The sequence below is a fragment of the Chaetodon trifascialis genome, chromosome 18 (assembly GCF_039877785.1).
Source record: "Chaetodon trifascialis isolate fChaTrf1 chromosome 18, fChaTrf1.hap1, whole genome shotgun sequence".
Taxonomy (NCBI): Eukaryota; Metazoa; Chordata; class Actinopteri; order Chaetodontiformes; family Chaetodontidae; genus Chaetodon; species Chaetodon trifascialis.
The window spans coordinates 18,340,429-18,917,144 of record NC_092073.1 but is presented as its reverse complement, the minus strand read 5'-3'; the positions used below and the strand labels follow the sequence as shown (position 1 = coordinate 18,917,144).

Below are 576,716 nucleotides of genomic sequence, written 5' to 3'. Positions count from 1 at the left end.
TTTCCAAGTGAGCTAAGACACAGCCATGTTTTTGGCTCTGTCATGCAAAGTATCACTCAAGTATTATACAGAAGTACAGCTTTGAGGTACTTCTTATCCTACTTCATATTTGTACTGCACTGCAGTTATTCAACATGGATGGTTACTGGTTACTTTTGAAGATGAAGACTTATAAAACGGAGTATTTTTACAGATTAAACTACCCAACAGTAGCTTATATGAAGTAGCTGAAAATATTTTTGCACTTTATCTTAAGTAACATCTTAAATACAAAATGTTTTCTTAAGTCTTTTTATAGTCTAGTGTTGCTGCTTTTACATATTTTAATTATCTGGCATTTTTACCACATTTCTTCTAAAATTCCTATTTCTGGTTACACATAATGGACATTAGTTGGCACATTTATGAACTAATGGCCTCTATCATCAAACTCTTCAGATTTAAAGCATCACCAATAGGTTATTTTCTTGCCTACTTAAAAAAACTGTTGTTGAAATGTTTTGCGATTATGAATTTTTACATCCTTGTCACAAACTCACAGAACTTCTGTCAGATTAAATTCCAATTACATCAAAACAAACATGACTTGATGTAACTATGTATGATGCCGTAATTGTTGCTTACTCTCTGTACTTGCCTGACATTTACATTAGGCTTGACATTTTGTATTATTTTGAATGTATGTGCAGAGCTTCTGTAAACGAGGTTATTATTATATGCTTGTCAAGCTTTCAGACATAAGTCAAGTAGTCCAACATTACAATGATTTTTTTTTCTCCTCCTCTTCCATCCACTTCGTCAACTTGAGGATCATCAGCAGTTTTTTCTTCCTTTCTTTCTTCTCTGCAGGCGGAGAAAATGGAAATTACTCCTGCGCCTGCTGTTGAATGGCCAGAGTTCAATTTGAAAATGTTTTGGCTCTAGTAGGTCATAACTAAAGAGTTGAGTCAACACAAAATAAGAGGCTCGTATAAAAGGATTTTATGAATTATTTCCTAAAGTGTGTCAGCTTTTTGGATTTAGAGGACAAGAGAGGTCAAACTAAACAAGAGCACAGATGCACAGGACAGTATATCACTCTGTAATAAAAAATAAAAAAAATCTGAAATTAGGCCTCGGGGGCTGCATGTTCCACATGAAATCTCCTTCGTTGGTCCTTGGTGAATGGAGCGGAGATGCGATGTTCGACTCAGGGGTAAAATCTGCCTCCAGCCCTCCATCAACAGGTGAATTGAGACTTGTGTTTATAGCGATGTGAGATTAGTTCAGGGAAGGACGAGGGAGACTTTGTCTGCAGACAGATGGATCGTCTCTGGTAAGCATTCCACACTGTAAGCCAGGCTAATCCTCAAGGCAAGATGTACAGCTGCGGTTGCATTTGTCTCAAAACACACAGTTTTACAGTGAAAGAACACGAGTAATACTTAAATAACCTCCACAGACATTCGGTATACATTGATTCAAGGTCAACAGGAGCCTCCGCTGATGTCTGTCCACAAACCTATAAAATATAAAATAGTAAGATTACAAGCTTGAGATCACATTACGGCGATGAAATTCAAACATACCTGCAGCCGTATCGCTGCAGCTGGAAATGCCTTCTTTTCTATTTCAGCTATTTTTAGGGTGTGTTGGTTGTTTGGGTCCTTCGGGGCTCAAGGTGCCTATCGGTCAAAACAATCTAAACAACAATTTTATGATTGATTTGTCATGCAGTTATATAAGAGGCTGATATTCAGTGCACACAGCGTGTCTTGGAAGACCTGAGAAAGAGACTGTATTGGAAATAATGGTGATTAATTTGTTGTTCAGGGGAAAACAATATCAGGGTCTTTTGTTTTAGCTCATTTCTGCTAATGACGTCTTTCATCATTAAGAGCTTTCAAATGACAAAAGAGACACCAGAAGTGCTTCTTAAAATATTAGAAACTTCTTTTGAAATGTTATGCTTGGACAGAATAAATGCGAAGAAAACACATTTAACTCCACATGCGTCCTTTTATATTTTGGGAATGTATATGCCATTATGAATTATAGTAAATGACTACAGCACCGCCATTACAAGAGCAGAGAATTACAATGAAACATAATGTCATTAGGGCCGTTCTCCAAGTTTTAGGTGGACTTAACTGTCGGCTGAAATGACTTTTCTAATGAACTGAATTTGAATAATGTATTCGCGGACAGATTTGGAACGCTGATATGGTGATGATTAGGATATATGACTAAAGACCAGATGCGGCAAACCACCTCTGTGTGATGCATGACACATTCACATGATTAATGGCGACTTCTGACGTTTGCGCTAGGTTACTCAAAGAGCGACTTGTCGTCTGAGACAGCTCCTCTTACAGAGATAAACCGGGCTGGAGTATTCTGTGAAAGCATGTGAGATGAGGATCTTTATCCAGCTCATAGATTCTCCTCGGCGCTGGGAGCTGGCAAAGACAAATTTAAGGCACATGGTGCTCTAAGTTTTTGCTTACTGATAAACAATTGTGGGGATTTCTGAGCACGCAGATTCCTCATTCAAGAAACATTGGCATTCATATGTATGGGCTGTGTTTGATACTGTGTAACATGTGTTGATTGAACAGAAGATGCAGGGCAGTCACTGATGTACAATTTATGAGGCCGGCGCCGCAGAAAAAAGTGCTTGACACAAAATGACCTGATGGAACTTTTAAAAGACCTCCAAACCTTCACCTCTACTCAGGCCCGCATGCGCTTCAGTGGAAAAGGTTGCTCCACTCAATATCTCCGCTGCTCAAGCTGCTTAATCAGTTAGAGAACAGCGAGATATGGCCGGCACACAAATCAGAGTTCGTTCATTGCTGATAATGCCCTTGAGGAGTGTGTGGCGACTACAGACAGCAGGAGATTAACCCGGCCTCGCTCAGCCACCTGCAGTGAGACGCTCCAGACGCGCTTTTTAGTTCCCATAATCTTGAGATGTAGATCGCACTTCTAGCAACCAATTAACAAAGGGCACTACACTTGAACCTAGTGTTATGTTGTATTTTCAGCTTTTGAGAGCACGCACACACACACACACACACACACACACACGCAAAATGGAGATCAATATGATTTGGCATTCAATGAAGCACATGTTTTAGTAACAGAGGGTTTGTTTGTGTTGCAGAGACACCTACTGGTTCGGATCTCCTTTGGGTTTTAGGACTTGTAAACTTCACATGTGCTGTACAACCGTGTCCTCAGTTGTCCACATCTATGGCCAAAACACAGAAGGATTGTGCGTTCTGTGCGAGCGTGGCTCATTTGTGCTTTTTAGTCTGCAAACAAAGGCAGATGTGTGTAGATTGGGATTTAAGATTCTGATTTAATTAGCTCCGACTCTTGGGGCTGCCTCTAAGGTAGTTGCTCCTACATGCCGCAAAACTCATTATGGATGAATTAATGAAGTGGGACGTACACTTGGCATCATCCATGTGGCACGCACTGATGCATTATGTATTATTATTATTATTTTACGGCATGAGCAAATCAAGTTTGTTTGCTGGGTGTATATGAGGGACAGCTACAGAGAAGCGTAATGATTCCTAAATCCCGTCATGTGTCACATAAGTGCCGTGCACTTTCACACCCCACACTCTGTTCTCTTCTTCATATCGCTGATCATTTTATAAGGTACATATGTATGCGCTGAGTACTTTTGATATTGACCCCCTGCTGGCTTTGATTTGCAGAACAAGGCTAGCTGTACCACCACTCCACGTCTTTGTGGCGTCTGTTATAAAGTAATGTTCACTTCAGATTCCATCTATTCAGCTCAGGAAGGTGCTTTACAGTCTATTTCCATTTCCTTTGAGTAGGAGTGGATTCAACATGAAAGAATGAGAAAACTTAGTAAACTCTGTCGCACCCTTTAAATGAAATTTCAGCTTGTTAAAGGAACATGTTTTGTTTTTGTTTTTTTTTACTAGACTACTTACAGCTGCACAAATCATCATTTTCATGTGAACGATGGATCAAATCCTCATTTCTAGGAAGCATTTTAGCATCTTTCAGCTCTTTTTTTTTTTTTTTGCTTTACAGCCAGAATTTTACTGTTTTAACTCGTCTCAGAACTTTTATCAACTGTATTTATATGGGCTGCTTTTCATTATTAATCAAATAACTGTTTGGTCCATATCATTTTCTCCATCCCAGCACGTTATCAAATTCTTTTTTGTGTTCACTATAAGAGCTTTATACAGGGAAAATATGTCAAAGCTGTGTTTCCAGCTTTCTCCATGACTCCAAACAAACAACATACATAATTGCTGCTTAACATAACTCCACTCAATGCAACCTGCCAAGCAACAAACAGAGGACACAGTTAGCAACTGGAGCTTAAAGGAAGGTGAACACTGGACTTCTTAGTCAGGCTGCAGCTGGAAGTGAAAGAAACTGGATGCAGAAAGAAGAAACAAACAGAAAAAACATGTACCACCAACAACTTAATGTATGATAATATAATGATATGATAATATTATAATATGTTGAGTGAGCTTTGTAAGAGACTAGCACAGTCAACATGCATGCCATCTGTGTAATATGTACAGTACATACAGGGTCCTGTGCACATGACATGAACTCTGGAGGTTATAAACCTCGACTCAGCACCATAAATATCCTTGGCTTGTTTATTGCATCTTATCGCACAGCGTGGTCGACAATGCATCATTAATTTAAGAACCTTTCTAATGAATGTGAAATGAAAGACTCTCAAGCAGGCAATTTCTCCGCACTTATCATACGAGGAGAGACTGTAGTGGCTGTATTTTCAGAGTCCTTACCTGAGCGCTTGTGAAACTGGTGAGCTCTGCCGTCCCGCTTTGCTAGCCTCTCATCTTTCACCCATGACAGAAATTACATGATTCAATGGTCCTGTGGAAGAACTGATGGACAGCCAGCTTTAAAATGTTAATAAACACACTGTTTTATAGAGCAGCCTTTCATTTTTCACCAACAAATACAGCTTTAACCTTGTCTGTTGCCCCCCCCCCACTTCTGCTGCTGAGGTTATGGCTATACTGACATCTGCAATTCAATTCCCACCCCCGCCCCATCCAGCACAAAAAATACATATGTGAAAATAATTCAAAATGAGATTCAAACACAGCAAGTTCTTGTCCTTGTCACTTTTGATCTCATCGATACAGGCAGAGTATGAAAGCAAATAAAAGGACGCTTAATGATTTTCAGTGCTGCGCTTGACCTTCCAACTACAATAGCGCTTGTCCTCAAGGAAACACTCCAGCGCTGCCCGAGGCTAAGTCCACCGGGCAGAACACATATAGGATCCCAGACAAATGCTCCCATAAAGAGCTTGTTTCCAGCATCACTCAATGCACTTTGACAAAAAATGGTGTGCATGCTCATGTGCGCGCAGAGGGAATGCATGAAGAGGCTCATTGATTGATGCCATTTGCATCAATACTGGACAATGTTTGTCTGCAGAAATGCAAAACTGCACAAGCACGGTCTCTCTATTATCTCAAATAATGATATTACACTAAATTTTGTACAGCAGCTTGTTCAGATCAATGAATGATGTGCAGCCAGAGTTTCAATATCCCCTACTTCAGCGCATCAAATGACAAATTTGCTCTGAATATTGTTATGGGTCTTTTCATACTGTATTGACCTTTCACTATGATGGATGCTCTTAAGCACCGTAATAAGACTTTCACAGTGTGAGAGAGATGACTCAGAGCTTTTCTTCTCTTAAGGTAAAAGCGGCTTTGATGAGACACAGACGTACTGTAGCACTTTAACTTAATGTGAAGTATTGATTCATCTCGCAAAGGTTCCCTAAACACATTACAGTATTTTTGAGACAAACTGATAATTCACATAACATCATACAAGGATAATTAGTCGTTCTACATTGTGTAATATGCTGCGTTCATTTCTGCCATAAGGGAGAAAGGAGAGGAGGTGATTAGTCACTGTATGTTTCCATCTAATTATTGCATTAATTAATAGACGGCCTGCTGTATGCACTGGTTTGCAGAGTGGAGGACTGCTGTACTTAAATTAACCACTTAAGACCTACTTGAAGGCAGTGCCATCTAGTGGAAGTTATTTGCAAGTACAAAACACTGCACCTTTGTTTAAGCTCTTTAATGAGTGAACCATCTTTTTCATATAAAAAATAATATGTCGTATGATTAAATAAGTCATAAAATGATGCATCATATATGAAAATAATGACAAATACCTAAAGATGCATGCTGCAATTTTCTGACAAACTACACTAAAATAAGGTCATTAATTAGGCTGAACCACACACATGCATGTTTGTGTGAGTGTGTGTACCTGATCTCTGACACACATGTGACTGAAACGCATAAAATTAAGAGCTGGGATCGAGCATCAGGCTTCACACATTTCTTTTTGTATTACAGGTTAATAGCCACTAGATGGAGCTCAGCCTCCTTTACTTTTTCTGATTTACCTGTAGAATCACCTCACTTGAAGATCATTCTTAGTTTTCTAAGCAAAAGTCCTGCAAACGCACACACACACACACACACACACACACACACACACACACACACACACACACACACACACACACAATCACAGTGCACCTCAGGCTGTGCAGAGCTTTGCTGTGAATCACTAGCATGAGTCTCTATGTGTGTTAAAAATATGTAAGTTGTCCCACCCTAACACGTTCACCAAAACTGGCTAAAAATGAGAGACTGAGTGTCAAACGCAGTGTGTGATGTGATGAGAAGATGATGCAAAATGAAGCAAAAACACATGTGCGGGTGTACCAGGGGCTTCAACGTGCTTCACAGACTCCTAAATTTAATGCAACAGGATCACACATCACATCACATCAGCAAACCTGTGTGTATGTTTTCAGTTCACTTCTTAACAAATATGCTGGTTGCTCATAAAGTGACGACTGAAACATCTCTGCGCCTTTACTTAATGCAGAACCGATCTGTTATCATCTAAAACTGCACTGACAAGAGTGTCAACCACATACGTGCTGTCAGGCCGTCAACACAAGCCTGATGAACAGTGAGACCCTGAGACGTAACTCAAACTGAATACTTGGTTTTCATAGCAAGTAATTTAAAGGTAAAACAAACAGGAAATTGTTTCCTCTGTGCAGTTCAACTGATGTACACGTCAATGCAGTTTAGTGCAAGTTATTTTCAGCTTCTTTAAATGGATTCCTTGTCATCAATTTTAATGGGGTTTACAGGAAACGAGTGAAATAAATTGCTGAAAATGATCAGAGATTCAATGAATGAATCCTAATCAGTGAGTGAGCATAGTGGAAGGGTACAGCATGCCAGGCTCAATAAGATGGTTCTGATCTGAGAGAGGAACAAACATACAGTAGTTTGCATAATACGCTGTATTTTAAAACCCTCAGAGTTCAGCTTATTATGTCTGACATTTAAAATCTGCCTAAAAATGCAAATGAGGTGACTAAGTGGTTCCATGCCACAATTTCACATTACCAATCAGAAAGTACATTTGCAAGGAAAAGACAAATAGGACAAACAGCAGCTGCTGAAATATATTTCCAAGGCATCGGCCAAAGGACACCAATTCTGTGCTGGTTTTTATTCACCATATAATTAAACATTGCTTTATTTGTTAGGCGCAACATTCTGTCATGACCCATTTTTGCATCAAGGATAAATAATTGTTGAAAATAACTTTCAATACTTTCTAAATTTGTCAAAATAAATGGTATAAGAACATGATTAATATGCTCAGCTCACTTTCTTGCTAAGAGTTAGGTGAGAAGATTGATCTCACTCTCATATTTACAAATGAAACTACAGCCAGCAACAGATTAGCGTAGCTTAGCATAAACACTGGAAACAGGGGGAAATAGCTAGCCTGGCTCTGTCCAAAGGTAAAATCCACCTAGCGGCATCTTGAATTAACAAAATACATGTAGTTTGGTAAATCTAAAGACTAAAGCTAAAAAATGACATCACAGAGAGGTTGCCGGGCAACCAGCAGAGACTCCAGGAAGTCACTGCTCGCCACCAAGAAATAGCACATTAACCACTGAAACCACAACTTTACCACAGATGAGGCAAACGAGACACAAAGTCTTAATAAGTGAGCTTTAAAGGTTGAATTTTGTTTTGCCAGGCTAATGTTTTCACTCTGCTAAGCTAAGCTAAGCTAATTGAGCTAAGCTGATAACTAAAAATCCAGCATGCACAATGAAATTACTCATCAGTATTTCATGTGGTTCACTCGTATTATGCCCAGATAAGGGAAGCAATTTTGCTGTTTGTTGTTTTTTTAACATTTCTGTTGCATCAGTTTTTAACAAATAGCATCTCCCAGAAGCCCAAGACCAACACAGGTCAACATGAGTCCATGGGCGAGTCAAGAGGTCACGATCGACTTAGGTGGAGAGGGCTGAACTGTGCTTTTTGACAGAAAAGATTACAGTTAAGACATAGAAAATATTACTTTAAAGGAAAGTTATGGTGAATATTGCGGATACGGATGAAGCTACAATGATGCAAGTTCCCGCCTTGCCACGTTTGTAAATTTCCACGGCAGATGTAGCTTTCTGTTTGCTCACAAAGTCACAGTTGTCTTTCAATAGCGAGTGCTGTAGTGGATGCAGATCTGTCTTGAATGTGGAGAGCAAACTCCAGGAACAGGCTTAATTTCTTCAGAAAGACGGATGAAAGAAATGCAGAATGGAGGATTGCGCTGAATTACAGAAGCCGGTGGAACTGAGACGTGATATCAGACTCTGTGTAAGCTTATTTCCGAGAACGATAAACTATCCTGTAATATAATGTTAAAGTGGATCACATGCGTTCCAAGAAACCGCCCCACTCCATAATTTAGCATTTATCTGCGAGGCCCTGCCGCATGTAGGATTTTTGTAACACATTAGTCAGTTCGGTTGAAACTGCCTTGTGGTGTGAAAATCAGCTGCGGCTCCTGAAATGGAGGCTGGAGTTTAGTGCATTGGTGTGTGAGTGTGTGTGTGTGTGTGGTCTCCTTAGAGATAAAGAGCTGATCTGCTTGTAATGGATACTTAGCCTCGAATGAGTTATTGGCTGTTTGTTATTCTCTGTTGAGAGGACCAATTTGAGGGTTGCAGCGCAATTAGCTATTTATGCGCAGTGCCCCGAAGAATAAGTGCGGAGACGCCTAAGTGGGACCATCCAAGAGTCAACAGCCCTACACACACCTCTCTAATACTAAGAAAAATCCCTTTCTTTGGCCTGGCTGTAAAGTATCATTGGTGGATTAAATAGTGTTTTAAGCAGAGAGAGCTTCATATTACCTAACTAATACAGAATATTACCCCTCCACTTAAAGAGCTACCATTAAAACTATAGCCAGCTTATGTTATGGCGCCATGGGGGGAAATGGTCTGATTAAAGTTCCCATAAAATATCGAATTGAGTGTCAGGATGAATATTCATAAATTGCTTTAATGAAGACCTCACATTGATTAAGGCTTTTCTAATGGGCTGTATCAGAGTGAATGCCAGAATATAATTGGATTACGGTGACTTTGGGAAGTACTTTGAGACAGTGCCCACATTGGAAATGAAGATGTGCAGCCCGCTAACGGCATAATTGACAAGGATGAAGATGGATGGATCCAGGCGACTCGTAAGCTCTTCCTGCCCAAAGCAGAGGAACCTCCAGCTGTGCCCCGTGCACACCAAGGCAAGATTTAATTAAATCAAAGGCCTTTTTTAGAAAAACCTGCTCCTGGATAGATTCAGTGGAAAAGGAAAAGGTTTGTATTGTGTTTTGCTTCAGAGCACAAAGAACCAGCAGTGTTTTTAGATGAAATTCAAAGGCGATGACTAATTATAGGATATCTTATTAGTATTTATCAAAGCGCTGAAAGTGTAATTTTAGACTTAAGTGAAAGATAAAGTAAAAGCATGTCCCTTTAACCGCGTAAGTTTTATCAAATTTCTCAGAACATCAGAAGTCTGTTGAATTTAAGAGAGCTCCAGGGGTCTCTTACATGGCCACACTTCAGACACACAGGTGAACACACACCTTCTGAGCCGTGTTTTGGAGCGACTGTACTAAATATCATTGCTCATGACGAGTAAGGGGGCTATTTGCATTTGGCAGGATGTGACACCGCCCTTTCCGCCTTTCAGGGCTGCAAACAAGAACAAAGCTTGTATTGATTTTGCTTGTTTTTCATGCATCTTCAGTGTCTGCACTTGACATTGTGGCTCTTCATGGTCCTTATTACGTGTTTTCTCCAGTTTGTCTCAACATGCAGCAGCAGAGTTTCTTTATTTCTACAGTTTGATTTCTTTTTCTCTCCATGTCAAACAATTTCCTATTATTTCATCTCTTTTTATGCCTCTCTGTCCACTTCTCCAGTCCTCTTCTTTTCTGTTCTCTACCTGTCCACCAGATGGCCTCAGACCTTTCCACCCGTCCCAGTCACCTGATATCTCACGTCCGGCCTCTTCCTCCTGCCCTGCGGTCACCTCTATCCTGCCGTGACCATGTTCACCCACCTGCCCTGCAGCACTGCAGTTAGCACATTGTCGTTGTTGCCGTGTGTCCTTGTGTCCCGGCCACATGTACTCTGTACCATGAATCCTGCATCCTGCCACCTGGACCTGTACCGGCCTGCCTGCGCTGCTCCCTGCCCCATTCCTGCTGTCCTGTGGGCTCAATACTACATCTGTTTGGACGTGCCAGTCAGCTTATGTATGTTTACTTTGGCAATAAACCCCTGAGCTGCTGCTGCCAGGCTGCATTGTCTGCTTTTGGGTCCATTCCCACATGAGAGTTGTTCGTAAAGGTTACCACACACACAATTTCCTGTAGGCAGGATTAAGTCGCTTGATAAATACCATCTTAATGCTCATGTTTAATGAAAAACATAAAGATGAATTAGAGAGTGTCATTTGAAGTTTTATAATTACAGGCTTTAGAAGAAAATGAATGGGTTTGTTTACGGGCTCGAACATAGTTCTCACATTAGTTATCAATTATAAATTTACCCCTAAAATCCAGAGAATTAAGCTAAAACGACTTCCTGCTCAGCTCTCCAAGCGGGATTGCACAATCTTCTCCTCTCATTTGGCTGTTTTTATGCCGATTGAAATGTCTTTCTCTTCAGATCAATACCTAGAGTAAAGCAAAGCATTCACCATTACCTCATTTGTATTCCTGGCCAGCAGAGCATTAGCTAATGTCAAAAATCATCCCTGTTCAGATTTCAAAAATGTCTTTAGGCTAAGCTCATTATGATCTAGGAAGCCCTCTGTGCATTCCTCAACTTCTACATATATAAAGCCCGACGCTGCACCAAATTATGCAAATCCCTTTCTTTCTTCATCAAGTCTACATCCCATTGAAATTGGAAAGCCTGCATTACTCCTTTAGTTGTGCATTTACACTGGCTGGCTGGCGGTCAAGACGCATCACGGTGAGCCAAAGGAAATTGTCGTTGTCATACATTAACTGCTTCATACAATGCGTCTGGTATGGACTGGGACATTGCTTGTTATTTTGTCACGGGGAGAGGCAGGAGCACAGCTGGAACATGTGGTCACAGAACTGTGCACTAATGAATGAGGTGATAGGCAAGCTGCAGAGGCAAAGCTCACGTCTCCTGGGTCTGATTAGACTGTTGCTTTAATGAGCTTTTCGGCAGATCCACCGAAATGATTCCGTGCCCTTGTCTTTGTGCAGATAAATGCTTGATTCACATGTATATTTTAGCTTAATACTTCTGCTTTGTGTGAAACCAGACTAAAATGAAGGACTTATTTAGGCTTATTTAAGTTCTTAGTGGCTCTGAGATCTGAGGTGAGTATTATCAGTCTGTGAGTGTGGATGTAAATTCCCTCTTCCTTTCTCCTCCTAATGCATTACACACAGTTAGCAGAACAGAGAGGACGGACATTTCATTCTTAAAAACACACACCTGATGTCAGACTACCCGTGCAATCATTTACATAAAATACTGGCATGAAAGAGATCTCTTTGCATGTCATTATGGTCTCCTCCCTTCATGAGTGTTTGCTGAATTAACGTCAGCCTACACTCTCAGAGTCTTAGCAAAGCTTTAGGCAGCAGCGGAGCATTTCCCCATCTTCCACTGAATGGGAACACTACGCAGTAAAGAACATCAATGTGCGACAGAAACATGCCTCAACATGAATTTTCATGGGTGAAACTACTTAGACACATGTTATGCAAGGAAACTCCCGTGGGAAACTGTCTCATTATCTCAATAATTAAAATAAAGTTTTCATGTTCTACTGTACATATGAAGCTTGGCCATGTATAGTTAAGATCAACACTATTACTGTTTGTATATCATCTCTATTCTTTCTGGATTCTTCATATGTGCTGAGGAGCGGGACAAAGAGCCGTTGGTATTTGAGAACATGTTGGACATATCAGCATTTTACTGCCGGTGGAGGTGAAGCTCCCCAATCCAGGGGTCAGGCCCCTCCACAGGGTTACAAGATAAATCTGAGGGATCATGAGACATTTAATGTGGTAGGAAAGAAGAAAACACAAATTTGTACTTAGATTTTGGACACTGATGTTGAATTTTGACATAATGGAAAATCAAACTCTTATACAGAAGGGCCTCTCCTCGGTGGACGCACTGGTTTCATTGTTAAGATTATGTCATATTCATGAGTGTATTGTGGGTCCAAAAATCCATTTTAGTTGACAAGAAAATAATCAGGTTGATATGCAGCTGCAGTTACCAGAGCCAGCCAGAAGATGGCACTCATCACAGCCCCTGACACTGAAGTGGAGTCTAACTGCCTTATTGATTGTCTCATATTTATTGATTTGTTTACCTGCAACAGACAGGTACTCTATCAAACTCACATTATACGCTTCATGAAAACAGATTTTTTTTTTTGGAAGTGTGAGCTAAGCTCCTCTTGTACTTGCTATCGACAACTGAGAACATAATCAATCAGCGCTCAGACGAACCTTGAGCGTCATGACGCCACTTGAAAACAAATAACATCTGCCAACATTTATAGCAGTAAAAATCATTTAGTTTTCCACCAACCTGGATCCCCTGTCCAAATCTGCTCCTCCGCTCAGCTCGCTGTTCAGAATCCCATCATGCACTGTGCTCGTTTCACAAAATCAGCCCTGATCAGGATAATTAAGCGCTCATCCAGTGTGGCGGGAGCAGCTCAGTCCTAAGTCACAATCTGCCTCCGGTCACCACCACGTGTTTTAACTGCACGACTGCTGAGCGTGACGGGGAAAGGGTAAAGGTGTCCCCACCGCTCCTCTCATTCATCAGAAGTTGCAGCAGCACAGACATGGAGGGAAACATGACAAATGGCTGAGCAAAGTGCTGCCTGCTCCTTGTCATCCTCTGCAGGATCCCTTCTGGCCACAGAAGGTCATAAAGCAGGAGGTGAGAACATGGAGGTTGGCAGCGTCTTTTAAAGGGAAAAGGAGAGAGGGAAAACAACAGAGTTTGGCTCTGAACCATGACCTTGTGTCCACTGTGGCGTCACAGCCACACTTCCTGTCTTACATTCAATGATGTACATATAATCTCCCTCCAGACTGATCATCATCACTCTAAAGACAATGCGTGAAACACAGGTTTGAGTGGCACCTGGCGCAGTGGAAATTTGCCTCAATGTGAGCAAATGAGTTCAGATTCTCGGTGTGGGTCAATGTCTCTCCATCAGGCGTCAGAGTAAGTTAAACCTGAGAAATGAGGGGGCACGGTGAATCTCTGAAATGCAGTCATCTTTGACTCCGTGCAGGCAGAAACATGCAGGCTTGACGAAGCTGCTGCTCTCTGTACAGCACATTGGAAGTGCGGCAAAGCACGGACCTTGTTAAACCTGTTATTCGCACAAATTACCTGACGAATACAGCCTGAAAGTCTGTGTTGCAACCTTGCTTCTTTTCCCACACCAAGTCTCCAGAATGGCAAAAAAACAGCTTTCATGCGCTGCCATTAGAGCAGGGTAAATAAGACATAAATGCTCCCTGTCACTTGCGCTTTGTCGTTGTCCCTTTCAGAGGAGTCATTTGAAAGCTTTGTGTCGGTGTTTTTTAAAAGGGTTGAGGCAGGCTTTGTTTTCATCGTCGCCTCGCTATTGTAGTATTGTGATAACTTTTCTTTTTGAAGGATGTGAAAGAATGAACGAGGCAATCAGTGTTCCTTCAAGAGGAGAGGGGGGCCCTGCACAGGCGGCCATGCAAAATTAATCCAATCTGCGGAGGTGGTTTGGCTTCCAGGCCGTCCCCTCCCGAGGGACTTCTCCATTACCTCTCCCAGCTTATCTCCCATTCCTCGATACTCCATTAAAATGCCTCCTCCGACTCAACCAAAAGTTAACACTGGTTTTCTACTTTGGACTCATTCCTCTCTTCCTCTCTTGAAGATCTTCTGTTGGATTATTGATCAATGAGTCTGAAGCTGCTTTAACAGTGCATCATGAATAAATTGTATTTCATCAGCATCCGAGAAAAGAATCAAGAAATGCAGATGTATCTCCATTATTTTGGATGCTGTAAATACCTGTGTGTGGTGCGGGGTGTGCGAGATTATTTGTTAAATACAGCCTAAAGATGAGCTGCATTACTAGATGTTTCCTAGAAGTGCAAGTGATAGTTAACTAGACAGGATGCCACTGCTAAAAAGTGAAATTGAAACACTGTTTATTACAGCTTCAGAGTTAAAATAAATTAAAGCTTTAGAAGAAGATAATCATGAAGAATTTAGGAATTCATTGCACACTTTCATTTCATTATATCTGATTCACTCTTTAGCTCTGCATTACAGACTCGTGATTAAAATGATAAGCAGTTGTATGAGAAAATGAAAGGGATCCATTCTTGCATTTATTGCGACTGAGAACTGTCTCATCTGTTTAAATAATAACTGTCAAGTTCCAGTCTTTAAATACAACCACAATGCCGTGCCTGACATGAAAAACAGGATTAAAGTGAAGTTGTGTCTTTGAAAGCTGATACCAGGGCGTTTGTATTCAAGATGTCAGCTTATATTTCAGGATGACGTTCATAATCTTTACATTTCACCATTTCTGAGCAAAAAATGAGCATTGAAAGAAAGAAATGTGGAGTCAACAAAGCATTGACCTGACAATGTGTTTTAGGGTTCTTTAAGGAAATTTTCCACAACTATAGAGTTAGTTAGATATACGAATGTTTGTTGTAATGTTTGTTAAATAATATAGAAATCTTTATACAATTAAAAGGTATGTGATTTGAAAAGGGAACACACCAATCACGTGAATTTCACCGAAGTCAAAAGCTGTTCGCAGCTACAGAGATGCTAAGATAGCTGGCTAGCAAGGATAGGCATTTTCTCCATTAAGCTAACAGCTAATGCCTCCTTTAGTTGTGAGGAACAAAAAACTGAGGTTGTCATTTCATCAAAATTGATATTTTTCCAGTTATAGAAAGTTAAAAACAGTAAGTGCATTTGTTATTAGCGTTAGGTTAGCTGCAGCTACCGTTGTGCCAAGGGGTTAGCTATCCTGCCAGCTAGCTTTAACTTAATGTAGCTCTCTTGCAGCCTCTCTTTCATCAATATAATCTGTTGATTATATTGATTTGTTCATAGTCTGAATCTACAGAGTAACAATAAAATATTTTAAATGCAGTGGATTAGAAGTATAAAGTAGCATGAAATGGATATACCCAAGTAAAGTTCCTCAATTTTTGCTTATGTACAGTACATGAGGTAATGTATTGCTTACTTTGCACATTGATCTCTGAGTGACCTATAGATTTAAATGGCAAAACTTATCCTGCTTATCCTTTCATACAGAAACTGCTACACAGGCGTGTATAAAGGTTTAATATTGGGCCAGGCCGACACTGCTTTTAAAAAATGATTTTATTCAGAAGAGCCTGTTCAAATGCAGAAACTGTCAAAGCTGATTTATTGGATTGAAAACGACTCTCATACTTTGATGGCAAAAACGTCAAAATACATTCTGGATAATTAGGAAAATTCATTGCAGACATGTTTGCAGAGCGATACAGACAGATGATTAACTGCCATCTGGCCATACATTAATAACTCAATTTCTGTTGTGACAAAATGAAATTAGGAACAACATGGCTGCAAAACAAAACTTCAGTTTGTATTTGTATAATGGACTTGCAGAGGATAATTGAATGTACACAGGGCTCGGTCTCTGGGCGTGAAGATGCGAGACGTGGCAGGAGGAAATTAACAGCTCTTGTCCACAAGGCCTCTTTAGAGGGACTGTATCCCAATAGCGCAGGAACACTCTCCAGTTGCACTATCAACAGTTTTAAATATTTAATGGCGTCTGTCACAGGATCTCACTTTTGACATTGACGTCAACCTCTACACGATGAGCTGCCAAGTGTTTCCATTACATGGCCTCTCAAACTCCTTGCGGCTACAAATCTTCCTCAAGCACCTCACTCCACATATCAAATGGTCTGGAGCTCAATCATAGCGGTGTACAAATAAGACCCCCACGCCAGTGTCCCCTAACTAATTTGCCACTTTTGCAGAGGTAATTATGAGTTGGAAAGGCCAGGAGGAATGAAAAAAGCTCTGTAAGGACGCCTGGTGACAGTCTCACTGTATGAGCTTCATGAGAGTGTCTTGCCTTCTTGTCACCTGGGCGACCGCCTCGTTGACAAACTTCACGCCAAGCGTCAGGGACTCTGGGGCCGATCCCAGTGGCAGCGGCACTGTAAATAGCATACTTTCCTCCCATGTGCCCTTGTTCCTTGTTGTTGGCTTTTGCTTTGAGGAAAAAAAAAAAAAAAAGAAATCAAAAGGTTGCAACACAATCAAGAATCCACCGAGCGCAGTGAAAAATAGCAACTATATGTTCCACGAGAGCTCTCCCGAAGGCTCCACTAAAAATGCAAGGCTCCCTGGAGTTAACCTGTTCGCACTGCCTCCTCGTTTTTGCCTTTTCAAGCACACCAAAATGATCAACATTCATTTCTGAATTCATGAACATTTGTTTGGCCTATTTTCTACTTGCCATTATTTTCGAAGCTTATCATGTTTTATTCATTGGGTCAGATTTTGATTTCAATAATCCTATTGTTTTGCTCCAAAAAGTAATCTACATTGCAAATGAGGAATCCGGTGCGCTCATTTTTCTGTCTTTGACAGTCCTGCCAATCCTTCCCCTCATATATGGTGGTGCTTAATTCCTGCTCATTTTTTAATTACCACTCTAGCAGTTCAATATCACAGCCTGATTGAAACGTTATAGGACCTGGGTTCAGCTATAATTACACATTGGCTGGCCGGAATGTGCAGAGTAAATTATTTTATTTGAGGGACATAATTACATCTACAAAATGCATCACTGTGAACGATTTAACAGCACCTATCAGTTCTAGAGGGAAGGTTTAATGGGTCATTTTATCAAGCCCTACCGGACATTATATTGACTTGGAATGAGTTAGGATCCTCTGCTAATTTCAGCGTTGCTTGTGGCTGCTGTTGTGGAAAAGCAGTGTAACAGATCTCTTTGAAAATAGGAGAAAACTGTGGTTTTTATGCAAAGGCCACTGACATGTTCATGAATTACAGCTGTGGGCCAGGTTTCACGTTCTGATCCCAGAGGTCGTAGAAAGTCTTTTTACATTTTGCTCGTTGAAGTTTATAGATTCAAAGATTTGTCTCAGTCACACTGTAGCATGGCTGATGTGCTAAAAAAGTGGATATTTTTAGTGTAGGACAAATGTAAAATGTGCACGTTCCATAAACTCCACAGTGTTCCTCCAAGTCAAAGAGAAAAATTACAGTCCAGCTGTTATTTAGTCTGGCTAAACTGGCAGATGCCATGGTTGCTTAATGTCTACCCCCCTCAAACCCCCAAGACATGCTTAAGCTGTGCACGGCAGTACAGCAGCCAACCGAATCTGCTGGACTGCCGTGTGTTGAACTCTCAGTGTGTTGTAATGAATTGTGGAAGGAGGTGCAGGGTCCATTTGTGCGAGTACAGTAGTTATAAACATTCGCCCCTCTGTCAGTTAAACGCATTAATGGGCAACTCCTGGAGTGCAGACAGAGAGGACTCAGATCTCAGGTAACTGCCGGTTCCGCCAATCATCTGTTTGCTTGTAGGCATGTAAAGTGAGACACGAGCCAAGGAGAGCTGAAGGAAGCCTGGGTGCTGAAACCTAGCTGCTAGCTGTCAATCAAAGCACTCATGCCCATAATTATGTGTAATATACTTTAAGCAAGTGATTTTTGTGAAAATTAACCCCCGTACAGGTGTCATGAACAGGGAAATTAGCTGATATCAGCTATAGAGTGCAAAACTGCTTATTTCTGCTGTGAAGTTGGGTGTTTTAATATGGGGGTCTATGGGGATTGACTCGCTTTTGGAGCCAGAGCTTCATTTTTGAGCAGTTCCCTTAAAGGTCCAGTGTGTAAGATTTAGAGGACAGAAACAGAATTTAATATTCATAATTATGTTTTCAATTGTGGACAATCACCTGAAAATAATCTGTAATAATCATGTCCTTTGAATGTGCTGTTTATATCTGCAGAGGCAGTGAGTCCTACAGAAGCCCAGGACGGACAAACTAAACTCTGGCTCTAAAGAGGGAGGCGAGGGGTGTTGCAATCTGCAACCTCACCGATAGATGCCACTAAATCCTACACACTGGGCCTTTAATCCAAGACAGTTTTCTCCTATGGAAGACAGCATTTTGTGAAATGAGCACAGTGGAAGTTCAGCTCAAATGTCAGATTTTAACATGAATTTCTAAACATGACACCTGCCTAAAATGCACTGACACTTCTAATAATATGAGTGAGAAAAGAGGAGATGCTGTTCATGTTTAGACTTATCATACTATGAAGGCATAATCATCTATATTTCCGCCTGCCAATTTCTTATCTGTGTGGCGCCACAAATCTGGAGCACAACAAAAGCAGTGGCAACATGTACATACACCATCAAACCAGACAGAGATGAGAGGAGCTGCTTTGATCTCACTTTTTGGCTGCGTACCTGGAACCAGCAAGAGTTGAAGGGTGGAAGAAAAAGAAAAATCCCCTTTCAGATAAACACCACTTCCTGTCAGGATGTTTTTAAATGCCTCCAACAAGACCTCTGCGTGTTAATGTATTCATATTCATTTGCAAAATGTTAATCTGTGGCATTACATCACCCACCTCCCTGCAGCCCAGGCTGTGAATTTAAAGTTTAGTAAACAATCTTACATCGAGGACACACGCTCTCTGTTCCCACGATTCTTTGCCAAGACGATAACAAGATCTGCAGGTTTTTCGGGGGCCAACTGCCTGTTGAACCACCTGAATTTAGTTTATATGTTTCTGCTGCGTGTCCGCACCAGTTTGCACTAAACACATGTTGTTGGGAAAAGTTTGACTGTAAAGCTGTGCTGTGTTTGCACAGACCCAGGAGGATTAAGATAGTTCTGAAAAAGAGAAAAGAGGCAGCACCAAACAGCCGCAGGAGGAGACCACACATGGCGCTTCGAGAGTTATTTGAAATTTTGGGAAATACATTTATTTATTTTTTTACTGAGAGCCTGGTGGGAAGATCGATACAACTCTCATGTCTGTCCCTTACAAAGGAAGCTGAAGCCACCTGCCAGTGAGCTTAGCCTAGCAAGACTGGAAGCAGTCGGCTAACCTGATTGCATCTGAGGGCGACAAAATCAACCTACTGTTATATCGCATTTGTTCCATCTGTATAAAAGCCAAAGTATGGGAGCAGTGACGTCCTGGAGTCGCTGCATTTCAAAACTTTCAGAGAGAGCTAAGCTAGCTCATTTCCCTCTGTTTTGAGTGTTTATGCCAAGCTAGCTGGCTAACTGCCTGCTGCTCGTAGCTTCATATTGAAGACACAGATATTAGAGGGGTCTAATCTGAGGCCTTGACCACACATAAACCAAAGATTGTTTTAAAAAAAATCTGTCCACATGACTTTAGTTTTACAAAATATCGTACACACAGGAAAGCAAAAACGATTTCAAACACTCAAACAAAGCCGCCAGTAGGTGTCAATAAAGTCGCCAACGCTGAGCATGTGTAGTGATCTTATTTTCCTTTGGCGACAGTAACTTAAAAACCCAAACAATGGCAGGCTATTATTTTTTTCATTTGCAGTTATTTACCACCTTTCTTGCACATGGCCTAGCAGTGCTAACTCGTGTGCTAACCAAATGCAAACTAAACAGAAGTCCACCAATGTGTTTCAGACACATGTTCATTGTTTCCCAAATGCTTCATTTTATATGTACACACAGAAAATTAAAATTTGCATTTTAGAAGGCATTTTAATGAATTCTGCATGTGACCAAGAGGCCCAAATCCAGAGGAAAATGTTCATTTAGTTTAATGTACGTGTACATGTGGTCAAGGCTCGACTCTTGAATGAAGTGGGGTTTCTTTTTTTCCCCAAAATATATATATTCCATCCATTATCTATACCGCCTATCCCTTTCGGGGTTGCGGGGGGCTGGAGCCTATCCCAGCTACAATGGGCGAGAGGCGGGGTACACCCTGAACCGGTCGCCAGCCGATTGCAGGGCAACATGCAAGGACAAACAAACAATCACACTCGCACTCACACCTACGGACAATTTAGAGTCATCAATTAACCTAATGAGCATGTTTTTGGTCTGTGGGAGGAAGCCGGAGTACCCGGAGAGAACCCACGCATGCACGGGAAGAACATGCAAACTTCACACAGAAAGGCCCCGCCTGACCCGGGGATCAAACCGGCAACCTTCTTGCTGTGAGGCACGCGCACTACCTGCTGCGCCACCGTGCAGCCCCAAAATATATATATAATATATATAATAAATATCAAAATGTAAGAGCTGTAGTTATACATGGATGAGTGGGAAATGTTCAGAGCAACAAACAGAATCTAAATCCAACCTACACCAGAAGTGGCTGACTGACTCCACCTGCTTATAAAGCGGAGGAGTCATTCAGCACAGGTGTCAGCCATCCGACTGATGGCCTTTATGACAGTCTCCTTGAGGGATATTTCAACACACACAAGACCACATAACAAAATCAAGGAAACTCCAGACAGCTGTCACAATAGTGCCGGAGAAAGTGCAGCTCTGAAATAGCATGTATTGATTGCTTGTCACCCCTTAATGACAGCCAAAGTTCACAGCAGATACTTTGACAGAAAGATGATAAACCGACAGTATTCTAAAGGGATAGGCAGAAATATTTCTATAAAACATTTTACTGTTTAATAATAAATTGCAAGCTTTAAAAGTCAGAATTTGTCAGAATTTAGGATACAGTCTTGGCTTTTGACTCCTTGGTTTTAACTACAACCAACGGTTCCCACTGCGCCACAAGCGAGTCTGTAAAAGCCAGAAGTTGTGCCATTGCGTATGAGAATCATGTTCCTGAAAAGCTTTTGAATTCCAAATGCTTTCCGGGAGCGAATTAAGGCAAATAAGATTCATTATTTATCAGAGTTGTTATGAGAGTTGCTCCGATTGTGTTTGATGTCTCGATTTGAAGCCTTTTCGAAGCCTCTCCGGCAGCACTAAAAATGTAACTCCTACTTCTGACCTATGGCCACGTGTGTGCTGCTGGGAGCGCCGGGCACATGGACTGCACTCATGAGGCGAAGATTATATGAAATGTGGAGCAAAGGCAATTCAAACGCATAACAATCGAGTAGACATATGAGACATAACTTTCAGGTTTTGCCAGGAAAAGATGTTTTGATCTGCAAGTCTTTGATCTAATATTTTGAGGCAGAAATGTCACTAATGATTAAGTTTATCCAGTAATTTTACAGACATGCAGGAAGGATCGGGTTTGCCCCCGCAAACACACAGCGCCTTACTCTTTTTACTTGCAATGAAACACAGAGGCTGAAGGTAAAGGAGATCGATATGAGCTTCTAAAGCATTAGAATAACATCACTCTTAAACTCAAAGACCTGCAAACAGCAGCACACAGGTGGACAACACGTAGGCTTCTGTAAGTGTGTCTTTAATACTTAACCACGACGAAATGAACAGAGGATCTGTTCAGAGCGTCAACGCTGGGTATAGAGAAATTCAACAATCATTCAGGGCAAAACACAAATGACACATATGACATAAACTACCAACTCGAGTTCCCTTTTGAATGCTGCTGAAGTAAAACAGGTTCTGTGTGTTGATTCATATTGATTATTCAATACGTCCCTCGTCCATCACTTGCAAAATATTGGATTCTGCTCAAGAGAACTTTCTTGAAACAGCAAATGACCTGTTTTATTTCTTCTTTCTTTCCCATCAAATATTAACCCAGCATCCTTGCCAATAACTCTGATGAAAGTCTATAGTAAATTGGCGTGGAAACCAAAGAAAACACAGCTAACCGGGTTGATATTGATGTTACGTCTGCCAAATGTTGGTGCTGCTATCAGCCTGGGCTGAGAAACCTTGATGAAAAATGACATCAAATCAAGAAATCTGATTTAAGTCCTTCGAGTTTCTACATTGGCCGTGAGTGAAGGAGTGTGTTATCAAAAGAGCGAGCAAGAAAATGTTCAAATGATCACCTGAAATGTGCACCTTTAGGTTACAAGACCTTGAAATGAAGCTAGTTTATTGTAATGGCTTATTGTTTTGATGCATCATCTTGGCTTTGTTGAAAATGGAGAATGTTTTCCTCCTTTCTGTTCACGTTAAGCCTTCCTATTGAGAAAAGTGTCACAACGAGTGTACTTATAAATGGCCTTCATCTCGCTACCTGATGCTCAAAGGTTAGCAAATTAAATTCAGTGAGTTTTCAGTTGAAGGATTCTCATTTAATATGACCACACTGTGAGCAGAGCAAACACCATTACGAGCAGCAAACCAACATGCAGGCCGGCAATCTTTAAAGAGAATCTGATTGATTTTCTCAGGAATAAGCTATTATCTACAATCAGCGGTCTTCAGATGAGAAAGGGCCAGTTAAAAGGACACAACGGAGGCGAATGCAGAAAACAGATGATGTGGTGTGGCGGGTAGTAACAAACAGCTTCAAGCCTTTTTATTTATGATAGACAGCAGAACATCAGCATGTCAAAGAAGGACAAAGAGGCGATTCACAGACTCAAAGCTTTTAGACTTCACGTTTCTGAAGCCATGTGTTAGCAGCCGTAGATTTCACATAACACACATATCACATAACACAATGCAGAAAAATGGACTGTAATATATTAACTTTTGGATGGATCGCCATTAACATTTGTACAGACGTTCATTGTCCCCAGAAGGTGAGATTTGATGACTTTGCAAATTTTTGTTAGCATGCTAACATTTGCTAATAACATCATAACTGCTAAATATCGAAACATTGGCATTACGAGCATGTTAGCATGCTGATGCTAGTATTTAGCATACATATCTGTATGCAGTGCAGCATCATAGAGCAGCTAGCTCTGAAATGCTGTTTGCTTCCTGTTGATCTGCTATTTTCAAGCTTTTTTAAGGGGAATACTGGATTTATTGACATTTCACTCCCATGAATCCTAAGATGACATCCAGGGGTGTAACAGGCCTACTGACGGGGGGGGGGGGTTAAAATACTGCACCAGTTAAATACCAGCTGATATCACTATAAAATATTTATAGAGCAACTCATGATTTTACTCCTCACACCATATACTGAACATACGCTCTATTGCAGCGACTCCGCAGCGCCTATATGATGTTTTCTCACATGATATCTGTGTAATACTGCAGTGACTTGACAGTATGTGCTTCCTGTCCAGAGCCTCTGCAGATAATGGGGGAGGAGGTTTTCCTGCCAGTCACAGGTGGCACTGCAGTCTGTGGCCGCCAAAGCTGTGTTTTTGTGTGTGTGTTTCTCTGTGTTTGACAGACACACACACACAAATATATTTAGTTTCTTACGTCGCTCTGTGTTTCTTGATGATACTGGTTTCATCTAGATAATGAATTATTCAGTTAGCTAAAAAAAACAATTAAGTACAAATTTTGTCCGGTCTCTCTCGCTTTCATACTGTCAAACCTGCCATCGACTCTGACAAAACTGGAAGAACACAAAACAAGATTTACAAAACAAAAAATAATTTAGCCTTTGTAGACTGTTGCACAAAAAAATCCCACCGGCAGTGATTCAAAACGACACAGATCTACTTCTGCAACGTGCATAACTCACTCATTTACAGCTAAATTCATGATAAAATGAAGCATTTTTGAAAAATCATTTAGCTCAGTGTTAAAGTAGATTACCAAGTCCACTAAAAAAGAAAGGCAGAACAAAGGTTGGGGGGGGCTTAAAGGACAGACAGAGGCAGCTGCATAGCTCACTGCATGATATTAAATCTCAGGTACAGAAAACAGCAGTCAGTGTTTTCATCAGTAAAAGACGATAAGAATAAATGTATGGGGGGAAAAAAGGGTGATCTACATCTGGAAAAGTGTCCCGTCTAAAGAAATATACTTTAAAATCATCAATCTTCCTTTGTTAGAACATAGTAAAGGAAATCCACTTTGTGCTGCAGCACTCTCCACATCTAACTAACCATGAAAGGGAACTAAAGATATTATGAAAAGAATGATTATATATCTACTGTTCCCTTCTTTTGTAGGATTTTATTACAAGAAGCCTCTAAGCTAACATAATTATCTAGTTATGGTGCAATTGCCTAAAATGGTTTTACTACTTTTTTCAACACAATTGTGTCCATTTTCGCTGCATGAGGAAGGGGAGCGTTTTTACTCATATATATCCTGGTAAAAGGTTCAATGTGGGGAAAATGAAACAGCTGAAGTTGTGAACATAAATGCTGCGTTCAGGTTAACACTTGAAATCAAACACTGTCGGGCGTTTCGGCAGACGTGGACATAATGAACTACATTATATGGGTATTGAAGTTGGTTAATGCCCCGAGGAGCAGAGAGGCTTTCACTTCAGTCTGAGGCAGAATGGATTATTTGGATTGTCTGAGCTCAAAGGGTCTGAAAGAGGAATGATCTCCACTGTTTTTTAAACGACTTGAAAGGCTCCATAACAATACGTTGATAGAGCAGGACACAATTGTTCATGTAGATGGATTTTTTTGAGAATACTGTGCATGTATGTATCGACTGTGTATCTGATTTTGTCCTTTGGGAGCAAAAAATGTATTAATTGTGCACACCTGGTCTAAATGGCTATGCTGCATGCACAAAATATTCTGTTTTTATACTTACAGTATTATTCATCATAGTAGTATTAATCTACTACTAAGCTATGAAAATGAATATTCCTCTAATATTCCCATTGACATGCAGCTGCATGCACATATCCCAAAAACCTGTTGATACCCAATCGCTCATATAGCCATATTTAGATGATCTACAGCACATGATCATAAATTGAATGGTGCATGTGCTTTCAGAGCATGTCCAGCTTCATTTTTATTAGTTAAATGGTGCATAATCTGGGTGGAAAATAAAGTACCAGGTGCAAAGGGGTTGTATTTAGTCTCTTCATCAATCGTAGGTGTGTTGAATTAAACCAATCAGAGTGTCATCTCCCATTACCTTTAAAAAGCCAGGTGTGCCTGAACCTGGAGCACTGCCTTCTAAATTGAGCGGTTTTCTGCAGAGGAAACAGATGGGAGTAAAAAGACCATCTACAGGAGCAGCAGGAAACCACCAAAGCCCCCAGAGGTGAAGCAGACGTGGGAGGATCTTACTATCTGAATAAAGCTCCCTTTAAATAGCAGGAAAAGAGCGTACCATTACTTTTAGACCAGGTTTTTGTTGGTCAGTCGCAGTCAGCAATGCGCCAACAATGTGCCTAATCACACCCCCATGGGTGCACAGATGGGCGCAAGTACATTTGCTACTTACATAACGTGGCCTCGGTCGGAAACTAGCGACGGCACTTGCGTTGTGCTGCGCGGTGGGTGTACGATAATGTTTAAAAGTAGGTGTTTTTCTCTTTCCAAGCAGAAATGTGGGCTTTGACTCTGAAAGGGAAAAGGCTGTGTGTCACAAACTGCATTAAAAAAAACTTGAGATGCATATTGAGAATGTGCCAATTACAGATCCAGAGAACGCTCCTAAAACCCAAATAATAGCAGCACATCCCGAGGCCTAATTCAGAAGATCCAAACAGAATGTGCTCTCCACATGAGCGGCATCAAATTCAGAATACTGTGATACTTGGTATGATACTGGAAAGTTAGTGCGTATGTTAACATAGTCAATCAGTTATTGGGTGAAGAAGATGCTGCGAGGCGGGAAAACACGCCGCCATGAAGTGCTCATTGGCACACAGTGACCGTTTCATCACCCGCTCGCGACAGTAAGCTGCAGCAGGCCTTTTCAGCGCTTGCATTTTTTTTGTTTATCTGTCGTGTCTCTAGAGGAAGCTAAGAAATGCTTAAGAGTCCAACCTTTAACATGAATGTAAACAGTGTGTGACTGCAGCTTCAGCTGTGGGACTCATTATGCTACTCACTGCCACAGTCAGACATTGGGAGAAACTGCACACAGCATCTCTTTGCACACCACAGTTTCAATGCCTCACTCTGCTACTTTATAGTCTGAAATTTTTAGACATATTTGCTCATTTGCAGTAACCATGGACTAAGTGGTGCTGTAGAAATGTATCTCTTCCTATCACATGCTATTTCAGCAGCATACTCGCCTCGGGGTTCTGCTGAAAGCCTGGCTTACCTCACACTTGGTAATGCCTTGATACATGGTTGATACAGAAGCTATCGCTGCATATGCAGTGATGTTCACATTGGAGTCCATAAATGTCACATCAAACTAAAGGGTAAAAACGAGTTTATGTCCTGTAAGCGTTTTAAAAAGTGAGTCAGTCTGTAATATATTCTGCCTTTATGAATTTCAAATCAATGTGGGTTTATATATGTCATTTGTTATTGGCAGTTGCCAAGAGGGCTTGTAATTTCCCCTGGCATGACTTCAGACAGAATCCTGATGGCAGCCCTGATGGGTCTTAGTGGAAGTTGAGTGAGGAGAATGGACTAAATTTGCATGTTGACAAAGAATAGGAGGGAAGGAAGTAAGATAATGGAGGTTACAGTATGCAGCTGTGTCCCAAATCAGGGGCTGGATCTTCCAAAGTCCACATTTCGGCGGGGATGTCACAAAAGGCTGACGAAGCCTGTCTGGAGCCTAGAAATGCAGCCGAATCAGGGCCCAATATAAGCCCAGAGTATGCTAGAAGCAAACTAATTTAAAGGTGTTATCTGACTACATCTAAAGGCAAAAGCGCTTGTAGCTACGAGGCATGAGTTTCTCACAGAGCGTAACGACACAAAATTGTTCAAAATGGTGCACATTTATGGATGTTCCCTCCTCGAAGGCATTCATGGTGATGCGCTTATTTGTCCATATGAACACTGGCGTTTTAAAAAGAGAGCTGGAGAGCTAGAACAGTTCAAACTTACTCTCAACTCCACAAACTCAGCCAATCCCCTCCAAACTGTGGACTGTGTGAATAGAGCACGGAGCCTCCAGGTCTAAAAAGTGAAGCGAAGTGCCTTAAACCTGCATTCTTTCTAAAGGCCAGCAGGGGGCGACTTCACTGGTTGCAAAAAGAAGTTGGATTGTATGTAAACTTAGATGAGTTTTAGATTGCCTGCATGTAAAACAAACAGCAGAGAGTCTGGTTTTATTCCAGAGGCCACTGACCTGTGAACAGTACACGAAGTAGTTTATAATGTATAGATGGACAAAAGCACTCGCGCTGACATTGACACTGTTTGACACAATGTTGGCCAGCTGCAGACCGGCCACTGCCATGAATCCTGTGGCTATTCCAACTCTTTCTGACAGTGTTATAATAGCATTTTTAGAATTTTCATGTATCAAAATGAATTGTTTGTACATTTGCCACATTTGTCACATCACAACTCCTACCTGTTACAAAGCTGATTCCAGTTGCCCAGCTGTGACACTTTGCGGACCATCTAAAGAAGCTTCCTGGTGTTTAACTTGGAAAAGTCTGACTGTACGAGTTGATGAGAAGAGCCCAGACGCACTGTCAGGGTAAACTGTCTGGTTTGCGGAGGCGACGCAGGTTCAATCTCGGCTTCAGATCAACCTCTGAATTGGAAAAACAGCTCGTAAAACCTTCTTTGGTGTTGCTAGTGAGTGATTACTTTTGCTAATTCGTTTTGGTCCTGTTGCTCATCTCTTGACAGTTTCATCTTTTATTTACGCCACTTGCCCTGTGTCGAGAGCAACATCGAGGGAGATGAACAATGCTCTCAGTCTCCAGACACAAATATCTGCTATTGTTTAATATCAACTGACATTCTGCAGATTGCCTAAGGTTATTACTCCCACCTGGACTGTGCTTATATGAATAATGTAATTTACTACGTCCATATCTGTGATTGCACATACAGTAAATGTTTGGCAGTGTGTGCCTGTGTAGAATAACAATCAAAAAACTGCGCTATGCAGCAACTGATGAAGTTGTTCACACCAAATGAAGCCACTTACTCCAACCGCGCACACATCTACGCCCACGCACGCATGCACGCACACACCCTCTCCTGCTATAGAGGATATTTTCAATTAATCAGGCTCTCTCATCAATAATGCATCACCCCTGCAGCCAGTCACTCTTCTCCAGCCATTTAATGAGGCAGCTCAGCCAGAGGGACACCATCCACACATTACTCCTATTATAGTCAATGCTCGGGAGCAAAGCCACTGTGACCACAGCCGGTTATTAAAGTCATGCCATCATTTGTGCCTTCGAGTCAAATCAAAACCTGTCAAAGACTGTTTGCAAAAGGACACAAATGACAATAAGTAAACACCCTGGGAGGCAGCACACACCCTTGTCACCTCTCAGTCACTGAAAAACCTCAGGTTGCTAATCTGTACTGCAGGAATTCAAGAGACCAGAGGAGGTTTGTCCAGAGTGATGAATTATTAAAGCCAACTTTGCTGTGACAGAAGAGAATGTCCCGGTTTGATAACATTTTTTAAAGTTAAATTGCAGCCCTGATTTAAGACATATACAGCCAAGAGTAAGGAGAGCAGCTGGTGCAAACAAGCTCCAAATCAATGTCCCAGCTCACACATATGGTTCGTTCTCTGAGACGTTCTGGACTGTACAGTAAATTACATGTGGTGTTGAACATGAGCCCTAGCACTTAGCGCATCATGCTTGGTTTTGGCACTCATGGCAGAAAGTGATTAAGTGAGGGGGGAATTGGCATGGCTGTCCAGTGAACTTCAAACAAAAATTCAGCCATTGAAGGGACATCCATTAGGTTCCAGCTATTTTTAATTTCCCTGAAACATTTGGTGATAAGCGAACATTGCTTTGGTATTTTCCCCTTAATTTCCTTCCTTGCCATTACGCAAGAGTGTTGTGTGCATTTTAAAGTCACAGAGTGTTTTATCTTGGAAAAGCACCAACATCTGCACCGTTTTTGGCTTGGAGGCAATCACTGTCCTTTGCAGCATATTGCCTTCCCCTAAGCAATTCACCACTTGTGCTCACTACCCAGTTCTTCCATTAGGAACTGCTGTGACTGCTTGTATAAATTTGAACATAGCATCTCCTGTGTACAGGAGGATTTCTCTAAATAAATCCACTGATACCAAGAGTGTAGAACAGGAAAGTCTTTTGTAAACCAGTGTAATATGAATTAGGATGATATGAGGACATGGTTGTGGATTTTTACTTTAAGGTAACCTCTGGAGATTTGTATCGTAAAAGTGTGTTCAGAATAAAGTTAATTTCTTTTACAGGTTTTATGCAACATCTGGACCTTTTGTAATACAAGCAAACAAACCTTTATTAACTGTACAATAGCTACAGTATAAGCTAGCTAGCAACCTTCAAAAGCTGGCAATGGAGAAAAGCTAGCAACGGACGAAAGCTAGCCAATAACGGACAAAAGCTAGCAACGGACAGAGCTACCTAGCAACGTATGAAAGTTAGCTACACAGAGACATTTTTTGTGATAAAGATGAACTTTCTCTGTCATTTCCTTTGGGTCTCGTTTTTTTTCCTCAAGACTCTGTATGTTTGCAGAGCAGATTCATAAAATCCTGCGAATCTGCATTGTTTACGTCCACGTCTGCTGGCTCGCGGTCTTTGTTGACGCGTTGCTAACTTTCTTAGAGCGTTATCTCCACCAGATGTTGATTGGTTCATTAGTGCGAAACCTTTGGTGTGTATCTCATCGCTGCATTTGTCCTGCGCACATGCAGGATAGAAACAAAACAACAATCCAGTCGTAAAACACAATGCTCTAAAGTGCCCTGCGGTGGTCAAATGTAATGGGAGGATGTTGTAATTCCCTGCAACTATGTTCCCTGTTTGACAGGAAGTGTTGGCCAACACTGGATTACAAAAGGAAGCAACCTCCCACAGGCCTCAAAATCTTACTGTGTGATGATTAATTATCATTCTGTTTGGTAATATGCACTCCTAAAGCACACAAATGCCATCATATTACATGATGTTGAGGCCCAGTTCTGAAGAGGAGCCCGGGTCAGTCTGATGCTGATTCTGCGTACATACCTTCTTAATTTTTGTCTATTAAATCTTATTTTAACTCCTTAGTCTGTATTTTACTATGAATCAGTGTGCAAAGGAGTCAAGCTTCCCTTTAAACTGCTCTCCATTAAACTGGCCTTGCTCAATTCTCATCATTTCTTAGCATCTCCTCACTGTCAGATTTTTTTCTTCCTTTTTTTTGCCAGGCAGGCCAAGAATGGTGATCTCTAAGGAACACAACCATATGAGCAGAGAATCTGACCATCTGGCTTCCTCCACAGCTAAAAATCACGGGGGATAAGAGAAGAGTGACGAATGTCCCTCCTCTCCCGCCGCCTGTCAGTGTCAAGATGACTCTTTTAAAAATAAAACACTGTTGTCGGAAGCTGCACAGAGCCAGCACTGTGATCGCAAGGAAATGTAAGGCCCTCTTAGATGGGAAGATCCTTTTTTTTCCTCTTTTTTTTTTGGGGGGGGGGGGGGGGGGGGGCATGAAAAGTCACTGCAAGGGAAGTTTGCATTCTTGGACTGAGTCCAGAGGTGCAGATAGCCACACTGGGTGGGACAGTTATGGGCAGAGGATGATATAATATCTGCAGAGAGCAAAGATTGGATTATCTCTGAAGCTCAGGAATCCCTCACCCAGCCAGGATCTCAGTCAATTCTTTATTGTGGGAGGAAGCTTTCCATTTCTGCTCCATTGAAAAGCCCATGAGATGAGAGTATGTACAACCCTGATTCCAAAAAACGATGGGATGCTCTGTGAAACATAAATAAAACAGAATGTGTAATTTGCTAATCTTTTTGGACTCAATTAAAAACAGTACAAAGACAATATATTTAATGTTTTACGTCACCAGCTCCATTGATTTTTGTAAATATCTGCTTATTCTGAATTTGATGCAGCATCATGAAGCATCCAAGAAGTTTGGACAGGAGTAGCTAAAGACTGGAAAAGATGAGGAACGCTCCAAAAACACCTGTTTGGATCATTCCACAGGTAAACAGGTTCATTAGTAACAGGTGAGAGTATCATGATTGGGTATGAAAGGGGCATCCTGGAAAGGCTGAGTCGCTCACGAGTGAGGATGGAGCGAGCTTCACCACTTTGTGAACACATGATTGGATGAAGGACGTTACTACATGAGCTCAGGGACACTTTTCAAGCCGTTTGCTAATGATTGCTTTCTGTTTTTATTATGAAATATTTTACGCAGCAGCCCAACCTTGGTGGACTTCTTTTAGAACAGTGAGATGAAATCCTGCTGAAGACTTAAAATCAATCTGTTGCTCTCCTGTAAGGCACATTGTGACCAATGTCACAGCAACCGTCGCTCCTCCTCAAGACACAAATTCCACTAATTAGAGATCAATGACTCGACGCATGCTTGATGTAATTAGGCCAGATAGGATGCCCCCACAAAAACTGCCATATATACATCTCCTATCAGTCCTGTTGTGTATAACATAGAACATGAAAACGATCCCCTCGGCAGACATGCCCTGCCTAGACATGGTTCAGGAGAGCGGTGACTGCGGCAGCACTTTGACAGGCGGGTTATGGTTTCTGGGTCTCAGTAATGAAGGACTACTGAGCGTGTCATCCAGGAAAAGGGCCTCTCCCCCGTCTGTCTGTCGGCCAGCCAGCTGGATTCAATCCTACCCCTCAGAATAACACCAGGCCTCAGACGCTGTAGCATGGCCACCCTTTGCTTTAATAGGCAGAAACAGCTCATTAAATCACAACAGTGGCTAACCCTTTCCATAACAGAATTGGTAAACTCACATTAGTCAGACAACAGCTAAATCATTCAGTCGATTTTGTGTTTTTTTTCTTTTTATCTCTTTTTTCAGCTTACACATCATTCTGCTCATTTCTGCAAAGCTAGCAAACCACAACGGCTGAAAGACGAGAAACAGAGGCGGCCTGCACGAAGTACTGTTACAGAGGCTCGGTTTCCAAGAGGCAGAGGGCTCCATCTGCCCGGCAAACTGCCTGTGATACACAGAACAACACCGGGGATTAACCAAAATGTCAAGAGGGACAGGTTAAGCCGACAGGATGTTGGTTTATACTAAAGGGTCTCACTTTCAAAGTCAAAAAGTCGGAAACTTCTCAAAGCAAAGTCCTCGGTCGTAACGTCGCATCATGTTGCCAAGCAGGAAAAATTCAATTTTCACAGACTTTCATTTGACTTTCAGACAGAATGGTCAGGGAAACACTAAGCTACTGGGAATAAAGTAAACCGCACCAAAATGATGTTTGCAAATAAAGAAACGGAAGAAAGTGGACCTTGAAATCTCAACATGTTGCACGCAGATCCTCAGAGAGCACAATGCTTCTATTAATCATCTAACTTGGCATTTAATGTGGATTTATCTCGTCTTGACAAATTCCACTGGCGATTATATATTCTGTCAAACTGTGAGAAAAACAAAAAAGAAAGGACTATATAAAGCCTCGAGGAGTGTTTTCAACTGACAGCCGGCCTCAGCATGGAGAGTTGCCTCAAGTGAAATTCAAAATACCTCATCTGGTCTGATTTCCCGGCGCCATAAGACCAGACTGGGCTTCATTAGCAGTTGCTGCTGCGCTTTATTGGCACGGAAGATCCCATTTTCACTACAGAAATGACTTGCCACCAGCTGCAAATTGACAATGCGCCATATTTCCTTGCAAGTCAACTCTTATTAATAGCAGTTCCTGGGATGTGCGCCTCTCCATAACCAAACACAGCAGTGTCATCAGCAGGTAATTTCGAACAGTGGGATCCGAGGACCTCACAGGCGTTGTTTACCAAAGTGAAAATGGCTGAATATAGGAGAGTGGCATCGGCAGCTGCTTACACCTTGTCAGTGAAGTCTGAAAACACTCCGAGCCTCTCCTCTGTCATCTGAAGGACACTCGTCAAGTCATGCACATCGGATTTATATTCAACTTTGAAAACTCTTAACAATGACGGCGTTGCTCTCCATCAGTGGGCTAATTCTCCAGCACAATAGCCTTATACAGTATCGATGATTACTCCTCTCCAGAATATCAGGCCGCTCTCTGACTGATGGCGACTGCAGCAAAGGTTAATTAATGAGCAGAGGCAGGAGCGATGGCTGCCGGCGAGGGAGAAGCTCTCCTGGGACTTGGACTCACCAGTGGCGAAAGATAAAGGTGGAACAGGCAAGGGTATGACTACTCAGCTGAAATTGAGTCCCCTTTTCCATCCGGATAACCTCCATGTACTTAATAGCCTGAGAAAGCCACTTGATCACTTACCCAAGCTGCTGCGTGGAATTAGATTATAATACAGCTTTTCATCATTTTCTCTGTAAAACCTTATTTCATGCAATGATTATGTATTGGTTATCAAACATCAAAGATAATCTACGAGGCAACCTTAGAGCTTAAATTAGTTCTGCAAAGCTGCTTCTTGTGATCACACATCAAAAGGTTTTCATAAAGCGTATTTGTCTGACTGCAGCGGGCGTCTGCTGCAGTGTTATTTTCAGATGGGAAACCCACTCGTACATATAGCTTTATTTTTATCCTGTTTCTAAGATTATGGCTGAATTCTGACATTATGCCACTGGTAGAGATCATCTGTGCACACTGAGCTAGCCTGATTAGCTTCATGGGCAAGAAGCAACACGGTGAATGTTTTGTGCCATCCAATAATAAAATGAGTTCTATTTAAAAATCTGTAATGCTTTCTGATAAACATTTCTAAATAATAATTCAATTAACTCATTTCTTAACGCTCCAGAGATCAGTTATGAGGCATTCATAGTGCACCTTTTGGGTTGCCAGGTTGTGAAAAACCTGTGTGGTGAATCATTTATAATAATAATCATCTTCATCATCATCATCATCATCATCATAAATAATAATGTGTTTCTCACTCTCTTTGGTTCCAGATGTTAATAAGCCCTTAATAAAGTAGTGCAGTCATAAGTGGAAGTGAAGTCTAATTACTTATTAATAACAGACAGGTTTTTTTCAGAACCTGGCAACTCAAGTACCGTTCTCAGTCATGGCTTATAATACATAAAGTGTTTGTGAATTAATTAACCGTTGCTAAACTCATTAGTTACAACCCATAGACCTTAAATGAAGGCTGACTTATAGGAGAGTGGTGTCGTAAAATATTAATTTTGGTACCATAAAGGGTTCAGCTGGTGAAGGAGGAAGTAATCAGAACTTTTAGTAATAAGTACAAATAAAACATGTACAAAATACTCTAGAACAAGTAAAAGTTTACTACTAATTTGCATACAGTGCTCCCCAGTCCAGGGTTTGCCCCCCCTCCAGAGGATCACAAGATAAATATGTGGAGTCTTTTTTAAAAATAACTTTAAAGTGAATCTTTTGTCAGCGTGGCGTATTCCAGAAACTCATCGTGTTATTTTTATTTAACGTCTCAATCTGAACAATAACTGTCAAAGAAACACAGCCGAGTAAAAACTACAATATCTCCCTCTGAAATGTGGCGCAGTAGAAGTATAAGCAGGAAATGGAAATACTCCAGTACAGTTTTAAGGTACTTGTACTTTACTTAACTACAGTACTCCAGTAAATGCATTTGCTGAATAAAGATAAATATCACTCACATAGATTTTAACAACCTGGCAACCCAAATGTGATCAATAAAGGCTTAAAACTGAAGCACCACTACATTATTAATCAGTCATTAACAACCTAATCAGTTACGACCAATAAAAGCTATATGACGGTAACTTATTTTATGAGACCGTGGTACCATAAAATCTAATAATAACGGTAAAAGTAAGATGCATGACTGCATAGACCTGAAGCTCTCAGCTGCATTTACACACTTTTCTATAAAATCAGAATAATTTGAGTCAAGCTGAGTATTGATATTGAGATTATTTATGCATCAATATTTCCAATGACTCCGGCACCCACAGTGAATCAAAATAGGCTACTTAACAGCCAGCGAGTGCAAATCCGGACTTGCAGAAAACTGCCCTCGGAAGCTTTCGCCTGAGGTTTTTCAGTGAATAATGTGCCTCTGCGTGGAAGGATTACACATGGAGGACCCTGCCAAGCATTAAGAGTGTTACAGGAGGGATCAAGAACAAATGACTAATGAAATGACTGACTCATTGAGACCGTTCTGAGACATGTGCTCTTTCGAAAGCCTGAGGTCCCGTCAGTCAGTGCATGACTTAAGAATTTCCTGACATGTTTTTAATTGTTGGCTCCTCCTTGTCATGCACGTCACCCATATAAGCAATTAGGCTTCTGTCATCCATGTCTAATAAAATGGAGATTTCGCTGCTGCATAATTGTGGCAGCGCAGAGACATCTGCATAAGTAGACACTGCTGGTGGGGTAGCAGTAACCGTGGAGAGAGTAGAAATTAAGATTTATGTTCTTGTGATCTTTTCTAGTCATAACAGTAGTACAACATGAGTATAATAATAAATGCAGCTACTGATGTTATATAATCACATGGCACCTTCTGTTATTGAAGTGCAAGAAAATACACTGCGTTGGGACAAAGAGTGGTTGCTGATATATTTATGAATTTATTATTTTCTTTACATTATCTCCACCTCCTGCTCCAGAGCCCACAGAAAACCGTTATAAAGAAGTGATTGTAATTCAAGGCCACAGAAGCAAGGAACCATATCCCCACGAGCAAATACAAAACAGAGTTGGTAACAGGATTGCAACACCAAAGTGAAAGCATGTCTGCCAAGTCTACACATTCAAAGACCACAAACATCAAACGGGTTTTCCAGGCAGTCAAGGGTTTCAGTGTTCATAGAGAAGAAAACAAACAGGACTGTTTCTAGCCGAGGAAAGATGGATATTTCCAAATGAGCACAGTATGTGTTTTTGTGTACAGATGCAATAGAAAGCCTATAATTGAGTGAACCATCTGCATGTTACATGTGATCCATTTACAGTACAGAAATGTTTAAGCAAGACAGCATCAAGGGTTACTGAGGAGCATACATTTTTGCCCAGGCCAAGGAGCGTAACATCACAGAGTAGAAACGGTCTCTGACTTTTTTCTTTTTCCTTTAGCTATACTTAATATTCATCCCCTGTTCAGTCCACGGCTCGCTGAACTCTTTCAAGACAAAGGCCCAAAAAGATCATTGGATATCTGATTGACCACGACAGCAAATGGAAACTTGTGCCGTTTGGCTTCATAGTGAAGATAGCACAGCCATAAAACACAGGGTGAGACTCAGTTATGGCATTTTGCAGATTAATATGAGTAGCTGAGGGGGATGCTTTGGAAATTGCTTTGACTAGAAATGTGTCAAGGCTGACAGGTTTTTTTTTTTCAGTTTGATCCCTATTAAGCACTTCCCTCTGATCTAATTCAATAAATGCCAAAGGGAGTTATAATAATCATATTCATTCCCGATCCTTTGGGATATGTGTCTTTGGAACCCATAAATACTCCTAACTTTCTTTCTTCTAGACCTAACATCTTCTGAGGTTTATATATCTTCAGAGGTTTTATATTTCCAAGCTTATCGACTACATACAGTAAAGTTCAGCTTTGGAAAATGCACTGAATCCCACATACAATCAAAGGAGTCCCCGTGAAAGTGCTAAGCCACCAAACCGTCATGACATCTTTGAGCTTCAAATAAAGTCTCTGTGCTGCTGTAACGAAAATACAATCCATATCATTCATATGTCTATATCAGAGCAATAAAGCACTGCTATCGTCTTATTCTCTACTTTGCAAAGAATCTATACATTGCAGCATTATTCTTTTAGTTTTAAAGGGAATCGGCACACATAGCTCAGATATTAAATTCACGACAGCCAAATTAGTCCTTAAAAATTCTCTCCCAAAGCTACAAATTAGACGACTGTCAATAACTAGTCTTACTTCTTAATGAGCTTCGTAACACTTCTGTTCCACACCGACAAACGTCCCTTGATCCCCTCCCAACAATATAATGCCAGTAATAACAGATATTGATTTTGCACAAACATCTCTCTGACATCACAGATTAGGGATGAGAAAAGATCTAATTTTCTCATCTCGTACTAAGACATACAGTAAATAATCTTCTCTGAGAAACTGTTGTAGGGTGCTGCAAGAACATAAAATGTATGCCGAGAGTCAGTGGTGTTCCTCTGCATGTAAGACAGCAGAGGTCTAAAGTCTCATTCAATAAAAGAGTGCTACAAGTAAGTGTGAAGGGCTGCTGGGGGGGAATAATAACAACATAAGCTCCCTTCTGCCTATTTTAATGTAAAATATTCCTCCCTCACAAGCATCTGTTGCTGTAGTCTGTACAAAACCTTACGTACACCCAAACAAACACGACTAACAGAAGAAGAAAAAAAAAAAAAAACAGGCAGGAATACGACCCAGTTTCTCCTAAATTTGTAACATCTTCTTAAATTTAAGGTCAGTGCAAAATAAAATTAAAAAAAAAAAATTCATGAGACAGTAAACAAGACAGCTCGATATCAGCTGACCAGCAGCAGTGCGTTAACTGGCAACCCTGGCGTAACCCAACCTCTTCATCACACTCCCACACACGTCCTCTATTAGTCTGATGTCCTTTCGAGGCATATTTTGTCTCCACATGTTAATGTTGGCTGGTGAAATGTCTCCTTCATACATAAGATTGTACAGGTTCGTGGAGGTGGTGAAAATAAGTTGGTTGAGGGCTGCGGGTGAGACGGGCACCCCCAGAAATGTGTGGATGCTCTCCGCCGTCTCCTGTGGGTAGTTGACCACGTCCTCGAACCTCACTTGGAGGTAGGACTCCTCGGGGAGGCCCTCGCCGACCCTCAGCACTGCTTCGGTGTGAGCCAGCCACAGATGAGCCAGTATCAGGATGGGGTTTGTCTCTGAGCGGGACAGCAGCCTCTGAATGGTCTTAAACTCTGGCGCCACAGTTGGGCACCCATCCCTGACGGCATCCTCCTTGAATATCAAGGAAAGGTGCTGTGGGATGTTTTTGAGGGAGTATAGGCTGGGCTTGCTGTTATAAACCATGAGATAAATCCAGGCTCGGGGGTCTCTCACCAAGCAGATTGTCCTGAGGGACGGTCCCACAACCTCCTGAATGAAAGGCAGTTTGAGCGCCCAGCTTCCACTCCTCAAGTTGAGGACCACCCGGGCGTTAGGGTACTCCGCAACATGGCGCCTCATCTCCCTAACATACTCTGCATCTCTGTCCAGACTCGCTCTCAGTTTGCCCTTCAGCTCAGACGCCGGCTCTCTCCGCCTGGATCTTTTCTTTCTGTCCCTAGAGGGGCCGAGTCTCTGGGGCTGTTTGACCCTGCTGCCTTCCACCAGCTGAATATTTTGCAAGTGCAGCTTAGTGTTGTGGACCAGCGAATGCAGCCAGCCCTGAATAATCTTAAACCGTCCATGCGCGGCGTCTGACCTTGACCACTCGCAGGCGTCAACCAGAGAGTCAAACTCAAACTCGGTCTCAGGAATGTCCACGTGCTCGGTGGGAACTCTTATGTAAACAAAGTCTGAGCTGTTGTAGAAAAGGTGCTTGAGTATTTCCGATCCCGATCCGGGGAGGGTTGTTATGACGACGGTGGGCAGGGGGAGCCGGTGCTGCTCGTACAGTCTGATTTGTTTGTTTACTTCACTTTTGGCACCCGCACCTTTCCATTTTACCCCACAGAGAAGCTGATCGCAGCTGTTAGACACAAACAGCAGCTCTGCTATCCACAGAAGAAGCACAGAGAGGAGGGCGTAACGCATCAGCCTGCTGAAGCAGACATAAAACTTTCTCTGCATGGTCAAAAATCCGATGGCCACGCAGAGAACAACCCCTGCTATCACATTGACTGTGAACCCAAAGTCAAACAGCTGATTATCGCTGCTGATTTGTTTGGGGATGAGTTGCGTCCCAAGGCCATATCGTGTGATTTGATATCTATCCTCAACTTTACCGTGACCTCCAAAGCCTAGATAAGTCAGCCTAGCTCCTATGTCTTTATAGTTTGTAGCAATAGAGACTATTTTCTCTGTGTTATTTATGGTTAAAGAAAGTCTCACACCGTTTTTACTGTTATCCATAAATCTACAGTTGGACACTTTGACATACGGCCCATGTAACACGTAAGCTACCCTGCTGACTGTGCCTGCCATTGGAAAAGTGACATTGACGTACTGAGTCCACCTCTTTTTAAACTCTGCCGCCTGCTCTGCCTCCTGTATCCTGGTATCAGGGCTGTGACCCTGGCTGTCGAACCAGAACATTTTATAATGAGCGTCCCACACATCCATCATCGCGCCGTTGTACCTGTCCATGAATCTGAAAGGAACGTATTTAAAGTCAATGTCAAGATTGTGGAAAAAGGCGCTGAGGGACGTGACAGGTGAATCACCCCACTTCTCCACGTGGTCGAGCACCAGCAGAGTCTGCGAGTTGAGCAGAACCAAGGCTCTGAACACACTCTTCAGTCTCATAGCGGGGGAATAAGCCGACACCGCTTCCCCACTCACAAACATGGTGTCCCTGTGAGAGGAGGCGACAATCACCTCCCCTCTGGCATCGCCCACACCCTCATCAGTCCAGCGCAGCCACTTAGCACACTCCCCCAACTGACCCTCCCACGGACTATTACACTGGCTGGTGGGAGACGGACTGAACACCAAAACATTGTTAAGATAGCTGTACTTTGGACCATAAAGTGCTTCAGACACAAATACTTGTCCATTGGGAGCAAATGTGAAAGAGTTCTGATCAGGGTGCTCGTGACCCGGGTTAAAGCTGTTCCAGCCCTCCACCCAGGAGTAAGGCTTGTCGTGGACAATGTCATACACTGCACGGCCACCCAGCTTGCCAGACTTAAAGGAGACAAAAGTGTTACCCTGACCGTTGGGGAGCCCGGCTCCGTAGGTAACCACACCCCAGTTTGAGAAAATATGCATCTTAGCTTTGCCAAAGTCGTGGGGAGGCTGCGGTGTGAGGTGGTTGTTGTACCAGATGTATTCTGTGTGCAGTGTAGCCCAGCGCTGGGCAGACGACTGCCCCATGGGACCATCCTTGGGTCGGTGCTTCCTAATTTGCTGAGCCAGCCAGTTACCGGTCCCGTTCCTCATGACGAACGTGTCGAGGAAAACGAGCTGGCTCTCCGGCCCATAAAACCAGTTGTAGTTGGAGTCTGCGATGCCAACTGTTCTCTGAAAGCCCGGCAGCAGTGTGGCATAATAAAACCAGAAGTGTCCCCGCAGCCAGTTGTTCTGCAAGTTGTCAATGTTGAAATGGCGCTGAGCTAAGAAGACATACTGCGTGATGGACTTGGCTGTGTAGCTCCCATAGGCTACCCCCTCATCCAGAGACCCATCGACAACATGGTTCAGGAGAAACATAGTTTTCTCCATATAGTTCACTGCCACTTGTTTCCAGATCATGGACTCTGGGTCGTCATGCGATCCAACCACTATTGCACCAGTCAGGATGGCTAATATGTTCGTGGTTTGATGATTTTGGAGATACTGTTTCCCCCACCCCCTGTACTTTGAGAGCTCGTACAGCTCCTCTGTCTCAGAGCGAATCTTCTTGAGGTAAACATCCCTCCGCTGTTCATCAATGTAGGAGTAAATAAAGTCATAAGCAGTAGCAAAACCAGTGAGAGAATGCGCCATTGGGACCTCGTCGTTGGGGGCACTGGTCACCTTCCAGTCTGGGTACTCAGCCATGCGATCCATAAACTTGATAAGAAACTGCAGAGCAGCAGAGTCCTCTGGGCACAACAGACAGTAGAGAGCCAGGGGAGGCAGATTGTTTCCATAAATCTCATTCCACTTGCTTGTAAACTCTGCATGTTTCACAGGAGGCATGTAAAAGGGGACGTTAGACAACATGGTGAGCGCAGCCGCCCGGATGACTTTAAATATGTGACTGTGGGTGGTGGAGGACCTTTGCCTCAGGTGTAGAACATCCACTTGGTTAAAATACAGGTTGGGATGGGAATCAGCAGACTGGAGTTTCCACTGCTCAGTCACTCTGTTGTGTGTGAGCTTGACCTGCAGCAAATCATCCGTAAAAATGTCTCTGTCTGTGGCATTGAAGACCCCCGAGAAAGCTGTCCCCACTGCGAACAGTGGCAGTAAGAAAACAACATATCCAACCCAGTTAACTGCCATGCTGCCGGGTATTTGTGAATACATTTTACTGGATTTCAAAATTAGACAACTGCTTGTTTTCTTCCTTGGAAATATTCTTGTAATGTCCCATAACTTCAGGTGTTATTTCAGCATAAAAGTCCAGGTGAAATCTATTTTGTTAGAGTCCAAAAAATGTATTTCAGAAGACAAATGATGCGATTTCAAAGTCCCATGCATGATAGTCAAGAAGAGGGGGAAAAAACTTTAGTGCCAGTGCGAACACAATCCATATCCACTTGTGCCAATCTTGTAACAACAAGGCAACAAAACACATTAAATCTACAGAAATGTCTCATGGTAAAAAGGTCTTTCTTGTCTGTTTTGGATTTTAATCCAAGAGAGGGGGAAAAAATCCTCATGCCTGCATGTTTTCCTGCGTCCTCATAGTATTACCTGTGCTCGTGAACACTGGCATCTCCCCCCTTCTCGCGTGCGCCAGTAACTCATATTGATCTCCTCCCCAAAAACATTTCCTCTCGGACAAACATCAGTCAGCCCCAGTCCGTGTCCGGTCCAATCACAGCCACCCAAAGGCACCGTGTGCAGCCCGACCGAGCTGCAACATCCGCGGACGTGAACCTCAGCGAACCGCGCATCTCCGCAGATAACATTGCTCGGTGTCCCCCGCTGCAGAGACCCCAAACTGCCCGCTGCTCAAAACTGCAAATCCGGATCGGGAAACTGATCTGTTCGCATTGTTCGATCCGACACTCTCCCTTCTTTCTTTTTTGGGGCTCCACGCTTGATCTTCCGTGATTAGTCCGGTGAAGTCCGGAAAGAGGAAAGTTGTCGTCACTCCTCAAGTATTCAAACAATGAGACATTTTTCGGCTCGTCCGCAGGAACCCGCGCACCAGCCTCTCAGATGAGGAGCGCTCCAGATGTGAAACCGCTGCATCTGCGGGGATATTGTGTGTATCCGCTGCCGACTGACACACACGGCTCACATGGAAAGCTGGGGATGTGTGTGATCTCCGGAGCCGTCTCCGTTATGTCCTCTCGACTGTTCAGCACAGTCAGTTTGATTGTTTTCCTGCACTGGATGGAAAATTTCCACTGTACAAACTGTAGAGGGAGCCGTGACTTCAGAAGCACGGCCTCACCTCTCATGTGGAGAGTGGGAAGGCGGATTATTCATTTCAGGAAACCTCCCTCCCTCCCTCTCTCTCTGGATCACTAACAGGCTGGCTGAAAGACGTGAAGTTCCTCCTCAGTATTAAGACTGAGGCCAAAGAAGCAAAACTCAAACAGGTGGTGATGGAAAGATCCTGTTTGGATCTTTTATTGGATCTAAAAACAGTCACTCAATGAGTTGTTCTTTACGCTAGAGAAAGAACTGATATTAAAGGAACAGTTCAATAATTATTTGCTTTATTGTTAAGAGGAGGATGAGATGATTGACACCCATCTCATATTGTTCTGTTGGATATGAAGCTACAGCCTGCAGCCGGTTAGCTCAGCTTAGGGAGCGTGTCTGTGTTCACCAGTTTAAGTTTCTGTTAATACTTTGATCCTCCTGTTGTGTTCAGGTCAAATTTGACCTGTTTCAGTATAAAAAATCAGTTTTTATTATTAGACAACAAAAAGATTTCAAAAGATTTCGAAACAGCTATTTAAATGCAACAAAACCAAATGTTATCAAGTTATTTGATTTGTGGCAAATCCTAACGGTCCCTAACATCTTTGACAGGTTCCCATTATGTGCTGTATAAAACAGGGACCCTGGTACCATCACGACTTCACTCGACCAGGTCCCTAATTATGCAAAAGCTCTACTAACCCCTCTTAGATGAGCTGGTGGTGGCTCTCTGGTTGATCCCAGAGCCTGACTGACTGAGGGCCTGATCGCAGTCGGTCCCCAAACTCTGACAACTCACCTGCTGAGGTGAGGTTTGCTAAATCTGCTAATGCTTTTAAATTTCCTCTTAAAAACAGTACTTTTTTTATAAAACAAAACTGTTACCCATGTGTGAATTTTATTCATTTACATTTTGTTGTTATTGTTTTACTGTAATTTATCTTTTTACGAAGCAGTTATTATTATTATTATTATTATTATTAGTAGTAGTAGTAGTAGTAGTAGTAGTAGTAGTAGTAGTATCATTATTTTTTTTATAGGACAAGGGGAACACAGGAATGACTCCTTTCTAAGGAACAAAATTAGCTTAACTGTAATAAATACCATAAATTGACACATTATATTTTCTTTGTTTATTCTGTAAAAACCTGAACCTCCATTTCCTGTCCAGAATCAGTAACTTCCTGTACTCTGCAGCTGCTGGCAGCAATTCTTTTATTTTATTAATGTACTAATTATTGAGCGATCGAGGTGCTGGTACATCAGTTTTGTTACTCTGCAAGAGCCTGGCTAGCTGTTTCCGCTCTTTATGCAATGCTAAGCTAAGCTAGCCAGCTGCAACTGAAGAGACATGAGTGTGGTATTGATCTTCCCCATCTAACTGCAGAGAAATTAACTAATCATCGGCCCTTTTCTTTCAATGTTGAAATTACTACCATTACTTTGAGATTTTCTTTAAATAGTTGAACATTTCGGGAAGCTTGCTAATTAACAGCTTTGGAGGTGCCTGCAGGCAGAGTGTGTTAGCTTTAAACAGATCCTAGCTAGCTGTTTCCCCCATTTCCACTTTTATTGCTAAGCTAAGCTGACAAGCTACTGGCTGGAGTCTTATATTGAACAGGTAGACCCAAGACTGGTATTGATCCTCTCATCTGATTCCCAGCAGGAATATCTTGTTACAAGATACCTGACCTTTAAAATTCAACTATCCTTAATAATAATTCACTTAAAGAGTGACTGTAATTAGTCTTGTTCAATTTTTTCTCCATTTCATATTTATTCTAGCTTTCGTGGCGATACAATAATACATGAATACATGAATACATAGAGAAAAAATAATAAGCATTACAGGATAGATCTCATTAAGACATTTAATTTGAAATGAACCTCCTTTTTTTGCCCCAAAAGGCTCTTTACACCTTGTTATCTTCAGTCTCAGTTGTGCATCTTTGCAACACATGTCCTGAGGCAACAGAAAAGCCAAACAACAACCTCAAAAGCATCTCCCCTCCGAGAAATGTGACATTTTCCTGTCCCGAAACGTGGCATTGAGCACTCACTGATCACCTCATCCTGTGTATATTAGGTGTCTGTGCAGCATCTTCATGTAATGTTGGATCGCTTTCTGTGTACCCAGTTCACATGTGTCTTGTGCAGCATGCAGTCCCACAGGGAGCACTGTTGCATGATGATTTTTCTTTCCTCCCCACAGTTCAGAAGCACACGCTAGAGGCACACAGTTGGCCTTATCAGGATCGCTGCAGGAGACACGCGCAGTAATCTCTCTTTGGACAAAAGTCTCCCATATGGAGAGGAGATGCACTGCATAAAAGCTGCCTAAATTTAAACAGTGATGGTAATCTTGAACTCACATCAGTCAGATCACTTCATAAGATTGTGGGGAATCAAGAAGAGGCTTGGAAACTGTAAACAACCGACAGATTTCTTAAAAACTTACTTTAAGAAACAACTGAGTGGACTTCCCAACAGATTTTAAGCATATGCTGCTTGACTGTATCAGCTGTCCACTGTCCAAAGGAACAAATCACCACTGACTTGCCCTTTTTTAGCCTTATAATCAACATCGCTAATTATGTGATTATTACTATCACTATGCACTCATTTGCAGGCAACAACTAGTGGTCGCTTCAATTGAATTGTCACAACAGAGTTTTTCTGAACAGGAGATCATTAAAATGCCATTCAGTGTCTCTGCTGTTTACCGTAAATTCATTTGAAAGCCTGTACAGCCACACCACGTTTATAACTATGGCCACAAGCTGTGTCCAACACCAAAATGGCCGTAAGATGCAGTACCACTAACAGCCACTAGATGACGCTGACAAAAAAATCTAAGATTTTACAAGTACGATAGTCTGAAGTTTTTTCTGAAAGTACAGAACCATTAATGTAAAATGTGGTTTCAGTCAGCAATCGCACTAAACTATGTATCTCAGAGGTGATTTGTGGTAATTGTTTGGTGTTGTAGATCCAGTAATACGGCTAAAAGGCAATTATATTTTAAGGCATCTTTGCTTGATTTACTGTCATTTCATCAGCCATGATGGTTATTGCTTGTCCCCCTTCAGCTCCACCCAGGCTCCTCTCTTGGCCAAATTTGGATTTTTTTAGCAGCAAGACATAAACCCAAATCCATCCTCAGTAAACCTAAAGGAGAGATAATCAATGCAATGTGTTTCAGTGTCTACGGGCTACGTCCCAGACCAAAGCAGGATGGTTAATAATGGCCTTATTTTAGAGTTTTAGTGTATTTTGGAGAAATAAGATGAACCCAAACCACTGGCCTATTATCCAGTGGCTAAGTCCTGCAGCATTTCACATGCATCTTCCTTTCCTGACTGCATTAAATTTGCATATTTGCTCAGAAATGTGAACCAACATCCTGCGTCCTGCATCCACTTCTGTGCAGAGAAAAGTATCATTGCATTTCTGTGGGCTATGACTTTTTAACCACAATGTGCTTCTGGCCGTACCTCACTCTGTGATGTCAGGACTTATATTTCTTCTTTGGCAGCAGCAGCTTAGCTTTGTGATCACCCAAGACGAGATGGATGAACTCAGGAAAACACGCCTCTGTTCACTCTTGCTCTCTCTCTCCACCTCCACCTTTTAATGTGTTTGACGTCAGCTACTTCAACGCTCAGTTATCGTGTTTCATATTGCCAGTAATCAGGGCAGCCCTCTGACGTACATTTCATGTTCGTCACTGGTTCACATGGATTTGGTTCACGGCGAGTTCAGCCTTCGCTGGTGAGAGCTGTATTCTCCAAAGTCCTCACAGAACTGCCTCTCAGCTGCAATCTGTAATTTAGACTCACAATGTGTTTTTTTATATATAAATAGAAAATCTATAGTGTATTTTTTCACCTCAGACAGTGAGGAGTAAAGATTTATTGAATTTAAAGCGGTTTAGCAATTGTGAGGCAAGTAATTGCCCGGATTTAATAAAGTCCTCAACCTTACCTTGTTAAGATACTGGAATTTATTTCGGATACGAATTAACCTGCTTAAGAAAGAGTGTCTTTAGAAAAGTTTGACTTTTAAAACTCAATCTGAGGAAGAAAAAAACACTCAAATGGACTTTTTTTCTACTGTGCATCCCTCTGCTGAACGCTCTACCCAGACTTTCACTTCCATTAACTGCCCATCTGTTCAACCTCCACGTTTCTCAGCAGAGTACTTTTGACTAATTTGATCTTCATTTAGTCGCCTCCGCTTACATTATGTCCTGTCTTCACTGGAAAATCGCTCCTCCGAATGGGCTCTGAGCGAGAGGAATGCTTGTCTGGTGCACGTAACCACCATTCTTTGAAGGTTTACTCCAAAACTAACCAGAATAGCTTCTTATTGTCACAACACTGCACTTCAATTCCTCCCTGAAATTATACTGGACGAGCCTCAACTTAGCCTCCTAATTAGAGGTAGCCTCGGTGTGGTGAAATGATCAGCCTGTCCTCACAGAAAAACGGCTGAATAAATCATCTGTGTAAGCAGGATTTACCTGTGTGTCCCATCTGAAACCAAGTCAGTGTTGACTTATTTTAACTTGCATAACATACTTATGTTTCAGTAACATAACAGTCACCAAAACTATAATCTTTTCTTAAACCTAACCAAGTAGTTTTGGTGCCTAAACCCAACAACGTAGTTTAGGTGCTGGACCACAAGGAAACTACGCCTGTTTCACAACGTTAACCACATGACGACGAAGGTTTGGATCGACCTCAACCAAAGCAAACTGTGACTGTTTCACAAAGTTAACCATGTGATGACAAAAGTTTGGTTCAATCACATGACGACAATGGTTTGGTTTGACCTAAGCCAAAGCAAAGAGCGACCATTTCAGAATGTTAAGCACATGACAACGAAGGTGTGGTACACCGATTGCTGATACTGTCCAACAATCATGTCATTTTGGCAGTCACCGGTATTTGACCCACTCAGTTGTTTTGGTATGGAGATGTCGGAAATAAAAAATAACACTCTTATCAACAGCTGATCGGGCCTCGGGTTGAGCAGGAGGTCGTTGAGTTGCTGCTCAGCGCTGGCTGCCAGGCGACATTTCAAACACATCTGATCAGAGATGGTAACTTGCCAACAAAGTGTCAAACATGGATCTCGAATGCTACCTTGATTGACAGGTGGCAACTAGTGTCCGCATGTCTACTGTAGCTCTCCTGCTGTTTATGCTGGCTGTTTGAAGCTTTATGAATCCTGGCCTTGTGTGTTGAGTTAAACAAACCTCCAGCCATACATATTGAAAGGAGAAGGTGTGTGCTGACAGCCAGTGCCCTTATTAAAAATATGCCATGCTGGGAGCAAAGGGAGGTGCGAACAAGGCTGTTGAAAGACTCCCCTCTTTCTCTCCCTGCAGAGAATTTCAATTTCTCCCAAGAGTCTACGGTTGCTCAGCATGCCTGTGTCCTGCATCCAGCCCTCTGGGTAGAGGCACAGGGAAAATTGGCTCCAACTGTTCAGGTTTCAAAGATGGGTTTGGTGCTATGAGACCGTCTGTCAATCACAGTAGTCTTCGCAAAACAAACGGTGCAGTCGCAGAAGTCTCTGGGTGCTTTCCGAATCATCGTGGTCCCACAGAATCGTTCAATCACTCGTCCAGAAAACAGGAAACATAATGACGTTAATGTCCGTACACATGGATGAAAGACATGTCTCTGATTCTATGACAGAATCGTGTGAGCTTTGCTTATCAAACAGCGTGGTTTTCATCAAAGCAACACGGACAGTAAAGACTGCCGCTTGTGTCCAGTGCGTCATCACACACGAAGTCTTTCCAAAGCTGCCAGTGTGTGCAGCCTTCAACCTCCAAACGTAATGGCTTACAGTGTAAACTGTGCACTGCATAAATAGCACTGTTTTCTTCTTCATGAAACTACACATTTACAAGGTTCTCTTTACACCAAAGCAGTATTATTGTGTGCCGTATACATGTTTCTTGCTATCGTACATTGGATTGTTATTTCACAGTTGTAGCTCGTTGTTAACGCCTGCACTGGGTTACCTTTCAGTGGAGTCTGCATCTGCCTGATGTCCTTGATACCTGCTGCTTAATGTGGACTGAAATCTGTTGTCATTTCTGTTTGCTGATGTTGTTTCATCCCTTCACTGTTCACCCATTTCAGTTTGCACATCACTTGCGACATTTGCATCCTCCCATGGCTTCTGTCAAATGGAAACAACAGACAGCAGCTTAGACTGAGTAGCAGGTGAGATCATCAAACAGATGCAAATGCTTGGTCCTCATGTTTGGTTTGAAACGCTCTCAAATGAGTATGGAGCGACTCTATTTTGGCTCAAATGAAACCTCATATTTATCTGCTACAACACTAATGCTGTGTTGTTTTCCAGTTTACTCTAACTCATCCAGATATAGTTGTCTGGATGACCTTGTAGCACATAAAGTGCTACAATTACTTCTTAAAGAAAGAAACACGGTAGTAGGCAGCAAAAGAAAAATGTTCTGTACGATACCTCAGAGTGTAAATAAAAGACCTGTTCAGAGACAGTTTCTAGGAACTCAGTCACAGAAAAACACCATTAGGATAAATCCAGTTTATCAGAGCTTCGATCTTATTTTTAGAGTTTTGGTATGTACGTCACATTATATGAAGGTCCTTCTTTGAAACATCACATTATTGTCACAACCTCCTCTTCCATCCTTTCGCTGCTGAGGCTTTACAAAGCCTGTAACAGAAGACTGGAAATGACATTGGCCTTTGTGAAACGTGTCAGACACAGACGCAGTTGATTGGCCCAGTCGGCTCATGTAGTTCTTTATGCTTAACACAACCTTGGATTCTAGTTTTGCTCATTAACAGCGTTATTTCTTTCTTCTCCCATTCCCCATGTGTGTATTCATGGGGATAAATGAAGTTGAATGGAGTTGAAGTATACTATGCAGGAAATATCGGCGACTGTACACACAACATTCAAACTGTTTGTACGTACGCTGTTTGTTGGTAATGGAAAAGCTGATACTTTATCAAGCTAACTACGCTAACTGCCTACTGAACTCTGCGTCGCTCTTCATCGTCATCATGTCCTTCAGTGCTCGCCAGCGGGTGAATTCAACCCCAGATTAACTCTCCTTTTGAACCGAGCTTTGCCCACCTGGCGCCTCGCCTCACTACATCTGTGCTTTTTGGTGTTGTGTGTTTCGTAGCCTCCTCTCGGATGTGTGCTGCTTACAGTCTGGCACATTGTCACTACCTTTTCATTCCATTTCAATGAACATAATGAGGAAATATTGTTAATTAAAATATCTGGCAGGTCGCAAAAATGTTGATACTGAACAATAATTTGTTTTCCAACAAAACAGGCAGTCTTGCAGTGCACTATCCACTCATGGTCACTCCAGCATCATTCAACCTTTTTATGGTTATGTTCAGGTGCTTTTTAGCATTTTTTTTGTGTGAAATATTGAATAATTTTATCTCTTTTTTGCCTCAAATAAAACATACATGATACATGACAAAGGGCCCACAGCAGACAATGCCTACTTTTTGGGGTTTTGTATTCTTATGAGCTTATCATGTTATAGCAAACATGGAAAATCTCAACTCGAAAGGTAACTAAAGTACAAACACCTCAAAATTGTACCTACATACTTGAATAAATGCACTTTGCAGACTTACAGATATTTTCCTTATAAAATTTTTCCAATTAGCCTTTATGTTAGTCTTTAAACATATATTGATAGATCAATTTGAAGGTGAAAATGAATGTGCCTGACATATGTGTAACTTTGAGGATTCACTGATCTGAGTTCTGCGGCACAGTGCCCATGCAAGATTTACGAACGCAGGCGGTGTTGATACAGTACCTGTTCAAGTCCTCTGAGATGTACAATACAAGCTCTGAGTCCTGCCATGAATATTTCAGGATGCTAATTTCAGCATCCCAACGGATAATTTGAATTTTAAAAAGGCACGCTTTCATGAGAGGTGACTGGAAAAGAGATGAAGATTGTAAAGTCTGTTAGAAAAACCGCATACATCCAGCTGAAGCTCACCATCGCTGCTGTCAGCGCTGCCCTCACAGCACAGTGCCTTCACTGCTAGAATTGATTTTGTTCTGTTTACCCATTTGCTGATAGAGCTATGCAGATATTGGTTTGTGTAACACGACACATTGACTCCATACAGCCAGGAATAAACAGGCCTCAAAACTAATTTCAATCCAAAAGAGTGACGTCTGATTTTTCTCCATGGGTGCCAAATGGAACATCCCACTGTGGCTGATACATCATTTACTACCAGTGTTGCGGTTTAGCTCTTTGCAGTGTGAGATTACAACTCCAGCGATGTACATTCAACCCCCTCAACACACTCTACTCTTTCTTGCTACTTTCAGAGAGTCGGGGGTTTAATCTGACGCTGTCAGGAGTCATCTTTTCACAGCTAACACATCAAAGAGTGTGAGAAAGAATCTGTGTTCTCCTAGGTGCACATTATTCAAATGGGCAAACTTGCTTCTCATAGTTTGGGTTCTACATCTCGTTAGCTTCCGCAGCTGACATGTCGCTGTGAAGCGGGGGAATGGGAGATGATTTTCTAACGTCACTCAAGACAGCATCCAGTGGGAAACTGCAGTGTCTCTAAAAAGGGACTAAAAGATGAGACGCAGTGCAGAGATAACTGTGCCTACTTCACATCATGCAATGTTTTGGCATTAGAGCGCAGACCTCTTCCACAGCCTGCACCACTGGCCCTATTCCCCCAGCTCAGCCTGTGATGTACACAGCCTGCTTTATGAGAGCTTTACATAAATTCATGAGACTATTTGGCCCTAATTAAAATCCATAAACAAGCAAAGTGCAAGTTCATTTGCAGTTCACGGCAAAATGTCTCATTGATTTCCTGTGTTCTCGTAATAGCTGAGGAATTCTGAATGGTGGCCTTTCAGGGCATATTCATCAGTTGACAAATAATCTTCCCCTGTGGAAAATCATTCTCTAAATGGATAATCATGCTACAAAGGTTTTACATCTCAACCTGTGTTTTCTTCATCTGACTTTTTGGCGTTATTGTCTGGAGGGAAATAGCTCCAGATACTATGGTCCACTCGTTAGCAGCATGGCTGTATGGATGGTGATGTCGGTCGGTCGGTTGGTTGGTCTGAAATATCTCAAGAATAACTGGATGGATTGCAGTGCAATTTTACTCAGACATTCATGGTTCCCAAGTGGATGAATGTCAATTACTTACTGATCCCTTGACTTTTCCTCATGCAACACTACAAGTTTGATATTTTGGGTTTTTTTGCGAAATGTCCCTACAACTACTGAATACAACAACTACAACAACTAACCCTAAGCCTACAGATATTCATGTTCCCCTGAGGATGACTTTTCCCCTTGCACCCTCATGATGTTAACAATATTCCCCACAGAATGGACTGTAATATCTCTGATGATCCCTTAACTTGTCACCTTAACCTTAATCTCAAACAGCTAGCAAAGACGACGCCGGGCAAGACGAAAAAGGGACTTGCACTCCAGACCGGACAGACAGCAGGCTGTTTGAGTGGTTGGATCACAACGCGTCTTGGTGGTCGTTACACTTGTATTTCTGCTGCCCACTAGTTATCAAATCACACAAGATGCATGTTAATGCCAGACATAAAAAGGGTCTTTATATCACCAATTCTGACTTTCATAAATTTATGAATTATTCTTTTTTGCTGGTAAGAAAGAAAAAATAGACATTAAATCTCCATTGACCTGTTTTCATTTTCATCTGTCCTCTGAGGCTGTCAGCATGTCCTTATTGTCGGACTGCCATAATTTCCTGCCTGGCAGACACAGGGTGGTGCTTGGAGGGCCGGCTTGAAGAAGCAGCTCTGCAGGCCACAGAGACTCTGACTTCAAAGGAAGTCAGTATTAGAAGTGACCAGCAGCTGAATGTTCTTTGCATAATTCTCTGGCGAGGCTGAGATCTCATGTTCCTCATGTGCTTTGTTTAGGTTGCATGCTCGACCAAGAGGTAATGTGATGTTTGGAAAGACCAGTCGTTGGAAGTTTTCTCACGTTGGCGCCTTCTTCTTCACATGATGCCCTCAACACATTTTAAATGCATTTGATCCTGTCGATGGGAGACGCTCCAACAGCCAAATCGTAAAATTATAAACATTTGAAATGTAATTATGCACAGTAAGAAGTGCTGTCTTGCAATTTGTTGGAGGAAATCTATAATTTTTTCGAGTTTAAAATTACCTCGGTGAGACCGGTAGGGAATAAAATAAATTATAAGGACAGAAGATTCCCCGTTAAGATGTGTCTGCAGTGTTCTGAGAATGTTGAGATTAAAACACACTTTGATGAAAAATGGAATTATGAACACAGGCTTGTCCTCGCTGAAGGATGCCTCACCAGAAAAGGGCTGCCTTCCTGAGCCTTCAAGTGAATCCCTTGACATCTCCTGATGTGATTTTTAATTAATTCTGAAGTTTCTTGCAAAAACACAGAAACTTTCCCCTCACAGGGAACATCCTTTTGACGGTGCAGCATGACTTTTCAGGGCACGTCTTAATCGAGCTGCAAAATGCCACCAAATCAACTTAACTGCATTATGGTAATGACACTTAAGAAAAGTTTGTCGCTACATTTTTACGGCTAAACATCAAAGTAACTGCCTGGCTGCAAAACTACGAAGTGATAAAATGAAGCATCTGATTAAGTAATGTGTCAACTGTTGATTTTTATTGCCAGTGCCTTCAGTAGCTTTTTCCTGCCACTCTTCTCTGGCAGCAGAGTCAGTGCTAATTACAACGTATGTAGTAAATTGGAGAGATAATCCAGGCCTTCCATATTCATGATAGCATTGGCTGAAAATTGCTGCTTCACACATTTTCAGACTCACAGAAAAATGCACAAATTCTCAATTTGCATCAGGTCTGCTTGTTGCCAAATTCTGACTATTATAGCTGAGCCTTTCATTGAACAACAACTTTCACTGACACGAAAACTGTCAGTCTGCAAGACTTTCACTCCAACAGCAATGAAATGGAGTCCAAAGTGACATTTCTGATTTGTGTTGAAGAGAGTTGACGCCATTGACTCTTACTAATGCACAGATTAAAGGGCAACACTGCACCTTGTACTCACATACTGAGACACCCTGAAGTACACTTCTACATCACTGCAGCAAGAAGTTGAACCAGCACAGAACAGCAAACAAACTTTGCAGCCAAAACGTAGAAGATTATTAATTTCTGACTGCAGCGCTCCCTAGTGGTAGTAACAATAAAGTGACAACAAAGAAGACGCTGTGGCAGACAGCATGCAGACCTCTTAGAACATTCACATTAATAGACTTTAGCAGTTTTAAAGGTATGTCATGTAATAGTTGGCCATTCTGAAAGGTCACTCTAAGCAAACAGGGAGTAGCATATCACCACAGTGCAGTAACCGCTGACTGCCGCTCACTAAACTCTTTGATGTAGCTTCTAGCTGAAGTTAGCTAGTTGGCCATGCACACTGCTGGATTATATGCACTTTAGTTTTTGTGTAGATGAAATTGATATAGATATTACATGTTAATTATTAAGCTTTAAAAGTGCTGGTTGGTGAATTTTGCTACCTTTAAAAAGAGGCTAGCAGTTTACACTAAGCTAAGATAAGCTAACCCGGCTGCTGGCTAAACCTTATACTATACTTATACTAGTATACAAAATGAGAAAACTATAAATCTTCTCATTTAACTCTCAGAAAGAAGCAAATGTGTTTTTCCCAAAATATCAAACTGTTCCTTTAAATTTCTATTATATACCAACCAAAAGCTGCACACCCTCATTAGGATATCTACGAATGTCAGACAAAAATGTCGAGAAACACTACCTGTCTTTTAAATGGCCCAATTTCTTTGCAAATAAAGCACAAAACTGCAATGTTAATGTAGTTCTGTGTGAGAGGAATAGGCTTCGCACATTCAGGACATTTTTCCACAGTTACAAAGAAATATTCCCTTTGCTCGTCTGAGCTCTTGTTCTTTTGTGTGAACAACCCTCCATGTGACACTCTCGTCCTCTTTTTGTGCTTTTTGTCTCACTTTAATGTTTTTCTACCGAATGCTACGGATACATCAGGGGATGATGGTGCCAGCGTTTCAGACTTTCATCTCTATCTTGAGATTTTTTGTTGAAATAAACACAGATTTTTTAATTGGGTTCTGCATAAAAAAACGTGCAGCCATGTGATTAAAATTTCTCTGCAAACAAACAGTCCCTGCTCCCATTCAAACAGGCAGTGCTGTTGTTAGGTTAATAACAGCGTGTGCTTATCATTTACTTATCATTTTTATGTAAATTTGGCAGCAGCAGTGAGACTGCCTTTTAAATAGAGCCTGCAAGAGACATTTACATGTGTTACAATAGCTCTGTGATTTACCCAGACTGCAGGAGGTGAGTGAAACCAACCATCCAACAGGCTGTCAGCCTGCTCAACCCTTGACAAGGAAAAAATCACATCACGGCCTGCTTGGATTGATTAGCTTCAGGCTCCTGCCTCTTGATTGGCAGCTTCAATTCTGCACCACTCAGCAGGGTGACATAGCATCGTGTGTCAAAGTGCTTCACTGATTGAGCTCTGCAGACCACAGTGAGGACTGGGAAAAGTTGGACAAAATTTAAAATGTATGCCGTCAGGTCGGGATATTACTATGAACATTTCCATATCATCAGGGCTGCAGCTACCATTGAGGACACTGAGGTTATGCCCTGTGTATTTTCAGGGAAACTTTGGAGTGGGGGGGGGTTAGAAACTTTGTGGGATTTAAGGTCCCAGAGTTAAAAATTTCCATATTTTTGGGCTGGTTGCAGCATTTGCAACACATTATATTTAAATTCAGCTATTTTTATGCCAAATAAATAAATAAAGAATTCACTGTTTCTCCACCAGAATCTAATTCCTCAGTGTGGAGGGGAAAAACATTTACACCTTTACGCCTATAAAGAAAAGTTTACTTGAAAAGTTTCCTGCAAAGAACTAATCTGGTAAAACTTTAAGCAAATCAGAGACGGTTCTGCTGAGGTTAGTTTGGTCACTTGTCTGTTCATCAGCAGTAATTGATTTCAAGAGGAAATTTGTAGAAAATAGAATTGAACAGTTAACTGAATATATGAAATAAAAGACATGTTAAGGCTGATGGGGCAGACTTTGACTCCTGACTTCAGTTTGGCTATGGCAGCACATGTGCAAAGGGTTTATGACGATAAACATTAGTACAAATATTACAGACAGTGTGAAATGTATGCCGACATTTTAATCCACTTTGAGCGATGATGTGATATTCAGTGCTCTAACATGACTGCAGTTGGAAATTCTTCGGAAGTTCTGAGCATAGCAGACAATTAAAAATTTCTGCATTGCTGCATTTTGTCATATGAAAATGTCACACAGGTAATTTGATGCTTTTCATGCTCTAACCTCATCTGAAACATTACACAGCTCTCTGCAGAGTGTGTCTGTGCCTTTCAGGCTAATTAAACCATTTTAGAAAGACTGACGGTTCGGAGATGGGAGGTTGACAGGTCTGAAATGGGAGGATTTTACCTTTCCTTTGAGGATTAGCTGCTCATTGACAGCAAATCTAAACAGTTACGCCATTGTTAGCGAAATGCTAATGTTGGCAAGCTAACATGCTCAAAATGATAATGCTAACATGCTGATGTTGCACAGGTACATTGTGTACCATGTTCTCCATCTTAGTTTAGCATGTTAGCATTTGAAGTACAGTGGAGTGTCATTAGTTTTGCACATATTCGGTCATTAATAACAGTGCTGGACAAATAAATTTTGACCTGATGATGCATCAAAATGGAAAGTTACTGGATCACCAAAGTTATTACAGTTCATCCTGACGGGAACCTGAATACATGTACCAAATTTCATGGTAGTCCACCCAACAGTTGACGAGATATTTCACTCAAAACCACAAATTTCAACCTCCTGGTGGCACTAAAGGAAGAGTCGGGATCATTAGAAAGTCTGCACAAAATCCTGAGCCAATCCGTCGAACAGCTGCTGAGAAGTGTCGGAGCGAAGGAACACTATTAGCGTCCCTACAAAGAGCCTCGCTGCTAAAAGGAGTCAAAGACTCTGCAGTGTAATTAACAATATCAATATGGTCTTTCCAAACTGTGCAAAGTGAGAGTCATTTGCATTGCCGTATATATCGATTGCATTTAACATCAATTAACACTTTTTGTTGTGTGCTGCAGTTCAATTCACTCAGCATTTATAGCATGCTTACACCAGCATATCTGTTGTCTTTGTTTATTCATTAGGCTGCTCTGTAGCATAGAGGTCACACCTATTGCTTGATAAGGTTGTCCTTCTGCTCTCTCTGCAGCTGATTTGATTAATCAACATCAATTAGAGCAGCTTAGGGCAGCGTGCAGGAAGAGCCCAGTGAAAGCTCTCTTCTCTGTGTATCTGGATGACTGGGCACCAATATATAGGAAGATAACAGCGCTTTCCCGTTCTGCCTCAAATCCCCCATTACCAAATCCGATGTCACACAGACATGACCGCTCATACATTAAGAATATCTGGGTAGGTCTGTTATGATGGCATTTGTCTGAAGGCAGCGTAATTTATTGCAGCATGAGCGACTCCTAGCCAAAGATCAGCTGAAGAAAAGCATGCTTTTCTTGTTTCCGCAATTTCACATTCTGGGATAAATGGCACCAGCAGTAAGCATTTGCATGGTTAGGCAGAGAAGGCCCATTTATCTTAATCAGGACTAATATCGCCATCAGGGAGATAGAGGGGCTGAGCTATCTATCACATTCCTCCCTGGTTTTCTTGGGGCAAAAAATTACTTTCGATCAATCTCCAGAAGCAGATAAGTCCACCGCAGGGACCTGCAGCTTCATCACTTCAAAGGAGGGTATTTTTGTGGGGGAGCTGCCAGGTCAAATTCCATATGGGATGAGCTATTAGCTATTAAAGACCACACAGCCTGCTCTGAATCAGAACGATCGCTGATGGTTTCCCAAAAAAACATCAGGATCGCTGGATCTTTTCTTGCTTATTCTGCCGGTTTGATCTCTTAACCTTACACTATTGATTTCAAATATCTTGAGATTGTGCACGGCCAACCTTACATTGATGTTAGCATCATAATAATGATCTAACGAAGGTCCGTTTACTATTCAGGAGGCATCAGTATTCCGTAAAATAAGCTGCCAAGTGCAATGCACTAAAGCCATGAAATCTACACTTTGGAGCTGCACTTCCATTTAGCTGGTAACTTAATAGCACTTCTAAAGCAATTAATTTGGAAGCGATTTGAAACTTCTATGGTGTCACTTTGTTCCCTCATTATTTAGATGCAAATTCATTTTAATCTAAATTAAAACCACCCATGTTGAGAGCGACAATCTTTTTGAGAGCGACTGGGAAAGCTTTCATTAGGGAGGATGTGAATGTGCTGTCAAATGCGAGTGCCATGCCTCAGGGGACATGACAGATAGGTGCCTTTTATGGTTTCATGAATGTATATTTTCCCTAAAGTGGTACACGCAAACCAGCCAACACACTTCCCCATCAATCGGTGCGGGGAACGCAGCCGAGCAGAAGGCATATGTCAACACAGCGACGCTCCACTGTCCAGGAAAAGTGGAGGAGTCGTCGAGACCAAGACAGGAGATCAACCGTGCGCTTGACACAGCAGAGTGGCTCAGCAAACCCGGGCCACAGCACCCAGCTCTCTGGGGCCTCTCATCCCTCGTCACAATCAATCCACCGCAGACCAACCGTAATCCTATTTGTTCAAATAAATAATGAAATAGCTGCAGCCCCACACGGAGGCACACAGAGGGTGGTAATTGCAGCGTTTCAGGCTGGATCAGATGGGCTCTGTGGGAGGCTGGCTCGGCTCCACTGTGACCTTGTGTGTGTTTGTAATTTTCCACAAGCTTAGTGGATATGCAGCAAGCGGGGGCCCTCCGTGAGTGCACAGGAATCCCGGCACCTAGGGAGTGTGCCAAGGCCATCCGAGTGAATGCTCAGTGTGATGGAGCCTTTCTCACGACTGAAAAAAAAAAAAAACACACACACGCTATAAAGAGGGAAAGATGACATGACAGCCATTAGGCAAGTGCAAGGCTGCAGAGCGAGTGTTATGTCCTTTGCTGTGCTCTGATGCACTGTAATGTGTCTTGTTCAATTTGTTTACGTGCAAAGCCTCAGTGCATTACAAGGACTTGAGAGGGGGCACAAAAAAAGATTTCTAAAGCTCTATCCTCCAATTGAACTTGGACTCCACTCTTCACCAGATTAACCTGTAATACCAGACCTCTGAGTTTTACAATTAATGTTTATCCTACCCTGCCAGGCTGTGGTTGCCTTCATAATCCCATTATCCCTGACAAAATATTCCATTATCTGGAATATTTCCAATGTCGTCCTGACCAGTCAAGCTCCGGGTCACGCTTCGTTCACTGCGGCGGCAGCGTGTGCTGCTCGGCACTGGCAGCAACATCAGTTTGCAAGGTGAAGTATTGCACCGAGGTTGGTTTTCCCTATTGGTCCAAATGGCTGGTCATTCGGGGAAGTTATGGCCCGTTGTTGTCAGTAAGGTGTGATTGCAGCGACGCTTATGGCCCATCTCTCTATATTGTTCAGACGTTAAGCAGAGTCACGGAAGGGTCAAGCCACGAAATGTGGCCAGAGAATGAATATAACTAATCTACTGCCATAGCTTTTCCTCAATGAATACTTCAGCCTCCCAGTTCTTTAAAATGAGATGTCTGCAGCTGTATGGGAGCACTGTAAAGAGAGTGCAGCAGTTTACTGGATGTGACCACAGCTCGGCGTTTCATAGACATCACGAGGCCTCCCGGACGGTGCAATTAACCCACATTAAAATTAACCTGTGTTTTAAAGTGGTATTTAACATTTTGGGAAGTCAGCTCATGTGATGATCGCTCATGTCTGCTCTGTAAATATGGAGCTAGCTTAGCATAAAGACAAAGAAAGCTAAGCTAAACGACTGCTTGCTCTGGCTGCATATTTACTGTAAATCTCAGCTAGAGGGCAAATAAGTTTATTTCTCAAGATTCTGAACAGTTTCTTGAATTATATACATTTCAAAAGCATATTTGCTATTCAGTGTGATGAAGCCAAGTTGCCATATTCCCTCACATCTGTCACATAAATATTTAGTCAACTTCATGCTCATACAGTGACCATAATGATCACCAAATGATGAAGTCCTTACATTAAGAAGAGCGAATGATCATCAAATTATGAGCAGAAATGGCACACACTCATCCCTCTGTTGAAATATACAGCAGCCAATCAACCAAACAATAACATAAGATAATCTTTTATTAATGCCACAGCGGGGACATCTGCAGTGTTACAGCAGCAAAGGGGTTGCTGAAAAACATATGTAAAAAAAAAAAAAAGAAGAAGAAAAAAGGATATGATAAATAAGTAAACAATCTAATGAGTAAACAAACAGTAGTTGAATCCACATTATTACACGAGTGAATTGTTCCCAAATGTTGCCAAAAAAAGAAATAAATGATTCAATTTTTATGGGATTACTTTGATATTTATTACAAATATATATAACATATATATATAAATAACCACATTGATCAACCAGTTATTCAATTTCAATCCCAGAAAAGGGTCCAGTTACAGAATAGCGGTGTTATTTCACTTGGTAATTGATCAGAAAATGGGATTCAAACACACAAACAGCTGCCAGTCAAACCAGTTCAAACACACACATTTCATTTAGATGACGGATGAATGAGTTTAACTACAATGCAACCGCAATTTATCAGGACGAAAACCTCGGCTTTGGCTCAGTGGGTGCCAGAAACACAACAGGTCAGTCGGTTATACTCAGCAAACACAAGTGAGAGTGTTTTTCTTTTAATTAAATACTGACCTGTCAAAGAGACTGGAGCTGCTCGGTTTTGGGAGTCGAACAATCTTTATTTTGCCAGTAGGTTTGCTTAGCGTCACGTCATCGTGTCTGAGCTGAAGAGTGGAAGGTGAGGGAAAACGTTACCTGAGACAAGGTGAGGCCTGTGTCAAACACACCACCTCTCTCCACTTACAGAGAGCATTTGTGGAGAAAAAAAATTATTTCTAGAAATTGCCTGATATGATGTATTTGCTGGAGGCACACTACTCCTGAGAGAACACGAAACAGAGGAGCAATTTTGTGTCACGGTTTTATTAGTTTTCTAATTCCATCATTCATGCAGGAAAGTGCTGTACAATCTGGAGATAAAAGAGAAACTTGGGCAAGGATGAAACTCCAATTTTGGTACCGTTAAGGCCACTCTTTTAGCCGTTGACTCAAAAATCAATGAACAGCGAGCGGTTTGGTTTGTCTTGTCACAAAGTATAGACTTGGCTCAACAATCCAAGATTGCTCCAATCCCTGCAGGTCTAAACCTGTAATCTTTGATTCATCGCTGCCTTTTACTTCTCATTCCTTGTCAAAGCTTGGCTTTCCACTACCATCCATCATTCACCGCTTTACCAACGTCTCCCTGGTATTCCAAGGCCCCAGACCTCCACCAGCCCCGCAGCCAGAACAGCAAAGCTCGATGCAAATCGATCTGACAGACAGAGACCAAATGTAAGCTGTCATGTAGAAGAATGCCGATTGTACCGAACGAACTTGGTGCCAGCTACAAGTAATTGTTGTCTCAGAAGAAGTTGTCTTAGAACAGCACTGAAAGAAATTTCATCCAGTGTCATCATTCCAAGCCATTAGTGAGGCTATTTGATCAGTGCTAAAGCAGAGCACAGACATGGACGTCGGCCAAGCTGCAAATCACAGGCACACCACTAAGTGAATGAAAGTGATGTGCAGACACATGTACAACAAAGTGTCCAAGGCTACACCGCAGCCCCATGGTTTAGAAATGGTTGTGTGTGGTTTATTTAACCATGCAGCGCTTGGAGAAGTTCATGGTTCGGTAACTGGCAATGACCTAAGGGGTGGCGAGCCAGCTGAATGTGCAGAGCTGTGTGCACACTGTGAGGCAGCAGATAAGCATCCAGGCTTCAGCCTGTTGACAGGAAATGGTCAGAAGTGGAGGAAAGTTGTCTAGAAAAGATTCAATTGGATGCTTTGTGGTCACTGTGCATTTCCATTCGAACCCCTGCAGCTCTATTAACGACATTCTGAACATTATCTCATTGAAGCATCGCCATGCTCACTTCTGCGTGAGCTGCAACTCCACCATTTGCATTTCACGCGACCTGAGGTTTTCGTGCCCAAAGACATTTTGTTCTGTCACAAGCACGCCAAACACTGCAACACAGAAACTCCTCTGCAGACTGTTGTCAATCCAGCTGCGCTTGAGTGCCCTCGGAGAGTCGTGCTCATTTCAATATTTATTGAAATGTTATCAAAACCACTCAGAGCGACTCACAGCAATCAATGCTGTTTAGGCTCTGTGCTGCACAGGCAGGTCTCCCCACTCTGCTACCATTGTTTGTCTTCATGCCATTCACCCTCGTCCCTCTGAAGAGAAGATGGTGGAGTCACACCTCCCTAATTCCTGCCCCACAGGAACAGTTCAGCTTAGATTGCATGCTGACTGACTACAATGCATTTTAATTGACAGAGTGTGTATTTTGCACATGAGAGAGAAGCGCAGGACATGGTTAGGGTCGGGGAACACTATGTTGCACAGAAGGCCTGCCCTGCAGGGTTCCTCTATATTTCCAACAACGCAATCATTTGCCAGTACCACCAATCTCCCCCAATGCTACTTAGAATCAGCAGTTCGCCTGAAGAAGATCCTCCGGCAAATCGAATGATCACATTTCCTCTTCTAAAATATACAACCTACTGACTGATACCAACAAACTGTTCGAACAATAAAGAGATACAGGGGATAATGAATGATGAATGAAACAGTAATCCACCGGGTGACAGCATTCATGGGGAAAGGAAACAAGAGCACTTAGTCCCCATGTTGCACCGTCAGCACGGAGACTGAGATAGAAGTTTGTCACGATGGGCTGAGCTTCATGTTCTCAGCGGCCAAAATATCTGCATTCTTGCAGCACTTACAAAGGGCAAGAAGAGAGAATGCATTCGCTTTTTGTTCGGAAGTGGTTTGAGAGGGGGTGGATTAAATAATCATGAGATAAACAACTGAGATAGTCAAGTCTTTGGTCTGCACGGGTCAGGTCTGCATCAGCAGCAGCATGTCAGTAAATCATCTCCTGGTTGCAGTGTTACTCACTGTTCCAGTGACATTTCTAGCATACCATCAGTTTTGTAATACACTAGTATGAACTGTTTTAGGTACTTTCATGCAGAAGTTCTCTTCATCTACAGAATTCACAGCATTATTCAAGTACCTTCAGCTGTAAAAACGTTATGGAAATTACCACATTAATCTAATTAAAATCTTAAACAGACACAAATGTAAATATAAAAGTTCACTTGTAACCCCTCATGAGAACAACGCTCCTCAACGGCAGCAACCTCCCCCAGCAGGACCACGCACCCCACCACACTGCAAAACTGCTCATGAACAGCTCCAGGAACAACACAAAAAGCCAGAGGCTTTGACCCGATCTCCCCAAGATCCCATCGAGCATCCGTGAGAAGCACCAGAACAAGCCTGATCTGTGGAGGCCCCACTTGGTGCCGGACGCCACAGGACACCCCCAGAGGTCCCACACCCATGCCCCAATAGGTCAGAGCTGTTTTGGCAGCACAAGGGAGACCTGCACAATATGCCAGGTGGGTTGAATGTTGCAGCTGATCATGTTTTTCCCTAGTTGTATGCTCTTAATGTGGAGCTGCAGTAGCAGGAAGTGTTGAGTTTGCATTCGCAGCAACTTACTTCAGTTCTTTTGTGGTTGTAGACAGCAAACAGTGAACAGTGAGGATGAAATTAATTAGACACAATTATTAATCGGACAATTTGAATTCTGCACGGGAGTCTACCACTAGCAATGGAAACTTTTATACTAAGAAGTAATTACAGAATGTAAAAACATTGAATGATTATTGCTGGAAAACAGCGCTGACCATAGATAGCCTGAAAAAACTGGGTTTTAGCTCGTGAAAATCTCAAAAATTGGAACTTTAAATGGATGAATGTTGGTGGTAACTGTATTTTAAAAGAAAAAATGTAGCCTCAGACACGGACAGTCCATCCCATATTGGATAATCACGCAGTGTATCTTGTGGCTGAATTGCATTGTGGTCTATTGATGCCTCTGTTGGTGGTGAAATTGGTATCTGTCCTTCTATGATGGATTTCCTGCAGTATGACTTTAACACACCGGAGGTGGAAAAGGGTGAAACTCCTCACATCTCTGGCTGTTTGCACAGGATACTCCCTGAAATCTGATGTCTCTGTACTGAAGTTTAGTTAATGTTACATCATTTATGGAAATGCAAAGGAAATTATGGATTTTTCTTATAGACACAGGTTTTAGTACAACAATAAAACAAGACACCAGAAGATGCTGACAAACATTAAACACCCTGAGCTGAAGAGATTGTGCTTGTTGTACCCTTTAGTTGAATGTACCTGACTTCCTGTACAGCGCGGGAAGCATTCTTTGGCTGTGACTACTGATCCAGATGTGTGCAGGTCTTGTCCTTTTCAGCAATAAAAGAAAGTCCTTCATATTGAAAGGACAAACAGAGTGGATCCATCTGGTTCTTCACCTTTTGACTCATCATCCTGCCAAAGCACAGATTTCTCTGGACCTGAGCCAAGCAGCACTATTATACCAGTGTCTCAGCAGTGCATCTACGGAGGTTTTCCTTTTTCATCTTTTCTTTATTCTTCTCATATTCCTCAACAACCTGGAAATTTCCCCTGCACAGTATATAATACATTTACTGCAGAGGTCAGGCTAAAAGTACATCACTGCTTCCCACAGATTCGCTCCAGCCAGAGAGCCGATGTACGAACAAGGCAGGGACCTCACAGGACACCAAGCAGATGGCGAAACCACACAGTGTCAGCACTTTCCCCCCGGCAACCTGAGACACTCACGATGGTCAAATGAAACACGAGACATTGCAGACACCTTTCTGCTCTATTTATATTGTGTTTTGCAGACGGGCTTTTGCTTTTGAAGGAGAATTTGAAAACACACTAATCGGTGCTCTGAAATAGATTCCCTCCACTTCCTGAAAAAATAAATATTCCAAAATGTCATAACACTGTAAAGTTATACAGATGAGGGTTGTTCAGTTAAAGGACCAGTGTGTAGGATTTAGAGGGATCTATTGGCAGAAACAGAATTCAATATTCACAGTTATGTTTATGTTAGCGTATAATCACCTGAAAATGAGAGTCACTGTGTTTTTGCCACCTTAATATGAGCACCTTTCATGCTTTAGCAGCAACTAATCCTACACACTGGTGCTTTAAAGGAATAGCTGATAATTTGGCAAACAGACATTTATTTTCTATTTTCGTAGATCCATACCCCTCTCATGTTTGTATGGTAAACGCAGCTGAAGCCATGAGCCAGTTAGCTTAGCTTAGCAGAAAGACTGGAAACAGGGGAAACAGCTAGCCTGACTGTACAAGTTCCTCACACCTATGAAGCTCACAAATTAACATCTTTGTTTCATCCCTACGAGAACTGAAGAGTAAAAAAAGTCAAAATGTGGTTGGCAGAAGTTGCCAGCCAACCAGCAGAGTCTCCAGGAAATCACTGCTACCGGCAAAGGAAATATCTTGGGAATCCTCCCAACTGTGAGACGTTTACTGGCTCTGTTGTAAAGCTGCTGCAGTTTTATTTACAAGAAGGTGGAACAAAAAGCAAAACAGAACGTGATCACTTACTAATCCTTTGTGACATATCCTCATGAAAACACTACAAAGACAATATATTTAATGTTTGACCTCATCGACTTCATTGATTTTTGTAAATATCTGCTTATTCTGAATTTGATGCAGCAATGCATTTCAAACAAGGTGGACAGCAGCAACTAAAGACTGGGAAAGATGTGGAACCCTCCAAAAACACCTGTTTGGATCATTCCACAGGTAAACAGGCTCATTGGTAACAGCTGATAGCATCATGATTGGGTATGAAAGGGGCATCCTGGAAAGGCTCAGCTGGTCACAAGTGAGGATGGAGCGAGGCTCACCGCTTTGTGAGCACATGATTGGATGAAGGACGTTACTACATGGACTCAGGAACACTTTGTAAAACGCAGCTCATTTGCAAATAACTGCATTCTGCTTTACTTTCATTTTACAGTGTCCCAGCTTTTTTTGGAATCGGGTTGTATGAGGCGGCCTTGAAATTTGACAGCTGCTCCACTGACAGAATCAATGCTTGTAGCAAGCAGGAAAACAACTGGCAGCGTCCCTCTGTGTATGACTTGGTCCAAACTGTAGATTCAAGCAGTCCAGATTGTTACTTTGACATCAACAAGGTGGTAAAATCGTCTCTTAAACTGCCTTTGAGCAGTGCAGCATGTGAGAGGGGACCCTCACATCGTGATATAATAAAAACCAAGAACAAATGTCATCTGTCACATCCTCGTCTTTCAGCCCTGATGCACATTCACCTCACAGAGACGACCACAGTCACGAGAGAAGTTATGCACTCCTGCATCAAAAAAGTCTTTTTATATATGAATTAAACATGTGTTCATTATTGAGCTTTAGAGGTGCTTTACCTTAGAGACGCTGTTTATGGTCTTCATGCTAAGCTAAGCTAACTGGCTGCTGGCTCCAGCTACATAATTACCATACGTATATGACAATGGTATCGAGCTTCTCGAAGTCTTGGCAGTAAAGTCAATGAGCTCATTTCCTTTAAAATGACAGCAATATCGAGTTTAATTTCTCTTTAATCTAAGTTTTCATCACACCAAATGTTTGGAAGGGTAGCATTACACCTAATAGCAGCTTCCGAGCTCCAAGAAATGCTGTAAACTACACTCTGATGATGTATGAGAGATGGGATTTCAATGCGTGACATGTGGTTGGTCTGCTCAGTGGTAGAACACAGTGTAGAGGGATTGTCCTCTCACCGGTGCATCGATTGTCTCCCATTCTAATTCCTTCCTGTCTCCAGTGTCCCAGAGAAAGGTGGCCGTCCACTGCCGAGATCCATCACATGCAGCAAATGTATTGTTGGACATGAAACAATTGTTTATTGTTTTTCAGCTTAACTTGCTTCCTGATGAAGTTCATTGATCTCTAAAGCAATCCATGTTCCCCGGCTCCACATCATTTGTTCCTCTGTTGAAATGATTGGTTTGATCTCCAGGCCAGGCATCAGCTGTAATTACCGAGATGGGATTTCAACTGTCAGTGTGATAAATGACCATTTGACTTTATTTGTCTTGGTCTGCCATTGGCCCTCAGCGCTCCCCGTCACAGAGGCATTCTATTTCCTTTACTCAGCATCACACACAGGAACATATTGAATAGCTCTTCCATCACTTCAACAGAAAATCTTTCAATAATAACACAGATAATTTTTAGACCCAAATGCCCTCGGCGAGCGAAATGGTTTGACAAGTCAACTTCTTGTTTTTCCAGGAAGGCCTTTTGTCTTGTTTTGTTTAACTGCTGTCAGAAACTTAGTTTACCTAACTTTGCCTCTCTGGACCTCCGCACACATTGCCTGAGACCAACATCTTTTTTCATTTTGTGAAAAATCATTAAGCTGGGTTGCGGAGGGAATTCACAAGGGGCGAGATGCTTGGAGGTGCAGATCTCTGGAGGTGTTTTTCTGCATCAATGAATACAGCTCCTGGTCCTGGGTGACCTAAGCCCTTATCCCCGAGAAGGAATCAATTGTTTCCAGGCTGCCTGTGTCGGACGCTGGAATAGGAACACGGTGCTAAAGATAACAGTGAATACCACAAACAAAGGTTATTCACAAAGCTGAATGAGCTTATCTTTTTTGCAATATTGGTAAATATTTGTCTAAATGGACGGGAATGCAGCTGCCAAATGACTGAGCTGTTTGTCGGTGTAGAAAAGGCACGAGGCTGAAATGTTTTCTTTCCACGGCGGCGCACACTGTCTTATAACGCAGCCTTGAATAGAAAGCTGGCAGTGAAACAAGCTGCGGAAAATGTTGTCCTCCTGAATTCAGTTTCACCTGAGGACGCGTTTTCTCCTCAACAAATCAGAAATTGCAGTTAGAGCTATTCACTTGGACATGTTCTTCCAGGTAGCGGCACACAAAAAGCTGCAGAATCTCAAGTCGTCAGAACCATAACCGTTTTTTTTTTCTGCCCAGCTCCTCAGAGCCTTTCATTTCTGCGTGGCAGTGCTCTTTGCAGATCAATTATTCCCACTAAAATAAGTACGAGGAGGGCATGAAATATTAAAGTGGAGGCTGAGCAGGGGTTGAAAGCTTCCCTAACGCGGGGGTGTTGTATCTGTTTTATTTTTCATGACGATGGAGGGACTGTGGCGAGGAGGAGGCGCTGCAGTCGCTTGGGGCCGTTTCCGTGGCAGCTAATTTAGTCGGCGGGCCAAACCCACCAGATGAAGAGCCCGTCCGGGGTTGAAAGAAGGCCAAAGCTCGTGGTCTTCTTCCTCCCTGTCCACATCACAAACCCACTGTTACGTAGACCGCAGACCTACACTTTATTATTTAATGCAGCTGCGGTTTCAACTGCTGACTCAACCTGAGTCGTCGCACATGCAGGAGACGTGAGACAGTTGCGGGTTTGCTCCTTGTGCCTCGCAGCATTGTTAGTGTTTTCCTCGCTTTTCATCTTCTTCCTTTAGCTTAGCGCCGCGAGGCAGGGGCGCAGCATCTGACTAAATGGTGAGATTTGTTTTCCTGATTGAAACGCAACTCAAACAAATACATCACTCTCGCATGTTTTCTTATTCTGTGCGTTGCAATGTTAAATTAATGCGGACTTAACCTGCTCCGTATTTTGTAACTTCCAGTTTCGCCACAAGCCCACACAGGTCGACACGCTGCCCACAGAGCTCGCTTCGGCGTGTTTATTACCTTGTTTAAAATGTAGCATGAAAAAGTCATCCTATTCTCACAGCTGTTAGCGTTTAACTGTACGGTGCCTTCCACAGGTCACTGTTTTCACAGCTGCCATGTTTTATGTATTTAACATCTTTGTCTTTCATTGTTCACATCCCCTCTGCAGGAGCATGGTATTAGCTGTATAGCTGTCAAAGAAGCTCATACTACACTACCTGTAGTACACTGTGTGTGTGTGTGTGTGTGTGTGTGTGTGTGTGTGTGTGTGTGTGTGTGTGTGTGTGTGTGTGTGTGTGCGTGTGTGTCTGGGAAATGGGGCAGCAGTGACTCGGCACATCTCACTGATGGAGCTTCAAAGCTTATTGTTATCACTGTATGCAAGCCAAGTATCAGTCTGTTCCAGATCAAACAGTTCGTTTGTCACTCTGAGGCTGACGTTGAGAGGATGGGATTTTTATTCATCAAACCTACGGAGCACTTTTCAAACAGCGCGGTTCACCGACTCCCTGGAAATGCTTTGTTGAAATTTATCAATGAAATAAGTTCAGTCTTTTGTCTTTATTATCAATAACACAAGTTTGATTGTGCCGACTTTACTTCAATCAGGAGCTGAAGGTGAGATCAGGTTGCACAGATGGGAAACTAATGCAGGCGGCGTGCTGGAAGGCCTCATTTTTCACGGCCATATTTTCTCACTTACCTCTGGTGGTGTTTAGCCACGCAGATCGTTTGGGGGTTTCTCGCTTTTGAGCTTTTAAGATATTCATCTCTTTGATTTCTGCAGCCACCCAACTACAAAAATGTTTACACCAGAGATACTTCTTAACAAAAAAGCAGTCCCTGTGAAAACTATTACAACTGGATAATACAAAATAATGGGGACACAGTTTCTGGATAGAGATTTCACTCGAATTATATTCTGTTTTTATAGTTTCAGCGCAGACACAGACTCTACAGCCCCAGAAAAAGGCTGGAGGAGATCCTGCTGGTGTAGACTACAAGGCTACAGCCAAACCTGCCCAAGCATGCACGACGTACAAACACATGTTGAACCACCTGTTGCTTTGGGTGCTTGGATCCCAGAATGCTCCTGTGTGGATCTAAGGGTTTTATTTCATTTCATTTTCCTATTTTTGCCTTTTTAAGTGTGGAGAGACAAATAATTTGGGGGAAGGAGAGAGGAAAATGACATGCAACAAAGGCCCAGGCCGGAATTATACAGCAGATTTTACAGGTTTGCGGTAGTTAAATATAAGTTTTATGTTTGTTTCTTGAGAATATCCAGCAAAACATCTGCCAGTTTTTTCTGTATTTTGACCTTTTAAAATGCACTTATTAGGTGCATAGGTAAAACTAATGCAGTCCTGCAATAAACCCATCCTTATTGTATGCATGATGCAGAGTGAAATCTGCTCTCTTCTTCCTTTATAAGCCACAGATTTCCATGCGTGCAGCATCTCAGCTCAGTTTGGATCTGCGGTGGATTTCATGTGCTTACGCTCTTCTGTTCAGCGATCCCACAATATGATCTGATTACCCATGACACATTAATGCACTTTGATTTGTTGCTTGGAGCGACGCCAGGCCCAATCCTTCGCGCTAATGTCCATTTCCAAATCATGAGCAGGAACTGGTTTAGAAAACAAAACCTGCCACAACTTTAAATAACATCTGACAATTAGACTAACAAATGCTCAACAGGTTGTGTCCTGTTCTGAACCCAAGTTTAATGCTGCAAATATAAGATCCTTCAAATTTGTGAAAATTTAATTTGCTGCTGTTTCCAGCGCAGTGACTTTAGGTGAACTGTGGCAATGAGCTGTAAACAAACACCCGAGAGGCGTCGAGATCCAGAGCTGAAGTCAGCCTACGGAGGAAACAAGGCAATAGCTGTTGCAGTGTGAGAATTACAACAGCAGCCTATGAATATTTAAGCGTGATCAGGAGAGACCTCCATTATGTGAGCTACTGAGCTGTAATGCCATGGCTGATTATGAGAGCAGCAACGGTTCATGTGCTGCTGTTGAGCTGACACAATCAGTCGTCTCGTGCTGTGAACACATGCAAACAGGTCGCTGTCACTTCACGCTGAACCGCGTGTCCGCTCATGTCTTTCTGCACAAAAACGTGCACAAACAAACATATTGGAAACTCAGTTCACCAAAATCCCATCGACCACAGCAGCAGACTTAACCACAGTCGAGCCTCTCGTCACAGCGCGGTCAGAAGCCACTTCCTTTACATATCTGCTAATCTCAGGGGAACTGCTGCAAATTAGAATTTTGAATTGATGAATTATGCCGTCCGTCCACACCGGGTGCTCCTCTGCCCCCGAATCAATTTAAGTGACTTTGCCCCCACAGTGAGAATGGACTTTTTGTTAAATGACTTCATGATAAAAAATTATAGCTATAAATTTGAAGCCAACACCAGCTGTTATGAAGATTTATTGCCATAGTTAATGTTAATGCACCACCCCGCCCCATAATATCAAATGCTGAAGCCACTGTAGGTCAGCCAGTGGGGTTTCTGGTTATCCGTGTTATATCCTCTGCCTGGTGTGAAACGAGTCTGACAGTAAAACGGTCGAGAAAAATCAACGGCTTTGGTGATAATTGCCAATTGTCAGATTTAAGGTGGATACGTCCTTGGTAGAAGTCGTTTAAAAATTATATTCACCCACTTTCAGAATAACTGATTTAGGGTTTGTGGAACCCACCGCTGCCATAACAGCGCTGAGGGTTCACACATACATTACTTCACCACTGTTGACAGAATTCCCCAAGCAGGTAATTAAAAACTGCTCATCACACTATGTTTACACACTCTGTAAGTTAACGCATCATTTCCAGATGTTAAGTTGTTAGCCAGGAATAGCATCCACAGGCTACAAGCATTGACACTAAGGCAGGAAACAATTCAACTCTTTCTTGTTCTTTGACAGAAGGCAAGCTAAACTTTGTCACACAGATGACATTGTAATACTTCCATCATAAACGACTGTAGTTACTTTGGTGACATATACAAGCTGAGTCGGCATGAAAAGGTACGAGTTTTTCTCAATGCTGGACTGGAGGCTATGGCTATCTTCTGGAAGCAGTATGTACCTGAATCAGCGTTCTGCCAGGAGCCTGGCTAACATGTGGTTAACATGGTGAAACTGCTGCAGTTCGGTTGTGTTGAGGCACCAAAACTTCTCAGTTTGGTTTAAGAAAAGATCACAGTTTGGATTAAAATAAGTACGTTTACGCAACCTGACTTTTTTGCTCTCACTACAGTATGTCACCTTGCTCAGAGTGTCCGATGTCGCCGTGGATGGGTTTACGCTGTCATTAGCTGAAAGCTTTGTGTCTCATGCAGACGCTGTGGGGTACCTTGTGCATCTGTATGAGACGCTGAGGGACATGACAAAATATCAATATTTGATGACCTGGGAAAGAGAACAGTCTGAACACACCTGTGATTCACCAAGAGAAGAGTGGTGGATATGTAGAGTTGTGCCGCAATCCCACGATGATCAATTTTTTATTTTTTTGTCTTGGACTGTGTGATCATTTGGGAAATCTGCCGTGCTGTTTCACTCGTAAAACAAAACCTGAACTGCCTGCGTCAAGGAAAGGGAGTGCTGGCCAAAGCTGAGGAGGCCAACCAAACAGACCATGCACCATCACTGCAGCCTTGTCAGAGGATGACACAGATCAAGGGTAATACTGAAATCTGTCCTGTAGCTTTGAGAGGGACACACTTGGATTATCAGAAACATCCACACTGAACATGCACCACACAGGGCCACGTGTCAGTTTCACATAAGCAATCTGTGAGGACTGTTTGCATGAACAGCGTGTCATGGCAGTGATTGTCACACCCATACTGCAGATACATTTGCAAGTCCTGCAGGGCTCCGACACACTCATGCATGAGAAACACAAAATGATCTTGTGTTTCAAACGATAGCCTGTATGTTGTAAGGTTGGTGCGACAGGTTCTCAAGCTGCAGACATGTTTAAAATCTCCTGCTCCTAGCCTGACATGTTGTCACATAGTGTATTTGTAAATGAGTTGTAACGCTATCGTTCTGCTTTATTAACATTGTTCTAATTTGTAGAGTTTTAAAGAGCATCCGCTGCAGCCTCACACCTCTAAATCAAGAACTCCAGCTGTCATAGCAACAAGTGCATAGCAACATGTTTTGTGCCTATTGATGCAAATGCCACCTCCGTGGAAACTCAATTATGTTTTTAAGTCCCACTCCATTGTATTTTGTCATTTCCTGACAATTTTGATTAAGCACATTGTTTGCCAAATATTTTTGACAAATAAATTAACTTTGTGCTCAAAGTTTCCAAGTTGCTAAAGCGTGATGATGTCATATGATTATAGTTTGTGCAGGCTAACTAGCTAACAGTAGCTACAGTTAGGAGTTACTTTAGCTGTCCATCAGGAGGCAGAGCAGCCGGAGGACAAATATGTCCTCGCTGAGTAAAAGTCTGTCACTGAGCAGCAGCTCTCACTCGTTCTTCAGCTCCGGGGGTTAGCTCGCTGGCTATCACTATCCAAGCTAAAATCCACGCTATTGCTATCCATGCTAATGATGTTGACCTTGACACGTAGACTAGAAATGGATTGGATCCAAATATTAACTTTAACCCTGTTCTGTGTTTGAGAAAGAACCTCAACAGAAAAACAGGAAGTTGCACAGGCTGGAGGGGCTTTGACTTATTTACTGGATTATATAAACTGCTGTTTATTTCATGATCTTTAAACTGTAAAGTAGGCCAAGAAAGTGGAAACAAACGTAGCGTAAGAGTAGGAAGAATGATTTTCGTGTGTTCCTGTTCCTAACCACAAATCCTGCACTGAATGGCTGCCTCGTGGCGTGGCTCGATAAGGACTGTCCCACGCAAATTCAGTGTCTTTCATTGCTGGTGTTGCCACTTCAGTGCCTTGAGTTCAGCGGGCTGACGGCATCTGATGGTCAGTGATGTCTCTGATGCAGATGGTGGAGTTTAAATGGTAACACGTGCAGCAGATGGTGATGTGACTGCATTTATCTCACAATTTTTACTCATTTTATCATATTTACATTGATATAATGCCCCGTTCAGTCGAGGATCTGAAACTTTCTCCTCTTTAACAGCGGCTTATCCCTTCCATGTGTTCTCCTTTGTGTTTTTTTCTAACAATGAATACTTTCCACTGAGCATTTTCAAACAACCAGGATACAAATAGGGGTATTAACTGCTGTGTCTTGAGGCAAAAACTGGCCTTTATTCTGTTATTTTTCCAGCTGTGTATTTGTTTAGCTGTTAATCACAGTTATAGCCTGAGAGGACCTTGATACACTCACATTAAGAAAAAAAAAAATGAAAACAATAAATGGAAATGACACCCCCAACCTTCGACCCTCACTGAGAACAAGAAAGAAGTTTAAAACAGCAAAACAAAGTGAAAACAATTAGCAAGCTCCTCCACGGCGGGCTGTAATATCAGCAGTTAAGCAGCATGCTCCTCTTATTACTTACAAGGCGATGAGGGGGTATTACTGAGATTTGGTTTTGCGGGGCGCTCCGAGGGGGCTCCCGTCATTACAAAAACTCAAGACATTTCATGGCGGCACACGGAGCAGTCAGACCGAGCCAGAAGCAACAGTATGGAAGCCTAATTGAACTCTCTGTGATTCCCTCTCAAGGGCCATTCTCAGTGCTCATTATCTTACCCTTGTCCCCGTAAAGACCAGATGACTTCGCTTTGACTTTGAACCTCCCTCTCCAAACAGGTCACTCGAGCTCCCTTTGTCCTTTCATCTTCCCTTTGGCTTTTATAAATAAGCGGGCCTGCGTTTCCCTCCAGAGGCGCGGTTGCATCACCTCAGACAGCTGCCAGCAGTGGCTCGACTTAGAACAAAGAGAAATCCAGGCAATGCTACTCTAATCACTTTAGTCGTACTGTGTGCTGACTATAGCACCGCACTATACATATGGATGTGCGTGCGTGCGTGCGTGCGTGCGTGCGTGCGTGCGTGCGTGCGTGCGTGCGTGCGTGCGCGCCTGTGAAACGGAGAATTTCCAGGACAGTATTTTTCTTTTCTTCACACTTGTCATTTTTACGACTGACTGCTTTCAACATCCTGTTACTGAAGAGCTTTTGCTTTCCAGCCCATGCTGAAGAAAAGGAAAGCACACTGATACTCGTTGTTTCTACTCAAGTACTGTACTTGTACTTTGAGTCCTGAATCTACTACATTGTACTTTTTACTCTGCCACAGTTATCTGAGAGCTTTACTTAGAGATTAATCTACGAATTAAGATTTACACAACGAAAGATACGATTTGTTATAATTTAAATATCCCGATGGTAAACAGCTGAGACGATTAGTCAGTGAATCAGCTGATTAACAGAAAATGAACTGCAAACTATTTTGCTAATCATTTAAGTCATTTTTCATGTAAAACACTTTCAGCTTCACAAATATGCAAATTTCCAGATTTTCCTTTTAATCATTTAGAGTATCAAGTTTTAAATTTTAGTTGCAGCCCTATAAAAAATTAAGAAATTAGCTTCAAATTAGCTTAAATTAATGCATGAGTGATAAAAATTTAATGACAAAATATGATGTCACTAAGATCACTTTTCTGCACTGAATACTCTTCATACTTTGAGTATATTTCCCTGATTACACCTTATTTTTGTTACGTAAAAGAAAAAAGAGGGGTATCAGTACTTTTACTTTAACAGACAGTAACAAAATACATATATAACAGCTCTGCTCTGCTTTTACTGTGGAAATGTTACTTAAATAAAAGAAAATTACCTCCATTTCTGCTCAACACAGAAAAACACCCAATAGCCACAATCAAGCATTCAAGTCATTACTACACACACTTTTATCCTCGTACACACATACAGCACATTTCAGCAAGTGGTTAATGCTGCCCTGCAGATGGCCTTTTAGCGTAGCAGGTACACAGCCTCATCGGCTCTTGATCGCTTTGCCAAGTCATGCAGTCAAACTTAAACGTGAATGTTGCTGAAGTTTTCCTCCTACCACAGCAACGTGACGCTGCATACATTTCAAAGTAAAAGCTCTGCATCGGAGCTGTGGGTGGTTCCATATCCAGATGGCATTCAATGGATATGTTGTGATTACAAAGCTGCAAAAAAAGTGGCATTTCAAGAATTTATAGAGAACAAAAGGGTGTGTGTGTGTGTGTGTGTGTGTGTGTGTGTGTGTGTGTGTGTGTGTGTGTGTGTGTGTGTGTGTGGACATCTTCTCCCAGTGTCGTGTCCTACACAATCATCACCAAAAACACTAAAACAAGACAATGCTTTGTTTCCCTGAGAGGCCTCTTCTTGCAGACGTACAAAGGATCTTCTTTCCTAACAAAGGAAGTTATGCTGCTGCAAAACCTAAGCGGGATGACTGGATGTACAAAAGACGTGATTTCGACTATTTGTACCCTCTCCTACAGTCAGGACTGGTTTCTTTTAACTGTTAAGGGAAACTTTCTGAACCTTGCAGGGATAGCTTGAGAAACACACTATAGGAAACGACCTCCAGTGGACGAGGCAGCACGAAGTCAAAGCACCACACGTGATACTACCATTGTTAAGGCTAATATGAAGCCACTGCTAGCTACCGCTTAGCTTAGCTTAGCTTAGCTCAAAGACTGGAAACAGGAGGAAACAGCAAGCCTGGCTTTGCCTAAAGCTGCCAGTTTGCATCTCTAAAGGTCACTAAAGTCTCAGCAAGAAAGCAAATATTTCCCACAATATCAAACGATTCTTTAAACCAAGTAGGTTTAGGAAGGTTTTCACATTTAGTCCAGATGCTTGAGTTTCCACCCAGGTTTGTTCCTTCAGTAATTTGGGAAGAGAAGTCCTTACTGAAGGTTTGTGTTCACACATGAAACTCTGACTCATGTATTGACTGAGGGACATCTATCCATGACAAGACCACTGACGTCAATGACGTCAATGAAATGTACGAGTTCTGCAAACATGGAAAACAGCCGACGCTTTTCTGGTACTTTCATCCCAATGACATCCACAAGTCGTGAAAAGCAGTCATGGCTGAATTTGATAACTGCTTTCACTCCTTAGAAAAACCTTTCCAATCAATTTTGAGAACCTTAAGTTGCCTCATACCATAAAAACAGATGGTGGTTGACCAAATAAGCACTCACATGATTCCTTTTTGGAAGCAGCCACATGTTTTTGGAAGGCAGAGACAAACTTGCCCCCACTGGCTCTGTGTATTACTATGACTCTCTGCCTGTTTTTAGCAGGATAGACTCCAGAAGCCTTTGACCTTGAACACAAATACGGCCAAATGCTGCCCGAGTTGTTTTTCATTTACTGTAGCACATGAGTCATTTGCTGAAACTGTACCCTTTTAACTCTGTGACCGATGCTGCCCTGCAGTCGCTTCTTCGGCCCCACAGTGAAAGGCTTCATATCTTCTGCTGCACCAGCACACCCTTCGTGCCCTCTGTAAGACATCAGTACAAACCAGCACTGGTCCCTGAGCTTTGAAGTTTGTTTCAAAGGTACATCAAAGGCCGCCGGACTAGAGAAACATGGATGTCAAACCTCATTTAGCTACACGGCAGCATTTCATGAATTTGGGCTATCAACCTTATTGTTGTGATGCATATTTAAGCAGTAATTATCACTATACTATTAATAGCACCTCAGCGTTAGCGGTTCGGCCTCGACAAACCTACTCAATGGTTGTTACACAGACGTCACAAAGCTAATGTGACATTCTGAGAACATTCTGTACGACCGTGCGTTTAACACAAATCACTTTTTCACTAAATGTTCCCACTCATGATATATAACGCCTCTCTCCATCTGCAACAAGCTCCAGGGACCTGCCACTCACCTGTCAGCTATGTCAACACTTTCCACACACACGCACGCACGCACGCACGCACACACACACACACACACACACACACACACACACACACAAAAGGTAATTAACTCCTCAGCTTTGGAATCCGCTGACAGGCAATTATAGTGTTTAAACATACATGAGCACACACTCCTAAGCAGACCATGTATCTTAGATAACCAAGTGTTTAATGGACTGCAAGGAAGTCGGACTCTGTGTTGGTTTGCCGGGAAACTGAATCATCAATTATGGATGTTGAATTTATATGTGAATTTAAAGAAGTGGCCGGGATGTATGTGGCTGACGTCTGAGCGCCGTAGATGCAGGCCCAGAGACGTCACGGTGAAAACCACAGAAGGGTTCACTGTAATTGACTTGACGTATCAAATGGCAATGCGTGCTGTGGACGGGGTCGCGTTTCAAAGCAATTTATCAACTATCTCATAGCTCTCGTTCTCACAGTTACAGTGAAAAAGCTCTTAAAAACCTACCGTACACTTCCTGTTCAGCACCTAAATGGCCTGGAGACACAGTTAGTGACTAGCTGGTGAATACAGAGGAGCAATTATCTGTGAAAGAATCTGATATTCCCTTCAGGAAAGAGACCAAAAGGCTAAAATGAGAGTGAAAATCGGACATTTACCAGGTGGAATAAGGTTTGCATAATGTAATAGTTGAAATAGCCAAACGTAGCGCAATGCTTAAACAACTGATAGATGGGTAATGGAGTTGCCTAATGGATAAGCAATTAAAACAGTTAGCTAACGAATGAACAGTTGAAACAGCTGAAAGTAATGAGCTGAACTGGTTAGCTAAACTGGCTGATTTAGAACCACTGGCTGGGATTTAAGCTAACACAGGAGCGCTGTAATCCCAGTGATACTAAAGTTAATACCTGCACAGCAATAAGATTAGGTCAGTATTACCAATGCGTGATATTCATCAGATATTCAGCTCAAATTCTTTTTTTCTCTGAAGCCTGATCTGTGACATTGTTGCAGGGATGGAAAATAATAATAATCTCCGAGTGGCAGATGTGAACATCAAGAATCCGCCTTTGAAATCTGATACAAATTGAAGAGGGATCTTGCGGTACTTTTTCCATGTTAATTCCCGGCTTAATCTACTGTATTTCCTCAACCCCACCAGATTTTGAGAAAATATATTTGTCCTAGTTACTAAGCTCATCATCTGACAGCTGGCGGCGAGCGAGCACAGTGATTAATTTTCCCCCAAATACTATTTGACTCAAATGTTATCCAACGTTCACCACTTCTTCTCCTGAAAGCTTCCTTCAAGGTGTACTTAAAATCATGCAGACGGGCTGAAGGGGAGATAAAGAAAACGACTGTGTGGTCACAGGAGCTGTGTGGGTTCCACAAACTTCTGTGCAGACCTTACAAAGTCTAAACAAACAAAACTCTGCAGAAAATACATGGACACAGACGAGACAACTACTATGTCCCTGCGCTGTACTTTGATCTAATTTAAATGAAGGCTACCCTCAACCAAACGCCCTCTAATTATTTTGTCTTTGAATCTGAAAAGAGAATACCCACGGGACTCTGGTGGAGGTCTGACGGAGCTGCAGCTCATTTCCTCATTCCCCCATGCCCTCCCCAAACACAGCCACGATGAGAATCAAGAGAATTGGATGCTAGATTAAATAATGCATTTAAGGCTTGGGAACACAGGAGTCAATGCGTTATTCCAGTGTTCCAAACAGTTTATCTGCAGTCGTTCCAAAAGCCCCACACCTATTGAAAAGTTTAATCTGCTTCCTTCACTGTGTTGTAAACGTAGATATAAAAAAAGAAAAACCCTGGCACAGCCTCTCATCAACACTTCCCTCTCTGAGACAACACCATGGCAGTCTTCCATCCCCCTGCTGAATCATTGTATTCATTGCCATAACCAGAGTGGAGGCGCACAGGGGGACAGCAGACGGAAATACCCCGCCCTCGTCTCTCCAGAGGCCAGCTCCAGTCCTGTGACGCTCACCCCTCGGATTCATGGCTCACCTTGACATTTCCAGCTAATGACGCTGACCGAGGGCTTTGGATTTTTCACGGCTCTGGACGAGTGCGTGCCATTTCTGTGATTGAGCTAATAACGGATTCTCAGATGTAATTGTGCCGGTCAGCTCAGGACTGCTGTCCGAGAACTCTCAGTGCGGATTGACTTTGTGTCTCCGCTGTTTTCCACAAAGACTTTTTACATTTCCCTTTCTGTCCGCCATTCCTAATTACATATGAAGGCGTAAGGGATTCACACTAAATTATGCATGTCGTGTTTACTGATCACTGTCTACGCCCATGACAGAAATGTGTTAAGTTACTGCTAATGCAAACTACTGCACCTTCTGAGCCTTCAACTGGAGGTTGTTATTGAGAAACAATCGTAAGAAGCACAAAGTATTTGTTACGGCGGCTCCCTGTTATTGATCACCAAACGAGACACTTTTCATCTTGTGCACACCTCCACAGCATCATCAAGGCAATCAACTTTTAAATGAGGTTGACATTTTGGGAAATGCTCTCATTTGCCTTCGTCCAAGATTTTAGATTACATGATCAATGTAATTGCTCCCCCCCCACCCCCACCCCCCCCCCATCTGTACAGTAAATGTGTAGCTGGTTAGCTTGGCTTAACATAAAGATGGGAAACAGTGGGAAACAGCTAGCTTGACTAAAAGTATCCGGCTCAAACGGCACCTCTCATGGTAGTCCAACACAATCCTGTCTAAAAGTGTGATTTTCTCTTTATACAGTTTGATTTGTGTCCAGATTAAACAGCATATAATGTGTTAATTGACATTTTAATGCTAAGCTACCATCTCCTGGCTCCAGCTGGGTAGTGGTATCAGTCTTCTCATCTAACTCTAAGTGCTGTTTTTATTATGGAAATTAGACTGAATAATTTGCAATCATCTGCATCTCTAGTCATTCATGAGCAGGTCTGTAAGAATTAAACTGGTCATTTCAGATGTTATTAAATGATGCGTTGATAATATCCAGGTGCGTTCTGTGCTTTACCTCGATGTGTTTGTACTGTAAAACCAGCAGCTGTGAAAGCCGTGTTCCAGGTAGAGCGCTGAACTGTTTTCTCATTTGCACTCTCTCCTGGGGTTATTCTACATAGAGTGCATGAAGCCTGTAAATGTGTCATCTGAACAGCAGGAGATGACTGCTGTGCTTTCTTGGTTTTCAATCCTCTGAAGCCAACCTTTGATTTTCCTCTGCTCTCAGCTTTGCACTGATACCATCTGGCAGAAATAGAGAGCTAGTGAGATGAGGTTGAGAGGAGGGGAGGGGAATCATGGAGTACTCTGCTGTCTGATTAATCATGCTAATGAGTGATGAGGGGTTAGAGGTCCATTAACCTGTTCGGAAAAGCCACAGACTGCTGTACTTCTGAGGGCACAGACCCAGCGGAGTGCCAGCCACAGATGGGGGAAAGTCAAAAAAGTGGAGCCACACGGGGGCAAACTCTGGAGCAAAACACCTGTGCTGATGATGGGATGAGGAGAGTTGACAAAATATGGATTCACCTCCCCTCCCATGCAGCACAAATACAACCTCAGCCATCCAAAGACTGCGAGGAAACCTGCCTGAGAGGCGTCAGCTGTGCCTGCAGAACAGGGAAACAAGGACAGCCCATGTTTGGCTAACATGCAGGCTAACAGCACTAAGAGGCAGCTGAGGCGTTCGCTGTCTCTATTTAAATCATAATGAGCTGTGAGATTACAGAGGCAGCACATTATGACAGCGGTTTCTACTATCCTCTTGTCTGAGCCTTGGTTTCTCAGCTGCAGCCAGAGGCGTCAGGTAAAATAAAGCCAATATTTCAAACGTACAGGCATTGTAATTACGTCCAGTACATCTCTGCAAATGAAAATATTGATTTCTGCCCTTTGGTTTTTGTTTATTTGTTGTTGCGTTACCCAGAGGTTGCGGTTGAGGTTAAGGGAAATTCAACAGAGAGGGCATTTGTTAGGATGCTCACACTGAAGCCTAATGAGGATAAATGTGTTATAAAGCATTACAGCAGTGTGGTGTCGCTGTAGTAAAATCTGTGTGTGAAGGAAAATGTCACAGCTATCAACTGACGAGGAAATGACTTGTTCTCATATTTCAGTTTGATTCTCTGGAACGGGCGAGAAGACTGTTTTACCATTTATCAAACTCACACCTCGAGAAGAACACAGAAGCCATGTTTTTTTTATTTCCTCAACAAAAAAGCAGCGCTGCGGAGGGCACAGCGGGAGAGTTCGCCTTCAGTCGGCCATCTTGCGTGGGGACATTGTGTGGGGATTAAGAGGAACATCTGGAAAAGTAAAAGAGCGCTGGCAGAAGGTAGCTAAACGCACCTAAATCAGATATCTCTATCTGTGGATTAAACAAAAAATGAATGTCTATTAAAGCAAAAACCTGTCAAACACAAAGCCAGCGGTATCCTCAAAGTATGCGAAAGATCGATATTTCTGAACAATCCCCTTCCACAGCGAGGACCCAGATTACCACGGTTTCTAATAACTAAAGCCTTCAGAGCCACCCAAACCCATCCAGCAGCAATAACCTGAGCATTTCATTTTGTTTTTCTAGTCGGTATCAAGGATCATCGAGACACTCTGCCCTTGGCTCTGTTGTTTCCACCTTTGGGAGAATTGATTTGTTTGTGTTCACGAACCCAAATTGGGGAGAGGAAGGTCACATACTGTAAACGCAGGAGCTTCCTCACTGACAGTCTGCGGGGACACAGATTCCAGTATTCAAGGCGGTCTCTCCCCTCCGTCTGTCTCTTGACTGTTAGTCTGTGTGTGGGTGCGGCTACACGCATGGGCTGGAAATACAGAGTCCACAGATGACGGATCTTTCAGGAGGGATGAGCAGTTTTGAAAATGCACCACTAAAGCTCAGTATGAGCGTGGAACACTCACTGCTGTCTGCAGCTCCACGAGCCTGCTTTGCATTCATTCTGCTTTCAAATATACAGCATGCACTGATCATTATTCAGCTGGCTGGCTTCAATCAACTGAACTTATTATATATATATTGACAGTGTATTTACTGTAAAGGCAATCTGCAAGACAATACAAACAGTCTGTGCACTGTGCCTTTCTCTGGTATTTTTAGCATTAACCTTGTTGGACATTTCAGCTGCATATGCAGACGAAAGCAAAGTGAATTTTAGAAGGAGTGTGATTAGAAAGTCAACGGAAAACTCTGTGTGGATGCAAAAAGATGGCATGAATTGAGGTGGAGATGTGTTCACAACACTGATGGTGTTTTTACTAGAGCATTAATGTGTGTTTATCCCAGAGCTGAAGGACTCTGTTCTTCATTAATACTGATTAATGACTGAAAGAAGCGGTGCTCCTGCTAAGTGTTCAGCCTCACATAAAAGCACCTGTGCAATCAGCCCAGTGTATGTAGACAGAGGTGGGCTGGTTAAGCAGACTCATGATGGCCAAATCAACCATTTAGTTTTCATACTTTAAGTATTTCTCTTAAAAAATTCATTTTTGAAAATAGTTCAGAAAAAGCACAAATCTCACCTTTGTGCCCCTTATGACTGCTTTTAGACCCATAACCATAACATGTCTTAAAGGTAGTTTATCTGAAATAAATAATCTTCACAACGTTCGCCACCAGATAGAAAACTTGTCCCACGTGTATTTCTTTCCATCTTGTCCTCATGAAATCACAAACATATGACAGTCCTGGAGCTTCATTAATTAAGATCTTTTAAGAACAACACAACCATATCAGATTGTTCCAGATGGTAAGCTGTAGGGGCCAAACTATCAAAAGACCAGAGAAATAACATGTGAGATGGTAGCAGCCTGTATGTTCAGGTATTTTCTTTGTACCTGAGTGTTTTTATAAGTTGTATTTCCAGCTGTCCTGTTCCAGATAGCAGATAGCAGATAGCAGGTCTACTGCCGCAGTGGACTCATTTAGATGATAACCCCAATAACATGTGCTGTAATTTTAAGTGACTATATTTTGTAAGGTTACGGCAACAATTGGGGTTAATGGCCGAGTTATTATTTATTCATCCCTGTGGGGAAATTTGTCCTCTTGCATTTAACCCATCCTGGCTTTTTAAGAGCAGTGGGCGGCCACAGTGCTGCACCAAGGGACCAACTCCACTTCTGAGGAAAGTGCTTTGGTCAAGGGCAGCTTGAATAGTATTTCTGATACTTACAACAGCAAGCACGTCTTTTGATTTGAAAGGGGAAAAAAAAACATCTAGAGTGAATGTGCAAACTCACGAAAGAAAGTACAGGATCTGAAAGCACGGCCTTCCGCAACACTCTGATTTAAATTTAGATTTTCAGTTCGCTCAAGAACACGTGAAATTAATTTCATTGAGTACCCAGATTTGAGCGTCCTTTGGTCTGTATTTGTACTGCGTGCGCTTCAGTGTTGTAAAGTTTCCCATCGCTGTGCAAGTGCGATGCTATCACGAGGCTCTGTAAGCAAACTTTCCACTTCTGTTCTTTTGATAAGAAACAAAACATCTCACAACACAAACAGTCTTCATATTGGCGCAGATGAAGAGAGGCTTTCCAGTGACTCATCTGTACACACTGCTATGAATAGACTACCCTGCCTGTGAACCTACTGCAGCTCTGACCTGTTTCTGGATGCAAGAAAAGCCTCACAATGCAAAAAATGTATTAATTAAAGGGCATAAAGATCCCTCTCCAGGTCAATATCACCGCGTAGACAAATCCCTCTGTCCGGCAGAACAAGCTCTTTAGAAATGCCAAGTCTCTGTGAAACAGAGTTCTTATCTTTCCTCTGCAGATCTGAGGAGTCCCTGATTACTGTATCTGCTTCTGTCCAAACAGTGACCTCCCTCGAGGCTGTGCAGGATATTCTAATCTGAGATGATGGCTAACTTTAATTTCAGGTAACAGTTGCTTTCGTTTTTTCATTAATTTCAGTGTTTTGATGACTCTGGTGCTTTTTTTCTTAGTGTTTGCTGTGCATGTCCAAAACAAACCACATGTTTCGATCGGGTCCTGAAATCGTTTCCCTTTCATACACTCCCTTGCAATAAATTCCTTAATGGCGTTCCACAAAGCACAACAAATCACAAAGCCGGAGTGCTTAACAGCAGCCCAGCAGCCCTAACATAAGAAAAGCCTGTCACTAACTCAACATGGTCAATATGCCACTCAATGCACTGTGTTTCTGCTCCAACCCTGATAGGATGCAGGCCAGGAAATCTGGGCTCGGCAAACCGGGCCGAGCCACGGATGTGTTATCTATCAGTATAACCGTAAAACATGGAGGCAGACCAGGGAGGGAAGGGAAGAGAGAGGATGGGAGTAGGCATGTTAGGATGAAGCCCATATCTCCATAGGAGTGATTGATGGGGATGAGGAATTGCTCCTGTCATGGTGCAATTACACCAGTCCGGCAGGATGTGTTTGAAGGACAGAGCCGGAGAGTGCAGACTAGGAGGATGAAGTGATTCATGCTGAAGGAAAGCGCAGCAAAACAAATGATTTCACGGTCTTGACCTTGTAACGGTGAAGAGATATCATCTTTCTTGTTAATTTTAAATGATTTCCTGCCTGGGAGCCTCTTTCTACCCTGCAGATTTGTTCATTACAACTGCCCATGGCTACATGTGCCACTGCTGGGAGGGGTTAAGTCTGTTAGCTTAGTCCCTTTTGCTCCTGTTTATTTTTCCTTGGTAAGTCATCAGCTGGTGTGTAGCTGTGGTTTCCAGGACGCGCAGATCAAATATCTACGCATTAAAGGTACCGTGGAGCTTTCAACCTTTTCTCAGCAATCAAAAGCACTTAAAATATTTAAAAGATCATCTTTGCAAGTGTTTTACAAGAAGAGAGATATGCTCCAAAAGACCTCAAGTGCAAAAAAACCCCCTGAAACTGAAGGTAAATCGCCCTCAGCAACACCGAGAGTCTCGAGCCATGCTAGCAGCTTGAAGCTGGAGGAAGGCTACAGCTGGAAGCTACATGCTAACGGCAGCATGCTAACATGGTCACTTTTTCCAAACATGCTCACAATGACGTTAACATGCTGATATTTAGCATGTAACGTTTACCATGTTCACAATCTTTGCGTGTCAGCATGCTAACATTTGCTAATTAGCTCTAAACACAAAGTACAGCTGAGGCTGATGAGGGAATGTTATTAGTTTTTTATGGCAATTTGCCATAAATACAGTACTGGACTTATGTAAAACTTCACCTAATGATGGCGCTAGATGAAAAGATCACCAAAGTTATTACAATTCATCCTCTGGGAAATCTAAATGTCAGCACAAAATGTCAAAGAAAATCCTCATAAAAGCCTGACATTTCACTGAAACCATAAAAGTGAAGCTTCTTGTAGCGGTTCAGCAAAAGTCAGAGGATCACAAAAATCATTAGTATTCACCCTCTGGGGACCATGAGTATCAACATAGCTGTTGAGATACTTTAGCCTGGACCAAGGTGGCGGACTGACTGACCCACAGTGCATCCTCACAGCAGGTGGAACAGTGGTAACACTGTCGCCTCACAGCTAGAAGGTCCCAGGTTCGATTACCACCTGGGGCGCTGTGGACGCTGAAGGTGTGTCCTCCACCATGCCTGCGGTGCCTGCTGCCCCTTATCTCTTCTGTGTGGAGTTTGCATGTTCCCTGTGTTCACCTGGGGGATCCTCCATAAAATGAACCCCCAACGTATGGCGTGTGTGTAGCATGTTCTATGTTGTGTGTGACAAATAAAGGGATGTCTTTCTTTCTTTCTTTCTTTTCTTTCTTTACTGAGTCGCCATTTCCATAAAGTCAATGACAGCGTGAAGCATCTGCATCTCCTGACAGTCTCTTCTCATTTTGGCAAGCATTGAATGAGGCAATGCTAATGCGAAGCTAGTTTTGGCTCAGAGATGGAGAACAAATGGAAAGCACGTCTAGCGTCTATGAAATGTAATATAAAAGCTTTTATAATGTGATTAGGCCACACAGTCACTTTCTCTATATTAGCTGGCAGCGGGGATCTCAGCCAGAAGTTTCTTACTTTCTTTACAAACTCACTGTTGATCTCATCAGCGCTGGCTAAAGGGACGGCTGACCCTGCTGACTCAAAGAGTCCACTCAGCAGTTCTGCATGGATAACAGAGCTGCAAGCGACCTCGAGATGAGTTCAGCTCCCCGAGTGATTTGGGGAACTGGTGGTGGATTTACAATATGCAGCCTAGCCTTCAATTCCGCTCAAACTCGAGCATTTCTTTCTTTCTCTTTGTCTTTTTTCCATCCATCTTTTATCTTTCATGCGACACACTGCCCCCATCCAGCATTACCTCCCGTCTCCGGTAAGTCTCAACGGTTTTGTCAAACTAAGCAGCTCTGGCGTGAGGATCAGCATCTGTGCTGTCGCCGTGTCTCAGTTGGTTTCAATCTTGTCAAACTTATCTTTCTCAGTGGAAACATGACAAATGATAAATAAATGGATATTGATCTTAATAAAGATTCACACTCCTGGCTCAATTAGCTTTGAAATTGTTGTGATATTTCACAGCATATTAACATCTGTCACTCGCGTCACATCAGTGACATTGCAGAGGATTATCTAAATTGGCTGACACATGGGGGAAACATTCATTTGATCAAGCACTGGATTATTTCTATAAGAGATCTGTGGCCTTAGAGAAAACATCAGCGGTTCAACATCAGTAGCATATCACAACATAATCAGAGACAAAGAGGTGCTGCACGCTGCCTGATATGCAAAGCTGTAATCAAATTTAGAAAATCTGGATAAGAGATGTTGAATCACTTTGTCTCATCTTGAGCAGTGCTAATTTCAGTGACCTCTAATCTGAGAAAGCTCTTTAAATGTGCATTAGTTACAACATTAAGGCAGACAGTTTGCTTTCTGATACCAGAGATCACAATCTTTGGAGGAACGTAGCTGGTTTGTTGTGTCTTCTGTAGTGAAAATATCAGCACAGTTTTAGATTTCTAATTTCTCAATTATTGAAGTCACTGCAATGTTTAGTTCAATTTTGGTCATCAAAACCAAAGAAATCTTAGTCTAATTATCATCATCCATTCTCACTTTTTCTGTCTGAGCATCATGAGGCTTATCGCCATCTTTAATGTGAATAGGTGTCACGGCTGCAGGCGATGTTGTTGCATATTGCGAGGTTGGCAGAAAAGGCCTGTTCACTTATTTATAGCAGACTGTAAGCAAGCTTCTAAAACTATGGATACCACGAATGCAGTAACATCAGGTGATCATCAATTATAAAAGTAATATTACCTTTTTAACAGCGCCACTTTTCTTAGCGTTAGCCTACCTATATTTATTGGCGGGCCGGGTTGCCAGTTTTCATGCTTTGCCCCAGCTGATTTACCATCGCTTCTCGTCAACTTATAGTGGAACTGTAGATAAATTTTGTCCATAAATCTGTCCAAAAGCTTACTGCCAGCTAACCTTACTGGCAAACATATAATGTAAATCAAATTAAAGATGCTCTTCATCAGAGCAACAAATCAACTTCTGAGGAAGAGAAGGAAGGACAGTGTTTCAGTCATCGTGATTTTCTATCATAGCTTTAGTTGACAAAATGAACACTGTTACAGATTATTTCTATAGTATATTATTATATTGATTATTGTATAGTATGCAAGAATCACACTAAAATCATCCTCAACATTTCAAAAACAGTGGCATGTAAATGTCATGCAAATCACTGGATGCAGTGTTTGTTTTTGTGAGACTTTGCTCTTACTGTAAGAAAACTCTGCAGTAATTTGCATGAGCAACGCTCTTGACAGCCCCTCGAATAAGACACAGGATAGCGTGGCATGAACATCTGTACATATCATGCAGTACATTAGCGTAAATGGCGCTTGATTCACAGCGAGTTGTCTTGTGTAAATGAGGATTAATTTGAGAAAGTTGCAAAGGCTTGGAGTTTTTGTTTTCAACTTAAAGAGATAAAAAAAAAGTTGGCATTTTGGAAATGTCTTTTTTAATATGTTACCACTGTCGCCTTTAAATCCAAATGAGAACTTCCCTGAATTGTGATTTCAGCCGAGCATGGAATGGGCCAACATGTCTCGCGTATTAATTATTTTAAGACGGCAGTCTGCTGTTGAGGGACAGTTATTGCTCTGTCGTGAGGCTCAATAGATTTCGGCATTAATATGCAACACTCTTTTAACTTCCATTATTAACCTCTGGGCAAGACCAGTGTGTGGATGACACATAACAAAGAAAAGAAACCCCATCACCCATGTTGAGCTTGAGTGAGAAAATTCAATAGTGAGCTTAGGAAATGAAAAGAGCGGTTTGATAAGAGAAATGACTGGGAATGATTTTTTCTATCCCTTATTGTGAGCCGTCTCTATGAAAGGCCACGAGTGTCTGTCACGAGTGATTCTGTTTTCATAGAGTGGTCTAATCCAGGCTCTCCATGCTGTCAGGTCCACTGCCTCTCATTGTGTGCCTTGCCTATCTGATTATCTACAGCATTACAAGTGGCCAGAACCACATCACCTCATTGTTATGAGTATAATACATTTTGGCCAGATCTGAGGGTTTCAGAACCATGACTATGAACTTCTTTGAATGAGTTCACCACAAAGTCCGCAGAGGACTGTAATGACATTCATAACCTTTCCAGCGTCCCCTACAGCAGCCACTGATGATGAATTTCCCTTTAGGTCCCCGGTATTAAAGGCTGCAGCTAAGTCAGAGATGGTGATGGTGTGCACGCTTTGAGCCACACAACTTCACCTGACACTCTTTTCAAAGCTGCTGAATGAATAGACACCACGTCTGTGATCTGATTTCACGACTACCATTGATTGCGATTTAATCGCTAGCATGCTATCAGTCTGCTTTTTCAGTTAATGTTGAAGTGAAATTCAGATTTAGCATCTAGCATCAAGCCGCACAGGTGATTGACATTTAATGGCTCGCGTTGCCAGCAGACAAACAGTAAACGTCTGCATTGCTAACACTGATTTTTCCCTTTTTCAACAAACCCATTGTGTTGCTTATGTGCAATTAGCAGTTTAAGCTATTTTTTCACACCACTGAGCTTGTTTGCTGTTGTACTCCACCCATACTGTAACGTGAAAGCTAGCATGCTAGGCTAGCTTGCCAGCAATGATTGCCACACTTTTCATTTCAATTTTAATTATAATGTTAACCAAGAAAGCACACGTCAGTACAACCAAGAAGAATATATATGCTGCTTTCTCCATAAGACTAAATTTAAATCATCTCAACTTTAAATGAACTGGTGAGAGGGTGTGTGCAATGACGAATCATGATGGGCGACACTTGTTAAATGATGAGCAAAAACCATCATTCTCAATCAATATTTAGAGTCCAAAACACTCTAATTTCTCACATCTTATTGCTCACACACCACAGTTCGGAGTCGGTCTCGTCGCCATAACAACCTTGTTATTCAGCCTGATCATTGCTGAGCGCACAATAGGCTCTGCAGCCAAAACATCACTCTGCAATCAGCCCAATCGCTGCACAAGCCTCTTATCAGGCTGCGTGCACCGACAGGGCCCCGAGCACAATCAGATCCACCTCATGAATGAACAAACCCCGACGCTGACTGCCACTTTTAATTTGATTGGGCAAACAGTGAATTAATGGGGGCTCACTGGGAGTTAAGACTAGTTTGGATCGGGCAACCTCATGCAAAATGTATTATGAATGATGCCTTTGCCCCTTAAAGGCAGTCATTACAGCACTTAATCATAAAATATTGCTCCTTGGATACCCAGAAAGTCCTGCTGCGTTAGAGCAAAATTTGCTCCCTGGTGCACTTCATCGCAGAGCATGCATTTTTCACAGTATCAGACCTACTTACAGGACAATAACCCCGTTTTTCACCCTGAGGTCATTTGTCATTCTTGCTTTGTCTAATTCCTGGAATCTCTGTTCTGTATGTTTTTACACTGTTTAAATTTTAACCATGTGTTTTGCATTGGTTGTATAACTTGGTTCATGGGCTCGTCAGCATGTGAACAATCATCACATCTAATTCAATTCAATTTTCAAGGACATGCCATGAAGCTATTGTGTACAGCACAGCCTCTGAAAAAGGAGGAAAGCATGTTGGCGTGATGCAGTATCTCTTCAAGGAAGGAAAAGTGGTTTCAAATGGCCTTTTCATCAAAGGACCAAAACACTGCTTTGTCCTTTAAGCTTTCACAGCACAGAGCTTGGGATTTTTTTTTTTTTCAAGAGCTGCAGCACCTTTGAATTCAAAGCGATGATGATGTTGCGTAAACTCTTTTCCTCGGCAGGCTGGAAAACATCTCTTCCCTCAATGCGTAAAATATCTCTGAGAGACAATAAGCTTAAGTGAAGAGACGTGACGTTTGGTTTTATATTTCAGGAAAACTTTTAAAACACCTCATGTTCCGACCAATTAACAGCCATCGCACGAGTTGCATTTTACACCATGTTGTCAGGATGTGATTCGTGCGTGCCTGTGAAATAATCTGTAAATTCACCATTGAACTGTCAGATGTGTCAGTAATAGGAATTCAGTTCATGCTCCACGTAAGGATCACGTTTTAACTAAAGATTTCTGTCTTGGGGATATATTTTTCCATTAGCTGGAGTGTTTTCACTCCCCGTTCATTCACATGCACACACAGTATTCCAGCAGTGATGACACCTCGCTCTATCTTGGTGATTGTTGAGACTTCCTGCTTCCTGTCATGTTTGCCGCTGCGCTTCTATGGCTGAATTCAGACTCTCTGAATCTTAATTAAAACTTCTTCAGTCTTCCCTCTTGTGAGGGGGGCACCATGTTCAGCAGCATTCATCATGCGGTGTATAGCGGTTGATTGATCGTATCAAAGCGACTTCCTGTGTGCTCCTCTCCAGAACTTCCTGATTGCTAATACAGCTTGGAGAGTCATGCAAATGCTGCAGCTCAGATTAGTTTATCTTTGTTGCCCTGCAGCTGCCTCCTCTGTTCTCTGAAGATTTTTGGTTAAGATAATGTTTTTCTGGCACTTTTAGTGTGTTCCTGTTCACATTTTAGCATTAGAAAATATTACTGTATAGTTGAAAACTTCCATGTAACCTGTGGCGAAATGAAACTTTTCTCTTTTTTTTTTTTACTTCTCATCGATTGTGAAGCTGCTCTAGGCAGTATTTTAAAATAATAATGTCCTTTTCTTATCAATGTAAGGCACACAGTGGAGCTGTGATGAGAGCATCACTTCTGATTCAAAACCACACAGTTTTCCTGTTCGTCCAAATTAAATTCACATGTCAAACCTGAGCACGCTCTCGCTGAGTGCAGCTGTGGATCTTAGCTTCCTACACCTGTGCATATGATTGTTAACATTATGTTTGACAGCTGCAAGTGGCTGTAAGTGCTCAGTTTGGCTTGTTTCCAATGTAACAGCAATCTTTTGGGTTGTCTTTCATATAGTGACAGTTTCAACACAGGGTCAATAATATCAAACTTTCTGGTAATAATTCAGTCCTTTTTTTCTTGTCTGGTCATCACCATCCACTGCTGAGCGTTTGGTGATGCAGCGTCCTAAAATCTAACCTGCGTGCTTCAAAATTAGTCGACTCTTTTACAAGTTGAGGCAAATCAAAAGTTAAGTCTGTGTCATGTTCAGCCAACTGCAACCAGAAATCCTGTTTCGTGCAAAATCCTGTATTTATATTTTAAAGACATGCAAGCTGATATATATCAAGGCGTTCTGCAATATTAATGCAGCGGCGCTATTTTGGGGTGAAACAGGCTGAATGAATCAGCAGGTCCCAGCCTGGCAGGACTCCAAAATGTTGGGATTAATTGCTGCAGTGTGGGTGATTCAGCACCTGCAGGTAACTCATATACAGTTTTAGCATGCACCTGTATTTGCTATCAGGCCCAGAATACAATGTGAACCAGGTTTAACGTGCGCTACATTGATGAGAAGTTTATGACTTGGTTTGTGCTCCTTCTGCTGGCATCAGGGCAGCAGGATTTAAAGTGGGGGTGTAACACAGAGCTGGTGACCACAAGGTTGCTAGTTTACATTCTTGTACTGGCTTTAAGAATTTGCATTGCTTTTAAGTGTATGAACACAAAGCAACAAAAACATCCTCGTTCCGCCTCTTGTTATTCTGTTTTTGGTGGAACATGGTGGAAATGTGAATCTGAGCCACAGGGTGACTGAAGTTTGATCATTTTATGGCCAGATGCACATGCTGCAACCAACAATTTGCCCACAGAAAAGCAAGCGTTCTCCAGCCAGGCTGTAATGTGGGATAAGGCCACCTCCACAACCCCATCATCCTGACAGATCTATTAAGGACAGAAGTGACTAAAACCAGACACACACGTATGTATACTTTACAAGAGAATTGTATCTTATTTCCCTCTGCTGACTTGCTGCCTTTACAGTCATATTGGGCACAATATCATCAAGGCTTTTGAGCAGGGTGTGTTCAGATGCCCACATTTCACGTCTCCCTTGCTTTCATTCGCTTTTGGTGGTCCAAGCGAGCAGCTGCCACCGAGTCTCCAGTGTAAGTAACAATCAGGAAGATTGTTCTCACCAAAATTGCACTGCACTGTTTGATTGTTACTAACGCACCCACTTCCGCGCCCCTCCTTCGCAGGGCGACAGCAAAACACCCAACAGGAACTGGTAAGAAAATAACCTGGGAGCAGTGGATGAAAATGCCACTTAGGCAGCACAAAAGCCAAAACAGTCTCCATGCAGGGTCATAAAAATAGAGCCCTCTGTCCCTCCAGAGATGTTTGGAGACATGCTCCCAGGATACATAAAAGTCAGAGCAGGAGGTGGTAAGTAGGAGAAAAAACAGGGAGGAAAGCACCTCTCACCTCGCTGCAGAACCAGGAGAAATCACCAACGCTTGCCATTCGCTTCATGCTGATCACAGTCACTAACCTCAAACAAAGATGCAAGTTATACAAAAAATACTGCGCTTTAATACATGTTGCATGTGTTTCCTCTACCCTCAGCGTCATTGCAGGACAATGACGCTTTGCTAAAGGCTCTACTGTGGTGCATGCATCACAGGCTGGAGAGCAGCAGCACAGGTTCCTGCTCCCTTACCTTCCACTTCAGCGCCAGCTTTGTCGTCACCGCTCAGTCCTGTATAATCCTTTCACTGGGTCACTCACTGCAGGCCACTCAATCACCCCTTCACTCGCCGTGTTCTCCGTGGCAAATAGATGTGTTCCTGCCAAGCTCTTCTTAAACAAATGAATGTGTTTTCTACCAGGCCTGCTTTTTTTTTCTGCTGAACCAGGCAAAACACCTTACTGTTTGTCACTTCGGAGCTCTACTGTATATCTCACACCTCTGGTGATAGGGAAGACAGATTGATACATCAGTTGCCTATTCTCTGCTCGCTGCACTACAAATAACCTGCTCGCATCTATACATACCCCCGCCGCCTGCACTCGTTTTACAAGATAAACCATACCTAAGCACCGTTCCCCCTGACTCCTTAAATCTGTAGTCTTGCTTTTGTATTTCCCTAACATCCAGTAATGTAATGCACTGATTAGGATTTTATCACTGTAACCTTGGAAAAATCGAGTCACCTCATACATGTGGACATGTAATTTTTCAAACAAGGCCATGGCTGTTTGTTTATTAGCACACACAAAAAAAAATGGTATGAGTTTCTGCCACCATTAGCACAAAAATACACCAGCAGTACTATGATGGTTCATACAGTGGGACAGGACCTCCAGTCCAGCTAGTTTAGCTCAACACAAAGGCAACAAAACGCACCTGCTAACACCTCTAAAGCTCCTTACAGAAAAAGGAGAGGAACTGGATGAACGAAATCCAAATCTGGAGTCCGTGCCACGTTTTGGTGTCAACCCAATCCGTCAGTACGTATGTTGCTAGCTAGCTTAGCTTCCACTCATGTTTGCACATTCCAGTCAGAAATGTGAAAATAGTCCAGCAGTGAAATTCATGCACCTGAAGACAAAACTCAGTGAAAAGTCAGCACACCTTTCATGACTGTTGGCAGCAGCTGAAAAAACTAATTCCTGCTTTGCTCCTGAATTTTAAATGTAGGTCACTTTAAGCCATTTGAATGAAATGAGCAGCGCTGTTGTTTTCCAGTGGAGACAGTCTTGATCTTTCCTTGTTTTTAGCACACTAAGAGACCATTTCAAGTCAAGCGTCTTATTTTACATGATCCTATCTATACCTGAATATAGAGAGAAGAAATAAAAATGACATGTTTACTATATGTGAATAAACCATGAAAGAAAAATGAGTGTGAGTGAAGCAGGAAACTGTGTTTGCCGGCACTGTATGTTCTTGTATTTTGTTTTCCCACTGCACCTGGATTATCAAAGATTTCTTCTCAAGAGCTATAAAAATGCCATGGTGGAATTTATAAATTAGAATGCACCATTGCATTTTCATGTATCAAACAGACCTTGAAATTGTATTTCCAGTGGGAGATGCTATTGATAATGTGGAGCCTTTGATTGTGTTTAGGTGGGAAAGGAAGAGTCCGGCTTAATGCAGTAAAAACAATCTCCATCATTGTGTCCTCTCAAGCTGTTCCTAAACGGGCCATCTGTGTTGGAGCACTACAAAGGTGTAACCATTCTTTTCTCTTAGAGGTGGATATTTTATCTGTGAAATTTTGTAAAGAGGTGCAGTCTCACTGTGAGCAGGTCCCGAGACAAATACGTTACGACATACAGTGTGAGGAATTCACGCAGATACAGTCAAGTGTTTTCTGTTGTCCCTGCTAGGGCTTAATGCGTGCTGTGTTGGTGGTTGCGTGTGGTTTCCATTAAATGGCTAATCAAAAGCCTAGATTTCTATTATTGATAAATGATTTTACAAATGCTAGCAGCACGGCTCAATGGATGTTGGTCAGTACACCTCTTTGGTATTTCTAGGCTGAATATCTCAACAACGGGGCTTATTGAATCAGTTGCCATGAAATTTTGATTTATCACCAAATACCTGTAAAACTAATGACATTCCTTAGATGAACTGTCACCTGCAAATTCACACCGTTGCAATAGCAAGTTGTCTTAACTTAAAGTACTGACCTTTGAGGGAACAGAGATCTAGAGAAACCAAAATGGAGGACGCTATCGTAGCTTATTAGCAATGTTGCACCATTTACTGAACTCTGTGAAAACTGATCCACAATGGATCAATGATTTGGAGACAATGAGACAAATACATCTTTTGAATAAACTGTGTGAACTTAATGTCCTGTTAGTGACCAAGCTAATATGCTAATGGCTTTACTAGTCGACTATTATCAAGCTTTTACCTCTTCAATAACTTCTAATCGAATGAAACGGTGAGCAACAGTAAACAAAATGCCAGAAGCAAGTAAGCAGAATAGTGCAGAAAACAGAGAAGCTCCAGGAGTTAATGTGACTGACTTGCGCTCGCCTCACTGTGCTGGCTAGCATGTTAGCAGTTAGCTCGCTAGCTAAAGCAGTTCACTTGTAGTGACTTTGTGGCGTGACTGCTGCTTCACTCTTTGTAGCACAATATTTCCACCGACTTGTTTTTATGCATATTTTAGCATATCTGGTCTTATTGTACCTGTACATAAAAATGCTTGTCTGTGGTGACAAAATGAAAAGAAAATGGGACGATGGTGTGACAGATTTTTCTAATAATTGATGACATGTTGGTGACAACTTCTACTTCTTTTTTTTTTTTTTAATTCCTGGCAGTCAACAGACAGCACCAGCTGCCATCTTTCCACCACTCTAAAGAAAGACATAAAAACGGCATCAAAGGCATCATTGTGTGAATGTCCTGATGTAGCAGTGATTGCAGAAGAGTTCCTGTACAGGCACTCGTGTGATTACATGATCTTTTCTAATGTTGTAGGGAAAACATCCTGATTTCCTTAATTGTTTCCAGTTTTACCAATGTTTCCCAATTATTCTATTAAGTCTAAATCACATCATCCGATAACGTTAAATCAGCAGAACGGTGCCAACAACTGCAGATGGCAAATCAGCCAAAAACAAAAAATATCAAAACAAGCACTCGAGAAATTTTACTATATAACAGGACAGGATAGAGAAAAAGTGTCTTCCCTGCAAAGTATTATCTTCAAGCTTATACTTCCTATATTTCAGCGCTCCATGTCCACTCCAGGTGTCATGCTGTAATGGAAACCTCTTAGTGTCAACAGCACGAGGGCAGGTGATAAATTGAGGTGTCAAAGGGCTCAGCATTACCAGGACTAGGTGAGTGTTTTGTTGATGCCGGCAGCTTTAAGTAAAGCAGTCATCGTATTAATAAATGACTTGTTCCCTTTTTTTACTGGCAGTAATCTGTCTGGCTCTTGGCGTCTTCCTCTCCATCCGATAATGAGGTGCCTCCAACCTCGCCCAGGGGCTTTTTTGTAGCTGCTCTGCCAAATTTGCACTTCAGAACAACTTTTAATTATACTCTCTGGTATGAAGAATACACCAGTGGTTGTCTAACAGCACTGGCAGGGCAAGTGCCATTTAAAAATAATAGCAATGTGCGCTTAGGTCCATATTTCTTCATCATGTCATAACATCACTAAACATGCATGTTTTCCATTCCTAAGCAGGTGGACACCTCACATTTTTGCCTAGCTCTCATTTCCAAAGAATTATTAAGTGATTATTACCTGAACATTAGTGCAGTCAATGATAAATAGCATATCAATAGATCAAGAATGATTGATGAGAGCCATTAAAGGTTCGTGACAAGGCTTTGTTTCTCCTATCGATTTTAAAGAGGTGAATATTAATTACACCAAGGAAAATCTGACGACTAATTCACAGCTTAATAAAATTTGAATGATGGTTAATGCAGTGCAGCAATTTGGAGAACACCCACTGTCAAGACTCAGGAGTGCAGAGAAACTAATGATGTGGCTAACCTTTAATGTTCATGAAGATATTGCGTCGCGCAATAGGTTTCATATGCTTTTAATTATGTCACCCCTCAGCCTGCGCCTGATCGTGGTCGACCCTGAGCCGTCATGAGCATCTCAGCTGCTTTTCAGTCACATGTGTTGTGCTGTTGAGAGTACACTGCCCATATAGTGCATTATAGACATTTGAGCGTGAACACTGCCTCCATAAACCCATGGATCATAAAACTTAAGATTCCCCTAAAAACGCGGCTGTGATTTAATTAAGACGAAAAACCGCAGTCCGTTTCAGTACAAAGAACATTGGTGCTGACTCCAGCTATTCCAGACAGTTTTACCGCACTCGCACTACACTGCCGTTTGTTGTTGAAGTCTGTAATTGTTTTTAACATTCGGGGAATGGTAGGCTGAGTGGCTGAGACTTTTGGAGCCACTTGAGTCGCAACTTGAGGTATTTTGCTTTATTTGCAGTTTGTTGGTGAGCGAGCACACGCACAAATTAGCATATATATCCTGCCGATTTTCCTGGTTTATTGGAGGCTAATGATAGAACTCTACCGTCTGCCTGTCATTATGCTCTGAATAATGAAAACCAAAAGCAATATGCTGATTTTAATTTGATCATTTATCAATGAGGGGGTGTTTATGGAAGCTTCAGGAGCTCTACAGCACGTCCTTTACAATGAAATCCAAGCACTTTGCACCTTTGCTGCGCTATATAGCGTCTGAAGCTTCCATAAATGTCTGTTTTATTTCTACAATAATGTTATTAATTGTAAAACATTTGTTCCCTGCTATGTAAATAACACCGATTGAGACATGAACACAGATATGTTTTACTCTTCTTCATTCATTCAAGTCCTTCATTATATATTTGCAATTAAACCTTTATTTGCAGATATAATGGATCTTGTGTTGCATCCAGAACTGAATGGCTGGGAGGGGTCAGGAGAGGGGCTACTGTACCAGCGCATCAAAGACACTTTCATTATCCAAAAGAATTAATGAAGCATGTTAATGTCAAAAGCTGTGGGCTCAATGTTGTTCCAGAGGCCCTTCAAACATGCCAAGAACAAAACCTGCAGGGGGAAATACAGTGAGGATGAAATTTTTCAGCTTAGAATGATCAAATGTGAGATTACTGTATATGCGCTGTATATATAATATCTAACTTTTATGCACTAGCAATTTCAGTCTGCACAGGCTCTTGCATGGACACATACTATCCTCTTATCAGACTCAGTATGCAGAACTATAGCCAACAGTGGGGCGCATCCTCCCTCCTCAGAGATCAAACCGGATGCTTCCATTCCTCTCGTCTTGCCTCCTGTCAGAAGGGCAGAGCCTGCCTCGACGCCTCTTTATCTTCCCCAGCAGCCACCCAGACGAAGCGATGGGCTGTGTCTGTTGACAAATGCTTCACTTGTTACAGATAACAGACACATGTAAACAGGAAATGGCCAGTGGGCCAGCCATACGAATGTTTGAAAACTTAGATTCATTCATAACGCGATCATGGTGTTATCCAGTCAACAAGGAGCCAAACATTTCTTACAGTGGGCTGAAAGACATTTCCCAGCAGCACCGCTAACGTACTGATCTGCCTCTTGTTCAGAGATACTGAATGGCACAGTTCTGATAATAAATTAGTCATTTAAGTAACTTTTCCAGCAAATGCATCAAATGTGTTGTTCCAACAGCTCACCTGCTTTTCTCTGTCAAAGCGACGTGGATTGAATATCGAGTAAACTATTCATGAATTCATTTAAAAAAAATCTGATTAACTGTTAACTGTTAGTTGTAGCATCAGGTTATTTCATACATCTTGTACCCAGGGAAGGGCTTTATCCACTTTAAATTTACATTTATTGTCAAAGATTGCATATTCAGCAGATAGATGCTGCATAAATCCGCCCACGCTCTACACTGCGATCTGCAGTTTATCGTTAGTCCACAGGAATTAAACTGCTGCTTAGATTTGCACTCCACCATGAGTCTCATTCAGATAGTTGACTTCCTTTACGCATAGTGACATGTGTCTTTGATCGTGTAGGTTGGCTATAGGAGCTCAGAAAAGGGTAAAAGCTTGACAGAAACAGATTGAAATCCATTTGCTCACACCAGCTCAAGAGGCGGTTTGATGCCAGATGTCGAAAAAGTATAAATGCAGCCATCCCTCCAAGATGCACACGCTATCTGTAACCCCCCCCCCCTCAAATTTTAACTATAACAGTAAGCAGTCTGTGGAAATAGCCTGTGCAGAGTCTGTCCCATCTGTCCCCTGTGATAACTGCAGCTGAAATTATACTGAAATTACACTTTTCCCCCCATCTCAAGCAACCAGGATAACAGGAAAAGTGGCTCCAGCGATTTCAACACATGCGATCATACAGAAGGCCCACAGAGCTGTAATATCATTTATCTGATCCGTGATCAGTTTGACTATTAAATTATCTGAGAGCATTGGTAAGTCTGGGTGAGGGAGCAGCACGAACGAGAGGAGGAATTTTAGAAAATAAAGACAATACCAGCCAAGCAGGACTGTAACCTGGGAAACTGATAACAACAACAAACAAAGGCGCATAAATGTGACAAAGTAAAGAAAGGGTATTAAGTCGCATCTGGATTTTATCCATATTTGAAATGGCAAGCGTAAAATATGTTGTGGAGGTCCTCAGATCAAAACAAAGTGCAGACGATGACTCTTACATGAAGTTTTGGGTAAACATGTCCATCGCCAACAGCTCTGTGACGTCTCAAATCAGCTCTGAAGTCAGTTTGAATGACATTAACCTGTCACCACGCGTCTTACACAGGGATTAACTACAGGATTTCAATAACAGGAGTAAAATGTAAATAAGCTCTTTTGTGTTCCAACAGAAAATCCCTTCAGTAGCCTTTACAATCCAGACAGACATGTTGCTTTGTGCCTTGGTCACTAGGCAATACTAGTAATGCATTATAGAAAAGGTGGCAGGAGTATTGTCTGCCAGTCATTGTTGCATGAGATGAGAGACAGCAGCAGCACAATCATGGTACCGCTGCAGTAAAATGCTTGAGAGCTCATTGTGTTGCTGATGGAGATTGTGATTGTTAGTATAATGCAGGCAGAAGAACGATGGCAGCCAAGCACATTAACCTTCATTAGTGGGTTGACCAGGGCTGGTCGGTTTAAATGGAGTAATTACTGGTGACACAGTGATGATTAATGATAATGAATGGTACTAATATGTGGCATCTGTCAAATACATTTGAAGATCCCTTCCCTCTCTGACTCTGTGTTGACATCTGACATCTAACAACCAGTGCACCAGTTTGAATTTGCAACCTTGTCTCAGAGAAATTACAATTAAATATTAGTTATCATTGCAGTAACATAATGCTAAAATGTTTTTAATGAACGTGTCTGCCAAGTCACAAAACGTCAATGCAGAGTGCAGCTAAAAATGGCCATGTTTCAGTTATGTTCGTGCTGCCATCTTGGTTAAATATGGGAAGCATCAAGCATGCAGCACTAAAATAGCAGACATGCAGCAGGAGCAAAAGGCTGAACGAAACATGGCTGTAATCCCAGTGCTGGGCTGCAATCAGCAGTGTGGAAGCACTTCACCAGAGCAGACACAGATGTGTCATTTTCAGAGATCATTCTCGTCATTATGCCATGTTAAATACATAGAATTTAAGGTGTTCAGAGAAGCAAAGACTACTGTTGTCCCTGCGAGAAAGCAGTCACACTGTCACTGCAGTCAAACAGCATCTCCATCTGAGACAAGCTCCAATCAGATCGCAGCTCTTTTGTAATCAGCCTCTCAGAGCCAGTGGAGGACTCTGCTATTTCACCTACCTTTGTCCTGCCTACATTAACCCACCTTTCCTGTTTGTATGTAAGACCTTTTAGACCAGAACTGATCATTGTTATTGTGACTACTCTGCTACTTTTCGAGCGTAGTTGTGTAGTTGATGACGAGCAGTCGTGAAGGCTCTACAAGGCCATATGTGTCCATTAAAGGAGCTACAATCAATATTTTCATCATGACAATAGACGACTGTGTAATATGAAAGGTGTTGCTTGTAGTGACAAACCCACAGAGGATTATCACACAACTCTGCAGTTCCCCTGATCTATATGGAGCATTTTAGCGTCTTTCAGCTCATTGTTTTGGTTTTCAGGCTCTATTGTTTCAGTTCACTTCGGTTAACATTTAGCAGCTAAGCTAAGAGCTCAGAGCCTGATATTAGACTGTACATTCACCAGGTGGACAGAACATGACTTCAATAATGATGATAATGATTAATGACAATATGTTCACCAAAGTTTTTGCCATTATTCACCATTGACCCGGACCACCTTCCTGCTACTCAGTAGTATATAAACAGAATTTCTATGAGACAGAGTTGGATTGTAATGACGTACAGTGAGCCAATCCTTACAGGGTTTGGTTTATTTGCAATCCTGCTGTCTCCGGAGATTTCTATCTTCCTCCTTATTCTCAAAACAGGAAAAGGGATGACGCAAATTTGCAATTCTGCATTCACTGCAGAGAGAATGGAATTAATGCCACATCGCATTCAGATACGAGACCAAAATGCTTGTGAATGTATTTTCCCAGTGATGCAATAGCGATGAAACATCACCAGTCGTGGCGGTGGTGGGTGGCTGACAGTTATGTCCATGTTGACGTATGGCACCATTAAGAACAAAAGCCCCACTCCTCCAGAGGAGACATGACAACAGCATCGCCACAGATCTGACGGGACCACACATCTTTCCAGTGTCATCTCTGACCTCTATATCTCTTAGCTCAAGATAGATGCATTTTTATGCCTGGCTTCAGGCTCTAATAGTCCATTGATTCATTCGCAATATGGCCCGGAGTCAGCCAGGTCTCTGATTATTTATTTTCCTCTCGAAAACACTCTCCTCTCTCTCATCTGTCTTATTAAAATGTAATGGCAAACAAAACCCCAGTCTCTCTCTATCTGATGGTGAAGAGAAAAACAATTTTAAGGGATTCGCGCCGGTTTATAACCCATGGCTCCAGGAGGGGAGAACACTCAGAGGTCTTAGATGAGATAGACCTCCAAATCAATCACTACCGCCAGAGGATTCCTCACACTGATGCTGGTGCTGATTGACAGACCTCAAGTCTTCTCAGCGACTGTCAAACAGAGCCAAGCTTGACCACCTGCTTCGGCAGTTCGGGCTTTTAGCCCTCTGAGGAGAGGTTAGTGTGAAATTTAAGGTTGCCGATGATGAAAAATGTGCAGAGATGCAGTTATTATAGCGTATAACATCAACTTTACCAGGCTTTAATTGTGGTGTGGACAAGCTTCTGAGGAACCAGCTTTTTAAATCCCCTGTCACAGAAAACATATAACCAGCAGCCTCTGAATCTGTCATATGGAATCATTTTCTACCAAGGTCATTTTGGCTTTTTCTTGGAATGTTACTTTTATATTGGACGGCTGGCATGCGATCTGAAATTCTTATACATAGATGGCTTTTCCAGAGCCGTGCAGCTGGCAGTGCAGTTTTGACCTTTTACGTTCTAGAGGGGAGATAGCTGACCACATTGTTTGGGGGCACGCCCTGGCAGTCCTGAAATGACAGATGAGGGTAACCTGTGTCCCTAATGCCCATCTATCGGTGCAGGAGCTCACTGAAGGGTGGAAGAGTGGAACTTAATTGAAACCTTTAATTTTGCAGACAGGAAAAGTTAGAATGGATGTGGCAGCATTGACTTGAAAGTCTGCCCTTTATACAGACTCAGGAGGGATGTAATGAGGAGGGGAATCTGATCATTAAGCTTCACAGGCGCAAGCTGCTGTAGAGGGAAAGCAAAGTAAATATTTGGGAGAATTCAGAAAGGAAAATTAGGTCACTTTTGATTAAAACGTTTCATTAATCAAGTGATGAAGTTTTACAAACTTATTTGAAGGCTTAAATGCATGGGTGCTTTGTTTATAGAGCCATTTAACACAGATTGAGCTACAAATTAAATTAAAACTGCTTGTTAATGTTTAAGAACACAGCATTAACAATAATAAATCAATAATGGCCACTTTTAGAGGCCAAAACCAGACATTTATTAACCAGATGGTTACCAAGAGTCTGCCATGCTGATGTTTAGCAGGTATAATGTTTATCATGTTCATCGTTATAGTTTAGCATGTTAGCATGCTATCATTCGCTAATTTACACTAAACACTAAGTACAGCAGAGGCTGATGGGAATGGAAAACGCTGGACAAAATCAACATTTGCCATGAAAATGGCACCACAGGAAAATTCCTCAGATCAAAGTTCTAATTTATCCTCTGGGGACCACGAATATCTGAACCAAATTTCATTACAATCCACTTGATGCTTGTCAGGATATTTCAATAAACACAATCATTTTGACGTCACAGTGACGTGGGATGAAAGTTCAAAGGATCACCAAAGTCAGTGGGATACATCATCTGAAAATAATGAATGTGTGCATCCAATGTAGATGCTCTGATGTTCACTGACGAACTGCGAACTGCTGGTGACTGAACCACAAATATTAACCTCATGGTGGTGCTAGAGAGGAAAAGTCACCTGATAACCAAAATCATTTTGATTCATCCTCGGGAAACCATGAATGTCTACACAACATTTCATGGCAGTCCATCCAACAGTTGAGATATTTCAGTGGTGAAGAGACGGACAGGCTGATGCTGCCAGCCATGCCGCTAGCTTGAAGTACTTTGTGGTGTAATGTGGCGATGGGTCTCTAAATGTGAAGTCACATGGGTGTATTATTGTTGCAACCCTGCCGTCTGCATCAAGACCAAAGCCTGCTGAGAATATCCCACTTTCCCTCTGATATGTGTCAAAAGAAACATGCTGCAACTGTACTGTGCATATTTGCATATCGAACATAATTAAGGACGGTTTCAAGAGGATTTTATCTGACATTCACAACACTAAATAAACACTGTCAGACCTTATTAGACAACACATGACTGCTGTGTTGACATGTCTACTATTTGAATAACTGGTTCTCTAATTTACTGCAACCAGCAGATTTGTTTTCCAAATGCAGAATTCATGGGAGGGAGAGTTTCGTGCCAAGCATGACATCCAGATGTAATAATTCCAGCCTGCGCACTAGCAAAATAATAAACAAAAATAGATCACGATTTCTACAAAGAAACATCTGATGTTTTGAAATGTAGATGGTTGCCAATGGCAACGTTGCAATGGATCCTGTAGAAAAGCCTTTTTCAGGGCGATTTACTGCTATTCCAAGAGCCAGTTAGGGTTATTTTATGTATTACTGCTTGGCAAGCCATGAGAAAGTTTTTACATAAAATGATTGTTCGCCTTTAATTTAACACTGAAATGTTTAGAAGGAAACATGCACAAAACAATACAGAATACAAAACACACTGTAGGACACTTCACTGTCGACATCGCACCACCTACTGTATCTGTTTGTCATGACACCGCTGATTGTCACTGCTTGGTAATAACCTTGTCAGATGAACCTGACATAATGCTTTACTGGATGATACTGTGTCCACGCAAAGGACAGGAGCAAAGCAATAAATGTATTCCAATAAGCCATGCTGGTAGGCTTTTTTGTTGCCTACGACCCCTGTGAGAGGAAAGGTTAATTGCCGCCCCTGTGAACCAGTCAGAGATGGTTAAGTTAGCCAAACACACCCACGGCAGAATCTTCCCTGCGGCTAAGTCTGAATTAAAAGAGAGAAAAACAACAACACGCTGTGGATGAGACAGGATAACTTATTTGTTATACGTGTTTCATTACTCTTCCATCCAAGGCTGCTTACTTTGTCTCCTGCCACGGAGACAAACAGCCAATTTATCCAGCATACTGTATGAGGTGAGGCTTCCCCTTGTAAGCTCATGACTGACCACTGTGGTGAAAGACATCATGGTAACACTTTACTGAAGACATATTTTATATCATTACGCCTCTCTTTTACTATACTGTCACTCATTATCTGAAATACACCAGCATGCACTAATGGGTGGCCACACGAATCTAATTAATAAACAAGTATCTTCTTACAACATTGTCATAACATGTTAGAAACTCTTATCATTACTGCTATTGACTGTTTATATACTGCTAATATATAGCAGGGTTGAACTTGACTTGAGACAAACTGACACCTTCCTAAAAACACCAAGCAAACAGTGCAATAACTCCTGCATATTAAGGATCAAAAAACATGGTAAATGCCCTCTAGAGCAGCACCTGCACATGTGATCGACGCCCAAACAGTGAAGCAACGGCCTGCAAGCACGTACAACAAAATGCTCACAACAAAATAGGCAACAGTGCCGCAGTATGCAAGTCTGTGTTAAGTATGGCTTTTATGAGAAGAAATTATATACAGAATGTATATATACTATTCTTAGCATACCACAGTTTCCAGTTAAAGGCCCTACTGTAAATCACAGGAACAATAAACTGGCACCCAATTTACCCAATCTTATGTTAGGTCAACATGAGAACAAAATACAGGGACACAAAAACAAAACAAAAAAATCAAGAAATATAAAATTACCTGCTGTCTGAAGCTGAAAGTAGCTTTAGGCTTTTGTTATCAGTCCGGCTGCCAGCAGCTGGAAATTACTGCTCTCCCTCTGAGGCATGCTGCCTGAGGCAAATTAGGTGTCCGGGAAAGTGTAATGGAACACAATAGACACAATACATCCATCACCGTGAGCACCCACTCCATATCCAAATTGCAATGGTGCCGGCACAGTAAGAGACACCTGTTGCTGAGGCCACTGTGCTCCCGTGCAGAGAGCTGTCACAAGACTTTTATGGTATGTTTCCACTGCATGGCACAGCTCAACTCTACTCGCTTTTGGTACCAACTGCTTCTCTCTTCTTTGCTTTCCATGGCAGATCGTTCTCTTCAAAGTTGGCGGGATTTTTAGCACTACCCCGCTAGCATCACTTTCTGGCTGCAACACGATTTTATTTCATCCTCTCTACGACGCAGAGCATTGTGCATGCCTGATTTTGCCAACTTGTTCAGATTTTGTTGGTTTGGTCATTTTTCGTTAATGCTTGCATTCCTACGATGGGTTCTACACAGTTACATGGTTTCTTTGCACAGGATGTTTTATTTTGAAAATTGACCTCACTCTACGCTGCTCTGTGCAGCTTGATGCAACTTTTTGATGAAACGCAGCCATGGCCACTGGAATTTATGGGTTAAGAGAGTTATGCTACTCTTTTATCACAGATTTTGCAGGCTGCCATTTTTAGATATCTCGGTTGAGTGAAACAAAACAAATTACGGTCGCTATCGGAGCTTAGCTATTTAAAAATTCCAGATTTGTGCAAGATAATAATAATGAACTTTATTTGCATAGCACCTTTAAAAAAGAAAAACAAGAAAAGCAGTTCAGCTTTTGTTTTCGTGTTGAGCAAGTGACGATTCTCTGACCAATCAGTGGTCTGCAGCGTTTTCACTCACCTGTTTGAAGTGGCTCACTTTGACCGAGGTGAAAAAAGTACCAGGTACTATGTGCAATGTAAAGAGAAAAAAGAGAGAGTGGCGTTGAGCCGCGGAGTACCAGGCAGTGGAAATGCAGCCTTATATTCGAAGTAAAAGTACCAACTGGAAGAAACATGATCACCTGGGGCTTATTGGGACACCCAGTTTTCCAGCAGATGCTGCTCTGCCCGTGGCATTTTTTTCTGTTCCAATCAATTCTCTAAACTCTCAGGTGGCCAACAACTGGGGTAAAAATGTCCTCAGGCTTTTCTGAGCATGTGTTTGCAAATTTAGAAAGGAGGTTCTTCCACTGTGGATAATTTATTTTGTACAGTAAAAAAAAAAAAAAAAAAAAGAGGGCAGTAATTTTAAAGGACAATACACTCAACCATTTATCAACAGCACACCTGACTGCATTGCCAGACCCTCCATTAATGTGTGCCTGAAGCTTGGTCCTGTCAAGGATTTTGCTGGATATTAAGTCTTAAATTGTTTAGGTTTTGGAACCCTGCTGAGGGTTATAATTACCAAGGCATCATCTCCATAGGAGGTAAATGGGAAGTAACTGAAGGTTAAATGTGTTTCCACATGGCTGAGCTTCAGCTAAAAGGTAGGGATCAAGACTAAAAATAACTCCAATATGCAGGCTATTAAAGATTAAGTTATTCTCAAACGCTAATCACTTCCCAATACGGCTGAAGGAATGCCATCCCTCCACATTCACACTCAGGTCCTTTCAAATGGAAATGCCTGTGCCTTTCTCTTGGGATCATGTCTCTCTGCACCTGATTTACATTATCCACAAGCTAATTCCTGGTGGAGGGATGTAGGCAGCCCCCTCCACTGAAAGGACACCACTTAATGACATCAGGTGTAAACATAATCTGAAACACCGAGCGCAGCACATCTCCAGTATAAACAGTCTGGGTGGAATACAAGCTATCAAACTGTTATCAGCTGCCACAAAAGCCACGTTGTCCCCAGTGTTTGCATTCATTAAAATGCTTCATATCAAGCAACTCACTGTCACTGATATCAAATTCATCCTTTGAAAAATGAAAGCTCTTGCTTACAGAATGCATTCATTTGCAGAGGCGGATTATAAGTTTGGATGGATAAACCTTTCAGCAGCGAATGCTAATGGCACACACGGTGAATACAGCAAACAATGTAGAAAAGTTCCAAATATTTTCCCTTCGTTTAATTATCGAGATGAAGGGGTCCAGTATGAATGAGAATGCAGAGATTAGGCCACAAACTTGTGTCAAAGGGCTTTAGAATGTATATCATTTAACATATCAAATCTATATTAATAAGCTATCATCATATCATACATCAAACACACGTCATCCTCCATCCTTAGACCCTGACTTCACATAAGCCGTAAGTGCAGTGAGAATGAGATTTGGGGACAACTAATTTGTGGTAAATACAGCCAGAAATAAGCAGTACAACCACAGGACACGCAGAAATTTAAAGCTTTATTTGGCTTTAAACCCACGGGTGCAGAGACACAAACTAAACTGTCACCATAAGAGACTTTATATACAATCAGCATTTTAAGTGCTATTTCCCTACAAACAGGCAAACTATTACCAAATTAGACTTGAAGCAGAAGCAGGGCAACATGCTGTATCAGAATAATCAGAGCTGTGTTTCTGGTGAGCCCTAATAGCTCTGCTCTGGTTGGGTTTGTTTACTAGATGATGATGATATAGTAAGTAGCGCAAACCAAACAATGAACTCAAAAATGGCTAAAAAGCTTCACAGGGCTGCAGACTGGGGTGGCATTACAGGGAGGTATTGGTTTCAGTGATTTGTTTCAAAGTTAACGTCACAGATTTAAATCACAACCAATCAAATATCTTCTTTGATAAGCTGCAAGAGCTGTTTCACAGAATAACTGAGCGCTTCTGCAGTCAAATAAGACCAACGACAAGAGGTGTATCATCTCCACAGGCGAATACACAGCACCTGAAATGACCCACTGAGGTAGATCTTGTTATATTTGGCTGTTGCCCTGGTCAACCCACAACCAATCTCTCAGTCAACATCCCTTGACTCCAGACACAAAACAAAAAGCGGTCAGTTCGCATTTCTGCTCAGATAAAAAATACACTCAACAAAAAGAAAGTGCAACATTTTTGTTTTCACTCCCATTTTTCACAAGTCGAAGTAAAAGATCTAAGAGCGCACAAAAGATTTGTCTCAAATTTTGAGGACAAATTTGTTTAACTTTATGTTGTGGGGGGTAGAAAACCAGTCGGTATCTGGTGTGACCACCATTTGCATTGTGCAGTGAAACAAATCTCCCTCACAGGGTCGCTCAGGCAGGTTCTTGATGGTGGCCTTTGGGAATTGTGGAACTGTGTACAGATCCTTGCAACATGGGGCCACGCATTATCATGCTGCCACATGAGGAGATGGCGGTCAATGAAAAGCACAAAAATGGGCCCCAGGATTTCACCTCCATATCTCTGCATTCAAACTGCCATTAATAACCTGTGGTCATGGTCCATACCTTACGCCTGCCCATACCATACATTACCCCACTGCCACCATGCAGCACTCTGTTCACAACGATGACATGAGCACACGACTTGTCCACAGGGCGCCATGCACATTGTCCGCCATCTGCCCACTTCAATGAAAACTGGGATTCATCTGTGAAAACTTCTCCAAAGTTCCAGATACCACTGAAGGTGAGAATTTGTCCACACGAGTCGTGCGATCAGGTCAACACCTTTGTGAGGACGACAAACATGCAGATGAGCCTCCTCGAAGCCCTGAGTTGAGTGCTTCGGTTTCACAAACCAACTGTTGGATCAGCTGTCCAGGTGGCTGATTACAGACCATCTTATATCCGAAGAAGCTAGCTGAAGAAGCGGCCAGTTGGATCGACTGCTAATTCCCAGAAACATCATGGTACAGTAGTGCATGCGTATTCAATTCATTTCAGAGAAATGAGCTTTGTGTCTGCACATAAGAAGTCTTAGATATTTTACTTCAGTTCGAATCAACTGAGTGTAGGTCGCCATTAGTACCTTCCAAATGTCTGCCCTGTCATATGACATCACTCCCCTTTTCATCTAATACGGTGTATTTTGCCAGGCAATAGTAGACGTGAATGGGTTTTTAGGCAGGAAGTCAAACAAAACATGGCAGCAAATTGCAGAGAAAGTTCAGCTCAGAGGGGAGTCGGTCTACCAGTTATCAGTTCCTTTGTCTAAATTGTAATGGAATTATTTTACCCAATTGACATCTTCTTTTTTTTGTAACGCTTTCAACTGTTATCAACACAGAGGACAGAGTCTAACCTGGATGACATGTAACATAAATCTCACTGTGATATTCTTATCTGTCTGTGAAGTACATTTAAAATAATGAGTTCAAATAATGAGTTTCTGCACTTTTCAAAGCACCCAATTTCTCCTGCTATCCTTAAATGTACTTTATATAAAATTCTTCCCATCTGTCCTGAGAACACTAGTCTGTCTTCTCCTGCCTGCAGCAGCTATTGCAAACCAACAATTCACACCCACATGAACACACAGAATTAACTACAAAAAAGCACCAATGAATAAGTTATTGAATTTCAATTCTTTTTTAAAGGAACATGCGCTAAAGTTGACACAACATGTTAGAAAATTAAATATTACTCGGTTACACTGCATCATTGCTGGTACAGCAATAAATGTCACCCCCTAGCTTGTTGCAAACAATGCTAGTTACAGCGGTTTCTCTGTAAACCTGGTCTCAGCGTGTTCAAAGAAGCAGTGTGTGCAAACACGAGAAACTGGCTCTGAGCGCCGCTGTATCGAGAACATCCTGAAAAATGCATATTACCTTACTCTAATGAATATATAGCAAACACAGGCTTAATGTTTGTTTTATTACATGAATACCAATATATACCAAAATAGACTGACTCCATGAATACTAATGCATGTGAAGGCTGTTGGGGAGATTTACAGCACAGGAGAAACATGCAGTCGTGTTGGCAGTGATATATAACAGAGTAAGATAGTAACTGCACAGTATCAGATTGGTGGATATCTAGATTCCCAGAAATACTGCAAAGAAGCATTCCATCCATCATTGTGTAGGGATGATTCTCTGTTGGGTGACAATTATTAACAGTGTTGTAGTTAGAAAATCAATTTTTTATGTCTCCTTGAAGACGACAGCCGTGGCCCAAGACGTTGTGTTTGAGTTGTTTGTAGATCGTTGGTGAACATGATCTCTCAGGAGCGTTTTGAGCTAATTTCTTGGCACAAACATTCACTTGGACTCCAACATGAACTGCTTGGATTTTGGTGTTCGCTGATGAAAGGCCGAAGGTCACTGTGACCAAACAAATTTTTGGCCTTAACTCAAGAAGTCACTGAATAATTAGGACAGTATTTCACACACCTCTCAAGCGTCTACATTTTAACTTCCTTCCTTTTATCTTCACTACATATAAGAGTCTGGACAGACATGGATGTAAATGCACCTTGACTGGTTGGAGGAGGCATATAAACACAAGGCGGTAATTCTGTTTTACCAAGAAATGTGGCAAATGGAAAACTTTCTACAAAAGCTGTCGTGGAAAATTCTGGAAATTCACCAAACCTGAATTGGTTGAGAAATTCACTTTGTACAAAGCACGCTTTGATGGAGAATAATGTCTTTCACTCAATGGACTTTGACACTGATGTAAAAGGAAAAGGCAGCATCCTTCCCTTCACTGTGGCTTCACAGAACTGAGAGGATTTGCAGGACAGAGCTGCAGCAGGATGGAATAAAAGCACCAGGTTTCCATCCACATAACAGTCATTCTGTTACACGGAAGAAATATTATAATATATACACAATAATTAAAGGATTTTAGTAAATTGTCTCGAGAGTTAATGGATGGATTACCATGAAGTCAGATGAATCGAGGACTGTGAATTAATGTTAACAATCGGCTGTGAAATCTGTGCCAGTCAGGTCTGCGTCTCCTGGACCAGTTTGGGTCAGACATTTCTCAGTTCTGCATGCAACTGGATACAAGCTTTAAAACAATAGACCAGTCCTGTTTGGGTTAGGGTCCGGCACTTCTTGGTCCTGCATGAGTCTAGATACCAGCTTTCAAATAACAGAGGGGTCCGGTTCGATGGTATGGGCACTAATTTTTGAACTTGGATTGTGTTTGGTGCTAGCTAGAACACGTTAACTCGCTAACATGCTAATTTAAGACAGTGAACACGGTAAACATTAAACCTATTGAATATCAGCATGTGAGCAGGTGGAAGCATGTTGATGCCTAACAGAGCCTCTAGCATGGCCTTGACTCAACTGTATATATTAAACTGACTTTGGGTATTTAAAACCGTTTTGTAGACTCTAAAGATCTTCATAAAACATTGAAAACCTTTCAAAAGCAAGTGCTCTTTTTTGAGCACTCTTAACTATCTTAGTTGTTCCTCACTCCACTCTCCTTGGCATAAAACTGCAATTTCTATAAGCTTTTGGCATCAATGGAAGGTATTCTGATTTCCCTGTGGTATACTGCCACTGACACTGAGGACTGTGAATATATCACAAACTAACAGTGGGAAGCAAAAACAAAGTGATACCTATATGAGGCATTCACTATAACTTTGAATTACAGCCTCTCTCTTCACTTCTGTCAGCTCCTGTTTGACAACTCTCCTTTGAAGTGGCACCATTTAAAATATCCCCGGTTTACGGCGCATACCAGTTCAGACTTAATTGCAAGGACCCGAAGGAAACCGCAACACATTTCTGAGTCATTTTTGTGTATGAGCTCGTATTTCTGGTGAACCAAAGAGGATGAAAAGGATACGTCTGGTACATTGGTTTACTAATGAATCGTTAATGGGAATTGTATTTGCTGTGAATAACTGTACTCAGACTCACTATTTGCTGCAAATAACTGTGCTGGGTGGTTTCCACACAGAGCGAGCGAACAAAAGAAAGGCTGTTACAGACACATCACCAGGTCCCTCTCATCTAATGAATAGTGATTCATCACGCTGAGTAATATGATACTCGCTCATTTGCATATTTGATGGTAATGTAGTGTTTGTTTACAGTAATGAGCAGTTGTAATTGGATTTTAATTCATTATACACGAAATGGGCTGTTGGTGAAAAAGGTTTTTGCAGTATTTATGTCAGTGAAGGCATCAATCTTAATGTCAGCATATTCCTTGTGTTGAAAGGTGTCTCTTGTTTCCAGCGAGGTCCTGAACTAATCCGATTTCAGTATATGCAGAACCTCTTTAAAGAGCTGTTTAGGGTTCTCTGTGACTCGATTCAATCAAATCAAATTGTTCAGCTCTCACTTTAAGTATCTCCCACTTTGTGTTGGTGTTGCAATTCATGCGTCATTTGTATGTACAATGAATCCTCCTGTGCCGCTCAATCGATGTAGCGACACAGCTTCCAGCGGCTGTTAGATGAATATCTCTCACCCCTCCCCTCCCCGCTACCACTGGAGAGTTTCAGCCACATGAATGGAAGACAAGCCAAAGAGCCACATTGTGCCATGTAAATGAAATCATTGTCTCCAGCTCCGTTAGTCACAAAAGAAATTGTATTTAGACCTACTGGGACGATTTAGGCTGAGATAACCAAAATGGGTTTCCAGTGATGGTAAGAAGACATGGTGCAGTCTAATATTTGAGAGATTGAAAAAGCCGATTCTCATTTGGTTTCAGTTATGTGATCCAAATTTTGATTGTTGACAAAACCCAATTAAAGCAATAGTTTGACTTTTTGACATTAACTTGTTGGATCTTTATTTAAAATGTATGAGTGAAAGTTGTTAGATTTAGATACACTTATTGGCTTTATTGTCCACAGACAGATGATAAGATCAGCATCACTCTCATAAATGCTGGTATAATCTGAAGCTGGATCCAGCTGCCAGTTAGCTTATCTTAGCATAAAGACTAGAATCAGGGGGAACAGTGAGCCTAGCTCTATTATAAAGGTGACAAAAACAGCTCTAAAACACACTAATGAACTTGAAATATCTTTTTTTGTTTAATCCGTGTGGAAACCAAAGTGTAAAAAATGCCAAGTTGTGTTTCACGGCGGGTTGCGTGCCAGACTACTTCTTGGCCAGGAGTAGTTTCCAGTCTTTACACTGTGCTAAGTTAACCAGCTGCTGGCAGTAAATTCATATTTAATGGGGAAGATATGAGAGTGGTATCAATCCTCTCATCTAACTCTTGGCAACAAAGAGATTAAGCACACTTCATAAAATGACAAACTGTTGCTTTAAGGAAAACGTGTTACTACACAGAAATGTCTGAAATCTTGCACTATTCATAATGTCGACACGAGTCAGTGGAAACTATTCCTTTACTCTAAGCTGTTTTACTGTGCAGGATTTTCTCAGACCTACTTTTCTCGTGTTTTTCCCAGTTTTTCTTTGGTAACGACGATCATCAAACACCTTGAACAGCTCCTCCACAGGTGTCTTTTGATTCCACATTAAAAGTGATAGAGTTTCCTGGCATTATACCCCCTCTTGCGATCTTGTACTGCATATGTTTACATAATTCTGTTGAAAAGTGAACCCTAAAAATAGGCCTGTATAATCTACTTCAAATATTCAACAGCACAAACACCAGTTGCCTGCAGCCACAGCCTTGAAACACCCTGAATGCAGCACGACCAGACGTCGACTTCTAGGAACCGCTCCGTGTTGCTGTGGACGCTGAGTGGAAGCAACACTTCACACAATCATTTGCATGAAAATAGACGTTTATCGAATGTTAACTGTATGCACTGTCCTTGTGTGCATTTTGTTAAGAAAACTTCTTTTGGGGTCTGATGCATGACTTGTATTCACAAGTAATGATGGGCTCAAAAGCAGAATGCTGCAAGACACACCAAAACTAGAAAAAACCTCAATCCTCAGCACCGTCACAGTCACCTGCCAAATCCTTTTTCCAAATCCTTTCCTTCTCCTCATGGCTTATAGTTTGATTATGTGTCCCTATCTGAAACAAATCTCCTTTTTCCTGTCATTTCTTTTGTCATCCGCGCTTCGCTCGGAGCACTATATCCCTTTAAAACACCTCTGGAGATCTTCTTTCGATGTTGGAATCACCTTATTTTGAAAACCTTGCCACCTCTCATGGTCCAGATTATATCTGCTGCAGGCCTGCACACAAGAAGAGCCAATGCTTTTACCCCCCCCATTTTCCAGAGAACAAAATAGTCTGAACTCCCGTCCTCTTAACAGGAGTGAGCTGAAGCTCGGAGAGCAATACCAGACCGGCAGCTCTCACTCCCAGCTCATGTTGCCATGGCGATAATGGTAGAATCCATAGTCTCCTCTTTGCCATGCTGGTAATTCAGTTATTTCAGCGGGAGAGACAGACCCCATCAGTGATACAGCCACGCTGCAGAGACCAAAGTGAAACGGGGGATTAAATTCTAATGATAGATGTGTTCGGTCGCTGCACTGAGAGTGATTGAGAGACACAGAGGGAGTGAGGAGGTGTGAATGGAGGTGTTTAGAAATAACTAAATTAAAGATTCCATAAATCGGCTTCATATCTTCTCATTATCTTCTCATTCACTGCTCGTATCTCTTCACCTCAAGCCTCTACACGAGCTGCTGCTTGAATTCAAGAGTATTGAAAACTGTGTAATGATGTTGAAATGACATTTTATATTGTGCGAGCGCTCTTGTTAGACCATGTTCATACTTTCCTCAAGCACAGACCGTGAAAATAAATGATAAAGCTAAAGGGGCTGAGGAGAACACGTGTTTCTGATCTGGGGAGTCCTATTTCTAAACAACATCCTGTAACATGTTGGCACGAGTATATGCATACAGATAATCTAATTTTAGCCTAATTATAGCTAATTAGCGACTTGTATCTAATTGCAGTATCTTAATGAGAACCACCAGCTGGTTAACAAATATATGTAATATATTCCACTTCTTTTTAAAATACATATTATAAAGTTTCTAATATGTTGCTTTTCCTTCTGCTGTAATCGTTGTTTCATGATTTATTGTTGCATGCTAATGTTCTGTTTCAAGCAACACTTGCACTTAAAAATGTTATTTCCGCATTAATCTTTTATGCATCAATTACGCATGAAAGAAAAATTAAGCAATGCAAAGAGATGAAATAAATGTTTGGGAACAAATACAAAGTTTGCTTCCTCCTTATTATGAAATGAGTTCATACCCAGCGAGGTTCATAAAGAAATGACAGGAGTTATTCTTGCAACATTAATCAAGGTGCTATGGCCACAGTGTTGACATAAATATAGAAACATATTTACTAAAACAACGCAGATCTATAACTTCTGATCCTGTGTCTGTGGAAGCTGAGGAGGGCCGTGCTTGCAATCATCTCTTTGAACGTCGTCATGTCAAGATCAGGAGTTCATTATTTTGTTCCTAAAAAATGAGCCTTGTTATCTGAAGATAACGAGATTATGAACTCGTTATCGCGAGAAAACAAAAGGCCGTTTCCTCTAATTGCTCATAATGTTTATCAGAAATCAGCAGTGCCGTGTCAGCGTGCAGAGATGGCCTCTTGACAACGGTATCAACTGATTTGCAGAAAATGTCAGATCAAGGACTCATTATTGATCGACGAATCAGAGGTTAACTTGATGAAATATTTTGATGTCATAACTTTCATCGTCAGTCTTTAGAAGCTTTCAGCTGCTGGGAAATCTCTCTTTCATGTCTTCAGCAGACGTGGGTGTGATGCGTTTTCATTTGAGTTCATGGCATCCTGTGAAATTAGCTATAGCAGAAGTTCAGTAAAAGTTCGGGGTCACAGTCGACAAGTGTGTGCAGGCCGTGAGGAGAAACTGAGGGGCGAGCTTCACGGCAAAGCGGAGGCCTGATAATGTCTTTACCTTCGCCATTTCAACAGGCTTTATTTGAGCAGCTGCTGCAGAGAAATCATTTTTTATCCATGAATTATCCCTCAAGAAATCTGCCTTTGGTTTTCTCGAGATAATGAGATACGTTGCCGCTTTCACAAGAAAACGGGCGCGTTATATCGAGATAATATAATAATTAATAAAAAAACATGTCAGCTGATCGTTTAGCTCTTAGTGTACAAATAATATCTTTGTATTATTAAAATCCAACTGTTTCCTTTTCCCTTAAAATATAGAAATATTTTTGATGACTCTGCTTTGAACCTTACTTAAGCATTATGGGCAAAATTTACTTATCAAAAGTAAAAGTACTCACTGTGGAGATTTAAGGTGTCCTGTGAGAACCATGTATCTCCAAAAAGTAGGAAAATCAGCCCTGTTCTCACAGGACCACAGTTGGAGATACATGGTTTTCACTGAGCAGGAATGGGAAGATTATAATGTGAAAAGTAACTTGTAACTAAAGCTGTGGGACAAATGTAGCAGAGTAAAGAAGTTGATGAGAGAAAATGAGATGAGAGAAAATGCACTTATTGTACTTCATCACTCCACCAGTGCTGACGTGTGTGTGGAGCTGAACAGTCTGCATCGCGCTCTGATCGCCCTCTCTTACGTGATCTATCCAAATCCCTCTGGTAACGCCACATTACAGGAGATACAGACTCTCAAACTTCTGTTTCGCTGTAACTTTAATGTGTGTTTATGAATGACTGTGCTGTGCTGTGCATGCCCATTCATGCTGAGTTTCTGCGTGACGGAGCGATACTTCCTCACCTACAAGATCCCAGAGATGTTAGCTGTTAAACTGCATGTTCTCCTGGGCACCATGCCATATGGGATGAGGAGCCTCGGCGGAGCACCATATGCTTGGAAAACGAGCAATGCTCATAAATGTTGAATCCGCGAGCACAAAAGTTCAATCTAAAATAAATGCAGCGGCATGGGAGCTCCGCTGCTGTCTTTCTAACTGTACATCTGCAGATACAGTGCAGGCTCTCTGAGGGGAGAGGAGCTCTGTGATCACCATATGTTTGCTCTGAACATGGCAAAGAAACGTCGATTATATTGGTCTGCTTACTTAGACTCAAGTCTATGTCATTAGCAGCAGTAGTGGAGGAGTTATTTATATACATTATTGAGGTAAAAGCAATACCATGCTGTAAAAAGTCGGGCATTGAAAATGGTATGTAAAAATACTGTGCACAAGACATACTTGAGGTACCAAAGTACAATAAGTCAATACAGGCAAATGTACTCTATGAGTGAAACACTATTACACACTGTTAGAGTGTTACAGCTGATGCATACATGTGCAAGCAGCATTTTACTGTTGAGGCTGGTGAAATTGGCTAATTTAGCCAATGTAGCTAACACTTTATTTAACAGGTCCCAGAGCTTCCAGTAATTTCCCAGAAAGGAACGGATGCATAACTGGAAATTCATCTGAAGCTTCCTGGATGTAATTTGGTGGTAATTATGAGGAAAATGAACGCGCTGTTAAAACGGTGCACCTCCAGTTAATTAACTCCAGTGAACCTCGTTCATCGTTAAGATTTTAGCTGTTCCTTCATGGACGTTTGCTAATTTTAACTACTTTGCATAGTGATGGTTAGTTTCATTTATAAGACGTAAGACATACTATTACTAATCACAACACATACATGCTACAGGGGGAGACTGTCCCTCCTCCACGGCAGACCAGGAGCGGTGGGCTGCCAGCCGACAGCGGCGCCCGGCGACCCAGTTCCTTTTGTCACCATTGGTCAGGTGGTGATCTTCTTGCATGTTTTTAGTGGCCGTATATTTATGGAGGATACTCCAGGTGAGCACGGGAAGAACATGCAAACTCCACACAGAAAGGCCCCTTAAAGGACAGCGGGCACCGAAGGCATGGTGGAAGACATGCCCCCAGCGCCCCAGGCGGGAATCAAACTCGAGACCTTCTAGCTGTGAGGCGTCAGTGTTACCACTGATCCACCGTGCCACCAAACCCATACCCTTATAACAGTGTGTTATACTCTCATCATATGTTTTGCAAATACAGAATAAAGTGCACATACTTCAAAAACTGTACTACAGTTACAGATGCTGGTCCTTTGGTTCCATGATGGATTTAGTTTACTCCATGTATCAGTAAGTGTATGATTTGTAACAGGGCAGGTGTGGGGCACAGCTGAGGTGGCTTCAAAATGAAACCACTGTAGCACACACTGAACATATACAACATATACTGTATCTTCCCACATCTGTATGTAAAAGGAAATACAATCTCAAAAGTCAAAATAATGAGAAAAATACACCATCACTGAAATTCTCCCCATTTCACATTCTTAATTAATCAAATCACCCTTTCTAAGCCCATAACCATGTCTCGCAGCTCTTGCCAATGACGAGGTCCATTAATCTCCCCTCTCCTTTCCAAAACTTCCTCAACGATTCAAACATAAACTGACTGCAAATCTTACAGTCAATATTCAGGCATTTAGCTGTTCAATCTGATTTTAGCTGTACATACAGCACTGTGGCTAGCGGCCAGATGAGCACTTCATATCCTCAAATTGAATTAGAATAAATCAAGAAATTTATTATTATTACAACAGAGCTCAATGTCATCATTAAGGAACAACTTCTGAGAAGTAATTCCATTAAAGTGGAAGGGTCCTTGAGAAAGTCAGTCATGATATTAATCCATAACTGAAATTATGGATCAAACGCTATGAACAGATGACTTCGTTGTGACCTTAGTCTTCACAGGCTGCACCCTCACAAAGGCCAGCGAAGAGGCTTGAAGATCAAGCACACTTGATACCGGCCCCCTGCTGCACACCGTAGCGGCTGTGTGGAGGAGGCAGCGACGGCAGCCTCCTGCTCCCTGGGTGCACTTAAATCATCCACCCTGATAAAGACAGCGCTGGATGGAGCCTCATTGGAATTTTAAAACTGCAAACTCCACAACCATAAACAAGGAGCATGCTACTTTTAGAGGTGGCAGTGGGGACATAGCATGAGCTATTACTCTGGGGTCCACCGCTAACTGGCCAGCAGTCCTGTTTCTCCTCAATTACGTTCAACCCCAACTCCCAGTGGGGAGACAGCAAAGAGCATTTCACTGCATGAAGCTTTACAATACTCCAGCTGCATACATTACCACAGCATTCTTACATCAAAAGTTAGGCGCTAGCACGAGAATACAAATGCTTCACAAGAAAACGGCCGCACTTTCAATACAAGGTGGAACATTGTGATAGGAGAGAGAAGCGAACAAAGATACTGTAAACATGACAATCTCCACACGCAGCTGCCACCTTGACTGCACGGGATTAATGAGAAATAAATAAATAAAGTCAGTGTTTCGCTCGCAACCTCACCCCAAGGGACGTTATCAATGTGACAGGCATGGCTCCGTGTCGCTCTGAAATGTCAGACACCGGCGCCGCGGTCCATTCTTAATGATGCAAGACACCAATCAGGCTTGCTCAGTACCTGCCAACTTCATATTCTTCCTCTGAAAAACACACAATGGCCAGAGAGCAGATTGTTGCTTGCAGGGGATAAAAGGAGTTTCAGAGCTGACATGAAATATCTAGGAAATTGCTACCATCTCAGAGATACTCTCAGAGTAAAGAGGTGCAGATGCAAAGACTAGCGCTGTCACATGTTTATGGTCTGCCTCCTTTTCATGATATACCTTTACAGCCTGGTCGCTGTAGTCTGAACGTAAACACAGACAGTACGATGCAGGACTGTTAATTTGAGCAGCATCTGGCACATCGGGGACAATGCGCCGTCGCTGCAGCAGTAACGAGAACTGTCATAAATTGGCTGAAACCAGAGGATGAAACGTGGGTTTCCAAGAGCTTTAATCATTCAATTTTGTCAAGATTGAGGTGCATCCTGTTTCCCCTCCTCCTACCGGCTCTGTGACTCGTCTCTAATTCAGGCTGATTGAAGGAAGCGCAGTTGGTTGCTATTTCTGGCGCATGAAGCAGAGAGAGGCGGTCTGGTCGAGAAACAGCTGGATGAAATTATGTCAGAGTGTCGTCAAAGGGGAGAAATGACCAAACTGGAGCCTTAAATCTTCAAGCGCTCAGATGACGCGTTCTTCCCTCACACCCACATGATAATGTAGCTCCGAGAGGATGTGTAGAGCGGTGAGGGCGGTGGGAAATGTAATGGGCCTGTGTCAAGCAGGGTGGCCAGATGATCTGGTGATTAAAGGCCCAATCAGGCCTGCCACCCAAGTTCAAGATGCAAGATTAGTACCTGCTGTGACACTAAACTGTTGACCGATCTGAGCAGTAACACTAGTTATTAATGTTATTTAAGGGGTAGCACACTTCCATAAAGACAGAGGACTGACAAGAGGCTTCAAAGTTTAAAGGAATGTTTCAAACTGATGCAGAGATAACCTTGAAATAGCCTTATTACACAAATACACTTATTGTATTCTTGATGATATTTAGATGAGAACTCGTCAGTATGATGAATATGAAGCTACCACCAGCAATCGGTTAGCTTAGCTTAGCACAAAGATGGGAAGCAGGGGGAAACAGCTGGCCTGGCTCTGCCCAAAGGGAAACAAAATCCACCCACCACCATCTCTACAGCTCACTAATTAGTTTGTTAAATCCACACACAAGCCAAAGTGTAAAAACAGTGCAGTCGCCTCCTCAAGCCTCCAGAAAGTCAGACAGTCCGTCAGAAACATCAAACCTTTTCTTTGATCTCTGCAGCGTTTCAAATCTTTGTTTGATTCTGTCTGATTTTTTTCCAAAGTTTCTGTTTTAATCCCTCTGAATCTGTGTTTAACGACTGAAGCATATTTTTGCATCAGGTGGAGCGTCTAATCATGTGATGGATGAGTAAAATTTCAACAATAAACAACACGAGATCCACCCAGCAGGACCTTCAGTTCCCTCCCAGATGCAGGTGTGCTCCGTGGCTGACCCTCTGCTCTGCCTGCAGGATGAAATGTTCGACTTTCTTTGCAACAAAGACTTGATCTGACATGTTACATTCAGCTCAACTGACTCAGCTGTTTTTAATGTTTCAAGCATACTGCAGCTTTACCTATCAGGACATTTATCCTTACTGATGTCATGACTGCACACGTGTCAGACTAACATTCAGATACTCCCCGATATTATCCAAGACAACGTCGCATCTCGTTTCAAGCAAGGAGAAATATATATATATATATATTTAGATAAAGCAAGCAATAGCTGAAGCTTTGAACATATGATATAAATAAGGAGCCTATTTTTGGAAGCCTTCTTCCTCACATCATCGCTTCAAACGAGAATTACTTGTGAAAGTCAAAGGTACTCTTTGACAGAAGTACAAGGTGCAATGTTCAATGTGCAAGACGGCAAATGTCAGACGTTTGTTTGTGAGAAAAGCAGGGGAACATAAGTGCTCTTTTGCTGATTTTCGGCGCAGTATTTTTGTGCCGGTGCTGAGGGAGCACCGTGGTGCTGCTGGGATCAAATGAAGCCCTTTGTAACGTGCGTCGTGAGTGGCGTATTAGTGACACTTTGTGATCACACACACCAGAAATGCAAAAGACATGAGAGCCCTTGACGTTCTTGCCAACTTTTTTCTTCATATCAAGTGTATTTTCTTCTTGAGGATTCAAGTGTTTACACCCTCACAAAACACAAAGTTTGTGTTGTGCTCGTCGCCTGGAATAAATGCATAATATAAAAGTCACCGCAGCTATTTGTCTTTAGAAAATCTCAGCTGAAGTGCATCTTATCTGGCCAGTGAAGCCGTGATCCTGACAAAGCATCACATACCACACTGTCACCATATTATCGAGGCCTTTTAATTGGCCTCAAAGGTAATTAGCAGTCATGTGAGCTGTAAACTCTTTAAATGGTGTGAGGTTTAATGCCGACACGCGTGTTTGCATACCATCAATTAGAGGTTGAGAATAAGACTTCATGCCTTCTCTCTAATCACTGATCATCCCAGATCAAAGAACAAGACAGACATTTGTTCAAATTACCAGTGAATCTCCAGCACTGGGATGGCGGGAGAAACATGGCGTCTTCATAAAAACCCTCCCTCTCTTCTAACCTTCTCCACCTGCAAACTGTCAAGTGCATTTTCTGCAGGTAATGCTTTTTTTTTTCCTGTGTGGAAAATATGTAAATGTGTGCATTTACACAAAAACCACCACCACAGATCTCATATTTCATCTGCCTTAGGTATGTATATCAAACTCTGTCTCTCCGCTGTAGGTCTATTGGCAGATGAGCACACGGGGGAAAGAGGATTTTGAATCCGCGGCGTGCGAGCCTGGAAATAGCTGACATTTGAAGCGCTGTGTTTGGTGTGGATGTGACACACACACATAAACCAAGACGGTAAATACTTTTCAAGCAAAAGAAAGAAATATCTGTAAACGGCAGTTGTTCTCTTCTCTGAACGTGTCATTATTTCCATGCTGTCACCGTCGTGTCCTCAGGCAAAGAAACCACAATTCAGCCTCTAATATGCACTACAGTTGACCAGCTGGCCACAAGATAGTCAAACTCACTTTTTTTGGCCAAACAAGACAATGCTTCACTCTAATCCGCCTGGCCCTTGTGTGTGCTCCTTGGTCTGAAAACTGGGTATGTTATCATTTCTCCTCAGACCGCTGACTAGCTCTGCCATCCAACTGGAGCAGGCTCCCAGGGCCCTACAGTGCTCCAAGTAATGCTACTAATGAGCATGAGGAGGCTTGGTAGCAGGGATCAATGTTCTGAGCCGTGTGTCGGAGAACCAGATGCCCCAGCCTGACCAGCTGGTGCCCTGCATACACCACAGGCCTGCTGACACCAGCACTGCTGAGACCTTCTGGGTGACACGGGCATACAGGTGTGGATGTTTCTATAATCACCTGTTATCTCTCTCACACCAGCACCTGAGCCGCTGATACTGTGAACCAGTGCACAGGTTTGAGATCTCATGTGTGCTGGTTTGCTCCAGACCTCCCAGATGACGGTGCAATTCTAACCTGTGCTCTGTAAACTGATGATTTTTCATTTTGAAGCATGCAAACTATAAATATAGTTACATTAATTACTTAATTTACTTAAATTCCCTGGTGTGGGATCCATAAAGTCTTATCTTATTAACACATGAGTCATAAGTCACAGGGTGCAGTTTACTGTGTTGAGAACTTTTAATACTTTAAGTGCATTTTCCTGATAATACTTACATACTTTTACTTAAGTAAAGGATCTAAATACTTCCTCCACCACCGCCCAGACTCCAAATAGCAACACTGCGCACACTTAACTGTGCACTCAGACAAAAGTCAAAGCATACAAAGTGAACAGAAAGATGTGAGTAGCATGATTTTGCAAATAGGCGCGAGTATTTGTCCGTTTCAACCTTGGTAAAAATTTGTACGTCCTAAAGCTTTTATGAATCTGTATCTGTAGTAGTTACAGTCACAAGTGTTTCAGTCAGCGACACTACCAATGAGGAAGTGACCATCTCTTCAAATGGTTACACAGTTGGATTGGGCAGACAGGGCTCTGCTGTCTTTTGGGACGAGGATTCTGCTGAGAGGGCGAATTCCCCCAAAATAAACATACATGCACATTTGATCTCAGTTAAATCAACAAGCCAAAATACCACAGAGGAGGAGGCCGGGGCGGTGGAGCAATGGTTCAGTTCTGCTGACTTTAGGCAGACGCTCAGCACGCTCCCACAACACAGCCATGCTAGCTAGCTAACAGTCGCTACAGGTGTTGTTAGAGTGATGAAATACAAAAGGTCCAGCGGTCAAATTCATGCAAATAACACAAGAAATGTTCTGAATGTTGAGTTTTCTGCCTGCCTGCTCCCTGCCCTTACTTTCTGATCCTTTGGTTTGAAGTGAACGGGAACTTTTGTCTTATGCTGACCGTCTTTGTGTCGCGCTTTCGGGTTCAAGGCCGTTCTGCTCCAGGACGGTTACAACTTGACTTTACTAAAATACAAAAAAACTGTGATTACAGCACGTGAAGAGCTGCTCGGCGCCTGTGAGGTTTTCAACCATTTCAGATTGAAGCACTTTAAAAAGCAAACCCTCGTCCAGCGTCGCATGTTTCTGTGAAGTGTGAGCACTTACAGCAAAGAGCGTTTTCACGTTCAATTTGAAGATTTTTTTTCAAGGCCCGAAGAGAAAAAATATGCCAAAAAATCTGAAAGCCATAAACAGAATTTTAAATAGCTGAAATGTTTTTTTCTTGTGTCCTCATTGGCTTATTGTTTCTCTGACATGCTGTAAGAAAACACTCCTGCAGAGGATTCATCTCATGGATGCTCACAAGCGGTGCCTCCAAAAATCAATACTGCATTAAATATGAAAACTTCATCAGTTCATGTCTTCTGACGTTTCTGACACAAACATCCAAAAGCCCTCACATTGGATAAAAACATGGAAACAATGTGACCTTGGAATAAACGCGTTTGATACGGTTTTCCTCCCAGTTGCATCATGCAGTTGCATCATTTGCTGTCCGGAGTATTTTACATGAAACAAATAACTGACTTTGAACGCGGTTTGAAACCATAAACAAACAATTTGTCACAGCACAATGTAAAAACAGCCTCTTGCATCAGGGCCAATTTCAGAATGGATTACGGATCTTTAAGTGCCTCTCAAAAACAGATTGTGATTTCACCGTGAAACGCCGCTGAGTCATCCAGCAGTTCAAGCGGCTCACATAAGTGGGTGGATGTGCGCTCCATGAGTGGACTCTCACATGGAAATGAGGGAGCAAGAGAGCGAAGCTTGAGACAGTGTGGAATTTTAATTGGGCTGCCGGGTCACCTTTTTTAACGACGGCTGTTTAATTGTGTAATACGCTGCGCTTTAACATATCATGACTGCGCTGGTCGGACACGTCGCAGCTCACAGATCATGAAGGGAATTAAAGAGTGGATAACAGATCTGAACACACTCGATCTGTTTGACGAGAAAGTGCCAAAACAGCTCTTTCCCCACCATGTACATATGACTGAAAACATGCTAGTTTAGTCATGTTCATATCAGAAAAAACATAGGTATTATTATTAGCAACAATAGCTTCATTTAATACACAACACCTGATTTATATGCTGTATATATATGCTATATAGATCACATGTAACGTACTATGAATGGCTCACGTAGATGATCAAAAAACGTAATAATTTTGATGCCTTTTAGCTAACTTAGCTTAGCTTATTGGCAATATATACATTATATTTTACGTTAAAGCTTCACTAATCAACATTTTATATGAATAATTCCCCATGGGTCGATAAACCCATGGGGAATTATCACCCACCACCCCAGCTCCGCGGAGCCTTTTAGCATCTTTCAGCTCCTTGTTTTGGTTTAATGGCATAATTTTACTGTTTCAATACAGCATGAAAGCTGTTTCCAGCAAAGAAAGCTTTCATAAACCCACAACAAACCCACCTGCCCTGCACTAAATGACAGAGGAAGAGGAAGGAGAGTGGATGTTAAACTGACATTCATCATTTCGAGGAAAAACATAACTCCATGTAAATGCTAATGTTGCTCTATGTATGGAAATATGTGACTGTTTGCTGTTTGCGAAGCCGAGTGGCAGGTTTAGCAAACAATGTTTGGATATGCAACATAAGCTATTATGATGTAGCTCAACAAAACAACAAATGCAAGCGATCAGAGGTTGGAACGATGGCTCAGATTTGATGGTTTATTCAAGTTAACGAACCTCAAAACCTGGGAATAAAACTTGTAAACCCATGACTGTATGTGCACATCAGAAAAGTCATCATCATCACGATACAGTTGAATTATTGTTCCGTTCTAATTCCATTACTTTTCATAATGTTCGGAGTAATTCTTAGAATCATCACATACTGTAGCTGTAACAATAATACTTGTTCCACACTTATTTCTACATCGGTTGAAAATGTCACAACTATTTGTTTTCCTTTAGCCTGCTCTCCTAGATTCATATCTAGCAGAAGTTTAAAGGGATGAGCGCTGAAAATGGTTTTAAACATCAGTTCACATGAAACAATACGCATGTAGAAAGTGTCCTCCACTGTGGTAAACAGCCACGTTAGTTGACATTTCCCATCCATTGATTCCCATCATTGGTTCAACCTTTCCGAGTGCTTTGGTCTGACCTACACGGACTCCACGGGGAGGCAGAATGCCACCGAGACTCGCACAAAGCGGACTCCTATCGATCAGCCCTCGCCTAAAAATAAAAGGCGAGGCCCAGCAATGACAGAGAGGCGAGCGAAAAGCCAGTGTCTGCTAATCAATGGTGACCTAGAATTTTATGTCCTCAATCGATACATCATGCTTTTCTCCTATGATCTAATGATCTGCTGGATGTGTGTCTCTGGCGCTCGTGAGGAGTGCACAGACTCGATGTCAGGAGGGAAATCGGTGTCATTTCTGCTTGTAGTTTTCTTCTGTTTGGGGGTAAATTGCTTGTTTCTTTGCTGTTGAACCCAAACATCAGGCTTCAGGGATGTGCAAGCCTCCTTTTCTGAACTGTCTAACAAATTTGCAAACAGATGTGACCTTTCCAGGCAAAGTAAAATTTTAATGGGCACTGAGTCAGATTTATAGTTTTGAGGTGTTAATTGCCCACTGGTTATTCTTTCACCTATTCTTTCTTTATCTGCTCTTCAATGAATCTCTTTTTACTTTCCATTTTCTCCCACTTTCTCCTCAGCTTCCTCTGTCTCGTTCTCCACCTCCATCTCTGCCTCTCTCCCTGAATGTCCCAGCAGGAGCCCTGCTCGCTCAAGGCTATGCTATCTCCCCATATTTCTCTCTGGTGAATATTTTATCTCGCCTTTCAAGTATCACTTTCATACCGAAAGAGGGCCTGTGTCCCGCCGTGGTTCTACCTGCACTCTTCGCTGTGAAACATTTCTGCTTCAGATGAGGTGATGACTGTTTGCACATTTCAGGGGGGGGCTTTTGATCAGGGAATGCAGATCAGGATTATGAATTTTTAGCAACAGGAGCTCATGAAAAAGGCATGAAGCCAAACTGTGGTCAGCTGGCACTGAGCCACAGATGACAAGCTTAAATTTAAACGCTGCTCATATTTGCTGTGGCTTTTGTGGCCCCACAGACAGAGTAGAGGGAAATTCATTATTTCGTCCTCTGTTTCTGTCTTTGTCTGTCAATCTTGCCCCCTCTCTGTTTCTTTCTGTTCCTCATTGCCAAGTGACGGTGACTGATGCTGTCAGACTTTAAGGCCAAAAATTCTCAACTTAGTGGCATTTAAGATCGGCATTTACATCGATGAGTCACAACATTAAAACCACCTGCCTAATATTGTGAAGGTCGCCCTTGTGCCACCACAACAGTTCTGACTTATTTGGCATGGAGAGGGGGCCTCTGGGGGCCCTCCTGTGGTGTCTGGCACTGGTTGGCAGCAGATCCTTTGGGTCCTGTGGGTCGGGCGGTGGGGCCTCTGGGGATCGGCCTTGTTGCATCAAGTCATGCCATGGGGGGGTGTGCTTGGGCTGCAGCAGTCTTTAGGTGGGTGGTAGATGTCAAAGTAACATCCACATGAGAGCCAGGACCCCAGGGTGTCCCAGCAGAGCTGATAAATGTTATTCACTTCACCTGTCAGTGGTTTTAATGTTGTGGCTGATCAGTGTATATCTTCAGGCTACGTTTCCTGAATGTGCGATGGTAATAGTCCAATTCTTTTTTCTTTTTTTTTCTTATTGCAAATAGCAAAGGGGTGAAATGGAAAAAGGGAGATGGAAATATGCTAACGTCAGTGATTATGGAATAATGGGTAAAAAGAACGGAAGGGGACAAAATCTCAAGAGCAATCTACAGCGTATTCATAGAGTTATATTTAAATCAATATGTGTTTATTCACAAATGTTTTATTCAACGAGCACATTCTCTGTGGAAGAGAGAATAACTTGCAATGCTGCGGGCCTGCGCATTAATTCAGTTTGACACAAGCCGTGCATCTGTGTGTTTGTGTGAGTGCATGTTCACGTCAATCCACCACGAATACACGCCGGGACTGACATGTGTCAGCGTTGTGAGAGTGTAAACGTCACATGCGTGCAGCTTCTGATCAATCATAAGCGCTCATTGGGATCACATGGGGCTTCCCAGAGCTTCAGCACACATTAGGATGAAGCATTGAGCTTTGAGTTACACCTCACTGGCATGACCTCCGAAAGAGAGGGGAAGAGACAGAAAGTGAAGCAGACAAGAAGAAAAAACGGAGCCGGTAGCAGTGACGGTGACGAGAACAGAAGCAGTGACATAAATAAGATTTGGGTAAAAAAAAAAAAAAACGAGCTGAGCCATAAATCATTTAGTTTCCCACCATTCGGAGGACTGATAAATCACCCATTCAGTGTTCTACGGAGCAGCTAGCCAAGACGCCAGATCTGGGTTGGTATTCAGCGGAGACCAAATCTGGGTTAGCGAGTGATTTAAAAATGCTGAAACCACTGGAAATGGGCCGCTGATAGAATCACATGTTCAGCACTTCCTGCGAGCAAACTGGGATACGCTCGCTGCTTTGCCATAGACTGAGGAGTGTAAATGAAACTGGTGCTAAAAGATGGCGTTTTAAATTTATGTGCTTGGACCAGCAGCATGATATCTTTTAAAGACTTACATCCATATTAATGCTTGTGGTTTGCTGACACTGGCTTTACTTACGAGCAAAGGTAATATTAGCAACTACAAAATTAACCGAATTTCTCCTAGTTTTCCTCTTTTTTTCTGTCTTTATTAAATCTCAACACATACTAACGCTTCAAACTGGTGAGCCTTCCCTTTGCCACAAACTCAGCTTGTTCACTTGAGGACCAATAAGCTTTGTTAAAACACAAAATAAGGAAATATTTCAGATTTTTAAGCAATATGGAACAAGTAACAATATATTTATGCTGTTTTTTAAAACTCTTACACAAAGAAATGTGATGCTTGGATTTAGTGCAAGAAGAAGAAAAAGAAGGTATGCAGTGTTTTCTGTAGATGACTGAAAGTATGAAGGTGATAAGATTATGTTCAGTGTGTTTCTTGAGCTGTTGGGGTTTCCAGGACCCCAAACACATTAAAATATGATAAAAATAACAAGAAAATGCTTCTGTTATACAAATATAGTCCCAAGAAACCTACCGTCCTTCCTTTACTTGAGTAAAATTAGCGATAAGTAAAAGAAACTGGATGGTTTTAATTACTGATGCGGTTGGATGTAAGCAGCATTTTGATGTTACAGCTGGTAGAATAGAGTTCACTTCAATTTTTAATTCCCTTTTTCCACTGTTGGGTAGTTTCATCTATGATAATACATCATATTTTAAAAGCTGATCATATGTTGTTGTTTTCAGCTACTGGAGACCGTCTATCCATCCATCCATCCATCCATCAACATCCACTTATCCCGGGGGGGAGTGGAGCCGGCTGTCAGGTAGAGATAGACGACCATCCAGGCTCATACTCACATCTACGTGCTAATTAAGAGTCGCCAATTAACTTGCATGTCTTTGGACTGGAGGAGGAAGAAAACCCACGCAGGCTCAGGGAGAACGTGCAAAGTACTCGGCTGGGAGGTTAAACCCAGCGATAATATGCAAAGTGAAATGTTTACCTCGGAACAGCAGTGAAAAACAGTATAAAGTTTACAGAAATGAGAAAAATGGAAAGTCAGTTGTACTTTAGCACAAGTTTTTAAAGTTTTTAAGTGCTTGAGTAAATGCACTTAGTGACCTTGAAGTAATAATATGGATAACTAAAAAGTACAGCAATGAGAAATAATGTTTTCATCTTTCTCAGCGTGCTTCATTTAAGTTCATAATATCCCTAATAATTTCTAATTTCAGCGCCCGTATCCTGTTCAGCTGTCGTCCTGTCGTGCAGCCGTCATAATCAGTGCTGTCATGTAAATGGAGATCTCCAGTCACGTCCTGTCATGCGGTACATGATAAGTGCTAAGGCTGTGAAAACCATCAGCAGTGGCTCCACGCGGACACACAAAGATTACAGCAGATATCTGCTCAGACCTGCTGCTTGACTTGACACGAATCCAATCTGTGGGCAGCTCTGTAACTGTGAGCGCTCACTGAAGTCATCAAGCCACCCTGCGGGGCGGCCAGCCCACGCCTGATGTTCCCTGGAAACCGAGTGGAACCGGGCTGACCGGCGATGACAGATGGGTGCTGAGATACCAGAGACCTGTGTGGCAGTCACTTTCCCCCACAGACAGTCTGTGGTGATAGCAATGAGCCACCTATAAAGCAGGAGGGAGGTGAAGGAGGAGGAGAAGGGGGAGGGATATGTGAAAAGAATGATGGGTAGGCAATACTGCTATGCAACAGGCTTATGATTCACCCGGGGGTATCAGCCACACACAGCCGCAGACAGAGGCTGTGGATGTGCCTGCCAGAGGAGCGGCGTATCATGACGCGGCAGCTCCAGACTGGTGCCAATCGCAGTTTTGACTCCTTCTTAGCATATTTTCATACTAGTATTCATATCAAGTCTGCTGCCAAATGTTTCGCTGTAAGCTTCGGTCAGGGATCGCAGGATCTCGAGGCCCATCGGCTATTGTCTGATGGGGATAACGGCCAATGTTTGGGGGCTTCCGGTGCAGTCAGCGGATCTCTGGATAACAGATAATGGACATTTGAGCCAAGACTTCCTCTTTGGCACACTGGTCTTTGTCTACAGTCCGAATAGCAACCAGCTTTAGGTCCAGTCGACATTTCGGCTAACGTCTCATGTTTTAATCATTGAATTATTCCTCTTTTGGTGTCTGAATTATTCTGTTTCTATCTATCTAAAACAGCTGTTATTGAAGGAAGGAAGAAAAACATCAACAGGAGATTCTAAGTAGGGAAAATCTAAAACTCTGCAGCAATGATGACTGACACATAATGTGTATCTGTGGACCATCAGTGGACCTTTAAAACGACAAACAGCAAACAGAGCGTATCACAGTCAGACATGCTGTCCATATCCCAAAAAACGAGCTTTTTACTCCCCCTTTGTATTTTCCCACAGGAATTAAAAGCCTAAACTACTGTAACACATGCTTCTCGTTTGGTAAAGATTTAAGTAAGCAGCAGGTTTACATGCACACACACACACACACACACACACACACACACACACACACACACTTTGCTTTAATTTAATATATTCCTCTGTTTGATGTTATGAGGTGTGACAGCAGTTCCCTGATGTCCTTCGTGGCGTCAGCGCCCATTGTTCTGTATTTTTAAAATATCCGTTTCCCTTTTATTGTCCTCTCTCTTTGTAGTCCACACACGCCACAGTGACTACAATACCCTTCAATGTGATCTTGTGTGAGGGATAATTACTTGAATGTATGTACACTGAAGAGTTTTACGCCTGGTGAAAGACTCAAAGCTTGTGTATGTAATTATCTCGAGTGTGCAGATTGCACTGAGCTGAAATTCCCCATTGAATCACACATTATTGTCTTTCCAGCTCCTGATAATGATCACGTCTGCAAAACCTTGGATACTGTCAACATTCATATCTCTGAATGGCAGCATTTTTTTTTTAATGAATTATTTCTACCATATCTGTGTACGGCGATAAAGGTTGGACTAGCTGGAATAGATTTCATGTCAAATTTTAACCTGCAAAGCAAAGAGCAGCTATAAAAATTAGTGCTGTCAAGAAGATCGCATTATTAACGCGTTAACGCAATCAATTTCAACCGTGTAATTTTTTTTTTCGCGAGATTAACGCTCTTTGTGACCTAGTGAACTTGTAGTTTTTTATCAAGCTGTGGCCACTGCTAGTAACGTAAGAAAAACTACAGGATCCAAATGTAAACCATAAACAAAACAATAGACACACCCCACGCACTTGTTTGGTCTTGTCTGCTCGCTAGCTGTAAAAGAGTAGGCTATTGGTTTGTGTGGATGTCAAGCGCAAAACGCCGAATTGGATGCGAACAAGATTAGTTTCAAAAAGTTGCCAGATGGGTCGACTGACAAGACCAAAGCTATCTGTGTGTATTGTCAGTGTGAGCTGAATTATCAACGTAGCACACCCTGTCTGAAATACCACTTGATGGGCAAACACACGGCTAATGCGAATTCTCTGCCGCCTCCTTGTCAAAACCAGGCGACAATGGATGGCTTTCAACAGAGGCACATGGATGCTATTATGTTCAAAGGAAACTTAAGAAAGGAAAGTTTAAGGGGCTTTTTTGGTAACCAAATATTTATTTTTTTGTCATCTGTTTATTGACAGTGTTAAATTGTGTGAGACTTGATTCATTCAAATGTGAATGACTGCTCAAAGTGAGAACGATAGTGTGAAATAAAACACTACACATTGTTGTTTTTTGCACAAAGCAAGCCTATCCACTTTTCCATGTTGATAACAGTATTAAAATGATAATTCAAGGGACATTTAGAATAGATAAAAATGTGCGATTAATTTGCAATTAATCACGAGTTAACTATGACATTCATGAGATTAATCCCGATTAAATATTTAAATCGATTGACAGCCCTAATAAAAATGTGAACATTCAAGGAAAGATTGAATACTCCCTCGGAAATGTCTCACTAAATGGAAACAGTCAAGTTCCAGTTCTTGAGTACTTTCACGACATTTCAGCCACCTCACAAGTAAACTAATCTGCAGTATCAGTGAACGCTGCTTCCAAAGCATGCTGCTGATTTGCTAATGACTTGCTGCAGCGTGCTGGTAATAATCACTGAATGGAAGTTATTTAAAAGACATAATTGCTTTGTCAACTCTCTCTCTCTCTGTGGCTGCCCACATGACACTATTGTGCATGGGAAAGCTGCCAGGCTGTGTATGAATGTAAAATTAAATATGTACGTTATTCATTACAGACTGAGAATGGACATCCTTTGGGTGATTTTCAGTTTTAATAAAAGTGTCCACTGCCTCTGAAGAAATATGCTTTAAGATGAATGAGTAAAAAAAGAGGAAGTGTGGTGCATCCTAGCTCTACTATTGCAGCTTTTCACAGTCTAAGGTGTCAGCATATCCACAGTCTTAACTCTCTCTGTATCTTTTATTGCAACAAAAGCTCGAGCAGATCTGTGATAGCTTATCATTACACCCCTCGAATGATTTCACAGCTCATAGATTCATTTGGTCCAGTGAGTAATGCCTCGGTATGTGCAGCAGTGCCAATAAAATTCCTGCTGAGGCCCACAATCTAACATTAGTGAGGCAGACAAAGTGGATCCAGAAGTCACACAATAGAAATCTCGCTGGCGAGCGTGTGTGTGTGTGTGTTTGTGAGGCAAAAACTGAGAGGCAGGGAGAGCATAGATCACACGAGTGCCATGGCACGACTGCCAATGAGTCATTATTCACATAACAAGCTAACATGGAGGCCTTCTGATCATGTACTGCTAAGTATTGAAGAAAGACACCAGGGTGTGCGGCGGTGACGGCGGTTAGAGAGTGCTTGTTAGCCAAGACAACAACACTTCATTATCGCTGGCTGAGACCACAGCCCAGACACTCCAGTATTTGACACTGGGGAAGCAGTCATCATCACGCTTATCTCTCACAGGCATACTGATGTCTGAATTCAGAGCAGCAGACGTACTGAAGGGGAGATGTCTCGGCTTGAAGTTTGACTACGAGCTGGGAAGTTTGCCGGGGCTGCTGCTTCGAGTCTTTCCATCATCAATGTTTCCTCAGTTTCTGACAATCTGCCGTCCCACAACAGACAAACGCTTCGCGAGCTGTATGTATTTATCAGCTGAGTTATGAGCAGCAGTTTCTCAGCTCGTTGAGCTGTGCAAAGACAATTCGAAGATTTCTACATCACTGTAACTCTTGAACTCAGTTGAAAATATGCTGTGATATGTGAGTGTTTCGGTTCAGTCCCATCGCCATCATAGTGTCATTTTTGGCCATGGCGGGCAGCTATTTCCACAGAAAAAGTTCTAAAAACCCAATTTTCCACAGCAGGGTGAGTCAAGGGGTATTCAGCTGGTTGTAATCTGCAACCTCACTGCTAAATCCTACATAGTGGCCCTTTAATTTCACTGGGTCTGCCCTTTAAACTAATGGTGAGGATGAATGAACTTAATGTGACTACCTGCCTTTGGTCCAAGCAGTATTTATTAATCTGTTAATTAATTAGTTAATTAGAAGTAAGAAGTTTAGTTAGGATGGGATATACACAAATTTACAATGTGGCAATCTTATCATTCCCGGATCTTTTTAAGCAGAATTAAATGTTTTTTTTTAAGTCTGAATAACTTCATACATTAGCAAAATGTGTAAACTCTCTGTGGTACTGATGAAGGATGAAAACGGTGATTTTGTGCAACAGTGCTGAAGCTGAACTTGACCAACATGCAGAACTTCAGCAGCTGGACTGATGCTTGAGACATGAGTGGCTGAGCCCGGGTCATCGAGTGAAGGTTATCACTACCCAGCGTGCTGCCATGAGATTAAAATAAACACTCGCTTATTCAAATCTATGTTCCTCTACTTTAAAATGGGATCAGGAAGTGTCAGTCAGTGTAACCGTTTAATCTTTGATCCTCTTGAGATGCAGACTGTAATTTTAATAACTGTTTATTCACATGCAGAAAGATGGTGTCTCTCCTGCATCCTAATGGGCAAAGAATGGCAACTTTTCAGATTCATGCTGATATCAGAGACTGTTGACAGAAGCAAACGAGGGGGGAATAAATGAGAGCGAGAAAGAGCTGCTTTATATGTGTCTCTGTCTGCATGTGTGCATCATGAGTGGGTCTGGGGACATTTAAATGTAATTTCAGATAAGCATTTCTGAGGTTAAAGAAGACAAGGCTGCTTCAGCGTGGTAGCATGGATCTGTGTGTGTGTGTGTGTGTGTGTGTGTGTGTGTGTGTGTGTGTGTGTGTGTGTGTCAGTCACAGGGGACAGGAAGTATTTAAAATGGGGGTTTTCCCCCATGGAAAGTGGGACGAGTCGTCACCATAAACCGAAGAGAAGTCTCGGCTGTTCAGCCTGGTTGTACCCGTGTGAATAAGGAAGTTAAGGCTCTTTCTGACACCTGCATAGACCATGAAAATGGACAATTTTGTTTGTGCCACATTCAGTTTAGGAAGTCATAAATTGCATGGTCGTGTAGGTTTCTGAGCATCCTTCGTTTTTCCATCCATAGTGGCAACATCAGTGACTCAGAATTATATAATAATATGATGAAGAAGAGCATAACCTGGTTACATACTTGGCTTCGTTAAACCCCATCCCTAAACAGAGGATGTCCAATCATAACTCAACACAGCGACTTTGTTACATTTCACACAAAGTAGTAAACAATGTTAAATTTTGGAAATCACTGCTGATATTTGTTGCTGCTGTTAAATTGTAGAACACCTTTAGGCTACAGGTGCATTCATTGTCAATCCAGCCACACTCGAGGAACAACATCACATCAGGCCAAAGAGCCCTGATGTCCAAACCAGCAATGAATTTCATTTGCATCTACAGATTATCCAGCCAGTGCATACCACTGATTCATTTATACAGCAGGCCTCTTTGGTGTAGCCTCACTACAATTAACCAAAACAGAGGACAAAACTCAGACAATTAAACACAAACGACCAACGATAAATTAAAAGCCAAGCAGTATTAGGCTACAGAACTTAAATAACTACCACTTTAACAGCAGAAAACACCAACAAAGCAGACAACACAGAGACGTATAAACAATATAAACTTCACAGCAGCTGCAGCCTCAAACATGCACTCATAAAGCAAAGCACAGTATTTATACACAGGATGCTGCCGTGATAAGCAACACAGTGATGGTTGATGTCTCAGTAGTTGTTGGTACTCACCTGTCTGAATGAACCAGCAGTCTTCTCTGGGTTCATCTTCTTTGCTTGGCTATTCTCTGTCCCACCATAACCAGCCCTCTGAGCCTTCAGTCCTCAAAGTTTTCAAACATTTTGAGCTGAATGAAGCTCTGCAGTCACAGCTGTGATGGAAATGTCAGAAACAGCAGAAACGCCCTCACACAGGTCGCTGAAGCTCTGCTGGAGGACCCACCACGACCCTTTTAGCATTTAGCATTTAGCCAAACACCTGTTGGTAACGCAACGTCTTCGGTGTGTTTGATTTGTGTCACTGGGCGTGCTGACCGGGTGGTGCGCTAACTCAGTGAGGTTGCTGGGACGGTTTTCTAACAATAATGACTGACGAAACAATTAGCATTCTGTTCCAAATGAAGCGTTTTAAAGCTGTGTGCCTATGGTTTGTTTGTTTGTTTGTTTGTTTTGTCTGTACATAAATTTAGAGTTTTACATTTGAGTTTTAGCATCGCACTAGCTAGCAAGCCAACTACAGCTAATGAAATGTGTTAGCCACATTTTGCATTTCAGCCGTCAATGACGGCGCACAGCTTCACACCAACAGCAGCTTTCTAACCGAAGGAAAGCTTTTGTTCACCTGTATGAAATGAAAGACCGAGTGTTTAAAAAAAAAATTATTCTGAATTTTGAGGAAATCTTCCACTACTGCATCCTGTGTTGTGCTAGCATGGAAATCCTAACAGGCATAGCAACAGTAACTATGGTCAGTTAGTTTAAGCCGAGTAGCTTTACGTATACATGCAATTAACAATAAACATAAAGATATCCAGAAGCATAATCAGAAAACTGAAAACGTAACAAAATACTCTATAAAACAGTATTGCAGATATTTAAATGAAAGAGCTGCTCAATTTTGTGCAGGAATTTGAACATTATTGAACAATGACTGTGGAAAGTTCACAGGTGTGCAGACTCTATGTTGATGTAACATGTAGACGGTGGGGGCATAAGAAGAAATCTTAAGTTGCAGGTCAGCTGTTTGCTAGAAAACAAACAGAATAAACAGCCCCGGGGTCCTCTAGTTGCATTTGATGGAGAGGGGTGACAATATCAAAGCAAAGACTGCTGTATATCATTTACAAAGAAAGATAAATGGCAAAGCGATGGAGGAGGAGCATCAGCATTCATCATATGGGGAGATTGCCTTCTTAATTTCATCACGCTTTATTCAGCCTAACAGAGAGATGTGAAGCTCAGCAGTGTCAGGGCTGCATTTTGTTTTGTGTCTTTCTTTGAGAGATGAATAAAATATCAGTATGAAGTGCAGCTTCCAAGAGCACGTAAGTTGTTACAGATGTAAAAGTGATGCTTTCTCACTCTATGAGCATTTTTATCTCAAAGCGACTTACAATGCCTACCATTTGAAAAAAGAAATTGCAGATATTGTACTCTGACAATATGTTGCTGCTGTTAAAGGAAATGTTGATTCATAACCATGGAGTTATGAATCAATGACCACATTCATTTAAATGATTGTGTCTTTAAACGTCATTCTGAGATATTTTAGGTTTGACTTCAGAATGAAACTTTTGATTAGCATGTAGTTTGAAAACTGGCCCAGGCTCAGACGGCTGCTCGTATCAGATGTTTTTAAGGTGAGGACAGTTGGCATCTGTTTCTCTTTCTGCTTCATGCTGCTGTCAGAACCAGCTGATTGATACAAACTGCAGCACAGGACTCTGCAGCAGGCGATGCTGCCTGCCGGCTCGCCATTCTTTGCTCGTGACAAATGCGGCCTCTAAACTGCTGTGGCAGGCTGCGATCCTGCAGGACCCTTCATGTTGCGTACGGGCGTTAAATTTTTGTTATTAACTCCAGGTGTGCCACCCATCTTTTCCCCCTCTGTCATCATTGGCCAGAGCAGCTCATCCCACGGCGAGCAGCGCTTTCGCTTTCCGCTCTGTTTAAACCACGTCCAGATAGGCAGAAAATGCATGACAGACAATCTCTGCCCTACTTGCAGCAACACCACACAGGCACGCACATCATACAGAGAGAGACACATAGAACTGGAGTCGCAGAAGACAACCCACTTTGGGAAAAACAGGGCTGAGGGCCAGTTCTGAATCTGCCTCTGGCTGTCCTTGACAAACCTCCGGGCCAGATCCTCCTGGGTGGTCTAAGCAGCGTGGAGCTCTGAGAAGATTTATCTGGATGGTTGACAACTTCTGCAGCACTCATCCAGGCTGCTCGTGTCCCCATAGAGAGCACATGTCACTGCCTTAAAAGCAATGCTGCTTGACAATGACATTGTGGGGTTGCTTTTATCTGGTTTCCACTTTATTTTGGAGCAGTTTTGAGGAAGTTTTGAGAAGCGCATAGTTTGAGGTTTTGTATTTGTTTGCCAAGTTACAGATTTTCCTATTGACACTTTGTCGGCTGCCGTGTCACATAAAAACAAACACATGACAATTTGAATCAACACCACAAACACAGATCTCACAATTACTGTACATAGCACAACACTCAACAACTACACTTACACTGACTTAAAAAAGCAGAGCGAGCATACACTGTGACAACACAACACTGTAAAACATCACACAGGGATTGAGTGCAATCAACTCATCTTTCCTTATTAACTTATTTTAAATAGTTTTAATAATTTCAACCACTTCAGAACTTTTAATCTTGAAGCCTTTTCAGTCAAACGAATGTCCTGCTGGGTGTTCACCCCTTTTCATTAAATTAAGTTTCTTAACACGATGAGCATAACGTTCCCTCTTTTTGTAGTTTAAAGAAAGCGTGATGGAAACTGTGTGTCTTTAATACATGTTAAGATAAATCATGCTTGTTTCTTTTCATAGTAATGAAACCAGTGCTAATGGTGATTAAGGTTAGTACTGAATTCAATTATTTTCACATTTTCAAAACTCATAAAATGACTTTACACTAAATATTAAACTCATGTTCAGTTAACTTCAGCTAACAAAGTTTTCAAGGCACATGTTTTTAAGCTGAACCAGCTTAAAATGATTTCCAGTGTACACGCTGCCTCTTAGTGTTTTTCCACTTATCCTGACACGTATTAAACACTAGGTGCTGTTCAATAAAACCCAGTGGAATACTTCAGCGCTGCAACCAGAAAACCCTGTGTATTACCACCCAGAAGATTTCTATCAGAAGCATTAACAGAAAGCTCAGAGGAGTCTGATAGACTTGGTTGCTTTGGTCCCCACAAACAATAATAGGCCTCAAGCTTCATTATTGCTTGTTTTTAATGTGTTCCTAAGCCATCAACTATCAACAAGAATGTATTTTAAGAGATTAGTTTGCACCTCTGGGTCATTTTAAGCCAAATAACTGCTCACAGTTATGTTTTCCTAATTATGATTATTCCATGATTATATTACAGAGCTCCCCTGTCGTTGCAAACACGACGTGCTCTCCGGGCTATTGAGGTAGAGAGGTGACAGTGTCACTGAAACCAATTAAAAAGCTATCAGAGGGAGCTGAAAGGAAAACATTTCCTATTAGATTGCAAAGTTAACCACTGGCCTGAGCCAAATGTGGCCACAGGAGCACTAAGATGTTATTACTCTCTGCAGGCGCTGTGTTGTTATTCCTCCGTGGTGTTGGATGCTAAAATGGGCTCAATAATGACCACTAACAGCACTTTGCACTGCTGTTCCAAAGAATAGCACATCAGCAGCGGCTGTCTCCACTTGTCATTGTTCACATGAACTCTCAAAGGCGTCTGGTAAATTTCAAATGCATTATTTTTCTCCAGTGCCGGAGTGTGTAGAAGAGGGCAAACGTGGGATTGTTCCACAATTAAGTCCCCTCAAAGTAAAGTATTCACTGTACTTGTCCCCAAACATTTGTCATCTGTCTTAAGTGCAACCACTTTACTCGTTCTGTCAACCTCATTCAGTGGACCAATTAGAATTATTGAGGAATAGTCAAACAGCGCCAAGAGCTGACAAGATTATACACTCTCAAATCAGTCTCTTAAATATGAGCCTAGAGCCAGTTAGCTTATCTTAGCTTAGCTTAGCTTAGCATAGCGTAGCTAAACTAACTGTTTTTAGCATAGCTAAGCTAGCTGGCCGCAAACAGAGGGAAACCGCTAGCGTAGTTCTGACTGAGGACAGAAAAATCTGGCTCCCAGCACCTCTAAAGCTCACTGATTAACATATTAACATTTCATGTGTTTAATGAAATGTGTTCATTTGTTAATCCATGCAAAAAAGTTGCTTTCTTCCCATGTTTACCATGAAAGCAAAGTATGTCCAAAAACTATTTCTTTAATACGATTTTCCCTGGGTGACTAGTGTACACAGGATTAAGGATATTACACGCTATAAGTACGTTTATGTCCTGCGTTGGACTGAAGTGTGTTTGTTGACAGAATCAAAGAAAAGAAAGATCAAATCATGTACAAACAAGATAAGACAACTGGCACTGAAACATACGCTGCTGTTGATATAAAAGATAAAAAGATAAGAGGATAATAACAGACATCACACAAGCAATAAATATTTGAATACTCCAGTGGGGGTCCAAACTCTAATTACACCAAAAGCGTAAGTCATATGTATACCCTTTTAGCTACAAGCATATTAAATAGAGAACTCCATTAATATTTTAAAATCGCTATAATGAAATACTTTGGTGCTATTTCATGTTGGGCTTTGTTTGTTGAGCTCAGTGTTGAAAACTGGCTCGCTGTGAATCTTGAATCTTGCTCAGAGCTTTATGAACACAAGTACGTACATATATAACAGTATATAATCTACAGTGTCTATATAAACAAAAAGCCCTCTCCTCTTAGCTTGTGGCCCCACCCATTTGAAATTTTCTAGACATGCACCAGAAAGGATTATTGTGCAAAAGCTCTTAAATAAATCCCACCGTCTTCACATAATATAGCACTCAGCTCTTCATGCCCCAGTAGAATTTCCTGAGAAATACGGTTTTTAGGGGTTAAAGGGTTTTGGAGACTGTTCCCACAAGCTCTCCCATTTCTACAGTTTGTTGCCTGAGCAGCAAATGACGCTCACATCAACTGTGTGTGTGTGTACATTAGGGCATGTATGAGTGTGTATGAGCAGACATAAGAGCTGTGAGTGTACCATCATTAAAACCCAGCTGGCTACAGTTACTAAGGGGACTTGGAAGTAAGCTCTGGATCCAGCACACGAGTCACGTAACGTTCCTGAACATCTGTGTGAAGGCACTAAGGATGGGATTAAACAGAGGCGGTGACACACACACGCGCGACAGACACTCATCCGCGTGTTGATGAACCTGTCGTCTATGAAAGCTGATATTTGGATAATCAGGCTGGAGGATGGAAATAGCCGCTGGCGATGGTGGCAGAGACGGCACGTGTCATCTCTTCCAGAAACAGTTTCATCTCAGGTGCTGTAAGTCACACTGACCCCCCTGAGGGGACAGGTCCCTTCAGTAAATGATCACGACCTGGGCAACATCATTAGGCGACTGCTGTGTGGCAGCAGCTCCTTGGCAGAGTGATAAGCAGGAACACTCTATGGGGAAACGCTTACAGTGCACTTAGAGGTGACAGGGATAATATGGGCCGTGCACTTGTTATCCTCAGCAGAGCAGCACATCATTTGTACGCTTCAGCTATAAATAAAGATTTGTCACAAACCGGGATGTGCAGTGTGGATGAGGCGCTGAGCTGTAATCGTTCTGAATTTTTGGATTTCTAATTGACCGTTTGCTAAACAGCCACCTTCAAACAGCGATTGTCCAATCACAGCTGAGCAACCATACCTAGACACAGCAGGTAGGGCTGGGCGATAGCACAAACTTTTTCTTTGTAATGCAATCATGAAAGGGAGAGAAATATGTCATGAATTATAAGGTGAATGCTCAGGAGTTCCACTGATCCACAATCTCAACACTTTCTGGTATTGTAGCCCAACTTTCTGCTATAGGAGAATGACTGGTTTGACTGGTTTACTGTATTTGACATCTGTCATTTTTTTATATTGAATTCTACTGTTAGTACTTTTACAAATTATGAGCACATTTCTTAAAGCTTCATGCTAATTTGGCTGATTTTCTTATTTGTTTATAGATACAAACTGTTGCCAGCAGCGCTCAAGATGATGCAAGGCAACGCATTAAGTAACTGGCCAGGCTTGTTGTAGCTAACAAACAGAAGTAGGATTAGTAATCAAGACATAAGTATCATAACTGTAGCCTACATTGTATCCAAAACTGTGCAACTGGCCATATGTTGAACTAGTTGCCTGTATGCATGCATCTAGAGTAGAGAGAGCCATGATGTTTTCTTGTTAGATAAATGCTAATGTCAGAGCCGTTTAGGTACAAGAAGGCGAGTGTGGACAAGGGGAAGGCTGGTCTACTGCTGCAGGTGTCTTTAATAGGTCCCTGGATCTTCAATTAAAAGTGTCTCAAAGGTGTGTTAGGGAGAGGTGTCATCTTGATCCGGGGAAAATTTAAGAAGAAAAATGAGTAGTGGGGTATCCACGGAAGTAACTGAGTTAGGCAATGATACAACTGCATTTTTGGGGGAGAGAAGCCAAACCGATAGAGAGCCAAGAGACAGTTAGAGTTATACGAGCAGGAGATGGAGGAGCAAGCAAGGAGGGAACAATAGTCGCAGCAGCAGATGGTCGAGATGATGCAAATGATGCAGCAACAGTTTGTCCAAATGCAGGCTTCCCAGGCCGTACCCCTTCAGCAGCAGCAGCGAGGACAGGCACTGCTCGCTCTAATTGGAAAACTTGACATTTGTCTTGAAGTCCATGAACAACCCGTCTACAGACGCTCTGACTTCACTCGTACATCTGGGGTGTGAGATTGATGTGTCTGAATGGGGCCTGAAAGCGGGAACCCTGGATGGCCAGCACCTGACACCGCACGCTGTTCTAGTACAGGTAGGTTGGAAAATTTCATGTGTCACTCAGCTGCACTTCAGCACCGTGGAAATTTCCACCTCCATCCCTTCACCACCTCAGCTGTGGATGCCTGGCCATCTCCAGTCAAACACTATGATCAGAAGTTTCCCTCTCAGGATGTCACCAGGAAACGAAAACAGAAAAAAAAAAAAAAAAAAAACACCATTAGAGTGAATTATGGGAACAGCAATCAGGCAAACTTCTTAGTGTCCAAGTAACATTGAGATAATGTGTTACCTGGACCTGGTCCAGGGGTGCTCGCTCATTCATCCCTGGTCTGGTGATAAGTCACGCTGTGCCATCTATGAAGCCAAAGCAGTTCATCTGGTGTGTGCAGTCAGCATAAGTTTAATTTATCGTGGTTCCACTCTGTATGAACATCATAGATGAAATCCAGCACACAGTTTGATGCTATGCACTAGATTGGTACTGGTTGCTGCCCAAACTGCTGCATCATGTCACTGTGAGGGCTCGGCTGTCAGCCTCTTCAGCAGCATGCAGAGCACCTGTGTGCCAGCCATCACACTGCTCTGCTCAGCGAATGAACTCGTCAGGCATGCCAAGAGCCTCCACCAGCAGTGGTATGGCATTTTTCTCACCCGAAACTCTGCAAGACACTCATCGTCCTCTGTGTCATCCAGATTAAAAGGTGTAAAGTTTCTGGACCTGTTCATGTTGTAGAGTAATGCAAACTCCTAATGTCGAGCTAATCTCACCTCTGTCCATGTATGTAAGCTAGCAGCCAAACAGGCTCATGTTAGAATTAAACAAAAGGTCTAATCTTACATTATCATACTTATAATACTAGAACAAATAGCTGTACACTTGAAAAATCATTAATATTAAAAATTCAGCCTGAGAGAGCTCATTGAAGCTAACATTAGCTTTCTTAGCTACAGAGGGAATCTGCTAGCCTGGCAATTAGCCTGCTTTTTGCTAAAATCTAAGATCTAATGTTTGAGAAATGACTAAGAATTCATCCCTCTTATCATTAACTATGAGCATCGAGAGAGTGGGAAGCATGACAAGCGTGCAGCGGAGGGGCTGAACGATGGCAGAAACTGTTCTCTGCTCTGTGACGATCGGCTTTCTGCAGACGTGATTATGTCTGGTGCGACTATATTCATGGTGACCTTTAATAAGCTATAATCACAGGAGAGTGGAGAATTCAGGTTTACACCACAGCTCATTAAAAAACGAAATTCAAACTGTATCTATACTTTTCTCACTTTTTTCCTGTTTCTCTCTAATAATCAGTTATCAGTGTTCGGTCTAGATAAGCGTGACTGTGTTGTTTTTTCAGTAACAGGATGTATTTCTGACTCCAACGTGTTCTTATCTTCTGGCAGACATTATCCTCTGCAGCAGTGTGTGTGAGTGTGTGTGTGTGTGTGGCTGTGTATTACTCACATTGTGGAGACATAAATCTGTTTACACTGTGGGGAAGTCTCCACAATGTAAATCATTATATTTCAGGCCGAGGACTTTGGGGTAAGGTTAGGGTCTATGTAACGTCCCCCAAAGTGATGGAAACAGCCGAGTGAGTGTGTGTTTGATGATTTTTGATGCGGAAGTTGTTGCAGCTTTGATGGGCAGCAGTCATTTTCACACAGCCCCGAAGAAAAGTGTTCCAAAATGTCAGGCCATCCAGAGGACAGACACAGCAACAGGCGCGGCCTGTCAGCTGACGAGACGACAGGCGGCTGTTAAAGCCAGTTTAACCGCTGACGCGAGGCTGCAGCACCAAGAACAGTCGGACGGGGCTGAGAGATCCGATCTACCCGAAATAAAACACACACTCAAGAGCCGTTTATCGAGGGCAAGTGGTATCTCAGCAGGGCAAATGCTCCTACATTGTTTGTGTAATCAGGCATTGAGGTATTTTTTTTAAGTGGCAGCAAACAGATGGACTTCAGCAGCTGCAGCCATAATGCAAAAATACAGCGTTTCTAACAGGGTCTGCAAAGACTCTCCGAGTGTGGGCCGGTTTCCATGGTGAGCAAAGCTAATCAGCCATTTCTCATCTTTGTGAGTGACACAAACTGAGCTCAGAACACCCTTGAAATCCAGGCTGGAAGCGCTAACCATCTATCTCTTACCTTGACCTCGCGCCTGACCCGAAACCATTAAACACCTCCCATGTGAGTCAGAAATGAGATGATTGCTGTCTTGCCTTAATTTGCCATTTCAACACAAGACAGACGTCAGAATGAGGAGCGCAGTGTAATTGCCCTTGTCTGGTGCATTAGATTGTTGGTTCTCCGAAAGAAAAAGAGACAGCGCGGCTCCTTCATTTACCACACGATGAAACTCATTCTCAGAATATACAGCGAGGTAATTGGGCGATGAATTACTTCTGCATCAGGACCACTCAGTGACACTGAATCTGATGTAATATATTATCTCCCCCTTTGTGGCAATTTATCCCCAAAATGACGTCCAATGGAAAATGAACGTTCTCCTCCTTTACCAGACCTGAAAAAACAACCTCTCAAAGTTCCCAAAAGCAACTTGTTTTTCTGAAGAGCGCCGTGGCGTCGGCCTTTTTCATTATGTAAAGTCACGTCCATGAGTTTGACTTGCGAGCGCTGTCATTCCCGAAAGAGAAGAAATAAATGAGTTTTACATCAACTAATGCAATCAGCCGTGGTTAAACCGAGATCTCCAAAAATTTGATTACATCTGCTATAATTGAGTAGGCACCCCCACCTAGGATTATATTGTGGAGGGGGGGAAAAAAAGCACATTTATACGTGTGATAACTGGAGATGGATGGAGGAAAAAGACGTATAAAAGAGGAGAAACAGCGCAGGTCTGTCAGATGGGGGGAAAAAGAGACACAAGTCAACAAGAAAAAAAGGACAATCTTTATTTCAATCTTTCAAACCTGTAACAAAACGTGACAATCTCAATTCAAATCCAAAGAGGAAGTTTGGCAGAGAATGGTAGGCAACTACAAAGACCAGAAGGCAAGGCGAGGGCATGGTTTCCTTTAGTGCAGGTTCAGTAATAATACAGGTAACGTCTGGATATCAAAAACAACAGGTGTGCTCAGGTTGAGGTGCCTAAGTCGATCAAGATACAGGAGATACTGAGCTACGAAAGCACGACCAAATGAGCAACGATGAAGCACAAACCTGCAGCCGTCTTATTACTCAGCTACACCAGGGGGCGAGGATTGGGGATTACCTTTGCACAATAATAACATTAACAGCTCAACACATTCATTACCGTTTGAAAATAACATCTTAATTCAAGACCCGCTTAGTCGTGTGCTCAGTCGTCACTCTGAGATGCGACAGAAAGCTGAAGAAAACTCAGGATGGGGTTCGTCTGCTGCCAAATTCAAGAATGAACTTCATGCTCGCTCAGTGCCACGTGTTGAAGCCCCCATGAGAGAAAGCCTGTTAAAGGAGCTTTCATTGCTCATTTCGAACTTATAATTGCTTTGCGGCTCTGTGTGTTAACTACAACGCGTGACCGTTTCAGATGAATGATACGACAAACTCAGAGTAAATAACAATCCAGTGTGTCTGTCTAAAGGAAGTTTGGCGTTTTGAGAAGAATGCTTGTAACTTCGCTGCAGAGTCAGTTGATCTGGTTAGCTTAGCTTAGCATAAAGACTGGAAGCAGTGGGAAGCAGCTAGCCTGTCTCTGGCTAAACCTCTAAAGCTAATTAACATCTTTTATTTCATTTGTTTAAGCTGTGCAATAACAAAAGTGTAAAGACAACAATGGTTTTGGTTTGATGGATCGTCACCACGTAGACTCCCAGGAAGTTACTTTAGTTTTTGTCCAATTTGAACAAAGAGATATAATGTTTTAAGAAGTGGGGTTTGGAAGTGCTGGTAGAGAAGAAGAAAGCGTATTTCCCAAAATGTTATACAGTATTTGTTTTTCTCTGTGCTCGTCTCACTGGTTAGCAGTGGGCGGGGCTGAGCTGGTAAAAAGCTGATGATTGGGTGCTTTCATGGATCAATCAAGAGTGAGAATCTCACAACAGCCACAGGCAAATCTGCATTTGTTGCCATGGAAACACCACCCTAAATCAAAATTACACCCTGAGTTTCTGAGTGTTGTTGGTTTTTTCCTCAATGAGCTTCTGTAGTGACAAATATTTAACTTCATAGACACTAAAGACAATAAAACATGATTTCAGGTGCTTTAACACGCCAGAGAGGCAACTCTGGCCCTAAATTCAATAAAGTTCACACTTTTTCATAAAAACGGTATTACAGTGGGTGAAGCAGGCTTTAGGAGCACTTGCTCTTTTCATGAAATGGGCTCACCACCTGAATCCAAGCTGCAGCCATAACCCCTGCTTGATTTAAGCTATTATATACACTTTAGTCACAAGGGTATGAAAATAGGCTGCAGATGGATTTCTATGCCTTGTGAAAACTGACAATAGTGGATTTTAACAAAAAGAAAGGGGTGGAAACTCATAGGAGGGAGGCGGTCGTATTATTTTGTACGCTCCGTGCACTTCTCAGTGCTTTGGGATGTAAACTTCAACCTACCTGCTGAAGTCAATACAGCAACCAGTGATGGAGGGAAGATTGAAATATGGGAACAGACAGAGCTGCTCCATCTGAGGAATATGAGATGTTAAAAGCTGCAGGAGCTACTGATGCATGTTATGGGAGTCTGCTGTACAGACACGAGCCATCTATACGAGGGATTTCTTTGTCCTGTTGGGTTGAAATGAGTTAAAGAAAACATGCAGTTGCCAAATTCCAGCATCAGACTGATACCAATTACCATTCCAGCTTTTTTCATCAACTCTGCATGAATGGAGACAAACAGGTGGTGAAGGGAAATAAGCTCTATGCTCGGCACTTTGCATCCCTAGAAGAAGAAATCATTTCAGGCAATGACATACAATAGAAAAAGCACAATTGATTTATGGCAGATTTTCCTTCTTGGGCACTTCCTTTGCTTTCTACACTCATCAATCACTGCACATGAAAAGCTTACACTGGGTTGGGGGAAGAGGCGAACAAAACGTCCGTATCTGTGTTGCATTCGGTTTGAAGGCAAGGCTCATCTACTATCTACAAGATCTACTATTCTAGGATAACAAAGTGGACTGGGAGAAAGAAAAAAACAAGACACTGGACATGACAAAAAAAATAATAAAAGAGGATACGATGAGGGCCTTTAAGTAGCTGCTGCAAAACAACAGCCTAACAATGTCAGAGGGAGGGTCACACATCACATGGAATAAACCGCTGGTTGGTCAAATCATAATAAATAAGTGGGATGTTTGGTTCGCAGCCGTCCTCTCCTCTGTTCAACATTACGCGTTTAGACTCCGTCATTAAAAAGGCTGTTCGCTCTGAACACGATTCATTGGCTTCGCTGAGCAGCTGACCTAACAACCTGACGCCGAGCTCAGAGATGGGAGAGCAATCTGCGCCAGAGGGGCTTCGAGGGGAAGTGATATGAAAGACAAAGAAGCAGAACGGTAATACACTGATATGTCTTTGAGTTTCATGTCACTGCATTTGACTAGGCCTATCATCCTCCACCCAACAGGAGCCCCTGTGTTAATCGGTTTTCTTCTCTCCGGGATCCTTCTCTTCAGCATCTTCTTCCTCGTTCTCGCCCTCTTCGGGGCCCTCCAGCTCTGCAGCGTGTTGCCTCTCTTCCTCCTCCTCCTCCTCCTCTTCGTCAGTCAGGCCCTCCCTCTTGAGCGCGTCCATGTCGTCGGAGCCGTCGTCGGACTCGGCTGTGCAGATGCCGTAGCACATCAGGCTAATTACGCCCAGCGGTAGGCCGAACAGGAAGCAGCCCAGCAGTGGAGAGCTGCGAAAGACGGACTGATGGGGGAGAGGAGACGACAAAAGATGAAAGGCAGCCGGGGGGGGGCATGCAGACAAAAGTGAAGTGAAACAGATGAGGATGGGTGGAGGGAAACATGGAAATAATGGAATAAATGAGAGAAAAATATGTGAAATTTCTCTCTCAAATAAGCATTTTGCAGATCAAATTCAATCTTGTTTACTTGAACCGCTACGAGAACAAGCCCTCACTTTACAAGCAGGTCTGTAAACAGGTAGAAAACGCTTCCCTCTACCCACAAACCCTTCCTAAACCTCTCTGTTTCTTGTCTGAACTACCACACGGGCAAAGTTCACAACTACCCAGCGAGCCCCAGACATCAGGTTCACGGTGCGCTAATTGGTTTGAGATCATTTGACTAATTGCTTGGCAGTAAGAACCATTAAGTGTATACACTGAAGAGATAAGGGCATGTACACATTAAGAGGCCCACGTGCTCTGTTGCACCTATAAACACACCCAACAGTCACGTTACGGTGCACTGATGCACCCCGGGGTACGATTCCGCATCGCTGCATCTTCTGCTGGTAGTACGTTGCTCCATAATGTTGAGGACCAGTCTTACAGAGCCTCCCTGCATCAAAATATAGTTCTAATACATTTTTTATCAATTCAAAGTGCACATGTCTGGTGTTGATCTCGGGGTGATCTGGGGTCTCACATACATCCATGAAAAAGGCTGTCATAAAAATGGCCACAAAAGCATAGATGTGGTCGCTGCACGGGTTGTCAGTCACTTCAGAGAAGCACAGGCGACTCATGCATCTGTATTTAGGCTTTGATCATTAAGGAAAAGCGTCAGCTAACTGCTCAGAGCAGCTGAAAGTGACCCCAGACGTGCAACAAGTTGGCACTTGAGTAACAGGCTGCCACAAACCGGAGCGGGGGGGGAGCGTCTCAGACGACTGGTTTGGGTCTGGGACCATGTGAAGTGCTGACGATGTGGCGCTTAAGGCAAATTAAGGCAGAGACAGTGGGAGGAAGTGGGGTTCAAAAGGAGCCAGAGGCTCATTTTTTGCCCCCTCTCAAACATGTTAATCTGGCTCTGACCTCATCTCTTCAGTTCACACATAAAAAACAACCACACTAACAGCTGATCTCTTTCATTTCTCTCTTCAGTACAACTCAGCTGTGCAGTGAGGATCCTTAATACAACGGTTACATCTCTCTCAAGCGTCTACAGAATCAAAGAGCCTCACAGCCTCAGAGCCAATTCAAAATCCCATTCAGAGGGCCCTTCCAAAAATATTTGCGGGAACCATCGCAGTCGTGCTTTTATGTTTTTATCGGCGGTGCTGCGTTCTTATTCATTCATTTATTCATTCATTTGCATTCCACCATTAAGCTTGGAGAGCGCGTTTAGAAGACAGGTCACAAATCATCAGCGGAAACTCGCGCAGGCTTTAATATTTTAGAGTTAATTAAATTTCTGTCATGTAATTTTAGGATGTCTGTATTATGTTATACTGTTTGTATTCCATCTTATCTTGTTTTGTTTTACGCTGGCGACCAGGTTGGCGCGTCGCAGCCTTTTATCTCCAGTCCTCTGGGCCTCTTCTGCTTTTAACGTTGTGCAGTTTGAACTGACGTAAATAAAGAAATGTGGAACTTCAAACACAAGCAAAGGTCCACCTTTATACAGCAGTCTGTCTGAAGATATTTTCTGCGCACACACACACACACACACACACGCTGCTGTTTCTGTCTGCCTCGCCTGCAATCCCATAACCGCAAACCCAAACACATTTGTGCAAAGGTTGCATGCGCACACACGCTGTCATGTTTTTGGAGAGTGAATCACAACGACATCTTTTTCTTTCAACGCTCCACTAAGCTACACGTTTCTACTTCTTCTCCTTTTGTCTGTCTTTATTCACCACCTGTAGATCGCAGATTGAATGTAGAGGCCTTCAGTAAACGTGCGACACCAACAGCTTCCTCTGCAGTCTGCTCCCTCCACACACTAAAAGCACATCATTCACATCCATGTCCTGCGCCTGCACAGAAAATTAAACATCTACAACTCCACTCCCGCGACTCCTCATCTCCTGAGGGCGCAGCCGTACCCGAGTCACTGAAGGACAACTTCACAACTTCTTCTTTAAATGATATCAGTGACAAATGAGTCATTTGGCCTTAATATAACAGGATACATCAGAGACAATGTACCTAGGAGCGAGCATTCGGTCACATCTTGTGTCAGCCGCTGAGCTGAGAAGAAGAGAAATATTCACATCGCCTCCAGTCATTGCCACCGCAAGAGGGATGGTAATTGCCGGTGCTGTGTGATGCTAGATGAGGTAGAGATGGGGTGCGCTATGCTAACACAGCTGGCTATGAGTCATTGAGCCTAATGTGGCTGCTTCCTCATGCTCCTGTCAGACGTGCATTTAGATTTCGCTCCCTGGGAGGCGAGGTGACGGCTGCTGCCTATCTGCCTTGCATCATATCGTGTCACTGAGAGCGACACTAGCCGCGGCGGCGCTTGCAGCTTGCGAAATTTAGGGGAGCAAGGAGAGATTTGCTTTCTCTTACAGGTGTAAGACGAGCCCTTCGCACATGGGTTCTTAATTTTGCGCTAAGCGTTTGCTAATTAGAAACAGATGCAGCCCTGCACAGCCTGAAGAAATGCGATGCTGTGTTTGTGTTAAAAGCTTTACACATTTCTGAAAGGTCTTTTTTTTGTTTTTCTCAAACCTGGTCTGACATCTAAAAAAACCTTTACGAGCCTGTTTTTGTACCTCAAGGTTGAGCTCCAGAAGTCACAACACAACACAACACCTTCCTATTTAATTTTCCTGAATAAAATCTATAATTTGCCCTCAGGAGTTCTCGGCATCGCTTTCAGGACACGGCTAAAGACAGCGTTAAGCTCAGCAGTGCAACTGTGCCGAATGGGGAGCATGACAACACAGCTGTATTTACATTCTTATCACACCCTCCGTAAAATAAACCCCAGTCCTCCCAAAAGAACCGACTACTTAGAGTAAAAGTGGGAGGAGAGGCAAGTTCAGCCTCCTGACCTCCTCTCCTCCCTAATCACTCCACCTCCTCCTGCTCCGTTGCCCATTTCCCTTTCCCCACTCTGTGTTTACAGCCTGCATTGCATATTCTCAGTTGTACTCCAAGTGTTGTCCTCTGGATGTTGTTTTTCTCCCAGAGGGAAAGAGCAGGGAGCCCGAGCATTTGTTTTTCAGCGCTGCATGTATACGACATTTACCATAAACCGGCGAACGCGGCCGAGGTGAGGCGCGGCGTGATGCATATCAACAAGCACAAGGTGTTCGGCAGGATCGTAATTATTAATGTAGAGATAAAGAAAGGCCGAGGCTGAAACAGAGGTTTGGTAGAAGGTCACTGCAGTGAATCAAAAAAATAATATTAGACTGAAACTCATTTAAAATAAACTTAACGTGGCACTAAACAATATTTTTAGATCAACAATGTGTCAAATAACTATATAATATGTGAAAAGGGTCGGCCAGATGAATTACAAGAGTGTTTTAGCATCTTTCAGCTCATGTTTTGGTTTACAGGCCGCAATTTTAATATTTTGGTTTAGTATCTGTACGTTACCTTTACAGCACCGCGTGGTGGATGGACATTTAGCAGCTAAAAAAATGTTAGTTGTAACCTAGTGGAGACCAAAACAGCTCAAAGGAGTGTGAATCTTGAAGCTGCATTCACAAGCTGCCATATTTATGCTAATGTTGCTACGTGTCTGCTATATGCCAACAAGTTTGTCGTGTGAGCTTTATCAGTTAGCTTGTTGTGTTGCTCCCAAGAGGCCCAAGAAATCCATTAATGTAGGTTTAATTAAAGCTACAGTAAATGTCCACTAGCTGAGGTGCACAGTGAACAAAAAACTAAATCAATTTCATGATGAATACATATACATAGACATACTTTTTGAGCACACTGAACTGGAACAACATTGTGCTTCTCATAAATATTCTCTGAGCGTCGACATGTAGCAGCCCAGAATGAACTCACAGCAACTTACCATAACGGTGGATCTGGCATCAAAGGCCACACGTTTGATCTTCTGAATGACGCCATCACCTCCGTATGCCTGCAGGGAGACAGAGGAGCGTCTAGTCTCCGGCAGTTTTATATTCAGCACAATTCGATGTAATTACTCGGTCACAGTTCCGAAATAACAAAAGAATCATCAACACATCGGTGAGAAAAGTCTCAAACTGCTCTCGCAGCATGCACACAGGTTTATCCAAGTGTCAGGTTTCCAGTCATATGGTCGGTACATCCCAGTACATTTAAAGTACTGTTTAATTAACCGCTTCTGTGCACAAAATGATCTGCTGTGTCTGTCGTTTGTTCGCTGTCCAGCGGTTCTACTCTGCCTGAGCTCATTTACTGGCAGCACCTGGGCAGCCACTGAGTGATCTGCCCCGACGCTAATTCATCAGGATGGCCAATTAGTGAGCTCTGACTATGCAGGACTTCTGTGAATGAGCTGCTGGGAATGAGATGATCTGTGTGGAAGCAGCTGTTGCACAGGCTTGTGCCGTGCGAGGACTGCGTAAGTACTTTGAGAAGTTTTCACAAACGTTTTCAGACGGAGCTGCCGGAGTCGCTCTTTCTTAATTGCGAAAGGGCAGACGAGAGAGGACTTAAAACGAGAGCAGTGAGCGGAGATATGCTTAAATAACTGTATCTATTCCCTGAAAACTTGCTAGAGAGATGCCACAGCCTGCCAACTGTGTCCTCCTCTGGCTGCTTCATGCTTCATGCAAGGCTAAACACGCCGTCTGTGGACCTTCGTGTTCGTGCTTTTCATGCTACTTATGGAAAATTCAAGAATTTCAGTCAGGCGTGGGGAAAAAATCATCTCTCCAAGAAAAAGAAAAATAACTCCTTGGATTTTAAACACTATCTACTGTCATTATTGAGTAATTTTACACTTAATTGAATGCATTCAGCTCACATTATTCTGTGCATCTGTACCTGAAGCACAAGCCAGCCTTGGCTGGCCCACGAGGCACCTCATGGCATTCATAAGCAGCATGACGCGAAAGGCTGAAACCGTCCAGACTCTGGCAGCAGCCGGACTGAAGAAACACGGAGGTTTCTGTTGCTGTTTATTTGGTGGGAGGTGGTTTGTTTTGCCAAGCAAAAAATAGCCCAGACCTTTCTTGGAAAAAAGGATGGGAACTCTGGCTGTTTGGCTTATGGTTTCATACATCTGGTGACTTCAGTGTAATACTGGACAGCAATGACATTTCTTTTCCAGATTAGTGTACACACTACAATACACAGTCCATGTAGTAATTTCAGTGTTTGACTTAGGAGACAGTATTATTGTAGATAATCTATTCAGACGGGACAGCAATATGAAATCTAAACATGCAAACGGAGATTGCAGAAATACCTCATCTGGTGAAAATATTTTCCAGGGGGGACTTAAAATGCAAGGCAACACGCTTGATTAATGAAGACTACTGGTGTGATTACAATGGTACAACACAAGGGGAACAGGCGGGGGGGGGGGTATACTGAGTGGAATGCATAAACAGAAAGCAGGAGAGGAGGAGGGGAGGAGGAGAAGATTTGGACCTGTGCAGAACCGTTCAAAACACCGTTGATGAATTGGACCAGCTGCTCCATGGTCTCAATCGGCTCACTGGGCAGGAAGTACTGCTCGTTGGATGTGTTAAGGATGATAACGGAGGGCACCGTCACCTCGCTGAGAAAAACAAGAAACACAGCTTTTAGTCATCTTAACCTCGCCACCTTGGGCTGCCATTATCAAAGTGCATCATTACATGGGAGTAAATTGTGGTTTTCGTGGAGAACAAATTGTAACAAAGAGAATACAATAGCGGGATAAACAAACCCTTTGTACTCACAGCAACCTAACTTTTCCCATGGGCGTTCTTTCAAAGAGAGGATTTTTTGTCTCAAATAGGCCAGCCTGCATCGCTTTTTTTTTCCTCAGAGTGGCGTTTCTTCTATCTTTTATGCAAACAGCGTGCAACTCTGGGGCTTTATGGGACTCTGCCGGTCACAGTTAAAGGGACCTTTACAAATTACAGCTGACAAGTGAATCGCAGGGAGTCCAGAAGGAAGCAGCTCTGCATCCACGCTGAGACATATACAAAACCTACACAAGGAAGCCGAGCAGAGACAGAGACACACAAACTCTCTGACGTCCACTTGTTTGGACAAATCAGAAGATGGGATTCCAAAGCCCAGTGAGATAACGAACAAGGTCATCTCAACGAGCAATCCCTCTTTCACGCGTCTCACACAAACACGCCTTAGATAAGGTGTGCGAGCTCACACACACAGACACAGTCCATCACAGCGCTGCCACGTTCCCGCAGTGTTGCTCAACCCGGCAACAAATTTCACACGCACGCACGCACGCTTATCCATCTCTGTCCCAGGCCACCACCCAGCTGAAATCAGGAGTGTAAACACACACACCCGTGCAGGAGAGCCATCAACGCCTCCCCACTCTGTCCAGCTGAGATCTGCATTCACACACACACATGCACGTACACTATGAATGCATATCCCATCTGACATCCAGGCTACTCCAACAGATGGCACCCATTTAAAATAAATATGGATTAGCTTATTCACCTCTGTGAGCAGAGACTACTGGGGGTTTGCCGCCCGTAATGAGGGGTCACATACTGTACTCCATAGAATTAGAGCTGGCAGAAAGCACACGTTTCAGTCATTTCCTCACCGCTGCCAAAAGCAGGTTCCACATAACTAGAGCTAATTATTTCAGTTTTTTTACAGGAATTTCATCCATGTTTATTTTGACTATGAAAGGAACAGTTTGACGTTTTAGCAGATGCACCCACTTTCTTGCACAACATTAGATGAGAAAATCAACACCAATCTCACACTTATGGCCCGTTGCGCCAGCTATACATAAGCACTATTAGCACTTTGCTGCGTAATAGCAAATGCTAACTTATGATAAGATTTAAGTTGTAACTGATGCCCGTGTTGGAAGTGCTTCAGCTGGTGCAGCCTTTAAAACGTTAGTAGTGTGTAAACTCGGCCTTAAGCTAGAAACAACGTTTAAGCTAAGCTAAGTTTGACCTTCCGCGTAGCTGGTGCAACCCACTGCTTTGGTTTAGTTATAGAGCTAAAACTACAGGAGTGTTAGCCGAGGTTAGAATTAGCATTACATACTTCAGTGTTTTGTGAAATATTCTTATTTGCTTTCTTGTCAAGACTTAGACGGGAAGGTTGAGACCACTCTAATGTCAACTATGGAGCTAGAGCCAGGAGGCTGTTAGCCTGTTAGCCTGTGCTAGCGTAAAGAGTGTAGGCAGGGAAAAGCGGCTAGCCTCACTCTGTCCAAAGTTAGAAATGTGCATACAAGCATCTGTAAACCCCAGTGAACGTCTCGTATCCCTTTGTGTAAACAAATAGAAATAAGAACTGATAATTTGTGTTTTTATGGGAAGTTAGGTGGTGACAAGGTCTTGGAGAACATGCTAAGCTAAGCTGATATAGGCTAACTGCATGGCTTTAGCTCCATACTATAATGCAGCGGTGCTGATGTTTTCATCTAATTCTCAGTACGAAAACCAAAGTAAAACTTCCACTTGTTTTGCTTCTGCAAATGTTGTTGTTGTTGTTGATGTTACCAGAGGCATTTTATGAATCAAGAGGACTTAATCAAAAATGTATTTGCAAATTATGATAATGATTTTCAGAGTGTGTCCAGGAAACATATATTCTGCATGCATGGGGACATCAAACCTGCATGTTCATTAAAAACAACAGAATCATGGAAGTTAACAGAAATCAACCGTGAGCATGAGACTGAATACCATTACCACGATACATTTATTAGAGGTTCCACAAAAGCAATGTGTAGCCTGCAAATTCACCTCCTATGGTCACATCACACTTTTCAATCACCTCACATCCCTTTCAAGTTTTTCACAGCCCACACTGCATTCCATACGGCCATAATCCCACGTTTAAACAGAGGCAGCGACAGCCTCGGGCTTAGGCTGGTGCTCATGTTGTATGTGTGCGTTCACGAGTGTGTCTATGTGCCTCTGGTGAAAGCAGGGGCAGCCTTACGCCAGACAGACCGCTGCCAGAACACAGTAATCGCTGTGATGACAGAAAGAGGGATAAAAAGCCATCAGATTTATTTCCATGGCTCTCCTAAGGGAGAGAATTAGTGGACATTGACAGGCCAGGATTTCATTCCTCAAAGGAGGGCAATTAATCCTGTTCTACAGCGGCCAAATTCAGTCCTGTTAAACCCAGCGAAATACATATTGTATGTACTCATACAAAATTAAGAAGGCTAATCACCTCTTTTATCCTTAAATATAAACACTGCCTGTCTAATTTCAGCCGTGCACCGGGAGTCTGTTGAACGCAGTCATATTTCCAAAACGACTTCTACTGTACTCACTGACACACTTTTAATTACACAGGACTTAGGGGACCATGTCTGCTATAATCTCCCTCGCACAAACAATAGCATGCTCGAATTAAAAGAACATCCTGTAGTGGTCTTTTACGCTTGCAGATTCTCACACAAGCACACACGCAACACTATACAAGACACATAATTAGATATTGTGCGTTAGTAGACACAAAACAGACACGCCAACTGCTACAACCACGCTGGGCTGTAACACTAGTGGGGCTCTGTCTAATTAAAAGTGTGGGATGTCAGTTGCACGGCCTCTCCGAGCAGGAAGCACTAACAATCGGCCTCGGCCGGGGCGCAAAGCTACTGCGGCGGCGCTCTCCGCCTCATTAGCTCTGCTCTTTGACAAGCTATTAAAACACATGACCGCAACAGATATAATCCATGCATAGCCTTATCCGTAAATTCCTCCATATATTCCTCCTACTATCCTGCCCTTGCGCAAGCAGATTTGCAGGAGCTTCTGTGCTGTCTTTTTTCTTTTTTGCATGAAATTGCAGAGAGCGCTAAAAAAAGAAATGACAGTCCGTCTGTGTAACTGACTTCGCCGCGAGAGAGCGTCTTTCATGGCAGAGGCTGGCATTACAAGTCAGTTCAAACCTGGTTAAGTAGCTGACAGGAGGTAATATGAGGTAGAGAAAGAGTAGGATGACATAAGAAGAGAGAGAGGCAAGCCGGATGCCAGACACTCACCCCATAATGAGGCTGTTAATGTAGTCGTTCCCGTCCATGTGGCCGAACTGGAAGTCTCTGGGGATGCAAGACAAATCAGTGGCATGAGAAAGTGAAACAGTGCATCAAAAACAACATACAATAGAGGGACACGGGCCTTTTCTCCTCTCTCAGTGCACAAATGTGAAACCACATTGAATGGAATCGCGCATTCTCGCTTCTCGCTTTTTTTGTGTCACGGCAGGAAAATAAAATATCCACAAAGCCCCGTCCTGTGCCGTCTCACGTTTCTCCTCGTCTCTCCCAACACAGAAAGGACTCAGGTGATTTATCTGAACGATAAGGCAGGAGGAGGAATTCAATTTGTATCTCATTGTGCTGCGCTGTGTCTGAGCAGTGTATTGTGGGTAGACTACGGGAGGGAGAAGTCCAGGGAGGCGAGTGACTTCCGCTGAATGACTGATTACGGGAGCCTCTACATATATATTATATTCATACTGAATCATGGCTACATCTGGCACGGTCGTCCCCTGGGTGCAACACAATACTGCCTGCGCTTATGCCAATGACATGATTATGAAGAGACTGCACTATATAATAAATCCAGTGGACGCGATATAAAATCAGTCTGTGTTGGAGATAATCTCACTGACAATAGTGGGTCAGACTGGGAATAAAGCTCATCAAAAATCAGCGTGTGACTTTCGCTCTGAAAGCTGCAGCACTGCGAGGACGTCCAGGACCGATCAGGACACAAGACGCGACGCGGAAATTTACTTCGCCCACTCAATCATTTAATATTTACAGGTCTGTTTCCTGTGTATGTCCATCCTCCCACTCCCTCTGACACTTCTTGGCCAGACCGCCGAGCGGACCGGCCAAGAGGGGCGAGAAATGAACCGAGAAACTTGCACATGCGAGAGGAGGCAAGGAGCAAAGACTTCACGAGGCTTTTTTCTGCTTAAAACATTCAGATTTTCCGTGACAGGTGGAGATTTTTGGCTGTTTACTAAAACGCTCCCTCTGGAAATGTGTCTCACATATTAATTTAGCGAAACTGAAAGCAGATATTTGTTGACGTTATTGGTCATGTCATGTGCTTCTCATTGCGGGGACAGATTTCACCAGAGTTGAAATTCCAGGGAAAGGGGGTGCGGAGGCGGACGGCATTGCAGCCATAGAAGGTGGTTTGTAATAGACACGAATATTCCACAGGAAATTCACCAGCAGGCCTTCGAAGGAATTAATTATTGAACACTGATCGTATAAAAACAGCAAGTTTTTGGAGCTTTGATAAACATTAGAGTGCGGGAAGAAAAATCCCCCACATAAGCGCTCTGGACAGGATTTAAATCACACATGCAACATTAATATTAACCAAACTTAAAGCAACCCTCTGTGATGTTTTATGTGATTTCAGCCTGTTTCAAATCATTCAAACAGCATTTTGTTGAAAAATGAGCCCACTTAAGCCTGCATTGCATTGCTCTGTGGAAACATTTTTAAATATGACCACTGGGGGGCGTCAAAGTTTGCAATTTTCAAATTCACAGTCCCTTTAATTTATTCTTATATTTGTATTAATTGGTTGATTTTGGCCGCTGGATGCAGCAAAACAAGCTGTAAATGCAGTGTTAGCAAACAGCTTCTCTACGTTAGCATTGCGTTACCTCTGTTTAGCATCTAGCTCCTTAGCTGCTAAACGCTCCACTATGTTCGCCAGCTAGTTGCTAAGTGTGTCTGTGGTTCGGTGCCGGTCAGGAAGCGTTCAGGGGGTTTATGAGGGCTTTTTTTTTTTTGCTGAAAACAGCTGCCTGCTGTGTCTGGAAACGTTGAGCAGTGGGACTGAAGTGAAACAGTAAAACTGCGGACCACAAAACCAAAACAACGAGCTAAAGACGCTATAAAGCACAGCAGAGCTGAGGGGGAACTGCAGAATCGAGAGGGAATTCTCTGCGGGTTCACAATTTTTCAGCCGTAAACATAAATATAAATATTCATGGTGCAGCTTAAAGGTGTTCTGAAAGGTTAAAAATGCTTCAACAGGTAAGTACCATCTGAAACCTGGATGGTCCAAGTGCCACTTACAGATGGAAAGTTTGGATTCACAGGAGTGTGAGGAAACGCGTTGTGACGAGGCTGCTTGCCTCGTCTTGTTGCACCAACCTTCTGTGCAGCAGCTGGCACATAAAAGCCAAGATAATAATGACGGGTGCAGAGTTTCAGCCCAATACACTCCCACTAACTGAAAAAATCAGACTTTCCCACAAGTGCAATTAGCACACATGTAAGTAGGTGCCTCCCCCTGCCCCCCCACCTCTCTCTCTCTCACACACACAAACACACACACACACACACACACACACACACACACACACACACACACACACACACACACTAGCTCCCTCTTACATCCAAGATTTACATACACTGTTCTGTGTATGTAAATCTTGGATTTACATGCACATTTATTACAAACAGCGTCGGCTCGCTCAAACATCACTCATCGCATGCGATCTGTCGTGCGCTGCCTCCGCCCACCACCGGGGGCGACACTCGAGCCCGCGACTTGCAATTACAAGCACCGTTTAGGTGTGTCAGAACACTGCAGGCAGCTCTGATCTCAGTGGGGATCTCAAACTCTGAAGTCTTCAAAAAAAAAGGCAGCAGCATGGGTAGCGTGGCAGATAGGAGTCTAATTGATGATAGGGATCTGTGTAATTCAATCAGTCCTAATGGGAGTGCATGGGGAGGGAGAAACACTTTGATCACGGCGGTTTGAGGTGCACCTCTTCATTCAAAAGCAGAGATCTATGCAATGAAGCAATATGGTCAATGATGGAGCGCAGTAAGGAACTTAAGCTCAACATAATGATGGAAATCTGCTCCTTTTGTTTTTTTTTGTTAAATTTATCCTTTTGAGGAAACCCTCTTGTCGCCTGCCGCCCTGCCGCCAGTGATCAGAGATAAAGGTCGACTAGAGGATGGCGACCTTGGAGCTGATTTGAATTCAAGCCACCTCAGCGGAGCGCCTGTTCGCTTTGACCTGGGTCCTCCAGCTGAAGGATGACCTTCCTCCCCTTCTCACTAACCCACCACGCTGCACACACACGAGAGCTTCATGTCAGCGTGTTTAACATCTGGGCGTGTGTGTTGTTGCATCATCTCCTTTTCACACCATTAACCTTTACTGCCCACCATCGTGGTGACCTTTACTGAAGTAAAAGTATTGATACACAACGTAAAAATACTTCACTACAAGTAGAAATCCTGCATTCAAAACCTTCAAGTAATGTACTCATAGTCCTTAAAGTACTTGCTGACCAGTAAAATGCTCCCTGACAGTATTAAACTACTACATCTGATGTTTTTGCATTAACATTACAGCTGCATTAACGTGTATGTTGCGTTTTGCTGCTGCACAGCTTTAAGGTCGGGCTCATTTTAACGACTTTATTCACTGTTGGCTACTTTAATCTACATCGATGCATCATATTCTATAATGTTTGCGGTGCCGCCATCCTATGAGAACCACAGATCTCTAAAAAGTTTCACGAGCTCAGGAAAACAGCCTGTTTTCTGCTTTGTGACGACGCACTTTCCAGCTAATCCGAGAGGCTTTTTAAAGAGTTTATTCAGCTGAAGGAGGAGGAGAATTTTCTCAGCTCATAAAGACTTAATCCTTCAGTTTATGAGAAAAATTAAAAATCATCACATTAGGAGGTTTTTGTGGTTCTCACAGGACGGTGACGCTGCACATTTATGGCGATCTCATAGAGAATGAAGCTTTGCTGTACATGAAACTAGCAGGCGGTGAATGAAATAGTTTAAATGAGCACAACTTTAAATGCAACATGTGCATTAATGCAGCAGTAATATTAATACACAAGCATCAGATATAACAGTAAAACACTGACAGGGAGCGTTTCACTGCAGAATGAGTACTTCAGTGTACATTTTGCTGATATTACTTCTACTAAGGTAAGATTTTGAATGCAATGTCGGAAAAATTGTACTCTGAAAAGTAACCTGACGAATGCAGTGGAGTGAAAAGTTGTAGTGTGTATCATAAACTGGAAATACTACTGCACAGTACTTGAGTAAATGTACTCAGTAATAATCCAGCACTGCTTCCTGCTGACAGCAATCATACAGTTCTAGACGTTGAGTGCATTTCCTTCTTGTATTCTGTGCCTTGTTTAATTGGTTCCTCACCAGTAACAGAGCAGGTCGAACACGGCCAAACGTAACATAAACATCCCATTTCCAGTTGTTATTGCACAATTGGAGCTGGAGAAAACAGAAGCGTGCGCATTAATACAAACCGAGCGGAGCATTTGACTGACAGCTGAAAAGAACACCTATATTTGGAAGCTGACATTTTGCATAATTACCTTTCTACTGAACCTCAACGAAAGCCGACGTGGCCCGACAAAGGCATAAACTTGCATGCGAACAGACAGGCGGCACTCCCTGATGAGAGCACCATCCTAGAATAAATGTATAAATTGGATGTTCATCTTTCACCTCATCTTGTATCCGTGCCTTACCTGTTAAAATGTTCTCTGTATTCCTTCGCCACCCTCTGAATCAAGGTCTTTAATCTAAAAGCAAATGAGAAGAGAGTGAAATAAGTCGAGGTCTAACCTTTTTTTTCCAGCCGATGCCTGAAATTTGAGGGACGATCCAAACAATAACAGCAAGTCTTATCTGTATTTGACTTAACTATTGTAGTAATAGCAGTCGTTTATACAGAGCCGTGCTTTTTCATTTCAGTGCTTTCTGTACCTGCCACTCTCCTCTGTGGGGTCCTTCTCATCGATGACTGCAATCGCCACCAATTTGCCTGAGGTGGCAGACAGGGATTACAAATCACAATCACACACACAAAAAGAGGGTGAGAAGACAATGGCAGGGCAGATAAGAGGCTCTGGAGGAGACGAATCACCTCTCAACGGGGGAAAAGAAAGAAAGAGGCTCCGAGAGCGCTTTATTCATTCATCACTCAAACGCTGAGCTGGCTAAGGCTTTCTACTTGGTTTAACAGGAAACAAGTGGTCACTTTCTGGCAGAGGAGCTATTTCAGTGCCATTCAAAACCCAAACCCACTACATGACAAATAGGTCTACTTAAAAAAACTGTTACACAACTTAAAAGGTCTGTTATTCAGACTTGTATGGTTGGAGGCTTGAAACCCCTCGTTGATCGGACGAGAGTGCCAGGCTGCCCCCTGGTGGTCGCTGATGGCGGTTATGCAGCAGGGCTGGGGTTATGTAAAGGCAGGCTGGCATCATGAAAAGGAATGAGTTACATTACGGCGACATTTTTCATTAGCTTTTGGTGTGACTGTGATGCTCTTTCACTGTGCGTCTGTAAAGTCCTTTGATTTAAGATGTGGAAAACATCCACTGCAGCCTCTCTCAGAGGGGCTGTTTTTGTATTGTGGGTATCAGACATTCGAGCGACTCTCCGGCCCTGAAGAAAAAGCCTTCAGATGTTCCTGCCCACCACAAAGAAAACAAAACTGTTTCGCTGTGAATCTGGCAAACAGATTTTGTTTTCATCGGCTACTAATCCTCGCCTCCGCCCGCGTTCTGTCCCGTAAGTTTTCACCCATAAATACATCTAAATGACATCTCCACACTATTCATTGATTTTGCTTACACCGGGTACAGAGTTTTGTGTCAGCGTGACTTGAAAGGGGCTTTTAGAGCATTAAAATGTGACTCCACCATCCCACAATGAGCCCAAGTGCATGAAACCTGATACTTGATTGAAAAGCCTTTAGAGACAAAGCTGTTTATACCGTTTTCACAAATTCACTTCAATCTAGACTCGACTGAGCTATTGTAAGGGACTGGAGCCACAGACTATGCCGTCTTTAATCAGTCACACAGGGTTTATCCAATTAAGATGCTTTAGAGACGCTTTTGTGTTCAGAACTACCAACGCTAAACAGTGAATGTGGTATAAATGGGTCAAAAACTGACAGAAAGCAGCAACAAATGTACGCAAAATCCCTCCGTCTGGCACCACTGATCCCAGTCAACCGCACATCAAAAGGTAAAATACTGTATCTAATATTAGAAAGTGCAGCTTTATCTGCACAGAGCATCAATTTGCTGCCTTTAACACACAGTTTGTGTCTCACGCACTTTTCTGTGGGGAGACAAACTGTGTATGCATTTCAGCAAGTAGAGCAACACCATCTGAATCCAGAGGGACGCGTTTCTATTGCAGCCTTGATACACAATTAACACTGATTTATTTACAAGAACTATTGACAAGCTGGAAAATCACTGATTTAATTATGAATCATCATGGGGTAGGTTGGATATTTGGGGGTTGGGATGCTAAATATTAGGGGCTTTATGCTGTGTTTCCACTGCACGGTGCGGCTCGACTGTGATGGAATCTAGGAAAACCCTTTGGATGTCGTGCTGGCACTTTTCCAGAAACGTGAAAATATCTTGTCTACATCTTGTCTGTCATTCCTGAAAATATCTCATTATATTTTGCTTGTTTAATATGTTAAAATCATTATTTAAATTAGGCACTCTGTTTGTCGTTATCTCCTACGAATGAACGAATGGCGCATTAAATCCACCAGTAACTTGTTGGTCTACATAGCCTACGAAGACGGTTTATCTATCATGGTTAGGGCGTCCAGATGTCCCGCTTTGTGCGGGACAGTCACACATTCCCATTACCTTTCACTCGTCCCGCAAATTGTGACGTTGTTGCGAATTGTTATTGACAGTGTCGCTATACAATTTGACATCTGGCCACCCTAATCATAGTAAACCACGTAACATGAAGACAAAGTCATGTTAATGCGCATTTTCACGCCAGTCTTGTGTGAGCTACGCATCAAAACATTATTCTGACACCTGAGTCAGATGCTAAGAGATACACAGAGAGAGATGTCGAAGTTTGAGGTAGCTGGTCGTGTTCTGATTTAGAGTCCTTGTCTTTAAACCTGTTTTTCTCAAACTTCTGCTCCAAAAAATCCTACTGATCAGCTGACTTTGAGTGATCATAACACTTGATATGAACCAGATATAAAAGATCCCATCACATTTAGCTAACCTCACTGCTAACCTTTTCCTCTGCTCAGCTCACCATCACACCCATCATCATCATCTCTCTTGCTAAACACGAGCGGCGCCTCTCCGACCGATCGGTGGTCTGCAGCGTGTTCTCGTCACCTGCTCGTATCGGCTCAGCTCAAAGAAAGCAGGTACCAGGTGTTACGCACAGTGGAAAACCAGTCGAGTCGCGCTTTGGAAACACCAAGCGGACTCGGTTCGACTGGGGAGCTGAAAGCTGCAACACTGTTGCATTTATCACTTATTTCGGTTCTGCTTTCACACTGTGATTTCTAAAGCACACCGAACTGTCTGAGCAGCATCACGTGGTTGAGGCGCTCGTCCATTGGACAAAGTAGGAGGGGAAATCCCTCCCTCGCGGCCTGGAAAAGCAACAGTAAACATGGAGCATCATGTGAAGTTGGCTGTTTTGGGCATGGTGTTTCTCTTTATGTTTCAAATGCACATGGCTCGGCAGGCGGTGCAATATGACCGCCTGGTAAGGCAGCGAGGCATGGAGCATTTCGCAGTGTCACGAATAAAAGTGAGGTGGCACCGGAGGAGAAGACTGAGGAGACTGTTGACAGACTATGGGTTGGTGTTGCTACATGGACGGCGGGCAAGGTATGTAACCTCACAGATTACAAACAGGGGTGGACTAGCCGTCTTGTATTGTGCTTGTTCACATTATTTTAGGGAATGCCACAACATTAGTGAACGCAACTGTTCCTATAATGCTATGGTAGCTTGTCAGGGACTGATTCTGTTATTTTTCTAACTTTGACAATCTAACATGTGACAACATATGAGCTCAGAGTTTAAGGACTGTGACTGTTGGTAGTTGTGATTTGATTTTGTTTAAATATGCCAAATTGTGAATTTATGGGTTATTGTTGTTCAGACAATTGAGCTAGCTAGCAACTGCTAATGTCAGCGGTCACGTACATTTGGTCCGGTGAGCTTTCACACTGCATTCGAACTGAACCAGGGTTCACTTGCAAGCGAACCGAGACCCACGTCTTCAGGCGGACCAGAGTTCGCTTGTTTGGTCCGCACCAGAGTTCGGATGAGCTTTCACACCTGCCCAAACGAAGCGGACTATCCGAGGAAACGAACTCTGGTCCGTTTAAAGCGGACCAAATAGCTCTGGTGTGAAAGCGACCTTAGTGTGAAACAGAATTAAGAGCACAGGCTGAGTGAAGCTGTGCACATATAAATTATATATGCTGGTGTTCATTCTTGGCTTCATAAGCGTGAAAACGACTCAAAAATAAAAATATATGCAAACATCTGCTGCACTTCTTTGTCTTATGTGACAGTGAACTGATACCTTTCAGGTTTCAGACTGTCAGAAGCCGCCATCTTGAAAAAACCTTGTTCGTTGCAGCCCTAGTATTACACATGACTATTGTACAAGTTATTTCTAGTTATTTAAAATGAAAAGTCATGATTAGATACATTTTGGAGAGTGATGTCTATAAACACCCGGCAAAACCTGCCTCAAAATTATTAAAATGCAGTTTGGCAGTAAAGAACATATTATGGATGACAGATTTTACGCCACCTGTTTCTCCCAGCTCATACAGTGTAAAGCCATCAATCTGGAGGTATCCTTGGAAGCGCTCCTTGTTCACCCATGATGACAAACTCGCATCCTCATACTCTGCAACACAGAGAGACAAAAGAGGCCCATTGACATTCAGCACACAGCCCGTCTGTATTAAAAGCAAAGCAGAGCAGCGTATTGATGCCTGGATTGTAAGAAGATCACAGTGTTTGCCACCTGCGTGCTCTCCGGGGAATAAAGAGCGGGACACAAGCTGAGCATTCGCAGGCAGAGGTCAGTTTAACAATGATCAGAAATTGTTTTGACAGAGGGCTGCCTGTGGGTTAAGCAGTCAGGGAGGCTATTTTGAGTCTAACCCAGCACGACGGATTGTGACTCAGTGAGCAGATTAGGAATCAATCCAGAGGTAAACAATCAAAGGTATCGGTTTGGTCGTCGGGACACAAATGAAAGGACATTTTGTTCGGGCTGGATTGTCCACAGCGAGCACGCTGTAAAAGATTCATCTGCTATTTATCGAGTAGCCGGTTGTCAAGAATATTAAAAAGCTGTAATTTTCATTAACAATAGATGCAGTTTTTTTCTGGGATACTGCCTCAGCTGACCTCATTTTTAAAACTATCATGCCTTTCTACCCCCCCCCCCCCCAAAAAAAAAACAAAAACACACATTTGGTGTGTAAATTATTCTCCACACATAACGTAAACTCATTTTCAGGACACAGTTTTGGCAGATTTTTACACATTTGGAGCATATGCATAATTCAACAGATGCATTAAGCCAAGGGAAAAAAAATGTTAAAGTGCAACAAATAAATAAAAAAAAACAAAACCGAAGCAAAATAAAGGATTGCTTCCTGAATGTGAACCACATGTTGTTGCTTACCCTCACATCTGGAGGCGACGTGCAAACAGAGTCTGTCCCTGCAGGGTTTAAACAGGGTGTACTGAAGCTGCTTAGACAACGCTGCGTTCCCCGGCTGAGAGAGGTTACAGGATGCACATAATTGATGTCAAATGTAGCTGGGACCTCATTATGACATGTTAATAAGTTATCGTGACCTTTCTGCTAGCATTACAACAATTACAAGAACACTGATGACTTTTACATGGTTCTTAAGCTGCGGGGCCCCAGAGGAGCCGGCAGCAGAACAGCGAACATGACAAGTTAAAACCTGAACACGCTTTTAAGACCCCAAGGTCACAGCTTATACTACTATTAGAATCGAAACGACAATGCAACGAGCTCCACTTTTCAGCGCTGCTGCTGTGCAAAGGCAGAGCGGCGTTGTTGCTGTTCCGGCTGCTGACTCAGTCAATCTGGTAGATATTCCAGAGAGTTCTTTCCACAGATGTTTTGGCTTTACAGACAGCATGCATCTGCCTGACGCTCCTCTCCCAGAAGCCGGAGAGAGCTGAAGGCCCCATACTGGGATCGTACAGGCTGATGAACCTCTGCAGCGGCTGATCCCGCTTCACCTTGAAACAAATTAGAGCTGCTCTATTCCTGGGCCAACCTCACCAATCTCCATACTGCCCTACAGGAGCCTGTCAGCCCAGAGTTCACACAGCGGGAGACGAGAGAGAAAGATGAGGGGCAGGAGGGGGGATACGAGCAGACAGTGGGTGGAGGGAGGGTGATCCAGTGTCAGGGTTTTGAGCTGAGGGAGGAGGCAGCTCTGACACATCTCAGCGACGAAGGTTAATGGCACAGAGGACCTCCAAGGCAATGCAGATGGCGTAGAAAGAAAAGTAGAGCGCGGCGGAGAGGGTGAGGACGCAGGTAACATCATCAAAGATAATTCAAAGCGGGCGTGGCGCAGAGGGCGGCACAGGTCGATGTATTTAACAGCGAGAGGAAGCCCAGTGGTATGACAGGACAACGTGTCACGCCTTCTTACTGTGTCGAAAAAGAAAACCTGAACGAATAACGATGAAAATATTTTGGCTAGTGGCCAAAAAGCAGAAGAAAGCGCCACAGTGAGGGATGGGAGTGTGTGTCGCTTGGTTACAGAATCAGCTGCTTGATATGGAAGAAAGACACATCTCAACAACTACTGCACGTTTTTTTAAGATCTCGTACGAACAGTCATGATCCCCACAGGGTGCATCCTATTGGTGACCCCTGATTTTGTGGTGTTTAGCAAAAGGTTTTATCAAACACTGGATGGATCATGTTCACCATCTTAGTTTAGCCTGTTAGCATGTTAACATTTACTGAACACAGAGTACAGCTGAGGTCGATGGGAGTGTAAAATAGTGGACAAATTCAAATTTTAACCTCATGATGGTGCAATATATCACAGTTACCACAGTTCATCCTCTGGGGACCGAGAATATCTGCACTAAGTTCCATGGAAATCCATTCAACAGTGGTGGACCGCTTGAGTTACTCCATCCAGATGTCTGGCATAACTCTTAAATTAAAAACTCCCAACAACAACAACAACAACGTAGCCAGATAATGACACAGTGCAGATATTACATGTGTGGGAAACACTTCGGACCAGTTATTGCACTTCTCATCGGTATGTCGTCCACACTGACCTCATCGTCTTTGCCAATTCAAATAACTCATAAAATAAAGTGCCATAAAGTGTCACCAGTGTGTTATCACTTTTTTTAAGTGTCATCGCATTCATGGACTGTTAATCAGCCACTCAAGCGCTCCCAGGAAACACAGGCAAACACTGCTGCCTGACAGCTGGCATACCTTTCCATACAAGGCCAAACTATAAACCACCAACTGATCAACAGCTAATGAGTATCAGCACTCAAAAGCATGTTTGAAAGCACATTACAAGCATCTGCAATCAGCATGCGGTGTCATAGGGCTGTGGCCATTGATTAGTCAGCTGAAAAGAAAAAAAATAGTAGCTATTTTCATAATTGATTAATCGTTTCAGTCATTTTTCAAGCAAAAATGTCAACATCCAGCTTCAAAAATGCTGCTTTTCTTACATTTCTTATAGCAGATGAAGAGTCTTTGGCTTCTGGACAAAAGAATCAAAGTGAAGACGTCACTCTGGACTCTGGGAAACTGTTGGGATGACGATTAATTGTGAGAACAATCTGCTGATTAACTGATACTGAAAATACCAGCTAGTTGCAGCCGCACTGTGTCGACTAAAAAACATGGACATGAAACATTTTTCTGTCTTCCTACAGCGCAGACGTCCAGCCCAATAGGTTTCACTGCACACACACAATGATCAAAACCGTTCAGCTCTTGAAGCACAATAACAGCGCAGACCTGCACGGCTGTGTGAAACTGAGGATTTCAGTTATTAAATATGTATGAGCCTCTGTGCTGTACTATATTTTAACAGCGCTCTTCAAAGGGGACGCCGCTATTTGTGATGTGCACTAAACCAATCAAAGCTCAACAACAATACGTCTGATATCATTTTGCACCAAGCAAGAGGCCAATTTGGGATAGTGTGGCTTTGCTCAGTGGCATCTTTTCTTTAACGACAAGTCAGACTTGGACGTGCACAGAATTTCTAATAAGTACTTTCTGAATCTGCATCTTCATAAAATACATATAAAGATAAATACCAGGGGGGCGAGTTGGAGGTTGCTTGTATATTCTGGGAACTGCTGCAGCTAGTAGATAAAAACAAAACAGCTAATAGAAATGTGCGTTATGCATGCACGCACTTGAATAAACGTCACAGTCGGCCATCAAACAGCGTCACCGGTCACCGATGCAAATGTGTCTCAGAAGTCCAGCCAAATAACCTCTGATAAAAAGTTTCGGACAGAACGTCATGCAAAGCCAGTGTCACATAAGGTGCTTCAGCCTTATTTATCCAACATCCAGTCAGTGAGACCAATACAGCACCGCACAGCTGGAGGGAAACCAGATGCTGAGGCCCACAGGTGGTCAACAGGGAGCCGGCACAAGCGGAGAAATGTATTTTTTGCTGTCACTGAAGGTGAGTGCTTAATGAGCTACACTCCAATTATCTTTCATCTATTTTCACCCTCAATACCCAATAATCAGAGCCTTTTTTTCCTCTCTGCATTCTGAGGCCTGAAAGGGAAAGGAGAAATCCGCCATGTGAGGAAGGACACAAAGCCAGTGTCTGGGAACAATTTTGCCATGCTGCTCACCTTCTCAGTCCTTGACAAGCTTAATACACCGTCACCATGGCAATGCGAGACATTCACCGCATCCTCCGTATCAAGGTCCAGGAGGACTCTGCAGAGTGTGGAGTTTTTGTCATCAGCGTCTACTGCGGCGAGCCCCTCCTGCTGCGATTCTGGCGCAGGAAGCCCCCCTTCCGCAACGGGCAGGTGGAGCAGACGGACGCGACCTCGCCGGCCGCGGCGGAGATGCACTTCGTTCTCCGGGCGCTAAGCCGCGTGCCCGACCTGCCCAACAGCCACTACTGGGGCCCGTTCGTGTTGACGTTGTGCCTCGATGCTCTGCCCTTCTGCTTCCGCCTCCCAGCTGAGGCCCACAGCAGCAGCAAAATACAGGACATCATGGAGGAATGTGGTCAGCTCACACTGTTGCGGTGAGAAGCTTGAAATTGCAGGACAAGGGGAAAAAAAGCTCCTCTGGACCTTTTCTGTCAAATATGATTGTTTTTGCAGAGACCTGACAGCCGCTTCAGATTCAATTCTTGGCTTTAAATGGCTGCATGTACGCTACCGGCTCTGCACTTTGGCCCAAACCGTGTTCTCTCACACCCATCCACCCTGGCCCGCTATGCATGTCCGCCCAAAGACAAACCACCACAACATCTCCGGCCTCACCGCACACACAATAGTGGGCAGAGCCCTGGGTGCTTTACGACGGGCCAAGCACACCATAACTCAGTGTGGTGAGGAAGATGAAAGAGCAGCAGCAGGGATGGGAAAACTGGAGGAACACAGCAAGAGAAAACAGGGACTACAGCAAAGGAAGGAGGAAGAGGAGGAGTACACAAACGGCACCCAGCCGGCCCCTTAATTAATCTTTTATGGCTTTTTATGACTAATTGAGCAAAACAGCGCCAAAACAACAGCGGATGAACACGGGCTAAGACAAAACTCACCATCATAGGTAAAGTAGCCTCCGTCTTTGAAGACTACGACGGCAGGAAGCTCGGGAAAAGTTACTGACTGTTGAAAAGACAAAAGAGAATTCATTTAAACCCAATTTCCATAAATCATTATTGCTCCATGAATGTATGTGCACCTGCAGAATGAGGCAGAGGAGCGTTAGCAGCAGCTGCAAACTTCTAGCTTTCTGCACACGGCAAAGACAGCATGGTATCTCTACAGGAGCTACGGCGAGATTATGCTGAAAGAATGTAATTATTTACTTTACTTCAACCTCGAAAACCACAACCCTGATTCCCAAAAAGGTGGGGTGCTGTATAAAATGTAAATAAGCAGAATGCAATCATTTGTAAACAAAGTGTGTTTACCGACAGCAGTTTAAGTGTTCCTGAGTTTATCTAATCATGTGATCACAAAGTGGTGAACCTCGCTCCGTCCTCGCTTGTGAACGACTGAGCCTTTCCAGGATGCTTCTTTCATACCCAATCATGATGCTATCACCTGTTACCAATGAGCCTGTTCACCTGTGGAATGATCCAAACAGGTGTTTTTGGAGCGTTCCACATCTTTCCCAATTTGAAACGTGTTGCTGCATCAAATTCAGAATAAGCATTTATTTACAAGAATCAATGTAGTTGTTGAGATGAAACATTAAATATATTGTCTTTGTGCTGTTTTCAGTTGAGTTTATGTCAGAAAGGTTGAGCAAATTATCAAGTTCTGTTTTATTACAGCGTCCCAACTTTTTTGGAAACAGGGTCGTAGCAAGGACAGTATCAATAACAAATAATGAAAGATGATGCTTTTTCTGGAAAAGCTGTTGTTAACTTTCATGAGGAGCAATAAAAAGCATCCTGACTGGAGATGTTACAAACAGGCACGGCTCAGGACAGGAGGGCTCTGCAGCCGGTGATTAAAGCCACCCAGAACATCGCTGGTACCAGTCTACTGAGCGTTAGCGATATCATTGAGGTGAGATGTCTGCACAGAGCCCAGAGGACACTACAAGACAATAAACACCCCAGTACAGCCTGTTCACCCTGCTGCCGCCTGGCAAGCCATACAGAAGTATCCACTGCTGCTCCAGCAGACTACAGGGCAGCTTCTTTCTTCAGCCTTTCCTCCAGAGATAACACTTTATTTGTATGACTTATGTGTCTGTTCATCCATTCGTATCATTTGTTTTGTGAGTGGCATGAAGGGACAGCAGCTAGCATTTCGTTACACAACTCCTTCCACTGTTGCTGAATGATAAATAAATGAACCTTGAAATTCAAAAGGATGCATATTCAAAGAGTTACCTCTGGAAAGACTTCCTCTGAAGCCGAGAAGAAATAAGTGTAGACGATGAGCTCGGAGGCTACGTCGTTGTACTTCTCCTGCAACGGCAAACAGATTTTTTAGCATTCGTATTTAATGATAGCTTTCTATAAGTCAGTGTTAAAAAGCTGTTAAGGCTGATTTACTGACAGGTGTCACACACAACCTAAGCAATGTTGTGACAGAGCTTCTATCAATCAGTCAACGCACAGTTTAAGCATTGTGTTCATTCTGAAGGCCTGGGAGTAAAACAGCACTCCTGTCTCTTGATATAAACGGTGCTTACTTTGAGGGGAGACTCCCCGCCGACGTACACAAAAAGCACATCGTGTCGTTTCAACATGTGCTCAAACATCTGCTTGCTGGGAAGAGCCCGGACCGCCGGTCTGGAGGGGATTAAAACCAACAGAGATGAGCTCATTTAAACGAGTGAAACATGTAAACAAACACAGCAAACATGTAATATGTGATAACTGACTCCAACGGCTCGGTTCTTGATTTCTGAGCTGGTGGCACCACCTAGTGGAGATTCAACACGCGTGCAGCCAATTCATGCAAGAGCCAAGCTTTTGATCAACTCCTCTGTCACGGATCTAGCTTGATTTCCCTCAAGGAGGAGAAATCTGTCAGGCTCAGTTGATGCAGTGGCTTAAAGTGGAGCATCAGAGGAGGAATGCATTGAGCTATGGAACAAATATGGCCTACATTGATAAGCCTGCTTGGACGGCTCTCATTAAACAGCATGTGCTTTATTTATTGATCGGTTTCCCGTCATTTCTTTTTCAAGTGACTGAGGGCTGCGACTTACCCTGCCACCCTGTTGGCAAACTCCACGATGTCGTCTTTTGTCCTCGGTCCCTTGTAATTATAGGCAAGATCAGCCTTTAACCTGAGAGGGAGAGACAGAAACCAGAGCAAAAGGTGGATGTTTTAATTGGAAAAACATTGGGGGAAGCAGCATGAGATGATTTGAGCTTGGTGACACGGCGCACTGTCCTGCAGGAAGCAGCCTTTAGAGGATGGGCAGACTCATGCACATGGTCACACTCAGGAGCACAAAGCAGAAACTGCTCTGGGCTCAGAGGGTTAAACAACGCCTGATTCCCTGCACCATTACACCAGCACAAGCTTGACATGTTGACTTAAGCCAGGGTGGATCCATATTTTCACATTGTTTACTCCAAATTCTGACGATCATCTGCATGTAGCAGCAGAAAATACGACCCGTCAGACCGGGTGATGTTTTCCCAGTCTTCAGCTGTCCGGCTTTGGCGGGCTTGTGTCGGCTGCGGCCTCAGTTTCCTGTTCCTGCTGACAGGAGGGGAACCGGCTGCGGCTGCTGCAGCCCGTCCTCTTCAGGGTTTGACACGTTGTGTGTTCAGAGACACTCTTCATCGTGCCACTGATGTTGCGAGGTGTGTTTATTCGGGTTACTGTCGCCTTCCTGTCAGCTTGAAGCAGTCTGGCTATTCTCCTCTGACTTTCTCTTATAAACAAGGCCCTTTCAGCCACAGCCTGCCACTCACTGCACGTTCACACATCTCTCTGTAAACTCCACAGCCCGCTAAGCGTGAAAAACTCAGGAGATCAGCAATGTCTGTCATTTCACAGTCTGAACTCCTCACTCTGACATTTGGTCTGAACAACAGCTGAACCTCCTGACCAAGACTGCCCACCTTTCTGCTGCTGCCAACTGATTGGCTGAACAGATATTTGCATTAATAAGCAGGTGTACCGAATCAGCTGGCCACTGAGGCTACGTTTACACGTAGCAGGGTATTTTGGAAAACGGATATTTTGGCCCCTCCATTTTCAAAAATAACATTGTGCGCGCAACATCGTTTTAAAAAATGTTGTAGTTTACGTGAACCCGGATAAATACGCCGTCGAGTGCATCATAACTACACCAAACCTATGGGTGCGAGTGTTAACAAGGTCGCTCACATGACGTAGTCACAAAGTATTTTCAGTCGCATGTTGGTTTACACGGCAACACATAACCGGCATTTTCAGAAGTCTCCACTTTGGCCGGAGCTTTAAATGATCGCTTTCCGTGTAAACGAGAGGCCAAACCGCATGAAAACATACGTTTCCCCTAAGTGTAAACGTAACCTAAGTGTATCATTGTAAACAGAGTATCTTTGGTTTGGACATTTGAAGGGCTCTCAAAAGATTCGGTGGCACTGTGGGACAGTGGCAACACTGTCGCCTCACAGCTGAAGGTACCGGGTTCGATTCCTGTCTGGGGTGCTGTGGGCGCTGGGGGGCGTGTCCTCCACCATGCCCTCGGTGCCTGCTGCCCTTTAGGAAAGGGGCCTTTCTGTGTGGAGTTTGCGTGTTCACGTGGGGTATCCTCCACGAAAAAAAACCCCCACTAAAAACATGCAGTTGGTCTGGGAAGTGGGCACCGCTGTCGGCTGGCAGCCCACCGCTCCAGGTCTGCACACGGAGGAAGGACTTACCAGGATGGGTTAAATGCGGAGGAACAATTTCACCAAAAAGCATGGCGTGTGCATGTTGTGTGGTGATTAATAAAGTATTATTTTAACTTATCTTATCTTAAAAGGCATTTTAATTCTCTTAGATCAATGAACAGCTGAAGAAAAACGATCAGATTGATTGATAAGGAAAATGTGCGTTAGTTGCAGCCTTACTTTAACTGCCTAAAGACAAGCGCAGCCTTTAAAGTCCGCGCCTCACATCTGAGCACGGCAACTGCAACCTGCCTCTTACAAGACGCTCTGATGAAACGGCAAATCCACCAGGAAAAGCTTCGCCACAAAGGTCAACTTCATCCGAATCAACACACCTCCAACGAAAACAACAAAACACGTGGCTGTCGCTCACGGAGCTCCAGCCTGGCAAGCCGCCGTCACCGCCGAGCTCCTACAGCAAGCAGAATGCATTAAGGATTACGAAGGTTGCGTCAGTCCACAGAGCTTAATGAACTCAGGGGGAAACAGAACTCTAAATCAAGCCTCCTTCTGTCTCTCAGGGAGGTATCTCATGTTCTTCGATGGGTGTTTCATCACTTTCCTGGTGTAATGTTATGAACCCTGCAGCGATCCTGTGGCAGCTTCCCAAATGAGCCTGATGAAACTAAATGTGGAGACCATTACGGCAGCGTGCAGATAAATGATTCCGCTTCAAATTTATGGAGAAAAAATGTAAGACGATCATTTCTCTCAAGTCAACATGAGCTCTGCTGTGGAGCAGCTGGCGTCGACCTCAATTCATTCATTCTGTATGAAAGGATGTTACTTGCACTTCAAGAAAAAAATGAGATAAAAGTTGAAGTAGCTCACGAGTGGAAATGGTATCAAACTTGCTTTGTTGATCAACAGATCACAAGATAAATTTGAGCGATTTGGGACACATCTGAGAAAACATATAAGAGAGAAGCAAATGTAAATGCACAGTTTATCACCCAAGAAACGAATAATTGAGAGCATCCAGGAGTGCCGAACCTAATACAATTTAAGATGAAAAGGTGCGAACAGAGTTTGTCACCTCAGGAAGCAGCAACAACACCTTGGTCCCTCCTGAATAAGCCACCATAGAGCATCTCAAAAGGACAGAACTCAAGGGAAAAAGACAACAGCGAGTAAGACGATCCTGATAATGACACAAACTTCAGTAAAGACACGTGGGACAGACGAGTGAAGACAGCGGGGGCGACGTCATGGCTACTGCAAGATGACGATCACAGATGACAGCAAACACAACTAAATCCACGTCTCACTGAGTATTAGGAGCTTCATTGGACAAATGATCAAAATGTGTCCAGACGGTCTGTAAAGGTCTGTAAACTCAATGAACCTTTGAATCTCTTATGGATTTCTTTCCCATTCGAAGCTGCGCTGACTGATGCAGTCATGCACTGAATCGTGCATGACTACAAGAAGATCTGAATCAAAGGAAACACCAAAATCATGAACTCAGATTAAAGTGAAGACGAGGCAGGCGGAGAGAAACCTGCCGTGCAAAGCGTCGAGCGTCACTTACAGTTTTATTGTGGGGTAACCACGAACTCCGAACTCTGACGCCATTCCTGCAATACAGAAACAAACACAGCGACTCAGTCAAAACGTGTACAACCATCGTTCTGCTCAGAGGTTTAGAGCATCCTGTTGTCACTTTCTGACTGGGCTCACTGACCAGTTTGACATTTTGGGTTTATACATATTTACTTTCTTGCTAATAGATGAGAAGACTGATATCACTCTCATGCTACCGTCAGACAGAGCCAGGCTAGTAACCAGGCTAAGCTAAGCTAAGCTAACCTCCACTGTTTCCCAGGCTGACCCCAGACTGAAACTCATTTACGCCTGATATTAAAATGAAATGTGCTGTTTAAATTTAGAGAGTGGCGAAAGACACGCCTCTAATTACTGATTATACGTCTATTTTTGGTCACAAAAGAGCCAAAAGCTGCATTATTCAACAGATCTGCATGAAAAATGAAAGCAGGATGGGTGGGGAAAATGAAAGGTTTACAGAAACAAATAACTGTGGGTGTGTTGCACTCATCTGTGCCGCTGATCTGCTGCTAACAAGCGTATAACTGATCTCATCACAGAGTGGCCTACATGCCGGTACTACATCAGGCCGGGACAAACAGACAATACATCTTATTACAGGAAAATAAGGAATAACTTCATGTTTTACATTTGCCGAATTTACAAGAGGGGACAAAAAATTAAGAGTTTTAATGGACAGAGTTTCACAAAGTTTATAAAGTTTCTCCTCATTCAAGAACTCACAAAACTCTGTGTTTTTTTAAGGGAGTCTGGGGCTGATTTGCTGCCAGCTCACATTGATCCAAATGAGAACTATAAGTACACATTAAAAACACCAGCACAAAGGCAGGATGGGATTTTTTTTTTTTTTTACAGATCCAGATTTATATCAGCTGCAATGACGGTGGATATTTCATATTATATTCAATGAATAACAGTTCAGAACAACTGATAAACTGTACAGTGAAGAGGTCCATAATCCAGCTCTAACATTGTTTATGGTGCTTTTAATAGAAAACCTTTCTCTCACACACACACACACACACACACACACACACACACACACACACACACACACACACACACACACACACACACACACACACACACACACACACACACACACACACACACACACACACACACACACACACACCATCATGTTGTTGAACAGCACAGTCAATTAGGCTGAACCTCCGTCTCCAGCACATGAAACGATCACCTGGGGGACAAACGGGCTCCAGGGGAGGACATTAAAGGCTTCATCGTCTACTCACCAGAGTAAGCGGTGGCATCCATCTTTCCCACACGAACCGGCGACCCAGAGGTCTTCAGCTCGACTCCCACCTCGTGCCATACCGGCTCTAGCTTTTTACAGTAGCCGCACCACGGAGCGTAGAACTGGGAATGACCAGAATCACATGCAGCATATTGTCAATCGTGCAAAATATAACATTATTTACATCGTGAAAAACTATGAATACGACACATTTCAAATACTTAGTTTCACCTGATCTGACAGCAGGGCTTTTAAAAACACTCCCATCAAATGAAATACGTGGCAGTCGTGTAGTCTGATGGATTAAATGATGGTGTTGCCTCTTTAGGCACACTGTATGACCTTCAAGTGTTATTAGAGCACAACACATTTGACTAACGCTCTATTTAAGACACATCTAAAGCTGCAGCAGCTGATTTTTTAGCCACTTAGGGGCAGCAGAAACAAGTTGTTAGCAAACATTTGCTCATTAACAGTTGTGGAGAAACATTGTCGTGTTTCTCACCACCTGACAAACCTCAGCCCAATACTGACTCTCTTTTAGCTCCGCTTTGCTCTCCACCAACTCTTAAGGGAAAATCTGGCCCTTAAGATGCTAAACTCTCCAGTGTGTTCATCAGCTAGTTGCTAAATGTGTCCGTCTGTGCTTTGGTGCAGAGCAGGTGGTGTCCAATGTCGAACATTTTTGTTGCCTTTACCTTTTTCTGTAATCTTGTTGGTTTCTTTGTAGATAAAAGAGCTTGGTCTGTACCAGCTCTATATGGAAAGTGTCCTGAGACAACTTCTGTTGTGATTTGGCGCTATACAAATAAAATTGAATTGAATTGAATTGAATTAATCTGAGATGTGTTTTCTCAAATGTCATCTTTTCTTAAACACTGTTGTGCTTTGACCTTCAGGGCCACCGTAGGACCTGGCCAATTTGGTTCCACTCTCAACTATGTGAAGTGAGAGCTGGCACGGTCTTGAAACGTCCCACCATGAGGACTCACTCCTGCAACCCAAACCCGCAGTGAAAGGAGCTCGACTGCTTTGATACTCCCAGACACTAACTCTGATATAAACCCCGTCGAGCCCCCTGGCTTTGCCCGGCATGCATGACTTCTCATCCACTAATCACAAACACAGAGGACAGTCTGCACAACCCCTCCGGTCCCCGCCCTCCTGTATCCCACCCGGACCGCTGCCACTTCCGCAAGGGATGATCCGGACAGTGGAGCGCAGGATATGAAGCAAAGCATAGCTGAAAGGACCCAGACTGGTTTCTGTGTGTGCGTGCGTGCGTGCGTGCGTGCGTGCGTGTGTGTGTGCATGTTAGACTCACATCAACCAGCCAGATATCGTTCACTCTGGTGTCTTTGAACCTGTCAAAAATCAGAATGAATGAATGAAGTTTTTATATTTCAGCCACTATCAGACAAAGTTTATCATATGAGAGACACTAAAACAATGACTATTAAAGGTATGTGCATGTGACACAAGTGAGTTATTAGTGTTAGGTTGCAGAAAAAGAGACAAATTGGAAGATCCTAAAAACTCAAATAAACAACAGACTGGATGTCTGCAGACTTCCCAACAAAGGCCTCAAAATAAAAGCTTTCTGTGACTGAAATAAAGGCTGACTCATCTTTTCCTGCTTTAAATAACATTCTTCTTTATTACAAGCCTGTGGTCCTTTGAAAATGTGATGAACCCTAAAAATCTGGCAAAATTGCACCAAACTTAATACGCACAAGTCAGAAAAAAGCCAAACTAGACTGATTACACGGTTTCCTCTGACAGGAAGAGGGAAGCACTGAATTCAACTTTGACTCGCATCCACATCAAGTCTGCTGCTACATTCAGAAGTTGCATTGCATAATATTGAAGCCCAGCACTGAGCAGCGCATCACTTACGTGTCATCGAGGTCTTCAACAAATGCGAGCACCGCCGAACTGAGGAAAGCCGCCACAACTGGGACATTAAAACAGAAATAAAGCACATGTTATGAGAATGCGAGCAGGAGCTTCTCTGTCCTCCAGGCTGAAGCCTCATGACTGGAGCATCCCCGGCTAAAGCTGTCCTCCCAGCTAACTCAGCACCAGTTTGCTTCGCGGTTTCAACAGCAGCAGCTTTACGGGTCATTTTAACGGATGCCGCCGTTACGTGTATGTTCAAGTGTTAAATGGACGTGAAGTAAAGAGTGAACGTACCTCCACAAAGCAGGGAAGCTTTCACTTCTGCCATCGCTTCGAGTGGAAACAGCAAGCAGGAAATACAGCCGCTAAATGTGGAGCCTCTGCGCATGCGCGGGGTCACGCAGCGCGCTGGAGGCGTCAGACACCAACGGTTGCATATTATTTATTTTGAATATTAATATTTAAATACATAAAAACGACTTATAACAGGTGCAGAAACATTTACACAATACATAAAGATATATTTTCCTATTTTGACTTTTCTAATAATATCATCATTTTTTTAAACTCCAGTACTAAATAGACCACTAACAATTATCTCATTAACACGGTAGATGGCTGAAACGTGTATTTTGCATTTTTCATACATAATCATGTGTATTTATTTAGCATTAAGCTGTATTTGACTATTAAATTAGGATAAAGGGGATGATGTTGGCTGCCGATTGACACCACCAGGTGGCGCTCCACAATAAGACACACCTGCAACTACACTCCAGTGTAAAAATACTTGTTTAAAAGTACAGGTTTTTGCATTCACAATGTATTATCAGCAACAAAACCTTATTGAAGTAAAGGTATGTAAGTATTATCAGAACAATTTACTTGAAGTATGAAAAGTACAAGTATTCATTGTGCAGTAAAATGTTCCCTGTCAGTGTTTTGTTATTATATCTGCTGTTTGTAGATTAATATTACTGCTGCATTAATGTTTATGTGCATTTCAGTGCTGTAGATGTTTAAGGTTGAGCTAATTTTAACCACTTTGTGCACTGCTGGCAAGTTTAATCTGCAGCAATGTATCATATTCTATTAGATCATCATATGTTTGTCCTGCAAGAGCCACATATCTTTAAAGCTCAGTGTCAAACTTAAATAGTTTAGTAGATTATGGAGTAGAGGAGAGTTTCCTCAAACCACAAAGGAACACAAAATCAACAAATTTGGAAATAAGTGGTTTTCACTGGACAGGATGGGTATGACTAATTGCAATCTGAAAAGTAACTTAATGTGGTAAAAAGCACAATATTTGCCTCTGAGATGTAGAGGAGCAGAAGCTGCATAAAATGAAAATACTGAAGTTATACAGCACTTGAGTAAATGTACTTAGTTCTAATACTGTATGTATGTGTTATATTCCACGACTGCTCATTTTTTCCCCAGCACCTTCCCACCCTCTGTGCAGTGTGTGTGTGTGTGTGTGTGTGTGTGTGTGTGTGTGTGTGTGTGTGTGTGTGTGTGTGTGTGTGTGTGTGTGAGTACACATGGCAGTGTGTGACTGTGAACTGGTACTCCTGGACTTAAAGTACACTTCCTGATCCCACATGTAGGAATATGCAGCATATGAGCAGAATATTTTATGTTTGTGTTTTAATGTTTAGTACGTAAAAGATTAATCTGCAAGCAACCAGTGACTATAGCTGTCAGACACAAGTACATGAAGTACATTCCCACTGAAATGTAGAAAAGAAGAATAAACTCAAATGCAGTACTTGATAAAATGCACTTTGTGATGTTCCACAACTTTCCATCATGATTTCCACAAAAAAACACGACATGAACGTTTCTTTTATTGGAAACATATTTACTCTGAGAAGCTTAAAGAATAATAATTTGTATCTAATACTGTCAGCATGAAAGTTATCGAACAAGTTACCACATAAACTTCATTTTCAAAGGTTACAATTTATCTTCATTCAAACCCTTTGATGCATTTACACATTAAAAAAAAAGGTCTCACATCACACACGAGCACAAAAAAATGAAATTACAAGGCAGAGAGTGGTTAGCTTCACAGAGTGGATGACGTTTTCTAAAATAAATAAAAGCTTCTGCTGTCCTCCTCTGAATCCTCACACCTCCTGGCTGGCATATTGATATGTTTCAAAACTGTCACTGCACTAAATGAGCCGAGTACCATTTTAGTCCTAACTTTTCATAATGTATTGCCCCAACCTGCAAGGGTCTTAAGGTAGACGGAGGTTTTATTAACATAGATCTCATACAGGCTTTGATAAATATGAAGCAGTTCTTTGAATGAGAGAAAATCTGACCTTTGCATGGACATTTAAATCAGAAGTTCCAGTTTCTTTGTATTGAAGGTTATGAATCTTTACCATTACGTGAGCTGTTTTTAACTTCCTGTCCAAAGAATATCCATCAATTCCAGACTGCATTCTTGGGTGAAAAGAGGAAAAGAAATAGTTTCACACCCTGAGAAAGAGCTGCACTTTCTCATGGGATGAATGGTGATCATGACTGTGTTACTAAATAGACTCATGCGGAGGACCGTCCCGTCGAAGCCTCGTGTGCCAAGTTTGTGAGGGTTGAATGCTTCTGTATTTGGAGGGGCAGAAAACTGGACACTGTTAGCCCCCAATGACATGAACAAAACTGTCAAAACAATGAGCACAGATGGACTTCTTTCCTGTTAACCCTACACAAACATACATTTTCTTTGTTTTTCTCTTGCATTCAAAGCGCACATAAAGCCGCACTGAACTCCACACTTTGATAAAAGGCGTTACGAGAAGTGAAAGCCACCTCCATAAAACATACAAAAGGCATGAATTTTAATCAACTGTTTGCCTGTTTCACCCAACTTTCCCTATAGAAAGTTTGAGCACAGCAAGGTTGTTTGTCTTCTTTGGATAAAGACAGGACTTGTTCCCTCGTTGCAGGCTGAGCTGCAGACTCCCACATTCAGTAAGACTGCAGTCATCTGTCTGACTGAGCCCGCTCACGTCATCTTACAGAACGGGTCAGATATGACCTCAATTGACACATAAAACAAAGCTTTCTTTGCCCTGTTTTATCTCTCATCACAGAGCGGCAAGATAATTCAGTGATCCACATAATGGCACTCTGCTCTGCTCTGATAGATCAAATGATTTCTTTATGCACATAAAATAAGCAACATTACAAGCTTCACTACTAACACATATTAGGTTATTATTCAGACCAAAAAAAAATCTCACCAACATCCATAAAGGTAGCATTTTCACTTTGGACAGAGAGTGTGGTAACAAAATGATCATGACACACATTTCTTTTAGATTCTTTAATTTGACAGTTGTCCAAGAAGCAAGTGAAACTGTGTACTTACCCATAAAAAGTGGGTCTAATGCTTATGCTAATGCATGTCAGCATGGAGTCTATTCAAGGAATAGCTTCATTATTCTTGCTTGATTTACAACCCTGGTTCTAAAAAAAAGTTGGGCGTCTGTGTAAAACAGAACGCAGTCATTCACAAATGAACTGTGGTTTATGAAGTGTTCCTCGCTTGTGAACGACTGAGCCTTTCCAGGATGCCCCTTTCATACCCAATCGTGGTACTCTCACCTGTTACCAATGAACCTGATTACCTGTGGAGCGTTCCAAACAGGTGTTTTTGGAGCGTTCCACTTTCTCAGTCTTTAGTTGCTCCTGTCCCAACTTGTTTGAAACATGTTGCTGCATCAAATTCAGAATAAGCAGATCTTCACAAAAATCAATGAAGCTGATGAGGTGAAACATTAAATATAATGTCGTACTGTTTTTTGGCCCAAATCTGCCTCTATGATTTCTATTCTTTTTCCATGCAGTCTAGTTTCACTTGAATCTTCGAGTACTCTCATAACAAAGAACCAACAGTATTATCCCAGCAACAAAACAGGAATTACCCAATGAGTTTTGAGCTGGTATTTTATACAAAACAGTTCTGAAATGCTGGTGGAAGCTGCGCCATAAACAAAAATCATACACAGACCTTCATGTTGGCTTCCTGTGTTCTCACAGGAATAAAACACCAGAGCGGTAACACTGTGGATAACACTGCAGGGAGCAGTCTAAAAGAGAAAACAACAATCCTTGCAGATCACATATCTCCTTGCAAACCAACCTGATGCCATCATGGAGGTCCACTGGAGAATAAATGTGAAAGAAAAAAACAACTGAGATAGAAAAAGAGCTTTTGAAGTAACAGTGAATGGTCCAATACTGTAAGTTCGTCTGCAAATCTGGTTGCAGTCACACTCCAAACCACAGACATCAATTTGTCTGATGCTATTTAATTTCTTATTTTTATCCTTTCCACGTGTTTGCATCCTTCTAAGGACTGGCCGACCTCCACTGTTGCTGTCACAGGTTGTGTTACAGCACCTGAAAGCCAGTCAGCATAGAGACGATCGCGTCATGTAAGGCTCTGAATGAGGCACACCGGTGACGTCGCTTTAAGTGGCAAAAACAAAGTGGAGGTTTCTAAAGTAAGCAGCAGCAGCATTTACTCGGAGCGGCTACGTGCAGCGTTGCATAGCTCGGTTCCATTTAGTCCTCAGTGGTACCGCAATATGTCCATCAATGGGCATCTGCTCCTCATTCCAGGATGTCAGTTTCAAACGGGACCAGATGGTAGTAGGAAAGGTTGGTGACATACGCCTCTGTATCCTCGTCACACACGTCTGCTTCCATTGGCAAAAACTCTGTTCCATCCTCATATCTGGCAATAAAATGAAAGGCACATTACTCCAAGGACAGGATGAACCTGTGGAACCTAATTTCAGAATCAAAACTGTGATGTATTTGATTTGAGGCCCCGTGTTTATTGTCTACATCAGCCCGCAGAGACTTTATTTGCCAGTACAAGGTCAGAGGACTGCAGAGAAACATTTCAGCTGCTTAAAAGTGATGAAAAGTCTTGTTTTGTGTGAAGTACCGAGAGGAATGTGTTCCTCTTTTGCTTCCTAAACACACCCAGGGAAGGAAGAGGTGCACAGACACACTTCCTGTGGGGGTGGGGGGGTCCTGGGGTTGGTTCACGTTCAAGTACTTCAAAACAACTACTGTACACTCAAGAGCACCAAATAAGGAAGTAAACACAAACTAAGTCTATGAAAAAGCCAATGTGATGAAGACTGGTGCAGGACAGAGACAGAAACTCTGAGGAGTGGTCTCAATACTCACGTATGTTCCACAGAGTCGGTTGATGAGGGTCTCTCTTTTTCTTCGGGGAGGTTGTGATCAAATACGATGGTTTCTGTATTGGCCAGACAGAATCCATTGGACCGCATGATTTCTAAAAAGGTACAGAGTGCAATATTGGATCAGCTGTCAGGTCGCCATGACATCAGGGCGTCAACAGCGGCGCCATGTTTGTGCTGGAAACAAATGCTAGATACCTGAAATTTTGATTGGACTCTGGAAGCACGGCTGGATTCTGTGGACTTTGTCGTTCCTCAGCACCTGGTCCAACGGGGAGCGCTCAAAGAAAGTCAACATGACCTCTGACCTGGAATACTGTGGAGTCAGGTTTTTCATCATTTAGCCTGCATAGCTGTAAGTTTCCAAACGTCTACCTTTTACCCCCAAAACCAAAGGGAACATTAAATCTTCAAATGTGGGGTAACCATGCTCTAAGTACTGAAGGGTAACAGCTAAAGGTCTGACCTTGCATGGCATGTTGATGGCATTCTTCAGTAGTCTTTCCACCTCGTTCAGTTTCTCCTCGATGTCGTTTGCGTCTTTGATTTTTACAAGCCCTGAAACAAAAAAACATGAACGTCTGAAATCAGCTCTAAAATATCTTCCAAAATGTAGAGTTTGACATATACTCAACTGAAAACAGCACAAAGACAATATATTTAATGTTTGACCTCATCAGCAGCAACACGTTACAAACACGTTGGGACAGGAGCAACTAAAGACGGAAAGTTGATGAACGCTCCAAAAACACCTGTTTGGATCATTCCACAGGTAAACAGGTTGATTGGTAACAGGTGATAATGTCATGATTGGGTATGAAAGGGGCATCCTGGAAAGGCTCAGTCATTCACAAACGAGGATGGAGTGAGGTTCACCACTTTGTGAACACATGAATGGATAAAGCATATTATGACATGGACTTAGGAACAATCTCATGGGACTAATAGCCCATTTGTTGGCCAGCCCATTATCCCAAAAAACAAAAAAAACGTATAGCTGGGTGTGCGTATGTCACTTGGTGAAAGGCCAGAAAGATGGCCAATTAAGGGCAAAACCCAGCTAATTCAACCTCATGGACAGGGACATTTTTCAGAGGTTTTGGAATAATGGGCCGTCGGAACAACGGCATGGCACCAGAGGGCGCTCTTCCAGTGCAGACAATGCGATACAGCGCTACGTCCTACATCGTAGAAAAGTTTTGAACTGTTTCAATAAATGCATCACGACTTTCTGCATGCTGGTGTCCCATCGCACGGTGTAGCTTCCCTTTTTATTTTTTCCACCCCTGCCCATCAGACCGCCTGAGTCCTCCCCATTAACGCAACAGCACTGACTACAGCCTAGAGGATAACATAAAAAAATATTCTAAAATACATAAACAATCATCAGTGAACTAAAGAGTCCCATGTACAAAGAAACTGGCCCGCAATCAAAAGTTCAGTATATCTATTTCTGTGTTGGTGTGATTAAAAAAGGGCAGCTGCGATGACCTTTACTGCCATCAGACTGTTATCTGTCCAGAGGGTCAGGACACAAAAAGCCAGACAGGGCTGGATGTATCGCTCGGCCTGAAAAAGACTGCCGCAAATGCAAGTGAAAAGCCAGTAGTCTGTTTAACGCGCTAACCTTTTAATGAACAATGCCCCCTGACATTTACCCCGAGTAGAAGGAGCAAGAAAGTCTACTTATCGCTGTGTTGAGAACAAGAACACACAGCGTGATTGCAAACATTTGTACAACGGCAGTAATAACAGAGGAAAGTAATAACAGTGGTACAAAGTGACAGCATGTTCATCCTGCATGAAACTAGGAATGCAACTCAGGAGGCAGTGGGAGTGTAAAATCAGCAGGTTTAGCAATACAAGACTGCCGCCCAAGTGAGCGAGCAGTCAGCAAAGCATCATTTACTGCCATGCTGACAAAGGGATGTGGTCAGGAGGATAATGATGAACGCTGCAGGCGCACATGTAAGTGGTTCAGACGAAACCTAGTCACACAGCAGTTACTGTTACAAGCACTGAGCCTGAAGCCGCACTATGCACAGACACAGCTCATCCTCATGCAATGGCCGGCAGCGATGGCGTCATACCCGCGGGGATGTGAGGAGTGACTATTCAGTCATTACTGGGAACCAAGTGAGACTCCCACCCAGTCTCAACCTCATGCTGCCTCAGGATCATGTTCTTACAAAGTCCCTGTAAGACCTGTTGACAAACCATAGATGTTTGAAGCTTATGCTGATCGCTTGTGTTGTTTTTTCATAAGCTGTGAGTCACGATTTTAAGCTGTTTAAGTAATTCTGTTTTAGGTGAAAAACAATGCGGATCTTCTTATACTCTGTATGCATTCAAGAGCTTAGAGCCACTATTTATTGTGATTAAAACTGACTTGATAAGCAGTGAATGTGTCACAGTGTGGTCCATCCTGCCTGATCAATGGTGGGAGAAACTCTGGGATGTTTAAGTGTCTTTAAATTAAGGCAATTAAGTGCAGGCTGAACAGAACTGAACCCGTAGATACCAGAGGTGGACGGCAGGCTCGAAAACATCGCTTTAATCCATGTTGTTGGAGTACTTGCTTTTTCTGATGTTGGATTCTCGTGGTTGATCCAGAGATTTGGTATCTTGAGCACAAACAAAGCCTGCAGAGACTTTAAACCACACCCAGTCTTACATGTCGTTATCCTTGTAAACAGTTTAGTAAATCTTATGTCCTTCTCTGCAGGGAATTAATGTTACGAATCATGTGCAAACAAGTGTGCATCATTTATTTGGTGCAGGCATACCATGCACGCAGGGTGCACATGGTCACAAGGCGGGATTAGGAAGAGGGTCTGTTGGGGACCGGTGATAATCATCACAAGTCCTCTAATACCCTTAAAAAGCGGTTTCCTGCACCATAACATACTGACAGTTTGGTCATGCAGCGGAAAGCCCAGAGGAGTACTGAGGGGAATCTAAATATGGCGCCTTAAACAGATGAATATCTCTGGACGTATTGAAAGTTTTGCATAAGAAAGCATGGCTTTTTTTTTCTTTTGCAATAGCTGCATTTTAGTTGTAGTGCAATAAAATGAAATAAAAGCAAAATCAGGGATGAAGTTTTACATGCAATATGTCAATATTTCAAACCATGCAATGACTTTCACTGCTATACTAGCAGACTGTGTAGAATACTAAGATATAACAGGCCTGTTTGATGTGGAAAACAGCAGTATGTGTGGATATTTTTGCAACAGCTTGGAGCAGGTTTAATCGTGTTAAAAAAAGTGTCTCTCTCCAATTAGGGACAGCAGATTCAACACACACCTGCTGCCATCAGAACGATATAAAGGATGTTAATCAGTTGCAGGACTTTCATATAAGCAAGCTGTTGTGAATGGCAGGTGCTGCACAGTCAGAAGAATGCATAATGAAGGTAAAACTGTGAATAAAAGGGGCTTGGGAAATCTGGGGGAGCTTAAGCGCCTCCATCATTTCAAGCGTCAGATAAGACACAAACCTCCAGTGTGCACTGCTGCACCACCGGATCACCAGCGACACCACGTAGCAAATCACCAGTTTAATTTTCCAAACACGATAAAATATTCACCTGCGTTTATTATATCTCAGTTTTGCTGTTTTTGTTACAGTGACATGGTTGTCCTCTGTGCTTCCTGGCTGCAGTGGTCCTTGTATCATAAGTTAAAATGTTCAGTCTTCTGTTTCGGATTATTCATTCAGCCCCCAGTAAATCTACTTGTCCTCTACAAACACTCCATCCTGCTGCAAAACTACTGTAGCCAAGAGGTGCTTTTGGTTATTTCTATCTCAATTATGGAAGATGAGCTGAAGTGAGTATTTCTCTGCTTAGTGCAACAGGTTTGTAAACTCTATTAACAGCAGTAACTACACAGATACCATATGGAATTATTATGTATCTGCTGTCTCATAAGTTTTGTAATTGCACACTAATGTTCCCCGTCTGTTAGTTCTGTGACAGCATGCCATGTTGATAAGCCACTTCATCTATTAGCTGAAATAACAGAGCAGAAGCAGGAACTCTACCGTGTTCGAGTCATCCTCAATCACGTTATCTGAACAGCGATCAGATGTCGCAAGCAGCGGCTATCTTCTGCGTGGATGTGATAAGCACATGTCAGCAGGCCGATACTTCGCCATCTAACCACTAACTCTGTGCAGTTTCGACAACATGTTATTTCTGAACGCCTCAGTCAACAGGCAGAGGACGTCGAACCTCAGAAATCCTCCACGCCCATGAGAAGGTCGGGCTGTTACACACACATTTTGAACCCGCTGTGTACAAGTACCAGTATTGTGTGTGGCTACATGCCGAAAATCACATTACACTACAAGCATGTAATGTAATGACATTTAATGTAAGTTTCCATTTTAGAACAGTAAAATCAGTGTTATTTTATCATGACTGCATCCAAAACATTGTCACGAGCAATCAGATTAACATACATGCTGCCCTTAGCCAGAGCGGACGAGACAATTGATACCACTCTCATATCTGTCTGTTTAATAAGTTAGTAAATTAGCTTAGCAGAACTCCACCACCTTTTAAGTGTACTAATTAAAGGCAGAATAAGTGGGATTTGCTAGTTGTGGTTTGTAAAAGCAACGGCTGAACGTCTCCTTTTGGACACGTGCTGCTCATGATCTGTCACCTGGTCGCTATGCTGTTAGAGTCCAACCCTCGTACCACGCACACCCACTGTCCAAGCTTAAGCTAAGCTAGGCTAACCAGCTGTAGGCCGGACAGACAGATATGAGGATGGTATCGATTTTCTCAACTAACTTTAAGCAAGAAAGTACATAAACTTATTTCCCAAAAAGGCAAAGTACTCCTTTAATTATGTCACTCTGCTGTTGCATGAATTTAAGGAACGCCCATTGGCCAATCAGAACCAAGAACTTTCAGTGGCCAATCATAATCATAAAGTGGGATAACACCCTTCATCTATAAATATAATGTATGTTTTCCATTATTCTGTCAACAACTGCCAAATGGAAGTAAAAACTGAAACTCAAATCATCTTTAAACGCTCCTCCTTTGATCGTTGTGTGACAACAAACTGAAATGATGATTCATAAGCGTCCACGAGTGAAGCCTTATCATGGATGTCTTACACAGGGAGCGTGAATGACTGTAACAGGGAGGGATTTGAGACGCAGCATGTTTTGACGTGCCTCTGTGGGATGTGGCTCACATGGAATGTGAGCAATCACTTCCTGTCTGCGTTCAGTCTGGGGTCACATGTAAGGTAAGTGTTACAGGGCGTTCAGAGACCAGAGGGACTAAATATGGCAAGTCCACTCCTCTCCCGGTCACCCTCTCCCTCATGACATCAGACTGAAAGCTCGGCGAGCCTTCCTTGTTGCCTAGGCGCAGCACAGAAACAGGAAAACATGAGCAGAAAGTGGAGCAAAGTGGACTGAGAAAGGCCAGAGCTACGGTTTTTCACGGAGACGTTCAATCTGAGTGCTAATTAGAAAGGATACCAATGAAATATTGAACAGAGGTAGGAAATCAGGAAAGGCTGTGAGGGGAACGTTATTAACTCTGCGGCGTCCAATCCTTCAAATGCCAAAGCAGCTCGAGTCACCAGGAAAAGTCTCCATCAGTGCTGATATCACAGCTCCATTTGACTTTTAATAATCAGGATGTAAGGGCTGACACACGGGAAAAAAAGAAGTGAAAAGTGAGTCATGAGATCCAAAATGTCTCTTCCCAAAATGTGCTGCACTGGCAGCGGCAAAGCAGCGAGCTGTCAACAACCTCGTCAGCTATTTTGGTGGATGGGCAGGAAGCAAAGCGTTCCAGCCGCCACTAACGGGACGGATCCAAAACATTCGTATAGGCTCAGTGGGTAGAGACAAAAGGGAAGTGCCAAGGAGACTGTGTGGGGAGATCATACCCACAGAACAAGCCGGGAGCTCTGCCAAACCTGCTGGCAGTGCCACAGCACCACAGTGTCAAAGATCCAAACCCTGAGGGCCAGAGGTCTGGGCTACATGTGGGAAGAGACTGGCCTCTTTAAGCCCTGCTGAAAGCGCTGCCGTCAAGCTTCACGAGTGGAAGCAGAAGAGGTCAGAGCACCTTCTCATGAATCTGAACCTGTTGACTAAGTCTTTTTTCAAGGACAGTTTACGATCATTCATGTCTCATTTGCTCAAAATAAAACAAAATTTAAAAAGAAAAAAGAAAAACTTAGCCACCTTGACCAATAAATAAAACTTCTAGAAAATGTCTTCTCATACATATCACATTGTTGCAGTCCTGAGAAAAACATGTATCTCCAACCTCTCAACTTTTTGAACAGCCGAGTAAAACAGAACTGAAACAGAACGTGATAACTCGCTAACCCACCTTAATTAAAAACAGCACAAAGACAATATTTTAAATGTTTGACCTCATCAGCTTCATTGATTTTTGTAAATATCTGCTTATTCTGGATTTGAGCAGCACGCTTCAAATAAATTAGGACAGGAGCAACAAAAGACTGGGAAAGTAATGGCACGCTCCAGAAACACCTGTGTGGAACTTTCCACAGGTGATCAGGCTCATTGCTGACAGGTGAGAGTATCATGATTGGGCATGAAAGAGGCATCCTGGAAAGGCTCAGTCACTCACAGGCAGGAGGAGGTGGAGTGAGGTTCACCACTTTGTGAACACATGAGAGTAGAAAGGATATTACTTTTGGTGTCCTAACTTGTGGCTGCAGCACTCAACTTAAAACTGAATCCTTCACTTTATCTAAAAATTTCTAAATCACCCAATTTGGAGATGTTTTTGCTGTAGTTGGCAGAGCGAAGCACGGCTCAGTCTGTTTCTAATAACTGTTATTTTGTGTTAAAAGTCAACATTTTAGCCTGATGCTGGGACAGCACCGACAGCTGCCCCCTCACATCTCTTTTCTCTGCAAAAGAAACGGCAATAGCAGAGCTGGAGTTGGTTCCTGCAGATAATAGCTGCCCAAACTTCCTCCCCGTCTAAACTGTTACAAGAGAGAATTTCCACATGGTCAGTGATGGTCTTTTTGGCGTTTTCCCACAGGGAATCGCACTTTCCCCCGAAGAGGTGAGAGCAAACCTCACAGACCATTTGACCTTTTAGCTCCCAAATACTGACGAGCATGTTGAAGCACTGAGCATGTTGGTCTTGTGGTCCACAGGCTATGTGACGGGTCTGCTAATGTGACTTTGTTAAATATTAACCTGTGCAAACAAGATAGGATGAGGTAGTTCAGTTCAGATTAACCATAAGCCAGTATTGATTATGTTGACTGTCATCCTTCTTTTCTTTTACCGCCCTGAACGTATAGAGTCGAGTGATGCCTGCTGTAACAATACCTTCCACCTATAAGGCACAAAACTGGGGGGGAAATGCCCTCATGGTCCTAAAACGCACATTTAGTTTTATAATGTCTCTCCAACACATCTGGTTTGGTGACTAACCCACAAAAAAGTGAGGAAAACAAACTTTCCCAGAAGCACAAATCAGTTGTTGTGCTATCTGAGGCTGAATGTAAACAGGAATATCATTTAGTGAGGGCTTTCCCTGCAGAAGCAGAGTCTTCCTCCCCTGGGGGAAACTTCCCTGCCAAAGATGGAAAACCAAAACTGGACGAAAAGTCCAGAAAATGTAATCAGCAGTAATGTAGTTGCTGCATTTAAGTGTCAACAGAAACTTCCTCTACAGCTATTCTGATGCTTGAGTTCTTTTATCAAGCCCAGTATTTGCCAGGTCTGGCTTGTCAATAATAAAGTTAAGGGGGGCTCCAGGCACCTCCTGAGCGCAGGACCCCATAATTTGTAGCTACGCCCCTGATCAGAATTAAATCATTTAACATTTACATTAATAGCTCTATTATGTGTGACACTCTAGTAACACGCTGTATTAAACGCTCGTTCATCACTACCTGTCACATCGCCTTCATACCAACCTTCTATCAGGGGACACTTGGACAGGTCTCTTCTGTCCTCAGGAAAGGACTCTACCAGTCTTTTAAACAGCCGCCCCAGGTCGGAATAACTCCGATGCAAGTATAAAATGTTCCTGTCCGACCACTCTGTCCTTATCTCGAAAAACTCCTCTTCCTCTCCCCGCTGGCTGATGATGAGCCTCCGGATCCCGTTGACCCAGCAGTCCCGGACAAACATGTTGACCAGCGACGTCCCCTCAAACACCGCTGATGCCATTCCTCCAGACGTCAGTCCAGCATGCTGGGGCGGGTCGGCGGACAGCGCAAGAAGTCGAGGCTCCAGAAATTTGGAAAAAAAATCGGCTCAGACAACTTGGGCAACTTTTCGGCTCCGACTCCTCTGAGCAGCAGCTGTGCGTAAACAGGAGGAGGATGATGATGGTCGCTCAGCCCATCAGGCGTGATCTCAAACGTGGCATGATTTGAGGAAAAAATAGACACAGACTTAAGAGTCACAGACACCGCCCCCTAGAAATAGATGTGGCAGTATCGATCCACCAACAGCTTCTTCTGCAAAGCAGAGCGTCTCAACGCGCTGCGCCCTCCTCCAGCCCGCCGCTGCTTTCCGAAATCCACAACATTTCACTCCACTCTTTCTGGATCAGCGGCGGCTCTTCTTTCAGCACAGCTTCCTCCCCTCTCCTTCCTCCTCCTTCCTTCCTCCTTCCTTCACAACAGGGTATTATTATGCAAAGAATGCACAGGGCTGCAAAGACAAAACTGTCCATCTGCTTAAAATCAGGGCAAACAGCTCATTTTCCTCCTTTTCTCCCTGGATTTGATGCCATTGCCACGTCTTTCCTTAAATCACTTAATCTTGAAATGAGATGTTTGCAGGAACGAAACTCTGACAACAGGCTGCTGAATTGCAGTGTCATAAAGCCCTGCAGTTCTCCTGCCAGCTGCATTAACGTTTGCCTTTGCAAGATTCACCATATCTGACCACACACAACTCATGTCCACTTATATCCAGCCAAAATGATGTGCAGCAGCAAATTGTTTGTCTTTTGTCAGAGTGGCCAAAAAAAGCAGATTTGCATTGCTCAGCTGAGCAGCACACTAATGTTCCACCGAGTGGAGGGGCAGAGACCGGTAAAAGAGCTTTACAGGAAGTCCCAGCCAAGTCAAGTAATGACAATTCAGCTGTAATTAACTACTGCACTGTGGGAAAAGGACTGTCTGCAAACTGTTCTGGTAAAAGCAATTGATAGCAATACAGTTCAGCAAAAAGCAAGCAGTAAATCACTGTTAACTGGACATGCGCGTAAATCTGCACAGAAATTGTACTGTTGAGATCAGAGAAACTGGTCTTCCATTAATGTCTGCATCACATTTTATAGGACAGAGCAGATGGTTGCTGCGAACGTCTGCATTCAGGCCTTTTTGAGCTCGCGATCGCACCTTTGTGAGTGCTTCAGATTCACTCTTGCACATGTAAGGACTCCAGACAGGGCAGCGCAGCCAGTCAGGATGCTATAAAGTTTCAATCTGCCACATTTAAACTGTCCAAAGAGGTCTTGGACAGGACATGTGACAGTTTCAGATACAGCCGGTCAGTCGCTGCTCCAGTGTAGAAAATAGGGAAATAGATAAATATAGGAAATTATTGTGAAGATACAGACTCAGTGAGGGACTCCAGCTTCTCTGGAAGTTCCACGTTGTCAACCACAGTCATGTTATTTCCCTATAATCTCCTGTGTGATTGTATCTGACTAGTTTTATATTCAAACTGCTTACTGAAAGTGTTTTTCATGTGCATTACAGTGGAGCTGCGTCTTGGGATTAACACTGCTGGGAATATGAAAACCAGACTTGTAGTCAGCGATCATGATCATTTCCCACTATCCCCAAAATGTATTTAAAATGCACATTAGTCAACATGTTTGAACGCCCCTCTTCTTACATTGATAATTCAAACTAGACATGAGATAAACTGTGTAAAAAACGAACCAAATCTCGCTCTATGAGAATAGTCTGAGGTAAGATGTATTACTAATACTAAACAGACGTTTCAAACATGCTTTCAGAGTAATTTTGTAGTTAAGTGGACGTCTTGAGCAGCTCTACGTATTAAATATTGAAAATTGCAGGACATCAAGAATGCTGAGGCGCAATGCAAAAATTATATGATCGCTCATCTCAGTGGTTGTTTACAAGAAGAACAGAGTAGCATTAGATAGAGCGCCTTTAGATATACCTGTCCACACATATCAACCATTAACCTGTATCCTTACAATAGTGGAAATTATACAGTGGTGAAGAAGATTACTGTGGTGCACTGTGATATTAAAGTAGCTCAGACTGAACGCTGACTTGCTAAGTGTTGGTGTGAGGTGCAGTTTTATCCCTTTTACAGAGGCAGAGCTGAATCACCCCACACAACTGTTCATCTGCTAATGGCTACGAGTACAAAACTATTTATTAAAACACAGATAGCGAGGGACAGGTTTGAGGTTCCGATTATGCTGAAATGACTCAATTCAGCATCAGTGGACTGTTTTTGACTAACACAGAGAGAAATCATAAGCAGCCAGTCAGCCTGAAGCTGACGTTCCAGAATAATAAATCCTTTGGCTTTGAATGAATAAAGTCTGACAATGTTTAGTGTCTGTGTTAATTTGGTCCAAATTAACTTCTTTGCCGTTCAGCCCCGCCAATTATGTAACATTCATTCTGAGCGCTAAACGGAAGAGATTTGTGCTTTCGAAATAGTTTTGCATCTGAAAAGTAGTCAAACAAATTCAAACTAATAAAATCAAACAAGTCTATGAGTCTACACAACCGAGCTGACAGCAAAGTGCGAACATCAGCATGCAGAAATGCCAGAAACGACAATGTTAACATGCTGATGGTTAACAGGAAGCATCTTAGTTTAGCATTTTAGCATGCTAACGTGTGCTTCTTCGCAAAAGCATAAATATTATTGGGTTCCTCACCATTACAAGTTTTGTGTCAGTAGATTTAAAGCTATTTCTTAAGCACAATGCTGCATAAATTAAGATTTTGATGGTGCTAGATGAAAATTCAGTGGTTCACTGAAGATATTGGGATTCATCCTCTGGGCTTCATGAATGTTAGCACCAAACTTGATAGCAATCCATCGAACCATTTGATGTTTCACTAAAAAATGTCAACCTCAAGGTGGCGCTAGATGAAAAGTCAGTCAGTTGGATGCTTTCTGTACGAATGTCTGTATTCAAAGCAATCTGAACCAAAGCAGCAGACAGCCTCAAACTTTAAGGTGTTAGACAGACAATGGAGCGTGTCCTTTTATGTCCATTATCAGTGTCTTTCTGACAATACGGTTCAACTTTTTCAAGTGTAGAGATGCTGCGCGCTGCATATTTCATTTTCAGCGTGAATGATTAGAAAATTATTGCATTGCATCAGAGAAACCGCTTCAGTATTATCCCAAACCCCCCTCTCACCCTGTGTAATAATAGGATCTGTCTGTTTTGAGCAGGGCTTCAATCTGTGGTTGGCCACATTTCCAGAGTCAGCGCATTCTGTCTCAATACCCCATTCCACTATAATTCCTCTGAAAGAGTAAACTTTAAATGGAAAAATAGGCTTTTGCCCACTCATCCTTTAAAGCTTTCTCATACAGAATTCTAAACACATTTGTCTCGTGTTCCAGCAGCCGATGCCAAAAACTCTGTGGGGGGAAAAGTAAGTGAGCAAGAGGAGTCGTTCAGGGTTGGTTTGTTTGATGAGAGACTGATGTGTCATCAGATTGACGATAGTTTGTTGGTGTGTGTCCTCTCATGATAGAAAGATATGAAGTCCTCCAAACTGAGGGGGCATGTTGCTGCTCTGCACTTTTTGTGGAGTAATTTAAGATTAGCAACTGGGTTCGGGTTTGAAATAAGAGTTTGGATTTGTCTTTAGGCTAGCAAGTAGCCTCGGCGCTGAATGTAGAGTTTACAACATCTGAGACCTCACAACATTTAAGACTTCAAGGAAAAGTTTTGAAAAATACATTTATTCTTGCCAAGAGTTGGAGAAGAAGATTGATATCACTTTCTGTACATTAAATATGAACCTGGAGTCAGGACACAGTTAGCTTAGCATAAATACTGGACACAGGGGAACAGCGAAGTCAGGAAATAGTCTAGCACAGGCACAAAGTCATGTTTACTCTTTTGTTTTTTTATGAATTCAATAAACAACATAGAAATATAAATTTGTGAGCTTTAGAAGTGCTAATTTTGTTTAATTTGAATAGAGCTAAACTAACTGTTTCCACCTGCCTCTAGTCTTTATGCTAAGCTAAGCTAACTGTCCTCCGGCTCCAGCTAAATACTTGACCAACAAAGATGAGAGTGGTTTCAATCTACTCATTTAACTCTCAACAAGAAACTGGAACAGCATACTGTGTTTTGATGACGCTAAATCTTGGTAACAACATTTTCTGAAAATTAAAACAAACTATTCAACATCATACGATACATGAGCTCCAGCCAGTGACCAGTGTTTAGCCTGTACCCTGGGTGGTGGGCCTACAGCATAGTTAAACACTGACATTTGGAACCTTAATTATTGCTCAAGTAAAATTTTACACCCATGTTTAATTAGCCGAGAAGGGGAAAATAAGGGCCTCTGTATCTCCTGTTTTCTAATTTGTCACTCCCTCACTGCCAGACTTCAAACTGCCACACCCTAGACCTGATGTGATGCTGTTAAAACAGATGTCTTCAAACAAGCAGCACCAAATTAAAAGAAAATCTTTGGATTTCTACCCTTAAATCACCTGTGATGACAACAGAGAAATGGTTGTGAATGTGAACCTAATTCCTCATCCTCTCCCTTGAAACAAACATAAATTTCAACCTCTGACAAGGCCATGTGCTCAGGTCGTACTCCCTCTTAGAGAAAATCAAACATCGGGGGCTCATAAAGCAAAACTGTTCAGAAGGGAAGAAAAAAAAAAAGAAAAAACAAAGATGGACACATCTGTCAGTGAACAAAGAACATCTGCGTTGATGGAAGCAGGCGTTCCCTTTTCATTGAGAAGCACTATGAGCTGTGGCAGAGCTTCACTCGGAGGATGTCACCCTGAGCCATAACTCTGTCCTCATCCACACCGGCAGACAAAACCCAGTGAAGAGTGCAGGGGCTGGGGTGACAGTGGGTTAGCAAACTGCCTGAGTGTTTTTAACAGCCTGTATAATGGACTGTGGTTGTCTTCACTGCGCATCTGTTGGACCTCATGTTTTATGGCTCCATCCTTATTGTGTCTCCAGTGAAGCTTGGAGAGCAGAGGCCCTGTAAGAGTCAAGGCAGACCTGACGTCTGCTTGCTTTATTTCCTCTCTATGGAAATCCTAGTTCCAGCTACAGGACTCATAAATCAAATCTGCAAGTTCAGGGCATCAAGAAATTCCTGCAGTTGGCTCTGTGAATGTTGTTCCATCAGTAATGCTGTCACAGTTGTTGCAGCACAATCTGACCTGAAATGCTGGTTTTATAGTTTTAGGCTGCTTTCTTAATTTTCTTCAAGTTGATGCTTACAGTAAATTAAATATACAACCCCCAGTTTTTTTTTATGTCTGCACTGTTACATCATACCGAAATACTCTTTTATGCACATTTCCCTCAACCTCAACCTGACACATGGGCTCTTATTGGAATTTTAAATAGAGTTTTGTGTGTTTGAATGCTTGACCAGGCCAAACTAGTCTGAAAAGAAAGATGCAGCAATGGATGTGCTTGAATTTCAGGATGGCTTCAATAAAAAGTTTGATATTTAAGAAAAAAGATGGCTATCTTAGCTTAGCATAAAGACTGGAAACTGGGGAAACAGCTAACACTAGCCAATTCAACCAGCACCTCTAAAGCTCACTAATTAATACATTATATTGTGTTTTTTGGTGTGGAAAAAATAAGAGTTGCAGCACCAGATTTTTGGGCCAGGAACAGTGACTTCCTGGAGTCTGAGCCTGGCAACCTCAGAGTGACAAGCCTCCAGTCAAGGCTAGCTGTTCCTCTCCTGTTTTTATGCTAAGCTAAAAGTCTACTGGCTCCAGCTTCACACTTAAGGGGCAGACATGAGCGTGGTGTTGATCTTCTCATGCAGTATTTCCCAAAATGTCATCGTGTTCTTTTAAGGTTTTGAACTTTCAGACTTCTGTAAACAATGGTCAAAGTCATGTATTGGATGTACTGCCTTGCAATGGCGATGACGTCAGTACGGTGAAAACACAAAGCAAGAAGGTGAAAGAGAAAAAGCATATATTGCACAAACAAAGGCTTCATCTTTATAGACTGATCAACATTATAAATCATAAACTGTGTTACGCACAGTCAGACAGTGTCTCCACACTGCACAGCAGTGTGCATTAACCACAGGCCCATGATTTACTGGGCACACTGGGACAGAGGTCTCAACTAATGGAATAGCTAATGTTTCCATGACCGACACTTTAATCTGTGGTGGACCTCCAGCTTGCAACTTTACCATATAAATCTGAGCTACACTGTGCATCAGAGGGCTCAGACTGTGAGTTACAGCCCGCTGTGTGTGCTATAAACTGCACATATATTTACATCAGACAAGCTCACGCAAAAACTAGATTTTTATATGTTTTCTACACAAATTGCTTCGGAATCTGAAATATTCATCCATCCATCCATTATCTTCCGCTTATCCGGGGCCGGGTTGCGGGGGGAGCAGTCTGAGCAGGGACGCCCAGACTTCCCTCTCCCCGGACACTTCCTCCAACTCTTCCGGGGGGATCCCGAGGCGTTCCCAGGCCAGCCGAGTGACGTAGTCACCCCAGCGTGTCCTGGGTCTTCCCCGGGGCCTCCTCCCGGTGGGACATGCCTGGAACACCTCCCTAGGGAGGCGTCCAGGGGGCATCCGATAGAGATGCCCGAGCCACCTCAGCTGACTCCTCTCGATGCGGAGGAGCAGCGACTCTACTCTGAGCTCCTCCCGGGTGACAGAGCTCCTCACCCTATCTCTAAGGGAGCGCTCCGCCACCCTGCGGAGGAAACTCATTTCAGCCGCTTGTATCCGGGACCTCGTTCTTTCGGTCATGACCCAAAGTTCATGACCATAGGTGAGGGTAGGAACGTAGATTGACCGGTAAATCGAGAGCTTCGCCTTTCGGCTCAGCTCCTTCTTCACCACGACAGACCGATACAGCGACCGCATTACTGCAGCCGCTGCACCGATCCGCCTGTCAATCTCACGTTCCATCCTTCCCTCACTCGTGAACAGGATCCCAAGATACTTAAACTCCTCCACTTGAGGCAGGAACTCTCCTCCAACCTGAAGGGAGCAAGCCACCTTTTTCCGGTCGAGAACCATGGCCTCGGACTTGGAGGTGCTAACTCTCATCCCAGCTGCTTCACACTCGGCTGCGAACCGCCCCAGCGCATGCCGAAGGTCCTGGCTCGAGGAAGCCAACAAGACAACATCATCCGCGAAAAGCAGAGACGAAATCTGCCGGCCCCCGAACCGAACCCCCTCCGGCCCCTGGCTGCGCCTAGAAATCCTGTCCATAAAAATGATGAACAGAACCGGTGACATAGGGCAGCCCTGCCGGAGTCCAACATGCACTGGGAACAGGTCCGACTTACTGCCGGCAATGCGGACCAAGCTCCTGCTCCGGTTGTACAGGGACTGTACAGCCCTCAACAGAGGGCCTCCAACCCCATACTCCTGGAGCACCTCCCACAGAATGACGCGAGGGACACGGTCGAATGCCTTCTCCAAGTCCACGAAGCACATGTGGACTGTTTGGGCAAACTCCCATGAACCCTCAAGCACCCTGTGGAGGGTATAGAGCTGGTCCAGTGTTCCACGGCCAGGACGAAAACCGCATTGTTCCTCTTGAATCCGGGGTTCGACTATCGGCCGGATTCTCCTCTCCAGTACCCTGGAATAGACTTTACCAGGGAGGCTGAGGAGTGTGATCCCCCGATAGTTGGAACACACCCTCCGGTCCCCCTTTTTAAAAAGAGGGACCACCACCCCAGTCTGCCAGTCCAGAGGCACTGTCCCCGTCTGCCACGCGATGCTGCAGAGGCGTGTCAACCAAGACAGTCCTACAACATCCAGAGACTTGAGGTACTCAGGGCGGATCTCGTCCACCCCCGGCGCTTTGCCACCGAGGAGCTTGCGAACTGCCTCAGTGACTTCAGCCCCGGTGATGAATGAATCGACCTCCAAGTCCCCAGTCTCTGCTTCCTCTACGGAAGACATGACAGAGGGATTGAGGAGATCCTCGAAGTATTCCTTCCACCGCCCGACAATATCCCCAGTCGAGGTCAACAGCTCCCCACCTCCACTGTAAACAGTGTTGACAGAAAGCTGCTTCCCCCTCCTGAGGCGCCGAACGGTTTGCCAGAATTTCCTCGAGGCCAACCGGTAGTCCTCCTCCATGGCCTCCCCGAACTCCTCCCAGACCCGAGTTTTTGCTTCTACAACCGCCCGAGCTGCCGCACGCTTGGTCTGCCGGTACCCATCAGCTGCCTCAGGAGTCCTATGAGCCAACCAGGCCCGATAGGACTCCTTCTTCAGCTTGACGGCATCCCTTACTTCCGGTGTCCACCACCGGGTTCGGGGGTTGCCGCCACGACAGGCACCGCCGACCTTACGGCCACAGCTATGGGCGGCTGCATCAACAATGGAAGTGGAGAACATGGTCCATTCGGACTCAATGTCTCCAACCTCCCTCGGGATCTGGTTGAAGCTCTCCCGGAGGTGGGAGTTGAAAACTTCCCTGACAGCGGGTTCCGCCAGACGTTCCCAACAGACCCTCACGGTACGTTTGGGTCTGCCAAGTCTGTCCCGCTTCTTCCCCTGCCAGCGAATCCAACTCACCACCAGGTGGTGATCAGTTGACAGCTCAGCCCCTCTCTTTACCCGAGTGTCCAAGACATACCGCCGAAGGTCAGATGATACGACTACAAAGTCGATCATTGACCTCCGGCCTAGGGTATCCTGGTGCCACGTGCACTGATGGACACCCTTATGCTCGAACATGGTGTTCGTTATGGACAAACTGTGACTAGCACAGAAATCCAATAACAGAACACCACTCGGGTTCAGATCGGGGAGGCCGTTCCTCCCAATCACTCCCCTCCAGGTGTCACTGTCGCTGCCCACGTGAGCATTGAAGTCTCCCAGCAGAACAATGGAGTCCCCGGTTGGAGCACTTTCCAGTACCCCTCCCAGGGACTCCAAGAAGGCCGGGTACTCTACGCTACTGTTCGGCCCGTAGGCCGAAACAATAGTGAGAGACCTATCCCCAACCCGAAGGCGCAGGGAAGCGACCCTCTCGCTCAGCGGGGAGAACTCCAACACATGGCGGCTGAGCTGGGGGGCTATAAGCAAGCCCACACCAGCTCGCCGCCTCTCACCGCGGGCAACTCCAGAGTAGAAGAGAGTCCAGCCTCTCTCAAGGAGTTGGGTTCCCGAGCCCAGACTGTGCGTGGAGGTGAGCCCGACTATCTCTAGCCGGTACCGCTCAACCTCCCGCACTAGCTCAGGCTCTTTCCCCCACAGTGAGGTGACATTCCATGTCCCCATAGCCAGAGTCGTTGTCCAGGATTTGGGTCGTCGGGGCCCCCGCCCACGACTGCTACCCATTCCACATAGCACCGGCCCCTTCTGATCCTTCCTGCGGGTGGTGGGCCTACGGGAAGGCGGGCCCACGTCGCTCCTTCGGGCTGTGCCCGGCCGGGTCCCGTGGGCAAAGACCCGGCCACCAGGCGCTCGCCTGCGAGCCCCAACCCCAGGCCTGGCTCCAGGGCGGGGCCCCGGTGACGCCAATCCGGGCGACGTACGCTTCCTTGCTTTAATTTCTTTCATAAGGGGCTTCTTGAACTGCTCTTAGTCTGACCCGTCACCTAGAACCTGTTTGCCTTGGGAGACCCTACCAGGGGCATTAAGCCCCGGACAACATAGCCTCTAGGATCATTCGGGTACTCAAACTCCTCCACCACGATAAGGTGGCAGTTCAAGGAGGAGGGAATCTGAAATAGCATAAAAGAAAACATTTGACAGTTTTAAATCTAACCTACACCAATCAAGACGTCGTTAAAACACACGATGATAATGACAACACCTGGAGGACTCTCATCTGCCAAAAGCGCTCGTCCCATCTGCCAGGTTGTCAACATTAATGCTGTTACGTCTACACGCCTCCATTACTCTCACACTGCTATGAATAAGCAAGCACAGGTGCCTCACAATAACATGATTTACTGCTTCATATAAAACTGTCAAGTGTGGATAATAACCATCCCTTGAATGCTCTTGCATCCTTAAATGTCACACGTTTTTTGCACCTTTTTGCATTGCAGCATGATGTCTCAGATCTGTCTGATCATATTTTAAATTCTATATGAGGCAACATGCTAAATCAGATGTGGTGTGTTTGGTATTTTCACCCTTTCCAGTTAACAATCAAATTTTGTGGTGTCACATCTGAAAAGTATTATTATCTCTAGTGATCTAATTGTTCTTTGCATGCGTCTTAGCAGTTCTGCAGAGCATCACGAGGTCGAGACTAAATGTAACTTGCATATCTCATTATGAGTGCAGTGCAAATTAAACCGTATCTTGCTGACCAACGACAACAACTTTGTGTCAGGCTTGTTTTTGCAGTGTGAAACAATGAATTTTGTCCTTCAATTATGATATTTCAATATCCTGCAATTAAAGCAACAGGATAGTTTTCTTGTCAGATTAAATGAAATAAATAGACCGTGCAGAAATTATGGGTAAAAAATATACAAATTGTATATCATGCAGGATAAATTCCTTGGATGCAGTCATGTGCTTTTACACATACATTTTACTGCACCAACAAATACAGAGTAAAATCAGTGAGCTGCTGGTCTTGGGTTCATAATGTCTCACTGGAGGAAAGAAAATTTAAATCTGTCCTTCAAGAAGTATTTTTGTTGAGCATACGAACTGGGGCTAAGGAAGAAGCACAACTCCCATGTGCACCCCATGGTGCCTGAGGGGCCCGCAAAACCACATTTCCACTAATTGACCTCCATGGCCATCCCGTAGTGTGTGTCCATATGCCTAAAAACTTTAAATGACACAATCACACACCCTGGCGGACAAAAGACGCATTTCAGTGCACAAAACCAGATTGCAGTGCGCCGCCAGCACCATAGAGGGCCCGTCAGTGTTTTGATATTGTTGTACCTCTGTGGTTAAACAAAAAATAAACGAAGAAGAAAAAGCCCCCTCAGCTGTGGAAAATGGCCGACGTTGAGATGGACATCGCGTCCACAAGAATGAATAATGGCAACGAACACGTGTAAGTTATTTAAGATAAGATGTTTGTGGTAATGAGGTGCAAGTGCCTTCCTCTACTAAAATCTAAAGGGAACTGTTGTGTAAGGAAGAACTGTGGGGGCGAACAGAAGCAGAAGCAGGTTCACGTTGTTGCCGGGCTAGCTAAATTACTTGTCAATGGCTGGCTAACGGTCATAGTCAACTAGCTAATGTTCTTTAGCTCGCCTAGCATTAAGTTTCGCTAAACGCATAACGCATAGAAGTGTAACTCGGCTGCGGGGTTATGTATTTTCTTCCATAAAATGTAGCTATACCTCGCAGGCCAGGCAAACATTGGGATTTGGCATCATGCAACGATGCAGTAACGTAAGATAGCATGGCTAGAAGCTAACTCAGGATGTAGCTTGCTAGCTCTAAGTTGGCTAAGAACGGTTAGCGTGTCCGAGCTAAGGAGTGAAAATCATCTTGGCGGTCGAGCTCAGGGAAGAGCGTGAAGTCAAGTTTCGTGGCTACAAATTAATATCGTTGATTTGAAGTAGATTTCTCTCCTTAAAAGTCGCATTTCTTAACGTTACTGCTCAGCGTTTCAGCAGTTTCAAGCTAAATTCAGCACATTACGTAACCGTGGTTTATCTCATGCTACCCACAGAGCTAACTTGTGCTTGTTGTGATCTGACGTGAACGTTCGTTAAACGTTGCTTTGTGAACGATGGTTTCCGTATTTTTGAAAACGTGCTTAAATGACTGTAGTGCAAGAGATGGACTTTATTCCGTATTTCCACAATGTCTGCTAATTAAATCTGGAAGAGGACGACAGGCAATAAAATATTTTCACGACTAATTTTTTTTTTTTTTAAGTTTTTCACATCGTGTTTTTTTTGGTGGTCTTATTAAACTGTAAGGACCAAAGTCGGTTTCGCCTCTGCCTCTAGAAAATATGTTTTTCTGATAGGAGAAGTCATTGGTGCCCTGGTTGCCAATGGTTACTAGTGTTGGGGGAGAGACAACAATAGAAAGCTGACAAACACTATGAGCTCAGTTTTTTAGAGGGTTTCAAAGTCTGGATTATTGTCATTGTCCATTAATACATCGATTATATTTTTAGCTAATTGGATGTTTATTGTGTATGTAAACAGTGTTAGTGCTGTATGTGTTGTTAATCTGTAATGTCTGCGTGTGGCAGCAGTGGTTCTGACAGCATTGTTGTAAATTAATCCTGTCGATCAAACAAACCAACAAACTGATAACTGGTCATTTTAGCACTGCTGTGTAATACTGTGCACTCTATATTTGTTCTCTTTGTAACAGGAAGCAAGATCTGGAAAGCCATGAAAGAAGTGGAAATGAGGACAGCGGAGACATGTCTGAGGAAGAAGAAGAGGAGGAGGAAGAGGTAGGGGTGGACCGCAGCAAGACCTAAATATCTTCAGTGGTATGATGCCATGATTCTGATCTAAATTTTTTACTTTACATTGAATTTAAATAAACTTGAATGTGGACAGTCTACACTTTGACGGTCTCAAACTGTAGTGGCAGTGGTGCTCTGTGTCTGCACCTCAATCTGGACACATTACACAAGAAATAGCAATACATGTTGCATAATATTTTGGCGGTTTTTCACAAAACTTTACAAATATTTAACGACTTAACAATATATCTAATTTAATTTAGAGTATCCTGTCTCTCTTCCTGTTATGCAGGAAGAGAGACAGCTATGTTATGTTTCCCTCAATGAATGAAAAATACATAATTCCAGTAATACCCATATTCATGCTGTTATGATCATCTTTTCGTAGGATGAACCCTAATCAAACCTTAAAAATACCTTAGTGTTTATCTCTAATTGTGTTCATATAATTCGGTTGAATACAACCACATAAAATTGGGATTATGTAAATATTGAGATTGTCTTACTCCTGAATGAATTGATAAGCTGATGTGTTGTATCTCGTCCTAGGAGGAGGCAGCGACTAATGGCGAGAAGACGGCAGAGGAGTCCAAACATCACAGCAGCAGCGGAAAACATAAGAGGAAAAAACACAAGCATCGTAGTAAGCACAAAAAACACAAGCATGCCTCTGATGAGGACAAGGACCGCAAACGCAAGCATCGTCACAAACACAGGAAACACAAACGCAAAGAGGGCTCCTCTCCCTCTGGTGCTGTCCTCTTTGGCTCCTCCAGCCACAGGAAAGTTGAATCCTCTCCCTCTTCTGGAAATCCAAGTCTGGACGACAGGGCCTTGCTGGAGGACTTGGAGAAACAGAGGGCCATGATCAAAGCTGAGCTGGACAGCCAGTTGATGGAGGGCAAGGTTCAGTCAGGCATGGGCTTGATCCTTCAGGGTTATAACTCTGGATCTGAAGAGGATGGAGATGCTAGGATCAGAAATGGCGAACAGCGTCAAAGGGGCAGCTCAGGTAAACCCATATCTCCCAGACCGGGAAAAAGTGGGAAATCTAGACGGGACTCAACAGAGGGCAGTAAATCCAGCGCCAGGCGTCGTAGTCGGAGTAAGTCTGCAGACAGGCAAGGACAGACCAAGGAGTCTAAGCAGGACAAGGTGACCAAAACCACGAAGGACACGGGCGTTAAAGACAGAGGCCGTGGCCGGAGCAGGTCAAAAGACAGAAAGCAGTCAGGCAGCACTGACAGGTCCAAGGACAGAACCAGGAAGTCCAACTCCCCCTCCAGCTGGAGAGGAGAGCAGAAAGGCAGCCGCTCCGATAAGCGTCCCTCTCCACAGCGGGATGACAGACCAAACCAGGAGAGAGGGAGCCGACGATCCAGATCAGCTGGCCGAGAACGTCCAAGTCGCTCAGATGCTGACCGAGACAAACGACCGGCCAAGTCCCCCTCCAAGGACGCGTCATCAGGGAAGGAGAACCGCTCCCCCCACAGACGAGGGCCTCACAGCCCCGTGAGGAAACGCAGTGCTTCCCCGCGCCATAGAGATTCCCACCACCCCTCAACTAGTGCCTCAGACAGGACATCGAAACAGAGCCACTCTCCCTCCAGAACAAGGTCCCCTCCCCGGAGAGGCCGCAGCCGCTCACCAGATGTGAACATCAGGAGGAGGGAGGCTGATAGGCAGGAGTCACCGCTAAGGTGGGTGACCTGACGTGTCTTGACTTTTAATACTTCTCACAGTAAAGTAAGTTGACCGACAGATGAATCAGAGTTAAATGCCTCACAAATCTATATTATCTGAGTCTAAAAGATGTACAGAGATCAAACGTTTGCCAGTTTGTCATTCGTTTACATAGGACATAGGACTTAGAGTGCCTTTGTGAAACAACAGAAGTCATCAGAGTGAATTATGGCATGAGTGAAATGTGAAATACAAAACATCTTAAAAGAGAAATATACCGTATCTGAAGGCTTTCACAGACAACTTTGTCCAAGTGACAACATAGAACGTCTGTCCACTGTCCTGATGTTTCTACAGGAAGCGTCCCCGGCCAGATGTAGGACCAGGTAGAGATAGATCACGAGATAACAGTCCCAGATCATCCTCCCGCCGCAGGGTGAGTCGCTCACCTCTAAGACGAAGGTCCCCGTCACTACGACGACGCTCCCGCTCTCCCCCTCGCAGACGGTCTCCACTGGGACACAGGTGATGTTGCTTGTTACTCAGCTTCCATTGGCCTATGCACGCACCAGAGGCGTTGTCGGGTGTTTGCATGTGGAACTTATACGAGGTAATTAACTATCCTTCCTTTACATATATGCCTCGCAGGTCTGGGGAGAGAGACCGGTACGGCAGACTCAGGCAGTACCGACGCTCAACGTCCCGCGATCGCGAGAGGAGAAGAAGACACAGCAGAGACGAGGACAAGTTCAAGGGCAGCCTTTCAGAGGGCATGAAAGTCGACCAGGAGTCCTCAGAGGAAGAAGTGTGAGTAAAAAAAAAAGCTCCTCTGACATCTGCTATACTTACAGAGGCAGGTGTTTCAGTGTTGTGTTACATATGAAATTATAACAAGTCGACGTGGGCAAAATTTGAAGATGTAAACAGGCAGTTTGTGATCCAGTTTCCCTTTTCAGCATTATTAAATTCACAGTCTGTACCAAACAGGGTGCTGATCTGATCATTTGCTCTCAACTGAAAGTTTAATTAGTGTAGTACGACGGCTACCAGCTGACTAATATGGGATAACTTGTTCTTGGTTTTGATGTCAAACTGTATGAAAGGCCTGAAAGAAAAGATCACAAAGAAGTTTTACCCTGACAATAACAGGAAGTTGTGATCCATAATTCTTGAGCCTTGTTTGTGTTTGTAGGTTGGACGACTTTGATGGAGAGGAGGTCGATGAAGAAGCTCTCATTGAGCAGCGCCGGCAGCAGCGCTTGGCCATAGTCCAGGTCTGTACATACGGCTCATCCAAACCTGCCGTGTTTTCAGCCACCGTGTCAGTTCAGTATTGATGAAGAAGCTATAAATGATGCTCTTTATTCAGTGATTTGTCTGCATGGAAACAAATGGCACCACTGACGTCCATGGCTTTCTGTGTTTGAGATGTATTCTTATGTTTCTGCCATTGCACAGAAATACAAGGTTGCGAACGAGGACACAAACATGGTGTCGGAGCCCAGCAGCCCACAGAGCAGCACACGCAGCCGTTCACCCTCACCCGATGACATCTTGGAGCGAGTAGCCGCAGACGTCAAGGAGTATGAACGCGAGAACCTCAACACCTTTGAGGCCAGCATCAAAGCCAAGCACAACCTCATCGCCCAGGAGAAAGACGGTAATGTCCTGCTCGGAGTGCTCATATATGTTGGCATACAAGGCAAACTGAATGAACCCCACCATCCGGTGTGTGCTCAGTAGTTAATTGAATTAATGCAGCTCATTTCTCTACAAGTATTTGTAGAGGAGTGTGATGTTGCAAAATTCAATATTGCTCTCCAACATGTCCCCAGGAATTGTTCAGATTTAAGTGTAAGTTGGCGCACACACACAGGTCACTGTGCTAAATGCTGCTCAGACATGCTGCCTCCTCATTGGGCAGATGTTATCTTCTCACCCCGACCAAACAGTGCTGTTTCCTCCATATCTGCTGGCCAGAAGTGTGTTTCTTCAGTTTGATCAGATATGGAGGAAGTCCAGTTTACAGAGGTGAAAGGTGAAAGGTGGGTCTGGGCCTTAAAATTCCTTGAACTCTAAATGTGCATTACTATTTGCACTTCCCTGCAGTTTGGAAGGATTTGACATTTTTGTGGCCTATTTCACTCCGTTATGTCAGACTGGCAAAGGACACCGGTCTGTGCAAAGCAAAAATGGCTTGATTTGTGTGAGAAATGCAGAGTTGTGTGATGCAGGCATTTTAATTTTCTTTCTTTCTGTCATGTGTTCATTCAGTTGCTGGCTTGTAATCCAAAGCCTGGCTGTCTCTGCCACCTGCAGCATATTTTGAGCTCTGCAGAGTATGTGAATCAAACACATGTTCCAGATATTCTGTTTTACAACATGGTGGACGACTAGAAACTCACCCCGTGTTGCTTTATTGTTTTTGTTTGTTTCAGGAGCAAACCCAAAGAAGCCTTCAGCCCCCGACATGTTTACAGAGTCAGATGACATGTTTGCTGCTGACTTTGATGTAAGTATTTTCAATTCAGGAAGGTCAAAAGTTGTGGTATTTCTAATCATCTTCTGCATTTTAGTATCTAATTATTTTTCACTGGCTTGGTCTGAAGCTTCACCCAGAAGAAGATGATAGGAAACTCTTGAATAGTCTCAGCAGCTGTTCCTCATTTCTGTGTTGTCTCTGCAGAGCGCCAGGATGAGAGCAGCAGGTGTAGGAAAGGACTTCAAGGAGAACCCCAACCTCAGGGACAACTGGACTGATGCTGAGGGTTACTACAGTAAGTGCAACCTGCCTACTCCTTATCTTTTTTCATACAGGTCTTCTCTGTGGGCAGACACGTGACATGGAGTGTGCCGCTATCCGTGGAAACACTCGTCAGTGCTTGCTTAGTGTCATGGCCGTGTCATGGTGGTTGCAGTGCATTAATCACACACATCCAAGTCTGTTAAACAAGTTTGTGTGATTATTTAGGGGTGAACATCGGCGAGACATTGGACAAGCGTTACGATGTGTACGGCTACACCGGCCAGGGTGTGTTCAGCAACGTGATCAGAGCCAGGGACACTGCCAGGGCCGGCCAGGAGGTGGCAGTCAAGATCATCCGAAACAATGAGCTGATGTGAGTCAAACACTTCTACAGGAGCAAATGTTTAACAAATGTTCCCAAACAAGTAAAGATACTCAGAAATACAATGCTTTCAGCAGCCGTTTCATTGAAGTTGCGTTGATGAACATCAATGATGTTTTTGGTCAACAGGCAGAAAACCGGGTTGAAAGAGTTGGAGTTCCTCAAGAAGCTGAATGACGCAGATCCTGACGACAAGTTCCACTGCCTCCGCCTCTTCAGGCACTTCTACCACAAGCAGCATCTTTGTCTGGTGTTTGAGCCTCTCAGGTGCTGAAAAAGGAAACTCATTTCTTCCCATTGATTTGAGATGTGTGCATCCACCGCTGTTGGTAATGTTTATGTGATGGCCTCACTTTCTAATGATCTTTTTTTTGTCATCCATAGTATGAATTTGCGAGAGGTGTTGAAGAAATACGGGAAGGATGTTGGGCTCCACATCAAGGCTGTTCGTTCCTACAGCCAGCAGCTCTTCTTGGCCCTCAAGCTGCTCAAACGATGCAACATCCTCCACGCTGACATCAAACCGGACAATATCCTGGTACAGAGCACACACTCAAAGTCAAGTTAAACAGGTTAATGAAAGCTCAACATGCCACAATCTTGTTTGTGCTCATTTCTTTCTTGTCCTGAAAAGGTGAACGAGTCAAAGACCATTTTGAAGCTGTGCGACTTTGGTTCTGCATCTCATGTTGCTGACAACGACATCACACCATACCTGGTCAGCAGGTTCTACAGAGCTCCAGAAATCAGTAAGTTGGATTATTTGCATCAATCAATCACACAGTTAATCAGCTGCATTCAAAATTGGACCTTGCTCATAATTTCTTTGTGTCTCAGTCATCGGAAAACCGTACGATTATGGGATTGACATGTGGTCTGTGGGCTGCACTTTATATGAGCTGTACACTGGCAAGATCCTGTTTCCCGGATCTTCTAACAATCACATGATCAAACTAGCGATGGACCTCAAGGGCAAGATGCCCAACAAGGTAAAGTTGCATCATAAATTTTCACTTCCATCAGCTATTGTTTCCCCCTTTCCTGCATGAAGTGAGACATGTTGCTCTTCCATGCAGCGTTCAAGACGTTATGGCTGATGCAACGATGTGGTTTTCTTTCCTCAGATGATCCGTAAAGGCTTATTCAAAGACCAGCACTTCGATCAGAATTTGAACTTCCTGTACATTGAAGTAGACAAAGTGACAGAAAGGGTGAGGTGTTCCTACTTATTTCTGCTATTTTCACCTGATGAAATTAATATGTCTTAGTGTCATAACGAGTATGAAATGTTATTTCTGGGCTGTTCAGATCAATACATCATAACTGAGTCAACTTTGCATCTCCACTCATTTCTCCATATCTCTGCCCCATCAGGAGAAGGTGACGGTGATGAGCACCATCAACCCCACCAAAGACCTGCTGGCAGACATGATAGGAGGCCAGCGACTGCCTGAGGACCAGAGGAAGAAGGTGATGCAACTGAAGGACCTGCTGGACGCCACCCTGATGCTGGACCCAGCCAAACGCATCAGCATCAACCAGGCGCTGCAGCACCCGTTCATCCAGGAGAAGATCTGACACCCTGAACGCCACACACTCCCAGAGCAGACACAGAACCAACCACTAAACTGAAAGCTCTGCGGGAGCCCTGCCGTGACGCAGCCAGCCCACAGACTTCTATTCAGAATGTCATTGATTTATCTTCTTCCTCAACTTTATTTTGTCTATGGATACATAATTGTGCTTTATTGTAAATAGATCATTGAAATGGTAGCCATTCTTGAAGACACTGATTTTGCGATTTATTATTGTAAACTTCAACCCCTCATACCCAGCAATGCAGTTATGGACTTTTTTTTATTTAACTGGCATTGGAGTGACAGATGTTTTAAAGAAAAATATAATTCCTGTAAATACTGTATGTCTATTGCATTAACAATCTCGAGCAGCAGACAGTTGAGTTTCGTTGTAGTTGCAGATGTCTAAATACATCATTTCTTTCTTAACCACAGTTGTCATTGTGGGGCGATGCATGCTTCTGAATGTGCACCCTTTGTTCTCTAGATTTCTGTGGTGCAGGCCTGTGTAAATGCTCTGTTTGTGCATCAGTGTCCCACATAGGAAGGAATAGATGCATATTATGTACTCCTTGGACAAGTTTTTCTTTGTTTTGTTTTTCAAAGCAGGTAGTCATTGTTTTCTGTTGCTGGAAATTTCCATGTTTTTAACCCCCCCCCCCCCCCCTCCAGCGCTCTGGCTTGGTCCTGGCTCTTAAGGCTCTCACATTCAAGTGCCTCCTGTATGAGCCTCGTGTGTTGAAACACCAAACAATGCTGGCCTGTTGAAGCCACACCTGTGACCCTCCTCTTCCATTGTTGTATATAGTCCACAGTTACTGTCATTTCATGTGTGATTTTTTTTTCCCATTAAGTGGTAAAAAAAACAATCTTGTGATTTCAATAAAGAATAGTTGTGGAAACGCTGCTGAAAGAGCACCTTCAGTATAAGACAACTTTTCAGTAATAAAATGTTTCCTATTGTATACCAAACCCCCTTTCTTCATTCTATCCCCAGCATGCGGACACGATGCCCTGTGCATCCTGTTTATCAATAGTTCAGTGCATATGAAATTTTTAAGCACTTAAGAGGAAGCGAAAGTCGTGGAACGTGCACAGATTTTGCAACTGGATGGCAACTGCCCAAAAGAGGCTTTTTGATCCTCGTCCACCCTTAAGTGCCGTCTGAAGATGGCAAGAGAGTTTGCAGGGATACGCTGCAGCTTCCGAAGCATCAAAAGTGAAAATGCTCTATCTTGTTTCCAGTTGGAACAATTTACAGCTCTCATGCTCCCTCTGCAGTGGAAAGTGTCTGTGCCCTTCATTTCCGTCACATGATTGCACTTGTGTTGAGCTTCAAAAAAAGCATAATGGGAGACTCGCTTAGAGTAGATTCCCATTTTTCTCCGTCTGGAAAGTTAGGGAGTGACGCCAGAGCCCTCTGTGCTCACCTGAAGCGTGTTAAAAGGACTTCAGATATGAGCTGATGGGCCGTCAGCCTTAAAGGCTCTGTAAATACATGTGGACTAAAGTGGAGTAAGCACCGGTAAAGATGTCCGGGTGAATGAGCAGGGATGCTAACACCTACTGGCTTTAATCTCAACACACAGAGATGAAGGCTTTTAATGTGAACATGTATCCAAACAAGTCATTTTAAGCACGCTATCAAAATTCATGAGGCTGAAATTGACAAACTGCTCATCTCACGCCTTTCAATGGACTTGTAATTTCTTAGGATGATCAGGAGAGGGCATCAGAAGCACTAGAGATACTTTCTGAATGAAGTTCCCGATAGTGACTGTGTTTCTTGTATTCCGTAATGAGAGGAGCATATTCCCAAACAATAATCTAAAGCAACATCGGGCCATGTATTTATTTACTGTCTTGTCACAGTTTAATATAAGGAGTGTGTGCACAAGTACAGAGGTAGTTATTCTGTTTATACTCCATCTTGGGTTGAAACAAAACCATAATTCAAACCAGTGTGTTTCGTATTTTATCAAACTCAGCATATAAAGAAGAAAAGAGACTTAAAATATAATTTCCATTTTTATTAAAACCATACAAACATTTGTTGTCAGTTATAAAAGAGCAAAGTGGCTCTTCTGGCGGAGGGGCAGTGCTGGGCCCTTGAAGCTCCGCTCTGAGCCAGATGTGTCTGGCCTCTAACCAGGGCCTGGGAATCCCTGCTTTCAAAGTCAATTCTTTATTGGCCCCAGGATACTCCCCATTTCCTCTGCTAAACCTACAGAAAAGAGTATTGTATTTACACATTATATATAAAAGAGCACAATAAATGTGAAAACTTAAAAAAAAAAAACAAAATCAAAGAAAAGTAGAATGCATTTCGCAAATCTTAACTTTTCTGATATTCAGACTTTTCTTATATAAATGTTCTGTCATTTTATCTTTTTTTTTTCAGGTCTCACAAGACACTTTAAATGTTATTCTTTAATTTTTTCATAATTCACAATGGAAGATTGGCAGTGATCTTTCTCTTTACCGACAGGCAGATACTTATATAAGGCACATACCTCGATGTAATTTCCCTCCTGCAAAGGAAATGATTTCTACTTTTTTGAGAAAAAAACAAACAAACAAAACAAAACAAAACAAAAAAAAAAACACCATCAATGCACAGCTACAAAAATGACAAAAGTACCAAAGAACAATAAAACAATTTGTACCTCATTGCTTTGATGCTGAATAAAAGGTAAACTACTCAATATTCTGTGTTCAGTCACATAAGACTGCAAGGCAATACTAACACTGTTGACAAAGTCACTGCAATACTTGATGGCAGTACACATTCTGAATTTAAGAGCTTTGGAGAAAACAATACAGATGATTTCCTATGAAACAAAACACGTCACTTTACAGCATTTATCATCATGAGAGGGAAGTTCATGTGCTGCGGACCACCATTGGCCATTAAGACACATCAAAAACATGAAGTACTCATATCTATTAATGTCAGCATACATAAAGCACCAAATGGGACCTTTGATCATCAAGGAGAAAATGTCCGTGTTCACATCAGCTCCGAGCAACCGTGCAATCCAACGTCAATAATCAAGATTATCACAAACAGAATATAAAAACACTGTTATATACACTTGTGAGTACCTTAGCAGACTAACTAAATTGAGCTATTTAGATATCAAGTAGACGACTATCTACGGTGCTTTGAACACTTGGATGTGTCCATTTTTTGGACTCGATACCGAACCGCAGTTAACTCTTGACAAAAACACCACTTGGTAAAACTTGGTAGAAGCACTGAAACATTTACAGATTCACAAAAGTAACGTTTAAACAAAATGACAACAAATGTAAATACACCACTTATTCAAACCTATGATATCTAAAGTTATCACCAGGGCCCGTTAAATTAATGACCCATGTCTGACCTGCTGTAATAAGATTGGATTTAGCGGCTTTGTACCTGTCAGCGATCAGAGCGGTAGATACTTGGCACATGGGCTAGTCTATTACTTATATAGACAGTGTTCATGTTTAACCTTGAATACATGCATTTTTACCATCAGTGTGTACAGCAAAAACAGTGACAATACACAGAATACTGTTTTAAAGAAGTGAGCTTTTGCTCACCATCACATAGTCATACAAAGAGAAGAGCTTCCAAAAATAGCCTACATTCCACAAAAGGAATATAACTATTTATCTATACATAATTTTGACACATCCCATTTCTGTGTGGGATGACATTTTTACAAAATAAATGGGTTTGGCAACTGCCTGATCCACAACACTTTTAAGTACATAATAAAGTTCTCATAATTGCCACTTTGGTCTTAATCTTCACATACACCAGAGTTTTTCTCTTCCTTTTTTCCATTTTTCCTAAGGGAGGAGAAAGCTGAGAGAGAGAGAGCAGCTACTGCATGATAGCCAGGAACTTGCTCTCCTCAGCAAGCGTGGTGAGGAGCGAGCTCATGTCTCCAATTGCCATGTTGTTTAGGCCAGGGGCCACACTGTGGAACGCCGCGGATGCTCGAGGGGTGGTCAGGCGTGATGAGGTTCTGGACAGACCCTGGAAGATGGAGGGACTCAACACCCCTGAGACCAAGCTACCCTGGTCAAAGCCATCCTCCAGCATGGCACCAAAGTCCAGACTTGCGTTTTCATCTAATACAACAGGCACATTGCCGTCCACTGTGCTGGTCACCTGGTCTGCACCAGGGGAGAGAAGGGCAACCGAGTTCCCGCTGCCACTGCCACCACCTTGTCCCACAGACTCAGTCATGGAGTCCAGTAAGCACTGGTCCCCCAGGACAGGGAACGAGGAGGCTTTGTGATCCGCTGGTTCATAAGAGAGGCAGTCACCAAAGCCCTGCTCTAAGTATCCATGGTCTGGAGCCTCCAGTTTCAGCCCAGATACCTGATGCGCAAGGGAACAGTGATCCCCACTTCTCTGCAGTTGTTGCTGCTGGTTGAGACTAGCCTGAATTTCAGTGGAATTCTCGGGGTTGAGGTACTGCTGGGTCCGGACTGAGTTCCTGTAACTGTTGATCGGTGGGTGAGGGGCATGGACCTGCCGATTGTGATGAAGAGCAGTTCCCTGGGAGAGGCTGGCTAGGCTGTCCATAGAGACCCTGCTAAGGACTAGGTTGTTCCCGACCTGGCAAGAGCTGCTGCTGTTGTGGTTCTGCTGAAAGTGGCTCTGTTTCTGAGGTCCATTGGAGGCCTGCTGTTTGAAACTCTGTGGAAGAGGCCCATCAATGATCTCTGAGAAGTTAGGCCTTCCGAAGGTGTTCATAGAGTTGTGACCTGTACCTCTCATCTCCATGCAGGAGTTAGGCGATGTCTCCAGCTTCACCACAGGGTTGACACAGCAAGCACTCTGCGACTGATTAGCCTGGGCACAACTGTTCTGGATATCAAGGGACACTTGCTGCTGTACCACCATGTTTCCAAACCTGCCAAAAGGCGCGGATACAGGTCCACGTTCTGAGCCCAACCACCTTCCACACTGTGTCTGGTGGTTTTGTTCCCTCTGAGGAGACCTGTCAGCACTCCCGGAGCTAACTTCATTCCACTGGATGGGAAGCTTACTAGGGCTCTTCCGTTCTGCTATCTGGTGGTGCTGTAGGCTGTGGGACCCAAGGAAGGCCATATTCAACCCTGAAGTCTGGATCTGTTCTATGTCCTCCATAGATGGATGAGAGGTGTCCCTTTGGCTAGAAGCGATTTGGTCCTCAGTGTGCATGTAGGAGCCACCATCCACCTGAACCTGGGAGTGGAGATACTGCACCAGGTCATCTGGTAGCATATCCTCATCCCCAAGCAGCAGGCCAGCCTCACCATCATCCTCCATGGCCAGGGCTTCTAAGGCTGCATGTTCTGCGATGCTGGGGGTGTACGGTGAGTGCTGCAGGCCTCTCTGCAGGTTGCCCTCTGAGCGTGTGTAGTTCTGCAGGCTAAAGTTGCGAGTTTCAGGTGTAGAATGATGAGACAGAGGTGGAAGAGGGTGGAGGTTGTTAAGGCTGTTGAAGCGTTGCACTGGGGGCAGATTGCAAATATCAGGAGCCTGCGTCCGCACGGGGTCACTGGCCCTCCGGTTACCATTAAGTGGTCCCTCACCAGGATAGAGGACCCTTCTCCTGTAACCTGCATGCCCCATATACCCATTGGTAAACCCGTTGGTGCCATCACTGCAGCGATGTGGCCTTACTAGAGGTGGTAAGGAGTGGTTGCTGTCACCCTCATCCATCATAGCCATGCGAGTCTTCAAGCTCATGCGCTCCATGTTGGGTAGAGGGGTGGGAGGTGGGCCACCAGTTGCTGCTGCATACTTGGCTTTCAGGTGGTAGTGCTGTGCTGGGGTTAAATTGAGCATCCCCCGTGACCCCCCTCCTCCTCCTATACCTAATCCCCCCACACCTCCACAGCCCCCACCTGAGAGTATTCCTCCACCCCCTCCTCCTATCCCACCTCCATACTGGCTTGCCTCGCTGGACCGGCGGGAGGCGTCAGTGGAGATAGGGTCATACGAGTCGGTGGAGCTAAGGTTGTGGAGGCGGCGGTGGTGGGCGGCTGCCATCGTACCCTCACTCTGGGAAGCCTGGCTGGAGCGTCGACTGGAGAAGCAGGGGGAGATGCCTGAGGAGCGTCGACTGCTGCTCAGGTAGGCCGAACTGGTGGCACTGCCACTGCTGTCACGCCGGTCTCGGAGCAAATTAAGCACTGTTAGCTCTGTGCTGCCCAGCTCAGCATGAGCAGGTGGCTGAGGAGCAGACACCCCCCATTGCCTGCCCAGACAGGATCCTGGGAAGAAACACAGACAGAGACAAAGGAATGAAGAAAGTTTGGACACTGACCCGAGAGAACGAGGAAATTATGTGGTGAAAGGGAGATTGCAGGAGGAGCAGAGAGAAACAGCCAAATAAGTTAAGTGTAAGTGTGGAGAGATCCCTCAAACAGATGTTGCCGTAGACAACAAGCAGCACTTGGCCATGAAACATTGTTACATGCTATTTTCTCTGATATGATATGCGGCTTGATATGGTTTTGATAGCATTTTCCAGCGGAACAGTAAATTTTAAGCATTTGTTTTGCCTGAATGCTTCAGCCAAAACGGACAAGATGGAATTTATGATAACGTATTTCTCACAGAGTGATTTGTACAAATATTTGCGGTGATGTGTAAATTCTGTGTGCCGGTGCTTTTTAACTGTAGAATACCCACATGAGCTCAACTAAGGATACTAGACGCTGTTGTGAATTTGCGAGGAGGCTTTGGAAAAACATCATGAGAGTATGTGGGAAAAGGTTCTTGTACCCAGCCGGACCAAAATTCAAGGATTTTCAAACAAAATAAAAAAGTTAAAAAATTAATCTTACCCTTCCCCAGGATGTTGGGTAGTGTGGAGCCTTTTGGGGGCGGTGTAGGGGACAGGGGCCCCAGCCTGGGCAGCGCTCCATTCACCTGCTTCAGCCTCTCCATCTTGATGTGCTCCATCCAGCGCAGGGGGCGGCCGACACTTCGCCTCGCCTGCAGGGTCAGCATGGCCGTGGTTGCCGTGGAGACTGTGGAATCCATGATGGGGGCCGGCTCACCCTCACACTCCTCGTCCGCCTCCTCATCGTTTTCCTCTTTCTCCTCGTTCTCCTCCAGCCCCTCCCCTGGCGAGCGTCCGGCGCTCACAGCAAGCTGGACTCCACTGCTGGGATAGGTGCTGATGGGGGACTGGTCACTGCTGCATGTAGACTGACCGCCAGGGCTTGGCTGAGACGTCTGACAGACACAGGAGGAAGGAAAGGAAGAAGTAAGAAAAGCAAATGACCATCTAGTTTATTTCAGGTAACACACAGGAAGATATATAATGTCACATGTCACAAACGATGGTGCGATGCGGTCGTTTGAATGATGCATTCCCTGAAACATTAGCCGACGATTATCATTCACGAAAGATGACTGAGCATTATGAAACGTAACCCGACTCACTTGTTTATATAATCATCTTGCATAATCACTGCAGTTTGAGCTGGTTCATCAAACACGAGAACCAACTTCTGCATTTATTCTTTCAGCAAAAAAACTTGTTTGGAAGACAATGTTTTGCACATTATTGGGGCATGAGTAATGCCTCCCCTTGTGATCCAATCGGGGCGCCCCCCCCCCACCCCCCCAAACACACACGCACACAAATGTTTTAAAAGAGAAGCATGCTTTGGGTTGTTTTCAGGATAAGCAAATAGGATAAAGGCCTCTTGTGAGAATGGCTAGTGCCTAATTAGGTTGTTTACTGAATTTTAGGAACTATGTTGCACAGAGGAATAATGAAATCACTTTTTCTGGCATCGAGTATAAATACTGTGTTCGAGGGTGTTCATCCTTTTTTACTGTGTGAATGAATTTGGCTGCACGGTGGAGCTCTGGGCAGGATCGGGCATATTTTCAATGTCCTCGCTGTCCTGACCAAAGGCATTGCTCTTTTGGTAAACATCACTGCCACTCTTCAAAGTGTTGTACAGTGAAATGAGAAGAATGATCTTTTTTTGAATGCGAGGGATGAGGGGAGCCCACAATGAACCAAATCTGGCCTGTTTTGGGTGAATGTCAAGTCAAGCAGTTGTGATGGGATGAGCAAATGTCCGACAGACAATGAAACGATGAGCACAAACAGAGAAAGTGAGACTTTTCAAGAATATTTTACAAATGCAAGATGAAGGGATACCCATCTCACCTGATTACCCACTGTCCTTAGAAAGGGAAGGAGAGAAATGCCAAAGCATTGGATGGAAGAAAAGGTTTACTCATTAGAAGACTTCAGTGTTAAATGTGCATGTCCCCAATTCACTGTTCAATCACACAGAACCCTAAAACACTAGACCTTTAGATTATATGAAAGTCAAGGAATTAGTGTGAGAAAAGAATCAAAATAAGGTGAAAGGTTGATGTTAAGTCTCACCATGGGCTTCTCTGTCTTGATGGACTTGACTTGCAGACATTCATCCTGTTTTGAGGTAGCATGGTTGTACTCCCTTTGGTCCGTATACCCACCCAGGGGCAGCTGCCCTGGTGACCGGCCCTGGCCGTTGCCCCCAGGCTCCCGGGGTTGGGGCGGGGGGCGCGGGTAATCTCCACGCTGTTTCTTGGTGACGTGTGCCTCCGGCCCGTGCACCGTCTTCACGTGCTTACGTAAGGAGCTCGGGTCCGTGTAGCGTTTGGTGCAGCCTGGGATTTTACACACATACGGTTTCTAAAAATGAAAGGAGAAAGGTGAGCTGTGAGAAACACGCTGCTTAGAATCGTAATGAAGGAGCGGAATTGTCAGAAGGTATATCAGTACCTCATTTGAGTGTGTGCGATTCTGATGTTTCGCCCGATCTGAGGCGTTGGAAAAGGCCTTGTTGCAGCCTTCGTGTTCACACACGTAAGGTTTCTCTCCGGTGTGGGAGCGTAAGTGAGTCTTAAGGTTTTCAAGACGGGAGTAGGCCTTGGTGCAGCCCTCAAACTGAAGGAAGAGAGAGAAGAAGAAGAAGAGGACATCACTCACACAGCTTTTCATCTGTAAAACAAATGAAGTCAACTGAGCACACGTAGCAGTGTCCTTACTGTGCACTTGTGGGGTTTTTCCCCAGTATGCCTGCGCATGTGGACCACCAGCATGTATTGTGCCTTGAAGGGCTTCTGCTCTCGAGAGCATTCCTCCCACCGACACACAAACTCCTTCTTCTCCCCGTGGATGTGGTCGTTGTTGATGTGCTAGAAAAGGAGATGACAGAACTTTAACCAAAGTGCATCATTATAAGCTCTTGTGTCTGTACATGAAAATGAAGGATGGACCAAGAGCAATGTTATTTTGCCTTGAACTGATTTGTTGTTTGGCTTGAGGAATGTTTCCTCCGCAGCACAGGAGGCAAATGTGGCATTCTCTTTCCTGTTTTCCATTTCTTTTAATGTGGTACGCTCTCCATTTAATTTCTTCCATCTCACTCCTCTAACTCTTTCCTTTCTTTTCTGCACAAACGCAGTGTGTGTGGGGGGGGGGGGCAGACTTGTGAGTCCCAGTGTCCGATCTGAACAGGATTTTCAAATAAAACCCTGTCACTTCGCATCACATTGGGCCCTCGCCCCTCCATGACAAGTGCTGACAGTTGTGCTGCTGTGGCAACTTCCAATCTGAGGCTTAGGAAGAAGGGGAGGAGGGAGGGAGGTGAGGAGATAGGGCGAGAAATCAAAAGTTCAGTCGAGGCGTCTGAAATGCGAGGGCTTTACAACTCCAGCCAAGCATTATATCTGCGAGCACCACCTTTCTCCTGCTCCATCCCTTTCTCGCTTCCCCTTTTTTCCCCGTCTTTCTTCTTCTCTTCTCACTAACCGTCTCGTAAAACCGAGTAAGTGGTGAATGTTACAGGGGAATGAAGGAGGAGAAAAAAAAGTCACGCAGAGCCTCTGGGGACAGTCAACATCTGGCTCTCTTTCAGAGACAACACTGTGGTGGCCTCTGAAGTGCCTTTCCGGGAGCAATTTAAGCCCAGGGAGACAGACACAATATCCTGACCAAAAGAAAACGATATTATTAAATTCCTAAGCAGCAGAGAAGAGTCTTTTTACCTTAGGGGTGAATGAAGAGGGACAGTTGGCAATAGAGGAAGAGGAAATAGAGACTTGACTTTGACTGCTCCTAAATATCTGGGGAAACGTGCTTTCTTTGAGCACTTACTCGCAGGATTGTTGAGCTATAAAACATGCGGAACCACAGCAAATAAGGAATTCAGGGTCAGTTCCCCTCCAGGCATGACACTGCTCTGACAACAGCATCTTTGTCCCAGCCCAGTGCCCTGCCCACTGGCCATATCATGACCAGAAAACATCCTATTTTTAATCTTTGTTCACAATGTTTTGACCCCGAGTCTCCTCTAACCACAAAACCGCTGCACTCACCTCCCAGCTGATGGAGGAGTATCGACAAATGAGTCAGCGCAGTAACAGCAGGGAGCGACGGCGACGGCAAAGCGTAAAATTGACACTAATATATCCGCAAAGGACCTCCATTATTCTCACTTGACATTTTTTTAATTTCAAAGTGACAAAGCAAGACTAATTCCATAGAAAATGATTGGGGACTGGATGACCACAGACGTTAGTGAAGTTTCCCCAAGATTGATCTCCTCCCCGGCTCGGTCAGAGCCTCAGAAAACCTGACTCGTCTCCTCTTTTTCTTCCTCTCTGTGAGGGAATCCCTGTGGCAAGCCATCGGTCTGTTGTGAGCAGCATTCAATATCCCCCGGCTGAGAGCGATGGGAGAGCGCCGTGGCGTGGGATCACGCGGGTGGCTGGCACAACACGAGCGCACGCACACACAGATGGATACACACTCGCGCCCTGTTTGTACAAATGAAGGAGGTCGTTGACGGGTGTGATGCATGAGCCTCCGAGCTGACAGAGAGGGGGACAGACAGCACGGGGAGAGGGGCCGCCGACAAACCTAATGGCATGATCTAATGGCAATTCTTATTGAATCAATAATCTCCATGCTGAGCAGACAGGCCCCGTTGGCCGGCTAAATCGACAAACAGGTGCTGATAGCAGCGGCGCGGCAGGTTATTCATCTTCCCCCTGCCAGCTTATCGGCCAACAACTGTAAAAACGCCACCAAGATGGATTTAGGAGGGAGTCGCTCGACAGGAAGCACCAGGGACACGGACACAGGGGACACTGAAGCCGTATGTGACGTATGAGAGGTGCACACAGGCACACACACACTCTCACAGACACACACACACAGGTGCAGGTGCTGTGCTTGGGCGCATGGCAAAAGCATCCATAAACTTAAACAGCACGAAAGCACACCAAGAATTGTACACTTGGATTTAAGTTTTCATGTTTTGGAAAAGAAATGAAAGATTTGAAATTATTCTCCGTCCCTCTACGCGAAAGCTCAAATTCGTGCATCTCTCCACGCGTTATTTTTGCCATTTCCCAGCATCCGCCCACTTCAGTATCCATCTCCATGTCTCCTTATCAAACTCTCTCTGGGACACAGGCCTCATGCATTAGAATGCAAGCGTGCATGAAAAGAGGGCCTGTTTACAAGGCAATTTCACTAAGCTGTGGGACCCGCAACACCGTTTAGCTTTATCAAACACCGCCTAATAAATCATATGCTCTTTTGTGATGTCAGTTGCTGAAGTGCTTTGTGTAAAGAGAGGGGGGGAGGAAAGAGCATGAAAAAGGCAAAGACGGGAGGAGGGAGGAAGTGAAAGGGGGGAAAATTTCGTGAGCGAGGGCAGGAGGGAGTGAGTGAGTGAGCGAGCAGGGGGCAGGGAGCTAGAATTGGCATGTGTAATTCAGCACAGTCTTTTCATCTTAGAGTAAGATACTCTTGACAGATAAGGGGCCTAATCCTTCTCCTGATCAAAAAAAATCTGCATTTTGCCAATTAAAAGCCTGCGCCAGCAGCCAGGGAGGGGGGCTGGCTTCAGACTGCACCCGCGTTTATCTCCCTTTAACACCGGGGAGGCGCACAGCAGCCGCCTCGACAAGGCTGCACACAGGGAGACCTAAGAACAAGGACATCACAGCGCCACCTATGTAGATGACCTGGAACAGAATGGCAGACTGTGGGGAGGGTGGGAGAGGCCTGATGAGCTGTGAGAACACACGCATGCAGACCACCAACCCAATCAGACATCCCTCATAAACGGTCTGAAACATCAGCAGGCCCACAATGACGGGACAGAACCTGGATTCTCAGGATGGAGCGGTTCAGCAGCTGATGGTTATCTGCGCACAAGCAGTCAAGGAGCGACCCTAAAATACCGGAAATGGATTATCACAGAAAAGCAAATAATCTGAGAACAATAAAATATGCTAATTCATGTAGCAAATCTGCATGATGGAAAACTTTTATGCTGATTCAGGTTTGATCACCTTTAGTACCACACTTCACTAAGAAAAGAGGACAATGGTCCATTTTTCCCTCATGCATGAGCAGTGAAAATGCACGGCTCCTTGCAGATTTCTCCGTGGTGAAGCATCAGTAATACATCCGTGAGAAAATAATAAGAGATTGTTGAGCAAGGCCATATTAGGGAATTATGGGAGTGTGGGGTTGGCATCTCTGGCGACAAAAAAACGGAGCGAAAAAAGCCCACTTCAAGAGAGACATTAAAGAAGCCACCAGGCCTTATCTTTAAAAGTACTCCCTCCAAGGGGAAAGAGGGGAGGGAGGGAGAGAAAATGAAAGAGAAAAGCAGAGAGGGAGAGGTTTATGCCCAAAAATGGGGAAGCAAAAGAATGCGGAGCTGAGTGGAGAGGGAGCTGGAGAGGTAGTTGAAACGTAATAAATGAAATAAATACAGCAAACTAAAATTGACACCCGCCTCGCTTTTGCTGACTGGGTAGGCCAGATAAGTGAGCTAAATTGCATAGATCTGATGTTTATCTTATCGGCTGCACCGAGAGCGCTTTAACGCAGATGATAAAGGAACGCCGTGGCATGTCATGGTGAGAGCATGTTGGAGAGTGTAAAAATATGCATGAAGAGCGCGGCAGGAGTGCTTTTGAACAAGGTGGAGAGCGATGAGGGTGGTGTGAAGGCTTAACTCTAAAATTAGGCCAGCCGCAAAGGAAAGCTGATATTACTTTTAATAGTTCACAAAAACGTTTCTTTTCACGATGCAGATTGTGAGCGCAGGTGATTTTTTTGCATGTTTACAGACTGTCGCTGAACATGAATCCTCCTGTAGGCTCAACCTGGTGGTTAAATTGGTTACAGCCAAGGAGAAACTGGCTTTTTCTCATCATGTTTTTCCCCCCAAAGCCATTTCAGAAGACAAGTACAGGGGGAAGGGACGCTCCATTGTTTGGTTATATGGAAATCCCCCCACCCCCAAGCCCCTCCCAGTGTGTGAGGAGACCCACTGTGGTCCAAATACTGTACTTATCCTATTACTGGGGGGGTGGGGGGGTGCGGAGAGATAAGAGCATTTTCTCGTCCGCTCTGCTGAATTAGAGGGCAGGGATTCTGTAGGCGAAGACTTTTATTGGCATCTCTCTGCATATCTGCATGTGCATAGAAAATGAGAAATAAGACGCAATATCAGAAAGTCAAATGGCGGAAAAAGAAAAAAAAAATCCAAGATGGAAAAATGGAAAACTAATAAGGATTTTGTTGCTTTCTGTCTACACGGCGATCTGATAATAAGTGCAGCTCGGCAAGGTTAGGCTGGATAGCGCGTGTGGAGGAATGGGAGGACGTTGTTTTGCTCAGATGGCCACCTGGTGTGACTACAGTAGGGGGGGATGTGAGCGAGCCTTTCCTCCATTAAGGAGCCATCATCTCCTCCTCTCCCACCACCTTAACTCATCCCGCCCCCTGAAACAGGGGCAGGAAGTTGTCAAGATGCTCAACCTTTGAGCCGAGCCCTTCAAACACGGGAGGCAGCCCATTCCGCGCTGAGGATATCAATTATAGATAGGGGTTACCACCGCGGCTGAGGATTGCAATGTCAAGACGGCAAATAGACAGCTGTGGAGAGCTGAGGATCTTTCTATCAGATGTGTGGTGATGTGTGTTTCATGTGTATGTGCGTGTGCACTCCAGCGTCCCCTGTTCACAGCATCATTTTGGTGTATTTTCATCACTTTGGCCCGCTCTCTCACTTGGATGGCAGCTGAGAGGTTCACAGGCCGCAAGAGAGCGGCGGAGCTAATAAGTAGCCGTAGCGGGGGTGACGCAACCGTAATGTCATTAATATTTAGCTTAACGGTGAACCCGCCGTCGCAATGCGATGAGAGCCATCCATTTCCTGCGCTGTGAGAGAGTTCTGATAACAGCCAGGAGGAGGGCCGGTCCAGCGCCGTACACAAAGCTCACATCCCGACTCTGGGAGGCTTAAACCGCCAAATCAGTCGGCCCCGTTCAGCTGTGAGATGTGCTCTCCAGCTTTTGAGCCCATTACCACCGTCCCTGGATCCAATCAGGAATCCGGCAGCAGTATCAGTCGACGCCCGCAGCTCTGGCTCTACTGTAGGTAGCTGCTGCATGGACTCGCAGGCAGGGGTCGCGGCCTGATAGGAGGCGTCGTGCAGAACGGTACAGCTGCAGCTGATGTTGCCGGGATCTGCCAAGCTTGAAGGAAGGAACACTGAAAACTCTCACAGCACACAAACGGAAGAGACGCTGCAGCTGTGTGCTTTCTGAGCTGCACCAGGAAAGCTTTTTATCGAAGTCTTCACACGTCCCTCAGCTAAAAACGCCCTGTTGCGTCTCCTTATGAGAAACTCTGGTCCTGGAGAACAGCTGGGGTCAGGTGTGAACACTTCCTGCCCACAGGAGGCGATGAAGAGCGACATGCAAACCAGCTGCTAAACAGAAATCTCAGTTCAGAGATGTCTTGCCTTTCTTGTTTTTGCGCACAAATAACTGACATGCTGTTGAAATGTGACTCTTTGCGAGTGTGTGTGTGTGTGTGTGCGTTACTCACTTGCACAAGCTGCTCCTGCGTGTCAAACTCGCGGCAGCAGTTCTCCCAGTGGCAGTTCGTCTCGTAAACCACCTCCGGCTCTTGTTTGCTCTCATCCTTGTCCCCCTCCTCCTTCACCAGGGTCATCCCATCAGGATGGTCCTGAGGAACAACAGTGAAAAAGTTCGAGAAGAACAACAATGTAGTGAAAAACAATGTGAATAAAGGGACTTAATCGCAGGCGAGACATGAAAGCATAAAGGCTACATGATCCACCTTCCTCTCCTCAACACCTCCATCCAAAACTGTCAGAAGAGCCATTTTTTACTGGCTTACATGAAAGGTGGAGCGGAGAGAGATTTGGTTACAGGTCTCAGCCACAGCGCTCTTTTTTTTGGCTGCCTGGGAGAAAAAGTGCAGAGAGCGGAAATGTAGCGCTGAAAGCCCCGCTCTGTATTTGCAGGTTGTTATAATACAGGACGGCGGCGAGTATTTGAGGAATCTAACCCCCTCTTCCTGCTGTAGGTTGCTCTATTAGCCCGGACATATTTCACTGTCACAGTTAGGTGCCTGAGCGGAGCTGGTGTGGGCTAATTCAGCAGAGCCTGGGCCTCCACCGCACACCTCAGGCTGCATCTGCTGCGGCCTGAATATTGACTCTAATAAGGCTTTTTTTTTTTTTCCTACAGATGCAAACCCTTACTGTCATCACATTTCTCTTTCACTATTCCAGCCACTTAAAGTTTGATTAAAAAAAAAAAACAATTTCCTTCATGTCTCCCAAAGATCAATGACTTGTTTCGCTTCGGAAACAGCGGCTGATAAGAACAGGGTGGGAGACTAACAGCAACAAACAAACGCAGGTAAATAAATACAAACAGCGGCTGGTAAGCTTGTCTATTGTTGCGGACGCTTTGGCAGGTGACCAGCCGTTATACGGGCTCCCTATTCTAGTGAAAAAATCTAAAAATAAAAGCTGGCTGGTGAATTCTGGGATTTTCTAACCAGTTTACAGCGTGAGACTGAAAACATGTTTTTACATTTCTGAGACAATCCTCACCTGTACGCTTACTGCGCCTGGGCTCGGCAGCTCTTCCTCCGGTTTCATTTTGGAGCGTTTGTGGTGCATCGGGTCTCCTGTGCTGCTCACTGCAGACTCACTTGTTGGTTTGGTCTGTGGAAACAAAATATTTCATCCTTCCAAGCTTCCCGCGACATGGACTTGACTGTATAGATGATTTAATTCGAGATTTTACTTCTATTTCTTCTGTTATCCTCGTTAAAAATACATGTGATGATTATAAGTCAATCAATCATTTCCTTAATCAAGCGGAAAAAAACAACTGCAGTTGCGCTATAATGACCAGGCAAGAGCTGTAACTGTACAAATGAAAAACTATGCAATTCACTGTGTCACATTAGCTCCTCTAATCACAGCAATTAAAAGAAACTCATGAACCAATTCAGTGAACCATTCGCTGAGCCGATGGACGGCCTGACTTCGGCCCTGGCTTAAATTCCCTCATGGGGGAATGTTTCTGTGGTTTTCTGTGGAAACATCGATGGTTTTCACAGGAAACTGCCTGCTACACTAGCAATACGTGCTTATTTGGCCCAAATGTAGCATGTAGCATGCAAACAAAGGCTAAATCTGCACTATGACAAAAATACCCGGATGTTGTACTGCTGAATTCCCAGTATGCACTGGACTGGTCCACAGGCCAACAACAGGAAGCTTTTACAATTTTCATGCACTTCATCACTAAATTCACTTCTGAGAATTTTGAAGGCGAGAAATCAACTGTGTAGATTTTCAATATTGGCAGTTTTGCAAAAATAGAGGAATCGAAAATGCGCTCCAACATTTTCGGAGCTGAGAAGCTGCCGTAGCAGCTGTCGTGACCCTGTCAGCCTCTGCAACATGAAACACATTTGTCCCGCTCTCTTCGCTGATTCTGTTGTGTCCCCAAAGCAATATTCTGCTTATTTGGGGGAAGGAAAAGGCAATTTTGGTGAGCCCAATTTGAACGAGGCCTCATTCGCGACAACACACATTCAAGCAATGGGAAGCAGCAGGGAGGACGGGTAATAAACATGAATATTTACTTCAAATGTGGGCCCGCACATACAGTAAGGGTTGAGGAAGGAGAGAAAAAGCCCCTTTGGATCCATCCATCCATGTCAATATTCCCTCTCTATTCCTTGTTCTCTCTCTAGTGATTAATGAAGTCAGCGGTGGGATTCTATGCTAACAAGCCCCTTGTTGTTTGCTGCAGGCACGTTCTGGGCCGCGCTCTGCCGTCTAAAAACACGAGACAACACAAGTAGGAGGAAACTCCCCTGAGAGGAGCGCGTGGAGGGGGGGTCCTGCCTGTACCACGTTAGCTCACAGCCTTCCGCTGAGATGTGGCTGGCATGCGATGCTGCTATCTATTACCTGTGATGATGAATCGCACAGGCGCCTGCCGCCGCTCTCACCTGCGAGGAGTCGTTGGAGATGGCTGAACGCTCGCTGGCGCTCAGCCCGGAGGGGGGGATGCCAGGTACGGGCCTCTGGGTGGCGAAGGCCGGTGACGGGTGGATGAGAGGCGGACTGTGGCCGAAGGCAGAGCCCACGATGCCCGGCTGGCGGCCAATCAGCTGTTGGTGCACGTGCAAAGCCACCGGGGTTGGAGGGTAGGCGAAGCTTAACGCTGGGCTGGAGCAGAAAAGAGAAAGGCTGAGCGGTTATATTGGGTAAAATAATCATTAAACCAAAGTACGGCTGCACTAAAACATCAGTTGCAAAGGCAATGAGGCAAAAAAGTGGAAAAGGCAGTGAATAAATGGATTGTTCTGGATAGTTCGTCCTCCCTGAGGACAATCTGACAGGAGATGGTGTGGTAATGCTGGAACCACGGGGCTGCCGGCAAATCCCTGCCAATGAATGTTCAGCTTGTTAACACACAGTGAATTATCATGTGGTCTGTGTAAGGCAGTATGTCATTCTTCCACTGGGCAAATGATACAGATGATAAACAAACCGGAGTGTGTCGTATAGCCATGTAAATAAAGCTAAATTAATTCCCTGCTCCTGCAGCCGCCTTGTTTCCTCAGTTTATTTACCCTCAACCTGAGCTAACTTTGTTTATCCCAAAAGTCCCAGAAGCCACCAAACCTGCTCTGGGGTCTGTCTAACCGCAGGTGAACCACCAGATAAACACAGACCTGTGTGGCTCGACAGCAGCGGCGTCCATTCATCCTGAGCTCTGACGCTTCGCTCTCGCTGCGACCCATATGTCTGCTGATCTTATTACGAGCCGAGTGGAAATCAATGGGCCGAGACACATTTGGGGGCCCATCCGCTTGTCATATCACTCATCAGTCTGTTGGCTCTGGCTATTTGGGCCCTGTCACCGGGACAGTGGCTGAGCGCGCAGTGTGATTGATCAGGCTCTTCTTACAGATCGCTGATCAATGGCTGTGGGTGGGGCGATGGATCTTTCCTTTTCCCGTCTCTCCTCTTCTTCTTTTCTTCCCTCCGCTCGCCTCGGATACAGGGTGTGATGTATGTGATGTTTCCATGAGGTGTACCGGATGACTGACACGAGCCGCCGGGGAGGCAGGCTGACTGGCTGGCTGGGAGATCGTCACCCACATGGGGGTTTGACACGGACGATGCACACACACACACACACACTCTTACTCGCTGCACCACACACTTTCTTTCCCCGTCTTCTCCGTGTATTCTAACTACAGTCATATCATGGCGCCATCCTGCATGCTACAGGCGTGCCGTAAGAAGAATCAGCCAATCAATGATATTAGAAAATCATCTCCGCCATCATGCCCCTCAGGGAGACCCTGTTGTTTGATTTATCATTGGCACATGTTAGTCCCTGAACGACCACCTTGAGAGAAAGACAATCAATCAACGCTCCTGAAAGACATCCTGACAGGAAGAGAGTTTTTTTTTAAACTTTAAAGACAAATCCAGTGATTTTGTGTTGCATTCACAGACTCACAATTTTTTTTTTTTTTTTAAAGAGTCTTAAAAATCAATGCAGGAAAAGCTGATGAACTCTGATTTTTAGTCCATATTGTGGCTCAAGCGCCACACTGGATCCTACGTTTCCCACAATGCAACACTACAGCCTTTCATTAGACCTCCTCAAAGCTCACTTCCTGCACACTTCTACTTCTAGTTTGTAACACAAGCTTTCTGTTAAAGGCTTAAGGACTGAGATAACTCAAAATAATAATAAAAGATAAAATACAGAAATAAAGAAGCATTTAACAGCTCTGACGCCATGCCAGGGTACTACAATATCAATTACAGACTATTTACTTAATTAGCTATTCTCTTTATCCTCTTATTATTACCTATTGATTATTCATTTTTAAATACATGCATTATTATTGTTATTTTCTTTCAAACATGCCATATTTAACAGGTTTCCACTCTGTAAACGCATTGAAATCACAGTAGCTGCATGATATTTATGATCATTCTAATTACTATTATTATGCTATCCCCATTTCAATCATTGTTGTATCTGTAGCACCACTGCTGTTTCGTTGCTGCACCAATAAAGCATAAATAAATGAATAAATGAAGGCCTGGGACAGTCACCTGATGGCTCCAGCGGAGAGGTGACCGTAGGAGCCGCTGGTGGAGGAGCTGGAGCGGGAGTTGTTGAGCATGGTGACGAGAGAGTTGGGCGAGTTGCGGATCATGGTCTGCAGGTCAAAGCTGTGCTCAGAGAGGGGCGAGATGGGCAGGGGGCGCTTCCTGCTGGGCCGCGACGGCAGCCGAGGGCTCGAGAAGCGAGAGCCTGCAGGAGGAGGAGGAGGAGGAGGAGGAGGAGGAGGAGGAGACGACCAGAGCGAGGAAAGAACGAAAGTGAAAGGTTAACAGGCCCTGTGACAGAGTGTAAATGAACCCTTATCTGCTCCCTTATTTCATGCTTTTTTGGAGAAGAGCACCAGCTAAATTCCTCCAAATTAGTTCCAGATCCAAAAAAAAAGAGCGTTTGCTGGTTTATACATGCTTTCCTGTTTGACTTCATCCAAACTCTAACCTAATCTAACCCCAACAGATGACATTTTTGTCAATCATCAGACAAAGGGCTCATCTGAATGAGTGTTCAGCTGTCACTTGATGCACTGCTTGCATTTCATCCATGAGAAAACATGCCTTTTATGTTGGAGAAATGCTCTGACTGTGTATGGTAATATTTAATCAAGTCCAATTTGACTCGTTATTCAAATGCAATCAGTGTTGACTGGAAATACTAAAAGGGGGTTTGAAAAGGTAAAAGGCGGAAACGGCACAACCATTCTCTCTGCACATACAATGAGCCACGGGTAGAGATTAAAACATGACTTTTGTTGTCTTTTCACATGGAGATGTCACAAACAAGACAGGGAAAAACAGAGGGAGATGGAAGGAGGGGGAAAAAAAGCGCTGAGGGGATGTCGCGCTTTGTGCATGAACTGACACAATGACTTTGTGACTCAAGACTTGGAAATAAAACATTTTGAGTTATTTCATAAAGGCAAACAAAACCAGCTTACGCAGCCCCGATAACCCCCCTCCATATTTACGTCCCCCTCAATCCATCCATCTCCCAAACGTAAATGCTCCATCTCTCGTTTGACACATCCAACGATTACTGAGCGCTCCATTCACATGGTAATCAGAGTGTGTGGATGTGAATGTGTGTGTGTGGACGCCTCTGTGGTGGCAGCGGTGGAGCTCTGGCATACGTAGGCCCGAGTTTCGGCTACGGCGTGAAGCTGTATGGAGAGCAACACCCCCTTTACATTGTCATTGTATGGAAAATCTGCCTTTTTTATGTCCTGATGACAGGGGTGTCAGTGGAGGGGGGGGGCACACATATGCACATACAAATCCCTGAACGCACACAATTGCTAAATACAATGTTCGTCACGTGACGCTCCTCGACATGCCTGTTTTTTTTTCATTCAGCTCCAATCGTACGTATAATCCCGTATATCCTCCTGGTTTGGACAAATCCAACCTCATACGTGCAAAATTTGACACTTTTTTTTAGCAACCTGAATCCACCAGAAGTGAGTTAGGAGAAGTCACTTTAAAGGAATTAGGAGAGGGGGGCACGGCCGAGGAGCAGGGCCAGCATCCCACCACCGCAAAGCCTCATGGGAGTGGTGTTTATTAATGCACAGCGCAAATGATAAATCGGCCAACCGGGGAGACAGAGAGTGGAGCGTCCTGGCTCGTAGCAGGACTGTCCCTCTAATTTCCTCTTGATTTATGGACGGGACGGCTGGTTACGCGCAGCGTCATTAATTCTTCCGGCCGGGGAGGGTTTAGACAGGCCGGACTGACGGCGCTGGAAATAAAAGCTGGCTCCAAAACTGGGGTTGAACCCTCGCCGACGGGCCTCGGGGCCACCTGAGAGGGACGCTATCGCAGGGGAGGGCTGAAGTGTGAATTTAAGACGGGCCAGAAAACTTACTTCAGGAATGAAGGAATATTCTACCTAAACAGAAATGACAGTAATCCCACTTCTCAGAATTATTGTGCTTATTGCCAATTTCCAATATAAAGATTATGTGTCACATACAACATGCTGAAATTAAGAAGTGCAGTCAATCACTATGTGAGCTGCGGTGTTCAAAACGTTACTAAAAGTGAATTTATTAATGAGAAAAACAGCATAGAAATAGAAGAAATGGCAAGAAAATGAACTCATAAAGAGCACAAATACAGACGTAAGAATGGTGATCTATGAGCGCTGTGGCACTAATTAGGCAGCATGAACACAGACAATAGCCCATTAAAGCCCAAACAGGCAGGACAGGCCCATTGTTTCATTAGCACAACTCTCACTGAAGGTAATTACACTGATGTGAAACAGACTAAAATAGCCGCCGTAACACGGTAGCCCGGATTATGAGCGAAAGCCTCTTGACGGACTCTGCTCTTTGCATGTGTTTTTTATGAAATCCAACAAAGCTTTAAAGTGTTAATTTTTCAGCCGCTGGAACACACATTGTTGAAACGTGATGAGTTATTACCAGCAATGATCACAGGCGTTTTTTAAGTGAGGAGCATCGCATCTCCACTTAAATTTGGCCCTAATTGTTTTGTTTCAGTCTATTAATCTTAAAAAGTGACACAGAAGAAAGGATTTCTCCAGTGATGAATGGTGGGACATTCCAATTCCCACTTAATAGCAATTAATTTTCTGATACCCGCACAAGTTTGGCTAGTTTTAATTAGTTTGTTCAGAGGAATAGGGGGAACTTCACCCCGGATTTCCATGAAAGCGGCGTCTGCCTGACTAAATACATTCTCATCAAAGGGAGCCGGGTGAGGCTGTCTGACCTTTCTAAGATTCAGTGTGCGTTTAATTTCCTATTTACACTTTAAAATAACTCATTAGCATAAGTCCTCTGCACACAGTCCTGCGCCCAACACATTAAGACAATAGCTCATTTAAATCATGTCAAAGTAAAGTTGCAGGTCCCTCCTCGCCGTGGTTGAGCTGCAGCTTCCTCTATATATAGTACAAAATAGGTGTATTGTGAAGGTTGAATTCCCTCTGGGGCCACCCATGCTATAATGTGCAGGTATTCACTCATAATACGTTAGTTAAGGGCCGGCTGGGCTACGTGTGGTTGAGAAATCCATTTTTTTAGATGTCTAGGCTACTAAAACTGCTGGTTAAACATGATTCAATCGCTACATTTTAATGTGTAGTTATATGCAAGAAGCTGAACTAACACTTATATGTAGCCTGCTTTTACTTTGGTAACCATATTTAGGTTTTAACGGAGACGCCCAGAAACTGGTTTATCTGCATATCAACGCTCGATGGAAAAGATACAAGAATTCAACAAATGCACATTATAGCTGTCCTCTGAAAAACACCTATCTCCAAATTTGGTGATCATGAGGACTGCACGTTCCCTCATGGGTTAATACATTCCTCCGACTTCTTCAGCTAAAAATAAACCATTTCAAAAACATTTTTTTTCAATCTGAAGAATGCATTTTTTTTAATTTCTCATGAAAAGTTGACAATGTGGAGATATGTGGTTTTCACTCCCATAGTCACAATATACAATATGGCCTTTAGAGGAAAAAAAAAAAGAATATTATCATGTTCACACAACTTGGCGAGCTGACTCTGGATCAGTTTTGGAAAAAACTACCAACCCGTGTTCAGTACTCCTCAGACACCTGCAATGGGTTCATGTGCGTGTCATAAACTGTGCTATCAGTCATGGGTCATGTGTGTGATGAGCGCACACTTACTGTCCATCGCCTGCAGGTACTCCATGTGCAGGGCGCTGGCACTGCTGGCGCCCGCCGTGGCCGCCACAGAGGGGAGCAGGTCGCCCGTGTAAGGGCTACGGTGGCCCGCTAGCAGAGCCATCTGGTGGTAGTACTCGGCTGTGGCCATACCTGTGTGAGGGGCTGGAGCGGGAGAACGATCGGGTCAGCGAAGAGGAAGTGAGGAGGCCACGAGGTGAAGGTGACAGATGAGGAGACGATGAGAATGCATGGGAGGATTTTGTTTTTGGGGAAAAAGAGGGCAGAGAGGGAGGAGGAAGAACAGAGGATAGAAAAAGAATTAGGTGGTGAGAAAACCACGACAGGGAGAGCACCTGCACTGCATTACAAACCTGCGTTCATTTACATTAGATGATAATCAGCTCAGCAGAACAGTAATGAGCACATTAGCAACACCATCAAGTTAAGCAAAACAGCTGCACGGGGAGCATCACCTGAAGTGGAGAGCCTCACTGGGGATTACCGGATGCTTGCTCAGAGATTACAGTGAGTGTGCATTAGTGTTTGATTGATGCATTCATGCCGAGCACAGCATAACTGATCGTCTTACAATACAATTCTTAAACAGCCTTTTCTCTCCTTCTTACTGTTCCTTGATCACTTTGGAGAGTGCACAAGCGTGTGTGTGTGTGTGTGTGTGTGTGTGTGTGTGTGTGTGTGTGTGTGTGTGTGTGTGGTAAGAGTATGTGGGCTGACACATCTTCTGCCAGAGATGGTGCTTGTGTGTTGTACACATCAGGGCTGCAGTGTGCAGATATGCAACCTGCTCCTCGACTGTGTTCCCTTAAACTGCACAGGAAAACAAAAGGCCTAAATCTGCCCAGATATATCTGCATGCATAAAGATACAGCAAACGATTCTGCCTCCACTTCACTTCCTCTCTCTTTCTCGAAATGCCTCTCTTTTCCAAGTCGTTCCCTTAGTTATAGTGTTGTAAGTCCTTGAACCGTAGCCTAAAAATAAACATCTGGTGGTGGGCTTCCTTATGCAAATATTCAAAGAAAGAGAGAAGGAAAAGACTAACACTGTGGTTTTGGATGCAAATATAGAATCGGTTCAGACCCACAGAGTGCTGCAGCTCTTTTTCCCCCAATTGATGAAATAAAGAGAAAATAAATAAAGAAACGCTGTATGAGGAGATTTCCTCTTAAGGCTGGCCTGTATGCCTGCAATATGCATCCATGATTGGTTGAATGGATGTAAGAAAAAATTCTAAATTAATTCGATCTGGGTATTATGTCTTCAGTGGAAGGGGGGGAGTTTCTTAATTGTCTCCAGTGTTCCGCCTTAGCTTTGCTTTTGCATTCAACCATAATGTGGCCCATTCAGTATCCACGCACAGAAAAAGGGCTTTGCGGCATTTCTAAATCAGAAACGTTGGCATCAGAGCGCGATCCTGGGGGCAAAAAGGGAGAGTGGGGGAAGGCTGTCAGTGTGGCACCCGGCGTGGAAGAGGCTGAGACCTGCCTCAGGACTTGGTGAGCCACCGGGTGCTCCTTCAGCATTACAATAGGATCAGGGGCAAGTCTACCTCTGAACCCCATTTCACATAGAAGAAAGGAAAGAAATTGTGAGGGATGAGCAAAAAAAAAAAAAAAAGACGTGAAAGCAGACGCATGGCAGCGAGAGGGTGGCACTAAATCCCACCCACTTTAAATCTCCATTAGATTCTGTTAATTAATTCATCATTATTCAAATGTACTTTTGGTTGGAAAAAAATGCATATTGAAGAAGGAGGCTCCCTGTAAGCGTGGTGATATACTAACAACACAAAAGCTGATGGGTTAATTAATCACCGGATTGATTAAAGGAGTAATTAGGTGCCTCATTCACAATTCACAGCACTATGAAGTGAAAGGGGATCATGTGGTAGGTTGGAGAAACTATTTTGATTTAAAGCAAGCTGAGACTGGTGCGCATTATGTTGCGGTAATGGAAAATTGGAGGGTTGAGAGTTTGAGCTTGAGTATATGCTTCCTGTTTGCAAAGAGCGAGTGCAGGAGAGCAGGAGAGGGGTGGAGTGAGGCCGAGACTCTCAGTCTTCACTCAGACGCAGCTTTTAACAGACCTGGATGGTCTGTGAAAAGGGATGATGGAGGTGAAGTGGAGGGTGCTCGTGTAAAGGAAAGGCCCGTGCTATCTAACCCCGTCAGAAATACACTTCAACACAAGGTGGAGAGCTAAAGTGGGTCTCTGACGCTAAAGTGCCAGAGGGTTGATGGGTGACGACATGGGGGCCCCAACAGGTCATCAGGCCTTTTCAAGACCTTTAAGGTGAATGTGGTAAATAAGCTCTTTAATAACAGGATTGCATCTAACAGTTAACATTTTATATAAGGTACAAATATTCACCATTAATTAGTTGCTTTTTAGCATGCATATTAGTAGCATACTGGCTCTTTATTAGTCATTATAAAGCGTTTAGTACTGCACGACCATATTCTATAACTAGTACAGCATTAAGTAAGACTTTGCCCTCAATAGCCTCCTAATTACTGCTTATTGATAGCAAATAAGATTACACTGTTAATAACCTAAACTTAAAAAACCCAATAAGGCATTAAAAAGAGTTTTATAATGATGAATAAAGAGCCAACATGCTACATGCTAATAAGCAACTAATTAATAATGAGTGGGTGCACCTTTGTAAGACCGTTATGTTGATTGTTGGTGATTCTGTCATTTATTTTTGCAATTAACTGCATCATTGTTTAGTCTATAACATGTATACAAATAGGCGTAAATGGTACATGCTACATGCTAATTTTCCAGGCCCCGAATGTCTTCAGATTATTGCTGGTTTTGTCCAGCAAAGTTACTCAATTTAAAATAATGGAACCCCCCCCCCCATTCATAATTAGCTGTTTTCAGCAAATATGTGGTATTTTTTCTGAATTGAAGACCTAATTAGTCATCAAGATGAATGAATGTCTTCATTTTCTGTCAACTCAATTGTCTCAATTTCAGCATTACTAAATACTGAGATCACATCATTTAAACACAGCCAATCCTTTATTTACCACACTGACTTGATAAAAAATGTATTTATTATAGAATAAGATTCCCTTAATTGTTTCTAATATTGATATTTTATAACAGTTTTTCATACTTTTTCTGGTGTCCCCTTTAATTGATTTCCCAGTTCAAATCCATTAAGAGATCTCAGGAAACAAATGCTCCCTGTAGGACGCCATAACAACCGACCCCCCGGCCCTGAACTTGAATCCGACCCTCCCTCGGTGTGCGGGTTGTAACTGTACGTGACCCTGCCGCTCACTGATTCATCCTCCAGAGGTCTCTGACATGACTCACAGATCAAAAGGATTAGCCTCCCTCCAACCTGCGCCCCCACCCACACGGATCGCGCCACACTCATAATACTCCCATCCGCCCGCTCCGTCACTCTGATAACATCTCACCAACCCCTGGGTCTTAATAGAGATGGATCTAGTTGCCTCTCACCTGACCTCTTCTGATCTCAAACAGGAATTAAACTGATACAGAGAATCCAGATCCCTCCTAATAGCAATCGAACCTCGCCAATCAATTCCAAACACCATTTTTAAGGGTCTGCTGAGGTTTGGTCCATTTCTGCTCTGCTGGGGATGCGTGCAGATGTGCGTGTGTGTGCGTGTCTGCGCTGTGAGTGTATATATGCATCCCGCTTTGTGCGTTGGTGTATGTTTCACTTTATTCACCATCTGCAGGGCTGAGGCCCCGGGTGGCTGACAGCACAGAGATGGAGGGGCTGCTGTGGAGCGAGCGGATGTAGTCCATGTATGGGTTGATGTAGGGGTGTGGAGGGTGAAAGGGCGACTCCGCCCCGACGGAGGGGTTCCGCTGGGGCGAGATCCGGATGAGGGAGATGTCGGAGAAAGCCGGACTGCCCGCTAGCGCAGGAGGCCTGCAGAGACACACAGAGAAGAAAATATAGAAGAAGAGCATGAATATTTTAAACAGGCTACAAACCCCAAATAATAAAGCAATTGCACATATTCTTCTAAATTTCTTTTCCAGTTAAAGGGATTTTGGGGGGAGTTTTGGGGCCTAAGGATAGAGGATTCATATACAGGTTGTAAAACCCCTTGAGGCAAATGTGTGATCTGTGCTATTGGTCTGTGTAACTAAAACTCATTTTTGATGAAAGTTGACCCCAGTGTGAACATTCCTGCTGTAGAGTCTCATAATAAACACAGTTTCTTTCAAGCAGCAGAATTCAGTTAAATCACAGCATAAATCTCCGTCTGCAGTCCACTTAATAACATCTTTTGATTTGATTAAGCTCTAATGTCATCAACACGGTGCACAGAAAACATCAAAGATCCAGTTGAGTCCGCAGCTTCAGCAGGGACGTCATGCTCATTTCATTAGGCCCGACAGGCTCCGAGCGGCCAGATTCTGCTACCGTGGGTGGACTGGCTTCCAGGCCAGACAAACGGACTGTGACATTATCTCTCTCTCTGTCTCTCTTTCCATCTGCAAGGCAGCGAGGAGAGCGCTGCATTCCAACTGCTCCCTACGCAGACATTTCCTCAGATCAAAGGCAGCTTTCACCACTGCGTCTTAATCAGAGGGAAACGTTAGACCGAGCTCACCGCTGGCCAGCACCAGACAAGCAACGCTACACCGCTTTGCTCCGATGGCTTCGAACTTGGCTTCGAGCTGAAACCATGTACAGAATTGCACATGACGGATACAGTGTTGTACAAAATCCATCAGCGAGTCTCACGCAAGATGCGCAATCTTTTTACGAGCACCATCGGGCGATTCGTTTTTATCAGAAACCTTTGCTGTGAATCGTCTCTGTGGTGTAGGATGGGAAATAAAGTTGAGAACAATCAGGGAAACTTCTTAGGGGCCAAGTTTGAGATGAACTAATTCGTCTCCCTTCATATAATTGGCTAGGAGGGCTTGGAAACTTCATAATGATGGCCTTCACCACAAAGGCCTTCCCCTGAGGATGTGGAGAAATCCACATATCAGCCAGACATTAACAGGCTAAGAGATTAGACTGAATTAGCCCCTCCACTTCTCTGTGGCTCCCCAGTGGACCAGTCTACTGTGACAAAAGACCCCAGGAGAAGGAGAGGATGAGCGCAGGAGGGAGGGGGAGAGAAAGTGGGGGTTTAAAAGGGAGGTGAGGAGGAGATATGGAAAATGGTGGGAAAAGAGGGGAGGAAGGGGAAGAAAGAGCGAGACCTGGCCCGGAGTTTGTCTCACAGTGACCTTGAGCAAAGCCAGGGGAGCGGAACAGCCCAATTACGACCTCCGCCCCTTCCCCTGATCCCCTACCGGCCCCTCCACTTCACAACCCCCCTAATGAAAGAGCTCAGGCCAGGGCAAATAATGAGCACTGAGGAGCAGAAACAACACGCACACTCGAGGACAGACACGGAGACACACGGACATACGTGTGCACAGGCGTTCACACATACAAACTTTGTCTTCTGTAATGAGCCCAGAGGGGCCGCGGGACGATTTTAAAGGCTTTCACCGTCTTCAAGTGTGTGACAACATGTCTCAGGGATGCTGAAGCAGGTGTATGTGGAAAAGACAACAGCACTCTCAGGAGGGGAAGTCCTGAGAGGAATCTCAGCAGAAGCCTCATTGTTGAAGTGTGCAAAGGTGACAGATTAAGAGATCCGACGTTGCAACACAATGGCTGTGGAATTTTTTTCCTTTTTTGGGAGGGCCTCCATTTGATTGGTGTGTTTCTGCACGTCTCCCATCACAAAAAAAAAGGTTTTACTTCCTCCACACCTTGCAAGCCAGGCTGATAAAAACATCAAAACAGGTGTGTGAAAGAGTGTGTTTATGATAAGCAAGCCATGTGCACACACGCCACCACGCCACCACGACATGCCTCATTTACACAGATCACAACACAGCTGCAGAGTGATGCGCACTTTGATGTCACATGGCCGACCGGGCATCTCACGTACACACACACACACACACACACACACGCAGCTGAGGGACGAGACACAAAAAAACCCGGTCACTGATGACAGAAGGAAAAATGCACAGACACAGAAAGAACATCCTGCACCTGACATTTTTAAAACACAAGTGGAATACATTTAAATCCTCAAATTTGCAGATGTACAAGGGTCCACCTAAAGGCACAAATATTTTTGGGTCCCTGAAATGTCTGCATATGATCTTTAAAGCACTTCTGATGCAGAAATAAGAGCCCAGAAGGAAAGGGTAGAGACATTTCATGACTTTCTTTTCCCTCGTCTGGCCCTCCACAAGCCTGTTTGAGGAGAGCCAGACACCCGCTCTGGCTGCCATGACACTGATTAACCCTGTCATGCGTTGGCTGCATCTCCCTACACTGACCCTGGCAAAATGCCTCTGCTCGCCTTGTTTTTCCAATTAACTTAGCGAGTAAGAGCAGAGCCCTACTGGAAGGCCTGGAGAACTGAAGAGGCGGCGGTCGGAGAACTAAATAAAAGGGAGCGCACATGTTGACTGGTGGGAAGATGGTGGCACGGGGAGTTATTATTCAGCCTGTTGAAAGGCGGAAAGGGGTAGAAAAGTTTGAAGAGGGGAGAGGGAAGGGAGAGAGGTGTGAGGGAGGGCTGCAGGGAGGGAGGGGAGAGGCAGTTGGAGCATGAACGGTAGTTGGGAGGAGGAGAAGGAGGGAGCGTGTGAAGATACGGAGTATGAACTGGGAGGTGGACGGGGAAGAGTTAGGAGAAAGGGGGAGCTGGAGAGGGAGGACAGAAAAAAAGAGGTCTCCAGGGGTGCGGAGCCAGGTGTGAGGGGATTTGAGGAGGACAGGAGGGAGATGGATGGTTCGGAGGAGTGCGGCACGTCTCCCTACAAGCCAGACCAAAAGAGCGTCCGATCCTCTGCGTTCGGCTGCTCTCTGCAGGGTCGTGATCGTCTTAGCATCTGCCAGCGTGCATTAATCAACATGACGAAAGGAAGTGATCTGACAACGTGCAGAGTGTGTGCAGGAATGTTCAGCCCCGCGTGTGTGTGCGCGCGCTGATGTGCGAGTCGGTGTGTGCCAGAGGAGTAGCGTCTTAGTTACACCTGATTTAAGATTTACATCAAAGCTGTACCGCGGGGTTTGCAGGCTTCTCTGTCTTACCAGAGAAAAAACTTTTTCCTTCACTCCTCAGCTTCCCTTCGTGGGTTTATAATTCCTATTAACCCTCAAAGAAGACATCCAGCAAACAGGGCACAAGGAAAGACTGAGCTCCTGACATATGGAAGCCATTTCCTCTCACGTGGCCTTGCTTAAACCAGCCAGCGCCTCTTTAAGAGATCGCATGTTTACACTGGGCGGTCTGTGGATTTTAAACTGTCGTCTTATTTCACCGGATGAATACACACTTGCCAAGTGTAAATATGCCCCCATAAGATTTTGAGGTTTCGTGGAGGGGTGTGTGTTCATGTAAACAAGCCTTGAATCTTTGTTTGGAACAAGGTTATATCAACACTAATAATTTTTTCGGTGCAAGCTGCAGTAGGAACACACAGTTGCGGTGGAGGTTGATGACTTCACTGAGGACAGAAGGTATCATTGTGGTGGAGCAGCTAGACCTGGTGGTATTGACACAGCGGTCGGCTAAAACGGGAACCGTGCTTTGCAAAATACTTTTAGCTCGAGCATGAAATGGTTGCACATGAAATAAAATGAAAATTTCTTGATGTGTGCTTCACAGAAGGGTACAGGAAATTGCTCCGTCCAAATCCAATAATCCAGCAACTGCGAAGGTTCAGAGACCATCATTTTTTTTCATCCAGAGCAGCTGAAGTGGTCCAAGGAGGGGATTTGAGAAAGAAAAAACACAGAAGCTGAGAGTCACGAGACCAGACGAGGTTAGAGTTAACACAATCTTTGCAGCAGTTAACACTAATCCTGATATATCTTTGATATGCGTACATAAAACGTCTATATAATAATACAGAGATGTCATAAGCACAATTCCATATTGACTTCACTGGAGGAGCAAACTTAGTGTCACTTCATTGTTGCCATTGATGCTATTAACCACTGTTTTGGTAAACTACATATACATGTGCAGTGGCTCAGAAATGTAGTTGGACCTGCGTGACCAATCCATGTTAAACTGAGCAGCCATTCAGACTGAAAACATGGTTTGAGGAACAGATGCTCAGATGCTGCACGCCTGTTTCATCTTTGACTGTGAGGGAAACTGTAGCAGCGAAGTACTCGAGTTTACTCCAACAGGACTGTGCATTTGTATGCATCTGATTGGCCAAAGCGGTGCCTTTATGGGTGATTTGATTGGCCAAAATAACACCTTGGTGGGTGCAGAGTATAACAGCTTTTCATGTTGCATTGGTATCCCTCCGCCATGAACAGTGGTGCTTTGAAAGCTCCTTTGGTTTGACTGTTTCTCAATGTATGTATGGGAACTTCCATTCTACACATTTATTGGTGCTAACAGCATTTACAAACGCATAAAAAAGGAGCTTTGTACTGAAGCAGGTAAATTAGGTCCTTGCTTGACAAACCTGCGCTGTTGCAGTTAGGTCGTACTATATTTCAAGGTGATGATTTTGAACTGGAAGGATGTGCAACGCTTTGAAAAATGGTGTCCTCAAATATGTGAAATCTACAGGAAGAAGAGGCAGCAGGGAAATACAAGAGGTTAAACCCATGTAGAGCCGTCTGCCTCGACATGTTACACCTGTGGCCACAAGGGGCTGAGGGAGGTGGGAACTGGGGTTTTGGAGGGAAGTGGGATCAGTCCGGCCCTCCCCTGACCGAGGCTGACAGCATCACACACGCATTCCCCCTCCAACCTCACCTCAGCCTCACCACCTCATAGAAACCTGTGCCCACCCCCACCCCAACCCCCTGACCCACCCAGTCACAGCACAAGGCTGCCACCGCTCTGAAAGCCTAAACCAGAGGGGAGGAAGAGAGGGGCTCCTGACAGCGGAAACAGAAGCACTTTAAAGCTCCAAACCCTTTCACTGAGATCAAAGGGCCACAGGAACAGAGCCAGCTGAGACCCAAGGAGAGAGCAAAGGGAGCTGAGACAAGGGGAAAGAGAGAAGACAGACAGTGTGAGACAGACACAAACAGAGGAAGGTAGACATCCTCTGGGTTCCTAATGATTCGATGGGAAAGTCCTCATTAAGTTCTGCCACCAAAGCGCATTCCAATGACTTCATTTTCCAACTTAGTAATGACAATTACAGCGGCAGTTAAAAAGTGAATTTTACTTTCAGATCCAGCTTCAGTCAAACCAGGCGCCTCTGACTGCTTTGGCAAAAAATTAGCATGTTCCCACAGAAGGTGATTTCCATCCAAAGCCAACAAAATCTACGCCTGAAATGGAGCTTTTCGAAAATGCTTCAAACTGGATGTTGTGAAGCAGATGGCGAATAAAGATTTTCACGAATGCTGACTTTTGATTGTCACATCATGAATCTTTGGGTAACGTGACGCTCTTTCACCTTTTTGTTGTTCATTTTGTGCTTCTCTTTGGTCTGTCACACTGTACAGAAGCTACCATTGACATATTTTTCAGCTTCCATCGGAAAACAGGCGAGTGATTTGGTCAAGATGCTCACAAGTTAGCTTACTCGCTTGTTTCACAGCTTTCAAGTGTAATCATGGTCTTCGTCAGCAGGTGGAGGACCTGCCATCTGTGCTAAAATACACGTCAAATACATTCTTCCTAACGATGGTTTCTGTCATTTTAGGTAGTTCTTGTCACACTCTTATCACACAAAGGCTGCAGTTATTATTATTATTATTATAATTTTGGGAGGGCTGTCACCCTTTTAGAGCAAAGCAACACCAGTAAGCAGCAGGGTTCAGAGTCTTGATCAAGGTCGCCTTAGCCGATGAGACGTTGCACAGATGTAATCTGTCATTCTGTGGCCGCAGCCTTCATGTCTGAAATGAACTTTGTGAACTCAAGTGATGAATTTCAGTGATAAACGAAGACTTCTCCTTTAGCCTTTCCACGAGTATTAACAGTTATAGTCTCTTGTAACTGGAAGTTTCTCCTCTCTGCTTTTTTCCGTCTTCTGGCCGGGCAGAGCGGACCGGCCTGGCATGGCATGGCGAGGTTGCCAGGCCTTCAGGGTAACTATGCACCCCCAGAGCTGCGAGGGCTCTGTGTGACCCCCTGACATCAAAGGCCTGGGTGGGTTCAGGGGGTGTGGATGGCTTTCTATTCATGGTCACATCAAGCAGGATTCCCTCTCTGTGGGATACCTCTGGAGGCGTGCCAGACATTCCCATACAGTGCACAGTCAGTTCACACACACACACACACACACACACACACACACACACACACACACACACACACACAGTCCAGCTGAATACCCAGCCCTCTCCTTCAGTTTCTCCGTCTCCTCCCACTGTGTGTTCCAGTCACACTCACATTGTCTACATGCAGCAGAAGGAGCACACGTGCACACTCGTCCTCCCAGAAAGACACAGCACATCCCTGTAGGCACGTATCACTTCCACGCCGCTGAACTGATAACGTATGCTTATCAACAGGAGCCAGCGAGTGTGACGAGCTCAAGTCATAACAAACGGGTCCAGGTGTCAGAGCAACCGGTCATAACTGCTGGCTGCGTGAACTCCTGCGTGAGTCACGAATCCGCTGAAGGTGTGTCACACACCAAAAATGCTTCCTGTTTCCACTCAAAGCTCCTCGGCGCTCCTTCGACAACGTCAGAGGATTGCGCTTTATCAGCATTAATGGAATCTTTTCATCGCCACATTAGGACCAAACGCAAGCGTGGTTTTTGAAAAGTTTACGTCGGGCTTCGCCACGCAGCAGGTTTTTCTTTCACACGGCTTCGAAAACCATTTTTCCACGCTGCAATTAAATGTAATTTCTGCCATCGAGATAAGAATGTCTACCAAAACAAATCAACAGAGAATATAGCAAGAAAATGAAAACATGAAAGTGAAATTACACAAAATGAGCCTGCCTTTTTCTTCCTGTAATTTCAAGGGAGGCTGGAATCAGGGAGGAAACATGAGACCAAAAAAAAAAAAAAAAGTTTTCTTGTTCCCTTTCTGCTCCTTTCCCATGCTTGCTTTTGCTTTTGCCCTTTTACAAACAGAACAATCGTTTTGCATGGAGCACTCCTCCTTCATCTCAGCTCGCTGCAAATTACTTGATGGCTGCTTTTCTTTTTTTTTCCAAAGCAAGCACAGGTGGAATTAGCGCTGCTCTCGGTGAGTGTTTTGACTTCCTCTGGCATGCCCCGGGCTACAGAGAAGACAGGAGGGGACTCCTGGGTGTTGAAGTGTTAAACTTCTCAAAACAGGGAGGAAGCACATCTATCTTTCCCTTTCCTCTCAAGTAATGTCTCGATGGCCCTGATGCCTTTTACACAAAAACTCAGCTGACGCCTGCAGCTAAAAACAGGGTTCAGGTTCCACACCCCACCGCCTCCGCTACCCCGACAACTCAGGTAATGAGCGTGTGTGTACAGCCCATCTCAGGTGAGGAGAATGAGTGTGGCCCAGGGCTGCGAGGAGCGGCGTGGATCCCCCTCAATTCACCACGTCACGCTGGGCAGCTGAAATGAGCAGCCGCACGGATGGGCCTGAGCAAATCACAAACAATACACAGCGCTACAAGACAGCAGAGACACACCGCTGGAGATGGTTAATCCTTCAGACAGAGATCTGAGGTAGAACAACACAAAAAGGGGGTCGGGAGGAAGAGGAGGGGAGGGAGGGAGGCAGCGCTGAGATGCAGAGGGGGGAGAACAGGAGCATCAGGTACAAGACGCAAGAAATATGTTTCCTTCCCTGCGCTGAAAATCTCCTTTTCACAATGAAATCCATCACGTTTTCTTAATACACACTTCTTGTAGAGGAGGGAAGGGAAGAAAATCTGGACAGAAGAAAGGCAAGTGCTGGTGGGAAAGTGAACAGACACAGCCTACTTTATTCCAGCCATTTCATCCATCTTGTTGGACTAATAAAATGTCAAGTGGAGTTCCTTGATATTTAATCATGACGGGGCTGAGTGCGTGGTGGTGCCAAGCTCGGGCTTGCTGAAGCTTTGGGAGGCTTAAACACAAACCTGTGTAAAATTTGGATATACCCAAAGGAGGATGTTTCACAAACCCGCTACATAAGTGACACAAAACTGATATGAATGGGAGGGAATGCCTAATAAGCCTGCTTTGGGAAACATTTTGCTTTTTCTGACTTTGGCTCCTGGAACAAGTTTCACAGCTTTCTTTAATCCCTTAAAATAAACTTTAATGTAGTGAAATCAGTCACATGGAGATGTCCAAAAAATGCAGTAAAACGGCTTGCTGCATCCTTACGAGTGCGGTCACCCTGCAGCTTCGTGCATGACTGCGCATATCTGTGCAGCTCCCGCCGGACGCTCGAGAGGGGGGAAGAAACTAAAGAAGTTCACGAGCTGACCCCCTCCCCAATAAATAAATAAATCAAGTGAAGTATCAGGGGAGACAGAAATAGCAGAGGGTTTCTTTTTGGCTCATTCCAAACTCTGAACGACATTATTATACATGAAACTATTCCCCATCACGCTATCAGATGTAATGGACACCACATCTGATAAGGGCGAAAACGAAGGGCTGAGAGAAAAGAATCGCTTTATGCGATATGAATTAATTTTCAAGAGTGTAAAAGGAGCGAAATATTCTGCGATTTGGAAGATAAACAAACAGGAAAAGGGAGGAGGAGCAGGAGCTGAAAGGGAGGCAATGAAGCCACTTCCTCTTCCATTAACACTTTTAAACATGTGGGAATATTTCACATCATTGCATTCGGGTTTCGTAAATCGTGTATTGAGGGCTTGAGGAAAGATGGATGCGAAGGAGAGAGAGGGAGGAAAGGAAGGGAGGGACGGAGGGAGGATGGAAAATGAGGAGAGTTGGAGAGGATTTATGACCCTGTTCCCTTGGTCTCGTTACTTGCTGTAACTGGCCCCCAGAGTGGGATCGCGGGGTCTGGAGCCCACAGCCCAGAGATCAGAGTAATGGAAATTCCACATTTCTACACTGCTACAGCATGACGTCTGCAGGGCACAAGCTGCATAAAAAAAACTGACTCAATTTGTGAAGAGCCCAGAACTAAAATTGATTATTGTGCATTAGGTAAGAAGCAAAATATTTCCTGTGTGAAATCAGCATTTCATCCGATCGCAGAGGTCAAAAGAGGCTCGTTTCTGACTATTCGTGAAGAGAAGCAGACGTCAGATCAGCGGCCGCCTCCGGTCGCGGAGACGATGTGAGGCGACGTGCTGCCAGCGCTGGGTAATATCTTGACAGTCGCTGCTGTTCTCTAATAGTTCCCTGCCAATGAGAGGAGGGTCTTTTACAAAGCCAATTATGAAGCGGCACGGCTCATAAAAGTGACAGTCTGCCACACCCATCGAGTAAGTTACCACCAAAGCCACTGAAGACTGAAGGCTTTACTTCTGTGCTCTTTATGAGTGTCGTACATCACACAAATTAAATGTTGCTTAAGGTTTGTTTAGCATTGCTGCCCGTTATATTCGGAATTAGAGCTGAAAGGATTAATTAATTGGCATAAAATTAATCAGCAACTATTCTTTTAATCTATTCATTTTCATAATTTTTTCTAAATATAAAACATTGTCTGATTCCAGTTTCTCCAGTGTGGCTTTGTAAACTGGCTTTTTTTGAGAGTTTTTGGACTAATTATCAGATTTTAAAGAAGCAATATGAATGTGTTAATATGGGAAACTGCGACAGGGATTTTTCACAACACACGACTGATATTTTATAGACAGCACAATTACCTAAGAAAGTAATTAGCATGTTAAGTGATAAAAATAATCCGTTTGTTGCAGCCGTATTTATAATTCATATTTATAATAATATTAAAATGTCAGAGATAAGTATGCATGTAAGCATCACTTTAAAAATCACGATGTGTATTTAAATGTCATTTTGCTTTTTCCATATTAAAGAGAGAAAAAAGTAGAACTTTAAAGAAAAAAATGGCAGCGAAATAAATAAAATGATGCTCAAACACAGACGAGAAAGTATTTCAAACGTGTGTGTGTGTGTGTGTGTGTGTAAGTATGGATGCAGCAGCACACACACACACACACACACATGCACACACGCACACACATTAGCGCAGAGCTGTTGGCACCTGCCTGTTATCTCTTCCCCTCAGACCTGGTTTTCCATTGTGCTCCATGGGAGAGCTACAAATTGAGATCTCAAACATGAAGAGGGGGGCAAATGACTCGCGTGGAGAAAATCAAATCCACTAATGTGTTACATGTGCAAATTCACAGGCCTCGTATTAGCGATTAATGTATTCCTCTTTTTATCGAAAATGTACCTTTTTCAAAGGTATTTATAATGGAGCCGAAAATTAAATTCAACCAAGGACCGAGATAGCAGGAATTACAATGAACAGGAAATATTTATTGAAGGAATAATCAGATTTGATTTGCATGAATAAAAGCGTTATGTAAGGAATCGTTCGATTAGAAACACTCGCACTTCTTCTCTTTCCTTGAGACGACGATTTGCCGTCAAGACACAGGTCAAAAACCATTAAGCTGGGAAAAATAAATGGAAAATGCACGTGATATTTAATAACTAGGGGCAACTCAGCAGCAGGAGCCGCCTCAGCGCAGGTAATCCTAGCCTGGTAAGTAGAGTTTTGGAGCATGTCTTAACAGATCTCCACGGGTAATGACTCAACCCTAAAACCTTTACAGGCCTTGTCAAATATCTGCTGTTCTGCTCTTTTTTTGCCCTCCCTCCCCCCACCCCAACCTGCAGGATCCATCATTCTCAAAATACACAGGTGCCTTCAAAATATCATGGTCCTGTGCACAGGCTGGACTGAAAAAACTACACTGCCCATTTAGGCTTCTGAAACTGGTGTATTACAAAAAAAATAGATATACTGTAGCTCCAATCTGCCCACATTTCTGCTTAGGCATTTATCTCCTTTCTCTCTAAATCCTGAAATTGCCTCAGAAAAAAAAGGGGGGAAGGATACTTTCCCTTCTTCACACATTTTCACAGAGTGGTGCACAACTTTCTTTCTTCCCCTTTTTTTTTCTCCAGTGAAAATTGAAGAGGCTTTATGTCAAATACGGCTAAAGCCAGCCTCTCCATATCAAACAACGCAGCGCGAAAATTACTGTGGCGATGATAAGGCTGCCAGATAGAGTGGGAGAGGAGAGGCGAGGGGGGGAGGAAAACTGAAAGGAAGTGACTCTACTCAATTATACTGCAAAATTGGTATGACTGAATATTTTTCATTCAGGTGACTGATAGTATCAGTGAAGCTGCAATGCAGATAAATAAAGGAGCCTTCTGTCAAGAATAAACACCATTAATCATGAAGCCAGCTACTGCGTGACCGCCTGTCCCCCCGACTTACTCCATAGAGAAAGTATTAAAGAGGGGGGAGGAGGGGGGGGAGGGACAGGGGAAGGAGGATGGAGGGAAACCAGTGACTGCACCGGAGAGGGGTGACCTATGAAGTCACACAGAATGGGTTTTAGACAGTTGGAGAGGAGGATGAAAAAGTGGCCTTCGTCTCCCTGCCCTGCTCCTCGGTGACAGCAGCCATATCTGGACAGGAATGATCAGATGAGATTATGAAATAGTCATCAATTCTTAATGTAATTTATGGCCCCACTTCACACTCTGCTTTGGTCTAGACGATATTCAAATGTGGAATATTAATAGCAAATCATCGAGCGGGCTGCGATTTTTATTCCTTTTTTTTTTACAGCAGAGATTATGATTGTTGCAAACAGCCATGCTACAAAAAAAGCGACAAATCCCAGCTACTGTGTCGTGTGTTGTGGACAAAATTGGTGAAAAAATGTACTGAAGTTTGGCCTGAAACTGAAATATCAACTATTGAACGAGGCCTTGACACAGCAGAGTCAGAGCCACCGATGAAGCTTACAACACATTTCTCCTCTAGCCTCTGCAGAAGCTACGCTGGAGCCTTTTGTCTTCCTATTGTTTTTGCATTGCATGTGTGTGCGTCTGTACTCAAGTGTGTGTGTATTGCAATGCTCTGCCTCATCCCATCTGGAAGGAGGTGTTGAGATAAGGCCGTGGTCTTTATGCTAAGCAACACGCCGCTCCTCTATGCCCAGATTGGGCGCTCTGACAACAGTTTATGTAAATAACAAAACAGCACAGCACACATCTTAAAAAAAAAAAAAAACTCCCTCCGCCACAGGCAGAGGACAGCGAGGTGGAAGCGTGTGAGTACAGAAAAAGCGTGAAATTGGTGAGAATCTCAGGATTCAGAGGTTAAAAAGGTGGATGGCTGCAGTCTTTCGCTAAAAATCAGGCTTCTGAAGCAACAGCTCACGCAGACCTGAAGTCAATGAAGTGCTCATCGCTTCAGAGCTGAGGCTGCGCTGCGGTGACGGAGGCGTGCCGCAGCTCTCCCCCGGTGCCTCCAGAAAGCCTTCCAGTCAGGCCGGGCCGGCAGCTGAACAAACACACTCCTGAATGAAATAACCACACAGGCCGGGACGACGGAAACACCCTCGCAGCCCCCACCTGCGCTCCACCTCCACGCTGACAGAGGCTCCATGACTTTATTCATGAGTCACACTGAGAAGTTTTCTTTTCTTTGAAATCAAACTTTGAGCTTCAGGTTGCATTTTTTTAAGAAATCTGTTAAAACATCTTTAATGCCGTAATGGAAAAAAGGCATTTCCATAATTCCATAACAGAAAAATATACAGTATATGGGATGTAGAAAGTGTGAAATGGATTTTATATGTACGTTTTATTTTACTTTTCTTTGTATTGCTGCTTGAATGTCTCAATGAGATTGACTGTCTGAATAAAGGTTAATAAAACGAATAAAAATGTTGCTCTCTTTGCTCACTCTTTGACAAAAATATGTTTGACATTGTGCATGTAGTACAAATATTTCATCACAAACCCACAATCAAACTGTTAAATAACCCAAAAAGTCAAACCTCAGGGCATTCTTCTTGCTTTCCAACTTTATAAACTCCTAAACGGACTCCATCATTTTGATTAATTCTTTCCTAAATCCACATAACAGTGCAAAAGGTTGTGAGCCAATTGCTTATCCCATAAGAATGTTTTGTTGTTTTAGCGGCCCCATTCACAGCACGAGGGCCCGAGACTCCAGAGTAAACTCCGATGCTGATAATTGACTTGTGACGAATACCTCTGTTTGTTCTGAGCGGTCTCCGGGTGACCGGGAGCCGGCGCTGAGCCGCATGAGAGGCCTGTTTTGTTTTGCTGTGTACCGCGGTCGGGTAATAAAGCTGGAATGAAAGGAGCGGTCTCTTCTCTTGGCCCCGGCCTCCCCCCTAACTCCCATTAAGCCAGTCCCACACAATGGTGGAGGCAGAGGGGACCAGAGCTCCTGTGGAGAGCCTGCTCTTCACCGATCAATGTGTTTATTTAAGCAGGAAGCATCTTCTCTGCAGCAGGAAGGGCTCTTTCTCCTCACGGTGAGGCTGGAGCTCAGCGGATTCCAGAGCAGAGACACGCAGAGGAAAGAACGCCAGCTTCAGGAGAGGACAGACTTTTGCTGGTCCTGGATCAGCACAGGACATTAAGGCTTTGCTTAAGTTATGGAAACTCAGAGGAGGCTGGTTGTTAGCTGGCATCGGTTTGCACTCAAACCGGGGCTGTTGAAAGTCTTTCCCTTCTTTCATGTGAATGTACGAGTTCCTCTGCAAAGTGAGCACCCACAAGAAGGGACCCCCCCCCCACACCGCGACCCTGAGGCTTTAATATTGAATGGCACATTGGTACCTTCCCCACAAGAATTCATAAACTAAACGATTAGCCTCTGTCTGTAATTGCGCTCCCTTGCCTAATAGGGGAGGTGAGGTAAAGAGGGAAAAAACAAAGGACAGTTAATTTGTGATTTCCTCTGCTCATTTGAAGGCAAATTAAGTGTCAAACAGCTAATACAGAGCATATTTCATTTTATGAGCTTTTAATTTAATTCTGCCGCCTCATATCGCTGGAGCCCGTTAGCCGCGCTGCTAACGCCCGCGCCTCGTCTGCAAACGGGGGCCATAAATAAACATGTTTCAATTAGGCCCTTCACAGTAATAGGATATGATTCTGTTCATTTGCCACGTACTGGCGGATGGTGGATGTGTCATTGTGGCGGAGAGGAAACAAGCTGCTGGGCGTTTTGCGGTGTTTTTCTCCGGCCACGGATGCCCAGTGGTGACTGGCTGGTGTGCGTGGCGGGGGGAAGCTGGCTGGATTGATGGAGCCGCCGCAGGGCCAACCCAACTGTAATTACAGGCCGTAATGAGAGGCTGCATGGGGAAGTACTGCAATAATAGTCCCTGTGTACTTAGGCATATCTTTGAGAGGGCTAATAACGATTAATTCTGCTCACCGAGGAGAACTTGTCCTAAAACAATTCAATATTTCTCCATAAGCCGCCTCCTTCCATTTCCCTGAAGCGACAGCTATACGTCGGCTGCCCCTATTTGCTCGGGCTGCCTCCGAGCAGCGTTACAGAGCAGAATGCATCACTTTTAAACCCTCGGAGAGGTTTAATTTTGGCTGTGGCTCTGCGGTCGTAAAGTTTGGCCACGGCTGAAACTTGCGCAAAACCTGCAAGTGCAATTAGCTCTAATTTGCCATCAGGTGGTTGGACCCAGCTGGAATACCGCAACTGATGAGTGCTTCTTCTCACAGAGGAATCCAGGGCTGCTTTTTTAATCAGGGAGGCAATATTGTTGGTTCCCTGTGCAAAGACTCAAAAGAAGCTGAGATCATTTCTGCATGAAACCCACGTAAGTTCACAGCGCATGACAGTGAGTTCACAGACTTGATTTGAATAAGGCCGGCCACTAAACAGCTGTCTTATAATAATGACAAATAGTTTCCCTCAGCATAGCGCGTCGTATTAAACAGCTCTATGCTTAATGGTTTGGATAAATAGGCCATAAGTAGCATGGCAGAGCACGGCTGTGTCTGCAGTGACAGCAAACCAAGCGCGCAGATAACTCCTGTCCGGACAGAGTGACTGAAGACACCGGCGTAACTTCTCCCCCTTAATTCAATTCCCCGGCTCCGTGTTGTCCCCCCACCCCCTCCTCGTTTCTGTCCTCCCCCTCCCTAACCTGCGCTCCAGATCGTACCAAAGCGCTCCTGACGGATAACAAGCCGGGCTGTTTGTTCGAGCCTGTGTTGCCGGCGCGTGTTCGCCCCATTATCTCCGCATAAGCTAAATGCTAAATTATATTTGCCATTTTGTTTGCAGTGACACGGGGCATCAATCACCTCCCTTTTTTATTTCCTCGCCTCTCTCTCCCCCCTTTTTTTCCCTCTGCTGCAGCCCCTGAGCAGGAGATGAGGGGTTGAGAGGTAGGGTGGGCCGGAGGTGGGGAGGCGGAGGGGGGGACATAAAAAATTCATTACGCTTAGTGGCACATCAGCAAGGGAGAGATATGACTCCTGAGGAGGAGAAAGGGGGAGTTGATAATGATGAAGAATATCAAACATAATGCGGCCCAAGTAGCTGCCCCATCCAATTTGTCCCCGTCGCGCTGTGATCGCTTCCTCCGTGTCTGTGGGTAGGAAACAAGCGCTGCAAGGACGATGAGGCATCTCCTTGCGGTGCACGCCGCTTGGACGGCGAGGATACGAATGGTGGAGAGAGTAAAAGAGACAGAAAGAGCGAAAAAACAGTCATTTGGACAGCAGTGTATGTAAGTGAGCGAGCTGAGGGAATGCTTTGAAGTTCTGTGCTGACCTCGCCGACACAGTCAGGAGCACTCTGGGGAAATACGAGACCACCGTCCGTATGAGTCCTCCCGCGTATAAATACCACTCTCTCTTACAAGGCATGACTCCATGTTTTCACCTTCCTTCACATTTGATAGCCGGTGCGTGCGTGTGATTGGATGAGGCGGGACGGTTAGCCCATACAGTTCATGTGTCAGGAGCCCATATGTGTCTGTCAAAGATGGCTGGATGTCAGCAGAGGAATCGCTTCCTTCTCCTGACAAGGCTTGATCACTGCTCTTATGAGAATCGCACGCTCCCAGGCTCCCCTCGCCCTGCTCTCATTTCCATGTCTCTGACACATGTTCATTTGCGTGTCTCTGACATGCGGATCATGTTGCGCACGCACGGGGCCGTGGCCTTTGATCCTGGAAGGCAAAGAGAGGCGCCCGCCCTGCACCCACGAGGAGGATGCTCCACGCCCACGGGCGGAAGGAAGTTCAGGAGCTCGATTCGTATCGAGGAGCACGGAGCTCCTTGGCGAGGCGTGCGACGCGGCTGAAACGAATGTGCGCTCAGGTATGCAGCAGTGTTGGTGTTTGCGAGTGTGTGACCAGTTTGAGAGACTTACACATGAAGAGGGGGCACAGGAGAAGGCTCGTAGATGTAACGTCCCTGGGTATGTCTGTCGTCGATTGGCACAGGAGGATGGAAGGTGGGGAAGAACTGTGGTGCAGCTGTAGAGAGAGCGAGAGAAAAACACATGACTCCTCTAAAACCTACTGTACTGTGAATTCATTCCCTCCTCAGCTAATCTAAATAGCAGCTATAATGAAAGGCAGCGGTTGATGGCTATCTTTCAACAGACCCACCCAAATTAGACCTCATTAAATTCACTGAACTAAAAGCGGCGCTGCTTCAAAATGTTCGCTGAGGAAGTCTCTGTAAATGTCTCAAGGCTGATACGACTCAAAATAAACAGCGATAAATAACTTAAGACGAGCAGCCAAATGGCGCGTTCCTCACTGTACCAAGCATAATATGGTTTTGTGCAAAGGATAACGTTGAAGTACAACCAATGAAATGTACAAAACGAGAACAAAAACATCCTTTTCCGTTTCAGTGTTTTGTCACAACTGCCAGACAGTCGGGAGGCTTCTTTCTTTCCCCCCTCCAGATAAAACATTAAACATTTGCATAGTATGAGCTTCCAAGCCTTTCTCTATTTTTACCCCTGAAGTTGAAACTGCTGCGCTGCCACCAGGCTGGATGTGAACGCACTCATCATCTAACCTTAACTGCACCCCACACCGTAGTCTTTAAAACTAAGGCTGGAATTTTTTTTTTGTTGCAACTGTGCAGCCATTGTTGGGCAAGCTGCAGCAGGCAAACCATGAGAGCGAATTTTGCTCGAACGCAGCCTGACCGAGGGTTGAGTTGTGAAACTGAAATGGGTTAAAACTTGTACAGGAAGGCAAGAAGAGGAACTGACAAACACACACACACTCAACTTTTCTGGGTTCAAGCAGCAACATATGTATGAACACATCTCGTTTCCAGAACACATGTCACTTTATTGCCTGCTCACTGAGGCCATTGCCAAGTTGTGTATCACCACCCTGAGGCGAAGCACGTGTCAACATCTGCATACCTTCACGCAGCAGGTCTCTGAGGCTGCTAGCTATGTGTTTTTTGCTTGTAAACATTTGGAAGCCAGTGCCAAGGGGGCAGATGGCCAAACGGTGCGGTGCCCGACAGCTCTACAAGTGTTCATCCACGGCAAACGCTGGGCAGCGCAGCAGGTGTTCATCCTCCGGCACCTCTCAGGTCTGCTTACCTCATCACTCACTCATTCACTGCCAGCTTAGGCCAACAAGCAACAGGGGATCAGTTTGGTGTTGTCTGTAGTCCTGCAGCTTTACAACGAAAGTCTTAAGGAGATACTGGAGGGATTTAGCATTGCACTTCCAGATAGTTGGGCTTGCGAGAGATAAATTAAAAACCGGAGCAGCAGAGGCTAAAATATCCTGACTTTTAGTCCAAAATATGGGTCTCCAATTTCACTTTCAGATACCTGGGTGATGTAACTTCAGCAATTTTCTGAGACTTTGGACAGCTGTCTCCAGTGAAAGAAAGAAAGAAAGAAAGAAGCAGAAAAGAACTTTGAAATGTTGGATTGATGGAGTGGATTTAAAGTCTAAAACACTGGCACCCCGCGACATGCATGAAGACAGCAATCCCTGCTGTCTTCACAATGGACCCACACACACGTAGCAAAGAGGCGGACACCCCTGCAGAAGTTGATGCCTTATTTTCCAGTGTCGATGCCTCAGAAAAGGAGGAATTGTTTTCAGATTCCATCCCTTGTTTGGCACAGTTTACTCTGAATGTGGACGTCTTCTCTTGTCAGGCATTTTTTGAGGTCTTGTAGCTGTCACAGTGAGTGAGGTGAAACTCATTGCTGAGGTAGAAAACGCTCTAAGGGGACTGGTCGGCTCCTCAGGTGGGGAATTAAGTGAATTGATTCACAAGAAACTCTTGAATTCAGAAGTAGAAATTGGGATTTAACTTTGCGTGTTACATTAAGTACCACTAAAAGTCTCTAATCTGTAATTACTCCTTGCTGATGATTAACAAATCCAACCTGAAATATCACTCCCTTAATGTGCCCAGCAAGTAAAAAGAAAACTTGGACAAACTTCTGGAAAACAAACAAGGGTTTTCATCCTGTTTTCACAAGAGCAGAGATAAGTGGTAAAAGCCTCCTCCATACAGCTCTGGCAAGCATCTGACCACTCCGTCTCTGTTTGTTTGATAGTTTCCTCCTGATGACTCAGTTTTGGCCTGGCTCACCTCGGCTGATTCCAGAGCTGCTGAGGGAGGCAGGGATGAGGGGATGCTGGGATGGAGGGATGGGCTAGACAAGGGCAGAGTCTGCTTTGTTTACTCTCCACAGCTCCACTCCAAGGCTGTCAGCCCTTGGCTGTCAGAGTCGGAAATGAACCTTCAGGTTTACTGGGGTCTACGTACTGTGTTCTAGCTCGATGGGAGTAAAAGCTTCATGTTCTCTAATCTTACTGATCCCTGCCCACATTGCAGGAACTTTATACTAACCTCTGTCCTGTTGGGCAATGACTGCAGAGATTACAAACAGTGAAATCATTTTAAAGACCCCACCCCTTACCCCCCATGCAACACACACCTACATTCCCACATCCGCCACTCCTCATTGAATCAGCCAGATTCCCCGTTATGTTTATGTCTCTGGAGCTCCTCACTCAGCGCAGCCCTGTGCCTGGACTGGACCCTTTAGTCTTGCTCCTCCATCACTCCTTCCTTCCCTCCCTCCCTCTCGCTGCGGCCCACGACTCTGCCGCACGGCAAACCGTTCCGCCGAGGTTTATTTAAATCCAACTCTGAAGTTTACTTTACCATGGTCCTATCTAAATAGAGCCTGCCACCTCTTTTACGCCAGCGCAGCTCTCCATTAGCAAGGCAAACAGCCCTGTGTCACTGGAGGGAATGTATACAGTCGCAAAGAACAGAGGGCAAATGAGAGAGACTCCATCCTGCAATCCATCTCCAGCGTTTCCTGTAGGGACTCCTTACTGTTTACTCTGGGACTAAATTGCCCCTGCTCTTCTGGATATTTGGGGGTATTCTCATCCTCTAATACAGAATACAGCTGGAAGGCACATAGGAAGCCAACACACGCGTCACAACTTTTACCTTCCCACTGCGGCCACACACCACAGCAGCTCCAGCATTCCTAAGGAAAGTGTAATAACGACGGTTTTGTCCCAGCTGCATATGGTCAACCACCACTGGCAAAGGGAGCAGGATTAAAGAAGTCATCTCAGCCAATTAAATCCAATCCAGGAAGTCAGGTCAAAACGCTGTTTATCATAGTGTGCAAAGTTTTCTGAGATGCGTCTTTTGAAATCTGGAACGGACACATCTTTAAGAGCTTCCGACCAATTCATCGGCTCCTCTCAAACATTTTAATGACCTCAGTGAAACTTTTCAGAGCGGCAGTATTTTCGGTTTCATTTTTTTTTTAATTCTTTTAGGAGAAGGGATGGAAGTCATTAAGACGTGATTACAAATGGGTCTCAATGAAAGGGCAATTAGTGGCAAACTTTGACCAAGCTCATTAATTCTAATTCAACACAAACACACCGTGCTCAGGACCAAAAGCCAGCTCCCCCTTCATTAAAGAGAGGATGGTAATTGCCTTGTCCTTTATTGGACACTTGAATAATTTCAAAGGAAGGGGGAGGACAAGGGGAGGATAAAGCCTAAAGCACATCATTTGCAATATCCTTATTGGTTAATCTCCTTTCATAATGGAAGTTTTACCACAAAAGGCGCTTTGGAACACATGCCATGTGATACTTTACGAGACTCTGAGCTGTCACTCACAATCCAGATTTGGGTTTTGATAACACGCAAACAATTACTTTTCTTTCTCTTTTGTTGTCAACTCAGCATTGTGAGTTTATTGTCTTGACTGCTAAACCTGAGCTCCTCCTCTCCTCTGGCGAGGGTTCACTGACTCAACTCTAACAGAGTGTCACCCGCAGCCGAGGTCCAAACACTCTTCTATAAACACTGCACTCCTCATCGACGCTCTGCTGCGAGAGCACAAAGAGCCAGTGACAGATTGTCATAAGTGACTAAGGCGGAGTGAGAAAAGGGCTGCTGGGGCCTGCTCCCGAGGTTTGTGAATTGCTAATGTGGAACATATGAAGCCTGTGCCGGGGCTGTGACTGCCAGATTTCATTATGCCACCTCTCTCCCCGCTCATGATCTCACTGCTCAGGCACGCTCGTCTTCAGCGGGGCCCGCAGTTACACCATAACTCTGCAACACTTCGCAGAGTGTGTGAAAGATGCTGCAGACTTTGTCTTTCTGCGTGTTTGCAAGCGCATGCGAGCGCAACTCGCATCGCTCCTTTCAGGGAGAGGATACAAGCACATGTACACGACTTAAACGTGCAATAATAAAAGGAAAAAAATGCAGTTCTGGGTTTATTTTGTTGGTGGTTTTTTTACCTTCTCCTGGAGGTGTCACCTTGAGATTCTTAAATTAAAACTAAACTAAACCGATTAAAGAGTTTGGACGATAAGATGTTTCCCGAACTATCGGCATCGGTGGATCTTGGCTCAGTGGCCGAGGGTTGTGCAGCATCCATCAGTCATGCTGGGGCACATCATGGCGGCTCCATACATGAAGTCAAGGTAATGTCACTGTGTGCCTCTGTTTCCTCCATTATAAGATCTGGCAACAGGAATTACAAGAGTAACTCTGAGGGAAAATAATAGCTCAGCAGAAGCCCACACCCACCCAGATTTTTTGCAATGAATTTGATGTTCAGTTCCACATTTATTTATTCGTTTAGTTATTATTTTGACTTACATGTTAAGTTCAACGGTTATCCAGTTTCTAATGACGTCAAAGATTATCAGATGGTTTCCTGCTCCAATCTATCGCTATCAGTCGACCTCTGGTGGTCTTTGCATATGTACGAGCTGTGAGCAGGTCCACCAAAAGGTGAGTTTCCCTTCTCATATTGTTTCATGCAAAGAATCTCAAAGAAGGGTTACGGCTTAAAGAAGGGTTTATCAAACACACAGCTTGGTTGAGCATTCAGCATTTGGTTTTCCTAAAACATCAACTGCAAACAACAGGTTTTGATATCAGAAGTAAATTGATATATATAAATATAGATAATTTCATATCATGATAATGAAACTCATCACGATTTATTTTCTGTAAATAGTTCATATAAAATTCGTTTTCTGGTCCGTCCATACAACAGAGCAGCCCCTCTTTTAGTTTCGAGCTCCTCGTTTTTCCTCGGCTGTTCGAAATAACCCCGTTCTGTGTCATGTTCACTCTCCTCCATGTTTATTTGTGTTGCCTTGATGCAAATTTCCTGCCTTCATCCATGCCGTGTGGACGAACGCTTCCAAATGGTGTAAAAAGTGTGATTTTGCACTAATGTGCAACATTTCAGCTTGAGGGTATCTGAGGGAATTCTTCTTTTAGTAAACACAGATATCAGCTAACAGACATGACTACAAGTATTAGAGTATGTGCCTGTATTCCATGACTTGGTTAACTCCTCTGGAAAAGCTTTCCTCCAAAAAGCCTCCATGCAATTATGTGGCTGGCAAGCGAAGGAGATGGAGAAGCCCCGCGCAGACTATCGGCGGAGGCAGTTTGGAAGCTTGCTCTCTTGTGAAGGCGAATTCTCCCTCTGATCAATGCCTTCACACCCCGTCTCTCATCATGTTTGCTTACACTCAACCTCAAGCTGTTTGGACATGTAAATAACACTTTCGGAGACTGTTTAGCTAAGCTCAATGGGAGTTGCTGTTGACTTTTGGAGCGCTTTGCTTAATTATGGGTCCCAGATTGTTTCAGGTCTAATGGCCTAATTACCGCTGTATAAATTAGCCTAATGCTCTTGCTGTGCAGAGCTTTCTATACTGTATGCGATGCTTGGGCACTAGAACAGAGAAAAGCCTTTATTCAGCAAAGAGCAATGGTAAGAAAGCGGGAGAAGAAAGCAAGCCGAGAGGTTAAATAACAGAAGAATGCTAAGTGTTGCCTTGCCAATCTCTCTGCCATTCATCATATACGTAAGGCTGGCAGATCAGACTCTGCCCTTCCTCTGTAAATCAATAGATTTTTTCTCTCTTCCTCCGTGTTCTCCTCTGTTTTCCCCTTCCCTGTCTCTCTTGCTCAATTGCTCTCACACCCTTAAACACAAACAGTCTCTCTGCGGGTAAATGTAATCAACATGGTGGAAAAGAAAAACAGAACAGAGGAGTGAGCGGCAAAAAGAGAAACGTCAGCTTCGCGCGATGACACGCTCTCTGTTCAGGTATACATTCCAACGCTACTCGCTGTCGGGAGTAATTTGTTTGTCTAGACTGAACAAGTTGGTCAATGCCCATCCTTTCTCTTCATGGTTCTACAAGTCTGTGCATATTTGCTCTGGAACTTAATGTTGAGGCACGTTACCTCAATATTTACATTTAAGTTTTGCACAGGATAAGATTTCGTTCAAATAAAACAGACTTTGATCATTTGCCGATCTTTTTTGACATGTATTTGATTGAAAACATTACAAAGACAATATATTTAATGTTTTACATCATCGACATCATTGATTTTTGCAAATATATGCTTTTGAATGTCTCAAACAAGTTGGGGCAGGAGTAACTTTAGACTGGGAAAGCTGATGAATGCTCCAAAACCACCTGTTTGGAACCTTCCACAGGTAATCGGGTTCATTGGTAACAGGTGAGAGTATCATGATCGGGTATTAAAGGGGAAATCTGGAAAGGCTCAGTCGTTCTCAAGCGAGGATGGAGTGAGGTTCACCACTTTGCGAACACGTGATTTTAGAAAGGATATTTTTTTGTTTTGATTGCATTCGACTTTGTGTCACAGAATTGGGGTGGCATATCATACAATCCCTGCCAAACTTTATCCAAAAGATGAAATTTTTACCGACGAGTATCCCCTATAAAATATGCCTCCGTTTGCAGGACATTTATCTGAAATAATGCACAGTAAGAAACCCTGATTTTAGCATCCAGACTGATGAATATCAAGATGTAGGCTGTGCTCCAAGTAGCTTGCAGTTATTTCTACCTCCTCCTTTCTCCATAAGTCACACAAATATCTTAATGGAACTCCAGCATCTGCAAGACATTTACCAAGCCGAGTCAGTCTTAACAAATTGCATGCCAGCACAAGGACCCTTGCCTTGCTACAGAGTGGAGCTAAGCACGCACACTGCTCTTCCAGGGGCCCCCAGCACCATCCAACCCTAGCTATGCCCCGTTTTTCTTCCCCTCCCCGCCTCCCTTCCTCCCTGTATCCCAGTGTGGATCAGGGAGTGAAGGTTATTTCACAAGGCCTCTGTGGAGCGCCAATCTATCTCCTACATTTGGTGAATTTCTCCAGATTGGGATAAGCTGGGGAGCAGAACAAAGCGCTATGCGTCGGCCCTCCCCCCTCGCTCCAGCACCCTCTCTACCCTATACCCCACCCTCCAGCCTCCTCTCCCCCACCCAGCTGGGGAGAGATTTACACAGCAGTTTAGTAGCTGAAACACTGCGCTACACCTCTTTCCCCCTCTCTCTCTCTCTTTATCTCTCACATCTGTCTATCTCCTTCTCTCCAAACGATGATACCGCTCAGAGAGAAGGGAGTTGATTTAAACCTCAGGTTAACTCACAAGGACTTTACTACATTTATTTTTCTTTAACTCTCCCTTTGTGAATTATGCAACTCAAATACAAGGCCACTTTAGGTTTGATCTTTTTTTGAGTCCATTATTTAGGATCTGGGGTCACAGAAGAAATTAGGACATGGATTCTGTTTTTTTAAGGAGTCCTTTAAATGCCTGTATGGTAGAAAATGTATGATAAATTATTCTGATTTACTGCGACATCTATATATGAGCCAAGGTCATATCAGTGACAGTGTTCATGATTGCCACGGCTGTATCAGCCTACGCTGTGACAGACTGACCCTAACCTGTCACAGCTCCTCCCTGGGCCCCTATGCAGGTGATACTAAAAATGCATGTGGCTGTGTGATAGCGACTGTGAGGCTAATACACCTGCATCATAATAACACACGGGCTGGACACTGCTTTGGGAAACTCTGCAGCTTCTCAATTTTGAATCCTGCTGAGAGGCCACTGACCAAAGCTGGTCATTTTAATGCAATTTTGTTTACAAAATTACATTTCCAGCTAGCCACTGTTCTCACTTCAGCTTGTGTGCTATGAATATCAACTTGGAGAGACTTTAATCTTGAATAGGAGTGGTAATCCATCACTGAGAGTAGTTTGTCACCTTTATTTTTATGTCAAAATTATGTATTGTTGCATGGTAATGTGGTTAAAAGAAGGGGCCAGTTTAAAGATTCTCCTCAGTGGTGCATTCAAGGGCACTCCGACATCCAAGATTTCAGGGAGCAGCACATTAACATTAACATTACAGCCAAGCATCCAAGCACATGTTGTCTCTTGCATTACAGCGGTAGCAGACTGAGAACCAAATACCTCCATCTTGGAAAATTCCCGAAACAGTTGAGTTCATAATTATATTTCACAGTGAAATGGTATTTGCCCTGTATTGTTAAGACTAGTCGTCTATTTTCCACCAGACCCAGACATTAGACAAAGTCTGCGCAGGCCTCTAGAGGTACGCAGCCATTATTTGGCCTAATGGAGGAAACTGTGTGTCACAGAGCGAAGACAAAGCCCAGTGTCACAGCAATCAGACAAATAGCTGCTGGGCGCTGCAGGGCCAGACCAGGGTCGACACTTCTGGACCAATTAGGTCTTACGAGTGCAACAACATGTGGAGCTCTCCGATTCTCTCTCCTTCCCACTCTCTGTGCGCTCAGCGTTGCTGTCACCTTAGCCTCTCTTTCACCCTCTCTTTCACACTTGCATCGTCTTCCTAATTCTTCCAGTTAATCCTGCTCTCGGCCTATCTCTTTTTCTTTGCCTCTCTCATTATTCAAAGCGCATCCTGCTGATCTCTCCCCTTTCCCTCCTCACAGCATCCCAAAACAAGGACAAAGTTGTAATCCATTTACTGCACCCCTGTCAACAGATTCCACCCAAATAATCCTAAAAGACTTACAACCAGACCTAGGTACTATCAAGGGAAGGGAAGCAAAGCAGAGGCAGAATGCACAAGGGAAGGCAAGTGAGAGCCATAGAGAAAGAGGGAAGAGAGAGGAGAACATACAAGGGGAGTGGAGGAGTGAGGCAACAGACGGAGGGAACTTGTGTCACAGTGATTTGAGTCTTTGTCACGCAGGTGGCGCCCAGGGGTTCCCTCAGCCTGGGCAGAGAGACAAACTGGGGCCCATGTAAACCTTAAAGAGGATTAACCCTGCCGGAGCGCTTTAATGAGACCTGAAAGTGCCGGGCACCGGAGAGCCCCACTGATTGAGCCGCGCTCCAGTCGGCTCCCAACGGTCCGCCGGCCCAGTGGCCCAGCAGCGCTGCCGCAGCCCCGTGGCCTACAGCTGCCCGCTCACACTGAGCCACATCAAAGCAAGCCTGTCTGGGAGAACCCCAAGACGGCAGGAAGGGGAGGAGGGTGTGAGTGAAGGAGAGGTAGGAGGAGGAGGGTGCCTGGATGGAGGAATCCCTTATCTTCTCCTGAGAGGATGCTGCTCTGTGGTGCGAGATTGTCTGGAGCTGCCACCTGTCCCAGGCATCTTTAAAGGCAACACTAAAGCCTGTGATGGGTCTGACCTCCTTGAGCTCCCATTCTTTTATGTCTCTCTTCATTTTCTGCTTTGTTACACCTCCTCTTTCTTCTCCTCTCTCTCTCTCTCTTTCCTATCCCTCTGTCTCACTTACACCTTCCGACTCAGCCCTGACTCCCTTCCTCTTTTCTACAGCGATATCTTACATTTCACCAGGCTGCTCGAAACATTTTAATTATACTGTGTTCATCAGCCTCCTCTTCATGTAGAACAATATATACTTGCGACCCTCCAGAGACGAGAGAAAGATACGGGTTGTTTGCTGAAGGGATAAGGGCGCTTATCTTTGCCACTATGTGAGAGGAATGCAAATACAGAAAGGAGTGATGAGATTTGGATACAGGGGAAACAAACATGTGGAAAGCCATGAAATAACTCTGATTCTCCCACAGCACACAGAGGTGATTATCCTCCTGGAGACTACAGGGTAAGTTAAGGAGGAGAGAAAACGCTCAAGCAGCTAGCTGAGGAGAAGCTCCCATGAGCATTTAGTCTTGTTGTTCTCATAGTACACTGCTTAATATTATTGTTAGCAGTGTTGTTTGCTGCAGTTGAGTCTCATTTTGGATGTAGCAGATGCAGCAAATCTTCATTTTAAGCCTTCAACAACATCAGCAAAGTGCTATTGTTTCTACTTGCCTCTGTAGCTTGACTGATTAACCAATCTCAAGTGAGAGGAAGTAAAACGCACTGACAGATGTTGTGACAATGATACCAAGAAACGCTGAGTAGCCTTCTTTGAACATCTTAAGTTCGCTGGAAATTCTCCTTAATTCTTCTTAGCCCCTTCATATTTAATCTTGTCATTGTTAATAAGAGCTGCCGTTATTCTGAGATCCTCAGTTCACACACACCAGCTTTGCGGTAAGAGCACCACATGACCTTAAGATGGTATGATCGTGCATTCTCGCAGCACTTCAAACTCTGCTTAACCCCCTCATATCATCAAGCGCTACAAAGGGGCGCATGCATGTGAGAATATGGCCTATCTTACAGCATGAGATGCCTCTAATAAGCTGTATAAAAGGGGATCATCTGATTATCCCTGGTGCGCTGGACCAAGGGGCCACAGCAGAGCACAGGCCCATGTTGTTCTTTCTTGATGAAAGGAGGTGGATGGAAGGGATCCCTCTTCATTGCCTGCAGTGTGCCCCAGGCTTCTCTGTGCCGGCACACCGCTGGGGGACTACACCGTGCCACCACGCTCAAAAAGCCAATATTGAAACAATCACAAAGACAAACACTTACCCTTGAAACAGGCACGTGTCTTCTCACCCCAGGCTCTCCTCTGTACTCCCCAGTTCTTTGGGGGAGGGACGTTTGAACCTGTATCCCAGCCAGCACTTGTCACGGTTAAACCAACAAGAGGCCAGGAAGTTTGTTCTTTGAGTGCGAGTTCAGAAGAGTGTTTGTATTCTTTTTCCACCAACCGTACACATACACACACAATATAATTGCTCTTTCTTGCTCTCTCTGCTGCTCTTACAGTTTTGAGACATGTGGAAAGGGCCTGTGCAGTCCATATGAACTGAAAGAGCCTGGTAATTAACTATAGAGAGTCCGGGGCCATTGAAGTGCGGATCACGTTCAGTTTGGTGACAGCTAGCTCATTCAGTTCAGTGGTCAGCTGCATTTTGATATTGAGGCAGACAGACTGACGCCAGGGCAGCGGCCGGCGTGATACGGCCCAGTAGACCTGAGATCAGCTCGGCGCAGCAGTTTAGAGTTTAGCCCCTTTGACTGGACACTCACTGCCACCCCCCTCCGCCACCACATCATAAAATCCCAGGATAGATTTTACACCATGGCTCAGCGTTCACACAAGCTTTCCCAGAACACTGGGCCTGGATGATTCAGGTAACGGTCACCTTTGTCCAGGCTGACCAAGCAGGGTTACTGGGATACATGTGAAGGAATCCTTCAGCCAAGAGATCCATACCTCCACTGCCTCTAGCTCAGCAGGCTTGGTTTCTGAGATCAGTCAAGGGCGGCAAGGCTTTGGTGTGGGGATTAAGCCCTGGCAGCCAGATCTGGGCTAGATTTTTTTAAGGAGCTAACCTAAAGACTCATAGGCAGCCATCACAGCCGGCAGACACACCTCATGTGTCTGGTCCACCCCTATCAATGACCTACTGTATCACAGATACAGTAGAGCCACAAAACCTATGTCACCTCAGCAACAAAATACTTAACCATTGTCTCTCAAGCTTGGCAAATTCACTTTCCTCTAGTTGCCTTCCTTTCACTAAACGTTCTCGGGTGTTTCAGTGCAGTTTTAACATTTGCAAGAAAGCCACTGAAAGCGACGTGCTTTAAGTCCCTCCACGGATGTGTTTAGTCTGGCAAAGAAGGGCAAGTGTTTAAGAAACACACTTTAAAGAAGAAGATCCCCTCGGAGGAAGCAGAGATGCTTCGCCAGCAAGTGGGCTCACTGTTGCAGGACCAATGACCGGCTAATCAGTACACAATGTAAACAGATGTCGGCGCTGCGCATCCCATTCACACTTCTACACAATTAAGATCTTAAAAAGAAGACTTCTCCCTCATTAATCCTCATCTCAATCCTTTCTTCTTATCCCACAACAAAGCCCCATGTATTAGTGTTGTGGTAAGAAGGATGTGGACTCTTATCCAGTGTTTGCCCAAGAAAAGCGGCTAAGACTCAGGCATCACCACGATTAGCTAATGCTAACAATAGGGGCAATGTTTCCTTAGTGCCTCCTCTTTTCTGCACTGAAGTGGGTGTAAAAACCAGAGTAAACACAGTCTTAGGCCGCGGACGTAAGAGGAGTGGGAGATCACAAGTCTGGGTGAATAGAGATTTACCCAGAGTACAGACCCCTGAAGATAAACCCCCCTCCTTGCTCTCTTCATGTTATTCAACTCCCACGCCTCCCAGAGCTTCACCACCACGTTAATGACCGAGCGACCAGGTGTGGGGAGGCTGCAGGTGCCGTCGCATTTAGGCACATTAAGCACTGACACACACCAGTGCTAAGAGTAATCGGATTTACCTGGCTGTCTGCTGCGTGGCGTGGCACGCTATGCAAGCACAGCACAAAAGCTTAGGGCCCCCTCTCCATCACAAACACACACACACATGCACACACCTGGGATGAATTTAGGAGGTGACAAAGCCCTCATAGAGAGGGACTACCACTGATGGAGTAAGGGGTGTGTGTGTGTGTGTGTGTGTGTGTGTGTGTGTGTGTGTGTGTGTGTGTGTGTGCGTGCGTGCGTGCGTGCGTGCGTGCGTGTGATCACATGTGTATGGAACCAGAAACCAGAACAGGAGCCCGTGGCTTTTCACACCTAGTGGCGCAGGAGTGGCGACAGACTCTACAGGCTTCTGGTTCAAAGCAGCCGAGGGAGGGAGGGGAAGCAGAGGTTTTAGGGGAACCCTTTCGTTCTGCTGACCCTCAGACCACTGGAGCTCATGGGGATTGAGCTCTGGTGCTGGGTTCAATCAGACAGAATGGGACCGCCGCCTTCAGGGACACCCCATGTCCTCAACACCTGGGGCCAGGAGGAGGTGTTTTACACAGCTATGCTCTCAGTTCAGATCATAAGTCTTCCTGAGCAGAGGGGATCAGAGAATTGACGGAGAAACATCAATGAAAAACACTAGAAGCCATTCAGGCTGTTTTTAAGGTTAAAATTTGAGGTTTTCCTCTTTACTGGTAACAAATCAGGTCTTAACTTTTTTGTGTAAGAGTTAATTACATTAGGCGTCTTAATTATTCTAACAATTCAATTTCAAGTGATCAATGAATCATTGTGTGTATAAAATGACAGAAAATGCCAATCACAATTTCCCAGAGCCCAAGTGGAGCCCCAGGGCTTTTTCTTGCCCAGCCAGTAGCTGAAAACCTTAAATGTTCAATTCACATTGATATCAAAAAGAGAAAAGCTGCAAATCCTCGTATTTGAGAAGCTGCAACTGGCAAATGTTTTAATCTCCATAAATAATAATTATCAAATTGTGGCAGATAAGTGTTAATAGTCATGTTGTTTTGGCACAAGCACTTTTATATTAAATCATGGAGGAGGCCGCGCAGAAGGAGAATAAAACCTATCATGCCTACAGCGTCCCAGCAAGCATCACTCTTCCCTGCTCTGCCTCGTATGATTGCAGTCTTCCAGCCTCTTGAGCCCCAATGCACAAAGAAAGCCTCTTGAAGCTCTACGGCCCTTTTGACTTCTCCTGCTGCTTTTGAACTCTCCATTTCAGACTGTGACTTTTCCACATGACCCCAAGCCTCCACATGACCCCCTCCTCCCCACTCCACACCCCGAGGCTTCAGTGGTCTGGAACCTCCTGAGCTCCTTCACACATACCCACACACACACATAAAATGAGAAGTGGCAGTGTTGCTGAGTTAGGTCAGGATGTAATGGGCAGTAATGTTCTGCCCTCGAGGGTCCTGTCCACAGCACCATTGCCTGGTTTTAAGTAACCTTGCCCTTAAAGAGGCACCTTGATGACTCTCAGGCACCAAAGTACGAGGGAGCAGTAGCTAATGAAGTGGCTGAATAAATGGAGTTACAGTATAAGGTTGGGGTCCACTGGACTTTTCATTACTGCCGCTGGATTAAAATCCCTCTGTCCCACTCTGTCTGCCCCAATTCAGAGCCAATTTAACCAAACTAAACAAGCTATCACATCAAATCCTTGTCTGCGGGCTAAGTCCTGGCTACAGTGGCCACTGAATTAACCTCCTAATCAGCCTCTTACTCCCCAATCATCTATCTCCTGTTCTCTCTTTCCACATACACACAGCCTCACTTTCATCTAACTACTACTGTCTATCTCACCTTTTTTTTCAAAATTATCTTCAGTATCTCACTCAAGCCACAGCTCTCCCTTCACCTCAATCTCTCAGGCTTCATCTCCATTAGTCTCTCTCTCTCTCTCTCTCTCTCTCTCTCTCTCTCTCTCTCTCTCTCTCTCTCTCTCTCACTGCCTTTCTCTCAGAGAGGCTCTGAGTCCCACAGAGAGAGAGAGCGGCAGAGTAGGGGGTGGTGAGGTTTGACTCGGCGCTGCTTTGGGGCTTTGAAGTGTGTGTTGATGAGAGAAAGCGGAGTACTGTGTTCAGACAGGCCCCTAATGAGGGAATTAAGAAGCTACGCTGGCCGTTCCCCATACTAACTTCCCAGGCACAAAACAAGACGAGTGTGCGTGCATGTGTTCAGAAATGTGTGTGTGTGTGTGTGTGTGTGTGTGTGTGTGTGTGTGTGTGTGTGTGTGTGTGTAGTGAGCACAAGAGAGAGGCTAATCTGTCAGACTTAATCAAGCATCTGGCAGTCCTGCCTCTCACCTACAGTAAAGAGCCGAACTTGGCCTCAGTCTTTGGAGTGCTGCAAATACGTCCTTGAGCTGTGCCGCTTCTTTGCGAAATCTACAAGTTTTACACTTTTAAAATAAACCATACCAACTACTCTGCAGCTGGTGGACTTACGATAGTGTGAGTCTAGGTAGCCGTTGCGGGGGTCCATAGCGAACAGAGTGCCTCGGTACGGCAGGGCATGGTCAGCCAGGTGGGGCAGGGAACCATGCAGCTCCTTCTTGAGCAGGGAGGGCCGTTCTTCTGTGGAGGTGGAGGGCTCCTCGCTTACGTTCCTGTCCGGGGCGCCGGGCGTCGGGGCCTGGGAGCTGATGGCATTGCGCCTCTCACGGTGGTAAGGCGTGCCGGAGCTCTCGTCCTCTGCAAAGGTGAAACAAAGAAGGGAAACACTGAGCAGATGTATCAGATGGTGTATAAATATAAAAATGAATATGGGAGTAAAAATATGAATATCTCATATCTCTATGAGCAGATATAAGAATGGGAGCAGAGGTGAGAATCTCTTCCTCATACTGGTTAAATTTCTTACACATACCCACTCCCACACACACAGCTTCAGACACACTGAACGCTCACACACACGGTGAGGAAGTCAGTTCGTGTAGGAGGCGCCGGCAAAGGGAGGAGCTGGAGATCAGCTTTGTACACCTGAAACCTGCTGGGTATTATGGGTGTAAATCTGCTAGGGTTTCCCTTCTACCGCGCCAGATGTGGGAGTTCAGAGGCAGATGGCGTATGAGCGAATGGACACCATGGATGAAAAAATCCCAACCTCTTCATTTCACACAGTTGAGGCAGTGTTTCCCAAAAGTCTGTTCTTAAATTCAGCTCTGTCTGTTCTTTTTAGAAAGAAATGGGTTCCCGTGGAGGAGGCAACGCAGGCTTTCCGTCTGCATTCCAAGCTGCCCATTACCAAGCGTCATGGGTTGTATCAACCCCACCCTTCGCTCTCCTGTTTGCTCCCTCTCCCCGCTCTCTCACTGTTTTAAACTAATCTTTCGTACTGAGGGCAAAATTAGGAGGAGTGGGGTCTCTGGAGTTAACTGCCTGGCATGCAGGATATATGCAGAGCTGAGTTTGAGGGCTGAGCTCCACTAGAAAGACATGACCCTTGACCCTTGGCCTAACCTCTGAACTGACATGTATAAGGCTCAGCTGGCTTCCTGACCTGGTATTAGCCTTCTCTGTAGTACAATACTATAGAGACTAACTCAGAAACTGGCATGGCATGTCAAACTGGTAGGCTAGATGCCCGAAAGTGTTTTGTACTTTGAGGTCCTTAGTAAGGTCATGTGTAGAATGAGACTCTTTTGGCCCGGAGCCACATTCTTTAAATCAAGCACTCCAACCCAGTCTGGTCTTCATTCAGGCCCTGACTCCTTTATCAGCTGCTGCCATGAATGGTCTTCATGCTCAGTCCTGGTTATATGCAATTATGATTTCACCACGGAGGGTGTTGGTCAACAGTGCACTCCAACGCTCATTCTTGCGTTAATGTGGCTCACTGAGACCCTGGCAAAATGCCTCTGTGCTGGCGCCAGAGGTTCTGTTGTATTAGCAGCCTAGCGGTTCAGGGCTCCCCCACTATGCACTGCAACCCAACAGCATCCAACTGCCAATTAAGAACAGAAGAGAGGGCCAGATTAAAGAGCACCACCTTAAGCACTGAAGAGGACCGCCATAGCGCTGTACCACTTCACAGAAGAAGAGAAAAGAAAGGGGGAGGTTAAGAGAGGGACACTGAAAGAGAGAATGAGATTGAGTGAGGCGAAGAGAGAGCAGGGTAGCAACCCACGGGTCCCGCTTTTATTCCCCTCACTCTCCCACATCCATTACCAGCGTTCGGGCCAGCGGTGCAACGGCGCAGCACTGGCAGCAGATTCAAGGATTCTTAACGCGGAACTGACAGCCAGAGAGGCAAGCCACTCTCATCCGCAGGAAATGACAGTGTCAGTTATGATATAAGTATTTAATCCTATACTGCACAGCCAGTGATCTTATTAAGGGAATAATGGCACTTATACGGTTAAAGCTGGATTAATAGGTCTGCTCTTGCAAAGCGCAATATTAACATAAAGGGATTTTGGAATTGGGTTCATCTCCTGACATGGATTGAAAGAAGTCGAGGCTGTAAACTATGCTGGGAGCAAGCACTGCTAAGGGTAGAGCATGTAGCTGTGTGTAGCACAGGCTTCCACTGTGTACTCTCAGCTCTTTCAAATCCAGAAAATCAAGCATTACATCTGGGAAAATAAAAAATGTCTAGGAATTTATGAGTTCTTTTACTTTCTTTCGTACACATATTTGATGTTTTATACATGGACCAATCACAGGGGTCTTAGATGGTGTAGCAGCGAGGAGGCCACTGGGCACCAAAACTAGCCTAAAATGAACGAAAAACTACTAGAGACTCAACTGCTTACTTTAGAAAATATACTATGCATTACTTCTTTTTTACTATTTTAATTTGTCTTCACTCTGTTCACTCTTTTCTTGCCAATCTCTCTTGCTCCTTTCTTTTTTCTCCTCCTCCAGTGACCCCCAGCACTATTCAGATATGTCTCTCTCTTCCAAGGGAGGTCAAGCGGCTAATAGTTCAATCACAGCCGTGTCACAGTCCCACCATCCCCCTCGGTCACCACGGAAAGCCCACAGGGGGTTCATCATTCTACCATATACCACCTTCAGGGGCTTCATTACTTCAGTTTATAGCACCTTAAATGGTTAAACAAACACTCAGCAGCACAAGGGTCAATTGACTTCTCGTACTGGTGGAAGAGAGTGAGGTTTCTCGATTGTGCTGCTTGTACCTGCAGGTGGAAACTTTTTGTGTCCGTATACCATGTCAGGAACCTGTCAAAAAATGGGCTAATGAAGACAGAGCAGACGCAGGTAAACACATGCAACTTTGAAAAGTTCTACTGTGCAACACTTCTCTAACTCTGACCGTCCGCCCAACAGACCCTTTCCCTTTTTCCCTCCCTCATTTTTCATTCCTCTTTTATTTCCCTCTCTTTTCCCATGGTTGCCACATCCAGTCCTCTACCAGTTTGCAGGTCTATTCAGCCCAATACAAAAGCAGCAGGCCGGTCCTCTGTGGACCAGAGGAAAGCATGCCTCTCTCAAAAAAAAAAAAAAAAAAAAAAAACAGAAAAAAGAACTATCCCACTCTCTCTCTCTATGGTGATTGAATTTCTTAACATCTTTTCAAAAAGCGCTTAAATGCCTGGAGGCGAGAGGAAGAAACAAGCTAATGGTGGATGGGGAGCACTGAACAAATTTCAGAGCCCTTTCCTGCTCGCGTTTGAGGTTGAAAGCGAGCTCCTGCCTTTCAAGTTTCAAAGTCCTCCTTCCTCCCGCAGTGTCACTGAAGGATTTGAAAAGAAGGTAATTGTGCTCACTGCCGTCCTGATCAGAGCACACGCCCCGGCTCTAGTATTTCAGGAGCTTTCTCTGCCACTATTATGGTACCTGGTGCTCCATTCCTGCATTCTTCCTCCCTTACTACTCTTTCTCCCCTCTCTCTCTCTCTCTCTCTAACCCTCTACAAATGCACTCTCCCTTGCTCTCCCTCACTTGCTTTCTATCCTTCTTTCACCCCCAGCAAGCCACTCATTAAATCCTAAAGCCCAGGTTTCTCCCTTTTTTCCCCTTGTCTGGGGTCTCTATTGTAAAACTGGCACGAATACCTTCAGAGAAAACCCTATGCATGGCCTTTAATATGGCGGCATAAAAGAGAGCGTGGATGCAATGACAAAATGAAATTTTAAAAGAGATAATGAGATATGGAGTGGGGCCAATGTCTCTGAGAGTTGGGCTCTGGGACAAGGGGGGGGCTTAAGTTAAGGGTACCCAGCCAATTCAAAGAAATGAAAAGTGAAACAAAACCCTTGGCTTGTTGTTTTTGAAGGTATTTTCTAGAGGCAGAGGTTAAGAACAAGGATTGCTGTTCCCGCGCATGCCAATCTGTCCTTGACTCTCAAGCATCTGATTTGCCCTCCAGCCTGAACTCGGTCGGTCTCTAAAGCTGGGGCACGTATGTTTCAGGGGTGCACAAAGGGCCATTGCACATCACACCACCACCCCCTCCAACACCACCACCACCCTTTCCTAAAAGCCTAAACATCAGAGGAGGTGTTGTTGTACCTCTGAGCCAAAGCCAGACATTTGCTGTGTTCCACCTTCGAACTTCTGAAAGCACTGTTGTCAGTGGCACAAACAGGTTTTGGCTGGGGAGCACATGGAGAGTGAACAAGGAGGAGAGGAGTGGAGGATATACAGTGAAACCACAAAACATTTCTTCAAAGCTCCTCTCCTCCTGTGCAATAATCTCTTGCTCCTTTTTTTTCTTTCTCTTGCAAATCAACTCCCGGGAAAGACTCAAGACTCCCCAATTAACAATGAGAGGGGGAAGAAAAATTCCAGCAGCTGGCTGGAGTTTAATAAGAGCACCTCTCCAAGCGGCTTAGGCTTATGTACCTGATTCACCGGCCCTGGCATTGGCGCTATAGACAGAGGGAATCACTCACGATTAGCGCAGGCTGAAAGACGAGGGAGAGAGACCGCTCAAACTCCACCAAACCCAACACAACCAGAGCACAGGGGATTACTGCAATTGTGTGAGGTATTTTTCTGATCAACTTCTTGGCTGACGGGCGCAGTGCCATAAGGAGCTGGGTGCCTTCCCCTAAAAAAAAGAGTTCAGTTCTGCATTATGTGAAGGTTACCAACTCCCAGCGGAGCCTAAAAAGGGGCGACATTCGAGAAACTCCTTGACAAACAAATCCTCTAAATGTCAGAAGGCAGAATCGGGACATTACCCTCATGTCTGGGGGCAGGATAGTTAGCAACCCCCCATTCAAAATATTTGTCAGAGCTCTGGAGGACTTCAGCAAACCTAAAGTTCACTCCCTTTAACTTTGCGCTCATGTTTGATTCTGTCTCTGCAGAGTGAATCCGCAGTGGTTCATTATTTAACCATCAGCGTGTGACTGATGTTTGGACGAATTGCAGCGAGAGGCATGGGCAGGTGAGGATGCTCCCTCTCCTGGTTAGCAGTTGATTGTCAGTTGCCGATTCCCCACACAGCGCCTGCAAGCGCCCTCTTCAATATTCATCTAGGGCAAATTTGATGACTCCCACATCTCAATTTGGCTCACACCCCAACCCCCTGCTCCACAGCCTGCTCTCTCTGCCGCCAGGGGTCTGCTGGGACGCACCCAGAGCTCAGCATCTCGTAGTCCCAGCCTCCAAGCCCCGGGGCTGGGGAGGGGCAAATCAAAGCCTGCTTGGCGCTTTCCATCTTCCCTACGTTCACCTCAAATCAGCCTCACAGCAGGGTTGTGTCATGCCAAGCCTCCGCCTGCCCCTAGCTAGCCCTTATTCACCCATTAGGGGCACAGGCCCACCATAGAGCGGCCGAAACCCCACTACCGTTTCATCAGGGCCACATTGTGAGGGAGCAATGAGCATTGCAGTGAGAGAGCTGAAAGCCCTGACTCTAAAATGCACACTGATGCGTTTTTGACCATGGATAGTTATGGCTTTTAAGGTTTTTCACTCAAAGGGCACCTTGGCCTGCATTCTTTGAGGAATCAAACACCAAGAGATGCATTTGATCAAGGCTTCAAAGCAAAAATTGCTATTTAGTGGTCTGATTGGCTTATAGGCTGTATTAGCATTGCCTCAGATACTCACAAGCAAGCTATGATCCGCCATAACCTGTTAGTTATTTATACTGTCCTCTGCAACAATATAAAATGATTGTGTTCTAGGGCAGACTGGGGCAGAATCACGTACATTTGGGATAGTGGGTCTTTTAGGGTGAATCTGGGCACACTGCCCACCAGACCAGAGTGGGCCAGCTTTCCACTGGGCCTCAGCATTGGAATCCCACTTCTGACACCAGAGTGATCCGGACCAAGTCTGTGGCACTCAGATTAGGAACGGCTCGCCAAGAGAAATGGATATCCAGCCAAAGCAAAGAAACACAGAGCCAACAGTTAGGATAAAATAGAAAAAATAATTTCAAGCACAAGCAAATGTGATCCAAAATGCCACTGTGGATGTTTCCCACCTTACAGAGTACAATGATATCATAAAGTTCTTTCACTGAACCTTCCATAGCTCAGACTTCACATCCAAGGTGCATTTGTCCCCTAAATACTCTTAAGTAAACACAGTATGATGTGCGCTTCTGCTTGTGTAAAATGCGCATTCACACATTCTGGTACATGTGTTTCAGTGCATAAGTGTGCACCACACTGAGGCACTGAGGCTCACATTAAGATAGTTAGCCAGCACTTACTAGGAGCTGGATAATTAGACACTTCAAAGGCACCTGCCCGCCATCCCAGAGGGTCCAGGAATCGCAGCGCCCCGCCCCATTTAAAAGCATGTTAACTCCTATCTGAGGCTAGCAGGCTAATTTAACTCTTGACATTTGATATCTAAGGAATGAGAGGGATCAGCCATTTAGCTGGAACAGGATTACCCCCCCACACACCCCCAACAGCCCTCCTCCTCTTCTCCCTCCCCTTCAACCCCAAAACCCCCCTCTCCCAGTCAGGCCGGATTCATTAATTTTCCTGCTGCTAAGCACTTTATCAATGACTGGTGAACGTCTAAGTCCAGAGTGGACTCTCTCTCTCTCTCTCTCTCTCTCTCTCTCTCTCTCTCTCTCTCTCTCTCTCTCTCTCTCTCTCCTCTCTTCTGCGGTGATTAGGCCTGTGGATGTTCAGATCTGTCTGTCGAATCCACTGCCTGCTCCGCTGCTGCTGATCTATTCTCGCACCTGCTTTGCAGCTCAGTAAACAGAGGTGAAACTGTTTCGAGAGCCATGTTTGCACAACACTTAAGACGTTGTCCACACTAAGCTGGCTAATTTTGAAAACACTGTCTAAGTGTGAAAACCAGAATAACATTTCCAAGTCATATTACTGAAGGATTCGGGTTGTTCTGCTCCCTCTTGCTATCTGTGACCTCCCGCTGAACTAAAATTCAGTTGTTCTCATTTACATATTGTTCTGTTGTCAGAAAACTTAAGAAGAATAAAACAGTGACATGATGCCACACTGCAAAAAGTGAAATCTAAGTGAGAGGAAATATCTTAAATCAAGACAATATATGCTTGTTTTACTGTCTTTTTATTTAGCCAGCGTAGTGTGGATGTACTTTCTGTGTGCTGGCACAGAACTGCCTGTTTGCTGATGATGATGTTATTCATTGTACCTCTGTATTCATTTCCAACAGCACCACAGCCAAACATGTTAAAATGCAGTCAGTAACCCTTGACTGATAACAGGTTGAGAGGTGCTGGGAGTTCATTCTCATTCATAACTCTACATTAGTCTCAGTCTAATGCCTTCTGCTGAATGTCTACATTACAGGTTGAATCAGGGGCTACACATGAGTGTGACGGATCTGGGTTAAATGAACAGCATGCCTGGGCCTTTGATGGTGCAGCTGGTAATGCTTACAGTTTCTAACCCATCACATTTGGACACAAGGTCTATTTACCAGAGAGCATGACAATCAGAATTCCAAACTACAAGCCAAATGTCATAAAAATAACCCAACTCAACTGACTCCTTCACTCAGCTCCCACAATGAGGGGCTGTTCTGCACACACATTAAGTCACCTGGTGTTAAAAAACGCCAATTCTAATTGAATCAACTTCTTGCATTTACAGCTTGACACATTAATTATATAAAATAACATTAGTTCATTTTCCACATTTTTTTTCCCCATCAAGGCCTAAAACGTGCCAAATAACCTCACAAAGAAGCTTTTATAAAGCTATCAATCATCATTTGCCTTCCAACATCCTATCATCATCATTAGGGCTGACGGTTTGGCTACGAAATCCCAGACCTGACCCTCACCCGCCCCCAGTGTGTGATATGAATGGGAGTGCCCGCTTAATAAACAGGGTGTCATTCACCCCCTCCCCCTTAAAATACAGGTGAAACCTGGACCCCTTCATTACAGTGTCTGCAGCAGGAAGGGAAAGCACTGCAGATTAGAGGATCTGCTGTGTTGGCCAAACAGACTTAACCACCGTCTGCTTGGAAGGTGCTGGAGGATGGAGGTGAGGAGGGGAAAGGAAAAGGCTCCAGACTTTCTGTGTGATTAGATAAGTGGCTCTGTAGTGCAATAAAAATGACAACACAGGGTGAAAGTTGCAGGTTTGGACGATATGATGGACTGGAGCAATCATATTGTATGTCACAGGTTAGATCAGCCAGTATGTGTCAGTGTCACTGAGTCCCTGCACACACACCAAGTCTGCTGTACATTGCAGTGTGTGTTAGAGAGGAGTTATTTGAGGTGTCCAAGATTTCGGAGCAACAAATCCTTTCAGTTTTCTCCATAACTAGGTAACTGGCAGTGTGGGTCTTTGGATAGGCATGAGATTAAAAAGATGAGCAACTGTTTTGAAAAGAAATCCGATGTGGATGACTTCAAAGGAGCATGAAACAACAGTCGAGCCTAAAATTCTGTTTCTTAGCAGCGCTAATGGAGAGGCTAAAGAGAGAGGTCACACTTTGTGGACCTGTGTTAACTCATCTAACCGGTCACTTTCAGGGCTATTCATCATACCAAAGTGACAGAAAAAACATGGGAACAAAGATGCGATAGTAATTAGAGATCAAACAACTATTTATCAAGTTTCTTTGAGGAAGAACATTGAGGATCGTATTAAAAAAATGGGGAAAACATGTTCATACATCTGACCACATCATTGAAAATGTAAATGAATCCAGCGTACAACCCCGATTACAATAAAGCTGGGATGTTGTGTAAAACATAAATAAAACAGAATATTTTGCTGATCTTTTTTGACATAAGCTCAATTGAAAACAGCACAAAGACAATACATTTAATGTTTCATCTCATCAGCTTCATTGATTTTTGTAAATATCTGCTTATTCTGAATTTGATGCAGCAACACGTTTCAAACAAGTAGGGACAGGAGCAACCAAAGACTGGGAAAGATGTGGAACGCTCCAAAAACACCTGTTTGGATCATTCCACAGGTAAACAGGTTCATTGGTAACAGGTGACAGTATCATGATTGGGTATGAAAGGGGCATCCTGGAAAGGCTCAGTCCGTCTGCAATGACTGCACTCGTTTTCACACGTTTTGCTCAGAGCACCCCCTTTTTGGAATAAGAGTCATAGATTTTGGTTGTAAAATATGCAAAAGTCTACAAAAGTGAAAGTTGCTCCACTGCCTGGTCACACATCATGTGGCTTCCTAACACTGCCTTTACTCCCCGTGTCTCTGCCTCCTGTTGCTGTCCTCTCTCTGTAATGAGCTCTCCTCATGTATGACCTCTCCTGTCACTCCCGGCAGTCGAATCCTCCCCTCCCGCTCCGCTCTCGCCTCCTTCTCTAATCTCCGCATTACTTTGCCATTAATCCCACATTCCACACAACGATGGCCGGCGCAGCTCTGATGACAAGTTGCCTTCATAATCTGGCCTTCAGTGGGACGGAGCGAGAGCAGTGTTAAATTTATCATGGTAAAAGACTCGCCTCTTTATCTTAGGATTCACCTGTAGCGTGCTGCATTTGCCTCTCTACACACCACCTTCTGTATCTCATTCACACTTTCTTCCCGCTAATCTTTTCTTACTCACTCCTGATTTCCTGATCTCATGCCTCATCCTCCCATGTTTTCTCCCGGTTCCCATGTCTTTCCCAAATCTCCACTACCTCCCTCCGTCCGCCCGTCTCCCTCCCTCCAGAGCCCCATGCTGAGCTGCTCCAGAGCCAAGCCAGAACAAAGAGCCCATTGAGCCGAGCGGAGACATAATGTGGGCCGCCTCTGACAGCACCGAAGATGAAGTCATGAGGTCGCCAAACAGTTAATAATGACGGCCCATCTTCCAGCTGCATCAAGTGTGTGTGTACAGTTCGGTGCCGTCGAGGAAAGTGAGAGAAAATGAGAGATTATGTGTCTGCATGCATGCATGACCGAGTATCTACAGTATGCAATGCATGTGTACATATCTCAGAGCATGTGGATGGATAAAAAGCTTTTAAGAGCGTAATGAGATACTCCATGACACTCAAAAATGCGCTCAATCACTTTGTAAATACCACAGAGGAAAAACAAAACCTTCAGAGAATTGCACTTTTAGTTTTGGCTGTGCTCCAGCTGCGTTGAGGAGCACCCACCCCACCCTACCCCACCCTATCCCACCTCACCACCGACCCCCTTTCCTTATTGGAGTCTGTCTGGCGCAAAGTCTGACATGAGACACATCTCCCCGGGACTGGAGCTGTCGCTGCGAGGCCCACACTCCGAACATCATTAGACTTGCAGCTCCAGGTGAGATCAGGCAGGCTAGGAAAGACTGCAGAGAGGTGCATGTGTATTTGTGTCTCTGTGCAAAAGCATGCATGCGGTTCGAGCATTAATCTCAATGCGTCTGAATGGGCATGGCCTATTAAAATGCCTTTACAGGACAACTTGCTTGTCAAGAGGCCTCCAGGCGAGTTGGGCTCAGGACAGGGGGAGGAGGAGGAGGCGGGGAGAGAGAACGGTGAAAGACAGCTATGCAATTGATTAACATTAGAGGGACTTGCTCAAGTTCAAATTGCGCGGCCCCTGTGCTGTAAGCTACAGACATTTGTTTCCCCGCAAGTAGAATGTTTCTTTCAAACCCTGCCTCTGCTACACATCTGAGTTCAATTCTCCGCATGCCCTCTCTCTGAAAATCAATTCCTCCTCCTCTCCTCTGCTCTTTTCCTCCAGCTCTGCGAACAAACCAGGGCGAGGGGATTACACTGTCCTTCCCCAGATCCAAGCAAGACAACAAATGGTTCTTATCAACTGACACCCCCCTGCCATCCAGGAGGAAGAGGCAGAAAAACTGGCCAAGCCGCCCCGGCACGGATGTGTTTCTGGGCTCTGTCTGCCAATCGAGGCAACTCTTTTCACACTTGAAGCCTGAGCTATTTACGAGAGCCCTGGGAGAATGCGTCCGCAGCACCGGAGGGTGGGAAGAAAGGAGGGGAGAGAGCTGCTGCTTCTCAACCTCTGCTTCTAATCAATCACCAGAAATCACTGCCATGGTTTATGGCCTTTGATCCTAGCTCCTCTTTCGCACTGCGAGGGAGAGAGCTGGGCGGGGAAAGGGGAGGGGGAGCAGGGAGAAGAGTGAGAGTCAAGGCCCAGAGGGTGTGGAGGTCAGGGGAGAGAGATTAGGGGGTATAGGGCCTTTTGCTCTCTCAAAGCATGTCTTGATTTAATCCAGTGAGTTTTTAACATTGAGCGAAAGTGGCCTGAAAATACAGGACGCAAAAAATAAGATTCAGGCTCCAAAAATGATGTTATATCCACAGATGCCGTCTCTTTATAACAATAATGCCAGAAATGTTTTTTTTAAGTCTTTTTATTTAGGCTACCTCGCCAACATGTTAGAAAGAAAAATGTATTTGATGGGAAAGGATGTAAAAGACATAAATATTACAGAATTGAGCTAAAGTTTCATACATTAAAAGTATTTCTTCGGCATTTAGCTTTTCTTTAAAGTTGCTATGAAGTCAGAATCCTTTTTTTTTTATGCTGCCCTGTACAAATAGCTTCACATGCTAAAGTAACGCTAACCGCAGCTAATTAGTAGCCTCATAGTGAACATGGCCGCAAGGAACACTGAATTGACGGGGGCCAGTTTGACGACAGGGAATAAGGTTAAAGCACCGAGGTGATTTACTGAGTTTTCTGATGGACAGATAGCTTTACTTGTTGCTAAAGTAACTGCTAAGTGTAGTTGCTGATAGCTAGTTAGCTCAGTTAGCCATGTAGCTAGCGGTCCTGTTAGCTGACTCAGGCCCTGGGTGCTAGGAGCCAAACATGGCAGGAAAATCACTTTGGTACAACATTCCTGTATACTGTTTTTAGTCCCGCCATGTTCACTGGGAGCTCCAGGCAGAGTCAGCTTATAGGGCTGCTAACGTTAGCTGCATGGCAAGGGGTTGGGGGGTCTGGGGGGTCTGGGGGCTTTAGGGTAGCTAATGCTATTAACGCCACTCAATATCCACGTCAAGTCCTTCTCTTGGATGCCTGTTGTATGTTAACTAATGAAACATTATTTTTGTCCCTTTTTTTAGCATATAGAGAACCAACTACTTGGTTCATGATTCTCATTAATGTCCTTTTCACTTAGAATAAGTCAAACTAAAAAATGAAAAGCAGAACATGTCTTAAAATAAATTGCGTACAGTGTATGAACGAGTCGATAAAATCACATACAGAATGAATAAGATCAGCTCATGAGCTGCCATGCACCGTCATTCTTTTACACAAACTCCAACACTGGTGGCACGGCCACTAGTTGCTACTTCACCCTGAGTCCCATTCAACAAGAACCCGGCTGTGGTGAGGAGGTGTGAGCGAGCAAACAAAACAGACAGGACGCGGACAAGAACACACCACAATAAATCCTCTTGGCAGGGTCAGGACACTCCTGCTTTGTTGCTCCTGGCAGGAGGGAGGCCACTGATGCCTACCGACAAATGGACAGAGTGGTAGAATAATCAAGTGCTCTTTCCCCACTTTATGGGTTTATGAGGTTATGGGGCCCTTAGAAGCCCCTGCGCCTCCCCTCTCTCTCTGAGAGGAGCGACATCCGGCAGGGCTGCAGTGCCGCTGGGCTGCAGCGGGGCTGGGATGTTCGATGAATCCCTGGTCCTCTCACACAGGGCGGCTTGATTTGTCTTTGTGAGGCTGGTCGTCGGTTCAGAGACTTGTCCCTGACCCGGGTGACCCCTGACCCCCCAGGCCATTCTGGCTCTCAGCGTGTCAGTGAAAATGATCTCAGTTTCTCCTAAGGAGCCATTGTGATGGCCAGCATGAGTTATCACAGCCTGTTAGAATTAAAAATCTATGACTGACATGTAAAACTGAGATTGCCCTCCATAATCGGTGCAAATTACAGGGAAATTCATCTACAACATAAAACTTGGGTGTCATTTTTGTAGCTTCGGCCATCATCTCCATTGGAAATAATAACACTGTGCTCGCTGGGAATGCAGCATTGCTAAAAAAAAGTCCAAGCACGCAACACAATCATGCAGGTTTTTAGTAAACTCCCCGGCCACCAAACATACTTGGAAGAAAACCCCAAGGCCGGCAACATATTTATCATCCCAACCGTCAGTTACAAACATCCATCATAGTTTGCAGTTTCCTGTTCAACTTTGACCTGCTGTACTTACCATAGTTTTGCATCTGTCCAGTTTTCCAGTGCAACAAAGGAATATTACTGACATTTCACTCACTTTGGGTTTTATCCATCCAAAAAAAGTTGTTTAAATAATCTCATTTACGTCATGTCTGATTGTCTGACATCTCGTGTTTCTTGCCCTCTCTGACTTCATTGTATATATGAAGTCAGAGAAAGCTCCCAGATCACAGCAACTGCTTTGGTGAGTCCAAAGTTATCATAACTGACAGAAAGACTACAAAAACCAGACCTGTTTTGCAAAAAAACTGTCATGTCCTCTGAGGGCTAATTTTAAGTTTTTCATTGAGGTTCAAAGCCATATTTCTTTCTACACCCACCAGAGCAAACAAGTAGGACGATCTCTAACCAAGAAAAAAAAAAAAACGATGCAATTCCACTACAGCTAAATCCTGGCGGCATCTCCACAGCGTGCAGAAGTCTTGAGGCAGAGGCTTATATGCGTCTTCCGGCAGTGAAGGAGCAGGCCAGCTCCAGCAGGCAGATCTGGGCATGCGGAACCGTGCCAGACAAGAAGAGGCCAGGCTGGGCTGGACTGGGCCGGGCAGCTGAGGTTCCCCTCCGCCCTGAGCAGCGGCGAGGCTAAGCTAATCCTGCGCCTCAGGCCCCCGTGAGGTGGCTCTGCCAAAGCCTGTCCCCCTGCTGCTGCAGGAAATTGCCTTCAGTGCAGAGGTCCATGAAATGGCTATGGCTCACCAGCGAAAGAAAAGCACACCCACTGTGTGCACACATGGGTCCAGTGTGACTTTACAAACCTCTATCCACAGGTAGATTTTATTTTTGATACCTGTATATCTCTAAAACCTCATGAATCATGTCATAAAGAATGACAAATAAGTATTTTCCTGTATTTACTTCTGCTCGTATAATAAGTTTTTATGTATTCTATGTATAATTGATGTACCATACAGAGGTCTTTTGACACTAAAAGCCAGTTTTCCTGTGTAGGGTTGTGTGTCAGGCTCTATAACGCCTCCTCCATTGTGCTGTTTGACCCGTGGGCCAGCCGGAGCTCCCATGAGGTCCTTTATCCCTCCATCAGTCCTCTCTCATTAGCCCCCACAGGCAGAGCCCAGAGTAAGGTAACACAGAGGGGCCCCTGCTTCCTCCTCGGGTCCCCATGAAATACATACAGCACAAATACAGATGACAGAAATCCCTTTTTAGAAGTAGTGATGCACAAACAGCTGAGCACATTTCTTAAAATAACTACTGGCTTGTTTCCTCTAAAAGAAAAGGCCAATTTAAAAAAGCGAAGGCATATTTCTTCCAAGTCTTGCCATTTTTAAAATCCCTATCAGATCTCCAGATGCTGAATCACTTGTCAGCATTTCCTGTTAGGCCCTGTCTGGGTGTTAGTGTTAATTCTATATATATCATATATAAATCTGTCTTTTCTTCAGACCCACGAAAAAGATCAGATTGTCAAAGCAGTTCATGTTTTACGGGGGGGGGGGCAAAACAGGGATAAAAAGTGGAATGCAGAGGTGGCAGCATGAGGAGGGAGGAGGAGGAGGAGGAGGAGGAGGAGATGGGGCAGGACACAGTGGAGAAACAGTTGATTATGAGTCCCATCAAGTGATCAATGATTTCATTAATAAGACGGATCACGCGGCTGTCATAGCTGTGACACAGGCTGAGGGATGATCCGCTCCCAACGCTCCATTTCCCCCTAGCCTCCCTCCCTTCCTCCCTTCCTCCTTTCTCCCTCCCTGTCCTTCCAATATCGCCTCCCTCTGCCAACGACTAGGCAACGCCAGGGGAAAAAGGGATGGAGCTGGGTGTTGACGGGGATGGGGGGGTGGGGGGGTTAGTCATGAGGGAGGGAGGGAGGGAGGGAGGGAGGGAATGGAGGGGGAGAGGAGGGAGGAAGAAAAGTGAAAATCCATTTTGAAACCCATTTTCAATTAGGGGTCCACAAGCTGTTATCACAGGTGTCCCAGAATGGGGGCCCGTAAGTGAAAATGTCTCCTATCCGTTTCTGAAATGAAACCTTATCTGGGAGGCACAAAGATGGCGGGGACAGCGTATCTGTAAATTACTTTCCATCCCCGCTGTTAACGGGAACTTTATTTCTGTCAGATGACATTCCCCTCTATTTACTGTTGATCATTTAAATGGCTGCCTAAAAAGAAGGTGGCCCCTCTATCTCTCGCCGCTCTCTGTATCACTCTTCCTTCTCTTCCCATCAGGAGGTTTTTTCAAGTGCGCTTTTTCTCCTTTAAACGCTTTAGCCACGCTCTCTGTTTGCTTAGTGATTTCTCTGGTCACCTACACGAAAGACGAACATTTGTTGCCCTTCAGGGCTTAACTCGTAACCTCTGAGACCCTTGACCATTAAAAGGTCCCAGCTCACTCACTCCACCTTTTTCAAGTCTCATCCTATTACTTACACCAACTCCATCTCTTTCCTCAAACCAGCAGCACCCATATCATAAAAGTCCAACCAACCAGAAACTTTTTCCCTGTCCTTTCTCCTTCAAATAACCAATCCTTTAGCCCCCACCCCCTGTTTTTTTTTTTTTTTTATTAGCAAATTATCCCATGACGACAGGATTTATTCAGGCAAGGAGCACGGACATCTTTTTTTTTCTAGCTCGGGACCCAACAAAAGAATCAGGGGACTTTGTGGTCCACCTGCCTGCCGAATGATGAGGGTGGGAGGGGAGAGCAGCCCCCCACCCCCCACCCCCCACCCCCCCACACCCCCACCGCCGAACCCCTCCTAAAGAGCACCAATCACAGCATTGTTGTGGCACAGTCGGCTCTTTTGAGCTGTCAGTGCAAGAGGAGGGGGCACAGAGATGAATGGCACACAGGATGAAGCCACCATTTAGCCAACCATGTGGGAACGCTCTACCAGGACTCAATAATTACTCTGGGCCTGCTCAACTTGGACAAAACTTACAGACTAGGGACAAGAGGGTCAGACAGAGTGGAGGAGGAGGAGGAGGAGGAGGAGGAGGACAGTTGTAGATTTTAGTGTTAAACCAGTTTCAAGGCTAAAGTGTAGTTTGCTGATGCCGTTGATCGTGATCAATACCTGTTTGCAAGCAGATCCCAACACAGAATAATGTTGTAAAGCTCGGTAGCAGCGGTTTGCTTTGGAGACACCAAGCTAAACATCCACCCTGTGTACTGCCCCCCCAGCTTATTTTCCACTTTTCACAACTTATTGTAGCACGCTGTTGCCGGGTGCACCACGGGGTCTCCGCTGTGCTGAGATCAGGGGCTGCTACTCTGCTTGACGGGGGGAAATATTTGGCTGGGCCTTCCTAAGAAGAACCAGTCGCTGGGGTTCCACAGCTGCTCACAATTACCTTTTGTTTGGATCGAGGCGGTCGGGCAGGGGCTACGGGGGTTAAAGTTGAGGCGAGTGTCGGGTTACACCTGATAAGAGGTTATGAGTTCTGGGGGCGACTTGGGAATGTGCTGTAATTATAACAACACAAAGAATGTGTAAGATATCTTCTGATTCCAAGAGCGAGATTGGGATCTAAAAGCGACCTTTCCCCGCAGATAAGTATCATCCACTCCCTTCGTCGAGTGAATTATGAGACTACTGTATTGTAAGGAGTGCAACACTGCTTAAAGCTGCAGCGGTTCTTCTGACGTGGCTGAGTCAGTGCAGGAGAATCCCCAGCAAGGTTTTCAAGACAAACATTATGTGTTCAGAGCTGTAATTACCAGCACATTACGAAGAAAAATCCACAATCACGCAGCCAAATTACATCCATGCTTTTTCCACAACAATTTTTTTTTTCTCCTTGCTGCCCCTTTAATTAATAATCCAGTGCTGGCCATCTGGGAATGAGTAAGAGTGAGAGTGTTCCCAAGACGCTTCAGGATGCATTACCTTACCCACTTCCTGTGATAACTCCCATATGGGAAGCAAGTCAGAGCAACTTATTTAGCCTTTCCTGAATATGTGTCTCCTGTTCACACTTGGGTTCATCACATTTGACATCAGCTGAGTCGAGAGAGGGGGGTGACAGAAAGCTCTACCACGGCCAACCCTCCACACCCAAAACCTCCAAATCCTCTCGCTGCTAATGAGCACAGCTGCAGCTTAGGCCCTGGTGATCTCAACTTTGGTTTTGTTATGACTTTAGCTTGATGCTCCAAGGCTTTTTGGCCAGAAAAAAAAAATGAAAACACCATCTAATATTCCTTGTTCCAGCATCTGAATTGAGAATGAAAGGCTGAATGGCGACAGGCTTCGTGAACTGTAAGCTCCACACCACTTTTAATAGCATGTGTCAAGGACGTTGCTATGTAAATATGCCAAAGTTTTGCTACCAGTGAGGGTTGTATGTGACTCTCTGTGAACCACAAGAAAAGGGGGGAAAAGTCAACATAAGTAACATAAGCAAAGATCTGTGCATGCATAAATCTTAAGATCATGTTTTTGGGAGTTGGTCAATTTCATCTTAAAGTAATGAGAACCTAAGCACGAAGTACATTCCATGATCCCCAGTAGGTCAGTGGCCCCCAATGCTCACATGTGTTGAGTGATAACAGGTGACGTATGGTAGCTACACCTCCGTCTGCAGCTCACTGGGGTCTGGAATACATCAGTGCAAAGAAGCCTTTGTGACTTCAGTTAAATTTAGGATAAAAAAAGGATCAATGTTCATTCACAAGTTAGTGAAGTTTGATTAACAGATTTGACCTACCTGAGCCTGCACAGAGAAATGAATTCCTCCACATTTTAATTATTTTGAGATGTAGGTGTAGCGGCCATAGGCTGTATAAAACAATGGATATAGTCTCTGTGTCATCATGCAAGAGTTTCTGAATCGACATTGTGACACTCAGTGACAGTGGATCCGGCTGTCCCCATCTTGGCAGCGCCTGACTCCACCAAACTGCTGGCCAATCCAAAAATGGGCAAAGAGGTGGAGTGTGGGTGGAGCTGATGCAGGCCAAATGAAGCCTGATTGTTGAAACCCAACAGCTAGCTCTCACTCAAAGTGGCCATGCCAAAGCATAACTTTGAATATAATTTAAACTAGTGAGTCACAGGGAAAAAATCTATACTGCCCAAAACTGCTTTTTGTGCCAGGCTGTAAAATGTCTATTTCTGCCATGAAGTTGTATATTTTAATATGGGGGTTTATGGGAATTGACTCACTTTTGGAACCAGCCTCAAGTGGTCAATCAAGGAACTGCAGTTTTTGGTCACCAGCAATATCCAAACAAAAAAAGACCATATTTTCTACCAATAAGAAGTCATTGCTGGATCTTAGTTTAAGGAGTGTGGATGCATAGATTTTGAAAAGGTATTATTTACTTATCTTATTTCTGAAGCTGGTGGAAAAACAAACCTGAATATCTGCTAAGTTGTGATATTTAAATCTCCAGGCTGCATCACATTCCCTCATGGTTTTGGGCGCCATGTTCAAACTACTCCACTGGTAAACTGACTAATGGATCAATCTCTCCATATCTGGGTGTGTTTCCAAAGACTAAAAACTATATTTGCATCACCCACTGGGGCTGAGTGTGCAGTTAGAAGTGACACGTACCGTTTGAGGTGGTGCTGGAGGCCACCGCCTTCTCGCTGATGTCATTGCGCGCTGATGAGCCCTTGGTCGCCACAATGGTCTCCACCCTCTTCTTCTTCTCAGCTGCTGAACTGGCCTGGGACTGGGTTTCCATGGCGATTGCTCATTCCTCAACACCTCATGGAGACGGGATAACTGGTGGAGAAGAAGAAATGAGAGTGGAGAGGATGTAAAACCGAAGGAAATCATTGGTTTGATTAGTGCATTAAGTTCAAAAATGAATTATTTCTTGCTTGATGTAAGTTAAATATTTCAACAATAGAGTTCCTCAAGAACAGACTTCAACACTGAGAACCATGTGAGGAAAACTTCAGATCCAATCCTCCTTTTTCATGATGCCCAGAGCAGACCACGGGTCAATCCACCAGCTCACCCTGATTTATTTTAACTAAAACCTGCTGGGCTCTGATCTGCTTGTCGGGGAGCTGATCTCCCTCTCCACCAACTGCGGTTAAATATCCAAAATTTTGCTTACCTTTTTTTCAACTATGTCACACTAAACTTCTGACTTCTTGTCAAAAAAAACAACAACTCTATAAACATAGCAAGGCAGGACATCCCGCCTTGGTTTTATATCTCAGAATAGAAGTAAAGGCAGCTTGTGGATATACTGATAATCCTACTCTAGCAGTCTTTCCACAGAGAAAGGAGAAACCTTAAGGGGATACCACAGAGAGAGAAACGTTCACAGTCCTAAAAAAACAAGGGTTGTTTGAAGGCCCTTTTGGGAATATCATGGTGCCGGGCAATTTTTCTTTCAAAGAATAAAGGTGGTTCAAGTTAATACTGTCTGTGGGTTTAGAAGGGGTTCAGCCAACAGTCTAGCAGACATGCTGCTCAGTTCAGCACCTCAGAGGCCGTCTACAAACTCAACTCTATCTAGGTCATGGAGGTCTCTGATTATGGAGACAACACGGTGATACAAAACAAACACTCATTTACACAAAGTAGAGGACAGCTTCATTTGGTCCAATACAAAGCCTTTACTTAGACTCCATAATTCATGGATAATTACTGGAAATATTTAGTCTGACTAACATTTTCTTTCCAATAAAGACCAGCTAATTACCCAACTGTGCTATTTAATTGTCCTCCACCCTTTAAACATGTATGGATACAAAGGCCAGGAGTAAAGTCAGCCATAATGCAAACAGAGGAGTGCTGCTGAAACTACAAGAGAAGGGGGGGTGCTGATTTTTACCAACTCCCCAAGGAGGGAAAGCAAGGGGGAAGTGGTGAGGGGTAAACTTCAGACAAACACTGCGCGCTTTGTTTGTTTGTTTTCCCCAACCCCCTGAAAAACCAGAGTCTGTCTTCCATTCTGACCCGACAACAACATCTGTAAGCAATTGCTGGCTTACAAAAAACAAGAGAAGGGGGAAAAAAAACACAATGCAATTACTCCCTTACCAATCAAAACAGAATTAAACAAGAGCTCGTCCTCTAATCACTCCCACATGAATACATGTGTAGCCGTCATCCCCAACCAAAGACATTTTTGTCCTACTTGCAGAGATATCATCTCAAATCACTTCTGCATGTGCTTGACAGAGTGAACGCTTTCATTTCTGGGGGTCTCGTGAGCGAGTTAATCGTTAGAATATGTGCAGCGCATGTATGTCTGCGCATGCATATTTGTAAGTTCCCAGTATGAAAACTGATCACAGGTGCCACTCACTCGCTTTCATCAGCAGATACTGAAACGAGAGCACAATCAGAGAAAGAGTCTCTTTGAAACTGTCATTATATCATTCTAATGACTGAACTTGAGCAAAAGTAGTGAAGGGGAAAAGAACAGGGGGAGAATCCCCCCCCCCCCCACTTTACGGCTGTTACTAAATAGCTCCCAACATGCTTTGCACGTAGAACGTGCATTGGGTGTTATGTGCCTGTCTTGCTGTCATCCCCAGGTGAGTCAGACTGGAGCTCAGAGAGCAGAAAGAGAAGTGAATATGAGGGTCCGGATTGGGGTTTGCAGGGGAGGTGAGGAGAGGAGAAAGCGGGGCATTCCACTGGTCGGTCAAATATTCACAAGTCCAAGCCACTGAAGCGTGTCTGACCGGCCTTTTGTGTTCCACAAGGCAGGCCACAGTTCCAAAGCAGCAATTAAAAGCAGGACCTTTTCACCCATAATCCCTCTGACCTGGACGCCCACACCCAGTCCTGCAGATGTTCCTGTCTCTGCTTTCGCTTTTGGTGTTGCCCATTTTCGCCCTGACCAAGTCTCCAAAAACACTCACCAACACACATCTGTGTTTACGTCAAGACACTATCAGGTGGACAGAACGATTCCTCATGTGAGGAATCTTTTCTGAGTTCATGGTTTTGATGTAGGATCCCAGTTCCCCACAGAATTACTTTGAGTGTCATGTCCTTCATTTAGCACCTTGAACCTTCACTGAAGCAAGCACTAACATACTTACAAGCAAGATGCAGAAATCAGATTCTATACATTTACATGAGACAGCACAGAAATATTAGCATCAGTGGTGTGACAGAGGAGCCTGGCACAAAAGAGGGAATTACAACGAGGCATTGGGTGCTGTTGTTCCCCCAAAATAAATGTTAATTTCATATTAATGTCTTTCCCATGAAATGTCTGTCCTACACCCAATTAGAGAAGAGAGAAAGAGGGTGTATCTTTATTTGTGCTCAACTGTAATCCTTCCACACAGAAAGGGAGGCGATTAAACAGGTTTAAAATACCACAATTCAGACGGTTCCCTCAGAAAAAAAAAAAAAAACATTCTTATTTTATAAGCACATTAAGCAAATCAATTTAACATAAATTATACGCCTTGGTGACAAAGGCACCGAGTTGAAAGTCATCCGCAAATTGTACACATCAAAGTGAAACACTAAAATAAACTTTTGCCTTTGATAGAAAAAAAATCTTTTTTTCTTCATGCAAGCTTAAACGACTGCTAACGCTATCAAAAAATCACTGCCTTTTGTTATTTAAAGCCAACATCTTTACAAGCTTAATTCTATGAAACTGCTTTAGGTGTACCTCCAATTCCACTGCATTCTGTCATTAGTGCATGTTTGCAAATGCATGGCGCATACACACACACACACACACACACACACACACACACACACACACACACACTCAGAAACAAGGGGGACATTTTTATATAAACTCTTGAAGTGTCTTCTTAGATTTGGCCACCCCCCCTCACGGACGGGGTACTGTATTTGTGTTCATTTCATTAGGGCGACTGTTCAGCGTCGAGGGCCCCCTGAGGGGGGGGACTGGCAGTGCTGCAGCATTCATCATCATTACATCAGCGACCACCGAGATCTGCTATCTTAGGCTTATCAACACGGCACAAACGCGCTGCAGCGCAGCCAGTTAGAGGGGAGGGGAGAGATGGGAGATGGAGACGATTGAGGGAGATTGTGAGCAAAAGTGGGATAAGAGGGGGAGAAAATGAATGGAGAAAGGGAGGAGCATGAGAATGTGTGTGTGTGCGTGTGCGTGTGCGTGTGCGTGTGCGTTCATGTATGCGTGCATGCATGTGTGCGCACCTCACTGTGCCCCTGCATGCCTGCACATGTTTTCCTGTGTGTACAATGTGTGTTTTTGCACATTTCACAGCTATGCCAACAACATTAAGGGCTCCTGCACAGCTGGAATAACTAAAACACGGAGGGGCAAAGAGGGGGGAGGAGTCTAAGCCCGTCGGTAAGATTAGTTGAATCTAGCAATAAAACAGAATGCGCTGGCTCAGGCTGCATGTGTTTGCATTGGATAAGGTCAGTGAGGGGATGAGGCCCCTTAAGGAGACAGTGGAAGTGCTTGCTGGTGGTTGGACGACCTGTCGGGAGTCTAAAATCCCTACTGAGGAGGTGTTCCTAAACTCAATGGCTCTCTGAAACCGCATACTTAGGTTTCCATGCTGTGTTCGACACTGCACTTACGGCTTGCCCTTGGCCCTGGAAGGCAAAGAGGGAGGGTGGGAAGGGGGGCTGGGATTGGGGATTTGGTGGTTGCGGCTCCCATTCACCAGTGAAACTTAACATTGTGCCCAGATGGCACTAAGTCTGGCCTACAGCTGATGGGGACCAGCCCCTCAAGTAAGGGCCATTTAGCAGGAATTAGTCACACCCCGCCACACACACACATATCAAATCCCAGATATGCACATGCAAACTGGTTTAGTGTGAGACCTTCTCACCCTTTTGTATACATGGTTGAGCTGTTTCTCATTTACATGTTCCTACATCATCGAGTCAAACTTCAAGTTCCTACATTTATTCACATGATTGATTGGGTCATGTGTTCAACCAGTATATCATCTTTTTTTTTTTTTTTTTTGCATATTTTATGCTTTTTCTGCATTCAGATTTCACAAAAAAAAACACACCTGTCTTTAATTCATCTTTACATGGGAGCTACAGCATCATAACAGCAAACAATGTGCTGCTATCATGAGCGCACTGCATTACATGTGAAAAAAGAAAGTCAGTGCAAATGTGGAGTGTTTATATTTTTTTTGTCAAGGACAAACAGTGCAACAACACAGCCCATCAGTAGCTTTCAGCGAAGCTAATAAGATTATCCTCGCGTGCGTCTTGGTCCCTCAGACCTCTCCACTTAAGATGCTTTGGAGGGCTGGTGAGGGACCCTGTGCGCTGCACTGCAGAATGAGCTGAGTGCATCTTACATTCCTGGGTAACAAACCCACACGATGTAATCGTGACGCTTACACGATGCTTCTTTTGCGCTCGCTACCCAGTAGATAAGAGGCAAAGAAAGCACGCGCCACAATGGAAATCTTGCGTGTTTTCCCCACAGCCCCCTGCTTATTCGACTGTTTATTTACTTTGACTTTGCATTTGTTCATGAGCCACTTGTGTCAGGGCAAGTGGGGCTGTGAAGACCGAGACAATGGATAATGCGGGCAGCTTTGTTGCCGTGGTGGCCCAGTTATGCCGTATTGGTTTCCCCTGCAATCCACTTGATTCATTTTCTTTCCATGCTGAAACGTAGAGCCATTGTTTGATCAGACAGTTTTCCTGATTCTTGAGAAGAAGGGAAAGATGCTTGTTCAGCCGTTTACTGCAGGCCAAAGCAAACAATGCAGCCTATTAAAAACCATGAAGGTCCTTGGGAAGAAAAGAAAAACATTTCTCTATATACAAAACTTTTTTTTGCCTTGAACTTGCACAGATTAAGATTAGCATGATTACAAATACTTTCCCCAACTTTGTGACAGACTTTGCTTGTATCCACGCTATTGAAATTCAGTTTCTCATAAAATCACTGTCTGCAGCAGCAGCCACCTTACGCTCCACCGCTAAGGTTTCCACTCGGATGGCCCCTGCACATGGAGCGCTGTGTAAAGCAAAAGAGAGTGAGGTCTGTATCCTGTCAGTGGGCCTCTCATCTCCAGTGAAAACAGCCTTCTTCATACAAGGCTTTAGAAAGCACTCTGCGCGATGCCACAAGCAGAGCGCGACAACATCCTTCACTGCGCTTTGGCAGCGAAAGAGTACATGTTACGCCGTGTGCTGCGTTGTTTCACAGCACAGTTCCTATGTAATGCCTGTGTGTGTGTGAAGGCGGCGCGGGGAGAGAGTGGGACTCTTTCGGCGGTGTTTGAGAGTGTGTGAGCCTCGCTGCGTGACGGTGTGTATAGGCGTTGGATGCACCAGCTGCTCTATGCACCTCTCAGTATGCAAGTGCGATCACAGTGTGCAGAACATAAATAAGAGAGGGCACCCCAGGGAGGGGATGAGTGGAGGAAGAGAAATTCCTGTACTGATGAAAACCTCACACACATCTCTCTCTCTCTGCCGCCTCCTCACACGTGCACCCAGAGAAGGATCAAGCAGATAGATGGTCCTGTGTAAGTGCAGTGGCAGCAGGCATGGCTTTGACAGAAGGTCTTCACACTTCGCCCAGGGGACTGTAGAATACACCCCTCGTATCCTCTGTGCTTTAAAAGGCAGTGTATAACAAAGAGCAGCGCTATTTGAGGCAACTGAACTACTGAGAGAAATCCGGAGGCTGCACAGCTTCAGGTTACCAGTTGGACTTCTGTGCAGTTTTACTGATTTCATGCGTACAACTCTCATCGCTTCCCTCCTCCTTCCTATCTCTCCCTCCTTTCCTTCATTCCTTTTTGTCATTGGGATCAGCAAGCGGAGTGAGTCAGTGCTGCTATGTGATTAATGACGGGCCCCGGCTTCTCCGGGGCTGAACGCTAACAACAGCCAGGGGGCAGCGCGATAATGCACAATAATAAAGCCAGCAGACAATCAGCCAGGCAAAGCAAGGCCTATTAGCTAGTCCCATCAGTGAGAAATTAGCCCTTCCCAAGCTCCGCCACAATTCATCAAGTGCTGCCCCTGAATCCCCCCTCAAGAAGTCATAATGTTTACTTAAAGACTGGCCTCGATGCCCCAGTGGCGAGCTTTATTGGCTCTTATTAATTCCCGTTCTGGCCCTCGCGGCCATGCCATTTAAACCGAATTAAGGGGGTGAAAATTGGATGAGATGAAGTTGTCTTGGTGTTTGGCTCCCGCGTGATAAAGTCGGACCTAAACAGAGGGAGACTTGAAGAAAATGAGAGGGGAGGGCAAACCAGTCGGCATGTAAAGGAATGCTGAATGAAGCTGTCCCGAAACGTGCCGCAGTCAGTCAGAGGAATGCAGGCAGAGAGGGGCAAAGGGAAGAGAGAAGGAAGACATGGCATCGCTTTAATGTTACACTTCCTGTGAGGATGGGACGGGATCCAAAAGGGTAAGACTGGGTCACGCATTCCACAGACGCAGAAACGGATGATTCTGTTGTATCTTCACGCTCCCCTTATCTTTCATCAGACGGGTTGAAAATACCTCAAAATAAGGTCACTCTCTCAGCACTCCGGCCTTCTTTCAACATGTCCGTGATGGACGGGAGGGAAAAGGGGAGGCAGCATAAAGAGCATGTTTTTAATGAGGTCTTAAAAACGCGGCACAATGAATCACACATGATGAAATGGGTCTATTTTCATCAGCTTGGTCAAATCACCCGTTATTTAAGAGCTGTGTGTGTTATCCAGGTCTGAAATGCTTAGTTGACTACTTCAATCAATTAGTCACTTATGGAGAAAAAAAGTGGTTAAAGCTGCTCAAAAGTGAAACTTTGCCACTTTTCTCTGTTTTCTATCACTGAAATCGAACATCTTTCGGTTTTGTGACTTAAAAAATAAGAAATTTAAAGACATCTTGGGCTGTGGAAACAGTTCTTCACTCATTTCTGAGATTTTATACACTAAATTATTCGTGATTAATTGAAAAAATAATCTAGAGATGAAGTGATACTGCCAACAGTCAGTGGTTGCAGCCCAATATCTTCATTATGTTTCCTGCAGTTGCTGTTTTATAAGTTTTCTTCCCTTTCAGTTGTACAAGCAGTGCTTTCATATGAAACCACGGCTCCGTGAGTGGTTTCACAGGCCCTTGGGCCGGTCTGTAAGTGAACTGGGTCTGCGCTGCAGGACTGGTGGCAGGTGAGAGTGTGCTCTGTAGAGTAATATGGAGTCTACGGCAGCGGAGGTGTGAGATCAAAGACAGCTGAAGCTCAGAGGGAGTCCCGGAGACTTCTAGCTCCCTGACGGCTCTGCCCACGGCAGCGTCGGGAGACAACTCTCTCCCTTCACTTTCATATCAGCCACAGATCCCCCCCATCCCTCTGCGCCAGCTCGCAGGCTCCACACACACTCACACGCAGCAGCAGCAGCAATCTCAGAGGATTTGGCAGTGCTGCCAAACCTGTACCCCACCTACAGCAACACTCCTACACGCACACACACAGACACACACACGCACTGTTGCTCATCAGAAACCACTGCATCAAAAACACACAGCTGTATATTTTGCATTTTGAAAGGCTGAGCTCGGGAGAAACTCTCAGCCCAGCGAAGAAAGTCTCACGCAACTCAAATACCAAGACGATATCACACCCCACAACGCTGGAATGAGATGCCGTAAACCCCACAGTGCTGCCGAGCGTTCCGCAAAAAACTTCCCATAAACTCCAGAGAGCGCAGTCACAAAATGGCCCCCTGAAAATCCCCGGCATTAAGAGCAAGGAACAAGACTGTCATTAGACAGGCAGCCCCCTCAGGCCCGCCGACTTGATGGTGAGGAAGCCAAACATCTGGCTGTATTTACCCGTTTCAGCTGTTTGCAACCCCGCCTCGAATAAATCTGGGAGCTGTAATGCCATTGCTCAGAACAGCTCCTAAACAAACAACGCTCAACGCTCGCCGACTCACTCGCTCACTCTTCACCTCGTGCTCGCGCATCCCAACCAGAGCCGAACGCAGGGAAATGCGTTCGTGAGGAGGAGGAGGAGGCCTTAATTGGAGCGTTTGACGGGTGCCTGGGGTTAATTGGGAAGCATGGAGAGCAGCTGGCTCCACCGTGGAAGTTGAGACAGGGATAATAAGTTCACCCTTTGCAGGAGAGACAGTTAGTGATGAATCAGATCAGAGGAACGGTGTACAGTGTAATCATCCTCACATCTCCCCTCCTCCACCCTGCTCTCCTGACAAGCAGAGACAACCTGGCTCCCAGCTACGCAATCTGGCACCTATCACACAGGACTGGCAGTCACAGGGAAGAGATCACCCGCCGACGGTTCACACACACACTCCAACTGTGGGTTCATTCAGCTAATCACTCACACTCACAATAATTCTTACCTCTAGGACAGGGAACCTAGTTTATCAGTTTGCCGGTCAATGTATGTAAATCTCTCCAACAATGTGTGTACTAATGGCTTATTACCCCACGTTAGCTGGTTTGCATTGATCTCCATGCCAGAGGGAGATGGGGAAACTAGAGCAGTTCGCTGCTCATATGTACCGAGCAGGACTATAATCACATCCCAGCTTGTTTCAATAAAAGCAACATTAACATAAACCATCTCAAACACACTAAAACCTTCACCCTCGCTCAGCCCATGCAAGAAAAGGGGGGGGAAAAAAACTTTCCTGGATTACAGGGTAATTAGGGCCATATGGGATGGGTCTGTATAACTTTGTGTGTCTCTCTGAAGTGTACAGATTGTGCTTGTCTCCGCAGATTATGACATTCGAAATGAGAAAACCCTGATTCCAGAAAGTTGGGACGCTGTGCAAAACATAAATAAAAACAGAATGCAGCGATGGAAAAATGAACTGTGTTTTTCTGACGTGTTCCTGAGCCCGTGTAGAAATATTCTTCAGAAAATCAAGTGTTCGCAAAGTGGTGAACCTCGCTCGAGACAGCTGAGCCTTTCCAGGATGCCCCTTTCACAGCCAGTCGTGATGCTCTCACCTGTTACCACTGAACCTGTTTACCTGTGGAATGATCCAAACAGGTGTTTCTGGAGCGTTCCACATCTTTCCAAACGTGTCGCTGGCATCAAATTCAGAATTGGTGTGTATTTACAAAAACTAAATGAAGCTGATGAGGTAAAATATTCTAACATAGTGTCTTTGTGCTGTTTTCAATTGAGTCCATGTCAAAAAGAAAATGATCACATTCTGTTTTTATTTCTGTTTTACACGGCCTCCCAACTTTTTTGGAATCAGGCTTGTGTTCCTCCAGAGGAGCAAATCTTTAGCCAGTAGATAAATATATATATATATAAAGCGAAAGAAAGTGCTTCTCTCTGGTAGCAGTAAAGCTTTTAGATATAACACCAAACTCCTTCCTTGTGCTGGGAGGGTGGCTGAGGGAGCATTTGGGGGCTGAAGGGAGCCCAGGTAGAGTCATAGGCAGTAATGGGAGGAGACAGGGACTTAGAGCGCCACACAAAAGCCAGGCTTTATAAATAATTCCAAAAGCTAACAGCATCCCTTGTATGTGTGAATCTGTGAAATACATTCACACATGAATGCACACACACACACACACACCCACAGACACACACCCACAGACACACACACACACACACACCCTGCCACCAGGGGGAATAGGTTACTCACACTGCTCCACTGGGGCTGTTATGAGTCTGACCTGCCTGGATTGGTAAATTTGGGTGAATATCTTTCTTGCATAGATGATATAAAAAGAAAACAAGTCTTAAAAAAAAAAGTCAATTTCAGCAACACACACACACACACACACACACACACACACACACACACACACACACACACACACACACACACACACACGTGCACCCTCACACACTCACTCACTCACTCATAATGCAGGGCAGCAAAGCACACCGGAGACCTGTCTTGTAAATCTCTTTGTGAAAGCAGCTTTGGGGGGTAGACAGGGGCTTACATACTGAGCCCTGAGGTAGAGCTACAGACTCCACTCCCTCTAACCCCCCCATGGTCTTTCTGCCTCTCCCACACACATACTCAGCGCTCTCATCTTCCCTCTTCCTCACTTTTCTGTCTACCCCACATTTCCTCCGCCTTTCTTGCCCCTCTCTCACCTTTGTCGTCGCCCCCCCCCCCCCCGGCCCGGCCCGGGCTCCAGAGCACTGGTCCTTAGCCCTGCAGGCTCCCGTGGCGTCGCGGTGACTAATGTCCTGCCTTTGCTCAGACAATGAGTTTGAGACTGAGCCGGGAAAGTGTTGAGGAGGGGAAAAAGACTCCAGCACCTTTGACAAATGGAACCCTTCGCACTCCCGTGCCCGCTGAGGGAGGCTTTACAATGTCGCGCTCCACGCTCCACGTCCTCCGAGGGACGGCTGCAACCCGCAAAGCCGCATCTGGGGGAACATAATGAATTCTTTGGGAAGTCTAACCTGGCTTTCTTCATGAATAAGATATATTTCCAAAGCATGTCGACCCCTCTTAATAAAAACACCAGTCTGGCAGGAATAGCCAACGCCGTTTTAGGGCCCCATGTACACGTTAATATTTCTGTTTCTCAATAAATTTTCTCAGGCGCACTTCTTTCCAGGCCTGTCATGGCAAGGCCAGTCCTGCATTTTCCCTGGAAGGTGGAGGAGCCATGATGACAAACTGTCATTAAAAACGGCCGGAGTCCCTCTCTTTCAAGGAACTCAAACTCTTGGATGCTCCCTCCTCTTCCCTTTGCACCCTACCCCCCATGCAACCCTGAAAGGAACTGGGCTTTGTCTGAGGAGCAAAGGAGAGAGGAACCCCCCCCCCCCCCCCAACCATACCTCCCCTCCCCAAGCCCTGTTCCTCACTCCCTGCAGAGTATTGTTAAAACACAGCCCCCTCTCTTTCTGTGGCCCGGGCTCTTAAAACAGCGTGCTTTGCATGAGAAAAAACGATTAGTCTTCAAATGCTGTGCTGTCACAGGAGGGCTCTTTCAGGTTGGGGCAGAAATTTGCTCAGATAGTAGAGTTCCCCTTTTGTTTTTCTACGATGAGGCATTATTAGAGCCAGGGTCTGTTAGCATTCATTGCTGAGAAGAACACACTAGAGGGGTTTATATGGGATGCCCACCCCCCTCCTTTTCCAACTTGCCCCAAGTCCACCGCAGACGGAAATGAAGGAGCAAAGTGGGGGAAGAGGTACTCATCTAAACATGTTTGGAGAGGAGAGAGAATGCCTGGCTCTGTGCTTCTTTCAGGTATTAACCTTGGGATTTACATTTGACATTCAAACAAAAGACCCCTCCTTGACCTCCACTCCAGGATGCAGCAAGACTCAGGGTTAACTCCCAATGAAAGACAACTACAAGCAGCATGGGGCTGCAAACACATGGGGCTCACATTGTGAGCATTACTGCATGTCAATGCATAACTTAATTAATGGTGTGAGTTTTGTTTAAAAAATTCAGTTGACAATAAAAAAATTTTCTTGCTCAGTTCAAATAATATTAGTTGGGGGGGGCATGTGTCTTGGAGTAGACAGAGCCTGACTCATGGCCTCACACATCAAAAAGCAGGGGTAAGTGACAGATCATTGTTCACAGCAAGCAGCCAGTTCATCTGTCCCCCAATCACCACCCTGGACGAGAAAGCACAGACCCCCTCACGGATGCCACAACCGGCTCCCATCAAAGCTGACACAATGCCACATCTGCAATAACAGCCCCGGCCCCGGGAAACTGTGTCTTTAGCCGCCCAAATTTACACACAGCCCGCGAGCAAATGGGCCCCTAAAGCGAAGCACTTCACCTCTTGCTGCCATACTTCACACCGCAGACCTGAGGACGTTTTTACGGCGGCTACAGCAAACACAGGAGGGGATGAGCGGCGCACACATGCAGGCGTGACCTGTCGTGTTTCTCCTCAAGTATGTGAGAAAAGAAAACACACACTCTGCATTCTTACACACAAACCTGCACATCTGCAATAACCTACAACAGGGCCTCAGCTAAGCTGTCAAACGACTTCATCGATCGGAAGTTCAGATCGCTTGATTCAGATTTACTTGACTCTTCGCTCTTTTGTTCCATTTTTTTTTTTTTTAATTGCCATCTTCGATGCCTCACTCTGGGAGAGCAGTTGACCGGACTAATTGTCAGGTCCGTTTGGAGTTTCCAACAGGCCAAAGCCATGGAAAACAAACCAGCCCTCTCTCTCAGCCCCTGCTAAGGCAACTCCTGCTCCCACTTTTTTCCTCCCATTTCTTACTTCTTCAGACAAATGAGAAAAAAAAGCTGCTTCCACAAAGAGAGAGAGAAGTGAATGAGTGTGTGCATGCATGCATTTCGAGCATGGTGAGGTGTGTGACTGTCAGTGTGCTGTTTGCAAAGGCCCCGAGTGTATTAAGATTCCTGAATGTGTGTAAAATACATATCTGAAATTACAGTACGATATCTTGAGTCTCACACCCTCTTCATCGCCACTTTCCCCCCGCCGTATGTACGCCTTATCCAAAGACATCACCCGGCTTGAAAGGTGCCTTTAGCAGGCTCCTTGAAGCGGGGAGTGGGGGTCCCGCTCTGGGACAATGATGGTTGAGGTGGAGGGGAGCTGGGGGAGAAGGAACACATAGCATATTAAATCTGCTGGCGGAGCTGGGTCGTCCGCGTGGAGAGCCAGAGAGCCAGATCTGAGGCATGCCCTGAAGGGATGGCTGGGCCTGGGGATTAGGAGGCCAAGGAGAAGCCCTTGCACACCCGAAGACCCCTTCTTGTCTCTGCTCGCACGCAAATGCATCCAGACGTTTTGACGCTTCTCAGGTTTGCCATCTCAGCCCAACTTTTCAGAGCACTCCTCCGAGCCTCGCAAACCACACCAGCGTGCGCACACACACATTTCCATCCGCTCTCATGCACAGCCTTTCTTTCCTCCATCACTACCTCTGTCTGACTTCGTCCTCTTTCTTTCCCCACAGTGTCTGTTTCATTTGATGTCAACATATCAAAGTACCACATCATCAAAGTGAGAGATTTCTTTTGGGGGCCATCGACTCAACTGCTCAACTACTTATATGTACAGGAAGCAACAGCTAATCAAATTACACAGGGAATTAGTGCAAACTTTCACTGCTCGCGTGGTTACTGTGCATTTTAAAACTTAATAATAATAATTGCGACTCTTTACACCTCTGTGATCCCTGAAACAGAATAATTTAGAAAGGACACAAAGCTCACACAACCTGCAGAAAAGCCTGCAAAACAAGCGAGCAAACACTGAAAATACACTACAGCGCTCGTTATCTCAAGGAAAATCAACTTCCTCACATCACCATCGCTTTAACAAAACATTTGCCACCTCTTTGAGCGACGCGGGAGCAGCATTAGCACAACAACACAGCTCATTAGGGCGTCTTGCATACAAACCTGATAACAGGTATTCTTCCTGCAGGGTGTAAAAGGCCTGAGGACAGAGCCGGCCTTCGGCTGTGAATGCAGGGGCCTTAAAAAGAGGAGAGGGCCATACCTCAAAAGCTAATAGCATGTCATCTCCCTGCATTAACATGACAGCCTCTATTCTATCAGGTCGCCAGGTCACGGCTGTACTCGGCCAGCGTTGCAATGCATAATTTTACTTAAAAGAGTGCTTAAAGTTGAGATAAAACAGCACGCTGCTGCTATCTGACGGGCTGATTCCTGCAGAGGGAAGCGTTATCCGCCTGCTCCTCACGCACGGAGCCGAAGACGCAGAGAGCGGCAGTGATACATCTCTGCTGGCTACAGTAAGCGAATGGCTCCGGGTTGTGCATCTCATTCCAGCAGATTAGCATCTTAAACACTGCTGCATTCATCGCTGCTGCTGCATCATAATGAGACAAAGTGCTTTTTTGGGGGGAAAGGTGCACCTGTTAGACATCAGTATCCCCCTTGGTAGTTTCTTTTAGGGCGAATGTAAAAGTACCAAAAGCTGTTACAAGTGTCCTCATATAATATTCATTCAAATTATTACTGGATGATGATTTTGTTGGTAATATGAAGCTGTTTTTTTATATATTATAATACATTGCACATTTTTAAAAAAGCACTGACATCCACATGCTGTGTAAAAAACAGGAATTAAAGACATTAAACTTGCGTCACAGATTTCACTGAAATTTGATTTAATCACACTTTGTGGAAAATACATGGCACCTAATATTTAGCCTACATTTTGACAATTAAATCAGATGCCATCATAATTTAGATTAAAAATAATAATCACACAGAGGTAATTATATGCTATTTTTATGTGTCAGTTTTATTTTAAAATGTCAGACAAGTCACATGCCACAAAAAGCCAAACACTCAGGGGAAAATGTGCAGCTCTATTTGCTTAATCAATAAAGAAAACTATGATTACAAATGATTCTCGTGGTGTCGTTTTAAAAATCTAAAATATCAGGCCAGAAATCTGCTAGGTTTAAGGCCTGATCCGTCTATGCAGAATTTTTCGTGTTAACTGAGCTGAATCATTGACGTGACAGTGATTCATTTCCTACTGGTAGGCCCTGTGAAATGTTATTTTGTTATTCTAAATAAAACAGGGGACATATTAAATGACAGTTTATGTGACAGTTCCTTCTTAATTTTATTAGACTAATGGAACCAAGACTTGCAAAAAAAAAGTCTGCTCAAAGCCAAAAACTACAGCCAGGATGAGTGATGGAACATCAGCCTCATAAAAATAGCTACAAGGAGATTTTTATCTGTGTGAACTTGCGCTGTTAAACATCTTGTTTGGTGCATTCACTCACTGCTCCCTCTCAAGGCAGCCAGACCCCCGTTAATAATTTGCCAAGTGTCAAAAAAAAAAAAAGGATTTGAGCTGCACCGCATGGCTGAGCACCTCGGACCCTCGTCGTTTGGATGAAACCCGAGAGCAGACAAGCAGATAAAATGTGGAACAGCTGGCCAGGACAGGAGGGAAAGTTTCAAACAAATATCCGCACATGTGGAGGCTCCCAAACGTTTTCATGTCCCGGACCACCAAAACGAACACACACACTTCTGTTGGAGAGATTTTTTTTTCACCCTGTGCAAGTCCTTGTGAGAGTTTGCTTTTTTTTTGTTTATTTGTTTTTATGAAAGAGACAAAACATGTGATTATATTAGTCCTTATGCATTTTTAATTATGGTAAATCCTGTGAATTCTAATAAACTAAATTACGGTGACTTAACACTATTTCTAATTTTGCTTGGAGCCCCATAAAACTCCCCACATGGACCCCTGCAGAGCCACAGACCCCACTGTAATGGGCTTATATTTCATTGAGCACATGCCTTCAAACATGCTCTGATGTGTCTTTTTTTTTTTTTTTTTTTTTTTTTTTTTTAGTTAAGCACATAATAATATCAAAACTCTCCAATGCAAATGAAATTGCCAGATTGAAACTGAATGATTTCCTGCATCTAAACGCTTGGTTTCCAGACAGTGACACTTGTTTCTGCAGAAAACGAAAATGAGAGTGAAATGAACTATTTTCTTTTAACAAGCAGTTCAATGCAAAATCTGACATTAAATATTACTACATTGTCTGCAGTGCAAAGATTCTTTGTGTGTGTTAAAATGCCTCAAATTGACTCCTAAGTTTTTGAATTACTACATAAAACAGAAATGTTTGACTTGCACAGTGCTTATAAAATGTAACAGGCCTGTGAGTACATGTTAGAGGTCAAGGCGAGGGTCACTAACAGGCTTGGGTGCATTTTAAAAAATAAAAGAGTGTCCCTGCAACTGTTTCTGCACAACTCTAACAGGATAAACCGAATCAATAACAGACACTGAAATATGATCACACATGCACATAAATATGCATGACCCCCACCACCCCCACCACCACCCCCCACGCGCGTTTCTTCAGGCAAAAGTCCAATAAAGTTTCATGTCTGCAGAAGTTCATGAAGTTTCAGTGGAAAACTCCCCACAGATTTACGCGTGTTTCTCCTCATCCAAACACAAGTTTTTCACCAGCGCTGAACTTCACGCAACTTCAAACTACTTTTAAAAACGCGCATCTGGCTGTCGGATACGTGTTAAGTGTGCCATCCGGGGTTTCTAACAACCAACACGTATTTCACAGAGAATAAATCACACCCAGGCCAAGTGGAAGGCAGTCTGCGCTGCATGTTCGCCTGGTTTTGGGATCTCAGACCGAAGCTTTCATCGCTGATTTTTTTTTTTTTTTTAAGCTGCTGTTTCACACCAGCGTTTCCCCTGTTAATCCACTTCATGTCTACATTTAAACTTGTGTGAAATCCCAGCGTTTTGAAACGTGAAGCTGCTTCGCAAAGTCCGACCGCCTCCGTTTCACTAAACTTTAAAAGTGGACAAATGAGCGCAACAATGTTCCAAGCCCGTTCCGCCTGTGTGTGAATTTACTTACTTCTTTCTGGGTGATTTCCCCTTTAAATCTTCACTTTTATCTTCTTGACGGTGAAGAAATATATCTGTGTCTTCTTTCTTCGTCTTATTCTCTTCCTCTGCTGCAGATGTGCCTGCCTGGGACTTTTTTTTTTTCTTTTTTTTTTACGCTGCAACTCCAACTCCAAAACGGCGCTGCCAGAGTTTTTCCTCTTGCCCGTCTTTCTCCTCCTTCTCACAGTTTGCTGTGTTCAACCACCGCCGGACCAACACCATCAGCCTGCCTATAATATCTGCCGATAGCAGACCGCAGATGTGCGCAAAAACAACATAGGCGTCAGGGAAGCGCATGGAGAGTTGTTGTTACATTTAGTGCGCTTTTTCGAGGAGAGGAGAGAGGGCGAAGTGTGGGACTCCAGCTGCTCCTTCCCTCGCTTGACTCCTCCCTTCGGATTGCTCCCTCCTTTACTCGCTGCCTCCCTCCTTTTTTTCATTTCGTGTACCCCCTTTCTTCCTTCCCTTCTTCTTTTCTTCCTTTTATGTAAGACAACGTTTTTCGGAACTTTCATCCTGGTAACTCCCTTATTTCAATTTAGCGTTTTTCTGCAGCAGGGATCAATGAATGTTTATCTTATTTGTGGAGCATAAACCAACATTAACTCCGTTTGGCCATCTTTCTGCTCCAGGCCTTTTGTAGCACATTTGGAAGTCCACAACTGACCCAAGTTAGACAAGATAAAATGTTTTCAGTGACAAGAAAGTTAGATTTTCTTTATCTTAGGCAACAGTTCCCTTTTTGTTTTCTCCTTGTCTGCATGTAACTTAGTTAACAGTGTTTGGATGACCCTGAGGAGGCAAAGGATGACGTTAAGGACTCTGTTTCATGACAGAATTTTCTTTTTCAGCTGCTAAAACTGCTCCGCTGCAGAGTAACATCACTGAGAGCTGCCAGTCACTTTCCTTAAAAGTTCAAAGAACAGCAGGAAATGTGCTGCTCTGTGTGCATTTACAGAAATCCTCATTATTGAACTTACTGCACACGTGTAACATGACATTCAGCACAAAGTCAACCTGCATAAATCAGTTAAAAAGACAAAAAAAAAACAAAAGCATCCACATCAAACTAATACACCCTGTTAAAATCTGCTGTTTAATTACATTTAATTCACATGACAATTAACTGTTTGGATAAATTATGAGAATCATACATTGATTTGTTTTGTCATTCTGCAGATCTTTTAAGGGTAATTAAATTCAACAGTGAGGTTAAAGTGACATTTCTACACACAGGCCTCTTTCTTAATTATATAATTTAAAACCCCCAATTTACATTATGGAGCAATCTGACTCACATATTGTTGAATAGTGTCGATGTCAGGGAGCTAAAATAGTCTCCTGGGCTCAGCCTTCAGAGTGATACCTTATGCTGCGGTAAAGCAGAGGGCAGCCTTCCTGTAGGGTTAGGTTATAATCAATATACATAATCAATATACAGGGAAATTATGTGGTAAGAAAGGTCTTTAGGGTGCTGTTTCAATCAATGAAGAGGTGGGAGTTTGGAGAGCAAAATCACCAGTTAATCGTTTAACCAGGATTTGAATGTGTGTGTGTGGCCGAGAGGTCAAGTCCATCCAGACACAGATGGTGTATTTATCCTGACACGCATCCAATCAGCTGCTGTGGCAAATAGAATTAGTCTGTAATTTAAAGGAATTTTCTGCCTCAAAAAATGTTTTATAAGCAGTTTCCCGACACTTATTATGCCAATAAAGTCTGCATTGACTAATTACTGCCTTAATCAATCAGAGCCAAAGCGCTCCTGTCACAGCTGCCAACGTCTTTGTCATCAATAAACCTCCAAACGTTTGAATTTTGATTTTGTCAGAGTAAGAAGATGGATTTTGAATGTAAAAGTTGAGCGATTGTGATGAGTCTTTCACCAACTATTAGAAATATTCCAGTCTTCCAAAACCACAGTTGAGCTTGAACTTAAACTCAGTGTCCCTACTGATTAATAAATCTGCAGATGCACGTAGTTTTTCCATGTAATCCACAAAATGTCAAAATAAAATCACGTGTTTGTATTTGATTATTTAAAATTTCATTTCAGACGTAGTAAATAAGGTTAAGAGTAAATGCTACACATGGTCAGTAATCATCAGATTATGAGCTGTGATATAAATCAGTGTCAATACAATGAAAATGCTCGCGTCCGTGACGACAGGAAGTCGAGCTGAGAGAGGAGACAGTCAAAGGTGCTCTGTAAGACACGACTAATTCTCCTGTCAGTTTGTCAGGCGGTGCTCATCTGGCCTGGACTACACAGAGATAAAGTCCTTGTTATGAATCTCTCAAAGAGAATCCGAGGAACGTGGAGGTGGGGGCGAGGTGGGGAAGAACAAGAGGGTAAAGGAGGAGGGAGGGAGTGCACATGGGCATCAGTAGGGTTAGCGGCTCCCGAAAGTATTTCATCAAAGAGGGCCAGGATCCTGGGGATTGAGATTCTGCCTGGAGGCAAGTAACCAATGGTCTCCCAAGAACATATTCCAGAGTAGGGCTCGCAGAGCCAAAGCACACATCAAAAGCACCTCTGTAGCCAAAGCGATTCTGGAGGAGAAAAAAAGGGGTTCGGGTCCCTTCTTGGCCCCCTTTAAGCCCCAGATCTCACCCCAATTAAGAAGGAACTACTGTTTGTTCCAGACCCTGAGATCTACAGACAGGGAGGTGTACTCACTAAGGTAGACACTCAGGCACGCTCACAAACACACACTCAATAACCAATCACAAGCGTGCACACGCACATGCTCACTCACAAATTGTCACTTTTCCTCACAGCACAATCAAGAATGTGGAAGAAATGCCGTTCACTGAAGATCAGCGTCTGAGCCCTGTGCTTATTTTTCAAAAACTGAGCGGCTGACAGAGCGTGCTTCCAGCCTCAGCCGTGATCTCACTGAGCTAATATGTAGTGCTCAGCGTGTCCACGTATGTTACACGAGTAACAGTAAATCAATACTTGGCAGAATGTTGTGTAGGCATTTGGATTTTTGCCTTTAATTCTTCGCCGCTGGACAGATGTCACTGTGAAATGGATACGGCAGAATAAGCATATTATATCCAGACAGATGTGACCGCTGGAAGTGCACCGGCTGCATGAACAGAGGAATGACACGGCTCCTGTGCTTTTCACAGCACAGAGGCAGTATTTTAAGATAAAGGACTGTCCTCAGTTAGTACGGTGATAAAAAGTAGCATCACCGCGGTTTGAAAATACTTCAGCGCAAGTGGCAGTCTTTCAATCAAAATTTGAAGTGTAAATATTAGCAGGAAAACGCAGTTTAAGTATGAAAAGGACTAGTTTTCATCATGCAAAACGCCACTGTGAGTGTTATGTTTATCAGACGTGCATATTATTGGACTACTTATTGTGTGTAAGCAGCATTTTAACGCTGGAGATAATGTTGACTTTTGCATGTGTACTGAAGTATCACATTATGTAAAATGATCATACAAAGCGTTTGAATGGAAAATCCTAACCTGCAAAGTAACCAGTTCCTACAGCTGTCAAACAAATACAGTTAGTATTTGAAAAATGTACTTACAATACAATGTACTACAATAAACCATGCAGTATTTTCTCTTTTGGAGCTAACAAACTAAGAAATTCTCTTTCAAAACTGTTGACAGTGTCTTGTGGATTCTTACCATCTGCAGCAGCGTAGCTGGTATTGTTTTCACTTTGTGAGTCCGTGTGTGTGTGTGTGTGTGTGAAATGTGGTCTTATAGACAGATATTGTAGCAGGAACTGCCACAGAAGCAGCTCTGAGTACTTTGCCAGGTGTTTATGTCTGTCTGTGCACATATTTGGTCACCATGAGGTGTGTAGGCCGAGTTTGAAGATGGGTCTGGTCCGAGCAAAGGCATCAGAAGAAGGAAGTAGGGAAGGGGTCATTGTCCCCGGCCCCTGTCCATTTTATGCCCCGAGCTCATGTTCGTTTTAAGTCTCTGATCACTCTATCAATCATTCCCATCCACTTCGATACATTAGGTGAAACTACAGACCATCCTGCAAAGAGATCAAACCAGCTGTGACGCTGAATCAATGTGTATGGAGCAACGGAGCACATTACATGAGAAAATGAGTTTGGCCAAAGATTTATTCAATATGACTAACTGTCCTCGCATGGTCGACTTTCATGTTACCTCTGTCTGCACTGACATGTGCATGTGTTGCTGAAATTTTCCCTCGTTTGATACGAGGAATTTTACACCGTCTATAAACTAATTTCCACAAACTAGCAATGTCAGATGTTAGGGGGGTAAATGTACGATTCCACAGTTGCGCAGTGATATGGTTGGCAGGGGTAGTTCGGTAGAAAAAATAGTTCCTACATGAGTCTGCCGGCAACAAGGTCTATGGATTATCTTGAAGTAACCAGGTCCTGATTTATGAAAAGAGACTTTGCTGTTGAGTGTTTCAAATGTGTTTTATCGGCCTTTCGAGCATCGAAGCCGAGTGCCCTCTAGTTTCATTACATTTGAGAGAAGGCAGACTTCTCTACAGCTGGCATCTCCACAACTCACACCAAAACAATCTAGATGGCAGCCCCTCAGGTAAGAGGACAAAATGTATTTTTGTGCCAAAAGTGTGCCAACCAATAACCACCTGACCAGAGATTTGGGACCAAATAAACCACAAACAAGAGCTCAAGTAAGCTCTGGTCTACTGTCAGGAGTGTATTAGAGGTTAGCCCACCACAAGCTGCGTACATAGAGCTCAAAAACACTCCGTCTACCTCCTTTCCTTCTCTGTTCATGTTGGTTTTTCCTACTCTCTTTGCTTCTTTCTCACATGTGCTGTACCTGTACACACTTGTACATTCAGTACACTAAACACAGCTCCCCCCTCATCTCCTCCCTCCCCCCCCGCCGGAGGTATCGGGTGGCTTGAGTGGGCCATTAGTGTGAATGACTGATAAGACTCTCAGCCCCCAATAACCAGAGAAGGATATTTGCAGTTATTTTGAATCCGTCAGAAATAATAAATGCCAAACTATATCCACTTGGGCTATTTAAGCAATTTCCCCATGATAACATCCCGTGGGGATTTCATGTGGAATCCAAATGACGACATAATAAAACCACGATGCCTGCACCCCCTTATCAGGCTGGATTAAAAGGGAATAATGAAACAGAGAGGGTTTGGAGCCTTGTGTGGCATGAATATGATTATCTAATGGACTCCAATGGAAAGGCATGTTAATTCCGCTTTAACGCGAGACCTTTCCCAGACTATCTCCTGCCCCTGGCTCCTCCTAAGACCCCCTCTTCCTCCCCCCACTCGACCCGTTTCTCTGCCTCTTCCTTTAAGTTTAAATAATCGTTCTGCTTTTTCGCACAGAAGTCATTATGCCCGCCGTCTATCTCTGTGTATGAACGTGAGCATGGGAGAGTGATAAATCCAACCCCCTCGTCTTTCACCCTCTTTTCCGGTCTGATTGGACTGTGTTGGCCTCTTAATTTTCAGACAAAAGCACTCTAGGCAATTATCAATATTCAGATTTTTTTTTCTTGCACAGAGATCATTGTTGCTTCAAGAATGTGGGTCACCCATATAAACTCAAATCAAAGTTTCTGAGCACCCAGTTGAAATCATATTACATGGTCTGATACTGGGCTGAACAAGCCTTTAATGGGCCAGAAAACAAAGTATCGCAGTGAGGAGTCACTTTAAACATGTACATCAAATTATTTATTTGTTCGAATGATCATTTTTTATGAAAGTTGACATCAAATTAACTCTAATAAGTGAGGACTTTGTGGATTTTTATGTAGTCCAGGCTGAATTAATACAGATAAATTTTCAAGGTGGCATTCTCCAGTTATGAATGCATTTGTTAAAGTATACAACATGTCCACTTGAAGTTGTTGCACCTTTGTTTCAAGGGCAAACTGCTCATCCAAAAAAAAAAAAATCCCCCAAAAAAACAAACGCTAAATAAAGATTTAAGTCATGTTCAGGCTTTGCTGTCAAGACTCTGTAAAGATGTTGTCAGACACATATGCCTTGTGTGTGTATTTTGCAATAGGTGTGGACTGATTAAAAAGACCTCTTCTTTTGATCAACAAGAAACGAAGTCCCTGACCAGTTAAGACCCAGGGTGGGGGGTCATTATTAGGCCCATTAGGGCCGATAAGACTCCTTGAGCCGCATAGTCGAGTCCATTCTCATCCAGCGAGGCACGGAGCAGTATTGTGGATCAGTGCGCACATCCTGAGAGCAGACGGAGCTCCCACAGGACACAGTTAAAAAAAAGCATCAATATTTCATCAAACTACTCTCTCTTTCTGGTCCAGATCAAAGCCTCGACTCCCACAGTCCTACAGGTAGAGATGGCTCTTTTGTTTTTGCTCCTCAGGTAGAGCAGCAGTCAGACTCTGTTCGCTTTTGGAAACCTTGCAACGCTCAGCCCATCCATCTCACAGCTTACTGCCTCACTTTTGGAAGAGGAGGTAAAAGGAAGGGTAGAGACTGTGAGGGTGAAAACATGTTCCAGAGATGTCAAGAGATTGAACTTCTTGGCCTTGTAGTGCTGTATTATTTCCTATTTTTTCCCCCAGGTTGGCCCATAGTGAGACTAATGGTGGAAGTAAATTGAGGGTGTTGTAATTTGTCTTTGAAAGCCTGAAATAGAGTTGCATTCCTCACTGACATCTACATCATCATTAACAAATGTGCTGCCTCCTATGATTAGGCCCATTTGCTAGTGGTCAGCAAGACAAGTTCAGCAATGAGCTATAGTTTCAGCATTGTTCATCAGGGGCCCAGCATTTTGCAGGTTTATATGTTTTCAGTGCGTTTAATTAACTTAATCTCTCATTATGTGTGTGACTGCTCAGCTATGCAGCCAGCTAAACAAACGTCCAATAAAGGCTGAAGACAGTTTGATTGATTGAATTTTTAACTGGACACAATTGTGAAACTGTGTAAACAGAGTTGGACAACAAATTCAATGACAGAGATTACAAATCAGAAAACAATGAGAGTCCATAAACAAGACTTAGATGAAAAATTGGTATAATAGCAAGGAAGTTGGATTCACACATAAAGTAAAGATTGGTGTCTGGTTAAACTGTGCTTCATGAGAGGAAGAAACCAAGTATGAAAGTTCAACATTAAGACATGTAAACTAGTAATTTATTTAGTGAACATACACATAGAGTCCACAAGAGTTAAAGTAAAAAGAGCAACACTTATCCTGTAAGTTAACTACTTAGAATTTTGCATTAGCAACACATTAGCTTCAGGGAGCTAGCATAGTGGCTAGCTTGCTTGGCAGTAAGCTGAGGACAGAAAAACTAAATTCTACGACGAAATCACAAATCAACAATGAGCTGCAATAAAAGATGTACCTATAATGCTCCAAGAAGGGTATTTGAGGAGGGGATAAATGACGTCTGTATTTGCTTGGACACAGATGACAAAATGGTGGACATCAGTTAGGCAGCAACTGCCATAGAACTGTGCCGTAAGTGGTTGCTACTAGCAACACAACCTTCAACTGAAACCAACTATAGGTGGCACAAGAAGTTTGTTTTAGGATCATATCCAAGGGCAGATGTCAGTAATAAGTGAAGGCTAGCAGGGGTTTAACAGGACGGAGGGGGAAGAACGCAGGTTTTAGATTTTCACACACTTTTTTGCCTTAAATTGAGAAGATGTCAAGCAAAAACGAATATTAAAGGTACTGTAATCAATATTTTTATATGAGCAATTTATCAAATGACAATGGAAAACAACGTCAATGAAAGTGAACCTACAGAGAAATATTGTCCTCTTGGCTTTAAAGAGCTCTATGATGAGCTTTGGCTCATTACTGAGCTTTCCGACCAACAACTTTATTGTTTTGGTTGACTCTCACTGGTCTCACGGTGCAAATTCCGCTGTAGCAGGCAGCTGTTTTTAGTGAAAAAGCTGACAGACACAGGCTGGGTTTCCATCCAAATGTATCACATATTGAAACCAGGTTGGAATAAATGTGTGTTCATCCACTATGCGTATATTTAGGAGCTGATTCAGAGAGATGAGCAGCAGGTGGCGCTAATTCTCCAGCTGGGAAACCTTTATACAACTGCAAGACGAGGGAAAACCAACATCTGACCTCAAACTGTGAAGAAAACGTAATTTAACTTGATGGATATATGACATTTCTGTTTGTTTCATGTATTATGTGCTGAAGCTTGCATCAGATCTGTGAGGAGAGATGAGGAGAGATTTTAATCTGCAGAAACAGCTTCGTTTCTTCTTCTTCTTCTTCTTCTTCTTCTTCTTCTTCTTCTTCCTCTCTCGGGGTGGAAACAGCTGATCAGTGAGGTCAGTTAAAATTAAATTAAATACATCAGAAGCTTTTTTGTTTTGTTTTTTTAAAGGCCTCTAAGCTTAAAAACTTTTTAGGAAGTTTTGTTGAATTTTGCCATTTCCATAAACCTTTTCTGTATTTATCAAAAGAATAACTCGTAAGCAAATATATGTTCTGTGTTGCACTGCGGGGCGACATGTGTAATTGACAGGTTATTGTCACATGATAAACAGTAACTGTCCTTACTTCTGGTTATTTCATCAGAAACTTCAGCACTATGAGTTTTTAAATGCACTTTGTGTGCATCTGTCTACACATTGCTGCATACATTACATATTATGATTTACTGGGATCAAGCTTAGTATTTACATTATGATCTACTACCGATTCAGGAAATATCATGGAATAAAACGTTTTCCTTATATCATTGTCGGAGGACCACATTTGGCCTTCTGCCCCCTATTTGCTTATACTAATGATCAGGGGAATCAAATATAATTACTGAGATTATGCTGCTAACATTTAATCCACAACTTAACTGCTTTACTTACCACGAAATCCATCTTTGAGTCTTTTAAATACTCCTCAAGAGGCATGCATACGTGGATGAACTCATGGTTATGGTTTTTGGAGTAAATACCAAGAAAAATGGGGGTAAGATTTTATTTTGTGGGTCTCATATTTTCCTATAATTACTTAGAATGTAACTGATATTTAACTGTAAATTTATAGGAGGGCTGCTCAAGTGAACAATGTAATTTGGAACTGATTAAAGGGGAAACAGAAAGAGTTTCAGCAACTCCAATTAAATGCAAGTGTAACCTGAAGAGTCTTAAAGACAGCGCACAGAACGTCAGCTCAACATTAAAAATGTAAAATTTGTCTACAAGCACATTATATGGACAATAAAGTTTCCAATAAGAAAAAAATGATGAATAAATATTTACATGGATTTAAAGCATTGGATCACAGCAGTCCATTTAAAAAATATAACTGGAAATCTGCTTAGAAACTAAACACATATTATTTAAAATTTAAGAACTTAATCAAAATTTTGTCTTTTTGTCTTTTTGTAAATTGTACAGTTCTTTACTGACATTTCTTCAGAAATGACAGAATCCATAAAACAAAGTGTGACCAAAATTGACCCAGCAATTGTTTTTTCACCACAATATTAAGCAGTGACATGTTACATTGTTACATTGTTTCATTGTTAATGTAACTGAATGGAAATTCTTCACCTTTAAGAATAAAGGTACAGCAAATAGGAACTAAACACATTTTAGAAAATGAGATCATGTGATCCCGCGTGTCCTTACAGAGACAGAACGCCTTCTTATTTAATCCACCTTGAAGTGTTAGCATGTTTGTGCGTGGCTTTGTGTTTGCCATTATACGTGTGTAAATGTGTTTCTTCCTCCCCCGTATCAACCGTGGTCTCCTGTCGTCCCTGAACACACCGGCCCTCTTCTCCCCTCATCATCAGCGTCAATCTATGGCTGTCACTCGGAGCCGGACAGTGACTAACGACACTCCCAGTCAGTCAAACACTTATCACCACACAGGTAACACACAGGCCTGGAAATGACTGACATGAAATGGAAACGTCTCTCATTCTGTGGGCCCGGGAGCTGAAGTGAAATATTAGCTGTGGGAGAGATGGCGGATGATAAGAGGCTCCCTGTTTGGGCTGAAATTGTGGAGGTCCAAGTTCTATTACATTTCTTTTTACGCTGAGGAGAGGAATGAAGATCCTGTTTGCTTGGATAAAGGATCGCTTTGCTTTTCCATTTCCTTTCCTGTACGCACTATTTCACTGTTTTCTTCACAATACGCTTCAAATTTGCCAATGAGCCACTCTCTAACTCTCACGATGAGCCAGTTGTGACTTGTTACAGCAGTAAATGGTGCTCATGTAGCCAGTGGGTCATTGTTGACACATAAGCCACCGTCCCAGAGGCTTTCTCCACAGAACCAGACCTCAGGCCGGTTGAAACCAGACTGCGGCCCACTCAATGTCAGTGGGTCACATATGCTTACTCTGTCTCTCCTATTACTCATACACTCCAGCATGTCCTCCCTCTATTGCTCTTTTTCTTTCTCTCACGTCTCCTTTATGCACACACACACACACAATTCCCACTTTGCAAAAAGATGGATGGGATGCTCCCAAACCACAGGTGCTGCTCCACTTGTGAGTCTTCCACAGACCTGCTCAGATTTTTTTTTTTTTTTTTTTTTTGCTTTTTACTGTTTTCCCCAGTGGTGATTACTACACTACTTCAGTTGTGGGATAATGAGGAACATGGAATATTAGTGACACAGTATACGATCAATCTGCCTGTCTATTAGCAGCTCTTTGGGAAAGAGAATCTTTTGCAAGAACGAGACAAGAGCTCATGAAACTTGATGTTCAACGCTGCTCCTCAAGTCACGGCCTCCCGTCCAGACTGCCACTAGATGGTGGTAGTTTCATCTTCAGTTTGTGTGTTTGCTGGTACCTCTCCCTGAAACCTAAACCACGGGCTAACTCTGCTGTGCAAGCTGCACCACCTTGTGGTCGATGCTACCAGCAGCCCGTTCTGACAGAGTCTGGTTGATGATTTTTATCTAAATAATCACAATATAAAGGAGAGAATCCCAACCAAAGGTGCCTTTAACCCCAGAAGGTACTCCTGCAAATACCAGGTGTAACTAAGTACAATCACTCAAGTGCTGTACTTAGATACTCATACCTTTATACTCTTCTCCACTACATTTAAGAGGGAAATGTTGTACTTTCACCCAGCTGCATTTTTTTTAGCGGCTGTAGTCACTTCTTCAGCTGAAGATTTTTCATTTCAAAAATACAGGATGAGCTTATGAAATACAACACATTGTTAAAATTTTGCCGCTGGTGTCAAATTGTAACAAAATTTATTTTTTACAAATAAAAAGCAGCCTCTACTTGGTGCCCCTTGTTATGTGTCAGATGTCTGTGAGTAGTTAGTATTTCCCCTCCGATCTTCTCAGTTTCATTAACTTGGTTCATTAAACTTGGTAACTTAAAGACCCAAAGAGGCAAAAATAGTCAAAAAATAAATAGAAATTTATGTCACATATTTTGTTTTTAATCCAGATCTTTTAGGGCCCCGAGGACTGGACTAAACTAGCTAACTGCATAAAATGTGGTTAAAAGTATCATCACCTCAAGGTGCCGCAGCAGTAAAATGCTGCTCACACACTAATGCATCAGTAACAAGCTAAAGGTGTCATATATAGTAATGCATCAGTCACAGGGGAAATTTTACTGCAGAATAATTACTTGTGCTTGATCTGATTTTCACTCAGAGGTTCTGATTGATACTGAGGTGACAGTGGCAACACCACAATGTAGAAATACTCAGTTACAAGTAAAAGCCATGCAAAAATTTTTTACTTACCTAAAAGCACAAAGGTATGAGCATCAAAATATACTTTAAGTACCACAAATAACAGAATCTAGAACAAAATATTTCAGAATAGTAACTGGTGAAAACAAAAACTGATGAAGGAGATTTTATATAAATATAAAGGGATCAATTAAGTTTTATCTTAACCTATAATATTACATCATCAATTATTTGTTGATTATATTTTGTATCATTAAATTAAATGTTGTCACACAAATGTAGTGGAGTAAAAAGTAGAATATTTGTCTCTGAATTGTAGCAGAAAAAAATATAAATTCGCATACAATGGAAATACTGAAGTAAAGTACTTGAGTAATTGTATTTTGTTACTATCCACCTCTGCCTTTACTTAGATAAAATTCTGTATGCATGAGTTTTACTTGTAGTGGCGTATTTTCACAGTTTATTGAACAGAGTATTTTATTTTTTGTGGCATTTTTAATGATGTAAATTATCTCAGCACTTCTTCCGCCACTGGTTTCTAATCTTAAGCAGAGTTAGTTTCACAGTTATCAACCACTGTCATGCCTCAGTTTCCATTAACGTGAGGCACGTGTGGCCTGAAAACTAGCAAGCAAATGGCTAAAAAGTAATGGTTGAGTAAATGATTGAGTCACTCCGGTTTCTTTCAGTCGAGATGGTGGGAATATAGATGCAATCCCGACAACTGAGGAAAAGAAAAAGAGATCAAGTTTAAACAAGGATTCAGTATATGGTTTTTCTGCAGTTAAATACTGTTGACAGGGTACGACAAAGGGCTCATCTGACAGGACTGGTGGGATAAAAATCCAAAAATAAAATAGAATCACTGACACAAGGAAACCTAATACAATAGTTCAGGAAACACTATTGTCTCACTGAAGGTTTTAATGTTGAATTGCTGCTAAAAAGATCTGGCAAATGTGAGGCCATAGCTTTTTTGTGTGAATTGTGGGCTATCACATTATAAGGTGTCCTTGTTGTTTTGTCCACTTCATGCGCCAAACAGATGCTCTCCAGAGGAATCAGTTGTTTTAATACTGATCTTATTTAAGTTCAGTTCAGTCATTTTATTCTCCCAGATGGGAAACTTGTATACAGAATACAATAATGCTACGAAACAGTCTCTAAAATGTTAAGTTACATGTGCAGATTAAGCAGAGTTGCACAGGGGGCAGATGAGCTTGCACTCCTGTTGCACTTGAACTGAGGCACTCTAGATCTCTACATCTACAGCCTGAGGGAAGAGTCTCAAACTCAAAGTGAAGGCAGTTGTTTGCAGTCTTATTACAGACGTGGCCTTGCTGAGAAACTGCTGGTAAAAGGCAGCCGTTGGTCTGTGTCATCTAAAGGCCACCGTCACTATCTAGCTCTGGTGGTTTTTGTCCCTGATGTGACCAAGCAATCACAGAAAAAGTAAGAATAGATTCGATAAGGGTCAAACTACATCTGCTGAGGATCTGGTATAGTCATGCCAGTCAAATTCTTACCCAGTGCAGATCACATCTGATCTTATTCCCCATTACAACATCAGTTCTGAAACAAGAAGATAAATTTCATTTTGCAATAGGACATGACACGTTTCTGCAGTTTCTCCTTTTCAAAGAGGGCTGAGAAGAACTGGACTCGCACGATGTGCCGGGTGGTAATATGCCGTTACTGCTCTAAAGCAGGATCATGTTGTTATTCACTTGGCTGATGGTTTCCTGTCGTGACAGAAACAGGTAAAATGAAAGAATGTGGTCTCACCTAAATTCAGCAGGTAGACAGCAGTTGTCTGGGGCCAACCTCAGTGGCCACAATAACATCCCACGTTTTGTTTTTTACAGTAGATTTGTTAGACTGGAGCTAACGTGTACTGTGTTTCTCTTGTTTTCTTCCTCCACCTGTGTTTCCCTTTGCCTTTCTATGAGCCACTATATGTACATTTGATAGCTGAAATTCAAGACCTTTGAAGTGAATTTCCAACTCTAAACCAACTTTAGAGCTTAATCAAACATCTAAATCCACTGAGCACACAGTCATACTTAGTAATTTGTTTTACTTCAGGGAGATACTGCAGAAGGATCAACCCATGCTGCCAACCTCAAACCTCAGCTTTGATTCTTTGTCTGTATTTCCTAATTTCAGATTTATGTCAGATTGATTGAAGTAGTTTCTGTGCGGAGGTGTCGTGAAGCTGTGATTATGAGACGCAGGGCTCATCGCCCACAGCTCACCCATCAGAGAGGAATGAAAAGCAGGCCGCCAGCCCACCACTTAGGCGTGCATGGCTTTGATGTTCTCAGTTTTTAGTGGCACAGGCCACACAAGTAAAAAGAAAAAAACTCCCCTGCTAGCTTCTGCATTGAATTTCATGCAGATTGTGTGGCGTCTTTGACTAAAAAAACTTTGCATCCCAGCATTCAGCATGCTGCTTTTTGAAGCTGGCAAAACTGAAATTATGTGCTTCGAAAGCTGTGGCTGCACATGGGAAGTTCTTGAGGCCTTGACACACGTCTGTTTGTCTGTTTGTCTGTCTGCCACCTGTCTGAGCTGCAGACGTTGTGTGGGCATTGTGGGAACATTCTCGCATGGCAGTTTGAATGGACATCCGTTGGCATCCGCTGCAAAACTGCCAAGTCATAGCCAAACTCAGCCGAGGCTGAGCAGTTAAGAGTCGGAACAGGCAATGGCACAGACTGTCAGTGAGAGGATGTCCTGTCAGATCGAAAACATTGTTGACCACATTCAAGTGGGTTTTCCACCACACTATGTACGTTACACCAGTGAAAGCAGTCAAGCACTTTCTCATGCATATATAAATTGTTGATGTCTTTCATCATCATTTATAGTATACGCACTTGAAACTACCGTTGCACCTCCGTCCAGCTTGTTTTTGTGCTGTGGAAACAGAGTAGCGATGAAGAAAACTGCAGAGTACTTCAGATTTTTTTCTCATTTTTAATTGTTGGTCTATAACTGGAGGTCCAAAATACAGTTGTTGTTGTTGTTGTTGTTGTTGTTTTTAGTTACAGCAGCACATGAGATATACATTGGAAATACACGATACACTAATACAAAAAACAAATGTAAAAAATAGAAATGTAAAAACAGTATTTACAGTAATGTACAGTTTATACAATGATTCCAGAAAAATTGTGCCAGTGTCTGTCAGAATATGGATGTAATGAAAAGAAACTGTCTTTCCTTTTTTTTTTTTTTTGTTAGTAAGTTGAAAATGTTATTGTTGCTCTGCTAGTCGCAAATAATGCATGAAGGAACAAATGAAAAATCCTATCATGAACTAGGCTCAGGTCTCAGGTTTAGGATTTCAGGAAAATGGGTATTTATATGGAAAGAGCAGGGGTGGTATCAGTGTCTGACATGATAGAGGGACGTTTGGGAACTGGCTGGGATTTACTGAGCCCTCCTTTGCACAGGCTGCCAGCACACATCTTCACCATCCTGATGAGGTCCTCTCTGAACCGAACTCCAATGAAGACGTACAAGAAAGGGTTCAGGCAGGCGTGAGTGTACGCCAGGCCCTTGGCAACCTGTCCAGCTACATCAAAACCAAATATAGTGTTACAGTCAGTGATAGTAGTATTAGCTGCCTGCGTGGCCTCCACTATCAGCAGAGTATTGAATGGCAGCTGAGAGAGAATAAACACAAACACCACAACAAGGATGACGCGTAGGGCCTTATGCTTTTCAAAGCTCCTGGCCTGCAGAAGTGTGCGGATGATGACAGAGTAACAAAAGACCATAACTAGTAGAGGAAGGCAGAAGCCCATGCAGATCTGCAGGGACAGCACCAGGATCTTAGTCCGGTTGTTTATGTTGTTCCAGTAGACCAGGGTACAGAAGGACTGGTTCTTTTGGTTGGTCTTCACCTGAGCGAAGATAAACTCAGGGAGAGCCAGGAGAGTGGAGACAAACCAGACACCCAGGCAGACAAGTTTGCTGTAGAACAGCCTCTTTTTCTTCAGGTTCTGGGCTTTGATGACTTGTACGATAGCTATGTAGCGGTCAACGCTAATGCAGGTGAGTAGGAGCATGCTGCTGAAGAAGTTGATTTTATAGATAGCGGAGACCAGTTTGCAGACACCGACGCCAAAGTCCCAGCCCTTGATGGCATCGACAGCCCAGAAGGGCAGCATGCACAGGAAGAGGAGGTCAGCCACAGCCAGGTTTAGCAGGTACACGTCGGTCATTGTTTTCAGGCGGTTGCGCACTGTGGTGTAGATCCAAACCACCAACAGGTTACCCATGGCGCCAAGGATGAAGATGATCCAGAAGAGAGGTGGTTCGTACTGCCCACGAAACGTCCTGACCCAGCCTCTGTCGCACATGCCTGTGTTTTGAGTCACCCCTTCACCATAGTCATCTGAGTAGTCAGAAGGGTCCTGCAATCAAAAACAGATCATCTGCTGTGGTATCGAAGAGCGTTGTCCCTTTTTTCTGTTTTTGTTTCCTGTCAGGCGTTTTTTTTTTTTTCTGTTCTTGTTACCCAACTCACTAACTGCTGTCAGGTTTTCATAACATAACATCGCTTCTAGCGGGAATGCAGTAACATGACATGAAACGCTGTCTGTGACGTAAACGCTAACCAGAGCGCAAAGAAACTGCTGTCAGGTGCAGGTGTTGTGTCTGTGCAGGAGAAACCACACTACTGCACAACTTCCTGCTCCTATCCAAGCTTGGAGGGGGGTGAACGATCCTTAGGGGGTATACAGAAAGGGGCCCGCAGCAGAACTCAGTACCCCAAAAGCATCAAATTTAGATTTAGGGCAGAGATAAAAAGCGGGGTGAAGCTGCGGCTCAGGTTTTCACAAACAACGGAAAATTTGATGCTGATGCGGCTGTGAATGTCACATTTGAGTATCCTACAGATGTCTGCTTTAGATAAATCTACTGTACCCGTAGCATGGAGTCAAAAACATAAAAGCATTCGAAATGTGTTTAATAAAGTTTTTAAGTGTATTCATTAAAATCATGCTTTAAACACTACAGCATTTAACTAAACATAGACACATATGCACTAAATATCAACAGCGTACAAGCATCAGACTTTTCTCTACAGGGTCATTGTTTATCATTTGAGTCATGCTTTCAGATAATTATGCCAAATTATTACTTACTGATTCGGTATAATCAGCTCCTGTGGTCATAAAAGTTGTAAAAGGCTCATCCATGTTATCTACAAAGAAGCAGAGCATTTTTATATAAGACAAAACACCACAACCTTGTAGGAACAAGGGAATAATACACCATATGTGCTTAAAGGCTAAATAGAAAATGTTCTGTAAATTTTCTACACTTTGTAGCGGCGCAATAAATACTTACTCACTCAGTGATGAGATGTGGCGATCGACCTCTCAGTTCTGTGTCTTTGTCTGGTTTGTACAACTGGCAACTTTAGCAACCAGTCTCATCTTCGCTTGCTTATATGGTTTCCCTTTAACCACAGATCACGTGCTGCTTGTATATCATTCCATCTCTGTCTGCACAAAAAGCACAGGCACACCACTCTCACTCCTGTGTATTTTGAGCCCCAAATACAGCTGCATAGCTCCAATTAAAAACGACTTGTGAAGAGTGTGCCAGTTTCAAAGGGAAGCTGCGACTTTTCGACTGAAACCACCCAACCGTGGCCATCAGGCTGGAACCAAAACAATACACCCACATTCCTTCCACAGTCGATCAAGTTTTATCAAGTCCAAGCCCATTTTTGACACACTTTAGTGTACGCAGGTGGAGCATGTCACACCACAGATGAGTGATGCATGAAAGTGAAAACCCTGAGAGGCAATACAATAGGTGATCCTGAGATGCTGTAAGCCCACCATTTCAAAGCGGTGTTTTAGCGCCTAAAATGACTGTCCAAGCAACTATCAGGTTTGCTCTTATATGTCCTCGTACTGGACAAATGAGAGTCAACCGTGTGAGGGAAGTGACAGTTTATTTAAAGAAATAAGCTGACGCTTCTTTTTTTCAAGACTGCTGTCATGTCTGTACAGTAAATATGAATCTGGAGCCAGGCGGCAATTAGCTTAGCTTAACATAACCACAGGCGACTCCGCAAAGTTACCATTGTTTTAGAGAGATCAAGAGATACGGTGAGCTTATGAGTCATCTTTAGTTGTTAGAAGCTGGATTTTTTTGTTTGTTTGTTTCATACCTTTGCACAGAGCCAGGGTAGGTATTTACCCTGTTTCCGTTATTTATGCTAAGCAAAACTAACCAGCAGCTAGTTTAGCTTCGGCAGACAGATATGATAGTGGTGTCAATCTTCTCCTCTAATTCTTCCAAATGAAGTGTACCCAGATATTTCCCAAAATGTCTCATTCTTTTCCATCCAAGTCAAATTTTACTGTGTGACTCCAGTTTATACACCAGCCAAGGCGCTGCACGCTAAACACTGATGCTTCCAGAATCAGCTGCTGCCAAGCTAAAAGGCATTCATGTAACATTTTCGGAAAAACAAAAACAAGAAACGTCTGTGAAGACACGGAAAGGCGAAGTTCGTTGGTATTGCCAAGAGTAAAGGGAAATGAATCAAATGACAAACAGTCACATAGCTGACCACACTGGCACAAAACATGGCAAAGAGAAAAGTCCCTGACATACCAACAGGCTCACCTGAAGCGTAAATGAAACTGACTAAAAAACCCATCAGGAGACCGGGACTGAGCAAGGTTTGAGCTTACAAAGCCAGTGATTACATGGTTTGAAGCCTTTATTAGTCGAGTGTTTAAATCACTTTTCTTGTGTTTTCTGTGAGTGTGTCTTACCCGTGTGAAGGCTCTCTGTGGAAGCCCATCGAGTGCTATCTTCTCACAGTGTCACTTCCCGGCCTGGTGTAACTTTTTCAGTCTTAGCATATCATGAACACTCGACGCAGAGCGTGGGGCCGTCAGCACTTCAGAGCTCTACCCAATGCAGGTTGCGTTTCTCGGTTTTGATCACAGTGAGGCACATGGAAACGGCCATGTCATGATCAGATGACTATTTTCCTTCTGGGAACAAGATATGAAGAAAGTGGCAGACCAAGAGGTTTCATTCACACAGCATCACTAACCACCAAAGCGCAGCTAAGTGACTGTACTGTTTTTATCTGTACACATATAAAACGCCATGTGTGCAGAAAAGAGAGCGTGGCAGACTGCAGCAAGTAAAAATGAAGATGTGTTCACTTGTAGACAAAAATGGAAGATAAAGCCTCATCAGGTCCCAAGTCGAAGAGCATTTTAGTGCACTGTACATACTGTAGATGTGTATACTGGCTCAGGGAATGTGACAAGCAGGGCGTCCACACAAGAGGTCAAAACAACTGTGGGAATCATCAGCATCAACAGCAGTGCATGAATATGTGCCATGTGTGCTGTGGAGGTGCTGCAAGGTGGATACCAGCTGTACGGAGGGAGAGAGTGAAGCATGAGCCAGATTTATGGGCTAAGAGCCCAGGTGAGCTTAATCAGCTGAGGAGGGTCCCCATGGCACCTGATCGCCTCCTGAGGCTGGACAGGAGAGCCTCCAAGGCAGTGGGAGGGGCATCGCACCTATGTTTATTTGTACCCATCTTTGTTCAGCTGGATGTCTATTTCTGTCTTTTCCTGTGGGATTTTTTTCCTGTAGGAACCTGGTCCTTCATGCGAAGACAGGAGATTCACAGTGCTGAGACACCAGTTTTATTACACAGAACGGATTTGACTAAGCATGTATGACCAATACAAAAGCCTTTATCACCATCCTCTGCTACAGAGAGTCACAATGGCGAAGTCACAAAACAATATATGACGTAAGAAGGTGCCATGTCTGCATCAGATTGTCCATTTCTCTTCCTCTACTGCTGGTCAACGACTGCCATGTGATAATTCATAGTCTACACTCTACGTGAAAGACCTTCAATCTTGAAACAGGTCAAGATGTTCAAATTTCTAACCATTTCAGTCAATGTGGAACGTCCTGCAACCCGATAACAACAGTCAGATCTTAAGTGCCGAGTTTTTTGGGGCCTGAGAGGTGAGAAAAGGTTGAGAAGTCATGAATTAGTCAGCAGAATGACATGATGTGGGAATCATGAGGTGCATGATGATGAAAGGGGAAAACCTGAACCTGTCTAATTAGTCTAGCATGCACTCTATTACATTTTCAACCAATGGCGCAATTTCATTTAAAAGGCACCAAATATTAACCTCCACTTGGTCACGTAACGTAGCTGTAGTGACTCAGCTGTTACAACTTACACCTCAGTCACCCCCGTGAGAAAAAAGGTCAAATGACAAGTTTAATCGAGCTGCCCTTAAGTGTAAAATGGGAACTACAGTGGTTTTAATTTGATCTGAAATACATGGTTCAAGGGAAGTTTTCTAGACCATGTTTTGCATGTGAACTGATGTCTCTGATGTGAGAATATGCTGACTCAGAACTCAACCCAAAACCTAAGAACAACACTCTCAAATCTTATTACGAAGCTTATTCGAGCTACTATCAATGAAATAAGGACACTGATAATGTAGATAATGATGATGTATTTCCAGTCCCATCTTCACGTCACCGTAAACAACAGACTACACAACTCAGTCAGCAGTTTTTTAATCAGGTTTCCAATGAAATCATATACTCGATCTGCGTCATAGTGGACGGAGCTGAGAGGACACAAGCGAGCTTGACTGTTATGTTATTTGCTTAAAAGTACACCACAGATATTATATCCATTGGTGCCTTACAGTTCATACCTGTATAAATAGCAGTTGACAGAAAAAGCTCAACCAAAAGTCCATTTACAGAGCCCTGTTTCTGGCACTGTCCGATGTCCGAAAACACTAGAAGAAGAATTGGAGGGACAATCCCCTTTATTTGTCACACAATTACATACGTGCAACACATGCCATGCAGTTTGTTGAAATTTGTCCTCCGCCTTTAACTCATCCTGGTCGCCTTCCTCCGCAGCAGACCAGGAGTGGTGGGCTGCCGTCCGACCGGTGCCCAGGGACCCAGTCTCTTTCATCACCATTGGTCAGGTGGTGATCTTCTTGCATGCTTTTAGTGGGGGTATTTTTATGGAGGATACCCCAGGCCCTTTTTCCTCAAGCAGCAGGCACTGAAGGCATGGTGAAGGACACGCCACCAGCGCCCACAGCAGGATTCGAACCGGGACCTTCTAGCTGTGAGGCGACAGTGTTACCACTTGTCCCACCGTACCACCACCGTACTAGCGATGTGGCTCTATAATATCTGAACCAGCGTTGGCTGAATTGCCATGTAATTTGGTACAGACCTTCAAATTTCCCAGACGATGACTCCTCATGTCTTTGGTGATCCCCTGACTTTACCTCTTGTGCGCCCATCAGATTTACATCTGTGGTTTGAAAAGAAATATCTCAACTACTGAATGTTGAAAACCCCTGAAATCAGATTGGCAACCCCAAGTGCCTGTCACATCGGTTTATATGACACAAATAAGCTTAAAGGCTTTAATTTGAGAACATAAAACTACCAGACCAAGTAAGACTGTAGCAGCAAAACCATTGAGTGCGCTGAATTGAGCAAGGAATTGAGCAAAATTTATTTGTCAGAGGAAGAAAGTGTCATTTCTTCTTTCGAGAGTCACATGGTTTCACTTTAAGTGAATGACAGGCTAATGAAGTAATGAGGGACCGGAAGGTTAAAGCCAGGCCTGAGTGTTCCTCTGAAAATCACCCTCACAGCATTGTTTTTAAGCATCACGCAGCACTCAGGACATCACCTCTTATTCAGAAGCATTCAAATGTGCGTTATTTCTCAAACAGACGTTCGCCTGATGATTCTGGAGAAAAGCCAAACAATAGCCTTCTGTCTTGCCAGCGAAACTGAGAAAACCCCTTTGATGGCTTGTCAGGAAGCAGGAAGCAACTGTACTCTGACATAGGCTTACATACTAACATGTGTCCCACATTGTGGGAAAACACTGTTGCTGCTCTCAGCAGCGCGAGAGATTGAGTATAGTGCTGACAGAAACTAGTCACCACTTCCTGTGTACCTGCTAGCTGTGATTTATTTCATGCACTGATAGACAACTGTTCAGCATTTGCATCCTATTTGAAATTATCAGCAGTTTTCCCATGACGGTTACTCTTCAGCTGTTACTGTCAGAAAACAGATGCATGCATGCAAATACGAATCCACATGTAGGCCTTTAACCACACACATGCACACATCAACACAGTAATCTTTTTACTGGTCTTTATTTTGGAATAGGAATAAACAGGTTGATAACAAACGACAAACCTTTTCATGCATGTATCACTTTTTAACAGCAGGACAAAAAGTTTTTAAAGGACATTTCTTCTTACTGGGAGTGTTTTCTGAGTGCCTGTTTCTTCCCCGCCCCTTTTTCTGCACCCATAGAAAGAAAAGTGCGTTCAACTCCAGCACATGATACTAAACCAACACAAGTTTAAATCAGGACAGACTGTGGCTTGAAGAGTTTCACTGAAAACAACAGTTGGGGGTTGACAGTTGACTGACTGGTGATCACTTTGTTTCCTACTCTGCCGCTCTGCTAGTCTGCTTTCATCAACACCTACAAGGCAAAAACCCGAAAGTGACAAACTGATATTCTAATTTAGAGTTTTGATGTTCAGAAAAAGTTGAAGGATTATTTGCATCCGTCTGTGGTTTCTTGATGTTTAATCGGTTCTAAAACTCTGTAAATATGTTGCATGATCTTACTAAATGTGTCAGTCTGATTCAACATGAAATTACACAGAACCGATCAAGGTATCATCGTAATAGCCCTGCATACTGTAGAGACAATGCATGCAAGCCCAGGCCTGGTCTGTTATGAGACATATAAAAAAAAACTTAACATGCAAGTTCAGTGTGTCCTGGTGGGCCAGCATGCAACAAGATGAGTAACAGCAACATCCCCGATCCAACCAAGGACAGCTATTGCACGTCATCCCCCTTTCTCTCTCTCACTTTCTCTACACTCACATCCTGTAAAATAAAGGAAAAAATGCTTTAAAATATACCTTGAGTTGGTTACTGTTCATACTGCAGCCTCCCTCCTCATGATGGTTGAGACATCATAGTGGGACTTAAGTGTGCATCATGTAACGCTCCTCAGTCCTGAAGGGGACATACATCAACCCACTCACCTTCGTCTTTTTTTTTTTTCTTTTCAGCTTTAGCCCATCAGGCAGAAATAATGTCAGAAAAACCAGAGCGTTCATAGAAGTAACTGACCTGTAAAACCACACGGTGGTTAATACGTGCAGTAAGTTTGCATTTGAAAACAGCTCATAAATCCTCTTAAATACTCAAGATATTTGTTTACAGAAATTGCAGTTAGCCACTCACATCACACACTCCCAAGTCACTTCAGTGCACGGCTTTTCATGGTTCATGAAGAGACACAAATAGTCTAGTAAGCTGAACTTTACTGCAGTGTGGCGCCCCCTTGTTGAGCCAGTCAGCTCCAAACACAGTGATGTTTATTCAGTCTTCACTCATAATCATAATTCATTTATATGCCCCTCCTAATTCTACCGCCTTCTTATTGTTGATCAAACTGGGGTTCACTGGGCCAAAAGAGGGAGACGCCCATGTTTTCTGGTTTCTGCAATAAATTTGCATGATGTTTTGATGATTAAATACATTCTCAACCAAAAAACGACCAGACATTTGGACATATTTGGTAGCTTTTATTACCCCGTACTTTGCACAATACAAACAATGCACATCTAGTGTAATATTAGGTAGATGTATCATACTCTACAAGAGCATTACTTCATGAACATCATGTATATTTATGTTTTTTTTTTCTCTTACACTCCATCACCCACAGCAATACGAAAAGTACACAGTTTAAGATTCCAGACAAAAATAATCTATACCCTTTGTGCAGGGAAGTAGGGAAAACATTCTAGATAGCTATCCATGTGACTCATATGCAAGAGCAGAAAAAGTCAATGCAAGAAATTTGGTGTATTTTCAATGATTAGACTTTCACAGAATGTCACATCATTGGAAATATGTTTTGTGTGAAATGCTGGAGTGTTAAGGTAACAAATTAAAGCAGGGTTGACCTCAAAGGGCCAGGAAACTGAAGGATTTGAATGGCTTTGAAGCTGTTCACTATTAATGACCAAACTGGGTCTGACTCAATGGTGCTTGACTACAAAAGGGACGGGTGAAATTAAGACCGATGAGCAAAGTATCAATAATAGATGGTGCTAGAAAGCTAAATATTACCTAAAACCAACTGATAGATAAGACTGCAAAGCTTCAGGCAGACAGTAAGTGTCCAGTTCAGCAAATGGACAAGGCCTCTTCAAACAGGGACGTGATGGTAATTGCATAGAGCACTGAGGGAAGTGTGCTAGCTACTGTAAGTGAGCTCCAAATTGAGACGCAGAAAAAAAGCACAGCTGAAGGAGGCTATCATTTGTCACTACTTCGTTTGCGTGTTCAGCTGTGCGCACTGCCAGCCGCGCCGTGCCCGCTCTTCACTAAAGCCAATAACTACTGAAGATGCCAGATAAAGCATGAATAAACAATTCCCCGTGGAAGTGCTTTTTTCCGTCTCTCTTGTCTTACAGCAGTGGAACTGATGGTTTCTTGTCCGAACCACAGTCGTAAATTTTCCTGTCTCACCCTCTGGACACCTGTTTAACCAGCTGTCTTGTGTGGAACTCATTCATTGGGCTCATATCTGAAACAGACAAGCGATACAAATGAAATTAGACACATTTCTTTAGAAAAAAGAACAACCATGGTTTATCTTAAAGGGCCATGTCTGTGTTTTTGTTTGTACAGAGGGATTTGATGATATTTGCATCCTCACCTCTGCAATCGTTTTCTAATTTCTTTGATCTGCTCGTTCTTCTTGGTTAGGATCTCCTTCATGTTGCGGTAAGCCGCAGTTTGCTGGAACTTCTTCTCCAGCTCCTGCACCATTACACATAAACACATGACAATAACTGCAAAGAAGCCGAAGGCCCCCAAACCAACTGTCTCGATAACTCAATAACTGGGCAGCAGAGCGAGTTTATCTACCGCAAACAGCTCTGACCGACAATTCTGGCTGTTAACTTCAGATGCTGGTCGCTGTGAGCTGCACCGACCACAGTGACGTACCTTCTCTGCCAAGGCCAGCTGCTCCTGCACTCGCAGAAGCTCGTGTTTGGAAGCAATCAGATTCTCCTGCAGATCCTTCTGGGAGACAGCGTTGGCACTGAGAGACCTTTCGTAGTCCTCCCTCAGCGCTGCCACTGTGTCCTCGAGACTGCTGATCTCCTGGGATTGAGCAGCCAGCTTGTGGGGAAAAGAAACGGAGTTCAGATGGAATGAATGGCGAACACATCTTTACGCTACAGGGGATTCCTATACACAGCGATGGACAAAAGCGACGCTGTGGTCAGCTGCATACGTACCATTTGAGGTCCGAGTCAGCAGACAAAACCAAATGACAGACAGCAAATGTTCAGAAGCAATAAATTAAGAAGATAACGGGTTAAAAATAAAAGTCGTGAAGTGAAAAGCAAACTGAAAATGTCACAAAAGAAGGCGACGCTACATGTGACTCCAAACTGTACCTGCTGTTCACCTTGCACCTTCTGGAGGTCTTTCAGAGCTCTCTCTGCTCTGGTTTTCTCATCGAGTGCACTCATTGCCTGTGAGAATCAATTAGAGCAGAGAGTTAACAACACCAACTAGATGCCGTGTGTTCAAAAACAGCATACTTATTGTTATACCTGGGATTCTAAAGTCCGCAGCCTGGCTTTCAGTTTACCGTTTTCCTCCTGTAGTCTCCCTATCTCCTGAAGAAATATCAAGAGAGGTGTGAAGGAGTGTGTGAATATGATAATGAAGGCACAGCTTTCTAGAAGTCATCTGTATTTAATCCATGCAGTGTATTTCTTTACCTTGTTAAGAAGTTCAGACACTCCACCTTCATTCAGTGGTGCTAGCTTGGGTTTGCTCGTTTCCTGGTTTATCTGAGAATAAAGTTAGCGCTTTACAACTGAAACAACGACAGCACTGAAATAGGAAGGGTATGAGATTTCAATGAAAGAATAACCAGCTCAGAAAATACTATACTTTGCTATTACCATAAACATGAGACGTAAGAGTAAAAATAATACATCATTTGTATATCTGTCTAGTCTTTCTTGATGACTCGTGACTACCTACCCATGAAAGAGCAGAGTCCTGCATTACAGAGTTGATTTGTTTTCTTTTACCGTGCATCATGAAACCACACGTCGACCTCAGTGATGTGTGACTTCTGAACCGCAAGGCTACGTGTGGAGGCCAGGCGGCCTGACAAAACTGCTTAAAATGCAAGGGAATGCTGCACTGCTCTCTAGTTACTGAACTCCATGTGGGTACAAATATCCCGCAAACACATGATTAATGACTACGTTGCCGGCGATGTTTGAAGGTCTGCACATGATGGAGCTGCACATTAGACTCACCTTATCGGTGGTTTTAAAGTCAGTCTTCTCAAATTCAGCCACTTGTTCGAGCAGCTCCCTATACGGGCGGAGAAGAGCAAAGAATTGACACCAGAATAATGAGGAACATCACGGAGAAGTGAATACAGAAAAAAAGCTTTAAACCTTCTCAAATATTATCTACAAATTTAGGAATAAATCATATTTCTCAACACAATACAAAATATGGAGAGTTCATGTCAATATTCTTTGAGCGACACCGAACAGCATCAAACTGATCTCACATCTATCTCGGTAACTGTCACCTTTCCGGTGTTGATGTTGATGTTTTTTGGCATGTGAATTATCTACTATTTGGCGGTTATGCATCTCTGGAGGGGAGAATGAACGCTGTTGCTTTTGCTGGCAGTTAAGCACTTGAGTTGTAAGACAGATGCTTGTGGTGAACAGAGCAGCTCTGTAAAAAGCTTAAATGTGGTTTTTAAAAAGCAGACGAACACACGTAGACCGTGACATGGGGCGTATTCCTTGCTTTAGACAGCGTATCAGTCACGTAGGTAATGCGAAAATAAAAGGCTTAGGCCTTGTTTATCCACCCCTGTGTGCATACTACAAACAAAAAAAAATTTCCAAAACATGCCTGGTGTCTTAAGAAGGTGAAAGGTTACAGAGGTTAGACGTTACATGAAGTTCACCAAAGTCACACAGAAGCACATTCAACCCTGTGCACATGAACTGGGCAGCTTGGCCAACCGGCATTCGTTCATAACATGTTAAGCTGCAGAAGTGTGAATTTTATGAGCTTTTTCTCTCACGCAGATACTGAAGATCAGATAGTGTGAAGGTGGTGAATGTGGAACAGTGTTGCTTCCCCTATCTCACCAGTAAAAAGAGGAACCAGACAGCGTGTGCATTAGGCTTTAGTTTTATTTAGTTTCATTTCAGAGCAGATCTTTTGATCAGTAGAACAACCTCTGAGCTCTGAGACGTGACTGTATTTGTGCCAAAAGGCCTGAAAACATCATTTGGCAAAAAAAATCAAGACTGCAAAGTAGATTCTGACAGCAGCTCCGATGTCATTAATCTTTATTACTGGTATCATATGTACATGCCCGCATTGCTCCGTGTTCAGGCTTGTAATATGAAAAAAACTATCTATGGCGCCCTTGGCATTCTTGCTCAGCAGCAAAAAGGACCTTTTAGGTAATTCTGCTTTACTGTACAGACTTTATCACATGTGGACACAAACGTTACCACTTCAAAAGTACACACTCATAAAACATGAGTTTCTAACAGTAACAAAGTAGAATATTATCTTTAGAACTTTAATAAATGTGCAACAATATGTAAAATCATAATTGTAAGTTCAACTTTGCCAAGTATATTAAACAAGTTATGTATAAATAATTATCTTTATTTTCCATCATTTAAATCCACTTTTTTAATGCTTTGAGATTCTTGAGCCACTCTACTCAGCTGTATCGGGCTAGCATCAGCAGTCTCAAAATACAATTTTTTCATAATTTGGGTATACTAACCCAAATAACTGACCCACATGAATGTGAAGGCAGCAGAAGTTGCGGTTTTCAGGCTAACCGAACACCACTGCACAAAGGAAATCAGTGGAAAAAAGGGTTACGTTTGCGTAGTGCATGCGAGCCATGTGGCTTGGCAGTGACCTTTTTGCCCAGCACATATTGTAACATGCAAGAGATCTGAACCTAAACGGCACGCTGGGGAGGAAGTCGTACAGAGTTTTCTCATGAACATAAGGCATGAGGCCCAGCTCACTTCTAACCTTCCCATGACACCCTATTTGACCTTTAACTGCCACATCATCATTCTGTTATTTTAATTTGAAATGTTTTGCAGCGAATTAAATGTGAATCATTGTCATTGCATCAGAGCCACCAAAGATTAGAGATATGATCCTTATGTGCATAAAAGATCCATATCTTACCATTTTTATCTTGCAAGAAGATAAAAATTTGTGCGCACTAAATAAAAATATTATCTTTCAGAATTTTGGAGGCGCTGTGTATTCCATAATATCTGAACATTTTGTACACGTGTGGGAGCAAACCTATGTGTCACCTTTTCTCAAATGCTTGCCAGGCAGGAAGGCTGAATCTGAATCTTCCTCAGTGCTCACCTGTTCTCCAGCTCTGAGATGTCACTCTGCAGCCGAAGGTAAAACTTCTCAGCTTGTGAGAAGAGCTGCCTGAGCAGCAGCACATTGGTGTGGGCTGTGTTGATGAGCTCCATCTCCACCTCCCCACGCACCACCACCTGCAGGCCGTCCAGCATCTCCTTCACTTCGTCCACTGTGAAGGTTTCATCCACCAGCCTTTGGAGAGAGACGTACATGCACACGCACATTACTGGTACATCTGACCTGCAAAAGCATGTAATTGTTGTGCTGCATATTTTGTTCTGTTAAAGATATGACTTACTGTAAGTGAATTAAAGTTTAACTTAAATACAAACGGTGAAACTAAAAACTTAAGCATGTCCAGTCACCTGCTGTCTTTGAGTTCTTCAAAGCATGAGTCAATAGTCTTTAGTCTCAGGACCCTTTTTGAACGTGCAAATCGCATGTAATTGATGACTTCGTTCTGATGGTGTTCATTAAACCCAAATTCAGCCTGCATGGAGACAAGAGGAGAGAAAACAGTAAAAAAGACTGTCATGGTGGATGAAAGATGGACATGAGACAGAGACAGAGACAGAGAGAGGCTGTAATGGAAACCAAAACTAGCTTATAAGCTAACATCAAGAGGATTTCCCCTGCTAATATGTGTCCGGGCCCGTTCACATGAGCTTTCACATACAACGTGCCATCTGGGAGGATACTTGCTAACTAGTGGCCGTTAAATAAAACCGAGTGAGACGCTTAGCATGCTAACTTCTAAAAGCAAACAGGTGGCCCGGCTAGCCAGACACAGCAGATGAAAGCAGCTACTTACCATGGTGGCTGTGCAGCTAAAGTAATGTTTCTAGGTTAGCTGGCTTGAAGACTGAACTGATCCAAAAGAAAAATCGATGTCTCAGCCTCTAATTTAGGCCACGCAGTGAGCAGACTGGAAGCTAATGTCGCTAAAGCTGCTGGAGTCGATGGTTCTAATGAACTCTTTTATATATAAAGTTAAGTTCGGTTAATGTGCCAAACGGGGGCTATATTACAGCTATAAGATTATCTGGCAGATCGGCTAGCTTAGCTATCCAGCTAGTGTTTGCCTTGAGAATGCCTTGGTAACGGAGAATAGCGTCATTACCTTGGTTACTAGGGGTGCGTTCAACGGCGCTACGTACATCACGCAACAAAAATGGTCAACAATACTAAAATACGAGAAATCCACAATTAAAGCAACACCATTGTCATTATAGGCACATTCATGCGCATAGATATTGGTATTATTATAATGGCTACTTTATTCAAGATATTCAAATAAAATTCAATTCAAGTCGTTATTTCGCTCAAGTCAAAAGGGAGTCATTTAGAAGCGCCCATATTCTGTTAACTGTAATTAAACTGTCACAGCATTTAATCATAAAGCCATTTTTGTGTAGCATCATTCAGAAAAGGCATATTCGACACGGGTATTAAAAACGCAACTGAATTAAATTTATCACATGCCTGCTATGCTGTGTCACCTAACCTGAAATTAGGCATGTTCAGTATATAGTATGCAGCAGTAGATGGCAGTACAGAGCTAGAAAAGAAGTGTGAGAGGAGCACAGGTCCTTAAAATGATGAGGCTTATTACTTTTAGGACGCATAGACCTCTGTTCCTCAGCAGCAGTCACCACTGGGAGCATCTTCATTCACTGGTGTCCTTTATCCTCGGGCTCAAGGTCCTTCACACAGTTCAGCAACTGGCCCTGCTACAGGGGTGTTAAAAGTCAAGCCAAATTCACAGCCAAGAAGAAAATAGTAGTGGAAATAAACATGGAAATAAAAGAATCCATGATCAGAAAAGACATATGTCTTTTTTCTTAACACTTTAGATTAAATTTTTATATTGTGCTGACATTTGGTCTGGAAGATCTTTCCATTTTTAAATTTTGATTTGCTTATTATAAAAGAATAGCTCTACTGAGCATTTAGCATGCTATTATTATCGTTGCAAGCAGAGCAGTAAACAAAGTTTGTTTTCATTTTGCATTGTGATTTTCTTCCTTCACACACTGGTTGCTGTATTGAGTAGTGAGTCAGGCAAGACTGAACAAGCCGAGATAACATATTTGACACTGATTGGTTCAATTCCGACTGTGTCTGTCAGTCACATTATGCTTATGTCAGTAGGCTATGTTTTGTAGTTTTACTGTTTTCTTCTGCAACTTCAAACACTTTTCATTGTTGATCATGTAGTATCTGTATTGCTCCAAATTCCTAAAGGCAGATATGCCTCCAACAACAGTAAGTTAGCATATTGCAGTGTTTTATTTGCACATTTAAATTGCATTTATCCCACTATTGATATATGTTTCAGCTGATTAAGTGGTGGGACTCTGCGTGCTGTTACACCATCAGTCAAACTCAGCCGTAATCAACCCCCCTGAGGCCACCAGTGCTTCTACTCATTTAACTTCATGTGAGCCAAATAAAAACTTCATAGAGATTCTGTGGCACTGTCTCCTTATCTACTATCCATGTTGTTAAGGAGGTTGCTAAGAAAGAAGAAGGAAGCTTTTTTTCCCCTCATGTCTCTCTAGCTGTAATTAGATTAGACTAACGGGCAGCGCATGGTTGGTCACCTAATCAGATGCCTCATAACGTGACAACTTGGTGTTGCCCCGTTAAAGTCCACTGCGCAACATCACTCAATCACAGAGGCCGAGATGTTTCCCCTTTACCTTCAATCGCGGTGAGTCATTTACAATTTCACACAGGTACATGACAATACGAGTTTAAAACCTTATTATGAAGTCATAGATGACTCTAGGTTTTTGTGAGAGTCCCAGAGACATGTATTTTGACTCTTGTGGCAGAACTAAAATGGGTAGATGTTGATGTCATTATCTGCAGCTGGTCTAGGAACTACTTCAGTAATATGGCAAAGAAATTAAATTAGACAAGAATGTGGGTTATTGCAATAGTAAAGGTGAGTCTATCCAAAGAAAATACCTGAATGAGTTGCAAAAATGTAATATATCATAGACAATAAAACCAAAGCAAAACATTAAAATAATTGTAGGCTTATATGAACGAGCAGTCGAAAGATGTATGTTGAGTAAACTGTTAAAGGGCAAAGGGTTGGGGAGGAAAATATAATCACTTATATATAATTACTTAAGTTGTGTGTACTCGTTTTGTTTGCAAGTAACTGAGAGTTACTAACTCTGGAAATTAATTCTGTAAAGTGTTTATAAATGAAAGACCTTGATAACCTTGAAATTACTTTCTTTGTGACCTTGATAGCACAGATTTGTGTATGCACCTGCGTGCGTATGTGTGTGTGGCCAGTTAACTTTTGTCCTGGTTGCAGTCTTCATGTTGCTTTTTAAACTTGACAAACACTGTACACTGAACTTTACCTTGACCAGAGTTATTGCTGTATTGGTGGTGCAGTGTCCCTAGAGGGCATAATAATCCTTCTTATTAAGTATATTGTTTTACCCAACAGGCTACGGATACCTGGAAACCTGCAAAAACGTCCTATAAGATGTCAGAAAGCAAAAGATGCAGAGACGCAAATGCAGAAATAGACAAATGTGTCTTTTTCCATTTCATTGGATCAAGTCACAAAGATAACTTAGAAAGTCCTCTTCAGCAGGGTGACTATCAAAATCTAGTTATTGCCAATATTAGTCTATCTTTGACTCTCGAAAGAATGGAAAATATATGCAGTGCGAACTGCCTGGTTTTCAAACTGTCGATGAATGACTTCTTAGTTTCAAAAGCAGCGAAATGGGAAGAAGATTTGACTACCAAACCCAGTCCGCATAGGTCCGAGACAAAAAAACTGTTCAGAGGTCAGTTTCGACTATATGTATCAATAAAAAACACTGAAGAAAAAGAAGAAAAACCGATCTAGAGTCAGGTATCTGAATAATTCCGCGTCCCGACAAACCAATCAGCTGACAGCCGCATGACAGGCAGGCCTCACGCATGCGCAGTAGCCCACTTCTGGTATCAGGAATATGGCAGCGTCCTGAGCGCTGTTGGGGGGAGTACGCCGTTACTGAGCACCTTCAGCATCAGAGTGGGAAAACTGAGAAGCACCGGCCGCAGTCAGAGGAGGGTGGGGGGCTGAGGGACATCTACGAATAACACCCGCTAGCGATTTTACAGGTAAAAGCGCTCGTTACCACCTGCCACTGTCTTCAAGCCATCTTCTCCATGTTTGCTTGATTGAACCCCGCTGCTAATGCGACTAGCTAGCTCTCCCCCTAAACCTGAGTGATGTGCTAGTTAGCCTCTAGCTTGAGGCTAACCCAACATTAGCCTGCCACAGCCCCTTTTCTGCATTTGGCAAACATATACTCATAACAAACGTGTCCGGACTGTCTTTTGTTCGAGTTAGGTGGAGCAATAGCGTCGACATCGCTCAAACGGTCCTGTCGTGCTTGTTTTTAGCCGCACAGTTAACCGTGTAGGCCCGCTGCAATGAAGCAGAGTTTGGCTAAACGCTTGAGAGCCAGGTAACGTTAATGCTGCTCGTCATGGATTTACTGGGCAGATCGGGAGCCAGCGCACATCCCCAAATAGACTTAAGAATCGCCTTTAGCTGTTTTAACACGTTTTCTTTCGTACTTTTTTTTTTTTTAATCTAAAGTCACATGTAAAAAATCAGCAAGTTTATCCTGGTTTGCAAGGAAGTGGTTCTTGAAATCCTTAGACAACCACATAAGATGAAGTGTAAGTTCCTGACCCTGAAGTTCTCGTCTTGGTAGAGAGATTGCTTCATGGAATTGACAAATATTGGGAGGACATTGCAACATGTCTTCAGTGCAGAAAAAAACTTTCAAGAAGAAAACCACAATGCAGAAACCAGCATGATATTACGCGTTATGTTGTCTGGCCATGTCAAGCATTTGACTCCGAAGGTCCAGATGCCTCCTGTGGATGTTTCATTTTAGTGGCCAATGCTCTGGTTTGGCTCATTTTATTGTACTTTTCACTGCCCTGTCGGTCCAGGTATGGTGAAAGCTTTATAATCAATTTAGTTGTAACTGGGTATATGAATGAAAAATGATTAGGGCCATATAATGATGTAATGACACACGGTAACTCGACCCTTGTACCTGCACAGATGCTGAAGCAGTTTCCTTTTCTGCGTGCTTTTCAGAAAGAAACAGGTGATCCAATTATTCTTGTGCAACAGCTGTGAGAGACAGTGTAGAAAACAGAATAGGCAGAGCAAAAGAGCTGTTTGAACAGTGTCAAGTATTAATTGTCATGACATAACCTGTGGCTGTAGTTTAGTCAGTGGGTACCTCCGAGGCAGTTGACTGTATCCTGTCGTCTGTTTCAGGTGTTGAGATAGGTCCCATGAAAAGGTTTGATACAGTCCCTTTAGAAGTGCTGCTTGGTTGAAGCGAGTATATGCTATAGGATTCTACAGACTGTCAGTTATGTTGGCAAAAGCTGCGTTAAAGTTTCTAAAAAAGTGGTGGGACCTGTCTGGAACGAGTTATCATGTAAATATTGTGTGCTTTACTTTGGGCCTGGTTCCGTTTCTGTTTGCGTCACAGTCCTCCTGTTGACTTTTTCTTTTTTGCTAAACTCTGTCAAGGATGGCTGGCCCATGAATAATTGGCTATTGATCTGCATACGGGCAGGAAAACCTGGGAGGGGTGATCACATGACTCAGTCCTGGAATCTGTCCTGTTTTTTCTTCACACTCATCACAGCGCACTCCTCACAGTAATATAATAAAAATTGCACTGCCCTCTGCAGCAGCAGCAAAGAGCACGCTGTGCGCTGCTTGCTGCTAACATCTCCTATTGTGCGTCCCATCAGCCCCCCGCTTTGGATTTGATTCATTATGCAGCTCCATGAATGCATGTTTGAAAAAGAAAACTGTTTATGCAGAACTTGGCCCTGGACTGTTCCTTGCACCTTTGTTTCCCCAGTACAAGCATCAATTATTGAGATGCTGAAACTGGCTAATTTCTAAAGACCCTCGTGGAGTGTTGTGGCTTCTGAAAACATCTTGTATTTGCGTCTTGAGATCTTTGAACGCCAGACACTTGTCCCCTTGGTGAATGGTGGATGGCTGTTTTGCTGCTCCCTGCTTCAGTTGCACACTGAAATGGAGAGGAAGGAAAACCGGAGTCAGATTTTTCCAGGATACTGGCAGAGTGCTGACACAGGTTCCCCTGTCACAGTGCAGCCACCAGCGAATTACTGCGTTGAGGAGCAGCGAGGCAGTTATTCCCTCCATTTGCTCTATTCTGATTTGTTGACTGGTTTGTCTTTGATGCATTATCTTAATTTGTTTCTGTCACAAAGTGTCACTCCTAACCATCTTAGCAAAGCTTTGGGCTTTGTCCCAGCTGAAACAGGGAACACTTCGGATTTAGTGACAAAAACAAGGATCCAAGTTAATTTGTTGTCCAGGTTTGAGAGTCTCTAGCTGTCTTAAAGGTTAAGTCACAAGGATTTTTCATTTGAATGAGCCACTGGGTTGTAACACTACGCCTAACCCTTGTTTATCCAAAGCGATCAATAGGCCACACTGTCTTTGCACCAGAATTTATTGACACATGCTCAGCTGGTGCACTGTTGTGTTGTTTTTGTGCTTATGATATCAGGCCGAAATGAAAGAGCTTCACGTCCTCTCTGTTGTGCTGAAAAGGTTTTATCCCAGTGGTTGCCTCCTTTTAAAATGGGGCCTGTGAAGAAGCACACATGTGGGAGAGCGTGAGGGTATTAAGGAAGACTGGTTTGTGATAAACTGTAAGTCATGTGCTACCAGCTGCAGCGATTCTATGGTCGCAGCAGAGGTAATGGCAGTGAACAATCCGTCTGTCATGGAGCGATTGGCTGCACTGTCGTTATGTAATCGCTCTTTAGTCTGTGTTCGTTGTATTGCTAAGGGAGTGTCTGGTGGGAGTCTCTCCCTTCGAGCTGCAAAATGTTGAATGACTGTGTGAAGTGTGTGTGGCAGTATATTGCAATGTGTGTTAAACTTGATCTAAAGGTGCAAATTATTTGGTGACTTCTTACAGAGCTCACATTGACTGAGACACAGGTTGTCATTCAACTAAAAATATAGCACTTTCCCTCAAGTAATGCTCAAATGAAGATCTTCCTCCAGTTTATTTTCTGAATCTGTTTTTGGGTTGAGGATGTGCAAAGGCGCCGTTTTTGATCCCAGTCATGAAAACGTTTCTTCTGTTTTGTTTTGTAGGTCCTGTGAAAAGATGAATGTCGTCAAAGAGAACAAAGACCTGGCCTGTTTCTACACCACCAAACACTCCTGGAGGGGAAAGTAAGACCCACAACTTGATTTTTAACCCCACCAACCACAGTTCTGCAGAGATTTTGTCTTGGTTAACAGGCAACATTCACCTTAACGTTTCCCGTTATCACCGTTTAAATACAGTTTGGGAAAATCCTGAAGTCCTGACTCAGTGCTTCCATTGTGTTGACTTCCTTATCTCAGCCAGGGTTAGTAGGTATGCAGACCGCAGTCAGCAGTCCCTGATGTTTTAAGTGACATTGTGGTTACACACTGACATTTGTGTGTTGTGTGGATACAGAAACATGAAAGCTGCTGCACTGAGGGAACAGATATTAATCATTTTCCTTCTTCTTTCTCTTTATATTTTCATAACAGTTACAGCAGCTTTCAACCTACATTTTACTTGCTTTGCGTTAATAGATTTTTATAAACACTGTATTACATCTTGAGAAGGGATAAGACAACATGCAGTACAGTGTAGCAGAGTAACCTGATATTTTAGTACAGTAGCTATTCATCACATGATACAGACACTGTGGGAGAGAAGTAAATCTTTCATTTACTATCTTGTAATAAATCACAAGGTTGATATTTTTTATGCACTCTGTCATTTAGTTTGATTTTGTTCCTCATTTTTGCCTTTCTGTGAATTTAGTTTACAACAGGAAGGGATTGTTTGCACTGTCAGGTGTGTACGCCATGTGTCAGGTGAAGCTGTGACCTTAGTTTAGCACGATTCGATGGTGTTGACAGATGAGCAGATGTGAATTTGTACAGAACATTAAGGGAGAATGAGCCCAGCATACCGTCCCGAGGTCTGCGATCACCTGCTGATCAAATATATTACATGTCAGCACGTAGGGAATCTGTTTTTCAGTTTATAGATATAAAGCTGCACATTTAAGCCACTATAGGCCCAAAAATAGATGGGACTTGGCGTAGATACTTGGTGGCCCTCAAAGCTAAAGGATGGATGAGTTCCAGTTTGAGCTGTGAGTCAGTGGGATCACATTACCAATACCTGTTCTCTAAATGTCTTTGTCCCATTAAGGCCTGCCATTGACTTGGGTAACTTAAGCAGGCCTGCAGAGCATTAGCCATCATCAGAGCTTCATCCTGCTAATGCTTCCTGAAGTGTCCGTCTGAGGGGAGTGTTGATGCATGTGCGGTGGACAGAGGAGGCCGGAACCCCATTCAGAACAGCACAATGACGCAGTTTAAACCCGCGTCGATGGTTGATCTGAACCAAGCCAGCCTTGGTCCATGAACCTCCTCCTGACCCGGGTTGGACATGGATGAGGGATTGCAACTTAATTTATCTAAATGAACATGTGAAGATCATTTATTTGACTCTCCGAAGGCGGAGTGGGCAACCGTGAGAGAGCATGCGAGCAGAGAGAAATGAAAATTTTATTCGGAGCTTGTTGAACGTAACTCCAGACATTAGTTTTCACAGCAGTCTCATATGAAAAGGGTACAGGTCACACACAGCTTTATCAGGATATCCTCTTTTATTTTGCTTCATACCAACCTCAGACACTCTGAGCTACTTCTGTTTTCGGTGGGTAGTAAATCATGAAAACTAATTCTCCAGTTTGATTTTCACCAAACCAAGGTTTGTGTTGGCCCATGTGTGCTGGAAGAGTTCAGTGTCCCAGACTATTATCTGTGTGTACGGACATATTTTCCCAGGGTTTTGTGTCCAAGTGACTAATAGGGACAACTTTTGAAGTTGACTCAGCGCTGAGTGAGAGCGCCGCAGCCTGCAGCCGCAAAACATGCTACAGTGTATTCCCTGCAGGTGTTTGCACACCGTCAGTGTAAATCCACTCAAGGTTTTTGCCGCTGACAAGCTCACATTGTTATTCTAAGTGTCAACATTATGGAAATGATCCCTGCAGATATAGATTTTTTTTGTTAAAGAGTAAGATCCTTTTTGTTTTACCAGAATCAGCCACTTCATCGCTCTCGCCAAAGCCGCCAGACTCCATTTACAGAAACCGTAATTTTATCAGCACAAAACAAACTTCAAACTGTACAGAAACAAAATAAAACTAACCAAAAGCTTCATGGTTCATCTTTCCACTGTTCCAGCAGGACCCTTAATTCACTGAGTTAGACGAGGAGCGAGAGGGAGGGCGGACATCAGAGAGGCAGCGGGGGAAACCAAAGTGTGGAGGCAGAATATGAAACTTTATTTTCACCAGACATTATGACCATAGAGATTTAAACATCTCAGGCTTCAACAGATTTTCCCAGTAAAAAACAAAATAATGGTCTTAGATAGAGCAAACAGTTTCAGGATCATCTGAGATCAGGTGAGAGGAGCTCAGCCCTTCACTGTGAGTCTGGAACACATTCCCAAAAGTGAACTTCTGTCATGTGAACTGTGAGTATTTTCAAAATACGATGTGCCATCAAGTGATGCTCGACGGTATCTAATCACGGCAGACTGTAACTGTTGCAGGGTTGCTTCAATGTTAGAGCTGCATTTCCCATCTCTCCGTGCTCATGATCATCTTTAATTCAAGTCATGTGACTCTAACTTGCAGAGAATATTAGATTTGTTTCTGTGTGGTCTTACTGGCGGCATTTGCCTGATTTTTGACTTAGATTGAGTTTACTGTGTTATTTAAGGGGTCTGACTTTCAAGCACGGAGCTTATCTACAGTTTTTCATTGACTCATGGTCTCCTTTGAATCTCCTTTGAGCGCCTTCACTTGCTCTGACAATAAGGAGGCCTAGCTGCTCCAGATTCTTGAGGTATATTTTTCACTTGCACTTTTACCAGATGTGATTTTCAGTCATTTGTTTCCATCATTGTGGGCCTGTTGCTCACATTCAGCTGGAAGCAGAGTGGTGGAAGAAGACCACTCTTTGCATGTCTGCAGTCGAGTGTTTGCTTGGTCTTGTATGGGGGATTACGTGGTGTTGTCCCAGCTTTGTATGTTGTCAGACAAATCTTCAGCTCAGTCCTCTTTGTGAGAGTTTTTATTTAAGAGTCAGAGTAGAGGCAGTTGTTGAGAGGGTTCAGTCAGGAACAGGAAGTTGCTTAATATAATACGTTATGAAACCCTGGAAGTGGAAGGAAAGGATCTAAAGACATATTGTACAGTACGACGGAAAGAAGAGGAGCCTGTTCTTCATCATAAACACTATCTGTGGTGTAAACTGCCATTAAATACCATTAAAGCATTAAGTACAGTATGTGTGGAAAAGCAAGAAACAGGTTGTTCGACGCTCAAACCAAACCGATAGCTACTGTGACTTATTCATGAACAGCACAAACTGATCACAACTGTGTCAGATTTCCAAAATCTCGCCTGTCTTTTGTTCAGGAAGAGGCGTGCAGTAAAAATGTGATTCATGGTTAGCCTTTTAAACAAACCCTGGACAGAGACGGTTGGATATTGTCTGTGTCCTGAGATAGAATTAAGGAAAAAAAATCACCCCACAGGGGATGAATAATTAACAAGGTTTGTGCTGACACCCGGTTAAGCCAGCCTCTTAACACCAAGGTCAAAATGTGTTGTGAGACAGCACCCTGAGATCAGGACAGAGTCCTGGTCTCAGACGTTTTTGGCCTTAGAGAATGGTGGAAAGGAAACCGGAGAGACGGTTAGGACAAAATTAAGCATTTGTGCAGGCTTTCTGATGGGGAAGGTACACGAAAAGGACATGATGTCCATATAACTGTGGAGAGCGATGGAGGCTGACTGTGGGATGTGCCTTGACCTAATATTTTACTTCAGCCTCGCCTCAGGCCACTGCCTGTCCTGTCTGTTTATGTTAGTCTTGTCCTCTGTACACAAGTACGGATGCATAATGTGGAAGTAACCTCTCAATTTGACTTCCTGTTACTTTTTTTTTTTTTTTTTTTGGATAGAACTAGCCAGTCAGTTTTAGACGTCTTAATGTCGTCCAGCCTTAATGAGGATGTGTGAGAGAGAAAGGAGCCAAGTCAGCATGTTCAGTGTGCAGCAAACAGTGCTATGGAGGTGCTAAAAGAACAAGCTGTGCATAGATGACCATGCATGTGTACCATATACAAATAAACCCACACTTTTAACTCTTTAACACTCCATCCTTAAACCCAAACCTAACTCTATTTTGTACATTTCTTTTACCAAAACCTTCCCATGACCCATTTTGTTATGAATTAGGCCAAAATGCCAACTGAAACTGTTGTCAAACCACGCAGCGTGCTCGCCTGCTCATACACTCACTCGCTCACACATTCACTCAGCATAACATACAGAAAGATTGGCAAAATAGAAGCTCACACTTCCTTCCTACTACGCGAGAAGGCCCCACTTTCAGAGCAGTTCCGATGAATTAGTGTTAGCTGCTTCTGTGTCAGAGTGACTCAGAGCTGCCAACGTACGATAAGTTGCGCCCTTTCATTTTGAAATCGTTGCGAGATCTAATGCAGCAAATGTAGAGAAAGAAGAGAAGATTCCGGGGCAGTAATGGCCGTGTCTAACACGCAGACATTCAGACACCACAGCTGCATTTGCTTCAGTCTGGGATGACATGTCTATGCTGAACGGCGACCGTGAGAATTAAGGCTGCATGTTTATCACTTTCAAACCAGCTAACTGTCTGCGACTGCAGCTCTGAAAGCAATTCGCTTTTGCCATCTTCTTTTCACCCTGCTTGCGCCTTATCTCGACCATCACCTCATAAAAATGTCTGGAAACATGACATAATAAAGCTGCATGTTGGTGATATCAGTAAACGGAGCGCAGTGATGTCACCTGTCTTTGACTCATCGTTAGCTTACAGAGGGGCTTGCAAATGAACCTTTTCCTCTCACACCACCACACCCTCCATCTGATGCAATGGAGCTTAATGTACGTGATGAGATATGTTCATTGGAAATCACAAGTTCGTAGTGTGATGCTCAGAGTCGTCAGGGTGAAATTGATCTGTTAGTCTTGCCTCAGCTAACCCTCACATGTTTGAAAGGTCGCCACACATCCAGCCTCTTTCACACATCCGCTGCTAGAGTTGTGTGGCTGCCCGTGCTGTTGGAGGTGTTGGTGATGGGTAGGCTGCGCTTCTGACTCATCTCTGTGTTCCAGGTACAAGCGAGTCTTCTCAGTGGGGACGCATGGCATTACCACGTACAACCCCACCACGCTAGAAGTAACAAATCAGGTCAGTATGTGTGGAGCCTGTTGCAGAAGAACGCCATTGTCTTTCGGGAAGTCCCTCTTCGCCATAGCTGCTACAAATACATTAATAAACACTTATATTGCTCACAGTACAACCACATAATAAGGTGTTAAAAAAACAATTGTGAAGTGTTTGAATACTGCTTATAACATATTTTTTCATGTTCAAACTTTATGTGTGCGACTGTAACACTGTGTTTATGTCCGTGTTGTTGGTACCAGTGGCCTTATGGAGACATCTGTGGTATCGGTCCGGTGGGCCGAGGTCAGGGAACAGAGTTCAACCTCACATTCCGCAAAGGCAGCGGCAAGAAGTCCGAAACGCTCAAGTTCTCCACAGAGCACCGGACGGAGCTGCTCACAGAAGCACTGGTGAGGGCCAGCGCTCGCGGCTGCCAGCGCTTCACAATGCCTGAACTTCCGTAAACGTATTTCTTTAAAGGGTCTCAGAAGTGGTCTTGGATGTGGCTTCTCCATGCTTTTCTGGTTGTGTCATAGCTGCAGATTTCGCTGTGTTGTCTGAAAACAAGCTGCAGCAGAGTCACGTAATGTGCAGCGCTTACAGATCTCAGGCCCTTGTTGTTCATGACAAATGTGAATCAGCAGATAGTTTGTTGCTGTGATGAAATAAACTCATTATGCTGAGGTGGTTTGAAACCACAACAAAGGCGGGTATTTCCCCTCAGAGCGAATTAAACATATTGTTTTAATTTTGCAATGAAAACGATACTTCATAAGTGTCACACAGGGATGATTTTTCAGCCGACTTTGTTTCTCTGTTTCTTATTCACAGAGGTTCAGAACAGAGTTTTCAGAGGGAAAGATAACAGGCAGGGTAAGTACTGAGAACTATGAATAAAATCATCTGTTTCAGTGTTTGTTTGCCACCGTGGCGACGCCAAAATGTCTAACATCACGTGTGCTGAACAGCGTTACAACTGCTACAAGCACCACTGGAGCGACACACGGAAGTCTGTGAGTTTAGAGGTGACGCCGGGAGGCATCGACCAGATCGACCCGCACACCAACCGGGTGGTGTGTTCCTATGACTACCGTAACGTGGAGGGCTTCGTCGAGGTCTCTGATTACCAGGGGGGATTCTGCATCCTTTATGGGGGCTTCAGCAGGCTGGTATGTGTTCACAGCTTTTGTGTATGCCGTCACGTGTTGCCTTTACAAAATTAAGATTTCCCTTCCCTCCCTTTTCACATCGCCTCTTTCGCTCAGCATCTGTTCGCCTCGGAGCACCGGGATGAGATCATCCGCAGCGCCATCGAGCATGCTGGGAACTTCATCGGCATCATGCTACGACTGAGGAAGGATGCCCTGACCTTCGAGAACTTTGTGACGGACAGGTTGGGGAAGTACAGCTCGGACGAGAGCATCACGTCACTGGCCGAGTTCGTGGTGCAGAAGATCACCCCCCGACACCCGGTTAGAAAGCTCTGTTCTCCCCGTCCCTCTCTGTGGTGTGTGGTTCTCAAATGCCACATTTCCACTAGCGCCGCTCGACCCGACTCTACTCTACTCTACTCTACCCGGTTGTTTTGTGTTTCCATTAGGGATAGTACCTGGTACCCGATACTATTTTTAGTACCTGCTCTGGCGAGGTTCCAAGCAAGTAGAAGCGATACTATATGTGTGACGTCAACAGCCTGTCAGCCACTGATTGGCCGGAGAGTGTCGTCACTGGTCTGCGACGTCCAACACCGGAAAAACAATCCTGCCCCCTCCATTGTAACGCCGGGCAACAGCAACTACTGACTTTATTCTTTATTCTCACTCGAGGGAAATGGCTGCTCGCCTTGCAGCCCGAAGTCTTTTCTGGGTTTCTTCTCTTGCTTTGTGTGTGACAAAAAGCCACAAACCGAGCAGCAAATACAACATCGCCTCGATGTCCTCCATTGTTTGTTGGCTCTGTTTGCGTCGCGTACAAATTGACATCATGGCAGTTTCGCGCAGCAGTGGTATGACGACCCCGCCTACGTTGAGGAGGTACTATGAAGTACTCAATTGTAATGGAAACTCAACCAAACCAAGTAGAGTAGAGTAGAACCGAGTCGAGTAGAGCTGGAACTGTGTATTGGAAATGCGCCAAAAGTGAGGTCCAGGGGCCCACCGGGACTCCATTAACAGATTGTCGAGGGGGTCCATCATAATGGCTTTCAGGATCTTCTCATTTTTTTGCTTTTGTTCTGACTTCTCTTTGTGCTGCCTTTCCTCAGGAGCCCGTGAAGCGTATACTGGCCTTGACAGAGACGTGTCTCGTGGAGAGAGACCCAGCTTCATACAACATAGTCACCATCAAACCCTTCGGAGAGGTGAGCGCTCAGAAACTAAAGCGACACCAAGTCATAAAAATTTCAGGCTGAGATGTTAACACTAATCGTTTTGTTCTCTCTGTGTTGCGTTCCTGTGAGGATAATTGCTAAATGAACTGCCCGTCTTTGTTTTCATTATGTATGAATTGCATCGCCGCACGCTAACAGCTTGGATGAAAGCACTCGAGTCAGTGTGATATGAGTAAACACTCCCTCTGTTTTTCCTCGCTCTCGTCTTCTGTCTCGTCTCCCTTCAGGTATTTGCCCTCATCTGTGATGTAGACAACCCTCAGGTGTTTACAGTTGAATTCATCAGAGGTCAGATCAGGAAGTTTTCCTCCACGGAAAGGTACAGACGTAACTCATTCGCTCTTCTTTTTGGCCCTGTGGCTTCTCTAAATGTTTGTGTTTTTGGCCTCTCACATTTGACATTTTTCAGTGCTGTTTACCGCATTTACAAGATGAGTAATTTCCCCGTGTGCATCAGTCTGCTGCACACCCATGACTCTTTCCCGTTACCGTGTGCTCGCTTGTGATGCATTTAGCGGTGTCTGCTTGTCTGTAGGGACTCGCTGTTAGCCAGCCTGCTCGATGGAGTCCGTGCATCAGGCAACAGGGACGTGTGCGTCAAGATGGCCCCCACGCAGCGAGGGCAAAGATGGGGCCTGCTGAGCATGCCCGTGGATGAGGAGGTGGAGAGTTTGCATCTCAAATTCCTGGCGGCACCTCCCAGTGAGTCCAAGCCCTTCATCTCATGAGATTCATGAACTTGAATTGGATTTTTATAACTATACATTTATGCTCCCCAGAGGATGAAACTGCACCACCATTAGATCAACGTTTTAGTTTGTCCCACACTTTGGTTTATGGTGAAATACTAATGAAACTCCCTTCAGCCTCAGCTGTGCGTCTGTACTTATAATTCATAAGTAATAGCATGCTAACATGCTAAAATAAGACATTAAACATAATACCTGCTAAACATCAGCATGGTAATTGTGAGCATGTTGGTGCGCTAACATTAGCATTTACATCACAGCAGCCACTTTGTGCCTCATGTATTACCATTGCGCTGGAGTCACAGAGCTGAGCTAAGTTTTTTTTTTTTTTTTTTTTAAGAATATCTGGAAGAAAATATATTCCATCTGTTGTAAACAATTAAGTTGTGTATTTGCTTCTTAATCCAGGTAGCCAGAAACAACATATGTCATTGTTCTTATTGTAAAATGCAAATAACATATTAATGAGTTATTTTATCTGGAAATATAGGACATTGGAAATTCAATCTGCACACTTGGTAGCAGGTTAGAAATCTATTTTTATTGTGCAACTTCTAGATGCTAAGAAAAGTCAGTTTTCTTCATGTGAGCTGGTTTAGCTGTGTGACTGGGATAAAATGGAAGTACATGAGGTACAAACTGGGGCTATGTTGTGCTGAAGTCCAGCCTCGCTGAGCCACTAATGTGCCCGTAGGCTCAGCTATTCTTTTAATTGTTTCACCCCTCCTTCCTCTGCTCAGATGGAAACTTTGCAGATGCAGTGTTCAGATTCAACGCCAACATATCCTACAGTGGAGTGCTGCATGCAGTAACCCAAGATGTGAGTGTGTCCACGTCCTGTGTGATTTTCGTCCATGCGCTCGCCCCGAGTAGGATTCACTCATTTCCCTGTCTTTATCTCTTCTCTCTCTTCAGGGTCTTTTCTCCGAGAACAAAGAGAAGCTCATCAACAATGCCATCCTGGCTCTTTTATCCCAGGAGGCCGAGCTGCCGGCTCTTAACTCGGAGCTGGAGAGCCATTTCCAGGCCATCCGACGCCTGGTGGCCTCCAAGGCTGGCTTCCAGGCTTTCACCCAGCTGCCTAAGTAAGAACGCAGCAGTTACCCCACTTCACCCTCCTGCTTTTATTTCTTTAGTTTAAAGCGTACCTTTCGTTGAGCTGCTGGTAACAGGCATGCTCTGTCATTCCAAGGTCTGGTCAAGGGTCTGGAGGCACAGATGCAACGTAAATATGAATCCATACATCTCAGTCTGCCCTTTTGCCCCTTTCTCACCCTCCCTGTTCTTTTCCGGAGTCTTTTCTTAGCCGCCTGTCGATCGGCCTTCTCCCCTTTTATCTTTGTTCTGCTTTCATCTCAGGCTTTTAGACGGCCGCTTCAGAGGGGAGGTTATGTCACTCAGTCGGGCTGTCTGCCTGGATTTGTCTTGACCTTTCATTCTTGCCTTCTCATACTCTTCATTTTTGTCCCCCTCTGCTTTGCTCGTTCTATCCTTTATGTTTCTGTATATGAAGAACCTCATAGTCTCTCCGGGTCACTGAGATGTATGAGAGGACCTGTATTTACTATTTATTTGTTCCTGTGAAGCAAACGAGCCGTAATTGGTTTTCCTGAAAGATTCATTGCGAGAGCAGCTTGGCGTTTCTCCTCACTCAAACACAAGACACCGATCACTATAAATAGATAAATGGTTTATTTTGGCTTGAAGGAAAGCCTCTTTCATATTGTTCCACTCTGCAGTTCAGTGGAAGATGTGACACTTTATGAGCAAAGGAAACAGCAAGCCACCTCTGAAGCAATGAATTCTTTGTGTATCCAACCCCAGACCTTTATATATAAGACAGTATTTCTGTGGTTTTATATTCTGTTGTTATTTCCCTCCACTTTTTCAAGGCATGCTCGCTTCAGTGGTGTTTTTAAATCTGTGAGTGCATGTTTGTGTGCCCCAGATTCAGGGAAAAGTTGGGAGTGAAGACGGTAAAAGCTTTAAAACGGAACAACAACGGTGTGACACATGCTGCTGTAGACATGCTCTGTGCCCTTATGTGTGTAAGTATCTCCTCAGTATCTTGACCTCAAACAAATCCATTCAGAAATATTCACCATCTGACATAACAAATGCATCCAAGCTTGGATTCTGGAGAAAACCGGTATCTCTCTGTTTGGCTGTATCAGCATCATTTTGCTTTTCTTTCGTGTTTCTCTGCAGCCCATGCACGATGACTATGACCTGAGGCAGGAGCAGCTGAACAAGGCCTCTCTGCTGTCCTCCAAGAAGTTCCTGGAAAACCTCCTTGAAAAATTCATCACTAATGTGGTACATGTCTTTTTACTGTCAGTAAGGTGGTTGAAATCTGAGCTCAGGGGAATGAGAAGCTGTTGTCGTATGGTGTCACATGATGTTTAACCATTTATGTATCCAAAATCTGAGCTGTCGTTCGTTTTTTTCCAGGACCACGGAACAGGAGCTTTGGTCATCAGCTCTTTGCTGGACTTCTTAACATTTGCCCTCTGCGCCCCCTACAGTGAAACCACAGAGGGGCAGCAGTTTGATATGCTGCTCGAGATGGTTGCCTCCAATGGACGCACATTGTTCAAACTCTTCCAGGTAGTCAGCTTGACCTGCCGCCCTAATCATGATAGTAATATGGATGTTAAAAATTCAGTGGATGCTTGTGTATTGAATAAATGGTCCTTATGTGTAGCATCCGTCTATGGCGATAGTAAAGGGAGCAGGCCTGGTGATGAAGGCCATTATTGAGGTAAGCCTTTCAGTGAGTTAACACTGTCAATAATATCATGATCGTTAGCGCTTTATGATGATAACCAACCTGTGACTACTGAATTTAGGAGGGAGACAAGGAAATAGCCACCAAGATGCAGGAGCTGGCCTTGAGTGAAGGCGCTCTTCCAAGGCACCTGCACACTTCTTTGTTCACCATCAGCGCCGACCAGCGAATGCTCACCAACAGGTCCAGCCTCAATAAGTCCACACACGCACATACAATCATTGATCTTATCCAGAAAAACACTATGTAGCAGGAGGAAAAGCGCCAGTTAGTAAATGGCTCAGCTGCTCATCTGAGGATTTTCTTTATCAGGCAGCTGAGTCGTCACCTCGTGGGCCTGTGGACAGCAGAGAACCCTGTTGCCATGAACCTCCTGAAGAGGATACTGGTAAGGCTACAAATGAGCTCCATTCAGACTCTTAAACAAAGACTTGATGCCTGTCCAACATTCATGGCGTAAGCTATTAGTATAATGATACTGATACAGGCAGAGTACTCCAGGATGGATGCCAGTGCTAGCAGCTGACAGCTGAGGCTCCATGTTTTAAGTCTTGACCCAGTCCTCTGTGTCTTTTCCCCTCTTAGCCCACAGGCCTGCTGGCTTACCTGGACAGTCCTGACTCAGTCCCGGAGAAAGATGTGGACAGAATGCACATCCGTGACAACTTGAAAATCGCCACGGTATCTGGACAAACACATCACATCTGCAGGGCGAACAAAAGGCTCAATAAGAGAGTATTCTACTTTCTATTCATCTGTAATTGTTGTTTCATATTTGTTTCCCACAGGACCAGCTAAATCGAAACAAGGTGCCCGAGTGGCAGCGGATAGCAGGCAAAGCAGCCAAAGAGGTGGAGAAGTTTGCCAAGGAGAAGGCTGACCTCGTGTTGATGCACTGGAGAGATAAAATGGGCATCGCCCAGAAGGAGGTGAGGCTTCAGGGCTGAGGGGTGGATTTACCTGCTGTCAATCAGACAAGCTGCTGCTGCTGCTGCCGACTCTCTGTGCTCATGTGTCTCTTTCTGTCGCTCCTCCTGCTGATGCTGAGCCGTGCTGCAGAATCCAGATCCAAACTCAATAACACACATTTCAGCCGCTGCTGTTATTTTGCATGAAGGGCGCTGTCCGCTCTGATGCTGCCTGGCCTCGGGGACACCGTACGCGTCAAGACGCAGCCATGTTTGATTTTTTGATGTCTTGCATATTTGCTGTACGGACTGCTTCTGCACATTTTCTTTACTGTTTAACTTACATTTTTCTTTAGCTTTAACCAAAGTTTTCCATTGCAGGTGTGTCTGAATGTGACAAAGGGTTATTTAAACTCAAAGGTCACCGTTCTTTTATAGAATACCTCTGTTGGGATGTTAGGATGCCTCTGTCGGTCGTCTATGCTGTCTGCTCTCTGATGTTTCTACAAATCCGCAATCAAACCTGCTTTCCCATTAATTATATTCTCAAATCTGAGTTCACCTGAAACTCACCGGGCTTCCCTCTCTAGGACTCTAATGACTCAAATGGCTGATCACCTCCATGTTTCAGCTGGCTTGCTTTCATTGAATCACATCCACCCTTTCATGTTAGCGCCACATGCTCCACGTATGTTTGTTGCTAGCAATTCAGTAGGTAGTCGCTGCCAGCAAATCTGAAGCATTGAGTGACAGTTCTGTAGCATGAGGAGATCTCGTGACCTGTGATCCTTTGTGTTTCAACTCATCTGTTTGATCCAAGGAACAATAATCTCTCTGTGTTGTCTCTGCCCCACCCTCCCCTTGTCTTGTGTGGTTTCTCTGCTGTCAAACAATGCAGCAGGACAGAAATAACCTGGTAAGTAGGACTGACCAATGGGATCCATTCTGGTTTCTTTCCATGTTCTGTCTCTTCACCAAACCATTTTTCTTTAGTGTGTGTGGTTTTTTTTTTTTCTTTTTTATTCAGCCGGGCGATGGCCTGTTATCATCGCCATGCGTGTCTTCAAATAGATGCAAAGAAACAAATAAAATATTATATAGCAGAGAATAAAAGCATAGATTTAAAGACGCCTGTTCACGTCCTGCTGCCAGCAGAGGACATGTTCGAAGTACCTGTGGTGTTATGTCATCCATAAATAATGACCACATTGAGTAATTACCATAAACAGACGGACCTTTGCCAAGCAGCTTGTAAGGCCTCTGAAACACTGTTTTACACTGCAGCTCACACCAGTTTCCATTATGCAGGAAATTTGCTGTATTAACAGAAAATGTTAACCTGGCAAGCAGTAAGTTAAGAGCACTGTGAGGTCATAAGGCTTGAGGTGGAACGTCATCTTTGCAGCCGAAATCAACAGATTTACAAGAACTGTGGTCCAAATTATGCAAAGTCTCGCCCAGCAAAGAGTTACAGAACACACCTCATGTTAGGATCCCATCTTGGTTCTTGTGTGTCATTGCCTTAATTTCTGTGTCTGTGCCATGATGACATTGTTTGTGGGTGTTTTTATTTTTGTCTCGCTGTTCTAATATCTGACTTTCTCCCTTCTGAAAACCATTCTGTGTTACATTGTTCTGCACACTGGTTCTTTTGATTTCATTTCTGGTGTTCTCGTCTGTGTGATGTGTTGCTCCCAACTGTCTTTATGCCATAAGCTGAAAAAGGACCAAATAATGAGTGCTGTGAATAATGACAGGCCGACTTTTGTTCGTTTTCAGAACCCAAACCAAAAGCCCGTCATCCTGAGGAAGAGACGGCAGAGAATAAAGATTGAAGTCAACTGGGAGCTTTTCTACTACAGGTCTTCTTGCTTTATCCAACCTTCAATGCATATAATGCACTCAAACCCGCTTTTTATGCCCTTCATTCTCACCTGCTCCTCTGTCCTCTCAAGATTCCAGCTCGATCACGCTCGGTCCAACCTCATCTGGAACCTGAAGACGAGGGAGGAGCTGCGAGATGCTCTGGAGGGGGAGATGCGCGCCTTCAGCGTAGACCGCGAGCTCGGCAATGCCTCCGTCATCTCCTGGAACCACCAGGAGTTTGAGGTTAGTGCTCAGCAGGAGTGTGTGACGCTCGGTAAACCGTGATGTATCTGTGAATCCCACTGAGAACGCTGTGCCTCTGTTCTTATGTGCAGGTGAAATACGAGTGCCTTTCAGATGAGATAAAGATCGGGGATTATTACTTGCGTCTGCTGCTTGAGGAGGATGAAAACGAAGAATCGAACGCCATCAAGAGATCGTAAGTCTGCAGTACAACAACTCAACCAACTGCACTGATTTTATCTGCGTGCGCTGAATCCTGAAAGAGGACTCCTGCTTCTCTTTGCTCTTAGATACGAGTTCTTCAACGAGCTCTACCATCGCTTTCTGCTTACACCCAAAGTCACGATGAAGTGCCTGTGCCTGCAGGCGCTCGCTATAGTTTATGGGAAGTGCTCCGAGGAGATCGGCCCCTTCACAGACACAAAATACATCGTGGGCATGCTCGACCGAGTGAGTAGCAACTGTCACTGGAAGAGCTTATATAGTTATAATGGTGATAGAAGTCTTTTAATGTCTGTTCATTAATCCTGAATTACTCTCCCGTGGTTACAGTGCACAGACAAACTGGAAAGAGACAGACTCATCCTCTTCCTCAATAAACTCATTCTCAACAAGGCAAGCTATTAAAATCAACAGCACCCCTCAGAATTAACCCACATTTCTGTCTCTTTGTCTTGAGGAATAATTTGTCTTTTCGCTCTGCAGAAAAACGTGAAGGAGGTGATGGACTCTAACGGAGTTCGTATCCTGGTGGATCTGCTCACCTTGGCCCATCTGCATACCAGCAGAGCCACCGTGCCCCTCCAGGTGAAAACATACCTTTTGAGTGATATTATATGAAAAGAATGGCTGTGTTGTAATTCTCTGAGCCATAGATGAGAGTTAATTGAACTGCGAGCCTTGAGTGAAATCTGAATCTGTCTGGAGTGTCACACAGAGGTCTTGTTCATTTCCTCAGAGCAACGTGCTGGAGGCAGCGCCGGACATGAAGAGGGAGAGCGAGAAAGAGTGGTACTTCGGAAACGCAGACAAGGAAAGACGAGGACCTTTCAGTTTTGAGGAGGTGCGTGATCTTAAAACGTCCAGTTTTCATTGAGAAAAGGCCCAACTAACATAATATATTGCTCATAAATCTAATAACATCTTGTTTGTACAGGCACTGATTTATTATGATCATCATGTCTTTATTATTTAGAGTAAATTGGCCAGTTATTAGTTAGTAATTTGATATCATGTAGAGGAGACATCTTGAGTTACTGCAGTGTTACTTCTTTCATTTTTGGTCTCTTGGTTTATTTTTCCGTTTCTCTTTTCACTTTCCTTTGCAGCAGCCACCCCGACTCATCTTTGCGCTGTGTTTTTGCTCTTCTTTCTCCAGATGCAGGAGTTTTGGAGCTCGGGCGTCCTGACAGCGAAGACCCGCTGCTGGGCTCAGGGGATGGACGGATGGCGTCCCCTGCAGGCCATCCCGCAGCTAAAATGGTGCCTCCTGGCCACTGGACAGGCAGTGATGAATGAGTCCGACCTGGCTACACTAATACTTAACATGCTCATCACCATGTGCTCCTACTACCCCAGCAGGTGGGCGTAGCAGAGAATACCTCCGTATCATTGCATTAAATAATGCAGTCTGTGTGATGATTTTTGTTTGAGACATTAAACCAGCAGGCCATGACTGTAACACACTGATTTACTTTTATTCAGGGACCAAGATAATGCCATTATACGTCCTTTACCGAAGATCAAGAGGTTGATCAGCGACAACGCCTGCCTCCCGCACATTGTTCAGGTAGTCGCACAGTCTGAATCAAATTTTTTGTCTATGCAATGGCGCCACATCCACTTTGAGGAATTGCTGAAGTCATTAAAATGACATATTTTTCTTTGTCTACTCCAGCTGCTGTTGACCTTTGACCCCATCCTGGTGGAAAAGGTCGCAAACGTTCTGTACCTGGTGATGCAGGACAACCCTAATCTGCAGCGCCTCTATTTAACTGGAGTCTTCTTCTTCATCATGATGTACACGGGCTCCAACGTGCTTCCTGTCGCAAGGTGAGAACATGCGCATGAACATCCAAACATGCTAAAGTTAGGCCCACAAAGATCTGTGGATGAGGAGCAGTCAGTATGTTGATATTGACCTCTGAGGCTTTGTGCTCTCTTTAGGTTCCTGAAGTACACTCATCTGAAACAAGCCTTCAAATCAGAGGAGGTAACGTTGATTTTTCCCTTGTAGATTATCAAAGATTGTGTCTTATAAATCCTGTTAAACCTAACTTCTGTCTGTGCCTCCTCCGCAGTCTAAGGGTCAGGACATAGTGCAGCGGAGCGTTCTGGGTCCGGTGCTGCCTGAGGCCATGGTGTGTTACCTGGAGAACTACGAGGCTGAGCGCATCTCAGAGATATTCCTTGGAGAATTCGACACACCTGAGGCCATTTGGAGCAGCGAGATGAGGTAGATATCAGTCTCTATCATGTCTAATTAGTGTGGTTTGTTGAATTTTTTAACAGATTGTCTTTGAACTCCGTTTCAGGCGGATGATGATCGAGAAGATTGCAGCCCACGTAGCTGACTTCAGCCCCAGGCTGCAGAGCAACACGCGGGCCCTCTACCAGTACTGCCCCATCCCCGTGATCAGCTTCCCTCAGCTGGACAACGAGCTCTTCTGCAACATTTACTACCTCAGACATCTGTGTGACACCACCCGCTTCCCCAACTGGCCCATCCGAGATCCTGTATGTCGCTTATTTTTGCCTTATCAGCGTCCTGCTCGTATTTTTAAAGAAAGCCTTCTTTTAACAGTCTGATCCACCATCGTTATCCCGACAGGTGAAGCTGCTAAAAGACACTCTTGAAGCCTGGAAGAGGGAGGTGGAGAAAAAGCCTCCATCTATGTCTGTAGATGACGCATATGAAGTCCTCAACCTCCCCCAAGGACAAGGACAGTGAGTGTCCTTTGTTATTTGTCTCGTGTCCTGAATCGTCTTTGTTGATTAGTAGCAATAAACATGAAGAAGTGGGTGGGATGTGGGCGATAACTGAAGAATAAATGTTGGATAATGTGGAGTTCGACAGCAGGACTCAAGAAATGTTGGTGTTTCTGTCTTCAGGCATGAGGAGAGTAAAATCAGGAAAGCTTACTTCAGACTGGCGCAGAAGTACCATCCCGACAAGAACCCTGAGGGCAGAGTACGTGTTTCGACCGTTACCGACATGATATGTATGTAAGAGTTTACAAAGATTTATTCTCAGATTTCACTTCAACTTTATCTTTCAGGACATGTTTGAGAAAGTCAACAAAGCCTACGAGTTCCTTTGCACAAAATCCGCAAGAATCCTGGACGGCCCCGACCCAGAAAACATCATCCTCATCCTCAAAACTCAGAGCATCCTGTTCAACCGACACAAACAAGGTGTGCAGAGGGATCTTTTCTCTCATTTGTGCTTTTGTCGTTTTCTGGCACGAGTTCAGTCACATTTAACTTAACCAGCTTTTAACTGCTGCTCCTCTGACTTCCTCACTGTCTATAAACAGAACTGGAACCTTACAAATACGCCGGTTACCCCATGCTGATCAAAACCATCACAATGGAAACAGAGGATGATCAGCTCTTCTCCAAGACCTCCCCTCTGCTCCCCGCTGCTGTTGAACTGGCCTTTCACACCGTCAACTGCTCGGCCCTGAACGCAGAGGAGCTGCGCCGCGACAACGGCATTGAAGTAAACACACCTCCACAAATCCAGTAATTTTAACCAGTCGTCTACATGTGAACGTGCAATAAATGATCAGTTGTTGTATTGAATCAGGTGCTGTTGGACGCTCTTTCTCGGTGTGTTGCAGTGTTAACTGCATCCAGCAAGCCTGATGACATGGCTGTGCAGGTAAATTATCACCAAGCAGTCTTTATTCACCTGTAGTCACCTTCTTCTTCTCTGCAGATAAGCAGTGAGTTCTTTCTACTTTAATGTGCCACAGGTGTGCGGGCACATCTGTAAGTGCTACAGTGTCGCAGCCCAGTTTGAGGAATGCAGGGAAAAGATCATCGAACTGCCCAATATCATCAGGGACCTCTGTCACATCTTGTTCTATGGAAAGGTGAGAATCTAAAGCCCACTGCTGTGTTTTCTGTCTGTAATTGCAGAGAAAAGTCTTCTATCTGTACTATTTTTCAACTTCAGCATGTCATTGATAGACTATTTATGAGATGTTGATCCTTTCAGACTTTTAAAGCCTGCAGTTCAGAAAAAAGAAGTCTTTAGCTTTATACTTGTCAGCTTCTTGAAGTATTTACAAAGATGCATTTCCCTCAACCTTCATTCAGGGTCTCCCAAAAACCGCCGCCCTGGCAGTCCAGTGCGTGAGCTCCTTCGCCGTGGATTTCTTCCTACAAACCCATCTGTACCACGCTGGTGTGCTGTGGCACCTGCTGGTCCACCTCTTCAACTACGACTACACCCTGGAGGAGAGCGGCGTTCAGACTAGCCAGGAGACAAACCAACAGGAAGTGGCAAACAGCCTGGCCAAGCTCAGCCTGGTAGCCCTCAGCCGTCTGGGGGGCTACGCACAGACACCGCACAGCCCAGACGGGAACAACCCTGTTCCGGAGACCAACGGCGTCGAGGGAACACCTCCAGAGAATCCCACCATCCGCAAGAGCTTAGCAGCCATGCTGACGCCGTACATCTCAAGGAAACTGGCGACTGGATCTCCTGCTGAGGTACGTTGCACAGGCGGATTCGAATCATTGACAAACATAAACCCCAATGGCAAACTGAATGTGCCGCTTGTGCATTTAGGTGCTGAAGCTGCTGAATAGTAACTCGGAGAACCCATACTTGATCTGGAACAATGGAACACGAGCCGAGCTGCTGGAGTTCCTGGAGGGTCAGCAGGAGGGAAACATCAAGAGGGTAGGCAGGACATTTAGGCTTTTTTTCCCTCCAAGCTTTATGTGTTAAATGTCGTGTTTTTCAAGCTTCAGTTCAGGTATAAAATGGATTTAAAACAGAAGTGATACACATTAAACATGGAAATGGATCTTGTGTCAGCGTCATTCATGCGTCCTCTCTATGGTCTCTTTGTAGGGAGAGAATGATAAAAGCTTCGGGGCAGAATTTATTTTTAGTGACCACAGCAAAGAGCTCATAGTTGGAGAGATCTTTGTCCGAGTCTACAACGAGCAACCGACTTTTCCTCTTGAGGTGAGTAGAAGAGCAAGATTACATCTAGATTGTTGTGGCCACATTCAGTCTGCTTTTTTATTGTTTGCCCTTTTGCATCAGTCCTTTGTCTGCCATATATTTTATATGGAATAAGGCATGAACTACGTTTGATCATTGACTAAAACCCCATTTTATTTCTACTGCTTTCCCACATGTAATGGTCCATTTGGTTTATTGTCAGCATTAAATCAACTTTCAACCGGTTGTAATGCTATAATGTGTTTGACCGTCTTTGGTTTTAGTACCCTAAAGCATTTGCAGCCAGTCTGCTGGACTACGTAGGCTCCCAGGCCCAGTACCTCCACACTTTGCTGGCCATGAGTCAGAGTAACAAGGTGGAGTCCCAACAGCACGCTGAGAGGCTCCGCTTCGCTGAGATGGCGTTAGAGGCTCTCCGCAATGTCATCAAGAACAACCCTGGTGAGATGCAACACTTCCTCCAGCTCGGCCGACCTGACGTTGAGGTGTTTCTTCTTTGCTAAGCAGCTCTCTGTCTATGATTTCAGGTTCGGAGTCAGAGTGCATCGGCCATTTCAAACTGCTCTTCTCGTTGTTGCGGGTTCACGGAGCTGGCAGAGTACAGCAGCTGGTGTTGGAGGTAGAGATTCTTGGTCCTGATATCTATCCACTGTGATCTGAATATGCCCTTCGCTGCATTTTAGTCACACTGGTTTCCTCTGCAGGTTGTGAACACAGTCACATCAAACCAAGAATGCGTTAGCAACATTGCAGAGTCGCTGGTGTTGCCCAACCTCCTGCTGCTGCTCCACTCGCTCCCCTCCAGTAAGAACAAAACAAAGCAGAAGTCACTGGTTTACCATTTGGGCTCTTGGCTGCCTTCTCTATACTTACTGCAGTGTTGTAATTTTGGACTGTCATGTTTTTGTGTCATTCAGGCAGGCAAATGGTGCTGGAAACCTTACATGCTCTGACTTCTAACACAAAGATAGTCAAAGAGGCTATGGCCAAAGGTCAGTGTGATTCTACGTTGTGTTTTTTTTCTGAAGGCTGCTCCATATTTATGAGGATTCTCAGCGCACAGAAGCTCACGCTGATCTCTTTGTTCCCCAGGTGCTCTGATCTACTTGCTCGACCTTTTCTGTAACTGCACACATCCCCAGGTTCGCACACAGACTGCAGAGCTCTTCTCCAAGATGACCTCAGACAAGCTGGTCGGGCCAAAGGTCAGTCTGGACAGACAGAAAACGGAGTGATTCCTGTCTTTGTTGCGTTATCATGCATCATCATACAACCCGGTTTCCAAAAACGTTGGGACGCTGTGTAAAACATAAATACAAACAGGATTGCAAACAGTTTTAAAAAGTGTACTGACTGAGCCTTTCCAGGATGCCCCTTTCAGACCCAGTCATGATAATATCACCTGTTACCAATGAGCCTGTTTACCTGTGGAATGTTCCAAACAGGTGTTTCTGGAGCATTCCACAACTTTCCCGGTCTTAAGCTGCTCTTGTGCAGACTTGTTTGAAAATTGTTGCTGCATCAAATTTAGATTAAGCAGATATTTACAGAAATCAATGAAGCTGATGCATCCTAACTCTCTTGGAATCAGGGTCGCACATCCTCACGTTCTTATTCACGTTCATGGTTTCCTCTCTGCCAGGTGCGTCTAACGCTGATGCGTTTCCTCCCTGGTGTGTTCATGGACGCCATGCGAGACAATGCCGAGGCAGCAGTGCACATTTTTGAGGGAACGCACGAGAACCCTGAACTCATCTGGAATGACAACTCAAGGGAGAGAGTGTCCACCACAGTGCGGGAGATGATGCTCGAGTATGACAGGAGCCCAGTTCAATACTCTAGTTTCTGATTGATTAGTCAAGTGTGAAATATTGTATCCTTATTTTCTAATATGACCTTCACTCTCTTAATTTTTTCCAGGCACTTTAAACAGCAGAAGGATAATCCTGATGTGAACTGGAAAGTAAGTGCAGTAATACATAACTCAGTATAAGACAGTAACATGTTTTGAGTGATTCAGTGGGAGTAATTCTTGGTTTGTGTGCTCAGATTCCAGAGGACTTCACGGTGGCCTGTGGAGCAGGACAGGGCGAGCTAGAAGTTGGCGGAGTCTTCCTGCGAATCTTCATCGCTCAGCCAGGCTGGGTGCTGCGCAAGCCTCGAGAGTTCCTGGTGTCCCTCCTGGAGACCATGACTGAGCTGCTGGAGAAAAACAACCCCAACGTGAGCGGCCGTGCCGAGAAACACAAACGCACACAAACTGTTGTCTTACACCAGCCGTTTTCACCTCTTCCTGACACCTGTGGTCTCCCGTAGGGTGAGGCCCTGGAGACGGTTACCACTGCAGCAGTGTGTCTGTTCAGCACGCAGAGCCAGCTGGCCGACCAGGTTCCTCCTCTGGGTCACCTGCCTCGCATCCTGGCGGCACTCAACCACAAGAACAACGCCGTGCCCAAGAGCTCCATCCGCCTCCTCCACGTGCTATCAGACAATGAGGTGAGGAGCTGAATGTTTATACAGTGTATAGTTGACTCTGCTGCATCGATTTTGACTGTTTCACACTTGGGCTGAACACTTTTTTCGCTAAACAACAAATACTGAGTTTGTCTCGTCTCTGCACAACATGTTAGCTGAAACGGTCTTGTTTCATGCAGCTGTGTGTACGCTCCATGGCTTCTCTGGAGACCATCGGCCCCCTCATGACGGGGATGAAAAGCCGACCCGACATGGCCGGATTGGCTTGTGAAGCTCTTAACCGCATGTTCCAGAAGGAGCAGACTGAACTAGTGGCCCAGGTAAACACCAGGCAACTCCATTGTTTTTATTTATGTTTGACGACCATGTCAAATGAAAGGTTATTAACGGGTGTTTTGTCAATGAACTGAGCAGGCTCTGCGAGTGGAGCTGGTCCCGTACCTCCTGAAGCTCCTGGAAGGAATCGGCCTGGAGACGCTAGACAACCCTTCAGCGACAAAGGCCCAGATAGTGAAAGCTCTCAAGTCCATGACTCGCAGTCTGCAGTTTGGAGAACAGGTATGATCAGAGTGCATGACAGCAGGCTAATTAAATAAAATAAATAAATTAATAAAATTAAATAAATCAAAATGACATCTTAGTGGTTATTTATCTTATTTTAAACTCTTAACCAATCACCGCTTTGCAGGTGAATGAGATTCTAGCGAGGTCCTCGGTGTGGAGTGCCTTCAAAGACCAGAAACACGATCTGTTCATCTCAGAGTCTCAGACCGCAGGTTACCTGACAGGTAGAGTGTTTCTGTCAACTTAACCTGCTGTGACATTTTCTAACCAATCAAAGCTGTTAAAAGATTTTTCTGTGAGTGTGTTAAAAGGTAAGTCTTCACAGAGCTGTTGTTGAATCTTAATGCTTTGCTTTACCCTAAAATCCACCTTGTGGCTGACTCCTCACTTGTGCTTAAACCCAGCGAGCCTTTCTCTCTCCACGTCCTGTAACTTCCTGGCTCTGCCCTTCCCTTCCTCTTTGTCCTCCTCATTTCCTCCTCAGGGGTATCCACTCCTTCTCTCCTGGCCGCCAGCAGCCCACTGCGAGGTGGGCTCTAGACTCCTAAAATGGGCCCTCACAGCCCTCCTCTCGCTTGCTCTGATTCAGGTAGACCTTGACCTGACGTTTGACCTTGCCTCTTAACCTCCATCTTTGACCTTCACTTGATTTTTCATTCCCACCCCTGTGTCTTCGCAGTCCTGAAAATAATGTCATGACATCTTCATCCTCATCTCACACAAACAGTGAAACAGGACAGATAGCGATCCAAAAAATACTTCAAAGTAGCTTCATTAGTACCCAAAAACGTAGATTGTATAAACCTGCCTTCTTTGGTGGCTGTGGCTCAGGAGGTAAAGCGGTCATCCACCAATCAGGAGGTCGGTGGTTCGATCCCTGGCCTCAGCAGTCCACATGCCAAAGTATCCTTGGGCAAGATACTGAACCCCAAAACTGCCCCCAATGCTGCGCCGTCGGTGTGTGAATTCATATGTACGTCTCTTTGGATAAAAGCGTCTGCCAAATAACTAATTAATTAGCAATTGTAATTGTTTGTAATGGCCAGCAGGGGGCGACTCCTCTCTGGCTGCAAAAAACAAGTCTGATTTTATGGAAGCTGCTAAGAAAATGACCCTACTTCTCACTTGATTTATTATGTCTGTAACCAGTTGAATAATGACTTTACGGTCTCAGTCACTAGCTTTGATCCAGCATGATGTTCATTTTGTAAATTATGGTCCCATTTAGAGTAGAAATAGACGATGAAGCAGGCATGCTTGCTTGTGACTGACTGCCACAGCGTGAGTTTCAGAACGGTAGTCCACAAACCACTGGGTCACGGTGGGTTTACACATGGTAGGAGATTGTATAGAGAGAAAAACAGAAAATGCTGCATTGGAGCAGACATTTCCCTTTACACACCCTCTATGACATTATTTCATATTCAGCCACCTCTCCAACCTCACCCATCCTTTAACATTTGTTAAAATCACAACTGATCACACTCGTCTTTTAGTTTAGTAAATCACTGTTCTCAGCTCACCACTAGCGCAGGCTCACCTGTACTGAACCTGCTTCTTCCTGTCTCCTGCAGGTCCAGGAGTAGCAGGTTACCTTACAGCAGGAACTGGCACCACGGTAATGTGCAGCGTCCCACCCCCCGTGGACAACGACATCGGAGACCAAGGCTGACGGACACACACGCACACAAACACCCACGTCACGCTCAGGCACCCAGACTGCCCTGCAGCTTCACGGCCTCAGCTCAGAGGGGGACCGTTCAGCTCCCGGACGAGGGGGATGGAGAGAGAGAAAGGCGGAGCCGTCGTCGAACTTCACCAAAATCTCTGCAGCACCTCCTCCAGTATCACTCTCCTCTCCCCTTTCAGACGGCACTCAAGTCTTCATAAACACTTTGAAATTGTTTTAACGGATGACCACGTTTGTTTTGTTTCTGTGCTACTTTTCTCGTTTCTTCCGATGACACAGAAGAGTTTACTTTTTGTATGAATATATTTTTTACTCTAGATTTTGTTTTTTCATGAGAAAGACATCGGAAGACTGAGGCTTAACATAGGTTAACTGTCTCTTCTCTATTATCTCATTCCTCTTTGTCACATCCTGATTGGCTACACTTACCCTAAACCCTGAACAGAGGGTACTCGGCCTCGTTTGTGGCACATTTGTGCACAGGACCTATCTTCCTCTTACATAAACATGGCATTTACTAGTCAACATAACAGATTCTCATAAGGAAAACAATGTTAAAAGAGGAAATCAGAAAAAAATGCTATGATTTCTCTGCCCTGATTCTCCACTGAACCCTCAGACTGATGCCGACCTCTCGTCTGGTCCACTTCGATCCACTCTTTAGAAGTTGACACAGATCTGCTCTCCACTTGTCCAGCCTCTTATTCCTCTGATCTTAATTCACTTCATTCTGCTCTCTCTTTGAAGGCTACCTTTTCTGCCTCACGTTTTTTTAAAAGTAATTCTCCTTCCCCCAGAATGCAAAAAGCACTAGAATATTTATAAGTGAATAATAACCACCGGAAATGAGCTTCTGCTGAGACATGACAAATGACGTTGACTCTGATTATGAATCTATGTGAAAGACTAGTGCAATTTGTGAAATGTTCAATGTAATATTGCGTATATAAACTTTCTATATTGAATGTACATTAAAAAAATAAATCAGTCGCACTTGTACATAAAATTTTAAGAATAAAAGGGAACCCACAGTGTTGTTCTTTTGCATTTACATTCTTGCTTGTGGAACAGATTTCAACAGAATGAGTTCTTGTTTGCTCCTTTTTGAGAAGCACGACAAACATTAAATAGGCTGATTCTGGTGCTTTTTACACAATATATTTAGATTTGACCACATTAAAGCCAAGAAAATGCTTAAATAAATCCACAAGTTAAGCATTCCCCAACCCACATTTTATTCCTGATCGTGTGGATGAGGCCTTGAGACAGTTTTCATGGTGCGAAAATAAAATTACAATTTGTTAATTAATAATAAACAGTTTCAGAGCTTTTATGTTGTATTGGTCAAACTTAATCCATGACCTCACTATCCTGCCTACAGCCCTGGAGATTGATACTGAATTTGCTCACGTTTAGCATTTTATAGTTGCAGGATCTTTATGACAAAACGTGGTTTTCAAGTAGTTTTACTTACAAACCTAAATAGAAACTGTACATGTAGAGCATCTTAAAATGGTATAATCAAGCTTTTACCAGGTTCATTTTGGGATAAAAAAGGATAGTCATAGCAATCCACGTGCCATTATTTAAGGAGTGTGGATCACCTTGAAATTGCATAATTTACATCTATAAATTTGCTTCTAAAAAGTACTATACAATTAGAGATTTGTTTCCGTTAGGTCAAAACTATTGATTAACCGAAGAGCTGTCTGAACATGTCTTATTTAGATTGTGACGTCATACATCTAGGGTGGAGTCAGAAAGTTAGGGGTTGCAATACAGTGAAGAGCTAATCCCTAAATATGAATAAAACCAGTAGACTTTTATTAAATTGGTTTGATATTTATTGATTTTCTTTTATTCATAACAAATATGTGACTTTGCTCTTGGTGTATTTTTGCAATATCTATCATACCTTGAATATTTCGTTTCTGCGGATCTTTTGAACACCAGAGTTCGACTCCACACGGTTGAATTAGCAGGTAACACCGGAAGTTACGCTATTGGCGCGAATCACAACAACAATAAAGCTGATATTTTTATTTCGCCGAACTATTTATTCAGTTGCCATTAAGTGCATATTGTTTTTATTTATTCGTTTGTTTATAACAATACTAACACTAATCGTCTTTGAAGCGTTATAAGCGTTATAAGGTTATATTTGCTCGTTTGAATGTTTGCTGACCGGTTACACAAGAGCGCAGGCTGTGGAGATTTGACAGTTGCGTTATAGCTAAATAAACTTACATTTCGAGGAGTTTCATATGAAGAAGCCATGCTAAAGCTAAGCTAGTTAACTTAAAGTAAGTATTTATTAACGTTATTGTCAGAGTATAAGACACTGCCTCTAGCTCTCTGACCGTCTGATTGAGGTAAGTGACTTTGCTGTTTGGCTAACATTAACGTGAAGAACTAACCTTATTTTAAATTTACTAGTAGTAACTCTAACTGTGCTAACGCTAACTATTGTATACACGTAACATTGTACCAATCTATGACCGGTTTATTATTTGCTTGCTAAAATGTGAAACGTAGCTTTTAAAAAGACGCACAGTCATAGCACATCCTCTGTAAGTGATTGTTGTCGACTCAGAAGCTACTGCTAAGGCTAGCTGATGCCTTTGTAACAAATATTAAGTAATTTCACTGGTCCTTCATTCGCTGACAGGTTGACCATGTCTAAAAGAGACGATAAAGGCTTCATTGTAAAGTTTGTGGAGAGTAAAGGACAAAAAACAGAACATGCTATCAAGGCTTATGAGGTAAGCTCCATTATCTGCCTCAAACTATTATGATTATTACAGTTTTTGCCAATGGTCTGCCGTCTCTTTCTTGATGCTTTTGTCGATGATCGTGTTTGTCTCATCTTTTACACAGGCCATTTTGGAGCTGCAGTCTGAAAAGTACTTGAAAACCATAGATGAAGATGTTGTTTTACAGATGGACCAGAAAGACAAGTCTCTGTTTGTCTTCAGCAGCTTCACCACCCCAGCCTTTCTGCACTGCAAAAAGGTCTGACTATTTATTTAATAGTAATCACAAATTTCACAAGAATTAATGAAAGGCTGTCATGGAGGGTAATTCTCTGCTTTGTCACTCTTTGTCATTTGCCGTGTAGCTTGGCTGTCGAGTGGTGAGTCCACTTGTGGTGTTGTACTGCCTGCAGCAGCAGCGTTGTGTCCCCAAAGCAGAGAAGCCCGTCTATAACATGGCCATGGCTGACATCACCATTTCCTGCACCAGCCTGGATAAAGCAACACGGGTTAGTTCACTGCGTCTGATACCTCACAGATTGTTGCTCTGTTTAAATCAGCTGTCTGATTAATGCATCAGCGCGGTCATGTATGATTTTAGACTTAAAACATGAAGCAATAATCAGCACAATTACAATAAACACAAAGTCAGAGATAAAATCAGAATGATTTGCAGATACAAATCAAGGAAAGTTTTTCTGTTTGTGCAGGCAGAGGTGATGGATCTGGTGCAACTCATGGGTGGACAGGTCTACCTTGACCTAAATGTGTCCGTCACCCACCTGATAGCAGGAGAGGTGGGCAGCAAGAAATACCTGGTAGCTGCCAGCTTGGGTAAACCCATCCTGCTGCCCGCATGGGTCAAAACCTGCTGGGAGAAATCTCAGGACAGGTATGTTCTCTCATCAAAACTGATATGAGATCTACTGTAGAAAGATTTTGTTTGTGTTTTCTTGGTTAAATCAGCTCCTTTGTGCTCTCTTTATTTCACAAATATCAAAAGGTTTACCAGTCAGTCTTAACACTGCATCAAATTATGCAATTCTTATATAACATAGTTGCAATTTTATCATAATAACAATGATTATATCAAAAACACGGCTTTTAAATGTAGATGATAATGATTTTAAACACCTTGTTCTGTCTCCTTCAGTCTTTTCAGGTACTCAGATCTCCCCGTTGAGGAGTATCTGTGCCCTGTGCTGCGTGGCTGTACTGTTTGTGTGACGGGCCTCTCCAGCATAGAGCGTAAAGAGGTGCAGCGGCTTTGTGAGCAGCATGGAGCCAACTACACCGGTCAGCTCAAAATGAACGAGTGCACACACCTCATCGTTAGTGAGCCAACAGGCAAGTCACCAGTAGTTTTCACACAATGGCCATTTTTTTCTAACCAAAACTCCTGTAAGACTCACGTAGTGGGAGGACATTAGACATTTTGTCATTTTACTTTGCATTATTAATATCTATTCAATTCAGTATTACAGCGTTTGCTGAAGTTGAAAACACAAATAGTTTAACAGATAATTATTTCATAAAACATCTTGGCAAATATAATAAAAAGGATAATTCTGATTATTCTTGCAGGTCAGAAGTACGAGTGTGCACGGAAGTGGAATGTGTATTGCGTGTCCCTGCACTGGCTGTTTGACAGCATAGAGAAGGGTTTTTGTCAAGACGAGAGCAGGTATGCTGTGGAGCGTAACGCATCAAAGTCCACGCGACCGCATACCTCCACCCCTACTGGCACCAATAAGAAGGAGGGTGAGGCACAGCTTGTTTATGGTATTAAAAATGTTCCTTTTTCATCGTGTGTAATTGGGGTCGAGCACCGCATTTATTACCTCTTGTAAAGTGTTTCACAGTGTTAGTTTGCAGTATATTAAAATGAAGAATCACGTTTTTTAACTCCAGAGGGTCCATCTCTGTTGGGCTTGAGCCACATCTCTGTCAATGCCAGCATGACAATAAATGACACGGCCCTCACCAACGCCACCATCAGTCGCCTGGAAGCTCCAGACCCCATAGATAGTCTGGATCTCACAGTCTGCCCAGCTGATGATATACTGGATGGCTGCAAGGTAAGCAGACGAATATTCCTTTTTGTACAGAGTGGGCATTTCCTTGGTAATCTCTTGATTGAAATTACAAAAGACAAATCTGAGATTTTATTTCACAAGTGTTAAATGTTGTGCAGCTGTACCTGTGTGGCCTGCCGGGGAAGAAACTGGAGAAGCTGCGGCGTCTTGTGAACACTGCAGGAGGTCTGCGCTTCAACCAGCCCAGTGAGGAGCTCACACATGTGGTGATGGGAGAGCTGGACCAGGACCTTAAGAGTTTTCTCTCCAAAGCAGCACATAGGTGTGAAAATACAGAATCCTAGGGTTTAGAAACATGTCAGATATGTTTGGCTAAATTACACAAAATGTGTACATGCATGTTTGATGTGTTGATTTCATTTAATGTAATACAGGTATGGTTTGATAACTTAAGAATGTAGCCCACCTTGAATTAAGTTCCATTTAAGTTTAAGTTAAGGACTTCATGTTTTCTTAAAGGTTAAGTTGGTTTACAACATCATATTTAGTCACAATAAAGAAAATACACAGATATCCTCAAAATACATAGAAATGAAGAAGGGAGTGGAGACTATGATATTCAGAGAAGTTGTAGCATAAGGGGGAGAGTACTATGGCCATTTAAGATCACAGTATGCACCCACTGAGCTGATGTTATCTCTGTGTGTTACTCCTCAGACCTCATGTAGTCACGGTGCAGTGGCTGCTGAACAGTTTCAGCAAAGGCAGTCTACTCCCAGAAGCAGGTTATCTCCACCCTGACTGTCTGCCCCCTGCAGCAGCCGCTGTATCTGTGCCTGCCCATCACACTGCCACCTCCCGGCCCTCAGCTGGCCCCCCTGTGGCCAGCCCCAGCACTCCCAGGCATAAGAGAGCAGAGGAAGATCTGCTCTCACAGTACATGGAAGATGACCCTACAATAGGTAGGTATCTGTTGAAGGATTTACTGGGGCCAAGTGGAATTGGATGTCATTAAGAGATTTTACGAGATATATAGTTTCATGTTTTGCAGCTAATCTCTTTTTTTCTTTCATCCTCCAGTTGACATGCCCCCACCAGCAGAAGGCAGCAGCAGGAGGTCCATCAGTACAGCCGCAGAGCCTCAGCCTGAACTCTGGGCACCAAACCAGACCAAAGGACCAGAGCCAGAATCCACCCTGCAAGAAGCCAGCGAGGCAGGCCTGTTTTGTGGGAAATGCTTCCTTCTCGTGGGCTTTGGCTCTGAGGCCGAGGCCCAGCTCTCTCTGCTGGTGACAGAAAATGGAGGCAAGGTGCTGATGGGCCGCACACGTGTTGTGGCCGACTACGCGGTGGTCCCACTGTTGGGCTGCTCAGTGGAGGCCACAGTGGACGAGGTGGTCACTGATACCTGGCTGGTAAGATCATAGTCATACTGTTGGCTTTTTACCTGTGTGAGAAGGAGGATGTGGCATTCCTGAGTCCATCAGTTGATTTGTTAATCACCCCTAATTTAATTTAAAATACGTATGTGTCCTCTATCAGTTTTGTGTAAGAGGAAAGAGCCTTTTAAGTTTGTTACCTGACAAAATGTTTCACTCTTGTTCATTTTCAGGCCATGTGTGTGGAGAAGGAGTGTGTTCTGCAGCTCTCCTCCAACCCTTTGTTCACGCCTGTTCCTGTGATGGACGGACGTCTTCCTCTCAAAGATTGCGTCCTCTCTGTCAGTCAGTTCACCGGAGCAGAGAGGGAGTCTTTGGTCGAGCTGGCCAAGCACCTGGGAGCCAGGTATGGTTACACTGGTTCTGATGCTGGCACGGGAGCTTATAAGCCCTTCAGAACAAGAGAGCAAAAGGGGAAACAGCACAGGGAACACACTGCTATAACAGGGTCCTTATAAATGTTTATTGGTTTGCTTTCATTGCTTTTTCTATTGTATTGTTCTGTTGTCATGGGCTCTATAATACAATGACGACTCTTCAGGTGTGACTCTAGTAGCAATACTTGTGGTTTTAGGCACATTATGTTTGGAAACTTGTACCGTTATGGTGGTTGGTTTCAGGACAAAAATGTTAAAAGAGGAATTTCCATTTTTCTATGTGTCAGAGCTGCTGGGCTGTGGGGTGTTGCCATGATGAAGATGAAGTCCTTTGCTTTGCACATTATTTTCTCTCCTTTAGCCTCATGTCCTGCCAGCCTGTTATAAACAACCTGTCTTAAAGCTTCACCTCTCTCTCCTGTAGTGTCCAGGATTACTTTGTGCGTCTGGCCAACCAGAAGAAGGGCATGCTGGCCAGCACTCATCTGGTGTTGCAGAGCCCCGAAGGCACAAAGTACCAGGCAGCAAAGAAATGGGGGCTCCCAGCTGTCACCATGCACTGGATACTAGAGTCTGCTCGGACCGGCCAGAGGGCAGAGGAGCGCCGTTTTCTAGTTGACCTGCCTCCTTCGCCAGGTGAGAGAAGTGTCATGATTAAAGCCTGTATGTGAATGTAAATGCATGTTTTATTAGCATTGGCTGGGTGTAGAACATGATGGATGGCAGTAATTATACTAAATTACCAGTGAGTGTATTTTTTACCCTCCAAGTAAATTCTGCCAGGCATTTTTGATATAGCCTATAACAGTGGCCTTGTTTTCTTCTTCTACAGACAGAGATGATGAGAGCTTTGTCGGCGGTTCCCAGAAGCCAACCATGCCTCCACCAGCACGTTTGTCTCCAGAGGTCCCTTTGCTGGGCGTCCAGAGCAGTAAGGCCGTTACCCCGCTGGATTTAGGTCGCTTCCAGAGCAAAGTGTTCCGCTCCGTGTTGGACGAGATGAAGCCCAAACAGGACATCAGCACCCCCAAACAAAACCAGGAGGGCTGCAGAAGGAACCCCCATCAGAAGGAACCCTCGCTGCAGCTGGACACTCCCTCTCGCTTCCTCAGCAGAGACCAGCTCTTCAGGCCCTCCTTCAATGTCAAGGTTAGGACAGCAACAGAATCTAGTGTCAGAATAATGATTTTAGCTTCATGCAGTAAATTGTGCATTGATATTTGATGGATAACCCTGTAAATACATGGACTGCTCCTTGTGTTAAGGATGCACTAGGAGCGTTGGAGACTCCAGGGGGATGTTCCAAACCAGGAGAGAGGTGTGGGACGCCGCTGACTGATGTCATCAACAGGAACCTGAAAGTGGCTCTGGCCAATAGCACCCGAAATAGTGCCTCAGATATGCAAGCCATCTCTGCTAGCCCCCAGTTTACCAAGACAACTGAGAAGGAGGTAAACTAAAGTACAGCAGGCCTGTTTGCATAGTCCACATTGGTGGTTTAATCTCAGGATTGCTTCATTTATCAAGTAAAATGCACAGCAGCCATGATGAATGACTGATGGAGGATCTCTTATTGTTACAGAAACCTTTACTGTGACTTAGTACAGGAAAACCTTATTGGTAGTACAAGGGAAAGTACTATTAAATACTGCACATATCACTTAATGTTTTTCTTCTTTGTAAGGTCCCAGAAAAAGATGGCGGCCCTCTGACTGGTGTTGTGATCTGTGTGGGAAAGAAGCTGAGCAAAATGCAGGGTGAACTCAATGCCATCGCTGCCTCGCTCGGAGCGGACTTCAGGTATTCAACACGCCGTCACTCTTTTTGTCCACCACTGCTGGCTGCAACCCTTCTTCAGTCAATATCACTGTAAAGTGGTGGGGGGATAAACAGTCCTCATCATGTGGAAAAATACTTTCCAAATCTTAATATGACAAACATACTGAACAAAGAAGGAAATTTCAAAATAAAAGCGCAATAACTTTGGAAGATGTCCACTTGATTTGTCTACTCCAAGCTGCTGAAGCTTCGTATGTTAAGAATATATTATTGCACAGAAGAAGGACTGTGCATTTTGTCCCCCCTCACTTTAGGAAGGGATTTCTTTGCGTCCAGTACGGACAGAAGGAATTATTACAGCAACCAGTAACCCTTTTAATGTACATATAGGAACATCAACATGAGGATTGATTTAAGGAAGAAAGACTTGAAAATGTGAACCTAACATTTAATATTTTATTTAGTAAACATGGATGCAAACAGTACAACGACCTCTTTATCATCTTGTTTTTAGGTGGGCTTGTGACGATACAGTGACGCACTACATCTACCAGGGCCGTGTGGGGGACAACACCCGGGAATACAGAGGAGTGAAGGAGAGGGGGCTGCATGTGGTCTCCCAGTACTGGCTGCAGGCTGTACGTTTCCCAGCAGCAGAGCCCGAAGCTCTACTTTACTGCTCAGCTCCTTCAGTTGCTTATTTTGATGGATCATTTAGTTTTTTTTTATTATTTTGTTTTGTCTGTCTATATTATATAGCTTATATTTACATAGAACAGAGAAAAGCAGCCAATCCTCACATTTGAGAGGCTGGAACCAAAAATATTTGGCATCTGTTGCCTTAAAAACGACTGAAAACGATAATCAGTTATCAAAACTGTTGCTGATTAATTATCTGTTCATCAATTAATTAGTTGCATAAGTGCTATTATGCAGAAACACAATTAGTCCTGTGCTGATGGACCTCAGTGTCAATGACATTGTGTGATTGCAGATAATAAGATATTCAAGTATTTGTGCAACTGTGCCAGACAATTAGGAGGCGAACTGCAGACTGAGCTTGATTTGATAGAAACCACAAAGGAAAGTATTAGTCACAAATGCGTGCCTCAATGAACGAGGCATTTTGTTGACATTTGTTTCACAAACTTGTAAAGAAATTATGTCTTCAAGAAGATACAAAAAGTGATATTAAGATACACCTGATTTAATCGTTTTCATGCCAGTAGATGCTGCTTTGTTATCATTCAGTATTCACTTAGCATATTTCACCTGGGGGGGAAATAATTATCATCCCATCAACCAAAGCAGAATATTAAATCAAAAACAGCTTTGATGTGCTAATTTCGCAGACAGATGGGAGTGTCAGCTGTGCTTCCCCTTGTCTTTACTTCATTCAGTTAATTCTTGTGGCAGCATACACAGAAGTTTACAGCTAACAAGTTGCCCGTGCCGTCTTGCGCAGTGTGCTGAGGAGCAGAGGCACGTCCCCGAGTCTCTGTATCCTTTCACCTACAACCCTAAGATGAGCCTAAACCTCAGCCAGGTGCCCAGCAGCTCTCAGAGGTCTCCACCTTCAACACGAGCCCAACTCAGAGACGCCACTGAGGCAAAGGACGACAAGGTGGGTGGAAATGTGCAATTTCACCTCCTGTAGAAGCACTTTTTATTGTGTCTGTCAGCTGAAGATCAGTCGAGCATTGGATGCTGCTCAGCGTTGAATTTGAATTTCTTACGTGGGTCTATGTTTCATAGTAATTCTAAGAAAGAGGTGCGTCATGAATGCAGGGGGTCTCATCTAATGATCTGCTTGATCATCTGACCCTCAGAGCGAACACGTTACCACAGAAGAAAATACAACATTACGTCGTGTAAGTGACGGAAGCGTAGAAGAAGAGACGCATGATGCTACGGATAAAAGGGGTGGGTGTCTTTTTTCCAGCTCTGCACGTACGTGATACAACCACTCAATTTTGTTTTTACTGATTGTTGTTGATTATCTGGTGCAGATATTTCAGAGACTCTAGAAATGAGAGAGAACCTGCAAAGACAGCTCCAGGAGATCATGTCGGCCACCAAGCTGACGACAGGGAGGCGTGCCTCAGCCAGACTCAGCAGGATGGGATCGGGAGGGGCCGACTTGGGCCCCCACACGCCTGATGGGAGCCGGGTCGGACGTAGTGGGAACAGACGCACTCTAGAAGCTCTCAGGTAAGGAAGCCATGTAGTGAGAAGATAAATATCGATGCATCCTTAAAGGATCTCAAAGCAAACTGTTAACATTTTTAGGACAGTTGTGCCATAAAACGCATACAGTTTATGAATTTGACGCATTTTAAATTAAGAAACCTGAAGTTCAAACAGTTCAGAGCATGATGAAGCTGTTTTCTTCCTCATCAAAATAAATTCCCCTCATTCTGTCCTGACCTCAGGGTTTCCAGAGAAGCAGCTATGGACATAAACACAGAGCCGTCTCAGAGTGAACAGATCGTCTGGGATGACCCCACAGCCAGGGAGGAGAGGGCCAAGCTGGCTGATAATTTACAGTGGCCCGGAAGCCCCTCGCAATACTCTGAGCCCCTGGCGCCTCCACCTCCTCCCACCGCGGAAAACGGCCCTCAGTTCAGGGACTCCATGACGGACTCTGAGCTGGTGGAGATGGGTAAGAGATCAGGAGGAGGCTGCACAAGCTGTTTTGTTAGCCAAGTTGTTTCTGTTAGCAAAGTTATACCTTAAGGTGGAGAATTACACGACTGATTTAAAGCAAGTGGCAAAACATAAACTAGTTCACACATCTAGTTAACTAAAGGTTTACACCTACAAACTGTCGTAGTAATTATTAGTAATTCTGACACGTAGATTTCTCCATGTTTGCAACTCAATCCTGATGAGGACTCTCAGGTCAGTGTGATTAAGACAGGTGCGTTTGCTTACCTGCATCTTAGCTAATTTGACTTGCACTGCCATCACTTTGTCCTCTCCCAGCTGCCTGTGATGTCATCGACCAGCACATGGGCCGGAAAGTCATGACGCCTCCAACCAAGGAGCGAGAAAGTGACCTCCTCACTCCCAAAGCCCCCAGCATCGCCTTCCCTCTCGCAAACCCTCCAGTCGCACCAGAGCCACAGGTGAACATCCGTATTTACGTTTACAACAGATCTGCACGCACATGCTGTAATGTGCACCCTTTCATGTCTCTTTTAAACTAGCTGCCGGTGCTAATAAAGCTTTCTCTCTCTCAGGAGGAGCGCGAGGAAGAAAAGCAGCCGCCCAGATTTCAGCTGTCCTCCCTCAGCCCTCAGGAACGCATTGATTACAGTCACCTCATAGAGGAGCTTGGTGAGTCTTCCACCTAATTAGGGCTCTAACAGTGTTTCATCATGCTGCAGTGGAAAAAAAGCAACACATCACAGGCCTGAAGTCAAGAGGAGCTAATCCCCGATGACTAAAACAGAGGATCGTGCCTCCAGGGTCCGGGAATGTTTCCTCCTCCAGATGCTTGCTCTGACAAACATGTTCTCAGATAGACTCCAGCACATCGTCAGCTGAGTCATTATTGCAACTTATGTGGTATATTCAACCGAAGCAGCATTTACAAAGAGAAATGTCAAGCATAAAGGGGGGATTGATTATATAGAACAGTCCCATGAGGTGAAATTATTTTGAAGATTGTGTTTAATTCTGCCGCTGACGTTGAAAGCAGCAGCGTATAGTGAGTCAGCAGGTAGAGGTGGGTCATGCTTAAGTGCATTTATACATCAGGCTCCAGTCTTTTATCATCAGGTCTGTAAGTTTAGGTACAGCATATCTTATCTATAGTTCTGTTTTTCCCCTTTCTTTCATAATATGGTTTTATAGGTGGTGTAGTCCTCGACAAGCAGTCTTTCGACCCCAGCTGTTCCCACATCATCGTCGGGACTCCCCTGCGCAACGAGAAGTACCTGGCAGCGATGGCGGCCGGCAAGTGGATCCTGCACCGCTCGTACCTGGAAGCCTGCCGCTCCGTGGGTTGCTTCATCCAGGTCAGGATCTGAAGATTTCACCCTGCACTAACTGTGCTGTTGTGGTATTGATATTGAAGTTAACGTGCAGCATGTCAGCTAATGTCCTGTTGTGTTCCAGGAGGATGAGTATGAGTGGGGCAGTAGCTCCATTCTGGATGCGTTGCCCTCCATCACCTCCCAGCAGAGGAGACTGGCGTTAGCTGCCATGCGCTGGAGAAAAAGCCTGCAGGGACGCTCTGAGCACGGGGTACTTACAGACGCATCCACACATTGTATTGTATATCTGCTGCTTGAGATTTAAAGTGTTGACTTTTGGTGTTTTTCAGGGAGCCTTCAGTGGATGGACGGTCATGCTGAACATCGACCAGAATAGAGAATCAGGCTTCAGGCGGTTGCTGCAGTCTGGCAGGGCGAAGGTTGCTGCCTGGACTTTCAGTTACTTCAGCAGCCAACGTTTAATTGTAAGCATGCCAAAGCCTTTGTTCTTACCTGTAACTTCTCTCTCCAGGTCCTGCCGAGTCCCTCGCCGTCCTTGTACAAGGAGGCCACTCACCTGTTTGCAGACTTCACCCGGCTGAAGCCCGGAGACTTCAGGGTCAACATATCAGAGGCTGTCTCCAATGGAGTCACATGCCTGAAGCCAGAGTACATCGCAGATTACCTCATGCAGGTCAGTGGAGCTCTGTTGTTACTGGATTGAATAACAAGATCTTGGATTATTATATTACAGTGTTGATGTAAACAGGATGTTGCTTCAGTTTAATTGCATCCTGAAAGTGAAGTATCAGCTTTGTAAAGAAAGAATGACTTAATGTCACTTTTATGGACCGTTTATCATTTTAGGATTTTTAAATGACATTATCTTGGAATAAGATCACTTTGTTACCGTTAAAACAGAATGAAGTTAGGTTCAGTGTTAAAGATGCTTTTTTTTCTGTCCTCCAGGAGCCAACCCCACCCATCGAGCTGTACTACCTGAGCGAAGCTCCCTCTGAAGAAACTCCAGGCACCCCGTCACGTAAGCGTAAAGCAGCGGCAGACAACTCCAGGCTGAAAAAGTCACGCCTGAACTGAATGTACTAAACGTTACCATTAAATGTCCCACGTCTGTGAAAATGATTGTAAATAAGATTGTTTTTATCCTGTAAAAATAAAATGAACGTTGCGCTTGTTTAATCACTCTGGCTTCGTCATTCAGGATTGCATTTGGCTGCTGCCTCCGACTGTAGCTGTGACGGATGACTCAATGAAGGTCTACACAAAATGTTGAGTCACGTTTTGTAATTGGGTGCAGTGATGTCATGTGGCCTCTGGGGGGCAGAATATCTTCACTCTTCGGCTCAGGACTGCGTGACAAGCGATTTCTCGGCAGCAGAATGAGAAAGTGGGTTCCTAATGTGCTCATTTATTTCTTGAAAAACTATAATTAGCAGGTGAATTTAATAACTTTATTACATGTTTGGAGTTGACTCATATTTACAGTCTGTTCAAAAAAATCTGTGGCTGTTTCTAGCCGCTGTTTCCACATTAAAAGTGAATATTTCTAATCATTTTTTCATTATAAATAAAACCTGCCTCTGTATCTTTTAGGACAGTTTTACTCTTAGTCAGCAATCTGTAATCTACTTGTCTCAGTAAGACGTCAAAGAGGCTGAACTGAAGAGCCAAAAACACTCAACCCTAATTCACCAAAGAGTATTCCCCTCCCAACCTGTGTGCTTATGTCCAACTTGTATGTGCTGTTGATCTGCCCCTGCACTAGATGCCAGATTTTGTTTACCCGGTGTCGATTTAGGCCTTTCGTAGAGCGATGTGCTGTTTGATACCAGGGTGCCAGCTGGGGTCAATGCCCCTGCTCCATCCCATATGGACAGATAAGTGGTTTAACCTCATAATAGATGGACCAGCTGACAGCCTCCCGACAGATTCAGGCTTGAGCTGCAGTTTGAGAGGTGTGGGATTAAAGCAGAAAGAGCTGCGCTGACAGAGGAACATGACTCAGGCTGCGGGGTCCGGGAGCCTCTAGGGGCCTCCAACAAGGCAAGGAGTAGCTTAAGGTCACGTGGTGAGGTTTGCACCAAAAGAACATGCAATACCTCACCACCAACTGAGCTCTGAGTTATTCAGTTGTAGCAAAGATAGAAAGTCCAGCATTTTTATAAGAAAAATCAGACATAAAGTGTCACTTTTTGACTCACCCACCAAGCTGCTCTACATTAAACTGATCAAAAGTCTTCTCAAAGGGTATAAAGTGTCCATTTTAGTAAACTAAAAGGTTTGGAAAACCTCTGAATTAATCATCTAGTTAAAAATAAAAAAAAAGGACATTAATTATTTGTAATATAATGTATTATCATGTGTAATTAATTCTTATGAAACAAAATAATTGTGAGTGTAGCCGTCCATTTAATTTCTCCTGCTGCTTCTCAGAATATATGGCTTATAATGGTCCTCACTCTACACTTCAGCCATGTTTATTTAAGGCCACTTTTGTTTTTTAAATTATGTTAACTGCTCAATTAAAGATTCTGGAGCCTGAAAATTACTTATTTTGTCTGATCAGGAGCCAAAAATGTAAATTAATGAACTACAGGAACGAGAAAAGCTGTAGGAAACAGTTCGACTTAGTTAATGACTTAAAGGATTAATCGACTGACTAGATAAACGTGTTGCAGCTGCTCTGAAAGCTCCTCTATCAGAAATGCTGCATCTTTAATGTCTGTTGTTGTTGCTGCTGCTGCAGGACAGAAAAGCACAGTTTCAATCACAGTTGGCTTCGGCTGGCCAGGGTGTTTCCAGTCAACAGGTGTCCCATTGAGGTGGGCTAATCTCCCACTTTGCTGACTGGCAGGTGGCCAACAGTTGAGTCTGATCGTCGCTCCTCATCGCGCCCCCTCCCCTCCTGAAAGGTAACTTTCAGGTTTTCTTGTCAGGACAGTGCATTTCGGCACGACTCTCCACACAGGGAGGAAACTCTGCAGCAGTCCTCATTAAAATTCCCTGCCCGTACGCTCACCACGAAAACCTCCTTTTAGTGGGTGGCACCGGCGTCCTGCGCGCCTCTTTAATTGCGCACCACGCATTAACGAGCGAGCGCGGATCCCGGCTTCATCACCACCGGCGTCCGCCGATCGCCGAGCCGGACAGCTTGCTTCATGTCCCGCGATTTACGGCGACAGGGCTGAGAGAGGAAAGGTGGGCGCAGAGTCCCAGAGGTCCGGCAAAGGGGTGGCGCCCTACGCATCTCATCCGGCGCCTTGGACACGCTGTGCCGCGACCCACGGCGACGCGGTCCGCTCCTGCAGCCCGCTGGCTCCTCGTTGCGGCTCATGATTGTGACATTTCACAGGGGACTGGCAACATGTGCGCCTGGGTGGTGTGAAGTGTGACACAGCGGCTTTGGGGTTTCATTTCTCTCGGTTACGACAAGTACCCGACGTTACGGCGCACCTTGTGTAATAGGTAAGTACATCAGTTTATTTCTCTTTTTCAGATCAGACAGCTCAGCCTTTGCTCTCTGTCTGCGCTGTGTTTTATTGGCTGCTCTTCCAATACCTCTGCGTATTGATTATGTTGAGCATCCGATTTGTTGAGAGGTCGGCTGACGGTTTCCAGGCAATTATGAGCAGTGACTGTCACAGACACACGCATCAAATCACTGTCAGTGCTGCATCCAACTAACACTGCAACACATCCCAACATAGAGCCTCAGAGCATCTGTCAGTGCCTTGTACGACATGGAGGTATTACACTAAGACAGGAAAATGCCATCATCAGAAGTTGAGCTGCTGCTGGTCAGCTCTCTGAATGCTTCCTGCAAAATTTCATTGGAAAGGTTAGGAATAATTGCATTTTTAGCTTTCTGGGTTAATCTCATCAAGCTGTCCCAGTCTTTCTTGACAGTCCTTAAAAAGGGGAGTATCAAGGCCAGTTAAGCAAATGTGTTCTGAAGTGTTTCATTAGACTTTGGGTGACACTTTATTCTTGGAGAGATTAATGGTAGATTCCTTGCAGTGGCTGGCTGTTGTCCCAGGTTATTTACAGCAGTGGTAGGTCAGTTTACTCCCCAAAATAAAATAAAAAAAAGTTTCAAGTTTTTCAAGAGAGAGAAAGCCATCAATCTTGCACCTTGAAGATCTCTGCCTGGAGTGGCTTATTTCTCAGGCAACATGGCAGCAACAAAGCAGATAATAGGAGAAACTCTCTTAAAACGCAAGACTACGATGAACACAGCGGCATCACAAAATGCCCCATTTAGTGTGGAGCTGCAGCTTTGTTTCGAGCACAGTGGGATCTTATAGAGCACAGTTTAAAGTGTGTACTAATTGAACCTGCCAGCCACTCTCTGCATTGTGACAGGAATGTTTGGTTGCCTGTTCTCCACAGAAACCCCCCATTCCTTTGTTCTGGGGGACAATCCTCCAGTGCCGTGTGTGTGTGCAGTGGTGGGGGGAGGGAGAGGGTCAGCGGGGGTATTGACATCTGTAGCTGACAGCTTCCTTGGGGCAAGCAGACCTGCTGTGATTCCATGAATGAGTATTATGGAACATATGAGCAAAGCACTTTATACTAATGAGGACATTTATTCTTTGGGCACGATGCTCGATGACCGGTCATGTTTCCAGAGAGAAATCATGCCATGCTGCAAACTCTGAACATTTATTGTAGTAAATAAAGACGATCCGATTCCTCTTCCAACAATTCATGTTGATTTCCAGCAACTTTTCACTGAATTTAATTGGTTTGACAGTTTGAGCAAAGTCAAGTTTATTTTCAGTATGTTGTAACAGAACTAGTGCAGAAACAAATAGACAATTAATCAATCGGTTGATTGTCAGAAAATTAATCACCAGCTAATCGATTAGTCATCGATTCCATTTATCATGCAACAAGTCTACAGTCTTTGAGCTAAATGCTAACATCAGTATGCTACCATGCTCACAGTGACAATGCACACATGCTGATGTTTAGCATGTAATGTTAACCGTGTTCACCATCTTAGGTTAGCGTGTTAGCATCGCTAATTAGCACTAAAATGAAAGTACAGCTGACGTGTTAGGAACATTAGTCCTGATGATGGTGCTAGCCGTAACGTTAAGGGATTAGTAAAGGTGTGAGGAAAATTTTAACATATAGGCTAATGTTAACCATGTGTTAGCATGCTAACGATTACTAATTAGCACTAAACATAAAGTAAAGCTGAGGCTGCTGAGAACATTAGTCCTGATGATAGTGCTAGATGTAACTGTAGGGAATCACCGAAGTTGTGAGGAAAATATTTCGCATATAGGCTAATTTTATCTGTTTTCACCATCTTAGTGTTGCATGTTTGCATGCGAACTCCCTAAAACATCATCATGAAAACTCCAATAGTCAAGCCTGGATGATTTTCTCCATAGGTTATTGATGACAAATCCCGCCAGTTCTTTCTGATGTTGTCCTGTATGATGGAGGCCAAAGTGTGTGTCGGTCATTTCAACACCTTCCTATATGGTGTGATATCTACTGTCAACATTCCCAAGAATTTTCAGAGGGCAGCGGCAGAACAATCTCCGCAGCTGCTCTCTTATCAGCAGTGTCAGGAAAAGTCTACATTAACACTGAAAAACACCCGGAAAATATCAGCTTTCCCATCCAGAGCAACAGACCTCCCTTAAACAAACGTATCAAGGAAGTCCAAGGAAATGGGAAAAACTGCTTTCTGACTGTGGCAGCAGAAAGTCCGAGCTGATGGGAAACTGTCGGGGAATGTGACTATGGCAGCTTGAGCGGGTTTCATAATTGTAAGTAAGCGTCCCTCATGACTGGTAGAGAGTGGTACGCCATGAGGTGGAATGCAGCCCCCATGGGCCCCTCATGCTACACAGTATGTGCTCGGGATGGACTTCGCACCTTCCACCAGCCTGGCCAAAACGGCAAGTGACCAAAACAGGATTTCGCTTAAGCAAACGGAGGAAAAAGCTGGCCTGAGCCTGCGCTTTTTCTTTTCCTGTGTTTCCTAAATGTCGCGCAGTATTAACGAAGGCCCTCAGCTGCTTTCGAAATGACTTTCATTCAAGCCGAGAGCCGGCTCATATGCAGGAACCACGGGGGAGGTGCCACGCTGAAAAGCAAGCGAAAACCGCTCTATTCAAGCCAGGAGAAAAATAAATTCCCCCCCTCAGCCACTTATGATCCTATCAGCCAAAGAGTGTTCCCATAGGGCCAAAAGGAGCCTGGGCCAGTCGTGCAGAAAGAAAAAGCCCCTCTCTCTTTCAAGTTGTTGACATTTGAAAGCCATTGTAGTGTGTACAGTAATATCAGAGCAGGCTCTGTTTGCCCATTGGGGGGTATCATAGTGAATAATATACCATGTGGTGCCTCAGGTAAACAAAAGCCTTGAGCTGAGGCAAGCCCACCTGCCCTGACCGAGCAGAGGCCCCAGGAAAAGCAGACAGAAGAAGAAGAGGGGGCGTTGGTAATGAATAACTAACCACTATGGTGATTAAAGGGGGCGATGGGCACGGGGAGATAAGAGTGTGGTGACCGTCCGAGCATGAGGTGTTTACAAGGGGAATTCCTCGCATTCCTCTGCTGCAGCCATGCCACTCCAATCTGCACCTCCACCCACTGATGGTCACCCTCTGTGCCAAGAGGGACCCAAGAGGTGAAAGGGCCCAATAAGTTCCTGCTCAGGAAATAGCTGCTGTGAATGTGTTATGTAAGGCGATTTTTGAGTGCTGCTGTAGGGATTTTTAGCTTGTGTTTGATAGTGCTAATACAGCAGGCTGAGGAGCACGTGCAGTGGATCCCCGGAGAGTTAATGTTCACACAAAGGCTTGTTTTAGCTTTGAGTTGGGAAAAAAGAGGTTTTGAGCCAAAGCTGGAATCTGCAATCCACATATTTGAGCTTAAGCAAACTGATAGCATCTATTCGGAGAATTAGCATAAACGTTTCACCAACACTTGAATGGATTGCCTTGACGCTTTGTACAGACATTCATGGTTCCCAGAGGATGAGGACTTAAGTTTTGGATGATCTGCTGACTTTTCCTGGATCAGCACAAACAATCACGGCTCCCAGTTGTTGCATCCCACTGACTTTGGTGATCCTCTGACTCCACCATGCCACCGTGAAAACTAATGATATTCCTGTCAGCCTCATCTGTACTCTGTGTTTTAGCGCTAATTAGCAAACCTTAGCATGCTAACAAACTATGGTAAGATGGTAAGCATTATACCTACTAAACATCAGCATGTTATAGTCATTTTGAGCATGTTAGCATCCTGATGTTAGCATTTAGCTGAGTGCGCAGCCTCACAGGGCTGCAACCAATGCTATAGACTAATCTTGTTTGTGTGTCCCCATACTTTACCATACATACTTATACAATAAAGATGCATTCAGCGCTTTAACTTTAACAAAGAGCTGCTTTGTGGTCCTGCTTATGTCAAACGACAGGATGATCCCTCATGCTGCACCATAATGCTTTTAAGAGTTACACAGCTCACACACAAGTATACATAACCTATGAAGCGAGGCAGAAAAGATAGACGATATATGAAGTCTGCTGCTGCAATGTTTTATTATTGCGCAATAAATCAACCTAAACATGTGGAGATATGTGAAGGGTTTTTTTGTTCCATACTAAACGCTCTGAAGTGCAAAGGCATAAAACAATCCCTGGTGCCTTTTTCCATAGGAAGTCATAAGGCTGGGCTTAACTCTAGCCTAGTCCCCTCAGTCAGTTTTGAGCTTTACAGGACAGACCTTTAAGCTTGGCACTTACTAGTCACACATCAGCTATTTTCTCCCTCCAGTCAGTTTGAGGAGCGTTTGTGGTGTTAACATCTGAGAGCTCCTTTAATCTGTCTTGTCACACAAAACAGGGTTTAAAAAAAGGTCCCAGAGACGGATAAAATGTGTCTCATGCCCGCATGCGAAAAGTGAAACAGGGACTCCTCGGGACACTGAGGGTTTGTGTTTTAGGATCATTCGTCACGTTTTTTTTTAATTCAGTGCAGATGACTGGGTCTAATAGGATTATGAGAAGGCCTGGTGAGAGGAGAAGTCCAGGGGGGCGCACGTTACCCCTGCAAGCCCAGCCTTGGCCGGCCCCTTGGGGTGGGGGTCATGTGATGGAGGGGGACAAAAGAAGCAGGTGTCAACCCGATGATTACGGGGTCTGAAGCAGGGCTCACCTATGGAGATTACTCAGAGCCTCTCATGGATGGCAGGTTGTGACCTCGACGAGCGAGGAAGCAAATCGCCACCCTCACACCCAGAAAAGTGCTATTCTCTCAAAAAAAAGAGAGCCTCCACTCTCTGGTTTCCTTGGCAACTTCCTCAATCTGGATATTTTGTTCTTTCAGTGCTGAACCAAAAAGCAGAAAGATCCTTTCATTTAGAATTTGGGAATATTTGTCAGTCGTACTTTTTGAATGCAGCAAGTCAAACCCTGTAAACCGGCCAGACTCATCTGACAGGGGCTTCAGATTAAAGTGCTACCATATGCTGGGGACTGGGGAGCTCCCTCCCCATGGTAGAGCTTATTATTGTGCTCTATGTCACTGTCAGCAACTAATTGTTGTGGAGGATTGAGGTGACGGCGGGAACAGCTCCCCTATCTTGTCTTAAATGCTTGGTCATCTCTGCTCTGCTGTCTGAGTCGAAGCATTTCCTTTTCCAAATACGCACACCCTCTGCATTTCTGATCACCTCGCCAAAGCCAGCGTTAGATTTCATGCCTTACGCTACCCTTTTTCAAGCTGTTTGAGTCCAAGCTGAGGCAGTGCGAATGCCAGGAAAGGAAATCTGGAGCTCTTGAGTATATAAAACCATTGTTTTCACTCTGTGCCCTGCCCATGCCGCATATGGCTCATTTCATGGCTGCTGGAGAGCCTGATTGATGGGCTGAAGAGCAGCGAGGCTGATGTTCCTCATGCTCAGTGCTTGGCAAGGCGGGAGACAGGTCCGAGGTCACATGAGGTAAAAGTAAATACGAAGGAAATGAAAGAAGGAGGAGGATTCGGGAGACTGCATACTTTGTGCCAAAATGCTCTTCGGGCACAAAAGGTGTTTTTCCGAGGAACTCTTGAGCCTCTTTCACACATAGTTCCCAGTAACTAACTGGGATAGTGATTTTCACCTTTCATCCATGCAGCTACGTTAAGGAACATTTCCGTCTTACGTCTTCTCACACATGCCGTGGCAATGCTGGAACAGATAGGACAAGGGGCAGTCCAGCAGATAGCTGTGGATGCCAACAGTACGTGGCAGACGAATCTAATTGTTTTCAGGAAAATGGCGGCCGAGGAGGTTCAAATACGCCATCATCATCAGCATCTTTCATCCTTTACCTACTTGTCCCTCCAATGTTTCCGCTTTCATTCACAACGCCGGCATTTGCCCTGAAATGTGACTTAGTCCTGAGGTGGGAAACTGTCTTTAGAGACTCCCCTGAATATCGATCCCTGCTCCCGCTCACTCATGACCCCATGCAGGAAATGTTCCTGAACATTTCAGGGATTAGACTGCATGTGTGAAAGGGACTTCAGGCGACATGACCGCTGGCATGCAAGCCGGAATCGTGACACAGTGTGTTTCTGATGTCTTCTTTGCCCAAGGTGTCACGGGAGCTGACATTTCATTGCAATCATTGCATTAACCACCTCTGGGAGAACTCCTCAAATATGAAACTTTCGGCGCTTGTCACCACCAATTAGGTAGCAGTTTATGTGGTTTTCTCCCATTCTCCTCCTCCGTCTCGCTCTCCGGTCTCAGAGATCCGTGGCCCCAGGGGGCTGGAAAGCTGTCTAGTAATCTGAGACGGCATTAATACTGAATAAGATGGAGCGAGGCGTAGGCCCTGCAAATTAATTTCCATACACAGAGCGGCGTTTAAAAAAAGACTGCGAAATGACACAGTGGGATTTCGCCTGGTATGTTTGTGTGTGTTTGTGTGCGAATGTGTTTGTGGTGGCAGGGGTGGTGGTTTGTGGCAGCTACGTCACCATGGAGACAGTGGCATTGTCGTGCAGGGGGGACATTGATGCTGGAGTGAGTGCAGCATTGGCAGCAGGAAGAAGCAACATGGCAACAACAAAATCCCCTGAGCCACTGGGCAGATGTCTGGCTTTATGTCGAGATACGCACTTTAAAATGTCCTTCGCTGTCTTTCGCTGCTAACTTCGCTGTCTTCAGTCATGCTTTCATATGGTTCTGACCCTGAGCGACAAGATCCGTGTTCACGCTCGCATTATCTCATGTGTGCTGAGAGTGATGCCGCTGTGAACAACAGGCAGTGCAGGCCGAACGAACCTGCTGCTGAAGCTGCTGGAGTGACTCCCCCCTCCTCCTCCTCCTCCTCCTCCTCCTCCTCCTCCTTCTCCTCCTCCTCCTTCCCTGGAGAGGAGAGTGTCCTTTAGGGAGAAGAGATGACTTGACGTTTTGGGTTTGTCAGAAGCTGCAAATAAATCGGACGTACTGGTGGCTGCACAGGCTGTTCCTGCTGTAAAAACACTGCAGCTCGCTGTGGGATGCGATATGTCAAACATGCTGTAGTAACTGCAATGATTTTTCTCTCCCTCTCGACACCGTAATGAGAGTTTATGCATCTGGTGCTGCTGGATTTATTCCATGTCTTTCTTGTTTCCTTTGCACACAGAGTTGCAGACTTAAAGGGCCATACCAGTGTGTTTACAGACGCTACCTCCTTAAAGTTATAATCTTTAAAGAAATAGTTTGAGATTTTGGGAATTACATTTATTTGCTTTCTTGCTCTCATGTCTGTGTGTTACTTACTGAGCTAGAGTTAGCTTAGCAGAGGATAAAGACTGGAAGCAGGGGGAACTGCTGGCATGGCCGTTACATCATGTTAATTATTTACCTTTAGAGGTGATTGTTGATGTATTTTTTGATGTACTTGTTCAACTCCTCATTGATTTGTTAACACAGGGAGCAACAAATATGCTTCAAGCAACTAATCTGTCAGAAATGTGACAAATAAAATTGACACCAGTCGATCTGCAGTGCAGCCAAACAAACTGGGCTGAGAGAATTATTTGCATACCAATGTTTTAATAAAGAAGACAAAATGCCACCTATAGATTGCATCAAAGTTGGGACTTGAATTAATGAAAATTAGAATTTAATCAAGTATATTTGACAGTTTACAGGCCAGTTTCAAGTATAAGCTGCAATATAAACGTCATGTTTGCATTATTTTTTTCCATCATTGTTGTTCCATCACAACAGTCAAGGCTGGATTATCAACTGCGTAATCAGGCCCCATAACCACAGGTGGCCCAAAGGCACCATGTTTACCGTCTAACATTTAGTTTGTTTTTCAGTTTGGCAACTGAAATAATTGCAAATATCTGTGCTAATGATACCAAAAAGCACATTATTAACTAACATTGGGCCCTGAGTTAAATCTAGTTAAATCAGCCTTTATTATTTCAGTTTAAACTGAAAAACATGATTAAGTTGTGTGTACACAATGTGGTGAGAAACAAAGGGGGTCAATAGGGGTCCACAGCCAGTTTTTTTGTCCTCCGGGCCTAACAACAATAATGTAATATTGATTAAAAATAATGCAGACTTGCTCACTACGATGGATTACAACATTAGGAGATGGATTAATTGATTGAGGGGAAAAATTAAGCAAATTTTAAAAGTCCAGAGAAGCCAATGGATCCTGAACAGCAGACAAAACGTAAGGTTTTAAATCACAGTTTCCTGGTTTGGGACATGGTTAAATGTGATGTTTAAGTGCTTAATGAAGCTACAACTTGCAAAACCGCTGGAATGGCCCTTTAAACTGTGGTGCACCCACCGTTTCTGCCGTCCGCGGTACAGAAGTCATCGTTTGCAGAAACTGTCACCGCAGCAACTCTTAAAATAATGTCAGTGAGGTTTGGCCGGCTCGCCTGCTTTCCCCTGGGCCCTCACTCCATTCTTCACTCTTCCGCTAATAATAGATCCTGCAGCTCATCCCGATGTATTGTCCCATGCCCAACATCACACAGAAGAGAGAGGCAGCAGAGTGATGGAGGGAGAGACACCTGCAAAGTCTGTCCCAGCCGGCCCCGTCTCCCCGCCGGGCCAGGCGTTTGACATTTAACTACGACAGCCGTAAACAGGCCACTGGAATGCCATTGACATTCATTTAGTCTGGCACAGTTTTTTCTGGGTGGGTTTTGTCCCTCTCCAACTCTGTGCCGTGACACTTCTTTAAACCTGGATGCCTTTAGAGTCCCACAGTGCAGCGAGGAAGCTTGTCTCTCCAGCCTGAAGCTAAAGGCAAAGAAAGAGTTAGCAGCAAGATATTTGCTACTCATTTTAAGCCATTTATAAAGCCAAAAATTTGCCGCTTCCAGCTTCTCACCTGGAACAGTTTGCTGCTTTTCTCTCTGCATATCATTGTAAAATTTCTATATTTAGGTTTTAGACTTTTGGTCACACAAAACAAGCAATTTGAAGACATCACTTGGCTCTCTGGGAGATTGTGATGGGTATTTTTCACAGTCTTACACAATTATTATGCTTATAGGTGCACAGCTATGCAGCTAATGAAAAACACTTCCAGTTGAGGTGGAAGGCAAGGAGTTGGCTTTGAGGCGTTAAGGTTAGTAATTGGAAAGTAATGGGCAACTGAAAAATGCATAATATTGACAGTTTAGCCCAACGGTAATTTAAACATTATTCAGACTGTTGTATTAGCAACACATTAGCCTCAGACAGCCAGCATTGGTACACTGGTTAGGTTGGTTGGCAGTAAAGTAATCAGAGAATAACTAAAACAGCTGTAATACAAACAGATGATGCTCCAGCAGGAACGTTTGAAGAGAAGATAAAAGACCAACATGGTGGACGTACCATTGTCAATTAAGCTGCTATGAAAGTCTGCCAGTGATGTTTTGTGCAGTTCAACTGAAACCCACAACTGGTGGCAGAATATACTGTTTTTTACCATCTCTCATTTCAGATGAGTAATTGAAGTTATTAATTAACTTGTATAATAAACTTATCTAATATAATAATATAAGTTATAATGTGTTTTACACGGGAAAAGCCAGTTAAAACAGTTCAGCACTGCAGTTAATTAAAATCAGAATGAACTAAATAAATTGAATACGTAAAACTTCTGATCTGAAAAAAAATAAAACTTGTCTTTTGTAAAAAGAAATAACTTAAAGACGTCACTGATTCTGCGAGTGCTATCTCTTTTAATCCTGATGCTTGCATACGAGGCACGAGGGACTTTCAGAGACCTGGAGAATCAGTGCAGAGGAGCGTTAGTGGGAGAAACACCTTGCTATGTCCCCCATCTGTGTTTGTTTGTCCCCCAGTGGATGGAGACCAAGATTTATGATCAGTCCATGAACCGTTCTGATCAAATACATCATGTTCTTCTTGTCGTTCATTCTGTTACCTGTTGGATGCGTGAGCAAAGGGGCGTGTACCATCTGTGGTTTATCACTTAATCATAGACTCTGTGAAGCTTAAGCTCCGTCTCCAGCCAGCCATAGTGTTGAACCACCACTTCATCCATAATATTAAACACTGCTGACTGTGTGTGTGTGTGTGTGTGTGTGTGTGTGTGTGTGTGTGTGTGTGTGTGTGAGGTGTCACAGATCTCATCCAAACCATGCTGAGTCTGGCACGTTCCTCCGCTGTTTACCTATTCATTAATTCATCTGTGAGTGATGGCGCGGGCGAACCAAAGCTCTCCATCCTCTGGTAATTAAACGTCGGTTGGTGAGACATTTTTCTCCTGGAAAGCATTTTTAAAAATGACACGCACACACACACACACACACACACACACACACACACACACACACACACACACACACACACACACACACACATGCCGATGGGCGTTCTGGGCTAGCGTTGGTAATTAGCGTGCTGAGAGGTTGCACTGATTGCTTCATTATTTCTCCTAAAGATATCTGTGGGAGACACTTGATGGATGTTGCATGTTTGACAGTAATCCATGCTAAAGCTTCTTATATGAACACAATACTCTCACACCTATAGGAACAACATTATTTACCTAACAGGTTTTGAAGCTACGCTCCTCAGAGGAGCTCACACCCTGATCCTCTTGCATAAAACTTGCTCAATGTAACACAGATGCTCAGTGCAAAGAACCACCGTTGCGCAGTTACACAACATAAACACATGAATGCTCTTATAGGTTGTGTGCTTTCATGCAGGAGTTATGAAAGAAGTTTCCTCGTTTGTCAAAGGAGGAGTGATTCGGAGTAATTGTCTTGTTTTGCTCACAGCGGTTCAGCCTGATGCTGTGAGCAGGACAGCAATTATCAACTGCGTGGCCCAGTTTCACAGATTATTTCTGGATCCTACAAGATATTAATAACTGTTTCTCATTGAACGTCTCAGTCATTGTCAACAGTGATTAGTCAGTTTCTTTGAAACTGGATAAACAAGGTTTTTTCAGTACTTCAGTGTTTGATTTGTGTGGCAGAAAACGAACAGACAACAATTTGATTTTCTTATTTTGAATTATTTTTAAGCCACACTAGCGGCGTAGCTTCTACTTATAGCATGCTAACACACTGCTAAGTAGCATGCTAGGAAACATTTTACCTGCTACATAAACAGCATGTTAGCATTGTCATTGTCAGCATGTTAGCATGCAGGTGTTAGCATTTAGCTCAAAGCACCACTGTACCAAAGCACAGACACACTTAGCTGCTAACATTTAGCATTTAGTGCTTCCAGTTTTCTCATCTAAATCTTTGTAAAGTGAATCTCGTTGGTCATTAAGCGAGAGATGAATAAAAGGGATGCTTGTCTGCTTTTTATTTTGTTTTTCCAGTCTATAGACATGCAAGACTGTTCAAATCTGCCAATTCTGATATATCCCATCAGTGGTTTGCTGTTGTTCTGATAACAGTGCTTGGGTGCTGTCTGCTCTGTGATATTTATCCAAATAATGTGTCACAACTCTGCCCCAGTGACACCTCCTCCACTGAAACTGGACTCCCACTGGACTGGCCTCAGTAGGATCTCACTTTAAAATGTCAACCATGTCAGGTCCCCACACCGCCATATCTACTGTCATCTCCAGGTAAACATCAGTCCCAGCGCCGCAGGGAGCGTCGGCTCAGGTCATTACAGCTGCGGCTGCCAACGCTCCTTTTCCATCAGGTTTTACAGTTTCAGCTCCAAACTAAATACCACGCTCTTCCTCCTGTGGTGGCTGAAGAAGAAGGTCACCCCTGTCCGGATGGAAGACTCCAAGCTCAATCACCCTAAATCACTTCGGGAGTGTGCCAATCACAAACTTGCATGCATTATTTGGTGTGTGTGTGTGTGTGTTGCACCACATGCAATTTAGCCTCGGTGTAATTGGCTTATTAGGCCTTTAGTTTGTTGGAGAATCGAGCAACTGGGCTGCTCATCCATGGGTAAATTCTCCAGTTTCAGGCCAATTGTCCTTGTCATGTTTTTTTGTGGAGTGCATCTGCCTTCGTCTGTCAGCCTGAATCACATGGAGAAGGCTTAATTGATGTGATGCCTGTGTGTGTGTGTGTGTGTGTGTGTGTGTGTGTGTCTGCATACAGCGAGCCAGACACTCTCAGGATTCGCAGCTCTTGGAGTTAATCCGTCTCACTACTAGTGGGGGGTGGAGCGGGGGTGGTGGTGGGGAGGAGGAGGAGAGAGGAGAACAATACAACATCTCTCCCTCCATCTCCGGACACGTGGTCATCGCCGGGCGGGAAATCTCTGGACCTTGGACGTCTCTACGGATGTTGCTGCTCTCGTTCTCTCGTCCCAGCTGGCTCTCAGCGGTCTCTGCTGCGCTGCTCAAGGAAGCGAGGTACAATACGCTGCCCCCCTCCAAAAAACATCCTACCCCACTGCCTTTCGTTCCTGCCATTGTCACCACACAAGAGGCTGCGTCAAGAGGTAAAATTAGGAATGTGTGTGTAGAGTGAGGAACTTCCTGCACTCCAGAGGTGTGTGTGCTCTTACTGTTTCAGCAGAATGTCTGTTTGCAGCCCGTGACCTGAGCCAGGAAGTGTAGAGACACAGCGGGGGCAATATGCATGACCTCCTATGCAATGCAAATCCTTGTGTACGGCGCAGGATTGCTGTGTCTACCTCATGGACATTCCTGAGGGCACCACAGGGCCTTGTTTCCCGTCCTGCTCCGGACATAGCTCCCGTGTGGTTCATAGATACTCTGAGTAAGATCGCCAGATCGCGTGTCGACAGGAAAGATTTGCATTTCAAGATGTGAGGGAACAAACATGACAATAGGCAGTGGAATTCACTATGAGTAATTGTTCTGGAACAAAGGGATTTTCTAAGGTAGTTATTTCCTTTTACGGTTACCTCAGTTCCCCTAGTTGCATACGAGTCTCAATTGTAAAAGTCGCTCTGCACATTTTTTTGGTTTGTCACCCTTTTAAGACCAGGATGGTCTGCTTGGACCACTTGTCACAGGTTGTATATGTATATGAGTTGTTCAACCAGAGTGATGTTTCCTTCTCACACTGTTTCATCTGAAATATTTAAGAGGCCCGAGGAAGTTAAAAGTTCATTCATGGCCTTGGAATCAGTGCGCATGACAAAAATAATTAGAAAATTTACCAACTTTTTTTGATGCATCTCTTGATCCTGATTAGCAACTAAGCTAGTAATTGACTAATTGAGTGAATAATTAATTAAGTAATTGAGTGTTATCTTAAGATTTATCTTATCTTATTTGAGTTAAGATTATTTGATCAACGATGCATTTTTTTTTGTAAATCGTCTCATGACCCCTCTTATTTCTCTGATGACCCCCCCAGGGTGGGAACTGCTCTTCTATTGCATTAGCCTTAAATTTGGCAGCATCTTTTATTATAATAATAACTTGAGTCCCTCCTCCTTGAACTGCCACCTTATCGTGGTGGAGGAGTTTGAGTACCCGAATGATCCTAGAGGCTATGTTGTCCGGGGCTTAATGCCCCTGGTAGGGTCTCCCAAGGCAAACAGGTTCTAGGTGACGGGTCAGACTAAGAGCAGTTCAAGAAGCCCCTTATGAAAGAAATTAAAGCAAGGAAGCGTACGTCGCCCGGATTGGCGTCACCGGGGCCCCGCCCTGGAGCCAGGCCTGGGGTTGGGGCTCGCAGGCGAGCGCCTGGTGGCCGGGTCTTTGCCCACGGGACCCGGCCGGGCACAGCCCGAAGGAGCGACGTGGGCCCGCCTTCCCGTAGGCCCACCACCCGCAGGAAGGATCAGAAGGGGCCGGTGCTATGTGGAATGGGTAGCGGTCGTGGGCGGGGGCCCCGACGACCCAAATCCTGGACAACGACTCTGGCTATGGGGACATGGAATGTCACCTCACTGTGGGGGAAAGAGCCTGAGCTAGTGCGGGAGGTTGAGCGGTACCGGCTAGAGATAGTCGGGCTCACCTCCACGCACAGTCTGGGCTCGGGAACCCAACTCCTTGAGAGAGGCTGGACTCTCTTCTACTCTGGAGTTGCCCGCGGTGAGAGGCGGCGAGCTGGTGTGGGCTTGCTTATAGCCCCCCAGCTCAGCCGCCATGTGTTGGAGTTCTCCCCGCTGAGCGAGAGGGTCGCTTCCCTGCGCCTTCGGGTTGGGGATAGGTCTCTCACTATTGTTTCGGCCTACGGGCCGAACAGTAGCGTAGAGTACCCGGCCTTCTTGGAGTCCCTGGGAGGGGTACTGGAAAGTGCTCCAACCGGGGACTCCATTGTTCTGCTGGGAGACTTCAATGCTCACGTGGGCAGCGACAGTGACACCTGGAGGGGAGTGATTGGGAGGAACGGCCTCCCCGATCTGAACCCGAGTGGTGTTCTGTTATTGGATTTCTGTGCTAGTCACAGTTTGTCCATAACGAACACCATGTTCGAGCATAAGGGTGTCCATCAGTGCACGTGGCACCAGGACACCCTAGGCCGGAGGTCAATGATCGACTTTGTAGTCGTATCATCTGACCTTCGGCGGTATGTCTTGGACACTCGGGTAAAGAGAGGGGCTGAGCTGTCAACTGATCACCACCTGGTGGTGAGTTGGATTCGCTGGCAGGGGAAGAAGCGGGACAGACTTGGCAGACCCAAACGTACCGTGAGGGTCTGTTGGGAACGTCTGGCGGAACCCGCTGTCAGGGAAGTTTTCAACTCCCACCTCCGGGAGAGCTTCAACCAGATCCCGAGGGAGGTTGGAGACATTGAGTCCGAATGGACCATGTTCTCCACTTCCATTGTTGATGCAGCCGTCCATAGCTGTGGCCGTAAAGTCGGCGGTGCCTGTCGTGGCGGCAACCCCCGAACCCGGTGGTGGACACCGGAAGTAAGGGATGCCGTCAAGCTGAAGAAGGAGTCCTATCGGGCCTGGTTGGCTCATAGGACTCCTGAGGCAGCTGATGGGTACCGGCAGACCAAGCGTGCGGCAGCTCGGGCGGTTGTAGAAGCAAAAACTCGGGTCTGGGAGGAGTTCGGGGAGGCCATGGAGGAGGACTACCGGCTGGCCTCGAGGAAATTCTGGCAAACCGTTCGGCGCCTCAGGAGGGGGAAGCAGCTTTCTGTCAACACTGTTTACAGTGGAGGTGGGGAGCTGTTGACCTCGACTGGGGATATTGTCGGGCGGTGGAAGGAATACTTCGAGGATCTCCTCAATCCCTCTGTCATGTCTTCCGTAGAGGAAGCAGAGACTGGGGACTTGGAGGTCGATTCATTCATCACCGGGGCTGAAGTCACTGAGGCAGTTCGCAAGCTCCTCGGTGGCAAAGCGCCGGGGGTGGATGAGATCCGCCCTGAGTACCTCAAGTCTCTGGATGTTGTAGGACTGTCTTGGTTGACACGCCTCTGCAGCATCGCGTGGCAGACGGGGACAGTGCCTCTGGACTGGCAGACTGGGGTGGTGGTCCCTCTTTTTAAAAAGGGGGACCGGAGGGTGTGTTCCAACTATCGGGGGATCACACTCCTCAGCCTCCCTGGTAAAGTCTATTCCAGGGTACTGGAGAGGAGAATCCGGCCGATAGTCGAACCCCGGATTCAAGAGGAACAATGCGGTTTTCGTCCTGGCCGTGGAACACTGGACCAGCTCTATACCCTCCACAGGGTGCTTGAGGGTTCATGGGAGTTTGCCCAAACAGTCCACATGTGCTTCGTGGACTTGGAGAAGGCATTCGACCGTGTCCCTCGCGTCATTCTGTGGGAGGTGCTCCAGGAGTATGGGGTTGGAGGCCCTCTGTTGAGGGCTGTACAGTCCCTGTACAACCGGAGCAGGAGCTTGGTCCGCATTGCCGGCAGTAAGTCGGACCTGTTCCCAGTGCATGTTGGACTCCGGCAGGGCTGCCCTATGTCACCGGTTCTGTTCATCATTTTTATGGACAGGATTTCTAGGCGCAGCCAGGGGCCGGAGGGGGTTCGGTTCGGGGGCCGGCAGATTTCGTCTCTGCTTTTCGCGGATGATGTTGTCTTGTTGGCTTCCTCGAGCCAGGACCTTCAGCATGCGCTGGGGCGGTTCGCAGCCGAGTGTGAAGCAGCTGGGATGAGAGTTAGCACCTCCAAGTCCGAGGCCATGGTTCTCGACCGGAAAAAGGTGGCTTGCTCCCTTCAGGTTGGAGGAGAGTTCCTGCCTCAAGTGGAGGAGTTTAAGTATCTTGGGATCCTGTTCACGAGTGAGGGAAGGATGGAACGTGAGATTGACAGGCGGATCGGTGCAGCGGCTGCAGTAATGCGGTCGCTGTATCGGTCTGTCGTGGTAAAGAAGGAGCTGAGCCGAAAGGCGAAGCTCTCGATTTACCGGTCAATCTACGTTCCTACCCTCACCTATGGTCATGAACTTTGGGTCATGACCGAAAGAACGAGGTCCCGGATACAAGCGGCTGAAATGAGTTTCCTCCGCAGGGTGGCGGAGCGCTCCCTTAGAGATAGGGTGAGGAGCTCTGTCACCCGGGAGGAGCTCAGAGTAGAGTCGCTGCTCCTCCGCATCGAGAGGAGTCAGCTGAGGTGGCTCGGGCATCTCTATCGGATGCCCCCTGGACGCCTCCCTAGGGAGGTGTTCCAGGCATGTCCCACCGGGGGGAGGCCCCGGGGAAGACCCAGGACACGCTGGGGTGACTACGTCACTCGGCTGGCCTGGGAACGCCTCGGGATCCCCCCGGAAGAGTTGGAGGAAGTGTCCGGGGAGAGGGAAGTCTGGGCGTCCCTGCTCAGACTGCTCCCCCCGCAACCCGGCCCCGGATAAGCGGAAGATAATGGATGGATGGATGGAACTTGAGTCCCATCAGACTTCAAACTGCTCTGACACGACTCAAGACAGCCCGGAATTTGTTTTTGCTCTCAACCCTCAGCGTGTTGAAATAAGCACATTGTCCCGCCCTGTTACATCTGTTATGTTGATTTGAAGGGATTAAGCTTGTTTATGGTATTATGCCCTCTACTGTATGTCGGTGGCAACCCCGGGCGTCTTGTTTTGCATTAAGTAAAAGAGTAGGGGCCAGAGGGTACAACTTGCACCACTACATTTTTAATCCCTCACCCTCAAGGCAAATAAAATTGCTTTTATGCTGATACATGATACTTTGTGAAGTAACATGAATCATTTAAACTCGCGAGCTGCGTCCTTCTTTCTTACATGAATATCCATCCTTTCATTAGAGCTTGTCTGGATGTGAGGGCAGTGCAGTTAACCTTTATCGACGCATGAGTCACCGTTTCTCTTGAGGCCAGCGGACGAGTCTTAAGACCGCTAACTCTCCTCCCCTCAGAAACAGCTTCACATAGGGGACTTCCAGTGGGAAGCACTTTGACAAATGGTCCTTCTCAGTTTAATGTTGCAGCAGTTGTGCTGCAGTGCACTAATAGTACTTCTACTCTCTCTGGGCCCAAAGTTTTGACTGTGCTTGTGTTCTTGCTCTGTGATTAAGTATGGCTGACTTTCTTTACCTGCTCGGTTTAAGGAGGCATGGTGCGTTCAGGGAGGCCTTGTGTTAACTGTGATGCCCACTGTGTGGCTGGAGGATAGATGGTGGCTGACAGCACCCTCGGCGTTGCGTTGCTGCTGCTGTGTCATGCTATTTTACTGTGGTGTTGGCTTGTCTGTTTGTCTCAATTTAAAATCTCTGGAGAAGAGTCTGCTTTTATTGAATATCTGGAGCTAAAAATACCCTCCGCCTCACCAATCAGAGCGGAGAACAGATTGAACAGTGAGATGTGATTGGACGGGATGTCCCATGGAGGTTGCTAACCAGCCTTGACAAATATAAAAGAGTCATCTGAAAGAGGAAAACAAAACATATTCACAAATTTAAAGTTGCACCAGGCAAAATTCACACTTTAGTGGGAGCCTTATCTAACAGATTCTTCTTCTAATGATGAATTCTTCATTCAGTCGGTGTGTATTTCCTCTTTGGAGCCAGAGAGCTGCAGAAATTCTGTTTCATTCTGTGTCGAAATTATTTTAGAAGTCTGATCATAATTTGAAAATAGTTTGTTCAAAAGGGGCCAAACGTGCAGGCTCTTTTTCAGGAAGGCATCTCTTCTCTCTTATAGTTCAAATCTGTGAATTTTAAAAGCACATTCATTCATGAATTTCCCCTGGTGCGGTTATGCAGTGCAGTTAATTCCCCACTCGAATGTTAGACTGAAATAAACAAATTAGCCATTCAGCCTTTGAAAAAACCAAAATAAATAAGTGTATCTTGAGTCACGTTGAGCGTTTTTGAACAGCAAAGCTTCTCCAGCTGAGTCATTCTGCTTCTGACAGTGGTTACTCTCAAACGGTGTCAGCTCTCCCTGAAGGGCAGTTTGGCCACCAGCAGGCCGGCCATCACCTTCATTGGCAGAAAGTGAGGTGTGACAGGTGTTCGACCTGCTGCAGATGGGTTGTCAGATGGAGGACACCCACGTCACCGGCTTTACAGGAAATCTGATGTGGTGCTGACCTCCACCGCTCCTCGACACACCAACATATACGCCTGCCAATCAAAAGTTTGATCATTTGTTTTAGCTTTTGTTTTTTTGTTATGGAAATCCAGTCATTCAAAAAATAGCATGAAATTAGACAATAATACGAAATAATTATAGATGAAGAAAAAAAATTGACCTCGAGCTATTTGGATTTTGCTTGATTAATGAAAAAAATCTCTTTTTCCACACTTCATTTTACCTTTATCCTATCTGAGCCGTCACGTTCTTAGTAATAAACGCTCTTACTCTTTCAACCTATCTCTACTTAAAAGACAAAATAGATAGGTGGAGCCGGGCAGGTGTGTTTTCATGTAAAACTTTAATCCCTTTGATATCAGATTGGCGTCCCAGGGTCAAGGTGGTGCACAGGGGAAAGTGGACGCTCCATTTTCTTGTCAGCCGTCTGAAATACGAGCATTCGGCCCTGAATTGTCTGTTGTCGTTCTTCTGTAGTTCTGCTAAACTTTATTTGGCAAAATTCTTTCCAGTGCTCAAATAAAGCTTACATACTTTTGACAATTTCTCCATTAAAAAAAATGGCACTCCTCAGTCATAATAATAGCTTGCCCTTTCCTTTGCTGAGCTGACATTTGCATGATGAATGCAAATTGCACACTATATCCGGACTCTCACTGTGAATACAAGTGTATTCATACTGGAGAAATTGCAAATGAGAATCTTTGTTTTTTAAGCTTTATTAATTGCTTTTTTGTTTATTTGGCTCTTGAGGGAATTATATGGCTGTTTGGCTCCTACATGCTCTTTTAGCTAGCTGTACACTAGCTAGTTGCTAATTTTGCACAGATCTGAGGGAAAGGGCAGAGTTGAGTGCTAACTTTCTGTGGGTTTGTCACCATGAACAGCCTCTGGCACATTACATATGGCACTTTGATCCATTGTTAACTTAAAAATATGGATTGCTGCAGCTTTAAATTACTTTATATTTAATAGCTTTGAATTCAAAGAACATTTGCCGCCGATTCGTATCGCATACAAAATGGAAATGGAGGTGCAACCCGACGTGGAAAAAGTGAAAAATGTGGCAGTGCAACAGTTCAGGTGATGAAATACTAATAAATACTTGGAAATCCAGATTTTTTATTTTTTTTTATTTTTTTTTTAAATTTGAAATTGATGATAATTGATCAGAAGTCATAGCTGCATCCTTCTGTACTTGCTAGGGATAATAAAGGTTGAAATTCCAGACTTACTTGTTGGGTGGAAGTATTTAAATTATTCTTCACATATTGAAAAATTTCCCATTTGCCAGCAAAACGTCTCACCCCTGGTAGCTTTAAAACGCTCTTCTTGGTTCAAGGAACTCGGAGCGTGAAGCCCAGGCCTGAAGTAAAGATAAGAGAAGGGGAAGAGGAAGATACTTATTCGGATGAAAGCGTGACATGACATTAAAGAAGTGGGGTGCAAAGAGAGATGGGAGATGGAGGAGAAGAAAGGCCCTGCAGCTCGGGGCTTTTCTACAACATCAAGCCTTGTGTTAGAACCCCTGTTGAAGATCACTTTACTGAGCGGCAACAGCCTCTCCTGCTGACGTCTCCGGGCTTCAGGGAGCGAGACAGCCGTGCACTTATGGAAAGTTGCTCTATCATCCCCAGCCTGCCAAGGATCTGTGCTTGGAGAACACACAGCAATGAAAGTTACCAACGAACAGACACTCAACCAACTGGTTTTCTCAGCCTCCGGGAAGCTAAATCAAAAGCTGTAGTCAGACCCACGTTAGTTAAGTCTAAATCAATTCTGAAAATCGTTTTTTCGAAAAGGAAATATAGTGTTTTAGAAGTCAGAGAAAGAAGGAGAATCTACAGATGCGTACGGTGTCTATCCAGCAGTGGTAATATCTTTGATTGATGAGGTCAAATACTTCATCAAAGGTCTTTGAGCCTGTTTTCCTGGTGTAAATTTAGATCTTTGACAGCTATTACGTGGAGGATTATGTGCTTGTTATCCGTTACTGTGGCCTCACTGAGTGGTGCTGGTCCGATAATCAATGTGGCCAAGCCAGAGAGGCAGACTTTACATATCAATCTGTCTGTCGGCCTGACAGCTTCCAGCCGCACCGTGAGATGTAACGGTCTGGAGATCTGGCTGTGAGACAGAAGCCGAAGATGAGGCTTTGATCAGATGTTTTTCCCCAGGCGTTTTAGATCTGAAAGACAAAACAGGGCAAATATAGGGTCATGCTTTCATTTCAGCTTTTCAGCATTTGGCTTAACTTTGCTCCAAATGCAGTCGAATTATTTGCTTATTCTCAAGGCTTCTGATCAGAAACCTTGTAAAAATCATTTTTCACATTATTCATCCTGCCTTTTGACCAACAAAGCTATAAGCGGTGCCTTGTCCAGACAGTACCCTTATTTCACTTTATTAGTGCTGAATCACAGGACAGAGGAAACTGTGTCGACAAGTCGAATATCCCCTGTGAGCAGCACAGTCAGAGACGAGGGAACCTGCTATCGACCAGATGCTGCTAAAAAGCACTAATGCCATTATACATAGAGAGAGCCTTTTTTGTAATGTGCACATATCAACTTCATCAGTCAAATAATCTTGTTTGATCAAATATTTATATTCAAGGAGGTGTCTTAGGATTGAAAACAACATTATTTTTATTTATAAGAGGGACAGGCTGTAGAGCTGGGATGTATTAAGACATGGCGTGTTCGCCAGTGCACCACAAACCAAATGACTCTGGCAAGCGTCATTATGCATCCAGTAACTGTTGAATTTTACTGTCATCCTGAGCCCCTTTCACCTATTTTGCCGCGATGTTATTATATGATTGTGTTACTGGTCGTGACAAGCATAGCGGGACGTGACACGCTGTAGTTTCACACAACTCTTCATCACCAGCGAGCCGCTCGCAGTAGCAGTCAGTCACTCACTCAGTCAGGGGTCCAATAAGGACAGAGAGAAGAAAGAGGGAGACAGACAGAGATAGAGGGGGGGATATTTACGACTCAGACGGTTGCAAGGAGGGTGAGCTGCATCCCAATGTCTGATCCTTTACTGCCTGGCTCAAGAACTCTCTCCGGCGAGAAGGAATAAGCTTGTGCAGAGCAATTGCAGGTAATACAGGTCTTGATGTCTCTAGGTGTATGAGTGTCTGTGCACCGTCAATAACAAAAAAGCCAGATATCACCCACTTGGGAGGTCTTATAGGAGAAATCCATCAAATTGCATTCAGTGTTGGACATCATCTAACAGCTTATCTGTCTGTGATCTTCAGTGCATTGAGGTACTTTGTGACAAAGTGCTGTAATTTAACTTTCTTGCTGTGTTCACTTTCTCTCACACTGTTTCTCTTATTTTTGTCTACTTGATTTTGACAAATGAGGCTTTTGTTAGTTTATGTTCCATAAAGGATTTCACTGCGGGTAACGGCTGAACGTCGGTGCAAAATAATGAGCTCTTGCTCTGATTCTACCAACGATTCTCAACTGTCTGCCAGTATCCGAATGTAATGTCTTAATATCATGTCAACCCAAAGATTTGGGCACAAAAACACAGGGAACTTCACCAATGAAGTTTTCCCTGTGTGCTTCTGGCCTGTCTGGTCCAACTTCAACACTAATCAAATGCATCCACTGACAGCATTTCTCCTTCAATCATGCCAAGTGCTTGATATTCAGTCTGTGGTGTCCTCTTTCCAGTGATATAACTAGTCTGTCAGGTTCCTCCCTGGGGCTCTGCTACCTGTCTCACTTTTTGTTCCACTGATTCAATCCCCTGCTGAACCTGTCAGACAGTCTGGCCTTGCCTTGGTTTTAATGACTGCCCGGTGTGATACAGTGCGATAGCCGGAGTCTGCCACCTTCTCCAGCAGTTTTAAAACGCATCCAAAGTACAAGTTCGACTTGACTTGAGATTTGAAATCTGGAGTTTTGAAAGTTGAGGACTTGGACCGCTGTGAGACTTGACTTCAGTCTTGACACTTGGGTCAGACTTGGGTCAACAAAATGAAGACTTGAGACTTGACTTGGACTTGATTCCTTTGGGTCTTGACCACCTGAAGACCTAAATTGAAACTTGACTACCTGAGACTCAGTAAAGATGAGACTCAGGGCCAGACTTAAAGACTTTGAACTTCAGCTATGACTCGACTCCTAAAAAAAAACTCAGCTCGGGTTTGACTCAAGTCATGAAATGAAAGACTTCAACTTCAACTTGACCTCTTTGAGATGTGTCTTAAAGAAGATGACTCAATAAAGACTTAGGACACAGGACATAGTTTTGACTTGACTTGGACTGGCTCTAAAGGAATTTGTTCTGACAGAGATGAGACTGGACTTGCACATGCAACAAAAGATATAAAACATCTCTGAAGTGCACAGGAAGCTCATGCTTAAAACTTTCCTCTTGAAAATGGAAGATGTAGCAGCTGCACACATAGGCAGGAGTTCTAGTTGACTGCATTTATCTCTCTGTCTGTGTCTCACATGTCTTCACACACCTCCAGACAGGGCTGTGGCCATGATTCCTCTGATAAATTGCTTCAGTCATTGGTCCTGGCTGCGTGTGAGTGTGTTGAGTAATGAAGAGACCGGTGATGCTGTTCAACTCCTCCTCAGCTGCCCCTGAGCACTGCTCTTCCTGAGTGGGAGTTCTCCACTGAACGAGTTAGAGATTCATTCATCCTGCGAGAGCTACAGTAGGTTCCTCCATTGCTGATGTGACGTGAGAGTGAAGCTGAGATTCTGCATTAAGGCATTTATGACAATGAGGACTTCAAAGCAAGCTAGAAAAACACTTCCACTTAGATAACTGTGACTAACACACACTCAGAAAAGTGTGTTTCTGCTCTGGCTATTGACAGTGCATCATCTTTAATGCTACATTATCCTGTTTTCTCTGCACTGACACAGTATAAAATATGTTGACCTGAGATCTATAGCCAAGACATGGATATGAGCTGACAGCCTGCTCACTGAGCACTTTAAATCCATCTGTATAATCATGATGCTGCCATCAAAGACATGTGAACACAAACCTGGAGGCGTTGTTCTTGTTAACTCTTTCATAACTTGAGATTTCTGTGTAGATGCCTTATGTGCATGCAGCAGGTGTTTGTTAGCTGGACAGTATGCATACCCTGAAGCTGTTAACATTGAAATATTTTGGAGTTTCTGTCAGTCAGCTGACAACAACTTGTTGCAGCAACCAGTGGAAACAACACCAAACCTTTTTGAACAGCTAAAATAATTGGAGATGAGGCCACAGATGCACAAGTGTGGAACCAGGCGACTTTATACGTAAACATAGTTTTGAATATCAAACACTTGCGTCCTGTAGGCTTAAAAGATGGCTTTGAAAAGTTTGTATCTCGCCCCTTCATGTAGGACGGCGTCAAGCTGCAGTCAGCTTGGATTTACAACTTTTACAAAAGATTCCAACTGTGACCCAGATTCACATAGAAAAATCAAATTCTCTGTATAAACTTAAAAAGATTTTTACTGCAGTAAAGTCTGCATCTCTGCTGCCCGCCTGTATGCTCAATATGATCCAGATACCATATTTTGCACAAATGTGGCAGAAACCTTTAGGGATGATATCGCAATAACAGATAAAAGTAAATTTGAATTTGTGCCTTTTTCCTCCGAGGAGGTACAAATTGTTCCATGTGTAATTATTTGATCAGTTGTAAAAGCTTTCTGCACATTTAAGGGCTTTTTAACTCCTCTGTGCTTCTTTAAGTGTCTTTAAGTTTCACAGTGTAACAGTGTTTTTCATGTCTTCCTGCGTTTATGTAAGTGGCATCCAGCAGTGGTTGGCTGGGACAGGGAGGGTGATTTCTCTCCTCTGGTGCTCCGGTGAGAGTGAACGCCATGCTGGTGGCCTAATGTTCTTTTAATGGCTGGTGTGTCGCTGTACCGCAGGCAGGACCTGAGGGGAGCGATGGTGCAGATTGATCACCCGCACATCCTCCGCCAGCCTTCATGACGCAGCATCAGCAACTCATCCTGCCAGGTTTACCATCCAGGGCCACTACTGACAGCGCTCACACATACAGCTCACCACAGTGACTCAGCAATATGGCCGCCTTCAGAGATGGAAGGATTAGAAAGCTCCCTGGAAACCTATTCCTGCTTTGTAGTCCTGCTGCTTGCGTTTAATTTAGGCTTGTTGTTGCATCGAATCGATACTTGTAATCATTCAGTTCTTGTGTGTATCCCGGCTGGACAATTAAGTTATCAAAGCCCCAGAGTCCCTCTTGTGCTCCAGTCATTGGGACTGGTTTTTACCCCTCCCAATGACGAAAAATGGTTTCATAATAGAATTGTTTCTTGCTGTAATCAGTAATCAGCTTCCCTGTTGCACAATAAGCCACAGTCGTAAATGTTGGTGCCAAGCATTTGGTAATTTTGCAAGATCCCCAAGATGGTGTCGCCACACTCAAAGTCACAAATAGCAAACAAACGTTCTTGACATCAAACCCAAGAAGGTTAGGGTTAGGGGTAAGGGGCTGGTGTGGGCTTTAAGGGGTTCACTATGATTGGATGATTTGTTGCCATCCAATCTCTACCAGTTTGGGGTTTCATCAACATTACAAGAAACACATAGATGGAGCAAGACAGCAGTCACAGCGCTATCAGGGACTGTTTGCGGATTTCCATCAAAGGGGAGAACAGCATCAAAGGAAAAATGGACGCCCTCTGTGTAGGCATGTCCCCTGGGTCGCTGTGGAAGGGCATGGCTGCAGGAAGTTGGTTTCACACAACTTGAAATGCAGCTAAACACTCAGATCACACCAAGACTCTGCTTTCATGTAATGAATTCAGCAGTGACGTAACTACGTTTTTATGTGATCCTGCTGTAAATACTGAAAGGTAAAACTTTCCGGGAATTACTTTAAAGAATTAGGACCTCGCTAAAGCAGACGCAGTGTTGCTTCAGTTGCCAGTTTTCTTGGCCTTTATGCATGACAATATTTTGCCGCATGTATCTGTCCAGTTACTTCAAAGCCGCAGCTTTCACACTTCACCCCTCTTTATTCTGCTCCCTCCAGTTCATAACAAAGGGATGGACCAAAGCGTGAGAGTGTGGCATAAAAAAAAAGCATCAGTTAGGGCAGCTGTGATTACAGGTCCAGTCATCAGTTGACTGTGAGAACACGCTGTAGTTCACACCATCGTTGTCGACTCCCACACTTCCCTCCTCCTCCCCTCTCGTCATGGAAAAGCTCTGAGGCTGCAGCCGTTGTGGGCAAGAAGCCAGCCTGCTGCCACAACTCCTATACATAACCGCAGAATAGAGGGAAGTCCAAAATTAAAAGCATTGTTATCCCTGCGGCTGGTGGCCACGCAGAGATGGAGTGACAGGCTTATTTCATTATGACATCTCGGGCGACCTTGGCTTCGGCCTCTAGTCTGCGCCCCCTCCAGACACACTATTCACAGCTGCAGTCTGGGACCTTCGGGAACCCGGGCCTCTCAGCAGGACCGCAAACACAAAGCCTGTACCAAGTCCCAGGACCAAGGCGAGCAGATCGTAACAGGATTTCTCACTCTGCTTATGGTTTCTGTAATTCCAAAACTCCTCTTTTTTTCTTTTTTTCCCCATTTCTGTTTGAGCCCCGAAATGTCCTTGTGAATGAATCTGAATATAATGTACTATTAGGGTTGCCATGGTGATAGCTGCTGTCTGTGGGCATGTCAGTTGCCATGCAATGTTTTTGCCTCTCCAGTAGGAAGCTTGGCTGCTATGTGCAACGTGTTAAACTGACTGACTATAAAGCACAGGAATGGACAGTATGATGCATTTTTACGTCTGTGAATCGTTCTGTTGTTGCTCTGTTATTTTCCTTTTTTCAGGGGGGTGGAGACAGATTGAATCTTACATTTTCCACATTTTCTTTCCAGTTTGGAATTCCTTATGCACCACAGTTCCTGTAATTGTTGACACTGTTGTTGGCCTGGAGAGGATGTAGACATCCATCTGCCTCTTGGATACACATGAGTTTTCACTTTCTGCATGAACGCATACTGTTCACGAGTTCTTAACCTCCAGGTCTCACAAGGCCAGGCATCAAAATATTGCCAAGAGGTTAAAAAAGGAAGTGTTTTTCAGTGTAATTATGCTGTTTTTCTTATGCACTTATCTATGAAAAATGTGCTCTTGCACCTATTTAATTGAACAACAAAGTGCTTTGCTGGATAAGATCACATATGGTTGAGCCAGGTTTATTTTTTTTGCCAGACAAGCATTCTTCTTCTTCTTTTTTATTTTGTTGGAGCCCATTGCATGTTCGCACCCCCTGCTGCATCCACACAGTGTCTCCTTGCAGACCTTAGTCCACCTCCATGCAGGTCCCCTATCCACCTAGTGGGAATCCCTTGGACAAGGACATGATTCTTCAGTACCGTCACATTGCGGACAAGCTGGAACTGGAACTACTACTTAAATCTAGGTTTCTGTGTTGATGGGTGAGCGTTAAACGTTGCAGCAACAAAACTGTCGGCACCTGCCAGTGAACCTCTCATCTTGTCTTCAGTTGTGGCAATGCTGCGACCCTGACTGTCATCCTGTATTATCTTTAACCTGCATGTGTGCACAGAGCTGAACTATGATTCGGTTCCTCAGCAGGAGGCTTGAGCAGCCTGCCTTTTTGTCCATACAGGTTGTCCTCCATCTCCACAAAAACCTTGCTCTGCTCCGTAATAACAAGTATAAATGAAATTCTTCCTGTGGCTATCTCTACTCTCCCCTACCCACCTTCCCCTGGCTTCACCCCTTGTGCCCTGCAAATTAAAGAGCGTGTCCATGAGCTTGTGTTGGCCTGGCAGCGCTGATGAGGTGTAATCACCGTGGAGAGGCTCAGCTGCTCTCTTCGCACCCTGCCATTGAGCTCATTAGGCCAGGAACATGACGCAAAACAAAATATTAAAGCACAGAACGAGTAAAGCTGCAGTGTTATTGGAGGTGTTGTCACTGCAGCATTATGGTATGCTTTGAGTGGTTGTGAGGAGGGGTTTGGGACGGTTGCAGCTCATATCAGTTCTTCAGATGTGAAGCTGAGAAAAACTAATTTTCTGCTGGTACTACTGTATTCTTGCAGCCTCATCTCTTTTGCAATTACTCGCACCATATTATGACAGAGCCCACGCCATTAAAGTCAAAGCTGTGACTTAAGAGTGGCACAGCAGCGAGCATCTCTGTTTTCATTTTCTAAACACTTGGGAGAAGGACGGAATTACGTGCATTTGTCATCTAAAAGGTGTGCCTTGATAGCCAATTTAGCTGCTTATTTTACATCATTTTTTTCATTCATTTTGGTTTTTATTTCTATGTTGTAATAGGAAAATGGAGCCAGGAGGAGAAACAAAAACAACAAAACTGAGACACAAACCTTTATTTTTCCCAATTTTTAAATTAATCATAATTAATCATAAATAATGTTGTTCTCATTATTTCCTGATGACAACACACCAAAAGTAAATTAATTTCTCCTGCCATGTTTTTTTGCTGTGCAGTTTTTATTAGCAAGCTTACTAGCGAAATGGCTAACCTGGTTGCAGGTCCTGTAGGTAGGTAGGTTCTGCTTTTAATATTTCCTCAAAAATAAATAAAATAGATTTTTTCAGTAATGTCACAATTTATCAGGTTTATTTTCCTATTAGCTGCCTGTTAACTAAGCTACCAAACCCTGCTGGAGAACATCCAGACAGACGCAAACCAGTGCAGTAAAGTTAGCTGTTAGCTGCTAACCTAGCTACTGTCATATATAGCCTAATGCTTGTGAATTTTAGATGCAATATTGCTCAGCAGTTACACTCCTGTCAACAAAGTTTTCAAAGACATTCTTTCCCCAATTTGTCTGAACCTGCTTCATGATGGACAAATAGCCCAGATGCTCATGTCCCCTCAAAATTTATTGCATGTTTAGTTTTGTGTAAGCAAGGCTCATGTTGGCCAGCAAGTTTTGTATTTGGCAAGCACAAACTCAAATTTAGTATCAGTTATTTTGCTCAACATTTTCTCCCCCTTTGCATGTTTACTTCCACCATTACTCAACAAATCTTTTCAGAAATCTCAAAAATAGTCTGGGCTTGCATCATTCAGATTAATAGCTCCACATCATTAGCAGCCATTAAAAGGGTGCCACAATGGCAGCAATACAAACAGGATGACTCAGATGTAATGTGCTGCCTCCTCTCAGTCTCCAGAGCAAGGCTGCATTTATGAGAAATAAACCCTTATGAAAGGATCGGTATCCTACTACCCTGTGTTTTTGTTGTCTGTCCCTCTCATCTCACACGTCTTCTACAGAAATACAGGTTGCCTGCAACCAGACCCCTCGTCCTGGGGGGCGCAAATCCAATTTCACGTCACACTCACAACAGATTATTTATGCAGGTAGGGTGAAGGGTGCTTAGGTGTGTGTATATGTTCAAAGACACTTCTTTTGAAGTGGTGTGGGCACGTGTGTTGCCCAAGGGCATTTCCACAAAGGGAAGCAAACATGTGCACACACACATGCACACACTCCTCTGGGGGTGAAAGGAGACGTGTGCATGTGTGTGTGTCTGGCCTTTCATTTAACAGAAGGCCATCAGTGAGTCATTCTCCTAAAGAGCACCCTTGGGTACTCGTCTCGCTGACACACATGCACTGGCTGTCTCAGAACAAGGCTTACTGGTCAATGTTTAATGCTCCATAATTGGTTTTACTGACCAGCACAGCCTGCAGGATGCCAATGCTGATTTGAAGCCTGGCAGCTGAGGCTGACCACCACCACAGTCCTACCTGGTCTTTTATTCTGCATTGTAAGTTGGGCGTAATTCATATTATCCACTGTGAGAAGTTAAACTGTTGTCTCGCTGTCATTACAAGAATTGAACTGTCAAGGTTAATCCACACAATCATGTCTTCAATCCCTTCTTCCTTTTTCACGTCGACTCTACTTAAACCTGCCCAGACATAATCACAGTATATCACACAGATGCTTGACCATGACTTGAATGTAATTTTGATGCCTGAGTGTTTCACCTTTCTTCTTTCTGCTCTCTCTTCTCTTTACTAGAGAACCATGAGCACTGTGGAGGAGGAGCCGGATCACATGATACCATGAAGACAAGCCTGCAGGTCCTGCGCTGCCAGCTGCTGAGTGAGTAGACCTGGCGGGGGGAGAGGGCATCAGCAGGGTGTCCTGGGTGTGCTACCAGGGACCCAGAATGCCAGTGAGCCAAGTCAAAATAGAAATATTGGTGAAAGTCCTGTTTCTATCTTACACATATGAATTTATCAGCATAGAATACAAATGCCATGTTCATTTCTATTGGTATAATAACCAAAAACATGGATGGATGACAGGGATGGGAATGATTCCCTTGTTTATGACTTGCAGGCATTTGCGTCACCAGACAACCGAAGTTGGCTGCAGAGTTGTGTGTGTGTGTTTTAAAAGTACCGTGCATTGACAATAAAACAGTAGTGATTAAATTTGGGTGCAGCAACTTTGAACCGCCGGCTTTGGCTGATGTGAGCCATTCATTTTGTTTGTTTTCCAGACGTTTCTGTATTATTAAATGCCAAGTCAGATATAGTGGAGCTTTCAGAAAAGTTTCCAGGATTAGTTTGACATTTTAGCATTTTAGCTTCTTCGCTTATTTGTTTTCTGGTGTTTTTTTGTTTGTTCTGGTGTTAGATGAGAGGATTGATCCTATTCTCAAATCATCCATTAGGCTAAGCTAAGATAATAGACTAAGCCTATAGCTTTGTATTCCTGGACATGAGAGCTGTATTCATCATCTCATCTAACTCATGGCAAGAAAGCAAATAAGCGTATTTCCCAAAATGTTCAACTAATCCACTAATAAACCTTTTTCTGACCACAAGCTTGCTGTGTTCTCTCGGTGGCCCGTCGCGCCTGAGTAAAAGAACATTCCTTTATTGCTGGAGACTCTGATGTGAAACCTCAATTTGCAGACATCAGATACTGTACATACAGTCCTATCTCCCCTTAGTTCTTGTCATAGTTCAAGTCTGTGCTGCTTTATATTCAGAGGACAGGATCAAGGCTCTGGGAGAGGATGTATAAAGCTCTGACAGGCTACCAGCGCAGAATGTCACATGAATATGGAACATGGGGATCAGACTGGGACCCACCAGGCTCCTGGACGGTTAGCTAAACAGCCTGATGATATCTGGTATGCACCCCCAAGCTCTACCTCAGGGCAGCGGAGCTAAAGGCTGTCTGCAGACAAATCTGCCTCAATCCCCTCAGAAGTGATAAACTCGGACTGGACTGCTGTGAGCGAAGTGCTTTAAGCTGTAGCAGAGGTGAAGCGAGGTCACACTGCAGCGGTCCTGAGGAGGGGAAGTCTGAGTCAAACGCTGCCGACCATTTAGCCTTTATTGAGAGCCTCTTTTTTGGGTGTGACCAGGTGGATCTCGTCTTTGAATGCTCAGCGCTCCCTTTTGCTTTACATGTTCAGTTGATCCAGCTGGAGATACCTTGTGCACGTTACTCCTCCATCATCTTTTGAGGAGCTGCAAAGCCCACCTGAAATCTCTGTGCAGCACAGAGACATTTCTCATTTCTCTCTCTGGACCAGCCGACAGATGTGCCTTTACATCCTTTGGCTCCAGGCAAGAGAAGAGATGCTGCAGATAGAAGAGAACTAGAGATTGATGATACCGCATCATGACAGACATCAGAGCAGGAAGAGTTTCTCTGTTTTCCTTTGGTCACCTTCTGCGCTGTTTGTTGTTCTTCTGCCTTCTGTCAGTGCCCCCGTATGTGCTTATGCAAACTTACTGTGATCCCGCAATACATCTGAAATAATGCAGAGAACTTTCTTGTTTCTAGCAAATTAGGTTTTGTCTGGCAGCTTCAAAGCAAAGCCTGACAAGTAAGACGGTTGCTTGCAAATAGTTTGAAGTCAGCGACGCAGAAGATAAATGATGGCTTGGAAGAACAGTTGGTGTGAATCATAAATGATTACACAAGGCGAGAGTAATCTTCCCAATCTGACTTTATCTTGTCTGGAATGATTAAAGTGTCATGTTTGTGGGCTTTTTAAAGCTGCCAAACAACAGTGAAAATATTGATATTGTCTCTAAGTGGAGAAAATTGTCAGCATCTGTGACTGTAATGGAGTTGTATAACTGCAAGCCTGCAATTCTGTGTGCTCCCCAGGTTCCAGACAACTTCCTGTTTAACTTTTCTCCTTCCTGTTAGATCCTTTGCCACTGTCACAGTCGCTGTAGCTAAATCATTATCCCAGTAAACAGCACCGGGACTCTTTGTTGTTCTTGTTTTCGCATTCTCCCTCCGCCTGATTCTCAGATAAACACGTCTCGGTTCAAAGCTGCTGTAACCTGACAAACAATTTGTGGAGCATTCAAACAGGAAGCCATTATCCTGTTACGAAAGCTCTCCTCCCTTATCTCAGGGCTCACATCTGTAGCGCCCTCCCCGCTCCGCCTCCCCACCACTCCGCCCCTGCAGTAGTCCTCCTCCACCACGATGGTTCCAGCGGTCCACAGGACGTGCCCTATCTGTCTGTTTCCCCTCACGGGAGAGACACTCTCCCCAGAATGGCATACGAACACACCCAAGAGCAAACCAAAGGAATTTGTCTGTTTGTGCTACTGTAAAGATGACACTCTATTTATACGCCCAGGACCATGTATACGTCTCTGCACTTCCAGACGGCGCTGTGTTTGTGACGCTGCTCATGAAAGCGCTCTGAGATGAAGAACTTTGTTGTTCTTAACTGAGAAGGGCGACATTCAGGAAGCATCAGTGCGCTCCAACAACAGCACCGAACAGGAAGGAAAAACACCTCATCCACTTTCTTTGGCTTTACACGTCATCGTACAACCCAACTGTTGACGACAGCAGATGTTCAAATTCACACAAACGTACGCAAAGATATAGTTGTACATTTTATTGTTTTAGTAGCAATTAAGTCACAGTGATATGAGGAAGTGGTGGAATGTAACTAAGTACATTTACTCAAGTACTGCACTGGAGTACAATTTGGAAGAAGTTCTGGTCTCGGTAGTGGTGATATTTTTACTAATCGTTGTAGTCGTAGAGCAGTTTCACTTGTATTAAAAATGATATTAGTACTTAGGAATACTACAACTAGTAGTTGTAGCAGTATTGTGATGCAATTGGATTTCCACAAGTGGTAGTAGTTGTTGTTGTTGTAGCAGGAGCAGCAGCAGTTGTGGAGTTAGCAGTAGTGTTAGCAGTTGAACTGGTAGTTGTAGCCTAGTTAACGTAGTACTTATGTTAGTGGAAGTTGTAAAAGCAGAAGTATTGTTATTACTTGTGTAACAATGATCACAGGTAGCGATAGTCAGTGCTAAAGTAGTACTATTAGTTGTTTTGATTGTAGAAGTGTTAGTGATAATGTTACAGGTGGCAGTAGTGCTAATAGTACTGTTGCTAGCGGTAATACTGCAGAAGTGCAGTGGGTCCATTGAAGTGAGTCAGGGCCGATTGTGCTCTGTCCAGGCGTAATAATCCAATCTTACCAGCAGTTAGTCAGGCCGCTCTCCATTCGGCCTGCTGATAAAAGGTTTCGCCTGCCTGAACCTGATGGATCTGATCAGTTTCTAAGACTCGCTCTGACAGCACGTCAAAGCTTCAAATTGAAGGCTCGGACTACCTTCAACAAAACTCCTCATTTAAGGCTGATGATTACTTTGATTTGGGTCTGTCAGCCTTTATCTTCAAAAGTGAGATATGAATTAATTTTGTATTAGATAGAGGAGCCCTGGTGAGTGTCCCGGTATGATGAGATAAAGGTTCATTGGTATTCTGATGAGCGCTGAAGATAAAGCTTTCTCCATTTGCCACGAGGGATTTGGGGGAATCCCATGGAGGTTTGTCCACTGCTGTGGAGTGGTTGTGATTAGCATAAACGAGGCTAAATGTGATCCATGGAGGGGTGGTGGGTGGTGAAGAGGACATCCTTAATTATTGGTTAGGGTTCAATGCCCTGGGGCTTCCAAAGTTATGCGTGTTTATCCCATTAGAAAATGAGGTGGACATACAGTAATTCCCTTTAGTTCTTGCACTTTTACATCTCAGGCATTAAGTTTTTATCCAGAGCAACTTACAGTGAGAGTGTTTTCAGAGGGTCTGTGATTTGCTCAAGAGCATGTTGACATGGTTATTGAGGATACTAAGGTCATGTCCTGTGCAATATTCTGGAGGTTTTAGCAACCTGGGGGAGTTAACGTTCAGCGATTACATACCAACATTTAGGCAAGCAAAAAATTAAATATACAAAGGATTCGTTTTTTGTTTTTTGTTTTTTTTATCAGAATTTTACTCCTGTGAAAAGAGATATTCTTAAAAGGTACAAAAACTCCACCTAGTGGAATAACAAATGACCAAAATTGTCCTTAAATCAAGATACATCTGAGTTGATGTAAGTTTTTGGAGCACGCCTTGTTTTTCCTCTGAGTGGGGAGTGTGAACCTAAAAGATGAAAATCCAAACTTACATATTTCTGCTATTTTAGGGCTGATGATGACACTTTCTGTAAGTCGATGCAGTTTATTCCAGAAGCACAAAAATCATCACTTGGTTCGCAGTACATCCAGATTTTTACTGTACTGTTGGTTGTTTTTTGTCATCCTTTCTCTGAACCACGGACATTGCCTCCTTAAAACAACTATAATAAATTATTAAATCTTATTTATTTCTTTACTCTTCAGTTTATTTAAGAGAGACTGTGTACATTACTACTGCAGTTGCTGCCCATACGTCAGCGAAAAGGCTGTTTTTATCTATAGTCCCCAGACAAATGCTGGACCCTAAAAAAAGATTATAAGATTAAAGTTAAAACAGTTGTTTGAATATTTTACACACATGCAGAGCAATAGTAAAAAGAGAAAAGAGAACATTAATCTGAGTGAAGACGTTAATGCGGGACATCATTACGTATTGTTGGGTATTTAATCTTGATTCAGGTTTGATCATTGTGCTGCAGATTCATTCATTTAAACGTGTGACCTTGGCCAGATTCTCATGTTGTTCCTCGCACATACTGTACGGTCATCTCGCTGCTCAGGCTGCATGACGGGGAATAAAGAACTGTAACTGTTCAGAAGTACGTTATTGATGGATGATTTTGCAGCTCCTATTTTTGGCTCCCTGTAGAGCCTCCAATTCCAAAAGTGCCACTGCCAGCTGCCCACTGATGATGCAACGCAACCAGCCTGGCTCCAGCACTTGCTTCATAGGCAGATTGTCACTGTATATTCGAGCCACATCGTTCTCCATCGCACGTAGAATGAGGTGACCCCTGGAAAAAAAGATAAATATCCCACCCTCCACAGCAAGTACCCCCCCTGCTCAGGATTGATCATGCAGCCAGGCTAGTGTATATGCACTGATAGCCGGCATACCGCACACTAAGTGCTCCAGTATGATTGATTAGGCTGGAAGATTCATGATGCATGTGCCTGAAAGATATTGTTCTTCTGGAATTGAGTCTTCGCTTATGAGTGGACCCATGGCAAAAAATGTAATACAGAGTTTCAGCAGCAGGAGTAAATGTTATGACGTTTTTTTTATTTCACCAGTGTAACTTTAAATTCAGTGACAGCCGCTCTGGCCCCTGTCCCCTGACATTGAGTCTAATAATGAATGATTGGTGGGACAAAGCCTGCATTGGATCAGTGCACAGGATCCTGCTTTGCAACATGATTTATTGATGTCCCCGGTGGCATCAGTGGAGGACTTCAACGAATGTCACTGGCTTCCCATGAATTCAAATAGCCCTAATTCAGCAGTTTTTCTGCATAAATTCCCCCTCCCTCCACACATCCCAGGCTTAGTTAATGGAAGACAGGTTGACGCCATTAGTCAAATAGATGAGGGCATAATCTCACAGTAATTTTACATGGGTGTTGTTTGTCTCCATGATATTAGCATGTGCTATTCTGAGATGATCAGCTGGGTGATGCAGATAATGAGGGCAACAGGTCGGTGTGAGTGATAACAGTGTAAGCTGTGTGTCGCCCTCCAGTCAGAACAATAGCTTTAATTCAGTGTTTGTCTTGTTGTGAGCACATATTTACAGAACTCTTGTCGTTCGCGTCCTCTTTTGCATCACCACTACTCAAAATAGACCGAGTATTTTTGTGGGTGTTTTTTGTGCTTGTGAGAAAATATCAAAAAACAGGCACAGTGGTGGAAAAATCGTGCTTGTAGACGCGTGTTGCTGAGCAAGGCAAATTTTAAAAAGTGTCTCCTTGATTCTCCTGTTTCTCACACTTTATTTTCCTTTTACATGTCCTTCTTGGTCTACAGGGGACTAAATTAAAATGCAAATGCAATGTGAAAGGAATTAACACACATAAATAGAAAATTATAGCGCTACAATGGAATTATATTTACATTTTAGTCCACTGTTGGCTTCCATACTAATACGTCTAATTCAACCTTTTTGCTTTTGTCCATGTCTTATCACTGATGAACACCCTCACCTCTCCCTCGCGTACTCCCACTACACCACTGTCCTTCTCCTTGCACATTCTCCCATCCTGTCCGACCTCACTGTTCTTCCCCTTTTCCATCCAATTTTCTCGTGTTCCTCCCAGTGCTTCAACTCAATAATGGATGTTCATAAAGCTCAATTCGCTTCTCGAGCCTTTTCAATCATTTCTCCAGTTAATTCACTCGCTGCGCCTGCTTCTCCTCTGCATGTCTTTGTGGAGGCAGGGCCGGGCTCTCGGTCTGCGTTCACCCTGCTTACGCTCTCACTCCATCAGCCAGACGCCCAACTGTTGTGACAAATTACACCCATTTGCCTCGGTGTGAGACATGGTGTATGTGTAAAAGACGTGGATACACATGTAAGCCCTGCACACACACAAAAATTCAACAATGTAACATAGACTAAATATTTTCATGACTTTCTGACTTCTGCTATTAGCTACTTTAGCTACCTGGCTAACTCTTCACAGACTGAACCCAGTAAAGCCTGTTACACAAATTGCTATCTTCATATAAACCAGTCAAAATACCACTCATAGGTACGTCTGTATGTTTGAATCACCTGCTACACTTTGACTGCTATCTGTCTGCTCAAGCTAGCTAACATTAGACATATATCAATGTGAAATTCAGATGCTAACAATTGCAACGCTAACTGAAACGACAGTAGGCAAAGTTAGCTCTACAGTTAGCTACAGCATAGGTCACACAGCTAACATTAGCATTTTTTAAAAAGTAGCATTAGCATATATGAATTACTGCAGGGTGACTGATGCCCTGCAGTTTCTGCAAAAGTTGCCACAGTTTGTTTTTCTTTAGTAAATTATGAAACATAACAGTGGGATGCAGCTTTCATCCCATGCCATCAGTCTGCTTTAATCAGCTGTCACTGAATCACACGTTGAAACTCCAAAAACAGGTCAAGCTGATCACAGAGCCTGACAAATATTCATGCATTCATCCATTAAAGAGCAGTAATAGTGTGAGCTGTCTGAATTTAGTAAGGCCATTTGTTCCTCAACAGAGTTTGTGCGAGGGCTGTTTTGCACTGTGAGCTAACAGGGAGGTTTCTTTCTTGGGATACTGAACATTTTCCACCCATTATTTTATCCAATTTGTGCAGTTTAAGGCACTGAAATGTGTTGATCTCCTCATAAGCTCTAATTCATGCTCGCTCATTATGTCCCCTGGAAACTTGTCTCATTGTGACCTTAATAATGACTTTCCTACTGATGTCGAGCAAGGATTCTCACTCACTAAATCTAAACTAACAAACCTCAGAGCTCTACACAGAGTGATTCAGAAGAGGTCAGTGTTATCCTCACTATTTATTCAGCACTAATGAACATACAGACAGTCATCTTTAATAAAACATGACTTCAACTCCAAATTCCCAACTGAATATTAATCTGCAGTGTGGTTACAGATCAGGGTGATACGGCATGTTTCTGATCACACACACAAATCAGGAGAATGTGTTCCTGTTATGTGTGTGCCCGAGCATTTAATTCGCTCATTTCTGATATAACTTTGTTTCTGGTCTGGGCATTATGTTTTATTCAGGAGAAGTCTCGGGTTGCCAGGTTGTGGCAGCCAGGTTTTGGTATTGATTAAGGTATGACTCAAGCCCGACCACAGCATTGTTAACATCCACGCTTCTTTTTCTCCTTTTTTTCCTTTGAATAACATAATTATTACTCTACCTTGCATGCAGCTCGCTGTGAGGCGCCTTTCCTATCTTTAAAGTTAGTATTTTTAATAAAATGCTGATGTTTTTGTGACGTCTTGTGAGCATTTCAAAGGACTTTATCCTCGAAATCCGTCCTAATGTGTCCACTGTTGACTTTACCGATGATCAACAATAGCCCACGTACTTCAGCTTTGATCGGTTTGGTTTGTCTGTCTTCTATTTCCCTGCCTAAAGGATCATCTTAGGAAAGACGAGCAGTCATAAATCAAGGCTGGCCATGTGTGTTATCTCCTCAGATATGGGTCTGGAGAGGGCTCCGTGGATTAGAGACGTGACAGGCTTGGTTAATGGAAGACAGGGCCTGGGCCCTCTGTCCTGGTAGTCTGTGTGATTGAGTATGGAGGGATATGATTAATGATTCAGAGGCTGAGTTTAAATAGTCAGTGCTTTGGGGTTCTACTGTGGTGTATTTAAAACCCCCCGGTGAACAAAGAGGAAAGAGGATGGAGAAGCTTTTCAAAGACGCAGACATTTGAGATCACTGGTACTGACTGTTTCCTGGGGTTTTTTTAAATTCAGCATTTTCCAAAATATCGTGACCCTTTCTTCCCCTTTCTTTCCACATGTTCAACAGCTTTCTTTCCTCACATCTTCTCCCATCTCCCTCTCCTCTGCCCCTCTTTTGAATGGAAACTGGGTTTCCATAGTGACTGAGGGAGCACCATAGCTAAACAATGGCCAAAACATCTAGGTCACACTGGTGGCTTTAGACTGTGTGTTTTCTACGACTCTATGACTTTTCGGGGCTTTCGTGAGCGATAAAACAATGTAGTCTTAATCACTATCCTCAATTCTCGACTAAATTTGTGTGGTACGGTTTGGCAATATTACAAAAAAAGATTATTTTGTGTGTGTGTCTAATCTGACTCTTCAGTAAAGGACTTTGCATTTGTGTTATGAAAGGATAAGACTGGCAGTGTTCTGTGTTTTTCTTATTCCATTCCAACAAATTCCATGAATAGAGCAAAACCAACAATGAACTGACTGACAGGTCTTTGTATCCCAAACCTGAGCCTACTCTTCTGTGCCAAAGACCTGCTTTGTTGTCCAAAAAAATATTAAAAACACATCAGTTATCCACAGTTTTGTACTGGGTTGACATGTTCCTTTATTACCATCATCACACATAAAATGTAGTTTCATTGTAGTCACAAGCTTAAAGTAACATTGACAATGGTTAAAGCGAAATGAAAATGAAATGCACACGTTAGTCAAAATAACCCTGAACTTCTGTACATCTCATACCGTCTTCAGCTCAGCGTCCTGTGGCAGAAACATGCTACAAAACCTCACTGACACAGGAGTTTCATTTATGATAGCTGTGTGTTAATGCGTGTTCTGTTCTCAGATGAACGCACAGAAACCGCCCGCTGGGAGCTCCGCTACCGTGTCGCTGTAGCTGTGTTTAACAGTGTCAATAAGGGATTGAGGGGAGGAAGCAAAGGGGAAATTAATAAGCCTTTGCACGTTCCTCCCTCTATGACTTTCTTACTGTCTGGATAACATAATAGGACCAATATTCCCCACAGGCACCTGCTAATGACTTGTCACTACTCAGCCTCCTTATGGGATTGAGCTCGAGAAAGTGAATCTGTCAGGCTCGCTGAGATGGTTGTAGCATGTTAAGTGGGCTATTTTGATGCTGGCTGTGACTGTAAAAATGTCTTTACAGGTGATTTTGTGTAGCGTTGAGCGTGAAGCAGGTGACCGTTGCACTGGTTGCAAATGGACATGATTGATTTTCACCTTATTTTAAAGTGCTGAAAATTAGCAAACCTGTCAGAATTCCACTTTAAATGTATGTCTGTATCTAATTCTGTTTTGACTGCCTAACAGAAGACAAGATTACCCATTTTCTGTGTTATCTGGAGATTAGAATCAAATAATCGCTTGTTATTTTATTACCTCAGTGAATTGTGAGCATTTCTGCAGCGTAACGAAGCAGCTTTGATTGAACTCTGCATCTAAAGACCGAGACATCCTCCCAGTCCGAGCTGCGCGGTAGAACTCACCTAGTGAATAATGTTGTTAATAAAGCGCTTGCCTAGTTAGACTAGGTGAGTGATAAACGCTGGGGTTCAGTAGATTAAAGGCTGGGGAGCGTAATGAAGGCAACACAAGGCTGCGCGTCTCCTCTGAACACCTGAGCAATCGATTTCAGCCGGCGGGCTGCGCTCTCATCTAACGTAATGTAGCAAGATCCTTGAGAGAAAAGATGATTAGTCAGACAAGACATTTTGAAAATACACACATAAAAGCAAGCAATCCAGTAATACTCGAGGCTAAAAGGATGATCTGTGTCGCCCTGTGCTCACCATCAGCTTTCTCTCTCTTTCTCTGCAGGTGTTCTAGCATTCCTAGCACTGTCAGTAGGACTGGTGTCATCAGCACAGGAGCTGTACCTCAGCCAAGCATCCCAGGATCCTGTCTCCATGGCAGCAGCCCACAGCAGCCCCCTGTCTGCCCCCAAACCTCCCCCCCTGGACTGGCATCAGGAAGGCTCCAGTAGTGGGGAATGGCCATCCAAAGGAGGCACTCAACCGTCAAACATCATCCTCCCTACTGTCGCCCTCCATCCTCTGGCCTTGCTTCACACACCCCAAACTTCCGGCCTGGCTCATGGCGACCCTCCCATTCATGACACAAATACTGTCACCACAAACACTGTGAGCACTGAAAGTCATGTGAATCAGCCCCTGGAGGCGAGCTCTGATATTGTAAACCAAGGCCACATGCACAAATTGGTCAGGGTACCTCAAGTCCATAACCCAGTTACTGTCAGCACTAAGCAGGCCAGCAGCAGCAGCAGCAGCAGCCCTAAATCTCCCAGCACAGCGGTCCCAAATATAGATGTGGAGTCTACCGCCAGAGGGGCTCCAAACCCCCTGGCTCTTATGTCCAGCTCTGGATCAGACAGAGGAGATACACTCGCTGCACACCACGTGGAGCCTCAGAAGTTGAGTGTGGAGGAGCCCACCGACCCCAGCCGGCAGGTTGTTCCAGATCTCGAGCGCTCCTCCTTGACCTCCCTTTCGTCTTCGTCAGTGGATGCTGACCTCGCACTAGGCCTGAAACTCAGGGAGCATGTTCGAGGCGCTGCACACCACGCCATCACTCTGCGGGAGGTGCACGGAGCGAACGAGCCCCCCACCGACCCACTGGTGGTAGAGCCGAATGGCGGGTCTGTCAGTCCAGTCCAGAACCCGCCAGAGAATCTAACTTCCACTGCTTCCACCTCAGCCCTGCCCACTGAGGCCAGCCTCAAGACACAGAATCCAACAATCATCCCAAACAACCACACTGCACCCAACGAGACCACCACTGAGAAGGGTCCTGGTCAGGTTGTCCAAGGCAATGGCACAGACACTGCCTCTCTGGGACACTGGTTGGGGAACGTAACTGCATACGGTGGGCTGCTTTCTAACAGCAGCCCAGTCGAGGAGGCGCCTGCTAAGGGGAACAGCTCGGAGCCCCCTTCAGAGCCCAGCGGGAACTTCCTGAACAGGCAGGTGCCTGCCACTACCCAGGACCCCTGGACGCCAGGCAACAGCTCAGGCCCCACCGTTGACTCCCCGCCGTCCCGCATGACCATCTGCTTGAGCAGGATGGACATTGTGTGGATCGTGCTGGCCATCAGCGTGCCCGTGTCCTCGTGTTGTAAGTAATGTCAGAGCAGCTTGAGAAAGGTGAAATGAATGACTATAAAAAGAGTCAGATGACTGTAGAGTTTGGCTGACCTTGATTTAGACCCATAAAACATAACATATGTTGCTATTGAAGAAAATAGCTCTACAGTTTAAGAAATTGGATAATTTGCTTTAGTTAGACGACCGCTCTCGCTCTCGTGTTTGCTCAGCAAATATGAAGCTACAACCTGCAATAGGTTAGCTTAGCTTAGCTTAACATAAATACTGGAAACATAAGGAAAAAGGCAGCCTGGCTCTGTCTGAGGGCACCAAAATCCAGGAGCCCAGCCAAGTAGCAGTCGAGCACATAAACCACAGTAAGATTACAGCTCGTCGTTTTTATGTTTTGGTGTAAGGATTAAACACACAGGCTACAAACAAGGTGTTAATCAGTGAGCTGCGGAGGTGTTGGTAGGCAGATTTCGTTACCTTCGGGCAGCCCTGGCTAGCTGTTGCCCCTTGATTCTAGTTTATATGCTGAGCCGAGCTAACTGGCTGCTAGCTGTAGCTTCAGTGTTCAATCAATCTCTTCATCTAACTCTCAGAATAAGCAAAGTAGTTTACTCTGAGTCACAGTAGAGTCATTTTCGAATAAAATCTTCATTTTATGCCCTCGCTTTTCTTCCACTTTCATGGTTTACACTTGCTTCTGTGTGCAATCTTCCTCATTTTTTCAGAAAGCCTCTTGGCAGCCCCTTCAGGGCTTGATCTTGTTACGTTAAATTGGAGAGAGTGCGATAGCAAAATAACAGCAAGGGAGGGAGAGGTTGGTTTTTTTTCCATCGAGCTGCCAAGTTGCACCTGAGGCAAAACACATTTTTTTGCATTTTGGTCCGTTGGAGAAATAAGGATTTCTTCCCCTTTGATAATACATTATTTTCTTGCATAATTCCTGAAAATTTCTTAGTGAGAGACAGCTTTGTTGTTTCAGATCAAAGTTACTCCAAGGTGCAGCACAAGTAGCCATTTCTAACAGTATTTTAAAGGTGGATTTTCTTCCTTTCATCCACAATTTCCTCTATCAGTGACATGTTGTCGTGAAACATGACAGCCTCAACCTGAGCAGCTACTCTGGGCGCTTGCTTTCAGAGGATTTTTGAAGCCGGAGCTCTTCCAGTCTCTGTGCTAACGCTCATTTTTCCCTTCCTTGTCTCTGCCTGATCTAGCTGTGCTTTTGACGGTTTGCTGTATGAGGAGGAAGAAGAAGTCGTCAAGTCAGGAGAACAACCTCAGCTACTGGAACAACGCCATCACCATGGACTACTTCAGCAGACACGCCGTGGAGCTGCCCAGAGAGATACACACTCTGGAGAGTGAGGTACAAGCTACTGGCACACTGACTCTATTAGTGCACAGCACCGCACACAGAAATGGGGGGACATTCACTTGATGTTTCACTATCAGTCAGCAGAATGCTTTTAATGAGTATGGAAACAACAAAAGGATCCATGTCCAATCTCTCCTGTCAGCAAGCCTCGGGCCTGCTGAAGTGCACTTGAGCATGACACTGTATTACTACGATTTACAGGGCTGCTATTGGGAGCAAGCAGAGAGAATTTCCTTGCAGGGTATTTATTAAGAGTACTTGTAAGTATCACATCTGGTAAAAGGAAGTCAGAACAGTGCAGTTTCCAAACCTCATACCAACTAAACCTCTTGTGACAAGCGGATAAAAGAGCTTGATGTGATGAACGGGGCTGTAGCTACCAATTAGGACTCTGAGCTCATAATATTTCAGGGATTTTGAGGGGTTTGATGACATGAAGAGGGGTTTACAGTATGTGATTCCACACTTAGTAGACAGTTTTTTGATTACATATTTTAAAAATTTGATATCTGGGGCAAAAAAACTGGTAAGATTTAGTATTTTCTTACATACCAGACAGTGTAGAGAAGGCTTTAGAGCATTTAGACCTGGTGTAAGGTGAAACAAACTAATGGAAATATAATTAAGCATTTACATGAATATATAAAATGTGGGAAAAAAAATCCTGCCTGCAGCCCAGGTGATGATTGTTTTAGTTACCACTTTTAAATTCAGGAGCAGGAAATGTAATGCATTCCAATTAACAATATTAGCCAGTCTCCTGTTGCACACTTACTGTAATACCAGTGTTTTTCTGTGTTTTCTGTATATTGTTATGACCCTTAACATATTCATTTATTCAGAAAATTTGGCCTCCTGATGAAGCTTTAGTCTCACGCTGGTTGGTCCACATATTAATCTTTTAAGCTGATAAAAGCTGCTAATTGGCTGTTTTTGTAGTTGACAAAGTGAATTTTCTGCCTCAGTTGTTTTCCATGATTTTTTTTGCTCCATCCCCTGCACATTTCTGCCAATTTTTAAATGATATTTAGTCTCTATTATCATGAAAAACAAAAGATTTGGATTAAATGCATCAGTTCGTGCAAAAAAATGTGTGTTTAGTGCATAACAGCGCCATCTGGTGGCCAGCGTAACATATTACAATATTATAATTTTTCAACTTAGTTTGAGGTCTGCAGTCCACCTCCTCTTCTTTCCCGTTATTTTGATCTGCCATCGCTTTGTTCTGTTTGCATGTTTGCATCTTCTCCCCAGTGACCATCTCACTGTGTCTCCTTTCTTTTATTCCTCCTCCGCTGCTCAATGCTCATTCCTTTGCCGCCTGTTGTGGGGGGCGGCGTCAGGAGAGGGAAGCTGAGGTTGGATCATGTGTGGGATGCCCCTGGTGACACCCAGGTGTTGTTTCCCCCTGCTTTACCTGCCTCTGTAGAGCAGCGGGCTCATAGCTTCCCTGGTGCTTTAGGTAAACGACGGTGCTCTGGGAGAAATGATCGTAAGGCGAAATGATAACATGACTTTGATTGGACTGGATCGTGCTGATAAAATGGCCTGATTGCTGCTGTAAAGCAAATCATTTTGTTTTTCACACCTCCCTCCTCCAGCACTGTCTCATTACTGCTGACTCACCATCAACAACCATTTCTACACCCCCCCCCCATTAAGTCCCCCTGTTGCCTTATTTCTTCTGAGTCATCCCTCCCTTTTGTTTCTCCGCTCGTGGAGCTTTTACATCTTCTCCTCCGCCTCCCTTTTGTATCTCTGCTCATCTAGCTTTGTCAGATATCTTTGTTCACCATCTCCTTAAAAGCCCCTGGGTGCACCAAACCCATATTTTATTCTACTTGCTTCCACACTAGACTGTCTGCTCATTGTCTGTAGAGTGACTTAGATACAGTAGACTGCAGCGTGTGCCCTAATGGTGAGCCCTGAAGCCTGAATCATGAATCACAGCTGTTGTTTAACAGTTAGTCCCCCTGTGCTAAATTCTTCGTGTGCATTTGCAGGAGCATGACACCTGCCTACCCCCTAATGGAGACTACAGCGGCAGCAGCGTGGTCCTGGTTAACCCTTTCTGCCAGGAGACCCTCTTCATCAACAGAGACAAAGCCCCTGCCATCTAGAGACAGAAAACGAGAGACACTGTTGGATCCCCCTCTTCTACTCCCCCTGCTGTTGTTGTCTATTTTATATATGTGGTAAATATTCAGAGACTTTGACTTTATACTGTATATGACAGACACAAAGAGCAACCAGAAAGACGAGTGATGTAAACAGACACTATTTACTATGAGAATGCACCCGCATATTTTTCTGATGTACATTTTCTACAAAAGGCTTAATTGTGATAAAAGGTTTTTATTGTCTTTATAAACTACAGAGTATATGTGGTTTTGTTTTCATTACAGTGGCTTGATGGTGCGTGCACTGTGGGTGTGGCCACATGAAATGTGCTTTAGAGAGAGAATCGTGCTAAGAGAACATTAAAGCCGTTCTTTGTAATTTTGCTTTTCCTTTCAAATCAATCCCAAAATACTTATAGCCTGTTGAACTTGAATATAGCACCTATGTACTCGGGGGAGAGATTTAAGAGAGATTTCCTGTTTGTGAGATCAGGGCCCATTTTTATCAAACTGTGCACACTTAGGACTAAAAAGTGCTAAAAGTGAAGAATAAGAAGATATTTGTCATGTGACTTCCTCCCACTAGCTCTCAAGTGATCACACGATTAATCACATATATGCTCTGAGCAGGAACAGCCAATCAGAGATGCAGATTTACTCTACTGTACAGCTGCTCCTTTGTTCTTTATTTTTAGTCTTTTAATCCTAGCATTGCTCACTGGGGTTATTCTGCCAAAATATATGTATGTGACTTAAATTTTCAAAAGAATTCATTTCTTTGTGTGATCTTGCAAACATCTCAAGTAGCAATTCAAATGTGAAATCAACAATAATAAAATATGATACGTGATTAAGATAACACTGCATTTTGTTTGCTTAAACACAAGACAACCGCAGAATACCAAACATTTAAAGCAGTTATAATCAATATTTTTACAATAACAGTCTATGAAATGACAGCTCAGGGGAGCTTATGGGCAGTTTCAGCTCATTGTTTAGCTATCTGGGCTATCAAAGGACAGCGGGACACGTTTAGAGACAAGGTGGTGAACGTAGTGGAGCACTCAGCAGCTGAAGAGACAGTTGGTGGAGACCAAACACAGAGTTAAAAGAGGGTGAATATTAGACGTACACTCATCAGGTCAACTCTAAATGAATGATAATGTCGTTCTTTGACTGCTGGATGTGTAAACAAGCAACTGTTTGCTAACCAGTTCACTATATCGACTTAAAGCTGATCACACTGTACATCAGTGTTCGCAACCTCTCTCTGCTGCCCCCAAGTGGCCAAGAAATCAGTCATCGCAGGTTTAAAGCAGTTAAGTTTGCTGCAAAAGAAATTCTGCTCCTAGTAGACAAAGTACATCAGAGAAATCATATAAAAAGGAGAATTGGCTGTATTGAAAAGGACAGATTGAGAGATCGGTGCATGGAGTCAGTGCCAGCTTTTTTCTTGTTGTTTGCACCCCTGATGTCTCTGCAGTTCTCTTACATTTCAGAGCATTGTTTAATAGCTTTTATTTTGAAGTTTGTCAGTAAAAGTGAAGGAATTTCACTTTCACTTTAGTCAAAAATGTAACTTTTAGCAGTTTGATAAATACGGGCCCAGATTTTAATGTTTGATTCGGGCAGAACATTTGGGTGATTTTGGCGTCTACAACCTGCAGTTTGGACTGACTTACAATGGCTTTCCCCCTCATGTGTCACCAGCTTCTCCTAAGAGGGACCACGTAGATGTCTTATTTTTTTATGTTGGCCCTTTATATATCAGTATGCGTGTGTGTGAATGCCCTGTTTGTGCATGTAAGCATCCCGTGTGGACGGGTTCAAATGAGCTGCCCCCTTAACCAAATATCACTGTTACTTTAAGTCAAACAAGACTTTGTATCACTTTCCAGCTCAGTTTTATCTGTTTCTCTGTGTGTCTGTTTGTGCCTCTGTATGTGTCTGTCTTGTCTGTACCGTGGAGTGGCTACTGGTTATATCCCAGTTTGAGAGAGTTTCTCAGCACTGTAGGAAACAATTAGACCAACCTTGCTACTGTAAATGTCTCCCTCCATAAATACTGTGTTTGTCCATCAATGCAAACTGTGTTTGTTGAAATGTTGAATGATTGTGAAATAGTTGCTGGACCACAAAATACATGTTAGAGGCTGTCAAAAAAAGTTGACCAATAAAAACACTGAGATAAATAATGTATGCTGAATATTTACTGTGAGCACATACAGAGGCGGTTTGATTAAAAAAAAAAAAGCGTTTGAATATTTTGTTTGATTATTGAACCTGTGGTCCTTCTATCATCTGTTTCACTTTGCATTGCTGCAGTTTTCTTCAGTAATCAATGCTGCCTGCCTCTATTGTCGCTAACGATTTTCTGCATTGTGAGACGTTGTTCTGAAATTGCTGGTTCGACAGGTGATGTTGAATAACAGGCTCAAACATATTGATATTTCCTGCATTGGATGCTCACAGCTGGGCTTCTTGTTTTGCACGCTCAAAAGTGGATATTTTACAAAACGTTCAGTGGCACGGTGGAGCAGTGTTCAACATTATGTATTTTTTGTACTGTAGTATACACTGTACTTTTTACTGCTGAGCAATAAAACAAAGAAAAAAACACTGACTGATCCATTTGTCTCATTTGTCCTCAATCAACAGACATTTCCTCAAATTGCCATACTGGTTTACTACATAACAAAGCAGTGTAAACAGCCGAGCACAGCACATCCATTGATGCGGTGTGCTGGAAATTTCTCTTTGTGCACCAGTGCTGCATCTGGTGCACTGACCAGGAATATGACATCAGTTCAATAATCTGTTTACACGCCTGCGTGACTGCTGAGGACACACTTAATTTGATGTGAGCGTTACTAACAGATTTGTAGACCTGTTCAACTCTTGCAAAACTTGACAGTATCTTTTTTTGTGTGTGCTAATATTAGAAATTATAAATTAATGGCCACATGCTGTTTGGAAAGTTTTGTCCAAATAAATAAGAGACAGCATTGCAGGAGCTCAAGGTTTCTTCTACTAAAAAAGAAAGAAAAAAAGAGGTTATTTCCTGTCAGTGCTGATTGATGTTTATCTCCATCTATGCAGAGTTCCTGAGTGACCCTCCTCTGTAAATGATTGCCTCAATGCATTCACTCCACTCAGGTTGTTCTGAAATTAAATGGTCATGCTGAGAATTTAAAAAATATTTCTTCCACCTTGAGACAGCAGCCATATTAGGAAACTAAATCCTCAAAGGGTTCTTTTGAGATCCATTTGACAGTTTTAAGACAAATAAAAAGATTAATGATTAAGTGTAAATTTTAAATATTATACAATTAAATACATCACAGGTTCATAAAATGTTAATATGGAAGCCCAGTTCTGCCAGTGGAAACAAATGGTGGTAGGAATTACCAAAAAAACAAACAAACAAAAAACTACTCAATTATTTTATATTTAGACTTTTGAAGTCACAATTATGAGATTATAAATCAGAAGTCTCAGTTTCAAGTCAAAATCAGGGGATGATAAGTCAGTTATGAGACAGTTGTAAGTAGTTCAAAATATATTTTGATAAAGAATCAGAATCCACTTTATTCGCCAAGTACAGCATGTATACACATGCACGGAATTTGAAGAAAGACAGGACAGAACATTTATGGAGTACTCACAAGTAGGTGAATATATAAATATACGTAAAAAGCAACAATGACCAAAATCAAACAATGTATATATACAAGTCAAGTGTTTCTGTAAATTGTAAACAATACAAACAGTGAAGTAGGTAGGTATGTACCATGTATACATGTCCATATACAGTATATATATACAGGATGCAGGAATAGTATATACTGTATATGGACATGTATACATGGTACATACCTACCTACTTCATGTAAATACATTCAATATCTATCTATCTATCTATCTATCTATCTATCTATCTATCTATCTATCTATCTATCTATCTATCTATCTATCTATCTATCTATCTATCTATCATAACTAAAAAAGAATAATACTATAAAAAGAATAATAAATAAAACCAATTTTCCAGAATTTAAGTTAAATTTAACATTATTGTCTCTTAGTTTCAGAAGATTTTCAAAATCAAAAAACAACACAAATAAAATAAAAATGTATATATATGAGAAAAATTATAAATACTTATATACTTAAATATTTTATTTTATTTTATTTTATTTTATTTTATTTTATTTTATTTTATTTTATTTTATTTTATTTTATTTTATTTTATTTTATTTTATTTAAGGCTCATAATATTTCCGGTTCAGTGCTGAAGTCTTTCCGGGTTACGGTACAGATTTGTCAAATAGCCCGTGCATGGCATGGTTGACAGGGTAGCTAACGATTCAGTCGGGGATCCAGGGTGGACATTTTCATCAACCTGTAACAGAAGTTAAACTGTCAGATTAAGCAGCGACTCCATCTTCTCTGGCCTTCTGAACAGCTGTTCTCTTTCTCGGAGAGCAGATTTTCACATTTGTCATTGCTCGGTTAGCCAAACTAGTTAACGTTGCTCTTTGAAAATGGCGGATGTAACGCCAGAGAAAAGCCTGGACGATTTCTTTGCCAAGCGGGATAAAAAGAAGAAGAAAGAAAAGGGAAAGGGCAAGGAGACTACTGGGCCCACGTCGGCTGTGGTGAAAAAGACGAAGAGGGAGAAAGAAAAACAGGCCAAAAACGAGAACGTAGACGCTCAGACTGAAAAGGTAAACTACCTACTCTGCTCTCCTGGAACTTTTTGTCTCAGCGTCTTTCCCGGACACCGGTGTCATGTCAAATTTTCAGTCCTCCCCCTCATAGCCCGTTAAATCCTCACATTTCTTCCCTGTCAACGCTTTCACGTTTCACCTGTTTATGAGGGAAAACCGTGGATGTATATTTTGACACGACGGGAGAAAACGCCGGTTGCTAGCTAACATAGCATATGGCATCCCCCGGCGCACATTATGACGAGACAGCGTTACAAAATTTGACACTATGCTCATTTTGTTCTCTTTTTAACACCCGTAGCGTGCATTTTGTGTCAAAATAATAATTAGCTGTAAACATCTGAGGCCCACTCATTAGCAGACATGCTCACAGTGGCCTTGTGTTCGCACAGGGAAGCTGTCATATCCCTCTTTGAATCGTGGCTGTCCCGCTAGGCCGAGCCGCCATTTGTCACCACTTCTAACGGGATTGAGTGTCTCTTACATGACATGAAGACATGACTGTGTGACAAAGCTAAGTTATCTATTATAACGTTAAACCACTTTTCACACCGGTGGGTACCGATAAACCAAGCTGTTATGGCCTGTGTAGCTGTGTATTGGGGAGTCCTTGCCGGTGGTAAGTTGCAGGAAATCAGAAATTTATGTTCCTGCTGTGTGTGTTATGATTTGATGTCTTTCTGCCAGGAGGACGAGGAATGGAAAGAGTTTGAGCAGAAAGAAGTGGACTACAGCGGCCTTCGGCTCCAAGCTTTACAGATTAGGTGAGAGTAAAATATTTGGCTGTCATGAGTCCTTCACCACATGAGGGGCTGTCCCTTGCATTGCAGCCTCGGTGCCCTTAAACTGGGGCCCGTAAGGACCATGTCCCTCATGATCGGTCCCCCGTTTTCCAACATTAAAAAATATTACTTTAACCATGGCTGAACTATACTACTGCCAGTGTTTGTAGGATTTTAAACTCTTCTGCACTCACATTGTTTTTATGAAGCTGTCATTGTGAATTGATTGCAGTGCAGATTCAGGATTAATGATACAGTTTTTCCAGCATCAGAGTCAGATTATCAAGCCATGATTGGGCTGTATTTACAATTTGGAAGGATTCACTGGACAGGAGTACACTCACGAGACTTATAAACACAGCGTGACTGAAAATAAACTGTCTGCAGATCATTAGTCATTGACTTTCAGGCATGAAGTATTTAGGTTCACCTGTGCTCAACTGTCTTCTGGCTGTTTGCAGCGACGAGAAGGAGGAAGAGGAGTACGAGAAGGAGGAGGTTGGTGAGGATGGAGAGATCATTCTGGTCAGCGGAGACAAAGTGTCTGGTCCCTGGAACAAGTCCGGTGCAGCTCCGGCTCCTGCTGCTGCACCCGTGGGTGAGTAAAAGCAACCTCAGCACTCGTTTACTGTCGGATTGTTCATTTTGACAGCAGTTTTGAATTTAGTTTCCGTCTCAGTGGTTTACTGAAAATTGCAGTTGGCTTAAAGTCCTATTTTAGATTTAGTTAGTGGACTCAGTATTAATGTTGGTGTAATATCAGTCGTTTTTTTCCTAATTCATCTTAGATAGTTTTGTCAAACTGTAATGGACTTTGCTGAACGATGTCGCCCAGGCTGACAGTGTGTGACTTACCGTCTTTCACATCCCATAAAAATGTCTAAAGGTTGTTTACAAAAAATGCAGTACAATCATATTTCCTTCTCAGGTCCTACTTGTTTTCTATCTAGAAGGCAACAACTCTTAATGGCCTCTTCATGCTTGGCTGCACAAAACAACTCACCCGATGTTACAGATGTTCATAGGAAGCAAATTCACAGCCTGTGAATTTGCTTATGTCACCGCACAGTGTGATGAGTTATAGGAAAGGTCGCACCCTGCCGCTGCTTTATCATGATGTTTATTACTTAACAAAACAGGAAAACAACCAGTGCTTTCAGATGGCTACTTTGACTAACCATCTACTTTGTCTTGTAAATGCTAAATATTAATTTCTTCTAACTGGTGTGCTTTCTATAACTGCAGAGGATGTAGAGGTGCCCGAGTCGAAGCCTGCCGGGGTGTATCGCCCTCCAGGGGCTCGGCTGTCTACCACCAAACGAGTGCACACCCAGGGCCCTCCGGAGATCTTCAGTGATGCACAGTTCCCCTCTCTACTGGCCACCAAGCACGTGGAGACACGCAAGTAAGTATGGCTGAGGTGAGAATAGCCAAACGTGAGGTTGGCGTCTTGCTGCAGTTCGACTGAAGCTACGTGTGTCTGCGTTCCAGGGACAGAGAAATGGAGAAGACCTTTGAGGTTGTGAAACACAGGAACCGCGGCAGAGAGGAGAGCAGCGGCGCCTCCATGCAGCAGTTGCAGCTTGACAACCAGTATGCCATCCTGGGGGACAAGTAGAGCCGCTCCCCTCCGTCCCCTGGCCCCTTCAGCACGGTCCGGCCCGGCCCCTTGAAGGAAGCTGAGCTCCAGCTGAGTTGACTGCAGTCCCGACAGAGCTCACGCTGCCACCATCACCACACTTGCGCACACACTTAGCCTCACACATACACACACTCATACACAGCAGCACATACAGCGACACTCTGGATTGAATAAATCAGTTACACACTCTATGTACATCTGGTCGGCAAACCTGAAGGACTGCATCTGGAGGGGCTGTTGAAAGAGGGAATAATTGAAAAGGAATTAGCAAAATACACCCAAACGTACAACACTGCAGCGGCGACAAAAGACGACGTAGTTGTCCTTTGTGGATTGTACTCAGAGCAGCAGTCGTGTGGCGCGACTTTTCTCTGGACTTCTACTTGCTTCGATTAAAGCCACAAAGGATCGAAGATAACTTTAGGCGAGATGATTTTACAAACTTCTGTGAAAATATCTATTTTTTTGCAAGGTCGTTCTAACCCAATCGCACAACTTATTTGGGGTGGTTTTTTTGAGCCGCGGTTGGGGCTTCAGGAGCGGGGATGCTACCTCGGCTGCATAGCTGGCGGTGGTGACGTGGACTGAGCTTTTTTTTTTTTTTTTTTCCTCTCCTCTTCTTTCCGCTGTGGTGGTGAACGGGGCAAACATCAACCCTACCCACGCGCAAGCTGGCCATCAGGTTCTTTGATTTAGCGACTTGAAGCTTTGTGTTTTCTTTCTCCTTCACGTCGATGACACTCAGCAAAGATCTATGGACACGAAACGACAGGTTGTGGTCCTCATTTAGAATTTCTATATAAAGTGGCCTTACTGATAGAGAGAAACTGCTGTGTCATCTGAAGAGGACTTTGCTTGTTGTCTCACGGGCTGCTGCCTGCCTCTGGATCTCACCACTCTGTGATTTAAAAAAAAAAAAGTATCCAAACAAAAAAAAAATCCTTTGTTCAAGAATGTAGTGCTGTTGTAGTATGCCTGATGATTACAACTACTAACTATCTTTCATATCCATGCTTTGATTTTGCTGCCCTTGCTTTATTTTGGTCTCAGCAAAAGTGAAATTAAAGGTCATTTCTAATCCAAAACCATCCTTCTCATAACAAATGCTATACTGTGGTTTGACGCCGGGTGGTCACAGGTGTTAAAGGAGTCCGATAAATGACGGGAAACCACTTTAGGAGCGTATTTGTTGAGGTTGTTTGGCCATATTGAGTTCACACCTTTTTATAATTTGTTGTAAAGTGGTACAGTTCAAACCCAGTTTTAAGATTTTTTTTTTAATCAAGGCTTTTCCCCATAAGTAAACACGGTGTGTCAGCCCTCATTGCAGTTGTGTAGAACATTGTTTGTGCATAACTTCATTACAGCAGTTACTTAAAACCAAACTCGCCAAACAGCGCGCTATCCACTTCCAAAACAGTGGTCTGCCCAGTTAAAATCAATGGGTTTTTACTACAAGTATAGTTTAGAAAGGCGAAGAAGAACTGGATTTATTTTCTATGTTCATGTCCATTAAAGATGTCGGGGAGCGTTGATCCCTGCTGGGACATAGATAATATTTGTGATGAAAAGAAAAGAGCCTAACACAAAAAATAAAGTGATCCTTGTGAATGAAGTCTTGTCTGAATCTTTTACACGCTGAAAATGGAGATTTCTAAGGTGTCTTTTTTCCAGAAAAGGTGTTGTTGTCCATTTGTAAACTTACAGTAAAACTTGTGTTAACCTCTTTTCCCTCCCGTCGTCACTGACTGAATTCCAGAGGCGTCTTGTTTTGTCAGAGCAGGTGTTGATTCTGACAAAAATCGTGGAATAATTATCAAAAGTTTCTGCTCTTTTTGGAAAAAGTAGATGCTTCATTTGCCCTTATACCAAACACATGAACAAATAAAAGAAACTTTTCTCACACAACAGACTTGAAATGTTTATTTGAAGGAGACAGTAACACCAGCTGAATAATGAAATGGCCATTTCTGTCTCTGTTAGGATTTATATCATGTCGCCATCTGTTTGTTCCCTCTGCTGTCTTCAATTTTCCTTCCCCTGAAAGGACAGAATGACCAACATTTTTAAAATATTTGCAATTTCCATGCACATGCAGTTTTCAAGGTTGTTTTCCAGATTAAATTCTACTTTGCTTGCAAAGTCTTATTGTAAACAGTAACTGCTGAATACTGAGTAGTTTCGTTTTTCTTTCTTTTTTACCTGGATCACGTTTCTGTCAGTTGGTTTAGGCAGAAAATCACTGTCACCACTGTCAAAGGGGTGCCAGATATCTGTGATCTGGGGGGCGGGACACGACAAGATTTAATATGTGCTGACTTGCAACCCTGCTCCTCCACCTCCCAATGAATGTTGCACTCAGAAAGTGAATGCTAAAATGCTTCCCTTTTTTTAATGGCAAAAAATACATACAAGACACTGCTTTGACTGTATATTAAATCACATTTTAGTGTGATGGCTCCATATTTTCTGATTGATTGATTGATTGATTGATTGATTGATTGATTGATTGATTGATTGATTGATTGATTGATTGATTGTAATCCTTTTGCTGTAAATAATCGGGTAAATTACACTGAGATTAACCTGAGATCGACCTCCTGTTATTACACTTGCCGGCCGCAAGGTGGCACTACGGCTGCGTAATACTGAGTACGGCGCACGCTTCGACAGTAACGCAGAGTAAATTTCAAATGGCGCGGTTCTGCCAAACTGAAGTTGTGGGAAAGGAAGTTATAACCGCTCCTACAGACGGACTCAAGTCCACTTTAACCAGGCATTCACCTTTGTCTTAACTGGTCAGCACTTGCTTGCGAGCTTGGGGTAAGTGACATTAGCTGTAAATGGCCGTTGTAGTGTGGTTGCTCGATTTAGTTTGTCAACAGGCTAAAGGGCTAACTTCCCGCTTGCTAGCCTCGTTGGGTAAACCAACGTTACCTTGCTAGGCAGCTGGGATCGTGAGATTACGAAATCACACGAGATCTGGCGCCTCAGGTTGTCCCTCCACAAACTTAAACAAACGTATCAAAATATTCATTTTGTCCCAAGGTTTGCTTAGGGGAGCTGTCACCAAATTACACAGCACAACAAATTAGAGCTAAAGTGTTAGCTTAGCCGTCATATTTGTGTGTAATTTCCCCCATAGTTGCAAGATGTGTGGTTTGACATTAATTAGGAGACTCTTGACAGTTGCTGATGTTGTAATCCTTCACTACAAACATAAAAGTCTTTCTTCACTAAATCCTGTCAATGCTGTATTAGCAAGAAAGCCTGAAACTTCATTTGTGTAGCATTTCCCAAACAAGAAGAAAATGGGAGTTGGAGGAGAAATTTATAAAAAAAACAGCATATTTAGCCCACAAAAATAAAGCATTTAAGAGAGATCCAAAGAGAACAAATAGGATTTAAGACACTTTTTAAAGCTGTCTACTGATTTTAACTTTGGTGGAGATACATAATGCATACCTGTGATGGATGTCAGAGTCTGTTCATCTACACACAGTTGCCAGTTTATTCAACCGCTCTGAAATCCTCATGAAGGTTATAATGTTGGGTTTTGTGTTAGTGAGGTATTTAATCAACTTTATGGTCGTTTTGGAGGCTGTAGTTTCACTTACGGATGGCTGTGGCTCCTTAATCTCAGGCAGTGCTCTGCCTCCTCTGGGCCCCTGAGATTGAAATATATAACACTTGAATTGAAAAGAATGTACAACCCTTAACTGAAGACACAACATTGTGCATTAGCATAATATCTTTTTGCCTTTTCATTTATAGCTTTGGCAAGGTCATTGACATAAGATTACAAACAAGGCAGCAAAATAATCAGTAAATCTGTTTCATAGAGAGAGTGGCCATATGACAGATGCTCCATCTTATCATTAAAAAAAATATGTTCATTTAAGTTTTTCATTTAAGTCAAACTTGAGTTTAAATCTGAAGTTTTGTTTTAACATTTGTGAAGATACAGTCCTACAATGGCAAAAATACAACACATGAAATAACATGATAGATTAATGTAGGCTACCTTTCAGCTGGAGGGGACAAATCCAGTTGGCAGAGATTCACATCATTGCAAAGTAAAGAGCAGAGTGCTGTACTTTATTTAGAGGGTTAGAGTAATGCATCAGAGAATAATGTACAGGGCAGAGGTCTGGGAAAATAAATCCACCAATCTCTTTTTATAAGAATGAAACCCACTAAACACAGGAGTGTAAGTTTGCCCATCTTGATCGTAAATTACAATCTTCACCTGCTTTGTCCATGTGAGCAGGAGTCTGTGAGCACATAAGTTTTGCACAAAATGTTGTACTGTTGTTCAGGTTTGATCTCAAAGTCCAGCTTGGTATATTTGTTATTTTTGTTAGCAAATGTGAAACTGCTTACTCAGACAAAGTCTACCAGCTGTTGGTTGGTTACTGCTCTGCTCTGCCCAAAGCCCGTTTTTTCATATAATGCAAGAATAGCTCACAAATATATAATTTCAGTTTTCAGGTGGAGGTGGTGTATTTTCATAAAACAGATTGGCATTATAATTTTTAGCAAACGTTACCCAAACAGAAGTCAGAAGTACATTTCATCTGTGGATTAAAACACTTTTGGTGCTTAAGTGAGAATTTACAGCTGCAGAATGGTGTATGTAGGATTCATTTGAAATATAATACAGTGTGTGTGTTCATGGTAATGCAGGAACACGTCACCCAGTGCGACAGTGTGACTCATTGATGTGTTTTAACAATGGAGCTCTGTAGCTTTAAGTTTTAAGCTATATCAGGCTCTAAATACACAAACAGTACTTGTTTGAAGGATCGATTCTTTCTCGGTTTTGGTCTTCTAATTTGTTTTGTTGAAACTGAAAAATATATATAATATTGTCAGCCTTATCCTTTTGATTGTTAATACCACATCCTGTTTTGAACTATACACGTGTGCAGTAGTTGTGCTCAGATTAGATGCCGTTTAACTTGCAACACCAAATGAAAAAATTCAGAAATATTTTAGGGTACTGTTATTTTGAGTTCTGAAAAGTTTCTTACCTTGGTGTCTTCTCCATCAGCAGGTGGTGGTAGTGCAATCCCAACAGTATTTTCAGTTTGCTCCTGGATACCATCCAACTGAAGGGGGAAAATGTGAGTATGATATACAAATAATCAGTGAATTAATCTTACACCCACGCTCTCAACGCTTTGTCTCTGAATTTGTGGACGAGTCCTATGAGGCTGTTAAACGTTGTTTTTCCTGCTTCTCCAGCAAAGTCAATCATGCTTAGTCCATAGTTTACTGAAATAGAAAAGCATTGCACTTTAACTAAAAAAAAGTATACACATATTGACTCTTATCCAATTACATAACACCGACTGTTTGCTTGTTTCTGAAAGGTCGCTGACTTTGAACTGACACCAAAGCAGAAGAATAATGAAAAATAACTTGTTTCATAGACATAGCAGCAGTGTGATACACGCTCTAGGTATTAACTCCAGCCTTCTCTTTTATTCTTGGAAATAAGAAATATTGATATTGAAATAGTTTGAGTCTGACAGTTTGGGAATGAGTTACAGATTAAGACATGCAAACCAGAGAAAGTCTAACAGCTGTAGTATTTTTTTTAGTCTACACTCGTATCAAAGGAAAACCTAACAGCATTAATCTGCTCTCATGACGTCAGTAAAGAGATATTTGTTGTGGTTTGAACTTCTTTTCTACTCTGCATCAGCAGCCCCCGCCTAAACTTTTGTTTCATCTCAAGAAATCCAACTACAGGCAACATCGGTACCGAGAAACGTCGATGCTCTCCATACGTTGACTCCCAGAAATAGAGATCACAACCTACCGTTGTTGAGTTAGCTGTTGAGTTGGTTGTTGAGTTGGTTGATGAGTCAGACAGGGCCTCATTTTTCAGTGGTCTTCTACTCATATAATCCATCTGAAAATTGAAATTTAAAATGATTTAACCTTTGTCGAAGGACATATTGGTGTTTGCTTTGTATCCATTTGGCTTGATTTTATTTGCCTATTTGACTTTATTTTTGACATTTGATTTCAAATACAGCCGTTAAATAATAAAAAGAATTAAGTGTTTTGCAAAGAAAATGCTTCAGGGCTCTACTGATTACATTGATTCTTGAATAAACTATAAAAGTAAACTCCTAGTTGTTAAAAATTAACTTAAAGCACTGAAATATTTCATTGTGCAAATAATATGTCTACATTTATCTTGTTTGAATTTGCTAATCTGAAATTTAAATGTTAGTTGGGGGGGGGTTGGTGATTTACATTTTTTTGAATCCTAAACTTGTGAAAACCTAAAAAAAAAAAAAATACATGAATGTTTAATTTTTGTGCATAACTTGAAAATGACATTCAGGAAATTCAGCCTCAACAGATGAGACCACACAGATACAGACGGTGGTTTTCAAAGTAAAAGTAACAAAGAATTCTTCTTAGTTAATTAGAATGAGGATGATTCATTTTGTAGTTAAAAAAAGAAAACTGAAATGAAAGCTACCGGACATTATCAGCTAGTTCTAATCAGTTCATCATTTTTCCTTTTCAGTGCCATCTGTCCTTCACCAAGTCCATTTGGCACTGCCAGAATTATTCCCATCAAGATGAGTAGCATGAGCGCTCTCATCTTCATCATAGATTATCCTTCCGTCTGCACAGACAGCTCTACAGAGACCAGTCCGTGCCAGGAGGTGGAGTTTGTGTTCACTCATTCACCTGCATTTTAATATCAAAGTCCATTTTTTGAACCTCTTTTGAGAGGCTTATCTGCCTCTAAAGGGACACTGAGGTTTGATTTCAAACCTGTATTGATCATCTGATCCTGGTATTTTTTGGCTAACGTGATTAGAAAGCCCTTTAACGACTGCTGGACAAAGTGAAATTTAGTGAAAGCAAGTGGTAGAATTGGACATAATTTTGAGTTTTATACAAACAAATCAAACTGTCCAAAACAGGTTGAGACTGTTTGACAGCATTAAACTTGTCATAGTAGTGTTTGGATTGGAAGGACATTGGCTCTGGTTATAGAAAAAGCAGCTACGTAATCAGTAGATTAACCCATTTCATAGATACAGAATGGTACATGCTGTGGACCTTTTCGTCAGCTTGTTCATCAATTCTGGACATTTATTTCTAACCCCTGGATTAAACTGCATCCAAAAGTTTGCAAACTGACAGTTAAGTTATTTTTAAAGATCAGTAAATTATGGGGAGATCGGCTGTCTTACCGTCATTGTAGTTGGTATTAGGAGAAGTAATCCCACCACACCGAGGAGTATGAGCTGTCTCATCTTGAACATGGATTGTCCTCCTCTCTGCACAAACACCTGCTTTATAGTGTCCAGGCCAGCGGGTGGAGCCTTGGTGAAGACTGTTTGCCAAAGTACGCTGCCCCAGGACTGCTGAACATGTTTGAGCACCTGTGAGAGAAAGACACAGATATTTTTCAGAGGGCACGGTGGAGCCCAAACCACAACTTATTTTGATGTTTTCTGCCCAAAGTGGCCAAAAATGGGTGAAGCACAGTCCTGCCAATGATCCATTGATGTTCAGGAGACGGTGATGTGCCAAAAAAAGCAGTGAAGAAGAATTAACTAGCAAATGTGGATGCAAACATCGCACATTTGAAATACTAAGGAAATGCATTCAGCACCTATGTTATGGTAAATGTGGAGGATGCACACAGTGCGTTTTGGTGAGTAACTGAATGTAAATGTCATTTATTGGTTTACAAGAAAACTCCATTGGGGCATTTAATCTCATTTAACTAATTCATTTTAGTTAGATTTAAGTTAAATTAATACAAATAAGAATACAAAAATTTATTAGATCAGAGACAGAGTATTGAAAACAGCTTTTTAATTTTCACTTTTTACTCTGTTTTATTAAATTGCTTTGTTGAAATTCAAATTAAGGTAATAAATAATAAAGTCAAAAGCAGTCTCAGGTCTAGTAGTATATATTAATAGTTTCAAGGTCTATTGCCATTATACGGGACTAAAATGCAGTTTTAGGGGTTGTTCAATGGGGAAATTAACTTATAATTAACCAGACTCCACAAATAGGAAATACGCTGGTAATTGTTTGAGTAATTGTACTTTTTTAAAATAATTGTTGTTAATTGTATCTCCCACTTTAACTGTAATGAGTGACTTCATAATGAGATTAATTCACTGTTAATAGACAGTTAGGCGTCGCGATGCGGGCGCGCGCGCCATCACTTTGCCACATTGCGCGCGCGCGGTCGCGGTCGTTGCCATGGCGCTGAGTGGATAGCAGAGAAGGTGAACGGTGGAGATGAACCGGAGCAGATAAGTGAGCTGAAATGGCCAGTTAGTGTCGGAAAAGTTAACGTTGGAGTAGCTCTGGTGGATTTAGTGAATGTATTAGTAAGTTGTGAGGAGGTGGACGTGAGTTTTCCGCTGTTGTCGTCGTGACTGAGGTGAAATGAAGCCTCACAGCAGGGAGGTCGAGGTGTTTGTCCGCATTAAACCAACATCAAACTTCGCCCAAGACCATATTGAATGTCTCCCAGACGGACAGGTAATCAGATCTCAGTTCCTGATAACTGTTGACACCAGACACAATTAAGCCATCGTAAACTAATCCAATCCGGGGGACTTCCAGGTGATTTCTACGTTGGTCTTAGAAATGGGGCCACAGTTTTGTTTTCTTGAGGTTAAAAATTAAACTTTAAGCTAACGTTAGCTGTCTTCGCCCAGCAAGCACGAATGATTTTGGTCATTAGCAAACAGTTAAGACATTTTTAGTTTAAAGATGGTTAACAGACTGAAAATGGCTGAAAACGTTTGGTTTTTGGACTATCAAGGTTTTGTCTTTTCCATCTTTGAAAAGGCACAATGGGATGAATTTCATTATGTCTGCACTTCATTAAATGTCTACTTCCTGTTAGCTGCTGTTAGCACCAGCCTGGCTCACAGTTAATGAATTACACCTGAGCTTTTCTTGCTTTACCAGGTAAAATATCTAAACATCAGAGTTTCTCTGAGTTTGTGTGTTGCTTACTGCCATAGCTGACAAAGAGAGTTGACTTTTGGTTGTAGACAAATGACAGAAAATATGTTTGTAGATGTTTTACTCATCATTTCTTTTTTTTTTTTGACAGATTAATTGATAATGAAGATAACTAATGGCTGCAGCCCTACATGCTACACCAAGTGCAAAAATCGTGCACATTTACCAGTTTATTGGGTTTACCTAGATGAAATTAATGCAACAGCACTGCAATAAACCCTGCCTTCATGAAGACATTTCATTTAATATTTAGTCCCTGTGGCATAATTTCAAGTAATGCATTCGTTTTTGTGCTTGAAAATATTTGGTCGTGTCCACTCAAAAGTTCTTTTTTGATCCTCAGACAGTGAACATCTATCACAGGAAAAGCTCCAGGAAGCCCCCTGACTCCAGGAAAACTCCGCTGAGCTCCTGGTCGTTCCGGCTGGAAGGCGTCCTGCAGGATGTGTCCCAGGAAGAGTTTTATACCCAAGTGTGCCGACGGGTGGTACTGGAAGCACTGGATGGGTATAATGGTATACTTGTTTATCTGCATTAAACAAACAGTGTGTAGTCAAGTATTAACACCAGATAAGCGTATCCAGCTATTTTGATGTATCTTCCAAGAAAATAGTGTTTTGTCTATAATATTTTTAGTCTTCTGTTGTGTGTTTTTCAGGTACTGTGATGTGTTTTGGGCAGACGGGTGCAGGAAAGACCTACACCATGACAGGATCCACAGAATCATACAAGCAGAGAGGCATCATCCCTCGGGCCCTTCAGGAGGTAACTCACATCATGCGACAGTTTTTACCCCTGAAGCACCCTGACTGCTCCACTTAAGGAAAAAAATAAATCTCTATCACGGTATCCAGGTGTTTCTGGAGATGGGGAAACGGACCGAGCATGCGTTCACTGTGCATCTGTCCTACCTGGAAATCTACAATGAGACCCTGGTGGACCTGCTGTCATCAGTGAGGGGCTCTCCACACCCGTCTCCTCACAGTATGGTGGTGATGGAGGAGCCGGGTGGAGGGGTGTTCATCAGAGGTCTGTCTCTTCATCCTGTCCACAGCGAGGAGGAGGCTCTCCACCTGCTGTTTGAGGTGTGTGCTCTGAGGTTTACAGCTGTAAAAACCTTGAAGAAATATTTCTGTGATAAAAATGTGAAATTTAAGTCTTTGTTAAAGTGTATATGATCTATTCCTCAGGTGACGTGAAAATGAAACCAGAAATTTATGAATTCCAGTTTAAATTTCATTTTAATTCTAGTTATTTGTGCTGTTATCCACGGCGTTGTGTTTTGTGGTACTTTAATTCTTAGGCTCTGTAATCAACATTGGTTAAGTAGGGTGGGAGCAGTGGAATTTCCACAGTCTTAATGTTGATTAAAATGAAAGTTGAACCTTGATAAAGCTGTTCTTTCATTACTCAGGGTGAGATGAATCGCATTATTGGATCTCATGCCTTGAACAGGAGCTCCTCCAGGTCCCACTGTATCTTCACTGTGCATATAGAGGTATGAGTCCAGTCACCTGTATTGTTCACTGTGGCCTCAAATGTGTTTTCCTGCATACGATGGTAAGTAGGACAAACTGTCTTCTCATTCGCAGTCTCGCTCGCGGACTCTGTCTGATGCCAAGTACGTCACTTCCAAACTGAATCTGGTGGATTTGGCGGGGTCAGAGAGGCTGGGAAAGACTGGGGTGAGTTTGAGAATGAACTTCACAGCCTGCACAACACTGTTTCAGTAACTTTTCCCACTTCATGTCGCCTTCCTGTTCTTCCAGTCAGAGGGTCAGATGCTGAAGGAGGCTGTGTACATCAACAGGTCCTTGACTTTCCTTGAGCAGGCCATCCTGGCCCTGGCAGACCGGCGCAGAGACCATGTTCCCTTCAGACAGAGTAAACTCACACACGCCCTCAAAGACTCACTAGGTGAGACCGCCAGGCCATTTAGTCTCTGCTAAAGGAAATGATGTACGTGTTTATGTGCACATAGAGCAGAGAAGTGAGATCTGATCATAAGTGGGCGCTTCAGACGCAAAACATAATGCTTTCATCTGTTTCTGTAGGAGGGAACTGCAACACTGTGTTTGTGGCCAACGTCTACGGTGAGGCTGCACAGATAGAAGAAACAGTAAGCAGATACACAACACAAAGCAGCATGTGTGTGACTGGACATGGAGTCATTTCAGCTCTGATGATGATTCGTGCTCTTTACAGCTCTCCACTCTGCGTTTTGCCGCCAGAATGAAGTGTGTCCACACTGACCCTGCTGTTAATGAACACATGGATGCAGCTGTGAGTTCACAGATTACATATCATGTAACATGATGCAACACTGCTGTCACACATGAGCAAAAATGTGTATTATCTTTGTTTACAGTCTGCATTGTGTTGCGTTCTCTGTCAGTCATCAGACAACAGTGATCTCATGAAATGTATTGTTGTGATCAGGCTCAGATCAAGAAACTTCAGAAGGATGTACAGATGCTGAAAGAGGAACTGTCCATCTGCAATACACTGGTGAGTAGAGACAGCACGTATTTCATTATAGCGTGTAAGATTATTGTCCCGGTTTGCTGTTACTGTACAGCACAACATTCACATTTTAATGGGATCAAGGTGTCGCTCATCTTCCACTGTTCAGGAGTATGACTGTTTCTATCTAAGAAAATACTTTAATTCCACCTGTATTAAAGGATGTAACTTTCAGTACCAGACTGCTTACTAATGTCTATTTTAACACAGTTCACCTGGTTCATATAAATGCCTGTTCCTCTCCCCTCACCAGGCAAACCGGCCCAGCATCACGTATGAATCGTTGTCTGAAGCGCAGCTGGCTGAGATCCACAGCCAGGTTCAGAGGTACCTAGAGGGAAGCCTGAAAGAAATCACTGTGAGAACATAAAGAACTCGGCTGTTAATACTTCCTCACCAAAGTCTATCTTGAATTGTCCTTTGAAGCGTTTACGTTTCTCTGTGCGTGGCATCTAATTCCAGATCGTAAGTATCAGGCAGGTCCAAGCGGTGTTCGCCCAGTTCAAGCTTGCTGTGCAGTGAGTATTATTTACCTTTTGAAATCTGCAACGTGCAGTGTTGATTTAGACTAAACTTGGAACAAGGCTTTGTTTGTTAATGCTCAGGGGTTCAGTTTGTTTGTGTACCTGTGGGAGCAGGGAGCAGGAGCAGAGGGTGAAGGCTCAGCTGTGTCAGACCTACGACTTGGTGGAGAAAGACCAAAGTGCGAACGCAGCTGCTGTCAAGGTCAGTCAGCGTCTGAATCACAGATAGCAGGGCGGCTCCTGGAAACGGCATTTCTGTTTCTGTCTGTCAGTGCCAGTGACAGTTTCATGAATAGCTCAGTGCGGCTGAGCTTTGATAAGACGTTGCTTTGTGAACTCTTCAGGAGTGGGATACCAGAGGCAGCACTGAGGATGTGGAAGCTGCCAGCTTTGGGGTTCCCGCTCAGTCACCGAAAAACACTCGTCGCCCAAGTTCGACCAAAGCCAAAACGAAGAAGTCTCGGGAAAAACAGAGGTGAGCGAACGTTTTAGGCTGAAGCCAGTGAATTGTTTTTACATGTGACAGTTGTCCTTTATTTAAGTCTAATGTTTTTGAAGTAACATTTTTTTGTGAAACAAAGCTCCTCATTGAAATCATTGTAGTCTGCTCTCTGGGAAACAGACCAGGAGGGTGGAGGAGGAGAGATGTGAGGCAGAGACACTGTGGGAGGTGAAAGGGACAGGTGCTGAAAAAACAGAAGGTTGTGTTATTGTAGTTTGGACCATTGATTTTTCCCACTTATCAACACAGTTAACACCTGGAGCAGCAGCAGATTTTGATGTCATACTTAAACCCAAAAAACAACCTTTCTCAGTCATATACTCTTTATACTTGCCTGAGAAATCACTTTTTGAGTTTTATTCTGTGTCACAGTATCCCATGAGAGCTGTCTGCACATCCGTGAGCACACTGCAAACCAAAACTGCTAAAAGCTAATTCGACATGTTTTTAATTGTGCCGGTTTGCCTAAATATTAACAAAAAAAGCTTATTAACAACTAAAGCCAACCTCCAGTTATTGGCCTTAGTGATGTTGTACTGATTGAAGTCTGCAGGGCTGGACTAAGTTAAACGGACTCGTTTGGTTTTCCTAATGGCACGCTCAATGTGATTATCCAGCCAAAATAAGACACCGGGGGAGGGCAGTCCAGCTGCAAGGAAGAGTTTGGAAAGCGCCTCCAAATCAAAGCTGAATTCTGTCCAGACTCCTGAGAGGGAACAAGAGTCACAAGAACCGGACAGTGAGAGCCAGGAGTCACAACCGCCTGGCAACGAACCCCTCCACCCAGAGTGAGTACTGTCTCATGTTTGAAAGGGTCAGCTCAGATACACCACTGAAAAGCTCGCTGTCTCCGCTCAGCTCTCCTCCATCCAAAGAAGAGGCCTTTGAGGATTTTAAGGCAGGACCAGGCAGCACGATCAACCGCATCCTGAAGGAGAACAAAGCTGTGCTGCTGGAACGCCGCAGTCTTCTGCGACAGCTCACTCAGGAGGTCAACGCAGTCAAGAGGAAGATCGACTGCACCGCGGCGCCCATTCAGCAGCAGAAGGAGCTGAGAGGAGGCCATGGTACTCTCATTATCTGTGTCATCAAAAAATGGGTGGATGCTTGATGCCAAAGCAAAAATAACTTTTGTGTGATATATATAAATAACATAAGCAGAGACAAAAATGTGTGGTGAAGGTTTTTGTGTTGTAACAGTTAGAACCAGCCTGCACCTCATGGGTTTGTATTGATGGTTCTGCCAAAATGTCTGAGATTGACGAGGTCATTGTGTTTTTTGTACGAAGGTCAGTGTTTGGTTACGTCGGGGGGGCCACTGCTGCAGGAGCCAGAGGCCACTTTACTGATGCAGCTGAGAGAGCTGAAGGCCCTTTACAGGCAGAGATATGAGGCGCTGCATGACATCAAGGCAGAGGTCAACTACTGCCAACACCTCGTGGATCAGTGCCGCGTGCGCCTGCTCTCAGGTCAGTTCTCCAAACATCTTGTATCTGCCTCTTCCCTGTCACAGCTGAGAGCTCTCAGAGCTGAAATACTTGGTGCTCTGGAAAGCGCAGAGAAATAAACAATTGCCCGTTTGTGTCCCAGAATTTGAGACATGGTACGAGAAGAATTTCCTGGTACCTGAGGAGGAGGAGGAGGAGGATGTAACAATGGCAAAGACCCTCAGAGAAGTGAGCACGTCTCATGTAAGAAGGAACAGGGCAAGGCTCATCTATACAAAGAATAACTGTAGGCAGAGAGGAGAGAGGAAATCATTTTCATTTGATGTGTGTTGAAAAAGTTGTGGTATCATCTACTTCCCCACTGATCTTAGGACGATGTGGAGCAGCAGCTTCTTCCCGATAACCCCGGCTCCGCTTCCTTCTACAGCGCCCGCCACAGAACGCTGAAAACGGTGGGCGTCACATCCTCTTTTCTAGCAAATGAAAGGCTTTTTTCATGAAATGGTTGAGTCGAGATAAATTGAGTTGAGCTAAATGAATCATTAGTCTTTCAGCATTTAAACCTTTTTGATTTTTTTGTCTGTGCAGAGGAACAATGCAGCGCTGGTCTTTACTTCAGCACAGAGAAACTCAGATGGACAGAGAAGACTTCCTCCAATTCTACCTGTTACATAAGTGAGTTTTATGTACAAATTATAGTTTAACTGTGGCATCCATGTGTTAAAGGTGGTGAATTTTTTTTTTTTTTTTTTAATCTGTGCACTGTAGTTTGTACATTAATCAAGCATAAAAGACACAACTCTATAAATCAGCTTAATGAAAAGTAAAATTTATTATTCCTGAACCACAAAATAGACTTCTTTGGTTGTACAAATTCACTAGTTACAGTCTTGTATGAGCTCTAACCCTTGACCCTAGAACTTTTGACCCTTTCCCTCCAACCTATTTGCAAGTAAAAGCCCCCAAAGAGAACTCAAGACAAAAGAATAAACACAAAAACTTGAAACACTGCATTAATAATGTAGTGAAACCCATCTGGAAAAAAAAGTTACCTACTGTAAGTTAAAAAAAGGAGATATCAGCCATTGCAAATGTTATCAAACAAACTGAATTTCAGTCAGTGAGAGCGACACGGAAAGCTATCATTAGAAGACCCTACGTTAAATTAACACATCTTACTATGCTGTGATTCTGCTAAACCCCATCAGATACATAAACTGACAGTCTGTCAAGCAGTGAACTGAATGAATGGGTGAGATCAATGTCTTGAGAGGGATTTCTAATTGGTTCTGCCTCTCTCAGCTCTCCCACTGACAAACCAATATACATGCAGAGAGCGTCCCCATGCCAAGCCTGTCCAAACCTGGACGCATCAGCAGTCCAGACACTCGCTTGGTCTCGGTCAAGACTGGCTCAGTTTCAAACCCAAAGTTTGCTTTCCTTTCAGTATTTGTACATTATTCACACAATAATAAATGATTTTTCAGTGGCATCAGATTTAAATTAACCATAGACAGAAAAATAAAAACACCTGCTACCTTCACGTCACCCTGGAATACCTCCAGATGAGTCAAGGACAGAAACAAATGATTCACATTGATTAAAAAACAAATACCCGAAACAGGGCAGGGTGAAGTACCGTTAATTAGTTAATGATGCTAAAAATGCCAAACTTATTATATACTTGATATTCTGAATTGCTTATCTGTAAAACTGCCAGTTTGATGCTGCTGCCTCCAGTGTATTCCTGCCATCTACAAGGGGAATGTAACACAGTCAGTAAACCTGGACAGACGACAGTCACCAGCTTTCCAGTTTGACCCATGTCTGTGTTGTGACACTGATGTGCAACAGCTACGATTTAAGGATTTGTTTTTCTCAAAAACCTCAGAGGGATTCATAAAGTAGATCCAATGATATAGAGCGATATGCAGTTCATTATTTGGAAGCTTTGACTTAATGAGCCACAGCAAATGATAAGCATTAGTCATGTGTTTTATGGCCAAAAGAACCGGGTGGGTTAAAAACAGTGTACAATAAAGGGCCTTCAATTTGAGTAAAATGATAAAAACAATAAATTATTTAAGATATATTTTCTTAAAAAGCTGATCTGTGGCAGTGCAAAAAAAAGATATGTACTGTTTTAAAAAAAGCTCCACAATGTGTGACTGTGAAGGTAGCAGGATGTTCCCTCCTCAATTAATATATACACTCCTGTCTGCTCACGAGACCCCTGACATTTTACAGTCTATTCGCTGAAAGCCTAAAAATATCGTTAGTATAGCTAGGACCCATTTCTTTTCTCTTCCAGTATGTTTCTTTTTTTTGTTTCAAAACAGCAAAATCATCAGAGGTGCGAAAAATAAAATACTAAACAATTTCGGTCACCGTCTTTTCAAAATAGATCAGCTTCTACTTGGTAAACCGAGGGTAGAACAAAAGAAGAAGAATGGTCTGTAAGTAGCAATCCTAGCTAACCACACTAGCTCTTTCTTGCCAGTGAGGGACTGTTGAGCAACTCGCCAACTCATCCACAGACTGTATGCAAGACTGGCACGCAGGATATAAGTGTGTGTGTGTGTGTGTGTGTGTGTGTGTGCTGACTCGTAGTCTCTGCAGTGGTTATATATAGGACAGGAAATCTGGCTCTACTGACACTGTGTGTAGTGTTTAGTGACTCTGCACCTCTTTGTGGACTCACCCACGTGTTACCAGTGTTCCACAGTGTGTTTAAATGTGTGTGTGTTCGGATGTCTTGTCTCGGCGTGAGGTGTTACGTGGGCACGGCCGTTTCCAGGCTGCGGCGGCCCTGCCTCAGTTTGCGCTTGTTGCTGTACAAAGCCATCTCCTCCAGGGCTGAGGTGGCAGGCAGCACGGTGGGTACCTCGGCCTCAGGGCTCGCAGCGGGCCCTAGACAACAGAAAGACAGACGGGACAACTTTAGTCACACTAATGCAAATCATAAGCTGCTGCAGTTCAGCATTTGACTGATGAGAGAGCGCGTGGGTTCCTTAAACCTGCGACAGAAGCCCCACATTCAGATCAGCAGCTGGAAACAAGCAGGACCCAACATTTCTGAGCAGAACACTGAAGTGCCCAGAGTGACTGCATGATTAACCCAGTCTGTCGATGCCATTTAAGTTGCTTTAAGAACTTATTTGCAATCCATTTCTTAAAAATCTTTTTCTTTACTCAGTGTGTTTACATGCACTTCAGTCAGTTCACCTCCTGGCCGTGTATACGCTTGACATATAGAGGAAGTATCTCTGTGTCAGCTGAGTGGGTGGATGAAAGGATGAAATTACTGCATGTAGTGATGCATCCTCGTGTTCAAAATAACTCAATCCAAAGTCACTCACATTTACACTGAGAGGAAAGGCTAAAATCAGCAAGCCAAGCTTGTCAAGGCAGAAGTAGGAGAGCCTTTTGATGACTCACCTGCTGCTTGTATTGATGGATTTACACTAACCAGGTAACTACGTCTACCTGTACGTGAATAACCTGGTTCCTTGTGTGCGTGTAAACACACTGACGATGGAATCACTTTCAGTTCCCTGTAGTCTGTCGTTTCAGTCAACGCCTCAAGCTAATTTCATGCACAGTCTGGATCACGGTTAGTGTGACATCATTAGTTCACATGAGTTGCTGCTTCGCATGTGGTGGGCAGCAGCAGGCGAAGCACACCCAGCTAGACACACCTGTTTTAATACCTGAAGCCACAGTCACAGTTTGCCACAGAGCTGGCAGGTTAGACCAGAAATGCACAAACCAACGTACTCTCCTCACACAACACTCAGGCGTACCATCGCACACAGTCCCAAAAACACATGCACACAGGATCCTACCAATAAGAGCTTCTTATCCCAGGTAGTCACCTGAATCAAAGGGGATAGAGGACATTGAGGTAATACATTTTTCTACCATGTCCCTCTCACAAACCCTGTTCTAATACACTTTAAAATCCTGAATAGCTCCAGTACTCACCTGGGTTGCTGGAGCCGTCGTCGATGAACTGCATGTCATCGACTGTTCCAGGGGACTGGAAGACAAGAAGAGACAGTTAATAACTGAGCGGCGAAGGTGTTTCAGTCACCTGTATCCCAGGGGAACCTTCACCATGTGAGTGGGGGGCTGGCAGCGAGGAAGACTGTGAAAAGATGTGTCACCCGCTCGCTGCCGGTTTAGCAGACAGCCCTGAAGCTCCCAATCTGTCAGAGCCACTAAAGCCAGAGTACATCTACTCGACTACTCCCCGAGGAGAGACTGGCATGTTAAAGGAAAGGGAGGTTAAGTTAGGTCATCAGTTCCGGGGTTTGGTGTGTAGTGTAGGCACGTCCACAAAGAGACAGCAAAGAGGACAACAGCACCAACACGATTCACCAACGCACAACGGAAAACCAAGCAGCATGTACCAGTAATAATTTCCCCTTGTTAGCTCGTTATCAGTGCTGAGAAGCTGTTCATTCTGCTTCTCTCAAGGGACCCCTACAACCTGAAAGCTGAGGATCATGTGACCAACCGTGCACTACTGCTAGCGAGCTAATTTGCTAGCTAATATTTTAAATGGAGGCTGGCTATCTTCAAGTCTTTATGTAGTTTCTCTCTCATAGTCATGTGACCCTCACCTTGCAGATTGTAGTGGTGCCTGAGTCTCCTGTTCTGTGTAACTATGTTTACAGAAGTTGGAGACCTTACTGACATCAACACAGGCTTTAAACATGACCTTTGTTAGTTCATGTGCAGGAGTCTGAAAACATGATACAAACACTTGCAGTGATGTCATTTAAGTTACATCCACCAAAGAGAGAACACAAATAAGCCAAGGTCACTGTACAACAACCAAACCACACAAGATCCCACACTCAGAAGAGCGCAGACTGATGGTGACACAGACGACCACAGACGCTTGACCCCCCCCCCCCCCCCCCCCCCAAAAGAAAAGACCACTTCCAGACAAGCTCCGCTCACTCCAGCATCACTCCAGGATTCCCCTGCTCCCCCTCCCATCTCTTCTTTCACACAGAGAAGAAGAAATGAAGCCACTTCACACAAACCTACACAAAACTGGCACCCTAACGATCACACAGGAGGAGACCCTTCAAAAGCCAGAGCAGGACAGGAAATCTAATGGACGTGTGACCCATGCGTGGAACGAGACAGCTGATGCAAGGTGAATGTGAGTGGATGAGATGCAGAGTTTGTGGCCATTTTCCCCCGGAACCAATTCTGGTTAGTGGGATCAAAAACCTGCCAGTGTGAGTGTTATTGTCTGTGACTGATTAGTTAGCTAGAGGTCGATGGGTGTGCTAGAGATGCTCTTACATTTGGGAGTAGTAAGAGGGAGACCAAGGAGGGGGAGGCAGAACATGAGCCGATACTATGTCGCTTCATTGTGCGAGTGAGAGTTAGTGAGCCACACCAATATAGTGCAGAGCAGTAAGTGCTGATCAGTCACTGAGCCAAAATCTAGACTGTAGTTGCACTGATGCCTCGTGATCAACACAGAAACTTGAAGGGAGACGCAGCAGGGGAAGCCAAGGGGAAGGGAGGAGGCCGGGCCCCCGGTAGCTCAGCATGCAGCCAATACCTGGATGTCGTATACGGGTTTGGAAGAAGGAATGGCAGCAAACTGTCGGTAGTCAAACTTCTTTGACGACAGGGACTAGAAGGATAGCAAACAGGAATGAGCAGAGGTTGAGGGGGGAGGGAAAAGAGGAAAACAAGGACAGAAAAAGGAGGAGGGTGGGACAAAGTATAGACAGGAGGAGAGAAGGGTGGAGAGGGAAAATGTCAAAGTAGAGGACCAGAAAAGGAGTAAGATAAAGGGATAAGGAAATAGAAAAAGGAGAGGTGGAAGGCAGAGAGGCCAGTGGGTGATTCACACAGCCAGCTGTGGCTGATTGGCTAGTGACAATGAGCAAGATGGTGATTAATGCCAATGTGTGTTGAAGCAAATCTACCTTTTCCCCTTTTTCCAGCTTGCAAACCAACAGTCTTATGTGTTGCCTTTTTCAAGTAAAGCTCCTTAAGTCAAAACTGCCAAGTCAGCGTTACAGCGTTGTTCAGATATGTAATGACTGAAGCTCTTCGAGTCTGTACAGAAGGTACAGTCAACTGCTCACACCGACACAGTGGCCAGAGGAAGAATCAGTCAGAAACCAAATGGAAAAAGGTTCAGTGCTTACCAGCCTGCCTGGAGAGGTTAGTCCTCGAGGACTGAGCTCTGTCACAGGAAAACAGAAAATGTGAAGTTAGAAAGGGAAGGAGGGCTAGGAATGAAACACCAAGATTTAGATTTGTACTTTTAGAGTACAAATCTACAAGTAAGAGGTAAATATTCTAAGAAATTTGGGAAAAGACATCAAAGAAGACACTCATTAGCCAACCTAAGAAGCTTTAAGGCACTGCTGTAATATGTGCAAGAAAAGCTGTTGGTAGTTCTGTATAAACATGTTCTCACGTACAGGAAATACAGTTCCCTGCTTCTGCTGTTAGAACAAGTCCATTACAACAAAGCAACGACCTTAAAGAAGATGTTTGTCATATAAAAGAGGCCTCAGCAGCTTCCTACCTTCCATGGGTGTGGGGGAGGGTGTGGGGGCGGGCGAGGGCGACTCCGTCAGCTGGTCCAATGTGCCACGTTTCTTCCCATCCCGAGACTTCGCGATGACCATCTGGGCTTTCAGTGCATCCTGCTCCAGAGACTTCATTCTAAAAGAGGAACGACCACCGTCAGATACATGCTGGCAGAAAATAAGACTTAGATAAATATGGAGACAAAGACTGACAGAGGCACACACCGCTACAGGTGGGTGGTGCCCATCACTACTAATTTCGGGTGCTCCTTGTCCTGGTTTGCTGTGACAAACAACTGATTTAATTTCATTGTGTAAAAAGAGGCATTCCAGGAAAAGGACTGCCTACTGCTAGTAGGCTTACCCTCAACTCACAAATAGCTTGCAAACTGTGTGTTAGTACAAATAACAGTATGGAAACCAAGAGAACAGCAAGGCGCAAATGAAGAGTGCAGCAGAGAGGGGGGAGACAAGACAGAGAAGAAAGCGAGGGGGGGCGAGAGGAAGCTAGAAAAAAGCAAAGACGTGCAAAAGCAAGACAGCACTAGAAAGGTGGTGGAAGCACTGTCGCAGTGTTGCTGCGAGTGCTTGGACCTTTCCGAACTTGGCCTCTAGCAAAATACCCCAACGCCAAAGCACCCCCGCACACCCCCACGATGCCGTGCGTCTGGCCCCGGTAGCTGGGGCCGAGGAGCAGACCTGAGCTGGGAGGCTGCAGAGGAGGTGGGGGGCTGGGGGGCCTCGGGCGTGCCCTGAGACGCCCTCACTCGGGCCTGGTAGAGCCTCTTAGCCAGGTCCTGCTCATACTGCCTAACATCCTCCTCTAGGCCATAGGGCCTGGGCCCCGTGAGGCCAGGGAGGGGGTGGAAGAGAGGAGGAGGAGGTGAGGAAAAGGATGACGGTTGCACCAGGATGGAGGAATATGAGGAAGAGAGGAAGGAAAGAAAGGCATACAGACAGAAAAAAGAAAACCAAAGAATGGAAGGTAAACCTTTAGGAGAGCCAGGAATAATAAATAAGATCCCAGTTTCAGACATGAAAATAGTCAAAGAGGAGACAGACTACACACAGGACGGCGTTGTCACAACAGAGTAAACTATCACTGATATTAAAAAAAAACAAACGTGCTATTGACCAGTATGACAAACTGTGTATCAGGACATCTGGGCCAGAAGTGTCATTAATTCTTACTAACATCCCACACTGTGAGGTCTGAACCAGCAAAGAGCATTTTGTATGTTTGGATTTTAGTTTTAGCCTCAGTTCAACATCAACATCACAACTGTTTAAGCTTTCATTAAGAAAACATGTCAGTGTTGTCAGCCCAGTCGCTGCTCAGAGAAAACAAACCTCCCCTTTCTCTTCCTGCGTCTAACGCCTGCTTTGTCCAAATGAATGAAGAGTAAAAACATGTATAATCTATCTGTAACCTGAAGTAAGATTCACTGAAGTGTTGCATTTTTTCTTTGACATGTCCTTGTTTATGTCAACATACTAGAAAAACAGGGACAAAGTGCAAAGTAAAAACTTGAAAGAATACACAGAAAGACCTGTTTTGCCATTTCATCTTCCTTGTCAGAGTGCACTGCGTGTTATTTTTACCGTGCTGCCCTCCACATGGCTCTCTTCTCAGCCTCCAGAGCTCGTTTCTCAGCAGGGGACAGGTCTTTGTCAGGGGCCACGGCCAGCTCGGGGCTCTGCATACGAAGCCTCTCTTGGTGTCTGCGCTCTGCCTTGGCTGTGCGGATGGGCGCTGCCGACTCGCCATGGTACGCTGGGATCAGACTGACGAGACACACAAGCAGCAGCCGTGACGACGATGATTAAAAACAACAGTGAGGAGACGTTCGCAGATGCTGTGGATAATATAATTACCCCGTCATGGAATTGGGCCTCTGATCCAGCCTGAAGCTGTCCTCCAGTGAATTCCTCTGAGAGTCTCCTTTACCATCAATAGAGGAAGCCCTACACACACACACACACACAAACAAAACAATCAGCTGTAGAAATAAAAAACAATGTTTGAAGCAATAAAAATAATAAGATGCAGCATCTCACCCTGAGCTGCCGCAGTAGCTGGGCGGTGTGATGTTGTAGCTTGGTGGTGTGGAGCAGTGCTGGGATGGGGTGGATACTGGCTCCACCTTGTACTCCACTCCATCCAGCAGCACTTTGCCGGAGGCCTTCATCTGCGCCATCTGCTTAGCCAGGTCCTCCTCCTCGTCCTCGTCGTCTTCATCCAGCAGGTACTCCCGCGCCCGCTGCTCAAACTTCCGCTCTGGGGCGAGATGAACAGACACAAGTTCGTAAACTGAAAGTGAAGCTTGGCCAAGTTGGATATTTTTAACAGGAGAAACAATTCAAACAAACCTTCTTCCTCCCTCATTTTCTTGAGGTCATCTTCTCCCACAAGAGAGACTCGAGGTTTGGGTTTGTCTGGAGTCTGCTGCTTCACGTCAATCTCAAAATACTTCTGCCGGTCCCTGAAAGAGCGCTGCTCTGGGCTGTCCCTGCCACCAGGAGAAGGACTCTGTAGGAATATGACAGAAATCGAGGACAGAATATAAAATGATGGAGAGTAGACTGATAAGTTTGCAGCATATTTACACATGAAAAAAATAGGAAAATAAGGGCCAAATTTACTGCTAGAAAGCCCTTTTTCTTTTATGCTATTTGCATTGCTGCAGAGCCGTTTGCCAAATAAGCAGAGGATATCACGAGATGCCAGAGGAGAGAAGTATGACAGACCACGAAGAAGGAAAACAATTAGCCATTACAACACAACCCAGCACCGTTTAGCTGATTCAAGATCAGTGAACTGGCAGTCCCATTACTGACAGAATAACATGTCCCCCAGTCTCTGAAGGCAGAGACTTCACCACCGGTCAAGCCAAGCACACCGCAGCCCGGGCAAAAGAACAGGGTTGCTCCAGATGTGGCGGAGGCGGTGGGTACCTGCAGCTCTGTGGAGGGCCTGGAGAGTCGAGGCACTGCTGCCAGGCTCATATACTCCCGACGGGGGGAGAGCTTGCCGGTCAGACCCTTACCAGCGCTCTCCTGATCATCAGTGTCATCATCAAACACCTCGTTGTTCAGCTCAGACTGAAAAGGCCACACATGTCGTCACCAGACTGTCAGACTAAGATGACTAAGAGCCAGTGGGGTTTTATTCTCAGTATGTGACTACGGTAAACTCACAGCATCTCCACATACTTTCATATTTGTTCTTGCAGCTGCAGTCAGTATTCACTTGTTCCGCACTGACTGTAAGACAAACCCTCTTTTCCAACATCTGTTTTTGGAAAAAGACTTCCAAACTAGTGCTGCTTTCTCAGAAATAATGCAAACTCAAGTGTTTTCTCTTAACCTTTTGACCTCTTTCTCGTGACATTTTGTGGCTGCTAGACAGACGCTTCGGTCCCTGGTCTGCTTTGGGAGAAGCTCTCGACTTGTTGTCACTCTTCAACAATTTATTTCCTTAGAGCTCGGAGCACCGGGGGGTTGCTGGTGTTTACATCATAAGCAAGAGAACCAGGTATTTGTGTGGTCAGTATGCTCACTCACCTCTGGAGTCGGTTGCTTTGAGTGGAAATTGTTCCTCACACTATACAGGTCCTGTTGGGCACAGCAGAGTGTTAGTAAAGTTCAGTGAAGACAGTCTGAAGACAAAGACAGAGATACAGAGCAGGCAGACTGATTAGCAGCTGGGATATAATATGTAAAAGGAGGGGGGAGTTGAATATTAGTACACGAGCCACACATGGATGGACGAATGGATCAAGACTCAACACCAGCATGACGAGATGATGCCACTGGAGTGCAAAAACCAACGATGAACGCATTCCACACGTCACAGCACGTCACAGGCCCCCCGACACGGCGCAGGCCCCTTACAGGACTGCCTGCTCCAGTCAGGAGGGGGCGGGGGGGAGAGACCAACCAATCAGCACAGCATGCTTTTGTCGTTGTGACCCGGGGGAGTCCGGGCAGCTCGGCCTACCTGCGGCGGCTCCAGCACTGCCAGTGAGCGAGGCACGGCGGCAAACGCCTTGTATGCCTGCTTGACATTCATGGGGAACTCATCGGGCGAGGTGGGGGAGGGGGCGCGAGGCTGCAGGGGGGGAGGGATGGGGTGGGCATGGAAGGCGGGGGAGGTTTAAATGGTAAAAGGAGCCGAAGGGAAGTAGAGTAGGGTGGGAAGGACGGACAGACAGAGACATGGAGGAGAGGGTAGACTATGAAACAAAACCAGCAAAGTTGAAGAAGACTGGAGGAGAACAGGTGAACAGCATGGCGGCTGGTTTCATGAGAGAGAGGAGGGGAGTGTGCCAGAGAAAGACAGACAGTAGGGCCTGGAAAGTTCAAAGCCATGGCAAGTTTCTTTATATGAGCTCCAATCAGGAAGACGTGAGATGAAATCACAGCTTTTTGCTTATTTATCAATCCAGCTATGCTGCTCGCCAAAGCAAGAAATAAGTGGAACATTTCAGAAAGCTGCAATTAAGAGAAATTTTGTCTGATTCAAGAGCTCAGAGTTGGGCTGGATGCTCCGTTTGCAGGTGTAGTTCAGACACGGTTAACCTCCAGGTGTGCCCGGGGGTCACGGAGAGCAGCAGCACAGACTCGACTCCCTTGGCATTCAAATACTGGTCTTCCCGTCTTTGGTTCTAGCCTCTTTACAAACACGTCATTCTCACGCCTTAATGATCTGCATCTCTGCTGTGAGACACCTCGTGGGTGTTAGGGCAGGCGGCACAGAGCTGAGAGTGGGTAGAAAACAGCACTATGTGGTGGTGAGGGGTCTTACAGAGGTCTGGGAGTTGAAGGGGGAGGGGCCATGCTGGAAGGGGTTGGGGCTGTGGCCGTCCGGAGTGGCGGGGGAGGTACTCTGCCGCACGCGCCCAACTGGCTGGATGGCACCCGGTCGCGTCTGGACAGAAAACAAACAATATTTCAAACAAGAGTTGAGTCGAGTCAGTTTTGCTCTTAAAGCCTCAAACTTCATTCAGACACGACAAACTTCAGGATGAATGACAACTCAAAATGAATGAGAGCTAATGATGGCGCGTTCTCAAGCTCCACAGACACTCACTGATGACGAAGTGTCTTCCTTGGCAGTAGGAGTGGAGGCGTAATGAATGTTTGCCTGCAAAACAATGAAAATAAAACGATGACAGTGAAATAAAATGCATGAATCTGCACTTGAGTTCCAGCCAACAGTGCAAACAGGCGCAGATCTGAACTACTTCACTACTGTGAGGCCAAATAAAGACACTTCCAAACAATGCAACACCAGCAGGGTTTACACCTTGAGCCAATTAGATCACCAGTTGTGGAGCCTTTCCCAAACTGATATCTCAATTCCACTTATAAGTGGAGATTTTATGTTGTTATCGTCCTGTGAGAGAACATGAAGCCACAGCTGGTCAGTAGAGACATTAAGGACAATCAGTCATAAATCTATCTGTCCAATAAAAGCACATCCAGTTTGCATGGGGCAAAGCGTCAGTCATCAGCTGGCCACAGAGAAGCAGTCACATGCTTTTCAAACCGGCAGGACTGTGGCAGACACGGTGGCTGAACTTCTGAAGTTTTATTAACAGATAGACAGCTCAGAGCAGCCGACACGTGCTAAAAAAAAAAAAAATCCAGGCCAGGGCAGAGAGGGCCACAAGACCCACTTACGAAGCGGGTCTCCCTGCCTATACACAGGGAGCTGTTGGAAGAGTGGTGGCTGGGCTAAGGGTGGGAGGAAAGGTCAAACTGTAAAACACCTCTTCTGTAGTGTTAAAAATTGCTCATGGAAAAGGAAAAAATAAAGTAAAAAGATGGCAGAAGAGCAGGTGATGAATACTGGGGGAGTGCTGGGTGTTAGCGCTGCTCACCGGTTGGATTGTGGGAGAGTACAGTGCTTCCCTGATTGGGCTGTCGGTCCTGGTGAAATCAGAGGGAGGCGCCTGGAAAAACACCAAAAACACACTCAACAGCTGCTCTCACATTCACACAGTGCATTGAAAAAACATGTAAAGAAATACCAAAACTAGATTCACTGGTTAGTCCTGCAGGGAACTGATAGTCCAGTAAAAGCGACCAACAACAAGCTCTTGGTAAACATGCACTTTCCTGTGTCGTGCAGGTCGCAGTCCTTCCTGACTTATGACCCCCCCCCTCGCAGCTGTTGGACACACATTCCAGTCGATCCTGACTATGCAGACTATGTGCCCAAATACCTCACGAGGTGCCACAAGCTCTGCGCTCACAGCAAAAACATGCACCAGTTCAGCTGGTTGTTATAATGCCTTTGATACACACACACACACACGTCCCTACAGAAGACTGCTTTGCACAGACAGAAATTCCTCCTTTAAACCAAATTTACTCCTTCCCTGCAATATCTGGCTCTTTAGCAACTAAATGCTCCACTATGTTCACCAGCTTGTCACTCACTGTCTGTCTGCTACAGGTTTCCAGTGCTTATGGCTAAAAACTGAAATTCAACCTAATCTTCAACCAAGCCATTGATCGATGGGAAAAAAATCATCTGCTCTGTTATTATTTCTTTATCAATTGCCAAAAAAATGATTTAAAAATTTGAACTGAAAAGTATCACAAACGAGTGACCAGCCAATGAGAATTTAGTTGGACAAGTGAAGGACATTTCTTCAGATTAAAGACAAGTTAAAACTTCCAGAAAGCCCTGAGGCAAATGAATGATCCACTTCAAGTTACATGAGTGAGCCAAACCACAAATTGTGCGCAGTAACACACCATGCTGCCTCCAAACCACACGCAGGCAGGTGGCTTGCCTTGCTGAACAACCAGGGCTGCAGCTGGCCCTGCCTCCCGTAGCCCACGGGGGGCCCGGACAGGACCTGCTCTCCAGGCGGACGGCCCTTTCCTTTGCGATTGGCCACCAAAAAAGGGTTCTCTTTGAAGCAGATAGGCTGAGAGTCCACCAGGCATTCCTCTTCTTCGGTTGCAAATGTCGATGAGTTAATGGTTGTTGATGAGCCGGTGCCGTCAGTGGTGGAGGACTGGGATCCATGAAGACAGTCCCCATGTTCGGACTGGAGCAGATGCTCTGTGTTCAGACTCGCGCAGAACTCGGGGTCTATGTGGCTGAGGGGTTTTGTGGGGTGGTCTAAACCAAAGCCCAGAGGCTCTAAAGGGACTCCGTACTGGGCCTGCAGGGGGGCCTCCATGGGAGCAGCAAGACTTACAGAAGTGGAGAACTGGACAGAAGCAAAGCAAAGAGGGAGGACAGATACAGTAAAGTGACAGGAAAAACTGAACGCACGCAAAGAAAATGATGGCCAGTGGAATTCAAAGGATGAGAGTTTTAGAAACAGAACAGAGGAGAAACCGAGAAAGGAGATTAAAGGATTATCCCAGTTTTTTAACAGCTATTTATCTATTATCTGTTTTCATAGGGTTGGCCGTTAAAGTAAGTAAGTGCTGAGATCTGCAGCTGCTAAAGACTCATGATGCCAGTTGTAGTAAAGCTGAACTGCCACTGAAGAGCAGTTGTAAATGATGAGAAAATAGTGAGGAGACGATGATAAATCTTTTATCCACCGTCGTCTGCAGGAAACAAGAAGCAAAAACAAGCAAATATTTGGTAAATAAGAAAATAAAAGCAACCTATCATCTGCGTGCCTCGAGATGTGTCCCTGTAAGTGGACACTTGACACAGAAACCCGTAGCTGCTAACAAGAGTTTCTCACATCACTAAATCTTTCCTGAAGCCTGAAGTTTCTCAGTGTCCATCATTCAGGACTTGTTAACTGCTGCTCTACACTGCTACAGCCCAGACTCCTGACCTCTGCCTTAAATAACCATGTTATCAGATCAGCGAGACACTCAGGCTCCAGCACTTCAACTCCTACTGTACTCAACACAGAGGACACCTAATGTCACTGCAGGAGGGGAGAGAGTATGCACTGCAATGTGTTTAACCCAACCCTCAAAAAGAAACCGGATACTGCGAGTGCAACCGTCAAAGTGTCATGTTTTTACATCCCCAACACCGAAAAATACCTCCTGAAAAGACTCAAATCAACCCAGATAACGAACCAACTTTGGCATTTATTAGACGTGACCTTGACTTAATCTGGCGTTAATCGAAATAGCTGGACTAAAGCACCGTGAGGCAGTGCCGCGGCTCTCTGCATGCTGACTATAAGAGTCAGCGGTGTGATGAGGGTCAGTGGGATGGAATGTGAACGAGTGCCCTTTTGGCTCCAACGCAGACTGTGAGGGACAGCTGGGGCTCCGCTGTGAGAGCAGAGCCGGACTGCCGGTTCGTCAGCATGCCAACACGCTGACTGAGCACAGCGAAGAACCCGGGAACTCAATCATTTCTACTTCCTACTTGTACAATAGAGTAATAATTGGCTCTCAGGAGAAGATTTAATCAGTGGAATAGATTATGCTAAAATTAAAAAGACGACTTCTGTGATCTTGGTCCTGAAGAAAGTATTAATTGTCTGTTTCTTATGTTTTCCAGGCCCTATTAGGGTTGGCGGATTGGATAAATATGTTGGTGATTGGCTGAGTGCAAATTTTATTTGCTAATCTAACATTCTTCCCCCAACGCCTCGTCCGTATTAATAAAGCTTTGAGGATGATGATGGAAATACGTCCAGGACTCTATCATTCTTCTACAGAAAGAATTTTCACAGTTTTACTCTCAACCCCCTGCTTTCCAGTCATGTTACAAAAGCTAAAAGGCAGCTCTGACACCTCACCTCTCATAATGTCACAGTCAACCATGGCCTGTTTGTACTTAAGACACACTCTGGGGTTATTAACATTTTTAACACCATTTTCAACAAGAGCCATCTCTGGCTTTTAGCTACATATTTGGTAACAACTAGCAGCAGTGCTAAAGGGTCAATGTGATACAGTTTGAGCCCACGTGTGCTGGAGCAGCAAATCCAGATCTACTGCGCCGTGCACAAACAGCTGCATGTGAAATGTAAGTTAAGTTCTCCGAGACACTCTAACAAACCAGAGATCTGCAAGTAGGGAACAAAAACAAAGTCATGATGGCCGCTGAAGTTTAGCACCTGTCCTAAAAAGTCTAAACACATCTTGAAGGTATAATCTTTTGTTTGCCACCTAATGCAGACACAAAAATATCAAAATAAAATGGAGAGAATGACTCAGGACAGAAGAGACAACAAACACAAGACAGAAAAATATTAAACCTACTACCTGTTGGATGAAAGAGGACAACGCCGAATGTCCACTCAAACTTACTCCTGTGAGAACTTTGGGAACTATAACACTTGTCGGTTCCTCTTAGACGATACCCTCCCTCTGTCTGCCACCCCACCCACCCAAGAGACTCCATCCAGTTCAGAGCCAGATGCAGGTTTAAAATATCGCCGAGGACAGACCGTTGGATAGAGGGCAGCTGTCCCCTTCCCCCACTTCACCACCCCTTTCTCACAGTCTTTATCTAGCAGGACAGTGGCTGCCTTCAGGCCATGCTGTTCCACCTCCGTCTGTACTTTAGAGATACTTCCAGTCCTCTTTCTTCCACAGCCTCCTTTCTTTGATTTTCTGGTCTTGAGTCTGTACTTCTCTCTGGATGAGCTTGGCCTTTTTCCAGACTTCTTGATCAGTCCTTCTTCATGTTATTTTTTCAATCCAGACTGGTCACATTGGCTCATTCATTGATGTAGAACATAATTACACCACACTGATCTATTGTCGAGGTTTGGCCTTGAAGCCGCCATCTGTAATGTGGACTTGGGGTTATGCACATGGATGGAGGTTAACATTCCTGCTCCTTGAGGGGCAACTGGTTGGCTCTGGGTCACTTAGTTTCCCAAGACATAAAAACAAGGGATTCCATGAGGAGGTCTATTCTTAGACATGAAGGCCAGCTCCAACACAGCCCGCACACAAATATAAGCAACTCACGACTTGAGACGACTGCACTCTTTGTCACTCGTGTTGAAAAGTAGCAGGATTCATAACATGTGAAACGTGTTCTGCTGCCTGAAGAGAACATGAGTCTTACCCTGTTGAGCTTCTGCAGACTGGTGGTGGGCAGAGCTGCCAGGGTTTTGTAGTCAAGCTTCAGAGGTCCAGTGCCAATATTCTATAGAGAAATGAAGACAAAACAGATGAGAAGGGGACTAGGCTCAGGTTCATTACACAACAAGGAGGAATCCATGCAATGTGAATTTGTTTTTCAGGAGGAGACTATGTGAAGAATGAATCATTACGATGAAGAAAAAGATCCACACTTCTACTATAAATATGAACTGGCTAGAGAAATTCCAGATATTCTCCATTTTTTGTTTTGTCAACAAATCCCCAAAAATGAGGTAAAGATTGATGCTTCTATAGCCTAAGCCTGGTGTTATTCTCCTGCACCACGGACCTTCACTGACGTCCGAAACAGTTAAAAACATATTAATGACTGTGACCGGGTCACACATTCCTCAACACTGTGGTTTATTCATCCAACACTCATCCAACATACCGCTAACCTGACCTGCCAGGTGGTTTGTTACATCTGGGAAGTCGTCTTTGGAAAAGGGCCGGCACTTCCAAAAAATACTTGGCAGCTGATTGGATGAACCATCTGGCTAATTTCAACCAAGCAGAACAACGAACCATGTATGATATATTCTTGTCGAAGTCAAGGATTCTCTGGGCCTCCTCTCACCACCTTTAACCTGGACTAACCTGTAGAGACTGACACCCTGCTGGTTTGCCCCTCAGAAACACCACCAACTGTTTTCACTGAAGTGTCCAGCAAAGCTGTAGGCACATCTGCCACTAAGCAAGAGTCTTTACCTGTAATCTCCCTGGATATGACTTTCACCAGTATGACTAAGCCAGTATGAATGTGGCTCAAGGCGATTTTATTTTAAAAAGACTAAAATAGAAGATTCTACTTTTCCTCAAATAGCGGGGGTGAGCAAACATGGTGAAGTCTTGTGGAGGTAGTGCTGTGGTATTTTGTGGCTCTTTTGCACAGACAGGACGGATGTCTGCAGACCTGCTGACGAGGAGTGTCTCACCTCAGTCTCCTCTTCTAGCAGGCGAGTTGCCTCCTCTCGCTCCAAGCGCATACGCTCCTTCACCAAGAAAGGCAGGGGAGGAGGAGGAGGAAGAGGAGGAGAGGATAGGAGGGAAGACACCCGACCACACACAGCCACACAGTGATGCGATGAGAGGTGAGGAGGGAGGATTCACACAAGTGTTACAGTGTGGAGAAAAACAAAGGTGGGGAAGTGGTATGGAGATGGTATTGGATGATTTTGTATCACACCAAACACACCAAAGGTAAAGGAGAGATGAGAGAAAAACAGAGGGGAAAGAAAGGATAGAATCCGCACACATTAAAAAGTACTCTATTCATTAGCTATGGGAGCAGAAAAAGCATGCAAGGTGGGACATTGCAGGAATAGCTCTGTCAAACTAAATACCCACACGGGGTGCACAGGAGAAGCGTCATTCACCCGATAACAGACCACCCTGAGCTTCTGCCTCTGAAGCTCTACCCTGACTCATGTTGGGCATTTATCTGTGCTACAATGCAGCAAAAACTGAACTCTTGTCTCTCACTGTATTGCCATCTATCTGCTGATCTGGCATAATTTACCCTCTAGAAACAGCAATGGATTTCCAGTTTCACTTACCACTTTCTCCATCTCTTCTCGCTCCCACTGTGATGTCTCTCGCACCATCTCAGACTCCTGGAGAAGAGGTGTAAGATCCTTACAATCTCAATAAATGGTCACTATTCATCCCGTAAATCTTAGCAGAAACACTGCCGGCCTAAGTCATTTAAACTTAGGCCATGTGAATTATTTCCTGGCTGCATGTGTTCTGATCAAGGCAGCACGACAAAAACCAGATCAAAGTGTGCAGAGGAACAACAGAAACTAGTTTTCAATAAACCAACAAGCCGCTACATTCCTTTAGTACGGGCAGTCTCCCAAAAGCTAATCTGGACAAAATAAACAACTGTGCTGGCGCTTTCTGGGTGCTGTAGTGAACAGATGGGTATGTGTGGTGTGCATGGTTGCAGTGAGCCGAACTCCACGGTCGTTAAAAACTCCACCTGCTGACACCAAACTGCTGTGGAAGCATAGTGTTGCTGTGACAGAATTGCTGAACAAACATCTGATTCACACGTTGACTTGATAACAAAATTGCCAAAGTGATTCCTGGTATGTGGATGATTGGCGTGTTCTCTACTTCCTGGTGTTCAAACCAGCACTGTTAACTTCCTTTAATCACGGCTTTATCTGCTGTTAGCTCAGCTGACCTGAACTTCACAGATACACATTCCGCTGTTAAGTAATTCAATCAGTGAAGACACATGATTAGTGTATAATCTGTGTTGTACCTTCTGCATGATGTCCATCTCCTCTGGGCTCAGGTCTCGGTCTATAGAAGAGATGCTTTCCATGCTGTTCTTACGGACGATTCCTGTTGCAAACGGGTTGGCGATGATGCCAGGAGATGCCTGGAAATCAACCAAAAACAGGGTTTCGTTTAAAAATTTGGTCTAAATTGAGTAAATGACATAATGTCAACACTGCAGGCAATTTATTGACCAGATCAGTCATTTTCTCAATGTTCGGACTGAGTATATACACGTCAGTTTGTATGAAGAGTATTGTTTCCTGTACGTCTCTATGCGACTGCTCGCGGTGTCTTACCTCCACGGCAGCCACTTTCTGTGGGTCGAAGCCGTCACACACCAGCATGCTCAGGGAGTCTCCTACAGCACGGAGCACTCTCACCGCCTCCGTGTGCGTCATCCCCAGCAGGCTGTGATTGTTCACCTCCAGGATACGCATACCAACCTGCAGTCTGCCGTCTCTTGCTGCTGCACCGCTTGAACTCACCTTGAGTATCGACCAAAGTACATGTAAACTGATGACTCTTGTCAAATGTGATACTATTTTTTTGTCAGTAGTGTTTATATTGTTTAATTCTGCTGTAGACAGCAGTCACGACTGAGCATGCTTGTAAATTCCTTCAAATATGGTGAGAAAACCTCAAAGTTTACAAAGAAATGATTGATTTGCAAAGTTATGGTATGTAAGGACCTTAGAGATAAAGATGCCTTCATCTGTGGCGTCAAAGGGGTTTCCTGCATGACCCTTAGCCCCTCCACGAATACTGATGCCAAGTTTCTCCCCTGGCTGTTTCTGGATCACAATTTCCTGCAATGATATATACACAGCTTGTCAGGCAAGGTAAGGTGAGGCGAGCATTTTCCTGTGTTAGTATATTTGCTTGAGCTGACGGCCTCACCTGCATCCCAGGTGGTGAAGGGTCCCTCCGTACCAACATACGGATCTCCTGCTTGTTGGCCAGCAGGGCTCGCACCGCCTCCTGGTGTGTGGCGTGACGTAGGTCAATGGAGTTCACTTCTAATATTCGGTCCCCAACACGTAGTCCACTTTGACATGCTAGACCATGAGGAATGACCTGGTGATGAGAGGGGGGGCATGGGAAGTGAGATGCAGAATATATTTTAGATGATGAAAAAATACAAAATTGGAAAACAAGGAATTTCACAAGTTTTACCTTTGAGATGAATACGCCAGGCTCGTTGATGCCGAACGGGTGGCTGGCATGATCACTGCCTCCCACGATGCTCAGGCCAAGAGGGCCACCTGACTTCACCAGGGTCACTTCCTGTTAAGAGCAGAGGTAGAAAATGTGTTGAGGCAGGAGAAGATTATTTTAACTCTAACAAAGGTGAATCAATTAAAACATAAGGTCGCATGTAACACTCATGTCTACATCTGTAACTTGTCTACCTAACACAAACAAACACACTGCACACATATCTATTCTCTGTACAGGCATAAGCCACTATTCTGAGTAGGTAAACAGCATTATTGCTGCTGCTGACTGGGAATGATACAGCTGTTATTACAGGCTAAACTCTACACAACACTATTATTTTAATTAGACCAAGCCTTCATACCATGCACCATCTTCTCTGGAACTGGACAGCATTAAGGATAAGGCAGGGGCCAAATAAACAAACATTAACACTGAGTGCTTTAATGAGGTTCCTACACCATGGTTTCATCGAACTAAAAAGCTACTCAACACACTGAAGTACTCAGGTTGCTCTTAAGAGGTCTCACCTCGATGGGATACTCGTCCTCCATTTGGCTCAGGTGATTCCCATGAAGGGAAAGGCCTTCTTCCTCCTGGTCTGGTGAATCTGAAGGTTCTGGGGGTGGAGGGGAGTGGGCTCGTGCCCGGGAGTGACCTGGAGAACCCCCTGGTGCATTCGGATCTCGCTCAACCAGGAGGGCGATGGTGGGGGAGGTGCCAGTAAGGAGCGCTACTGCCTGGTCATGCCTGGCCTCTGTCATGTCTACACCATTGATCTGGATCGACAGTGAAACCAACCACGGAGGGTGTCAGCCCACCAGGACGCTCCCAAAAACAGAGGGCCATACTTGCCATTGGCACGATGAACATTAAAAAACAAATACAGGCCTGAAACGGCGAGCTGTCATCTCTCATCTAATTCTACAGCTCATCACTCAAAACTATTTCCCACTATTTATTAAACATCTGAAACACTCTGACACTGAATTCAGCGAGAGTTTGTGAGTGCACCAAAGTGAGTACTGTTATTTAAAGAAGAACCCAACACCTATACAGAACAACAGGAGCAGGCAGAGAAGAAGAGGGAGCGGGCTGCTGCAGGCAAGGCTACGAGCAAGCAAAGCTATTTTTTAAGTCATGAAATCCCCTGAAGTCAGACTGCTTGTGCTGCTAACTTTCAATCTAACCAGTTCAACACTTGTTCACCCCTTCTTGCCTTTTTTTACTTAAAACACAAGTGGAAGTGTGTAGTTTCTCCAAAAGTTTTGATTTTAAGTCAACAAAGGCAAGCAGGGAAGTCCTTAAACAGCTTTTGTTAAGAAGAATGATTCAGTCATTAGTGTTGCTAACCTTGGGTTTTGGATTAGGGGGTATCTTTCAGGCATGCACAGTCTTAAAAACTGTACTCCAAAGTGACAAGCAGAGGTCAGCGCTGACCCGACAGTACCAGCTCTTACCATCGACTGATATGCCTCCACACCCGCTGCCATGGTAACACACGGATGTATCCTACCATGTCAGCGGAGCTTCAGGCTCAGCCCACTCCACCCCAAAACCACACCCACCACCAAGCAGGCAAAGAGGTGCACGTAATGCATTAGTGAGCATGCAGATGGAGAGAATGTGAGAAAGAGAGAAAAGGGGCAGCCTACAAAGAGACAATAGAAAAAGAGCTGAACAACTGCTGGAAGAAAGAGGAGACCGGGAAAAAAGCAAAGAGATTCAGGAAGCTTTTCTGCGATTCCCAGAGAGCACGATGTGCAGTCAACAAACAGTTAAGAGCAGGAGCAGTTTCACATTCGACATACTGGGAGAGGAAGCTCAGGATGCATCAAAATTGAATTGGTTTACAACAATAACATGTGATGAACAAGTGTGAATGCGTGTGATTGGATAAAAACATGCAACTCAAGAGTTACTCATATGCTGACAGGACAAGGAGAACAAAGCCAAGCGTGGAGCGCGATCAGCGGCGGAAACAAAAGAGCGTGCAGGATCCCTTTAGCAGTGAAACACACAACCTCAATCCTGCACTATTTCACCAAAACAGCTACGGCTTGTTTCTGAGGAGACACTGAGGGTCAGAATGAGGACTGTGTTAGTAATCTGTCTCAGCTGGTGAGTTAACTGTCTGCATGTGATCAGCATGGGACTGAACACAAGTCAGCCTGAGCGATCTGAGATATGCCAAGACTAAGCTTGAGTGATGAGAGCAGTGTTGCAAGCATAATTACAATGGGAATACTAAAGCATATAGTACTGATGGCAAACATCAAGTGTTTCCTTTACAATGTATAAGATGGGACCCCCAAGAACAGCCCTCCAAAAAACTAAGAACTACAGTTGCTGTAACAACATCAATGTCAGCATATACTGTATCCTATTTCAAACCTTAAATAATGGAAGAGAAAAGGGGAAGAAACAAAGATTCCCTTTCTCACGTCCATGAAAACATTGTAAAGGAAACCCTGTTGTGATCACACAGAACACGATGATGCCCAGATGTGGATGTGGAGGGGATGTGTAGTACTCACAGAGATCACCCTGTCGCCTACACGCAGTGTGCTGTCTCTGTGTGCAGCGCCCCCTTCTGCGATGCGAGAGATGTAGATTCCCTGAAACAGAAGAGAATTATGTCAATCTTTTATGTACATTTATGGATAAGTTACTCCTAAGTACTATGCACTCTCAAAGGCTGCTTTAAAAGAACTACACATAAGAGAGGTGTCGCTTATACAGCCTACCGTTATTAAAATGGTTTAGTAAGTGGGAGAGGTTACCTAATTATTCCACAGATCTTTCCTGGCCTCCCCTGCCAGTGTATCAAATTAGACAGGGTCGGTGCTAAACTGGTGCAACAGGTTGCAATGCTGTGATGAATCAGTGCGCGATTACTGTGAGCTGTCTATAGGAGAGTCAGTCAGTGCGTGATATTCCAGAGTGGATCTGAGCCGTTTCCTTTATTCATTACCACTGACATGTTTTATATAGGTGGTTCTGTGACATGAGCAGCCCACAGTGCCACAAACTGCGATATAAAGTTGAACACATGAACAAGCTGACCCACACATACATTACAACCGATTAACAGAGTAGCGTGTCATTAGGACACATAGGACTCTGCACGTGCACAAGCAGCTCATTAAAAATCGAGAGCCTTGAGACATACTGTCCCTTTGCTCAATCAAATTACACAATTTGTTTAACCCAATAAAAACTGTAAGTCTGCCTCACCAGAAAGAAATGCGTGAACACATGCAGGGGTAAAGTCTACTGCGCTGCCTCCTCAGATCAACTGACAACCAACCAAGTCACTGCATCCATTTCAAAAAGCTTTTGAAAGACAGGCAGGACTTACAGTCAGACCCGCCTAAATCCTAAAGTTTATGAGTCCTTTCCTCTTTGTGGGCTTGTTGAGCTGCGTGAGTTGCACTGCAGCGTTGCGCTGGCCCAGATATACACCTCACCCCATCCGATTACAGTGGACCTATCTGGTGTCAAGGCTGGCTATTCATATCTCCGTCTCCCTGGTGATGACTGTAAACGCTGTGGCTAGAATAGATGCTGTTAAAAGACAGATCCCTGCGACTGAAACAGTTACTGCAAACACTGTGACCCAACTTCAAAGCTGCACCTCCCATTTAGTGACTGTATAGTAGATTGTCTTAAGTTTCAGATCATCTCTCAGCATCATCTCTTCACTGACACCCATGATCTCAATCGACTACAGACGGAAATATTTGCCATTTTTGCCTTAAAAAAAATTAATGATTTGGCTGAATAAACCTTTAATTATCAAAATCTCTCGCTCTCACCGTGTCTCCTGTGCGGTAGGGTGTGGAGCCTTTGCCTCCAGCGATGCTGAATCCCAGCCCCTTGTCGTTTCGGATCAGGCTGGTGGAGAGCCGCTGTTGAGGCCCGCTGGGACTTGTCTCTAAGTTGAAGGCGAGGCCACTGCTCCGTCTCTCACGTGGGAAGTAGTCGTCCTCTGGCCTCAGCGGCGTGGTGGTGATGGCGTTCTCTGGCTCCACCATACGCTCACGCAGCACCGTCATGGAGACTGTGGCACCAGAGCTACGGAGAGCTTCAACAGCTGTGTGATGTTCTGCTTCGTGGAGGTCCACTCCATTAACCTGAGACAGAGAGACAGAGAGAGTGACTGACTTGCAATGCTATTAACATCTTATTAGACAACAGAGGAAAGAGTTGCTACGGACAAAAAGGCAAAGTCCTCAGAAAATACTTTACCTCGAGGAGTTTGTCGCCCACTTTCACCCCTGCTCTGGCTGCAGGACCCTCCTCAGATACTCTGGAGATGAAGATTCCCTTTACACGCAAACAAAAAGAAAAATAATCAGTTTGTATAATCAAACTTCGTCTGATTTCTCAAACATATCCAGACTCCAGGTACAGACGTTACCTCATCATCTCCCTTGTAAGGTGTAGATCCTTTCCCTCCAGCAATGCTGATACCCAGGCCGCCTGTTTGTCGCTGGATGGTCAGGGTGTGCTGCAAGTTAAGGAGGGGGGAGTCAGCACCAGTGAAACCTCTCTAAACACCACTCAGCTCAGGACAGACAGAGAGGGAGGGGAGCCCATAATGTTGTTATTTACTGATTTTGTATTTTAAGAATTTATTTTCACATCTTAAACTTTCTGATATATGTTATGGGTGACCTCCCTCCTTCTGCCAGAGGGTGGCGTCAATCATCACAGCAGCATCCCGCCTTCATCATGCCAACAGATGGATGGAGAGACACTTTGACTTGTCCTGGAGCCTAATGTCAGTTTAAGTGGACGATTTGTGCCTTTAAGACTTTTTGCAATTAAGTTTTGTGTTTCTAAGAAATAATTACTTTCAATTTCAGCAGCACCACTTAACTGACAGTAAACTTCAGACATAAAGGGAAAAAAAAACAAACTGTCTGACGCCCTCTTTAATTGGACTCACAGAGGCTTAACTCTACCTGTTTTGTGTATGTATGGAAGAAGGGACTTTAAAAAATGCAAGGTAAACACTAAATAACTCATAACAGACTGAGTACTGTATATTCTGTGTACTTGCAAGCCATGCAAAAAGGGGGAGGAATGGAGACAAATGAGGGACAGGTGGAAGGAAAAAGGGAAATGTCAAAGAGTCACAGATGAAGAGAGTGTGCTGTGTCCTGGATAAGGAGACGGTTTTGGAGCTGTAGTGCAGATACCCCAGCATTTGTTGTAAGAATAACAAAGCAGACTTTAACTGTGGTACAAAAGGGAACTTAAGATTCAGTAAAGGTTTTCTTCAACATGAAGAAACAGTGTTGGAGATTCTTCAACAACACTATGAACAAAACATGCTAAATGTTTGAAAATGAAAAAAAAAACAACAAGGATGATTAACAATGCAGTAATCAAGTGCAATTTCCTACAACTTTAATACTTGACTCATGACAGCCATGTGCAATCTACATTATTAAAATTAGATGACTGAGAAGTAAACTTCATCCATCTTCATCAATCTGGAGCTCCTCCTCTGGTTGGCAGTTGAGTTACCTGCTATGTACAAAAACAAAAACAAAAAAAACCCACATAGAGGAAGCTGTCGAGGCAGACCGGCCTCATCACAGTGCAACCAGCCCATTCATTCCAGGGCAACACAGCATGGACAGACAGATGAAAAGGAGCAAAGCAGCAAAAGCAGAGGAAAGGTAGAGTACCAGAGATGTAGTGTGGCAGAAGCTGATGCTGGACTGGGATTTATACTGCTGCGGGAATGCCAACATGTTGGTAAAACATGGCAGGATGACACATATGCAGCCTAAAATTTCTAAACATTCTGGAGATATGGTTCAACTTTAGGAGGACAAAGCAACCAGGGAACTAATAATTGCTTGGGAAGGTCAGGGTTTCTGACAAATTAATAATATTTGGCAGGACGCCCAAAGAGCATTTCTTGTTTCGGGTGCTGTGTCATGTCCAAAGCTGCTGTTTAATCTGGCCTTACACTGCAGAAACACGATGCAGGGGTGGTCGATTCTACATTACATGCAATGATATGGATATTACTGAAAGTCATGAGGCATTACAGAGCACGCTCTTACTGAAGTATAATCATAATTCCAAACAAATGGGCTGCACCCTACAAATGATCAAGGAGCAAAACAAATACGAGCAACAAATAAGTGTCACTTATTTGACACCAACACACCTAAAACGCTATAATCAGAGGTAAGTCGTATGTTTACCGTAACTCCCTGTGGATAAGAACTAAGGTAGCGTTAGCATCACCAGTGTCACATTCTGTAATTTAATGGATTTTACAATGCCGCCATTACTGTGATAAATGTTTAAGCATATTAAAAATGTGCTTTGCTGTGGCAGCAATAACACGCAGGAGAGGACTACGCTCGTACTCACAGAACTATAGTTACACCCAGTAACTACGGCTTTCCTCGCTAACACCAACTCTGGTAACATGAGGATGTGGAAGGTAGGAGCAAAGTGCACCAATTTCTCTGTTGCTGGCTGCAAGATTCAACACGAAAGTCTTCATCTACTCCCACCATCCAGAAAGTGCAGATCCAGTTTGTTGAGTTTAGTTTATTTTTGACAGAAAATGTCCCTGCAAAAACTCATATGTGTACAAACCACTTTGCGTCAGACTGCTTTCACAACGAAGGCCAGCACAGAACAGGATTTGCTTGAAAACTGAAGCTCATGGATGGATCGACTGAATTTGGAGCCTGACATTTTTATGTTGCTTTACTGTTTATTTTGCAGATTAGCCTGTTGAACTTGGCATCAGTGAATTCTGTGGAATGTGACTCGCTCCTAATGCAGGTCCAAAGCAATGTGGGAGCATTTAATATTGAGGGACAGTCAAGAGAATTGTATGAACATTAAGCTTCATTTGAAGCTAATTAAATACCAACAGCTGCAGCAGGTTTGACACGGGAAACTGTTTTTACACGATGCTTTTTGTGGAACTCAGCTGGCTTTGTTATTACCTGACCAACAAACGTGATTTAAATTTTAGGTACTCGGAACTTGAACATGGGATATACATTTCTCAGTCCTCCTCTTCTCAGTACCTCTTCTGTCCTAAATAGAAAGAAAAGTTGGCCAATGCCTACCTCACTGGCCAGGAGTTCATTCTGTCCAATGAAAAACAGGAGTGCATTTAGATAAATAAAATATGGGTACCTCATTCCCACATCCAGCTTCTGCCACACTGGCCATCTTACAAATGAGCAGTGGTTAGGGGGTCCCTATTGATTGGCTTGGTTTAACCATGGATTTTCTGTGGGTATTTTCTATACCTCTGAATACAGATGGGTGAATGAGGGGGTGAGTGAAGAACATAGAGAGACAGATCGGACGGGAAAGAGTATGTACAGACCTCTTCCTCCTCAATTCGAGCAGGTTCAATCAGCAGATTATTGACTTGATCAAATGACACCCCCTGTTAGGACAGGAACCAGCGAGAGGCATGCGGATTAGTCAGGCCAAAATAAAAATATGCTCACACGCACAAAAAACCTCTCACACTCTCCATACATTTCACCAAACACACCCAACACTCCACTGTCTGCTTGCAGGTTGTGGGGACCTCCAAGTCCACTGGGGTGGACCACCTTGAAGCAGATGCAATCTCACACTCACTCCCCAGCCACCAGAAGCAAATACAGGCAGAGACGGAAAGACAAGACCAAGAAGCTGAGCTACAGTGCAAAACACACAGTGTAGACAGAGCGGATAAGAGAAGGCAAAAGCTCCCATACCAGCCTCCACACCACAGAGAGCCAACACCTCCAGTAGCAAGCTTTCATTTAGACAACAGGCCTACCTTTGTTAAACAAAAAAACCCTCTACATTAAAGTACACTTTCACCCTATAAAAAACAAAATATCTACTAGGTAATTTTCAAAGTCATTTACAGAAAGTTCAACAAAAACGGTTCCAGAAAACCAGAGCAATAATAAAAAGAGTTTTGTCCTGATGAATTTGATTAATGCCGAATCTTACTCTCTAAAATAATCGAAACATCCCATAAACGGTTCATATAACACGACACGAAGAAGACTCGTTGGATCTCACATTCCAGCTCTGCCAATAAACGTTCTGGTTGGTCTGAGGTCAGCCACACAAACAAACCCCCACTCATAAACACACACAAAACAGATTTGGTGAGACGATGTGTGATCACAGTGTTAAAAAGGATTTCTACAATCAGCATCATAAATCATAAAATTTCATTAAGTCTCCCCAAATACTAATGATCAAAGAGATTCATTTTCACCAGAGCAGACACTCACTCCATACATACTCACGAGCACACACACGCACATGGTGTTATAAGAGCAGAGTGTGAAAATGTAATTATTCAATTAAATCAGGAGATGGTTGATAAATATGATGAGAAGTTTAGTTCTGAGCTGGGCCAGCGTTGAGCAAGAAAGGCCTTCAGCTGCTTGTGTGGAAGGGAAATTATCGTTTGACATCAAAGAATTCATGTCTGTTATCGATAAAGATCGAGAAGCTACCTCAGATGGAAATAAAGGTTTAAAGTAGAACCTCTCTCATTTGAGACATATGAGACAATGTGTGCACACTTTTTACGTGTCAAAGAAATCTAAATGCTGAACTGGAAAGTATTATCAGCAACGACATCTGAGTTTTTGTAAGTGGTGAGGAAATCTCGTCTTTGGCACAGAGCAAAGACAAAGCGAAGATCTTAAGCAGGCTGTTGGCGAGCTTGCGATCAAACCATAAGATCAACTTCTGAGAAAAAAACACTCCCCTTCATTTATAGCCGAAGGGGAGACGTCTTCATTACCACAATGACAGTGCATGCAATGCCGCACCCTTAGTAATGCTCCAAACTGAATGCAGCCTCCAAGGTGGTAAGGGCACTTTATGCAGACAGTATTATGTGTCTGCATAGAGGCAATGAGCAAGCAGAAAATATATTCCATTCAAATATATTCTTAAAACATGAATTGACTTAATAAGCTAAGAAACTCACTTTACACACTAACTTTTCTGCCAACTGTATGCCCTGTTGCACCACTTCCTTGTACTTGCTTTCCATATGTGCAGGTGAGGAAAATAATGTGTTCCTGCTTAAAATATGTGACAATTCCTCCACAGCTATCTTTCACCTTCCTGCACTGTGCCGGGATCCCTCCTTTACCTTTACTTGACTGGAGTTGACCTGGTGCCGGCTGTCCTCTATCTCCTCCATTCTGCGATGATGCTGAGGGGTGCATAGACTTTGCCCTTCCTCCTCATCCTGCTCGTCCTCAGCGGCCTGTGTCGGCGAGCTGAGGCCATCGGGGCTGAAGCCCTGCAGCAGCGCAGCCACAGCCTCAGGCTTGGGCAGTTTGGTGATCTTGAAGTGCTTCTTGTAGTGTGGCGTGTCCTTTCTGATCAGACGCTGCTTCTCTGCGGGAAAGGTCGGCCTCTCGTCTTCCTCCTCACTCCTCTCGCCATCTTCCCCGTCCTCCTCGTCGTCCTCGTCCCCACCACGGATGATGGGCTCCTCTGCAAAGTGCACAGTGGGCTGGAGAAAAGAGGAGTTGAGATTTAAGCTTAAAACAGGGGCGACTACAGTGAATTTTCTCTTGGTTAGAAGGATCATCAGCTGGAGAATTTCATGTTTTGGCCTGTTTTAGCCAAGTCAATATATACAATGTTCACAACACTGTGGATAAGATGTTTTAAATATTTACCTCAATGTACTCCACCTCCATCTCATCCAGTTCTTCCTCCTCCTGAGGGGAGTGGCCGTCTACAAGGTCCTCCCTCTGCGAGGTTGCAGTAACATTGTGTCTGTCATCATGGGAGGTGGCCGACAATGTGCTATTGGACACCTGAGACTCATGGCTCTGATTGGACAGGTCACTGAGCCGCTTCTCCTAAAACCAAAAGCAAAGTGCACCAGTGAATAATGATGCAAAGCTGGAGAGGCATTTCTGGCTAAAACTGTTTTTTGTTTACTTCCTACAGCAGAAGCAGGTGATTTCTGTCACCAGCCAGGTAATCAGCCAGAATGATGTATGTACCTGTGGATCAACGGCCTCTTCCTCCCCATCAGGCCTGGATGTGTAGGCTTCATTCCTCCTCTCCTCAATCACCTTCTTCATCACCTTCAGCTCACTCGGGTGTGGTGTGGCTCTGCGCTGAAGGCCCTGAGACAAATAGAAACAGGATGAAAAAATGAATTCAAGTTCAATCTTCAATCACAACTAGCTGAAACAAATGACAGCAGAGATGGCATTGTGACACTGTATTGTCATGTTTCCTCACTCTGCGCTCTGCGGCAGCCTCGTCATCCTCCTCCTCTACTTTGGTCTCCTCCTGGAACTGAATGACTGACACTCGGTTCAGGTTGCTGTCCGTCCAACTGTCATCCACACTGTTCTGCAGCAAGTTCTCTGTAGAAAAGGAAGGAAGAGAGTGAAGGAGAGAAAGATGTCAGGCTGGCCTTACAACATGTACAGAAGATTCCAGAAGACTTTTCTTAAATACTGGATGTGATAAGTGCTACTCACCTAAGCTCGGAGAAGGCTGCTGGGGTAGTAAATAGCAGGTCAACACCTTCTCTCCGGTGCGCTCGTCATCCTCTGTCTGGAACTTGAGCATTGGCTGTGACTGGTTCTCTGCGAGCCACATGGCCTTCAGATTGAGGTTTGTCAGGGCAAAAGGCAGGTTTTGTAATCTGGACAAAGAAAGGATGAGGTAAGTGAGTAAAAACAAAATGTCCTCCACCTTATACTTCTGTAGCCTTTAATAGTTAAAACTGGTGATCACAAAACTCTCTAACTGAAAGTTGAGAGTTCAAAGAAACTCCATAAATTGATGTATTCAATAAGCATTCTTGTGTCCTGATTAAATTAGAAAAAATAAATCACAGGAATAACCTTCATTATCCTGTAGAGACCTTGCTCCCTCTGAAACTTTTCGGAAATGACCAAAGACCCTTTGACAATGATGCATTTGCTGGAGTTCTTCTCATACATAATTTCCATAACTTAACACTACAGCTCTGAAAATCCATCTACGTGAGCTTATATTGTTGTCCTGATCACGTTAAAAGGGCAACACTGCTGGAGCAATGTCTCTGCAGGATGCTTGTGACACGAAGAGCCCATTTTGGCAAAGGCATTCTATTTATATCTTTAACCTCAGCACAAAAAGCTGCTGTATATTATTTACAGTTCGGGGTGTTAAGTGAGGTTTACCTGTTTCCAGCCACATCCAGCACATGCAGCTCAGTGGCATCTGCAAGCTCAGCAGGCAGTTTGCCCAGGCGGTTGTCTCTCAGTGAGAGAACGTTGAGGCTGGCACAGCCGCCCAGTTCTTTGGGCACACTGCCCAAACGGTTGCGGTCTACATTCAGGTTGGTCAGCTTCTTCAGCTTGCCCAGCGAGCGAGGAAGTGACTTTAAGGGAGAGAGACGGAAGTCAATAATCAGCAAAAATGAGGATGAAGCTGAACAGCTGTTAATTGGACTTAAGTATTAATGCTTAAATCCCAACCAGGGAGGTGCAAGGCTGCTGGAGGAGGTTTATGTCTCCCTACCTGTAAAAGGTTCTCGGTCAAGACGAGTTCCGTGAGGTTTTCACACTCTCCTATTGAATCAGTCAGGTGGGTCAATCTGTTCTGATCCACCTTCAAGATGGACAGCTGCTTCAGGCAGCCTGGGCACAAAACACACACAAAAAACATACCATTTTACAAGCTGTAGCAAAAAGACACTAATACTAGATGTGGCATGTTAGACTGGTGCTCTAGAATCAAATAAATTCAATTAAAAACAGAAGAACTGCAGCTGTTGTGCCTGTGCTACTCTTCACTGGCATTGTATTTCCAGTAGGGGGCAGTGCTGTTCTTATGTAACAGAGCACTGTCTCCAAACACATAGTTGGCCTTTCCCCAGAGTTTACTTAAACTAGTGCTGCCTAATTAGATGGAAACTTTTCCCTAGTACCTAAAGACATACACTTTGTTCACAGAAAGCACAAGGACAAAAGAAAACTAAACACTAATCACATTTGGCCAAATTGTTGCTATTCTTTCATGTCACCTAGTATTGGTCTTATTTCTATCTTGTCATTTGAGAAACACTTGACCAGCTTGAGCCCTCACACATTGAATGGAGGCTGTCCATCGAGAGAGTAGGGGTGCCAAAACAAGGGACTCTGTTAAAACAACGCAAACACTGCAGGATGGCCAGCAAAAAAGATGGACCAAGCTAAACTTTTGCTGCAATGCAACACGACATCATCTGGCACAGCGCTGTGTTAGCTAATCAAATAGATGCAAGCACACAGTCCTGGTGGTGGATTACTTTGTATCATGGACCATATTTCTGCTTTTACCTGACAATCGTCATGACAAAAGGTAAGATAACTGATGACTGAAGACTGTACAGGGTTGAAATAATGTCTGTGTGCATTACAAACCATTGTGCAGTGTTTTGGCATCCAGTAAGCCATTTATTCAACTTTCTGGATCATAGTTTATGTCCCTGTGGTGCCTTAGACAACACCTCCCCAACACCACTTTCTGTCCGAATCCCCGCTAAGACAATGTTCCTCTCTTTCCCTCTTGTGTTTCTCACCTATGCTGTCTGGGACGACCTCCAGCAGATTCTGTGTGAGCAGCAGGTCAGTGAGAGCCAGAAGGCCGTTAAGCTCTGAGGGAAGCTCCTCCAGACGATTCTCTGACACATCCAGACACACCAGTCTCCGGAGGTTTCCCAGCTCCTACACACACACACACACACACACACACACACACACACACACACACACACACACACACACACACACACACACACACACACACACACACACACACACACACACACACACACACACACACACACACACACACACACACAGTAAATACCACATGCAGTGAGGCACAGAGGCACAGCACAGCCATCACCTTCACAGCAAAAACAAGGCAAAGAAATCTGCTGGTGGGAGTTAATTCTGCATTTTGTGTAATCTCGGTTTAAATTTCAAGAGGGAACATGCAGAGTTCTTGCAACAGAGCAGCTTTAAAAAACATTCATATTAAAGTGTGCTTACTGGTGGTAATGAGGACAACTGGTTACGATCCAGCCATAGCTCCCTCAGGTTGGGGAGAGCACCAAGGGTGTCCGGCTAAGAGAGTGAAGGAGAGGAAAGAGCACAGTGGGGCCGTTGGGGTTACTGAAAAAGGCAGGTTGGTTATTTCAGTGCAAAACAGTACGGTCGAAAACAGATTTCAATGTTGGATTCTCTATTTTTAATATGACTTTTGAAAGAATAAAATTTTCACTTTGACAAAAAATTCAAATGGATTTATCCGATTTTCTATCTTTCATTTAAATATAGCTCTTTTCTTTTACACTTTCGCAGAAGCTCCAAAATCCAATGAGTAAGCATGTGTCACTGGGATAAAGTCTCCCAAAATCACCTCAAATTAAAGTTTAAGAGATAAAGGACATTAAGGAGTATGTCAGTGAAGCAGTGGCTTATAATAGACATGCAAGGTTTCGTCATATTGTCGACCATTTGTTCAGCCTCCGCCCTTGTCACGTCATGAGGCATTGTTTACCCTGGTCTACTGAGATAGGTGGGCGTACCCTGGCTTAAAGCAGTGCTTTCTGTGGGGTATGGCGCATGCAGGGCCTCAGGTCTGACAGACCTGCTCAGCTGTGTGTAGTGAGGTAAACATGTGGTTTGGATCATAATTATCGTGGCGGGAATGTGAGAAGGATATTTATGATACATGTCAGTCTGCAAAACAGGGTATTTTAAGGTGGTTTAAACTGAGGGTGCTGTTTAAGCACTTGACATTAGAATGAATTACCTACTGGATTATATGACATGGTTGATGGTTAAGGGGATGAGTTGTTGACTTACCAAAACTTCCAGTTCATTGCTGCCCAGGTCCAGCTGTTCCAGTTTCACCAAGAAAGAGAGCGATCTGAATATGCACACAAAATAGCACATGTAGTAAGTCACAAAAGAATGCAGCTTCAAAGACTGCAAATTATTTAAAATTACCATTCATTCACATGTACTGAAACATGCAAAGATTATTTTTAAACCTACGTGGTCTTGCACATGGCAAGAAATCTCTTTTCTAGAAAGACAGCATTTGCACGTGACAGAGGTTCTGACTTCAGCTCCTGATGAGTATGATGCTGATATACAAAAGTAAAAGCAGTAGAGGAGGACCAGTGGCGACGGTTCCTTGTCCACTGTGGGATCACTGTCATCTAGTGTTGTCAACAGGTGCTTACTGTGCTTGATGGAGATGGTGGGGACTTACTGCTGCATACGTGCAGCAGAGTTTGACACTTACGTGGGAAGAGACTTCAGCAGGTTCTCCCTTAGCTCCAGCGTCACCAGGTTGGCCAGGCTATAAAAGGACGGGTGGCAGTGAAAAGGGAGGCAAGTAAAAGAGAAAGAGGGATAGGAGTTGGCAGGCGACGAAGAGAGAGGATGGGGGTGTAAGAGAGAGGAGAGGAGAGGCAGGTTGGTTAGTCAGATGGCAGGTCTGTTCGTCTGGGCTGCCTGGCATGGTGAGGGGCTCCTCCATCTGTCTGAGCACAGCAGTGGCCTAGAGCCCAGAGACCAGCTGCCTCAGAGCCCACTGGTAACAGAATTACACTCCTTGAAAACCTGCTTGGTCTCCAAGTTTATTAAGGATCTAACTGAGCAAAAGGCCCTCAGTGAGGTAGCATAGTCCAGTGTGAAGGCTTTATTAGACAGCCTTTATAAATTCAGTACCTTTATTTAAATCTGACATTTTCAATCACTTGTTTCTATCCAACAGACAAACACATTTATCCCATCAAATTGTCTACTCTGAGCCATTGTGCATGTGTACATACTTTCCAATGTCGTTGGGCAACGCCTGCAATGATACGTCGTTGAGTGCCAAGTGAGCCAGCGCTCGGAGTTGAGTGAAGCCATCTGGCAATCTGAAGCAGAGAGACAGGAGGGAAATAGTGGAGAAAGACTCTTGTTGTACAACGCATGGGATCACTCGACTCACACACGCACAAGTCTCTTTACACATCCCATCTGTTAAAGCATTCAGCATCAAAGCTCTTGCCAGTCATTCCATTGCTTTTCTATAGGAGGAAGTTAAAAGGTGAAATACCAACTTAGATCTTACTGACTGGGGATGTGGGAAGAGTGCAGTGCAACAGAGGCTTTATGTAGGGATAGCACAGGGATCAACTAGTATCCAGGTTAGGGTAAGGTGACACTTATGTTTCATACAGAGCTTTGTTTGATCAGAAAGCGCTTTATCACATGCATCATCCCCTCTAGGTGTTTGTTCACATACTGTACATGAGCATTTCTTAGCAACTGAATGAGTCCAAGAATTAGCTGTTGCATATCAGCATGAAGCGCACACTGTACATTCAAACACATATGCACGCAGTACAGTTCACTGCACATTTATAACAGGAGAGCGAAGTAATCAGAGCAAACAAATGACACTTGTCATGCTTTGTTTCCTTTTTCAAAGCACTGCTTTTCTTCCCCCTTCACTGCTTCTGGCCAAACATCATATTTTCTCACAGTGTGATGAATAGAGTTAGGGCTTGTTCCCATTCACTTACCTGGACAGGGGGTTTCCACTGAAGTCTGCGATCTCCAAGGCCCTGCAAAACTTAATGCTCTCGGGGATTTCAGGAATGTCTGCAGGAGAAAAGAGGAGGTGGAGGGGGGGGACAGGAGTCAGCACCATGGACACACAGATATTCTATGGAGCAAATCATTTTAAATTGCTTGTAATCACAACCAGATGGCCAGGGACAGGGAAGTGAGAGAAAGAGAGGGAAAAATGAGAGATGGAAGTTGTACCAGGGAGGACGTGGTTAAAGTCTGCTATTACATCTCCAGTAAAATTTAGAGAGCAATCACACATTTACAGCTACTTGCTTTCATCTTAGTCATAACCAAGCTCACTGGACCCCTGTCTCTGTATATGTAAGCACTTGAGCTGTTACTACTTTTACTTCAGTCTTGACAGGATGGTGTTCCCATGCATGGTAAAATGGATAAAGTACATGAGGGTCAAAAAGGAAGAAAAGGAAGGTAAATCTATTCATGAGAGATATATAAGTATATAAGTTTACAGATGCCTAAAAGCTGCTTTGATTATAGGCTGTTTATTTTGCCTCTGTCTTTCAGGAACCACATTTTCAAAGTATGCAGTTCGGTCTGAGATTTGCATCATAAAAGTGCTGATTTACTTTGGTGCAAAATGCATCATTTCTTCACTCACTCATTCCAAGGCAGGTAGATGACTACACCTTACCTTCACATTAGTTTGTACAGTAACAAAGAGCTTCAACTGGGAAAGACAGGAATTTAACTTAACATTTGCCTGCTTAGTCTGGTGCGCACAAAGAAGGCACAAGAAGAAGCATGGTGTGCTGGCCTGACCAGGTGAAGAACTTCTACCACTGGATCTTGCAGGTGCAGGCTAAGAAATCCCTACTGAGCCGAGCAGCCTGTGCCGCTTATCTGGCTCAGCCCTGTCCTGCAGCAGGAGCAAGGAAGCACACAGATGGAGAGGGCCCTTACAGGCCACCGCACACTGCTCCCACAGCACTTCATGCAGTGTGTAGTAGAGCAGATGTCTCCCATCTACCACATAGGCCCTTCCTGCCACAGAGTATCAGTGTATGTGTGTGCAGCATGCAAGGACATAGAGAGGGCAAGGTGTGCGTGCGTGCGTGCGTGCGTGCGTGCGTGCGTGCGTGCGTGCGTGCGTGCGTGCGTGCGTGCGTGCGTTAACAGCAGCCCCAAATTAAATGGCATGTATGTAATATTACATTTGGCTGCACTGTGGTGCCAAATTTCTGTCTTAGCTTGTCTTATAGGAATATTTCAAGGGCATGGAGATTCATGTCCAGTATAAATGTCTGCTCTGCCCCGAGGTAGACTGGATAATCTGGCAAAGAGGGCCAGCAAATATTTATCTAATGGCTGCTGCTGGTATGTTGATTCTCCAACCGACTTGGCTATGCTCCTGCTGCTTAACACCACGAGGCAGATATCATCTTTGCAGACATAGCTCTGTTTGTTGTTTGGTGTTTTTGGGGGGTGGTCTAGACAGGAGCAGATGGTTGTTTTAAAAGATGTCATTAAAGTAATTGTGCGCTAATGAGTGGTCTTACAAGCAGAGATTGTACAACAACGGACACAAGTGCACAATGAATTTGTCTATGCGCTCATTTACCGTTTCTGGAGATGTCCAGTTCCACCAGCTGCATGAAGTTGGCCACCTCAGGAGGGAGTCTCTGGATCTCATTGTCACTCAGGCCGAGCTTCCGGAGGTTCAGTAGTCTGAAGAAAGGCTGTGAAGACACATGATGCCATGTTTAACAAAACAGAACATGAAATACTTTCCCATCCAAGCCTGTCAGGATGCATCGAGGGACAATATTCAACAATCAAATCTTGCTGATAATGCTATCAGATCTGTAACATCATATACAAAATGCTTAATGAGATGAGCCGCAGCGAAAGATTATGTTCAATATCAATAATCTGCCAACTATTCTTTTGATGAAATGTTTGGTTTAGAAATTGCCAGAACTTTTTTCAATGATTAAAAGTTCCCAGAGCCCTAAGTGACATATTTAAATAGCTTTTTTGCAGACCAAAAGTCCAAAATCCTAAAATATCAAATCTTCCTACACAGTCAGACATGACAAAAGCAGTAGATGCCCACATTTGGGAGGCTGGAACCTGATAATATTTGACATTTTTGTTTGAAAAATGACTAAATTATCAAAATACTAGCAGGTTTGTTTGTCAATCGAGTGAACTTAATACTTCATCCACTCCTCATTTCAGCATTAATATCAATTTTTAGATCAAAAGAGGACACAGTCATGTGATAATCAAAATTTAAAAATCAATTAAGTGGCGAGTGGCATATATCTGCAGACTTGGTGTTTTAAATGTTGGAGATATTCCCTCTTTGTTTTAGTCACAACTGTTCAGTGAACACACAACACACCGTGCGTATTCCCAAACCAGAACTGGTTTTAAAAACATTCCATCACCATATTCCCAAAAACTCCTCCTCACCATAGCAACGCCAACCAAACAAAGTGGCTCTCGATAGCGGGGCTGAGGAGAGTGCTGCCGCTGTGGCCATGCCAAGTGCTTTCACAAGAGCCTGGCTGTTGGACGGGACAGCGTTCAGAAACATTCCTCCGCCAGCCGCTCAGTGTGTGTCTGTGTGTCATCTGCTGGTAGGATGGACAGACAAGACAGGCTGGCGGGAAACGGCGAGAGTAACAGGCCAAAACTATGCAATTATTAACCCCTCAATCAGGCCCTGGCTCTGCAGCCCACAGAGGACCCACTGTCTGTCCTGTCAAAAGCCCGTCGAATTCTCAGGCGCTCTAAGGGAGGAAGCCTCTTCAGGAACTTGCCGACTTGGGCTTTCTGGGGAAGGAATTTATATGAACTCATTACTCAGGGATGCTCTCTGAACATAGGGCATACAGACGTCTGCAAGCATGGAGCCTAAACCTTAATTCAAATTAAAACTCAGGCTGTCAACATGGTCCACTGCTGGAAACAACCATTGTGTGTCAAATACCAGAGATTAATGTACTAAATTGAAAAATCCAGAGAATTTCTAAGCTCCTCTTACATCTCTGGTATATGTGTTTTAAGAATGCAGCACGGTTACACTCCTGTTTCCAAACTGTTGCATAAACGTAGTAAATCAGATAACACAAAACCTGCTTTGATGTATACTGTCAGGTTTCTGCTTGTCAAAATGTGAAAACACACATATACACACACTACACACTCACTCAGCACAACATGCTGGGAGACAGCTCTACAATTACACTGCCAAAGAGAAGAATGCTGCAGCTCAGCTCTGCTCTGCTCTGTTCTTTGATGACAGACATTTCCTGCTCTTAACTAGTTATGTGTATTGTGTTTGGATGGGGAGGGAGGCAGCTACAGCAACAAGGTTTGTTCCCAGAATCTGTTCATGGTTTGTTGGCATTGCAAGACAGAGCTCGTCAGGATTTTGCCAAAATCCCCCAGCATTTGACTGGTAGTTCATACTGGCATCCACACCTGATGGAGAGTGTAACTGGGGGAGGGCATGAGCACAGAAAAGGACTGAGCCAACGAGAGATAAAGAGGGTGTTGGCTCCCTGAGAAGCAGGTGACAGGTATCAAATGACAGGAACAGGAAACAGGAGCTGTGGGCAACCATGTGACCGGGGACAAGCCCAGATGGAAACCGGCCCCCAGGAGGGGAGGCAACCTTGTAGGCAGAGCAGGTGACACTCTGATATTGAGAGCCTCGCAGGGAGAGGGTATGTTGAAAAACACACCTGCAAGCTCATGCAGCAGATGCAAGAACACACAAAAAAAGATCTTAACTGCTAACAAATGCTGATGAGGTGTCAGGTTTTTCCCATACTGAAGCATGTGACACCATATTGCTGCTAGTGGACAATCAGCAATTCTTCCCCCCAGGCTAAACAAATCACTTAATAAAAGCTTCTGCATCAGTGCATTCCTCTCCTCTCTTGATGTCGTCCAGGCCTCAATCAGTGATGAGGGGAAAGCACAAAACAGTAGACACTAATGCAATCATGCCTGCGAATAAGTAGTTATGAACACTCACAATGATGCCCATTCACTCCTGAGTGGCTGCTCACAGGCAGCCTTGCTGGTGTTTTTCTACAAAACAACTGTGTTTCTGTGCCCACTTCTCAAACCAGCTTTACCCCAGCATAAAATAAGAATACCAAGATGCCTAATAACTTTCCCAATCAAATGCTAGCATTTGTATAAGTAACATATAGTACATCTGTTCTTGAGTCAAACTACTTTTAGAACAGGCTCTGCCATTTCCCACCAGCTGGTGCACTGTCAAATTAAACAATGGAGAACCTACAGTGTTATACGGGTCAATGGGTCAATTGGAATAACAAGTTGGAGCTGTGGGATTTAGTGTACCGCCACCGTCTCTTCATTGCATTAGTGAGCCACAGCGGTCTGCTCAGTCACTCGGGCAGCTTTTATAGGACTGTGTTTGTGTGTGTGTGTAACCATTTATACAGTGAGGCAGGAGCTGATGAGATGAGGTATGCTACATTTCCTTTATAACTTTCCAACTGGGATGCCTTAATGAGAGCCCTTGTGAGAGTTGTTTGCTGAAGAAAGGGAGTAAAGCTGTGAACAGGACAATTTAGCTCAGTGGAAAAAGAAAGGAGCGATGGTGGAGGCGGGTAAATGATAGCCATGTCAGCACTCAGCAGGGGGCAGTGTGGGGTCTCAAGAGTACTTGTACAGCATGCCAGTCAGCAAAGTCCATTTTGCGAAGTACAATAATATTATTACTACTAGTTCTGATCATGTCTAACAAAGGTGTGTAATCAGGTCCAAAGTCTTTGTGCCACAGCAGTCAGAAATGAATTGCTGTTCACAACTAAAGCAATCAGAAAAGCCACCTGATAACTGTTGACCAAAATCAACACCAAGACCAAATCTGGCAAAAAAACACTATCAAATTGTATGTGACCACTTGAGTAAGGCAGCGTCACGCTAGTGGCCATGTTACCTCTTAAACTGCTTTGAATTCCAGAGAAGTATTAGGTAAATTACATTAATCGTGGGCACGACAGCTATGAGAACTGACACAGCTGCACGGATTCTGTTTGACTGTGATAAGGTTTCACAGAGGGGAGGACTGGGTCTGTGAAACATCCACAATGTGGCCAACTTAAGCCAGTGTGAAATGGGTTCTGTGGTGTGGGTACTTATTATATGAGATATCCCCCATTATTATACAGTGAATGAAGCCTCGTCACCCATGAGCAGCCCGTGACAGAGAACTGTGTGTGTGTGTGTGTGTGTGTGTGTGTGTGTGTGTGTGTGTGTATGTGTGTATGTGTGTGTGTGGCATCATAAAATGCACTGCTTTGTCTTATCTACATCGCCCTGCTTAGCTTACATTCCACTCAGAGTGTGTTACTGTGCCTCAGGATGATTGTTTGCGCTACGTGTGTATGCATGTGCGTTTTGCAGATGTCCTAAAGTTGCAGGGGAGCAGATCCTGTGCTGTAGGTCTTTAAGTGAGCGCACACCACTGATTACAGAGTCTTAGTTTTACTTTGCTTAGGGTTGCCAAGAACTCTGCTTACAGTCATAGGACTCAGCATGTGTGTGTCAGGGGGATGCAGCAGTAGGTTAATGTGCATATTTGTGTGTTCAATGTGTATTAGCAGCGGTGGGTGTTTGTTTTAGAGTGTTTACAAGAGTGTTTATGTGCATTGGAAGAGACTGTAAATTAACAGAGTGGAATGTTAATATCCAAGACGCAAAGTGTGTGTCTGTTTGTACGAAATGTGAGTAAACTGTATGTTCTGTGTATGAGCAACTGTTGATGCAGTGAGCCGAAGCCTGATGTTCACAGAGACTGCAGTGTTCCAGTCAAGTGACTCCATTTAGCTTACAGTTTCCCTCCAATCATGCCATCAGACTACAGAGCAGGCTCCTCCTGCTCTGCAAACACACACACACACACACACACACACACACACACACACACACACACACACACACACACACACACACACACACACACACACACACACACACACACACACACACACACACACACACACACACACTTCAACCACCCTCTTACATAGCATACATTCAGTGTGCAGGAGACCGTAGAAAAACCCCAGACGCTCAACTCCATGTTTGCCCTAAATTGTTCCCCGCAGGCCAGGTTCATTGTTTTAAACTACTGCCATAATTTCTGCAGAGACAAAAACAAAAATGGCTAAATCTGCTTGATCAGGTCTCAGCTCGTCTGCAGAGGCATTCAATCAATGGACCCACACATCTCCAAGTTTGCTAGAAAGAGGAAGTCAGACTACATACCATCACTAAACCTCTCATCTATTCTTCCCATAACCCTGGTTTTTCTGTTTTACTCTCACACACTTCCTTTCCTCTCTAAGTGGAATTCCTATTCACACATTCCAGAGCCTTTTAATCTTGTGCCAAATCTGCCCAGTCTGCCTAGTCTGCATGTCCCCACTCTTCCCAATATCAATTCCCTCACAATGCTCACAAACTACACACACACACACACACACACACACACACACACACACACACACACACACACACACACACACTGTGTGCACACTACTGGGATGAGGGGCTCAAAGAGAGGGGAGGGGAGAGCACATGCTTTTGTGCTGGCCTGGACTCTTTCAGTGTCCAGGGAAATAAAAAGCAGAGAGGATTTGGTTGACTGAATAACTTGGTCGGTCACTCGAATGGTGAGCCTCATTATTGCACACTCGTGTCTATAGATAGCTGCGCTCACTGTTGTGGTATAAACTCAGCACATGACTGACCACACATACAGAACAGCTCTGCATTAAAAATCAGTCATCCTGCTCTCACTAAACTCAATATCTTTAGTGCAGAGTTCTGTGAAGCTTAAAGCACCAGCAAGACTACATGCAGTCATTTCAAGGCCAATGCTAATGGAACCACACGGGCTGATGTTGCTCTGGTGCATGGCCGAAGCGTCCCTTCCCCCTGCACAGCACTGTTTGAAACCCAAAGTTACCAAAACTTCTACACATGAATGACACCCTAACTGGTCCTCTTCCCCTCCTCCTTCCCTCTGCTTCTCCGCTGCTCCACCTCTCTGTGTTCCCTCCATTTTCCTTGGCAGAAGGACAAAGGCCAAGCAGCCAGCCCCACACAGGGCTGTCAGTCACAGGCCAGCTCTTTCTGACCCCCCTCCTTCCCTGCAGCCCAGCCAGGGGATTCCTCCATTGTCTGAGAGGGCACTGCTGAGAAGAGAGAGAGGGCTGGAAATGGAAGGATGAAGACTTGAAAGAGAAATGTGGCGAAGGATAACAAAAAGGCAAGAATGACTAAGAAGGATAGAGAAGGCGAGTGGGGAGAACAGTGCAGAGAAGAAAAGGAAGATTGTGTGCCAAGTAGAGAGGAGAGCACTGAGAGAAAGGGAGTGATGGTGGATTATTAATGAAGAATAGATGGTAAACAATGGATTCCCACAGTGCTCTGGACACTACACCACTAATGGGGACAGAGACTTCAGCCACTGACCAACAAATTGTCTCAACGGACTACAGGCTCACTGACATCTCATACAGATGAATAACCAAATTATTAACCAAAACATGCAACAAATCAACAGACTGTCATTAATGTGGTTTAGTCTGGTCCACACTATATGCAGTGTGGAGTACAATACTCCCACTGGCCTCATCAGAAAATCTAAACACATCAGACAGACAATACAAGCACCCACCCACCCACAACTATAAACCTACATCCCACTTCCTCTGCCCTCGCCCACTGTCTCCCACACACACTCTCCCACTGTTGCAGCTCAGGTGTGTTTGGGAGAAAGTAACAAGTGAGAACAACCAAATCCACAAACACGCTACAAGCACTACACTGCTGAACTGCATCGATGGAGGGTTATGTATGTTTAATGTAACACAGCACAGTTAATACAATTAACTTCACCTGCATATTAAGAAAAGTAAGCATATGTGTGTGTATGTGTGTGCATATGCCTTTGTATGGCAACTTAACTGTGTTTGTGTGCCATTGTAAAACACTGCACATGTGAACGAGTGTTTGTATTTCACTTAAGTGGCACTTTCAGCCTAGACTACGCTTATCCAGCTCCAGTCCCTCAGCAGGCCACACAGAAAGAAGGGTGTGGTAAAGCCGGTGTGACTGACAGCCTAGCTAACCCCCCATCTACTTACACCTGTCCTGGTGACTTTGATCTCTGTAGAGAGCAAACACAGAAGCAAGTCAGGCCAAGCAACATCTGAGTCTACCACTACACATTACGAGTTTTTGAACCACAGCAGCCAACCCCAGAGCTGCGTTTGATACAGCCAACATTTGCATGATGGGGACAAAAAAAAAGGCAATGATTGCGTGTGGTGGTTGAGATTACCTGGGTGATTAACAAAAAGCTTTCATAACATCCTGAGCATTTCTTTCAGGTGGAGATCTGTGTAAGCTACATTCTGACATGTCAAACTAGTTCATAATCTCTGTATGTATGTTCCGTCTTTGTGGTTTCAGCAGCAGAGCCTATTTCAATTGTTTAAACGAAGTCCATTAGGCTCTTAAATGGTTAATTTACTATTGAACTCTAATGCTGTGCATGATCAAGTAAGGACACAGACTTAGATTAGCATCCCCCAACTAATACACTTATAATACCAAGGGAAACAGGTAGTAATGAACATGCTGGGATAAACAGGAGCTTGTAGCACGTTTTGTTTGGTAAGCATGAGTCAGGACGGCTTTGGGCCCGGGGGCTGTATGTGTACACAGTTTATGTACATGTGTTTATGATTGTGTGTATGAGAGGGAACTTGTATATGCTGGCTGCTTTACAGCATACTTATCTGGATAAACATGAGGAAGTTTTGTTGAGGGGAAAAAAACGAACTGCATAGGAAAAAAGGGGAACCCTCGATTCAGAGCAAACAAACAGAAACAATGACGTTGTGGCACACGATTAACACCTTAAACAATCCACTGAGAAGACAGGGCAGCCGGATACTGTTTCAACTGACCATCAACATGGTTAATAAACAGCCACAGTGACAACAAGGGCTTCCCCCTTTGTCTCCCTGGGAATGATGTTGAGTTTTGTTGAGCTGACACAACACGATTAAGTTTCAGTGGACCCTGAATGCAGCATGAATGTGCAGCCTAGAATTTCCAGCTCACAGATTCCTGCTTGACAGCTGTATACAATGTCTGTGCATGTCGTAAAAAACATAAAAAGCTTATATCACACTTTTCTTTGACTCCAAAGGACTGAAGGAGGAAGACTGAGAGAGAACAGGTGGACATGGCATTGCGTGGTTAAGAGGCTCTTAAACTCACACAAATATCCATGGCTGAAGAGTACTGCTGTGACACATGCACACGTCCTACACTAGGGTCTTGAAAAATCTACACCTCCTGAAGTTTAAGTAGCTAATGTTAAAAATGGAAACAGTTTTCTATCAGTGCAAATGCAATAAACTATATTTACCTCCCAAAGACAGATGTATAATAATGTTAAATACTGTGGCGTGCGGCACTCTTGGTTATGCTTTCTCTAACAAAGAATGGTGATTGCTTGGTGCAGTAAAGCGATTTCCAGTCAGCATTTTAAAAATAGACAAGTAATCCCTCCACTGCTGCCCTATTGGTGGGCTAATCACTGCTTTGGTTACTAAAACCATCACAGTGATAGAAAAGCTTGCATCACCAGTGCTGGGACATCATGTGCACAACTTGAATAACACATAGAAAGAGAGAGCAAGGGAGTTAGCATGGAGTCCCAGTCCAGATTTGCAATCCAAACCAAATTCAAAGCAGCAGCCAGGCTGAAAGCACCGAAGCTCTTCCACCTGCTGATAGTTCGCTTCCGTGTCAGGTTTCATAACGTCGACCTTCTACCAGACTACAACAATAAGAGCACTTAAAGATAATCGATAGACTGTTGCTGACAACACCCTATGTGTACATTAGAGCAGGAACAGGAAACAATATAACAACTTAAAACTATATGCAGCTAGAAGAAAAGACTGACCAGCCATTTTGGGGGGATTCTGTAGTGATGAACCAAATCTAAAGGCCTCTTGTCCAAAGAGGGTGAAGCTTACACTTTCAAACATTAGCACTGCTTGGAAATGCAAACCATGGCTGGTCCTGCAGGTGTGTGGAAAGCCAGATTGTGACCACAATGTGAACACAAAAGAATGGACCACAAGTTTTGTTTCTGTTGTTACAGTATATTAATGGTCAAGCAAGCACACACTGCTCCCATTCAGCCTTTGCTGTTTAGATGAACTAATGGCCTGAGATTCTCCAGCAATGCTGTCACACATCAAGAATGAATGAGTTCACAGGGAGATCAGGAAATGTAGTGGGGGCCCTCCACCTCCACCCTTCTCCCGGACTTCATCACATGCTCTCTCATTCTCTTTTTGTGTTCCCACAAACATGACACAAAACCAGAAGCCTGATTGTTTATAGTCCGCAGAGGACGTTTGGCTCTTTCCTGGATGGGCTGGATCCGGTATGTGCTGCCTGCCTGCTCTGTTTGTCCCACAGTGAAGCTCTGCAGCACAGGACCAACATGGAACCCAGGGCCTCTGGCACTGCACGGCCCAGGCATTGTATATACAAGTAATTTGCTGGCTAGTTAGTATACTGTCAACACATAACACGATCAAACATTAGCAACAGTAAGAGGAGCACTTTGGCTCTACGGCTGCTTGACTCAGCATAAATAGAAAGAAGAGCACTGAACAGGCTCTAAGGAGGATATGCACATATAGATACAGACAAAAAAAGATGATGCTGAGGTGCTTGTCGAGAAAAAAAAACACTTAACCCAAGCTTTCATATTAAGACTCTCATGAAGAAAAAGAGGATCTGGTCTCCACTTGCAATCTCATCCAAACAATATATGATACTTTAGATTATTTCTACTCCTGCTGTGTAACAAGTTATTGGAAAGAAGAGAGAAATGCTATCAAAACATAACATCTTTTTACGATGGGGAGAACGTCGAGTATTACACCTAAAAAAACAGACTGAAAGTGTGTGTGGCGTGAGTGCACTAGGAGCCCTGGTACAATTGGTGCATTGTGTGTGTCCAGGTTGTGGCCTCCCTCACAGGATCATGTGGCCCACTGTCTATCGTTTTCCAGTAACGGTCTTGGCAGTCTTCCTCTTGCAGCGGGCTTCACACAGGTCTCTGCCTTTCTATTTGTCTCTCAGGAATGTTTCCTGAATGTTGAAACCAACATGGAAAAGGACAGCTACAGCCGTACTATAGCCTCACTAGTTTTTCCCACACGGTTAATACTCGGTCGACCTGGCCAGGTGAAGTGACAGCCCGCCAAGTACGTTTTCAGTTTGACATTAAGAGGTTTATAGCAACGTACTTTTAAAGCAACCAAGATTTAATGCGGTCAAGTTCTGACACACCGTACCATGATCATTATTCACATATCATTTGTCATAGCATTGCTTCAAGTCTTTGCTGATGGGCTGACTGATAAGAACTTCTACTATACTACAGTGTGAGTGAAATGTTGTATTTTAATTGATTTTATGCACTCTATTCTTTATTTGTAACTTTTATTACCATTATTTGGTGTTTTTTTTTCACATCTTATGTGATGAATTACATTTTACGTTAGATTAATTGTCTCTGTTTTCATGTTCATTTTATGTTTTTTTTATGTGAAGCAATTGGTGCATGTCATTTCTTCAATGTACAGTACTTTGAGCTGCATTTCTTAATGAAAGATGCTATACAAATGAAGTATATTGGTATTCTTATTTTGGAGATTGAAACATGCCTGAAAAAAGGAAATAAAATGTCATAACCATTTATCAACCTCACTCCATCTACTGGAATAAACAGACAACTTGTGTGTGAAACTCATTTACTTGGTCCATTTACTTCAAAATATGCTCCACAGTCGCTCCTGATCAAGCAGTTTTGAACTGAACCTCATCCAAATAAACTGACAAAACAAAATAAAATTTTTAACAGACAATACTCCTTCGTATAATTTGATGATTCAATCGGGCCAGACTGGAAGTAACCCCATCAGGTGGCACCAACAGCCGGCCTTGAGCTGCATAGACTTTAGCTGACAAAACATCTGTCAGTGCCTGGATCCAACAAATCTGGATTACACGAACGCCCCACTGTTTTTGAGTAAATAAATTAAAAAGGTCAAAATGTTCTAATCATAAGCCACCAAATGGCAAAACAGAATACATATAATTCAGTTAACCTACTTAATCTACAGCACACAGCTTTTTAAGCCATGGGATGTTTGCCCATTATCACATATTTAGAAACTAAGCTCTCAAATTTGTAGTGTTGTTAGTACAGATAATTAGAAAAGCATATAAGCCTAAAAGACAAACTTCAGTAAGTGGTCCATAAGAGCAGCACAAAGTCACATCTATGTAGTTCACTGATATAGCATCCGAGCCCCTGTGGAAAAAATAACTGCTCCACTTTGAGTGTTGCTTAAAAGTGTCTCTGCCTTGCTGCTGCAGCTTTCTTAAAGTCCAAGGATAAAGCATGCCTTTAAGACAAGCAGGTCGGCTCTTCCTCTCTGCTTCTGTATGATGTGTTTGACTCGGGCAGAGGCCAAGGTTGCGGCATTGCAAGCAGATTTGGAACAACAATCACCAGGTGCCTCTGCACACATTGAAGGTGCAGTACTTCTGCAGTGACAGGGAGGCCCCAGCCCATCTGGTGTCTCTCCCTGACAACACAGGGCAAACGCACCACTGCATCAGGCAAACCACTGGCCCTAGGAGATCCATTACCTTGGAGACAGGCGTTTGTTCAATGAATTTGCCAAGGAAACAAGGAAGTAGAAACCTCCCTAATGACACTCAACTGACAGTGAAATGAAAACGGAGCCTTGCTTGATTCAGACAAGCTCACATCTGCTTGATGACAAAACACAGTATCTCAACATCTGCTCTGTATCATCGCAAGCAGATCCATTACTGTGATGTAATCAGACTTTATGTCTGTTATCATTTATTTTCTGTGTTGTGAATTTATAAACACTGGGCCAGAGGAGTGCTCAACACTTTAGCACATACGCTTATCTTCAATACAAGACAAGGATGCTGTTACTTAAAAATTACAAGCCAAACCCCATTAATATGTCATGGAGACAGTGTAATTACAGAGTTGTCTGCACATCCCTCCCACACGACTCCAGAGAGGATCAACGTCAGGAACAACCAAAACACTAGCCCTAAGCCCACAGGCAAGCACATGCTGATCCCCCATGGCTGTCTGAGGCACTGCTCTTCTACACACTTGACGTCACGAAACTGATTTGTGATAGCAGATCTAAAAATACACCACGGGGGAACCTGATTATGCACATGAAAAGACTCACACTGTACTTCAGAGCACAGATAGCACATGCTGTACCTTTGCCAGGATGCCATGTTCCTTGTCTGACAAGGTATGAGGTGACAGAGTCCAACCACACACGGTACATGTACACTCAATCGGCACTCGTCCTTGACCTTACCTGGCGTGTCTGTGCTCAAAAGAGCCGATGGGACTGCTGAGCTGCAGGAAATGTCACACACAAACGATCACTGCTCACAGACTAACATGTGACAATATGTAACCTGCAGCCTGTCCAAGCATTCCTCCTGCAGTATGCAAGCCCTTGCTATCAGACATGTAAAATTAAATAGAGGTGATTATGATGTGTGGGATCTGGTTCACCAGTGAGCTGTCAGTTGCAGGCTGGGTGATAAAACAATCTCAATACGGGATTGTGATGAAATTCATGTTGGTAGTAATGATAAACTTCAGGTATTTTTACTCCATATGGATAGATCTAACAACTCACACTGCAGAAATGAACGTGACAGTAGCCAAAGCATTTGCTGCCTCTGTGTCTCTGTGTTGCTGGCTGCTGTTTGCAGAGGGTGTGGCTGAGCTCCTAACACACAGACACACAGTGTACAGCAGTGTAACTTTAGAGCAGAGACCAGGACAACAATGCTCATTGCTCATTATCCATCAGTGCAACAAAAGGGAGACAATTAAAAAGCTGTAAAACAAGCAGAACACAAACTTGCAAAAGTCCCTGGTTAACTCTGTTAGCACCCTCTTAATCTACACCCAGTTTGTTTTACAAAGTCATACTCTACACTGAAGTGCTGAAAGGGAACTTGCATTATCCCCCAAAGCCGAGGAAAGAGTTGACAAAAAAGGTAACAGGACATGAAGTGGTTTGGATAACTCCAAAACGACAAAGCGCAGATTAAGACAGTCTGTAAAATAGGCCATCAGCTGGTGTTGACCATGACAGGAAACACAACAAATCTTTTCCTTCACCTGAAAGGTACCGTCCCAGTGACCTCACCATTACTGTAATAAGCTAACAAGCTAACTTGAATTGTTTTGTTAAGGCAGATAAAGCATAAGTTTTGATGTTATTCACACTAACCTAACCAAGCCAAGCCATGATTGAACAGATTATTATTCTATTATTTTTTATAGTTTTATTAATGAACCCCTTGATTTTTTCAGGCTTCAGTCATTGTCAGAATACTCTTCAAGATGAAAACAAATACTGTGATGTGATATTTTTGCCATATAGCCCCATCACAATTGTAAAAAAATGGGGAATATAAAAGGTTCTGCCTTCAACCGCGAGCTACAAATGGTGAGAACTAGCTGATGGGACAAAGCGTTGGGAGTGAAAGCCAAGACAATAAGCACAAACACACACAGTGATCACAGATCAAACAAGCATCACTGTTTCTAAACTACAGTAAATATATCAGTGGCACCTCTGTCCTGCAACTTCTTGTTGCTTTTTTGCAAAATCTACACTGATAAGCAACATCTGCAATGAGCTGACATCAAGCCAGCCAATCTGAAAGGCAGTTTATGCCTAAACATCAGTTTGACAGTGCCCATGTTCCCTAAATGAGCTGAAATACCTCACTGAGACCTGAAAAAAAGGACTATACAGGTAGCTCAGTGAGTCTTCAACACTCTTTCAGCTAAGCTCCTTCTCAGTATTCCCATTTGCATAGTAAGTCCCAGAAGTTCATGGGCTAGCTTAATTAAAACACTACCAGAATGAGTGGGGGCTCATATTTAACGGGGGGGGGGGGGGGGGGGGTGTTGAAATTAAGCTCCATTAGCTTGAGAATTCAACCGAAGCAAAATGTGCATGTGTATCATGCATGCTTCTGTGTTTGTCTTCGTGCCTGTGTGTGGGCTGCACCAACAGGAATGTGCAATGAGTAAAGTTCATGTGTGTGTGAGTAAGAGCGAGCGAGGGGAGTCAGTGCAGCTTCCAGAGGGCAGGGCAAACTCCTGGAGATTCCAGGCATGCCTGTGTTTCCTCGGATGTCACGTGCTGTAGTGCAAACACAGCTATGCTGAGTTAATTACACAGTGCACACCAAAGTTTTCCCAAATGTTTCATACTTCAGCAAAACCAGTTGCTTAAAGTTTATCTAAACAGCAGTAAAATTATCATATTATTAAATTCTAATCAAATCTTCTTTAAATTAAAGACTACAAAGCACAGAGAAGTTCAACCCTAAATTCAAAAAGAATCCTATTTTTTTGTATTTAGGTGTATCATTACAGAAACAACTGCTTGTCCAAAAACTTTTATGTACTTTATATGCTATTCTTAAATACTTCTCTTTACGTGTATGTTTAACCTGCTGCTGCAACAATAGAATTTCCCACACTGGGATCAATAAAGTAAAGTATAAGTCTCTCTAATCTTAACTTAAGCTTCAAGGACTATTACAGACTGAATTCAGAAATTTGTGGCTGTGTCCTATCTCATCTCCGACCTCTTAACTTATCTTAAGAAATCTAGAAATGTAAACTTGATACTTCAGTCATCACCCGTCCTGTCATTGCCTGTATTCTTGATTAATATGTAATATCAATGGCTGTCTCACTACACTTGCTACCGGCTAGCTAGTTTGCTGTAATGAACAAGAAAAGACGGGCGATAAGTTTTAGCTTCAATGAGTCAGAGGTATTAATTGTGCTGGTGGAGGAGAGAAAACATCACCTTTCTAGGACGTTTTCTTCCCAGTGATGCCAATTATTATTCCTACTCTTATTATCTTTCAGTCATAATACTTCAGTTATAATGTTGTTCCCCATGTTCACGGCCATTGCCATACAGCCCTAACAACAGTGGTGCTGCCATTTTTGGTAGCTATTTTGAATTTAGGATAGGGTCCATGCCATCCTAACTTGGGAAATTCTTCACTTAAGATTGGATTTAAGGATTAAGGATAAGGATTTTTCCAAAATGCAGTTAGGAAACATGTTAAATCCAAAATGCCATCATAAACTAAGACAGGATTTCAGACTTATGGAGTTTCTGTGCTGTTCCCGTGGAACCTAAATGTGGTTTAGTGACGTTTGATTGAACCCTCGCACCCCAGTGAATGAAGAGTTATCATAAAGCTGTCTGGTGGGAGAATAAAGCAAAGAGAATGGACACAAAGAGCTGTATTGTGAATTGCTGCAATTCCTCGAGTTAAAATAACTGACCTTTTACTATAAACAATACCCCGACTGTCAACACTTGCTGAATCGGTCATCAGATTTGGCTGTTCTGTTGAGACCATGTCAACTGACTTACAAGCAAAGACATCAACACCAAGAAAAGGCAAAGGAAATTGTTAAGAGCCGAGAATAAAACATATTCACGTGAAAAAAAAAAAGGTCAGCAGAAAATGAGGGCATTCTTGCTGCACTGGAGATGAATAGATGTGCTTGGGGGGCGACTGACGGACACAATGATGTGCGCACACACATGCACCCATAGTGGACACGCACTGCTGCCATCTTCTTTTCTACAGACCCGTTACTGTTTCATTTGTTATTCGTCGCTGGCATGAGCATGACACATACATGCATGTGCAGTGCTTTGTTGTCTCCAAAGAACCCTGCAGTGCTTTCTATTGATCTTTCTCATCTATTCTCTTGGTCATACAAACAAACATTCACCCATCAGCACCTCTATTAGGAGCCTGAAACTGGTCATGTGGCACAACCCACACATTCAACCTGTGTTACATTGTGTTTGCTCAGTGACCATTTAACCAACCATGACTGTGTATCATTGTTAATTTCCAAGTTCCTCACATTCGAAAAAAAAATCCTCCCAAATCAGAACCATAGGCTTTGCACACAGGTGGCCCTGACCCACTTACAGTTTTAGGAATAGCAACAATATCTTGGCTGGAGACCGCCTGACACAGCTTTTCATGTGCTGGCCCAATGTCTTCAGAAAACGTGTGAAGAAAAAGTGTCATGAAATCCTTCCAACATCAGTAATTATAAACATTTTAAACATGCTCCCAGGTTAGCTCATTGTCAAGATCTATGAACATCAATCCGAGACTTCTTTTTCATGTATATTCAAAACATAAACTAAGAGATTTAATTCAGTAATTTATACTTTGGGTTGTGTAGGTTGATATATTGTTCATTTGCAGCAGTTTTAACAGAAGTTATATAGTTTAAAGCAGAGGGACAGCAGCTCTCAGTGGACCACAAAACATCTCTGCAATTCAGACATGCACTACATTGTAGTTTAGAGACAATCATCAATCAAAATTGGCTGGGTAGGGAAAAAATATTCCCCAAATGGAACCAAATGTTTGCACTTTGGAGCCATGTAGCTGACAAGCAGTGAGAGAGTGAGCCCAGTGAAGATTATTCAAGTGGTGCAGACACTGACATCGCAGTAGTAAACACTGCAGCAGCCATGAGTGAATTACTGTACTCCTTTATCATGACTCTTGAGCTCTTAGGCTTAACATTCCTTCATGGGTTGGTGCCACATCTTGTGAGATTACAGAGAAACAAGGTGCTTTACATTACTTATCACAAAACTGGGAGTGCATATGGGAGAAAGGGAGGGGAAGGGAACAAAACAGAAACACTCATCTGTTAGGAGGGGAGCACTGGAGTAAACAACAATAAAACATAAGCTGATTTTTCTCAAACCTCCGTTTTTTTATGCCTGGACTTAAAGATCCCTAAATACACTACCAAACAATGTCCAGAATGGAGATGGTCTCACAAAAACAGGGCATTCCACGGCTCAACTTGATTATTCCCACTTCCTGCTCGCAGAGACGCTCCCAACAAAAAAGGAATCAACAAGAAAAACACAGGCGTCAACAAATCAGACCAGCCCCGACCTAGACGCTGCCTGAGTGCCTGAGTTGCCCCACAGAAAAAACAAAACCAGAGCTTCGTGTGTGCGCCCTGAAACAGCTCTACCACTGGGACCAGCCCCGACAGAAAGTCGCTCTGAACCGGCCACCTGCTTCAAAATGCATATAAAAGCAGAGCGGCTCTGTTGTGGTAGCTGTTGTGCAGATGAAGTGGTTGCTAATTGGTTAAATCCCAACCCCACTACTCCTGCTGAATGGATATTAAAAACAGCATTTGTGTTGAGTGGTAAAACACAGCCTCTACTGTATATACTAAATTGGATGGAGATAAGGGAGCTAAAGGTGAGGGACAGTGACCCATCCAAAGCCACTGGTACAGAAACCACACCAGGTGGAGGATGTAAGGGCTATCAGGTTTCACAGTGATAGATAGGGGCCTTCAATGACCATGTGTGGCCAGCAGATAAAGGGCAGCATTTGTTTGTGGTTGGTTTTAATGCTATCCAGGGCGACCTTTTCCCCCGCGGGGACATCAGCACCCTGACAGATCAACCTCAAAGGGCCATTTGTGTGACTGAGAGTGGAGTTCCTGGGCTCCTGTATGATCAAAAGGTTCAGAAGCAGCATCCTATCCCAAAGAAAATGTCATTGCTGAATTTAACCACGCCAAACTTCACGTGGTCATCGACGGCAGCGGCCTCTTTCTTTCTGTTTGATTCAAACAGAACAAACATCTGCCACAAGATGCCTCAAACTGTACTGTTAACATAAAGGGAAATAACCTCTTAATTGCGTTACCATTGTGTGGTAAATTGAATGTTTTGGGGTTCTGACAGTTGGATAGACAAAAATGCTTTTCAGTATTGGCTGACATTTTTTTGAGCTAACAAACGGTTATCATAATGTAGATGTTAGTTGTAGCCCTAAAATGATGTGACTTAAGACAAAGCTGATGTTGCTCAACCGAGATGAACTCTGAATTTGCTTCTGAATACCCACAGGAGAGTTTAGCTCATGCAAAAAGTGGCAACCAGCCACTTAGCCGATCTGACATACAATAAAGTTTGCTTCTTGCTTTGCATTTTAGTTTGTGTGTTTGTAAGGATTTAAGAGTGCCACTCCCTGGATACTGTCCCTTTACGTCTGAGGTTTGTAAACACTGGCTGCCAAGATGAAATCAACACATAAATACAGTGGGGGCAAAAAAAAAAGCCCCCAAAAAAGCGTCACCTTGCACATCTTGTGTGCGTATGTGTGTGTGTGTCTGTGTATGAGTATACTTAATGCCTGTAGCAAACACTCCCATCCTATCACAATGCTCCAGCAGGGCATGCAGCCCAGCCACAGACTCTCCCCTATCGCAAACAGCTGCCACCTCCACCACAGCCATCAATTATTCACCGGAGCTTTGCCTCCTTGTTTACCTTTGAGGCCTGTGACCAAGGCCAGAGTGTTAGGTCCAAATCACACTGCCAAAAGAAATGCAGGGAATCGCTGGACGCATGTCACGTGACACGTGAAAGTCAACAAGACCACACAGGGTGCAACCGACAACATTATAATGACAGGACTGTGAGCTGTAGAGCAGTTTTTCTCTACCTCCAGTAGGCCTGTAACCAATTATTATTTCCACTATCTGTTAATCTGCCAACTTTTATTTCTAATTGCCAATTTCTTCTCGAAAGATCAGTGAAAAATGTGTGCCACACATTTTCAAACTGAGCACCCGAGCCATTCAAATTGCTTCAGTTGTCCAATGAAAACTCCTAAATCCCGAAAGATATTACCTTTACAATTATACAAAAAAGAGAAAAGGAGCAAATCTTTACATTGGAGCAGCCAGGATCAGAAATTTAGCATTTTGTTTTAAGGAATGACTTGAAACAAGGACGAAGGGTGTATATGTGCTTGTCAGATAGAGCAAAGCACAAGCTCCATCCACACCGTGCAGGAGTCTCCGGGGGACCGGCTGTTAGCTCGGTGACCACTTCTCTGACTGCTTCGCTCCCACCTGACACTGCATGTCAGCCCAGACTCCGGTGTTCATGGATGGATGGATGGCCCCAGTACCAAGAGTCCCAGAGGACTGGGGATCAGTGGAGCTCAGCTCAGCTCAGCTCTCCAATCACTTCCTCCTGTGTAGGTGCCAGAGCCCCCTCCCCTTCTCCTGTTAATCCATCTCCGGAATAAAATGCTCCCCCACTACCACTACATGCTCACTCTCTCACTCACACACACCCCTCCCATTGCCCCTATGTCCCACCAGATTGGGGGAGGGGGCAGGCAGGATGTGAGACCAGCTGGTCATCAGCTCAGACAAAGAAACCTGCTGAATGTGCTCTTACATCAAAAAGAACCTCAGATCTCTCACACTGCTGTTTCTTCATGGCCTAACCAATTCTGGATCTCTTCCACTTTTCAGGGACTGTGATACAGCCCAGTCCTGCATGGCGGGGGTGGGGGGTGTGCCTGATTACAAAAGTTTTTAAAAACCTCTACTTCTGTTTTTTTTTTTTTTTTTCACGGATGTAGTCCTTCACAGGCAGGGTGGGGACAGGGTCAATGACAGCCACAAACTGAGGAAATCTTACAGTCTGGCCTGAGATACGAAATCAAAATGTTCACACAACAGCTCATACTTCAGATTCATTTACACTTTGTGGACAATAGTAACGTAGCTTTACCAAAGCAGGGAAGAAAGGGGCAACAGAGTGAGAAAGAGCTGAGCCAGAGGAACGATGCGGTTTTACCGCAGAGAGGCCAGTGGCAGGTGTAATTTATCTTTGGTCTTAGCCTGGTTCAGCCAGTCACTGGGGAGAGATAAACCAGGGCTCTCCTACAGAGATGAGACAGATCGCAGAATTCAACAGTACACTGAAAGGACACAGTGATAAGTGTACATGTCCTAGATTTTAAACCAAACTTCCCTCTGTGAGCAGCAAACTTGGCTTTGAAGCCCCGCCAGACTGCATTTCTTTCACACCTTAATTAGAAAATACACAGCAGATGGGTGGAGCACCATTCATTCTCAATTAGACAGAGCCATTTTTCAATATCCCTTAAGATAATAATAAAGACTTACATAACAAGGACACAAAAATAAAGCACTTGACAATTCAAGTGTGGGTAAACAATGGTGGTCTAAAAGGGGCCTCATTTGGGCTTCTCTTGACCCAAGGCTGAACATGCACAAGGGACTCAGGAGAGAAAGACTCAGATTTTTATCAGTGCATTTATGTGCTCGAAAGAGACCCAAATGGCAGAAAAGCAGATCCCAGAGGAAGCGTACACTGAGATGCACTGGCCTGTATGAAGGGGGGTCAGAACTGATGTGCTGAGGGGCGTTTTCACGGCCGGGTGAAGCCCTAATCTGCCCTTTAGCCACAGATCTGTTAGCACACGCGCACGCACACACACACACACAGAGGGCACTGGTGACAGCTGAGCACTAAAAAGAAAGTCATCCTTCCTAATTGTCATTCACATATAGTTCCCCTTTATTTAATCAACAAAATATCTACACATTGCATTTTCCCTTTTCAGACAAAACCTGACCTCAAATTAGTAGTGAAAGAGCAATCAGTCAATCACAGACTTGTCGCTGATAGCAGTTATAGATTTCCACACAGCCCAGTTATTGGATGCTATGGTTCTCATATTTCTAGTTGGGGCAAGTGCTGAGGCAGGAAATCTGTACTGTAACATATCAAGTGTACCTGGAAGGTCTTATTGGTAATAATACTGCCAGCAACACGCTTAAAACCTGTTTCGCAAAGTCTGATGGGGACACACCCATCATCAGGGATTTGTTACCTATTTCAACAATGGAAAAACAAAAACAAGAACAAGTAGATATACTCAGCTGTGTACATGTTACAGTCACTATTTGGGCTGCTTTCTACTGCACCTGCAGCCCGCCTGGTCCCTCCGTGAAGGGACTGCTTTTCAGCAGGTGAAGTGACCTACAACAAATCTTAAAAGTGATCATTTGAGTCGTAATATGCTGGCAGACTTGATGTACGCCTGGTCAGGGGCAGCGCAGTGCACAGAGGAGACACAAAGTGCCACGATATTGGATATGGGGGGGTGGGCAATTGGACTTGAATGGACTTCTTTGTAACCTGTCATGGGACTTGAGTATGGCTAAAAAGATAACTCCCCTCTTCCTCAACATGATCCTTGAGGCAGGGCTAGTTTGTCAAAGCAGCTAAAAGAATTTCTTCAACAACTGACAGAAAAAATAAAACAAAAGTTTCACACATAGGAAAGAGAGATCGGCCAATATATAAAAATTGAAAAAAGTGATCAAGATTTTCTCCATTTATGGTCTGGGTTTCTGATGCTCAACATGGCCCCTCTATAGTGAAACTACTGTACATTAAAACTCACAAAGTAGACATCCTAACAGCAAAACAGAAGACCCATTGCAGACTATTTGAGAAAAGTTTTTGTGCAATTAAAAAAAAAAGAGAGCTATGATGTCGCATTAAGGGCTAAGGATGTATGGGCATGAAGGGAATTCCTGACCAGCTGCCTACTTAACAGGTTCTCTAAACTCCTTCCTTACAGAGAGGTCATACTAGATGCTACTATTTCATGTAGTACGATCACTTCCTGGGTAAGATTTAACCATAAAACGGAAAATCTAAACTTCTTATTTTGCAAACCTAAAACGGCTCTTGATGCAGCACATGTAAACTTAATTACCACGGAGAGCGTAATCTAAGATCGTTGGGTGGTGTGGTGGGGGTGAGTCACTGCAAACTTAAGAAAACCATCAGGACGTCTAAATCTCCATCTGTTCACTATGTTAAACCCCTACCGATACGATCTAGACCTATACAGCCCCAGCAGGACCACACTAAATACCTCTGCACATCACAATTGTTTTATCATTCACATTAATTTGAAACAAGTTCTCAGTTTTGTGTGTTTAAAATAATTTAACGACTGTACTGATTATGTCATATTTTCATTGTTTGAAATGTTCCTGCATACATTTATCTGACTGAAAATATCCCTGCTTGACTGGTCTGTACACTTGTGACTGTGTCCCAGGTCAGGTTCCAGCTTTCCTTTAAAGTTTAAAGTGACAGTTTGTGACGGCTCTGAGCTGATGATTCTTCCTCTGTGGCGTATGCTGTACACAGTGGTGCAGTCAATAAGCTTGTCACAATTCATTCACATTCCTCCATACTCTTTGTGTTGAAAGGCAGGCTCATTCACAGATGCATGGGATGAACTGATGAGCAAAAATGACCCGGGATGTTAGACTGACGTCTAAAAATAGCCAAAGACTGACAAGTAAGTCCACAGACTCATCTCTGACTTGAATACACAGTGACAAGGAAGGAGCGCACAAACGCATCAAGGCACTCAGACTCTTACTCACTTATGAGCTCATTATGGTAATGCAATTCATCATACAGTCAGTGCCCTTGTTCCCAACCCTGTATGGGCCTGAACTCTCACACTGCTCCCTCGCTGAAGCCCCGCTGACTCTGAGGACCAGAGAGGGCCCATATGCTTTGTGTCTGCACGCTACGCATTCACTGCGACCACACGAGACATTCTGTCACCACGCATTTATGTCTCCTGGTTGACGCCAGCACCACACAGAGAGACTGTGTCAGTTAGCTGTCTGCGCTGGAATATCTGGGTGTATCCGTCCGTCACTCGGTATTTCAAGGACCATGCACCAGGTACACTGAGGATATCTGACAAGTATGAACCAAGTGGTGGAAACACACTGTCTGTCTGCAGGTATGCCTCGTCAAGCAAAGCAGGCCTCAAGTTTTGTGTCAAGAAAAGGCCCCAATTACACTGAAGACGGGTTAAATATTCAGCAGCTACTTTCCGTGTGCCTTTATGAGTAGCTCTCTGTCTATCTGTGCCAAAAGCGTGTAGTCAAGTTTGGGTTCCAAAAGCAGTTATGCACAAGGCCATCTTTTATCAAACTTACGGAGGGCTGATCTAAAATAAGCACTCTTGTGGTGTGTAGAAACTAAAACATGTCAAAGCAGAGGAACTGTTCAAAGACACAAATGTAAATATCCATCGCTGCAAGATGAGCTAAAAAAGTTCCTTTGGTTGTGATTCCCAGAAGGTAACATGCCGCCCTGTCATCACTTCAGCCTCTGCTGACCTTGACGTGTTAACAATCATCATTAGTGAATGTCTCACTTGTCAGTTTCAGCACTAAACTAAAGCCATGAAATGTGACAGACTGACAATGTGTTCTAATAACCAGTGTATTCATACAAACTCCCTGCTCCATCACAATCACAGCCAGTCTCTTGTCCTGAAAATGAACAATGCCTTGAACTGAATAAAACAAGGAGAAAGTCGAGCAAGCAAGTGCTTTGTTCCACAGCTCTTGAGGGCTATAGGGAATACAGACTAACAACGCTCCTGCTCCCCTTAAAATAAACTCTTCGGCCAAGAGAACTTCTGTCATATTTCAAATAGTGGGGGTGTGGGTGGGGACGGCATTGCAATTCATTCCATACATGCCTTCCCACACTGCATCCAATCCAACTGGCCACTGATGCCATTACTACAGGCAACATCTTGTGTGGCAGCTGTTTTGGTCAGGGTTAGTCCCTCTGAACATGCAGCATATCCTCCCTGCAGCAGGAGAACCCTCTATACACACTCATCTGGACTGACTATAAACATCCCACCACCTCTGTTCATTTATCTTCACACTTGAATTCCTCATATTCAAGTTCAGTAAGGCTTCAGTGTTCTTGAAAATACACTGCCATGCAAGATTGTTGGACACTGCTGTTATCCACTGATATACGTGGAAACACAAACAAATGCACTCTGGGGTGCATGGCTGAAACAGAGGGTCGTTTTTGCTTTCATTTTCCAATGCTGACAGCACTGCAGGGCAAAAACAAAACCCTTTTCCAAGGAAGCTGGCGGGAGGTACTTTCAGAAAGAAGCACCTGAGCAGGTGATATCATGACAGCTATTTGCACTGCTTATGTAACCTGGCAGTAACCTTTGCTTTTCAAACAGATTAATTAAACATCGACTTTGTGCAAGTGTGTTGGGGCACAGGGAATTTGGCATAGTTTAACCCAACAAACTACACATATAGGACCCTCATATAACCACACAGAGCTGGCGTTCTTGATCTGTGGACCCTGCATACCTTTGGTAGCTCTTTGAGCTGGTTGGCATCGAGGAGAAGCTCTTCCAGGCTGCGACTGTAGCGGAATATCTCATCAGGGACTGTCTGCAAGCTGCAGTGCCGCTTGTCCACCGACTCGACGTGGCGGTTGCAGCGCCACAGGGGGATACACTTCAGCATGTCCGGCCGCCGTGGGGGATTTGGTTGCCGGTGCTACTGAAATCTCCGCATCGGAGGGTGAAGGTCGGCGGGACAGAGGATATTTTGCAGGAGTGGGCTCACTCAATGTCAAATCACTTTCTGTGTTCCCACGACGATCCTGATCAGGAGGCCGAAATCCACTTATAGACACAAAAATAATCCCTTCGATCTGTTCGCAATATTCCTAGTTTCGGTTCAGCCGTGCTCAAGGGTTGTCGTCAGGTTGGTCCTCGCGTCATCAACCCCGGAATTACAATTAACATAAACAGACCTGAGAACTCCCGCTTGGCTGAAGTGTTCCCTCACTTCTTTCACTCACTTCTTCACAGAGAGGGAGTAACGTTAGCTCGTTTTGCTACCGCCACCATCCCTGTATGAGACCGACGCTCTGCCGTGGTTAGCTGAAAAACATGCAGCAAACGACCCAGCTATGCGGAGACGTTGCTTGAAGTATCTTAGTCATGAGTGGCAGCTGCTAATACAACCACTTGACTTAGGTTACAGATAAATTGCTACCACAAACCAGCTAACATAGCGCACGGAGCGAGTCAGCAGAGATTAACCCGAGTATGGCTGCGCGAGGATGTGCTCACCGGCTGTGTTGTTAGCAAGCTAGTTATTGTTAGCTAACATCGGCTAGTAACTGACTGAACGCCTTTGTGGTTAGCTGCCGTTAGCTAACACTAGTATAACGCGAGCTACGAAAACACCTTCTTAACAGGCCAACTCTATGTAGTAGCAACATCCCAAAAGACGTCAAAGAAACTACCCAGTGACGGTTACTTCTATGCGACGTGGGTAAAATATCAGCAGCGAGGGCAGGAGCTTCAGCAACAGCCGCGCATCCCTCCCCTTGTTGAGCCGAGACAGGCCGGTTTGGCGTGTGGGGGGCTGGGTTTGGTTTGATCTGGAGCAGAGGCCACACGTTCCTCGCGCCTCCAGAGCAGAAGCCACACGTTACTTTATAGCACCACCTAGTGGTGGATATCAGGTAGCTTCAACGGACAAGGTAGCACGAAAAGCTGTTTCAAATCTCATACTGGTAAATGTATTAAACTTTTATCATGCTTGGAAATTTCTGAAATGATTTAGTCATAAGTCAGAAACATAAGTTTAATTTCTCTGAGCAAATTTCACAAAGTTTCCACTGCTGATTAAGCCATTTCAACCTTTTTTTGCCACATCATCCAAAATAACAAGGCTTTTCCTGTCATGTGTCATGCACGCAGCCAGTTCTCTCCCAGTATGTGCAAGTAAGCAATCTTGAGAAAACGTTTTCCAGGTCTTGTGAACAAACCCATGCATCTAGGCCATCTCATTTTGATTACTCAAGATCTGCTTTACTGTTTAATGACATGTTAAGCAATGATGCTTCTCATCAAGGTGATATTCAATACATGTAAGTTTGTCAAGCATCCAATTACGGGTCTTCTCCATTAACTGGTAGCAAGCAGATGACACACAAGCTTTAATTATGGTGCCACTGCAGAGATGTAAATCTAGAAAAAATAGTTTGCTAAGGTGAACATTATCTCCCAAGCGCAGTGCACAACTAACTATAAAATATAAAGCCATTGTGACAAGCAGTTTAAAAAACTATGGCAATATACAGTCTCAAATGATCATGAAGTAGAAAAAAAAACTACTCAAAGTCTGAAAGGTTAATATACTGTAAGGTGTTCACCCCCTGTACAAACACAAATGACACACTTGCATTTGAGAATAACCAATACAATCCTGGACATCAACAAATGCTTTCAGTATGTTTTTACTTATGAATCAGATGCTGTTCTACAACCAAAACACATAACTGTGTTTACAAACATATCAAAATCAGAGGATTCTTCAGTCATAGAGTCCTTCCAAGAATCCAGCTGTTCATAAAAACAATGCATCACACTCTTTGTGGACAAACAATAATCTTTAATTGTAAAAAGAAAAGTGTTTACATGTCCTGGCAATTTCGGAAAGAAAAAAAAATGAGCTAAAGCAAGAGAACCTAAATGTTTTACAAGGTAGGATTACAAAAATTTAAAACTTGCACCAAAAAAGAAAAAAAAAAAAAAAAAGAGGAGTCTTCACAAATCACAAAGCAAAATCTGACACGGAAATATATTTAATGAAATTCCCCAATGGGGCGGTCAACATTAATATCAACAGCAATTTTAAAAAAAAAGGAAAGAAAATAAAAATATAATTACAAGTTTCAGAGGCCCGCATCTCAAGCTGCAGTGACTGTGGCTTAAATGATTTGGGCGACAGGTATGGGGATGGGTGCTGGTGAACCGTTTCATACTTTATGCAGAGAGATCACTGCTGTTGAAACGGTCTTGGTCGTACACCTCTGCGACAACTTTGCGACCTCCGAACCAGCGGTCGTTGAGGGCCTGGATAGCTTTGTTCATCTCTGAGGCCATGGAAAACTCTACAAAGATTTTGACAATGATATCGGCATCCTCCTCTTCTCCTTGCTTTTCTTGGTATATGATGACTCTGTTGACGGAGCCAAACTTCCCGCACTCTTCTGTCACCTCGCCCTCCAGGTCATCATCAATGTCCTCTGGTCCGACCATATTTCGAAGCACCATCACTGTGGACTGGAGAGGAGCAAAAAGAGAATTTAAAGAGTGGAAACCATTTTGATAATACATACGAGTAAATAAAAGCTTTCATTGCTGTTCTTTTATCCCACACTTCCCAAATCTCACCTCTGATTTTCTAAGCAGTTTCTGCATCACCATATGTCTGGCACTGCTGCCTGAAATGCTCATGTGCTCTTGGTCACTCAACATCTCCTGCCCTGTGCCATCCTGCAGCATCTCCTCTTTCTCTTCTTTCCTCTCTTGTTGGTTGGAGCCACCAGCCTGATTAGACAGGACAGGCGGCGATGCGAGCACAGGGTTCACAAGACCAACCTGGGGAAGCACTGGTATGGGAGGACGCACTGGAGTGACACCTTTTAGATAAAGGCAGACACGGCATAAGTGACATCAAATGAGCCAATAAACACACTCTTAAAAACAAACACAAGCGCTAATAATTACTAAACATATGCCAAGCTGATCATCAAATTAAATCAAACACTGCAAGACTGCAACAGTTCTTCAAACATCACTCATTTACTCTAATAGCTTGACACTTCCACAAAAGGAGGTTACATTTAGCCGCAATTCTGATTTTAAGTCAGTTTGGTAACATTGTAAATCACAACAGTGGTCCAAACATTATGAAGATTATGACTTAACTTTGAACTAAAAGCTTTGAACTGCTAGAATTACTGTGCAGCCATGCTCAAAACTGAAAAAACTATAGTAAGGATAATGAATGAATTTGTATCATTTATTTCTATGTCCTTGATGAATTACCTAGAAATTTACAAAACATAACATAAATGACATGCATGTAAGTATTATTCAATGCAAACCAAAGCAAGCAGTTTAAAACTGGCCTTGTAAAGCTGCTGTTTTAACATCCCTATAAAGCACAAGTGTATTAAACTCCTGGTTTTATGAAAAATGAGCACTCACTCATGTCTTGGTACACACCTGTGATGACCCCTGGTGCCTGGGCAGCCATAACAGCCTGAGGTATTCCCATTTGCTGACCGAGAAGTTGGGGCGCGGCTAACGCCCCCAGGACTGATGCGCCGGCTACAGCCTCCTTAAGAGAGGGGGGCCGAAGACATTAGGTAAGGGAAACACACAGAGCACAGCACAAGGCAGCACAGTCAACGATCACACAGCATGGCACAGAGTGAGCTCAACCTTGCCTCTCATTAGTGAGAATCAAGGTCACCAACATCATTTCAGTCCAGACTTACTACAAAAACAGTAGACTATTCTTGGGAAGTCAGAAATATAAGCAATGATGTCAAGAAACTTTCCAAGAATGACACATTCTACAATGAACACAACTGTCTGGTTAACCACTGTGAAAAGTAGCAGTCAATGTGTTTGTGCTAACTAAGAGAAGACTCTTAGCTTACACACCCAATCAGTGAATGGGAGGAGCTTTACTTACGTTACTATACAATGTATATTACACAAAAAGGAAATTAAATCTTGGAGTCTGTTTGTGTTTTGAACACATTTAACTGGATAAAAGAGATTAAGCCCAGAATGTCTCATATTTCAGGGCTGTTAAACTGACACGGTGTCAGAGCAACTACTGTTTTTATATGATCCCTACAAAACTGGCCTTCTCCCAGTCACCTTAATAAAAAATCTATGTCCATATTATCTGTGCTTTTGGTGTCAATTCTAGCTAGATCTGGGTTATATTTACCTGGAAGGCCATTAAATCCCTTTGGAAGGGATTCATACTTGCCTGGGCCGTTATCTTAGCGGTGGCTGCCGCTGCAGCCACAGCTGCAGCAGGCGGCAGACCACCAGGGGTCGTGGGGGTCAGTAGGGGCATGGGCGGAGTCACTGCTTTGCCCACCCGCAGGTACTGACCCCCCAGGTCAAAGAGGTTCATAGACGACACTGCATCCAGGGCTGACTGAGGCTTTTCATATTCTGTAAGTGAATAAAATAGTAGTCAATAGCGGAGCAATGGTAACAGAAAGAGCAGGAGCGAATGAGGGTCCTCCAGCTCACCAATGAAGCCAAAGCCTCTGTGTCGCCCTGAGGTGGGGTCTCTGGCTAACGTGCAAGACTTGATCCTTCCAAAGGCTTCAAACACACTCTTGATGTCATCGTCAGATAGGTCAGGGTGGACGGACGCCACGTAGATTCGGTTAAAGGCGCGCGCCTCCTCTGCCAGCTGGTCAATGATGGGTTGCGCCTGACCGATGTTACTTGGCCGCCCAACCTATAGCACAGATCATACCAGCAGGGCTACTGAGTAAGGGGTTTCTGGAACCAAACAAGACCGCACTCCCGCGAACTCTAAATCCCTACAGGGCTGACTTGTGGCAGCCACTGAGTTAAAGCTACTCTGCTCCTACAATCATGACACTGCTACCCAAGTGCTCTTTGTTTATAATTAGGTGCATGTCCATTGCTATACAATTTGAGGGATCTGATGAAGTGGTTCTGAGATCTGAAATAGCACTCAACAGTTACAGCCAATGTCTTTTTATCATTCTTACACTGGCCACCAGACACAAAATATATATATATATTTTTTCAAAACATGACTAAAACACCAAACTCTGGACAAATCAATACTTTAAGCCCAGCACCGATGACTTGCACTTTTCAATTTATTGGTGATAAATTCTGTCAGACTGTTGAGCAAAAAGGATCTCTTAGGGATCCGTCAAAGACTCTTGATGAGTTGTGTAGACATAAATTGTCATCTCTATTTATATGAATGAAAATAGGTCTATTTATGAACAAATGTTATTTAATTTGCAATTGAAATACAAAACAACTACTGCCAAACAAGGAGCTGCAGCTTTATTTCAAAATATCAGATTCATGCATGGTGCGACAGGCTGCACTGAAGAGGGAACGCATTAAATCTATCATGCTACGCACCCTGACAAACTTCCTCTCTTTTTTAATAGATCTGAGCTGCCTATCTAAGACGAGAATACAGGTGGGACTGGGATCTGTACTACAGATGGGGCGGCCAAGCAACACCAACCAGGCGCAGCCCATCATCAGCACATCATGGACACAGAGCGACGCCACGCGCCGTTGGAAATCCTACTGGAACTGGTCACTAAAATAGCTTTAATGAAATCATGGAAGCATAACACACCACACAGACAGACAGTACACTAAACATACACCCAGACATACACACAACACACGCACCTGGAAATCAACAGACACAGACAAGCAAAGAGAGAGAAATTAGTCACATGTGAATAATTTCACAAGTCATTCAAGTATCACAAGAGCATTTAATTCAGAAATAGACTCAGTTTGCCAAATGCCGGGAAGGAATCCAAAGCCCTGTTTAATTAAACCACATCAAAAATACACAGAAAAAAAGACAAGTGGCTTCCCATTTATCCATGTGTTCCTAAAATCTGAAGAGTTGCACATCTCCAGAGAACTTACCTTAATGTTTCGCCCCCCCAACATGACTGAGTTCATCTGCTCCAGCGCCAGCTGAGCAGCCTCTGGCACATCGTATTCCACAAAGGCAAACCCCTGCACAGGCAGAAAACATGGAAACAGAACATAAACACTGAAGACATAGGCAGCTTTGATTAAGCAGGAACAGCAGAATTTATACTCTGTTCAACACTTGTTAATCATACCGACCTTGTGTTTCATTGTAACAGAATCCCAAGACATGTCAATGCTCTTGATGGGGCCGAAGGGGGCAAAGGCCTGTCTGATGGTGTCCTCGCCAAGCTCATAGTATATGGAGCCCACATACACCCGACACATGATGGCTAGAGCACGTTGCCGCTGAGCTGCCACCTGCAAACCGAGGAAAACAACACATGATAAGCATTAGAGAGTAAAAGAAAGAAGACAAAAACACACACACACACTAATAGTAAATGTATATTTTCTACTGTGCTTGCTTTCCCCAAAAATAGTTAGAGGCCAATTCCATGTTAGGGGGTCTGGACAGGTAAATAGGGCAATAATGGGATATTGTAATCAATGGACAGAACTGTATGGAGAAAAAAATGCTAACATATATAACAGTTATAAAATACTGATGTCACCACTTGAAATTACAATATGGCCTTTATTCTGTTACTACTGAACAGACATATGGAGGAAAACACACTGAAGTGATTGACATGCACAGCCCTCACAAATATTTTGCTGCAGTAACTGACCTGTAGTCCGGGGATGCAAGTAAGGTAACAAAAGTAATCGTGGAGTTCAAACGAAATCCATACAAAGTCCTGATGAAAGCATTTCAAACTTTCTTCTCAAGTCTAAGGGGAGGGATGGTTTAACCACCAAAAGTTGCTGTGCTCTACGGATGCCTTTCAATCAGTCTGCTTCTACTAATTTCATTCTACTACCAACAAAATATAACGCTCCTATTTCATGACATAATGGAAAGTTGATCTGGTCAATGACAGAAAAAAAACTTGACTTTGAGATGGCCAAAAAGATCCCTGTTCCAGCAGTTCTCTCATTTTGGTCCATTAAAGGGATTGCTATCCCTCTTTCGTCCCATGCCAAGTTTCTGTTTTCAAATCAAACAAATGCATATTTTTCAGAGAAGTGACTTTTCTCACCCTTTAAAAAAAAGCCTGTGAACAGCCAAAGATCTTTGGCTAACTCCCCGTTTAAAATACTAATGCACCATTACCCCATTGTGAATGCTTCAGCAAATGCTTCAAACTACTGACGACAATCATTTACCTCACAAATGATTACGGATGTGGTTGCAGGTAAACTAGAAGTAGAAAGCCATGTTTTCTTACAAAATATGCATTCTTAGGTTACATAAAAAGGCAGGGGTTGTTGCCAAAGCAACCAGTAAAAGAAGGGTAACAGTCCTTTTCCATTGGGAATGCGCACAGAAAAAAATTTAATAATCTATTGACCGATTGTAAAGGTGAGAGAGGATCTCCAAAGCCCATTGTCACTGCTGCCATCTGAAAGACAGTAAAGATGAAAAAAGTGCTGAAAAGTAGGTTAGATATCCCTTAGCTTTACTTTTGCATAACTGTCATTGGCTTTGCTAGATAGACAAAAGCGGTTAGGCTAACACTGTATTCAGACACTCCCTCTAAACAACATACAGTTTGGGGAGTTGCCTCCCCAATCTAAATTACAAATAACCACACAGCAATAAACATAAACAAGTCCCCTTTAAAAGTGCAAAGCATTTAACATGATAACCAATGCCTTCATGACGATCTTCTCCATCTGAAAAAGAGCAGAGGCAAAAGCAAGGGCACATGGACTACACGTGGTCTTTTTCACAGCATGGCGGAGAAGGGAGTAAGACTTCCAACAGAGCTTTACCAAAACTGACATCTGAGTCAAGAGATGTCTGAGATACTAGTGTATGAAAAGGCCGAGACATTCTGTCTAAATCAAGACTGACAGGCGACACACACATTACAAACTTTTTCTTTGGCAGAGTAACAAAAGTTTTTACACATCTCACCTGCAGGTTGGTGAGCTGTTGTTGTTGATGGGCGATGGTCTGCTTCACCAACACACTCTTAATGCTTTGTTCCATGGCATACTTCTTTGCCTGGCAAAAAGGAAAAGTCACTACTTAAATTCCTCATATGTTCAAACACGTTCTACTAAAATTACATTTTGACAGATACTGTACCAGTACATTTACATGCACACACAGTTTCACTGAGTTTACATGCGCTGTAGTAACCCATTTATTGCAAATCCACATATACATTCATTAAGTCAATATTTTATAACTATGACTTACTCATTCTAAGTGGAAACTTATTTATACATCTGTAGGCATGTGGCTGCTACTTTTTCTGACACATACATACAAGCATCATGCCGATTAAACACTTTGCTACACATATGAAGTGTCATGAAATTGACTGTCTCCAGAAGAAATCAGGTTTTACAATCACAATCCCCAATTACAGAAGCCACATTTCTCATATACATGACATTCAATAAATCAGATTACTGGAGAAAGTAATCCAGTGACTTAAGTGTATGTAAACTGACTGACTCACTTGAATTGTATTACGCCAGTAACTACATTATCAATGCAGTGCATTTAGGCAGATACTGAGTGTTTGGGGGTTCTTACCCTCTGAAGTGCCTCCTGCTGCTCTGGGGTGAGAGGCGGTAGGCCAAGCTTGGAGCCTGTGCCCTGTCCATTCTCCATCGTCAGAGCTTCACCTCCCTACAATTCAGAGACAGCAAACTATTAATATAAATACATTTATTATCAAAAGTTGAAGAACAGGGCCTGGAGCATAAACACCTGCCTGTATGTACCAATTACAACCATAAAAACATTTTCCCACTAAGAAAATTCCTGTACTTCAATTGGAAGTCACATCACCTCACACAGCACACGTTACCATTAAATATGCTAGCATATAAAGGACATACACCCGGTTTTAAACCAAGTGGGACCGGACGAACTCCTTACCTACGCAACCCGCTAATCGCCGGGTCCACCAGACTGAGGCAGGAAAGCCCCCAAGGGGAAGAGGACTGATGGGGAAGCTTTAACAATTCAACAAATTCTAGGGAAAATAAAACATGCCTTCAGACTAACGTTAACAATAAGAGAAACAGGCAGCTAGCATTTATTTACATTGCAATCCACACATAGCCAGCCCGTCTTTCCTGAGAATTCGGTGAGCTAACGTTAGCTAGCGTGATGCACATGAATTCTAATGACGATTTTCAACCTCACATAACGTTACGTTAGCTAGGTAAAGTAGCACCAATAGGCGAAGTTAAATATTGGCCGAAGACGTGTTTAGAGAAAGTCGACTTTAACTACGACTCGTTTTTTGTTACACCCGAATGACCTTAACTTCATAATTATTACAAACAGCACCACACGATTTAGCGAGGCCTGCTTTCTCTTTAGCTTACGACAACGTTATCGTGCTAGCACGTAGCTAGCTAATATTAGCTAGTGCTAGGCATTCATTACTATGGCGCGCGAAGCAAACGGTATTTTCCCCAGTGAGATACATCATCGATTTACAGGATATTTTACACAGTTACAATTTAACCAGACATCGCGTATTACTTACGCGCCGACCACTGTAGCTGAAAAATGTAAATGTGTCTCTTTATCAAGGAATTTATTTACCGCAGTCTCTGTAACCGCCATGAAGCACACCTTCTTGGAGAGGCCCACACACTGCAGTGCTCGCGAGATTCTGTCATTATCAATGAACGGTATCGCGATAATTGAACGCTCGCGATGATAAGAGTGGCTAAGGCGTTATTGAACTCAACCTTCCATTTTTGAACAATGAGTTAAAGGTGTTAGAAATAGGCCTGTCTTAAGGCACATCAAATTCTCTGACCTGATCGGGAATTTCAGGTGTATTTCTACTGCCAATGTGCTAGTGACATATTTTATTTTGAATAGTACTGTATTGCAATGGGTTACATGTTTTGTTTTCCTCACAATAAGAGGAAGTGTCCCAAATTTTTATTGCCACAAGCAAAAGCTGTGACCAAATTTGTAAATGTGTGTAGCTGTGATAGAAGAAGTTAGATGCCTGTGGTGTCTTATTGCAGCGCACAGCAACTCCCAACCTGCCAGTATTTGGTCAGTCTATCAGAGAATGTGATGGGGAATCATTGGTCTATTGCTTTCATCTCCTACAATGTTTTTAAATTATTATTATAAAGAATGGCTCGGTTTCAGATGCACTACCCACTGTAAAAACTTTCTGGGATAAGTGTAACTCAATCTAAAATTTCATGGTCTTATGATTAGTGTTTATATGCTCCTATCAGACCCAATGAACCATTTCTTTTTGTAATCGCTTTCAACTCAATGTTCGATTTTCTTTTACCTGTTAGTAGCATATGACAGGTACAAGCGCCTTCAATTTTTCAATAAGTACTTTTTTTGTTTGATTAGTGTACTTTTGAAGTGTTGTCAGATTCACACTTTAAAACATTGGCTAAAAATTGGTTTCACTTCAATAAACATTGACTCGAAGGTTCTCAAACTACTTCCAGTAATAATTTCCTATTCTTTGTAAATGGATACTCTTTCCTACTACTTACTTCTTATTTAATAAGCACATGTACCAACTGAAAAAAATCTGGTTCTTTTGCTCTATTTGTTTAGTTTGGCAACAGTAAATATAGCTCTGTGATATAACCTGAAGGACGTAAGTGACATTTTTTTTCTATCAATCTAATTTGTATTACAAAGAAACTGGAGATGCCGGCTTAATTTCTTGAAAAAATGTTAATGTATACATATACTCAATATATACTACTGCCTCGTATACAAAGAATCCTAACAAATAAAAACCTAATAATTTCAGACATAACCAACATGTCACACATTATTTATTGTCATGTATTTAATTGCAGTAGCTACAATATTTAACAAAGGTTTTAAGTAGAACACATTCAAAGGCAAGTTTCATTCAACAGATTCACGGGAAGAAAAGTCATTTGACATAAAATAAGACTGATATGGATGTTTTCATGTTTGCAGTCTAAACATTCATTTTCTTGGTCACGTCCCCTCTGGAACTGAACGGTGACTGACAAGGCAAAATGCAAAGTTCTGAATGGTTGCAGGCTATTAAGACATGCAGCTTATTAGATCAGATGAGAGCAATAGTGGCACTGCTTTGCATTGAAATTTTGCTGAAAAGTAAACCCCTTTAATAGCCACCAACAAATATGTACACCACAGCCTCTGGTAGGTGAACGTCTGGGACTCCAGAGACACACACTGATAAAGAAGACTTGACACAGAGTAGAGTAAGTACTGTAAGCAATGACTGTACAGCAGTGTAACTGTTATGAAATGGCGACCTTACAGACCCCGGGGAACAAATGAAGCAGAGCTAAGTGAGTCTGACAAACAAGAAGCCCGATCAGACAATTCACCATTGTTTTTTTGCTGTCCAGTTTTGTTCAGGAAAAATCCACCCAAATGGTGATCGTTTACAGAGCCAAGACTGCGCTCTTGACAAGAAAATCTGGCAGAGGCATGTTTTCTATTTCTGTGTTTGTGTGGGCTGCAGTGCAATCAATCCAAAGTTCAGGCCGATATTGTCTGACATAAATCCACAGTGGATGTGATACTGGGAAATGAACATGTTCAAAGCAAAATCTTACACTCTTCTGTCAGAGATTTTTTAATCACCCGCAGGCCACAGTTCATGAAAAAGCCTCACAGGTTAGCATTTTTACTGATTACAAAAACCAAACCAAAAGTTTTTGGGTAGATTTTTCCTTTAAAACACTTCTGGAGACATTTACAAAACAAATTTGGTGTTCAAAAATATCCTCAAATGGTTTGGAAAGTACTGTAGAAATAAGTATATATTTATCAACAATATGGCAATTTTTATTAACAAGTGTTAAGTCCCCACCACCTTTGTTCCAATTTATGTAGGCATATGATTGTATTTCACAAGCGTCATATGAGGAATTCCAATTTTGTACATGAGCTGCAGCTCTTTCCAAACTAATACTGACCACAGCACAGAGCATTGTCAACTTATCCTTATGTCCAACATGAAGCCGCTGCAGCTCTTAACGCAGCTGCCATTACTGGCTGTTCAGCTCATCTTCACATTCACAAGACCAACTATGTGGACTTGTGATAAGAGATGGGAACTAGCCACAATCACTGCATCTGGTTTTAAAACTGTAAAAGTCAGGCTGAATAAGTTCAATTATAAATTACTAAGATGGGTACGATGCCGTTTAAATTCAGAAATTTTGTCCAAAGTACATTGCCATATCAGGCACTTTGAAAGTCTTTGGCTTTCAGAACACTTTCACAGGGAAAACCCTTAAGAGCACTACAGGCTAAAAGAGAGGCATCATCTCATTGCTCATCACTACGTTTAGGCATGCCGTGTTTAGCTGTGGGAGAAGCAGCCTTTAACCCAAGAGTGCAGTGAGGTGTGTTAATTTTTCAGGTCATAAAATGTAAAAAAAAAAAAAACAGGCTTGTGCAAAGCTTCTATTGTTCACAGTTACACAAAAATAAATAAGTCAACTGAATGACTATTGACAGTGTATGTCGGACGGAATATTAAATTCCTAAAACGGTAATAAACTAAAGGTTCTGGCTTGGGAAGGAGAGAGGTTTTAGTCAATTACTTTGTTTACAATTCAAAGTAAATAATCACCAATCAAAGTGGACACTGGAGTGCAAACGAGGCTTATGAGCAATAAAATGTCCTTCTGAAAACACAGCTGCTGCATTGTAAAACGTTAAAACATATCCGTTCTGAGTAGTGGCATTATGGAAAACCTAAGCTGTCAAGATATCTTAAGGCATGATAGCCCTTTTAGGCAGGGAGTTTGTCAATCTTCAACTGCATTGTGGGGTTGCTGAACACAGCCATGATGCCTCTGGCCCTCCAGCAGAGGTGCCTTCGGTTCCTCTCTCAGTGCTGGCGTTTCCTCCTTCTCTCTGGGATGATTTGCTGACTGTCAAGGCCCAGCTTCCTTCTGTATTTGTCCCCTTTTGGGTCAACTCCCAACACTCTCTCAGTTCCCGGCTGTGTGATCCTGCCCTCTCCCTTTCTTGATCCACGTGGTCAACGCCCGGGCCCCTCAGTCTGGGCCAGCCGCTGTCGTGACCCCTCCTCACTGCGTGCTCCCGGAGGCGAGCGCTCGGACCCGGTGTCGGCTGATGGCGTCCTCCAGGAATCCTGCTACCTTCTCACTGTCCTCCTGCACAGCACACGGGACATGTTTAAAGCTGGACATGAAATCCCATTAAATCGCATTACATTTATCTATTGTTGTTGATCAAGAGCAAAAATAACGATGCTTTACCTCATTTATGAAGGCGTAGTGAACAAGCTCACTGGCAAGGTCTTTGGAGGTGTCAGCTGAAAGTTTCACATGAAATATTTCAGCGTGATGAAAATATATAGAGTATGTTTTTTCAAGGATAAGGAAGGTGATTTTCTATATTTTTCTTTTTGTCAACAAATCCCATAACACATATAGTTTGTGTATCCAAAGCCTGATATACTGTAGTTTATTTAGGGCTGGGAGGTCGGACGGTTATGAGAGACAGACTGACACTTTGGTGGTTTTCATGGACTTTGCAGATAACATTGTTACTTACTTGGAAGGATGTCACAGCTAAGTTGCCTATGAAGTTTGTCTTCCATCTTCAGAAACAAAGAGAGCTGGGGGGAATCAAAAAGTCAAGCTGGATTTATGTTTTGCCTCAATAACTGAGCGAACTTCTAAAATAAATGTTGCACTCCATTGGTACTGTATGGAGATCAACATGATTGATTTTTATTAATAAGAAGCCCAAAAAAGAGCTGAATCTAAAATGGGCAAAGTACCTGTAATACTATGTGACTCACATGAGTTTTGGTCCCTTCTTCATTTGACTCCAAATTACAGTGCATCTGAACAACCTGCAGCACCAGCAGATAAAAAACGCTCAAGAGTGTAATAAGCATGATAAGCAACAGACATGCACATGCAGGTCCTGTTACATATTTTACATAAACAGCATCAATACTTTCACATCATCTTTGGGAAATGATGCTAATTACTGCTAAAGCAGAAACAACCAAAAAACAATATATAAGCTCATCCAACATAGACATACAACCAGATTGTGTATCTGCTGTCTGAAAGTCTAACCTTCCTGCTTTCTGTCTCCTGGGGTTCAGGGGTCGGCGTCTTGACTGTCTCCACCTGCTCCTGCGACAGGGAGAGGGCTCGGGGGACGGGGTGAGGCCGAGACGAGGCGAAGTTCATCAAGGGGTAAATCCCATTCCTGAAGAGAGGAGAGGATGTGGGGCTTCATGCTGCAGTCACACAGTCAACACTGACACAGAATGAGTCATAAAGTGCCGTTCCACTCACTTAACATCCTCCAGAAACTTGTCAAGCTCCAAAGGGGACACATGGGAATATCTACAGAGATGAGGGAACAAGCAGATGAGCACAGTCAGGGTGGCGCCTGACATGTCAGAGGACATTCAGCAGAGATTTGAGGTGCTTGTGTGATTTTACTTGAGCTGAACTCCCTGTCTGTCTTCATGTTTGATCTCTGCCATGACAGCGTTGGGGTCAAAGGACTTGGTTTTCTCTTCCACACAGTTTTCTGGAAGCAAGTCTGTAGACGTAGGACATGTTTGGACATTAGTGAACTATATATTCAAACCTTAAATTACTGACTAGCAAATACGCTGCATAACCCATGATAAATAACACTGGCTGCTCAACTCAGTTATGAATTTTGCATGAGACACACTTTTGGTTCAGCTCTGAAACCTGCTTGCCAAACACTTGCAAGCGACAGAAAACGATCTGCTGCACTCAGGAACGAGTAAGCATCGTCGTGGGGAATGAAAGGGGAGACTCTGCTGCGGTAAGCTTGCCATGTGGAAGTGAGAAACTCACACTGGTTGTTGATGAGGCAGTGGGCGGCGAGCAGTTTGAGGGAGTGGACCTCGAACAAGACTCGGTGGAACAGAAGGTCGTGAGCCGTAGGACGGAGCTTGGCTTCGTGACACAGACAGGACTGGGTGAATTCCTGCGGGAAGCAACGAGACACTGAGTCCAACACGCGGGTACACGGCTGTACAGTACGAGCCAGTTTCCTGAGCATGAGTTCATGTTTTACTCTCAAACTGTGCAAAGTCTCTGCATGTGGTATGAAATCAACCGGTGGAAGCAAGGTGGTATGTGTAGGCGAGTGTTAATAGAGTAGCGTGGTACAGTTTGTCTTACATCTCCGTTTCCTCGGTTGCACTGCTGTGTATTTAGGACATGAAGTATTTTTGAGGCTTACTCTCATGAGAGGGTCTTCCAGAGATTGACCCGCGTTGACGATGGCCTCCTTGGACACAGCAGTATCTCCATTGGCCTGGATCTCCAATACTGCCATCTAGGGGTGAAAATGATCTGTTAACACAATCACAAACAAACACACACGCAGGGGGGAATCTTGCAGATCTGTTTCTCTCACCTCCAGAGCACAGATGCCAAAGGAGAAAATGTCGATGCCATAATCGTCTTCGCCAGCTAGAAACAGAAAAGGAGAAGATGAGGGAGGTGAGACACAGATAACTTTAAGGATCCCAAAATGAAAACGCAGTTATTTACTCTGTTAGCTCGTGCAGCCTTATTACAGACACAGAAAAAGCCACAGCGGCGCAAAACTTCCCTTTAAATGCCTCGAAATAACTTGTGTGGAATAATCTGAATGCCTTGTGGCCAGCCGATTTCACTGTGGCTCCAGTAATCCTGATATTTACCTCATTATCTCCCACAATTACGGCCATTAGGTCACAGAAATTGCTACAAATTGCTGCTTGTTTCAGAGCTATGCAAAGACCCTGTCAGCGCCGCTGTTGTGGGAAAAGCCTAACATGGAGCGACAGGCACTAACTTGCCGTCGGCTTGGTGATTTTCACTGACTTCAGCAGGGTTTAAAGTCACATTCGACTAAGGAGGGAATGAGTGAGTTTGTACTTTGGGGTGAAAACATTCAGTTCAGAATGAATGAAGGCAGAAATCGAGCTGCAGGAAAACTACCCTCCATCACACTTACCTCCATATTCTGGGGCAAAAAAATGAAGATTCCTCTGCTCATCGCGATGCTGCCTCCCTTTCCCATGGACACTGGCATCTGGAAACACTGATTAGACAAGACACAGACACCATGGAGAGATTATCGAGGATAAACCGATGATTGATATGACTCCAATGAAAACATAACTACGACAAAATTATCTATTTCTTACCATTAACAAATAGCCGATGCCACACTGTGGAAAGAAAATTAAGCGTAATTGAGATATTTATTCTGTTCGTAAAGCTGCAGAGATTCATTTAGTGAATCCAGAAAGTCTCCACAATCCACAACATGTGTGGCCAGTGCTGGCTGCAGTAACAGAAAAAGCCCTGCTGGGAGCAGACCTGAGCCAATCTTGATGAGGCCGTTGTGCTGAATGAAGATGGTGTCGCACGTCAGGTTGCCGTGGATTATCGGTGGATCGCAAGAGTGCAGATAACTGCCAGAGAACAAGACAAACATCTGCTTAACGTAAAGGCTTTGATAAGAGAAGTCTCTCATGATAAAAATCCTGGGGGAGAAGTGAGTCAGTACCTGAGGGCAGAGAGAATCTGGGTGCACCATCTCTTCCAGGCCTAAAATGTAGTTGAACAGAGCAACGTGAATCCTCTAAAGACACAAATTTGCTCCATATGAGGGCATATGGAAATTTCTACTGCACTGAATTACTCTATATTACACTATTTCTCCCTAATTCTCAGGAGTATAAGTGAAGAACACCAAATGAAGTGCTCTTACAACACTTCTTCTGCCACCGATGGTTGTGCATTATTGAATAAAAAGCAGCAGATGTAGAGGACAGAAAGAGGAGAGGGCTTTGGATGTATGTCTGAGCAGACTGAGCCACCAGGGTGTCCTGTTACATAATCTATAATCCTGTGGGAAATATGATCTGAATAGTGATTGGGCTGCAGTTCCCCCTGCCACCACCATAGGATATAATCACACCAACGCAGGATGTGACTAACACTAACCTTCACATTCATGGTCTTGTGGTTCTTCTTCGTTTTCTTCAGGAACTGCTTCAGGCTGCCCGACGACATGTATTCTGTGATGAAGATAACCTGCAGGTGGAGGAGGGGAAACTGTTAATGCACATGAAACGAGAGACCAGAAGAGGCTAAAAAAGAAAAAACGCACCCGTGCTTGACTCTCCTTCATGTCCAGCCAGTACTTGTGGAACTTGACGATGTTGGGATGTTCGACCTGCATCAGGTTCTCAAACATCTCCTTGATCTTCTCCTAAAAAACACAGCGGAGGTGGTTCACATCTTCACATTACTTCTCAGATTAAATAAGGTTTTCTATGCTTTTTTTTTTTTTTTAGCAAAAATGCCAAAAATCCTCCTTGCTTGGGTTAATGAACTGAAAAGTTTTGGGCTTTGGCATCTCAGACAAAATAAGCAACTTTAATATGTCACCCTATCCAGGGTTGGGGAAAGCCCGGCCTCTGGGACACATATAGCCGGTGACACTCGTTGGTTAAAAAAATCAAATATAATAGTAGACACATCCTTCTAGATGGTCCCTGAATGCAACACGCACATAGCTTATGTTATTGTCAAGCCAGTGCGCCTAAATTAGTTTGTGAGGACGAGCTTGCAGGGATGAAAAGGGCCCAACTCGAGCGTCATTACAGCTTGAACCATACTAAACCTGATGAGCTGCGAGCACAAGAGTTTAGATCCCCAACATGCAACTTTAACACATTCTGCCAGAGACGACGTTATGCAGGCAAGTTTTGTGGTGAGCGAGCCAACGGCTAAGGAGGCGTGTCTGTGGACATAATCAAGCGCCTCCCAGAGCTGAACCTCAAGCTCCAGCCAGCTTCTCCACTCTCTGCGTTCAAATGTGAAACCATTTGATGTGAAATCAAAGCTGAGGAAAATGCATCTGCAGCAGAGCAGAAGCCTGCCATGACGTCTGAGTGTGCTGGAGAGAGAGAAAACTCAGGAAAAACTTCAGGAATTTAGGTTTCATGGCATGAAAAGTAAACAAAAGCTATTTAACTCAATAGCTACCCTGTTTAAAGTGGAACCAGCTGATGTGCCCGACAGCAAACAAAACGAAATCAATGCGCTATAAAGCACCAACAACCTCCCTCTGCTCGAGTTGCATGTACAGTAGATCCAGAGGATTTTCCCCATCTGAGGAAACATGCACTGAAGTTTGCATCTCATTTTCAGACAACCTATTGTGAGCAGCTTTGTCCAAAATGGACTCTTGCAAAGACTCAGTTCTGTTCAGGACTGGCTGACCCAAACCTGGAAAACCAGCTACACGTACCACCATCATCACCACCATCATCACTAGCATCTGACATCCAACACCTCGCCAAAGAGAAGCAGCACCAACCACTGCATTAGAGGTTAGTGGGATATGTGTGTTGAATAATTTAGTAGGAAGACCTTCTCAAAGCTGACGGGAAGAAGGTTCCTCAGTCCTGCCTTAGGATCTTCATGGACATTTTTCACTATTTCAACATTTTAGAGACCAAACAGTTGAACAAGATAAGAATCAGCAGATAAATATATCACAATAATTAATGATCTCCAACTCAAGGTCCTGGCGCGAGTTCTGTTGCAGAAACATGATTTTGAGGGTTTCAAACAGGCACGAAACAAATGCTGGAGCAAATGTGTTATCTTTGTATTTTCAGACCTGCTCTTTGATTTCTTCATATTAGCATGAGACTGCTCAACTGTTAATGAAAAAATAGGATAGAAACTGACTGCTCTTTTGTAACACTACGCCCGGTTAAAATCCCCAATGATCTTATAGCACAAGATGAAAATCTCATTAAAATAGTTTTGGCTGCGAGCCAGAACGCCATCACAGAAACCGCTGCTGGCAAACCCTCCAACAAAGGACGATCTGGGCTGAAATTGTCAATGACTACACTCTAAAACCACAGTACATGCAGTCTGCCTGGGTTGTCGGGAATAAGAGCCACAATACCTCCTGTGCTTTGAAGACCTTCTTATCGGAGAAGAGGACCTCGTTCCACACCACCTCCACGCCCTCCTCGGTGTCCATGGCCAGAGAGGCGCTTTCCACCCCTGGGACATTACCTTGGCTCACCTGCAGGGGGCAGACAGAAACACATGTGGCATTTAGCATACTGCAACTGCGAAATCGGAAGTACTCGGCTATTGCTGACCTAATTTTATGCTACAAAGACAACATTAAACCTGCATCAACTGATTTCTTCTGCCACTCCGGGGCAGCTGTGAACACAACAGTAAAATGCAATCATCTTACAAAGTTTATGAGGTAAACCTTTATCCCGACACGGAGCAGCATTTGGAGTTGTGTTTGTGCCCAAAATTTACTCTCATTTAGCTTGATGTTGTATCCCCTCCCTCCTGAAGGAAGAGTCAGGGTCTTTATCTGCTAAATGCTCCTGCTAGTCGCTAATTGTGTCTGCTCTTTAGTAGCGATTCAACAAGAGACTTCACCAGAAACCAAAGCAACATGCAGAAAGATGCTAAGAGCGCTACCCAGTGCTCATGTATTTCTAGTGAATATGTACAGTGCAGTGGAGACCTGGTGTCAGCTATTGGCAGCCCGGTGCTGCTCACTTATCTGGGTTCATGACTGCAAACGACCCATTTTAGTACACAAGTATCTTTCGAAAAACAAAAGGAAAGAGTACATTTCAATTGTGCAGCTCAAATACAGGAACAATGATGATATAATTTCTCATAACAGCATAATTGAGGCACCGAGACACCCTGCTAGGACTGCAATCATGGCTCGGGTGTATGTAAGCCAGCAGGTGTCCCCTGAAGACTCACGGTTGATTGTGCCTGTAAACTCTGCAGTGCAAAAACAAAGCAGAAAAGCTTCACCGAGCTCTCGCTAAAGCATGTCTGAAATGATTACACGTCACCCCTGCTGTGACTAATAATATCTGCTAAAAGCTTCATATAATCCATTCACGGAGATCTGACATTGGCAGCTCCATTAATAAAGAGCTGAATCTACTCTCTGTGAGGCATGATTTCTGTTTAAACGCCATCAAATTCAGTTTTCCGTCCATTAGCGCACGAGAGAGCACCGGCGTGGAGAGACGGAAGATCATTCCCTGCGCTGAGGTCAGGTTAACGCTGCCAGCCGGCCACAGCGCAATGATAAAGAGTAAAGAGGGCCGACAGGATGAGCAGCAGCTTGTGTAAAGAGTGACGAGATGGATTAGCAGGAGAGGGAGAAGTGAGGGGATTGTGGATGAGGGATTTAGAGAGATGAGAAACAAGATGGAGGAGGTGGAACCGGAGCTTCAAGAACTACAAAGGAAGGAAGGAAGGAAGCAGAGTTGAGTGGAGCGAGGAGGCAGCGGCTCGGTCTATAATCCGGCATCGCACACAGCTCCGGGGCTCCATCATCGTGAGCTACAGACAGACTCACCACAGGATATTGCTGCCTCAGCTCTGTTGACCTGACAGACCTTCTGATACTTTCATATGACAGAAGAGGCTCTATGAGTAGGAGGAGTGGATTCAGGTTAAAAGGTCATGGCTAATAAGTGTTCCTAATCCGGCATCTCGTCAAGTTGATGGAGAATTGGCGTCGTTTTCAGAAGACGGCGGATTCAAACGGGTTAATAGTTGTTCTAGGACTTAGCAGATTTAGCTATGTCAGTATTTTTCCACACATCACTACAAATCTTTCCCCTCTCCAGCACCCTGACCTCTGACCTATTTGAGATTTCCTCATGACGATCAATAAAGTATTAGCTCCATAGTTCCAGAGAACACAGAATCATTGATCTTTGTATTGATGGCCTGAACTGAAAACTGTAAATCAGTGGTTTCCAAACCCTGGGGCGTGCACTGGGATAATGACTATTTTTGCTGTAATTACCTTGAACTTCATTCATAACAATAGCTGTTTAACAAAGCGTTTGCCTTCCTTTGACGGTTTCCAACTGGTAGTCTTGCTGATATATAAGAAAGTGACTGATATCACGCCATGGAAGGCCCATAGCACGCTTTTTAAATCTTTTTCTAAAACATTTTCATGCAGATATCATTCAGTTTGTATTTATCACAAGCCGCACATGTGGGCATATTGCTCATATCTCGCTAAAATGAAACACAAATCCTTGCTATCATGTTTATTTTTCGCAGCAGCTTGTGCAGACCAATACATGCATTCATTTAGAACAGCGGCATTTTAATTCCATTGAACTGAAGCCGTCTGCTTTCAAGGCAGGAATTTAGTTAGTGATTTTATCAGACAAACAGCTGCAGGAGCAGAGGAGGAACGCTGAGCTGCTGTCCCTCCTTCATGACACTTTTTGTGGGGCTGACTGTACCCAAAACTAAAGAACGAATTGCTGATTTTAGACTTAACAGAGACGGCATCACAGAGGGTGTTAGACATGACTGTTAGAGTTACTTAGCGACAGTGTTTGACCATGAGTCGGTTATTCTTAGTCATTTTTATCAATGTTTAATTCAAAGTCTGCTGACCTTTACTATTATTCACTGGCTCAGCAGCAAATAAAAGAGAAATGGCAGCAGGATCTGAGGGATCTGGGTTCTTTCTGTGACCATGAACCTTCCAGACCACATCTGAGCAAGTGCTTCAGGACGTCGCTGAGCTTTACCTGTGGCTTTATCCCACCTGGTGTGGCTCTTTTTACTATTTATTACTCCACTCCACGTCTCTCCTCCATGCATGTCCCAAAGCGACGTGAGGACCAATTCATAACAACTTTGCTGCATTGAGCTGCTGGTGGTCAACAACTCGGTGGGGTGTGGAGTGGATTTAGTGGCATCTAGCAGCAAGGTTGCAGATTACAAACTCACTCTCCCCTCCCAGCTTGCAGGAAAGCCCCTCTGTAGAGCCATTTGGTTTGTCCATTCTGGGCTACTGTAGAAACATGGCAGTGCAACATAGCAGCCTCTGTAGATATAAAGAGCTCATTCTAAGGCAACGAAAACAATTCCAATAGATCCCTCTAAACCCGACACACAGGACCTTTAAATGATTGGAGGGCAACAAAAACAAAACAAGGAACTGAATCCAAGGGGCTAAAACCATGATAACAGCTCTCATCTTAAAGTACTCATAGTTCAGTGGGCTGAAGAACATAAAACAGATCTGTATCAACAACTCTATAGTACATTATATATACATTTTCCTCCCTATTTGTTCATTACCCTGATCCTGTATCGTCATGGCTCATAGAAGAAACATGTGATCTGTGCCGTTAGAAAATAAGCATGCACACCTGACACTCCTCTATCATCATCATCATCATCATCATCATCATCATCATCTTAAAAAGTCAGCTGGGGATCTGCGGCAAACAGCTGAGAATGAGCTCCATGACGGGGAAGCGGCTGAACGACTATCATTTGCGCGTCTCTTTGGACCTGAATTACTACTTATTACGGCTAAATGCTAAGCATTGATATATCCCACAGGGCTCCACTTGTACCACGCTTCCTGACATCATCATCCGAGGCTCAGCGCTGAATGGAGTCAAAAACGTCCCTCTGTATCCGGCTCAACAGGAGGAGGTTTGTTAGCTGAACCAAACATGCTGAGGACAAACAGCAATCAGAGCAACCACAAAAGCTGCTATAAATACTCCATTTTATATCCCGACTTTTCGGCCGCCGCAGATATTTTCATGAAATAAACCCGCCTCAGGAGGAAGAAATGTTCCACCGAATGTTTTTAGCTGCTGCGGTTTGTTTATTGCTCAACCTATACAGCGCAGCTGCAAAGCCCCCTGCAGGGGTTTCTTCACAGGCCGCAGAGCAGACATGACATATAATCTCACTACTCCCACTCTCCAAGACACGATAATCTGATTAGTGCTATTACAGAGCTGGAACAGAGCGCTCTGACCGGCTGAAGAGTGAGGGGATTCCTTCACTCCAGCAGCTATCAGGAGGGAATCATGTCAGTTTCCCTCTGCCGCCGGGCCCGGCTGTTGTTTGTTTTCTCTAGATGTTGAGCAACACTCGGTCCCCAGTCCCAGCGTCGGCGTCCCAGGGGTCTGCTGCTCGGTCGCGGTGCCGTGAGACTCGTAAACAGCCCGCTGGATGCTCGGCTGCCATTGGCGGCTGGAAGGGAGGTGGGCTCAGGGCGTGGAAAGGGATTTAAGGATCGTGTGTTCACGTCAAAACAACTTCTATTCTGATGTTTGTTAACATCCCAGCCGGGTAAAACTGGATCTTCAAGGCTGTCACCCTAACCTCTCATTACCTCGCCACACAATTTATTCCTCAGCAGTTTTTACTCACATGAATGTGTTCTTGGATTGTTAGTCTTTTATGTTGATTTGTAAGAGAAAAATACGACTTCAGAGCTATTTCAAGCGTGAAATATCTGTTCTTACTTGCAACACATCACCCCGCCGCGGTTAAACACCTGCTAAAAGCTTCAGATAATGTGCAAGTATGAGCATGTAGCCCCCATTCAAACCCATAAAAAGGGCATTTCGTGCAATATAATCTACAAAACAAGGAAAGTTAATCAACCAAATAAATCTCCACAAATATAAATTGCATCTTTCATTGGCGTCTTCACTGATCAGCACAGCAGATTTCCCATTGCAAACTGGTAGAGAGCTGGGCTAGCTGTAGCTAACGGTCAAGTCGTTGTGAGGCAAATAAACAATGCTATTCTTGTTGGCTATTTATGGGGTTCCCATTGGCTTCTGCTAATGTGTCTTTCTGGGGTCTATAAACAAAGAGATAAGAGCACAAAACAGTAGAAAAAATATAAGACTGAATGAGCAAATAGCACACAGAGACAGGCCAAAAATAATCAGAAATAGTGTTAATGTGAACAATTTAAGTGCATTAGGAAGGCACGGCTGCAACATGTGGGCATTTTGCTTCCTTGGACTTGAAACTGAGAAAGACAGAATTAAAGAGCACATAATGTACAGTATTTGGGTGCACATGTCATTTTCAAACTTGTATGTGATTTACTGAAAGTTCAAGCTGTAAGTAGAGGACATCAGCCAAGCAATCAATCCGGCCTTCATGACAGTTATAACGTTCAGTTTTTTCTGGAACTGATTCGACTGTAGGATCATTTTGGAAGCTGCAGTCTGCATCACTGTCGAATCTACTTTTTCTCCACCCTATTTACATAAATCACCGTCGACCTGAAGCTAAATCCAAGTGGAGGAAAAGTGCAAACCATCTCCTCGACAACACGATAACAAACGACGGCTGGACAGGTTGCAGTGACAGTTTCATTGCTCAGGATTAAAGCGGCGTCTCTTTTCCATTTGGCGCGAGGTCAGCGAATTATCTCGAAATAAGAAAAGGTGAGTGATGAGTCAGCCGGAGGCAGGATTAGCAGAGATGTAGACGAGAGGACTAAACTACAGCGCGATTGAAAGAGCGCCTTTGTCTGAGACTGCGTGTGGGTCCAAGCCTTGCAGTGACAAAGAGCTTTGTCTCCTACATTTCAGCGTCTCGCCTCATACCTCCACGATGAGCTGATACGCCGCACAGCATTAATATTTAATAAGCAGATTCTGGATGGCAAAAGGCTACACCCAAGTAATCTGCATTTCGCTGTACTAGATACTCGCTAGGTGTCTGTGCTGTATGTAAATGAGTGCAGCTTCTTGGTGCTTTCTTCCTCTCTCAGAGATTTCACCGGCATCAAAGAGCAGCGCGATCAAAGAGTCACAGAAGGTAGAGAAAATCAGTTCTAACTCTGGGATGTGGAAGGAGAAACTCAAACATGGTGACACATATCGTCAGTCCAAAAACATAATACTGTTACTGCTGTCATCTGAAAAACAATACAGGCAATTAGATGATTCTGTCTGTTTTTGGTGTTTGTTGTCATAAAGACTTTGGTTTCCTGAGCTTTGTAGGCCAAATTACTCCAACAGGACTTACAAAGTAGTGAAAGTAGTAAATTAGCCACATTTTTGCAGTCTCGGCTTAGTTTACAGTTTAGATGAGGGAGCTCGTAACTGCTGCTGATATATTATTGAGTCATAATTAAGTCTTTTTCAAGTACAAGAAATAGCTTATATTGTTTGGTCTCAGCTTCAAAGTGTGTCAATTAAACTGCTTCATTTCATTTCACTTCGATCAGTCACAACATTAACACCACCCGCCGAGTCCTGCGTGGGTCCCCTTCATGCTGCCAAAGCAGCTCTGACCTGCGGAGACACGGACACAGGCCTTCTGGGGACGTCCTGTGGAGTCTGGCACTGGGACATTGGCAGCGGATCCTCCGGGTCCTGTGAGGTGTGAGGTGGGTGGTTCTGCCGCATCCTGTGGATACTCGATTGGACTGAGATCCGGGAAGTTTTTGAAGTTTTTGTCACTGCCATTAGGCAATGCCATTACCATGAGGGTGTTTAGGTTGGTGTTACACTGTGTTGTAACAGGAAGATCAGTGTTAATCTCTTCACCTGTCGGTGGTTTTAATGTTATGGCTGTAAACTGCGCACATTTTAAGATTTAATTCATCATTATTTTTGCTTAATTTGTCATTATTTCTGACATTTCATAGACAGAACTTTTACCAACTGATGCAAAAAGTCCATCATAAAGACAGAAAAAGCTCTTTTGTTAGATTTTTCAAGTATTACAACCATATATATGAAAGATGAAAAGCTGCCTCTAAACAGACGATCAAAACCAGCTACAACATCTGACCAGCAGTCAGCAGAGAGCCAGACGAAGGAGGCTATCACATCAGAGAGCACGGTTACAATTTTGACCGGATTTTGGCGGATCATCAAGTCAAAATCAGGTCAGGAGCCAAATTACACGACAGGTCATCGCTTCTATAATCCTCCTCATGAATAGCATATGGTCAAAAGCACCTCTGGATCCTACATTTCCCACAGTGCCTCCTGCCTCCTCCTGGTCTCACACTTCCAGTGTACTTGCAGGCTTTGTGTTAAACATTGTGAAGTCTCCTGCTGAGATAACCTCGATGATACGGTCACGGTTATTTCAGCTCCCTCTGGAGCCTCACAGGACTTTGCTTTCTCGGGCTCTGTAGCACTATATCCTTCCTACCTTTTCATCTCTAAAACACTGTTCTGCCACACAGACATGCTAATGTTTTAACACCAAAGCAAACCATCGTCTCGCACTCTCCTCCTCGCTCCCGTCCGGCCAGCGTCGGGGCCTCGAGCTGCTGACCGTCTGCTGACCTTCACCGGCTAACTGAGCCACTCCACGGTCCACCTCCCGCGCCGTCTCGCGCCCCAGGATGTCACATGTGTGCACACAATCGGGTCAGCCTCTCGGATACTGTGTGTGTGTCTGCTCGGTGTGAAGAACAACGTGATGGCACAAGCCGTGACAAGTCAAGCAGGGGGCAGGAAATGTGCGACTCAACCGTGCACGCTCCACTTTAGACGACAGTGTGGGTCTGCTTGGTAGTTTTTTTTACTCATCCCACATTAACTTGCCTGGAGCATTTTCTCAGATTAATACCCGTCACAGGCCACATTATCTAAATTAAACTGCTCGACTGTGCAGGGCGTCAAAGGTTCGACCTCTTTCAAAGGACGCAGAAGGTCAGATATCGGACGCAGATATCAGCCCTCATCACGTCGCACTTTTTCATTTTCTCAGGGAGCAGTTAAAGCTCCCTGCTAAGAGGAATGTAGGACAGCAAGGCGGGCTATCAGAGCAGATGGATACAGAGCGGCGAGCTGCTGCGAAACAAACAGAAACAGGACACAATATTGTCAAAACACGGTGAAAAGCAGGGGAGGTTATTCAGCCTCTTTTCATGAAGCGCTGCTGATGATAAAAGAACAATTTCACGTCCTGTTATGTGACCGCGGTGCACATTGAGACTGGAAGATGTTTGGTTTGTGCAGATGCTGTGCCTTTCAAATTTAGCTTTTTGTTTTGTGTTTCAGTCTGTTCCAGGGCTACGAGATTAGCCGCGCTGTCCTCGTTCCCATTGTCACCGGGACAAAGCCGTAGATTTATAAGGCCGGCGGGAGAGAGATGGCAAAACCACAGGTGCATTCAAGAAGACGCTGCTCTGGCTGGGCCACGATAAAGCTTTTCCATATTTACAGTGATTCCTCACAAATGAAGCTCTGATCTCTGGTCTACCTGCCGGGCAGAGACGGGTGGACGTGGATCAGTGACTGTTAGTGTTTTATATACAGTACACACGCATGAGGGAGTTTTATACTTCAGCTTTCAACAGTTTTATGCAACAAAAGTCATGAATCAATAACTTTTTTTAGCAAAACAGACTTATTTATTTGCAGAGGCCGTATATGAGGCTACTTCTTTGAACCACACTGAGGTGGCTCATGCATTGTTATTCTGCTTCATAGCAGAAGCAATACACTTATTTCTAATTGATAATGCCATTTTAATAAATCATGCTCTTCCTCCTGTATCCTGAGGCAATACTGTCATCAGGTAACTTACTCTTTAAGAGCTAAAACTCAAAATTTACATCCAAATACATTCAAAAATGTTGGTGACTGGTGGTAAGACAATAGTACAAGTACTAAAACAGTAACAAATACTTTAGAAACCTCCCACACTTCACAGTTTTCAATACTATGGACATAATTTGGATGGTTCGATTTTCATATATATTGCATACTTGCTATTTGGCTAATTGTTTTGTGCATTACACTTAAATAAAAAACAAGATAAAACATGAAAATTCACCAACTCTGAAGTGGATCCAATTATTTCTATGATGAATCATTTAGTCTAAATTGGCATAAAATCGAGAAATGCCCATCACGATGCAACGCCCTCAAAAACAGTCCAACACCCAAAGAAATTGATGGCTAACGCTTAATTTTCCATTGCTTCCCAAATCGAACACTAATCATACCAGCTCTGATCAGAACCAGCTCTACTTGAGTCCCAGGATCCCTTCAAACACTCTGAGCACATATTTGTCCACGTCAAACCTCTGAACCTTCGTGGAGCCGTCAAGCTAGCGAGCTGAAAAAAGCCCCACCGCCCTTTGAACACACATCCATCAACCAATCAAACATTCCTGCGCTCAAGGGCACAGAAAGAGCACAAGGTGAGGGCCATTTTATCTGCACATCTACAGTGTGTGTTTATTCATTTCCCTGCTCAACCTCTTGAGACACAGAAGATAAGGACTGACATTTGTGACATTGAAAGGGTAAAAGGAGAAAATAGGTGGAGATTCACCTTCCTGCTGCTAACAAATCCAACACTGCTTGGAACAGAAGTTCAGCAGCTGGTGACAGGAATTTATCTTGTTTTTCTGCCTCATTTGCAAGTGAGATCTCTCTGTTAACCTGGGAACATGAGTAGCAGGTCTCATCTGATAAGCATATGAACCAGCATCTTGGCTCGGAGATATCAGGAGAGAATAGGAAAGGCCTACGCGGGAGAAAAAACACCCAGTTTCATCACACCTCAGCAACCACGTGGCTCTGTTTGCCTCTCCGCCAGTGAGAGGTTAAAGCTGCATAATGTGGCCAGATAAACCATTATCTGGCTCCGCTATCAGCGCAGGATTCTCCGTTCTGGATTTTTCCCCCTCAAAGAATCACTGGAAGTTATCGCAGCGCTGCAGCTAACACCTATCTGATGAGAGTTACGCTGATTTTACAGGACAGGTGTGAAAGAGAGGGGAGGGCACGCAGCGAAGGTCGAGAGTCGAACTCACAATATCACAACCACAGCTGATTAGCATTTTTCTGCTGGCGCTCCACGAAGCTCTGCATGTATTTTGGTCGTGTTTTATGGGTTTTTGAGGCCAATATCAATATTGGAGACATAAAAAATGCAATAATAATATATTGATCGATATTTAAGTTAGTTATTTATTTGTTTTTTGTCCTCCATTGAGCTTTATGTCTATTTTTCTTTGCAAGTGCATTGAGTGCAATGTTTAAACTGGAGTCAGATTATTTACCAATAAAGCCGATTCTGGCTCTGATTTGTTTCATGGGGTCTCATGATAACGATGTATCAAATGAAAATGTGAAAACGATGTTTCAATGGGAAAGAGGTCATTCATAGTGATGAACTTTACTGCTTTAGTTCTCCCTCACAGCTTTAACAGCATCATTTTCTAGCCGCAGCAGGCAGCTGTTTTCAGTGAAGAAGCTCTAAAAACCCACTGCTCAGCACCAAACAGCAGGCAGACACAGCAAGCGACCAGCTGGCGAACACAGAGGAGCGTTTAGCAGCTAAAGAGACAGATTGTTCCCTCGGGAGTTGGTGGAGACCAAAAACAGAGCTAAAAGTGAGAACTGAACTCATTCATCAGGTAGAGCAGCATTGTGTGTTTGTGCTGCCCCCAAGTGGACAAAAATATCGATTATTGCAGATTTACCATTTAATAATGATCAGTTGAAATATTTGCCAATAACACAATATCTGTGTGAAGCTAACACTCGAAAGAAGAAGTAATCTGAATATTGATGTATCTAAAAGTCATAATAGCACATTTTTGTGTGTCAGTATACAATGTTTTTGTGTGTCTGACCATTCACATTGTAATTTGTGCTCAGTTTATTGATAAACAACTAATATTGGGTATGTATTAGTTGTATGATATGTGGTACAGTATGTCCAAAACACAACCTTAGTTCAAGCAGAAATTATCTGAATCGTGCCAAATATTTGTGCTTCATTTCACATTAATTAATAATGCGATTACATGTCGGGATAAATATGTTTAAGCCCGTGGCGAGGCTTCCCTTCCTCCCCCGTGGGGCAGTCCGAGGTTAACAAGCTTGACCTGCTGTGGGTGTCATTTTTAATGAAGCAAACAGAGCTTGGATCAAAAGGGGGTCCGGTCTTGTTGGAAGCCTGTAGAGCATCAAAGCTCTGCAGTCGCTACATAAGGTTAGTTTGTGCAGGGAAGAAAAGCTCATCGATAACCTCACAACCTGAAGCATGTTGGAATTCCTCTGTCTGTCAGCCATTGTTTAAAGGGACGCTGTTGATGGGACCCAAATTCCTTCCAGCAGACATTAGTGTTTAAAAGCCTTTTGTTTACTTCCTGGTTGATGCTGCAGTGATGGCTCGATCAGACACAGTCTGACCAGCACACTCAGATTTAATCTCGCTATCTCTCCAGCATCAGCAGCAACATGCAGGAAACTTCCTTCGCACCAACATCCTCACATAACCTTGCGGCGATTACCCTGATTCATTCATTTCACAGCTCCTGCAGAGTTTGATTTTCATGCTGAGTCATAATTGTACAGAATCTGCATGAATCATCAGTGACTTCTCTCCTCTCAGGGACTGACTGCTTGAATGTTACAGCTGTTTTCCATACTCACAGTCCATGTCACATTCACACAGTGAGGCAGGAAGTTTTCTCAATGAGTTACACGAACAGATTTCTCTACAGTCCAACCACCTCGGCCGCTCCCTCCAGGTAAAACTGCCTTTTCTGCTCGACTGATTCTAACTTCTAAACTTGTGAGTGACGACTCATTTCCAGCGTCTGTTTTGAACAGGAAGATGCTCTTTAAATATTGGCCCAGTCCTGGTGTCCGGCCTTGCAGACTCTGACTCAAGGCCAGGATGGCTCCGGGAATTCCCACGGCGAGTTATTAAGGCCTTTCTCGCACTTACTGAGCCTTTCATGCATACTTTCCATCAGTCTGCGGTCAGTGGTGGATTGTAACTGAGTGCATTTACTCAAGTACTGCACTTTAAGTACTTTAGAGGTGCTTGTACTCTACTTAGGTAAGAACTTTATACTTGTACTCAACTACATTTGAGAGGTGCATATTGTACTTCTTACTCCATAACATTAATCTAACAGCTATACAAGACACACTACTTTACAAATAAATATTCAGCATATTTTCTGCATATTGTTTACATTTTGAAGTACATTTTTCCAATAATCTTCTAGTAATTCTGTACTTTTGGCCACTTGGGTGCAGAGCAACAAGCTTTAGCTTTAATATTGCAGCATATAAAGAGCCACTTAAGTGAATGTGCTAGCACACAGTGCAGCAAACGTGAAGCAATATCAACCCTTTAATGTGAGTTGTGTGTCTGTGCAGGTACCGTGCAGTCGGTTCATCAAATATTTTTGGCTGAAAACAGCTGCAGCCTCAAACACGGTGAGAGCTGTGAGACTGAACCAGAACTGGGGCCGTAAAACCAAAACAACAAGCTGATAGACGCTAAAACACTTTGTTGGGGGAACTGCTGAGTTGGGTGCTAATTATCTTTGCTCCATTGTTAATATAGAAAGTAAATCTTGATAATAGCAGCTTTAAGTAAGATCTGGAATTCAGGACTTTTAGTCGAGTATTTTTACATTGTGGTATTGTTTACTTAAAAGGAAGGATTTGAACGTTTTTCCACCTCCGTCTGCAGGGTTGAGCCAAAATCATCTACAAGCAGGGCTTCTTTATTCTGCGAAAGCATGTGTACATTGATGTGTTTCCATCTCTTCAAGCCCACTAATAACTTCTATGGAGAAAGTGATTAAGACGCAGTTTTGGGCCACATGTTTAACTGACCACAGAAATGCCTCTTGTGAAAGCGCTGCTTCATTCTTCATTGAACATTTGGAGTGCTGGCAGTTCATGACGTCAACTAGAGTTCTGAGGTTTCGGTGCCTGGGTCTGGGGTGGACTTTGGGAGTGGGCTGCTGATTCGCTGAGGCCTCGATATTGAATCACTTAGTTTCACCCACAAATTCACTCTCACATCCACAATTCTGGCACCAAAGGACGACTCTGAAAGGAGGGGAGAAGGCTTACAAACCAAGGAGGGAGTGTTTTGCAACTGGTCACTTTTTTGGCAAATAGTCCAGTTCTTGGAATAGAAGCAGAGGTTCTAACTAGGCTGTGTGTGTGTTTGCCTCAAATTGAAACTGCCCCCCCTTCCCGTTTCTTTAAAAAACATGTGCAATTGACTGAGTTCTTGGAGAAGCTTAACAGGGTCTGGCAGAGTCCACCTGAGCATTAAAGTTCTCCATAAAGCGCGGTAATTTCTGCCCACTGGATTACCCAACTCACGCTTGTAAATCCACACACACTGCTTGCTTCATTGCTACTACAACCCCAGCGGAAGAGCGACCACACCCCCTCCTCCTCTGCATCTCCAGCAGAGGTTACTGCAGTACAGCTTTCCAGTAAGCAAAAGGGGTGACTCGGGGTAAAACCTCAAAAGACTTGGCAAAGAGTGCAAGGGCTTATTGAGTATTTGCCACAGTAGCCACCCAGCAACAGTTAAAAGCTTGGCTTGAGCGCAGTAGCAGCATGCTCGTGCATGCTGGGACCGAATCTGGCTTGCAACACAGGAGGCAGGAGCAGGAAAACAACGCTGTCAAGCAGAAGAAACCACTTATGGGCACTGTGAGAATGCAGTTAAGTAGAAGTGTCTCTCTTACAGCTATTGTTGCATTTATAGGCCTCAATTAGTCAAGTGGCTGATATTGAGCTTGTTAAGAAGGCCCCGTGTGGAGAAACCCAGAAGGCTAAAGGAAAGTAGATATGAATGAGAGGACGGAGCAGGAAGAGTTGCGTTTATCATGCGGCGTTTGTCTTCCAGAGGGATAAAGCTGAGTAGGGAAAGTCAACCTGAACTGGCTCCTCAGCACGTGGTCAAACAAAAGCCTGTTGGCAGATATGCACGGAGACGGCAAGCTGCTTTTTCAGTGCCTGTTACTCTTATGTAACATTACAGACAAAGCTCAATAGGAGTGTCTGTGAAAGCACCACGTGGGGGGTTAGTGTGTGTTTAGCTAACCTCCACCAACCTCACCACATTTTCTGCACAACGCAGAGAGGGCTACAATGTGTTGTCATCACCACTGCAGTCATAAGCAGGTGCAGTTTAGATCCATGTCTTTCCAGAATCACATAATGTACGTGATGAAGGATTTGGAGGGATTTAATAACAGGTATTTTTTGTTGAAATGGAAGTTATCACTATATATTATATCTAATTCCCAGTGAGAAACAGAAAAATGGCAACAAAATTGACAAAACTGAGGGCTCTACATGTTTTAAATTGACTTGCCGAAATAACTCCTATATTTCAACATGATTCACCGACCAAAAGCATGATCTGTGATTCAAAGTAATATGGGGACCACATTTCAAGCCCCTTTATCCCCACAAAGGAAAACAGAGGACATGACCTCCGCGTCCATCAGCGTGTAGTGCAGGGTGAGAGGCTTTTATTCACTGGCTCCATATTTAATTCATCAGCCATCCTCCTGACTGATGGCTGCTGGGATGCACCTCTAATTCAACCTCGGCTTCCGCATGAGTAACCCGCTTTACTTCCAGCTGCCTGAGCAGCACAAACAACACAGGCACATTCAAATTCTGAATGCAAATTGGACGGCGTCTGCCACACGGGGACGACAGCAGATTTATGAGGGAGGGGAAGAGTGATTTCAGCCTGTGAAGCAGAGGCTGGATGCTGCAGGTACAGGATGAGGCCTTGCACAACAACACTGGACTAAACATTCATAGGAACTGTGATTATGCAGGACTGTGTGTTCATGCTCAGCTTTCTTTTCACGGCATTAAAGAGAAATGCAATGTTTACAATGGACAGATTACCACCTAAGAGAGGTGAAAATGTCAGCTCTGAATACAGAATAGTTCGACTAGTTGGTAAAGAGGATGCATCATTTTGCCGTTTACCATAATTCAGTTTCTATTATGTGATTTTGGGGCTGTTTGACAATTATTATTCCATTAACATTAAGCACACCGGTACACTGAAAAGTTATGACTGGGGGAAAAAGCATTCGACCAATTCAATGGTGTTTCAATCGGGGTGGGTGCTGTAATGATGCTGGAGGGAGGCTTGCTTTTTAAAAACATGAAACATGAGGGAAGAGCAGGTACAGAAGAACGGATATCACTGAATATAACAAATGAATCAAGGTTAAAAAAGAATAAAATCAGTAGCAGATCTTTACAAGAACTGAAGAAGTGCAGCTACATGTGGCCTTAAAAGACGTCTAAACAGACTTAAGTTTCAATGCATAGCTTAACTTCATGACGTAGACTCTTAGAATAATACACATTTAAACCAGATCAGTTTCCACGTGGTCCCTTGTCGCTGGATCACTTTTTATGTGCATAGTTGACATATGCACAAAGATATCCATATTTGCTTTCAAAGGTCACCATACGAGCCGCTGAAGTTCACAGGCATGAGTCAACACGTTGAAAGCTGCACACGCACAGTTTCCATATCAGCTGGTCAACAAAGCGAAGAAAGCTCCCTTTGAAGCTGTAAAAGTATGCGTATACGAACCTCCAAGCAGTATCCCTCTTTTATTGATAGTTAACACACAGAGGTCTAGTCGTGGAGAGATAGTTGTGTTTATGGAGGCTTTATGCAACCTCGGCTCTCCTGCCTGCAGCAGCTGGAGCACTTTGGAGGATCCGTGCAATGTTTTTAGGCTGATATTCACACACGTCTCTTGATCAAAGTCACATATAGCGCCGGGGTGGAAGACCTTGGCCTTTGCCTTGAAGCAGGGGGAGGGTGAAACACACACACTCAATAACAATAGCAACCTGACCATAACTGCACCTTTAATGCCTTTACAGTCTCCGCTCTGCGCAACAAGCCTTTTAAATCAGCAGGCCTCAGACGTTATGAGAGTCAGTCAGCGAGCAGTGTAGACAGAGGAAGGCCTCACTAAGCTTTCTGAAAGGCTTCACTTCATTACTATACATAACAGGAACTAGACTGCGCCGAAAACTATTATTATAACCAAATGTGTGCGTGCATCTGAATCACAAGACTATATTTGCAAAGCTCTGCGTGTGTACAGGAGAATTCCCTTGGTTAGGTTTCTGCTGTTATATATCATGTGTCCAAGGTTGGCGTATTTCAAAGAGCACATGCTGCCTCACACAACTGTACGAAGATATATATCATTATATACAATCTTTGGCTGCCATCTTTAAGCTTGCTGCACCTGTGGCAGGAGGAAGGGGAAGGAGGAGGGATTGTTTGGGGATTAGGGTACCAATACCAATATCAAAATCCTTTTTTCAATAGCTTACGTTGAGAAAAATGAAAGTCTATTATTAAGTTTAACAGAAGAGGTGCTTTAACAAAAGCAGCCACAGAGGAACTTAACAAACTGCATTCTCACACTGGCAAAACAAAACCAGGAATTATCCACTCAGATAAAAAGCAAACAAATCTGAGCAGAAAACCAAAGCCGGCTTTCAGTACCTGACAGCTGAGTGTTAAAGACAGCTGCTTATAGTCAGCTCTCTGCAGAAGCTTGGTTTTTAACATTAAGCGAGCTACAAATCCGGTTTTCCTTCATCCAGCACAGACAAGCCAGTTGGCAGAGCAGATTTCTGCTGAAGGAACCCAGTTCAGGGAAGTGTAGCGTCTACCTTTCCCTCAGCCTTTTTCCCAGAATGCCTTTTCCTTTTTGGCGCTCTCCACCTTGACCCTGTTGTTTTAGGTGCTGGATCACGAGCTGTTGAGGCTACTGATCTTTTGTCCAAGATGGAATGCTTTCTCTGGGACCATTTTTGTAGTTTTCTTTGTTTAATGGCAAACAGAGGCTCTAACAGTAGACGCTGAGAAATGAGGAGACAAGAACAATGATTCCATTATGCAGTTTGAATTATGCAAATCCAGATGGTACTGTTAAGACTTTCTGTGTGAGAAATGCCAGAATCCTGCGTTCTCGTGAATTCAGAGGTGCAAGAATTTAGAAAAATCAAGTTTGCTCTGCATTTAAAAAGAGTCATTCTCCAAAAGATGACTCCGGGAAACTGCCGTCTTCCAAAGATCTTGCAGGCTGTGTGTGGAGCATGCCCGAGTAGGTGCGAGGCATTTCTCAGAGGCGGGGATGTCATGTGACATGAACTACTGTGACAGCTCCGTGAAAGCCTGCAGACATGTCAGCCAGTCCTAGAGGAGTCCTTTTCATGCCAGCTTTCCTCTCTGAGAAAATCCGGGTGGCTCCATTTCACACAGCTGGAGTGGAAAACGCTGACAGATACCTCTCTGTATATCCCATGAGGTCTGACGACCCGCAGAGGGGTCACATTTCACAACCAGGTGACGGGATCCCTCAAGATCACATGTTCCGACAGCAGCTACAGATTGGCAAAAAAGATGAGGTATAGAAGCATCTCGAGGCAGCTTGATGTGAGGCCTGTTTGTGATGGAGCCGAAGAGGCTGAACACCATCTGTTCTGTTGTTTGCTGTAATTCAACTCACATCGCAGCTCAAAGCTCATCTGAGTTCACAATGTGTGGCAGTGGACCTGGCACACAAAGGGCCTATTCTTAGCATGTGTTTGAGTCCAGCTAGTTTGAAGAAAACTAGAAAAAAACCTTACTTTCTACTCTAAAAATTGGCTTTGTAACTTGTACTGCACATCATTGCCAGCTTCCTGTCATTCTTAACTGTCCAAACATCACATTTTCAGCACAGCTACGATGGAGCTGTAGCAGAGAAAACCCAGATCAGATAACAGACAAGGATAAATGTCAGAATTTATGGCAGTCTGAGATCCAAAGAGGAAGCGCTACTAACAAAACTCATAATTTAGCACAAATGTTATACATCATCTTGAGGTCTAAAAGACGTGCTGAATGTTTTTCCTTCCTCATAAAACATTTGCAAAGGCATTTTCTGAACAGCTCATTTTAAACTGTACTCCGTTTACATCAGCGCTTACCAGCTTGCAGTTTTCTCCTTCCTCGCCTTTGTTGGTGCACTGCTGCGATTCTTTTATGGGCACCAATTGTCAATTAGCTGCAGACCATGAAACCAGACGTATGAATATGAAGTGCTTTTTTTCATGCACGATGCAAAGAGATACCGACTCATTACAATCATAGCTCCACAGCACCGCGTGGGGTCAAAAACTCCACAGGGCACCTTTAAACACAGAGGAAATCAAAACACATTTTCCAAGCTTACTCCTGAGTCCCTGCGTTAAGTGTTGCTACATGCTAAATCAGTGTAAATCAAAAGTGCTTGGGGAAGGGGGGTTACTAGCTAAGCCAATAAAATCACACTTGTCTGTTAGCTTGTGGGTAGCTAACTGAGCAGTATCATAGCAGGAGGTGAATGTTTGGATTTAAGGTGACAAAAAGGTTTGTTTGTGTTTCCAAAGAATGTGGCTGAGCTCTAATTTATTCATTTAACCCTCATCCTCCTCTTCCTGATCCAACAATGCAGGTGACGGAGGTGTGAGTGGACTGAACCCCGCCCAGGTATTCTGTTTCTCTTGGAAATACGCTCGGATGGACGCTCGAACTTCTGCTTAACCCTGACTTTATTTTTTGAAATGCATAATTTTGCAACTCATCATAACTCATTATATCTGAAGTGGTTGCTTAACAAGGCAAAGCCAAACCTTCCTTCCTCTCCTCTGTTCACCTGCGATGAAGTTCAGATGCCAGCTGCAGCGACTGCACTAAGTCTCAAATGAGCTCCTGGAATGCACCCAATATCACAAGCTGATGATAACAGTGAACGCACAGTACCAGGACACTGATTCTTCAAAAGTTAATGTCTTGCCTTTTTAATTTGAAACATCAGTTGTGTTGTGCTGAAGTAGGGCTGGTGTACAGGAAATATTCAGCTGATGTACAATCTATATTGTGACAAAAGCCACTCAACCAAGTAGAGCGAAACAACAGTCCATCATTAATTTACGACATGAAGGTCAGTCAAGGCGCAAAATTTCAAGAACTCTGAATGTATCTTCAAGTGCAGTCTTGAAAACCATCAAAGGCTGTGGAGAAACTGAAACTGGACCTCCCCAGGAAAGGAAAACCAAGAGTTCCCTCTGCGGCAGAGGATAAGCTCATTACAGGTAGCAGCCTCTCCAATTAATCACCAATTAACATCCATTTAACTCAGATTAGAGTGTGTGAATCAGGCCTTTGTGGTCGAAACGCTGCAAAGAAACCACAACTGAGGGAGAACAGGCAGAGGAAGGGAACTGCTTGGTCCAAGAAACACAGGAGTGGACATTAGACCAGTGGAAATCTGTGGTCCGACGAGTCTTTGGACATCCTCAGTATTAATCTACGATGTAGGAAGTAATAAAGAAAACCACCTTTGACTTATTCTGTATATGAGGGTGGACGTTTCCTGCAGTTTAGTAATAGCTTCCTTGTGTGGACGCTGACTTACCAGCAGCTAAAACCCTCATGCAGGTGCTCGTGCTGCCAGCTGCTGTTTTGTATAAACAGCCTCCTCCATGCATGGGTGCCAGTGAGATAGCAGTGTGCAAACATCAGACAGTATTCAGCTTTTCCACGGAGCAAGAGCAGTATCTCCTCTCTTTCTCTTGCTCTTCAAAAGCACCGGAAACTACAATTAGCTCACGTGAGCAACAGCGTGACACGATTATTTTGCAATTTAATTTCAAACACCCCCGCCAGCTGAGAGCTATGCAGTGAAACTGAACAATGACAGCTGCAAAACACTGATGAAAATAGCATGCTATCTCTAATGTAACGTGGCAGGCTGGGTCAGGGACACCCAGGCAGTAAAATACAGTATGTCACACATGGAAAGGTAAATTACACAGTGTCGTTAAATCATTCATGAGCCATGAGAAGACGAAGCTGCAGGAATCTGCCATTCCCACGCAAACTTTTCCTCAGAGACACACCTATATAAACAGATGTGTTCTTTACTTTAAACAAGAAAATCAGGTCGTATCTCATCTTATTTTCGCTATATTGGATTTACTTGTCCTCGATCAGGTAAGAGATTGTTCCATGTAGAAATTGAGATATCAGACAGGACAAGTGAAAACTTTGACCTGTAGGTGGTGCTACAGAAAAAGTCAGGGGATCACTAAAGTCACCAGCAGTCATCCTCGGGGCATGATGGGTATCTGTGTCAAATTTCATGGCAATCCATTTGATGGTTCTTGAGATATTTCACTAAAAACAGAAACTTCAACCTCATCGTGGTGCTGCAAGAAAGTCAGTAGGATTCATCCTCTGGCGACCATGAACACCTGCACAAAGTTTCAAACAAACAGTTGCTGAAATATTCAAATCTGGACCAAAGTGGTGGACAGACTGACAGACAGACAGAGCTGAACGGCTGTCCCCTAAAGCCATTCTGCCCGCACGGCTAAAAATAACCCAACATCGATAGCCTCGTCTGCACAAATCATTACTTTTGTATTCTAGGAATGAAAGAGTGCGAATGTGTTTCCTAGTAAAGCCTTAAGCCCCGAGCAACAGGCGGGGAGGACCGCAGTTGGCAGAGCCACCATGTTAACAGGTGGATCAAAGCTGACTGTCCCCGCTCTACGTTTCCCCTCCAGGGAAATCTGAGTGGATGTCATTCCTCATAGGGCAGCTGTCAAAGCAGCAAACATGCCTGCACAGCTGGATTATTACAGAGCGTAAGTCATTAGGAGGATCCCCTCAGGACACGCAGCGCTTTCTGCAAGCCACAACATGACAGGGGCTTAAGAGGGGCAATACTCTGTGTGTGTGTGTGTGTGTGTGTGTGTGTGTGTGTGTGTGTGTGTGTGTATGCTCAGTTTAATGGCTCGTCTTTACGACCTCAGACATGGAAAACATCCGAAACCTAGTGGAGGTTTACTGCTCGACATGCATCATGAATGCTATGGGGTGATGATTTTTGACTGTGATAAAATAATCCCGGCGTGTGTGGCTGGCATTACATGACAAAATTATACGACTGAGGATGAATCAATGAGTCAATTATCTGATAAGGGGATCAGCGTAAGATTAATAAAGAGCTGTGACATTTGATTTGTTTTTTTATTTGATTTATAAAGGAAAAACACTCACTGCTCCACGTGCTAAAATGAGCTAATTTGTTCTTTTTGTCTGTTTTACATCATGCATTTATATCAAATCTCAACATGAAGGCATCACTTTTGTAACATTAAAAGGGCTTCACTGTTTTCTGATATTGCCTTAATTATAAAAAAAAGTAATCTACAGATTTATCAGTAATGAAATAATCCTTCGTTGCAACAATAAACCCTCACATAAAATTTTAGTCACATGTTGTGGTTACACTGCTGGGGTTGGTTTAAATATTTCTTCTTAAAGTTCAAATTTCTCTTCATAGAAAACAAGCCTGAGTGAATGTTTTAAGTGCTAAACACACTTGTTAGAGGAGCAGTAACGCGTCAGTTGATCATTATTCTAGCAAAACATTAAAAACATTGAGAGCAATGGGAAACATTGAGTCAAAGCGCCTGTGCTGCATGTGCAGAAGCTCATTCTTTCTACCATGTGATTTGGATTATTTTAGTAATTATCAGCATTTTATTGCAGAGCTGGGCCCCCTCACTAGAAGCGAAGACCACCTCCATTACTTACTTCACATTACATTAAAGCTCTGATGATATTCCAGACAGCAAATGTTTTCTCATTGACGACTGAGGCTCTTGTTTAGGCCATCATCTACTCTTCATGAAGATCTGAGATGCGTCAGGATCTGGGCGGCACATCGTCCCACATCTGCTGAGACGTTTCCTGGGGGAAAGCCTGAACATCATCACATAATAACATGATAAACAATGAAGCCGTAATCAACGTCGGCCTTTTGTCACAACTCAGTGACGGTTTGTTCTATCCGTGTCAGCCACGAATGGAATGCGAGCAGCTAAACGGAAATCAATCATTATTGATTTTATCATTCAAACCTGTGTTTTCACTCGCTCCACTTCAACCTGTTACAACTCGCCTTTTTAAATATGTCTGCTTTGAAAAACTCTTATTGGCTTGTTATTTCTCACTCCTGGCTGCCTCAGGTTGGCACATGCATGTGAGCGCTAACGCGTGCACGGGATTCGGTTAACACGCAAGTGCAGAAAACAGCATCTGCCCGTCACATTCAAACTCGCGTATTCATCTGTGCTTGTGAATTAACACCATGACAGATTAATGCAGTCTTCCCGAACCAGGCTGCCTCATTCTCATCTCTCCGTGAGCAGATGGAGGCAGGTCCTCTAAATAGAAGATGGAGCAATTACTGGAATGAGTGGTGTGCTGCTGGTGCACCACCGCATCGGGTTGGGCGTGGATTCACTTTAGGAGGTCTAACAGGCGGCAACATCGAGCCAAGATCACAGGGCGGGCAGCGATAATCTTCTGTCCAGGCTGGACTGTGATAAAAAGAGCCCAGTGGGGTGGACTGTGTCTTTGGTGGATGAAACTCCCACTGTGCTGTTCTGACAATCAGCCTTTAGAGCATACTGCAGCCCCCCCCCCCCCAGCAGACAAAACTGAGACAGAAACTATAAGGTTGCCATGGAGTCAGTCAGTTAGCTGTGGGCTACAACTTGAGGGTTTTTTAGCCTATTTGTTTACAGTTTGGTAAATTTGCACCAAAAAAAAGTGTGCCGAATTAGGTGTTCGCAGTTCCTGCTTGCAATGCATCTGTGGATGTACAGGAAAATATCACTCGCTTACTCTGACACTGAAGAAAACTTAAAAACATGAAGATTTTAAGGCAAGTTCTGTTTTTATAAGGTGCGTCTTTTTTTCTATGATTTGTAATCAGACTTATGGATGATTTTTAGCCACGGATGTCAGAAGTTATGATATCCTCTGAAAGTGTACCTCACACTGAATCTAAAAATATGTGTATCTTCCCTTTGTGTTCAGATTTGACTGAGGTATGAGTCTGAGAAGGAGTGCAAATTGATGCAAATTACATGAATCAGGCGTTAAGGGCTTTAAAGTACCATCAAGGTGGATGTGAGCTGTGTCCCACTGCTGCAGCTCCAACTGCTAATGGCGTTAATAAGTGTGCCAAATCAGCAGGCTGAACTACAATAACCAACATGCACCTGTGCCTCTCACCTTGCACAGTATCGCTGATTCGCATCAAACGACGCAGCGTCTGATCATGGAAAGATTAGTGACAGCTCTTTTTCTGCAAAGATCAAAGATAACTTGGAAAGTTTTGGTCAAATTCATGTCTCAACAGCAGTATTTCGTGAGTCACTACCTTGCCTGAATGTCACCATTCTGGGAACGCACAGATGACTCAATCAAAGGAAACGCGCCAGTCAGAAATCATGAACTTGTAAATCACGCCGCGGCGGACGTGAAGATTTCCTCGTAAGTCATGTTAACAAAGAGAGCAGCATTTCAACACGCTGTGCAACAACTGTCCACCCATGTGAGCTTATTTGGAAAGAAAATAATTTAAGTAAACCACCAACTTCAGTTTGATTAATCTATTGTGTCATCTCCTGGCGTGAACTTTCCTGCTGCTTTTCAGGCAAACATCTGAGCCAGGACATATTTCCACCCCTGAAAATAATCAGCGCTCTGTGTGTTGAGTCAAGACGGACGGAGTGACTCTGAAGGCAGCTCATCCGTCCAGTTCAAAAATGTAAAACCGTCCCGCCTGCTAGGAAAACAAGGCACCATGTGCTGACCATGTGACTGTGGCCTGTGTTTATTTTAATGCCTGAGCTGAATAACAGATATGGCAGCGTGTGTCCTGAACTTTCACCCACTGACTTATTAACGAGTATTCATCTGCATTTCAAGGCCGCCGCTCAGACACACCCAGACGGAGACGGGACCAATCCAACACGTACGCATCAAAACAGACAAGACTGCCCTGAAAAATGTCAGCGTTTTTTTTTTGTTTTTTTTTTCTGATTGATCGTTTCACATGACTGCTATATCTTTGAGATTCTGATCTCACAGATGTGTCAGCATGAGGGCGTATACGAAGGCGAAGGCTCTGAACCTGTTGGAGCAGTAACAGCTGAAGGGTTGGCTCAGCTTGTCCCACACAGATCCAGTCACGTGGGCTCGTTTTGTTTGTGATGAACGCGTATGAACGCTGGTGAGGGCAGTTCAACCAGCTTCATCATCGGTAATACAGACACAATATTATTCTTCATCAGCTTTCAACAGACTCATAAGCTCATACTGCTGCGATTGATCGATTCATTCTGTCGATCAGCAGATGATTCATCTACAAAACGTGCTGAGAGCTAATTAATCTTTTAATTCATTTTACAAGCAAAAATGTTCCAGCTTCTCAATTGTGAGGATTTGCTGCTTTTATTTGTTTTCTGTGATAGTAAACTGAATATTTGAAGGTTTTCGATTGTTGATTTTGTTGACATTTCATATAGATTTTGATGATCAGCACATTAATCAATGATGAAAATAATAGTTGCAGCCCTCCTTTAAGGACTTCAGATAGGAGTGGACCATGATGATCATACTGCTGTAGTGTTGATATCACTGGTCGATCAACATTTTATTTCATTTATGAAGCAAAAAGGCTAAATATTTGCTGGTTACATGTTTTCAAATGTGAGGATTCGCTGCCTCCTTCTGCTTTATGTCATTGTGAACTGAATACCTTTGATTTTTGCCTTGTTAATTGGACAAAATTAGCTGTTTGAAGACCAGTTTTGGCCATTTTCTGACATTTTATGGTCAACAGTTACACAAATGTACAAACTAATTGACAGTAAAAACAAAAACAAAAGGTCTTTAGTTGGAGCCAAACATCTCTGCTCTGTTCAACATAATGATTCTTCCCACATTGAGCACATGAGTAAAATAATAAGCTAAATTAGTTCTTCAAGTTTCTGTATACACAGTTTAAAACTGTGAAACAGAGCTCCTCACACTGAGTGCAAATATGTTTATGTTACCACACATTTCTAATTTCACGATTTCATTTCTGTCACCAGGAATGTTTCCATTGATATTCTATGATGGACTTTCAGCTGGCAGAGGAAGCCCAGAACGGGTGCAGATGGGTAATCAATGGGTGGAAAAAGGTGCGGGTGGGGTGGGCTGTGTGTGTGTGTGTGTGTGTGTGTCGTGTCCAATATGAGTGATGCTCATTGGCACAGAAAGTGCAGCGAGGTCAGGTGTTCGTGGCGTGCAGAGGACGCCGTCTGTGTTCCAGAGATAACCTTCAACTTGAATTCTCGGTCATATCAGGAGCTGCTGGTGGAGGCGACGCCCACTGACTCACAATTGCTGAGACATCCAGATGCCTGTTCCTCACCTCTGATAAGTTTTGTTGTTGTTTTTAAGTCTGGGGTGGGGTTAAATGTCTTTCACTGCTCACTTGGAGCACGCGGACAGGTTTCAGTCTCGTCAAAGCTGCTGGTGCATGGATGTCACAGAGACTGTGCCGCCTTTTATGTCTTTGATTGGATTATTTATGGGAGAGGAAGCTTGAAACAAGGCTGCTGGGTCATTTTCTATAGTGCTGCTAACGTCTGCGCCGTCCAACTGCTGCCAATCCTCATACGGAGAGGTGGCATAAATATAGCTGTAGATCTGGGAGAGAGACAGACTTGTTCCCCTCAATAACATTAAAAGCAGAATCATTTCCGCCACAAACACAGAAGCCATCAGCTGCTTATCCTGCACATGAACCCCCCCACCCCCCACCCCCACGCTGTCTGTCGGCTCTGAACGAGCTTTTTTGGAGTCCTCCAAAGGAAAGAGAGCGTCATATGTTGCAAAGATTGCCTAATTTCTATGCTACACAAATCAAATGCAGCCAGAAGAGTTGGTTAATTAAGCATTTAGTGGTTTGAGAAAATTGATCTGCAGCTATTTTTGATAATCCACTAATCCTGAAAGTCATTTTTCAGTCAAAAACTCCAAAGTTACAGCCTCCTTTTCTCTTAGGTGACAGTAAACTGAATCTTCTGAGGGGTTTTGGACTATCAGAGAGATAAAAAAAAAAACAACTAATTTAATAATCAAGGAAATAACAGGTAGAAGTATCAATAATTAAAATGATTATTAGTAAGTTTTAAGGCTGCGACTAACAGTTCTCATAAATTATTTGGTTGATTGCTTTCTTGAATAACTGATTGACACAATTTTCTTACAGCAGAGGTAATAAATTGCCTGTTTTGTCAAACCAACAGTGCAAATCCTCCAGATGTTCACTTTATGATCATATAAAAGGACAGAAAACCTCATATTTAAGAAGCTTACACCACTGGGCTTGAGAAGTGACTCAGTCAATCGGTGGATTATTTTGCTTTTCTGGCAGTTGACTAATCAATTCATGGACTAACCATTTCAGTTCTAGACAGCTGCTCACATTAACCCTGAAATTTCTCCATGTGATTTCATTCTGAGTTATGCAATGCTCATACCTGCATGCCTCTATGATACAACATGACATTTAAGCTTCATTTATGGTCCTAAAGTGAAGGAGTCACTACATTACACGCCCTGCAGTGTGTTAGTGGGATTTACAACCCTGAATTAAGAGTCAGAGGATCATGAACTACAGGTTCAATGACTTGATCCGGAACAGAAAGCCACCAGATAAACAAGTGAGGTCGGGGAGGGGGGGATCAAACTATTCCTGCCCCACAGAGAGGGACTTGATGCGGGCTGAACAGATCCGCGGATCTGCGTTAGGTTCACGGGTGGATGGTGCAAAACACCGCGGGGAAATAAAATAGCTCAAGAATTGCATAACAGAGGATGTCCGGCGGGATCAAAGGAGGCAACTTCGCTGAAATGTCCTGATCAAACAGCAGATTGCTCGCGATTTAAGGAAACGCGTTCACACACGCGCGCGCACAGACAGACACACCGACCAACCTGCTCTTTTCGCTTCTGCCAGCGGCCGCACGGGCTCTCCTCCAGGATTTCACTCTCATCCTCGCTCTCCTCTTCCTTCCCCTCCGATCCTGATTTCCTCTCCGGGACGGACATCGTCATTTTAACGCCGTATATGTCCAGATTTCCACCCCAGATCCCCCCCTCGGTCTCCCTGCCTCCTCAAGCTGTCTGCTGTGGATCAGACGCGACGAGCGGTAGCGCAGAGACGGCCCGCCGCTTGTCTGCCTGCGCAGTGAAGAAACACCCCCCTCCCGACGACACCAGCCGCTCTCAGCCCCCCTTGGCGCTCAAAACATCTTGCAGGGAAAAAATGGATGTAGCTTCAAACAGGCACTCTTCAGTCAGAGAGAAAGCAGCACAGCGCACTCAGATCAAACCCAGCAGCGCACACATTGCGAGGTCGCCGGACGAGCTGAACAGGGTGGAAAAATATATCCCAGACTTCGTGCGCCCTGCAGGCTGCATGCAAAACAGCTCGTGAAATGGTTTTCCGCTTATCTGCCTTTTCACGCCGAAGCGACGCGGCGGTAAAAGCTCAGTCCGTAAAGGTGAAAGAGTCCCGGTGAGGCCGCTGCGTTCACCGCTCGCTTCAGAGATCCGTTTTATGGCAGAGAGTTCATTTTTCGACCATCTCCCTCACGCGTCATTGTCGGCGTCGCTGGATCTGAAGCTGTGGGCTCCTGCCAGGCACGGTGCGCAGAGAGCTGGAGCGCCGTAAAGCCGCCAGTATGCGCGCACCATGTTTTCATGGAGGCGTAGAAACAGAGCCTGAGGGGAGGCTGTGGCAGAAACGGTACCTTAGAGGACGACCACCGCCTCTGAAGCTGGGCAAACTTTTGAATGCGTCTCAACAAAAGGAAAAAATGTAAAAGCCCAGGTTTTTGATTAACTGCACACTGTTAATAACGGCATGGTTTATTCAGAGTAATAAATGAAGGCCAAAGTCAACAGAAAAGACCCCCGACCCCTCACACATAGGCGCCAGAAAAGCTCTGTTATTTCTGGTCGTTTGGCTGAGGTTGTTTTGCGTGTTTTGCACTTATTTAGTAACTCTTTGGAGTCTTTTTGTGCCTCTGTGGTAATTTTGTGTCTCTGAAGTTATTTTCAATTTGTTTGTATTTGTGTTGCTTTGTAGTCGTTTTGTGTCGTTATGGTTGTTTTAGGTCTCTTGTAGTAATTTTACCTTTCCTTGTAGTAATTTTTCTTTTCTCTGTGGTCATTTTATGTCTCTTTGTGGTCATTTTATGTCTCTTTGTGGTCATTTTATCTCTTTGTGGTCATTTTATGTCTCTTTCAGATCATTGACTTGCCAACAAGAAATGTCAGCAGTCACTGTATGTGGGGGCTCTGGTGCAGGGGCCCCTGGCCTGTACGCATTGGGCCCTTCAGTAATCCATCCATGATACCAACAAGCCAACTACCTATGACCTTCTGACTCTGGTGGGGGCCAGGGGGGCCAGGGTTGGTCAATCAGACCTCTGTTCCACCCCTGGCCACCTATCTGCCCCCCGTCCCTGAACACAGCAGTCTTTGTTATCAAGATCTTGGACAGCTTGGACCATGGAAAAAAGTTCTATTCACCTTTAACTGTTTTCATGCTGTGCCATGCTTCAGTGATAGTATATCTAACACCATGTTTGTCTTATATGCAATTAATAATTTGTTATTTTTTATCTCCTGTCATATTTTCTGTCTCAGCGTGTCTGGGACAGGTGTGTCAAGTGTGGGTTATTTATTAAAAGCAACACAAAATCAGGACTCAGACCCAGAACACTGCATCAGTCACATCCTAAAACCAGAACAGGGCACCAGAGGGGCCTGGCTGTTTAATATGTTCATAAAAAGTGAAAGGGCCTTTTGTACCTTAATAAGGAGGGCCTGTGGTTTGATGGGGATCTGTTTGGAGGGTCAGGAGCTTTACAGACTTATTGTGTTGATGTAATCTCGGCCAATAAAGCAGCATTATCTTCTGTATGATTTCTAATAACACAAGCCCTGAAGTGGTCTGTGGTACGTTGCTCAGATTGTTCAGCAGAAGGTGCTGATGGCAAGCTACAACAAAAACCTCCAGATTCATCACCCACCATGAAGACTGTCTGCAGTTTGGCAGCGAGCCACAGTCAACAAAAACCTAGTAAATTAATCCACAGGTTCACACAGAAGAGCAAATGAGTTCGGGCATGTTCAGTGTTGCAGGGCTTTAATGAAAAAAGGAACACTGAGCAAACCTACAATGCATAAATAAATTCATCATTCTCACAAATCCATAGAGCTACATACATTTACACAAAGGCAGAATACAGCCTACATATAAAAACACAACACAGATAAATGCAGCCTTTCGTAATAATAAGACAACAGGATTATGTTATCTGACATTTAAATCTAGGTAATCAATACTGTAATCAGTAAAGTCCAATTATTGGTCTCTTTCTAGGATAAAATGTTCCAGTATACAATGAGGCAAACAAAGCTGGCAACTGCCCAACAGCTCCAGACCCCCAGGAGCCCCAAAAGCCCCAGATTCACTGCCCCACAGCTGATTTTTGGCCTCAGTTATTTTAGTTTATGCTGCACTCAAATGACCCATATTCCCTAATACAGTTGCCTTAAACTCAAACTGCACCAAATTAATTTAAAAGTTGGGCCTAAGATGAATCCAGTTGAGACAAGATGGTACACCAAGAGCACAAAGGCCAGGAGGCGGCATCGGCAGGGACCCAGCAGCAAACTACAACAGCTGGAATTCAAAAATTTCCACACATTATTGAACCATTTTAGAAGAGACAGATCGAAAAATAGGACAATACAGAATGATTATAGGGACATTTCTGAGAGCTTGGCGTTAATGGAGAGTGTTTATTGTCCATCAGGGCAGACATGGCCACTTTGAGATTGATTAGATCATAAATAATGAGAAATTAGATGTGAGGAAAAGAGGACCATCACAGAGAAAGTTGCCACTGAGGCTATGAGTTGAGTTATTGTTATGTATGTTAATCTGCTTTAAGCCATTTCCTGAAATCGACCGAAGAGCTATCATTACTGAGAGTGTGGAAAAGCTGCCAGACGGGGAACATCGTAACTGACAGCACTGATCTGACATGCTGTTAAAATCCCAGCCTGCACCGCCTCCCTGTAGTTTGACTCCCTCTGAGTCCACTGCAGAGAGAATACGGTACTCAGTGTGTACTTCCAAGTATCAAGCAGAGGTTTATGTTACTTCGTAGGAATTGTTTTTTAGTATAAAACTTGTTTGCCATCTAGTGGTTCTGCTTTGAAAATACCTCCGGAGCAAAAGCTGCAACACAAGCCACCATGCAGGAACACAATGTGCGGATGAAATATATATTTCCATCAGAATATTTGCTTTTGATGACTTGTTTGTCTTGAAAAATAAATATTTTTACAACATTTCACATATTCTTCTGCATCCTCTGCATGCTTTAACTCACAGCCTCACTTTCAGCACCTCTGTGGAAATCAGATCTGCACCAGTTAACAGTTGAGTTGTAATCACAGATCTATATCATAATCACCCTCGTCCTCTATTTATAGCACACACAGAGCCCCTGTAGAGTGAGTGAGCCCCTGTTCTGCCAAGTCCTCTCACTGTTAATGAGATTTACTCTTGGCTCAGGGAGCAGGGCAGACAATGGCGCTGTCTAGACGAACCACGTAGGGCACAAAATGGGGTTTGAGTACTCAGAGCCTATACTCGAGTAAAAGTACTTAAAATACTCTGTTAGAAGTAAAAATTCTGCATTGAAATGTTAAGAAAGTGTGTAATAATGTGGAAAATGTTCTTGAAGTGTTATAATTTACGTTACATTTAAAAGTATTACATTACTACACATAAAAGTATACATTTCACAAAGCCTCTGTACGTTAAGCTGTCTGTCAGATAATTGTAATGAAGTACAAAGTACAATATTTCCCTCAGAACTGTAGTGGAGGAGAATTAGAAAGTGGGATGAAAAGAAAAGACTCGAGTAAAAAAAGATGTGTTTAATTACACTACATGAGCAAATGTACTTCACCACTGTGGGAAGACTCCCTGCTGAGTTTCTCTGATCTTTCAATAATCAATAATCAGTGTGTCCAGCTGTATTTTTAGCTGCAGAGCTGACACAAATACAGGCGAGCTAAAAACACTTTTGCCTTAATTCTAAGAGTGTGTAATTAAAAACTCAACCATCCATGTTTCCTGCATTCAGAGCTTTTAGCTGAACACTGAGCACATGGAGAGCGATGGAGACCCGTGCTGTCTATGCAGCTGTGTTGGAATAACTTCACTTATTGTTGCAGCTCATCCTCTGGGCAAATTATCACGTCTTCTTATTTGGCACTGCAATAATTTCAAAAATTGATGCACATCTTTTAAGGCAGTGGGGCGTCATTTGTTGTTGCAATCATCTCCAAGAGTATTAACACAAAAATATAAAGTAGAGGTCAAGTTTAAATCCTTCAGTTTGGGTGAATCTAAGATGCAAAGAGATGAATTTAGATAACATGTTCTGTGTAATATGAAGAACAATAACACTGATGTTGGCATATCTCCCACCAGAGGTTCAGCATGGAGGGAAGCATAATTTAATGATTATAAAGTATATTTTACACTTTTTTTTAATCTGCAGCGGTGCCATGAAACCACAGAGGAGTAAATGTATGCAGGCTGAGGCGTCTCTGGGAGGAGGAGGAGGCTGCAGAAGGATCAGTGGGACATCTTGTGGTGCCTTGTTGCAGTTGCAACCGTTTCTTTCATTTCAACTGACTCAACTTCCTCTTGGTACCATGAAAGGTAAAGTAACTCATTTAAAGACTCGCAGTGTTACGTTCTGGTTGTTTTATGACGGACACAGACAAAAGAACGGGGAGATTTTAGTTCTTTTTCTGACATCCATCCTCCTCAGCATCCAAGGAGGTTGTGAATAGAGTGGCAACAGGGAAGATGATGGACAGAATTGTCTGATTGTCTGTTTGATTGATTGTGTAACATTTCATTGATATTATCACTATATTGCTATAAGCTTCTGTATAACTAAAGTACGTTAACTGAAGTTAAAGTGAGAGCCTGTTAGCTTTAATAATGAAAGTTTACATTATAACTTTAAGTCAAGCCAATCATGGTACTCGTGAGAAGGCAATGGGGAAGAGGACATTACATAGCCGGATGAATCTACTCCACAAAAGCCTCCTCTGATCAGGAACTTGCTCTACAAGAGTATAGGCAAGCTCATTTCAGCTGCCAGGCCTCGGGCTGCACTCCTGTATGGGACTACCAGGGCAACAAGAGCTAAAAAGGACAGCAAATATTGGACTTGCATTTGCCAGGTGGCCAGAAACGCGACCAAATAAATGCTAATGTTGCTTCGTGTCTGCTGGATGTGCAAATGAGCAACTGTTTGCCAACACATTTGCCATATCGGCGCTTTGTTTAGCTTGTTCCTGCTGCCCTGAGCAGTCTGAATGCCTGTCTGTAACATATTCATGGTGCTGATGTAAGTTTGCTGTGAATCCAGTTAGTCCTGTCACACATTCCCCCCACATGCTCAGCCACAACTGATCTTAGGGTCTTGAATGTTCACCATTTGTTTGGCTCTGCTGCAAAACACCATGGCTGTACAGAATATGTGTCATGCAAGTCGTTTCCTCCTTCGAGTGTGTGCTGTTTATCTCTCTGGTTGTTTGTATGAGTGTGTTTGTTCTAATCAGGGCGTGGTGTCCTAATTTCCTCCTCTCACTTACTAACCTGCACACCTGCTGCCACTCATCAGCCACACCTGAAGCCTGCAGTATAGAAACCCCGGCCTCGCCTCAGGCCCTGTCTCCTGCCTTCCTGGCTTTCCTGCTTGGGCCTGATCTTCATCAGTCTGCAGTGTTCTTCCTGAACCTTCCAGCCTGTTCTGCTCCACTGTTTGCCTCTGATTCACAACACACAATCCAGCCAGCCCACCACTAACTAATCTTATCATAAATGGATTTTGGCTGAACTTTTACATGGTCTCTGAGTCTGAGCTCTACTTCCCGGCCCTGACTGATTAGCTATAACTTAACAAAGCCAGATAAGAACCAGCTTTCATCTTGCCAAGGCCTCACTGCTATTTGTGAAGGAGATCCACTCCACTTCCTCTCATCAGTGGACAGGGTGGAGAGTTCAGCATCAACAATGTGAAATGTACAGTATGAGGAAATTTGGTCTTTAACAAGTCTGCACACTGCCCACTTGGCAGTGAACTCAACATATTTTAGAGGCTATCCACAGATCCCTCACATTTATCTTCCTCACCACCTCACAAAAGATAACAGGACAGGACAGGACACTGTGCTAATCCGGTGAAGAAAAGCCTAGTAGGTGTTTTCTGTCATGTTTCCCAGGTTATTGCCACAAACAGTCCATCAACGCTGTAAACTAACCGTAAAAAACAAACAGTGTGAAGAAGCAGCTGAGGTTCTGGACACACTGTAGATCTGAACACTTCTTGGCATGTAATCGGCTCAGAAAGGACACACATCTTGTGAAACAGTGTCTCTACACAGGCTTGGTCTCTCAAATGGAAACTTGGTGGAAACAGCTCGCTATATGAAAACTTTTTTTTCCCCCAATTTTCATACATTTTTCAGCTCATAGAAACACTTGTACTATATAGTCATTGTATGCTCTGTGGCTCTTTATATGTATTTATATTAATGTATAACCCTGACAGGGGTCATTCTGCTGAATAATGAGTACAGTTTGTCACTCCCACCACTGAGAGGCAGTACCAGTCTGCTCCACTGAATAATAATGAGTGCTGCCATTTGATAAAACATTTATTTTTATGTTGTTTTGCATGTTGCTTGTTGTAATTTTGCTAGAATCCCTCTGTGTTTTACTACAATATTGAGAATTTCTGCTCAGTTTCCATGCTTTGATTGTTGTAAGTTAATCAAAACCGTGGCTGAAATCATGCAGTGTATTTATTTAATAGGTTAAACATTAACTCTGTTTTATTTGAAGGGTTGTAAGAGGGTTGAACTTAAGCCTGATCACAGCTCACTACAAAGACAAGGAAAAAACTAACTCATGCATTGTTTGAATTTTCTTTTATTTGATTAAAGGTAACATTCAAAGATAACTTTCATGTGCAATGAATCGTTTCATTATTTCATCCCTCTGGAGTCAGCAGAGCTCCAAATCTCTTCACACTCCCTGTCCACCAACAGTTTGCCATCATCGGTCAGGTAAAGACGACACATGTTGCAGCTGGATTTGGAGGAGTTTGTATGCCATCTGGGCTGATCACATTTGCTGTACATCACCAGGTTGCAGTCAGCCTGCATGCACAGACGAGCTACATCTGCTCCGGCGGTGTCTGAAGCCCACACAGGCTTCCAGCCATACAGGACAAAGTTACCGTCTTCCTGCAGGCAGAAAAAGAAGACATTTGGCTGGTATCAGTATGTGCACTCCTAAACAAAGTACACATCATGCATCCTATTAAGTGTCTCAAAAGCAAGTTACTCACCTGGAAAACAGCCTTCCACTGCCCATTGTTGGACAGGAGAAAGTCTCCCTTGCGGAGTTCATCATTTTTGGACAAGAAGTTCCTGCTCATGATTCTGCAACAAAAACAAAACCTGTGTTGCATCCATCTAAAACACTGAAAATGCACTCTTTTTTTTCTTTTTGCATTGTCTTAAACCCACAATAAGCTCTATAACTTCACATTAAAAGGCACAGATTTAACAGTAAACTGCAATGACTCACTTATGCATCAAACTAATTTTGCACAGTATGTATGCATGAATCCATCCATCAGTATAATTGTACAGAGTACTTACAGGCTGAATGTTCCACCTCAGTCGGACTGCAAGAGGAGTGAAGTGTAAGACGAATTCAGTCCTTTTTTATATGCCTAAAATGTGGGTGGAGAGAGAAGGGGGGCAGAGAGGGGGATACAATACCCCTTTTTAACTTAACACCGCTGGTAGTGAGGAGTCTGGTTCAACTTGTTTAAGTCCCCCAGAGCATCATACCATGCAGGCTTTCATGACAAAAACAGGGTGACATGTTTGAGAGGGGCAGTGTCGAGGGTGATTGTGAAAGGGGAACCATTAGATTAGATTGGATTAGATTGAACTTCATTGATCCCTTTGGGAGGACCCCTCAGAGAAATTGGAGCTACTGAGGTCAATATGCACAGGAAGGTGCTCCAGGAGATTTACTCATTAGTGGTATTCTGTAGAATCATTTTCGCCACTCCAGAGAAGGAATGAAGATGCGCGAACAGACAAACCTGCTTCTGAAGTCTCTGAGAATGTCATTTATGAGAGCCTGAAACCCAGCTGGGCAAAAATATGATCCTTGAAGGGTGACGTGTATCTTAACACAGGCTTGATCTCTCGAATGGAAACTTGGTGGAAAGTCTGGTTGGAAACAGACAAACTTTTTCCTTTTTTTTCCCAATGTCATTCATTTTTCAGCTATTGTTACATATGGCTTTTCAGATTAACACCACAGTATTACATTTTTTGTTTACATGTTATAGAAACACTTGTATATTGTATGCTTTGTGGCTCTTCATTTACAGCTCTGGAAAAAATTAAGAGACCACTGCAAATTTTTCTGAAATCAGCATCTCTACATGTATGACAGCCTTTCAATTCCAGTGTCTGTTGAATTCAAATACAAGCACACCTCATTCTACTTAATGAGGTACTCATCAGGTGATCACCTGAACCAAATCTTATTGAACAAGGAAAAGTATAAAAACCACTGCTGTGGTCATCACTATCTTCTTTCAATAGGATGAGCTGGATGGCAAAAATGGTGCTAGTAGTACCTCAAAAGTAATTGGAATCTAGAAATAACTATTGACCATGTCAAAAGAGTTGAAAAGAAAAGTTTTGAGTGAGGAAAAGAAGGGTTCAATCCTGGCTTTACTGGCAGAGGGATACAGTGAGCATCAGGTTGCTTCCATCCTTAAAATTTCTACGACGGCGGTTCATAAGAACAATGTGAAGCAGCAGACATTGGGGACAACAAAGCTACAGACCGGCGGAGGCCGAAGATGACTCTCCACCGACCGGGATGACCGTCAACTCGTTCGAATGTCACCCAGCAACTGTAGGACGACATCAAGTGACCTACAAAAAGAATGGCATATGGCAGCTGGGGTGAAGTGCACGGCGAGAGCCGTTCGAAGCAGGCTCCCAGGGGCAGGGCTCAAGTCATGTAAAGCTAGAAAAAAGCCCATCATCAACGAGAATCAAAGCAGAGCCAGGCTGAGGTTTGCAAAAGACCATAATGATTGGACCACAGAGGACTGGAGTAAGGTCATCTTCTCTGATGAGTCCAACTTTCAGCTTTGCCCAAAACCTGGTCGTCTAATGGTAGATCAAGACCCTGTCATGGCCAGCCCAATCTCCAGACCTGAACCCCATTGAAAACCTCTCAAGCCATCAAACACAGCTGAGCTGCTTGAATTTTTACGCCAGGAGTGGCATAAAATCACCCAACAAGATGTGAAAGACTAGTGGAGAGCATGCTAAGACGCATGAAAGCTGTGATTGAAAATCAGGGTTATTCCGCCAAATATTGATTTCTGAGCTCTTGCTAAGTTAAAACATTAGTATTGTGTTGTTTAAAAATGAATATGGACTTGTTTTCTTTGCGTTATTTGAGGTCTGACAACACTGTATCTTTTTTTGTTATTTTGACCATTTGTCATTTTCTGCAAATAAATGCTCTAAATGACAATATTTTTACTTGGAATTTGGGAGAAATGTTGTCAGTAGTTTAGATAAAACATTTATTTTTATGTTGTTTGCTTGTTGTAATTTTGCTAGAACAATGCTGAATAATGAGTACAGTTTGCCACTCCCACCACTGAGAGGCAGTACCAGTCTGCTCCACTGAATGATAATGAGTGCTACCATCCATCCATTTTCTATCCATCCATCCATTTTCTATACCGCCTATCCCTTTTGTGGTTGTGGGGGGGGCTAGAGCCTATCCCAGCGGGCAAGAGGCGGGGTACACCCTGGACCGGTTGCCAGTCGATCGCAGGGCAACATATACACAGACAACCATTCACACTCACACTCACACCTCGGTGCAATTTTAGAGTCACCAATTAACCTAATGAGCATATTTTTGGTTTGTGGGAGAAAGCCGGAGTGCCTGGAGAGAACCCACGCATGCACGGGAAGAACATGCAAACTTCACACAGAAAGGCCCCGCCCGGGGATCGAACCAGCAACCTTCTTGCTGTGAGGCACGCGCACTACCTACCTGCTACCTGCTGCGCCACCGTGCAGCCATGAGTGCTACCATTAAAAGAAAAGAAGACCTTTATTTGTCACAATTAACACAGTTTTTCATGTTGCTTGTAGCTGTGACTATAATGCAACTCGTATTTCTGCTCAATTTCCATGCTTTGATTGTTGTAAGTTAATCAAAACCGTGGCTGAAATCATGCAGTGTATTTATTTAATAGGTTAAACATTAAGTCTGTTTTATTTGAAGGGTTGTAAGAGGGTTGAACTTAAGCCTGATCACAGCTCACTACAAAGACAAGGAAAAAACTAACTCATGCATTGTTTGAATTTTCTTTTATTTGATTAAAGGTAACATTCAAAGATAACTTTCATGTGCAATGAAGTTCAAAAGCATCGTTTCATTATTTCATCCCTCTGGATTTAGCAGAGCTCCAAATCTCATCACACTCCCTGTCCACCAACAGTTTGCCATCATCGGTCAGGTAAAGACGACACATGTTGCAGCTGGATTTGGAGGAGTTTGTATGCCATCTGGGCTGATCACATTTGCTGTACATCACCAGGTTGCAGTCAGCCTGCATGCACAGACGGGCAGCATCTGTTCCAGCGGTGTCTGAATCCCACACAGGCTTCCAGCCATACAGGACAAAGTTACCGTCTTCCTGCAGGCAGAAGAAAAAAAGACATTGAGCTGGTATCAGTATGTGCACTCCTAAACAGTTTGTAGTTTTGCATGTACTTTCACACAGACCTTTAAAAGTACACATCATGCATCCTATTAAGTGTCTCAAAAGCAAGTTACTCACCTGGAAAACAGCCTTCCACTGCCCATTGTTGGACAGGAGAAAGTCTCCCTTGCGGAGTTCATCATTTTTGGACAAGAAGTTCCTGCTCATGATTCTGCAACAAAAACAAAACCTGTGTTGCATCCATCTAAAACACTGAAAATGCACTCTTTTTTTTCTTTTTGCATTGTCTTAAACCCACAATAAGCTCTATAACTTCACATTAAAAGGCACAGATTTAACAGTAAACTGCAATGACTCACTTATGCATCAAACTAATTTTGCACAGTATGTATGCATGAATCCATCCATCAGTATAATTGTACAGAGTACTTACAGGCTGAATGTTCCACCTCAGTCGGACTGCAAGAGGAGTGAAGTGTAAGACGAATTCAGTCCTTTTTTATATGCCTAAGATGTGGGTGGAGAGAGAAGGGGGGCAGAGAGGGGGATACAATACCCCTTTTTAACTTAACACCGCTGGTAGTGAGGAGTCTGGTTCAACTTGTTTGAGTCCCCCAGAGCATCATACCATGCACTTATGGATTTAGGACTTTTATGACGAAAACATGATCCTTGTAGGGTGACATGTTTTAGAGGGGCAGTGTCGAGGGTGATTGTGAAAGGGGAACCTACCCATTTGGGAGGACCCCTCAGAGAAATTGGAGGTACTGAGGTCAGTATGCACAGGAAGGTGCTCCAGGAGATTTACTCATTAGTGGTATTCTGTAGAATCATTTTCACCACTCCAGGGAAGAAATGAAGATGCATGAACAGACAGAACTGTTTATGAAGTCTCTGAGAATGAGAGCCTGAAACACGGCTGGAGCATTGGTGAGACCAAAAGGCATTACCAAATATTCAACGTGGCATTTCTTAGGTCCAATTTGGTGAAGATGGCAGCTTCCTGGAGAGACTCAAAAACAGAGTTCATTAAGGGCAGTGAATATTTATTCTTAATGGTAATATTTAAACTAGTTATGAGAGAGGATATAGCATGGCAAGTATGAAAAACTTTCATTCAGGTTTCCAAACATTGCAATCTGAGCAGGCTAAACAATTTGGTTACTCTGACCATACCATTTCATCCAATCAGATTCCAGACATTTAGGGAGAGGTGTGATTATGTAACAGGGGGCTTTGTTTATGACATAAAAGGCCCTCAGTTTCTCTCTTCACTTCCCTCACTCTGTACATTGTGTAAAGTACAAGATGTACTGTGTCACTTCCAAGTTCCTGCCAAGAATGCACACAGCAGAGAACACATTCAGGCTTCTTTAGACTGTGCAGTCCCAAAAAAACGTCCAGTGGGCCAAGAGCTTTTCAGATTCACCCTATACTTTAGTAAAAGCAGCAATGTGCTGTATATTACATGTACCATTACTGAAGTAAAAGTACAAAATGATCATCGGGATGTATATAAAACATATAAAATACACCATAATCTATTTATTGATTATATCTTGTATTAATATTGTGAGTAATCTGAGTAATTAGTAACTAAAATCATTAAGAATGGCTCCTATCAGTGTCGTTTTATTATATAATGGAAGCACCTTTGCTCGACGAACCCAAAACACAGTAAATACACTCAGTGGTCACTTTATTAGAGACATCTGTACAACGTCAATCCAATACCACAGCTGTGTGATAACATCTGAGCACATAATGTTCAGTTTTTGGTGGCTTTGCTGCAAATCTGTGAATTAAGCTAAATGTTTTAGCATTGAGGTAATAGTGTAGTTTACTTTGAGCTGTTCCTAATAGTCTGCTCCTCTCGTATATGTAAATGAAAAGGACAACAACCTTTAGCTACTGTGCGACCTCAATAATTAACATATAATTGAATTTACAGGCTTCCAACAATGTCACAAAAACTAAACACTGAGAGCTAACTGGGGAGTAGCCACTGTTAGCCCAAGCTAATGCTAAATCCTTTTTTCCTCAGCTGTTTTTATAGTGAAAAAAACATCAAATTTCATCAACAGACATCTTGGTCGTTTGTTAACCCACATAACTATTGAGGCAGTCACCAAATTTAATGATGAAGGAGATTAAATATCAGCTGAATTAGTTTGGCTAAAAGCTAACTCGCCTAGCTTAGCTGCAGTAACTGCCATCTCTGCTTTTGCCTCCAGTGGGAATTGATTTAGTGTGGTTAAATAATACTAGGTTGGTTTAATCTATAGTATATGATGGTGAAAGCTTCTGTATTCAATCTTAATCTGAAAGGTAACCAGTAACTATGGCAGTGAAATAAATAAAGTTGAGTGCAAAAGAGCTGCTTACATGCAGTCATAGTGACAATGAAGTGCATTCAAAAGAGGCACAGATATGTGCAGAGATATATGTGTCAGAGGCAAATATGTGTGTTATATTTCTCACACATGATTTATAGCTTGACAAAATTGAATGATTCATTTGGATGCCATCCAAAATCAGATATGAAATGAATGAAACTCTTGCGCTTGAGCTGCTGGGTCTTGTTCAGGTGTCAACAATGCTGTAAAAGAGCAACATGTCCACACAGCTTTACAGTGGAAGGTAACTCATAGGCTCTCATTTCTCATGTCAAAATGCCAAATATATCACAGATTTTCAATGGTAGAGGATGTCAGTCACGCCATCATGAAAGTGATAACTGTAATCTTAACCAGTTTCATGTCTTTGACTGATGACGAGTTTGAGGTTACCGCATGTACTGTCATCACGCCCACATGCTGAAGGCCAGCACTGAATGAGGGTGAGCGGGGTTGTAGGGGCGGATATGCATAATGGTTGATTAAGCCAATAAGGAGTGCGGATCTCTGAAGTCTGCACACGACACAGATAAACGTTAGCACATTTCTTTTTCTTCCTTTTTTTTTTATTACATCTGGAATACAGTGAATTTATGAGCAAAGAGTGAGCTATCGTGGCAGGGGCACACTTAAAGGTCGAACCAACGGCATTTGATGAGAGCATTAATGTGGGCAAACATAGCAAGAGACACTTTGAATTTAGAGATTTGCCTTTTTTTTTTATTTATCTTTCTACAATAAGTGGCACCTAGATGAGAAATCTTGAGGAAGTGACAATAAGAGATGGCATGCCAAAGTTATCATACTCCAGTGAATTAAGCATGCAACAGGTTAAGTGCAGATTTTCTGGCTACATGTTGTGAAACAAGTCATTTTTATTTATTTTTAGCTACAGACACAGCCAACAGTGTCGGAGCTCCACTGTTGTAACTCATTTTCCTGCAGTGCTCCGTCCTTGTCGTCCTCATTTCCTGAAACAAGAGAGGAGTGATGGATGTGTTAAATGAGCACTCCACTGGTTTAGCGTTGCTATCCAAAATACATGCTTCCTTGTCAAAACCTGGCGCCCACATTACTTGCAATGCAAGGTGACCATGGACAGTTTGGTTGGGAATTCGAGATAAGCTACATCATTTCTTTCCAACTCAGGACTCTAATGTGCAGACTGATTTTTAATTTGTTATGGTAATTCATGCATATTAAGAGGTGCAGGAGATTTGAGTATATTGAAGATTTTTAAAAAGTCACTTGAAAAATAAGGCTGGAAGGAAATTGGAAACAACCTTGGCCACAATCATTTTTGGTGTAATGGAGAAGATTTGTGTGATGTGTTTTAATCTTGGAGGAACATTTTGAAAGATTTAATAATCACATAAAAACCTGATTCTAACAGGTAACACAGATAACAGGTGATAGCAGGGCAGGACACGAATGAGGATACCTCTGTGAGCCTTGGTTTCTGGATGCAGTGAACGTACGGCCTGGTGCTCGGTTCTATCAGGTCATCTGCTGTCTTGTAGCAAACGGCACAGTCCATCAGTGGCTGTGGAGCAATGGAAAGCATAAAAAAGCATAAGGATGCCGCTGCTGTTTGAATCCTGCGCCTAGATTTGAAACGAATGCTTCTCCTTTTGACATTTACTCACCCTGTCATTCCTGAAGGGGCATCTCTGGGGGTTTGACTCAGTCGTTCCTTTGGCGCACCTGGTGGGTTTCAGGTAGAAGTGGTGGTAGAGGTATCTCACCCCGAATCCAGACTGCAAGGCAGCAGAGGGGCATTTTAACACAAGCTACAAAACAGCAAAGTAAAGCCTGTGGCAATCTTCTTTTTAGTCATTTTCACATGTTGAAGCAAGATTAGGTTTGGGTTAAAATGATTAGGTCGTAACGGCAGGTGTGAAAGTACTCACTGTGCAGACTGGCCCATCCCAGAATCATATATATTGTGTTAGTGGATTATAATAGTGATGCTTTAATGTGTGCATCACTTCAATGTTGCAGCGGGTAAAAGCTGCTGCTGGGTAGCTTAACCTAGAATAATATGATTTTTTTAATTGATTTCTATATATTTTTAATAATCTAAATCAGCAACATAACTCATAAAAAGAGCAATATTAGCCTCCAAAATGCAGCAGACAGGAAGTACAAAGAAGCACGAGTACAGTGCTTGAGTTATATTCCACCACTGCATAAAGGCTGGAAACAGGAGATTTTGTTGCTCTGAAATAACAGCAGTTGACTTCCTGCTTGGAGCTTTGGGGAACTCGCTGAATCAACTGATGCCGTTGTTATTCTTGAGAGGACAGTATCGGAAAGTCAGATGGTCACCAAAGTACAGCTGCACCCTTCGGCGTTATTTCGTACACCTCATCAAAAACATGGTCCCTGTTGACTGCACTTGTTGAACTTGTTGAACTTGATTTTTTTGGAGCTTGAAGATGTATCTGTGCTCTGTGGATTCTGGGGTGTGGCACTGAGATCCTGTTCAACCAAACATCCAATGACAGATATACAGACATTCTAGGTCCCCTATATGCGGTCATAAGGATCTGCCCTGTCTTGTTTCGGCTCTAATGAAGACTCTTGTCTTGTCTTGTCTTGTCTTGTAAAGGCTGCAGAGCTGGCAGTTTTTCTGCCTTTAAATGCTGAGTGCGTCACATTTACAGCTATTTTGTTAGCATTCACTGCGATGAGTCTTAGGTCCACTGTCGAAGCCTCAGAAGCTTGTAGATGAAAGAAAAATAAAAAAAATTGCTATGTCATAAGATTTCTGGGGAATGAAATCTAAACTTTGAAACCTCTCCCTGCATTTTGGATCAGGTCCACACAGCTGCCTCGCGCAGCTGGAAGCACATTGCTGATGATTCAACAGTTAAACTATCGAACTATTAGACCCTTTTAATGTAAACGAAATGCACAGAGCAGGCGAAAATATCATAAAGCAGCAGAACATTTCTTCCCTTAAGAGTTTATCTTGTCTGTCAGAGTGCCTGGTTCAGATTCGTGATGGTTTCTGCTTTGGATATCAGCTCATATTTGTCTTAATTGCTTAATAAATGATACTATAACTCTTGTGGGAGCTGAGGAGTGCTGATAGGCAGATGTTTCATATTTCACTGGTGGATTTTCTCCAAGCCAATAACTGAAACCATTCAGTATGAAAAGGATAAACTCTGCCAGCTCATACTGATAAATGAAAGTATCAGAGTGAAGGATGATGGGAATGTGTGCAACCTTTTCTTTAATCCGTACACTGAGTCTTTCAAGCAAAAGACACGCCTTATCTTTTAACAAAACTAAACCCCTGAAGAAGAAAACATGTTGAAACTTTGAGAAGCAGATGTGAAAACAAGTATGAGCTGGAAATTCCCTGAAGGCAGAGAAAGAGAGAGAGAGTCAAAGCCGTCCTGCAGATCCCCAGAGGAAAGAAAACTGAAAGCAGGACGAATCCGAAACAGATGTTTCTTACTTATTTATTCCGTTTAAATGTGTAGTTTTAATTGCATATTTTCATTATTTGCTGAGGACTTTGAGGAGAACATTTGCTTAAAATCTGCCATGTCGTCACTCCATATTAACCTTAACTGAAGCTGCAATAAATGCTTGAAAAAGTTCTCACAAATAAAATATAATAAGCAGACACACACATTTATTCTCCAGGCTGTGAATTTGATAAAAGAAAAACTGAAATCATGAACTCAGATACCAGGTTTACCTCAATTTCTGACTTCTCCAGACTTCTCAAGAAGCGAAAATGGTGGTGCACCCCACTGTGAGAGTTGAGCTGCTCTAACGCCAGATCCACTCCTTTCTTGTAGGTGTCCGGCAGCTCATTGTAAGGGTCCTGGGCCTTGGCAGAGTACAGCACAGCTCCAGCACAAACCAGCAGCACCAACCCAGCAGCCATCTTCCTCCGAGTGTTGTGAGGAGAGCAGCTCGGCTCAGAGGGTAAACACCCTCCTCTCTCTGCGGGATCGATACATCACATCCAAAACAAGTCCTATTATGGCTGTGTGAGTAAGAGGAGAAGCTAAACACACTGGCCATCCAGAGGCCCGCAGCACCGACTGTTTACTGCTTATCTAGTTCCCGTCATGAGCAGATTAAATCTTAACAAAACACATTCTCAACAGGGAGTTTCCACAGAAAAAAGCTGCGTGCCAGAAGAAGAATTACACTCCTGTCCCTAAATGTTATAACAATGGAGACTGGGATTAGTAATCCAAGTCCTGGAAATGAGCCCAACATGCCATGAAAAGTCTTTAGACCAGGATAAAGATGAAGGTCAGGGGTGATCAGTGGGCGAACGAACTCCTCTGGCTCTGCTTGTTGATGCCTGAGCAAAGTGGGTCACTTCTTGGAAGTGAGGTTTTTCTTTGTACACAGTTAACGAGGTGGTTAATGACAGTTTATTCCCGAATGAAACAGACCACGAGTTACACACAATCAGGGTTCATATAAACAGTGAACCAAACAAATGTAACATTTGTTGATCTGGTGGCATTGAAGTACTGAGCCTTTACGTAAAAGTACCAGTACCACAGAGTAAAAATACAGTATTTCAGTCCTGCATTGGACATCCCAAGTAAACGTACAGAAGTATAATCAGCAAAATGCCGCAGAAAGTATTAAAATAAAAGCACTTGTTCTGCAGAAGTTCCTAAACTAGGGTCAGACCCCTCCAATCATGCAGAAATTAACCAGTAAATTTACCTGTCAGTTAAACACAGTGAAGTAAAACTGTCAAAATGTTTCCAACCTTTTATCTTGAGACCTCTTAAAATGAGACAGTGGTTACTTGGGGCCTCTTAATACAGGTTACGGTCTTTCTGTGGTTATAAATTATGAGGATTCTAACCAAATATGTATTTTTCTTTCACAAATTTGTTCAATTTTAGGGATTTTTAGGTGCCAGAGGTGACAAAGATTACAGTGTTTCAAACAAGAAACAGTAAAAATGAAAGACAGAATTATTTTCTCTTCTGGTTTCAGGCTTTTCACAACATCTTGGAACCAGGCTGCAGGAATTTGCTCCCATTAAGCCACAGGAGCGTTAATGAGGTCAGCCACTGATGTTGGGTGATAAGGCCTGGCTCACAGTCCACGTTCCACTTCATCCAAAAGATCTTGGATGGGGTTGCGGTCACAGTTTTGTGCGGGCGAGCCGAGCTTGTCCACACCAGTCTGGTGAAACCGGTTATTTATGGAGCTGGCTTTGTGTACAGGGGGCATGTTGAAATAGGAAAGGCACTTCCCCAAACTGTGTCAACAATGTTGGAAGCATTGTGTAAAATACCACCGTATGATGCAGCATTAAGGCATTTATCTATCATGAGATCTGGCCCAAACCATGAAAAACATAAACAAGCTCCTTGAGGACAGGACCAAAAGATTAGGTGACAATACAGAAGCAACCTTAGCTGATATTAGTCCAAAAAAAAAAGTGCAGTTAATCAAATTAGATAGAACAAATTGAAGTCTGGTGATATTCAGTCTTTTCTTACTGTGAACAATCTGATAAAAGACCAAAAACCGTCACTGAATTGATCCTCCTGACACGTACTGTCTGTGTAGCTCGATATATCTTGTTCTGCTGATAGAGAGATGAACTGACACGATGATCGTTTTGCTCTTTTTACAGGATTATAAGCAATAAGAAAAATATAGAATATCAGCAGAAGTATTCGTTAAAATACTGTCAGATTAGGTCAAAGTAGCTCATTCAATGCATACAGTGTAACACACTTTTTAAAAAAAAATTTAGTCACAATTTTGTTAAAGTCAACATTCAAACTTACTTACACAAATTGCTGAAGATGGGACACAAAAATCTCAGATGTACTAAAAATTGACCACACTACATAAAGAATACTTTGTGTGCACCTTAGCAGTAATGAGGGAATCTGCTTTCAGTTGAATAGTTATCACAAAAACAGCATCAAAAAGAAATGCTGAGCGGTGTCACAAGGCATGCTAAATGATGTCATCCAGGTATTCACTCATTTCCTGTTGATGCCAGAAGAGTCGGGGCTCCGCTGCTGTAGCCCATTCGGTTGCAGTGGTTGACCCTGGTTGTCTTCATCTCCTGCCATTCAGACAAAGTGAAGATCAGTGGAAAACAATCTCATGAAGCGTTCTGAGTTTGCAGCACAGTTTTGCCACCGGCGGTCAGAGTGACCCCTCGGTGGACGGACTAACCTCTGTGAGGGCCGTTTTGTGGACGCAGTGAACGTACGGTTTGGGCTCCTGTTCGATTGCGTCTGCAAATGTTTTGTAGCAGACTGCGCAGTCGATCAGCGGCTGCGTGAACGCACACAAACAAAACAGCACACAGACAAGTTAGAGCAGGCTCTCGCCCTCCAATCCCACATTTCCGAGTTCAGTAACGAGGCTGGAAATCAGGCAAACTCACTCTGTCGTTTCTGAACTGACACCCCGTGGAGTCCACTGTTCCTTTTGGACAATTGGTGGCTTTAAGGTAGAAGTGATGGTAGATGTATTTCACATCAAAACCAGGCTGAAGGGAAGAGAAGGAGGATTAACTCTGAACAACAACAATACAACAATCACATTCTTTGATAATTGTGGCTTTTCCAGAGGATTTTGCTCACAGTTAATCCAGGAAATGACTCAGTAATGAGGCACAACACCAGAAAAAAAAGATAAACACTGATTGTGAAAAGCAGACATGCTGGAAACTACCTGAATGTCTGAGCGCAGGACACTTCTGAGGAAGAGAAAATGGTGCTGGATTCCAGCGTGAGAGTGGAGCTTCTCCAGGGCCAGATCCACCCCTTTCTTGAAGGACTCAGAGAGTTTATCGTAGTTATTCTCCTGTGCATTGGAGGAACAGAACAAGGCTCCAACACTGAGCAGCAGCAGCAGCAATAAAGCAGCCATCTTTCTCCCCGTGTCTGGAACAATGAGGGCGAGGGGGCAGTGCAACGGCCCACCCACTTTGTTGTTCTTCTGAAGAGGAAAGAAACATCCAGCCCTCTTTTTTCATCAGTCGGAAAGCACAGAGAGTCCATTCTTTTCTGAGCATTGACTGCGTCTATATGACATTTTGATTCACAGCAGATTTTTCACACGAGAAATGAGGCACGACAGCCTGAGAGCTCAGCGCACGGCGAAGACAGAAAACACAACCGAACATGGAAACACACCAAAGACAGAAGTTTAGTTCATGAGTGTCCAATCACTTCTTAGAGTCTCCGCTTGTGAAATTAATCTCTGTCGTATTCTGTGCAGCTTGCAGCATGTTTCTGTATTTGAAGGACATTTGCATGTTTGAAGTACGTTCTTGTATTTGAAGTACATTTTTGTATTTACAATACATTTCATTATTTGAAGCACACTTGTGTATTTAAAGTGCATCTCTGTATTTGCAGCACATCTCTGTAATTGAAGTA

At 43.8% G+C, this 576,716-nt stretch overlaps 15 protein-coding genes and 1 long non-coding RNA gene across 36 annotated transcripts; 6 read left to right on the top strand and 10 right to left on the bottom strand.

Moving 5' to 3' along the window:
- Positions 1-36,035: 36,035 nt before the first annotated feature.
- Positions 36,036-42,677, bottom strand: LOC139346612 (dermatan-sulfate epimerase-like protein). Its single transcript, XM_070985768.1, has one exon. It carries the CDS (start codon positions 41,653-41,655, stop codon positions 37,999-38,001), a length of 3,657 nt encoding a protein of 1,218 aa, XP_070841869.1. The 5' UTR covers positions 41,656-42,677; the 3' UTR covers positions 36,036-37,998.
- Positions 42,678-146,578: 103,901 nt separating this feature from the next.
- Positions 146,579-181,288, bottom strand: LOC139346614 (protein disulfide-isomerase TMX3-like). The gene is made up of 16 exons (XM_070985770.1): positions 181,207-181,288; positions 180,910-180,967; positions 180,338-180,377; positions 179,012-179,135; positions 177,721-177,766; positions 174,524-174,604; positions 174,002-174,101; positions 173,697-173,774; positions 172,389-172,455; positions 167,342-167,440; positions 163,478-163,535; positions 163,240-163,293; positions 158,711-158,767; positions 155,149-155,278; positions 153,578-153,646; positions 146,579-149,552 (listed from the first exon to the last, which is right to left on the bottom strand). Exons 1-16 carry the CDS (start codon positions 181,238-181,240, stop codon positions 149,280-149,282), a joined length of 1,368 nt encoding a protein of 455 aa, XP_070841871.1. The 5' UTR covers positions 181,241-181,288; the 3' UTR covers positions 146,579-149,279.
- A 1,459-nt stretch (positions 181,289-182,747) lies between these two features.
- On the bottom strand, positions 182,748-194,759 carry pxdc1b (PX domain containing 1b). Its single transcript, XM_070986679.1, has 5 exons — positions 194,102-194,759; positions 186,616-186,707; positions 186,348-186,465; positions 186,133-186,244; positions 182,748-185,668 (listed from the first exon to the last, which is right to left on the bottom strand). Exons 1-5 carry the CDS (start codon positions 194,355-194,357, stop codon positions 185,545-185,547), a joined length of 702 nt encoding a protein of 233 aa, XP_070842780.1. The 5' UTR covers positions 194,358-194,759; the 3' UTR covers positions 182,748-185,544.
- A 10,580-nt stretch (positions 194,760-205,339) lies between these two features.
- prpf4bb (pre-mRNA processing factor 4Bb) lies at positions 205,340-214,171 on the top strand. Its single transcript, XM_070986079.1, has 16 exons — positions 205,340-205,427; positions 206,714-206,798; positions 207,363-208,513; positions 208,854-209,021; positions 209,145-209,303; positions 209,689-209,770; positions 209,955-210,156; positions 210,935-211,008; positions 211,183-211,273; positions 211,468-211,615; positions 211,754-211,891; positions 212,009-212,162; positions 212,259-212,373; positions 212,462-212,613; positions 212,749-212,835; positions 212,999-214,171. Exons 1-16 carry the CDS (start codon positions 205,369-205,371, stop codon positions 213,200-213,202), a joined length of 3,069 nt encoding a protein of 1,022 aa, XP_070842180.1. The 5' UTR covers positions 205,340-205,368; the 3' UTR covers positions 213,203-214,171.
- Positions 214,172-215,219: 1,048 nt separating this feature from the next.
- On the bottom strand, positions 215,220-307,753 carry gli3 (GLI family zinc finger 3). Its single transcript, XM_070986142.1, has 15 exons — positions 307,358-307,753; positions 290,613-290,786; positions 271,942-272,187; positions 256,797-256,902; positions 240,145-240,350; positions 236,408-236,569; positions 232,733-232,934; positions 230,599-230,818; positions 229,181-229,294; positions 228,142-228,282; positions 222,263-222,412; positions 221,997-222,161; positions 221,616-221,906; positions 220,045-220,438; positions 215,220-219,468 (listed from the first exon to the last, which is right to left on the bottom strand). The coding sequence occupies exons 2-15, from the start codon at positions 290,743-290,745 to the stop codon at positions 217,079-217,081; spliced, it is 4,920 nt and encodes a 1,639-aa protein (XP_070842243.1). The 5' UTR covers positions 290,746-290,786; positions 307,358-307,753; the 3' UTR covers positions 215,220-217,078.
- A 14,612-nt stretch (positions 307,754-322,365) lies between these two features.
- LOC139346878 (C-C chemokine receptor type 9-like) lies at positions 322,366-324,513 on the bottom strand. Of its 2 annotated transcripts, none has more exons than XM_070986220.1 (3): positions 324,438-324,513; positions 324,229-324,287; positions 322,366-323,493 (listed from the first exon to the last, which is right to left on the bottom strand). In XM_070986220.1, exons 2-3 carry the CDS (start codon positions 324,280-324,282, stop codon positions 322,435-322,437), a joined length of 1,113 nt encoding a protein of 370 aa, XP_070842321.1. In that variant the 5' UTR covers positions 324,283-324,287; positions 324,438-324,513; the 3' UTR covers positions 322,366-322,434. The 2 variants fall into 2 exon arrangements, with proteins under 2 accessions (XP_070842321.1, XP_070842322.1); XM_070986221.1 differs by having other exon boundaries at positions 324,434-324,484.
- A 6,249-nt stretch (positions 324,514-330,762) lies between these two features.
- lztfl1 (leucine zipper transcription factor-like 1) lies at positions 330,763-336,816 on the bottom strand. 3 transcript variants are annotated; one of them, XR_011603288.1, is made up of 10 exons: positions 336,498-336,788; positions 336,052-336,176; positions 335,684-335,878; positions 333,553-333,610; positions 333,001-333,072; positions 332,830-332,895; positions 332,509-332,748; positions 332,213-332,389; positions 331,920-332,023; positions 330,763-331,787 (listed from the first exon to the last, which is right to left on the bottom strand). XR_011603288.1 is itself a non-coding variant. In XM_070986223.1 (10 exons), exons 1-10 carry the CDS (start codon positions 336,498-336,500, stop codon positions 331,769-331,771), a joined length of 879 nt encoding a protein of 292 aa, XP_070842324.1. In that variant the 5' UTR covers positions 336,501-336,816; the 3' UTR covers positions 330,763-331,768. The 3 variants fall into 3 exon arrangements, 2 of the variants coding, with proteins under 2 accessions (XP_070842324.1, XP_070842323.1); XM_070986223.1 differs by having other exon boundaries at positions 332,213-332,371; positions 332,671-332,748; positions 336,498-336,816; XM_070986222.1 differs by having other exon boundaries at positions 332,671-332,748; positions 336,498-336,798.
- A 2,836-nt stretch (positions 336,817-339,652) lies between these two features.
- On the top strand, positions 339,653-367,989 carry LOC139346590 (dnaJ homolog subfamily C member 13). 7 transcript variants are annotated; one of them, XM_070985748.1, is made up of 58 exons: positions 339,658-339,826; positions 342,891-342,971; positions 348,029-348,104; positions 348,344-348,493; positions 348,915-348,956; positions 349,052-349,252; positions 349,349-349,555; positions 350,347-350,442; positions 350,700-350,791; positions 351,008-351,174; positions 351,962-352,041; positions 352,137-352,306; positions 352,414-352,446; positions 353,170-353,269; positions 353,430-353,537; positions 353,673-353,828; positions 353,926-353,982; positions 354,071-354,192; positions 354,322-354,397; positions 354,595-354,690; positions 354,798-354,938; positions 355,816-355,833; positions 356,697-356,779; positions 356,873-357,026; positions 357,119-357,222; positions 357,317-357,476; positions 357,579-357,641; positions 357,732-357,833; positions 357,985-358,089; positions 358,405-358,607; positions 358,731-358,815; positions 358,924-359,078; positions 359,193-359,238; positions 359,327-359,481; positions 359,561-359,762; positions 359,857-359,972; positions 360,138-360,216; positions 360,305-360,440; positions 360,563-360,747; positions 360,835-360,909; positions 361,004-361,123; positions 361,350-361,745; positions 361,825-361,938; positions 362,113-362,229; positions 362,493-362,670; positions 362,757-362,848; positions 362,934-363,033; positions 363,147-363,221; positions 363,322-363,434; positions 363,872-364,041; positions 364,150-364,192; positions 364,279-364,452; positions 364,546-364,725; positions 364,884-365,024; positions 365,119-365,262; positions 365,393-365,492; positions 365,753-365,857; positions 366,843-367,989. In XM_070985748.1, the coding sequence occupies exons 2-57, from the start codon at positions 342,904-342,906 to the stop codon at positions 365,806-365,808; spliced, it is 6,777 nt and encodes a 2,258-aa protein (XP_070841849.1). In that variant the 5' UTR covers positions 339,658-339,826; positions 342,891-342,903; the 3' UTR covers positions 365,809-365,857; positions 366,843-367,989. The 7 variants fall into 7 exon arrangements, with proteins under 7 accessions (XP_070841850.1, XP_070841849.1, XP_070841845.1 ...); XM_070985749.1 differs by lacking the exon at positions 352,414-352,446 and having other exon boundaries at positions 339,653-339,826; XM_070985744.1 differs by lacking the exon at positions 365,753-365,857 and having other exon boundaries at positions 355,819-355,833.
- Positions 367,990-368,930: 941 nt separating this feature from the next.
- topbp1 (DNA topoisomerase II binding protein 1) lies at positions 368,931-380,524 on the top strand. Its single transcript, XM_070986559.1, has 28 exons — positions 368,931-369,330; positions 369,627-369,720; positions 369,836-369,970; positions 370,077-370,220; positions 370,422-370,603; positions 370,865-371,058; positions 371,296-371,472; positions 371,623-371,789; positions 371,906-372,069; positions 372,465-372,709; positions 372,828-373,162; positions 373,360-373,532; positions 373,988-374,199; positions 374,396-374,712; positions 374,829-375,014; positions 375,248-375,363; positions 375,857-375,980; positions 376,808-376,966; positions 377,172-377,265; positions 377,352-377,553; positions 377,775-378,004; positions 378,328-378,470; positions 378,585-378,681; positions 379,201-379,364; positions 379,465-379,593; positions 379,673-379,762; positions 379,855-380,016; positions 380,292-380,524. The coding sequence occupies exons 2-28, from the start codon at positions 369,634-369,636 to the stop codon at positions 380,418-380,420; spliced, it is 4,557 nt and encodes a 1,518-aa protein (XP_070842660.1). The 5' UTR covers positions 368,931-369,330; positions 369,627-369,633; the 3' UTR covers positions 380,421-380,524.
- A 1,880-nt stretch (positions 380,525-382,404) lies between these two features.
- tmem108 (transmembrane protein 108) lies at positions 382,405-430,273 on the top strand. Its single transcript, XM_070986430.1, has 5 exons — positions 382,405-382,808; positions 412,327-412,410; positions 422,864-424,177; positions 425,373-425,524; positions 427,537-430,273. The coding sequence occupies exons 2-5, from the start codon at positions 412,371-412,373 to the stop codon at positions 427,651-427,653; spliced, it is 1,623 nt and encodes a 540-aa protein (XP_070842531.1). The 5' UTR covers positions 382,405-382,808; positions 412,327-412,370; the 3' UTR covers positions 427,654-430,273.
- Positions 430,274-431,948: 1,675 nt separating this feature from the next.
- Positions 431,949-436,418, top strand: cdv3 (carnitine deficiency-associated gene expressed in ventricle 3). The gene is made up of 5 exons (XM_070986469.1): positions 431,949-432,380; positions 433,071-433,147; positions 433,627-433,763; positions 434,411-434,570; positions 434,657-436,418. The coding sequence occupies exons 1-5, from the start codon at positions 432,198-432,200 to the stop codon at positions 434,781-434,783; spliced, it is 684 nt and encodes a 227-aa protein (XP_070842570.1). The 5' UTR covers positions 431,949-432,197; the 3' UTR covers positions 434,784-436,418.
- A 6,837-nt stretch (positions 436,419-443,255) lies between these two features.
- On the top strand, positions 443,256-449,515 carry kif9 (kinesin family member 9). Its single transcript, XM_070986348.1, has 20 exons — positions 443,256-443,351; positions 444,187-444,358; positions 444,502-444,608; positions 444,698-444,928; positions 445,258-445,341; positions 445,436-445,528; positions 445,613-445,760; positions 445,898-445,962; positions 446,049-446,126; positions 446,283-446,351; positions 446,620-446,724; positions 446,829-446,884; positions 447,005-447,092; positions 447,235-447,365; positions 448,010-448,180; positions 448,251-448,459; positions 448,682-448,861; positions 448,983-449,068; positions 449,212-449,292; positions 449,429-449,515. Exons 1-20 carry the CDS (start codon positions 443,256-443,258, stop codon positions 449,513-449,515), a joined length of 2,337 nt encoding a protein of 778 aa, XP_070842449.1.
- A 1,466-nt stretch (positions 449,516-450,981) lies between these two features.
- On the bottom strand, positions 450,982-511,067 carry scrib (scribble planar cell polarity protein). Of its 4 annotated transcripts, XM_070986125.1 has the most exons (46): positions 510,028-511,067; positions 486,277-486,394; positions 484,649-484,727; positions 483,908-483,997; positions 483,376-483,432; positions 482,931-482,994; positions 482,112-482,186; positions 481,637-481,781; positions 480,595-480,713; positions 480,255-480,454; positions 479,565-479,731; positions 479,320-479,447; positions 479,076-479,201; positions 478,743-478,928; positions 478,205-478,573; positions 476,411-476,473; positions 473,450-473,539; positions 473,278-473,355; positions 472,845-473,162; positions 471,564-471,644; positions 469,557-469,805; positions 468,985-469,095; positions 468,709-468,885; positions 468,501-468,617; positions 468,108-468,296; positions 467,792-467,911; positions 467,079-467,135; positions 466,458-466,514; positions 465,446-465,526; positions 462,222-462,647; positions 461,301-461,372; positions 460,508-460,561; positions 460,223-460,345; positions 459,416-459,526; positions 458,980-459,030; positions 458,371-458,517; positions 457,786-457,945; positions 457,474-457,693; positions 457,291-457,380; positions 457,018-457,200; positions 456,115-456,252; positions 455,412-455,551; positions 455,026-455,063; positions 454,428-454,502; positions 452,825-452,879; positions 450,982-451,750 (listed from the first exon to the last, which is right to left on the bottom strand). In XM_070986125.1, exons 1-46 carry the CDS (start codon positions 510,184-510,186, stop codon positions 451,614-451,616), a joined length of 6,090 nt encoding a protein of 2,029 aa, XP_070842226.1. In that variant the 5' UTR covers positions 510,187-511,067; the 3' UTR covers positions 450,982-451,613. The 4 variants fall into 4 exon arrangements, with proteins under 4 accessions (XP_070842226.1, XP_070842222.1, XP_070842223.1 ...); XM_070986121.1 differs by lacking the exons at positions 456,115-456,252; positions 459,416-459,526; positions 462,222-462,647; XM_070986122.1 differs by lacking the exons at positions 454,428-454,502; positions 456,115-456,252; positions 458,371-458,517; positions 459,416-459,526; positions 462,222-462,647 and adding an exon at positions 469,391-469,411.
- Positions 511,068-511,305: 238 nt separating this feature from the next.
- LOC139346815 (poly(U)-binding-splicing factor PUF60) lies at positions 511,306-519,976 on the bottom strand. 8 transcript variants are annotated; one of them, XM_070986113.1, is made up of 12 exons: positions 519,910-519,976; positions 519,232-519,328; positions 518,884-518,979; positions 518,254-518,343; positions 517,685-517,735; positions 516,429-516,590; positions 516,222-516,314; positions 514,806-515,019; positions 514,492-514,724; positions 513,753-513,867; positions 512,916-513,163; positions 511,308-512,804 (listed from the first exon to the last, which is right to left on the bottom strand). In XM_070986113.1, exons 3-12 carry the CDS (start codon positions 518,959-518,961, stop codon positions 512,505-512,507), a joined length of 1,584 nt encoding a protein of 527 aa, XP_070842214.1. In that variant the 5' UTR covers positions 518,962-518,979; positions 519,232-519,328; positions 519,910-519,976; the 3' UTR covers positions 511,308-512,504. The 8 variants fall into 8 exon arrangements, with proteins under 8 accessions (XP_070842215.1, XP_070842214.1, XP_070842217.1 ...); XM_070986116.1 differs by having other exon boundaries at positions 514,534-514,724; XM_070986114.1 differs by lacking the exon at positions 519,232-519,328 and having other exon boundaries at positions 511,306-512,804; positions 514,534-514,724; positions 519,910-519,964.
- Positions 519,977-521,122: 1,146 nt separating this feature from the next.
- On the bottom strand, positions 521,123-556,654 carry nrbp2b (nuclear receptor binding protein 2b). Of its 2 annotated transcripts, none has more exons than XM_070985806.1 (18): positions 555,936-556,654; positions 529,333-529,455; positions 527,515-527,616; positions 527,349-527,438; positions 526,909-526,949; positions 526,719-526,813; positions 526,544-526,567; positions 526,351-526,437; positions 525,766-525,821; positions 525,589-525,684; positions 525,198-525,330; positions 524,808-524,910; positions 524,658-524,708; positions 524,433-524,568; positions 524,126-524,200; positions 523,897-523,960; positions 523,599-523,654; positions 521,123-523,493 (listed from the first exon to the last, which is right to left on the bottom strand). In XM_070985806.1, exons 1-18 carry the CDS (start codon positions 556,053-556,055, stop codon positions 523,407-523,409), a joined length of 1,539 nt encoding a protein of 512 aa, XP_070841907.1. In that variant the 5' UTR covers positions 556,056-556,654; the 3' UTR covers positions 521,123-523,406. The 2 variants fall into 2 exon arrangements, with proteins under 2 accessions (XP_070841907.1, XP_070841908.1); XM_070985807.1 differs by having other exon boundaries at positions 524,147-524,200.
- A 10,127-nt stretch (positions 556,655-566,781) lies between these two features.
- LOC139346725 (uncharacterized) lies at positions 566,782-567,550 on the bottom strand. The gene is made up of 2 exons (XR_011603286.1): positions 567,026-567,550; positions 566,782-566,881 (listed from the first exon to the last, which is right to left on the bottom strand). It is a non-coding gene; the product is annotated as an uncharacterized lncRNA (long non-coding RNA).
- Positions 567,551-576,716: the final 9,166 nt, after the last annotated feature.

Excerpts from the sequence above, each read along its gene's own strand:
- nrbp2b (XM_070985806.1), bottom strand. The coding sequence starts at position 556,055 with ATGACGATGTCCGTCCCGGAGAGGAAATCAGGATCGGAGGGGAAGGAA. Across the intron at positions 526,568-526,718 it reads CCTCATCAAGATTGGCTCAG|TGTGGCATCGGCTATTTGTT; the intron begins GTCTGCTCCCAG and ends TTCTTTCCACAG. Across the intron at positions 526,438-526,543 it reads GCATCGGCTATTTGTTAATG|TGTTTCCAGATGCCAGTGTC; the intron begins GTAAGAAATAGA and ends TTGTCTAATCAG.
- LOC139346590 (XM_070985742.1), top strand. The coding sequence starts at position 342,904 with ATGAATGTCGTCAAAGAGAACAAAGACCTGGCCTGTTTCTACACCACC. Across the intron at positions 358,608-358,730 it reads TGCTCCTACTACCCCAGCAG|GGACCAAGATAATGCCATTA; the intron begins GTGGGCGTAGCA and ends ACTTTTATTCAG. Across the intron at positions 362,671-362,756 it reads TGTCATCAAGAACAACCCTG|GTTCGGAGTCAGAGTGCATC; the intron begins GTGAGATGCAAC and ends CTATGATTTCAG.
- LOC139346815 (XM_070986120.1), bottom strand. The coding sequence starts at position 519,930 with ATGGCGGTTACAGAGACTGCG. Across the intron at positions 517,736-518,253 it reads AACAGCTCACCAACCTGCAG|ATGGCAGCAGTGACAATGGG; the intron begins GTGAGATGTGTA and ends ACTGTCTTTCAG. Across the intron at positions 512,805-512,915 it reads AACTGCTTAGAAAATCAGAG|TCCACAGTGATGGTGCTTCG; the intron begins GTGAGATTTGGG and ends GCTCCTCTCCAG.
- kif9 (XM_070986348.1), top strand. The coding sequence starts at position 443,256 with ATGAAGCCTCACAGCAGGGAGGTCGAGGTGTTTGTCCGCATTAAACCA. Across the intron at positions 444,609-444,697 it reads TCCCTCGGGCCCTTCAGGAG|GTGTTTCTGGAGATGGGGAA; the intron begins GTAACTCACATC and ends CACGGTATCCAG. Across the intron at positions 445,963-446,048 it reads CTGCACAGATAGAAGAAACA|CTCTCCACTCTGCGTTTTGC; the intron begins GTAAGCAGATAC and ends TGCTCTTTACAG.
- LOC139346614 (XM_070985770.1), bottom strand. The coding sequence starts at position 181,240 with ATGGCAGAAGTGAAAGCTTCCCTGCTTTGTGGAG. Across the intron at positions 177,767-179,011 it reads GGATGCCACCGCTTACTCTG|GAATGGCGTCAGAGTTCGGA; the intron begins GTGAGTAGACGA and ends TCTGTATTGCAG. Across the intron at positions 163,536-167,341 it reads GTATGAGCTGGGAGAAACAG|GCAAATTGGTGGCGATTGCA; the intron begins GTGGCGTAAAAT and ends CTGCCACCTCAG.
- gli3 (XM_070986142.1), bottom strand. The coding sequence starts at position 290,745 with ATGGAAACCCAGTCCCAGGCCAGTTCAGCAGCTGAGAAGAAGAAGAGG. Across the intron at positions 272,188-290,612 it reads CTCCAGCACCACCTCAAACG|AGGACGAGAGCTCCGGCACG; the intron begins GTACGTGTCACT and ends TCACCTTTGCAG. Across the intron at positions 221,907-221,996 it reads ATCGCACACACTCAAATGAG|AAACCGTATGTGTGTAAAAT; the intron begins GTACTGATATAC and ends TTTCATTTTTAG.
- LOC139346878 (XM_070986220.1), bottom strand. The coding sequence starts at position 324,282 with ATGGATGAGCCTTTTACAACTTTTATGACCACAGGAGCTGATTATACC. Across the intron at positions 323,494-324,228 it reads GAGCTGATTATACCGAATCA|GACCCTTCTGACTACTCAGA; the intron begins GTAAGTAATAAT and ends TTTTGATTGCAG.
- topbp1 (XM_070986559.1), top strand. The coding sequence starts at position 369,634 with ATGTCTAAAAGAGACGATAAAGGCTTCATTGTAAAGTTTGTGGAGAGT. Across the intron at positions 375,364-375,856 it reads TCGCTCGGAGCGGACTTCAG|GTGGGCTTGTGACGATACAG; the intron begins GTATTCAACACG and ends TCTTGTTTTTAG. Across the intron at positions 377,266-377,351 it reads TGATGCTACGGATAAAAGGG|ATATTTCAGAGACTCTAGAA; the intron begins GTGGGTGTCTTT and ends TATCTGGTGCAG.
- lztfl1 (XM_070986222.1), bottom strand. Across the intron at positions 333,073-333,552 it reads ACTTTAAAACCACCGATAAG|ATAAACCAGGAAACGAGCAA; the intron begins GTGAGTCTAATG and ends CTTTATTCTCAG. Across the intron at positions 332,896-333,000 it reads TGTCTGAACTTCTTAACAAG|GAGATAGGGAGACTACAGGA; the intron begins GTAAAGAAATAC and ends ATATTTCTTCAG.
- LOC139346612 (XM_070985768.1), bottom strand. The coding sequence starts at position 41,655 with ATGTATTCACAAATACCCGGCAGCATGGCAGTTAACTGGGTTGGATAT.
- pxdc1b (XM_070986679.1), bottom strand. The coding sequence starts at position 194,357 with ATGGCATCAGCGGTGTTTGAGGGGACGTCGCTGGTCAACATGTTTGTC. Across the intron at positions 186,708-194,101 it reads CAAGTGTCCCCTGATAGAAG|GGCTTGTAAAAATCAAAGAC; the intron begins GTTGGTATGAAG and ends TTTTTGTTTCAG. Across the intron at positions 186,245-186,347 it reads GAGTCCAATCAAAATTTCAG|AAATCATGCGGTCCAATGGA; the intron begins GTATCTAGCATT and ends GTACCTTTTTAG.
- prpf4bb (XM_070986079.1), top strand. The coding sequence starts at position 205,369 with ATGGCCGACGTTGAGATGGACATCGCGTCCACAAGAATGAATAATGGC. Across the intron at positions 211,616-211,753 it reads ATCCGAAACAATGAGCTGAT|GCAGAAAACCGGGTTGAAAG; the intron begins GTGAGTCAAACA and ends TTTGGTCAACAG. Across the intron at positions 212,614-212,748 it reads AGGGCAAGATGCCCAACAAG|ATGATCCGTAAAGGCTTATT; the intron begins GTAAAGTTGCAT and ends TTCTTTCCTCAG.
- scrib (XM_070986125.1), bottom strand. The coding sequence starts at position 510,186 with ATGCTGAAGTGTATCCCCCTGTGGCGCTGCAACCGCCACGTCGAGTCG. Across the intron at positions 469,806-471,563 it reads TAGGCGACAGGGTGATCTCT|ATCAATGGTGTAGACATGAC; the intron begins GTGAGTACTACA and ends CTGTCGATCCAG. Across the intron at positions 466,515-467,078 it reads GAGAAGAGATGGAGAAAGTG|GAGCGTATGCGCTTGGAGCG; the intron begins GTAAGTGAAACT and ends TTCTTGGTGAAG.
- cdv3 (XM_070986469.1), top strand. The coding sequence starts at position 432,198 with ATGGCGGATGTAACGCCAGAGAAAAGCCTGGACGATTTCTTTGCCAAG. Across the intron at positions 433,764-434,410 it reads TCCTGCTGCTGCACCCGTGG|AGGATGTAGAGGTGCCCGAG; the intron begins GTGAGTAAAAGC and ends CTATAACTGCAG. Across the intron at positions 434,571-434,656 it reads AAGCACGTGGAGACACGCAA|GGACAGAGAAATGGAGAAGA; the intron begins GTAAGTATGGCT and ends TCTGCGTTCCAG.
- tmem108 (XM_070986430.1), top strand. The coding sequence starts at position 412,371 with ATGAAGACAAGCCTGCAGGTCCTGCGCTGCCAGCTGCTGA. Across the intron at positions 412,411-422,863 it reads CCTGCGCTGCCAGCTGCTGA|GTGTTCTAGCATTCCTAGCA; the intron begins GTGAGTAGACCT and ends CTTTCTCTGCAG. Across the intron at positions 425,525-427,536 it reads TACACACTCTGGAGAGTGAG|GAGCATGACACCTGCCTACC; the intron begins GTACAAGCTACT and ends GTGCATTTGCAG.